Source organism: Mesocricetus auratus, unplaced genomic scaffold, assembly GCF_017639785.1.
Source record: "Mesocricetus auratus isolate SY011 unplaced genomic scaffold, BCM_Maur_2.0 Super-Scaffold_100055, whole genome shotgun sequence".
In the NCBI taxonomy this organism is placed as follows: Eukaryota; Metazoa; Chordata; class Mammalia; order Rodentia; family Cricetidae; genus Mesocricetus; species Mesocricetus auratus.
Window position 1 is genome coordinate 1,147,501 of NW_024429232.1, and position 525,000 is coordinate 1,672,500.

General features: G+C 46.0%; 6 protein-coding genes, 1 long non-coding RNA gene and 1 pseudogene across 39 annotated transcripts in view; 4 read left to right on the forward strand and 4 right to left on the reverse strand.

Annotated features, from left to right (window-relative positions):
- The window catches only part of Trappc9 (trafficking protein particle complex subunit 9), a 456,271-nt gene extending 330,462 nt beyond the window's left edge, over window positions 1-125,809 (reverse strand). Inside the window, exons 1-16 of one of the 8 annotated variants that reach the window (XM_040736321.1) lie at window positions 124,839-125,803; window positions 116,688-117,284; window positions 114,542-114,562; window positions 110,419-110,564; window positions 108,899-109,027; window positions 102,350-102,376; window positions 93,249-93,370; window positions 87,761-87,886; window positions 77,597-77,813; window positions 66,972-67,115; window positions 34,704-34,830; window positions 24,328-24,473; window positions 20,289-20,374; window positions 17,841-17,967; window positions 14,099-14,231; window positions 9,288-9,451 (exon numbers count right to left, since the gene is read on the reverse strand). In XM_040736321.1, coding sequence (XP_040592255.1) covers window positions 9,288-9,451; window positions 14,099-14,231; window positions 17,841-17,967; window positions 20,289-20,374; window positions 24,328-24,473; window positions 34,704-34,830; window positions 66,972-67,115; window positions 77,597-77,813; window positions 87,761-87,886; window positions 93,249-93,370; window positions 102,350-102,376; window positions 108,899-109,027; window positions 110,419-110,564; window positions 114,542-114,562; window positions 116,688-117,284; window positions 124,839-124,846 — 2,320 coding nt within the window. In that variant the 5' untranslated portion in view covers window positions 124,847-125,803. Of the gene's footprint in view, window positions 1-9,287; window positions 9,452-14,098; window positions 14,232-17,840; window positions 17,968-20,288; window positions 20,375-24,327; window positions 24,474-34,703; window positions 34,831-66,971; window positions 67,116-77,596; window positions 77,814-87,760; window positions 87,887-93,248; window positions 93,371-102,349; window positions 102,377-108,898; window positions 109,028-110,418; window positions 110,565-114,541; window positions 114,563-116,687; window positions 117,285-119,828; window positions 120,025-124,838 lie in introns of those variants that run through there. The other 7 variants (XM_040736315.1, XM_040736318.1, XM_040736317.1 and 4 more) reach the window with 7 other exon arrangements.
- Window positions 125,810-146,648: 20,839 nt separating this feature from the next.
- On the forward strand, window positions 146,649-150,118 carry Chrac1 (chromatin accessibility complex subunit 1). The gene is made up of 3 exons (XM_005085445.3): window positions 146,649-146,838; window positions 148,548-148,674; window positions 149,225-150,118. Exons 1-3 carry the CDS (start codon window positions 146,692-146,694, stop codon window positions 149,341-149,343), a joined length of 393 nt encoding a protein of 130 aa, XP_005085502.1. The 5' UTR covers window positions 146,649-146,691; the 3' UTR covers window positions 149,344-150,118.
- Window positions 150,119-157,993: 7,875 nt separating this feature from the next.
- Window positions 157,994-234,284, reverse strand: Ago2 (argonaute RISC catalytic component 2). The gene is made up of 19 exons (XM_040736366.1): window positions 234,159-234,284; window positions 199,592-199,787; window positions 191,200-191,320; window positions 186,679-186,860; window positions 184,534-184,670; window positions 182,891-183,025; window positions 182,331-182,418; window positions 180,517-180,664; window positions 178,910-179,029; window positions 178,640-178,762; window positions 175,234-175,367; window positions 173,813-173,997; window positions 172,472-172,631; window positions 169,697-169,787; window positions 167,085-167,279; window positions 165,378-165,512; window positions 163,222-163,323; window positions 161,799-161,998; window positions 157,994-161,597 (listed from the first exon to the last, which is right to left on the reverse strand). The coding sequence occupies exons 1-19, from the start codon at window positions 234,178-234,180 to the stop codon at window positions 161,489-161,491; spliced, it is 2,583 nt and encodes an 860-aa protein (XP_040592300.1). The 5' UTR covers window positions 234,181-234,284; the 3' UTR covers window positions 157,994-161,488.
- Window positions 234,285-248,897: 14,613 nt separating this feature from the next.
- Window positions 248,898-434,143, reverse strand: Ptk2 (protein tyrosine kinase 2). Of its 24 annotated transcripts, XM_040736374.1 has the most exons (38): window positions 434,019-434,033; window positions 432,655-432,730; window positions 404,643-404,740; window positions 394,735-395,043; window positions 378,467-378,693; window positions 370,845-371,011; window positions 364,602-364,689; window positions 360,435-360,514; window positions 360,164-360,226; window positions 352,633-352,687; window positions 342,477-342,617; window positions 341,881-341,958; window positions 336,121-336,228; window positions 334,396-334,513; window positions 332,860-332,890; window positions 330,168-330,220; window positions 321,543-321,626; window positions 320,456-320,473; window positions 315,550-315,606; window positions 314,274-314,294; window positions 312,981-313,078; window positions 307,897-307,981; window positions 304,871-304,971; window positions 302,961-303,076; window positions 301,350-301,450; window positions 299,248-299,337; window positions 295,604-295,808; window positions 282,366-282,477; window positions 276,428-276,514; window positions 273,639-273,776; window positions 272,965-273,096; window positions 266,023-266,085; window positions 262,970-263,009; window positions 262,580-262,686; window positions 258,701-258,709; window positions 257,307-257,462; window positions 253,367-253,447; window positions 248,898-250,103 (listed from the first exon to the last, which is right to left on the reverse strand). In XM_040736374.1, the coding sequence occupies exons 4-38, from the start codon at window positions 394,832-394,834 to the stop codon at window positions 249,891-249,893; spliced, it is 3,423 nt and encodes a 1,140-aa protein (XP_040592308.1). In that variant the 5' UTR covers window positions 394,835-395,043; window positions 404,643-404,740; window positions 432,655-432,730; window positions 434,019-434,033; the 3' UTR covers window positions 248,898-249,890. The 24 variants fall into 24 exon arrangements, with proteins under 24 accessions (XP_040592308.1, XP_040592309.1, XP_040592314.1 ...); XM_040736375.1 differs by lacking the exon at window positions 432,655-432,730 and having other exon boundaries at window positions 434,019-434,035; XM_040736380.1 differs by lacking the exon at window positions 266,023-266,085 and having other exon boundaries at window positions 434,019-434,034.
- LOC121136247 (protein FAM32A-like) lies at window positions 297,339-297,830 on the forward strand. The gene has a single exon (XM_040736401.1). The coding sequence runs from the start codon at window positions 297,356-297,358 to the stop codon at window positions 297,689-297,691; it is 336 nt and encodes a 111-aa protein (XP_040592335.1). The 5' UTR covers window positions 297,339-297,355; the 3' UTR covers window positions 297,692-297,830.
- Window positions 386,122-386,266, forward strand: LOC121136278 (annotated as a pseudogene).
- A 69,791-nt stretch (window positions 434,144-503,934) lies between the features above and the next one.
- Window positions 503,935-505,294, reverse strand: LOC121136266. Its single transcript, XR_005873419.1, has 3 exons — window positions 505,125-505,294; window positions 504,525-504,676; window positions 503,935-504,296 (listed from the first exon to the last, which is right to left on the reverse strand). It is a non-coding gene; the product is annotated as an uncharacterized LOC121136266 (long non-coding RNA).
- Window positions 505,295-515,935: 10,641 nt separating this feature from the next.
- Window positions 515,936-525,000, forward strand: part of Dennd3 (DENN domain containing 3) — a 51,593-nt gene continuing 42,528 nt past the window's right edge. The window contains exon 1 of one of the 3 annotated variants that reach the window (XM_040736290.1): window positions 515,936-516,215. In XM_040736290.1, the coding sequence (XP_040592224.1) occupies window positions 516,114-516,215 (102 nt within the window). In that variant the 5' untranslated portion in view covers window positions 515,936-516,113. The remainder of the gene's footprint in view (window positions 516,216-525,000) is intronic. The other 2 variants (XR_005873371.1, XM_040736289.1) reach the window with 2 other exon arrangements.

The following is a 525,000-nucleotide window of genomic DNA, read 5'->3' on the forward strand; positions in this document are numbered from 1 at the left end:
TGTACACTGTGCCAGGGATGAAGGCCAGAGCTGGGGATCACAGAAGGTGTCAGGGGTCAGCAAGGTTCTAGGCACATGGGTACATGTGCACAGATGGGGTGCACAGACAGGAGGCGGTCTAGGCACATGGGTACATGTGCACAGATGGGGTGCACAGACAGGAGGCGGTCTAGGCACATGGGTACATGTGCACAGATGGGGTGCACAGACAGGAGGCGGTCTAGGCACATGGGTACATGTGCACAGATGGGGTGCACAGACAGGAGGCGGTCTAGGCACATGGGTACATGTGCACAGATGGGGTGCACAGACAGGAGGCGGTCTAGGCACATGGGTACATGTGCACAGATGGGGTGCACAGACAGGAGGCGGTCTGGATCAGACTCACATGTGGCTCCCACTGCCCAGCATCAGCCACGATGGGGAAATGCTGCTAGGTGCAGGCTTGTGGAGCAGTGGGGTAAAAAGAGGGAGAGAAACCTCTAGGAACTCTAGGTCTAGGAACCTAGTGAAGGAACCAGGAGAGGAAGAGTACAATCCTCTATGCCTCTGTCCTGCCCTCTGCTTCAGGGGCATTCTGTCCCTGCTCACAGACTAGTCTGCTGCCACACTCAGAGACCCTTGTGATCCTGACTGCTGTCATCCTGCTCCTTAAAGCACAATGTCTGAAATACAGTGGGCACCAGAAAAAAAGCTGTTTGTAAGAAATGAAAAAGGACAGGTCTGGCAAGCCACAGATGAATTCCACCAAACAACAAAACAAAAAAATCCCCCTAGCATTTGGGGATCTGAGAACAGGAGGAGTGCCTCAAGATCAAGGCTAGCCTGGCCTACATTGTGAATTCCAGGCCAGCCTGGGTTACAGAATAAGACGAAAGAAAGAAAGGAGGGAGGGAGGCAGGCAGGCAGGCAGATGTAAAATTAAAAAGAATAAATAATATAAATAATAAATAAAAGGAGGAAGGTATTGGAATATAGGCAGGGTGAGAATACTTGCCTAGCATACACCCAAGTCCTTGGTTCAACACCTACCTAGCACCAAAAAAAAAAAAAAAAAAAAAAAAGACAGTAAAGAGAGAAATGAGAAAGAGAAATGAACAGAGATAGACGTAGCTCAGAGACAGAATGCATGCTGAGCACAGTCAAGGCACAGAGTTTGATCCTTAGCACTATAAAACAACAACAACCAAACTCTGGGCTAAGAAGCTGAGTCAGGGCACACAATCACAGTGATGGCAAGGAAGGTGATGCTTCAGGAGACAACTGTCAAGAGGTAAGGATGGCAACGGCAGCCTGTGGGAAACACCTGATAGTGCCCAGCTGTGCAGTCAGGGCTGTGCCTAGTGCCTCCTGTGTATCACCACAAGCACAAGGGTGGCACAGAACCATCTCAGACATGAGCAAAGACCAGCACCAAAGCAAGGAACCTGGTTCCAGTGAGCCAGCGCCAAAATGGCAAGGGCACTTGGCCAGCAGGCTGTAATGCTGCTGGCTCACACGAAGCCACAGGAGCCTGCTGTCACCAACACATCTACCTGCAAGAAGCAGACACTCGGGGTCCCCCTTCTCACTTCCCATGACATTCTGCTCTCTGACGACAGAGGGCAGAAACCAGGCTTCTACAAGATTGGTTTTTAAAACCTCACCCTGCAAGGCCATAATGTTAAAAGAATAATTACACAAAAATAGCATAGCAACTCAGAAACAGGCTGGGTCCGAAAGACAGGAAATCAGCAGGGTGAGGGATGTCTGTGTGGACAGAACTCGGAGGGTGGGGGCTGCTTGCTCGGCTCGCTGGCAGAGGAGCGGCATCTGCTCTGTCTCTCTAGTTGCCACTGCTACTGTTTCAAGGCTCCATGGACGTTATACACCTAGAAGTTTTAAATTTCAAAATTCTAGAAATTTATTTTCTTTCTAAGGGTAAGGAAAAAGAGCTCAAGCCAGAAAACCTGAACAGATACCTGTCTTCTTCAGGTGCGGCACACACACACCCTGGCTTATTTGAAGTCAGCTTGATATGCCTTTTGCTAAGGTTAGTAGGCCTGGCAGCCTAGGGATGCAGAACTATCCACTGACTTCATGCCCCCTAAGCCAGCAAGGCAGTGGTCACTGCTTGCCTGAGAGGTGCCAGGCAAGGCTCTGGCTACTCCTGAGACATGGGCATCTTCCTTGGAGGCATGAGGAAGGGGAGCACCCAGAGGCGAATACTAAGCCACCTTGCAGAATATGGGTCAAGCAGTCCATCAGCAGTGACTAGGAGCAACAACGCAGGGAAACAGGCAGTGTAACAGGCTGGACTGTCACCCACATGCTCCAACAGGGTCACACGGGAAACTGCAAAGTCACCAACCACCCATGCCCCACACAACTAAAGGCCAATAACCAAGATTCTTGAAAAGTCCCACGTGCAGCCCAGTCCTTCCGTCAGAAAGGTGCCTGAGTGCACTGCTGACTGGTGTATCAAGAACTGAGGTTTAAAAGGTGACATATTCAAATAATGGGCAAATCCAGGTATAGAGAACAGCTGATTTCCTTCTGGTGCCAAATAATGAGAGTATTTCTCAGACACAGCTAAAAGGTAATTCCACGTGAAAAGAAGGCTCTGTGACTCCAGCACCACAGAAGCCGATCTCAAGCTCTAGATCGGGCCTTGATTTCTGTGCTTATCTCTTCCCTCAGCTACCTACTGCAGAGTGGAACGAATCCAATGGGGTAGTCTGTATAAGAATAACACAAGACGTAAATCAGTAAGGCAGCCTGTGCCCCTTGCTGCAATGTCTGAAACGATGGTCACTACCCAGTGCTAGGGCTTCATTTAGCACCAATGAAGCTGCTGATTTTGCACTGAGAATGGAATGGACAGCACTAGAAATAAACCTCCCCCCTCTGAGAAGCTTCTAATGGCAGGAACACTATACTGCACATGTGAGAAAAGCAAGGGACACAAGCATCTCACCCACCAAAGCCCCAACACAGGGGAGGCCTCACTCTCTGCTAAAACTCTGAGCTTTCTGCATGAATACATATGTGAAGTCGTGGGCATGACAGAAGTGGCAGGTGTGATTTCTGTATTTTGAAAAAGCAATTTGTTGTACATAATTTCTTTTGTGATGGGCAATTTCTAAATTCATGTAGGTTGGTGTTTTTACACTTGTAAAATAAATACCCTCAGTGTTCAGCTGGAGGGCACGACAGAACAGTCAGAGTGATTGATGGCAGCATGGAAGGAACTGTCCAGTTCCGTCTGCCTTTCCTGGAAGTGCCATCAGTGCCTTTAGTTATAGTTATGGTGTTAGCACTGATGACAAACCAGAATCAACACATCTGAGCTTCAAAAACTTGGAAAGAGTAAAATTAAGTACAAGCACATTTGGCTTAAATATAAACTTCTTTTGACCATATAAAATATTATTTACAGGAAACTGGGCTGCCTTCATAACTGTGATTAATAGCATCAGATGTAATACCAGAAGATGGTAAGTGGGTAATACTCTCTCTGACAAGATATTTCTCAAAACCCATACATTAAATTTCATTAATGTTAAAAGTATTTGCAGAATCAGTCTATTGGGTTTAAATTCTGACCAATTGAGATTCTAGGTGATAAACACGACTATCCCTGAATTTAAACTAAATTCTGTCTTTTGTCTATCTTAATAACTATTTCTGAATTATAAAAATATGTTGCTTGACACAATGACATACACTAACTAAAAGTTTAACCTTTGCATCATAAGGTAAATACATTAAAATAATGTTGTGTATTAACAGGCATTTTCACATCTTTGAATTGGTTGGTTTGTTAAAGCAACTACATGGGAACTAAAAATTGACCTCTACTTTTAAATAACTTGTTATAAAACTTGGCAATAAAAAAAAACACTGATGCTGTTTTTAAAATATTAAATCCAAAAAAAATATTAAATCCAAAGAGCAAAGAAACTGCACTACAGAGATGGCTTTATGGGTAAAATACTTGTCACAAAGCATGTGGGCCTGAGTTCAAATCTCCAGACCCCACGTGAGGCTGGCACAGTAGCAAGTGGGTATATAATCCTGGTGCTGCTGTGGAGAATGGAGAGGCAGACACAGGAGATCCACGGAAGCTCACAGGCCAGCGAACACAGCACACACAAGAGCAAGCAGCCTAAGAGGAGCTGTCTCAAGCAAGGTGGGAGGTAAGAACCAACCCTGGAGGTTAGCCTCTGGCCTGCACACCTGCGCCCGCGTGAACATGCATCCATACACAGGTACGCAATAAGCACACACAAAGACAGAGGACAGGAGCTGGGCACAGGCTCAGTGGTTAAGAGTACTTGATGCTCCTGCAAAGGACTGGAGTTTGATTCCCAGCATCCACATCAGCTTGCTTACACCTGCCTATAACTCCAGCTCCAGGGAATCCCATGCCCCCTTCTGGCCTCCGAAGGCACCAGAACAACACACACAGCCATCTGCACACTTGCAGGTGTACACACACACACACACACACACACACACATATCTTAAAATGAAGAGAGAAAAAGGACAGCTAAGGGGCATGTGGATGTATTTACGTGCTGTGTGTTCACACTTGTTTTGTTCTGTGATGCTGCAGGTCAAACTCTTGGAGCCACAAGCCTGTCTACACTGTATTTGTAGCTCATATACTATGAGTTTACTTACAACATCTGTGGGGAAATGAATGCATTTTTTTCCTGGTTTAGCCTTCATTGCACTGAGCTCTGTGGTGCTTTAAGCAAAGGCAGTAGTTGACACCTTTCACAACATAGAGATTCTGTGACAAGAGAGTCAGGATCAGAAGGGTACACCCCAAGGCAAGATAACTACTGTCTTCAAACAGGGCAGGTATGATACATCTGTATGGCAGGAACCCTGAGCGAGAACCCCCAATCCATCAAAGCCAGTCTAGGCCCACGGAGGGTCTAGAGAAGCAAAAGGCCCTTTTCAAGGGCTTGTGATGGGCACCTCACAGGTCAGGAGAGCCCAGGGTACAGAAAGACAGTGCATAAAGGCCAATGACTGAAGGCAACGGGTTCACCTAGGAGAAAGGGGACGCAGACAAGGGTGGTGGGTGCAAAGGGGCCCTGGCTGCCTTCTGGGCATTAGGGAAAGACAAGACAAGGCCTGCAAGTACCAGAGCTTCAGGTCCAAAGACAAGGGTATGCCTTCTGGACTTAGAGCACAGAGTGCACGTGCGGTAACGCTCCCTTGAGCCTGCCTCTCCAGGACTTCAGGGTCCTGCCAGCAAGCCTCACAGTCCACAAGACAGGACAAGCCACCCCACATGCTTACACTCATTGTCACCACACCTTAGCTCTTCTGTACTGAAGCTGCTAAAAGCCCAATCCGCCACCTTTCCCTGGAGGCCTCTGTGGTGGCTATGACCATGAGAAGTGCCAGTCACCTGCTACTGAGAGCCTAGGGAGCACAAATGGCCATTGCTGCTCCTTAGGTAGAAAACAAAGACAACTTAGGACAAGGAAAATAGTATGGGGACCCAGAGAAGGCACTAAGGAAGCAGGATGCAGTGAGCCTCCCTTAAAGACAACGCATGCGCAGAAAAAGAGGCTTCTCAGTGCTCAGCACAAGAGCCGTGCTCCCAGCTGAGGCCAGGCCCTCATCTCCTCACTGCAGGTGGGTCATTTGTGGACACTAACAGCTCTTCTCCATGGCAGAAGATAAGCCGCAGGGATTATTCCCTCTGTATATTTTGAAAGCAGATGGCCTGTTTTCGCTAATCCAATTCTACATGTAAATGTACCGCTGCTTGGGACAATAATAAAAAAATGAATGATGACTTTAATCTTTCAGTTGCAACTGTGTTGCTTCAGAAACGGTTACATGATGCCTGGCATTACACGTCTACGTGTCTTTCTCCCTTGTGATAAGGAGCAGAGCTGGCAGAGCTGAGAACAGGGCCTTGAAAAGTACCCACATATATATGGAATCCTAAAGTAAAACCCACTATATTCTGGCTTTAAAAATTAAGTCAGTTGCTGGAGAGTTGGCACAGAAGCTAAGAATACTGGCTGCTCTTGCAGAGGACCTAGGTTCAATTTCTAGCACTCACACATATGCTCACAAGCATCTGTGACTCCAGTTCCAGGAGATAAAACATACTCTTCTGGACTCCATGGGTACCAGGAAACACATAACACATAGATATTCATTCAAGGAAAGCACTCGTACACACAAAATAAAAATTAAAAATCTTTAAAACTAAAAAGAATTTGGATCTTGCTTCTCATCTTCACTCCCCCTGAATCTGTGGCCTTGGAAAGGTCCTCTGTTGCTTTCAGAGCCCCTGCCTATAAATTGTAAGCAGTGAGATTCCCTGCTTGGGACACAGGAGAACAGATTAGGTATGTGCAAAGCATGATGAGTAACCCAATGGGAAAGCATGGTTGCCTCTGAGAAGGGGTCGCTGGGAAGGAACCTTAGGGAGCTTCTCGAGCACGGACGGAGCACAGATGGAGCTCTAGTACCCATGAGTGACATTCAGAAAGTGAACACGCCACATACGCACAGCTAGCAAAAGAAACTGAACTTGCATTGATGAGATGTGTTCCAAAGCACTAGGAGGTAAAACAGACAGACTGCTGTCTGCAATCCTGAACAGCATTAGACAGACAGAATGCAGAAGGAAGAGACACGGAAGGAAGCAACAGGAGAAGTGCAAACTGTGGAGTACAGGTACCTGGGACGCAGGGACCAGCTACGAAATCCTTCGCTTCTTCCACACTTTTGAGTGGAGAAGGAGGGATGTCTGCCAGAGCACCTGTCCAGAAGAATAACAGGACACACAGTCCAAGGAACCATGTGAAGTATGGGGCTTCACAGTGACCCCACACTTCCTGTGTTCTCTCAGTAGGCAAATAAGGTACTGTTACAACCCTTTATTTAAATATGAACATCGAAATCCACTGCAGCCCTTCAGTGCTGCACACCGACTATGTGCCCAGTTGGAGACACAGAGTCAGTGGAGGGTACTCACAGACAACAGGGGAATACCCAACACCTCGATATTAGGAAGCTTTTCAGAGGAGTGCTGATTGGGTTAGAACCCAAAAGTGGACTGACTGAGCAGAGGAGGTAGAGGGGGAGTAGAGAGGACAGCAGGCTGAGTCTAGGATGGAAAACGATGGATCTAATAGTTTCAAGGGTGGAGTGTAATACCCATGGACAGGGAACTATAGGTTTGGTAATAGGGCTGTTTGTTGGGTTTTTGTTGTTGTTGTTGTTTTGTAGTTTTAATTGATTTTTGAGGCAGGGCCTTACTATTTAGCTCTGGCTGTCTTGGAACTCACTATGTAGACCAGACTGGTCTCAAACTCACAGAGATCCACCTGCCTCTGCCTCCCAAGTGCTAGGATTAAAGGCGTGCACTACCATGCCCGGCCTGGAATTTTGTTCTTGATGACAGCCAACATATTTTTCTAAGGGAGAGACACACAAGGGCTGTGCTTCAGAAAGAACACAGGATCAGAACAACAGTCACATGATTATCACTTGGATTTATTTTAGGAAAGGAAAAAAATATTTTCTACTTCCTAAATTAGGAAGGCAAGGTAGGTTACAGGAAATATGAAAAAAATTTAACCATAGTAGACCCTATTCCTAAGGGCATCACATACCTGGGTCATAGAACAAATCTAGTTGGTACTGACCTGGAAGCTTCAACCCTGCTTGCTAGTTTTCATACTGGATATTGTACACATTATCAGAGGAGAAAAGTGATCACCAATCTCACCTAGCTACAAACCTTCAAAGCTACAACAACATGGGCCTAGTAAGACACAGTCATTGGTGCAACAGTGGCATAAATGTCATGGGAGCAACCAAACACTTTATGATTGGATTGAAGACCCACTAACCAATACCTTAGCATCACTGTCAGGGCCAAGAACCTGTGGTTAGACTGGGTATAGGTCTTACGGGAGATCCTAAGACTATTAATCTGCTAAATGGACATAGTATTAAAATGACTCCTAATGACTTATTATTACACTTAGAAATTAATGCATTTCTCAGCCGTCAACAGAGAAGCTGTTTCTTATATCAGATGGTGATTAACAGAGACCCAGGGTGCATAGAATAAGAGATTTCAAAGTACTAAGCCCTTAACAGGACATCTATCTCATACCCTCTTCTCCAAAAGCTCAGAGACCATCAAGGAAGAGAATGTAGATAGATTCTAAGAACCAGGTGTGGCAGATGGCTACAAGAAAACTGTTTTCTGGACACAGCAGGGTAGCAGCACTTACGAATCTGCAATGATTATGACAGTATGCACAAGACCCTTGAAATGTAAAGCCAAACAAAATCCCAGCATGGAGAGGGGAGGTAGACATGAAGCCCCACCCCTAGCTAGGGAGCTATTGAAAACTGATAGCTGCTGGAAGAAGGGAACCCATTTCTTTAAGAATATGTGTTGCTCTTTGTAGGCTGACCATGCTATCGTCACACATCCAAGAGTATATATCAGCATAGATTGGACTTAATGAATTTTTTATCAAAAAGACAAATCTGATGGATATTAAGGTGGGGGTGAATCTAGGAAGAGTTGGGATGAATATAATAGAAATGCATTGTCGCGTCAGCCGTGCAGCCTGTGTCCGAGAACGTGCGGAGGGTGTCGGGGATTGACAACACAGAGACTCGTTCAACGATGTAAAGAAAACTTTAAGCAGGCCCCAAAAAGGTTCAAGAAAACTTCCTAAGAAAGGCTCCCTCCAGAGAAGCTTCTGCTCTCTCCTCTACCCTGGCTGGTTCTGCTCTGACACCAAAAACTGATCTGGGCGTGTCAGAAGAGGCGGTTGGACAAGGTCGAGGTCAGAGCAGTTTCCGTGGGCAGGCCTTTTCCAGGAACTTATTGCCCCAGGCATTGTATTGTTTTTAGTAAACATGTTTTTAGTAAACATTGTCTTACAGCTGCCTACTCCCAGGCCGAAGGGGAAGTGGGTCTCTGCTCAAGGTCTGGTGTCCCCACAATGCATTGCACAAAACAAGAGTTAATAAAAATGCTAATTTTTAAAGTTTTGTCACCTAGACTACAGTTTTCTGCCATTCATCCAACGCTAACAAATTCCTTCAAGTATCAGCCGAAACCTACAACCAGCTTACTTAAATCCCAAGCATCAGATGAAGAACCTGGCGCTAAGGGACACTGAAGAGAGCAGCACTCGACTTCCTGGTGACTCAGTCGTACTTTGGGTAGCCCAGCATTAGCTCTCTACAACATGTTGTCTGCTACTGAGCACACAGATGGTCCCCATGCCACCTACCCTTGGTGGTGAGGAGCTTGGAGGTGACTTCCAGCTGTTCTAGAGGCTCTAGTCCAATGTTCTCCAAGGTGATAACCAGCTGCTGAGCTTCTCCATTGTAAAGCTGGACAGACACGTTGGTTGATATTTCGTCACCGGAAGAGGGCTGCAATGAATGTGCAGACCTAAAATCACAGAAATGATAGGGAGAAAAATAAGGAAGAAAGAAGAGAAAACACTGGCCACATGTAGAGACCACTGGCAGAGGAACACACTTGAGAAGAGAACAGACACCCTGGCTGTGCACAAAGGGTTTGGTACTCAATTGTCACAAACGCACACAACCACTGTTAGAGCATGATGGAAGCAGCTGGGAATGAGGGTCCAGGCTCCAGGTAGTCTAACCCTGCCTCTGCTCTGAACTCACATGGGACAAGGCCACCACCAAGGGCATCTTTTACTACTTACCCCTCCACACGATGGAGAGCATGCAGGAACACTCAACAACTATGAGTGAATTCCATGACTCAGCCCTCTCCTACATTTATAACATGTTATAGTCAAGCCCCACTTGAATAACCATTTTTCAATGCAGTAAATTACCTCCGAAAAGTTAACATGTACACATTTTTTAAAAGTAAACATTTAGTTTGAGTCATTGCCATGGAACTCTCTCCCCCAGCTCCTCTTCTGCCCTGTGCTCCGAGCTCCCTATGAGCAGGCTGCCCAGGTCTCCCCCTAGGATCTCAGATACAACAGAGAGTACTATGGGCTTTATTGAAGCACTTCACAGATGCAATCTCAGGAAGCTATTATAAAATTCGAGAAAACTGAGGTTGCTCTTGAGATGGCTGGAGGGACACCCAGAGTATCAAGTCCTTCCCTCCCTGTGCGACGGCAAAAGTGAGCTTTGAAATGGTCAAACTTGTGGGCAGGTGACACAGGGCCTTTCCCCCAGCAGGCTCATCCTCCCTGGTAACAACCCTTTGATTGGTTTCTGTAGGGGAGATCTAAAGAACCCTGATGTACCCACGACCATTTGGGGCGTGGCCAGAGGGACGTGGGAAAGGTGAGAAAGAAAGTAAAAGCTCTCTCTTGGATCCTGGCCGAGGCTGGGAGACCACAGAGTGCTGACCCGACTTCTAAAGTGATTGCTCTCCCTAAATAAATATTTTAGACCCTCCCCTTCCAGTATTCTTTGCGTGGATCAGTTCCATCTACAGGTTCCCCTAGGACCCCTCATCCTTCTCTTAGACTGGACACTAAGGGCCTCCAAAGTGGGGCAGGTACCTGTCCACTTTCCCACTTCTCTCTGTGGCTATAAAGTGGTCAGGGGACAAGATGAAGCCCGTGTCACTCCTAAGCCAGTTCCCTCCAGGTTCCTAGGAACCACTAAGAATAGCGGGGACTAAGGCAAGGCCTTTGAGCTGCCAGCTGAAAGCACCCACAGGGAAAAGGACAGAACCTTGTGGAAGCTGCACGTGCTCAGCTGAGGTAAGGAGTTCATTCTAGGCAGCCACCAAATCAAAACGATCTGCCTGCCCCTCTGAATCAAGCGTAACTAACTACAGACTATCGTCATCTGCTTTTTAACCTATGATCAGTTTACAAAACTTGCAGACTTAAGCCACCTCCACTGAGACCTCATTTTAAACATCTCCATCTTCCTCTTAGTGTAATCCTTAAGACCAAACTCTATGTCCATCCCTGTTGCCACTGGCAGCTTCTCTCCACAGGCCTGTGTGTTTCTTCCAAATAGTCCATAGAGGAGCACTACTATAACTATGGCTTCTCTCCCTCAGCATGGTGTTTCTGGGGTCCATCTATGGCAAAGCAGGATCAGGAGCTGACTCATTTTTACTGCTGTGCTCCAGGGTCCAAGTGTACCTTTCTTTTGTTCTTTCATCGGCTGATGGACACATCAGTCCTTGCCACTACGAAACTATCAGGTATAAGTTTGGCAGCAGTGTATAGTCTCTCTCATCTTGGGTAGATATCTAAGAGAGGACTAGCTCAGTCATTAAACAGATGTTTGATCTTTTAAAAGGCTGCCCAACTATCCTCCCAATGGCACACTACTTTACATCCAACCAGCAGTGCATGAGGCTCCAGCTCCTGCAATCTCTTACCAGCCTGGCCATTACCTGTCTTCCAATCACAGCCACCACAGGGCGTGTGAGCTGCCACCTCAGGTGGGGGTGGGGTAGCCCCAAAGAGACTAACGGGCCCGAGTACCCTCCCAGGTTGCTTCTTTGTGTCTTTTGTGATGAGAGAATTATTCAGATCACTGGCCAATTTTTAATTGGGTGTTTGTCTCCTTCACACTGAGTCTTTAAAGTTCTTTATATGGGTACAGCTCTAGCACACATGTGCTGGGCAAAGACTTCCTTCCAACCCTTGAGTGGTCTTTTAATTTACCTACTGGCATCTTTGGAAGAACAACAGTCTTTTCACTGTGATAAGGTCCCAGTTATCAAGGCTTTATCTTACTGATCCTAACCCAAGAGCAAGAGGCTGTCTTCTAAAGGTGTGGGACTCCCAGCTGTCCCTTTCGAGTCAGCTCTCTCTTTTAGGTCCCCTGCGCACACACCCTCTCCTCCATCTCCACTCCCTCCGCAGCCTGCTGCTCACCTGCCCCTTGGCCCACACCTGCTGCTCACCTGCCCCTTGCCATCTTGTAGCTTCAGATGGTCGACTGGAAGGCTGCCTGTCATTCTCTCCTATTTGACACGCACAGGGCCAGGACAGACACATCCACTGTCATAGCCTTGCCACGCGGAACACGGCTTCACAAGGGTTACCGCGCACCTTCTACACTCTGGCCAGAGCTTCAGAAGAGAGCTTTAATCAGTACTAGAACTCCTGTCAAGAACTTCAATCAAGCATCTCTGCCAAACAGAGACTGTCTGATCTACTTAAGATTTTGTTACACTAACATTTTTCTTCTCACAGGTCCCCATGAGGTTGTCATCATCCCATCTCAGCAGGAAGTAGTTTTGAGAATTCCACACCCCCTCTCCCTACTATTGATATTGTAGGATAGTTTACACCTGTTAGTGTTAGTTTTCAGTTATTTTAGAGTTGGGATTGGAAGGAGGTGTTCAGACTTGGGTATTTCTTTCAGATAAGCTTAGGTTTAGATGAGACAGACATTTGAGACATTTTGTTCATTGACACAAGTTAGTTTTGTCTTAAGTTTAAATATCTTTTTTTAGACTAAAAGGGGAATTGTAGGAGGAGACGTAGGACTCCGCCATTAGCCATGCCTAGGTAGGGCAGTTCACTGCGCTGCTATCCACACCCACTTTGGGGCGTAGCTAGAGGCGTGTATGGAGGTTCTTATAAAAGACTTTACAAGCAGAGCCGCCCTCTCTCTTTTCAGCTTCTGGTTCAGTGGCAAAAGCTACTTGACTCATCTGGGTTGCCCGTTTTCTCTTGTAAGTAATTTCTACAATAAACAGTTACCTATACCCTCAACAAGTGTGCCATTTATCGTTACAGCAACTGGATATTCACCACTATGTAGAGTGTGGCCTTCCCTGCCATCCACCTGGGCCCTGCCACAGTTGCAGTTCCCAAATAACACACAGGATGCTATATTAATTATGAAGCTGTTGGCCGCTTGCTTGTTTCTTACTGGCTAGCTCTGACTTAAGTATTTAACCCATAATTGTTAATCTAAGTATTTCTCTTATCAGAGAAAAGGGTCTGGACCTCTTACTCCTCTGGTAGGCTACATTTGTCTTCCCTATGCCTCTCTTTCCCAGAATCCTCATCAACTCCTAATCCTACCTATCTTGCTTCCCTATTGGCCAACAGTGCTTTATTCAAACCAATCAGATACATTTTTACAGAATAACATCTCCAAACACCACTATTTACAGGGGCCAACAGATGGCTGTATGATTCTGAGGTATCTGAGGTGTGCATTTTTAAATAACATTTTTTTTTGAGCCTATGCTCTGGCCCAGCCCAGTAAGTGTCACTCCCACCCTCATCAAAGAAGCTTCCTCTGCAGCAGATGGGATCATTGCAGAAAGCCGCAGTTGGTCAAAGTGCAGAGAGCACTGACCCCCTCAATATATCTACAACACAACCCTATACCAAGGGCTCAAGAAGTAACTTCTTTTTATGCTTTCCCTCCAATGTAAAAAACAAAAAAAAAACAAAAAACAAAAACAAAAAAAACAGCTTTTCTTCTTTTTTTTTTTTTCAGAAAACCATTTTTTAACAATCATAAGAATCCCCTCCCCAACCATTGTGGGAGAGGGTTTGCAGGTAGATGGAGACCAGAGGTCAACATCAGATACCTTCCTCTACCTCAGTAAACCTTATTGGCTTGTTTTTGTCTGCTTTTGCTCTTTAAATACAGGGCTCTTGGTGAATGTGGAGCTTGCCATTTCAGCTAGGCTGATTAGTCAGTGAACACCCAGGATCCTATCTCTGTCTGGCCCTGGTGTTACAGGTATGTGCCACCAGGCCTGGCTTTACAATGGTGCTGGGGATGGGATCCCTCATACATGTACAGCAAGCATTTTTACCTACATCAAGCATTTTAACCACTGAGCCTTCTCCCTAGGCCCCAGGAGTTTTTCTTAAACAGCCATAAAACCTTAAGTGTTTTTTGAGATTCTGATTCTAACACTGATTGTGCCTTAGCAATGACGGGAAGGGGCTCAACTGCACCCCTGCATATTTGCAGGGACCACAGTAATAACTCTTTGGTCCCTTAAGGTTCTTCTGCCGTGTTTTCTGCCTTATCCAAATTAGATGAGCCCCAACCCTTTATGCTACTCCCCCAGTGACAAACCCCTGCACCCTCAGGCCCCCACCTGGGAAGCGCTGTGCTGATCTGCAGCCTTGGCAAGGCAGGGATGACTTCCACAGTTGAGCCACTGGTTTTCACTCCTGGGAGGTTGTCGAGCAGGCAGTCACTGAAGACCCCAAAGACTGTGGTGTGGTAACCTGCAACACAGGCAGCGAGTTCACACCTCCTGGCAAGGCTTGGCAATGTATAAGAACATCACAGAAGCCACAAAGAGAGTGCCAACCTCCCCTCATCACCCATGATCTCCATACCAGGCCCTATTCCCCAAAGACCCTGGCTGTTCTTGGACATAATGAAGCTGACAACATCGTCTGTGCCCTGTTTCCCACAGTGGGCCAGGTCCTTGAGAGAGCCCTCCCCATGCACTCCCAACCTTACAAGTCAGCAATCAGCCCAGCTCTTGGCTAACAGACCTTTCAGATTTAGCATCTCTCACCTGATAATGACAGCCAACCTTCCTTTCCAAGGCATGATGTGACTTAACGAGCATTTGAAAAATACTTTAGAACCCTCTGTTGAGAGATGAAGGTCTAAAAGCCAACTGTTGTCATTACAGCTGCTTCACGATGTGGCAGCTCAACCATGTTTGGACAAGGACCACAATTTAAGATCAGGACAGGGCCCGTGCAAAGGGAAAAGGCTTGTGAGCTAGATAAGCACTTGAAATTGTTTAAGCAAAGCTTTAAAATAGCCTTCGAAATTTCAAAAGATGATTGTGTAAATAGTATTTGCTGTGTGACAAATATAAGCAATGTCCAGCAGCTGGATTGGCAACTTTTCTGTATTATGTTGCAGTGGGATGATGAAGCTATTCCATAAGGAGGAGTTATTCTCCTTCCACAACAGCAGCACTCACTCTGTGGCTCCAGCAGTTCTAGGCATCTCTTTCCAGACACTGTAGCCATGCCCATTCCCTGGCCCAGCCACACCCCTCAATACAGCAACCACACATATACCCTACTGCAGCAGCCCCCAAACACCACACACACACACACACACACACACACACACACACACACACACACGCGCGCACACACACGCACGCACACACACACACACTCACACACCACACACACGCACACACACGCACACACACACACACACGCACGCACACACACGCACGCACGCACGCAACAGCCACCCCTCCTTCCCACCATGAGCTTCTCAAAGTCTTCTTTCTATGGTGTATATCTTCTTCCTAGGAGTCCCCTCTGACACTATAATACCTGCAGGCCCTCCTCTGTGTAAAACCTGATGTGATTCCATGAAGCCCTCCTTACTTCATAATTCTTAGTTACAATCAGTTTCCTTTGCCTAAGACATAGCCAGTGCTTAAAACCATGGCCACATAAACTCTCACCCGGTAACCATGTTTAGTGCAGGTCAGGATGATAGAGGCTAACCCGGGCAGCTAAGGCTCACCAAAAGTAAATGCTGATGCCATGGAAAACTGAGGTCTGCTGCCAGGCTCTCACGCTCGCTGAGACATACTAGCTCCTGTCTTGTCCCTGGACTAGCCATTCATACCTGACTTCCCATCATGGCCACAGCTCAGCCTGTGTCCTTCCTACCTGGACTCTGGGGACAAACATTAGGTCTTTGAAGCCCTAGCTCATAACCTGTGGTCTGGTGGCTCTGAAGCCTGTCTGACCAGCCTCCTCTCTGTACAAACACAGCGGCTCCCCTAAAACTCCAGGAGACAATGGATTGGAGGATGTTTCTCAAGCCCCCATGATGCCCATCTCCTTCCAGCCCCATCACCACCTACCCTCACCCTGACTATCTCCCTCTGACCACTCCCCAGAAATGCCAGGCCTCAAACAGACCACCTTGGAGAAGCTCTGCCTGGAGTCTCTGCCTATACATTGGTTCTGTTCTGCTTCAAAACTCAGGGTCACTTGCCAGGGCAGTCTCTGATGCTCACCTCCCTGCTGGATCCCAGCTTCCCCTAGTTCTCACATGTGCATCTCCACCCATCCATCTTAGCACTGGCTGAGATACATCTAACTCTCCAGCAGGCAACACCTTTTCCAGGCAACACATACGTGCTGATGCTGTTGAGCTATGGTCAAGACTGCCAAGGCTAAGAAAGAAGCCACCCCTGGTGCCATAGAAAATAAGGTATACAGAGTTTCGTGGGAGCATCATGGGGACACTGTGAGGGACCAAATCAGAATGGCAGGGTAAGGAAGAATAGTAAGGTTCAGGTGGCAGGTATGCTGTGAGTGCCATCAGGAACCTTGTGATATTCAAGTGAAACCTCCCAAGGAGGGGAGGACAAGGATACAGGTTGGGGTGGTCCAGGGCTCAGGAATGTGCCTTGAGACAAGACAGGACAAAGGCTAAGGCTTTTGAAACTGATGGGACCTGATAAGGGCTTTGGTATAGAAGGTAGGCCCATCAAGTAGTTTGGAAGACAGAGAATACCAGCCCCCATGATCTGTGATAAACCCTGTGAGACCATCATGATATGACGGACAGAAAGCAGCCATGCAGGTGACAGGAAGTAGCATCTCATACAATATTAACAGTGAGGTCCGGGAGCTGCTCAGGGCAAACGGTCCACAAAGGCATGCCATTGAGATGGGAGCCACTAGGAGAAAGGCCACTTTAGAGAGGAGAGGTGGGTTCCTGGGGCAATAATGTGTATATGAAGAGCCCATGGGATGTCTGAGGAGATGGCAAGCAAGGGGTGCTGTCCCTAAGGGAGAGCATAAGCACACATGGCAGGACTGAAGGCAGGAAAACGTCCCCAGCTTGGTGTGGGCTAAGAAGCAAGAAGAGGAAAGGGAAGGTGAAGAGCCCAGGAAAAGGGCTTGGCAAGTAAAGCTGCTTGCCGTGCACACCTGATGGTCTGAGTGCGACACAGAACACACATAAAGGAATCAGGAGAGAAGCAGGGCATACATGCCACCCCATACACATGTACACATCATACAAACACACAGAGCACACATAAAGGAATCAGGAGAGAAGCAGGGCATACACGCCACCCCATACACATGTACACATCATGCAAACACACAGAGCACACATAAAGGAATCAGGAGGAAAGCAGGGCACACACGCCACCCCATACGCATGTACACATCATGCAAACACACATAATATTTTTAAAAGAAACTAAGAAGAAAGGAGAACCAGGGACAAGGAGGGAGCAGGGGACGAGAGCAAGATAATGGAGGAAGGAGCAAAGGGACTGAGAGGCCCTGAGGGAAGGGCATCAGGAATACACCCTGTAGAAACCAAGACACCAAACAAGACCAAAGAGGAGGCGCCGTATCAAGGCTGACCTCTGTTAACGAAATCCATGAGAAAGAGACTAAATGACAGGCCCAGCTTCCAGCAGAGCAGCATTGCCCCTGACCCTGGTGACAGGGGTTTCAGTTAAGTGTCAAGAGCTGGGTGGAGAACAGAAGTCATCGAGAAACCACTGCTGAGATGGAGGTGGAGTGCGCGCATGGGCGTACAATGCTCTGAAAGGGCCCAGCAATGCTGGAGGGGGTGTGGCGACACCGAGAGAGAGGCTGAGTGCCTGCTGTCCCGGGAGAATGGCATGAAGAAGAAAAGCGAGAGGGACGCCAGAGAAGCCAAGGCACAGGAGCTACCCAGCCCCGGCACACCACATATCAAAACCAATTTGGGTTCTTTTTCATCGTGTCACTTGGGGGAAAAAAAACTGTCATTAGCTGGTTAGGATCACAGGTCAGACGACCAGCCCCAGGGGCAGTGACACAGAAACTTACCATTCACAGTGATCATCCCTGTAGTCTGTGGGACCCCCACCAGTGTCACTGGGTACAAACCGGATTCTGCAGGAAGGGAAAGTGCTGCCGGAAGAGACTCAAACTCCACTCCACTGGTGAGGAGGCCCTGCAGGAAGTGAAGGAACACTGAGGAGGCCCAGCTCAGACCCACGCTGCTTCCCAGTGAGCTCTCTGACATTCACCACAGGAGCTTTTCAACACTCACAGAAAACTTCAAGGGAGACTGGTAAGAGCTGGACACCAAGAGTAGGGTGGCCAGCAAAAACTCCAGCTGGGATTAAGCTCTGTGTATTATCGCAAGACTCCTTGTTTTGCCATTTTGCAAATGAGAATGTAGACCCAAAGAAAAATAAAGGGTTTTCCAAGCACAAAAGAAAAACATACAGCATGAAGTTATTTCTCTCTAGGGTGTCTATGAATTCTTTGTTCACCTCGGTGTAGAGCAAGCACTAAGCTTACTAGGGAACTACACAAATCCCCAGCCTCAAGAAACCGCTCTCTGACAGGCTGTAGAACACAGACATCAGTTCTCAGGAGTCTGTGCAACATGGACATCTACCCACAAAAGCAAAGGCATGGTCACTGTCACCCCTTGGAATGCATGCTGAACCCTGAATGAGCAAGATCAGCAAAGGGGCAAAGGCTGAAAAGCATAGGCATCATGATCTAAGGAAAAAAAACACACAAAAAGGGAAAAAACTAGAAAAGTAAAAGGAGAAATGCCATTAACAAAGGTCACAAACATCTTGGAGTAAATTCACCACACACACGTGCAAGACATCATGGCAGCTACAGGACACAACCAGAACAAAGAGGACCTCAACAAGGAAGAATTCCAAGATTGTCCCAAATGGGATGGTTTTCCACAGTGCAGTGGTCAAAACAGTAGGAACTTATCTTGGATACATTTTCCATGAGTGAGCCCATTGTTCACGGTGGAGGAAGAATGACAATATCAGAAAGAGAAAGGCAGAGAGGGCCCCTAGAGGATGTACACACTCGTGTTCCCTCTGCCAGTCCTGTCTCTGTAGGCAAAGGCACTCTGGGAGCAGGGGCACTCATGTGTGCTGGTGCGGACAGATGGCGTGGACAGGAGTGGAAGAGGAAAAGCCAGTTATATGGCTGTTGCCCCTAAGCAACATTGGCATTTACCTCTGTCTAAGCCAACTAAAGCCAAATGGCAGTTGCTAACACAGCTTCAGGGTACATGGTGGATATATGAGAGCTTATGCCTAAAATGTTTCATGGTTAAGTTTTTAAGCTTCTGACCACATGTTGTGGACTATCTCCAAATGGTGCTGTATAGTTTATTATCATGTTTTAGCCTTCCAATTTTTTTATAATGAGCACATATTATTATTAAACCAGATAAAAATGAAAGCTGCTTTTAAAGATATGTTTTTTAAATGAGCTGGGCATGATACATATGTCTTTGATGCCAACACTCAGGAGGTAGAGGCAGGTGGAGCACTGTGAGTTCAAGGCCAGCCTGTTACACAGTGAGACTTTGTTTCAAAAACCAAAAGAGAAAAAAAAAAGATGTATGGAGCAGCAGCAGCACCAGCCCTCTGACGCTAGCAACAGATTCTCAAGGAGGACAGGGCAGCTGGCTCAGCAGTTACCAAGCAAGAAAGAGGACCAGAGTCCGGATCCCCAGAGCCCACACGGGCATGAAGACTAACCTTTAATTGAGTTTCCGAAGGAGCAAAAGGGATCCTGGAGCAAGCTGGCTAGTGAAACTAGCCACACTGGCAAGCTCTGGGTTTGTCTGGGAGATCCTGCCTCAAAAAATTAAGGTGGAAGAACAGGCGGGGAATATTCCCAACATCAACCTAGGGCCTCCACACGCACGTGCACACATGTGCACACATGCCTGTACACACACATACCCAAAACACGCTGATAGGCAGGTACACACAAAACATACAAGGGGGAAAGACCTCAAGGAATGAATCCATGGAAGGGTGTGCACAGGGGCCTTGCTTGGGTCCCACATGAAGAGGCTACATAAATCCCTTCCCCAGACAATGTGGGTGAGCTGTTCTGAGGGGCATGACTACAGAGTGAGTGACGCCTTCCACAGGGCTCCAAAACAGAACAGCAGCGTCATGGCCATGCAGTGTAAACCCTGTTTTCTTACTTAAACCATGGCCTGTACCAATCCTTGGGCCCTGACCCCCAGATGACTATTTCACATTTATGTTCAATTAAGATCAGTGTGCACATAAATTGAAGGCTGGCTTGTAGATTCTCACACTACTGGGTGCCAAGTCAAGATACAGAAATGATGAAGTGTGGCCTCCCCACACAGGAAGCTCACAGACCTTAGCTAAACGCGTGTAAAATCTGGTTGTATACATCCAACATTAAGCAAAAAGGTGTTTTCAATGACAATAGGTTTTAGGTCAAATGACTGGTGGCACATACCATGTTTTCTACACGGAGCTCAAACGGCATCGGGTTGTACACCATCAGCTGAACTTCACACACATCTCCTTGAACCCACTGGAAATCTAAAACACAGACACAGAAGATCTCCAGGGTGAGTTTTGGTACCACTGTTATTCTCAGTTTGTTCCTCTGTCACAAAACTGCCCCTAATGGTCTCTGAATGGCTACCACTGAGACGCCTTCTCTTACGTGACCCAGAACAACCCTGAGTCCATTTCTAAAGTTTCCACCCCACAGATGACACAACTGGAGCAGAGGGTGGCACTATTAGTACCTGAGGGCCACATGGAAGGAAGTAAGAGCTGCGGGGCCAGGCTACAGCCACAGCCAAGATAGCCCCTGATGGCACTGGCTTATCCGGGTCATTACTTTGTCCCTGGGACAGCTGCTGACATCAGCACAAGGCCTCACAAGGTCATGAAGTCCTATTGCAAATGACATGGGAACCCAGCAAGGTGTGATGGTTCTCATCCAAAACGCCAGCCCTCATCAGCCCCCAAAGGTGATGAAGCAGGAGCATCAAGACTGAAGCCACAGTGGAAGTCAGAAGACCCCGTCTCCAAACAAAGACACCAGGAGACTGAGCCCTAGCAAGCCCAGCCCAGCAGTGGGTCGTACCGCTTCCTCACTGGCTCTTCCAGCAGGATAGCCTGCACTTTGTGGCCATCGTTTGGAGCACTGGTAAGGTTTTTTGCTTTTTTTTCCCCCTAAAGAACTGGTTAGGAAAAGTGTTACCCCATTGTTTAGATAAAAATGTCAGAGGGGAGTTAAGGAAGCTGGGGTGGATTTCTCTTCTGTGGGGTAGGAATGCCAGGTCAGATGAAAATGTGGGATAAATAAGAATCTGGTGACAGCTACAGAGCTTAAGCAAACACGGTGACACCCAGCAAGGGCACGGCACTGCTGGCAGTCCAGGTTGTTCATCCTAGAAGCCAGCCCTGCTTCAGTTGTAAGAAGTTGCTGAAGCTTCTTTATGAAAACAGTCTGTGTTTGCAGAAGAGATCGAGGCAAACAGTGCCTAGCCAGAAGGCTTGTCCAAACCACATACAGCCCAACCCAACAGCACAAGCTTACTTAAAATATTATGGAATTAGCTTTTTGGTGCTTTGCTTTGTTTTGAGTGGGGAACTCAACTGGAGGTCTCTCAGATGTGAACTTTGTAGATGACAACGTCATATTCCAGTGTGAGGACACAGATAGCCTGCCCAACTCCAGCAGCTTGCACGGCTGCAGGGTGGGGAGACCATGGTGCCAGCTTCCCTGCTTGCGGGCACGGGGGAGTTAACCCTTCTCCATGAACGCCAGGGAGGCGCTCTGACAAAGAAGCCTCATTCCAGCTCCAAATGTAGATTTGGGGATGGGTAAATGAAATTTATTTTCTTTTTTTTTTCCTTTTTTTTTTTTTTTTTGGTTTTGGTTTTTCGAGACAGGGTTTCTCTGTAGGTTTTGGAAGCTGTCCTAGAACTCTCTATGAAGACCAGGCTGGCCTCCAACTCATAGAGGTCCACCCACCTCTGCCTCCATGCACCACCACTGCCCGGCTATCTAAGGTCTTTCTGGAACTACCTTGATTAGTGAGTCCCTGCTGGAGGTCTGAAGACCATGTGTCTTTGACTTAAATTTCAAATGTTTCTAACTGAATCTCCAAGCCTAAGAGGAAAGTTACTATAGCATCAAGAGTGTGGTACTAGAAACGCCCTTGTGGTTGGAGGGAGGGACCCTGAGAACACTGCCTCATTCTTGCCATCCTTTGTGTCTGTGGGTCACTGTGCTGCTTCTTGAGCTCTGCTCTTTGCATGGAAACCACAGTCCAGGTATCAAGTTGGAGCATGTCGGGATCAAGAGTCTCCTAGGTTTTTTGTTTGTTTTGAGACAGGGTCTTGTTTTTAAGCAGTCTGGATGCATGGGGCGATAGAAAAGTCAATGAGCAGAAGGACCCCATCCTCCATCTCCAATAAGATGAAGGGAGGCACTCCCATCAGAGGTTCTGCCAGGGCCCCACACAATGCAAAGGAACAACTGTCTTTCTCTCCTCCTGCCCATAATGTATGCCAAGTGGGAAATACAGTCTGCCTTTCCTTGTCGTTGTCCAGTGCACTGATCATACACTTGTCTCATAGCCACAGGCTCTTCAGAACAGAGGGACGGGGCAAAGAGCCTACATCTGGGGCTGACATTTCTTTTCTGATATGGGATGTCCTTTGGTATGCTATGAATATGTGTTGTTTTCATTGGTTGCTGAATAAAGCTGCTTTGGCCTATATCAGGGCAGAACATAGCTAGGAAAGAAGTCCAAACAGAGTTACAGAGAGAAAGATGGTGGAGTCAGGGAGAAGCCATGCAGCCCCCGAAGGATTAAGATGTCACAACATCACCAGTAAGTCATGGCCACATGGTAATACATTAGTAAAAATGGGTTAACTTAATCTGAGAGCTAGTCAGTAATATGCCTGAGCTATTGGTCAAACAATTATAATTAATTGCAATTAACTATAATTAATTATAATATTGAGCCTCTGTTTATTCAGGAGCTGGCAGGTGAAAGAGAAATCTCCTAAAACTTGCTCTATAAACCAGGCTGGCCTTGAACTCAGAGATCCACTTGCCTCTGTCTCCTGAGTGCTGGGACTGAAGGTGTGGGCCACCATGCCTGGCCAGAGGCTAACTTTCAAAACCAAGACCAAGTTGGAATTTCAAAGACTCAAATGCAAATTCTCAAGCATTCGCCAGCACTCAGTATCAGCTGCCTTCTCGCCAGACATTAGTCCGTATCTCTTGCTTTACTTCCTTCTTAATTGCTCTCACTCTGTCTTTGAGACAAGCTCTCATACAGCCCAAGACGTCCTCAAACTCACTATGTAGCCAAGGATGGCTTCAAATTCGGATCCTCCTGTGTCCTCCTCCTAAGAGCTGGGGTCACCAATGTCCATGACAATACCTGGCACATTCATTGCTGGGGACCCAACCCAGGCTTTTATAGTTCTCCCTCCTCTCTCATTTTCACAAGGAACAGTTTTATAACATGCAGAGCCAAACCAGGGCAGGCCACCCTGCTCTCTCAAAGCAAAGCCACTGTATGCCTGCCTAGGTTTCCCCAAAGCCCAAGGGCTTAGTGAGTAATACCAGGGGCAGCTGTAAACAGCTCCATAACATCAAAGAACTTACTTGTATCTTACCCTAATCTTCACATCCCATGTGTTTGTGCTCTACCTGCACGAAATGGATAGGAAAATGTGTCTGGGGTAAAGACCTAGTGTATGTAGTCTTAAATAGACAGCCCTCAACTTATATCCCAGTAAACCTACTGGTAGTTGAAAATATAGTAAATCAAAAAGCACGTAAGTAGCCAGGAATGCTGAGGCATGCCTGTAACACTGGTACTTCAAAGGCTGAAGCAGGGAGATTTGGAGTCCAAAGCCAACCTAGGCTACATAGTGAGCTTGAGGTAAGTCCAGGCTACATGGTGAGACACTAACTCAAGAAAACATAAATGCATGTTACATGCTCTGCCCATCAAATATCACAGCCTTACCTAGCCTCGCTATGGAGTTCATGATGGATACTACCTATGCTTAAGCAAACCCATCCAACACAAAGCCTCTTGTAAAACGAAGTGTTTAATGTACTAATATTGTAATCATTTAGACATGGAATGAGTTCAACATGGAGTGAGGTTCAACTTTAGTCACCATTGGGATGACTACAACCTTTGGAGGAAGAGCCTTTGTAAGAAGTGACAAGGACCAGTGTGCAGTAAGAGGGATGGTAACCAGTAGATACACACACATGCTCCCTATCTCTGCCATATGATAGCCCAGGTCTTTATGGCTTCTTTACCATCCATGAATCATCTTTCATGAAATAAGTTTCTAAAAAATCAGATCAATGAGCAACTGACAGTCTAAGGCAACACATGAGATGAATTCCCAGGAGTGTGTGTCCACAAACACAAGCATATGCACACAGAGAACTGACCAGAAACCCAGTCCTCCTGAGGACACTGACAGTGGCCTACCTATTTTCTTGTTGCGTTCCTCTCCACGGCTGTGCGCAATGATTGGCGAATAGATGAAGGGGCTCTTGGCGGACATGGTCTGCCCCAGCAAGCTTTTCACCTTCTGTGGCCGGAGGCTGGTGGGGAGACTCAGCAGCTTCACGCACCTATCATTGCAAACAGAGTGCAGGCACTTGCCATTAGGACACTCACGCCAGACCACAATGAAAAGTGTTGGCCTGTTGCTGCCCTGTGTTGTGGAGGTCCTGCAGCTTTGGGTCTGTGGGTCAGGCCCTTCACATACTCCAGCAAATCACAGATGAGGTGGATACTGGGGCAGGCCAAGTCATAGTCTTGGCTCTGGGCCTGGGCACCAGCCAGTTCTCCCAAGCACGCCAGTGACTCTCTGCAATGAAAGTTGAATGTAAAGATACATGGACAAAAGGGTTACTGCACGACTCACTGTGTCACACCGCAGCATCCATGATGAGAGTTTTCCTTTTCCCCTTTCTTCTCTTAAATTTTATTTTATTTGGGGGAAGGGGTGCAGGGGCAGAGAGCAGATTCAAGGGGATGGGGAAATGAATGGGATAAAGATAATAAAAGATGTAAAAGACACATAGAATAAATTTTAAAAATTTTTAAAAAAATAAAGATGAAGGGAAGAGCCCCACTCCACAGGACCAGGCAGCAGAATAAACATGCCCACCCAGCAGGCCAGGAAGGCCAGGTCCCTCCCCCAGGCCGGGAAGCAGTACAGCTTTCTCCAACACAAAGGTTCTGGTAGTGATATATTATTTATGACTTATTAGAGCTTGACTGGGGATTCAGAAAAGCAAAGTCAGCCTCCAGCTATAGAGATCAGGCAGTGGTGGTACACACCTTCAATCCTAGCACTCAGGATTAAGAGAGAGTTGGATCTCTGTGAGTCCAAGGTCACCCAGATCTACACAAGATGAATCAATCTAAAAAAGAATTATAGCTCACACCTTTAATTCCAGCACTAGAGGGATATAAAAGATAGGATCAAATATTCAGTAGAGGCATTTGTTCTCCAGCCACACTGAAGACAGAGGTACTCAGTCTCCAGCCATGCTGAAGAGAGGTTACAGTCTGAGGCTTTGGTGAAAGCTCCTGGGGACAGGATCAGCCCATTCAGCCTGAGGCAGATGTAAAGAAGCTAGTGGCCAGCTGCTTTGCTTTTCTGATATTCAGTTTGAAGTTTGAACTCCAGTATGAGTCACTGGGTCATTTTTTTATCGAGTTACAGGTTTCTTCTACAAAATGAAGAGCCTGTCAGCCTTGCCTGTGGGGCTGAGGTGAGGATGGAGCTCCAGGTTCCTGCTCAGGGCCCACTGTTCTGCTCCCTGCTGTCTCTTCCCATCATGTCTGCCCACAGTAAGGAGAAGCCAGAGCCTATCCACAGGGTCAGAAGACGACATGGCGGAGGTGCACACACGATGCTCACGGTCAAAGGCAGTAAAGACAACTTTAGAGGCACCAAAGAGATGCAATGTTGCATTAAGGAAAGAAAATTCAGTGGTCCCCTTAGATTAATTTGACTAAGAATGAGTACAAGTTTTAATTTTCCACTTTTCCCCATGTTCTTGTCATCTGTAGTCTGTCCGGTGTGTGAGTTGATCAGCCCTATTGCCTGCATCCCTAACAAAGCTCTTTGCTCCGAATTTATTGGACAACATAGGAGGTGTCACATGGGGAAAGAATGAGGGAATACTTTGCAGAAATAGTCAGCAGAGTTTTGTAAAAAAGAAAGAAAGAAAGAAAGAAAGAAAGAAAGAAAGAAAGAAAGAAAGAAAGAAAGAAAGAAAGAAATGATTGGCACCAACTGACTCCAGTCACACAGAGCACTGCAAACAGGCTATGGAGTTAAATCCATGTAGCTTTCAATATGCATGGCAGATACTTGTTGAACAAGGTTGTTATTAACCTGTTGTCTGTTTTCAACAGATGAACACCACAACATACACATACAGTGCTTTGAGTCAGGAGCATGGAACATAGCTCAAGATTAGAGTTGTGCATTCGCTTGTGTTGTAAAGTTTGGCTACATAGAAAATCCAAAGCAAGTAGTGTTGGTTATTACACTGTTCTCTTAAAGGTGGGTTAAACAACCAAGCTACACAGCAGTGCAGCGGTCTTAAGTGACCTCAAGGAATATCATTAACTCAGCTGTGAAGTCAAGCAAAAGCTCCAGTCTCTTTGAAAGAGGTATTTTCATAAAAATGTACTACCTATCATGCTCAAGGTCATCCAAGTCAAGTACAGATGGGTACCTGCTGGAAGCTGAGTACACGCAGTGTGTGCTGCTGCTCCTTGCACCAACTCAGACACCTCAAAAGCACCTTCACGCCAGTGCTACTATTATCTCCCCACTATCGACCAGGAACGGACAAAAGAGAGACCAAGTGTAGCCCACAGTCCCATTAATGGGAAGTGACGGTGGCAGAAACACCAGCTCTAAACCGTAGCACTGTGAGTCCTCTGGGACCAGACTGGCCTGATGGCTAAGATCAGGAAGAGAAGGTCACACATGTAGCACCACTCAAGGGTGAGAAGAAGACACATAGCCCTGTGTGGAAGCAGGGCTTCTGGTACCCAACATGGCAGTCCTGCAAAGCCAGATGATCATGGTGCCTAGGACACCACCTACTCACACCAGGCTGAGTACATGGGGCACACCATGCTGTATGCAGTAAGACATTGTAAGGTCTCAGGCACAACCCAACCCACACTGAATAGTAAGAGCTACCACACAGAGCTGATCTCACTCAGAAGGGACGGACTCCTAGACCAGTGGTTCTCAACCTTCCTAATGCTGTGACTCTTTAATACAGTTCCTCTTGTTGTGGTGACCCCCAGCCATAAAAATATTTCATTGAACTTCATAACTGTAATTTTGCCTCCACAATGAATAATAATGTAAATATCTGATTTGCAGGAGGTATGATATTCAGCCTCCAAGGGCATCACGACCCACAGGTTGAGAACCACTGTCCTAGAGGAATCCAGCCCACCCTATGACAAGAGCCCCTACAGTACTTAGCACCCAGGCCCTGACAGGGTTCAGGTCACATGCAGGGGATACATCCACCACCCACAACAACCCATGTGTTGGCAGTATTAGAAAATGAGGCTAATTCTCTCGATTCCTTCTCTGAACGAACTCCTCCATCACACTGTCAATCTAGGACCAGAATGGCCTCACAGTTGTGTTTTGGTTCGAGCTGTGAGCTGGCTGAGTTCCAAAGCCTTGTCCAGCACTTGATCCTGTCACTCCCAGTAAATGCAGTAAATACTCTCCCAAAAGCTGAACTTCACACTCAGTGTCCAAAGCTTTTGAAGCTGAGCACTGTGGTGACCAGCCATTTCTGACTGCAGGAACCCGTTCTTCACATGCTCCCCCACCACCACCACAAGGACCCTGCCTGAGGCTAGTGCCCTCTCAGCCCGAGATTCACCCTGAAGTTGACAGAAAGACTCTCATTACCTACCATTGGGACAACACACGCTGATGGCTTCACTCAGCTTTAGCTTATAAAGTCAGCAAAGGAGAGCTACTCCGCTAATACATGTCACTAGAAGTATGTTTCCTCTGGTCCCCAGTTTTCCCAGGGAGGGATGCCCCTTGGAAGACAGACCCAACCTGACCCCGTCCTCCTGCACCACCCACCAGGGAGGGGGGAGTTGAGAACAGAAGCCTGTATACACTTCTTGATCTAGCTCCCAGGGTGGTCTGCATGCTACAGACCTAGGCCCTCCTGTGAAAGAGGCTTGCAGCTAGGAACAGCTCACACAGCTGCCTCACCTGAGACATGCCTGCCACAGTTTTTTATTTGCCTGATACAAGCCAAGCGTTCTGAACGCAGGTGGAAAGAAGGGAGTGGCCCACAGATCTCTTGCAGGGCATTGTGGGACTGCTTGAGGTAACGTGTTGGCACTTGTTATGGCACCTGGTACACACAGTAGGTCAGCAAAACCTTTTATCCTTCCCCCATCTAAAGATACTATTTATTTGCCAACAGATAATGGCTAACTGATACAAAATGGCAATGCCGGACAGCAGTGGGAGACCTTGTTTCAAGGCTGGCATTAACACACTGTTGGATGCTGAACTGGGCAGACTGGCCAAGCCTGTGTACCTGAGGGTAGGGCAACTCGGGGCTCTCAGAATAAGGAACACTTTCTGTGTCATGCCACAGCCTTACTGGAAATAGGGTGTAGATGAGAATTCTGAGAAACCCTCCATTCAAAGAGACAAATGGCTGGTTTATAGCATAAGTCCAAGAATTCTGAGGACACGGACAGCAAGAAAAATGACCTCTAACTCATTACAGTGTGTACTCATGACTCAACATTTTTCCATCAAATGTCATTTTATAAATGTGTCCCCTAGAAAAAGCATCCTTCCAGGCACCTGACTTGAAGCCCTATTCAGCCTGAATCTCTGCTGAACAAAGGACATTGGATTTGGCAGACGAAGCTGCTGTGACTAAAGAGAATCTGAGGGACCAAGGGTCCAGGATGGGGTTGCCTCAGTATATTCCGTTTGGGCATAACATTTCGGAATCCTGAGTCTTCCTGGCGTCCTGTGGCTAGCAGGGATCAAGTTGGACCACAGTGGAATGCTAACGAGGGCAGCGTTTGCAAAAAAGCTGCTTGAGAAAGATGACATGGGAACTCATGGAGTCCTTCTTCCCTTGTCTTCTCATTCTCCTCCCTGTGTCAGGGGAAAACATAGGTCAGCTATCACAGAGCTTCTGGCCCATGCTCCAGTTCAGAGCTCAAGCTCAACATTCCCAAGTCACTCTTTTGGGAGGGCAGGTCTCTGTCAGTGTAGACCTGCCTCTATCAGCTAATTCAGGAAGATACCTGTCATTGGATGACAGCTAACTATAAACAGTTCTGAACACAACACCAAACTTATCTCAAATAATCTACAACATGCTAGGCAGTATGAGCCTAAAATTCTTGCACTGGCAAGTGGAGACAGGAGGACCAGGAGATCAACTCATCTTAGTCCTGCAGAGTTCTGCAGGAATGCTTGGGTCCTTAGTGGCTACCCTCTGCTGCAGCCAAAGGCACTGAAGCACTGACATCATTCCAAGATGACATCATTCCTGACCATCAATGAACCCCATAAGTGGCCAGGGCCCTGCTCATCTTGACCACTGGGTACACATGTGGGCAAGTGAATTCTGAATCACACGGAAACAAGGATGTGTTTGGCTTTGTCAACCTGCATCATAATGACTTGAAGCCACATTGGGGTATGCCTATCGCATGCCTCCAGGTGGGCAACTCCTCTTTCTGTGAGTTGCTAAAATGGTTTTATCATCAAGAGCCAAGAAGGCACTCAATGGGAAAAGGCATGTACCATCTATTCTAAAAACAAGAAATCATAGTTTTGAGGCATCTCCAACAAAATTACCTTGTATCTAACAATTCCATACAGAACCTCTAAAATCTGAATCACTGGTATGGGCTGATTTTTTTATTCTTTTTTTATAAATTTTTATTTAAATTAAAAACAATTTTATTTTACATACCAATCCTAGCTCCCTTTCCCTCCCATGTCCCCTACCAACCCCCTGTCTACTCCCCAGGTAGGGTAAGGCCTCCCACAGAGGATCATCAAAGTCTGTCAAATCTAGGCTGAGTATCCCTCCATAGGGAATGGACTCCAAAAGTCCATCTGTTTACTAGGGATAAATTCTGGTTCCACTGCCAGAGGCCCCATAGACTGCCCAGGGCCCCCAAGACAACTACATTCAGTGGGCCTGGTTCAATCCTATGCTGGTTCCCAACTGTCAGACCGGAATCTGTGAGTTCTTGATTGTTCAGGTCAGCTGTTTCTGTGGGCTTCCCCAGCATGATCTTGACCCCTTTGTTCATCAACCCTCCCTCTCTACAACTGGATTCCAAGAGTTCAGCTCAGTGCTCAGTTGTGGATCTCTGCTTCTGATTCCATCAGCTACTGGGTAAAGGCTCATGTTTGTCTTTCTGAATCTGGGTTACCTCACTCAGAATGGTTTCTTCTAGTTCCATCCATTTGCCTGCAAATTTCAAGATTACATAGTTTTTTCTGCTGAGTAGTACTCCATTGTGTAAATGTACCACATTTTCTTTATCCATTCTTCAGTTGAGGGGCATCTAAGTTGCTTCCAGGTTCTGACTATTACAAATGGATCTAAGACCTCAACATAAATCCAGCCACACTGAACCTCTTGGAAGAGAAAATGGGAAGTACCCTTCAATGAACCGCTTCCTGAACATAATACCAGAAACACAGACACTAAGATTGACAACTAATAAATGGGACCTCCTGAAACTGAGAAGCCTCTGTAAGGCAAAGGACACAGTCAACAAGACAAAACAGCAGCCCACAGAATGGGAAAAGATCTTTACAAACCCCACATCCAGAAGGCTGATTTCTAAAATATACAAAGAACTCAAGAAACTAGTCACCAAAACACCAAATAATCTAATTAAAAAGTTGGGTACAGAACTAAATAGAGAATTCTCAATAGAGGAATCTAACATGGTTGATATGCACTTAAGAAATTGTTCAACATCCGTAGGCATCAGGGAAATGCAAATCAAAACAATACCATCTTCCATCTGTCAGAATGGGTAAAATCAAAAACACCAGTTTATGTTAGAGAGGATTTGGAGAAAGGGGAACACTCCTCCATTGCTGGTGGGAGTACAAACTTGTAGAGCCATTTTGGAAATAAATCAGTGTGGCAGTTTCTTAGGAAAATAGAAATCAGTCTACTTCAGGATCCAGCAATTCCGCTCTTAGGCATATACCCAAAGGGTGCGCATTCATACCACAAGGATGTCCATTCCACTATGTTCATAGAAGCATTACTTCTAATATCCAGAACCTGGAAGCATGGGCTGATTTTAAACAACGTATCGTGCAGCACAGCAGGGAGCTTCAGTCGTCCGTGTTCACACCTCCAAGCCTGTCCCCATCTCCAGGGGTCATTTCCACTACTTCCGAAGTCTGCCTTGGACGTGCAGGTTACTATGGGTGGATAGAAACATCCAAAGGCCCATGTGCTAAAGTTGCGACTCTGCAGAGAGGCTGTGGGCTCAGAAAGGCCGCTGCCTCATTGGTGTGTTAACCCACTGATGGGTTCACAGTGCCTACTGGGAGCTGGGACCGGCGTGAAGGACACAGTCACTGGCAATGTGTCCTTCAAGTGTGTATGTTGTCCCAAGACATCCCAAACCTCACCCCCACCCTCTCCACCCCCTACCCCCGCCCCACCACCTCTCTCGGCTTCCCAGCTGCCAGGGGGGTAAGCAGCTCTCTTCCCTATGCTCCTCCACAGTGATGCACTACTTAACCACAGGCCCAGAAACAACAGAGCCAGGCAGAGCCAAGGGAACTTAAACTGATACCCAAAACAATGAAGCAAAATAAACCTTTCCTACTTAAAATGCTTTGTCTCTGGCACTTGGTCACGCTGGCAAACAGCGGACCAGTAGTATATGCTCCAGTAGTCCTCAGCCCATTTCTATGGAAACATGTTGGCCCAGTGCATAGCTTTTGTTTGTCATCAAGTGGAGACGGAGAGCTCAGAAGAGACTACAACCCCACCTACAAGGTCTGTCCATGACTCTACAGAGATTTGCTGGGGAAAAAAAAGAATCTTGATGAAGGTTTGTCCAGACCAGGTTGGCCAGTGAGCATGTCTGTGGAGGACTGTCAGGACTTCCCTGAATGGTTTAAGAGCTGAGCACTGGGACACCCAGGTGCAGCTCCAGGAGTCCAGTATATTCTATTATATATGGCTTTCTAAATTTAAAAATGACCCAAGTCACAATGCAGATACAGAAGGATTAAGAAAGGCTTTTCTAGCCAGGCTGTGGTGGCATGAGGGAGGCAGAGGCAGGCAGATCTCTGAGTTTTAGGCTAGCCTGGTCTACAAAGTGAGTTCCAGGACTGCCAGGGTTGTTACACAGAGAAACCCTTGAGAAAAAAGAAAGGAAGGAAGGAAAGAAGGAAGGAAGGAAGGAAGGTTTTCTAACCTTTAGGTTTGAAACCTTAATCATGCCCTTAATTCCAAGTCTAATATATTCCACTTTAAATCTTACTCATAGAAAAGACCAGGAGAATAACCTCAGAGAAGCCAGAACCCTCTTCCAGAAACAGATGGAAGCAGATGCAGAAATCCACAACTAACCATTGGGCTGAGCTCCTGGAGTCCAATCGAAGTGAGGGAGGAGCAAAAATATGAACAAAGGAGTCAAGACCATGATGGGGAAACCCACAGAATCAGTTGACCCAATCTAGAGAGAGGTCACTGACTCAGGTCTGACAAATGGGGAACCTGAATAAGACCAGAACTAGACTCCCTTAGTATAGGTGACAATGGTGCAGCTGGGACAATATATGAGGTCACTGGCAGTGGGTCCAAGATCTAACGTACAAACTGACTTAGGGGCGACCATTCTATATGGAGAGACACCTTGCCCAGCCTAGACACAGGGGTGTGGGGGTGGGGAGGTGCTTTGGTCCTCCCTCAACTAGATGATGGGATAGACTTAGTAGACTTTCTAGGGGAGACCTTACCCTCTCCATGGAGCAGATGGGGGAGCAGAGGGAGTGGGAGGGAAGGAGGAAGGGGGAACTGGGAATGGAATGTAAAAAATAAATGAATAAAAAAAGAAAAGCTCAGGAGAGACCCGTTCTTTCCAGCTCCTGTCAAGGATGAAAAACAACACACCCCTGCCCCAGGCCTACAGATGAGATGCTCCTAGCAGAGACATAGCCCCATTAGGGCGTGGGAATTTGGACTAAGGAAGCCCCAGAGTCCTTTCACTGTCTTCTGCTAGGAATGGGGCTAAGTAGAAGAGTAATTCTCTACATTATGTATAAAGTTCTGAATTTGACCCCCAACATTACAGAAAAGGAAGTTAACAGTTTTTTGGGGGGGTGGGTTGTTGTTATTTTGCTTTGTTTTGTTTTGGGGTTTTTTAACACAGTGTTTCTCTGTGTAGACCTTACTGTCCTAAAACGTACTATGTAGACCAGGCTGGCCTCAAACTCAGGGATCCACCTGTCTCTGCCTCCCGAGTGCTGGAATTAAAGATGTGCACCACCATGTCTTGCTAGAAAGTTAACTTGTAATCCTACCACTTGGGAGGTACAGGCAAAATAATAGAGAATTCAATGTCATCCTTGCCTATATAGCATGTTTGGGGCCAGCCTGGGGTACATGAGACCCTGTCTCCAATTTAAAAGAAGAAAACTAAAGGAAAGGGAGAGGGAGAAAGGAGGGAGGGAGGAAGGAGGGAGGGAGGGGAAAGGAGGGGAAAGAAATGGAGAAGGGTGGACTGAGACATGGCTTGCCAGGGCTTCTGTGTCTAGCCAGCCTTCCTGTGACACCCAGCGCTGCACCCGTAATTCCATCTGGCAGCTAAAACGGCCTCCGAGAGGAGAGCAGAAAAGCAACGTGTCTGAAGAACAGCCCCACATGCTCTTCACTCAAGTCTCAATCAGTAACAGGCAGCTGACCCCAGAGAGGGGTGGGTGATACTACCCCAGAACACTGTAGGGCTGTGAGGGGAGCCCAGGCCCCTCCACAGCAAGGCTCAGGGATGCAAGTGCCAAGAGATGAAACGTGTGCCCAAGACACCAGTGGGGGACCCTAGCACTACACACCTCTGCTCCACAGAAAAATGCCACATTGTAACTGCTTCCTTTCAGCCCTCAAACAAATCGTTCTGAGATTCACAAGTTCCTCCAAAGCCCACAGCACCTGCTTCATGCTGGTACTGCAGCGCATGGCCTGGATATCCCCAAGCAGGGAGGGGCACTGACTGCAGCCACAAGGGAGGGAGGGAGGGAGGGAGGGAGGGAGGGAGGGAGGGAGGGAGGGAGGGAGGGAGGGAGGGAGGGAGGGAGGGAGGGAGGGAGGGAGGGGAGAAACCATCTCAGTTCCCAAATAGCCAGCAGCAGACCCAGGAGAGGGAGTCAGCCCACACTGACCAGGTCTAGTTGCTTTCCATCCTGTAAAGAAATCAACCTGTCCGCAGCTCTCTTACATAATAGGCATGGACCACAGCAGCTGCAGGACAATACCACTCTCAGTTCTGGAAGCTACTGTCACTTCTGAGAGCTAAGGTCAAGCCTAAGTAGGTCGGTCAAGAGTCATGAAAATGGGGGTGGGTGGGGTAGGGATTGGGAGGGATATGGGGAGAAATGGAGATGGAAATGGGGAGGAGATAGATGTTTTCATATTTCACTGCATGCATGTATGGGATTCTCAAAAACAAAGGATGACATTTTTTAAATGAAGTCATGAGCCAGAGGGCCAGCAACAGAAGCAGAACATCATCCCACACCCTTCCTACTGCCTCACCTGACAATGGGAAGCTTGGTAAAGGGTACAGGAGGCAGCGTGAGGCCATCTGGAAGGGTAATGGGCTCCATTGTCCCGGGACACTTGGCTGTATAGTTCTCCAGGCTTTGAGTCACATCTTTCTTTTCTGAGGAGAAAACAAAACAGAATGTGGGTTCAATGGACAAAGTAGAAGTGAACAACTTTTTTTTTTCGGTTTGATCCGGAACAATCCAGGCCAGTCCGCAAGGAAGGCTTCCATCAGACATAAAAGGAACAGTGACAGTGACAGCGCCATTCCATGAGACACACCAGCAGCTGCCATCCTGGAGGCCCTGTGGATATGGAAGGAGCTGAGCTATGGTCCTCTAGGATGTGACCAGCACCAGGGAAAAACAACCTGACCAACAGCCATAGAGCCAACAGGCAGGGCCAAAGCTCTTTGCCTTTTTGAACACTATTTCTCAGCTGTTACTAAGTAATGAGCACCACTTAGGGACCAGTCCCTACAGAGCCTGCACAGCAGGGTGTCCGTTTGACAGACATGGGAGCAAACAGCCACAAAGTCTCTGAAGCTACTAGTGAATTTTACAAGGTAAACCTGTTTGCTGCAACCACTGCTACACACGCACGCACACACACAGGCACACGCCACACATCTCATGTTTGGATTTTAGCCACGAAAGGCTCCCCAACAGCACAGATGGCTCCTTCCCAACACTACACATGAAAAAGTCTGGTGAGAGGAGGAAGCAGCTTGCCACAGGCCCTGCCTTTGACCCTACACCATGGGGTCCTCACTACAGTGTTTTAAAGGCTTAAGAGAAGGGGGGAGGCAGGGGATAAGGGAGCTCACGCCTTCTAGAGAAAGTTTCTCCTATTAAAAACACCAGAGACAGTCAGTCAGAAGGGATGCCCAATAAGAATGGGTTCAAGTCAAGAACCCATCCTTCCCCAGGCACTGTTCACCTCTGCCAGGAAGCATGCCTCCTACAGAGTCTAGCTGCCCTAAAGTAAAAGCAGTGACTCCTTTTTAACAAAGTATGCAAACTCCCTGAGGACAGGGTGACAGCCTGCAGACACTGGCACTGGGCACACCTTCAGCATCACTGTCCTGTAGCTGCACTTGGAGAAACACAAAAGGACAGGCAGAAATTGTGCCATCAAGCTAGGGACCATGAGTCCTAAAAGTCCAGGCCTGGACTGGACTTCCCTGTTAGAACCCCAGCCAGATGTTCTTGTGGGAAGCAGACATGACAAGGATAACTTTTTAATTTTCCCCCAAGTGACAAAGTCTCTAGGACTAGAGAGATGGCGAGGTGTTTTAGAGCACTGGCTGATCTTCCAGCATCCAGGGCAGGTGGCTCACAACCACCTGTAACTCCAGCCCCAGAGGATCCAACGCCCTCTTCTGGACTCCACTGACACCCATATACACGTGGCGCGCACACAGAGTCAGGAATAGAAATAAGCTTTAAAAAGTAAAAAGTCCCTTAAAATATCAAATAACCTACAACTTACAGTCTTCCAAAGGGCTCAAGGACACCAAGTAGATCACCTCATTTGCCCCGAGTTGGGAACAAAGCCCGGCTTAGGAACTCAGTACCAGCCAGCTCTGTGCCACTCTGGGCAGATGCTACTCGGGTGGAGAAGGGACAGTCTCCCTTTGATGCCCAACATGTCCCAGCACACGACAGCACAAATGCCCTTTGCTGGTGATCCAGGGTGTGTCACTCACTGAACCTTTCCATCAGAGTTCCTGCTGTTTGCTTCAGATCAGCATTTTCCTGGGGCGGGGGCTTCCTATGGGGGACCCCAATATCCACGGGTGCCCCTGGCTACAGCCTAGCACAGCTACCATTCGAGGACTGGTGGCGTCCTGTCACATATACTTCCCTTTTAGACACTGCTATGGAGTGTCTCCCAGAACACATGTGTGGGAAACCATATGAAAAACAACCATGTCAGAAATTGGAGCCTTTAAGGAAGTATAAGGTCTTGAGGACCTGGGGAAGGGAGATAGCCTTCTCAAGTCCCAAAAGGGAACTAACAGGTGAGGCCTGACCATAGGTACCCTATGAGGCTACAACATGGAGAGGAGAGCTCAAAACGCTAGTGTCTCCTGGCATCTGCCACGTGAGCCAAGCTTCAGGAAATCATGATAAATCCTAACTCACAGCCCATAATGAGGAGTGGGAGCTCATAATGCCTTAATTTATCTTACTCAAAAAAATCAATATATCTCATCTTGTTTTGATCAGGAGTTTCAACAATGATGCCACTCAAATGAGGAGCACCTAATGCCCTTGAGAGCTATTTCTCCACGCCAGAAATTAAAGAATTCATACAAACAAAAGAACATTTTTAATGAAAACTAGCTGTTACATAATTGTAAATTTATAACATTCCTTATAAAAGGAGAAAATGTAATCACCAGACTCTTGATGGTAAACAGTTCTTGGGCCATAGGGCATTGCCACAGTCGATGCTGGCATGAAGACCAGTGCATCATGGTTTCACAGCTAATTCTTGTTCTTTCTAAGTAATACCCTGAAACAGTTGTGTCTGCATTAAGTCAGCTAAGGAATCCAAGCAACTAGAAAAAGAAAGACATACATCTGTTCCCCAAGTCTAAGGGGGAAACAAGCCTAGGGAAAAAGAAACAGTATCAATGTGGCCGACACAGCCTGAATCCCACATCTGAGTCACAGGAACATAGCTTGTGCTTCAACACGGTGATACGGTAAGGGTAGAGAGAAGAGTGAACCTGACTGCGTTGCCAATGGGCCTCCAGCTGGCACAGTACCACAGCAAACAACATGATGCCTCTTAAAGAAACCATAGTCACATCCACATGGCATCCTTACCTGTGCAGACAACCTTCAGGGATAAAATCAATACCTCTCCAGGACACCCACCCCTTGTTCACAATGCTTAGGATATACAAACAACTTACAGATAAAGACATAGAGAATGAGTTACATGTAAAAAGCACACTGAGGAGGGATTGGGAAGGTGCCACAAGGGCCAGAATTTAGACTCCTAGCATCCATGTAAGGTGGTTCACACCACCTGTAATTCCAAGTCCAGAGAATCCAATGCCCTCTTCTGACTTGTACACAGGTACTATACACCTATGACATACACTTTTACAGATGCACACATAAATAAAAATAAAATCTTTAAAAAAAAAAACAGAATGAGTACACCTGTAACTCTGGTACTCAGGAGACGGTGATGGGAGGGTTTCTCTGTATTGTTTTAGAGGCTGGAACCCGCTCTGTAGACCAGGCTGGCCTGGAACTCACAGAGATCCGCCTGCCTCTGCCTCCCAAGTGCTGGGATTAAAGGCATGCGCCACTGACACACAGCAACATCCTTTTGTTAAAATATTGAAAACCAATAAGAACATAAAAGGGGTTGATGAAGCTGCAAACCTACTGTGCAAATTGATATCTATAGACCACTAGAGCCATCGCTGGAGAATCCAGATGCTTCTCAGCACTTTGGGGAAATTTACTGAGATACACCATACATACTGCAATAAACAAGTCTCAGCAAATTTTAAAGGACTGAAATCATATAGAGTTCTGTAATGTGTTGTTTTCCCCACCTGCCGCCTGGGCCCTGCCGAGCTGTCTGAAGCCCCAAATAACATGCAGGACACTACATTAATTACAAAGCTGTTGGCCGTTTGCTATTGTTTCTCATTGGCTAGCTCTGACTTAATTATTGACCCATAATCACCAATATATATTTTTATAAGGTCTTATCTTTCCAAGAATACAGACTTGTGTCCCCTCTTACCGGGAATCACATGGCTACTGCTCCCTCACTACATTTCCCAGAATCCTCCTAGACTCCTAGTCCTACCTGTCTTGCTTCCCTATTGGCCAACAGTGCTTTATCGACATATACACAGGACTTCCCCATCAGACTACATTCTCTAACAATAACAATATTAAAATAGGAATCCATAACATCAGAGTTTAAAGTCCCTAAGTGTCCAAAGTTAAGTAGATTTCCTGTGCACACCCAGAAGACAAATGACCATTCTAGAATGTACTCACATATACACAAGACACACATATGCTCATGGGCATTCAAACACACTCACAAGACACACACCCATAGACACATACACAGACAAGAAACGTACAAGGCACACACGTGACATACACACTCCCATGGGCACATACATAAACATCTACATCCATAAGACACATCCACCTCCAGATGAAACAAGGGACAGTCTTAAAATCCTCTTAACTGAATATAAATAGAAACACACTGCGGTGGTTTTAATGAGAATGCTCATTTAATGAGTAGGCTCATATACTTGAATACTTGATCCCCAATTACTGGGACTGTTTAGGAAGGATTAGGAAGTGTGTCTGTCTTAGAGTAGGTGTGCCCTTATTAGAAGAGGTATATTGCTGGGGATGAGTTTTCAGGCTTCAAAGTCCATGCCCAGGTGCATCTCTCTCTCTCTCTCTCTCTCTCTCTCTCTCTCTCTCTCTCTCTCTCTCTCTCTCTCTCTCTCTCTCTCTGTCTCTCTGTCTCTGTCTCTGTCTCTCTCTCTCTCTGTCTCTCTGCCTGCTGCCTTTGGGTCTCCAGCACTATGAATGTCTGCTTCCCACCATCCCACCTTGATAATCATGAACTAACCCTCTAAAACTGTAAACTAGCCACCAAAAAATGCCTTAGCCATGGTGACTCTCCCCAGCAATAGAACAGTGACCTAGACACACAACATGTCAAAATCAAGATGCCCAAAAGTGTCTTAGAGGGACTAGCATAACCAAAATACATATTGGAGAAAGACAGCACCTTCAACAAATGGTGTTGGAAAACTGGATATCTATGTGAGCAATAATGAAACTTGGTCCTTCTCTCTCCCCTTGCATAGAAATCAATTCCAAATATATCAAAGATCTCAATGTTCTATTAGAGTGCATGGGGAGTACACTTCAGCATACATGCTCAGATAAGGGTTTTCTGAATCGATTTCTAGTTGCACAGAAAACAGGACCAACAATCCTCAAGTGGGACTCATGAAATTAAAAGGCTGCTGCAAAGGAAACTCCATCAACTCAAGAGGCAGCCTGGAAAATGGGGAAAGTTTTGCCAGCTGTACACCAGCAGAGGATTAGTGCCTAGAATACACAGGGAACTAAAAGATAAACATGAAAACAAACCACCCAATTAAACAGTGGGCTGTGGAACTGGACAGACAGCCCTCAGAAACACCTACAAATATCTTTAAAGTATTCACCATCCTTAGCCATCAGGAAAGTGCAAATTAAAACTACTTTGAGATTTTATCTGAGCACAATCAGAGCAGCTAGGATTAAGAAAACAAAAGACAACAAATGCTGGTGAGGATGCAGGGAACAAGGGACCCAGGTGCATGCGGTGCTGATGGAAGCACCAAAAATGGTGCAGTTGCCATGGAAACAGGTGGGGCAGTTCCTCAAAAGAAAGTAGAAATCTCTAAGATGGATGCTTTCCCCAAGAGAAAAAATAACAAGGTGCAGAACATTCATCTCTGTAAATGATATTTGTGGAATAAAATATGAGATTGTGCCAGCCAAAAAAGAAAAAAGTAGAACTCAATCCAGCACACACAGTAGCTATTACACAATGGAATCTCATACACTTACAAAAAATGAAACTGTGAAACCTGCAAGAGGGTGGGTGGGACTGGGAGACAGTATAGTGAGCAAGGTAACCCAGGTCCAGACAAGCTAAGCTCATGGTTCTCACTCACATGTAACTCTTAGCATTAAACCCGCAGAAGCCAGGAAACTGGAAAATAGTTACTGGTGGAGAGGGGGAAGGGCAGACCTTTCTGGAGTGGTACATTCGAAGATGATTTGAAGGGAAAGGGGGACAATGAGGAGAGAAGTTTAAGTAGAGAGGCATGGGAAAGCAGGACAAATGAGGGAGTGGGATAGAGATAACTAACACTTGGGAAGCTTAACATGTACTATTTAAAAGTTTCATAAGTAGACAGACAGACAGATAGATGTTGTAAACAGTTTGACTAGACTCTACATAGAGGAACATGCTCCTTCCAAAACACATAGTTTGCCAAACAAAAGGCCAGTGCCAGATACGGGAGTCACTTCTCCTCAAATTATTGATCAGAGGTGTCCCAAAAGCCTCCAAAATCATAAAAACTATTACTATTGTTCTTGGTTACCCACTAGAATTTGATATTAAGACCTGACTGCTGAAGACACCACACACTCTGGTCACAGGACATGAAGAAATTAAGTTTATACTGACCATGAAATGTCCTTCCTGCTGGCTAGGTTTAAAGAACCAGACAGTGCTATTTACACTGCTGGGCAGCAGAGTCATCAATAGTCTTCCCCACTATGAACCTGTGAGCTAAACAATGACCCAGTGCCAAGACAGTCCCATGGGTGCAATAGTAGCAAGAATGCTACGGGGTAACCTGACAGTTTCTGATTAAATGCCAGCTCCACAGGAGGAAACATGTCTGGTACAGGAAATCTAGCCAGGAACCCATAACTGGAGAGTTCACAGGCCCCAGTGTTAATCTACTATTATTCTGCTGAGTGAACATGATATCAAAATGTCTTCTAAATCTGTATCTCTATACCACAAAGATTAATACAGAACTCAGTCCTTGTCTTAGTCACCATTTTATTGCTGTGAAAAGGCACCATGATCAAGGCAACTCTTATGAAAAGGAGTACTAATTGGAAACCTGCTAACAGTTTCAGAGGTTAGTCTACTATCATCATGACAGGAAACATGGCAGCTGAGAGCTACACCCTGATACGGAGGCAGAGAGACACTAGGTCTGAATGGACTTTTAAAACCTCAAAGCCCACCACCAATGGCACACTTCCTCCAACAATGTTACACCTACTCCAACAAGGCCATACCTCCTAATCCTTCTAATTCTTCTCAAATAGTGCTACTCTCTGATGAGTAAGCATTCAAGTATATGAGCCTCTGGAGGCCAATCTTACTCAAACCACAGTGTCCTCACTGGAGAAGTTTCTATATACAGTGGATAGTTAACGCAGAAACTCACAACTGGTCAAAGAAAAGCAAGAGTCAGTTGAGTGCTCAGCCACAAATGGGATATCTATGTCCTACCCACACACACCAAGGCTTAAGGGTCATCACAGAAGGGAGGCAGGAAGAGTAAGCGTCCGAGGTCAGGGAGGACCAGCGTAATGCAGTGGCTTATGGACATGACAGGCTCACATCACTCAGGAACTCACTGCAGCTATGTATGCTTAGACAATTTCAAGTCAGTCATTTTCTGTCATGGAGCAAGGAAGGCCTGAGGAGCTATTGTCACTGATGGCTTCAGGGGAAGAGACAGTCAGTTTTCTTTAAGGGTTTGGCCCTTGGTAGGTAGAACACATTCCCAGTGGGTGGTCCCACAACCAGGAACATATGGGCAGCCATACTGGACTTAATGGACGATTAAAAAGCAAAAAGGACAGGGAGTTAGGGGTTTGGGGAGGTGTAGTGGATTTGGGAGGAATTAGGGAGTGGAGAGGAATAGGTGAATATAATCAAAATACAGTATAAATTCTTAAGGAATTCAACTATTTTATAATGATTCTTAGAAAAAAAAGAGTCCAAAGTTAATTATTTAACTATACCCTGTAAAATCCAGGAAATAAATAAAATTATACTCAAACTAAGTATAGAGAGAATAATCAATGAAGTGGACAATAAGGAAATCAACATCAAAGTCAGTTTCTGTGCCAGTGAGATGCTTGCCACCAACCATGATGACCTAGGCTAAAACCCTGGAGAAAACTGGTTCCACAAAGTTGCCTCTGGCCCCTACATATATTCCCTGGCATGAAGGCATGTGCATAAGTGCACTCAACTAACGAATTGATTAACTAATCTAAAAAAGCTGATTTGTAAAATTATTAATAAACTTTTAGGAGAGAAACTCAAATCAGCTCCCTAAATATAAGAGACAGGGACACACACACGGGACACACACACACACGGACACACGGGCACACGGACACACACAGTCTCAATATGTAGTCCAGTTTGTCCCTAAATTCACAATCCTCCTGCCTCAGCCTCTAAGGAAGTGTACCACCCTGACTTAAACAACCTACAAGGCAAGATAAACGGATTCGCCTTTGCTTCCTTCTGCAGTTGGATAGGCCACCTTTAAAGAAGGAAAAAAGTCAGTCGTCATCATGACAAAGATTAATAATACAACAGCCAGAAAGGCTCCTAGGCCTGTCAAGAAAACAAGTCTCTTCCTAACAGAACACTGATGAGATCAGATAAACGTGCCTGAAGCCACGTGAACCACCTCCCATGGACATTTCTCTACATCTGTTCTTCACTTATCTACATGGCGATAGGCTGGAGTCCCCGATAAGCAATCATTTAAGCTACCAAGAGATTCAATATTCCTCTATGTTCCTTTCAAGTATACAAACACATTCTACCAAAGCAAAAGGCAATTATGTTAAGTTATCAGCTTATTACATAATTATCCATTTAAACTGCTACCTAGGAAAACTTTTAAGCTCTCCAGAGGTTTTAATATAGCACTAGAAAGGAGAAAACACCCAACAAAGACTCAGTAAATAACCAGAATCTGCAAATCTGCCATAAAGTACTAGTCAGATTAAACCACAGTACAGACAGACAGTGATGGTGCAGGTCTTTAATCCCAGCACTTGGGAGGCAGAGGCAGGAGGATCTATATGAGTTCAAAGCCAAACTAGTCTACAATCCAGTTCCAGGACAGACTCCAAAGCTGCACAAAGAAACACTGTCTCAAAAAAAAGAAAGAAAGAAAGGAAGGAAGGAAGGAAGGAAGGAAGGAAGGAAGGAAGGAAGGAAGGAAGGAAGGAAGGAAAAGAAATACACCATGGTACCCTAACAAAATATAAATTTACTCAACCATGTACAGCCACAATTATTAAAGGTTTTTAATAAAACAGAAAATGTCTATTGTATTATGTTTAAATTAGGTGTGGTAGTTTGAGTGCCCCTCGCTTGTGTATTTGAACACTTGTTGGGGAAGTTGTGGAAATTCTAGGACATGGAGTTTCACAGGAAGAAGTAGAGTTCAGAGCCTTGCCCACTCCATTTCCTGTTTCCTGTGTGTAGTTGAGATGTGATCTCTCAGCTTCCAGCTCCTGTCACCATGCCAGGCACTGTACTGAACACTTACACATCACTACCTCCTCCAGCTGTCTCTGGAACTTTGCCAAAAGTAAAGTTCACTGTGTCTCTTGGAGCAATGCTAAGGAAAGCCAGGGCTATTCCTGGTTCATGGAGGAAGAAAGACAAGTGTGAACAGATCCCCGCTCCACCTGCCTTCCACCCCCAGAACCCCTTGTTTCTAACATGTGTAGCTCTCTCCCTTCCTTCTGACTACTCCACACGTGGTTCAACACTCGCTTAACTGAGCACTGTCCCAGGAAGATTCTACTTTCCATACTCAATGGGCACTCAGGCTCTGCAGGAACAGCACACCGTCCTGCCCCGTCTGTCTCGTTACATGTCTGATGGGGTCTCACTTAATACAGTTAAGACACGATTTGAGGAAAGGCAATGCTAAATTACTATAAGTGTCAGCCACTTTATGGATAAAAATGCTGGCAAATGAGGTAAGATGAAAGGTAAACGTGGCCCCTGTCCCCAGGAATCCCCTACCCTAGTGAGGAAATCAGATGGGATGTAGAAAAATTATGAGAACTAACAAAAAACAAGAAGGTGGACAGGAAGACACTATTGACTTCTGCCTAACAGGGGAGGCAGGACAAGGACAAGGCCTGAGCCCACTAAGAGAAGCAGTGTGCAAACCTCACGAAAAGCTTTGAGAATGAATGACTGCCTGGGATACACACTGTGCCCAAGGGATGGCTGGGAGCATAATAAATTCAGCTAAAATGATGGTCTGACTGAATCATGAACGTCTTTGAGATGGCAGTCAACGGGTGAGGGTTTGTTGCTGCATCCTGTAGCTGCCTGCTCTGCTCACGCACCAAGGGGATGGCTCCAGCTTCCCTGTAAACATTGACTAGAAGGAGCAGATCCAGAAGACAGAAACCTGATGTTGAGAAACCACTGCACTGATTCGAGTAGCATAGCTGAATGGCTGATGCTGGGCTATGGCTACAAAGCAGGGAAGAGGCATTCCAGAGACAGGAACTGAAACATCAGGACAGCCATAACAAGCCAACAGGAGAATGACAAGATGATTCCAAGAAGTTTAAGCTTCCAAGTACAAGAACAAAAATGATGACACCCTTGAGGCAAACCAGAAATACAGGGAGAAAAGGTAAGACTCTGAGAGACAGACAGCCTTCGGCTAGAAGCTGACACTCAGAGGTCACAAACCAACATCTCACTTCAAAAAAACAGAAAGCAAAGTATATTTTGAGCAGACCAAGAGCTCCACTCTAAAATCCCAACCATAAATCTTCAAAGATGTTTTTAATTTATGCTTCCATTGACCTTTTCTATAATTACCGTTTTTAATAAGCTTTTTTCCCCATAACAAATCATTGTCTTTGGCACATAACTAATTTTGCGATGTTTCTTGAATCAAAACTTCTCTTGTAGCTGTTCTTTCCCAAGGTGACACAGGTGAACTAAAAATGAGAGCCCTGATTCACACTCTGGAAGGCACTAGGCATTTGAAGACCTTTTTGATTTTAAGACAAGGAGTCCACAAGCTGCAACACATTGTCCAGCAGACACCTCTCAACAGTCAAAGCTACCTGGCCTCCAACTGCACCACTCGGCTCTGCTGAAGCTCAGCAGAGAGTGGAGGAGGAACTGGGACCTCTAGAGACACTAAAGTCACCAAGAAGCCGGGAAAAGTCCCACTCATCAAGAGCAAGGCCCTATCACAGCATAAGCTGTGGTCAGGCCACAACTCATCTGCTGGTGAATGGCAAACTTTTAATGCATTTTCTTTGGGCTGCATGGCATAAGCTGGCAGTGAAATGAAGCAGTAGTTGAGTAAATTAAATCTGACATTTTCCATCTCACCCAATTCTTGTATTTCAAAGCAACCACTGCTGCATCTGAGTTGACAGATAATCTCTTTACAGGGACACAATGACACAAGCTTTAGTGGGTTCGGCTCTGTCATTAGCTGGCAATGAGACCCCACATTCACTGAGTGGAGCTGGTCTGCTTGAGACAATGTAGGCAACACAGAATGGTACTGGAACCCATACTCTGTACAGCACAATGGTCAAACTATAATCCCAGATCCTCTAGGCCCTACCCAAGAGATTTAGGGTATGTCAGCTGATCACTCTCTGCCTAAACTTCCCCATGTAAAAGAGGCCTCTCAGTAGCTGCTGAACTCAACTGTGAGGGCTGAGGTGGCCTGTGAGCATGACAGTGCACACAGAGCCCAGCACATTGAGTGTGAGCGCTCAACAACTACCATCACAGGCACTCTCCAGACACTGAACCCTGGCGAGGCCAAGGTGGGTCACCCTCTCTCTGCTACATTTGAGGAGAGACAGAGGGGGCTATCATAGAAATTAACATGTGACAGGGCCATTACACACAAACAGGGTACACAGGGCAGGTGCACCTAGCAGCAGAAGACAGCTCTTGACCTGAGAAGCAGACAGGCAGACAGGGAAAGCATGGTGTGGGGCCTACGCTCTTACATGCCTCTCCACATCGGTGCACACATGCTGGCCACAGACACAGGCATGGAGTTCACAAATCCACCTACTGGGCTACTGGGAGGCAGGGCAGGGCAGGGCTGAACATTTGGGTGCACGACGAGTGCCCATCTGATGTGGGAGGTCCTTCTGTATGCTGTGAATATGTGTTGCTTTTATTGGCTAATAAATAAAGCTGTTTCAGCCAAAGAACAGGAAGAATTTAGCTAGGCAGGAAATCTGAACAAAGGGACAGAGAAAAGGAAGACAGAGTCAAGGAGACACCATGTAGCTGCTGGGGAAGCAACTTACAAGGGCATCAGTGATAAGCTACAAGCAGGTGGAAATACACAAATTAATAGAAATAGGTTAACATTTTAAGAGAGAGCTAGCCGGTAAGAAGCCTAAGCCATTGGCCAAACAATTATAAATATATGTTAAGTCTCTGAGTGGTTATCTTATAAGTGGCTGTGGGGACCCAGTGGGCAGAGAAAAACTGGTCGGAGTAGGACTGGCAGGATGGAGAAAATGCTCCATATACACCCAACCTTGGCGGTACTCATGCTGAGCTTCGTCAACAGAAAGCATAGCTTCAGAACAGAGGAAGACGGTTAACCTTGAAACCTGGAGCACAGAGCAAGGCACCACCACTCAAATCACTAGTGACCTCTGAGGTGGCAAAGCTGGTCTCTGCTGCCACCTCAGATGTCCACCCTGCTCCTAGGATCACCTGCAACCTTACAGCTTCCAGAAGGTCAGTGCCCCGGATGCATGTGCTGTCTCTACTCTGGCCTGTGGTGGCAGTGTGATGAGACCAAGGGTGACAAGATCACAACTGCACTGTTGTCAACTCTTCACAGAGTTGGTCCTTGTTGCCAATTTTCAGAATCACAACACCAAGTGAAAAGCCCTACACCTCATGATTTCAGTTTGGACTTACTCATCAGAAGCTTCACTTTCCTCGCCCTGTTCTGATACAGAGCCCACATTTGAGCACTTACACCACACTTCGCAGGAGATAGCACTGAGCTAAACGCTTTGAGAAAGTCAGTTGGAGGTCTAGGGAGATGGTGCAGTTGGTAAAGTGTTTGTCATGAAAGCTTAAGGACAGGGCCCAGTCTTCAGCATCCACAGAGAAGGCGGTGACTGCTGTGTGCACTTGTCATCCCAGTGCTGGGGAGACGGAGACAAGCAGATCCCCGAGGATCCCTGACAAGTAAATCAAGACTAAGTGGTGGGATTGGAGAGATAGCTCAGTGGTTAAGGACAAGTTCTGCTCCTCAAGAGGACCTGAATTTCACTCACAACACCCACATCAGATAGCTCACAGCACTGGAACTCCAGCTCCAGAGGATCCAAATGCGTCTCTGGCCTCTGCTGGCACAGCCCTTGCATATATACACATACCCACACAGAGACAAAAATAAATATAATTAGAAATAAAATGAATCTTTTTATTCACAGAGAATGGTTTCTCTGTGTCTTGGCTGTCCTGGAACTCACTCTGTAGACCAGACTGGCCTCAAACTCATTGAGATCCACCTGCCTCTGCCTCCCGAGTACTGGGATCAAGAGTATGCACCATCACCAACTGGTAAAATAAATCTTCTTTTTTAAAAGACATCTGGCAATCCCTGAGGTACCCATTAAAGACTCTGTCTCAAAAATCAAGGTGGATAGTTCCTGAGCAATGACACCCAAGATTTACCTCAGACTTCCACAAGCATACATGAGTTGGGACATGTGCACATGAATACACATACGCACACACTAAAAAAGAAAAGGAAAATCAGTCCACGAAAGATTTAAAGATGAGAGTCAGGAGAGCTAAAAATAAAGGCTCCCCATCTGTTCCCACCTGTGAAAATCACACACAGACACCAGCTCGTGGTCACACCCTTGGCTGATGACACCCTTGGCAGGTGACACCGTTGGCTGGGTGGGTTTTTGAACTGGAGAACCATGTGCCACTGTGGGGACGACTGTCTGCGGTGAAGTGTGTGGCTGCGGTGTTTTCAAAGGGCTGGCTGTAGCTGTCTGCATTGCTGCTCATAGTCCTCCAGTGACCCTGAGACTGACTCTGAAATTCTACAGTAGAGCAGAGAGATGCAACAGGCAGAGGAGCCAGGGAAAAGTCGCCTGCCAACTGTGAAGCCCACAGCCCACACGTTCTCCCATGGAAACTGAGTTTCCCTGACTGTCTATGTTAGGTTTCTATTGCTGTGATAAAAGACCATGGCCAAAAGTAATTGGGAGAGGAAAGGGTTTATTTTACCTTACGGCCATCAAGAGCTCAAGGAAGAACCTGGGGGCGGGAACTAGCGCAGAGACTGTGGAGAGCTCCATTTACTGACTTCCCCACAGAGTTGCTCAGTCTGCTTCCACCTGTCCAGGGCTGGCACTGCCCACAGTGGGTTGGACCTTCCCACAGCAATCGTTCATCAAGATGATGCCCCTCAGAACTGTCTACAGACCAATCTGATGGAGGCATTCTCTCAACTAAGGTTCCTTCTTCCCAGGTGACTCCAGCTGTGTCAATTGGGGGGTGGAGCTCACTAACCAGGACACTGTCCCTCTCTACATACTCAACATCTGCTCCTAGGTCACTCAATGACCCCATGAGCAATGTGGACAGCCATCAAAACAGGGACCTAGATTCTGCCATCTGTATTTATTGTCATATTCTCCTGGAGGTCAGAAACAGATCTGAATCAACAGTGCCCTGCTCCTGTTGTCCCTTTGTTCAAGGCTCAGGACAGACCTGTGTACACACTCTCTCTAGCCCTCACAGATGGAAAAACGACAGATAGGTATTAAACCTCACATTCTGATGAGGAAACAGACCCAGAGATTCAGCTGATTCAACTAGATGAGCCTCACTGAGTGGTCTGGGGATTCCAGCCATCCAGAGTTCACAAAGAGTTCAGACATAAAGAATCATTACTGATAGGCAATGAGGCAATTCCCGCTACTGCTTATATTTCCCTTTCTGTAACTACTGGATAGGATAACTCTCTGACAGAAAGGGAAAAGCCTACAAGGATGTCCTGGGCCAGAAGAGGCCAGGGCCCTGACTGCACGATGGGAAGCCTGGAGACAAACACAGAAGCTAAAGATAGAACGCAGCTGCTCCAGCTTGTGCAGCCTGAGAATGCTCCAAGACACGTAGCACCTGAATATAATTTCTGCAGCTACAGGAAATCCTAGACCTCAACTTCCTGTTAGTTTGAGCAGGAGAACGCCTTACACTAGGTCTATGCCACGGGGAACTTGGGATGCCAGAGTACAATGCCAGAGTGCCCTTGGGGCGGTTTGCCGTGTTCTACACCTAGAACTGAAGAGCTCAAGGGCATGAACTCAGGGGACCGCAGCGCAGACAGTGAACCAGTATATAGAATCATGGGGCTGTGCTACATGCTGCCAAACACATACCTTGGCAGCCCCCGTACCCCACAGAGACCCGCCTGTTCTAGAAGCCACTCTAGAATACTCTATTTTGCTTCTTGATAAATTATTATTATTCTCCATCACTGGTAAATCCACTAAAACATTTCAGATTTTTTCTTCACCTCATTATGTTGCACTAAGAATATACTTTATTAGAAAGTAACTATTATGTTGTACTACATGGCCTTTATCTCTTCAACAGAGAAATGACAGGAAGTTTGCCCCCCCCCCTTTCTTGGAGGGTTTTGTTCAGTCCCTTCTGCCGTTTCTGAACAAACAAAGAGGAGCATATCAATTACAATGGAAACAAATTACAGCCCTTGACTTAAGAGCTGCCACCAGGATTCTTTACAACTGAGTGATTCACATGCAGATCTTCCTTTCTCCCCTACCCAGGTGAAAACCCAAACATAGCTAGCTGAAACTTTCGAAGAATCCAAATACACTGTGCATGGGGGAAATGCAAAGGCGAGGACCACGTGCTAGAAAAAAGAAACCCTGCCATTCCCCTTTAAAGCCCTGCCTTTTGTTTTGTTCATGCTGCAGATTACCAGGTGATGTTAAGGGCAAACACTCACGTGGGAAGTCAGACCAGAGCAAAGCAGGCAGCTCCCATTCACACCCTGATGGTGGGCTTCTTGACGCCACCAGCAAGAGGCCTACAGTTACTCTGGTCACATTATTCTACCCCAAACTCAGATACCAACATGACATAAAAACAATACATTCCTGTTTCAACACTACAGAATTCTAAAAAATCAAAATACCCAGAATCAAAAGAGATGACTAGAAAAGGACACATCCACAAAGCCACCCTGAGTCCAGGCACATAGAAGTGGAAGACAGAGGTGTTTCTGGGTCTGGTTCATCCACACTTGGTGGTCAGCATGTAGCCACACAGTCCGAGGTGTCCAGACTCTGACAGATGACAGCTAAAGTTCAAGGCATCAGTAACTGCAGGGCTGCATGGCCACCACCTCTTCAATAAAAACCTGACTAAGTGTGTGTGTGTCACTTAACACAGCTCCTCATACAGAGCTTACAAAACACGAGCAACCTCTCAGTGCGTCATACATCAAGACTTCAACTGTCTTGCCCCACAGAGGAGTGAGGGGGGGACATGGAAGAATACAGACTTTCTCCATATGTGACCAGAGCAACAGTGGTGACTACAGACATTTTATATCCTAAACAGTGACTGAGGTGGAAGGACGGGGCTGGCTTTCAGAAATAGGAAAGACTCAAACAAGGCCTTGGTTGGAATAGTCCCTCCAGCACCTTCTGCTCCCCAAAGCTCACTCCTGAGGCTGCAGTACACACCTCTAATGCTGCCTGCTTCTCCGAAGTCTTAGCCTGGGCACATCGACTCCACAGGACCAGAGCAAAAGCCCCAGTGTCAGAGGATATCAGACAATCTTCCTTAAAAGGTAAGTACTGTCCCTCAAAACTCTCTCTTGAACAAAATAACAAAAGCAGGCTGGGGAGGGAGGGAAACTGAGAGTGGCCTGGCTTCCCAGAGATACACAGAGGAGAAGGGAAGGTCCAGATGTGGCCGCCCTCATCTTCATCCTCAAACACACCCCACTAGGCTCTGAACATGGGGTCCACATGTGAAGCCCCATGCCCAGTGTCCCGGTCTGAGGAACTGGTACCTGTGTAGATGAAGAGGTCCTGATCACGGGGACCCTAGTGAGAATGCTGGCCCCCTCTGTCATTCTGCAACCCCAAGGGAAGGTAGGAAAAGCTCAAAGGGTCACTCCATAGGGCAATGCTGTAGATGAGGAAAACCTTTCCTTACCCAAGAGGTTCAGACCTGTGTCCCAGCACTCAGACCTGTGTTCCAGCACTCAGACCTGTGTCCCCGCACTCAGACCTGTGTCCCCGCACTCAGACCTGTGTCCCAGCACTCAGACCTGTGTCCCAGCACTCAGACCTGTGTCCCAGCACTCAGACCTGTGTCCCAGCACTCAGACCTGTGTCCCAGCACTCAGACCTGTGTCCCAGCACTCAGACCTGTGTCCCAGCACTCAGACCTGTGTCCCCGCACTCAGACCTGTGTCCCAGCACTCAGACCTGTGTCCCAGCACTCAGACCTGTGTCCCAGCACTCAGACCTGTGTCCCCGCACTCAGACCTGTGTCCCCGCACTCAGACCTGTGTCCCCGCACTCAGACCTGTGTCCCCGCACTCAGACCTGTGTCCCAGCACTCAGACCTGTGTCCCAGCACTCAGACCTGTGTCCCAGCACTCAGACCTGTGTCCCAGCACTCAGACCTGTGTCCCAGCACTCAGACCTGTGTCCCCGCACTCAGACCTGTGTCCCAGCACTCAGACCTGTGTTCCAGCACTCAGACCTGTGTCCCAGCACTCAGACCTGTGTCCCAGCACTCTGACCTGTGTCCCAGCACTCAGACCTGTGTCCCAGCACTCAGACCTGTGTCCCAGCACTCTGACCTGTGTCCCCGCACTCAGACCTGTGTTCCAGCACTCAGACCTGTGTCCCAGCACTCAGACCTGTGTCCCAGCACTCAGACCTGTGTCCCAGCACTCAGACCTGTGTCCCAGCACTCAGACCTGTGTCCCAGCACTCAGACCTGTGTCCCAGCACTCAGACCTGTGTCCCAGCACTCAGACCTGTGTCCCAGCACTCAGACCTGTGTCCCAGCACTCAGACCTGTGTCCCAGCACTCAGACCTGTGTCCCAGCACTCTGACCTGTGTCCCCGCACTCAGACCTGTGTCCCAGCACTCAGACCTGTGTCCCAGCACTCTGACCTGTGTCCCAGCACTCAGACCTGTGTCCCAGCACTCAGACTTGCCATCCCTGACCAACTCGACTCCTGTAATTTACCAAGAAATATTTGTGGCACTGGCCATCAAGGATATGTCTATTCTTCCCATCTACCTTTCTAGAAGAAAAAGAAGGATATTCTTAGAAAGAAAGGTGACAGGGAGGGCACAGTGCCCAATACCAGACATGCACTAGAGCACCAGTGCCAGCCAGTGCAGGGCCAGGTCTGCCACTCCCACACAGGGAGGAAGGAAGAAGCATTTGGCTCAGCCAGCAAACAAAAACATGGCCCGGGGTAAGTCAAGAGCAGTAAGCTCCATACTATGTTAACTCACATATGTGCATTGGAAGCCTGACTCCCATGCTAATGTTAATTCCTGTGTATGGACTATAAACTAATCCCCTTCCAGGAAAATCATCTCTCAGGGCTCCAGTAATAGTCTTAAACTTAAGTCACGCTAAAGACTTAACATCCTAACATGGTCAGCTCAGATTTTCATGAAACTTCAGCTTTAGGCTAGAACACAAGAAACTCTCAGGAGATAGCCTAACCCTTCTAAGCTCTTCAGAGATGTCCAGGTCTACTGTGTCCAGACAGATGATGCACAGGTCCCTACTACACAGGAGTTTTTCTTACTTAAGCACATGTACTAGGTTAGAGCTGAGGGCTGGCTCTGTCCTGGAGAATTGGCAGCCCACACCTCACCAGGCAGGACACTGTTCTCCAACCAAACCCATCAAAGTTTCAAAGAACCAAATGATGTCTTAAAGGGGCTCACAGGAAGGACATTAAACTATAAACACAACAACAACAACAAAACAACAACCTTAGAACAACCAAGAACATACAAATTAAGCAGTAAGGCACTCGGTGCATAATGGATTAGAGTGCGGCGGCCAGAATGGAATCAGAACTATTCTATCAGAAGCTGGTTTGGCAACACACCTACACAGCAGACAAATGTTCAGAACCGGTGACCTAATAAGCTCTCAGGGGATAAGCCCTCCTCCTGCTACAAAGCCCAAGACAGAAATACGTCCACCATGGTGTTATCTACAACAGCAAAACAAGATCCCTACTCTTCACACACACACACACACACACAAAACAAAAGTACGGGGATGGGGAGGTGGCTCGGCAAAGTGTGCATCCTACAAGCATGATTCTGGACACAGACGAAACTCTGACATGGTGGTATGTGTGCATCTGCAATCCCAGCACTGGGCCAGCCTGCCTGACATAACCGGACAGCCCCAATCCCAGCAAGAGACCCTGTCTCAAAAAAACAAGACTATTTATTGACCTTTTCCCCAGCACCCTGTAAAGCATCTTCTAGCACTGCATTTAAATAGTTCATATACATGTATTAAAAGAGCCTTCAATAACAGGACCTACTACTAAATAGCTGGGTACTCATCTGCAAACGTGACACCCTTTTTAGAGAGTCACATGAGGAATAAGTACAGCAAATGCAGGCAGGTTTATTAACGGGACAAGAGAAAGGAGGGGAGGATGAGAGAAGAGGACTGCTGAGCAGGACTCTCCACATGGTCACTCTGAGACTTCTTTGGCTCCTGGAAGAAAGAAGTTAAACCAGACGCTAGTAAACATACCCCCACACCCAGGCACAGGACACGAGTGACAGCAATCAGTGTGTGTGTGTGTGTGTGTGTGTGTGTGTGTGTGTGTGTGTGTATGTATATATATGTGTGTGTGTGTATGTATGTATATATGTGTGTGCGTGTAGGTGTGTGTATATATGTGTATGTATGTATGTGTACTATGTGTGTGTAGTGCGTGTGTGTGTATACATGTAGAGCAGTTCCTGTCGAGTACAGACACAGCTGTGAGGTCATCAGTCCTGTCTGTGTTCTGTGTTGTCTTGTAATGCAGAGACAAAGCCCCTGTCTCAGGAGAGGAGAAGGTCAAGCTCATCATCGTGACGTAGATGAGTGGAGAGATCAGTCCACTTAACGGTCCCTTGTCCAAGCTCAGACAACTGACAAGCACTCAATGCTTCCAACATCCTGTATGAAGCACAGGGCACCTGCAGAGGATGACAAGGTTTCTGCCCTTGAGAAACACAACATCCAACAAACAGCCCAGAGCAGAGCTGCTTCTGACAAAGGGGCGCGGGTGGCAAACACTCAACAGAACGACACCTGTTGCCATGCTTGAAGAAGAAAGCAAAAGCAGGGACCCCATCTATCTGACACTTATGAAGACCCTTGGGGAAAGACGAGGCATGGGCAAGTCCTGAAGTACAGAGGAGGAGCCTGATCTGCTGTGAAAGGAAGTTATATACTGCCAAGGAGAACAGCTTAAGACCCAGCAAGAGGCAAATGAAGGGTTAGCTATTCAAGGGGAGGAAGTCACATGACCACCACCTAGGGGCACATGACTATGCAAGAACAGGGTCTTGACCACGGCTGAGGGTAGGAGCAGCACCTCAGATTCTAGCCTTGGGGCAGTCCTATCTCTTTAGAGTTGTTGGGTCCAGGGTTTGCTCTCAAGTCCCAGAGAGTTGGGGGTGGTCAGTGGCAGCCCAGGAGCAGGAGAGGGAAAAAAAAAAAAAAACACAGAGCCAGGAAGAGACCCATGCTGTGCCATCCCACTTAGAAGCTTGGGACATTCTGGGATCTGTCGCTCAATGTCACAAAAGCTTCTGGCAGTGAGCTACTCACTGGGCAGCTTCCAGGGTGCCTGAGCACTGACAGCTTCAAGAGATGAAGACAAATGCAACTGAGACTCAACACCAAGTCAATGGAGAAGGCACGTGCTAACCGGCTCCCTACTGTCTGAGGACCCTACTGCAACAAGTCACTTGGTCACCAGAAGTCTAAACAGAAAACTGTATCAATCCACCCTGAGAGAAATGCAGAGCCATCATGAGTGGGAGGACTTCCAAAACACTAAGAGCAAAGGGCTAAGTGGACTGGAAAGAGAAGCGTATCTAACAGACAATGTGGACATCTCCATGGATGAACAAGCTGCAGGGCTTTGAAGGCAGTTTAGAGATTTCCTGGGAACCCTTGGGCCTCTCTGGCCAGGAAGCAGGCAGCCTAACTGGAGAGCTTTACCTCTGCCTCCTCTTCCCCAAATTCAACCCCCATCTCATCCCCAGCTCTGCAGCAGGAGTCTGCTGCAGACTCCCCTCCTCTGGGACCCCTTTGCCAGCAGATCTTCCCCAACCTTCCTCCTGTTACCCCAGGCCCCAGCTCCAGCAAGCATTCCCTGAGAACCCACAAGCCAAGCCAGCAAGAGAAGCAAGCAGGTCAGCAAAGCAGGTAGGCTGGCTGGCTTTACATCTTTACTCTCTTCATGTCCTCCACATCCAATCCACAGGCTGTCTGGAGCAAACGACCTGCTGCAGCCTCTCTTCACCCCACCCTATTCCCAGGGGACAAAGCAGACCCTGGTGAATGACTGCTTCCTCCCTCCTGTGGACAACCCCTCCACCCAGTCCCTCTTCCTATCCCATCCCCATTCCTAAGAGTCAGCTTCCAGTACACAAGACACATTTTCCTGGGAACCTCCACTGGCCACATCTTTCTCTGAAGAATTTCCTACCAGGCAACACACAGCCACCATTCTCCTAAACAAGAGAGAGCAACAGAAACCAAAGAACAAAACATCCATGCAACAACGGCAAGGCCAGAGAAGAACAGCTAGAATTACAATCTTCCCAGTGCCCGATGCTGAGACAACAGCATAAAATGTAATCAGCAATAGCCAGGACAGTATGTCTCCACAAAAGCCCAGAAAACCTGAATATTGTGACATAGCTAAAGCAAACAACAGACCTTAAGATAGCCTTTATGAATATGATAGAGGGACTTAAAGCTAGCGGGCCTTAAAGAGGCAATGAAACAAAAACGGTAAAATAAAATGAATAAAATAGGTCAAGACCTAAAAGTGGAAATGGAATAAATAACAAATTAAAATTTAAAAAAAGGAGAGAAATCTGAAAAAGAAAAATTTAGGAACTTCAACAGAAACCTCAGAGGCAAATCTGACCAACAGAATACAAGAAATGGAAGATAGAATCTCAGACACTGAAGACACAACAGAAGAAATGGATATCCCTGTCAAAGAAAATGTTAAATAAAAAAAAAATCCTGACATAAAACATCAAGGAAATCTGGGACACTATGAAAAGACCGAATCTAAGAATAATAGAAATAAAGAAAGGATAAGAAACCCAGGTCAAAGACACAGAAAAATCATAAAAGAAAATTTCCTAAAGAAAGACATGCTTATTAAGGTACAAGAAATATACAGAACACCAAATAGACTGGACAGGAAAAGAAAGTCCCCTCAGCACATAATAATCAAAACACTAAAGTCCAGAACAAGAAAGGATATTAAAAACTACAAAGGAAAAAGACCAGACAGACTATTAGAAATTACACCTGACTTCTCAATGGAGACTCTAAAAGCCACAAGGGCCTGAAAGGCTGTCCTATAGACTCCAGGAGACCAGAGATGCCAACCTAGACCGCTATACCCATCCAAGCTTTTAATCATAATATATGGAGAAAATATGACATTCTATGATAAAACCAAATGTAAGCAATATCTGTCAACAAATCTAGGCCTACAAAAGGTACCTGAAGGAAAATTTCAACCTAAAGAGATTAACCACACCAAAGAAAACACAAGAAATAATTAATCCCAAACCAGCAAACCAAATGACGGAAAATACACACACACACACACACACACAACACAACACACACACACAATCACTACCATTACCACTACCACAACAAAATAACAGGAATCAACAAACACTATTCATTGATCTCTCTCAACATTAATAATCTTAATTCCCTGATAAAAAGACACAAACTAACCAAATGGACAGGAATACAGGATCTATCCTTCTGTGGTATTTAAGAAACATACCTTAACATCAAGAATAGACATCACCCACAAGGTAAAAGGATGGAAAAGATATTCCAAGCAAATAGACTGTCATAGTTAGGGTTTTATTGCTATCAATAGACACCATGACTACAACTCTTATAAAGGAAAACATTTCATTGGGGATGCCAGACAATTCAGAGCTTTAATCCATTACTATCATGGCAGGAAGCAGAGTGGCACATAGCAGACTTGGTGCTAGAGAGATAGCTGAGAGTTCTACAACCAAACTCGAAGGCAGCAGGAAGAGACAGTGACACTAGGCCTGGCTTGTGCTTGTGAAACTTCAAAGCCCATCCCCAGTGACATACTTTTTCCACAAGGCCACACCTCCTCCAACAAGGCCACACCTCTTAATATTGACACTCCCTATGGGCCTATGAGGGCCATTTCCATTAGAAACACCACATAGTCCTATAAGCCAGGCGGTGGTGGCACACGCCTTTAATCCCAGCACTTGGGAGGCAGAGGCAGGCGGATCTCTGTGAGTTCGAGGCCGGGCTGGACCGACAGCCTCCAAAACAATACAGAGAAACCCTGTCTCATAAAAACCAAAAAAAAAAGAAAAGAAAAGAAAAGAAAGAAACACCACATAGTCCTAAGAAGCAAGCTGGTGTAGCCATGGACTTCAAACCAAAACTAATCAGAAGGGATAGGAAAGTCACACCCTGATTGTGGGTGACTTCAGTACCCCCACTCCTGCCAGTAAACAGGTCATCAAGGCAAAAGCTAAACAAAGAAGTGCTGTAGCTAACCGATGTTATAAACCAAATAGACCAAACACATTTTCAGAACATTCCACACAAACATCATGGAACTGTCTCTAAAACTGACCACAAATGCAGATACAACAGATGCGGGAAAACTGAAGACACCCTCATCCTGTCTGACCACTATAATGAAAGGTGGAAAATACAAACAACAGAAAACATACAAACTCACGGAAACTGAACAACTCAATACTGAATGGAAAATGGGTCAGGATAAAAATTAAGAAGTAAAATTAAGCCAGCAGTGGTGGTGTACACCTTTAATCCCAACACTTGGGAGGCAGAGGCAGGTGAACCTCTGTGAGTTCAAGGCCAGCCTGGTCTACAGAAGAGTCAGTTCTAGGACAGCCAAGGCTACACAGAGAAACCCTGCCCCAAACCCCCCCCAAAAAAGGAAAATTAAAGGCTTTGTAGAATTGAGTGAAAAATGAAAATACAACATACCCAAACTTATAGGACACAGTGAAGGCAGTTCACAGAGGCAAGGTCATAGCACTAAGTGACCACATAAAAAATACTGGAGAGATCTCATACTAGTAACTTAACAGCATACCTAAAAGATCTAGAACAAAAAGAAGAAATCACACCTAAAAGGACTAGACAGCAGGAAATAATAAAACTCAGGGCTGAAATCAATAAAATAGAAAAAAATTTAAAAAGAATCAATGAAACAAAGAGTTGGTTCTTTGAGAAAAATCATTAAGATTGACAAACCTTTATCCACATTAACTAAAAGTCAGGGGAGAAATATCCAAATTAACAAAACTAAAGAAAGGACAACTATAACAACAGATACCAAGGAAATTCAGAGAATCATAAGGACATACTAAAAACCTGTACTCCTCCAAACTGGAAAATCTAAAAGAAATGGATACTTTTCTTGATACACATGACTTACCAAAGTTAAATCAAGGTCAAATAAGATTTTAAGCAGAACTATTACCCTTAGTTGAAATAGAAGCACTCATTAAACCTCCCCCACCCAAAAAAAAAGGACTACATGGCTTTAGCAAAGAATTCTACAAGACTTTCTGCTGGGCGATGGTGGTGCATGCCTTTAATCCCAGCACTCAGGAGTCAGCAGTAGGTGGATCTCTATGAGTTCAAGGCCAGCCTGGTCTACAGAGTCAGTTCCAAGACAGCCAAGGCTACACAGAGAAACCTATCTCCAAAAACCAAAAGAAGAGAAAGAGGAGGAAGAGGAGAAGGAGGAGAAGGAGGAGGAGGAGGAGGAGGAGGAGGAGGAGGAGGAGGAGGAGGAGGAGGAGGAGGAGAAGGAAGAGGAGGAGAATTCCATAAAACTTTCAAGGAAGACCTAATGTCAATATTCCTCAAATTATTCAACAAATTTGTTTTATGAGGTCACAGCCTGATATCCAAACCAAATAAAGACCCAATAAAGAAAGATAATTAGCCGGGTGTTGGTAGTACACGCCTTTAATCCCAGCACTCGGGAGGCAGAGGCAGGCGGATCTCTGTGAGTTTGAGACCAGCAGGTTCCAGGACAGGCTCCAAAACAACACAGAGAAACCCTGTCTCGAAAAACCAAAAAGAAAGAAAGAAAGAAAGAAAGAAAGAAAGAAAGAAAGAAAGAAAGAAAGAAAGAAAGATAATTATAGACCAATTTCCCTCATGAACATAGATTCAAAAAATACTCAATAAAAATCAGATCTAAGAACACATCATAAAGATAATCCACCATGATCAAGTAGCTTCATCCCAGAGATGCAGGGATTATTTAACATATTTAAGTAGATAAATGTAATCTACCATATAAACAAACTGAAAGACAAAAACCACAAGATCATCTCATTAGATAGAGAAAAGGCCTTTGACAAAACCCAATAACCCTTCATGATAAAAGTCCTGGAAAGATTAGGGATACAAGGGACATAACATAATAAAGAAAGTTTATAGTATGCCCATAGCCAACATCAACTTAAATGGAAAGAAAACCAAAGCAATTCCACTAAAATCAGGAATAAGACAAGGCTGTCCACTCTCTTCATACCTATTCAATATAGTATTTGAAATCTTAGCTAGAGCAATAAGACAACTCAAGAAGACCAAGAGTACACAAATTGGAAAGGAAGAAGTCAAAGTGTCTTCATTTGCAGATGATATGATAGTATACTTAAGTGACCTAAAAATCCCACCAGGGAACTCATACAGCTGGGAAACACCTTGAGAAAGGTAGCTGGATAGAAAATTAACTCATGAAACATCAGTAGCCTTCCTGTACACAAATGACAAACAGACTGAGAAAGAAATCAGGGAAACAACACCTTTCACAATAGCCTCAAATAATATAAAATATTTTGGGCTAACTCTATCCAAACAAGTGAAAGACTTATATAATAAAAAAAATTTAACATACTGAAGAAAGAAATTTAAGAAGATGAAAAGATCTACCATGGTCATGGATTGATAAGATTAACATAGTAAAAATGGTCATCCTACCAAAAGCAATCTACAGATTCAATCCAATCCCCATCAAAATTCCAACACAATTCTACACAGATCTTGAAGGAACAATTTTCAACTTCATATGGAAACCAAAAGAAAAAAGAAAAAATTCCAAGATAGCTACAAACAATTCTGAATAATAAACAACTGCTGGAGGTACCACCATCCCTGATTCCAAGTTATACTACAGAGCTAGAGTAATTAAAACAAACCCCATGGTACTGGCACAAAAACAGACATGTCAACCAACAGAACTGAACTGAAGACCAAGACATAAATCCACACACTTATGCACACCTGATTTTTGATAAAGCGGCCAGAAACACACATTGAAAAAAAAGACAGCATGTTCAACAAATGGTGCTCGTCAAACTGGAAGACCGCATGGAGAAGAATCCACATAGATCCATACTTACCACCCTGCATAAGATGCAACTCCAAAAGGATCAAAGACCTCAACATAAAGCTAGATACACTGAACCTGACAGACAAGACAGCAGAGAATAGCTTCAAATTCACTGGCATAGGAAAAAAGCTTTTCTGAACAGAACACCATTAGCACAAGCACTTGGATCAGCAGTAAGTGGCACCTCGTGAAACTGAAAAGCTTCTATATGGCAAAGGACACCTAGGAAGATATTTTTACCGACTACACATTCAATAAAGGGCTAACATCCAAAATATATAAAGAACTCAAAAAACTAGATACTAAGAAAACAAATACCCAATTAAAAAATGGGGTACAGATCTAAACAGAGAAATCTCAAAAGTGGAAATGCAAATAGCTGAACAACACAAAGAAATCTTCAAAGAAATGCAAATCATAACTATTTGGAGATTTCATCTTATGCCCATTAGAATGGTTGAGATTGACAAGACAAGTGGCAGATCACACTGGCAAGGATGTGGAGTAAGGGGAACTCTCGTTCACTGCTGGTGGAAGTGCAAACTTGTACAGCCACTATGGCAGTAAATGTGGAGGTTCCTCAGGAAGCTGGGAACTGACCCATCTATACTACTCTTGGGCACACACCCACAGGACTCTTCCTCCTAGCATAGAGTCACTTGCTCAACTGTGCCCATTGCTGCTCTATTCATAACAGCCAGAAATTGGAAGCTGAGATGTCCCTCAACAGAAGAATAGATAGAGAAAATGTGGTACATTTACACAATGGAATTTAAATAAACATTTAAAAATGACATTATGAAATTTCCTGGTAAGTGAATAGAACTAGAAAAAATGATTCTGAGTGTGGTATCCCAGACCCAGAAAGACAACTATAGTATGTGTCCACTTATATGTAGATACTAGCTGTTAAGTCAATGATAACCAAGCTATAATCCATAGAACCCTAGAGGTTAGGTATAGGTATAGATAGATCTGATTAGGAAAGGGAAATAGAAGCCGGGCGTTGGTGGCGCACGCCTTTAATCCCAGCACTCGGGAGGCAGAGGCAGGCAGATTTCTATAAGTTCGAGACCAGCCTGGACTACCAAGCGAGTTCCAGGACAGCCTCCAAAGCCACAGAGAAACCCTGTCTCGAAAAAACAAAAAAAAAAAACAAAAAAACAAAAAAAAAAAGGAAAGGGAAATAGAACATATAGTTATAGATAGATAGGGCAGACTGAAATGGGAGCATCAAGTGGGAATGGGAAAGGGAGAACGGGATGAGGGAGGGAATATAGGAAGAGACAACTAAAATTAAGGGCCATTTGAAGGGTAGTATGGAAAACAATACAGTAAAAGTTTCTTAAATTATATACATATATGAAGGTGATCTAAATGAAATTGCCAAATAAAAGGATAGACAGAGTCCCAACTGACCATCTCTTATCACCAAATGAAGCTACCAATTAAATGGAACTGGGTTACATTTAATTGAGTGGTTGGCCAAAGGGGTTCCACAAGAATCCCTAAACAACCCAGGCTGTTGCCAAGATTATAGGTTGTTCTCCACAAACTGACAACAAGGCTCCATTGCTGAAGACAACATCTAGACAACTCATTGAATATGAAGAATTCAAGCTGATGCCTACAGAGAGCCTTCAACCCTACATTCTACCATCTTTGGTAGAATGAATTATAAGCACCAGCTCAGCTACAAACCCTTTCATCTACAATAGTATTCTGTTTGCAAGAAATGCTAGTGCGATAGTGGCACAAGGCCTGTGGGAATGGGAGCAACCAACCAATATCTGATTTGACTTAAGGCCCACTCCACAAAATGGAGCCCATACCAATACTGCTTGGGTAACCAAGAACCTGTGATTAAATAGCCCAGAGACCGAGGGTAAAACTAAACAGTTCTGTTCTAAAAAGAAAAAAAAGTAGCAATAAAATGACTCCTGATGACCTTCTGCTGTTCTCATAGATCAGTGCCTTACTCAGTCATCATCAGAGAAGACTCCTCCTGCAGCAGATGGGAACACACACAGAGACCCACAGCCAGACATCATGTAGTGAGTGAGAAGCCTTGGAATACTCAGGCCTGAACAGGATTGTCTCCAACAAATACCTCCCCCTCAGGGTTCAGGGAACCCTGGAGAAGAGGAGACAGAAAGAGTGTAAGATCCAGAGGGACTGGAGGGCACTAAGAAAACAATGTCCCCTGAATAAACATGGAAAGGCTCATAAGAACTCACAGAGACTGAGGCAGCATTCACACGGGTCTGCACCAGATGGTGTCCTAGAGCTCAGAGGAGAAGTGGACAGATGCCCTCATCCCTAACCCAGAAGCCATCTCCAATTGATGACTACTTACAAATAAAAACTTAGTTTCCTCTAAGATTGTCTCACTTGGGAAACTACGAGTAAGGGTAGGCTGCACACCCAGCAGTAGATAGCCAACAGAAAACTAACTCAATGGCATTTCTGAGGGTCCTTTCTCATAATGTTGTGTCAGGGATTTGCCTTTTTTTTTAAATCTTATTACTTTCTTTATTTTCTTTATATTTTTCCTTCTCCCTTTTTACTCCACAGGTCCTTTGCATATACATTATGGCTTCCAGTTTAATGTTTTTATGGGATTCTTCAGTGTGCCAACAAGTGGGTCTCTGTTTCTTGTATCTTCTCTTGGGTTCTTTTCCTTCCGTTTGTTTCTTTTGTCCTATTCTGATATGTTCCATTTTTGTTTGTTTTGTCTTACTGTATTTTATTTTATTGCACCTTATTTTATGTTGTTATTATTCCTTAGAAGCCTGTTTGTTTTCTACCAAAAGACAGAAAGGAGGTGGGTCTGAATGGAGAGGAGGTGGGAAAGGGAGAGGGAGACGAAACTGTCAGGAATATAGTATGTAAGGAAAAAACACGTATTTCCAATAGAAGGAAGGGAGAAGTGGTTTAGAAGCTAGTTTTGTTGGTGGGGAGAATGGCCTTGGGCTCTAGGAAGAAAGTTCAATCCTGTCAAAGTGAGTTGAAGGAACCAGGTATGGTGGTGCACACCTGCTGTGGGATCCCTATACTGTGTAAACATATGTCACTGTGACTGGCTTAATAAACAAGCTGACCAACCAATAGCTGAACAGGGTACAGTCAGACAGGAAATCCAAACTAAGAATGATAGGATGAGGAATGGCAGAGTCTGGAGTCGCCAGCCAGATACAAAGGAAGCAGAAGACAAAGGTACCATGTTAATAAAGGTACCACATGTGGCAGAGTGTAAATAAGGAATATGGGATAACTTAAAATGTAAGAGCTAGTTGGTAATAAGCCTGAGCTATTGGCCAAGCATTTACAATTAACATAGGCTCAGAGTGGTTATTTGAGACCAGGCAGTCAGGATAGTAAACTTCTGCTTACACACATTTTTAATCCCAGCACTCAGGAGGCAGAGGCAAACAGATCTTTGAGTTCGAGATCAGCCTGGACTACAGATAGAGTTCCAGGGCAGCCAGGACTACCCAGAAAAAACCTGACCCTAAAACAAAATAAACAAGTAAATAGTTGAAAGACACAGCCTGACTAAAGGGAAGGGTACATCACAGGGTCTATCCAGGACAAAAGAATTATCTTTGCCCTGCAAGCCCGGACTTAGCAAATTTCTGAAGCTCCAAGGCCATTCATATGAAAAGGGTGTGGCTGAAACTCAGGAAAATCACACACACACACACAATGCAGGGAACCTCCTTCCTTTAGAGCATAGGTAAGCACCAAGGTCTGCTCTTTGCCCTAGGGGCACCCATCCCTAGGCCCTGAGGGTACCATCCCTGAGCCCTGAGCCCTGAGGGTACCCATCCCTGAGCCCTAAGGGTGCCCATCCCTAGGCCCTGGGGGTACCCATCCCTGAGCCCTGAGGGTACCCATCATCAAGCCCTGAAGGTACCTATCACTGAATGTTTCAAGCTGCCTCCACTCTCCATGCTTTATGGGACTCAATGCACTTAGACTTCACTGTAGCCCTTGGGGAAGGACAGCCTGTGCTACCCTGGACCAGAAGAGTTGGCTTCACTTCTAGGAAACAGGACAGTCAGAAGAGCGGGGAGGGGGCAGGCACTGCACAGTGAAAGAGCAAAGCTCAGCCGACACTGAGACGGGCAGATGAGCCGTCTAAGACCTGCAATAGCGATAACGGCTGCGTAGATGTGAGGGGTGAACGTGAAGAGTGATGTGCAGCCCAGCCCAGCTGCCAGGGTAGAACACAACACCTCCCATGTGAGGACACTGCTGTCTCTGCGCAGACCTTGGCTGGGCAGAATTGCCTTATGCTGCTTCCCCTTCCTGTAGGCAGCAGGCATCCCGCGTGGATGTGGAGGCGTGAAGACCGAGTCCCTCATCATACCCCCTGATGGGCCACCCAGGGACAGACCCCCAAGCCACCAGTGAGAGCTGTATCCCCACAGGCGACCTGCACCCATTACTGTCCGGGAGGAACGAGAGAGGCACAGCCTGAGCAGACCCGCGGGCCATCCCAGCCTGAGCAGACCCGCGGGCCATCCCAGCCTGAGCGCTCATGTATGGCAGTCTCTGCGGGGTTGCACAAAGTCCACACTTCTGCCATCTTGCTACTTTGTCCTCTCTTTGTGTTTGCTGATGACTTGAGTCCTTTAATGAACTCCCTGAACACAAAACCCACAACAGAGACACCTTTCTGCACACCAACCCCAAAGCAGGGTCACTATCCTGCGTACCAGCCCCACAGCAGGGGACATCTTCCCAAAACCCCAGCTGGGCCCCAGGCCAACAGGGGCTGAGGATATATATGGAAAGGGGAAGCCACCAAGCCCCTCTCCTGACACCCTGACTCTCTGAGGTCTAGGGAACACCACAGTGAGCTACCTCACAAGCTGAAAAATGAACATACTTAGGCTGAAATATCCAAGTAACGACTGAACTCCAGAAATGAGGCAACACCCAGTAACAGTGACAAGAGATACTTGGGGAGAAAGCTTGACAAAGACAACTTGGGAAGGGAGGTGGGTGCTATGGCCCCCAGAACAGCATGAAAACCTCACCTGTGGTTCTGGAAGCCAGGAAGAAGGTCCCTAGGAGGCAGAAGTGACCTGAAGGTCACAAGAGGGCTATCAATCCCTACTTGTTCCATTTCCGTCCAGATGCCAATTACAGGGCTAGTCAAGCCGTGAAAATCCACAGTTGGGATCTAAGGATGTGCATAGCTCCCCACACAAACACCACGTGTTGGCACTCACATTTTATTTTACCCAATGTCCCCCAAGGACAAGGAGCCTACTGTACTTTGAATACAAAACATACCTATAGGCACTAAGTTGGGAGGTTGTAAAACCTTTGGAAGTTGGGAATCACTGGAGGAGTGGGCCTTGGGATACATAGCCTGACTCTACTTCCTGTCCTGTCTGCCCCGTGTGGAGGTGAGGCATGACAGCTACACTGCCACCCCATAGTCCCCACCACCGTTCCTCTCTCTTCCCAGCTATGATGGGCTGTATCCACTCATACCGTGAGCCACCCCCACCCCTGCCTTAAGTTGTTTCAGGTCAGGCATTTGGCCCCGAGACAAGGAAAGGAACAAACACAACACCTGGGCTGGAGGCTACGAAGGGGAGGACCTGCTGAACAGAGGGTAAAGAGGACACAGAAAACCAAAAGGAGGGATATGGGTAAGCAAGAGGGAAGACGGGAAGGATGGCTGTGGGTAGAAACGGGAATCCCGCAGCAGTAAGGAGCTGGAAATGAAGAGCAGCCACAACCCAACCCACACCCAAGGATCCCTGGAAAGAAAAGATACAAATTCACTCACCCTGATCAGACAGGAAGTCCAGCATGGTCTGCAAAAGGAAGGACAGGTGCCGCACAGACAGAGCGGGGTTTCCCATCCTGCGGGAGGCATAGACCAGCTCGTGCAGCAGACGCATTTGAACGGCAGCCCAGCCTCGGTGTGTGCCTGTGGTAAAAGTCACAAGGTAGGTACTCAAGATCATGTGTGAAATGTGGCAGCTCACCAACAACAACCTCAATGATCAAGCTCAAACAATCAAAACCATCGCCATCACCACCACCACTACCTCTACCCTCCCCAAACTCTACCACCACCACCCTTCCATCCATCGCCACCCTTCCACCCACCATTCTCTCCATGCCAAGGTATGATGTCACCAGACCCTTCCTGCCACCGAATCCTCCAGAGGGACCTGGAGGCAGAACAAAGCATCCAGCATCATCGGCCACCATTCCTGTCTCGCCCCTCCACCCTACGGTAGAAAGGAGAAGGAGGGACCCCACCTATACCCACTGGAAGAAGAGATGACAAGACAACAGTATAAGAATGCATCCAACAACAGAAAGACCACCAGAGTCTAGGGATTCGATACCAGCAAGACCTGAACATCCCAATGCAGAAGAAACAGAAGAGAATGACCTTAAAAGCAACTTCATGAAAATGATAGAGGTCCTCAAAAAGGATATGAGAAAATTCCTTAAAGAAATGGAAGAAAAAAAACCAAAAAATGCAAGAAGTCTTCTCTGTTTTTTAATGGTCCTTTTTTCTACTTCTGTAAAGAATGCTACTGGAATTTTGATGGAATCCGCACTGAATCTCTAGAGACTTCAATGTATAGGCTGCATTTGCCCTCTATATCCCAATGTGATCTCAGCACCTAAAAGAAGATCAGGCACTCTGCGCCTTAATAACTGCCATCAACCAGACTGGTGAGTCCCTGCTGAACCAAGACTCAGTTCCTAAAAACCCACATAGGGGGCTCAGGCTCAGACAAAAGTGATGCTCACTGGAAACCTCCAACAGCTCACCACGGTTGCAGTGAGCACACAATTACTGAGAACCTAATGCACAAACACATGAGAGAGCTAAGGGGACAGAGTGCCGTCCCTTACAGGGTACACATTCTGTAAGGATAAGCCTGTAGCAGGTACAGTGGATGGGGAGCGAGTGTGCCACAAGAGCTGGGGCAGGTAGGGGAGGAAGTGGCACAGGAAACAACAGTCCTACTTGTCACAAAGATGCAAGCAGCCCATTTAAAGTGCTTTAGCCACTTATCCTAGCTTCTCAATAAATGCTAGCTGATAAATGCTAATATTATGACTCAATGAATATAATGTGTTTAACACACAGCATCAGCCTCTGACACTGTGGGGGTGATTAATGATCCAGCCTGCTCCATTATTGCATTGAGAACAAACCCTTGATATTCCAGATCTCTACTGCTGTGGTTATACGGCAAAATTACCTACTTATATGTCAACCCCCACTCCCACTCTGGCATCATGAGTCCCTGCACATGAAGACTGTCTGGGGCTTATTAGAATACCCCAGAACAGAGGCCTCTGTATAATCAAACACCCAGTCAATGTCAACTGAAAAGTGGAACAAGAAAGGCATTCCTCTGTCTACTACCTAGAGAGCGTGGACCACTGCCTCACGCATCCTAACCTCAGCCACTTTGCCTAAGATGGTCCATGCAGCACATGCCCTGCTGACCTCATCTCCCACAACCCTGCCCTGCACAGCCAGCCACTCCTCTTCTGTGTGTGCTCAGCAGCAGATACCATCTTCAGCTGATAACATGCACAGTAGGGCCCACGTAAGCTCATGATTCTGTTTCCTCCATCGATTCCTCGTTGCCTTGGCAGCAGCAATGTGCTTTATTCGTCCAAGGATCCTTAACGCCTGGCAGGAGGCCTGGTGCATAGTGGGTACTTAACTAGCATGTGGGTCAAGATGAGAGCCCGATGCCAGAAAACCCCCCTCCTGTTTAGATGTGCATACTCAAGTACGTGAGGATGAAATAGCATGGCTCCAGGGGTTTGCTGGGTGGAAGGTTCACTTTGGCTGTTTTCTCTAGCTCTTGGGTCTTTAGGGTACTTCATAATAACATATCAATTGAAAACCTGGAAGCCAACCTAACACTAACACAAACACCTCCACGGTATCTCCCAGGATGTAACGTGTCTTCCAGAAACTTCCTGGGATATACACTGGTGACATTGTGCATCAATAAAAAGCAGCAAATGAGACGCATCCTTGACGTGTTTCGGCCTGGTGAAAACCAGGTCCAGGACCACACACTGGAACAGAGGAGAATTCTAGGAGGATTAAGAGTCCACATCATGACAAAGATGATTGGAGCTTGCGTGATTTGCAGATTAGCATTTCCATGCTACCAGGACCTGACGACATCCTGGTTGCTACGGAAAAAAAAGTCCAAGTCATGACTAAGCTAGCCACACCTTCAAAAGGCCCCAACTCTCCTCAGTACTGCCACACCAAGAGCTTTTTCTCATGCAGGAAATCAGTGACCGTCACTTGGTTATTTTTCCAAATGGGTAATGGTCCAGTTACTACCATGAGTGGATGTGAATGAGACCCAGAACAAAGTCCCACCCGCGTTCATGGCGTCTCCTCTGTGGGTCAGAGTCCTCCCAGAAAACACTTAAGCTTTTGTAGAGGTAGATTTGCAGCATTTGACTCCTGACAAAACTCTGTGATCTTGTCACCGAGGTTCAACAATTCAGGCTTTAACAGCTGTCATTCAGCAAATCGTTTCTCGTCTCTTTCAAAAAAGTTCCTCAGCAATATCTAATCCCTCATTCAGCAAAAGGCTGAGCAAAATGCAAAACCGAGAAATCTTCTCACACAACAGCACAAATAAGATTAAGATGAAGATGTGGTCCTGTAAGCCAGCAGACACACAGAGCACATGAGCTGGGTCCTAACTCAAACCCCTGCAGCCAGCTGGCAAACAAAAGCTCGCCTCACAAACAAGACCCAAGACATTTCCGGACCTAGAGACCCAAGAGCCTAGCTTTTGTTCACAAGCACGGGGTTTTGGTAGATTTCCATCTAATTCTCTGAGAAATGTTTGAAGTGGAGGAGGAGCTTAAAGTGGTTTTTATTGTCTAGAAATGCAGCCGGCTGACATTTGCCATTTTAATTCTATTGGGCCTCACTTCTTTCATGAAATAACGACAAATGTCCCCTCCCAAAACAAAACTCCAAGTAAAAAGGACAGAACCACTTGGACTTTTCAAAAGAAACATGCTCCGCTCTTAAGACTTGCAAGCGAAGAGCAAGGAACAAATTCAATGACTGGCGACAGGCACTGTGATCCCGTGGGGTGGGATCCAGTCCTTCACCACAGGTGTTCACATGGACACCTCCAATGGTGCAAAGGGACAGCACTGTGGGTCTGCCAGGAAGCTAGGGAGGCAGTGTCGGGTCATCTGCCCACAAGAAGTACCAGACGAGGAACAGCGGGCCGGCATTCGGAGAGCAGAGGAGCAAAGGGATTCCATCTCCAAGGATGCTACCTTGCAGTCTCAGAAGAAACAGCATGCCGCTAGGTGCTGGCGGTGACTGGGAAGCCCGGCAGATGAGGGGAAGAGCTGTGCATCCGTGGGAGGAGAACTTCAGCCTGTTCTCAGACATGCCATGCCCAAAAAGGCAAATTCAAGGCCACTCTTAAGGGTGGCTCTGCATAAAGCCTGGTGCTTTTGGCCTGAAGCCAGCCTAGGGTAAAGTTCAAAGGCACCGAGGAAGTAACAGGAAAGCCCCTCAGTCTCACCAGCGTCCCCTGACAGCACATCAAATGAAGGCCCCACTCACAGGGTACCTCTCAGCATCTTAAAATCACCTTCCCACCTCTCTAAATGATTGCTGTTCCAAAAACTCTCTCTCCCTCTGTCCAGGTTCTATTCTTAGCCCATCAAATCCCTCCAGAATACAGCAAAATCAGCTTGGACACTCTGCTCCCCTTTCCCGAACTGGAGGACCTTTCATTTTCTCTCGTGCCAGCAACTCTAAGCTTTTGACTGTCCAGATGCCTCAGCTCTCAACTCCAATCAACACCATCAAGCCCTCAGGATGGTCACACCAGCAGCAGACTTCTGCTCCGAGGGATGTTGGCCTCAAAGGCTCTCATATTCAGTCCATCTTTTTTTTTCTTCTTCTTCTTCTTTTTTTTTTCAAGGCAGGGTTTCTCTGTGTAACAGCTCTGGCTGTCCTGGAACTCTCATTGTAGACCAGACTGGCCTTGAACTCACAGAGATCCACCTGCTTCTGCCTCCTAAGTGCTGGGATATAAGGCATGCGCCACCAATGACCAACTTAGTCCCCTTCATGCCATCCTCTGGAAACATCAGAAAGCCCTCTGATGGCATGCTGAGCACTGTCCTCAGCACCCTACAAGATTCAGACACACAGACCTGGGGCAGCATGGCCAACGTCACACATCAGTCATGTTATCCTGGCTTATATCTTTCATACATCCCATGGCACTCAGTCTCTCTCATTGAGCTGCCAGAAACAAGTTAGTCGTGTGAAAGTGTTACCAAGAGGTCACGGGCCGCCTTGACGTGGGTCGGACAGGTGCTGTGGGCATGTGCACACACAGGCATGAGGCCCAGCAAGGCCCTGAAGTGAGCACAAGCCAGGCAGTCACAGCCCAGAATCCTGCAAAGACCATCACTCTACGTGGCAGCTGTTCATCATACCACAGAAAGAACGGGAACTAGCACTCTAAAATGAACAGCCACTTTCGTGAATGACTACTTTTCTGTAATATCCCAAAAGGGAAATTTTTTAATAAATAAAAATACCCCTGACTGTAATCCTTACTATAAAGCTACAGTAATCAAGGCAATGTGGTTTTGGCAAATGGACAAACAAAATAATTTATAGAGGAGAAAAGAGGATGCAGAAATATGTCCACGAAAATACAGTCATCCACAGCTCTGACAAAGGAATGCAGTGACCCAGCAGTGCAAAGACAGATCTTCCAGAAGACCAGCAGGACACAGGATGGCCACCAATCAGGCATTAAACCAAGATGCTAACTGTGGACTTCACAAACAATACACCAAAATGGACTTCCAATAAAACAAAAACCTCTCTTGAAGGTTCTACCTGTTTATGGAACTTCTTTGGTTTCTATGAAATGTTCTCCAAATTGATAAATGAAACGTGTGGGTAGTATTTGGTATAGCAATAGATTTTTAGATACAGCTCCAAAGTCACCACCCATGAGAAAAGAGCTGATGAGGTAGATGCCATTGTAATTGAAAACTGCTGTTTTGCAGATAAGCTGCCAAGAGAATGAGAAAACAAATGCATGCTGGGAGAAAATATTTGTCAAAGATATTGCTAAAGAACTGTCATGCATATTATAGAAGCAGAGAACAAAGAACCTGGTTTCCAAATGGAACCACCAGAGATGACATTCAGACAACAGCCAAGCATAACAAATGCTTCAGGACGCTCACTAGATAGCTGTAGACTAAAACAAGATCCTACCACACACCCTAGTCCAGAACACTGACAGTACCAAATGCTAGCCAGGACACACAGCAGTGGTAATTGTCACCCACTATCTTTGGGAGTGAAAAATAAGGCAGTCACTTGGGAAGACAGTTTGGCAGTCACTTACAAAACCGCACACACTTTTGGCATATGACATAGCCTCTGTGCCTCTGAGCATTGGCCTCTCAGAGGAGCTGAAACACTGCATTCACACAAAACCTGAATTCATGTGGATGTTCATGGCTGCTTTATTCATGAGAGTCAACCTCATAAACAACCAGGGTTTGTGAGGTGAGTGTACACATGCCTGATCCCATTCTAGCAAAAAGTGTGGAGATTATAAAAGGACGTTTGGCCACAGGGGCCTGAGGTGAACAGTGTACAGAGGATCTTTAAGAGGATGCAACTACTTTGTGTGACTTTGTGATGGTGAATCCAGTCATCACACATTGGTCAAAGCCCCAAGAATGTCCAGCATCAAGAGTGAGCCCTGATGGCAACTGTGGACTTCAAGTAAGGCTATACTATATTGGTTCACTGGCTATACAGCAGTTGTCCCCCTGGTGGGGAATGCTGGCTGGTAGGGAAGGCCACGCCTCTGTGGAGAAAGGGGACCCAGAATTCTGCTGTGTATGACCAGTTTTTCTATGGATCTGACACTTATTTTAAAACAATTTTTTTATGATTTGCTTTTTTTTGTATGTGTTCGCCTGCACGTATTGTGCCTCACACCCACAGGGGCTAGAGGCAGGGGTGGGACCCCTTGGAACTGTGGCTGCAGATGTCTGTGAACCACCACACAGGAGTTAAAAAACAAACCCAGGCCTTCTGCAAGAGCACCAAATGCTTTTAACTACTGAGAAATCTCACCAGCCCATTACTTTTTAATAAAACAAAATCATATAGAATAAAGTGAATTGATACAAAGAAAATAATAAAAGTCTTATGTAATCTATATTTTTTAAGAAGGGAAAGAAGATCATACAGAATAAAGCAAATTGATACAAAGAAAATAATAAAAGTCTTATGTAATCTATATTTTTTTAAGAAGGGAAAGAAGATCATACAGAATAAAGTGAATTGATACCAAGAAAATAATAAAAGTCTTATGTAATCTATATTCTTTTAAGAAGGGAAAGAAGAAGAGTCATTGGGACAGCTCAGCAGGTGAGGAAATCTGCTGCCAAACCTGATGACCTAAGCTTGGTCCCTAAACCAACAGAGTGGAAGGAGAGAACTGACTCCTACAAGGCATCTCTGACCTCCACATGCAAGTTGTGACATGCAACTCACACATGTGTACATCCAGGCAGGCACACACACACACACACACACACACACACACACAACTAAATACATAATCATAATTTAATTAAGAAGCCCTTTTAGAGATAATACTAGTGAAGGAGACATAAAAATAACCCATCTGTCCACTGCCAAACTGCATACTAAACATGGCAGAGGACACTATGCAGCAAGAGCCACTCCAGGCTACACTGGTGTCACCACACAGCAACTAGCTGTACCTTTGCAAAAGCTGGAGGTCAACCTGGAAAGAGAACTAGAGAGCTCAGGCTGGTATTGGGGGCATGCCAAGGCTGGTCAGACACCATTCCAGTCTGTCTCATTCCTGCTATAGGAGAAGCAAGCCAGGGAATGCCAGAGTGTATACAAGATGCCATTTATTGCACAGGCTTTGTTCCCTACAAAGAGGCCAGGAATTTGCTAATGGCTGTCCTAGGCACTGGGTCCTAGAATCTGGGTGCTCCATACATACATACATACCCATGAGAACACAAGAGCCATGCTCCCTGGAAAATCATGCCATCCCTTTACTGCTTCACCCAGTTACAGACTGGTTCTCAGGTAAGCCTCTTAAAAACATACCAGGCACAAGGACCAAGACCAGGCTCATTTAGATTCTAAATTCCTCATCCCACTCATTCTGACCCTGGCTCACAAAAGTCCTACATCATCGCCCCTTCTCTTCCTTCTCTTTCCACTTTCCTTGACTGAGCTCTGCCCTGACCCAGGCCAAGCTGGTACCTAAGACTCCTCCTTTCTTTCTCCACAACCATCAGGACGCCTGCAGGATCAACACAAAGTAGGGCTTCCCCATCTACTAGACAGATGAGAGCCGACTTCTCAGAGTTACAGGGACTCTCAAACACTCCTGCCCAAGTCCCTCGCACCCAGAGTCCCCTCCCGCCACTGATGTATTGTCCTTGCTGCTAGAACAAGGGAGGGAAGCCCCTAGAATGGCAGGTACCATCTTGTGAGTGCTGGAGAGCTGGACTGGAGTGGAGGAGGGCAGCGGAGGGCAGCTGGGGATGAGTGTGCAGAGCCCATGTGGCCTGCAACCGTCACCTCATTTGGAGGTTTTGAGTACCTCGTGTCCCCAGGTTCCATGTAGGATTCTGCCAAGAAAGTGCTGCATTGTCTCAGCAGTACTCTGAGAGCTAAGGGGGAGCCTGAGGTGACAGCTGCAGCAGAATTGTCTGAATGGAGACAGCCCGAGAAGCCTCCAGAGGGCCACAGAGACCAGAACAGCTTCTAGGGGAGCAGCCCAGGAGGCTCCTGTGTCAGAGAGACAGAGACCAGCTCCCATACCCAGCGTCAGTCACGTCAGTCTGCACCCCCACACCCACGCCCACTAAGAAATGCCAGTCACACAACAGGCGCTCAACAAATCCTGACTTCCACCCCATCTCTTGAGGGGATAAAATGACAGAACAGAAAAACTATATAGATCACACAATTAATGAGGTCTGGAAAAACATGGCTGAGGGAATCCAGATGCAACTGAGGGCTGACAGGAGCTGTGAGCACCCATGTGCCCATCCCAACTCACAGTAAAGTGGCCACTGCAGAGCCGTCATGGGCTCTGCATACTCACCCTGCCCTCTGGCACCCTCCTCACTCCAGTACGTGAAGAGAGTGGCTACCATTCCAGAGGCATCCTCTGTTCTAGTAGCAAGGGTCATATCATCTCTGCAGAGTCTCAGACCTTCTGGAAAGGGTCCCAAATCCTCCTCTTGACCCTTGCACACGATCCTAACAGCTCAACAGGCAAAGCATTTGCCTCCAAACCTGGAGACCTGAGGTCCATCTCTGAAGCCCATGTGGCAGGACAGAAATAACTCCTACATTTTGCCCTGCACACTATAGTGCTCACACACACAAATAAATTAGCTTAAAATATATTTTTAAAATCAAGGGCAAAATCTACTTCAAAGTGGCGCCACACAGCAATGTGTGATGTCACATGCCTATACTCCTACCAACTGGGAACCCACAGCAGGAGGATTGAGAGTTCCAGGCCACCCTGGGATAGTAAGTTCAAGGCCAGCCTGAGTTACATAGACAAATGTCAAGGTCCATATTCAATTTTTTTTAAATAACCCCCAGCATGGGTGCAGGATGGAGGAGACCTGGCTAGCAAGGTCACAAGCTCTTCTTTGAATCTAACATAAAAGACAAAAAGAGCAGGTCACGTGAATGGAAAACTGCCCAGCAGACCCCTGCCAGCCCATCTCGCCCTTGTGGATCCAGGGAGGCAAGATATTGTCTGCTCTGAAGACAAAATTCCAGGGTTGCAGGGGCTGGGAGTTGGGGAACACCTCCCTCCATAAGCCTGTTGTATACCTGTGCACAGGTCCCATCCGATTACTAAGTGACCCCTCACCGGAATCAGTCTCTCCTCAGCAGCCATGGCCCCAACCTCCTTCCCTGTCTTCACCAATCTGAAGAGACCCCTAAACACTGGGCCCCAACCTCTGTCTTCATCCAATCCAGTAACTCTGTTTACCCCCTAGGTACCACCTTCTAGCCTCAGCAATGAAGACATCTTGACACCACCTTGAAGGACTCACTGGGACAATGATGGATGGGACCACATCAGAACCTGCACTGTGATGACGCAGCAGACCTCTTGTCCCAGTTCCTCTTCTATTTAGACCTAAAGATCATTGCAGATAACCAGAAAGCAGCCCCCAAGCTGCTACTTTCCCTAAGGTGGCCTCAACGAATAAAACTCTTATCTGTGCTCGCCTCAAAGACACGAGGGGCTGACCTTCTCAAAATGATTAGCTCTCGATGTGTCATCTGCCTGGGACTATGGACAAGTGCAGGAAGTGCCGAGTCTGGCCTGTCCACCATCGATCTACTCTTCTTGTGGGGAGAGGGAGGCTCAGACAGGGACTGTATGATTTGTGTTCCCATGAGACCTTACTCTGTAGAACAAAAAGGCCTCAAATTTATGCCCATCCTTCTGCCTTGGCCCCCCGAGTCCCAGGATTTCAAGGTTAGAACACTATACCTGCCCCTACCATCTACACTTGCCCATGAAGTCCTATTGATCTGCACATGACCTCTGCCACTTCAACACCACTCCAGACAACAGAGACCACAGCCCACAAGGCCTTGAAGACTTACCACCCTGCCCTTCACAGAACAGAGGGCCTTATCTCTAAGCCACTCCCTTCTAAAGACCCTGGCCTGCTGGGGAAGGGCTGGTACCAAAGAGTCTAGGGAGAGAGACATCTGAACACTTCATCTGTGGATGGAGAAGAGAATGATTAGGGAATGAGAGTGGGAGCACTGGGGATCTAACTGCACCCTAGCAGAAGGACAAGTCAGTTCTCTCCTACTGAGAGCTACACCGCCACTAGCTCTGGGTCTATAGTTATTACACTTATAGCTATGCTTTAGCATGTATTACTGTTACAGAATCAGAACCTACCACAAATGCATAGCTGTGTGTATACACAAACTTCCAAGTTTATTTACTCCAAAAAGGTACACTGACTTTTGCTAACCTAACAAAATTTCATAAGGTAAGTAAGAACATTAGGACTTAAAGCTTTGTGTTGGTGACAGACCATGATGGTGGCCTCTAGGGCAATTTCTGACCTCCACTAACCAAGATCCAAAAACAAGGCCACAAGGTAGGCTCCAGGACTTCCTGTCATGGCACCACTGTTATGAGTGGCTGTACCGGGAAGGGTTTGGTCACCACAGGTGCCCACTACAGTAAATAACACTCAGCAGATGCCCAAATGCACAAGGTGAATGAAAATAAAGCCATTTCCACCCCAGGCCCAGGTCATCGGTACCTTTGTTGAAGTCCTTGGGGTCTAGCGACAGACTGTAACCGGGCAATGTCTCCAGAAGGAGCTTGTAACAGGCTCTCCAGCCAGGTTCTGAGATGCTGGGGGCAACGCATTGCATGGCAGCCACGCGCTTGAAGAATGCTGACTTGCGGTGGAAGCCGATCAATTCGTAGAGCTCAGAGAGGATGCTGTAGCGCTGTATTTTCTCTTCTTCAGAAAGCTGAAGCATAGAGAGAAAGTGAGACACATGATGCAACTGTAACCTCTTTCCATAAAGGAACAGAGCCTGGCCACTGTGAATAGCCTGAGGCTCTGAAGGACGCTATGAACACCCAAGACCTTTCATGAGCCATGGCTCCCAGCACACCCAGCCTTTTGCTAAGAAGGCCCAGATTCTCCGGCATAAGGGGGTTGTCACACAACGCATGAGACACCCTTCATAAAAAGGAACAAGAGTCCATCATGACAAGACAAATGGGGAAGAGACTTTGCTCAGATTCTCAGAATATCATGAGGAACCACGTGACCGGAAGACAGTAATAACACCATCTAACCCAGACTTGAGGCTACTGGCCAAGGGACAAAATAAGTACTGAGTGTGTGGTGAATACTTCAGACAAGGGTCCACAATTGCTGGGTGATGCAGAGGCTCTGAGACACAGGGCTCTCCAGCTACACACACACACACACACACACACACACACACACACACACCTATGCGCATGTGTCCTAAGTCCCTCTCACCATCTCCTTGATGCTATCCTGACATGTTCTCATGCATAGCCCCTAGCCCCTCAGGGGCTTCAATCCTCTCTCCTGCACCATTCACACTGGGCCCCTCCCCCTGACTGGGGGCAGACAGACTCTTGCAGAGCGGCAGCATCAGCTTGCGCTCACAGGAATGACACAAGGACCACACTGTGTCATGTGTGATCACAGATGCTTGATGTCATGGATGCTTGTGGGTTTTGCCATTCTGCTGGTGTTGCTTTGCATTCCCAGATAAGCAGGCCTTTAAATTAGATCATTCATCTTACTATGGAGCTGGGCTCGCTCTTCATAGTTTCCACACCTAAGTCTTTGGTCATACATGCTTGCTGAATATTTTCTCCCAGTCTGCCACCAATTTTCTTTCCTAAGAGGATCTTCTGATAAGCAGAGAGAGGCATGTCATATGGCAAAGCTCACACTATCAATTCCTCCTCTCTTGGTTAGCAATCCCTGTGTCCTCTGTCTAAGAAACCCCTGACTCTTCTAGAAGTGTTTTGATCAGGTCTATAATACATGAACTCTAAACCTGCAGGGGACACAGCCTTGCTTCAGGACTCTAATGTGCCCCTATCAGCCATGGCAGGGGACAAGGAGAGAGGCAAACGTGTTGACTGCCTCTGTCATATACTGATGGACCCTTAGACTTTCACCTGGACATCCTGCATGCTAAACATGACAACAGATGCTGATGATGGCGGCCTAATCTAGGACCCTCTCCGCAGGTAACAGCAGAGGATCAAACCCTTGACCCCTGCCCTCCATGATTCCCATGGTGGGAATCCCACTTCTATTGCAGACAGAAGGATGTAAAAGTCCAGTAGTCTGGCCTCTCACTCTTCATACCATATGAATGTAACATGACAGCAAATGATAAGCACTCCCCATAGATGAGACTGAAATTACTTCAGACCCTAGGAAAACTCCCCTGTGGAGAAAGCCAGGACACAACCGTTTTCCAGTGCTATGTTGACAATGACTGGGATGCTTCGGTTAATGCCAGCCCTAGAAGCCTGGGGACAAAGCCATGTTAAGCTAATGTGGGCAGCCCAAGGGTCTGGGGGAGTGCAAATGGTCCCAGGCAAAATCTTGAGATGCAATCAAGTCCCCACCCATTTCTGACCCCTGGCTCTTGTAGGGGATATTAATCAGCAGATATTTGTTCTAATTTTTCAGCAGGCTGCATAGTCATGACCTCTTGAGTCCAGGGCCTAGATGTTTATGCAAATTTCCAGCAGAAGCATCTCAAAGACACTCAAGATAAAGAAGCCTTAGTCATAAGATGGGTCATTTTGGTATCAACTCACCACTCCACTTCCAACCAGAAAACAGGCTGAGTCCACTTTGTTCTAACAGTAAAAGGAGCAGAATTCTACCATTAGAACATTGTGGCAGGGCAGGGCAGAGAGCAGCTCAGTGAGCTTAGCAGGGCTGAGCCATATCCATTGAGTCACCAGCTCTGCCACTTTGCCTTGTCCTCTGAAAAAGGGAAGACAGTCTAATGTTTTAGTGGCCAGAAAAACTAAATGAAATTATGTGGACATTTAGGACAATGGGGAACATAACCGTCAACAGAGACATCTACAGGATCTCTAAAAGGGTTAGCTTAGAAAATAAAAGTTTACATTTTTATACTTCAAAAAAAAAAAGCTAAGACCAATCACTCTTCAAATACTGCCTGTTTTACAAAAAATTCCTTACTAACCTTTATGAACTTTGTGTTTTAAGTTATAGCTCCAAATAGAACAGACCCCTGAAGGGACACAGAAACTTAAGAAAGTGGTTAATTCAGAAAATGGAAAGGCAATCTATTGTCTACCATAATGACACTGGAAATTCCTAGAACACCTCATCTAATTAAGAAAATGAAATAAAACAGGAAGTGACCAAAGCAAAATACAAATGAGTTAAACAAAACCAACAAATAAAAATAAAAACCGAAATTTCAGTGCTAAGTCATGGAGGCGGAGGGGGGGTTTACAAATACCAAATGTTTCTGTAGTCTGGGAAGACAGCTCAGCAGCTCATGGGTGATGATGCTCTTGCCACAGTGCTGGGAGGGGAGAGGGGAGGGAAGAGGGGAGGGAAAGGTGGAGATGGAAGGGAGAGGCAGGAAATCAAGAAGGATGGAAAGGAGAAGAAAAAGAACAGGGAGGATTTACTGGCTCTTTATTACAGACACTCTGTGTTCACGGAGTGAAAGGCAATATTGTTTGATTGATTTTTGGTGGGGAGGCTGGGCAGGTTAAGACAAGGTCTTCCTACATAGCCTAGGCTAGTCTGGAACTCACTATGTAGCTAGATTGGTCCTGAACTCTGCCCTCCTCCCCACAGCCTGCAGAGTGTTGTGGTAACAGGCACATACTTCTATGATGGTTAAGATGGCTAAACTCCCCCAAACTTATCTACAGAGTCAATGAAATCTACATGCAAATCCCTCTGGCTTCTTTGGAAAAAAAAAAAAAACAGGCTGATCCTAAATTTCATATGGAAATTCAGGAGACCCAGAATAGCAAGAAAAATCTTGAAAAAGAACAAGGTTAAAAAAGATATACTTCTGCCAGGTGTTGGTGGCACATGCCTTTAATCCCAGCACTTGGGAGGCAGAGGCAGGTGGATCTCTGTGAGTTGGAGGCCAGCCTGGTCTACAGAGCGAGTTCCAGGACAGCCTCCAAAGCTACAGAGAAATCCTGTCTCAGAAAAAAAAAAAAAAAAAAAGATATACTTCCAACATTAAAGTTTACCATAAAAAGTCAAGCATGTAAAAGTGGCAAAGGATTTTGCAGTCTGGGTGGTATGGCCTGTGCCTGTGTGCATGAGACTCTGAGTTCAAGTGCTGACTCCAAAGATTGATAAAAACTGGAAAGCACTGTAACAGCCATGTGTGAATGACCAGTAAGCACAGGAAAAAATGCTCAACAACACGGGGCATGAAGGAAATGCAGATCCAAACCAGAGCAACATCACTTGCCTCCCACTTCAGGAGCTGCACCCGGAAGATGCTCTGGATGGGAGGACACAGAGCAGGTGGGAAGAAGGGAGTCTTCGGACCCTGCTGACAGCAACTATGTCAGTCTACTGGTCCCTCGGAAGGCTACAGAATGTATGTCCAAGAGGAGTGAAAACATTTCACAAAACCCATATATGAGTGTTCACAACAGCCAGCAGACTGTTGGGAAGTCCCTGCTGTTTACCAGGGCATGGGAGCTGGACCTGCAGACAGAGTGGCCAGTACCTGGCCACAGAAAGGAACCAAGTTCTGACTTCCGCTATGATGGGGACAAGCTTACAAACGTGTCAGGCAAGCATGTTGGACAGAGGAAGATAGGCTCCATGCTCTGGGTGGTGGGCAGCCAAGCATTGGCTGTACTTCTCTAGAAATCTTCCAGGGGCCTTGAAGCACTCCCAAATAAAAACCAGGTCTGCTGCACATAACAAATAGGAAATAATAAAACAATCCCTAATAGGAGGGGTTTGAAGTGTTAAATGCAGAAAGGACACCAATGGTCTCCACTGTCATTGCTCAGAGTGATGCCAATGCCCCCAGAGAGCAGCAGGACGAAGCATGTGTCAGAGATTAGTGGATGTCTGGTCTGACAAGCACTGTGCCTGCACAGTGATGAGAGAGATAAATAAGGCCCAGCCTTCTCCAGAGTCTGTGTGTTACCAACTGTGTCCTGAGAACACAGCTCTAACACTCAGCTTTAACCTCCTCAGGTAAGGACCCTGGACCTCTGCAGAGCCGTGTGTGTCTGCCTGCGGCACCCCCGCTTAGCCATTTCTTTACATTCTGCCTTGTGCTGAAGAAGAATCTAAAATCAATTTTTAAAACACATACATAATTTATTAAGCGCAGTAACAACAAAAAGATAAAAACCAAGGTGAAGAGAAAAATGAGATTTAGGTAAAATGCAACGAGGGAAAGGTTGACCAGAAACGAGGCCACACACTATACCATGGGTCTAACCATTGAAGGTATCTGTGCGCTCAGCACGAAGGTTCCTAACTACTAAAACAGAGGGGGAAATCAAGGTTCCTCAAACCTGTGAAAACACACTGGCTTGCACGTCCCCTCTCATCCCTGTGTTAAAAACCACAGCCCCCATGGGGCACAGAGGTCTCTGGCTTTCCTCTGACACTGGTCAGTTCCTTCCTATTCTGCTCATAGTGGGGATCTGAAACTGAACCTGTCTGAGGGTCGAGCAGGCCTTGCCACCAAGGCTTCCTGGCCTCTCACTCTGGAGAGACTGACTGCTCTGACTGTCCCCACAGACAGCCACTCTCCTGCCAGAGTCTCGTTAAAGCAGAAACTTCTCGGTTCTCACTCTCCCTTTCCTTCTCCAATAAGGAATCTAAAGGCTTTGCTCCCCATTCAACAGTTTCCTTGTAAGAGCCACGAGTACCCCGCAGGATGCCACTGGACTACCGGCTGACTCGGCTGGCCAGTGCTGACCTGTCTCAGCATTACCGCAGTCCCAATCTTACACTTCCCACTTCCGCATTCAACAGCCTGCCCCACTCTCCTGCCCATCCGACTGAGCTCAGACAGACAGAAGTACCAGGGTTGCAGTCACTCCTGGACCTACCAGGCTCTTGCAGGGTTTCCTTAGCAACAGCTTCATTAAGGAAACCCATCAAAAAAGAAATGCAAAGAGGCTGTTCTTACATCCGAACAGAGGCCCCTGCATAAAATCAGAATGGCTTTGAAAAGAAAATTAACCGGTTGCAAGTCTCCTCAAAAAGTCTCACAAACCAAACTGTTCCTAAAGGGAACACAATCTTTCCAGACCTTTACGATGTAAAGAGGTTAAGGACCTGTGCCTCTGTGTGGCCTGCCAGGGAAGAGTCCAGTTTTCCAAACACTTCTTTACTAGAACTTTCTCTTCTAGCCACCTACTGGTTGAAAACAAAATGTAGTCATTTCCTTGTGTTGTTGGGGGAGAGGGGGAGCCACAGGGTTGCCTTAAAGAATCACAGAGAGGGGAATTTAAATAACAATGGGAGACTTTGTGAGAAGAGACTGGGTCCCACCTTCAGATTCCCCATCTTTAAAACTGGCTGCCAGTGAGCAGCCAGGCAGCTGTCCAGACACTGCGGGTGCCCGCACAAGCCCTGCAAGCCAGCTGCCCCTAGGAACAGACAGCGCCTCCCTTGAGTCTCCCTTCTGTCATCTTTTTCTACAGTGCTTATGTCCCTGGGATGAACGCATCTGGTGCAGCCCCCTAGAAGGCATCAGTGGGAGCGTGTTCTTTTTTCTATAGAGCTGACTCAATTGGGAATTATTTGCTCCGGGTTTACTGTTTAGTAGCCGGTTCCCCTTCCACTCAGCTCAGCCATGGTGGAGCTGTTTGCTGCTCACTGAAGTGCTCGCGCGCGCGCATGCTGCGCAGCGCACACACACACACACACACAGCCTAGCCGGGCTCCTGCCCATCCCAGTGGGAAGCAGGGGAGGGGAGGGGAGGGGAAGAAAGGGACGGGGAAGGAGGCTTGAACACATCTCTGCCAAAGACCCCTCACCTCTAAGCCACTGTCTTACTGGGTGCCTGTGACACTGTCCCTTTTTCCTAAGTGCCCCTCTGAGGATATGGATGGCTACATTTAGATCATAGAATCTTAAAAGGAGTCTGAGAATGGCTGCCAGTGAGGAGCAGACTCCTAGCCATTCGGGTGTGCCCAGTATGTGGTCCTGTAGCATCTGCAACTTACAAGGAGTGGGGGCCACAGGAAACACACTGACAGGGCTCAGGACTCCTCTAGTCACACAGGGAGGAAACTGACTGAAGTCCCATCTGTTCTCATCTGAGCCTTGTCATTTGCCTGTAAAGCCTTCATGGCCAGTACACAGATTTTTGCTATTTGCTGTCATCTGGGAGTGCCAGATAATTACCACAAGCCAACACAGGCAGGTCACCCTGTGCTTGCACACGGAGGAGGGTCTGTTCTGTAGAGACCCTTCCCAGCACAGCTGAAGCCCCATGTACTATTCACCCGTTCTGATGTCCGTGCGGGAATTTTTAAAGACAGAAGGAACTTGTGCTAATCACATCTCCATTCTTTCCAAAATGTCCACATTTGACCAAGCCATTCATTCCTGTTGGTTCCACAATGGAGCCCACTTAACCAAGAACCAAAAGCCTGTTCTACTTCAGAAGACCTACCAGCCCTCTTTTTACTGTGATTATAAACCCCACCAGAACTCATTATTTTGCTGCTCTACTGGCAGACAAACATCAGGATGAGTCAATGACAGCCTTCCTCTCAAGGCAGACTAAGAAAGGCCAGCAACTGCTCTGTGCTGCAGGGCCACATTTGCCACGGAGCACTGCTGCCCTCTGGTGTTTGCCTGAGGCCATGCACTACAACAGCAGAGCTAGTCCAAATTAACGCCCACACAAAACCAGTAAAATATTTTATTTTGTAAAATATGTGTCTGCATGCCCAACCGTGAAAACAGTTTTGCAGTATGCCCAAGCCCTCTGCCTTTAATGTATAAAGGTGCCTTCAGTAACAGCAGAGGCAAAGCTGAGCTGAGCTGAACTGATTGGAAGCCACCCAATCCTCCAGAACCAGCTGAGCCTAACAAGCTCCATACCCAGGCCTTCCAGGACTGCTTGGAGCCTCTACTGTGTCTGAAAGCTGTCTCCTGAGGCCCCTAAGCATGGTGACAGCAGAAGTAGCCTGCTGCAAGCCTGTGGAGGGACACAGGGCCATCCACAAGGCTCCTTCCTCACACACCTGATGAGACCCAGCACTCTTTGAAGCACGGTTTACATCAGTGCCCCGCCCTCTTTCCCTTGAAGCACCCGTGCCCTGTGTCTTACCCTCGTGTCCTTTGGCAAACTTCCACCAGCCTGACCCCTGCGGACCCTCTGCGCTCCAGGCCAGCATGGCTCTTGCATCCCACCTGCTCTTTGGCCACCCGGGGGTCTCTTTCCCTCAGCTCAGGTATTGGTGGGACTTAACTGTCCTTTTTCTCAGTCAATGTACATTCACTAAGCTTGTGTTTGCCTAGCCTAGGTCATTCTGCCCTCCAGTCCTCTACAAGAACTGTAGCCTCGGCACCCCTGAAAAACACAGCCTAGAAGGCAAGTGACATGGTTCAGCAGGTGAAGGTGATGTCACTAAGCCTGACAACTGAAGTCAGGGGCCCATGTGGGGGAAGGAGAGAACAGACTCTCCAAGTTGTGCTCTGATCACACCCATGCTATGGTATGGTGCCCACATGCATGCACAGACACATACAAGTAAAATCAATATAATTACAACACACACACACACACACATTCACAGGGCTTGACCCAGTGTTGAACTCTGAGTAGAACCAAGTCAAATGGTAAATGTCAGCTGACTGGAGACTGACATATTGTCTTGGGCCATTTCCCAGGTAACTGAAGTTTCTACATCAAAGTACCAAATTTTTGCCTCTCCTGTCTCCTGATTGCTAGCAACCAATAAGGAACTGAAGCCGGGGCCTCTTCTAGCCTTCCTTGAGGACACTGGGTGCAGAGCTGGCTCTGGGGCTCCCTCACTGGGAGGCCATGGGTACTCCTCCTCCTACATGAAATGGCATGAAATGCTGGAGCAATTCGTCTTACCCAGTGTTTCTCTCTCCCTCTGTGGCTGAGCTGACTACTGGCACTTCACATACAACTGAGGCAGCCCCATAGACCAGCCTAAGGGGCAGCACAGGGCTCTGCAGCAAGTAAGACTCAGGGAGGTCAAGAGTCCCAGGCAGCTGTCAGCCGTCTGATGTGGGTGCTGGGGACAGAACTCAGGTCTCCACAAGAGCAGTGTGTGCTCTTAGCCAAGCCATAACTACAGTCTCGGGTTAATCTATTCAGTTATTGTTCCTTAAAAAAAAAAAAAAAAAGAATCCCTGGGCTCAGTGGTTAAGAGCACAGACTACTCTTCCACACGGACCCAGGTTCAATTCCCAGCACCCGCAGGGCAGCTCCCAACTGTAACTCTAGTTACAGGGGATCCAACAACCTCAGACAGACAGACATGTAAACAAAACACCGGTGTCTTACCCTTATTTATTAAAAATAAATAAATCATTTTTTTAAAAAAGAATACCTGTTGTGAAGATGACAGCCATCAGCGTATTAAACACAAGTGATGGGACAGACTCTGGTTGTCTCCATGCTCTCTGCACGTTTGGGTGGGGTTATTCTGAAGTTCCTCCTGCCCTCAGCCTTGCCCACCCACAGGCCCACACCGCCCTCGCTCTTATCAAGGCCAACAGTGTGGCTCTCATCTGCCCACCAGATAGGTGCAGTCTGCCTTTCGCTTCTCAGAGCCCAGCTGGCTGGGGCTCAGTGGCCAGCACTCTCCCTGGTCTCATCCTCCTCAGACACCAGGCTTCTCTGTTTCAGCCTTTCTGTCTCCCCAAAACAGCCCAGACTCACAGACACCTCACCCTGCACCCTCCACCACCTAGATCTTGCCCTATTGTGCTCCTAAAGCAGACCCCAAAGTCTGTACCCCCCTGTTGAGACTTGGCCTCGCTTGCCACTCCCCCACCCCCACCCCATCCTAGCAGCTGCTCCCTCTGCTCCCTCATGGCTTCTGTGAAAGTCAGACTCCTGGCAATCTCCTATTCTGCCACCTTCAGGGGTCACCTCCAATGTCCCAATTCCCACTACATTAAGCCAGGTCCTTTGGTCACCTGCTCCCCTTATGAATGTGTGTCACTACCTGCCTTCCTTATGAGTCTGCCTCTCGGTGAGGTGGGGTGGCTGCGTCTCTCTAGGTCTACTTTAACAGGGTGCCTACTCAGCCAGGGTTCTTGGCCCACTGCTGCCTGCTGGAGCCCTGGCTCCCTAGGCTTTCCTACAGATCAGCTCCACCTGGCTACACACAGCTAAAGCCTCCCAGCCTCTAGGCTGGGGAGCAGTGTTGTCAATCCACCACTAAATGTTTTCATGACTATCTTATTAAATACCTTTCCAAGGGCTGTGGCTGCAGCTCCATGGAAGAGGGGGAGCCTGGCACACAGGAGACACTGGGTTCAATCCTCAGTGCTCTTCAGGCTCAGATTTAACCAACACTTGTGAGGTACCTGGGGGGCAGGGGGGGGACAGGAGCTGAACAGGCCTCACGTTTTATAAACCAAACAGCCCAGCATTACCAATGGCAAGCATTTTAAAAATGACAAAGGCAAAAGTCGAGAAGCATGTTGAGGTTGCAAAGATGGCAGGAGCCAACACCATTATTACAAGTAAAAATTGGGAGAAGGTGGTGAATTCTGAATTTTGAAAATATAATATCCAAAAACAAAGATGATGGGCACACAAATGAGCACATACTTTGGCTGGATCGTGAGTGGCGCATTTCAGGAGCCCTGAATCGCTGGCCCCGGGATCACTGGCCAGGGATGAACAGGCACAGGCTCACCTGCCGGAGATTGATGTACACAGCATTCTGCAGAAACTCCGAAGCTTCCATGCCACGCTTCTGAATAGCCAGGACACGCACGGCCTTGACACACGCTTCCAGCTCAATCACCCCGGCATTCTTATACTGGGGGTATAAAGTAAACACGTCAATCAGCAAAAAGCAAGGATGTTCCCAGCACTAGGAAGCTGCCACTGAGACTCCAGGTGCCCCCAGCAGCACTCCCCATGCGCAAAGACCCAGTAGCCTCTGGGAAAAGCGATTTCTGAGTCTGTCTTAATGCATACAAGTTAGAATAAACCTATGACCATCCAAGTGTGTTGCACTGATTAAAATCATACAACCACAATGCTCGCTATGTTAAAGGCTTCCATTTGGGAGCAGAGGGGCGGGCAGGCTGAGGTCCCCTCAACACCAGAAGTGATTAGCATTTAGAGGAGTTTGGGTTTGGGGATTTGGATTTTGGGTTAGGGATGCTCAGCCCATATAATGGATGGATGCTTTGCCATTTTTATTAAATGTTCTCACACCTGCAGCTTCAATGCAGCTATTGGGAATGTGTTGCCTTTTGCAGGAGACATCTGGGCTATGTTCAGTGCTGCTATCTTGTCTCAAAGCCACCTGACCCACACCTCAGACAATGGAACAGAACGGGTTCTGTGGGGCTCATCTGAACCACTGCTACTTGTAGAAATGGTTTTCAATCTGTGGGTCACAACGCCTCCAAGAATCACATATCAGACATCCTGCGTATCAGGTATTTTTACATTATGATTTATAACAGTAGCAGAATGGCAGTCATGAAGTAGCAATGAAAATAATTTTATGGTTGGTGGGGTCACCAAAAGATGAGGAACTGTATTAAAGGGTCACAGCATTAGGAAGGTTGAGAACCACTGACCTAAAGTGGCATGTTGCTCCCTCAGGACAGAGAAAGGATTCAGAACCATGGACAGGTCCCAAGCACCTTCCCACTCCATGTACAGTGGACTTGGCAGCAAACCATACAGTGTTCATGTCCAGGAGCATCTTAGAACTTATTCTCAAGCTACAGGCATAAGCAAAACAGATCTGGGATGCATGCGTGTGCACAGAGGACATGAGTGATGACAGACACGCACCAGTGGCTGCCTGAACACAAGGAGCACAGCTCTCTGCTCTACCAGACCACTGTCCTACTGTCTGTGCACACTGGCGATGGCCAAGTCACATGCATGTGACACTGACAAGGACAGGTGATGTGAGCCTATTTTCTTGTGCCTAAAGAAAGATGTAAGGGAAGGCTGGAGAGATGACTCAGAGGTTAAGAGCTCTGGCTGCTCTTCCAGAGGTCCTGAGTTCAATTCCCAACAACCACATGGTGACTCACAACCATCTGTAATGAGATCTGGTGCCCTCTTCTGACCTGCAGGCCAAACACTGTATACATAAAAAAATAAATCTTTAAAAAAGAGAAGACACCAAAAATTAGTAAGAAAAACAAAAGAAAAAGACAAAGAAAGAGAGGGGGAGGAAGGAAGGAAGGAAGGAAGGAAGGAAGGAAGGAAGGAAGGAAGGAAGGAAGGAAAGAAGGAAGGAAGGAAGGAAGGAAGGAAGGAAGGAAGGAGGGAAGGAAGGAAGGAGGGAAGGAAGGAAGGAAGGAAGGAAGGAAGGAAGGAGGGAAGGAAGGAAGGAAGGAAGGAGGGAGGGAAGGAAGGAAGGAGGAAAGGAAGGAAGGAGGGAAGGAAGGAAGGAAGGAAGGAGGGAGGGAAGGAAGGAAGGAGGAAAGGAAGGAAGGAAGGAGGGAAGGAAGGAAGGAAGGAGGAAAGGAAGGAAGGAAGGAGGGAAGGAAGGAAGGAAGGAGGGAGGGAAGGAAGGAGGAAAGGAAGGAAGGAAGGAGGGAAGGAAGGAAGGAAGGAGGAAAGGAAGGAAGGAAGGAGGGAAGGAGGGAGGAAAGGAAGGAGGGAGGGAAGGAAGGAAGGAGGGAGGGAAGGAAGGGAGGAAGGAAGGAAGGAGGGAGGGAAAGAAGGAAGGAGGGAAGGAAGGAAGGGAGGAAGGAGGAAAGGAAGGAAGGAAGGAGGGAAGGAAGGAAGGAGGGAGGGAAGGAAGGAAGGAAGGAAGGAAGGAAGGAAAGAAGGAAGGAAGGAAGGAAAAGGAGAGATGTAAGGCTGCAGACTGCCTGAGGTTCCCACCAAGTCTCAGTAGCGAGTCTGCGTCTCCAGCGCACCTCTCCTAATGCAACAGACACCCTAAGGCACTGCTCAGGACTCGAGGGAAAGGCGCCAGTTACAGAGCAGACCAGCCCTGGGTGAGGCCTCTTGATGAGTACTGAATGAAACCCAAGCACTGGACCAACCCTAATTAATCGAGGGTCTGGGTAGCATGGGAAAGGCGCAGGTGAGAGATGAAAAGAAACCGGGCTCAGGGAAACACAGAAATGAAAACGTGACTCAAGAAAAGCAAGACATGAACTTCCCTTCTGTCTGCATTACATACATATGAGGAGCAGGCTTGCCCAGATGCCATGTAGAATACTGAACCTAGGAAGAGGAGGCAATAACCAATGTTCATTGAGCAGTACTAATGAGCCTGCCACTATGCTGGCCATTTCTATATGTAAAAATCATTGACCCTGATTAAGCATTCTATGCATCTGAGGCTGTAGACCTGCACAGTCTCTTCTGTTAGAGACAGCAGAGGGGAGCTCTGTCTGCATCCTATTGTCTGGCTGCTGTCTACTCTGCACAGTGGGGACAGGGCCATTCTGGGAACAGAAACACCTGATCCCTCTGCTGGGCCAGGCAGATCAGTCTTCCCCAGAGGTGAAATTCTAATGTTCACTAATACGGTACACTAGGTGGCCACTGAGGCTCCGGCCTGGCTGGTGAGGTACCATCCACCTGAAGCCACAAGTTTGGCCCACAATGGCAAGAGGATAGGTCTCAAGTGTGTACAGTTGGAAGCCTATATCTCCAGGCCTACTCCCCTTCCTATAGCTACATAACAATTCATTCTGGTGTTCTTCTTGAAGGCTATTTTTCTAAACTAGACACGAAAGGGCTCTGAAAAGGGGGCTTAATTTGATTATTTTAAATGGCCAGCTTGAAAATGAACATTAAAAAGTCAATCTGGGGCCAGCAAAATGGCTCCACAAGTGAAAACCCTTGTCACAAAGACTGACAACCTGAGCTCCTGAGTTCAGTTCCTGGGACTGGCAGTACGGAAGGGGAAAATCAGCACCACAAGTGTACTCCAGCCTCTAGATATGTGCACACACAAGCACTAAATAAACAAGTGTAATTTTTTAAAAGAGAAAACTATGTTTCTTTTGCTTGCTTTGTTGAGACAGGGTTTCTCTGTATAGCCTTGGCTGTCCTGGAACTCCCTCTGTAGACCCAGGCTGGCCTCAAACTCACGAAGATCTGACTGCCTTTGCCTCCAGACATGTGCCAGCGATGCCTGGTTTAGCAAACTACATGTCTATCTAACACCTTAAACAGATGGAATGGCAAGAGATTCCAATTGTAAAATAAGCAAAGAGACACACAATAGTTCAGAACACAAAGAAACATCCAAACTTGTATTCTATACAGAAAAAACTCAAACACTATACAGAGGGGCCAGAGGCATTCTGGCCCCTCCTGCAGAGGCTACAGCACCATGAGGAGGAGGAAGTTCTTCCCAGAATAAGCAGCTGACTATATACCCCGCCAAACACCAACTTGATGTCACATCAGATAATGTATTTTAGAGTTGCTTGAGAATAATAACCCCAGCATCCCAACCAGAAAGAAAATTTCACAAGGCAGGCTGGGGAGGGCTCAGTGCAGGCTGGAGGCGAATCACAGTGATACCAAGACAGTGGGTGTCAACTAGCAGCCACCATGACCAGTTCTCTCAGAACAACTGTCTATGACAATTCCATCACATCTCACAAGGCCTCACCTTGGGATTCCCTGGTCCAAGGTGAGAGGGCATCTGCCATCCACAAGTCACTGCCAGTTGAATATGGCAGGTATGGCTTGAAACATACCAAACAAATGCATCTCCCATAGGCAAAAAAGTCAAGAGAGACGGATGGCAGTCAGCAGCCTTGAGAGGAGGGTGGGAAAGGACTGTTGTCTGTTCTCTTCTGTACAGCTTCAGCTTTCTTTTTCAAGTTTTGCTAACAATATGAGCATTTTCAAAAAATGACAGGATTGGAGCCGGACAGGGTGGCACAGAGTAGGGGCAGGAGGAGCTCTGTGAGTTCAAGGCCAGTATGTTCTATACAGTGAGTCCCAGGACAGCCAGAGCTACACAGAGAAACACTGTCTCAAAAAAAATGAATAATAATAATAGGGTTGGACTAGAGCTCAGTGTTAGGTGAAGGGTCTGGGATCAATCCCTAGCACCTCAAAATAAGTAAATAAATAAGCCAAAAAGCAGGCTGCAGGTATTCAAAGTCTTGGCATGGGAGGGGTCAGAGCACAGAGAGCAGGCACCGCGGCGGAGGAGCAGGAAGCTCACCTCAACGGCAAGTCTGCGTGCCGCTTTATGAAATGATCACGTACACTGTGTGCTGCCGACTTTTATGTCAGCTTGACACAAGACAGAGTCATCTGAGAAAACTCCTCCATCAGATTGGGCTGCAAGGGGCTGGGGACTTAGCTCAATGGCAGAAGGCTTGCCTAGCAAGCACAAGGCCCTCGGCTCCAGAGGAGAAAAGATCGGGCTGCAGCGAGCACATAGCATGTTGTCTTAATTTGTGATTGATGGGGAAGGCCCCGCCCACCGTGGGTGGTGTCATCTCTGGGCTGGAAGCCCTGGGTTCTATAAGAAAACAGACCACACAAGCCATGTGGAGCAAGTCAGTTAGCAGCTCCCTCCATGGCCTCTGCATCAGCTCCTGCCTCCAGGTTCCTGCCCTGCCTGAGTTCCTTTCCTGACTTCCTTCAGAGATATGGACATGTAGACAAAATAAACGCTTTTCTCCTCAAGTTGTTTTTAGTCTTGGTGGGTCATCACAACAGTAACCCTAACTAGGACACATTGATTTTCAGAAGTCGAGAGAGCTGATGTAGTATTATCAGTAATGATTATCCCTGAATGGGCTATGGCAACCTCTTTCCAAACTTATATTAACTATATACTGCTTATAATCAGAAAAAAATAAACATTTCAGGCATATAGCAGAATGCACTAGAGAATAACACAGTATTTACAAAAGCAAGTAAGAGAAACAGGTTGGTGAGACAGCTCAGAGGATAAGGCACTTGTGTGACGCCTGATAATCTGAGTTTCATCACCAAGACCCAGAGGGTGGAGGGAAAGAACCATCCCTCTGTGCCATTCTCTGACATCCTCATGTGCGTCATGGCACACACACATGAATAACACCAACAAAACTGACGCATAATCTACATTGGATGTTTTTTTAAAGATACTGCAACATGACCTGATGTCAACAGGGAACATTCTGGCTGGAAAGACACAATGATACAAACACTATACAAAGCCATCAAGTCACCTTGCTGTAATAGGAAATGGCCTCTTTGTATTTGTCGATTATGTCCTCAGGGCTGAGGCAGTTCTTGGCACGTCCAATCTCAGCACTGGTGTCTGGATTTATGCCATTGGTGGTGAGAGCGCCTGCAGACGGAGAAAGAGAAAACAGTCTTTGCATCTTTCTTCTTATTCCCTCATTTCTTTAAGGAGGTGTGTGTGGGAGGTTAGCCCTAAGTGAGTGCCACTGAAGTCTGAACCGCGTTCCGTCTTCACATTATCCTCGGGCTGTAGCAGTCTCAACTCAACAGCATTGTATGCATGTTAGCTAACTCCGATGAGCTATCCTCTCTGTGAAGATTCTCCATTAAAGAACATGAAATGCTTCACATAAAAGTAGCATATGGACAATGGCCCAGGGACCGCACTGAGGCCTCAAAGGAGAGAAAATGTAGGAACCACTTCCTGAGCTGTACAGCAGCCAAGAAAATTACTTAAAAGTGCTAGTCACCTCCCACGGCAGCCGCTTTCTATTTCTGACCAACCCTTGCCACCAAACTCACACAGGGAAAGCTCTGTGGAGAACTTCCATCTTCAGAACAGAAGAAACTACAGAGATAACTCCAACTGGGAGAAAAGATGTAACTCTCTTTGATGTCAGAGAACACTCAAAAACTACCTGATTTAAACCTTGGTGACTGAGCCTCTCCTAAGTCACATGTTTATCTTATAGACAAGGGCATCTCCCAAAATCCCACTGCCCCTACTTTCAGCTCAGGGCCCAGTGTTTCTAAATGCAGAGGGCTAGGATGCACTTTGCATACAGCCACAGGCACCACAAAAGTGGATGCAGTACTCAGGTTCTCTCACCCAGGGCCAGTGTTCTCAATGGCTTGCTATCACTCTCTAATTCTGTAAAGAGCCTCGAGTATTTTTTTTGGAACAAGACAGAAGAATAAGAAGGAGCATCTTGAGTAAAACAGGGAGAAGAAGGAGCATCTTGAGTAAAACAGGGAGAAGAAGGAGCATCTTGAGTAAAACAGGGAGAAGAAGGAGCATCTTGAGTAAAACAGGGAGAAGAAGGAGCATCTTGAGTAAAACAGGGAGAAGGAGCATCTGGAGTAAAACAGGGAGAAGGAGCGTCTGGAGTAAAACGAGGAGAAGGAGCGTCTTGAGTAAAGTCCTCTTGTAATAAATAAAGAGAGAGGGTGCTTTAGGAGAACCATGAGGAGGTGGGGGGAAGAAAGGACCTCAAATCTGTCCTCTGAAAGAGCTCCATTCAAATCCATAAGGCCAGAGTCACAAGACTTGGGCACTCACAGGCCAGGCGTCCCTTAGAGCAGAGTTCAAGAACACAACCATCTTATCTGGGGTGGCACACTTGCTGTCGAGCCAGAGGAAGCCAGCACCTGCACCACTGCACCACTGTACCACTGCACCACCTGCGCCACCTGCGCCATCTGCACCATCTATGCCATCTGCACCACTGCACCGCTGCACCACCTGCACCATCTGCGCTACCTGCGCCATCTGCACCATCTGCGCCATCTGTACCACTGCACCATCTGCGCCACCTGCGCCACCTGCGTCACCTGCGCCACCTGCTCCATCCGCACCATCCGCGCCATCTGCACCACCTGCGCCACTGCACCATCTGCGCCACCTGCGCCACCTGCGCCACCTGTGCCATCTGTACCACTGCACCAACTGCGCCATCTGAGCCATCTGCGCCATCTGTGCCATCTGCACCATCTGCGCCATCTGCACCATCTGCGCCACTGCTCCATCCGCACCATCTGCACCATCTGCGCCATCTGCACCATCTGCGCCACTGCTCCATCCGCACCATCCGCACCATCTGCGCCATCTGCACCATCTGCGTCACTGCTCCATCCGCACCATCCGCACCATCCGCGCCATCTGCGCCATCTGCGCCATCTGCGCCATCTGCGCCATCTGCGCCACATGCTCTCCCTTGTAACCATAGCAGCTGTAGGAGAGGAGCACTGAGCTGGGTGCTCCCGCAGGTAGGGCAGGACCTGGAGGAGCCAGGGCTCCCCCAGTTCTCAAGATAATGGAGCCACTGACTCTGGCTGTGCCTGGGGCCTGGCACTGACCACAGTGCTCTGTCTTCAGCTCTATGTCTCTATCATTTTTGTGTCACAGGTCCTGTGCAAATTAGTATTTAATACATGACCAGGAGTCCTGAAGTGTCTTATTGGCACTAACAAATTATCATCCAATTCCTGAGTTTTGTTCTCCTGGAATAAAAAGGCTTGGGGGAAGGGGGGGAAAGGTTTTCCTTGTTCACACAGTGCCACAACTCCTCTCTAGCCTTTGTAAGGAAGGAAGACATGAGTGGCCCTGTTCCCTGAGTAGATGGCTTCATTTAGTACAAAGCTGGAGGGTACATCTCATATGAAGCAACCAAAAACTGTATCATCTATAAGGAACCAGAGCCTAGCTCTGCAAAGAGTCTTCTTAGTGGTCCAAGCTGATTTCATTTCACTTGATAAATGAATAACAAACTAAAAGTACTCACACATAGCAGACCTGATCTTTCCTGTCATTTATTGTTTTGACAGCCCACACCGAAAATGACTGTAAGCCAGTGAGACCCAGGCCTCAGGACCCAAACCTCTAACTGACAGGCAGGAACCCAGGCTGCAGGAAAAGCACAGTGTGTGAGAGATGGCATGTGACAAAGACTCTCGGGTGTCATCCAGGCAGCACTTGAATTATTCACAAGATGGCCAGGAGTCCCTACTTCAAAAGATTGCATGCAAGGCCCAATCCTGGAAACTCAGACAGATCCATCCATGTAGAAAGAAGAGAATAAATTAGAGACAAACAAAGCAACCCAGAGAGCAATCACACATTAGCACGGTCAAGTACCACAGCCACATGTGACAGGAGACCAGGTGGCCATGCCCTAAAGTCACACACAAAGCCAAGTCTACTACCAAGGTGTGGCTGGCCCTCCTGGAGACTCATAGGAAACTGGGGCACCCACAGCCTGGACCCTGAAGTGCAGAGTTGGTGGCACACAGGTAAGATACACGGAGCAGACAAATGTCACAGCAATGTGCTGTGGCGGCCTTGACACTGGATGGTGGCCGGTCTGCAGCTCACTCCTTCAGAGCTGAGCACACTAAGGTGCGGATGGGAAGACTTCTACACCTTAAGATGTTATACAGTGAAAGGTTAAGAGCAGTACAATTGTGAGGCTGGTGAGATGGTTCCCGCCGTAATGGTGCCAGCTACTGAAACTGAGAACCGCAGTTTGATTTCCCAAGACCCGCGTGGTAGAAAGAGAAAACTGACTCCCACCGACTGACCTCCACAAGCATTTTGGGGCTGCTGTGTACCCACACACATATACCGAATAATAAATAAATATAATTGTTTGAATTTGGGTTTTAAAGATGGACACATGCTTATAATTCCTGGACACAGCCTGGAGCAGGAAATCAAGAGTTCAAAACCAGCCTAGACTATAGAGGAAGTTCAAACCCAAGCCAGGCTGTAAGGCCCTGTCTCTTAAAAAAAAATAGATGATAGATAGATAGATAGATAGATAGATAGATAGATAGATAGATAGATAGAGTTAATGCTTTTATATACTACTGAAATAAATCTGTTTTGAATAGACTTTGTCCATAATTTGATGAGTTTACCAGAGTGTGTGTGTGTGTGTGTGTGTGTGTGTGTGTGTGTACACAATTGGGAATGGGAATGAGCTGAAATGGAGAAGAGAGACAGATCAGCAGCGATGAGCAAAGTGAGTGCCCCCCACTGCTGCCCCAGGGACGGTGAAGACAGAAGTCTCTGGCTTTGCTGACATCAGCCCATATTAGAGACGAAGGCTAGCATGAGGGCATGCTTTTTCCACCTCAGGAAATAAACACCGGAAAGAGCCCTGGAGACCTATCATCAAAAGAATTAAGAGTAAGTTGGCCAGGACAGAAATACCGAAAGGGTTACGGTTTTTAAGTAAGCTGAAAGATGACAAAACGCAGACTACAGAAGTCTCACTAAAGAAACAAATGGGAATGGGCCCTTCTACAATAGAAGGAACTGCAGGGTTAGGGTAGAACACAGCTTCCCCTCAGGCACATGGAAAAGTTCCCAAATGCCGGGCCACAAGAGGGTCTCAACACATGCAAATGAACTTAAAATGCAAGTAAGACTTCCTACTACTACAGCAGGAAATGTGGGAAATTCATAAATAAATGGAAATTAAACACACCCAGATATATGTTAGAAAGGGAAATCAGAAAATACTTCCGGTCAAATGAAAATAAAAAATGCAGTATGCCGAAGATGAGATGCCACAACCAAGCTCAGGTAGAGGATTCTAGGACTAACTACCTCCACATGGACATGATTTTGACAAGTCATGTTTTAAAGTATACACATAACCCCTGAAATAATTATGAAGAGGTAAATAAATGCTTAGTAAAAAAAAAAACTTACTAAGCATGCTGCTGAGCTCTCATAAACTGCAAAAAGAAGGCATATGCACATCACACTCCATGGGAAGTTTAACATACTAACCAAAGCTTTGGGAAGGCTCTAATTCAGTAACAAAGAAACAAAGGGAGACTACATTTGACAGCCAACCCCACCAATAGTATAGAGAGGAAAGGCCTAGAAATCCCCACGCTGCCACTAGTTGAGCAGGACAACATTGAACCTTTTCTTCAGAGACTGAAGTTCCACACATAAGCCAGGATAAACTTGGTCAAACTGTACTAGCCCCAGTGATGCCTTTAAAAAGAATTCTAAAGGTAAGCTACTTGAAAACCTACAAAATACCCAGACAAACAGGCAGAAAGAAATACACAAACACATGTGTGGCACATAGTTGGGGTGGCTCTCCAACTATGGTCCCACAAACATGCAAACACCTGTGTTTGTTTACTATAGAGTGCAACATACTTTAACCCAGAAAGAATATGTTGGCCAGGGGGTGGTGGTGCACACCTTTAATCCCAGCACTCGGGAGGCAGAGGCAGGTGGATCTCTGTGAATTCGAGGCCAGCCTGGTCTACAGAGTGAGTTCCAGGATAGACTCTAAAGCTACAGAGAAACCCTGTCTCAAAAAAATAAAAAATACAAAAAGAAAAGAAATAAAAAACAATATTTTAATTGAGTCAAGAAATCAAGAGGCCTCTTCTCCTGTTCAATCCAGCTAAAGAATCTTCTCTGACATACGCACAAAAGATGCTTCACAAACCAGTAAAAAGCCTCAGTGTGGAGGAGCCTCTGCCATCCTCCAAGCAGATGTCAGCAGATCACAACAGACAGCCCTGTCAAGGCTGTAGTGAGACCCCGCCTTCAGAACACCTTGTTCTCACTCCGCTGCTCCAGGACAAGACAGCACTGTGCCAATCCAGGGTTTCTCTAGCCATGTCTGACAGACGACTTGTACCGAGAGCATGGAAAGAACTGTGGCAACTCAATACTTAACAGACAGATGGCAGCAGCCCTTCCGCAGAGCAAATACACCAGGGATGAGTGCACTTTGAAAAGGTACTCATTAACCATAAGAGAAACAGCAGTGCGATGAGGGGCCACTGCATACCCACCAGGAGTCAGAAAGGTGGCACGTGCCGTGGCAGACACAGAAGACAAGCTCACGTGCATGGCTGCTGGGACTGAAGAAGTGTCTGTACACATAAGAGAATTTAAACAAGGTACACACAAAAATTCCCACAATGCTCACAGCAGCACTGTTCCTAGGAGCCAAAGAGTAGCTTCATGCAAGGGCGGTTGAGCTGACAGACTAGAGGAACAAAATGTGGCTTGTTGACAGGCCAGGGTAGCTGCTGAAGTGACACGAAGTCCTGAGCTACAAGGATGGACCTTGAAAAAACTTAAAGAAGCCAGTTCCAAAGAACCGAAGTGTATGAAATGCAGCATGGACCCCGTAGGCCAGCCTGGGTTGGGAAAGTAAGCGACTGCAGGAGAGGCTGGGGACAGAAGGAAGCTAAGACACAGAGGGTGTGGAGCTTATTGTGAGGGAGATGAAGATCCTACAATAGCCTGCTGCGCTTGGTTGTAGACTCATTTCGAAGCTATTTTTAAAAATGAAACAGCACTCTCAACTGAGTGCAAATTGCTAGTTTTTGTCACTGGAAGAAGACACTAACCTTGGCCCTAAGGTGGGAAAAGCAGGAGAGCCAGATGAAATTAGCCAAAAGACTTTGGCTTGAAGGAGGTACTTGTTGGATGAGCAAGAAAGGAGTTTGAGAAAGGAATTGTAGCGCAAGAGCCCAGAAGTCTGTCTGCCGCACGTGACCGAGGGGGCCTCTATTCTTAGTTAGCAGTGAAGCACCCACAGCCAAAGGAAGCACACAGGGTGCCTCCCTAGCTTCCTCTGGGGGAGTCCAAAACCACTTCCCATGGGCAGTCAAACGTACGTGCAAGTGGAGGACTTTCTGGTGGCTCCGTCAGAGAGGCTTTTCTGTGTGGCTAGACAATGGTGTCACCTCTGAGAAGGTCTCAGAGGCACTGGTAATAACTGTTTTGTTATATATAATTTTAAAGTTAAAACCTTCCTTTTTATTTAGACAGAAAAGAGGACATGATGGGGGATGTCCTTCTGCATATATGTTTCTCTTATTGGTTGATGAATAAAACAATGATTGGCCAGTAGCCAGGCAGGCAGTATAGGTAGGGCTACCACATGAGAATTCTTGAGAGGGGAGATGGAGAGACACCATGTAGCGAACAGGAAGATACGGAAAGATAGGATGCACCTGGCGTTCTCTGGTAAGATAAGGCCATGTAGAAATACACAGATTAAAAGTCATGGGTTAGCCGGGCGTTGGTGGCGCACGCCCTTAATCCCAGCACTCGGGAGGCAGAGGCAGGCGGATCTCTGTGAGTTCGAGACCAGCCTGGACTACCAAGTGAGTTCCAGGACAGCCTCCAAAGCCACAGAGAAACCCTGTCTCGAAAAACCAAAAAAAAAAAAAAAAAAAAAAAAAAAAAGTCATGGGTTAATAATTAAGAGAGAGAGCTAGCCAGTAAGAAGTCTGAGTCATGGGCCAAATGGTTTATAATCAATATAAGTGTCTATGTGGGACCAGGTGGGACAGAAACTCCATCTACACCCCCATCCTACCCTATGAACTGCCAGGGTCTGAACTGCACAAGAGGGACAAGTAAAACATGGCCAGGCTATGTCTGGTCTAACAGCTCCTACCAGAGACCTGAAGGTACAAGCTGTAGGGTGGGGTCTGGTGAGGTAAGGGCTGGGTGTAGGAAGAGCCTCAGTTCCCTCCTGACTATCTTATCTGGCAGTTGCATCATCTGTTGGTGGCTTTCCCAACCATTGGCTCTGACACGGCCCTGAAGGAAATGTGAAGAGTCGGTGCAGCGCGGCACACACCGTTAATCTCAGCACTGGGCAGGCAGATCTCTGTGAGTTCCAGGACAGCCTGGTCTACAGAGTGAGTGGTTCCAAAGCCACACAGAGAAACCTGGTCTCAGAAAAGAAAAGAAAAGAAAAGAAAAGAAAAGAAAAGAAAAGAAAAGAAAAGAAAAGAAAAGAAAAGAAAAGAAATTGAAATGTAAAGGGTCACTTGCGCTCATCCCCACAGCCATATTCCAGCCTGCATCTGCTCCAAGCTCTGCAAACTCAGCTGCAGAAGCTATTCCTAACATTTCCACACACTCTTCCCTACCTCAACCAAAGGTTGACTTTCAGAAGTCATTTTAATATGTCCCCATCAGCTTCTCCCACAAGTATGACTGGTACAATGAATTCAGTACTTCATCTCATCTTGGATCAACAATATCAAAGCATTCAAAATTAATTTCACTGCTTGTTTGTTTTGCTTCAGTTGCATGCATGTATGGGTGTGTGCATGCAGATGCCAGCAGAGCCAGAAGAGGGTTCCCGACTCCCCAAGCTGGATTACAGGCATTTGTGAGCCATGCATGCAACATGGGTCCTGGGAACCAAACTCAGGCCCTCCGCAAGAGCAGGAAGCATTCTCATCCACTGAGCCAGCTCTCAGTCCCCAGGACTTTTGTTTGTTTGCTTGTTTGTTTTTGAGAGATGTATTTTTGTCTTTGAGACGAGTTGTTGATACACAGTTGAAGCTGGCTCCTGCCTCAGCCCCTGAGTGCTGATGAAATCACAGGTGTATAGCACCATGCCTGGCTTGTCGGCCTAACAAGCACACAAAGTCACTGGTTCCTGGCACAGGAAGCCTTCCCCTTGTGTTCATTTTTCATTAGAAAACAAACAAAAAGCTGGGTCCTCTACACTCCCCACAAAGAACACTGAGAAACATGGCCAGCAGTGTAGAGCAGGCCTTGAATCAGACAGTACAAGTAGGCAGACATGAGGTGACTTCCAATCTAGACACCCATGAGATGAAAGCAGCCGGCTTGGTTTGTGTTCTTCGAAGGAAGGTGTCTGCTACTGCACTAGTTCCTACTTGGCCATTGTTTCTAATTAAGCCAAAAATAATTGAACTCATCACAAAATACTTAAGCACTGTAACAAAATAAGTTTCTGCTGGATTAATTACAGAAACTAAGGAGAGAAAGACCCAACAGTATAAAAAAGAAAAAAAATGCAAGATTTCTTAAGAACACATATACATCCAGGCTTGATGGCTCACATGTTAGGAGGCTGAAGCAGGAGGATTGCCACTAATTCAAGGCCAGCCTGGGATACATAGCAAGATCTGTTTGCTACCACTAACAACAATAATAATAGTCTATGAGAAAAGTAATAGGAAATTCAAATCACTGTGGAAAGGAGCATAGGTCACAGACTCAGAGCAGGGTCATTATTGCCATGAAGGGATTCAAGCAACAGCACAAGCATGCTCAGGGCACTCAAGGCACAGCTCCAATCATCCACGTCACCATGCTAGGGGGAGATTGCTTCTCTTCACCAAACACATGAAGCAGTGGGGTGCCCATCAAACAAGGACCAAACAACAATCAGGTTTGTCACAGTTCTGATTTAAAGTTACTTAAATCAGAATGTTCCAAAGATCACAATCCAGAAACCAAACCCATTCATTCACAACACCATGAAACAAGCACTTTAAAGAAAATAATAACAACCAAAAGAAACTAAGCACAGAGATCATGTACCTGGGTCAATGAGAACTTCTTGCGCCCCTGGAAGAAAGAACAGATTACGGTCTTTTATTTGGAAAACAAAGTCACTTTTAAAGACAACGAGTAGAACACATTTGATAGTTTGCATATACCCTGAGAAGAAGCCTGAGACGCTTGCAACTGCCTTAACAGCAGCTGTGAGCAACAGCATGGCAGGCTTCCATGGGGAAAACAGAGTCTGTTAATCATGACTTCAACAAACAGGAAAGAGCCCCTTACCTCTCCCCTTCCTGCTCTCCAAACTCAGGCTCATCACTCTTCCCAAATGAGTTTCAGAAACCCTCATTTCACCAATAAATCAATAACAAAAGGATTTTTTTCCCAAATATATATGAGCACTACAGACTGAGGAATCAAAGGTTTCAAAGGAAGTGTGATAATGTAATACTCCTCCCCAGATCATTCTGTCAATTAGCCCCTCTCTCTCTCTCTCTCTCCCTCTCTCTCTCTCTCTCTCTCTCTCTCTCTCTCTCTCTCTCTCTCTCTCTCTCTCACACACACACACACACACACACACACACAGAGAGGAAAAATGAATTATGAATTACAGGACACTTGTCAAAGCTAAGGATTTGTGATGTTTAGAGATAGTTTATACTGAAATTGTAGCTCAGTTGGTAGAATGTTTTCTTAGTATGTATTTAGTATGCACAAAGCCCTGAGTTCAATCCCCAGCACCACATGAATTGGGCACAGTGGTACACACCAGTAATTCCAGTGCTTGGAAGAGGAGATCATGGAGGTCAAGGTCATCCTTGGCCACAGAGTAAGTGTAAGGCCAGGATGAGTTACATGTGACCCTATCTCAAAGAAGCTGGTGGAGGCTGGAAAGATGGCTCAGCAATTAAGAGTGTTGCTCTTGCAGAGGACCCAGATTCAGGTCTAGGCACTCACACTATGCAGCTGCCTGTAACTCCAGCTCTAGGGGATCCAACGCCCTCTTCTGGCCTCTGTGAGCACTTTCACACACATGCTACACACACACACACCATGCACATGCCATAAACACATACACATACACATACACACACACACACACAGAAATAATTGTTATTTTTAAAGGATGAAGAGGAGGAAAGGGAGGAGGAGAAACTTTGCAGTAAGCTTACACATGAAGCAGTTAGCTCCACTATTCTCAAGAGACTGGGAAAGCCTTCCTCATCTGCTAAACTATCTTGTTGTCAGTGAGGCCCAAGCAGCATTCCACATGAGCTTGGCCCAAGACTCACACTCATCATTAGCTGTTGTCATTTGTAAACCATTTAATAAGATTCAAAAAGGTAGATCCCAACGGCCTGTGTTCTTACAAAACAGCTCATCTGTTCAACTGTCTGTGTAACGAACAAACTCTGTGATTATGGTGGCAGTTGCCAGCTATGCTATATAATATAGCAGGTATGCGCACGCACGCACACATGGAGACCACAGGTCAACCCTGTATGCCATGCCTCTGAAGAAATCACCAAATTTTGTGTTATTTTCTTTTTGGAGACAGGGTCTGTTAATTGCCTAGGGCATGCCAATTAGGCTAGGCAGACCCAAGAATTCACCTGTCTCTGCTTCCCCAGACTGAGAATCCAATACACCACCATACCCAGTTCTTTTCACATTGGTTCTAGAGGTAGAAGTCAGGTCCTCAGCTGGGTGGTGGTGGCACAGGCCTTTAATCCCAGCACTCAGGAAGCAGAGGCAAGCGGATCACTGAGTTTGAGGTCAGCCTGGCCTACAGAGTCCCAAGACATCCAGGGCTACACAGAGAAACCGTGTCTCAAAAAACAAAAAACAACAACAAAAAGATCAGGTCCTCATGCTTGAGTGGCAAGCACTTTGGTAACCAAGTTACCTCTACAGTCCCTTGTTTGCATTTAATTTTTTTATTTCTCAGTAATGTTGTAGGAAGGATGTGTGCATACATACTATATATGCACACGTACACGTTGTGTACAGCAGGGATGCTAAACCAGAAGACTCTGGAGCTCCAGGCCCGCCTGACCTACACAATGAGACTCTGTCTCAAAAGACATAAACGAAAACAGGAAGTGATCCTGTAGCTTTAGGTCAGAGAGCACTGTGTCTTCATTGTCACTAACCTTGCTGCCGCCCATCCTCCTGGACACTTACTCTGTGTGTGTGTGTGTGTGTGTGTGTGTGTGTGTGCTGAGGCCAGCTTTCATGTGGGCGGGAAAGTACTCTACCACTGAGTTAGATCCCCAACCCCTTTCTAAAATGCAGAACTGGAATTTGTTAGGTTTTTGTTTGTTTGAGACAGGGTCTCTATGTAGCCCTGGTTGGCCTGGAATTTGCTCTATAGATCAGTCTGACCTAACTCACAGAAATCCACCTGCCTCTGCCTCCCAAACGCTAGCATTAAGTACAAGGGTTAAGAGAAAGAGAGACACTCAGGAAGAAGGTAAGGCACCCTGAGAGCACAGCTGTGGAACCCTTAAACAAGAGCCATCTCCGACTTTTTAATTTTATTTTTGAGACCAGGCAGGCCTTGAAGTTTAAACTTAACCATCCTCCTGCCTCAGCCTTCCCACTAAGATTACAACCCTGTGCACCAGGCCCTGGCTCCTCTACTTCTTTACTGGTCTTTTCTCATAACACTATTTCTTCCTACTCTAATTCTATAGAAATTGCCAAAGATAAAATTACAGTCCCAGTATCCAGCGTGCCCATAACCTCAGTAATGGTGGGAGGAGTGGAGCAGAATCAGGTTCAAGGCTGGGGTAGGCTACACGACAAGACTCTCAACCCTCTTCCCAATGTGGCCATACGGAATAAATCTCCTTTTTCTGCTTCCCACTTTTTTGTTTTTAGATTTATGTATTTATTACATATACAGTGTTCTGCCTATACGCCAGGAGAGGGCATCAGACTGAATTGTAGATGGTTGTGAGCCACCATGTGGTTGCTGGGAATTGAACTCAGAACCCCTGGAAGAGCAGTCAGAGCTCTCAACCTCTGAGCCATCTCTCCAGCCCCTCTGCTTCCCACTTTTAATTGGCTTATTGAGAATGGTGACCAGACCTGACGAGAGACACAGGGTAAGACCTACAAGTTCAATACACACATAATGCATATAGCTGAGCATAGTACCTCTACGCAACCAACTCAGCTGAACCAGAAGCCAAGACTTCTCCTGACCCTCAGGGTGCCCACTAATAAGCACAGGGGTAGAGAGGGAATCTTAGGCCTGGCTGGAAGCCTTCCTCTTCTCATCTGCAAGGTGCTGCAGAGCAGTGACATCGAGCTAACCGAATACTCGAGGGAAAGTCTGGCTTCACTGCTGCTCTGACAGCATACCTGAAACCTTCACACGCAGCTGACGAGACAAAAAGCATGGAACCAGAAGGCTTTTTCCAAATACATACTGAGGACTAGTCTGAAGCATCAAATGAAGAAACCACATTCAATGCATCTGGTTTAGGTCCTCTTGTACAAGTGGAAAAAATAAAGACTAATAATAAAAAGCAGCAAGAATAATAAACAAAGTTAAGTACAGCAGCAACACCTATGGAACATCCTGCAAGAATCCTCCCAGGGTCTGCACAATGATCCAGAGCTCATGGACCCCGTTCAGCTAGCACAGGCAATGGTCGGCTTCAGAGCTGTTCAGTCACCAAATTAAAACGTGGGACAGCCAGATGTCAGCAAAAGAGACAGGCTCCCAGATGACAGTATAACAGGATCTGGGAGCCATCTGGTAGGGAAGCTGAGAGGCAGGGATCTGGTCCTTCAAGCAGTCAGCTGCAAAACTTTCTCCCAGCCTTTGCATTTTTCCCAAAAGTAACTGAGGGGTCTGGAGAAACAGTAATGATCTGGTCAAGAGGTTAAGAGCTGGTGCTGCTCTTACAGAGGACTAAAGTTCAATTCCCAGCACCCGCATCTGGTTCCTTACAACCATAACCGTAAGGGGTTCAATGCTCTCTTCAAACCTCCAGATATATCCTCAAACATGTGCAAGGATACATACATACTCACAAATAAATATTTTTTTAACAAAGCAGCCATCTCCCATAAGTTGCTTTTGTCAGAGTCGAAAAGAAAGTAAGAGAGCTTGTCTCTGCCACCCAGTGCTGGGTTTCTCATGTTTGAAAGGCGCATGTTCTTACCCACTAAACCATCTCCCAGTCCCTCTGAGAGAGAGAGAGAGAGAGACAGAGACAGAGACAGAGAGAGAGACAGAGACAGAGACAGAGACAGAGAGACAGAGACAGAGACAGAGAGGGAGAGACAGAGACAGAGACAGAGAGACAGAGACAGAGGGAGAGAGACAGAGACAGAGAGAGAGAGGGAGAGAGACAGAGACAGAGACGAGACAGAGAGACAGAGACAGAGAGAGAGAAAGCGTGTGTGTGTGTGCGCGTGTGTGCATGCGTGCTTCTGTGGTGGTGGTGGTGGTGGTGGTGGTCTGAGGACATCTTGTGAAAGTCAGTTCTTTGCTTCTACCTCGTGAGTTGCATGGGTTAAACTCAGGTCTTCAGGCTCAGGGGCAAGTGCCATTACCCGCTGAGCCATACCCCCAGCCTTTCAATATCTTTGGAAACAAGATCTTTCTCTATAGCCCAGGTTGGCCTGCAACTCAAGACATGGTTCAAGCAGGCCTTGGACTCATGGTGATCCTCCTGTTTCAGGTCTTGAAATTACACAACTTGGTCCCAGTCACATGAAACAAACAGGCGTTTAGGTTTCTTCTCTTCTGTGGCTGGACTCACAAGATATAAGAGAGGACGCTAAATGCTCAGCTTGTCTGCAGTAAATGTTCACCTCTCTGCAGTAAGACAGACTGCCACTACATGCCAGATTGTCTGGAGCTCAGAATCTGAAATAAGATGGCACATCTGTCCCCAGACCCAGCCTGTTGATGTGCTGAATGCCAGCACCTCCCTCTGCTGCGGCCAGTCTCTGACCTCCTGGTCTTCCAGCTGTCACCAGAGTGTTTTAAGGCATAGGCTGTCTTCAACAGTGAAAACTTCCAACATTTTCATACAAAGTGAAGCTAAATAAAGGCACTTCACCTGAGACACGGACAGTTCTTCAGTTGGTTGAGCTTCTTCTGCCCGTACCCAGCAAAGGAGCAAATGAAGTGTCACCCTAGAAGCGCCCAGTCTCTGCCATCACGTCAGGGAGCAGTCGGCACACTGAAAACCTTAAAAAGGCTCTAGAGACCAGAGGCCAAGCACCTAGAAGCTGAGTAAGAGTGAAACTCCAAAGGCTGTGGTGGCACAGCAGGGCCTGCAGGTACACTCAGCACAGCACACGGTGCAGCATCTGTGGGAGTCAGCATGGCCTCTCTGACGACGGAGGTGCCACAAGGGGCCTCTGGTAGGCAAGCATAAAGGGACCTCAAGAACCATGTGCCTTCATGTACTATGACCCCCTTCTAGCATGTTAATTATTGGAGGCCGAAGTTTCCTGAGGGAGCCAAGCCTCTGTGTGAGATTCTACAGGCTGACTGAGCGACTACTCCCGTGGCTACAGGGTTTGATTGTGACAGACCAAGAGCCAAACTTATCCTGGATTGTCGTTAGCACCTTGCCCACATCTGGGACAACAATCTTGTGACCATCAGGTTCAAACCCAGGTGACACATTAACTTGGTAGATCCCTCCTACCTTCCACTCCCCAAAGGCTATGAATGTCATCAGACATTCCCACAGCAGACATGTCCCTGCTTTGCTGTAGCTCATCCGACTGATGTCCTTATCAGTGTACTTGGTGAGTGTACCTGTCTGTGACATGTCCCTGCTTTGCTGTAGCTCATCCGACTGATGCCCTTATCAGTGTACTTGGTGAGTGTACCTGTCTGTGACTGTCTTTGGTTCTGTCACTCTAAAGTCCATATAACCACATACATGGTGGAAAATGTCCCTCTGGACAAGCTGAGTCTATGTTCCTGGACAATAATCATTTACATTTGGTTCAGAATAAACTGCCTCCTTCCCTTTTGAGTGAGAGCTGTGTTTTGCAATGGCACTGCTTTGCCCCCCTTTAGGAGAAAATATGGCTTACTCTTTGTGAAGGTTTCCTAAGAATGTCACAGATCACCTTTGGCTTTGGCCTTGAGGTAGGGCATTCTTCATCTGCTGCACTGTGACCAGTAATACACTAAGGGTCAAAAGTTCATCTGTGGGTCTCCTCATCCAGGGAAGTCTTCCACTCTTTGCTGGAGCCAAATATGAGTAAGCCAAGCTTAACTCACAAGGAAAATTTCAATGAAACCAGAAATAGCCCTGGCCCCTGCATTAGCAGTCAGAACTGACTCCAGGGATCAGTGTTACCCAGTACACAGGTACCCGAGTTCATTCTGCCCAGGAAGTTCAGCAAGAGTTTCTGACTCAGCAATCAGTATAGGTGAGCTCTCCCTGTACCAGTAAGACTGATGAGCCAGGAAACACATCTCTGAGACTTCAGCACGCACAGAGTCCTCCAACATAGAAGCATTCCTCACACAGCAGCGCACGCTACTCCCCGGGCCCCCCAGAAGCTGCAGTGGGTACAGGCTGCAGAGAGGCTCACCTGGCCGGTGCCTGTTGGCTGCTTCTGAGGGAAGTGAGCTGCCTTGGAGCCTCCGAGCCCCAGACTTGCCACCAGTTCCTCCAGGATAGTGGGAAATGACAGAAGCGGAGCACAGCCCTTCCAGGGCAGCTGGGTGACAAAGAGAAGCAAAAGATGATTAGCAGAGTCGCCCTACAGGGGATAAGATCGACTTAAACAGTCATTCTTATTTGAACATGCCAGTTTACCAAAAACAAAGTTTACAGTTAGAGACCATTGGCTGGGCGTGGTGGTACATGCCTTTGTCTCAGCACTTGGGAGGCCGAGGAGGCGGGGGGGTCTCTGTGAGTTCAAAACTGGCCCAGTCTACATAATGAGTTACAGGCCAGAGAGAGCCTGTCTCAGAGAAAAGGGGGGGATCACTAGTTCTGCAGCACACAGAGATGTGCCACCTGTCTCTTGCAGGCCATGTCCAGGAGGGAAACACAAGAGGCTAGCAGGCTCAGGGTGTGACTGATGGCCTATGTACCCAGGAAAACTTTATTTTCTCATTTATTCATAGGACCTTCATTTTCAGGGTTCTTTTTGTTTGGTTGGTTACATTTAATTTATTTAATGGGGTGTGAGTGAGGGCTGTGTTTGGCCAAGTCATAGGACAACTTAGGAGGGTTAGGTCTCCCCTTCCAATATGTAGGTGCAGGGGATTGAACTTGGGCCATCAGGCTTGGCAGCAGGCCCCTTTACCCACTGAGGCAGCTCATTAGTCCTCAGGGACCAGCAGTTTTACACAGGCCACAGAGCTGCAGAGCAGGAAGTATGCTGGCTTGGAGACTTTCAACAGTAGGGTGGGGGTGTGCACAGTAGTGACAGTGTGCTTAGCTAGTGAGTACACGGCCCTATGGAGGGAGGGAGGGAGGGAGGGAGGGAGGGAGGGAGGGAGGGAGGGAGGGAGGGAGGGAGGGAGGGAAGGGAAGGAAGGAATTTAAAAGTAATACCTCCAAGGTAAGGCCAAAATCCCTTCGCCCATATCTATACCATTTAGGACAGCAGCAGACCAATATCCCCTGATTTTTCAAGACAGGGTTTCTCTGTTTTCTTGGATGTCCTCGAACTCACTCTGTAGACCAAGCTGGCCTCGATCTCACAGAGATCCACCTGCTTCTGCATCCAGAGTGCTGGGATCAAAGGCGTGTGCCACCACCACCACCACCCAGCAACCAATCTCCTTCTCAAGGTATTCCTGTACACTTGCTGCACACCCAGGTCTCTCACGGTGGCGCTACATCTTCAGAATCACTACTGTGAGCTGGGAGAATGGAACTGGAGTGAAGAGGTAGGGGCGTTGGCAACCAAAACAGAGGCCAACAACACAGGCTGAAGACTTAGAGGGTACAGGCGAGCAGCAGGTAAGTGAGGGGAGCGACCTCACAGAGCAGTCATCAGGCACTGCCTGCCACACCCCGCCTCTACCTTTCCGTTTCCTCATATCAAATACCAGGGGACACATCCACCCGTGAACGCATCTGGTCAGACTGTCTTACCCCCTAGCCACAGGAAGTCATTCACTGAGCGCAGGAGCTCCACGGACATGTGGTAGTGTACCAGGGCATCCTGCAGCATCCCAGCCTGGAGGCACAAGTCTCCCACGTGCTTCCGCATGCGTCCCTGGCACCGCTTCTTGTAATGTCTGAAAGACAGAATTCAAGGGAAATGCCTTGTTACTGCCACCCCTTCCCCGCCTCGGCCCAGCACCGGCATGAGCATGATGCAAGTTTCTACCACTGACAAGTGCTGAGAGGGTGGTGTTAGGCTCTAAGGTTGGAAGCCAGCAGCATTGCCAGTCACGTGAGCTGCAGGGGTCCTGGTCTCAAAGCTGTGCTTCCGCATGGTTTTTAAAAGTAGTCTGAAGCAAGACTGCTACCTACTCAGACACTGCTACAGTCGGAGCCTTCCTCCCAGATAGCTCCAATTTCAACATTATCACAGAGATCATGGAGCAGATGTCTCAGGTTTTAAGTAAATCAGTGATCCCTTCTACTCCCCCTCCCTCCCCCCACCCCGCCTTTAACTTCAGACCTAGGATTATTCCATAAAAAGAGATGGGGCATATCATCAGCCAGCTATCCGACTTTAGCAAACAGGACCCCTTCATACTCTCAGGGCAAGCTTGAGTAGACACTTAGTTGGGGCTCTTTAAACGTCAGCAAGGCTGTGCTGTAGAACGATGCCCTCAGAAAACACTGCTAACCCTTGGAATATTAAATATGTGATTCTTTTAAAAAGCAAACTGCAGCTGGCTTAAGTGGAAGCAATTCTTCTCAAGACTGAGCCACTACAGGAGTGGGGAAGGTCCTGACTAAATCAAAGGAACTGGCAGATCCCCACAGGAAGTAAAGCCTGTCCAGCCCAACTCTACCAGTCTGCCCTGGCTATCCAGCTACTCTGGGATTTAGCTTCTCTGCACCCAACACTATCAGAAGACACGCATGTGCAGAGATGTAGAGGGGACACATCAGCTTTTCCTACCTAACTCCCTGGCCACAGGGCTACACCAGGGTAGCCCTGCTAACAAGAAACACTATATTAGGCTGTTCTTCCATCCCCAGGAGACACAGCCACAGCCACAGACCCAAGGTCTCCAGAAGAGTCTTCCTGGCCTTCCCACAAGGGGCTACCACTCCCCACATACCTTACCAAAGCATAACCTTGTATGTCACTTTCCTGCTTCAGTTTCCTTCCTGATGATCCCCAGCACAGATCCAGAGAGAGGAGAGTTCACCACCAGCTGCTCTAAGCCCTCATGCCTGGCCTGCCAGCATCCTACCATTCCGGACAGGGCAAGGGCAGCTGAGAACGGTCAGCCCAGAACACTGCTACAAGCCTAGCCTCACCACCTAACGGGGGGGTGTCACTCTGAGGGCTGGAGTCCGCACAGCACTTGCTATTTTTCCAAACAATCTGCATTCAGTTCCCAACATCCACAGAGTGGCACACGACTCTCTAACTCCACTGACAGGGACCCAGCACCCCTTCTCCCTCCACGGGCCCTGCACACACATGGTGGGCAGACATACCCACAGGCAGAAAACTCACAGAATAAAAATAAACAAATCTTTAATCACTCTGTGAGGCTCGGGCTGTAATTTAGTGGCAGAGCACACGTTTAGCATAGTATACAGGGGAAGCCCGAGGGTCCATCCCTGGTACCACACAGAAAGGAAAGTGTAAAAGGATCGTATTTGACTGTACACGCCCTTGCCAAAGTGACTGTCTCTCTGGGGTAAATCTTTTTGGGGCCACCCAACCATCAAGGGATTCTGAGCTTGTGACAGAGCTTGAGCACTTAGGTGAGGAGACTTTCTTTTTTTTTAAGGCTCCAAAACTGGCGAGTTTTAGGTCCTAGCATCACAGAGCAGACTCAGAAAAGAGAAGGTCTGACCGTCCTGAGCCTTGACACATCACCAATTAAACTCTCTGAGAATGCTGCAAAACCCTGATGACCCCACCTCAGATGCTGTTGGTGACGTGAGGTACACAGGTTCGGTGGCGAGCTGTTGGTCGAAAGCTGGCTGGGCTGGCTTGGCCACCCTTCCTCCTCCTCCCCAGAGAGCACTGAGCCTGTGCATCCCAAGATAACACAGTAGCTCACACTTAGAAGCAAAGTCACTAGCTACTATGGTCACAGGAGGTTTGTCTCTTTGAGTCTATTATGAGGACAAACAGATTCCATGATTAGTCAAGAACCTTTCTCCCACTTTCCTATTACCTCTCTCCTTACCTACCCAACCTTCCATTCGAGTTCAAAGAACGGATAGGACATTAGCTGGAAAGCCCATCCTGCCCCTGAACGGCAGCTCCATCCTGCAATCACTACCAGAGCCCAAGTTAATCCGATCTGGCCACAGCAGGGTTTTCACAATCTGGATGGACAGCCCTCTGTATATGCAACACCTTCAGGGCACGTGTCAGCTACCCCAAGAGTCCATACTACTCCTCACACTCCACTACTTGGTCCCTCCCCATTCCCAACTTCCAAAGGGCTCCCCAGATCAGCTCGTCTATTTCTAAGATTCTAGACACAGACCCAATGCCAACACATCCCACCTCCTCTAACTCCAAATTCAACCCTAGCTGTTCGGAGCACCTCTTGACAGCCTATGCCTACCCGCCGCCCCCCTCTAGCAGCTGACTACCCAGATGATCCAGGCAGAACCACAAATATATTTGACCTTCCCTTTGTCCCTGAAGTGTGCCCTGGTACATTCCCCAGGACCTGGCCTGACAGACATCTAGTGCCCAGAGCTGTGTGTTGCACTACCTCTAGGGGGTCCTCACTGTTAGTTTCTCCTGCAAGGGGCACTAGGAGGGTCCTTGTCCCCCACACAGGGCACAGATTCATTGTTCCCCATGGTCTTATGGGCTTTGTGACAAGTCTGCCAGCGTGAGCAGGGGAGAAGAGGAAAGCCCAGGGCAAGCTCCTGTCACATGGATGAATGCAGGACCTCCTGAGTGACAGAAAAGCCCTGCACATAGTAGGACTCCTGCTTTTTTCCCTGTAGCATAGCTCCAACTCCATGTACTAGTGACAATAATGTCCTTTTGGCCCCAACCCTAAATGGGAAGGAATCTCTCAGCAAGTCCAGTCTTTCTCCATGGAGACAAAGTAAATGAAAACTCTAAGTGTTTGCATCTGGCCGGAGCAGAAAGTGGAGGCTCAGAGGCAGTGTGTGGAGGCAGCTGGATGCAGAACGAGACCATTTCCCTCCAGGGAGGTGAAGGGGGGGGGGGGGGGGGGAACATGACACTCAGTCAGCCAAAGATCAACTTGCAAGGCTGACTTCAGAAGCTGAGGGGTCTAAATCTATGACACAGAAGAGTGGCATGCCATCAGCCTCCCCTGCCTATATCAGGGAGGAAAGCCTGGCTGGGAGAGCCTGGGCGGAGCTCTACAGGTAGAAAAGGAATAGCAGTCAGTAACACAGGTCCTCGCATGCTTGAGACTCAATGGACTAGCTATTTTGAAGGTCATGGCTTCCTGGTCTTAGAAAGGTCACCCTTAAGCCCTCTGAAAGAGAGAGACTGCTGTCCACTTAGAGTGGCCTCTACCCTTTCTGGGGAGAAGATGCTCACAAAAAAGGAATAGGGAATGGGCCCCTCAGGGAAAAGCAGCAGAGAAGATGGGCATCCCCCACAGCTCTGCTCCCCACATGTCTTACCTGCACATGTCTTACCACAACCACCATGCACATCCCACAGCCGCAGGCAGCCACCCACCGCATGCCTCCCTTGCTTCCAAGCCTGGGGTCAAGCAGGGCTGCACTCTTGGTATCCCAGGTTAAAAATATCCCCATGAAAACCTCTGCAGCCGCCCGAATGAACTGGCATCTCACATCCTCAAAACGAAAAGGAGTTAGTAAAGGCTTATTTGTCACCAAATACTAAAGACCTCAAAGGTCCCCAGAGCTAGTATTTTGACAAACATCAAACATCAATGGGTTAGGTGCTAAGGAAGCTAAAATCTAAAAGAAGGAAATGAGCAATTAAAGGACTGCTCAGAACACACAGGGATCTAGGCAGCAGTGTTGGTTTTTTGAAGCAATGGCGGCAATGGGAACAGCACATGGGGAAACTAGCCACTTTCACAGTGGTGTGTTCACAGCCTACCTTTTCAGACCCAACAACACACTCACAGGGCGGTATGATAGAAAAGAAAGAAAGAAAAGAAAGAGGGACAAGCAAAATTAGAAACATACAGGAACAAAAATAACAACTTTGAGAGTTACACCCTACATGTACAAGACCCGTGATGGCTCTGATGAGTGGGGCCTGTGCGAGTATAGACTCACAGCCATGCACACCCAGGGCTTGTTCCGCGAGTACAATCAACACATTGCTATTGGACCAGACCAAAGCTGGATGTGCGTCCAGACATTTCCCCTCACGCTACGAGATACTGTGTCACTTCACCTTGGACATGTGTTCATGCTACCAGGAGGAGCAGTCTGGTAGTGAGGCTCTGTCCTGCCTCCTGATCGTCTCAGAAAGCAGAGACTATGGAGTTAGGATAAAACAAGCTGAACCGGCAAAGCTGTGGTTTCCCCCAGCACCATTACCTCCCTCAAGTTCAAAGCAGAGGCTTTCAAGTGGGTTTAGCTGGGACATCAGTTCCAACTAAGGAACTTTCTAACCCTTCCTCCCAGGAAGCCAGGCCATGAAATTACAGGCCCGCTGCAAAGGTGGAGAATGGGCCTAAGACACACCAAAAGTTTCAATTCAGGTGAGACATGAAGATTCTACCCAGACCTTGCCAAAGAGCGCAGACCGTGTGACGGGGCCGCTCTTTGCTTCCAACCCCCTAGCTTCTGCTCTATTCTGAGGACCAAGCAGAAGATTGCTCTGTGACTCTAGATAGATAATTCCAGAAGCATACTACTTGGCCTCACCCATTCTGCAGCAGGCACATTATGCCATTTGAGCCTCACTGGGAATCACGATCTGAATTCCAGATGATGAAGCAGGACAGACTCAATTCTTTGGGCTCCTGCCTGAGGCCATCAAGCCTTTGAGTGACACAGCTACCTTGAACCCTCCCTATCAAAAGGGAGCCCCTCTTGGCAAGGGCTTCTGCCTAAACTTGTGTCTCACCTCTTCTGCCAGCAGCCACAGTGGCGAGATTGTGGCATGGGTGGTGGGCTAAGGGCGTGACAAATGGCCTGAAGTGTCAGGGTATAATTGTGATCCAAGGAAAGTGCAGGGGACAGGGCTAGGGACAAAGCCCACAGGTTGTCCTGTTCCTTTTTGAAATGCAGAGCATGTAGACATGTCAACGTATACAGATGGCTCTCCAGGGGCGCCTGGGTGGTGTTTCTGACCTCCTGCAGCTCTAGGGTAAGGGAATGACCTGGTACCTGTAGAGTGCCTAGCCTGGGAGTCAGAGACCTAGACTGCATTCCCTACAGAATCTCATCTGTGCTCTAGGGCAGCATGGACAGATGAGCATCAGCCATAGAGGCTAGTTCAAGTGTCTAGTTGCCACATAGTTTGTGTTTTCTTTTCTTTTCTTTTTTCTTTTTTTCTTTTTTTGAGACAGGGCTTCTCTGTGTAGCCCTGGCTGTCCTGGATCTCATTCTGTAAATGAGCTGGCCTCAAATTCAGAGGTCTGCCTGCCCCAGCCACCTGAGGGCTGGGGTTATAGGTGTGACCCACCATAACCAGTTAAAAAGTAAAAACGGGGTATGGAGGTGGCTGGTTGGTAGTGTGCTTCTTTGGCACACAGGGAACCCTGGATCTGAGTTCCAACACAGCATTAAAACAGGTGGGATATGGTGGTCTCACCTCTAATGCTACCAGCACCTGGACGGGGAAGGCAGGAGTTCAAGGTCACTGTCAGCCACATAAGAGTCTGAGACCAACCTGGGTTATGTGAGATCCTATCTCAAAAATAAGGGTTGAAATAAATGTTAGTTTCACTTTTAACCTAACATATATCAATGCAAAAAATATTCACGATCCATTGTACATTCTTTTTTCAGTATGTGCTATATTTTACACACAGCTCATCCCAGCTCACTATAGCCTGTTTCCTGGTGCTCAGAAGCCACAGGCAGTGATGACTGCAGGCGTCTCACCAGAGGACTCGTGACACCCAGGAGTGCATGTGCTGACCCCTAAGAGGCTCCTCTTGTTTAGTGGCCAATAGGCCACATCTCAGCGGTCCTTGCTGCGGCACTCTCTTGCATCACTTTTGCCTCCTACGTGAGGAGGCACCAAGCTCTGGGCTTCTAGGTCAACCATCCCTACATTAACTTACCTACTATCCGTGTCCAGTCCCACGAAATCCTTCTTCTCAAAAGGGACACAGAGAAGGGGGATCTTGTCCCCGGACTTGTCAGTAGCTCTGTCCAGGCGCTTGGACTCCAGAACAATGAAAAGGGACTCGATGAAGTCTTCGATGCGCTTCTCCACCGAATCGCAGTCATCGTAGTTGGGATAAAAGGCCACATCGGGGCGCGGCTGCTCGGTCACATCACCCTGGAGCCCGAACACAAAGAGGCGGGAGTCGTAGAGCGTGGAGCCGTAGATCTCCTTCTGCACGTGGAACTTCTCGAAGGTCTGTGGCCAGTCCTTGGCCGAGAAGCAGTCAGTGATGGTGATGAGGCCCACCACCTTGCGGTGCGTCTGGAAGTCCCCCCATTCGTTGTTCTCAGGAGGGTAGTGGTGTCGGTAGCGGATGAAGAGCGCGCGCTGAGAGTCGCGCACACTAAGCTGATTCACGGAGCAGATCCGCTTGTAGATTCTGAAGAAGTTCTCCTCGGAGACGATGCCCACAGCCTGTACGACCACCAGCAGAGTCTGGTGGTCCTCCGCACACTGCATGTAGTCGGGGACGCTCATCCTGAGGGCCTGTCTAAAGGGAAAAGAGGTTCTGACAGGCGGCTCTGCTATGAAGAGCTCACACCGACCCCATTAGCAGTGGCAGGGGGAAGACTTCGGTGACACACACCAGGTCTACTCCCATTAAGCCTCGGGGACAACCCTGGCTACCGCTCTGAGAGGCCACAAGTGATTTACACAGTACCCCCACAAGGCTACTTGTCTCTTCCGTGAGAAGCAGAAGTTGAAACTAACCATGGACCAAATACTTAAGTATTAGTGAACTTTTCCTGACAACCAGATTTGAAGAAATAAGAATCTCTTCATGGACAAGAGTATCACTATCCTGTCAGACCCCTCAGTTTAATAGGTAAACTCAGCACACTTCTGGTTAGAATTCCAACCTGGTTTCTGACAGTGAGACAAGCTAATTTGTGAGCAAGGGTAGCTAAGATTCCTGATACGCCACCACAGAGGGCAATGTATCCCTCAGGAAAGCAAGACCATGTAGAACTGCTCTTGAGGTCTCTGTACAGAGTGACAAAAGTGATCCACACGCAAGAGGCCAGAGTCAGATCATGAGTTCCTGGTCAGCCTGAACCACACAATCATATCTTATCACTTAAAAAAAAGATGCTTTTAATCCCAGTCACTTAGGAGGCAGAGGCAAGCAGATCTCTGTACATTTGAAGCCAGTCTGGTCTACAGAGTGAGTTCCGGGAAAGCCAGAGGGGCTAGAGAGCACTGGCTGCTCTTCCAGAGGTCCTGAGTTCAATTCCCAGCAACCACATGGTGACTCACAACCATCTGTAATATGATCTGGTGCCCTCTTCTGGCCTGCAGGCAATGCAGGCAGAACACTGTACATAATAAATTATAAATAAATAAAAATATAAAATGTGCCTTTTTAAACTTACAAGTCTGAAAGCATTCAGAATATCCATTGTTGAACACTGTCACCACCATCTATTTCCAGAACCTACTAACAACTAACTCTCCCTACCCCCTCTTTCTCTCTACACACACACACACACACACACACACACACACACACACACACACACACACACGAACCTGGAAAGCAGTAGGCTGAAAGAAGCCAGACAAAGCTGGACAGTGGATGATTCCACTAACATGAAATGCCCAGAACCTGCAAATCCATAAAAAAGGGAAGCACATCTATGGCTGCTAGGATTTCCAAGGGTTAGGGATGAAGGGTGACTCTCTAAAAGGTATGGGTTTTCTTTCCCAGTAATAACAAAGTGTTCTGGAATGGTGATAGTCACACAACTGTGAAAATACTGGAAACCCCTGGAGTGCATGTGAAGCGAGGAACCCCATAACCTTGCACATGTTAGGAAAGCTCTCTCCCCACGAGCACTTACCCTCTCCCCTCTTTTTATCTAAGTTTTATCTAAGTTTCACTAAGTTGCCCAAGCTAGTCTTGAACTGGCAATCCCCTGCCCCAGTGCTAGGCAGTTACAGGCAAACACCACTATACCGGCCTGTTTCCCATTTTTTTTTTTAATTTAAGATTAAGTTTCTTAGCCGGGTGGTGGGGCACATGCCTTTAATACCAGCACTTGGGAGGCAGAGGCAGACGGATCTCTGTGAGTTCGAGGCCAACCTGATCTACAGAGCGAGTTCCAGGACAGCCTCCAAAAAACAATACAAAGAAACCTTGTCTTGAAAACCCCCCCAAAAAAAGTTTCTTGACAATATCTCCTCCCCTCCCCCATTAGTCTACCATCTAAAAATTTTTAAAAAGAAAACCAAACCTCATCAGGAAACATTCTGGAAAATCCTAGGTTTCCAACATCATGCACCTGGTGCTACTGTTCAGTAATAACAGACAAGGCAGATGAGGAAGCAGCTGTAACTCTGCAAAGTCACTGTTTTAAAGGGGGTGTGTCGGCCACATACTTTTCCTTGAATTCAACAGAGCCCGATTTCAGCTCCGTTAAAGGCCACACTCATCTGATACAACACCAGAAAGCTCTGCTTAACAATGTAACAGGGAAGAGAGGTTACAACAGAAAGCCATGATCAAAGGCCCAGTGCGGTGTAACACTTTCTCCGCCCAAGCTGTCACTGGAGGCAAACTGGAGTTTTACAGAGCCAAGATTTCATTCCAGGGAAACTGCCCAGCCGGGCTGGACTGGAGACACTGCGCTGCTAGACTGGGTCGCTGGGGATGGAGCACCCGGTTCCAGGTGCAGCATTGTGGGCGAGGGGCGTGGCGCACCGTGCAGCCCAAGCCAGGCTCCAGCACGGAAAAGAGGAGGGACTGAGAGTCAGAGACTGCCAGGCCTGCCGAGAGCTGCAGGTGCAGACCATCCGGGACAGGTGGATGCAGATCCTACAGGTGCGCACCCCGCACCGCAGGTGCAAGCAGGACAGGGTAGCAGCCTGTCCCCTCAGGGGACCTGGGCAGACTCGGGGACCTGGACAAGCAGAGGACCCGGCAAACAGGGGACATGAGCAGACACGGAGACTCGAGCAGGTGCAAACAGGGCTAATCACCCAGCCAGTCCCTCCGGCCCCGAACCCCAACGCGGGGCCCCAGCCGGGCACTTACTCAGCGTGGCGGTCCCTACCAGGAGCCGAGGCCTGGAGGGCGGCGGGACCGAGCAGCCAGGAACCACCAGCCCAGCCGGCGCAGCTCCTGCGCGTGCGCAAGGCGTACTCGGGCCTAAGATCTGCCCCGGGTTTTCCCAGAGACCTGGAGCCTGCGAAGGAGGCTGGGAGGAGGGAGGAGGGAGAGGAGGGAGAGGAAGGAAGAGCAGAGGGTGGGACTGGAAGAAAAGGAAGGACGTGGATGATCGGGAAGGGAGCAGGAAGGGAATGGAGATGGGAGGAGCCAGAGGAGGAGCGTAGGGCAGGAAACCTAAGGGAGGTGCCTATGGTGGGAACGGCCAGTCTTCCATTCCGGGCTGGATTTGCCCTTCCCTGGTGGTGGCACCCAGGGGAGACCCCAGTATCACCCTGGCCACTCCTCGCTAAGCCAGACTATATGGCCCTCAAGCGACTTGGCGTTCCAACCACGACCCTCAAGCCCCCTCACCCCCTTACAGGTTGGGAAAGATGGTATGTGTAATATAAGAATGCCTAGGGGAAGCCGGGCATTGGTGGTGCACGCCTTTAATCCTAGCACTCGGGAGGCAGAGGCAGGCGGATCTCTGTGAGTTCGAGACCAGCCTGGACTACCAAGCGAGTTCCAGGACAGCCTCCAAAGCCACAGATAAACCCTGTCTCGAAAAACCAAAAAAAAAAAAAAAAAAAAAAAAAAAAAAGCCTAGGGGACGCCTTCTCTGAAGAATGAGGTCAAGCTTAAGCCTGAATCAGACTAGCTACCTTTGCAGTCAAACCAGGATCCTGACATGGGCCCCAGCACAAAATCCATCCCCTAAAGGTTCCTGAGCCCCTTGGAGGCCAGTCTGCCAAGAAGCTGGGTAGTTCCTGAAGGCTGTAAGACCCCGTGTGTTTATAAAAAGGAGAGAATGTATGGAGTATTCGGTTTGAAGCTTCTCTACCTTACACAGGCATTTCTTTTCATTTAAAAAGTGCAATTAAAAATAGTAATGGGGAACCAGAGTGAACCACTCAGCAAGTACAAGAGAAAAGTCATCTGAGGCAAACTAGCTTTAAACTAGCAAGCATTTATTTGTTCTGCTATGTATCCGTGCTGTTTTATAACTTGCTTGTTTATAATTCACCTTTTTAATAATATTCTCATCTTTATCCTTGTCGAAGCCAGTGAGTTTGTGTTTGTGTTCAGGTTTTTGTGTGTGTGAGAGAGAAGAGGGAGGTCTGTGTGCCGGGAGCCAGGCTCATGTTTATTTAGCACTGATGCATCACAGATCATCACAATAGAGCTATGCTGCACATTGGGGTACAGAAAAGATGCACCATTTGGCTAGGAACATGTAAGTGGCTGGTGCTATTTAAGGGTTTCAATCCAGGACACGTCCAACTCTTTCATAGTTCTTTTCTGTTCTAATTCTCTATAAATAGATAACATACACACATTGGGAAGCAAGATAGGAAGCTGGCAATAGGAAATGTTGCTTTTTTATGCATCACTCTCCTGTTTATAATGTACCCACTGTATTCTTTCACTGCCCTGGCACCTGTGTGGGAGGGGAACACCTTACCAAACAGAAGAGGGATAGGACAGTAAATAGGAATAAGCTTGGCATAGTAAAAGCTTGCCACATCCTCAGGCCACCAAGCTAGGGTGTCCAGGACAGGCCCAAAGCTGTCTTTCACTGTCTCTAACACATTGTTTACTATCTGTAACATTTCCCCCAGCATCTCCTCTGAAGGGTGGGAATTCAAAGATATACAAAGACTGCCTGTAGGACATTTGTAGACAGCTAAGGTTAGTAAAAATAAAATAATCAGTTCTATGAGGAACAAATGCTCTTGCCCAAACCCAAGCTGGATTTGGAGACACAGTGTGCGGCGAAAACCACACTTTGCTCATGGTCTTACAACCCCTAGTAAGCAGACATACACAGATTAGTTACCAAAAACAATTTTCCCATCACACATCCCTCGTCCAGATCCTCACTGACCAAGAACTCTGGGGTGTATAGTCTTAACCAGATGTTGTCTAGGTTTGGCTTTGTTTTTGTCTTAAAGACAGAATCTCACTATGTAGCCTTGGCAATCCTGGAGTTTGCTATGGAGCCCAACTGCCCTGGAACTCACCTCTGCCTCCACAGTGCTAAGATTAAAGGTGTGAGACGCCCCACCTGTTCCTCATTACTTTCTTAGGTATCCTTCCTTCTCTTCCTCTTTATGTCCATGTCTCACAACAAAGACTTTCTTAGTGGCTTTTCCCACCCCAGCACCAGTTACTCAGGGACCCTCCAGAGGCATGGACTTAATCCCCTACACAAGCTGCCTGTGATTTTCCCACCCTGAGTCAAACCTCTGGTTTGGGAGGAGTGGCAGCACCCTGACTGTCCCAACAAGCAGGCACCAGCTGCCTATCTGTCATGAAGTGTTAGCCTCCCAAAGGCACTTTTTACCTCGAACGTGGACCATCCTATTTTATTTACAGCACTTTCACCCTCATATTCACACCAGGTCCCAAGAGAGTGCTTAGTAGAGGTGGAGGCTTTGGTGGCACCTACTTCTTTTAACCGAGGCTTCTGTAACATATGATGGTAGGCTGGGTGACTTAAACAGGGGTACTTACTGGTCAGTCCTGGAGGCTAGAAGTATGAGGGTAGGATACCAGCAAAGCCATATTGTCATGAAGCCCTTGCCATGTGCCGTGACTATGAAGATTGTCCACCTTTGTCACATGTAGAGTTTACATGGCAATTTGATGGCATTGTTTAAGAAAGATTGGGTTTTAATTCGGCATAAAATATTGGGTATAATATGCAAAAATAAGATAGGACTTATTACTAGGCTCTGCAAAGACCAATCGTCATCAATTTTTACTGTGTTTTATGAAGAAACAGTGTGTGCAGCTATTTACTCCAGGAAAAGACTGTGAAATTTTATTACACTTTTGTAAGTAATATTAAATTCTTTGTCCACACTAATACTGTACATAAGAAAAAAGAAATGTGTTGATGTTTAATCCTTATGATGAGGTACTGAGGGTGTGGAAACATCATCTGGCCTTGGTGACTAGAGGTGGATAATTAGGAGACGATTAGGATTAAGGTCCTGGGCATGATTAAGATTAAATACTGGTCACTTTGTAAGAAAATGGGTAAAACACAGGCAGATACAGAAACAAGCACACTCCTTGTCTGGTGTGGGGCTCTGTGCGGCATGGGACACTGGCAGCAATGCCATTCCCGGATGGGGCCACTGGACCTTGTGTCCCACAGTACAAAGGACAAATAAGCATCCGTCCTTCACAGTTTACCAGTGCTTGGGTGCTATTCCAGGACAGCAGCTAATGCACCAATAGGACCCTCTCTGGGTTCCAGACTGCTAATTTCTTGTGTCTTCATAGTGCATGGATTCAGCTAGCCCTCTGTCCTCTTTGAAGGACACTGATCATACTAAGGTCAGAGCCCTTCTGACTTCATCAACTTCCCTAAGACCAGATCTCCTAAACCATCACATAGGAATTAATCTCAACATAGAAATTTGGGAAGAACTTATTCAGGCCATAACAAGTTTGACTAGGAGATTCTTCAGTAACCTGAGTACATACATCAGTGGAGCAATCGTAGACCTTGTCTAGGGAGGAGACAAGTGTGCCAAAGAAAGAAGGAAAGAAACAAGAAAAGAGCAGCCAGGTGGCTTAGCTTGGAAAGACACTTGCCACTGAGACTAGTGACCCAAGTTCCATCTCCAGAACTCACAGAAGGGAAACACTGACTCCCAGAAGCTTTCCTCTGATCCCCAAACCTGCTGAGAGGCATAAGTGTCCCCACTCTCAAACACCTTACCCACACGATGATGATGATGATGATGATGATAAAACTGGCAAAAAAGAAAAAAACGAGAAAATTGTCTAGTAAAAAGAGATAGAATATGCCAGGTGGTGGTGGTGGCGTCAACTTTAATCCCGGCACTTGGGAGGGAAAAGCAGCTAGATCTCTGAGTTTGAGGCCAGCCTGGTCTATAGAGTGAGTTACAGGACACTCAGGGCTACACAGAGAAACCCTGTCTCAAAAAAAAAAAAAAGAAGGAAGGAAGGAATAATAAAAAGGAAAAAGAAAGAGGGAGGGAGAGAAAATCTGCTTCTCTGAAATACTCAGTCATAGAACCTCAAAGAATAGGACCAAACAGGATTGGTAGGATTGACAATTACCATAGTCATAATTAAAACTGTAGTGCAGATTGGAGCCCCTAGCCATCACTCTTTAAATATATGCCTTCAATGTCACCATCTATTAAGTGGAATGATTGCTCCAAAGGACTGTTATCAGGATTAAACAAAATAAAATGTAAAAAATCAATTGGACACAAAGTAAGGCAAAATCAGTAATAAGGTGTTGATACGTCTTTTTTTGCCTGGGATAATCTCATATTGTCCTAGCTAAAAGTATTCTGGTCGGTGACAGGACCACCTCATGCTGCATAAACACTGTCAGATCTAGGGGCTTCTATTTCCCACGTGAACACAAAGCCATCTCGAATCTGGGCTTTCTTGTTCACAGGCCAAGGCGTGGGGAATCTATTTAACTGCCTTATTCAGCATCACCAAGAAGCCCCTAGATTAGACCTTCAGAACTCATCCCTCAAAACACTGTAATTATGGGACTGGAGTGATGGCTTAGTCAACAAGTGCTTGTGTCCCAAGCATGAGGAACTGAGTTTGGCTCTAGCACCCACATCAAAAAATAGGTGTGGTGGAGTGTGTCTGTAATCCCCAGCACTAGGGAGGCAGACACAGAGGGATCCCTGGGATTTTTGAGCCAACTAGCCTCACCAGAACTCCAGGTTTACTGAGAGATCTGAAAAACTGACATGGAGAGAGACTGAGGAAGCCACACAAGGCTGACCTCTGACCTCCACACAAACAAGCACACACAAAAGCACACACACACATATACACTATAGACACAAATAACACAGTGGTGGTGGCTACTGTTTCTGGAGCTCCTACCTTATCATTTGCAATGAATGGGCTTCTCGTAAGTGTCTCGTATAAGCTCACTTTGTTCCTGCAAAGCAGGTCATCCCAGTTAAAAGGGCAGCCATACTCCTTGTGACAGTTCTTTGGTATGGAGTCACTGAAAAATAAAATACATATATTAGACAATGTAAACCACGCTGTTGATTTATTGTCGGTATGTTGGGTGGAGAGGACCCAGAATTTGGGGGTTTGATATCCTAACTCCTCCTTTAGAATTATTCAGACTCCAGTATAGACAGCAACTCTCCCCTTAAAGTCAACACTTAGGGTTAAGAGCAAATACTCTTCAAGCAGAGGACCAGAGTTCCAAGCCCAACAACTGTCTGTAACCACAGCTGTAGAGGATCTGCCCCTCTGACTTGTGGCACCTGCACTCAGTGTGCCCACACCGGTACACTTAGTAAAGTCAACAACTAGAAAGGAAGACTTTGAGGCAGCTCTCGTGTAGCCCAGGTTGACTTTGAAACTTGCAACGTAACCTTGATCTTCTGAGTCTTTTGCCTTCACCCCCACAGCTCAGGATTATAGGGATGTGGGGGTTGAGCCCAAGACTACATGCATGCTAAGAGAGCAGTGTGCCAAACAGCCTGGAATTTAACCCCAAGGTTAGATGATTCAGGCTCATCTCAAGCCTCGCAGGGCCTCTGTGAGACAGCTCTGCTGTCCAGGTGGATGGAAAGTGAAGGAAAAAGGCTCAGGGGTAAATAAGCAGCAGGCCAGGGTGCCACTCAGGTTTTGAGGTGTACAACGGCTGAGTTCGGAGGTGGAGCCACACGAGAGAGGCTGTGTCCCCCTTTTGCAAAACGCTATCAAAGTGAGAGGGCAACACCGAAGTGTCAACCAAACCGTGGGCTTCTGGGGAACAGGGTCGAAATTGTAAAGCCTGGTGTCCCTCAATCCATTGAGTGAGTGAGTGAGTGAGTGAGTGAGTGAGTGAGTGAGTGAGTGAGTGAGTGAGTGAGTGAGTGAGTGAGTGAGTGAGTGAGTGAGTGAGTGAGTGAGTGAGTGAGTGAGTGAATGAATGAATGAACCAAGAAGTCCCTACGCCAGCACCAATCGGCCAATCAACGCCTTTGCCAGCGGCCCCGCCCCCAAGGCCACACCTCCCGCGCGCTGTCAGAGTTCCCTCCGGATGCTCGCAAACTCCGGAGTAGTGGATTCTAGGCCCCTTAAGAGACTGCGCATGCTCCGCGGCGCCCCGGGGGCAGATTTGAAAGCGATTGGCCGGGAGAAGCCAAGCTCCGCCCGACCCCGCCCACCCCAGCTCAGGTCCTATCCACGGCCGAAGGCTCGCCTTTCCCAGCACCGCCCCGCCGCACGCCGCGCAAGGCGGAACCAATCGTCAACCAGGTAGAAAAAAAAAGAGGGAGGTGAACAGGAAGTGACGCGCAGCAGCAGCGGAAGGCGGGCGGGCGGCGCTTGTTGCCCTGGGAACTGAGCTCTCGACCTGCGTCAATCGTGCATCATAGGTAGGTCGGCCTCGTACCGTTTACGCATGCGCGGTCGTTGATGCGAGCGCGGGAAGAACCCTAATGTAGGCCAAAAAATGGGTTCAGAGTCGAGTGTGAAAGTGGTCTGGGTCGGGCGAAAGGACATGGTGCCCGACCTGGACCAGCCCAGCGACCCAGGAGTTGGCGTGGGTGTGCGAGATTTCAAACTGAAATATATATATACACGTATATGTATTTTTTTCCTTTTGAGACAGGAGCCCGTGAAACCCAGGTTGGCTTTGAACTACATAAGTCGCAGAAGGTGGCCTTGAACTCCTGATCCTGTAGTCTCTACCTTCCTCGTGCTGCCATTCGTGTACCACCACACCCGGCTTATAATATGCTGAGGGTCAAACCCAGAGCCTCTGGAGCCTCTCTCGGCCAAGCCCTCCGCCAACAGGGCTAGTAGAGTCAGCCCTCCCCTTGTTTTCATTCCAGCCGTGCTGGAACACTGGATTCAGGGTAACTTGAATGAATTCATATTCACTCCTGTTTGGATCAGAATAAACTATCTTCTTAGGTTTTTTTTTCAAAATCATCCCCTGATTGGATGTTAGTAAGGCCATTTAAATAGAACAGTTCCTCGTTCTCAAAGAGATTATTAATACATGTGGGAAATGGTTTGGAAACAGTATGTGCTTTCCAGCTGTAAATGTAAAATTGACATGAGTTGTCAACGAAACTCGCAGCTTTATGCAGATTCATCAAAATTTTTCCTTTTGCCCAATTTATCGTTGTCTTGGTGTAGCTATCATGTAGAAGCAACACATTTTGCATTAATAAGGAATAGCGTTTTCACACACAAGAACTTGTTAAAATTTGTTAGTTAACCTAAGTATTATATTTGCGCTTAAGTGCTCAACCAATGCACAGTGCCCCCTTATAGAACAAGAAATACGGTTCAGAAGTTTGTGATTCAATTTTAGAAAATGGAATTTTACCCTTAAGAGAGAAGTATAGAAAATAATTAGAAAATAAAAAAATCCTACCAAGAATTAATCGGAGAACCTGCGATTCCACATATGACCACCAGATGTCAGAAGGTGCCAGCAGCCATGCTAGGAAAACAAGACATCTGGGTTGAATTAGGATCTAATTGCCTCAAATTGTCTCTGAAACCCAGGGTTTTGTCAGTTTGTCAGGGATCCTGGGTCAGGGAGTCCTAGGCAAATCCTGAGTAGACAAGCAGAGGAAGACCTCATAAGAGAGATTTAAATGAATTGGCAGTGGTTTAATTCTTGTACAGTAATTTAAGAACTCAAATGATGCTGGGCACAGTGGTTCAAGCTTTAATCCCAGAACTATGGAGGCAGAGGCATGCAGATCTCTGTGAGTTCCAGGCCAACCTGGACTACATAGAGAGTCCCTTATGGCAAAAAGAAATATAATTCGAGTTATTAAGTGCCCTGCTTTTTATTACATTGTATATCAAATGTCACATAATTGGAAACATACATTGTATATATGTGATGCTGTTGCCTTAGAATGTTGGCCTTATACTCTGTACCTTAACTACTACAGCATTAAATAAAAATTATTTTTAAAATGTATTTATTTGTTCACATGTATATGTGAGTGCTTCTGTGCTGTCTTTAACCCCAGCACTTAGGAAGAAGACACAGGCAGATCTTTGTGAGTCTGAGCACAGTTGGGGCTACATGGAGAAGCCCTGACTCAGAAAAACAGGCAGGGGCAACTCGTGGTAGAGCATACTGTAACCCCAACTTTCAGGACTGCAAGTCCAAAGCCAGCTTGGGGTGCATAGCCACACAGCAAGACCCTGTCTCAAAGAGAAATGGGTGTGGGGGAGGGAGATGGTTCTGTGGTTAAAGTGCTAGGGAGTTAAGATCCTGAGAAGCCATGTGAAATGCTGGGTGGGCATGGTGGCCAGCCTGTAATCCCTGTCTCAGAAGGGAAAAACAAGGGGCTCATGATGAAGCCGGCTGGCAAGACTGGCTGTGTTGTTGATCTGGGTTGTGGGTTGAATGAGGGCCCTGCCTCAATGAGAATCAAGGAAGACCTCCAACATCAGCCTCAGGTCTCTGCGTGCACATGTACAAATGTGCAACTCACATGCACCCACCCACATGCAAAGCCACACATGCATGCCACAAGAGAGACATGACAAGAAAAAGGAGACAAGATATCCAGAGACTGAGAGATGCTTCAGTTGATTAAGTCTTTGCCCCACCTGAGGACTTAAGTCCTCGGACTCAGTGTGCATTGAGGAGGTGGGGAGGAAGCAGAGATGGAAGGATCCCGAGTCTGGCTGGTCAGCTAGTTTACCCGGATCAGTGAACTCCCAGTCTCAAAACTAAGCTGAAGATCAATTGAGGAAAGCACTGCATATCAGCTCCTGGCCTACACAAACACACACACATACACCTATCTGACAGGACATGTCACACTCACATGCACACAAACATACAGATGTGTCTAATAAATGCATTTGTAAAATTCTTCCATCAGCAAGATGGCTTGGCAGGTAAAGGAGTTCATGGCCCTGGGCTAGAATTCAAGCCCCAGGACCCATATGGTAAGAGGGAACTGACTCCCACAAGTTGTTCTCTGACCTCCATATGTGCACCCCTACACTTATGCACATATAAACAAAATGTATGGAAAACAAGTTTAATAATTCTGGGATCTGAGACTAGACAGTCACCCAGAGTTCTTCTGTAACGCTGGGGCATCCATCTTCAGACCAAGGGTGTCTGGCAGACTTCTCAGGAAAGCAGGAAATTTGAAACTGTCCTGAATGTATTAGCAGCTTGCCAGTCATTGTTCTCTGTGTCCTGCAGAATGTCTAGCAGACTCTTCCATGAAGCACGAACCCTGAAGGACTGTCCCATCTTGTTTTGGCAAATTCAGCAGTCACTTGCCTGTGGGTCCTATATGTCTAGTTTATACAGCACACAGTCAAACAGTTCAGGCAAGAGCAGTTTCTTGCCCAAATGGCTAATCTTGCCATGTCAAAGGCAAACTCCATAAGGAGTTTCTTTGATGCCAGTCTTCCTCTCTGATGTAATTGGTTTGCCAGGAGCAGTTGTGTCTCACTGTCATGAAAACCCTAATAAACCATTTTAAATGCCATATTCTGCAGGTCTTTGAAAGGTTTTAAGAATATCTATTTGAAATGTATTTCTGTATATCTAGAAAATCTAACATAAGTTTTGAGTGTTATAGGTGACTACAATCTGTATTTAATTATATGTTACATTTTAAAAGAGCTATATAAACGCAATACTTAAACATGAGGAGAAATATACCAATAACAAATTGACTTTAAATTTGTATCAATAAATCAAAATCCACACCAATACAAAGTATTCATTTCTATATTATATTCCCCTTTTATACTTTAGAAGGAGATTGACTGTTTGGAGGTACTGTCGATACCACAGGGATCCCGAGAAAACCCAGAAACCTGACCAAATCCTACAGCTACATCATCTCAGCTGTTTTGGATGTTGGATCACCTGGGCCACTGCTTCAGGGGGTCTTGCTTGATCAAACCATACTAGTCTGGAAGGAATCCACAGCTTTTCATTTTCTGTGGAAACAAAAACAAAATCTCTTTTCCAAAGTAACATGTCCTTGGATTTAAATTTAGGATTCAAGGCATTTTCGAAATATATAAATTGGATTAATCCAGCAGGATTTATAATCAAATGTCTTTTAACAGCTATTGCTCCTTCCTCAGCAACCAAACAATTCAAAGACAACACAATAGCATACAGTTTCCAAACTCTCTGTGTACTTTCCATCTTACATGGCCTTTTTATTATTCTATTTCCTTGTGATCTTTTTCTGATCACAAGTCTTTTATCTGCTAAACAGCAAAGTTAAAATTAAAGCGGCAGCTAGCCCCATTCTATTCCTTGGCTTTTGAAGAGCCTAGCTTCTTTAGTAGCTTCATGCTTATTGCCACAACTCCATGGATTTTCTAGGTTCATGCTACCACGAAGAAGCATGTTGCTGGCTGCTCATAAACACCACTTAATTGTTTGGTATCGAAGCCTCTTAAAAGAGTCCTGTACTTTTTGTCATTAGTTCTGAGTCAGGAAGCCTCTTTTAAAGGAGCTGAGAGCCTCTGATTGTCTCTAGCAAACAGAGACCACCCAAGAAAATGCTGCTCCCAAGAAGCTATGCTTGACTTTGTTCTTTTATTTTAAGATCCCTTTTTAAGCCTTTGTCAGGCTTTACATGGAAATTCTTGCCCCAAGTTGGTGGCGCCATTTGTAGATGGAAGTTTCTGTCCTGCCTGGTCCCACAGTCACTTAGCCCCAAATAAACACACAGAGCCTTATATGAATTTATAAACTGTTGGTCAATGGCTGGGGCTTCTTATCAGCTAGCTCTGTCTTAATTATTAACCCATTTCTATTAATCTATGTATTGCCACAAGGCTGTGCCTTACCCATAATCTTGCATGTTACTCCTTTGACAGCATGACATCTCTTCACTGCCTCCCTCTGTCTTCCTCTCCCCAGCCTTTTCCTCATCTGGTAGCCCTACCTAGAGGACAAACAGTGTTTTATTCATCAACCAATATGAGACACATATATACAGAAGGGCGTGCCCCATCACTCAGGCTTAGTGCCAAACACTATTACCTGCTAAACCATCTTGCAGACTCATGATGGTTAATTTTGATTGCCAACTTGATTGGTTGTTAGAAGTTAGGGAAGCTCATGTCTGAGTGTGCATGCTATCATGGTTTCCAGAGACTAGAGCTTTCCTGACCCATGGTTTAATCCACTGGTGAACTGAAAATATGAATGGACTGTTAGGAGGTGGTGCAATCATGGAGGATAGGGGAAGATGGGCTTCAGAACATGCTTTTGAAGGGTGTAACTGGGTCCTGAGCCCTTCCTGTTACCAGTCTCTGTTTCCTGGCTACTAGACAGTGAAAAACTCAACTCTACCATATGTTCTAGGGCCATGATAGTCTGCTCCATCATAGTGATGGAGCAAGCCAAAAAGGGACCAAACCCAGAAATGTGAACCAAAATAAATCCTTCTCTTTCAAACAGTTCCAGGTGTTTGTCACAGAGAAAAAAGGTCTTGGCAGACACATACACACATGAAATTGTCCAACAACAAAAGACAGATAGTTCCACTGAAAACAAGACAAGGACCAAGATGGACACAGGCAAGGAGGGTAATGATAGGGCGGTTCACCACGCTGTTAGCCACACCCACTTTGGGCGTGACTAGAGATGCATACAGATGGGATAATGAAAGGGCGGTGAACTATACCACTAGCCAGGCCCACTTTTGGGTGTGGCTAGAGGTGGCAGAGGTTTTTATAAAAGATTGTGCGGGCAGAGCCGCCCTCTCTCTTTTCTGCTTCTGGTTTGGTGGCAAAAGCTACTTGACTCATCTGGGTTGCCCGTTTTCTCTTGTAAGTAATTTCTACAATAAACCTATACCCTCAACAAGTGTGCTGTTTATCGTTTCAGCAACAGAGGCGGGCTTTGAGGTCTCATATATGCTCAAGTCACACGCAGTGTTTCAAACTGCTTCCTGTTGCCTGCAAGTCAAAATGTAGGAATCTCATCTCTGTCTCCAGCACCATGTCTGCCTGCACACCACCATGATGATAATGGACCAAACCTCTGAAACTATAAGCCAGCCCCAATTAAATGTCTTCTTTTATAAGACTTGTCATAGTTGTGGTGTCTCTTCACAGCAATAGAAACCCTAACTAAGATACTTGCCTACAAGCAAGGAGCATGGATGATGTAGGAACGGAATGAAAACCCAAAAGAAGAAGAAGTACCAATGGGACAGGGGAGACACTCAGTGGGCAGAGCGCCTGCCATGCAAGCTTGAAGAACTAAGTTTGATCCCCAGCACCCATAAAGACCAATTGTAACAGTGCACACCTGTGATCCTAGCACTGGTGAGGCAGCCTGGGCCACTCAGTAAGATCCAAGTTCATTAAAAGAGCCAGTCCCAAGACTAAAGTAGAGAGTAACAGAAGGACACCTGATGTCAGCCTGTGGTCAACATAGCACAGACATGTACATATACCACAATCATACACCACACACACAAAAGGAAAAGGAAAAGAAAAAAAACTGTGAATCTAACTCCCAGCTGTGCCTGATCCCCACCAGAGACCCCAGAGTCGCTGGAGCAGACGGTATATCTGAAACATGTGGTCCACACAGTCTTTGCCAAAAGCACGAAACTCTCACTATCCAGAGGAGACACAGACACCAGAGACAGTCACCCAGCACTTAATTATACAAGTATGTGAAGAGCATCTCACTTTTTTAAAAGGGTTTCTCAGTGTAGCTCTGGCTGTCCCGGAGTTCACTCTGTAGACTAAGCTAGCTTTGAACTCAGAGATCTGATCGACCTGCCCCTGCCAGAGCTATACAGAGAAACACTGTTTCAAAGCAAACAACAACAAAAAGAAACAAAAGCAACTTGGAGAGAAATGGGTTCACTACACTTTCATCCCCACATCATAGTTTATCATTGAAAAAAGCCAGGAAAGGAACGAAAGGCAGAAACCTGGAGTTAGGAACCCAAACAGAAGCCATGGAGGAGTGCTGCTTACTGACCTGCTCTTCACAGCTTGCTCAACCTAGTTCCATATATTTTTGGTTGTGAGCCTCACCTTTAACAGCCGAGCCATCTCTCCGGCCCTCAATCGATTTTTGTATAGTATCCAGGACCACCAGCCTTAAGGTGACACTGCCCAAAGTGAGCTGGGCCCTCTCACATGTATCATCAATCAAAGTGTACCACAGGCTTGCCCACAGGCCAGTCTGGTGGGGCATCTTCTCAGCTGAGGTCCTCTCTTCCCAAGTGCCTGGCTTCTAGCCTTTCTACAACAAAGCTTGTAGGTGGACTTTTCTGCAATGCCAGCCAGTTCCAAATAACCATACAGAGACTTTGTGTTAATTAGGAATGGTCGGCCAGTAGTTTAGGCTCCAGTCAGCAATTACAACTTAACACATTTCTGTTCATCTAAGTGCTGTCCTGAGGCTTGTTTACCTCATGTGTGTTCTTCCAATCCTGATCACTCTGTATCTCATTCATCTCTTCAGACCCTGGTCTTCTCCCCAGCATTCTCTCTGCCCCCAAACTCATGCCTAGCCACCCAACAATCAGCTTTATATTAGCAATGAGAGCAACGCATCTTCACAGTGTACAGATAATTCCACAGTATCTCCCCCTTTTTGTCTAAATAAAAAGGAAGGTTTTAACTTTAACATAGGAAAATTATATACAATAAAACAGTTATCAAGTAAGAATTACAGTTACAGTATCCAGTCTATTTATATGTGGCAAAATTAGACACAATAGTCTATTATTTATTTTATCTGTGAGTTTTTTAAGATTCATTTGTTTATTATATATGCAGTGTTGCCTGAATGTATGCCTGCAGGACAGAAGAGAGCATCAAATATCATTATAGATGGTTGTGAGCCACCATATGGTTGCTGGGAATTGAACTCAGGACCTTTGGAAGAGCAGCCAGTGCTCTTAACCACTGAGCCATCTCTCCAGGCCCGAGTCTAAAGTTTTATACCTAATTTACTTTTATCATAACTACAGAAAACTTCAAGCCTAATTATTTAGTCTTTTTTTGTTGGTTTTTCAAGACAGGGTTTCTCTGTGACTTTGGAGGCTGTCCTGGAACTAGCTCTTGTAGACCAGGCTGGCCTCGAACTCACAGAGATCCGCCTGCCTCTGCCTCTGGGATTAAAGGCGTGCGCCACCAATGCCCGGCTCCTAATTATTTAGTCTTTAACTCCCTCAAAGACCTCAGAAGGCTATAATGTTACCTAACAACAGAGACATCTGGCTCTTTGGACAGTCACCTAAAGTTCCTCTAGAACATTGGGACATCCAGTTTTGGCCTACAGGCCTAGTATATCACACAGTCATTTTTTGAGAATCAGGGAATTTTGAAGGATGTGCTACCTTGTATGGCAAAGTTTGGCGATCACATCTTCATTTGCTCAGTTTGGACAGCATCCTGTCAGCAGCTGAGGCAAGGACAGTTTCTGTGCCCAATTGGCAGGCATTTGCCATAAAGACAGCAAACTCCATAAGGATGTTCTGCATTGCCCACCATCTTCTTTGAAGTAAATTGGTATTGCCAAGAGCAGATGTGTCTTGAAGTCAAGAAAAACCTTATGTTATTAAAACATTTTAAATGCCATATTCTATAAGGGGTTGAAGTATTTGAAAACCATATATATGTATGAATCTGTTTACCTTGAAAGCATACCTAATATGAATAGAAACTTGATTATTATAGGTGACTACTAACCTGTATTTTTTAATTATACATTGCATATTAATGAGTTTCATAAGCACAATAGCCCAAACAAGAGTAAAGACATATATACAGTATAACAAAATTAACTTTAAAAAAGTATCAATAAATCGAAATCCAGGGGGGCATGGGAGGATGGCAGGAAGAGGGAACTGGGATTGATATGTAAAATGAGATTTTTTCTAATTTAAATAAAAAGTTATAAAAAACAAAACAAAACAAGACGGGCATTGGTGGCACACGCCTTTAATCCCAGCACTTGGGAGGCAGAGGTAGGCGGATCTCTGTGAGTTTGAAGCCAGTCTGGTCTACAGAGTGAGATCCAGGACAGCTTCCAAAGCAATACAGAGAATCTCTGTCTTGAAAAACAAACAAAAATATCCATACAAGTGTAAAACATTTTGAGAATTGTGGGTTGTTTTTTGAACTAAAGTAGATCCAATAATTTTTTCTTTTACTTCATCTTTTTTTATATCATATCTCCCTTTTTTCCTTTAGAAAGAGATCTTTGAATTTAACTCTTTTGTTTAATTTTTTTACTATGACCAATAACAACTTGTAAACAACCCCCCTAAACATTGACAAACATCCCATAATCCATCGAAAAACCAAAACCCACCCACACACCATCTCTCAAGAATGTGGGTATCATTCTCTAGGCAACTCCCTGTTGTCTGGGACACTGATATCTTTGAGGGAAGCTTAAGAAAATCAGGATAATTGGTAAATCTTGACTGGAGTGGCATATGAGGCTGGACCATCTCAGCCAGCAGCCTTGGATCTGTTTTGAATACAGAATTTTGAGGAGGCTGTAACAGAGGCATTCTGAGAGGCTGGATCACCTGGGCCATCTATTTTCTTTGGTGTCTGGTCCCCTTGCTCTGAAAATACATAAAATTTTAAAGGTGACATACATATTTGTATTAATACAAGTATAGACTGTGCATTGTACATAGGCTAGCCAAAGATGATTTTTTTGTTGTTTTATGTTTGAGCAGGTAAAATATGTTACATGCTTTGTAGTTTTTCTAGGTTTATGTCTTTATGTCTGTAGCCGGGATTTTCAGGAGGTCTTCCCTGACCAAACCTGATCCATACCAACCTGGAATGAATCCAGAACTTCTCATTTCCTGTGGAAATAAAAGCATGGCCTCTTGCCTAAAGTAACACATTTCCTGACTTCCATTTTGAAGTCAAGACATTTTAAAAAATATATACGTTGGTTTAACCCAGCAGTTTCCATTATTCAATGTGTCTTAGCAGCTGTTGTTTCTTCATCAGAAATCAAAAAACACAAAGACAAAATAATAAACAGGATCCAGATTCATGTATTTTCAGTCTTTGTGTGGCTTTTTTCTTTCATATTATTTTATTCTTTCTTTAAAGACTTTATTTTTTTGTTTTTTAAAGATTTTATTTATTATGTATACACCACTTCATGTATGCCTGCAGGCCAGAAGAGGCCACCAGATCTCATTACAGATGGTTGTGAGCCACCATGTGGTTGCTGGGAATTGAACTCAGGACCTCTAGAAGAGCATCCAGTGCTCTTAACCTCTGAGCCATCTCTCCAGCCCGACTTTATTATTTTTTAATTTTTTTTTCTTTCGAGACAGAGTTTCTCTGTATTGTTTTGGAGGCTGTCAGTCCAGCCTGGCCTCGAACTCACAGAGATCCGCCTGCCTCTGCCTCCCGAGTGCTGGGATTAAAGGCATGCGCCACCACCGCCCATCTTTTTTAGCTATTTTTATGACTGTCTATACCATTTCTCTTTTCTCTCCCAAGACAGTGTACATTTTTAAACACACTGTAACCTGTCTAGAGTTTTTTTTTCATCTATATCTGTCTTCACTGCACATCTGTAATCTTTTCTGTCTGCATGAGCAAAAAAAACTTAAGCCACCATCCAGCTTAGTTCATGGTGTGCTAGCAGAGCTCACACTGGTGTTGATTGTGCTGGCAGCTCAAGCCCTCAGACAACAGCTGGGAGACTCATCTCTGTACCATGGCTGACATGAGAGACATGGGACCAGGAAGCCACATTTGGCTCCATTTTTGTGTATTCAGAAACTTTTAAAAAATTTTTCAGGTACGTGGATGAATATACCAGACGTCTGGGTGCCATATGTAGGTAGACTTTTCTGTCCCTAATAATCACACAGAGACTTCTTGTTAATTGTGAATGCTGGAGCTGATAGCTTAGGCTTGCCTTCTGCCAGTTCTTACAACTTAAATGAACCATTTCTATTAATCCATGTGCTTCCCCAGGCTGGTTTAACTCACGTACGTACTTCAGATCACATTCTGTGTCTCATGGCATCTCCTCAGACTCTGCCCTTAACCCCAGTATTCTCTGTCTAGCTATTAACCAGTCATCCTTTTATTAGCAATGAGAACAGCACAACTTCGCAGTGTACAGAAGAGTTACAGCAGAAGCTAGGGCCTGGGATTAAAAGGCTTCTGTAATTTTGCCCTCTGGATCTTTATTTCCCAGCTTCCAGGACTTCACTTTCTGGAGTCAGTAACTGTTACTCTGACAGCTACAACAACCAAAAGCAGTTTAGAGAAGGAAAGGGTTTATTTCAGTTTATTCAATTTATGTTTTTTGTTTTGTTTTGTTTTGTTTTTTTCGTGACAGAGTTTCTCTGTGGCTTTGGAGGCTGTCCTGGCACTCGCTCTGTAGACCAGGCTGGCCTCGAACTCACAGAGATCCGCCTGCCTCTGCCTCCCGAGTGCTGGGATTAAAGGCGTGCGCCACCAACGCCCGGCCATGGTTTTTTTTTGTTTGTTTGTTTGTTTTTCTTTTTTTTTTTTTTTTTGGTTTTTCGAGACAGGGTTTCTCTGTGGCTTTGGAGGCTGTCCTGGAACTAGCTCTTGTAGACCAGGCTGGCCTCGAACTCACAGAGATCCGCCTGCCTCTGCCTCCCATTTTTTTTTTGTTTGTTTGTTTGTTTTTCAAGACAGGGTTTCTCTGTATTGTTTTTGGAGCCTGTCCTGGAACTCTCTCTCTGTAGACCAGGCTGGCCTTGAACTCACAGAGATCCATCTGCTTCTGCCTCCCAAGTGCTGGGATTAAAGGCATGCGCCACCACTGCCTGGCTCAGTTTATGGTTTCAATCCATCCTTGAGAGATGTATGGGCAGGAGCTCAAACAGGAACTTGAAGCAGAAACCATGGAGGAACTCTGCTGTTTGTGGGATCCTGGCTTGGCTATCTTTCTTTTTTTTTTTAAACACATCCTGTCTTTTTTTTTTAAGATTTATTTATTTATCACATATACAGTGTTCTGCCTACATGCCAGAAGAGGGCACCAGATTGAATTGTAAGATGGTTATGAGCCACCATGTGGTTGCTGGGAATTGAACTCAGGACCTCTGGAAGAGCAGTCAAGGTGCTCTAAACCTCTGAGCCATCTCTCCAGCCCCTTGGCTAACTTTCTTATGTGATCCACAACCATCTGCCCAGGAAAAGATACTTTCCACAGTGGGCAGGGCCCTTCTACATCATGTATCAAGTAATCCCACCGGCATGGCCACAGCCAGACTGTCTTGGAGATTCCTCCATTGAAATTCTCTTCTCTGCTGACACTAGGCTATGGTGAGCTGACAGTTCAAGATAAGGAGGGAGTAACTATGAATACAGCTTATGCTCAATCAGGCATCAGGCAAGTGGTCTGCAGCCCCTCCAACCTGGAGACCACCAACAAGAAGACACCATGTGACTATTAGAGAAACTGGCTTCTGGCATGCCCCCATCTGGCAGCTTGAAGTCTCTCCAGTGTGCTCAGACACCAGGTATGGTGGTTTGAATAGGTGTGGCCCCCACAGACTGATGTGTTTGAATGCTAGCTCTATAGGGAGTGGCACTATTAGCAGGTGTGTCACTATGGGGTTAGGCTTTGAAGTATTTTTTAAAAATATTTTATTTATTTATTGTGCATACAGCCTTCTGCTTGCAGGCCAGCAGAGGGCACCAGATTTCATTCAAGGTGGTTGTGAGCCACCATGTGGTTGCTGGGAATTGAACTCAGGACCACCTCTGGAAGAACAGTTAGTGCTCTTAACCGCTGAGCCATCTCTCCAGCCCCTTGAAGTCTTATATACTCAAGCTATGCTCAGTGTGGCACACATCTCTCTTCTGCTGCCTTCGGGACCCAGACGTAGAACTCTCAGCTCCTTCTCAAGCACCATGTCTGCCTGCATGCTACATGCTTCTTGACATGATAGTGGACTGACCCTCTGACACTGTAAGCCAGCTCCAATGAAATGTTTTCCTTTATAAGAGTTGCCATGATCATGGTGTCTCTTCACAGCAATAGAAACTAAGACAGAAGTTGGTACCAGGGACAGACCTGACCATGCTTTTGTTTGAGAGAATGTGGACTTTGGAAATTTGGATTAGGAAGGCAGTGGGATGCTGTAAGCAAAGATTAATGGGTCATTTTAGCAGGAGCATGGGAGACAGTGGTGCTGAGGGTGATTTGAACTGTGAGGGCCTGGCTCCAGTGATTTCAGGGGAAAGGAATTTTAGTATGTTGCCTAGAGATATTTTGTTTTGTTTTGTTTTTCGAGACAGGGTTTCTCTGTATTGTTTTGGAGGCTGTCCTGGAACTTACTCTGTAGACCAGACCGGCCTCAAACTCACAGAGATCTGCCTGCTTCTGCCTCCCGAGTGCTGGGATTAAAGGCGTGTACCACCAATGCCCGGCTTAGAGATAATTCTTATGATAGTTTGGTGAAAAAAAATGTGGCTGCTTATTTTCCCTTGTCCAAAGAGTCTTCCTGAGCTATTAGCATTCACTCTTATGAAGAGCTATAATGAAAAGTAGCATGTTGAAAAAGCAAAAAATACAAAATGTACAGATTGAGGAGAAAAGGGTTACCAGGAAGTGGAGCTAAATTCTATGTTCAATAATCAGATAAACAGATTAAAGAAAAGCTGGATGTTAAATGGAATAAAGGGAGTGTTGACCTTAGATGAAGACCCCACCCAGTTAAACTCCCAACACGTGAAAAGAAATTAAAGAACAGCTTAGGTTCATGCATGCGGGTGCATGCCTTTAATCCCAACACTCAGAAGGCAGTCTCTGAGTCTGAGGCCAGCCTGGTCTAAAGAGCAAGTTCCAGGACAGACAAGCATAGGCTGAAAGGGGTAAACTACACTCAAAGGCTTCACTTCTAGTAATTTAGAAATGAAGGGACCAGACCCTCACTCAGCTCCTGCTTTAGCAGCCATGACAGGCTACAGAAAAGACACGTAGGCCTCTGACACAAGGAAATTCCAGATCCTCTGGCCTCTCAGAGCCTAGGGCCAAAACTGAACACAAAGATATTCCAGACCTCCTCACCCCAGCCTCCTAGATACTTGGTTTCTGGGAACTGTTTGGCCACAAAAGAAACTCCAGGGGAGACCAAAACCTCCCTTGTAGTCTCCAGGATACAGTTCTGAAAACTATTAGTATCTATGAACAAAAAGTCACCTGCAAGTAACAAGACAATGCCATAGAAACCACAGAATGTTCCCTCTCAGCACTGACCAATGAAAATAATAGGTACACAGGTATTTCATGCCAAAATATGACTTTGAGAAATGCTCCTTGGTGGAGCACGCCCTTAATCCCAGCACTAGGGAGGCAGAGGCAGGCAGATCTCTGTGAGTTCGAGACCAGCCTGGACTACCAAGTGAGTTCCAGGACAGCCTCCAAAGCCACAGAGAAACCCTGTCTTGAAAAACAAAAACAAAAACCAAAAAAAAAAAAAAAGAGAGAGAAATGCTTCTAATTGTTCCCAAATGTCAACCAATCAGAAACCAACCCTTACCTACTGATGTAATGCTGTAACTTTTGTCTTGAAAACCTAGCAGTAGACTGTGACATCTAGCCAGACGGGGTTCCTTTCATGGGTGGATGAGCAATTAAAACCTTGCTTTTGCAGTTCAGTGGGTCTGTCTTCCTGGTGGTCTCTGGGGACTTTGTGACTTGGGCACAACAGGGAAGTAAAGGAAACCATGGAAAACAGAAAGCTGGTGAAGATGTAGTTGAACAAGGGGGCCACGTTTCACCCCTAGCAAGAAGCAAAACACTGCAGCTTTAGCCACATGGTTCTTGCTTTAGAGTCATGGGTACAAGAACGTGGTTATGAAATCTCCCTCTGTAACTGAGGAAGGCCACTGAAGCCAGGTTTGTGGCAGGGGTGTTCCTGCATGGAGGCCCAGAGAGGCCACTGTGTGAAGCTGTGAAGGTGATGCCTGCATTGCCTTGGAGATCCCAAGATGTTAGAACCTGCCAAGGAGAGCTGCTAACAGGGAGTGGAACCAGCATTCAACAAAGATGAAGGGAGTTGTAGTTCTGAAGAGTACCTCAACATCAGATGTGGAGATGCAGAGTTTGGAATTTGCCAAGGTGGGTTTTCATCTTGCTTTGGTCCAACATTTCCTTACTACACTCCCTTTTCTGAATTTTGAAACAGTAATATATATCCTATGCCACTATATGTTGGAAATATGTGATCTGCTTTTTATTTTGATTTTACAAGGGATTACAGTTAAGAGATTACATGAGTCTCAGAAGAGATTTTGAACTTTGGACTTTTTTTTTTGGTTTTTCAAGACAGGGTTTCTCTGTATTGTTTTGGAGCCTGTCCTGGAGCTCGCTCTGTAGACTGGGCTGGCCTCGAGCTCACAGAGATCCACCTGCCTCTGCCTCCCGAGTGCTGGGATTAAAGGCGTGCGCCACCACCACCTGGCTTGAATTTTGGATTTTTAAACATGGTTGAGACTGTTATAAACTTTGGGGACTTTGGAAATTGGAATAAATGCATATTGCATTATGTTATGACTACAAGGCCTTGGAGGCCAGGGAGGGAATGTGGTGGTTTGAATAGGTATGTCTTCCATAGCCCCACATGTTTGAATGCTTGACCCATACAAGTGGCACTATTAGGAGGCATGGCCTTGTAGGAGGAAGTGTCTCACTATGGGGCGGGTCTTGAGGTCTTACATGCTCAAGCTAGGCCTAGTGTGACTCAGTCTTTTCCTGTTGCTGTGGATCAAGATGTAGAACTCTCAGCTCCTTCTCCAGCACCAGTCTGCCTGCATGATCCCATGCTTCCCACCATGATGACAATGGACTAAACCTCTGAAACTGTAAGCCAGCCCCAATGAAATGTTTTTCTTTTATAAGAATTTCCATGGTTACTGTGTCTCTTTACAGCAATAGAAACCCTCACTAAGACAGCAGGCTGTCCCGTAAGCCTTGTGGCCACCATTCCTACTGTAATAGTCACTGTGGTCATCTTGCCTTCAGCAGAATTCCATCTGATGACTGGAGATAATTTAGGACCTCCTTTGCTGGGGCATGGTTGCCAATGCATTGGTTCAGAAAACTAGGCTCAAGATCCACCCATCTTGGTTGTGTGCAAAGCCACAATAAGCACAGTCAAGTCTCCATAAATGTTTATTTAGGAGTGCATTTTGCCATTTTGCTTTGGTTTTTGTTTTGGTTTTTTGAGACAGGGTTTTCTGTGTAGCCTTGACTATCCTAGAACTTGCTCTGTAGATCAGGCTGGCCTTGAACTCACAGAGATCCATCTGCTTCTGCCTCCTGAGTGCTAGGATTATAGGTGTATACCACCACTGCCCGACTAGTAGTGCGCCCTTAAGTGTGCTCAGTTGTAACTCGAAGTCAAGATTATTTTAAAGGTGCATTAGCACAGGAATCTGCCCCTGCAGGTACCTGCCTTGCCTAGTCACTAATACACACATTTCACAGAAACTGACTGCCAGAGGCACTTCTGCTGAGGTGAGAGTGCTTCAGAGGCATTGGAAATTAGTGGACACACACTTCTTGGGAGTTGAGAAGACTGAGCTTTCACTGGGCTCTCTACAGTACAGGGACATACCTGTGATAGCCAATACTTCAATTTGACACAATCTAGAGCCACCTAGATGGTTTATTCTAGTAATGTGTCTGTGAGGGGCTACCTTGATTGGGTTAATCAGGGAGGACTCACGCTAACCTGCTAGACTTATTAAAAAGGGGAATGCTGCTGAGCAGTGGTGGCACACAACTTTACTCCCAGCACTTGGGAGGAAGAGGTGGATCTCTCACCCAGCCCCCTGCTTTAGCAGCCATGATAGGCTGCAGAAAAGACCCAGCAACATGTAGGCCTCTGACTCAGTACATGTTGCTAAGTTTCCAGCCTTCTGACCTTGCCAGACCTCCTGCCTCCATGTGGCAAGGAACCAATCAGAAGCCAGCTGACCGGCTCTGGATGTGCTTTACAGTAAAAGTGGCACAACAGTGATGTGAAGAGCATAGCAATCTCCCTGGGAGGGACTATGGGCTATAACAACCAGTTGACCAATCAACACGGGACAGGTCACCCAAGCCTGGAAGTACACCAATCTGTTGCATACCCCTTGCTGTCTCCAGTAAATTTTCTGCCTCTCGACCCCTTTGGTTCCTCCTCAAGCCTGTTGGACAGACGAGGGAACCTAGTTAAGACAATTAACTCATTAAATAATAAAAGACTCTTTGCCCTTGCATCAGAAGAGGTCTCTTGATGATTTGGGGTTTCAAAATTGGGCACAAAAGGAGAAAGCCTTCTGAGCGCCAGCACTCATCTGTTTGCTGAGGGCTGACATAATGTGACCAGCTACTTGATGCTCTCCCAGTGCTGTGGTTCACTTTATGCCAGACAGACTATACCCTGGAACTGAGTCAACATAAAGCCTTCCTTCCCTAAGTTGATCAGGTCTGTCATAGCAATAACATAAGCAATGAAGACACAGTCTTCCTGCTGTCTTGGGCTGCAGCTCACCTTTCTCTCAAGTGGTTGGCATTTGCTCTCTTCCAACTGTCTCCTTTGCTCCTTTCCCCACTTCCCACATGGCTGTCAAGTCTACACATGACCCAATCTCCACCCCTCCTCTTTGAGAATTCTTTGAGAATTCTTGTTTCTCTTGGCTCTAGACATCTTCCTCATCTCATCTCCTCCCATCTTGTTTCCAAACATTCTCAAAGCAAGCTACACAAAAATAACCAGCTATACTGGGCGGTGGCACCCGCCTTAAATCCCAGCATTTGGAAGACAGAGATAGGTGGGTATCTGTGGGTTCAAGGCCAGCCCTGATCTACTGAGCAAATTCCAGTACAGCCTCCAAAGCTACAGAGAAACCCTGTCTTGAAAAACAAACAAACAAAAAACAAAAACAGCACCAAGAACCCTTCAAGGACCAATCTGATAGCATCTCTTGGGTTTCCTGCTGAGCTGCTTCTTGTTTGGCCATATCCTAGTGTTTGCAGAGCACTTAGATTCTTGTCCTGTTAAATAATTAAAAGGCGGGGGAGGGGGGACAGGAGGACAGGAGGAAGAGAGAACTGTGATTGGTATGTAAAATAAGATGGTTTTTAACTTAAATAAAAAATATTATAGAAAAGAATTGCCAGTTGGTGGTGGCACACCCCTTTAATGCTTTAATGCCAGCACTTGGGAGGCAGAGGCAGGTGGATCTCTGTGAGTTCAAGGCCAGCCTGGTCTACAAAGTGAGTTCTAGTACAGGCTCAAAAGCTACTGAAAAACCCTGTCTCAAAAAACCAAACCAACCAAAGCAACAAAAGGAATCAAAAGGTGCTGGGTGGTGGTGTCGTACGCCTTTAATCCCAGCCCTTGGGAGCAGAAGCAGACAGATCTCTGAGTTTGAGGCCAGCCTGGTTTACCAGGAGAATTCCAGGACATTCAAACCTGTTAAAGAACCTGTCTCAACAAACAAACCCAAAAAGAAAGAAAAGACTCACACAGATTGTAAATAGCAGGGAAACTTTATTCAAAGCAAAACAATACAGATTAGGAATGTACAGTCAAAAGAACAGTGGTTCACATGACTACAGGTTATTGCTCTAGTTTCTGAGGTCGAAAGGAAGGAAGAGGAGTTAGTTACTAAGAAGTGTAGTTTGGGTGGTGACTATTTTGACAGATTATATTACAACCTCTTTTCTATTGTACATGTCCCCATAATGTGTGGGTTAACCCCCTGAACCGCCCCCCCCCCCCCAGACAGGGTTTCTCTGTGTAGCTTTGGAGCCTGTTCTGGCACTTGTTCTATAGATCAGGCCTGCCTCTGCCTTCTGAGTGCTGGGATTAAATGTGTGTGCCCCAACGCCCGGCTATAATGTGTGGTTTTAACTATAAGCACACCCTACAATTATACATAGGCATAACATGGTAAATGGGGTTTTCCTAAAAGTTCACTTAAGGACAGTTTGCCCTATTATGCATGTACTCCAAAATAGTTCACACTGGCCTCCTGCCTCTCTTTTCTGAGTAGCATGATGGGGGGTTGTAATTTAAGAAAAGCAGTGCAAGAGAGAATGACACCATGCTACAGGAACAGAGTTGTTTGTTTTTTTAGGGAAAGGTATCATAAAAAGGGGTGAGGGGTGGGGGGAGACTGGCCTCTAGGGGCAGAAGAGAGAGAAGAGGGGAAGAGGGGAGGGGAGGGAAAAAGGAGAGGAAGGCACAGAGGGAGTGGGAGGAGAAGGGGGGACAGACAGGTGAGAGCAAGAGACAGAGAAGGATGGGAGGTGGGCAGGGCCTTTTTAAAAGGGAACATAGTGAATATGCACAGGTGGTGTCTTAGTGGCTGCAGCTAAGGGTGCATCCTGTCAGAGACCCAAGGACAGGCCAGTACAGTCGTCTGAGTACTAACAAGGGGTGGTGTGTGTTGTGCCCAAGTTGCAAAGTCCCCAGAGACCACCAGGAGAACTGCAAAAGCAAGGTTTTAATTGTTCATTCACACATGACAGAGACGTGTGAAGTTCCCAGTCTACTGCTAGGTTTTCAGGACAAAAGTTACAGCATTACATCAGTAGGTAAGGGTTGGTTTCTGATTGGTTGACATTTGGGAACAATTAGGAGCATTTCTCAAAGTCATATATTGACCTGAAATACCTGTGTACCAATTATTCTCATTGGTCAGTGCTGAGAGGGAACATTCTGTAGTTTCTATGGCATTGTCTTGTTACTTACAGGTGACTTTTTGTTCATAGATACTAATAGTTTTCAGAACTGTATCCTGGAGACTACAGGGGAGGTTTTGGTCTCCCCTGGAGTTTCTTTTGTGAACAAACAGTTCCCAGAAACCAAGTATCTAGGAGGCTGGGGCAGGGGAGAGGGGTTCTGGAGTTTCTTTGTGTTCAGTTTTGGCCCTAGGCTCTGAGAGGCCAGAGGATCTGGAGTTTCCTTGTGTCAGAGGCCTACGTGTCTTTTCTGTAGCCTGTCATGGCTGCTAAAGCAGGGGCTGAGTTAGAGTCTGGTCCCTTCATTTCTAAATTATTGGAACTGAAGTCTTTTGAGTTTAGTTTACCCCTTTCAGTGTGGTAAGTGTCCTAGGCTATTATTATTATTATTCATTGTTTGGAGTGTGTGCACAGCTAAAGCCAAGTGGCATCCCAGGTTCCTAAAGTATTCCTCATGCTTGCATATTTCACTCGGGTGAGAGAGCACATAACAGGTAGACAATACTCATCCAGGCTCAGCCTTCTTGTTATTATCTTTTTGTTTTTTTGAGACAGGGTTTCTCTGTGGCTTTGGAGCCTGTCCCAGAACAGTTTATCAGGCTGGCCTCGAACTCACAGAGATCCGCCTGCCTCTACCTCCCGAGTGTTGGGATTAAAGGCGTGCACCTTGGACCCTTGCTAATCCTCCTGGCTTTTGAGGTGGGATTGCAGGAGGCTCGAGGACCGTGCCACCCACCTCGTCCTCAGAGCAGGGGCAGAGGCCGCCCGGGCCACATCGTTGCGTCCTTCTCCGCCCGAGTGCGGCACGTGCTTGCTGGTCACCCCTAGCACGAGGCGTCACCACGCCTTTCCCTTTCTTCAGCTCCTGGGACGCGCTCCTTCCGGGCGCCGGCGTCTCCGCGGGGACCTTCCTGGGTGCCATCACCCACGCTTTCGGGCCGCCGCGCGACACTCACGGCGTCTGCGCAGGCGCGAGCGCGCGGGGCATCACGGGCCGCCGGGACACGGAAGATGGCGGATGCGGCCGTGGGGAAGGACAAGTGCGGGGAACAGCGGCTCGTGTCGCTGCCCCTGTCCCGCATCCGAGTCATCATGAAGAGCTCTCCTGAGGTGTCCAGCATCAACCAGGAGGCGCTGGTGCTCACGGCCAAGGCCACGGTGAGCGGCCGGCGGGGTGAGGGCGGGCGGGTGCGGGCACTAACCGCCCCCCCGGGCTCCGCACACGCCCAGCCTGTCTGCTGCCCTGCGCCTGCGCGCGCCGCACCCCTCCCCCACCCCGCGGTCTCAGCCCCGCCCACCGCGGCGCTCCTCCTTCGGCTGCTTCCGCTCTGCGTGCGCACTCCGCTCCCAGCGTTCCTTGCGCCCTGCCTGCCGGCCGCGTCATTCCCGCCGTCCCTGCTGTGCGCGTGGTCCTCAGGGTCTGTCGCTGAGTGATTGGGGCGGGGGTGCGGGGGGGGGGGGCGGTTCTCGAAGGTTCCAGGGTATCTCCAGCCTTCGGGCCTCCACAGATAGCCAGTTGGTCACAAGTTAGATTCCGGGGACAAGTTTATAAGCACACAGCCCCCTCCCAACAGCACACAGCACTCTGTGACTTTTACTGCGTTCTGTATTTGAGACGGTCTCAGTATGTTTCCCTATGCTGGCACTCTGTAGAGCGGCGTCACCTCAAACTCAAACTCAGCCTCCCGAGTGCCGTTCCTGGTTTGAGGTTTGGTTTCGATAGAGGTAGTCCGGGAACCTTCCTGTTAGGAGAGGGGGCCTTGGAAAGTGCCTCTGCGATTGTTTGCAGCTTCTACTTGGACTTCAATGCTTAGTACTTCTACAGTGTATTGTGGACGGGGGCCAAGGGAGGTGCCTTTGCAACAGAGCCAACATTAAGTAGAGTCTGACAAAATACAGTAGTGTCCTGCTCATTTTTGATAGTGGTATACTATTTATGAGCAATCAGCACACATTCCTATTTCTAAATCAAATCAAGATCATGGGGAAATATTTGTTTCTGTGTAGTCCTGGGACTCAAGGTTTCTGTTCAGATTCATTCTAGCATTAAGGATCTAAGAACTATGCACACACATTACTTACTAGCTGAACCAATACTGGACCTTGGGAAAGGCTCAATTTACCATATTTCTGAGCCCTCCGATCTTGCCAGTCCCACCCCACCCCTACCCCCAGAAGTTACATTGACAAAGTGAGATTTCACTTTTCAGCTTGAGGTTGTTGGTATTTACTGTAGTTCTGTAGTTATGAGTGAACAACCTTGGACAAGGGATTCATGTAGACTGAAAATGTCTTTCAGAGATACAGACACATGGCAGCTCACATCTGTAATCCAGGCACTTGGGAGACTGAGGCAGGAGCATCTCCAAGAATTCAAGGCTAGCCTGGATTATTGACTGATACCCTGCCTCAGTAAACTGTAAGATAGAGTTCTTGACAGGCCAGATAGAAGTTTTGAATGGTCTTTTGCTCCATTTACTGTAAAGGCTGGTGACACCCTACCTACCCCATCATTGTTCCAGAGAGCAGCTTGTGTAGCTCAGACTTGCCACAGCCACCTCTTGCTTCCCCCGTAGAGTGCTGGTATGGTAAGTGTGCAGCACAGCACTTCCTGAAAACAGCCATTATAATCACTTGTAAATATTTTCCATGTTACTCACCTAAGCCCAGCTAGAAGATGCCTGCTGCCTCCTGCTCTACACAGGCATGTTTCTTTCCTGACCTCGTGTTTTTTCCTCATATAAAATGATTTCTTATAATTTGAGGAACCAAGATAATCAGAAGTATTAATGGAATTTTAAGCTTATAAAGTCTGTGATAAGTTCTCCAACCTGACCTTTCCTTTGCTTTTTTTATTGTTGGTTTAGGAACTCTTTGTTCGGTATCTAGCCACCTGTTCCTACAGACACGGCAGTGGCACAGCCAAGAAAGCCCTGACATATAGTGACTTAGCCAGCGCTGCAGAGGACTCAGAAACCCTTCAGTTTCTCGCAGGTACTTAAAACAAAAAACTTGTAGTGAGCTCTTTGTTCCTTTATTGTTCTGCTTGATGCCTCACTTTCCCCTGCCCTGGCCCAGGGAAGTGTTCTAGCTGTGTCTGTTTGAGGCTGTGAAGAACTGCAGAAATTGACAATATACACCAGATGCTTGGCTGGCTAGCAGACCACTCAGAGATGTATACTTGTCCTGTTCCCCTGCACCCCACCCGCCTGTGTGCTGCCATCACAGACTAGGATTCTCTCTGCCTACTGTGCCTGACACATCTGGTGCATATAGCCGTGGGTCAGGCCCTGGCTAGAAAGAGCTTCAGTCTAGCCCAAGGAGGGGGTTGGGCAGCCCAGCCTTCCTCAGCTAGCTTGGGACAGGGTTCACAAAATCAGGTCAGAGAAACTTGTTTACTGGCTGTGGAATAGCAACAGGTTTGTAAGTGTGCACCAGGAAGTGTGTACTCTTCATCCGTAAGTGTACACAGATTTCATGTCTTTTAAAACTTGTATTGTTGTATTCATAAACAATTATTGACATAAATTTCCTGTTTTTAAAGATATATTACCAAAGAAGATTTTAGCTAGTAAGTACCTGAAAATGCTCAAAGAGAAGAGGGAGCAAGAAGAGGAAGAGGATGACGATGGTGAAAGTGACATTGGTGAAGTCCTGGCTTAAGCCAGCAAGGCGTGATCTCAGCCTGGTGAGCAGGGATAGACTCAGCTGGGCAGTGACGCAGGCACTGCAGTGCTGTAGTGTCACATCTCAGCCTTGCGGCCTGCGGCCTTCCCTCTTGCAGTGGAAAAGACTGGAGCAGCCTCCCACACAGACCCGCAGCTGTCTCCCGTCCTACCAGGGGAGCCCTGGGCAGATGGCACTCACTGTTGTGACTCTGGGCACAGTAGCACAAACCGCTGAGCTTCATGTTGAAGTTGCAGATGACCTGGAAAACTCCATGTCAGCTGTCTAGTCACAGGGACATCCCTTTTCACAAATGGCTATATGTGTAGCTCATGTACATTGTGCTACCTTTGAATTTTTTGTATTTTTTAAATGGACTTTGCATTTTTACTGTACAGAAAATTTGCTTTTCATTTTCCATTAAAGGTTTGTATTTTACAGTAATATGCTTTATTGAAGTGGTTTTAGGATCTTTGCTTTTTCTAACATTTTACTGATAATCTTGTGAAATGTCAGAGTTAGCATTTCTGGCTAGAGATGTGAGCCAGACAGAATGCTTGCTTAGCAGGCACCAAAACAAACAGCAGCAACGTGTAAGAAGCTGTCCTAGTCTAAGACGAGTGAGCCCCAGCTCATCATCCACGTACAGTAGAAGAAGCAATCTTCTGTGTAAATGTTTAAGCAAGCTGGACACTGGAGACAGTACTCATTTTTCTGTTGTCATTTATATCCAGTAAAACCATCCTGTGCTTTATAAAGTTTGACAAAAACAGTTTTGTCTGATGTCTCTTGCTGAATGTAGCGAAGGCTGGGCTGGTACTTGTAATCCTGCCTCAGCCTCCCAAAGAGCAGGGATTATAAGGCATACCAGCTCTGCTCACTATCAACACAAACGACACAACATTCCCATGCCATCCGTGTCCCCTACAAGCCAGTGACCACTCTTTTCTTCCTCATCCCTCTTCAGGGTCTCACTATGTAGCACTAGCTGGCTTAGAACTCTTTTGTGTAGGCCAGCTCAGCTGGCCCTACATTCAGAGGTCTCCCCACCTGCCTGTGTGCTGCCATCACAGACTAGGATTCTCTCTGCCTACTGTGCCTGACACATCTGTCTTTAAAAGTGATTTCCAATAAGCCACTTTTTGGTGTACATGCAATCATATGACCAATATTAAAAACAGTTCTGGTACTCCCTGAAAAATCTCTTGCAAGTGTCTCCATCCTCATGTTACCATGGCAACCACTGAGCTGCCCACTGTACCAGTTGAAAAAAAAAAAAAAAGACTGGATGAACAAAACAGGATTGGGAGTCATTCCCCTGTTGCTGCTGTGGTCACAGGTATGACAGAACTTGCTCTGCCGTAGCAAACATTCAATTCATTCTGGGCACTTCCAGTTGCCTGAGCTTCCTCAGACACCCCCAACCCCCACCCATTTTCCCAGTGCTACCTGCACTTTCCCATACACACACAGGTCAGATGAGGCTGGATAGGCCTCCAGGGACTTGAGAGCACCACCATGTTTACCACTCTCAGCAGCAGAGCTAACCAAGGGAAGAGAATGAGGACTCCACTCCCGCGTCTGGAGCTCAGGGTCTTACTCACGATGGGCTCAACTGAATGGCTCTGCTGGTTCTCTCTGTACTGCTGGTGTGGGGACCGCAGCTCTCACACCACACGGTTCTGGCTGTGGTGCTCTACACCAGGTCCTTGGGTGGTGTGGAGCTCTGCAGAACAAGACCCAGACCCATTTGGGAAGGTAAACCAGGGACGCTGACTCAGCCAGTGTGTTTGACAGTGCTTTCAAGGGAGACAATAACTAGACCCCTTTGGAATAGGCAGCTGTAAATATGAGGAACTTTATTTATTTTTGCTGACATACTATGCGGCAAAACAAAATTGACACCATACAAAATAACTTTATAAAATATCATTCACATCATATTTTATCAGATTTACAGCATTCTGTGCATGTTAGGGGCTACATAAGGAGGTGAAAAAAAAACACTATACCAAACTTTTAGTATTAGTTTATACACACAGTAAGAACAACATAAGTAGCTGTTAGGTTTCCCATGAATTTATTGCAAAAATAGTGCAAACTATTTAACCTAGTAAGCTGTGAAAACAAACTTAAAAGGACCCAGCTAAGCTTAAACACGACAAGAGATGCGCGGTGTCTCAGCATTCAGCTCTCCTTATCAGCTGTCTTGTCCATGCAGACCACCTTAGGTGAGTGCTGAGAAGACACAAGGCTGCCGCTCCAAGGCCAGGCTCCCAGTGGCCGTTCGCTGGCAGTGCCTTTAGGGTCATGCTACTGACTCAACGACACCATGAGGTCTGTGTGTAAAAGTTAAGATTCCACAACTTTGACTGAAGGAACCCACCCTTGGGTAATGTGGTGAAGGAGATGGAAGCAGCATGAAGGATGTGAGGGACACGGCCGCTGAGCAGTGTAGTACCCTTTCCTCAGGCGTGCTTGGGGAAACACTCCTCAAGTACCACATACTGCAGGGAGCACGAAGAAGGATACTAACTTTTTAAGATTTCCTTTCAACAGACTATTGGGGTCCAAAAAGCATAATATCTGAACAAAATTAAAATACAATGCTACGTAGAAAAGCTAAAACAAAACAAAACACAACCCCCCACCCCAAACCCAAATCAACAAACCAAAATGCAGCACACGCAGGTCTTTGACTTGAGGTACCTATGTAAATTTCATCACCTGCCCAAAGTACTCATTAGATTAAAATAAAATGCTTCCGGCAAGCCAATTGTAGGGCATTGATTAGAGAGAAAGTGCAACAGCTCTGAGCTTCATATCTATATGCAGCATACTAAAGGGGGATTACTCTATAAAATATAGCTTAAGTATCAACCTGATGATGGAGGCTTAAAAACAAAACAAAACCCACACACGTCTAACTAGAATCACCTCTCTTTTTCTTGTTTTCCTTTTTTGAGATCCTGCAAAGGGTAGGGGTGGGGGCAGAGAAAAAGTGGGGAGTGTCTCCCAAATCATTTTTAGGAGTCTTGCCAAGTACAGTTGGTTCTCTTCTAAAACCCAGAGATCTCTTTAAAAGAGTAAGACTATACATATACTCTACAGGGAAGATGCCTATCTTTTATTTTTTATGGGTATAAAATCAAATTCATAAGACTCCAAAATACTGTTACCTCCAAAGAATTGTTAAAAAAGATTGCCATAGTAGGAAATGTCTAGAATTATAAACTGTCAAATATAAAATGTGGAAAGTCATCAATCTCTGATCTTATTTTCTTACCCATCAAAATGTGTTCCTGATTTCAGAAACCATGGGCTGCTCTAGACCGCACATCTTCCCCACCTCCAGCCTGGCCCCCAGACAGCCGTGAGCGTGCCCCTCCTCTACCCATGCAAACCAGGAGATGGAATCCACAACAGTCCATTTGCTGTTCATGTCAGAGGAAAAGGGAAATGAACAGCGAACAATGCAGAGAGAGTTCTTGGGGTTATTTTTTTGGGTGGAGGTGCCCCTTCAATGGCATAGAAATGAAATGATAGCTATGCACACATGCATAGACAAGCTGGGGTATGTTATGTGTAAAATTTGCTCTTGGACACATTTCCCCCTCCTTTTCCCAAGAGGGCAGGCTGGATCCCAACAACGATAGCAGTCGAATGGGCTACATGCATGGTCAGTCAGGCTCCCCACTTGCGGAGAAAATGGCTACTCTGAATTTAAAAAATGCATTAGGGGTAACATAAAAGGCACAAAATAAATAAAAAATATCATTAAATAAACGGAAATGATGATTTCAAGTTTCATGTGGAGTTAGTTACATCCCACTGTTTGGTTACTTTTTCCAATTTAATTTGACAGACTTAGTAAATAGCACCCAACTATTTAACTGAGGTAGATCCACATTGTAAAGAAAGCTGGGTCCCCTCTATCTTATCTCAAGATTGAAGATGCTTTTACAGAAACAAAATTCTGTTGTAATCTATGCAGAAGCAATGACAGGTGGTAGGTAGTACCTGCAGAGAGCTTAACCTATGAGCAGGTTAATCATGTTCCCAGCAGCCAAGGCTCATCAGACTGGAGGAGAGAAATCAGATGACTGAAGATGACCCTGCAAAGGTCTTGAACAGACTGCCACAGAAATGCACATGATCAGCTTTCATCAAGCTACGCCGGGAAGCACAAATGAGGGGAGAAGTGTAACCCTGGCAACAGCCTCTTTAACTCCAGAGGGGACACATGCTGTATTAGGACTGCGTATCTTGATCTGGATAGTGGAAACTCACTCTGCCTACTTTATTTTTTATGTTTATTTTTTGCATACTCTGAAATACACAAATTCATTATCTGATTAAGGCTTAATTTAAAGTGTTATCACTACTGGTATCATGCAAGGGCATCCTCATGGTCCACAGACTGGTTTCATACCGAAGACAATGACATGAAGCCTCAGAATTGGGTTTAGCAGGTAATTTTATAATTAATTATACAATCCATGTAGCAAATGAAAAAGTATACAGAGGGGACAAGGGTTATAAATAATAGTTTACACAGGAACTGTCAATTTACAAACAGCACTGCGTGGTTTCTAAACCGCAAGCACAAGACGTCACACAGATCACTGCACAGGTACAAACGTGTCCATGACATACAGAGTACCACCCGAAACAGGCCCTTTAGCCAGCCACTCCACTTCTCAAAAAGTAGCCAACACTAAATGGATGTAATGCATTTTGATTCAAAATGTCTTCTACATATGCCTGAGTGTGTGTGTGTGTGGCGGGGGGATTAAGACTCGGTGAGGAGCCACTGGGGAACTCCTGAATTCATTTTTGGTTCTTTTCCAATTATTTTATAAAAGATAAAGCAAAACCAGAAAAACTGATAAAACCAAGGGTTAAAACTTCTCAATACACACTAGGCAGGTAATCTGAAGTGTATGGGAGGTCTGGGTTCAGGGCTACATTCTCTTCCTGTATTTATAAGGCAGTAGCCACTTCATTGACAGAAACTTAGAATTATTCTCTTATAACTTTTTGTTGTTGTTGTTGTTGTTGTTAAATAAACTCATTGAAATTGAGTCCTGAAATTGAAATTTCAGTCCTGTGTTTGAAAAGGATTTCAGTGTGGCTGTTAAAAGTTATAAATTCATGTTTTATAACTGTATACTTCTGATTACCTGCCTAATATGTACTGAAGAGTTTCTATCAATTTTTCAAGTTCTTTTATTTTTATGAAATAATTGAAAAAGAACCAAAAATGAATTCAGAAGTTCCCCAGTGCCTCTTCACCCAGTCCTAATTCCCCCCACACTCAAGCGTATTTAGAAGACATTCTGAACATGACTCTGAATCCCTCTACACCTAGTTGCGCTACAACAGACAATCTTGATGAGGGTCGGAGAACACAAGACCAGCAGCCTCTGCCAGTCAACACCTAAGCAATGGCCTTGCATCTGTCTCCCAGCAGAGGTGAGCTGGGTGAGCCTGCATGTCTGGGGTGGGACTGACTGAGGGTGCCTTTGTGGCTGTAAAGTGGCGTCACAGTTTGCAAGAAGGAGCCAAGTGCTGACGAACTTCCCAGGTAGGAAAGACAGTCCCAGCCTGACTCTGAAAGGGCACCAAGGTACAGACTTTAAAAGTGCAAGGGCCTGCCCTGTCCCAACCTTGAGTGTCCAATACAACTTGTAGACTTCACAAGAACTTCTGTCCCCACATGTATATGGCTCTCTGCTGATGGCTGGTGTCGGCGTTCATGTGACCTCTGATGTTAAGGAGGTTGCCCCCACACCTACTTCCTGGTGACACCCTCAGAGAGGAAGGTATTGTCTGGTGCCTTAGCTTTTTAAATGAACTCAAATAAAGGCAGCTCTAAACAAAACAGGAGTTCCTTCAGCCATTCAGGCCCCAGGAATGGAGGAACTAGAACCACCAGGACAAAGAAGGCTTAACATAGCCAGTGTTCTCATGGCAACCAGTTAAATAAAAAAAGTGTTAGCTAAAGACTGCAGTGGCCGGCCAGGGCTTTGGGTTGTTTGGTGTCCCTCACAAGGGTCATGAGAGGGAAGGCTGGTCCTGTGCTGGTGCCCATATGCCTGTGCCTCCCTGCATTCTCACCAAAACCTCAGCCAAGTCAGAGGACCCAAATAACCTGGGGTGCCACAAATACACACACTCCATGCCTCTGCTTCTCCACACAGAAATATGTGAGGACTTCTAAGGGCAGTGCGCTGTCCAGGCCAAAAGTATGCAAGGTGACACACACCGTCTACAATGCATTAGAACTAGACGGGGAGGAGCATACAGAGATAACATTTGACAGAGCTGTCCTGCACCCTTCTACACTCAGGCACTGAAAAACTGTCCTCAAGGTTTCCTAAGCCAACCAGTGGAGGAGTCTGGGAGCTTGCGCTGACTTTGCAAAATTAGCCCAAGGAAGTTTTAAGAAGAGGAGGCCAAGGGGATGCAGGCAGAGCCATGATGCAAGAGGATGACAGCAAAGTGGACAGCCACAGGAGAGCTGGCTAGAGGTGTGGGTCCCCACGACAAACCTGGAGTCAGACCTGCGCTGCCAACACCAGTGGGGACCTGTACTTCCAAAGAGAGGGCCCAGGGGGAGCACAGCCTCAGTCCTTCACTGACACACAGGGTCAAGTCCAAGGCTAGCCACGCCTGCACTATCTGAATCCTCGCAACTGCTGTAAATACATTATTTGCACGAGAGTCAGAGATGGAGCACCTTTATGAGTTTATAGTGTACAAAAAGGAGGACAGAGCAGGAAGCCACTTTCAACCCATTTGTAAGCAAGCAGGGGAGAGGATGCCTTCTTACACTCAATAGGAAAGCAAACCAGGCAGGGGCAGGGCTGTCTCCAGGCTGAGCCACATGTGGCCCTGCAAAGTTGCTCCCACCAGCCTGGAGGATGCGTGTTTCCCACGCAGAGAAGCCCTTCTGCCAGCCTCTCGGGGCTAGAATCTGGTAGCTGGGCAGTACTGAGGAGTCCCTGGTCAGAGACAGCAGAGGGGCTGCCCCAGATCACAGTATGGCACACGCATTTTCAAGCCAGAACTGAACAGAGGAGTTCACAACTCAGTTTATTCAGGCGATATTTTGGCTATATTCAGTGTGGATATCGAGGCTTCAGAGCAAACACAAACCAATGAGAAGTCAGAGGTAGCTTTTATGCATCTGTCTGAAAGGTTTTTAGAAACCACCTTCTGTAGTGATTTGGCTAAGCCGATACATTCAACTTGAGAGACAATAAAAATGGCAGAACAAATCCAAAGACACAAAGTGAAGGCTCTGTAATGGCACTGACCACACACACACACACACACACACACACACACACACACACACACACACACACACACACACACACACACGGCGGTTTGAGTGTAAAAGCTCCTTTAGTTTCAGACACTGGGTACCCTGACCACAGACAGTTCGTGTGGGGCTGAATAGAGCATGGACTTTGCCCCTGCCACCCATGGATGTACCATAAACGACAGTGTGACACAGTAGTGACCTCACAGCTTTAAGTTCAGGACTGGCTAAAGAAATGCAGCGATGGCCTGGTAATACTAGCTGGGCCATTCAGATGCTGTCCAAGCTGACAAAGGCCACATGGAACTAGAATGACATACTTCTGGGGACCTGGCCGATCACAAGAAAACTAAACAGACCAAAAGTACCACAAAGACTCCTAACTAATACGTTTACATTCAAGCCTTCTCTTCAGGTCTTAAAGAGCATGCTGTTTAGAGGTGGAAAACTTTTTGTTGGAAAGCCAGACGAGGCCAGTCCACAATGCTCGAGAGAGCAGAGTCCAGTCCGCACACTCTAGCATATAATACTGAAATGTGTTGGGATCGTAGAAGCAAGGCAATGTCCCAGATCCACATCACTCCTGCCACTGCGAGTCTGTTTACAATCACTTCAATTGAGTACAGCAGATTCATTGCTGGATGTGATAAAGAAAACTGTCACAAGATCAGTGCAATTTACAGGATCAGCACGCCTGCCACAGGATGCCCATGACAGAGCTACACGTGTACTGTCTATGGTGAGCCAGCCAGCACGGTTACTTTGGGGAAGGGTTTAAAACATAAACAAAATGTTTGCATTTGCAAATGAGGCATATGAACACCAAGGGAGTGTAACATCTACTCAGGGCACATTCCTTTTTTCATAGGTATGAAAAATGAGTTAGGGGGAGGTCACAGAAAGGTTGCTTATGGCATATCTGGGGCCACTGGGATTGTCCACTGCCTGTGTAGCAAAATGCCCATGAAAAATCCTTGTAACAATCCAAGAGGTCAGGGCCATGCTGAGGGCTCTGAAGGCTCGTTCCTGTGACCAGCCAGCGCTACCACCACAGGGACTACCAAGAGAGGCCACCTAGCCTCTAAGGACTCTTAGACACTCAGGGGTCCCAGCTGTCAGCTGCATGACTCCAGGCTGATCTACCTTTAACACATTGTATCAAATATAGAATTTGATTGAAAAACTGCTTGTAAAAATAAAATTCAAATCACCCTGCAGATCAATGCAAAAGCATACCACACCGATGCATCTATAAGAAAAACAATTCATCCAGAAAAACTACATCTGTGGCTTCCAAAAATAAAGCATCCACAAGCCTGAAGGTAAACACTGGGTCATTTATAAAAGTTGGGGAAAATAATCTCTACCATATCCATCAGGTACCACATGCATTGGGATAGCCAATTTAACTTAATCAAATTAGAGCAGGAGAGAAAAAAATAAATAGCAACATTTGCATTTAAAAACAATAAAATAATATACAACAACAACAACAAAAACCCTGCCCAACCCCATTGCAGGGGCTATCTTTCTATCAGCGCTCAGTAACAGGTAAACATCAGGGAGCTAGCGGCCTCCCCACTGGCAGTGCCTGTGGCCTGGAGGCCAGCAAGCAGGTGGGTGTGAGGAGTGAGAAGAGGCCAAATCTGGAGAAGGCAGAGAGGACCAAGCAGTATCAAGCGTGCATGTGAGGACTTCCCCAGACAGCCCCTTTCTAGAAGTACAGGTGTGCTCAGCTTAGGGTTGATGGGACTAGGCCAATCTGGGCTTGCAACACAGTGACTGGATGGAGTTTTGCTAGCAGTACTAAGGGTTCATCTACAGACTGGGGCCTCAAGGCCTCCCTAGAGCTTTGAATTGCTTCTTCCGCACAGGGAGAGGCTTTTACATGGTGTACACAGTGGTAAGGAGATAGAAATCATGACTGGTTTTTGAAAAGTGTGTATCTTACAACATACTAGAAAGAGTCCCAGCATGGAAGTCTGATTGGGTAGCCTCTCTTAAAGAGACAGGCACATCCTAGTTTCCCTTCCAAATGGATACATAATCACATTCAGTTTGCTTAAAGCAAGGCACACCTTACTTAACAGTGGGGCTGGGAACACAGCTAGCAAGTGGGCAGTCCTCAACCTTAGCCAGGTAATCCCTCAGGAGATACTCCAGGGCCAGTTGTTGCTGCAGGTGTAGACGGAGGGCTGGCTCCCAGAACTCTGAGGTCTCACACTGTCTCAGAACCTATGCTAATAATAAGGGGAGGGGAGAAGTTGGGGGGAAACAATTATTTACCTGAGAAATTGGAACTCCAGCCATTTATAAACTGCCATTGGCTGTGTGGACAATATGCATCTGAATTCAATCAGGGACATTTGGTCTGGGGACAATTTTCATACTCAAAGTGTCACAAGCATGGGCCACAGCTAAAGTCCTTTAGCCCATCAAAAAGAAAAGTTATCCTTCAAGATGACTAAAACAAAACAAACAAAACTCCCTGCTCAGATTATCTTAGATAATCTGACAGGGCTCCTTCCTGCTCCCTTGGTGACATGGGGACTGCTTCAGAAAGCCTCCAGAGCCATGGGGGTGGGGATGGAGGTGGGGATGGGGGTGGCCTAAAACACAAATGCCCAGCTGGCTGCAAGTGCCAGATCCAAGAGGCTGGCAGCGGCCTGAGAATCTATATTCCAACACACTCACTTGCATGCCTGAGATCCCACGGCAAGGGGCTCAAGACAGACCTTTGAGACACATGGTTTCAAGAATGGCTAAAAGCAATCTAGTTTCAGATTCTAAAGGTTTACCAGTTGAACAAGTTCTTCAGGCTGACCATGCTTGGTGAGCTAAGTGTTTTTATATCCTTTTGGAAACAGTTTGAGAAAGTGCCACTTGCCAATGGGATAGCAGAACACCCCAGTGCTTCTTAGACTAGAGGTTTGTCACTTTACAAGATTTTTAAAGACACAGCGAGAAGAGACTAATGTCATTAGTAAGACACCCACATGCACACACAGATACACAGCCTGCTGAGGGTGTGACGTCCAGGTCACTGCGTCTGCCCCTCCCACCCAGCACGTGGGTGATGGGGCAGGGGTGGCATTGTGTCCTCTAGCATGAGGTGCCAGCCACAGTGGGGGACAGGGGTGGGCACCCTCCCTCCACCGCAAGGTGAGAGGTAAATGACGCAGAACTGGGGGTAGGGCCCATCAGCAGGGGCAGAGAAAACCCACGGAGCACAAAGCAGCACAGAAGCGGGGTGCGTCCCCTCCAGGGACTGTGGTGGGACGGGACGCGGGCCTGATTCTCACTCAGCTTCAGTACAAGCCAGAAAGTCCCACTGGACACAGACACACTGGAGTGGCTGCTGCCACCTATAGAGCCTCTCGTAGTGTCCCTCTCAGGTCAGTGGTCTCTAGGCTGGCAAAGCTGGGTTCGGGCCCAGAAGCAAACACCACCCAGAGTCGTCTGTGCCTTCTCCGCTGGCCTTGCACACCACCAGCTCCTCGGGGACGCCCCGCTCCTACCTTTCAGTCCTGTGCCAGCAGAGCCACCACGCAGGTCTCTCTCCGTTTCAGTGCATAGATCCTATGAAGCCCACCTTCCAAAACTGCACACCGAGAGAGGTGCACTCTTACACGAGAGTTTGCTCCCCGGCAATGGAAGAATAAGTAAGTTCCATTTGTGCTTCATTGGCTGAGTGACACACATGGATGAGGCAGGGAGGACGGCAAATTACTGGCAAGCACACTGTCCTTCCCAGAGGTACAGGCTACACAGTCCACATGGGGGGGGGGGGGGGGAGATACGGTGCGTTGCTGTCATGTGAAGCCAGCCGCATATTCCTCTACTTAAACACTAAAAGCCACAAGAGGTGGCCTGTCTCCAGGCTCCAAACAGCTCCTGATATGTGAAACAGATCACAAGGAGCACCCCATAGTCAACAAAGGAAAACAGCATCTACCTACCACATTAATACTGCAAACCAGATATATATATTCTTCTCTTACATTAAAGACATAACAGTGAAAAAGGATTGTACTGTATTATCACCACAGACCCGTATTCTTTAGAAACTTTGGAAAATAAATGTCACAGTCCTACAGGACAAATCTTATGATTAGACTGTCAGTATATTGTCTTTTTTTTCTCTTTTAAATAAATTTTTATCAAAATGGCACTTATCTGCCAATCTCTCGGACCTGTCACTGCTGTAAACACACGTGACCATCCTCTCTGCTGCCACTACGCCTTCATTCGGCCTCGAGGGCAGGCAGTGGCAGGCGAGAGACACCATGGATACCTAGCAGCCATCTGCCCTGGGGTGCAGAGCACGTGGCATCCCTTAGAACTGAACATTAGTGACAACTTCTTAGGGTCAGGCTTTAAAACCCCAGTGGTGATGGTGCCTTCACAGCTAGTTTGAGCCCATCGATTTCATTGAGAATCAGGTGTTAAAAACGAGTAAATCGAATGACCAAATAAATTAAAAATGTTTTAAAGCCCTGAGAGTTCACAGACTTGCTTTAGGACATTTTGTTGTTGTTTTGTTTTAGGAAACATGGGACTCTTTCAGTGAGCAGCTTATAGGTTTTGGCAAACCACGATTCCTACAATGGGGTCTCATACAGGCCTGCAGCTCAAAATCCAAGTTTGAAATCTGGGACGGAAGGCATTCTGGAAAATGGAGGATCAAATAAAACCAAAGATGTCTCATGTTCGATGCTGGCTGTCACGGAAGGGCTGGGCATCTGTTGGTCTGAGTGTAGCTGGTCTCGTGTGAATCCAACTTGATACACAATCGCTAAACACTACAACATGTCAAGCAAAGTACATGGTGCGCAGTGTGTCCTGGTGGACCTGGACCGCTTTGGCCAGCGCTTGGTGATCTCGCCCATTGCTCTGCCCAGAGGTATGGCTTCCTTCAGCGCTGCAGAGGAAGAGAAAGAGTGCAGCCTTTACTGAACACCAACCCAGGAACAGGAACCAGACACACGTATGGAAAGCAGCACGCTATGGTCACACCATTGACAAGTGGCCAAGGAGATGGCTATTTTCTTCCATGGAAAGCCTTCATCACCGCCTACAAGAAAGCAGCTTGTCTCAACCCCATTTCAGGTGTGATACTCACCTGTCATGCTCTTTATCCACCAGATGGTACCTGGCACGGAAGGCCACCAGGTGAGCATAGTAGGCTGGCGCCGGTATGGACACAGAGCGCGTGCAGCGCACATAGGTGTGACACAGCTGGTAGGTCAGAATCTGCAGCTCGTCAGAAGAGAAGCGATTGTCATCCCAAAGCACGTGGTAGTGAGAAGGACGGCTCGTCCCCTGAAAGAGGTCAGAGGGCCAGAAAGAATAACTACAAGACCTTTACCAACAACAATTATTATCCCTGTTCAAACAGGCATGCTCACACACGCCTCTGGGCCCAGCTCCTGGGAGGCTGGGGAAGGAGGACTCAAATTTGAGGCCATCCTTGGTAAAACAGAAGCACCCTTGTCTTCAACCATTAGACCCATCTATTTTAAAAAGCCCTATATGTATAAAACAGATTATACATTTGTTTATTTACATTACAGGAAAATCACAGCTAAGACATCCCTCTCTTCCTCTCTCCTTCCAACCAGGTCTTGCAGCATTATTCTAGGCTGACCTGCAACCTCCTCCTGCCTCAGCCTCTCAGGTTTGCCTGGCATTACAGGTAAACATCACTATGCCCATCTCATAGAGTACTATTAAATATGGCCATGACTCAAGACAGCAGCAGAGAAGACTTTCAATGTTTCTAAAACTGAGACCCGATGGAAGTCTGAGGTCACTGATGGGGTAGGGTGCTCCACCATCATAGCTGCACACCTGTGCGTGCTAAGATATCACACTGTACCTGACCCCACATCCCATAACTGTGCATCTGATGCAGCAAGAAAAGATAACATTCAGAAGGGGCTGAGTGAAAGACAATGCCTCAGGATACATTAGGTATTCTACAATGTTTTATTTATTATAACAAGAAAAAAATCTCCCATCAAAGGTACATATTAATATTAACATCTAAAAAATAGGAATTGGAATATTTGACGGTGCTTTTCCCTCCAAAGTCTTCTGCAAGGAAGAGTGGCGGCTCCTCCCTGCCTACCGGCTACTAGCCAGCCTTCAAAGCCCTGACTCTAGCATCAGGAAGATGGCAGAATGCTGTCTGCCAAAACAGCCACAGAGCATTCCAGGACTCTCCTGTCTGGCATTTATTGGTAGCCAGTATGCAGCTGAGCATGAGCCCCTCCAGGCCCCAACCACAGTGGCTTCCTGTAGTCTTAACTTCTAGCTCACTAACTGCCAAACAGCATACTCTGCACTTGTTGGTGCTGACCATTGCTGTTCCTTCTGCCTTGGTCTCACTATACCCCACTGGTCCCTTCCTTCTTCTTCTCTCCCAGTGTCTGACCCAGGAACAGTTTTCCGGTACCAAGGCAAGAAGAACCCACCTCTCCTGGCCACAGCATGACCTCACAACATCACAAACACCCCAGACTGTCAAACAGAGCCTCCCTTACCTGGATGCCAGCATGACTGCACAGGTAGAAGTCAAACTCAGTTGGATGAGTGATTTTCGTGTCTACGGTTGTACCTGCTGGAATGTTCCCACTCTTCCCAACCTGCAGTAACAGAGAGTTCATCAGCTGTGGCAGGGTGGGTAGACGGAACTTAAATTGGGCTGGGGTTATTGGTCACACTGCATCCAGACACTACCTTCAATCTGTTTTATGAAGGATCTGAACTGAATAGGTTCCAATAAAATTATGTGGCTAAGAATGAAGCCAACTCCTGATGTCCCCATCCCCACCTCCCAAGCGCTGGAATTGCATTGTGTACCATGTAACCAGCTTAAAACATTTCAATTATACAAACGAAACACAGAGACCCCCTGCTGGCTGTGGTGGTTACTTTGTACCTTTCTTGCTAGCACAATCAATAATGCCATAAAATTCCTCTGCTGTCTATCTATAGATGGGGTATCATGTTGGAGCTCAGGCTGGACTAGAACTCACTGAATATTGCAGACTGGACTCAACTCATGGCAGTGCTCCTACTTCGGTCTCCTGACCTGGGATGACAACAACTCCAGGTTGGGGAGTGGATATGCAGGGCTGGCTTTGAGTCTCTGTTCTGGACCTCAGTCACGTGCCCACGTCTGTCCACACTTAGTACCCGCCCCCACTTTCTTAAAGTGAACAAGCCTTTCTTGCTGTTTTTGGTTTTTTTGGTTTGGTTTTTCGAGACAGGGTTTCTCTGTATTGTTTTGGAGGCTGTCCTGGAACTCGCTCTGAAGACGAGGCTGGCCTCGAACTCAGAGATCCGCCTGCCTCTGCCTCCCGAGTGCTGGGATTAAAGGTGTGCACCACCAACACCCAGCTCTTTCATGCTGTTTTTAAAATCTGTTTGCTATTACTCCTTTACTGTTCTCAGCCACATTTTGAAGGTCTGTGTAGGAACCTTCCTTATAAAATTTTCAGGGCCTGAAGGCTTCTGGCATGGGTGACGTTTAAAAAAGAATTTTGGGGTTTAGCTCCTGAGGTGATTTTGTGAATACATATAACCCCATAAGCATCTGTGACACATTACAAAATTCACTGGCTAAGTGTCACTATCTGTAGGAGTTGACATGGCCAATCTCCTCTGCTCCCCTGGAGGAAGCAGATTTACATCCCATCCTCACAACTTTCTTATTGCCCATTCTGGGGAGGGAAGCTGCCTGGAAGTCCTAAAACCTCTGTCAAGAGAGACACCAGCAACAGGATCCACAACTTCGCCACGTCTCATTTTATAATAAATGCACGCTGGTCTCCAAGCTGAGCTGATGGGATTGGAAACCACTTGGTGTTGTTCAGCTATGAGTGCTCTAGTTTCTGTTTGTTCTATCTCTGGTGCATGAGCTTCGGCAGCACAGAGACAGTGTCCAGCAGTCTTAAACACAGTCTGCACAGAGATCAAAACACAGGGTCTCTACAAGATCAAGGTTTGGAAACCACCCGGGCCTTCCTTGTCCTCCCATGTGAATCTGCCACCTGCTGCTCTGCTCGCCACCCCCATTCCCTGCTTGTACTCATTCTTGCCTGGTTCAGGTTCTGTGACACTAGACTTGTCACAGAACCTTCAAGTTTTGTAAGCTTTTGTTGGGTTATTTTTTCTGTCACTTTTAGGACATCGCACTGGGGACACTGGAGACCACTACAGTATTTTACTGGTAGGTGGTTCCTTTCATTGTGCCAATGGTATAGCTCAGTTTCCCCACAACATTTGTAAACAAACACTGGGCCACCCGAGGCCATGGGGCAAAGCTGAACTGCAATGACCATCACGCAACAGTGTGCTCTTATAGGTAACCTGTTTCCCAGGCAGCTGCGGGCCTCATAGTACATTAGAAGCACAGAAAACACTTTTCTGTGTCTTGAGAGACGGCTTAGCCAGCGCAGTGCTTGCCGTGCAAGCACAGGGACCTGGGTTGAATCACTAGAACTGCCATGAGTTCTGACAGGCTGTTTTTGAAATACCGCTAGATCATTTATCAGATAAAATGATATTTCATGCCTGGATCTTCCTAACCAAAGCCAGGGTGGGTCTCGCTAGACAGCTGAGCCTGGGTCCTCGTTAAGTCCTGTCTCTGAGAACAGTCTCCGGAGATTGTGGCAGCCACAGAGCTGGGACTTACCCGCTCATTCTTGTCTGTGCAGAAGAGGCGTGTATGGTGGCGCTTCTGCACCACGATGAATGTAATCCCTGGCTGATAGTCCTTTTCCAGCTTGATACAGGCCTCTCGGATGGCCAGCAGCTCATGATGGAGGACCTGCAGGGTAGGGGCAGGCATCAGGGGCCTTACTCGGCAGGCAGCTTAGCCAGCACTGGCCAGGTGTACCACTCTGCCTTCTGCTAGCCTTCCTAGTTTCACTCTGTTGCTGTATACTTCCAAACTACAGCCCATCACTGAGAGAAGTAAGGGCAGGAACCCACAGAAAACACAGAACAACATGACTTGCTGGCTAACTTGCTTTCTCTCATTTTTGTTTATTCTGATTAGCCTATAACTCACTACCTAGATATGGATGGCCTTGAACTCACAGAGACCTACCTCCACTGCCTCCTCGATGCTGGGATTAAAAGCATGTAGCACTCTACTCAGTTTAGCTGGTTTTCTCATATAGCCCAGACCCTCTTGGCTGGGGATGGTGCTGCCCACAGTAGACTGTGCCCCCCTATATCAAGCAGCAATAGGAAAATGTCCCACAGATATGCTGCTGACAGACCAAGTTAATTGAGACAACCTCTTAACTGAGGTTCTCCTGTCCCAGACAACTCTACATAGATTTGATGGTAAAAATTAGGGCCAAACTTTTATCTACATAGAGACTGAGGGCCTCCAGGTTTTTTCCTTTTATGTTTTTGGTTTTTCGAAACAGGGTTTCTCTGTGTAGCTTTGTAGGCCAGGCCATCTCAGATTTAACAGCCTCAATCAAACACTGTTTACAATGTTTCAAAAGTATGTCCAGAATTCCAGCAAACAATTCAGTTGTGGGGATTCTGGGATTCTCTGAGCTGAGAAGGGCAGGTCCAACCTCTCTACCAGGAAGGAGTGCATGCAAAGACTGGGAGCAGGGAAGGTTCTAATTAGGGGCAGCAGGGCTCTGGGGCACGGGAATACATTGTGGAAGCTGTCACCAAGGTTCCTGCAGAACACAGCTCTAGAGGTTTGGGTAGGAAGGGCAGAGGCAGACAGGGGCCATGAGTATCTGTTCTGAAAATGAAAAGCTGCGGCTTGTACCCCGGACAGGAAAGCAAAGGCACATGTCCTCTGTGGTACACCATTAGCCATGGTTGAAGCAAGCAGATTCTCAAGCACTTCAGAACTTAAGAAATGCCAGGGTAGACACCAACGCTCCCCAAGTACGGGGCCATCCTCCGCACCAAGTCCCAAGAAGGCATCTGCTGGGACTGGGGCAGGTGGAAAAAGAACTAGGCATGGCCAGCAGGGGGACCCAGGGCAGCAGCTCCGTGAGTTCCAGGTCATAGTGGGCTCATTCTGCTACTGAAGCTTGGCTGGAGTATCTGCAGATCCCCTCTCCTCCCTGCCTTGGGCTCTTATGAGGCCAATAGCTTTCCATACCCATTGTATTGGTACCTGAACACTATCCTCAAAGAGCCCAAGCTGTCATTGGACCCTAAAAACAATTCTCCTATTCCGTGGCCTGGCTCCACCCTTGCCGAGGTCTCCATTGCCCGAGCCTATTTGCACAACTCCACTCCTGCCTTCCCCCACCGTGGGCCCCAAAATCTCATATGGCACAGCCCACCCCATAATCTGCCTTCCACACTGTGACCAGTCCATCAACAAAGGCCAAGAAGACAGTTTGGTGGAGCGCACCTGCTGGAACTGGCCCTCAGAGACGCCGTCTCTGTAGAAGATGATGCGGGTGGGCTTGAAGCGTGTTGATTTGTAGAACTGAATGAGCAGCTCCCGCACCATGGCAGCCAGGTCCTGGATGATCTCCTGTCGGTGCTGCTGTACACGCACAGTAGCACAGTAGCGGTTGGGGTGTGCGTCCATGCTGCCCACAACCTATGAGACACACAGTAAGCAGATGACAAGGGTTTCAGGAGTCCCTCTTCTAGGGTCCTGCTGGACAGCCTATGAAGAAACATCTCCCCACAATGTCCCTCACAGCAGAGAAAGTCACACTAAGTACCTTCTAAAGGTGGGACACTTGCCCCAAAACACACAAGAAAAGGAAAAACTAGGGGCCGGAGAGATGGCTCAGAGGTCAAGAACACTGACTGCTCTTCCAGGGGTCCTGAGTTCAATGCCCAGAAGCCACATGACAGCTCACAACCATCTACAATTCAATCTGGTGACCTCCTCCAGCATGTAGGCAGAACACTGTATATGTAATAAATAAATCTTTAAAAAAAAATGAAAAGGCAAAACTAAACTGGCTGGGCGGTGGGTGGTGTCGCACACCTTTAATCCCAGCACTCAGGAGGCAGAGGCTGGTGAATCTCTGTGAGTTCCAGGCCAGTCTGGTCCATAGAGTGAGTTGCAGGACAGCCAGAGCTGTTAGCCAAGGCTGTTATACAAGAAACTGGGGATGCCTCTAGTGTTTCAAGAGCAACCACCTCTTCAAAAAGCCATATGTACACTGAAGACTTAGTGTCTCAGATTTTGGTTCCTAGGAAGCTCACAGCCTCTTGAAGCAAGCTATTCATGAGGGTCATCTGAAGGAGCAAACCAGACAGCCAGAGTGCAAACCACAATGCTCCAGGTTTCTAAGATAAGGGATCAAGGGTAACTGACTAGCTACAGCTAGGGCCTGCCCATTGCCCAGCTAGGGAAGCACTTATTTATACTTTGAAATCACCAAGGGAAGGGCTGGTCCTGTGTCCCTGGAAAGCAGGTGACCTGCTACTCCTCTGAGAAGTTTTACAGAGCAACATCCCTAGAACTCCTTGCTCTAGACCCTGCTTGGGGTTACAGTTTTTCTCACAGACCCAGAAATATTTCAAGTTGGTATAGATAGAAAGAAATCAACCTGAGTGGAAACCTGTTCCTACTGATTGAGAACTGCGGGCACTGGGGATAAATAAACATAGAGGTTTCTACCCCTGAGAGTTTCATAAAGCCTGGCTCTGGGACCTGATCTTGTCAAACACCCTCCCCACTCTTACCCCCTTCCCCGCCCCTGCCCCAAACACCTCTGAAATCTACTTAAGCCCTAGCAGACGGGCGAACCTGGGAGGGGTTTTCCTGACTGCATCATCAAAGGGGGGAAGACCCACCCCAAATTGGAGTCACACCTCTTAGTGGCAGCCTTTTGCTTTGTCTGCTTGCCCATCCTGTTTGTCCATCCTGTTCTGCAGGCAGATGCCAAGTTAGACCAAAAACCAGCAACTGGGACTGAACTGATTGTTTTCAGTCTTCCATTGTAAGACTACATCCTTAAGCAGGTCCAATAAATCTGTGTCTGTACGTGTGTGTACATGCGCTCCAGACTAACACACTGGTCTAAGCCTCCAAAACCTACAGACAGGACCTGTGCACAACAACCCAGGAAACAACAAAAGCAAATGGGGACCAGGTAGAGCCCAATGTGGCAAAAGACCTGGGATATTGGCCCTAGACACCACTTGCGATCTAAGCCTGAGAATCGTGCAGGGCACACATGACGTAAATGGGGGTTCCTTTCAGTCTGGGAGTTGGAATGGGGTCCTGACTATAGGGCCCCCATACGCTATCCTTTAAGACAGATTAAACAATGATGTTAAGTCTGTTTAGCACCTGCTGTATGCCAGGCACTGAGCAAGAACACACTTCCTTTTACAATCTCAAGGCCGACAGCAGCATAGGTGAAAAGCCCAGAAAGATTAAGCTTAATTGCAGCAGAGAAACAACTCAGCTGGTGTATGTCTTGTAAGTGCTGGGGCCCACTCTAATGGAGGTTGCTACACACAGGCCTTTCGGTCCCATTCCACAGCAGCTGAGAGCTTCTGCGGACTGAAGACGGAGAAACTGATGTACAAGAAGGCACTTGTGGGTAAAGGACTCATGCTTCAGACAAACGACCAAAAGAGCTGCAGCTTCCAGATCTCAGCCACCCTGGCCTCACTGGCTAGAGCGACAGTGAGAGGGTCACTCTGCACTCCAAAGGGCCAGACTTCACCACCAGGCATGGGGCTGGACAGGACACGGCACAGCAGTCTTCTGAGAGCAGGGGGAGTGGTTGCTACCTTGTTGGATGGGGAAGCCCATCTAATGTGCCACAGGCAGCAGGGTAGATGGCAGCCCACACACCCCTGTGATATCCTCAGGGGATGTCACCCTTTTGCCGTTAGATCATGATCTGACCAACCAATCGGGTGAAGTAAGCTCCATGTCATTCTCTTCGCCACACCATTGCAAACAGACCACTGACACTTGAGGGCCAAGGGAGCCCCAATTAGCAAGGCACCAGAAGAGAGCAGGAAGAAAGTGTGGACACTTACAGCAGCAATAGAAGGCTTCTTCCCATCCCCAGCTGGTGGGTGGGTGACATCAGCTCCCAGGAAGATGACAGGCTGCTGGAACACTGGAGGCCTATAAGAAAGTGGGTGTTGGAGGTCCAGGCTTGGGACAATGCATGGATGTCTGACAGCATAAGTTATGCTTGTTCTTCTCTGGGAGGCAATCCTAACCCTGATATGGACATTTTCCAAGAGATCTTCCTGCTCCTACCCCAGTGCCTAGCCGGACGACAGGCACGAACCACCGAACCCAAATATACTGTGCCGGAGCCTGAACCCAGAGAGACATCCCCAGCAGCCCGACAGAGTTCTTACCCTTAAACACATACAGAAAGCCTACTGGGTCAAACCACAAGTTCAGGGTGCACTTCAGAAAGACCTGAGCAGGCAGCCTTCTACATCCACAGGGTACTCCAGGATCTCACCTGCCTATGGCTCACTCTCTCGGGGTTGTCAGAGCATAGAAGGAGTTTAAGGAGCATCCTGGACCGCCAACCACAGCATGCACTCCCAATTCCCAACTCCAAGCATCATCTTTCAGGGCCACCAATTCTGGGTGAGGTCTCCAGATTGGATGTTCACTACCTGAGCCAGTGGTATATATTGCAAAGGTAGGGGAGACAGAGACAACAGCAGCCCTCCATGCACCACCCAGAGGACTATTAGTGTTAGTATTCAGGCCTGCTCTAGCCTGCCCTTGGGGGTCTGACAGGATGCACTCTCAGCTGCAGCCACTAAGAGAACCTCCTGTGCATATTCACTATGTTCCCCTTTAAAAGGGCCACACCCACCTCTCATTCCACCCCCAATCTTCCACTACTCTCGTCCCCAGGGACTGGTCTTTGTCCCCTTTCCTGCCCCTTCTCTCTCCTCTTCCAATAAATCTCCTTTGTGAGTCCTGTTGTATGGTGTGACTTCTCTTGGAGGCTTTTTTTTTGAAAATGACAACACCAGACTTGTCCTGCCTCCTGTATTGTAGGGGCCTGGCTTGCCATATGGTGTCACTAGGAGCAGCTCCTACCTTCATTTCCATTATGACTGCTCTTCTAACAAGAACACAGAGGCCAGGGGCATATACCTACACCCACTATCTGCTACCAACAACCTTGTGGCTGCTATTTATAGCAGGAGAGGGTATTTATCATGGACATCAGAAAGGGGTTCAGCCATCCTGTCTGCCTTCCTTCAATTTTCCTTTTTCCCCATTGTTTTGAGACATAGTGTCATATCTCCCATACTGGCCTTGGACTTCTGCCTCTCAAATTCTGGGATCATTAGAGTACACCTCCACATGTGGTTTCTGCTGTTCTTATCACAAGTCAGACCTCACACATCCCCTTAGGGCCACAGAGACTGGACTCTTCTAAAGGTGGCCTGAGACTATTACACAGACCTGCAAGACAAACTGACATCTGTTAGCATGGAAAGGTGAGGTGTCCAGAAGAACATCACTGTCCCTAAGTGTGTGCAGACTGACTCTTCCAGACAGTACTTTCTGTGGAAGACCCTAGATCATGAGCAGCTATGACACCAGATGAGCACATCTCTACCTGAGGTGCTGTCACATCTGCTTAAAGAATCGGCCACTCAGAGGGGAGTGTGTCTATTGCACGGTCATCTCCCAATCAGTCAGACTCAGCCAAGCAAAAGCACACCTGCCCTTGGCTTCCTCTCATCTTTCATCTGTAAGCCAACAAAGCTTCCCATGAGCCCAGCCTGCTGCTGCCTTGCAGGCTCCTCCTAACTCAACTCCATGCTGTCATGGCAACAAGATTACTCTTTCAAGGTCTCCAGTGACTCCCACATCACTGGGTCCAATGATCAAACCACCAGTGTGGCTCTCTGGCATTTTGTGAGGCAAAACACACTTTCCTTGAGTGGCATGACTCGGCTGCCCTCCCTCTTTCTGTCTATTACCAGTATACCTGAGCTACACCCTGGGCTCAGGGCTCAGATCTTTTTGCCATTCAGTCAAGGGTGCTCATCTAGCCTTAGGGTTTTAACACCAGAAGACTCCTGGGCTCTGACAATGAGCCTCCTCCTATCTCCCCTTCAGTCTCTTCAATCTAGTCCACCCGTCTCTATCTCCAAAACAACCTGGGCGCTTCATCCTGCCTGTCTCCCACAAAAGGCCTCCCGAGTCCATGCCACACGGAAGTCAGTTCTCCAGAACACAGGCTTGTCTATCGTTCCTGTGTCTATCATTACTGTGGTCGGTCTCTTCTTTTGCCTCCACCACAGGCCCACAGTTCAAGGAAGGGCAAACATTAACTTTGTCCTTGTCCTCTAGCCCCTCGGGAGGCCCACAAGGAAGACACAGCTCTACATCCCCAGACCTTAGCCCTATGGGGCATAAGACCCACCAACATTGGCTCCTACATGGTGCTTTCAGTTCAGAGTGCTCTGATCCCAGCAGTAAGCTACCAGGGGAAAAGTGGGAAATACTGGCGTCTACACTGCAGGAATGCTCTAGGACCCAGCTGACAAGTATGGAAGCCCATTTCATAGCCATTCCAAATGAACCCATCTTGACCTCACTCACACTCTTTAGTGGAGCTTGCTGGCCCCAGTATAGGAAGCAGGGGCCACAGAAGCCCCACACTAATCTTCAACTATTAGGAAACCCAGCCACAGCACTCACCCACTCCAGGGGCCCTTGGTTCTGAGGGGCCTGGGACTCATCCCACATGAACTATGGACACCTCTCAGCCCATTGCCCAAACCAGCTGGTGTATGTGCAGGGTGTGGCCACCTCACCTGCCCTGTGGCAGCAGGATGTTGTTGACGCCTCCCAGTTTGACATTGATTTTCAAGCAGAGGTTGGACAGGGTCTGTGGCGTGGTCCTCTGCACATTCTTCATCTGCACGCACTGTGTGGCCATTCCCAGCACTGTGTCTCCCACGCGCTTGACTTCGGCTGTGGAGCAGAGGTGTGCATGTCACGGCTCCCAGCAAGAAACAGCTGTCTTCTGCCCCACATGGACTGCACCGGGACAGTGTTGAGCCATGGCAGCTGCACCAGGCACCTGTACTCAGTCTCCGGAAGATGCTGGCAGATGGAGGGCAGAGCTCCTGGCTGAATCCTGCTTTAGCACTGCCAGAGACCTGCGCCTGCCCCATCGCAGAGGCACATTTCACACCACCCATTTGTGAACCAGGGCCCAGGGTGGGGTGAGCAGAGGCCAGCTATAACTGAAGCTCCATCATTCCTCAACGGGAACAACACCTCATGTTAAGCAAATGCCTGGGTTGCTAAAAATAAAAGCACCGGCCTCCTCAAAACCTTTGGCAAACACAGGACCAACATCAAAGAGCTGTGGGAATTCATACTCCCCATCACCAGATTCCTTCCTGAAGCAGCTGGTCACTGCTCCTCAGGCTGCTCTAGAAACCAGGACTCCAGGGGCAATGCTCATCACATACAAACACTACTGCATCCAGAAAGCCTTCTTTAACTGAGAGGGAGAAGCATGGCCTTCGCTAGTCTGTAATCTGCCTGTGGCTAGACAGACTGGATCTCTACTGCTAACAACATCAAGAAGCCACAGTTGCTTTTCTTGTCTCCTGCACTACCAGACATCTGTGGGGGCAATTGCTCTCACCTTGCAGATCTCTCCATACACCCTCCCTAGGCCTCCTGAAGCGAAGACTGTACCTGATTCATTCCCTTTCCTCTGCACCGAGGAAGGAGCAACTACCCTCTGACATAAAGAAGCCCACCCTTGTCTGGGGCGGTAGCAGGGGGCATACATGCTGACTGAATCCCAGGAAATCAAGAGTCAGTGGGGCTTTCTCAGGGAACAATGGAATATTAGGGGACTCTCTTACACCTGCCAACACTTGTGACACAGCATAAACACAAAACCAAGCCTAAAGATACCTTAAAGTTGCAAGATTCCTGGGACAGTGACCTCATGAAAGACAGTAAGGACAGCTCAAAACATTGACTAGAACAACCAGACTTCCATCTCCCTCTCAGGTGCAGGACTGGGCCAGAAAAACCACTCAGTCCAGTCAACACGAAGGGGAACACAACAGGCAACTCACACCCACTGAACTCTCTCAACTCCCTAAAGCCTGCAGACAGCTGACACCTACCATACACAGGAGTTTTGCCAGGCAGGATGACAACCACCAGCTGCAGGCCAGCATATGTGTTCTTCAGATGCCGGAACATGGGCTCCACACTGTCTGCCCCCTGCGCATATTTACAGAAGCAGGGCTGACCCTGGATAGGCATCCCGGCGTCTCTTGAGATCTTTCTCAGTTGCTCTGTGAAGGACCTGAAGAAAAAGGCAACCTTGCTGAGATGTATAGCGGATGGTAAGGAACCCATACAACCAGGGGTTCTAAATAAGGTTTACAAAGTTAAAGAAAAAAATGTAAAAAAGCCTGTTGCTGGTCACTGTAGGCCCACACCTTTAATCCCAGCACTTGGGAACCAGAGTGGTGGCGCACACCTATAAACCCAGGAGTCAAGAGAAAGGCAGATGGATCTCTGAGTTCAAGACCACCCTGGGCTACACAAGATTGAATCAGTCTAAAAGAGTTAGAGCTCACACCTTTAATCCCAGCACTAGAGAGATATAAAAGACAGAAGCAGGGTCTTCAGTGGTCAGTCTCATTAATCACTAGCCACACTGAGGAGAGGACAGCAGTCCGAGTGAATCTGAGGAGCAGTCTGAGTCGCCCCTTTGGTCTGAGCTGAGGTAGAAGTAAGAGCTAGTGGCTGGCTGCTTCAGCTTAAAGCTTGAACCCCAACATCAGTCTCTGGGTCTTTTATTTATCATGCTATAAAAAAGGTGCTCCGTGAAAATCTGACAACCTGAATTAGATTCCTGGACCTACAGAGTGGGAAGAGAACCAACTTTCTCAACTTATCCTCTGACATCCACATGCGTGCCGCACAAACAAATAAATGTAACCAAAAGTTTTAGCCAAGCATGGTGGTGTGCGCCTTTAATCCCAGCCTTCGGGAGGCAGAGGCAGGGGGATGTCTGTGAGCTCAAGGCCAGCCTGGGTTTATATAACGAGTTCTAGGACAGTTACATAGAGACACTGGAGTGGTGGTGTTGAAATCTCAGAGTGAAGTGTCCACTTCTACTTCCATGGTGACTAATGTCTTTTGAGATTAAGTCAAGTGTTACCCAGACTGGCATCAAACTGTGGGATGAAGAAAATTTTGCCCCTAAGCCACCTGGGGCTGGTTTTTTTACTCTGGTTTTCTTTTTTCTTTTTATTGTTGTTGTTGTTTGTTTTCTGTACTGAAGACTGAGCCCAGCCAGATCCCTGTGTGTGGTCAAATGATCTGCGACTGAACTGGTAATGCCTGCACTTGATGCTATTTTAACCTCACTGCTCAGGTGCTCTGGACTCTTCTCATCTCCTGTCCTGGGAGTCAACCTGGGCAAGTGTTCTTTGTTAGAGAAAGGCTGCCAACCGCCGACATCAGAAGCCCACGAGCCATTTAACCGACAGAAACAAGAGCAGCGCACGGAGGTCTCTCTCGGCAGGCTTACTTCAGGTGAACTTCTGTGCACTGGCGCTGGGGAGCAAAGCAGGCAATGGCCCACACCTTGATCTCGATGCCCGTGTGGAACTGCTTGTTTCTCATGTCCCACACACCTTGCACAGGGGTAGCGATCGCTTTGTTCTGCAAATACAAAGTGGTTTGGGGTGAGGAAACAAATACTAACACTCTTGCTGCTGGTCCAACTGACCAAAACAAGGATTCCTAATGCCTAGACCACGACTGGCGTGTTGCCTCCTCCTCTCTAGAATCCCCTAACTAGCACTGTAAGCAGCCCCCACACTTGTACAGCATGATGGGTTCTGGATGGAGGGTGGAAAGCTAGATGTGTAATGATTTTGTTATGGAATTTCTGTCATCGGTCGCTAGCCAATAAAGAGCAGCGCTTTGGTCCAAGAGGTGGAGTTTTTATTGGGAAAGGACTTGACCGAATGAAAAGGCGAGGGGGGATAGATGTGTGGGGCCTCTTGCTATCCCTGAGCATGGCACATGCGCTGAGCCAGCCCCACCGCCATCCGTGTTCCCCACGCTCGCCCTGGTTATTTCCGTGTGTGCGTGCCTGGTGGCCCCAGTGGTCTAGGCACTTATAGCTTTTTGCACACAGGCACTGGGACAAGTTCTTGTCCTGGAGCAACATCCAATATACTCCCCTCCCCCCAGTATGGCTTCTGCTGGGCTCATACGCTAGGGCAGAATCTGGTCCCCCCTTTTGAGCCTTAGTGCCCCACGTCCTCCACTATATCTAAAGATCTCCAGTCCTCCAAGCATCGGCTCCACCTGCTGGTCAAAGGGAGGATAGACATAATAGGTTAAAAAGCTAGATTATTAAATCTACTTTCTAACTAAAAAGGCAACTATTAGTTTTAAATAATTTACATTGGTAAGGATTCTTGTGTATTGATATGAATTTAAGGCTACTTTTGTTATGCTGTATAGATGTTTCTACTTCTGTTTAAGATATTTTTGTATACTGAAACACATTTAAAGGGTTTTTTATTGTATATACAACTTTGAGGCTATTGTCCTTAAACTGCATATCTGTTTCCATTTTGCTTAAGGTATTACCTATACAGCTTGTACCTATACAACTTGTTTATTTTTGCAATGGAAGTTTTAGTTCTTAAAAGCTATATAGGATAATAAAAGAGATGCAGGTTAATATGTACCCATAATTATCAAACTTACTCATATTGGTTAGGTTTTCCAGGCATACAGAGATATGTTTCAAATAGATAGGTAATCTTCAAATGCTTAAAAACATACAGAATATGGCATTTCAAACGTTTTAATAACTTAGACGTTTCTTGACATGAGACATGTCTGCTTCTGGCAATACCAATCTACTTCGAGAGGCCATGTTAGGCACTGAAGACACTCCATATGGAGTTTGCTTTCTTTCTGGTACACACCAACCTTTAGGACAAGAAACTGCCCTTGTCTCGACTGCTAGCAGTACACTGTGGGGACTGGACAAGCAGGACCCAAAGAAAGGCGACTGCCAAACTTTGCCAAGACAGGCTATGACAGTCCTTCAAATCTTCCTGCTTCTGAAAAAGGTCTGTCAGATATTCTAGGTCTGTAGGACAAAGTTGGATGCCTCAACATTGCAGAGGAAACTTCGGTGACCATCCAGGCAGCCACCTGTTTCTGCCATTTCTCATTTTTTAGAAGTCACTTGCTTGTACTTCCTATTTACTCTGGTAATATTTTCCTCCTCAGGTCTTTGATAGGGTTGAAAACTAGACAGTTAGTGACAGTTCTCCCAAATCTTGGCTAAATACTTACTTATTAGGTACAAAACTTTGGACTCTTCAGGAGAGGACAGCTATTGGAGTAACGGCTATAATTTTGTCAATTCCTTATAGACTGGACATTTAGAATGTATTTCTTACTTAATAATTGTTCTTGGATGTGATTTCATTTTTGTTAGGGTTATTATCTTTCCTTTCTATCCGGACAACACTTGATAATAATTCTTTTTTTTTTTTGGTTTTTCAAGACAGGGTTTCTCTATGTAGCTTTGGAGGCTGTCCTGGAACTCTCTCTGTAGACCATGCTGGCCTTGAGCTCACAGAGATCCACCTGCCTCTGCCTCCTGAGTGTTGGGATTAAAGGCATGCACCGCCAACACCTGTTGGTAATAATTCTTATTGTATATAGTTTATTATGTTAGGGGTAGAGCCTTTCCTTCTTCATTAGACATAAAGGGGGAAGGAAATGTTACAGAATCTCTGTCACCAGTCTGCTAGCCAATAAAGAGCAGTGTTTTGGTCCAAGGGGAGGTGTTTTCCCTGGGATGGCGTGATCAGGTGAAAAGGTAGGGAAGAGAGGCCCTTTTGACAGGAATGAGCAGAGCATTCAGTGGCTGTGGCTCAGTTCTGATTCCCATTTGTCTTGTGATATTTGTACACAGATTTTCTTTACTAGTGAATGGTAAAGTAACCCATTGAACCTCCCTTTTCAAAAATGGCTGGCTGGACAGAAGATGAACTAGTAGGTGGATGGGAATGAAAAGTCAAATGGATGGTTAGAAGGAAGGAATGACTAAGTGAGTAGAGCTTGATAAATGGATGAGACTAGGTAGAGTCAGATGAATAGATGGTCAGATGAAAAGATGGGCGTGAGTAGAGTCAAACACCATCTCAAACTCTAAGCCAGGTGGTGGCGGCACACACCTTTAATTCTAGCACTTGGGAGGCAGAGGCAAGTTCCAGATCAGCCTGGACTATAGAGTGAATTCCAGGACAGCTAGGTCTGTTACACGGAGAAAATCTGTCTCATAAAACCAAACTGAAACAAAAAACTAAACCAAAACAAAAAAACTCTTTAAAGAAGGAAGCGAAGTTTTGATGAGGTAAGACAGACTTTTAGAAACACTAAATGCAATTGTGTAAACTTTTAAAAGAGTGTAGAAGATAAGAGTATTTGTTACCATGGCAGCCATCTGCAGTACCCAGTGTTTACCCCACAGGTAAGGGTGGCTACAACCACAAAACATACATGGCTATCCTTCCTGCACCCACCCACACACCCACACACACCCACCCACACACACACCCACACACACACACCCACACACACGCACACACGCACCCACACACACGCACACACCCACACACACCCACACACGCGCACACACACACCCACACACACGCACACACACGTACACACACACCCACACACACCCACGCACACCCACGCACACACACACCCACACACCCACACACCCACACACCCACACACGTACACACCCACACACCCACACCCACACACCCACGCACACACACCCACACACACCCACACCCACACACACCCACGTACACACCCACACACCCACACCCACACACACCCACACACACCCACACACACACACACACACCACCCTCTGTACCTACCCTGCCCCCGTAGAGGATGGAGGGCGGCTGCAGAACACGCCCTGTCACATCCGTCATCTCATCTTTGACCATGATTCCAAATTCACGGACATACGGGTCTGTATTGAAACTTGCACTTCGCATCTTGAGGAAGGAAAAAGAGGAAGAGGAGTCAGTGGAGGCCTCTCTGCTCCTTCCAAGGACCCTCTCTGCTCAAAGCATAGGGATGTGTTGATGGGTATCCTTGCCAAAGTGTCCCAGCCGGAAGGAACCAGAAAACCTAGTGCTCACCAATTTGCTGATCTCCTCTTGCCGATCGGGTGCCGACCTGGCAGTTGCTCTGATCATGGTTGAGGTCTGATTGTCTGTTAATTTTTTTATACATCTCTGTCCAGCCACTATGTTACAGACCTACAAAGAAGACGCACATATGTCAACACAGGTGTGGTGTGGTAGGGAGAGAATTTCAGAGGCTCAGTGTACAAGCCAAAGCCCTAGCCAGTGGTGGGGCTGCTCCATAGCCTACCACTCACAACAGAACTTGTGGGTAAGTCTGGCCTGACAGATCCGTGTCCTTCAGCTTTGGTGGCACTACTAGGAACGGGGAGAGGGGACAGTAGTGGCAGTCTAGAGTCCTGGATTTGAACTGGGCATAGAGTGGCTCACATCTGTTGTTTGTGCTGGCTAATATTACATCAATTTGACACAAGCTAGAGTCACCTGATGAACTGCTTCCTTAAGATGGGGTTGTAACCTCTACCCACCCCACACCCAGAAAATAAGTCTAAACAGGAAACCATCAAAGAGAACTCTTAAGAATCATGACAAGGATGCTGAAACATAGCTCCCCACTATTGAGGGCTTCTGGCGGGGTGCAGGTGGGGAAAGACATGTTTTCTTTAGTGGCTGGCTCCTGGGAGTTTGACCGTGAGTATATAGGCAACACAAATTGGACTTGTGTTGTTTTGTTCTGGTTTTTCTTTTTAGTGGTAGGGGTAGGGGGCCTCAATGGTGAGAGGCAGATCTTTAAGACTAGGAAGTGAATGTGATTTAGGGAGCATGATAAAAAATTCCCAAATAATAAAAATATTATGAGGGGAAAAAAAGGATTGGGTTGTAGGCAAGCTTGCAAGGTATTTTCTTAATTTGTGATTGATGTGGGAGGGCCTAGCCTATTGGGGCTGATGTTACCCCTGGACTGGTGGTCTTGGGCGCCATAACAAAGCAGTCAGAGCAAGCCATGAGGAGCAAGCCACAGTTAGCTGCACACCTCTATGGCCTCTGTATCAGTTCCTGCGCCTCCAGGCTCCTGCCCAGGTTGAGTCTGCCCAGACTTCCTCAGATGATGAACAGTCATAGGGAAGGGTACAGGAAATAAACCCCTTCCTCCCTAAGGTATTTTTGGTCATGGCGTTTCATAACAGCAACAGAAAGCTCAAGGAAGACACCAATCATTCCCAGGCTCACAAGGCTGAGGCAGGTAGGATCTCTGAGGAGGGGCATAGCCTGACAGACATAGTGAGAGTGTACCTAAGAAAGGGGGTGAGGGGACGGTCGTTGGTGGCGCACACCTTTAATCCCAGCACTCGGGAGGCAGAGGCAGTCGGATCACTGTGAATTCGAGACCAGCCTGGTCTACCGAGCGAGTTCCAGGACAGCCTCCAAAGCCACAGGGAAACTCTGTCTCGAAAAAAAAAAAAAAAAAAAAAAAAAGAAAAGAAAGAAAGGGGGTGAGGAGAGTCCCACCCAGGCTGCTAATCTCATGCCATTTCCAGGGGTGAGCTACACAAAGGAGACAGATCTCCACAATGCCATGAATCGGCTGGGTCCTACAGCACAGTGAGGCCTGGCTGGACTGGGGCTTCTCCTCCCCAGTCAAGCGTGTAGTGCAGACTTGCCTCCAAGGGAAGGTAGGTGTGTTTCTGCTCCTGTCCAACTTGTAAGCACGGCAGGTGGGGATAGCGCAGAACCAGCTTGTGCCTGTCCTTGAAGTACTGGGCCACCGTACACTCCACCGTCTGCCCACTCTCCTGCTGCAGCGGGAACCTGCAGAAAGAGGTGACTCAGGCAAGAACCTCCCAGGTTCCTCGGACACTGGAACTCCAACACACCTTTCCAGGACCAAGCATCTCCACGACTATTCTAGAGCCCCTCAATTCTCAGGCTGCCCATGCCTGTTGGGAAACAGCAACTACCTACATATCTAAGAAACACACAAGGCACAGTTTCTATGAAACAATTCAGGAAGATGAGTCCAGAAAAGTCTATTTCCCAGCAGACCCCAGTGACTCTAAGTAACTCCTAGACATTAAAGATCCCAGTGCCAGAAGAAACTGAAACCTTCCAGGTAAGAGCATGAGGAGATTACCAAGACACATTAATAGGGGAGGTGAGCTATGTGCCACACACAGGCGGATGACAGCTCCCAGGTGGGACAGGCCATGTGTCTCACCACTCCTGAACTGACTCTTCTGTCAAGAAGCCAGGTAATCTGTCACCTCTTGTCTAAGGGCAGGTGACAGGACACAGATCTAGTCCATCAGACCTTGCTGCCGCATGAGGACTAGGTATCTTGGTACCCTAGCAACAGTCTGTTTTCTGTGAATGAACCAGTCAATTGTATGCTTACCACTAGGCAAATAACAGCATGATTGGACCTAGTTAAGAGATACTTGTTAGCCCTTGCAACTGCCTCAGCCAGCAGGCCGAGCCAGCACAGGCGTCCTCGCTCCACCCAGACTCAAGGTCACATCCTCAACTCAACTCCCCTGAGCACATGGGATTTCTATGTTGGAAATCATGTTTGTTTTTTAAAAGACTTATTTTATGTATATGTCTGTACACCAGAAGAGGGTATGGGGTCCCATGGGACCACGGTTAAAGATGGCTGTGAACTGCCATGTAGTGGTAGGATTTAAACCCAGGACCTCTGGAAGAACAGCCAGTATACTTAACCACTGATCCCCGTAAATTATTTTGGTGGCACATGCCTTAAATCCCAGCATGCAGTAAGCAAAGTCATCTTTGTGAGTAGTTTCAGGCCAGCCTGGTCTACCTATTGAATCCCTGTCTTAAAACAAAACAGGGTTGGAGAGACGGCTCATAGAAGAGCACGGGCTGCTCTTGCAGAGGACCCAGGTTTGGTTCCCAGCACCCACACAGTGGCTCACAACCACCTGTAACTCTTGTTCCAGGGATCTGATGCCTCTTTCTGGTCTCCATGGGGACCAGGTATACATACGGTAAACAGACATACATGCAGGGAAAACAATCCTACAATAAAGATGCAAATTTAAAAGCAAAAACAAAAAAATTCCAACTTTTTCTATTTTAAATTCTGTGTGTGTGTGTGTGTGTGTGTGTGTGTGTGTGTTGTGCACACACACGCGTGGATATAGGTACCAGGGCAGTCAGTACATAAGAGGGCACTGCAGCTGGAGGTACAGGTGGTTGTGAGCTGCCCAACATGGGTGCTAGGAACCAAACTTGGGACCTGGAAGGGCAATATACACTCTTAACTGTGGAGTCATTTATCCAGCACCTAGGGTTCACTTTGTAGAATGGAAAGTGAATGAGTCACAAAGGTAGCTACTAGATTTTAGGAGCACAAACAAATCCTTGCAGGACAGTCCCATGACTTCCAGTGACTGGGAACCTGAGTGACAGGATCAGCCTGAGCTGGGAAAGAGGGATGACTCTTCAGCTGCCTTACGTTTGGTGACTGGCAGGCCGACGGGTCACATTGCAGACACGGTACTTCCTCTTCATCTGACCACAGTGCGTTATCTCTACCTTTAGACCTGGTGATAGACAGCAGGCGTCAGTCACTCTTGCCATGCACCTACCGCCCAAACCCCAGTGTGGAATCAGTTTCCAAACATGGCAGCTCTGACCACATTTGAAGCCATGGGCTTCCAGAGCCGAGAAGTAGGAAATGCGGGCTTATCCTCAGGATGCCATGGCTGCATCCACCTTGTCCTGAGAGGCCTTCCGCCAGCACAGCTCAGCAGTCAGACTTAGGTGATCCTAGCCCTGAGTCTTGCGGCTCGGATAGGGCGGGCATGCCAGCTGCTTCCACCCATGCAGCTGTGCTCGCCAGCGCCATGGGCCCCTCCACGCGAGTCCCAGCTGTGTCAGTCAGTGTGCCTTACAGATCACGCTTTCCCCAGCCCCCACCTCCCTTGTCTCACCGGAACAAGAACCCGTCCATGAGGGAAGGGACCTCAGAGGGGCCTTCACCCCCTAGTCTTGCTGCTGTGGGTGATTCTTTACCTTTAATTTCTTTGGTAAACTTTACCCTTTGGGAGTCTGTCAGAGGTTTTTGTTGTTCTTCAATACTTTTAAAATCCAAAACTTCACAAACGAACTCGATCACCGGCTGTGCCTTGTAAAATGCTGTTGCTGATACTGTGTGCAGGAAAAACAAGAGACAGACAAGACCATCTAGAGTAATCCATGTGACTAGTAGCAGGCAGCTCAGGAGGCCTGGCCTCAGTTTCTCCTCTATGCTCCCCACCTCTGTAATGAGAAAACCAATGTCCACTATGCCCAGAGATCCACACTGACCAAGGACAGTCCATGCTTTTCTCTAGCCATAGGCAATGCTAAGGGATTGGCTGAGTCTGAAGAAGTTACTCAAAGAGCTACTGTGGTCTTGAACAAGTCTATCCTGACAGAACAGCCAGGACCTTGGAACCTGTAGGCTTTTCTGGCCACCTACTTCTTCTTCTTCTTCTTCTTCTTTTTTTTTTTTGGTTTTACGAGACAGGGTTTCTCTGTATTGCTTTGGAGGCTGTCAGTCCAGCCTGGCCTCGAACTCACAGAGATCTGTCTGCCTCTGCCTCCCAAGTGCTGGGATTAAAGGTGTGCGCCACCACCGCCCGGCTCTGGCCACCTACTTCTGCGAGAGGCATTTCTGAGGTTTTCCATTCATGCAATTTCTTTTGCAATCAGTGTGAGCCTGAGCAAGGTATGACCTGGGGCCTTCCTGGAGCTGCTGCCAAAACTTATCTTCTATGTGAGAGGAGACATCAATCCTTCTGATTGGTCTCTGGCAGAGGGAAGTGCACGAAATATGACACGTGAGTTTCTTGAAGCAGGGAGGAACAGAATGGGAGCTACAGTGTACTCCCATCACTGAGAGCTAACTGGATGGCGGGGCTCTGAACCAACCAATACAGTGATGGGAGTCAGAGTTGAATGGCATTTCTGGGAGGCTGAAAAGCTCATTTGGAGGTCTCCTGACTGGAGAAGTAGACGGCTGTGGGTGTACCTTCAGGGAAACTCTCACCCCTGGCCTGTTTCCATCCGCCTCCTTCCCAGGCACCATGAGATGAGCAGCTATGCTGCATCACAGCCTCTCTGCAATGGTGCTCAGCTTCAGAGTGACAGCATCAGATTATTGTGGACTGAGTCCTCTGAAACCCTCAGTCAATCTTTCCCACTTTAAATGGTTTCTTCTAGGTACTTGTCAAAGCTGGAGGATCAACAGATAATGGCCATCCATCCACTGGCACCTAATGGTGTCCTTCTCTTGGTGTAAACAACAACTTGAGTGATCAGGAAACATGGAGAGAAAGTGAAGGGTGTGGCCCCAACCCTAATACCTGTGGTGTTCAAGCAGTGCAAAGGGCCTGCCTGGCAGAGGCAGCCCCCCAGGCTGCTTCAAGGGCCCCTGGGAATGGAATACTCCAAAGGCTCCGATATCCAAACACAAAGCCCCTCAGATATCAAAGACATGGTTGGCACAGGCTGGGAACACTCCACATCTCCAGGCTTCACCAACGGCTAGAGACGGCTAAGAGAATCCTTCCTGAGGTCCGGCCTCCTCTGAATGCTTTCAAATCTCCTTCTTAAGCAATGGAGGCTGCACGGGCCCCATTCACGCTGCAGTGAAGCCCTTTGGCTTTTCTTACCATCAATATTCAGCATCATCTTCCAAAGAGAAGGTCGGACGGACTGATGGAAGCCAAACCATACTTCTCTGCCCCCACCCAGGGGGTTGGAGCAGCCTTCAGACGCAGTGAAGAAGGAGCGGCCCACAGGGGTGTACCTGCCAGGGAGACAAGCCCCTCCTAGTCAGACAGTCAGTCAGGAAGGGCCAGGCTGACTCCACGCCTCTCCTCCTGTCATCCCAGCAGACACACCAACATTCAGAGACCATTCTAGGTTGTCTCCTGTAAAGTCATGCTCAATCTATGGAGTTGTAGTCTGCATCCAGACAGTGTAAGCAGTAGCTGATGGAGGTGTGAGGGGACCTCTCAAGGCTCAGTGTCAGTGTGAGACAAGATCCGCTGGGGTTCTAGCTCAGCCTCACTGTTCCACACTTCAAAGGTACCTTCCTTATGACTCTCTCAAAAGGACAAGAGTTAATCCGGGAACAGGCTCTGCCTACATCTGTGGCTTAACCCATGCAGAATGCAGGCTCTAGCTAGTGCTTCCCTTCCCTTCCCCTCCTCTCCCCTCCATTTTCATCTTACACTAGACATAGCTGGGCAGACCCTTTCAAGTTTTCCTAGTCCAGGGCTGTGCTATGGAGGCAGGAGCAGCTGGAGCAGGCCAGCTCTAAGTAGCCAAACTGCCACTTCTGTGTGCCTGAGAACCACCATGTAGCTGCCTAAGCGGACACCTGGTCCCTGTTCATTGTAGTTCAGGCACCAGAGGCAGGAAAGAGTCTGTGGACAGCTCACTGCTTCCGGAGCCTGCTCAGTAGTGTAAAGATCCACAAGGCCTGCATGTCAGTTCTGGACACAGACCCGAGCTAGAGCCCACCTGACTGCTGTGGGCACGCTTCAGTGCATCATCTACAGACTACAGGGCACGTGAGATAGTGCCAGCATTCAGGACGCCAAAGGAAGACACGGTGTTGGGCTGTGGTAGAGCTAGTGCTGTTCATTAACGAAATTATGGAGCGTGTCCCTCTCCCATCTCATTTTCTGCCCATGCTTGTTAATCCTGTTGTGTTATGACAGCCTCCTGACTGTAAAAAATCAGTGTAAACAATCCAACGGAATTCAAGAAAGGAGTCATAGGAATTCTTGCTGCTCAATTAAAAGTATAGACAATGTGGCCGGTGAGATGGCTCAGAGAGTAAGATTGATGACCTGAGTTCCATCCTCAGGACCCACATGGTGAAAACAGGAAACTGATTCCTGTCCTCTGACCCTCCCACACATGTGCACACACACACACACACACACACACACACACACACACACACACACTGGTGGCATGCACACACACACACGCACACACACACACACACACACACACACACACACACACACACACACACACACACACACACAATAAAATGAATACTAGTTTGTTTTTAAGCCACCACTCCAGGCTATTTCTGTGCTGACCTGCCTCCTTCCCTCAAGAATTCTTAGCAGTGACAGGCAGGCCAGGGCCCTGTCCAGAGTGACAGCTGGCCCTGGGATGTAGTCTCCTCTATGTGTAGATAGGAAGCCAAGGGAACACCCAGTTTTCTCCAGAGCACACAGGGTCAGCCCCGGGCCTGACCACTGAGCTTTCTTTCTGCTGCTTACTTCTGACCTCCCACTCCATTTCCACCATTCCTAGGGTTCCACCGTGTGCCTTGGGTGAGAACCAAGTTTGGATGTGGCTTCCTGGCCTTGGTCCCATATGTTCTGTCTGGCAAATGGGAAAATGATGAGCCACAGCAATGACTCCCACGCCCTGCTAGGTGTGGCAAAGATCGATCCTCTAATGAAGCAGGGCGATACTCTGGTGCTGCTCACTGTCATAAAAGTCACAGAAGTTTCCCAAGGATGGTGTTCAACGAAGCACGAGGTGGGTTTCCACTGTGGCATTCAAGTGCTGCTCTTGACCCTGCATGGCTGTGGGAACTCAAAGCCAGGAGTCGAACCTGCCACGAGCCTGATACCACCCTCTCCCATCTTGGACTGTTTGCTCCAGAGATCGAATGCATGGCCATCACCACCAGATCCTCCTCCTCCCTCCCTTGCTCAAGATCTCAATCTTTCTGAGAACACTCAGCTGGTGACCCTTTCTCCCCACCCACGTGATGCCCTCACCTCATGGATGGCAAGTGCCTCATGACAACGTCCAGGGCCTGGATCGTCTCAAAGGGGACGCTGGGCAGCCTCCCCGAAAGTGCATCGTGTAAGGCCTGCAAGCTCACGCATGACACCCACTTGATGGACACCTTGAAGATGCGATCTTTGCCTTCTCCTGGCAGCGTGACCTCCAGTTCCACCTGAGAACCAAAGCACAAAGGTCATCCTCCCAAAAGCACAGGAAATTAAATTCTCACCCTTGTTCTGTGTAGGGTGTGCATGCGTGAAGGAAGTGAGAGGCCTACACTAGGTGTCTTCCTCAGCTGCTCCCCATTTTATGTCTTCAATCTTTCTGTAAACCTGGGACTTGGAGAGCTAGGCAGTGAGCCCTGGGGGTCTGCCAGGCCTGTCCCCTGCACCTGGTGCTGAGGACAGAACTCAGGTCCCACTGCTTACCAACTGACCCACTTCCCCAGCCTCAACTGTATTTACTTTTAGCAAATGTGCAATCATGCAGCTATGTGACCAGTGGTTAGCATACTGGACAGTGATCAAAATGCGTGCAGGTCAATACTCAGCACATGAACTCTCAGGACTCCCCCAACATGCCCACTTTTCTCCTGTAACAGTGCCCACTCTTGGATCATGTATGGCCCACATGACTCTGGCCCACAAACCACTGGCTTTGTTATCTGTTGACATGTCCGTGTTCTTGGAATGCCTTACTCTTTAGTACCCAACACTTCCAGCAAGAAGACTGGTTCACCTCATCTCATATGCATCACCAGACAGTGAGATGGCAAACAGCCCAAGGCCTCGGGGCCAGCAAAGAGCAGGGAAGGGACTGGCTGTGGGCTGGCCTACTGCCACTACTCACTGGGAGACACAACCCAGATGTGTGTCCAGAACCCAAGAACGGCTGCTGCATCACAGGGTAGCAACCTAGGTAGGGAAGACAGTGAGTCAGCTACAACTCAAACTCTGAAGACACTGATACTGAGCTATGCAGCACTTGTTTGGACGTTCATGCAAGAAGCAATCAAATTGAGATAAAAATAAGTGCATTTTGGCACAGCACACTACTAAGAAACAAAGGAGGAGAAAACTGCACCCTGACACAAAGAAACAGTGTTTGGGGAGGTTGTGGACACACAGAAGCAGCTGTGTCTTCAAGGCTTCCCTGTCCTCAGCTGCAGGGCCACCTACCCTCATCCCCATAGATGGAGTGACAGCACCAGCAGTTGTCTGGTGTCATAACCACTGTGCTAGCCAGGCTAGAGGGACAGCTGCAGGGCTTGGTGCCATGCATCCTTTCCTGATAGGGACGTGCAGGGCATATCCTATTTCAGCCCAGGGAGCTGCGGTCTAAAGGTTCTCTGGGAAAAGCCTGTGCTGGAGAGGTGGGGTTTTATTTGTTTGGTTGGTTTTGATCAACTTGACACAACTAGAATCACCTGGGAATAATGAACAATTGAGGAATTGCCTTTATCAGATTGGCCTGTGAGCATTTTCTTAATTAATGACAGATGTAGAAGGGCCCAGCCCACTTTGAGTGGAGTTGCCCCTGGGCATGTAACCCGGGTTGTATTAAAAAAAAATATCAAGCTGAGCAAGCCAGTGATTCACGTCCTTTCATGGCATCTGCTTCCAAGCTCCTGCCTTGGCTTCTCTCAATAATGTTTGACCTTGAAGTTAAATAAACCCACCTCACCCCCTAAGTTGCTTTTGTTTTTAATCCCAGCAAAGAAATTGAAGAAGAATAGAAACTGGGTGTCAGGCTGGGCAGTGGTGGTGCATGCCTTTAATCCCAGCACTTGCTAGGAGTTTGAGGCCAGCTAGGTCTACAGAGCAAGTTCCAGGACAACCAGGGCTACACAGTGAAACCCTGTCTCAAAAAAAGAAATTAGTATCAGAAGTGGGGTATTGCTGTGATAAACGTGGCCATGTTGTTCTTGTTGGAAGCATTTGGAGCTTGGTTGGAAATGCTCAGAGCCTAATTAATGAGCTGCTGTTGCGGGAGCTTGGAAGAATGTTGCAGACAAGGGAAGACTGGCTTGTGAAGTTTCGGGGGAAACCTTTTGTGCTTTATTGAAACAATTGGTGCTGGTTAGCTGGAGCCAAAGAATCAGCTGTGATTAGTAAGGAGACTTTCTTGGTTAATGACTGATATTGGAGTGCTCAGCGCACTGTGACCTGTACCACAATTAAGCAGTGTCTTGGGTTGGATAAGAAAGTCAGTTGAGCAAGACATGGAGAGCGAGCGGCTAAGCCTGGTTTTCCGTGACCTCTGTCCCTGCTTTGCATTCCTCTCTGCCTTTCCTGGTGATAGATTACGATCAGGACATGTGAGCCAAGTAAACCCTTTCCCCTCCAAATTTTGTTGGTCACGGTGTTTATCAACAACAGAAAGCAGACTAGAACAGTGTTCCTCCAAACACCTGTACCAAAACCAGTTTTCCTGGTGCATGTGAAGTGTTATGGGGACTCAGAAGCACCCTGGCAGACACAAGGGTGGATGTATGTAGGCTTATCTGAGTTCTTTGCAACATGACCCTAGTGCAAAAACACCACAGGGTTTCCTGGGGATGTCTCCTGTGCCTCCCCTCCACAGCACCTCCTGGCTACAAGTCATCTTCAAGTCAGCTTAGCAGCCACAGGCTCCCATCCATGAGCTGGATTTCAGCTGTAACTTCCATCTAGGAAGGGAACCCTCAACTCTGGCCCAGGAGGCAGCAGCTCAGAACCTATAAACCTGTAGGCAGCTGACAAAAGAAAGCATTGGCTCAACACAGAGCCAAGGTAAAAAAAGACTGAGAACTTCAGGCCCAAATTTAGAGCAACTGGTATGTAATAGTTCTGTCCCATCTCAAAGTCAGGCCATGGACTTGGTGACATGAGCAGTCTCAGCCCTAAGGAGTTGCTCTCTTCCCACATGGGCTGGCAGTGAGGTGAACACCAATGGAGAAATGAGGAGAGGACCACTCACTGGGCAGGTGATGTGACAGGGACGCTGGCATGTACCCACACCAGGTACAGCCCCATTGAGCCACTAGGAGGATGCTAAGCTAATGAACTCGAGGAGAGTCCTTTCTTACTATAGATAGCAAAAAAAAAAAAAAAAAAAAAACCAAACTGAAGACAAAACTTTGCTGGTAGGAAAAGGAAACTAGTTTTCACTGGCTCAGACAGAAGGGAAACCCCGGTGCTAGCTGGAAGGTTCCCAAACTCTCTGGGGCTCCAGATGCTCTAGGCGCAGGCTAGTGCACACAGGCAATAACGCACCACTACCCCTGCCTGGTGTCCATACGTCTTGGGCTGGCGCTCCTCGAACCTTGCTACTTGCACTACACTGTGGGAACAGAGAAGCACACAGTACCCCTAGGCCCGTGATGAAAGCCTGCCCTCCATCTGAGACCCGAGATGTACCACACACAGGAGAAGTGGGCCTGCCTATCCCAGCTACTCTGATGTGCTTGGCAAGGGGAAGAGGCTTGTGTCACATCCCATTGCTAAGAAAGGTGTGTCCACATCTGTTTTCACCCTGTGACTATATGTCTGCATCTGAGCAGCAGAGACACCCCATCCCTCCTTCAGGAGGGCTCTCCTCATGCTCCTCCTAGTGTCTAATTATACATTTGTACCAACAAAACTGTGAATAAACTCCTTATGCCTTTCTTTCTTATAGAGCTTTAAACAAAAACAAATGTGCAAATTAAACACAAAACCTTAAGATCAATAAATCTTCAATTCACAGTCTGTTAATTTGCCAGGGAGAACTTGCTTGGCTCATTCACACCCAGTCCTGGGATTCCCTCCAACGCGGAACCCTACGCCCATCATCCTACCCTGGAGTGGCAGCGACAACCCACGTGTCACTGGCGACTGGGAAAAGTGAGATCAGAACATGACACACAGAGCGGTGTAGTCTCTGGCCCTCTCCCTGCCCTAACATAGTACGTTCCTGTCAGTATGGTGACATGGAGCAGAGCCACCAGGTATTGAGACCGCCTGGCCCATTGGGGATACAGACAGGCACAGAAGAGCCAAGAAACTTGGTCACTTAGCAACACAATATTTTCAAGTCTGCAGAAAATGTCAGTTCCTTCATTGTCAGATGTGTCAAAGTCTGGGTAGAAACTTTGTTACTTTTAAAATAAAACCAAAACAAAGATAAAACCAATAAGAGAAGGTATTTCTATGGCCACCTCACCAGCTTGACTCCGCCCACTCCTCCCCTTCCTCATTGCAGAGGAAGCTTCTGCAGCATACCAGCTTTATTATGTGGACAGCAACACACGCATGCCAAGGGGGGGCTGTGTCTGGTGGTCTGTGGGTTGCACTTGGGAGTGTGTTTGCACTTAAACAGCCTCACGGCAAAACCTCAGCACACACCACATACCTCATGACGAAGCCCCCACCCAGCATCTGCCCTTGCCTCCCAGATGGAGTGATTTTATACATCAGAGAAACAAGCAGCCTTGGAACACGTGTGAGTCTCACAGCCCTGGTTGCACTGGGCCCCAGCCCTCCGAGCCTCACCTTGTCCCTGCCGATTGGAAGGGGCATGGCAGTGTACAAGTTCTTCCTTCCATCAAACACTGGCTTCCGGTCCCCGAAGATCTGGGTCTTGAAGTGCTGAACCATGTGCTCCACTATTTCCCTGAGACAGAGAATTCAGTAAAAGGTCAATAAGTTCAGGATGTGGCATGGGGACTGGCATCTGCTGATACAAACTAGCTTTGAAGTCACTTTAGGAGGCTGGGGTTTCTGCCTGTCGAGTGGCTTTCCATCCTGAGAAGTAAGGGTGAGGGGTTGGGAGGAGAAATCAGTCAAGAGCCTGAAGTGGGCTTATCTCATTTTTCTGGCCACACAAATGTGACATAATGTCCTAATGAGTTCCACAGGACAGAGGGTGAAGGTTACTGTAACCTCAGAGTGCCAGGTGCACCAAAGGGTAGCCACTGGGATTTTTATCCCAAAGTTGTAGACTAGACACCCATACCTCTTGTGAGGCTGAGTCTCCCATAGTCCATAGACCACATTTTCTGGCAAACAACAGTGCAGCTGTTGCAGCTGTCACCGGCATTGAGTACAAACCCCTCACTCAGCCTTCCCCAAGTCAAGCAGAGTAGCTGCAGAGACATCTAGGAGGAAACCCTGCATGGAACAGCAGGCACACACTAGGTTACTGACACCTGTGCACCCTGTCCAAGAGTAGCCCACACGCTAAACACAAAGCTAACAGCAGCAAGTCACCTGGCCTTATCCTTGCTGATGGGGAACAACTCACTCCATCTCAAGAACCTACAGGCCACACTGCCACTGATGTTTATAAAGGAACAAAGAGGGACAGAGCCACAGAGAGCAAGGGGCCTCTCACTCCTGCATCCCAGGAACTGTGTGTAGTAACCATGCTGGCTGTTAACTTTTGCTACACTTCTGGAAGTTTCTTTACAAAAAAAAAATGAATCCTTGAGTTAATTTCTAATTATGCAGGTTTTATGTTACTGCATCCTCATTGTGCTACACAGCTAAAGGGTCAGCTCAGACTGCTGCCCTGCCCAGCCTTCCCACAAGTGTATGAACAATCCAAGCTTTTACACAAACACAGACCCATTAACATTTTAAAAATTGTCTTTGCATTTTTATCTTTTAAAAAAAAAAGATTTTTGCTTTATTTTTAATTACATGCATTGTGTGGGTGTGCTCATGCAGGTGCAGAGCCATGGAAGCCAGGAGTCACCGGAGCTGGGGCTGGGGCTACAGGTGGTCGTTGTCACTTGTTTTGAGAGCTGGGAAATGCACTAACCCTCCCGCCACAGCCTCCCATGTTCACTGTGTTTTAACATGCAGCTCTCTGGGGCCTGGTGTTGTCCTACTATGTGCCTTAAGAAATATGTTCTTGTTACTATGTACAATGAAAGCACACCACCTATAAATGTAGATATCAACAAGCCATAACAGCGGGTGAGCCACTGATCACACACTCCCCGCTGTCTCTTAAGGTTGGCACTCTCTATCCCTTTGAGATAATCCCTTAAAACTGCAACTAGGCCAGGGGGCATGTAATATTTTTACTTTAATATATGTAACATATTATATGCAATATAATGTACACATATATAAGTTGGCTGCCTTCTAAACCCTCTGAAGTAGTCTATATCACAGGAGAGGCTTAAGTCATGGCCAGGAAGGAGGAAAGAGACATGGATGAGCTTGGGTACACTTCCCCTGCAGTAACTATATTTTGGACTAGTCTAGCCTTCTTCTCAAGCAACATGGGGCCTAGTTATTCCCTGAGAGCTGGCTGTATAGGGCACTTACTAGAGGCAGCACTGAGCTTGAGGGAGGGGCATACGGCCCTGCTGGAGAGTGAGGCACACAGGACACACCACGGTGTCACAGCACTAACAGTGACACAACTTGAGCCATCACAGAGCCTCAAGGTTGGACCCATCTTGGCTTTCACATAGATTGCTGTGCATGGAACAATGGGCAGGGGATGGGAGCAGGGGCAGGGTGGGGACAACATGAAATCTGTCCCCAGCACCCAGCTGCCTTCTCCACGAGGGATAGAAGTGGCATCCTAGGGGACACAGTAACACCACCGAAAGCACAAAATACTGGATGCTTCACGAGGGGAGATCCCACAATTGGGCACAATACTATTCCAACATTACACCACTTTGACCATCATAATCGTGAGACTGGACCCATTTAAGGCACACCACAATTAACAGTAAAATAAAGAACATTAAAGGTTTGAATGTTTAACCAGCCAGAAGCTCTCACAATAATTTGCAAGCCCTGGCCTTAGTCTGTAGTTCCCAGCCCCCTCAGTTGCTGAGCAACTGAGCTGACGCAGTTGCTAACCATGGCAACCTCAGCTTCTTACACACATGATGGTGACAGATCACATGACTACTGCCAGCCACGTGCCCGTTCCTGCATGCTATGGATAGCATGGCAAGAGCCTTACAGGAGCCACAGAGCCCAGACAACAAGAGTGCCTTTTCCCACCGGCCATTCTAGTCTGGGGGTGTCCTCGACAGCACTGAGACCCATAAGTTTGTGTCACAAGAAGCTAGCAAGCAGACCGACACACCCACTTATCAATCTTCAGTGAGACAAAATAAAAGAGCCGGGAAGGCCCTCAGCATTGACGGCTGCTCAGCGCCACAGGTCCATGGCTTTTGTGCAGAAACACACGTGTTACTGCACATTAATAGGATATTCTAGGCACACTGTTCAGCAGGTGGGATGACAAACTAAGACAATCACTCTCCCCCAGCAACTGTTACAGGAGAATGTGCACCAGCGAAGGGTTAACTCGGATTACAGCTCTCCCATGAAGCACTTGGCTTTGGACTTAGCCTCTTGCCTTAAAATGTGTGCAGAAAACAGGAGGCAGCTACTTGGGGATTAAGGTGATGAGGGATGGGAAGGGGCTAAGGCAGGCTTCTCATACATTTGGGCATCCTGGCCCTGGAGCAGTTTCCAAACCACAGCCCAGGAGATCAGTAGAATCCAGAGCTGCAGAGGTGGAGATTTCTGGGCCAGAAAAGATGGCAACAGGATTGATTCCCTCAGCACACTGTACAGCATCCCATAAATGGACCAAAATGACAACATGGGCATGTAAGTCAGCAACAAAGATGACATACAACATAAGGGAGACCCTGTGCTGTGACAACATCTCAAGGAAAGGAAGGCAACAATGAGCGAGCGAGCTCAAGAGACTGTCCACAAGCACAGATGCAACTTCACCGATGGTTACAACAGACCAAAAGTAACCCTCAAGGGGCCAGGAAGACGGCCATCAGTGAAGTGCTTGCCACAACATGAGGAGCTTATCTTCAATCACCATGCTGGAGAAGCAAAGACAGGTAGGTGCATTCTGGAAGCTCACAGGCCACCCAGCCCAGTCTAATCTGCAAGCTTCAGGGCCAAGTGACAGATCCTGACTCTGAAACAAGGCAACACATGAAGAATGACACACAAGGTGGACCTCTGGGTATGCATGCTTTCGCGCTCGCGCGCACACACATTCACACAACACACATGCACACACAAGAAAAATTACCCCAATTGAAAAACATGACGTTGCTGGGTATTGGTGGCGCATGCCTTTAATCTCAGCACTTGGGAGGCAGAGGCAGGTGGATCTCTGTGAGTTCGAGGCCAGCCTGGTCTATAGAGCGAGTTCCAGGACAGCCTCCAAAGCTACACAGAGAAACCCTGTCTGGGGGGAGGACAACACATGACATAGCATATGTAGAACAGCAATTCTAAAGAGGAGGAAGGAGAAAGAGGCTTTGAGAAACCAAGGCCAGTATTGTCCCACAAAAGGCCAAGATTCAAGTCCAAGGAATATGAATTCCAAGAAAATTAAACATGGGCACACTGTAGTCATAAAAAAGCAATACAAAAAATAAGAAAAGGGACTGGGCGTTGGTGGCGCACGCCTTTAATCCCAGCACTCAGGAGGCAGAGGCAGGCGGATCTCTGTGGGTTCCTGGTCAACAGAGCAGGGTGGGGGTGACCTTTTGCTCTGCTGCACTCCCCATGCTAAGATTACAAGTGTCAGCCACCATGTCCAGTGTAAGTCACTTTATAAGTGAGAATTATCAGATATAAAGGGAGACATCTCCTAATTATGAATAGTCAGCTTGTGGTATGCTGGCACACACACCTTTAATCCCAGCACTCAGTCATGGGCAGGTGGATCTCTGCAAGTTCCAAGCCAGTCTGATCTATACAGAGAGCTTCAGGCCAGTTAAAGGCTACATAGTAAAATTTTGTCTCAAAAAACAAACAAACAAAAACCCAGGGAAAAGTTTCAGTGGGTGAAGACGCTTACTGCCCATCTGACAACCTGCGTTCTATTCCTGGGTCCCACATAGTGAAGGACAGACCCAACTTCCAAAAGTTGTGTGTGTGTATGTGTGTGTGTGTGCATGCAGAAACAATTACTAAATGTAATTTTTAAAAATTTAAAAACTAAAAGGTACAACAATTATGGACAGAACCTTCTATTAACAGGGCTTCAGGATACATGAAGCACAAGCAGAAAATACCACTGGGAGAGAAGTAAGTCCACATCATATTTGTGTGAGAAAAATTAAAGACTTAAAGGATTGAACAAAATTGATCAACCACCCCCATCTAAGACCAGAGCACACCTGCCCCCACCATGGTGAATGTTTCTCAAGATAGACAGTGGCTGGGCTGCATCTTTGATCCCAGCTCTCTTCTAGCTAAATGAAAATCACAAGTGAGACCGAATCAGAGGGAACGCTCTGCTCTGCACAAAGAAACTGTAGAAGAAACTCTGGCCTGTGAGTAGACTGAGCAAGGGAAAGAAGGGAGAACAGAAAAACCGAGGGGGCGGGGTTAACAAAGCAAAAACGTTTGTTCTGGGCCAAGAACTGAAGTAACCACAACTCCTAAGCAAACATAGCAATTTAAAACATTCAGGCGGAAAGGGGTCTATAGGGCCCAGAGACACTAAAGAACACATGGAAAATGACCTGGTGGGGCACACCTTTGGTCCCAGCACTTGAGAGGCAGAGACGAGTTTCAGACTAGACACACACACACACACACACACACACCCCTCACCACATTATGAACAACTAACTCTCTGCTGGGAAATTCAGTAACTTTGATGACATGTGTAGACTCCTTGAAAACATGCAGAAATGAAACAGAAAAAAGATACTACCTTGATATGAGAGAAAAAATTAAGATGTATCAAACATTTCCTATAAACACAGTTTCTAGCCCAAACTAGCCCATTTCAATGACAAATCCAGAAGGCATTTAGTGGTAGAATTACACAAATCTTATACTTTTTTCTTCCAATCCGTATGTGTATGAGGTCATGTGTGGAGGTCAGAGGGCACCTTTCACTTCTCCTGTCTCCTCCCATCTCACCACAGGAGATTGCAGCCACACACTACCCTGTCCACCTGCATGTGGGCTCTGGGAATTCAAACTCAAGTCCTTCCGCTTGCTCAACAAGGGTTTTAGTTACCCATCCAGCCCCCCAGCCCTTTGCTCTTACACTATACAAAGAAGGAAGATTTTGCAACTTTTTATATTATATGTTACAGTCCTAACATAGAAATAGAACAAAAGAAGACAATTACAGACTGCACCCCACAGAAACAAATTCAAACCAGTCTTATATAGAGAGAATACATCATGATTCTCAGAGATGCATGGCTCATTTTTTAGAAAGCATAGCTCAAGTTAGTATGAAAAAATGACAAGATATTGACCAACAACCAACTCAGTAGTGACAGAATCCAGCTGACTGTTGGAGCCTGTCTCAGAGGATAAGGACAGCATTCTCTGTGATAATCCATATCTACCATCACGTCCTGAAGATGAAGAGCTGACTGCTTCCCAGTTAAAAACAGCAACAGGACAGGCTGGCCTCTGCAATGCCCACGCCCAATACCCAGCTGGCTTTCCTCCACACTGCACCAAGGAAAGAAATAAGATGTATTGGGAAGAAAGAAGCCAAACCATCCTTATTAAAAAACCATGTTAAAGCTGGAACTACAGAGATAGCTCAGCCAGTGGGAAAGAGCCCTAGCTGGTCTTGCAGAGGACCAGGATTGGTTCCCAGCACCCACATGATGACTGCCAAATACCCATTACTCAAAGGATCTTATTCCCTCTGGTCTTCATGCATACCTCATGCACATGGTACACAGAGAATACACATAGCAGACATGCGAATACATGTGTACACATAGGCAGACACTCGAATACATAAAAACTGTAGTGTGAACTAACATTTACATTCACATAAGATTCACCCATAAAAGTGTATAATTCAATGATTTAGTGAGTTGGAATTTTGACACCCAGTTTAAGTTTGATGCATGCCCATGGCTCCCAAATAAGCCTCTGTACTCCTTGGCTGTCACTCATCTGTACCTGAAAATGACATTTTAAGATGCTAGTTACAAAAGCAAAGAATATAACAATTTAGATTCAAAATAATTATAATTTAAAATTTCCAAGGGCTTTCTGGTAAAAAGCAATTGGCTCTTTTTTTCCCTGCTTACTATTCTCTTGGGTTTTTGTTTGTTGTTTGAAGCAAAGAGCTAAATTTGGAAAAACAAACTTGGAGAAGTCAGCAGTGTGAGATTTCAGCCCACAGTTAAAGCTGAGCACCCACCTAGCATGTACACCACACACAAGACAAGGCGAGGAATTACTGGCCTAAAGAGAGAACAAAGCAGATACAGAAACAGCCCATGCACGGCTGACTGACCTCCCTTCCAAAGGCGCCGTGATAAACAGAGAGAGCAGAAAAAAAAGACCCTTCAGTACCTCCCCTCATGCTACACACAGAGACCATTTCAGGGTGCAGCACAGACCTGAACTCAAAAGGCCAAGCTCTAATTCTCCCAGGTCTGCTGACAGAGGACACTTGTCATTGCTGAAAGTTTATAAACTGACCTTCAATAAAACTCATTAAAAGGTACTTTTTTTTTTTTTTTTTTTTTTTTGGTTTTACGAGACAGGGTTTCTCTGTTTTGGAGGCTGTCGGTCCAACCTGGCCTCAAACTCACAGAGATCCTCCTGCCTCTGCCTCCCGAGTGCTGGGATTAAAGGCGTGCGCCACCAACGCCCGGCTAAAAGGTACTATTTTAAAAAAACAAAACATGGGCTGGGAGGTGGGGCGCACACCTTTAGTCCCAGCACTCGGGAGGCAGAGGCAGAGGCAGGCAGATGAGTGTGAGGCCAGCCTGGTCTACAGAGTGAGTTCCAGGACAAGCTCCAAAGCTGTAGAGAAATTCTGTCTCAAAAACAAAACAACAACAAAATAAATAAATAGTTTAAAAAAAAACAACAAAATGCTAATATGAAATCAGATTCCAGACTGGAGGAGAATTTTCCCAATGGAGACACCTAAATCATGCAGAAGGTGTCGGGACTCTTCATAAGGAAAGGGGAAGACACTCATCAACTATCAGGAGATGAGGATGAAGGCCACAGAAGAGGAGCGGAAATGTCTCCAGTGCTGACAGGGTGTAGATAAACCAGCCCACTCTTCTAGACTCGCTGATGGAAAGAGAATTGAACCTGCCTGAGACAAGCCTGGCAAACACGCAGGTAGTGAGTGAAACCCACTCCTCACCCTGGAAAGGAAAGCCCATATCCATTCAAAACAGGAAGACAGGAAAAAAGAGGGTCTTCTTTCATGGGAGCTTCATTCCTAACAGCTTAAGCCACCCCGGCGTTAACAAGAAGATGAAGGGATCAATTATCAATACTCAATCCAGGCCACACAAGCATGAGGACTACAGTTCAGATCACTAGAGTTCATGCAAATGCCAGCCAGTCATGGCAGCCACTGGGGAAGAAAGGGCAGTTCCAAAGAAAGCTGGACTAGTGGTAACAGAGAGCTCTGGATGTGAATGACAGACAGACCTTACTTCCATGAATAAGATGGAGTGTGATCCAGGGAGCTGCTCACCATCAACCTCCACACACACACATGGACATTTACCTTCCCTCACAGATGCAGACACACAATTCAATGCTAAAAATCACTACTATAGCAAACAGAACAACACAGATGAATCTCAAAAAGACAATGCTGGAGCACAGAAGCGGGGCCCAATGTGAGACACCTTGTTGCACGGCTTCTGTGGGCAGGAAATAATATAAGCTGAGAAAATTGCAACTATGTGGCTTCAGGGCAGACTAACTAACTGGAAGAAGCGATGGATCAACACCTGTTCAAACTCCTGGAGCAGGGCTTTTACAGTGTGGGGATGTCCCCGTACTCAGATTACATCTCAAAGCCAAAACCATTTAAAAGTACATCACAGCAGTTTCATGGTAGAGAGTCAGAAGACTGACAAGCATCTGTGAGTCAATTAGGTACACAGATGGGCGGGAATACCTGTTCACTCTCCTTGGGCATTTCTCTGGTTTGATGTCCAGTTCATAGTGATAGATGTCAATTTTGGGGATGTCCATTTCAAAGAAATTGGCCTGTAGTTTGATTGTTCTCCCGGAGGTGCCGAAGTCCGGCCGAGGTGGAGGCTTGAAGCCATATCCTGGGATAGGTGATGTTGACGGAGCAGGAGACGCAAGAACTAGAGGAGAGTGGAGAGACATCAGAGGTCAGAGGTCAGGAATGGCCAACTCTGACTTATCATCAGAATCTGGTGCCCAACCCAACCTCCCCACACCTTTGGACCTGAGCCCCACACCTCTCCGGGTATCCCACCTTGTTTCCCCACTCACCACAGAGGCCCCCACCTACCAGGGGCAGGGGACACAATGGTGGGTCTGCCGCTGGCAGCTTGCTCATCAGTGACTGTGCCAAACCCTTCCCCACCAATATCTTCTCCATGTTCTCCCAGATCACTAAGACGGCTTTTCTCCGCTGGAGACTTCCATCTCTCATCAAGGCTCAAAGAGAGTCCTCACTGTGGCCACAGCTAGACTCTCTTCTTCAAACTCCCATTCCATCAGTGTGGCTGAGACCTAGCCCTCCCAGGAGGCTACGCGGTACACCTTACTTCTCCTGCTTCTTCCCAGTGGGCCACTGCCTTCTGTGTTCCCCAGTTGGGGATGCCATCTAACCATGCACAGCCCCAGCACAGGAGTTTTGGGTAGGCTTGGGGTGGAATATTCCTTAGACACCTGGCCTTGAGTGTCATGTCATACAGCCCTTACTCTCAAATCAAGCCCTCTGTGGCTCTCCAGTATCTAGTCCATGTGCCCAGGTGCATGGCAGTGCCCAAGAACTCAAGTCGTTTCTAACCACTGCCCCACCCACCCACTTCAGCAGCCATCACCTAGGATGACTGTACCCCACTGTCTCTCCCCCAACTCCATTTCCCTTTATTCCTACCCAGAGTTAGTCTGTTTGTTATGCTGTGCTGCCATCCCAGGGTTGAGATGGTGCAACAGAAACCAAGACACACCTGATGGACTCTCTGCTACTGCCCAAGGAAGCCGGGGCTCACACAAGTACAGGAAGACTCTCAGTGTGTAGAGTTCCTGTCCCCAGAGATCACACATATGCCCCGCCCAGCATTCACAGCACCTGTGACATTTTCTGACTTCCACAAGTACACACGGCTCTCTCTGACCCTGGAAACTATAGCTTAAGAACCTCAGCCTGGCAGTGGACCAAGCCATATTTCCCAAAGTAGTGGTTTTGTTTGTTTGTTTTTTCCTTTTATGTACATTGGTGCTTTGTCTGCATGTATGTGTGGGAGTGTTAGAACTGGGGTTACAGGCAGTAAGTTGTGAGCTGCCATGTGGGTGCTAGGAACTCAACTCTGATCCTTTGGAAGAGCAGCCAGTTCTCTTAACTACTGAGCCATCTCTCCAGCCCCCAGAGATAGTGTTTTAACACTAACCCAAACAACAACTGAAGCCGTTGCTGGAGTGACTGACCCCTTGGGCTAGCTATTGGCCAATGGTGTGCAGTGGGAGGTGGGCTGGGAACAGAGGTGTGCTGTGGTGACCAAAGTCATCCCAATCCTTGAGTTCCCCTGTGCTGCCTATGGGGAACTGGAGCAATGGAGCAGAATCAATTGCTAGTAGGGAAAGTAAGACCCACCAGACAAGGCTTATCTGTGACACAAGTCAGACTTGTCAAGGCAAAAGTGTCCCCTCTGCTATTCAAACCATTTCTTTATGCTCTGCTTTGGATTTTGGAGACAGGTAGTCCTGTCTGGCCTGGATAGAACAGGCTGGCCAGCCTCCAGCTTACAGCTATTCTCCTATCTCTGTCTCTGGAGTACATAAACCAGTTGCAGGCATGTACTGTAGCACAGGTAACTACTTTGGATGTAGTCGTGGGAAAGTGTCATACCAACTCCAACTTCAGGAAAGGACAAATCACAAATTTAGGAAGATTACAATTCATGTGTGCACACGCGTGCACTGCTGAGCTTAGCTGTGCTGTCTGGAAGCAGTCAGATCTGTCCTCCACATTCCACAGCTTTGAAAACAGGCACCCCTCCACCAGCCCCCTCTTATAGCCCTGATATGTTGGGGGCAGGCCAGGGTATAAGAAAAACTGCTCTCAAGCAGCATTTGGCCTTTTCTGGATGAGTGGTACCCAGCAGGAGGAAGTCAGTTAGCTTTCATTAGCTCAGCAGGACATGGCCATCCTTCCCTCCACAGATCTTGACCAGGACACACAATATCCAGGATCTCAACAAACCTGTTCCTTCCCTTCAGGTCAAAGGAAGACTAAGAAACAAAAACAAAAACAAAAACCAGTCAACAGATGTGTGGTCCCTGCTTTCTGGTAGTCCTGACTGGTCCAAGCTCAGACACACACATTACAAGGGAGCCAATAGCCACACCCAGCCAACAGGTTGGGCAGACCCCAGCTTACAAAGGCACCCTGGGGAACAAAGAGCCCAGGGTCCTCCCTCCTGTCTTGGCCTAAGTGCTCATTTACAGAGGCCCACTTCTCAGTTCACCCGAAAGCCCTCCTCTTTGTACCAGCCAGAGAGCTAAGGAGCACCACCAACCTTAATAAAGGAATGGGAAATATAAAATGTGATTTCACAAGATACTTTTCCCATCACTTCTAAAAAGAATGAAAATGTAGCTACTTCCTAGGAAAGGCATGTAGAATATAAAAATCTCATTTGGATCATACAAGTTCTCTGGCCTAGACATCTTCTCAAGTGCCAAGATCCCTCTTCTGAGACTCTAGTTCTGGGAGGCACCAGAGGCCTATTTTTATCACTTCTGGGGAGTCCCAAGTACACACTGCCAAACAAGCAGGATGGTTGGACCTGAAGCTTTGGAGAAGCTGGATCTGCAGGAACAGAACTCCATGAGAAAGGAGCAGAGCCCCAAACAGCTCAACTTGTGTGGTGCAGGCTCTGAGTCTGACAGGTAATGTGCTGAGTGAGAGAGGCAGAAGAAGGCACCCCATACACCCTCACACTCCTCCAGTCTGACGCTGAGGACACTGAGGTAAGTGAGGGAAAGCACTAAAGACTCCCTTGCTGTGCTCTCCATCCCCCAAGCACCTGGGGCCCTCCTCCCCCAAACCCAGGCAACACACACACACACACACACACACACACACACACACACACACACACACACACACACACACAGGCAATCTTTCTCCTAGGCTTGTCCTAAATGTGTTTCTAGTTCTGTCTTCTCAGGAAATGCTTGGTACCAGGGAGGCCCCAGGGAGGAACAGTGTCACCTTTCAGCATGGCGGTGTTATACCCTTAAAAGTTAGATACTGCTTACTGGAGCGGGTTCCCTGGCAGGGAGACTCCCAGGGACAGACAGCACAGGCACCCGTGTTTGCTGACTCGCTGATCACTTAGCACGTTTGTTTTAGAGCTCCATTTTTAGAGCCACATCACAAACAGCAAAAGGGAAACAGAGAGTGAGTAATCGACTTCCTGTATGAGCAGCCGGGTCCAGAAGACCAAGAGATTTGGTGTTTGTGACAGATGCCAAAAGAGGCGCCTGTGAGCAAGCCTGCCGCAGTACAGGATGGCCTCAGAAGTCCTGGGAGAATCAGGGAGCCTGCGCTAGCATGGGCTTTATGCAGGAAGGCAGACACATGGGGACTCCTGTCCCCAAGCCTACCCTCCCCCCACCTTCCAGCAGCACCCCTGGACATGGGTATGCACGTTCCCCTCTAAGGGACAGTGCTACTACACTCTGGGGCTGATTGCACTCAGCTCAAGCACAAACTCCAACCCCAGATAGGGGTTAGGGAATACTATATATGTCACAGCTGGGTCCTGGAAGCAACCTAAAGGACACCTACATGAGGTTTGGAATGCCCTGGGTCCCCAGCAAAGCCTGTCCCAAGTCATCAGGGCTAGAAGGCCCTCAGCCTCCCTTTATGACTGACTGACAAAAGCTGAGCAGATGGTTCAAGGAGAGAATCCAGGGAAGGAGGGCCACTCCACATTTCCAGGGCTGTGTGTGGCAGCAGCAGGATGGGCCTACTTTTTCCTTAGGTGTTCTCAGGCACCTAAGGAAGGGTCCTAAAGAATCCTGTGGCTTGGTCCTGACAGCCCACGTTACCATCACACTGCCCATCCCTTGTAGTGGGAAGGGGCAGGGTGTGTGTGATGGTGGTGGAGCGGGGGGGGGGTGAGTTGGAACATCGCTTACAACCCAGACCAGTACTGTTTAGTCAACAATTCTGGGAGAACTTGCTTCTGGGGGGTGTGGGGCAGCCCTGGGTGGAATACCCAGCCCACTCCTTCCAGGGCAATCAGGAAGTGAGTGAGAGACAAATTGTCCTACCCAAGGAGCCTGCTGCAGGCCACAAACTACTGCCAAGGAAGGTCATGGTGCCTTCTGGGAAAACCTAGGCTCCCTTTCCATAGAGGACCCAGGGACAGGAGAACTTGCCACCCTGCACACCGCTCCTCACCTGGCCTGGCCCTCTGCACAGGAATTTTCTTAGCCAACAGCACGTGTGGGGACTAAGTGAAGGGGCCTAGTTAGTTCAGTTTCTCTTCAACATTGATAATAAAAAGTTACAGAAGAAAAGAGCCAATGAACACGCAGAGAATAGCACCACACAAGACAGTCCCTGCAAGAGCCTTCTAGGTGTGCATGTACCAGCTAGGCCTACTGGCTTTTCCACACCCTTTCTTCATTTAACATTACACTAGGCCCACAGCCCAGTCTCCAAAGAGCTACCTCAGTGCTTTGCAAGCTGCCTCTGGACTACCCAGAGACTGGGACAGCCTACCCGAGACAACGTGCCTTCATCTCCATCCTGGGACAGACTCAGACACCCAGCAGGGCTTCACAGCCCCCTCCCTCAGAGCTGGCCTTCCAGACACACGTGTCCTTCTCTCCAGGCTGTAGCATCTAGCCTATGGCTTCCTAGTTCCATGAGTTCATCTGTGGCCCTGGCACCTCACAGCTTATAAGACCACTGTAGGCCATTCCAGGATGAATGACACTTCCTGGCACCCAGTGTGTACATGGACACAAGGACCCGACAGGAGCCAGGGGTTATGTGCACTCTGTGGGTCCTCCCTCAGCCCACCCTCACCCGGAACATCTTTCTTTTTTTCCTTTTCTTCTTCTTTTTTGTTTGTTTTGCTTTTTATTTTTCAAGACAGGGTTTCTCTGTGTAGCCCTGGCTGTCCTAGAACTCATTCTGTAGACCAAGCTGGCCTTGAACTCAAGAGATCCTCCTTTCTCTACCTCCCAAGTGCTGGCCCAAGTCATCTTAGGAAAGCTTAGCCCTGTCTGTCCAGCTGCCCTTCCAAGCTCTGCAGCGCGCTTCCCACTGCCTGAGGGACTTTGCACTCACATGTGATAAATAGGTCCTTATTTTGTATCCCACATAAGATCTGACATTCAATGGCTTTTATTTTAGTATGACTAATTTGATCTATCAACCTATATATTTTGTTTCATCTATGAAAACCATTATTCTAGAAAAAATTCCCACACAAGCGTCACCGGGATGACAAGGGAACTCGTGACCTGAACTCGTGAGAACCAGCCTCCCTGGGGGCCAGTCGGGCCTCATCTCTGAAGGCAGAAGCTTGTGCAGGCTCCTGACAACATCAAACCTGCCCTCAGATTGGCTATGGGGGATGGACAGGACAAGTGTTCCTCTCTGGGGCCATTCAGGAACCGTGGCACCTGCCCTCCCGAAGCAGGAATGGCTGGGAGGTCAGGCCAGCACCCTGCAGACATAGTAGGGGCTCTGCTGTCTCCATGGCTACAACAATGTGCGTCAGTTCACCATTTACCACTGCCATGGCAACCAGCCTCTCCTGCGTCTGCTCATCAAGCAGGCTGCTGGCATGGGCGGGATCAAGTTTAACTCAGGAGGCTGGTGCCCTGACAGCTGCACCTCCACAATGCGTCCTAGTATGTCCACCCAGGGCCAGCATGTAGCCCTGGGCCTGCCTCTAGGCATTCCAGAGCAGAAGGATTACAAAATGCTCCCACATACAAGTGCTAGGGGTCCACGTAGAAGCCACTCTGGGAAATGTGCAAGCCAATGGGTGTGACTGTCCAGAGATTTTCCATAGAATTAACCAAAAGAATTGGGGTGTACACTCAAAATCCCAACATGCGGGAGACTTAGGTAGGAGGATCATGAGTTAAGAGGCCAGCCTGTGCTACACAGGAAGACACTGTCTCAAAAATCAATAGAAAATTAACTAAGAAAACAAACAGACAAAACAAAAAACAACCAACTGTTCAGGGGCTGATGGCTCAGAGGTGAAGAGCATGACCTGATCTTGGTCTTCCAGAACCCAGGTTCAAGTCCCAACACCCACATGGGGTAGCTCACAACCACCTGTAGTTCCAATTCCAGGGCATCTGATGCTCTCTTCTGGCCTCCAGGGTTACCTGTACTCACATGGCATACATACACAGGTATGAATAAAAATAAACCTTTCAACAAACACCCAACCTGTGCAGTTACCCAGAAGACAACTCCTATAATCCCAGCCCCGCATGATCAGGCTTTCCTTAGGGTTCTACTGTGTGACAAGCACACATCTCAATGCCACTGTAACCCTGCACTAGCTAAAGACCACGTCCTTGACCACAGGTGTCATGTGACAAATCACAGAACATGGAGAGGAAGTCACCTTGGAAACCATGAGGAGAATCCCCCGCCCCTTGCCTGCGCAGCCTGCTGAATCACCAGCCAGGCTCTTTTCTGTGTCCACAGAGCATAAGGGCTACCACACTGGGTCTGAAGGGCTCAGTGGGAGTGGGAGAAAAGGGACAACAGAGGGACTGTAACCAGCCTTCCCAGAAGGGCGGTGACTGGCTGCTTCCTGTCACCACCCACCTGTCGAAAGCACTGAAGTCCTGACATCTAAATATGAGTTATATGACCTTTACACAGAACAAAGGTTGCATGCTTTCACTCCTGGGTGACTTAAATGCGCCTTACGAAGGGAAGTGGCGGTGGGGGGGGGGGGATGCCAGCAAAGCACCTTCCATAAGAGCATAGGGACCTGAGCTCAGAGCCCCAGCATCCACTGGAAAAGCAATGTATTTGGAGGGCCAAGAGAGGAGGATTCCTGGGGCTGTTTGTTCTGCCAGGCTAGCCAACTGGTAAGCCCCATGTCCAGAGAGGGACACCATCCTAAAAATATATATGACAGAGAGCAATTGAGGGAGATACCTGATGTCAACCACTAGCCTCAACATGTATACCGACAGAGAGACGCACGCACACACAGACCTGCACTAAGAAAGCAGCTGCATGATGCCACCTGTGCCACAGCAAGCTTTCTAGGTTAAGAGTAAGTCTGCCTCGGCCAGGAGGTGGTGGAGCACACCTTTAATCACAGCACTCAGGAGGCAGAGGCAGGTGGATCTCTGTGAGTTTGAGGCCAGCCTGGTCTACAGTGAGTTCTAGGACAGCCACAAAACACAGAGAAACCCTGTCTTGAAAAACAACAAAACAAAACAAAAAAAAGTCTGCCTCAAACAAATACAAAAGAGGAAAAACAAAAGGCCTGGTTCTGAGGACAAGCAAACTCCAGGATGAATTTCATTTCAGGGCTACAGCAAAGCCCAGAACTCTCCCACCAGGGTACAGGGTAGTCGCTGGCATTTTTGGAAGGAGTTGGTAACATTTCAAGCCCTGCCGCTTGAGTGATGAGGTAACTTCAGAGTTCTTTCCAAGGCTTCAAAGCAAGTATGATTGAAGACACACATATCTCACCTTCTTTCTAGAACTCTGTGCTTGTGCTGAATACTGGCCAGAAATTATGAAGGAAAAGAATGTGACAAAAATAGCCAGGGAATCCAAGTTCCTATGCCACACCCATGCCCTGTCAGACGTGGACACCAACCAGTGCCTCTCTGTCTCCCAGTCAGTTCTGCAGAGGAAACATCTCCAAATGCTTCAGGGTTGGGTGATTTGTCAGGTTTCTTGGCTACAGGATTGCTGTCCAGGCCCAAACTGAGCACCACAGGCTCCAGAACAAGGTGGGTCATGAGAGACCGCAGGCTCACAGACTGACAGAAGGTACTATCAGACCGGTGCTTTCAGGAGACTAGGATGCATGTTTGACAATCCTACTATCATATCATGCCGGTGAGCCACAAGCCACCCACAGTGACAGAGCTGCATTAAATACAGTCACAGTCTTTCTAGACAACAAATGGAATGGCATCAGGGCCATCTGCTCCATGGCTGGAGAGGGAACACAACTACTGTGCACTGTCAGCAAAACCACTACAAAACCACTGTCAAGCAAGACCCCAGTCGTCACTAACCACCTGTAAACAAAAAACCCAACCCAAACCCAGCCTGAGCTTCAGGAGTAGTTTTCAACATAGGAACACTCTTGCTCACGTCTGCCTCGCATCTGGCTCAAGAGGCATGGCCAAGTACAGCTTGGCTGGGAACTATGCCTGTGGTAAGAAACCTCCCACCCCAGTTCTGACTCCCACAGCTTGGCAAACTCTACTGGAAGCTGAGCAAATGTGCAAGGCTACAAGGCAGGTACAACCTAACCAGAGTAGGAAGGGAAGAGGCCTCTGCACTTCCGGGTCCTGGCTCCCAGACTTAGCAAACACTGCTGCAATGTGGATGAGAAGGGGGTACACAGGACTCTAGAGCACAGAGAGTGGCCACCCCAGCATTGCTGGCTGTGACAGTGCTAACCCCAGCTTGAGCACGGGAAGTGAGCACTGACCAATGCAGTAGGAATTAGGTTACTGGTGTGCCTTCATCTCCTGAGTTGTCTGTGGCCACTATAGAATGTAAATATCTCAGAGTACACAAGACTTGGAGACACACTACAAGGAATGCTGGCCATCAGCTAATGTCCCCATCAATCTCTTATTCCCATCGCCAGGTCCTTCAGTGAGGTCCTTTCTCCTGGGTAGTGGGGACAGAGGATATCCCTCTGCCACAAGAAGAAAGGAAGTATTGGGCTGGTCTCTGGAGACTCTCTTCTCTGAAAGCGGCATGGTACCAGGAAATCAAAAGACCCCTGGGAATCTCCCACTGTCATCGTAATAGGTAGTTTGGATGAAACAGGAAGTGAGGCCCTGGAGGGCAAAAGCAAAAGGGAGTAGACACTCCAGGAGTGTGACGGTGCTGCCTGAGGAGGAAGGGCTCCCTGGGCGGCCCCAGAGAGGGCATACTACAATCGTGTGTGGCCCTTTTGGTTTAATGAGTAATCTGCTAAAAATATTTTGACCTTATTTCAGCAAGTGATTATAATGCATTGAGCAGCTTAGGGTTAGCTGTGACAGTAACACTCTATACATATGTAGGCCCAACTGCCCACTTTCATCTCAAACTGAAACAGCTTGTTGACAATGAGGTTTTTAATGTTTTGGGGTTTTGTTTGTTTTGTTTTGTTTTTTGTGGTTCAATATAAAATTCCAACCATGACACTCTTTGAGAAACAACCCACGAACCTATCTCAAAAAGCTCTTTTGTCCAGTAAATTCTGAGGTTTTCCTCACAAGTTAAAGGCACACACCCCCTCAGGCCCAGCATCTTCCCCCTGCAACATTCACACAACTGTTCTAGAAAGCTGGCTATGGAACCTGCACCCCAGGCTTTCCAGCTGCTAAAAGGGCCCCACACCGAGCCTTGACACAGCTCAGCAAGCTGAGCACAGCCCCTCACTCTGGCTTTCCTCAGTCTCTTGGAGCTAACCTCACCACGCTGGTCCTGGGAGCCTCTTGCTGGAGTATAAAACAGATAAGAGCTATCTCTGTACCATCGTGGTCTGGCTGAAGCGCTGGTAAATGAATGATATCAATGACCATACCAGTAAAATCACTTTACAGAATCAAAATGCAATGCTGCCTGTCTTTAGGGGAAACCCCAAGCCCCCTTGAGGGACAGTTAATTCACTCGGTCAGCATCTTCTCCAGCAAGAGACACCAGACACCTGTCACCAGGCTCAAGGTGTCAGTGTGTCTACACCAACTTCCAAATTTATCTATCACACCTATTCAGGCCTAATGGCATGGGGGGAGGGGCCAGGACACTGCCCAGGTGGCAGATCCACTCCTGTAGCAGACCACAGACCAAGAAGCCTACTGCCCAATTTCCTGAGCATCAGCTGTGTCCAGTATGAGCCACCTCCTCAGGAGAACCCAGTGGCACCTTCAGAATCTAAGAAAGAGTCCTTTTTCCTCCCAAAGCGTACAGCTGACTAAGAGATAACTCCTTTTGTCTCCATCTGTGTCCAACAACAGGGAAAGCAAGCTTACTGCTTTCAACTCCTCCAGCTACGGATGCATCTGAGATGCTAAGACTATATTCCAATTTACTCCCTCTCTCTGCACCCCCCCCAGGGCGAATGTGCACATGGACACCCCTTCCTTCCAATTCTAAGCTCCAGTCACTTAAAAAGTCAAGCGGCTTCTACCATGCCAGGCGCCACACATCCAGCAATATCAACTCACTGGCAGACAGGAAGGACTCCTATTTTGTAGACGGGGAGCTGAGGTGTCATGACACTAGCTAACAGTGACACTAGGATGCCAGCACACACCTTGTCTACCTTTGCGCCACCCTTCAGAGCAAGCAGGTGTGTTTGGGAGAACATGATGGAAAGAGCTATGTAAGGATGTGTCTTCAGCAAGTCACCCAGGTAGCCTTGAAAACAAACACAGGACAGCTGCAGGGACTAGAGCCTTCAGTTCCAGGAACGCAGCATCCTCCATGCTCCCAGAAATCCATCCTTACAAAGAGACAGGCAAAATGCAGTGTGCAAACTCCTCTAGGTGGAGCCCATGCTGATCAGCAGAACTCAGCGAGGCTAAAGCAGCTCTTCAGTTCAGAAAGAACAGGATGTGGGACCCACTGAGTACTGAGGCAGGGAGACAGACGTACCTACTTCCATGATCATAAAACAAACCCACCCTTTAGACAAAGAACAATGGGCAATTTGAGGGATAGCCAGCTTCTCCCTGAGGTTAGCACCCTTATTGGTTGCCCGATCCAGAGTGATCAGCCTTAAAACCAGATACACACCACCAAACAGGCTCAGAAGCTAGTGCTGATATATATTTGTGCACCCACACTCTCACACATACACACTCATGCATCTATATAACAAAACAATAAAAGAGGCCAATCAACTTGAGGGGAACATGGGAGGGATTCCAGGGGAGTAGCTCAAGGGGACTGGAGAAAGGAGAGTGAGGGGAGGGAGCGACATCATTCTGTTTCAATTAAGAACATTTAAAGTAAATAAAAATCCCAAATGGGTCTCAAAACTATAACCTGGTAATATTTTAAAAGATAAAACAGCATGGGTAAGACAGATAAATATGGCCACTTCCGGGAGCACTGGGCACTGTGACCCTCTGCACACCCCACGGAGGCTCCAGAGAACAGACCTGTGGGCAATACCTGTGCAGAGAAGGCTCCTCGTCCTTGGCAGCTGACACAAAAATGCTAACATGAGAGCCGCAGCTACAGAAAGGGAGCATAACCCAGGTACGGGGTGCATTCAAGCCTCAGCCTCTGGAGAGTAGAGGCAGCAAGGGCGAAGTCACCCTTGGCTACCCAGTAAAACTTGTTCTCGACAGACCCACCATGAGGAAGACAACAAAAACAAAACAGAAAATTCCCAAAGGCAAACATGAGCAGATCCAGGATTAACAATTCATGGCTCCAAAAATTGGACAGTCAAAGCTACTGGGAGCAGCCACTGCTCCCTTCACAAACCTAGAAATGTGCCCAACTTGAGGTCCATGGTGGGTCCACACCAACTAGCACATGGGAAGACTCCACGAAGACTTCCCATCCCCACAGAGCTCATTTGCCCAGGAGAAACCACTGCAATTTGACACCTCCCATCATCATCCTCCAGAAGGTCTGCCCAGCACTGCTCAGGCTCAGGAATGAGTCCAGAGGGCAACAGCAGGGAGCTCGTGCTGTCAGAGCCCTGCTGTCAACTCTCACCTGTTAAGAGGGCACTAACTATCCTATCGACTTCTGTGCCCTATCTGCATACATGCCAGCATCAATAACAACCAATAAGGTGTCAGTTCCTCAGGGCCAGGCCTGGATGCCACTGTTCTAATTCCTTTTCTGGAACAACACGATGTGGCTAGGTAGGCCTCTGTCACTGCTAACTCCCCAGCCTTAGTTGAGGGGGACAACTGGGACCTCAAGCGTGAATCTCTAACAGGCCACAAATAGTCATCCCTCAGATCTGGTAACGGGAATTTGCTTAAGCCTAGGTTTGGGTTATCCTTACAGTCTATGAGACCAGATGCAGTTTAAGAGAAAAGAATCAGGAAGAAAAAGCAAAGGTGGCCCCTCCCCCACACCCACCCCTTGGCCCCCTGCCTGTCTTGGAAAGAGTGGTGTATTTTCCATGGAGGCAGCAGAACCTATGAACATCTTCTACTAACCTACTAAACACAGATCCCTTCTCAAGCCAAGGTATCAATCACCTGCCACCCAGGAGAACTGGCAAATGGCTCTTCTGTTGGGGACCTCTGGGCAGAGAGCAGTGCCAGCCAGTGCCAGACTGCAGAGCTCACTCTGACCTCCTCAGAGCTCATCACTCCACATGCTCTAACACAGCAGAAGGGTGAGGTGGGACGGTGGAACCTGGCAGCAGGGAGGGGGCACAGGACCCCTAAGCCACTGACAGTAACACCTGCAAACCCACCTCACTGACAGTAACACCTGCAAACCCACCTCACTGACAGGAGGTAGGAGAGAGAAGCCCAGGTCCCTCTCAACAGCACACAAACAAGTTCCCTGCAAGTGAACAAGACGAGCTCACAAGAAACACAGACCAGCAGCTAGAAACCAAGCAGGGTCACTAGCTACCCAAGGGGAAGGGCGCTTGCCCTAGAGGCATAATATTGTCCAAGAGCAAGTAGAAGAGAAGGCTCCGCCTCTGGTTACACATACAGGGGCTGGAGAGATGGCTCAGAGGTTAAGAGCACTGGCTGCTCTGCCTGAGTTCAGTTCCCAGCAACCTCATGGTGGCTCACAACCATCTGTAATGAGATCTGGTGCTTGCTTCTAGGCTGTAGGCATGCAGGACACTGTATACATAATAAATTCATAATAAACCTTGAAAAACAATAAAGAGCTGGGTGGTGGTGTTACATGCCTTTAATCCCAGCACTCTAGGGAGCAGGCAGGCGTCTGTGAGTTCAATGTCAGGCCTGGTCTACTGAGTGAGTTCCAGGACAGCCCCAGGGCTATTACACAGAGACCCTATCTTGAAGAAAATGAATGAATAAGTTTCAGATGTTTCAGTCCAACAGCAGGTCAGCCACCAGGATGTCATCTCACCTTTCAACCATCTGTCCATACCTCCCTGTCTCCTAATCCACTCTTGCTCTCTCAACCCCTGACACAAAGAGTTGCTCTTGTAGTGCAGCTCTTCATTCACAGTATAGCCCCTACCCTTTTACAACACAGCCAGGACCCACTGCCTGCGCTGCCTGCACTGCCTACACTGTCTACACTGTCTACACTGTCTACACTGCCTGCGCTGCCTGCACTGTCTACGCTGCCTGCACTGCCTACGCTGCCTGCACTGCCTACGCTGCCTGCACTGCCTGCACTGTCTGTACTGCCTGCACTGCCTGTACTGCCTACACTGCCTACACTGTCTGTACTGCCTGCACTGCCTACGCTGCCTGTGCTGCTTGCACTGCCTACACTGCCTGTGCTGCCTACACTGCCTATGCTGCCTGCACTGCCTACGCTGCCTACGCTGCCTACACTGCCTACGCTACCTGCGCTGCCTACGCTGCCTACACTGCCTGCGCTGCCTGCACTGCCTACGCTGCCTACGCTGCCTACGCTGCCTACGCTGCCTATGCTGTCTGCGCTGCCTACGCTGCCTGCACTGCCTGCACTGCCTACACTGCCTGCACTGGCAGCATTTGTCCCCTTCAGCTTCTTCTCCTGCCTCCATTCTCATAGCCCAGAATCTGCAGGGCTGTGTCCCACCAGGCAGCTCTGCACCAATATACTTGAGACATTCTCTGACCACATGGCTTCCCACACTTCTCATGTTTCCCATACTCTGACTGCTCTGGGCCCATGTCCCTCAAATTGCTCAGTAAACTATTCTGCGCTCCCTCTGTGATGCCCAGCCAAAGCCTGAGTGGCATCACACTCACTGGCTAGCTCCAAGTCCCACCACCACCCCTCCAAAAAAACAAGTCTCATGATGACTCTGAATCTGTGTCACTGAGTTACCAAAATCCCATGATGAATGCCCCCACCCACCATGTGCCTGTCATAAGCCCATGACTCGGTCAAAACGTGGGCATCATCACTGGCTCTTCCATTTTGCCGCCCACACTTTACCAAAGTGAGGCCAGAATGTGTTGGATGTATTCAAGTCCCTCTTAGTGGATGGGGACAAGGTGGGCAGAAGGCCAGCCATGGAGAGCCACAGGAGGGACACACACAAGCCCCTCCCGCTCCAGGCTGAAGGGACTGCAGTTGAATTTGTGGCAGCTGCAAGAGCAGAGTACCCAGCTCTCACCTTTAGTGCAGAAGTCAGTCCAAGGCTGAAGGATATAGCTTGGCCAGGAGAGTGTGTTTACCTAACATGCACAAGGTCTAAGCCCCAGCACTGAAAGAAAACTGAGTGAGATTCCAAAGTGTGGGCTAGCACAGCCATCCATCCCAGCTGGGTCTGCACCCGCCTCGACCTGTGCAACCCTCTTACATACTGGCACTAACGGACACAGGAGAAGCCTTGCTTAGAGGGAAATTGAGACTAAAACTGCATAGAGAATGTGCTTGACGCCTCTGCTCCTGCTTGTGACAAGGGGCTTCTGTCACACACCAGAGCCCCAAGCAGGACCATCCAGAAGCCTGTGAGCTAGGCTGGCTGCCACTGTGCACAGAAGAATGCCCCTCGGTGAAAACCCTTTCAGGCCCAGTGTCTTGTCTCAGGAGCTCCTTCAACCACAAAAACTTCTCACATTTGTCTTGAATTGTAACAAACAGAAAGGCCACCTTCCCACTCAGAAGGTGGGGCACACCCAGATAGTAAGACACAAATTCATGATATTCCTTCCAGACAACACCCAGAATGTTCTTCCTACCAAAATTAAGTAAGAAATAAAAATTGAAAATCCTATACCACACCAGCCTCAGCTTTGTCCTGAGTGAAACATCCCTCACAGGGACCCCACCAGCACCTGTAGCTCCATGGTCGCCACAGAACCAAACTTCATCTTAATTTCCCAGCTCAGACCCAATATAGCTGCCAAAGGGGCTTCTTAAAAGAAAATTTAACAAGCGACAGGAACCATAAAATGTCCCCAATTTGTCCCATCAGCTATTTGAAGTGTCACTTCTAAACACTGGCATCCCATAGAGGGGAAATGTTTTCCCTAGTCAGAATAATTAATTAGGGAGTAAATTGTTGAAACCAAGCAGATACAATCCACAGGACTGTTTGACTCCTTCAATCGATTCCTTCCTGGGGATAGACAGGGTTGCAATTTAAAATAAATTAAAACTATTCCCCCATTCTTCAAAATACTGACGAACAGCAATCCTAGATGCAGGTGTCTTCTTCCTTCCACAGGGGCTGCGCGGGAGCAGGGCACCACCCGCCCCAGTAAGGATTTTTCCAACAGGCTCCAGCAGAGACAAGCCTTCAAAAAAATTATTTTCATACATGCATACTGTATTTATCATTTCTACCCCCACCCTTTCCCCACTTCTGTATCCCAACCCCTAAAAACTATGTCACCTTTCACACACACCCTGCTGAGTCCATTTAGCGGCGTTTGTACATGCAGGTGTTGAGAGCCACTTTGACAGCCTGGGCTTGGGTCCTATGGGGGGACTGAAGGCAGTCATGAGTTGCCTGGAGTTCTTCATCTCGTGGCGGGCCTTCTGCGAGCTCTCCATCCACGCGACAGTTTCTATCTGCTAGTAGCAGTCTGTGAAGTGGCAGGAGACTAACGGTGCTCGGGTGGCTGTATGTGCATAAGGTAGAGCCCCAAAGTCACCAAGGTGCCACCGCTACAAGCCACCTCTCAAGAGCCTGGTGTCTTACAGAGTGGCTCAGGGCAGCCTCTCTTCCCTCCTATTATAGAAATTTACTACGGGAACCACTGCAAAGTATGCAATATGTGGCTAATACATTTGGAATACTGCTGCCCATCATTAATCTCCTTAATCCTGGACACTTTCATCACCCCAAAAGACACCATGGACCGACTGCATTCCTTCCTACCCCCATCGCTCTACATTACTCACACGGTTCCTCCTGCCCTGGCCACTTTCAGTAAGGGGAATCACATAGGGATGCCATTTCCAACCTGGCATCTTCATTCTGCACTTGAGGCACACCCATGGTGCGCCTATGTTGGACATCAAACTTAGGAGACATTACACCTGGACTAAGCTCTTCAAGGTGAATGAGCTAATGACAAGGGCTGTCATCCTACATCCCTCAGGGGTTTGTGAAAGAAAGCACTTGGCTGCTTCAGGCCACTGTCCTAGGACCCCATCTTCAAAGAGGGTGAGCAATGGCTCCACGGTTGGGGCTAAGCCACCCAGGCAGAGAGAGGACTGAAGTGGCCTGCTCACTTGGCCGGCCACTGCCCAGATGCCTGAGTAGTGCAGGCATAGTAGGGAATGTGGCCTTTCGCCATGGCCAAGGTACACTGGGAAAATGGCACAGTCTTAGGCAATGTGGTGCCTGTGTGGGCCAGCTCTCTCCCAGCTGCACGGTATCTCTAAGAATCTGAAATCAGTGGTTGAAGAGATCACTAGCAGTAAGAGCACTTGCTGCTTTTCCAGGGTACCTGAGCCAGGTCCCCAGCACCTGTGTTAGATGGTTCACACCTGCCTGTAGCTCCAGATTTAGGGGATCATATGCCGTCTCCTGACCACCATGGGGGGTTACGCACGCGCACTTTTTAAAGGGTCTTTATAAAAAAAAAAGACTTAAATTATGTTGGCAAAGAGGCAGGCGGATCTCTGTGAGTTTGAGGCCAGGCTAGACCAACCACCTCCAAAACAATGCAGAGAAACCCTGTCTCGTAAAACCAAAAAAAAAAAAAAAAAAGTTGGCAAGATGCCTAGGAACAACACTGGTGGGGTTTAGATGGCTGATTGTGTGTACAAACACTGACTTACACAAGCTGAGTAAAAGGACACTCAAGCATGTGGGACACCAGTTCCCAGTGTGTAGTTGCTGACCTGCTGCAGGTCACGGCACTGTAGTTCCACTTTCAGAAAGATTCTGCCCCTCGGCGCACACAACCATGTGACACGGGGAACCACCTCAACCACCACAGGAATCCCCAACCGTTTTCTGATTGGATCAGAGGCCCACTCTATGAGATGGAGCCGACACATGGCACTATTTATTATAAAGGGGCCAAGAACCTGCTTAGACAGGAGGCTGAGGTGCTCAGTCCTAAACCAGACATTCATGCCATCCTCCTCCCGATCAAGGAAACAGACACAACAGGACGAATGTGCACTCAGACCCACAGCCACTGTGAAGGGTGCACGGGAACCGCACACTCTCCTGCCAGACAGAATCCCAGCATGGAGGGGATGAGCCTTAAGTCCCACAGGTCATTGAGTACTGGCATCTGGTGGAGCTGAGAGGGGAAGGCAGGCTTCTTTAATGGTGCACCCCTTGATAGGCTGAACACTCTCCATGCAGCTAGGCAACCCATGGCCTTGATGAAGACAAAACAAAAAAACAAAACAACCCAAGCTAGATGGGAAGGAAGGGGAGGATGCAGGGCCTGGTAAAGGAGGGATCTAGGTGTGGGGTGGGATATGCTCAAAATGCACCATATGAGACTCTCAAAGGATAAAAATATTGAAGAAAAAACAATGTTCTGCTCCAAGCAGCAAAGGCATTCACTTGTCTGCATTCGTTGAGAAGATGTACAATATGTGGGTCCCCAAGTGACAGCTGCCCTGATCCCAGCAAAGCACCACAGCCCTTTTCTGTAGGAAACAGAGCCCACCCAGCCGAGGACCCACTGGCATTTGATTGCTGCTCATTATGTGCTGCAATTATTGACGTTCCTGCCACAGCCTCCCACATCACAGAGGCCCTGCTTACACACTCATCTCCCCTTCTTCTTCCCTCAATTTTTAAAAGAGATTTAGTTTTAGTCAGGCACTGTTTGCTCCCACCTTTAATTCCAGCACAAGGTGTGTGTGGGGGGGGAGGCAGATTCTGTGAGTTTGAGGCCAACTTGGTCTACAGATTGAGTTCCAGGACAGCCAGAGCTGTTACAAAGAGAAAACCTGTCTCAACAAAACAATGATTCATTTTTACTCTCATCTATGTGTATATGTCTTTGAGTCTGTCCCTCGTGGGGAAGGCCACAAGAGGCTGTTGACCCCCTGCAGTTACCCCTTTGATAGTGCAGAGCACAGCTCCATCCTAGGAGTAGGCTCTGATCTAGGCAGAAGTGACTGGTGAGTCCCATAACACTGTGCCACTGTTGCAACAGTGGGTGTCTGCTAGGTTGGAGCAGGGTTCACAGCGTTTTCTTTAAAATGGGTCAAATGGCTGGCCACTTCAGAGATACGGGCAAGCATGAAATCCAAGTTTAACACAAAAATTATAATGGAAACTTGAAAATCAGGATGTTTCCATTTGCACCATGAGCTCCAAGCTTTCAAAACCCAGGCTCCAGTGACAGCAGTGACAGTCATAAATAGGGTATTTAGATCTCATGGAATCAAATTTGTCAATGTTGGGAAAGTCTAGAACTCGGGAAGCTATGTTCCAAATGGCTGATTAAAAAGACTTACAAAAACCACACTTGGCTACACGGCTCTGAAGACCTACAACTGTACATGCTTTCCCATCTACACTGTAGCCGACTTAAGAAAAACCTTTGTGGAGCTGGAGAGATAGATGGCTTGTCAGTAAAGAGTGCTTGCATCTCTTGCAGAGGACCCGAGTTCAGTTCCCAGCACCCATATCTGGAGGCTCGCAGCTGTAACTCCAACTGTAATTCCAGCTCCAGGGGATTGCCAGGCTTTTCCGCCTTCCCACACATGGCACAAAGAAGGATACACACAAATGAGAAAAATAAATCTTGAGAGAGAGAGAGAGAGAGAGAGAGAGAGAGAGAGAGAGAGAGAGAGAGAGAGAGAGAGAGAGAGAGAGAGAGAGAGAGAGGAGAGGAAGCAGAACCTCTCAGCACTGGGGAGGCTGAGGCACAGACACCAACAGTTCAAGCGCATATTCAGACTCATCTCAAACACACACAGGCCTAATGAGCACTATGGTGCACGCCTATAATTCCTGTACTGGGGAGGTGGAGTTCAAGGCCAGCCTCTAATCCTGCCTCAAAAAGACACCCACACACCCAAGGTGGAAACTGCTAAAGATTGAGTATCCCCACCCAGCTGGTTTGATGAACTCAAGCACGTGTGCAAATGTGCACACTAAGAGCTGAGGACAGGGGCGGGGCAAGACACAAAAAGCTAAGCTTGAGCTCCCTTACGCCACGCCACGGCTGGGAGGAGTGTTTCTGACTTCCAAACGTCTGTGGCCATCTATGTAAGGAGCCGTTTTGAGGATGGGACCAAGTCTGCAGCCCACATTTCACTCAGTTCTCTTGCTCAGATGACTCTTGCCTGTGCCCTATCACAAGGTCACGTGTGCAGTGCTCTCCCCTGGCATCTGAGGTCTGCAGGTTCTGTCTCTGCATCAACAATAGATGGTCAGCAGTCTGCAAAGGCCACACGTCGGGGTGAGATAGGCTGCTTCCTTCTTTCCATGTGTCCCGAGAATGAATGCCAACCACAGTCCTCACTAGAGCCAGACCTTACAAGAGGTCCCAGCCCCCAACAACTGCCTTCCACAATGATCGGTGCTTATATTAGTACACATTTGACAATGTACTAGTATATCCTTTTCCCATGGTTTTTGAGACAGGATTTCACTATGACTTCAAACTTGAGATCTCAAGATCTTCAGGCCTCGGTCTCCCAAGCGCTGAGATCATGGACACGTGTTTCTACACCCAGTGTGAGATGTTGGGGACCAGAGCCAGGCTTCAAGCTAGGCACTGAGTTGCCCACAAGCACTGAATGGCATGCTGCCCCCAGAAGAAAAGGTATCTGGAAGCCTCAGGAACAGAGTAGAAAGCCCTGTGCTCCACCTGAGCCACCGTCTGAATGTCACCATGTGAACAGAAATTGTCACCCCACTTTTCCTCAAAGCACCAAGGCTCCAGGCTGAGTGTGGTGATGAATACCTTAGGAGAGGCAGAGGCGGGAGGTTTCGAGTTGGAGGCCAGCCAGGGAGACATGATGAGACCTCATCTCAAAACCCCACAACCAACCAGGAAGAGCCCCCATAGCCCTACCTCAGGTGTGTCTGAGGAAGGAAGGTAACAGCAGCAACAACTCTGAGGTAGGGGAAACAGACACCCACCCCACGGAGGCCAGGCCTAGCCAGTGGGTACAAGCTTGTCTCCTGTCCCGAGAACCAGGTCCAGATGACTCAAAGAAAAACCCACTACCCAGTGTGTGTGGCACAAAGTGACTGGTAAATGTGCCAGGGCCCCTGGGGGAGCCACCACCTGTCACTGAAGGTCATCAGTGTCAGCGGTTCCCACAGCCCCAGGGGCTTTCAGTCACTTGCTCTCCTCAGACCGAGTCAGTCATCTTCTGTGGAAGCCAAACCAGGATTGGGGCAGGGAGTTTGGCCCAGTTGGCATCTGTGCCAGCTCTGGATTTTCAGAACCCCAAATCTTTGGGCCCAGGCACATATCGTGCCCTTGGTTTTCGAAGTTTGGCAAATTGCTGTGTCCTCCACAGTTATCTGGTTATTTCAGTTTAAACAGCTATTTATTGAGTGTTTAGCTCAAGAGACAGTAAACATTGTTCACTTCAAAATACAGAAAATTGCACCAGGGAAAGTAGCTGAACAAACAGGGGTGCCTCTGCCGTCAGATGGGCAAACAGCACTCCCCACCTGGCAGCCAGGCTTGGGGGTTAAAGGACAGGTTTATCACTGACCTCACCAGGCTCGGGCCCTGCAAAGTAGAGCGGGGAAACTGAGAGCTGCAGCTCACAGCTCACGCCAAGGTTATACACATTGTTTTCCTGCTTGAGGGGGGGTTAGTTTAATTTTATAAAACAAAACAAAAAAGGCTGGGTGCAAAGCTCAGCAGTAGAGCACTCGCCCTGCTTATGCGAGACTAGACCTGGGTCCTAACACAGAAACAAAATCCTGGGGGGGATGTTGGCACCATCCGACTCTAGCTCTGTGGAGCCCCAAGGCCAGAAACACAACAGGACTAGATGCAAATGACCCAATGGGCCACCAACTTACCATCTAAAGGGTACAAGTCAGAAATGGTCCAAAGTGGTGGTGCACGCCTTTAATCCCAGCACTCGGGAGGCAGAGGCAGGCGGATCTCTGTAGTTCGAGACCAGCCTGGACTACCAAGGGAGTTCCAGGAAGCCTCCAAAGCCACAGAGAAACCCTGTCTCGAAAAAAAAAAAAAGACAAGCCGGGCGTTGGTGGCGCACACCTTTAATCCCAGCACTCGGGAGGCAGAGGCAGGTGGATCTCTGAGTTTGAGGCCAGCCTGGTCTACAGAGCGAGTTCCAGGACAGCCTCTAAAACAATACAGAGAAACCCTGTCTCGAAAAAACCAAAAAAAAAAAAAAAAAAAAAAGAAAGAAAGAAAGAAATGGTCCAAAGTGAGCCACAGGGGCCCCCCCAAACAAACCAGTAGACACATGCTTCAAGCATGACTCCTGGCCCAATCCCATGAGCCCGCTCCTCTGACAGGAAGGCAGGAAACTGACTGCACACCAATGGCTTTCACCTTTCACAAGAGAACGTGCCAGTGAGTTTGGCAGCAGCAGGAGTGACTGTGGCAACAAACTCAAGTCAGCATTTAGAATTCAAATAGTGCCTGGCGCTGGTGGCACAGGCCTTTAATCCCAGCACTCGGGAGGCAGAGGTAGGCAGATCTCTGTGAGTTCAAGCCCAGCCTGGTCTACAGAGTGAGTTCTGGTCTACAGAGTGAGTTCCAGGACAGCCTCCAAAACAATACAGAGAAACCCTGTCTGGAAAAAACAAAACAACAACAACAACAACAAAAAAAAAAGAATTCAAAATAGCAACCTTAAAAAAAAAAATAATCAAAGTGCATGGTGGCATCTGGGAGGCAGATCTCTGTGAGTTCCAGGTCAGTCTGATCTACATAGTAAGTTCCAGGACAGCCAGACTACACAGTAAGATTGTTTCAAAATAAATAAGTAGGGCTGGAGAGATGGCTCAGAGGTTAAGAGCACTGGCTGCTCTTCCAGAGGACTGGAGTTCAATTCCCAGCAACCACATGGTGGCTCCCAACCATCTACAGTTCAGTCTGGTGCCCTCTTCTTACATGTAGGCAGAACACTGTATATGTAAAAATAAAACTTAAAAAAAATAAGTAAACCAAAAAATTCACTTGCACCGGGCAGTGGTGGCGCATGCCTTTAATCCCAGCACTCGGAAGGCAGAGGCAGTGAATCTCTGCGAGTTCAAAACCAGCCTGGTCTACAGAGTGAGTTCCAGAAGGCTCCAAAGCTAGAGAAACCCTGTCTCAAAAACAAACAAACAAACAAACAACAACAAACCCGTTTGCTCTTTAATAGTGACCCCAGAGGCCTCAGCCTAGTTCCCAATATGTGTCCAGTGCTGTGGGCCCTGACCCAGGTTAATACATGAGTACTCTCCCTTGCAGGAGGCCTCGGTTTTTAAACTAGGTTGACCCTTCCTGTACGTCTATCTCGAGTGCTCTCCACACAGCTAAGAGAAAGCATGTCTTCTGAGTGCCCCACCTCTGTCCTAGACCTGGATTGAATTAGAGTTCACTATGCTGTCTCTTCTGTGGCTTTATTTAGAAAACAACTCTGACAATGTCTGACCAAATGCCTACAAACTCACGCAGGAGAACAAAAGATGTCTGCTCCCATTTAAAAAGGAGGGTTAGGAAGACTTGGACACCTGCAATTTTGAGGCTTTTCAGGGCTTGAAGGAAAATGCTGACAGTGCCCTGCCACACAGGAGCTCAGCAGGTTCTCTTGGGAGGTCAAGATAGGGCCTCAGAGTCATCTTTACATCCAATGCCCCACAGCCCAGTCAGCCATTACCTCACCAGCACCCAGACCACACTAGCACTCAGGGGAACCATGAGACCCCTTCCCACTCTAAACTCCAAATCACAATTAAGAAACTGCACACCTTCACACAGGACCCTGCCAAGTCATTTACACTTGCTCCATACAGCAGTATGACCACTGGGACACTCACTAACCATGACCCATGATCAACACAATGTTTAGAACAGTCGGTCCATGACTCCATTTGACAACTACGTACTAAACACCGCAAACAAAGCACAATGCCCTGTGCCAGTTATTCTGATGCCAGAAGTGACTTCGTGTGAGTGCACACAACTCCTTATAGTAACAGTAACAGCACCACTACTCCCACTTACAGACAAGGAAGAAACCCAGAGGGCTGAGCACTGGGCACAACAGGGAGCCTTGGACATCACCATTTTCCCATACTACCCACTCAAGTGTGAGACAGCATCTCCCTTACCTTATCGTGAATGCATCCCACCTAGAAGGTGCAGATGTATCCTATCATGAATGTTGGTGTCTAAGTGCCCTGAGTTTTCAGGGAGCAGTCTGTCTGTTGTTCCCTCCACGCATACAGACCCAAGTCACTGATGTTCTTCCTTCAGTAGTAACTGCGCTGGATGCCAGGGCGGCGTCAGTGAGTCACCCTCCGGGCAGGCCTTACAGCATCACTATTGGTATGCAAAAAAGGGGTGATCCCAAGACAGGGGCAGAGCACAGCAGGGGCACTGGAGGGTGCTGACTGCACACAGGACACCATGACACTTCTGCAGCTCCCGAGGACCCTCCAGCGCTCCTCCCCTGCCATGCTGTACTCCTAGCTTACTTTATCTCCCAGGCTCTCTGAAATGGTGACACACACCCCTTTGTTGGGGAAGTCTTATGTTAATAAAGCACTGTCTGGCCAATAGGAATCTAGATGGGTGGGACTAGGAGACCAGGAGGACTCTGGGAAGGAGAAACATAAGAGAGTTCAAGATGTAACCGCCATGGGGTAGGAAACCCGGAACTATTCTCTGGTAAGAGAAATACTTAGATTAATAATTATGGGGTAATTACTTAAGTCAGAGCTAGCCAGTAAGAAACAAGCAAGGCCAACAGCTTCATAATTAATACAGCGTCTTGTGTGTTTATTTGGGGACTACAATGTGACAGAGCCCAGGCGGCTGGCGGGGGATAAACCAAAGCGGCTAGCAAAGGAAAAGCTTCTCTTAACACCCCTTGATCCTGAAGAGTAGAAAAACAAAACACTGAAGGCAATGTGCTTGTGGTGGCAGTACACGCTCAGGAAACCAAGCACCACCTCTTGAGACAATGCCGCTGGCTTGCAGGCCTCCTCAATGCCACAGAGACCAGAGGAGCACATGCCACGCTGTGCAGTGACACGTGGCATGCGGCCATCCCTAGCTACTGTCGCCAAGTTGCCAACACAGCTCAGGCACAAACTTGGTGGCAACTGATACTCTGAGGACAACACCAAGGTGGACAGCCCAAGTCAGGGCTCTCAGCCTCCCACTGTTCAGATTTCAACCAGTAGCCATGTCCTTCTCCAACTACAGACTATTTACCTGCCAGCCTTTACGCGATGGGAGACACGCAAGACAGCAGGGGCTACGGCACAGGCCAGCGACAGCTGAGAAGAGAGAACAGAAGAGGTACCAAGGATGGTCCAGGTAACAAGCCATGAACCACGAGAGCATCTAGGACTGTGCGTGCCAGCCCTGATGGGACAGACAGAGATGAAAGACTAAGCCATCAAGTGCACTGTAGGGCAGACTGAGAAAGAGGTGTCAAAGGACACACTTGTTCACAAGAGTTTGTGTGCACGCAACTTAACCACGTGGGCTGGGTAATGAGAGCCAGGCACTTCACCTGCTGACTAGCTGCCACAGAGCATGGGGGAGGCTGGAGGAGATCTCAAACTCCTGGCTTCTATCACTAATACAGGAGGATGAGTGAGGGTGATAGTATCAATACAGTGTTTGCTGGCTATGTCCACCAAGGGACACCACAGTGAGCACCCCAGCACCCTGCTTACGGCTTCTAACCTCATTCCACTTAAGAAAGCTGACAATAACAGGCAAGGTCACAAGAATCAAGACAGAGGGGACCACCACAGCCCCACAGCAGGGGAGCATGCTGCAAAGGTACAGAAAACAAGAGTCACAGACAGCAGAGTGGGGGAAGTGGGGTGAAAGGTCAGAAGACCACACACCCATGGACTGTGTGGTTTCTGTAACTGGTTCCATCATTGGTCCTGTGTGGGGCACAACACAGGTGCTGACAGATGATTCAACTCCTCTTCTGGAAGGTTGCAGTCATTTCAGAGAGGATGAGGGTTATGAATTAAGCACGGGTTTCTACCCCCAGCAGAGAAAGGGAAGAACAGGAGATGCTGGTTATGCAGGGTGGGGACAGGAGAGGCTGGTTCATCCCTGAAGCAGGACATCAGGCATGGACAGGCTTTGGATTTTTCTCATCTACTTTTCTATATATTAGAATTACTTCCCATAGCCAGGCGTTGGTGGTGCACGCCTTTAATCCCAGCACTCGGGAGGCAGAGGCAGGCAGATCTCTGTAAGTTCGAGACCAGCCTGGACTACCAAGGGAGTTCCAGGACAGCCTCCAAAGCCACAGAGAAACCCTGTCTCGGGGAAAAAAAAAAAAGAATTACTTCCCATAACTAAAAGCCCTTACCACTTTTTTCCAAGTTTACAAACAAGGTAACCAGTCTCTGGACACACAGCAGCCTCCCAGCCCTGCTGCAACCACACACACACACACACACACACACACACACACACGCACGCACGCACGCACGCACGCACGCACGCACGCACGCACGCACTCACACACACACAGACATACAGACACACGCACTGCCCTGGCTCCTCATCCTTCTGGTTCAAAGCAACATTTGCTCTGCTCAGCCTCTCTCTGGTTCTCAGTCCCCTCCTCAGCTATAAAACTGTACCTGGTTTCCTACTTATTTTACCCACTCTGTGAGGGTTACTTGTGGTCTTCCAGGCCTGTGGGAGTGAACCTTGCTTCCCATTTGTGCCCCTGGCTTTAAGCTGGCAGGGCAGGAGCCAAGCTTGTCGTCACTGACCGTGTCAGCAGCACAGGGCTGGCAGCCAATACTCAGACCCCAGGGCTGGTCAGGATCCTGGACTCCTTCCGTGTCTAGGCTGCAAACTCTGCAATGTGTTCCAATGAGATAAGTGGACCTAAGTTCTCTTAGGTACAACTGCATGCAGACTTCACATTTTCCCATCAGTCTGATGGCTAATAAATTATGACAGAAAGGTATTACCAAAGAACTTCACTATCTAACTCTGGCCTGGTGGTTTCGGTAATCATGAGGCTCAGAAGGAGGGGTCTTTGCTACATATGTAGTTTAAGAACATCTTCAGACAAGATCCTGTCTCAACTCCCTCCACTTAAAAGCAATGAAAACACTTTCTAAAACTCTGAAACGCCAGAGTCTGCCGAGGTGCACAGTGCCACCTCTGCATGGTGACAGTGGGAACATAGGCAGTGCAGAAACCAGGTCCTCAGAAACTTAGTTCTCCAGTAAATCAATTCCCACACATGACAGTGATGGAAACACAATGAACACACAAAATCCTAGACACAAATATTCAGAGGAGCACGTTACCCACAGCTGCAAGGAAGGACCCCGAGAGACAATGGATAAGTGATGATATATCCGAAAGATAGAGCATTGTGTGGTAAAAACAAAGGAAATGGAAGCTGGCGGTGGTGGCGCACGCCTGTAATCCCAGCTCTCAGGAGGCAGAGGCAGATGGATCTCTGTGAGTTTGAGGTCAGCCTGGTCTACAGAGTAAGTTCTACATAGAGAAATACTGCCTGGAAAATATCCAAAAGAACAAAAATCTTCTTGAGGACAGACTGCTAAGCAAAATGCCCAAACACAGAAGGTTGTGCGTTGCACGATTCTATTCATAGGAAACATCCCAAATATGCAATTCAATAGCATATCTATATCTATCCATCGGTCATTGGCTTCCGAGTCTGGTGAGCAGGGATGAGGCTAGAACTAGGTATTGGCAATGATGCTGTGACCTCACTGAACTGGAGATGTTATGGGTAAATGTGTGTGGACTAGAGGAAGTGTCAAGTGTCTTCTGTCATCTTACTCCTCTAGGGCAGTGCTCTCCCTCTCCCTCCCCCTGAACCTGTTTTTTCCAGCCAGTCTGGAAGCAAGCAAGTGCCCTTCACTGTCCTGCCTCCATCCCTCTCTGTTGTGCAAGGATCCAAACCTCTCTGTTCCCACCTGTACAGCAAGTGCTCCTAACAACTAAGCCATTTCGCCAGCTCTTTAATTATTTTAAGATTTATGTTATTTTTAATTACGTGTGTGTGCATGAGTGTAAGTGCCTGTAGATGCAGACAACCAGATCTGCAGACAGAGATGGATGCAGGCAGTGTGGATGCTGGGAGCAAACTCAGGCTCTCTCCACGGGCAATCTGTGCTCTTAACCAGAGACTTTTCTCCAGCCCCTTAAACGGTTAAATTTATGCCGTGTAAACTTGGCTATTTTTTTTTTAAGGCTGACATTTTGAAAGAACTTCCCTGCTCTGAAACGCCAATCATTTTTCTTCTCCCTTCTGTTGACAAAGACCCACTTGGACTAAATAATGAGAACAATACATACTTCAGAGTGCTGCTGGATCAGGCTGTGGGTGGAGGCCAGGAAGGAATCGCCAGTGGGAGCCCCAGGTGCCATCATTCCAGAGGCCAGGGCTGGAGTGGCAGGAAATGACGAGCCACCTGGGGCCGCATCTAAGGTTTGTTCATAGGAGGGATGACTTGGCAAGATTCTTAACACTTGCCATTCTGCAAGATGAACTTGAACATGCTTCAATAAAAATATCCAGAAATAAAACAAAACCCACATTTCAAACGAGCATCCCAGGGAGTGACACTCAGTGAGCTTAGGAGGCTGTGCCTTGCCCCCCAGGGGCCAGCATCACCACTCCACCCTCCCTGTGGCCTGTGGCAGGTGATGATAAAGTGGCCTGGCACTCTCTTGAGAAGCCAGGCCCACGGCTCAGTCCCCTGTGAGCACTGAGGCAACTCCTTGCCACCCGAGGCAACCAGGATCCTCTACGGAGGGTGATCCAACAGAATGAAACTCAAATCCCTCCAGAGGCCAACCTGGTCCTGCTCTTGTCTTGGCTTGATACCAAGCACACACATGTAACAGCACCACACACACGCCTCACAGAAGCCTGTCTAGCTGATCCCAAGCCTTGTGGTATCAGGTGCTTCAAAACGCAGGGCACAGTTGCCATGGCATTTCAGGAACTCCTTAATAGTCCCTTTACCCAGACTCAAGGGTGGAGCAGACAAGCCACGGTTGTAGGCTGTCCTAGATTACACCTGTAAGCTTTTTCAGAAACGGGGCAAGTAAGCAGACAGATGAGAAGCAGTAACCCCAACTGGAAGGCTTTGGGAAGTCCTCTGGTGCTGTGCATTTCCTAGACTGTGTTGATCAGAGACAGTTCTCTCGGGCCCATCCAAGCCAGGTTTCTGACCTAGCCCCACCCCTGACAACTGGGAATGGCCCAGGACTGTTTTCTGCCTTCCCAAAGGCCCTACTGGCAGCATCTGGGAGTCCCACGCCCCTCGGAACAGCAATTACCTGTGGCATCTCCTAGGTCTCCTGGGTACAAGTGGGGAAAGGCCTCCAGGTAATCTGGCTCTCCTTCAGGCCCATCCAAGTCAGGGCTAGAGGGCAGACTGAGCGCCAGCTATGGGATCCCAGATTGCTCGGGGCCAGAGCCTTACCTACTTCTCCTGGCTTTCCCACGCCCACCTCTAGCACTCACCCCAGCTTCAAATTGCTCCCTCCAGCACCCCAAACCTAACAGCCCTAAAACTCAGTGACATCTGGCCTTTCTTCCTGCCATGGCTATGAAATGATTTATTCAATGTTTCATAACAGTGGTTGTCAGGATGAAGGTACAGCCAAACCCAATGCCTGTCCAGCCAGACCATTCACACCCAAACTTCATGAAGTACGCAGATCAGTCTCCCCTAGAGACACTGAGGCACTGCCTCAACTCCATTCACTCCTATAGTGGTTTGAATGAAAAATGTCCCGAGTTTTGGGCATTTGAACAGTTGATCCCTAGTTGGTTTGATCCTTAGTTGGCTTGGGAGGTGTGGCCTTGGAGGAAGTACATCACAAGAGGCAGACTTTGAAGGCTCTGACATTTCCATTTTGCTGTACTTCATGCAAACATCTAAAAAGAATGTGAGCTCTCAGCTTCCTGCTGCTGCCAAGCCTCCTTGCCATGATGGACTCTGACCCCCCCTGGAACCATCAGTGCCAAATAAACTTCCTTCCATCATGGTGCTTTCTCACAACAAAAGAGAAATACCTAATACAACACACAAAGCATCACTACCTTCTTCCCCTAGGTAGAGGAGGCTGGGAGAGCTGACAGGGTGGTTCCCAAATAGCCCTGGGCCCAGCTCCGGCCCAAACACACACATGAAGAAGATGTTTTTCCAGAATGCACTTGCCCGCCTGGTACCACAAGATTTGGAAGCAGTTCCTGCCCAGACCTCTTCCTCCTTAACCCTCTCTGTCTTCCCACAGGTGTTGGCCTGGTCATTATCTCCAATGCCCCAAATCCTCTCTTTAAACCACTGGTGCCATCCAGCCACCTAATCCCTAAGTCAGCTCCTCACTTCCTTGCTGCCCTGTCCTCATGCTCTCCAGTGAACTATTCAAGATGCTTCCAAGGACTCAGCTTCAAGTGAGCTCCCTGGGAGTTAGGAGGAGTAGGGACAAGGAACCAATAGCACCTGTGCAGACATACTGTAAACCTGGAAGGTGGACACTTAATGCTCTTTGCATCTCCATAGGATTCCACTTGGTTCCTGACTGGAACACACATCTGTGTTGGCAATATGGACCAGAGCCCACCACTTGTAAAGCATGTAGGCAGCCGTGAAAGCCAAGCCTACCTCTGCAGGCTCATCTTGAATCTGGCTCTACGGGGCCCTGTCTGGCTACCCTGGGTAAACCATCATCCTACCAGCATGTTCTCAAGATGACTGGGGACACATACACACAGTTCCCCTTCAGCCTGTGCCACATGGGCGGGGGAAAAAAAGAATCCAAGTCACAAGGTCCAGAGGGTGTGAGCAACTTAGGAAATATCTTACATGCTCCAGACAGGGAAACTGAGACCCACACAGATGTCAAACTCCCCACACATCCCTAGGAGGACAGGACTGAAATGGATGACCATGTTCTCCGTCCACTGCCCCTGCTGACACTAAGGGAAGCCCAAGAATAGAGTTCCCGATGCTGGTCCAGTGTCCAAGAGCCGGAGGCACTGTGTTCTTGGCAGACAGCGGAGGGCCTGGCTGCCTCTCACACACCCACCGGGTGGGCCGCCTGCTTGGGGCTGCAGCAGCACACATTGGTGCAGTGCCTCAGGGGCACCACACGTGTACCTGCAGGCATCACCAGGACCCCAGATGCACTGGGTGTGCAGCAAGTGTACACACTCAGCCCTGCTCCTGAGCCCCAGGTCTGACTCGGGCCTGGCCCACCAGGTCTGCCGCTGTCCAAACACCCCACTTGACTGGAGAAAGCTCCCAGGTTAGATGATGAACCCCGCACAGCCCTAGTGAAAAGTTGATAGAAAGGCACAGGTGTTTGGTCTGGAAGAGGGAAAAAGGGAAAACCGGTACACATAAGGACTTCGGGTTCTTCAGCTCTAGAGGTGAAAGTGGGAAATTAGTTGTAGCTTGATACCATCTCACCACAAGAGCTTCACTTTATTCAACCAGTCAGAGTGAAGAGAATGGTACCCGCACCAGGCTGGGCCGGGCCAGTGCAGCCTCACTGCCCACGAGACAGTGATGCTGGTGTTGTGAAGCTGCAGGGTGCACAGGATGGCTCGAGCAGATAACGGGAGGGATACAGATCATGATTCCTCACCCCCACCTGAGCCCAAAACTGGGGAGGGAATCCCACCTTGGGGTAGGCTCTGCAATAGGAGCTACACAAAGGCCATCCTGATTTTCTAATGAGTTGAATCACCTGAAAGAGGGCCACGGAGAGACAGGCCCTTGCTGTAACTATGAATGTTATACTCAAAGTAGTGACTTGTGTAAAAACACCATGTTTCAAAAACAAGATACAACCAAGAAAGATTTAGATGACAGAACCCAAATTTACATGTTCTTCCATAACTCCATATTCTAATGTCAATTGTAGGGTCTGGAGAGATGGTTCAGTAGTTAAGAGCACTTGCTGCTCTTGCGGGACCCAAGTTCAGTTGCCACCGTCCACAGTCACAAATATCTGTGACTCCAGTTGCCTGATGCCATCTTCTGGCCTCTGGGGCCACCAGGCATGCATGTGGTATACATACATGCATGTCGGTAAACACTAATACATATAAATAAGAACAAAATTTAAAAAAGCAAGCCAAGTGTAATCATTGTCTCTGAAGTCAGGAGACTTGGTAACGCCTAGTATAACTATAGCACCGGGTTGTGTTCATATATACCTGCACCAGTTCTTCATGCTGGCATAAACCTGTAACCCCATGACTCTGGGAGCACAGGCAGGAGGATGAGTTTGAGACCAGCAGGGGCTATTCAGCCCACCCTGTCTCTGAAAGAGAAGGGGGGAAATCCCTGTACTCTGTGTCACAAGCACGTCAGGGTGAACTGACAGGGCTGGAGTCTGCTTTAGGATGTTAGCGGGGAAGAAGGCGGCTGGTAAACCGCGCCCAAACTGACAGCTGCAGTAGCAGCAGCAGGAGGAATCCACAGGCACAAACCAAACCTTTGGACACCCTGCTTTCAGGTTGCAACATTACTTCACAGTAGAAACTTTTTAAAAATCCTGTTACATTTACTACAATAACAATTCATAAAGTTAAAAAAAGAAACATTTTTATCATACTGGCAGCCCAGTCTCTTGAACTGTGAAGAATAAACCTAACGGTGTTGACAAAAGAAACTCAGTTACAAAATGTTGCTTCTTACCAACATGTAAGTCAAAGCTTTCACAAGTACCCATTATTTAAATTACTGCACACGCTGGGGGGCGGGGTTCCCACAAATGCTCATCAGCCACCGCACTGCGTGCTTCCCAGCTGCTGGCAGCACCTTCCCTGGGGCACAGAGCCCACCAAGCTGCAGTGGTGCCCTCACACAACTGGGAGTTGGGAAGAATCCGGGGAGCAGGGCCACAGTGGACGCAACTCCACACCCAGTTTTCACTGTCACAGAGGTTACTTTGTAGCAAATCCTCCTGGGCAATAAAAGAAAGAGGGAGCTCAGCCAGACAGCTTAAAACCCTTAGGTGGGAGACCCCACCTACAACCCACTTTGATAGGAAGTTTCGTGTTGGGTAGAGAATTTACATACCCTAAACCACTAACCCTTCAGGAAGGGGAAAAAAAATCTATCAAGTTCCAAACCTTGCCCCCCCCACCCAGGCAGCTACTGTCACACGTGTAACAGTTTGTAAAAGGCGGATAAAAACCCATTGTGAATTCTATTTTTAAAGTTAATTTACTAAGTATTTACTTCCCATGAAGCTGGGGAGCTGCAAAGCTCTTTGTAACATTTCTAGAATTCAGATACAATGGCCTTCCATCCTCCGAAATTTGGAAATATTGTTGCGTCTCACTGAAGAAATTGTATGGGGGGCCTTTTAAGAAAAATTAAAAGCCGTGGTGTGTACAATAAAATGAAGCTGCACTCGGGCCTTGCGATTACAGCACACTGGCCCACCTGGATCTTGGGTTCCTTCCCAGTCTGCCATTAGCCAAGAATTATCCTACAGGCATCTCTTTTCTCGCCCAAGGTTTTCTGGTTAGAGGGGACTGTCTCTCCCTCAGGCCACAACGCAGAGGCCCACGCAGCAGCAGCCATCTTCAAAGCTGCCAGTGACCAAAACGAACCGGTTGATCCAGAGAGCTACCGCATTCTTTTCTAAAAGGCAACCTCCCCTTGCAGAACACACAGTAGGTTCTCATTTCCACCCTATCTGGGAATCCACTGGTCTAATCCACACCAAACAGGTAGTTCCAACGGTGGGTCAAGGTCAAAGATACTGGGAGCCACTTCCCTAGCAATGTTCAAACAGGTTGCCCTAATGCCTGCTGGCTCCTGAATGTTACGGGGCTCTTAACGTCTCTGAGCTCCTACTGCCTGTCTTCAGAATGAAGACCCACTGTGACAGGCCGAGAGGAGAAACATGCAAAACAGAGGAAAGCCTGGTCTCGTTCCTAAGGAAGTCACTAGAAACTGACACTCTGAGAAAATGGTGCAGCCTCGGAATTAAGGTTTTCTGGGTTCCTCCACAGCGCTGAGCTGGAGGATTCCCACACTCGGGCAGGAGGCTGCCCGGCCACTGCCAAGACGGCCTCCAGACCCCAACAACTGCCCCGGGACCCGGTCACCTTCCAGACGCCAAGGTGAACCGGGTCCACAAATTGCTGGAAGCCCTATGTAACGCCTTTTAGAAGTTGGTCAGTGGGCATTCGAGGAGCCAGCGCTATGACATCCGCAGAGGAGGCGCAGCGGGCTCCAGGCAGGTACCGCTGGGGACCCGGGAAGACCTGGGAGGCTTCCAGAGCCCGCAGCGGGGAAGTCTGGGGAGGCCCCGAGGCGAGCCGCTAGGTCAGGTGGGCAGCAGGGAGGGCCCGCGGGCGCCAAGCACGGCCTGGCGGACAAAGGGGGGCAGGCTGAGCCCGAGCAGGCGGCGGGGCGGCCGGGAAAGGGAGCCACGTGCCTGGCGGGAGAGGGCGAAGGATCCCTCCAACACCTAACTGTTTCCTCGGCCCCGCGAGTAAAACCGCCCTCCGCTCTGCTCCGCGGGCAGGGTGGGGAACGCGTTTGTGTTTTTAAGTTTTCTGGAACTTTTCCAGGGACATGGGCACGCCGGCGGGAAGGAGTGCCACGGCGGCCGCCCGCTCCGGGGGAATCCGCCGAGAGATTAGCGCTTGAATGGGGCGGGCGGCTGCCGGGCGGGGAGCTGCGCCCGAGCGGCCGATTGCGGTCCCGGGGCCCCGGGGTTCGGCTCCCGACCCGTCCGGCTCCCCGCCCAGGGCCCCCGCTGCCGTGCGCTCGGGGCCGGCGGGAGGAGCGCGGCGGGAGGACGGAGACCCGCCGCAGGCCGGGCCTGGGCCCCCCACACGCGTCCCGGCCGCGCCGCTCGGGCGCCCTGGGCCTCCCCGCCCCGAGGCCCTGTCCGGCCGCCCCGAGGCCACGCCGCGGCCCCACAGGCCCCGGCCGGCGCCCCCACCCGCCCCCCGCCAACCGCCGCGGCGCGAGCGCCGGGCCCCCGCCGCGCGGACTCACCGGGGCCGGCTCCCGAGTACATGGTGGCGCCGCCGAGGGCCGCGGCCGAGGGCCGGCCGCGCGCTCCACGGGCCCCGACGCCGCGAGCAGCCGCCGGCCGCTCGATCCGCCCCGGCGCGGTCGCCTCGCAGAACAGGTTTACCCGACGCGGCCGGGGCGGCGGGCGGAGGCGGCGGGAGCGGAGGGGGAGGGGAGCGGGAGGAGGGAGGGGAGGAGGAGGGGCGAGAGGGACGACGAGGGAGGGGACGGCGGGGAGGAGGGAGGGGGCGGGAGGAGGGAGGGGACTGCGGGGGGAGGGGGAGGGGGGAGAAGGTGGCGGGGAGGGAGGGCGGGGGCAGGGGAGGAGGCCGGAGGAGGCGCGCGCACCCGGGGCAGCTGGATGGGGGGCGGCGGCGGCCTCCCGCGTGGACGCCCGGAGTGCGGGACCCCGGAGGCGACCCCGGGGCACGCGGCCCGGACCCGTCCTGCGGCCCAGCGCGGCCAGCCCAGCACCGCGACCCGGGTCGGGGTCCTCCCGCGCCGAGCCGCACAGCCGGGGCGGCGTCCTGCCGAGCCCCCGCCCCTGCACCTCGGCCTGCCTGGCTCTTTAAGTTATTAACGACGCGGCGACGGGAAGCGGGCTCCCCACCCAGAGCTTGAACTTGGACGCGGCCAGGCCGGTGCGCGTGACCACACCGCCACCTCCCGGCGCGCCTCGACAACCCAGATCATCCTAGTACAGCACCGAAGAGGCACAGCAAGTTCGACATTAATGCTATCAGCTGTCAGGGAGTAGATCTAGTCCTGTGGCCCCCAATCCAGGGGTCAGAGCCCAAGAGTTTTGCTTCGAGGCCTCCCGGACCAGGATGCTCCTTATAAGCACAGGTCTTTTCTCCACTTGTTGCTTGCACGTGCTCCTGGTCCTGTCCAACTGTCTCTAGAGCCTTCTCTAGGGGGAGGAGCAGTAGTCAGCTCATGCTCGCTTGCAGTGTCTGAGGGCCCAGACCAAGAACAAACAGAGTCCTAGTGCAGGGACCCCAGCATCGTAGTAGGTTCCTTGTCCTGTGCAGTGCTCAAAGGCATAGGAGCAAGAAAAGCAGCTCTCTTTCCAATACACATCGAGAGGAGGAGGAGGAAACTAGGAGGTACTGCAGGGCTGCCACGCCAGCCAGCTACTCAGAAGGCAGAGGGGGAGGGGGGAGCGAGCTTAAATCAGCCTAGGATACATAAAAGAAAGACATGGTTCCAGGACAGCCTCCAAAGCTACGCAGAGAAGCCCTGTCTCGAAAAAACAAAACACACAAACACACACACACACACCCGCGTGCGCGCAGGGAGACAGACAGAGAGGGAGGGAGGGAGGGAGGGAGGGAGGGAGGGAGGGAGGGAGGGAGGGAGGGAGGGAGAGAGAATGAAAAGGGTCTCCCTCCAAGTGATTGATGCAAACGGGTAATCATAATACCTGGCCCGGGAGCCACCACTGCTTTGGAGATGGAGACAGGATTTTGTGAATTCAGGAGAGATTTGTTGCTCTCCTGCCTGAGCAACACAGTGAGAACTGATGGGGGGTGGGGTGGGGCCTGGTTAGAAGGGCTCTGGGGTCTCAAGCTCAGCAGTGGAGCACTAAATGCCTACTCAAAACCTTGTGTTCCCTCCAAGCACTGTCCCCCAAAGTCATGGAATGTTTGAGGGGCATGCAGTAACTCAATTGATAGTGTTTGCCAAGAAACCTGGTTGGCACACGCCTTTAATCCCAGTACTGGAGGCAGAGGCTGGTGTATCTCTGAGTTCGAGGCCAGCCTGGTCTACAGAGCGAACCTTGTTTGTGAGCACCAGGAAGTCTGGGTAGCACTGGGCATTGCTGTGCATCACAGGGAAGATGGACACCATGAGCACTCCCTCCAAAGTGCAGTGAGAAATAGAGCCCCTGTGTCTGTGGCTGGGATCCCGTCAATGCGGCTAAGTGCAGCAGGATGACTGTCCCTTGACCAGCCTGACTTCATTTGTAAGAGTTCCTAAGCATCCAGGTATGCCTCCGGGAAGCTGAGGCAATATAGGAGGCCCGGTCTCTAAGGAATAGGAGGGAGGAGGGATTGGTCTCAAACGAATAAAAGTAAAGTAGCCCAGAGAGATGCCTTTGTAAGTAGTCACTATCCTAAGAACAGCAAGACAGTAGTAGCAAGCAGGGCTGGTGTGGAGCAGGGTGTACCTGTGGTTCCAGCAGGCCCTTGCAGCAATCAAGTTTCACTGAGGCCCATAGCTCCGCCTTGACTGCACTAAGCTAGGGCCTGGAGGAAAAGCTTCAGGCTCTGCAGTAGGATGGAGGCAGGGAAACTTTGTTTCTAGGCAGGATAATCTCAGGAATGCTCAATTGTGTCTCTGCTGAGATTCAACACTGCTCTCTGCTGGTGGAAGCATGCTATTGCTTCCTGTCTCTCACCTTCCACTGCCTAGTGCCTGGGTTAGTCCAGAGCTCACATCCAGCCACCCTGCACTAGGGTGCAGAGTGCCCTTTTTCAGGGTTTGGCCACCCTGTCCTTTGCTGTTGCACCATGCAAAGAGCTGCAGACCCATAGCCCAAGCCAAGGCTACCATCTCTCCCTCTGACATTTTTACCCCTAAGTCACCTCTCCTCCAGCCACCAGCAAAGCTGGGAATGCCCTTCCCTACCTCCACACAGCTGCCTTTCTGGCCTGCAAGCTAGGACTCAGTCTACAATGGCATCATCTCCACTCATGCCTAGAACTTTCTCAAGTTCCCAGTCTGGCCTGTCTTGCCTTCTGTCCCTGCGTGCCCCCAGCATGAAATTCCCACTCCCGTGTTGGGACTCCTGATGCTACTGCAGCTGTAGGCGCGGGCACAGGTTGAGACAGTGAAGCAGGCCAGTACACAGCTAAGCACACTGTGCACTCCCAGTTTTGATCATATACCCCCAGGAAAGAGAGAAGAGAGCCTGAAAAATTGCACAAAACAGGCTCCAAAGTCGTAGGGTCTGCCAGATTCAACCTTAGGGGCTCTTAGTTACTTCAAGGTGGTATGGTGATGCATATCTGTAATTCTAGCACTGAGACTGGGAGGGGGTGGGAGAGGCTGCCAGATAGACTATCTCAAAAACAGCTAGGTGTGGTGACTCGTGCCTTTAATCCCATCACTTGGAAGCCAGAGAGAGGTGAAGATATATAGATATAGATAGATAGATATAGATATGTGTGTGTGTGTGTGAGGACAGCCTGGTCTACATAGTGAGTTCAAAGCCGGTCAGAACTACATAGTGAGACATTGTTTTAAAATATGTATTATATTTTAATAGAGAGAGAACCCAGAGTATCAAGGTCACAGAGTGGAGGATGTTTATAGTGTATTATACAGATGTGACACTCAACAAAATAGCCTTTGTATGTATATGATGTACATATCTCCAGAGAATACATCTAGGATACATGAGGGTATAAAAAAGGATATGAAAGTAACAACAGGAATATTGGCAGCAGACTTGAGAAACTTCAGAGAAGAAGTTTCAGGGCGGATAGCACTGGGTTCACAGGTAGGCACAAGGAGGCACTACTACAGACCCACCGGTCCTGAAACAGGGAGAGGAAGTGGCTTGGGATCCACCAGAGCTTGAGCACCTTCTCCTTCACCCCCACCCCCATTCATCATCCTGTCACTGTTTAACCTAGGTCACTTCCTGTTTGTCCCCTCCTCCTGAGACTCCTCCTGAGATTACCTCCAGACAGAGCCAAAGGTTAGTTTAACGTGCAAGGGAGACCTTGGTGGATTCCAAGACAGCCAAGGGTGCAGACAGAGCTTAGTAGGAAGTTTTGTTAGGAAGGGGAAAGGGGAGAAGGGAGGGAAAAGGTAAAGAGACACAGAGACAGAGAGAGGACAAAAAAGAAGAGGAAGACAGGAAAAGACGTGACCGCCCCAGCCCAAGAGAAGGAAAGAGAGCCTAAATGGGCAGGGTCTTTCTTTTAAAGGGTCCTTTACCCCTGTGTGCACACAACAAGCCATGGAACCAGGGTGCTGCCTGAGTGTGTTCTGCCCGGTGACAGGGGCAGGCCAGCATAATGCCTGAGTTCCTACACCAACCCCTCCTCCTATCAAGGCTCCACATTTCCCAAAGGCATTTGACTGTGTCGCTCTGTGACTTGCTGCTGTTGGGTAAGATAGACTCTGGTATAGCTACCTGCCACACACTTCAGCTGTGGGTTGGGCCTTCCTGCCCTAGCACTGACAGAACTTCCGGCATCTGAGGGATAGCTAACCAACCTTAAATTCCAAAATCTTGGCTTCTACTTAGCAGGACTAACACCAATAGTCATTACCCTATCAGAACCAGTTTATCACAGAGAGGCACTAATGGGGACAGAAAGGGTCATAGCATCTGTGTGAGGCGTGGGCCCTGTGCTAATTATCAGGGTGACAGTATGTAAGACCCCCCCATGCCACTGTGAGCTCTAATCCTGCATGTTTTGTGTACCTGAGGGATGGGAACACTGTTGGGGATGGGGATGTAAAAGAGGCTGGTGGGGGGCTGGAGAGATGGCTCCATAGCAGTGGCTGCTCTTCCAGAGGACCTGGCTCAATTCCCAGCACCCACATGAAGCTCATACTTGTCTGTAACTCCAGTTCCAGAGGATCCAGACATGCAGGCAAAACACCGATGCCCATAAAATAAATCTTTAAAAAAGCAAAACAGACCAGTGGTGACATTCCTGCTCAGGGACCAGAAATATAAGTAGACAATCTGTTTCTTTTTTGTTGTTGTTGTTGTTGCTGTTTTGTTTTTTGGGACAGGGTTTCACTGTGTAGCTTTGGAGCCTGTCCTGGCACTAGCTCTGTAGAACAGACTGGCTTTGAATTCAGAGATCCGCCTGCCTCTGCGTCTCAGCAAGTAGACACATTAGAAATGTTCCATTTCTAATCCCTGTGCTTTCTACCCTGTGGATTACTGGGGCAAGTGACAACTCAGACCTCTTGACTGTGTGCCTTCCAACTTGCACTCAAGTCCTCACCCAAGGGGGTGATTAGAGGTAGTGAGGGGGAGCCTTCCTTAAGGGTGTCAGTGCCCTTATAAGAGAGGGCCACATGTACACACCTGCAGTCCTGGTACCTGTGGGGGGCTGAAGGGGGGACTCAAGCAGTCTGGACTACATAGATCCCATGTAGAGGCCCAAGACTGCTTGCTGCCTTGACTCTGACCACAAGAGGACACAGTGGTAAGATGCTGCCTGTGACCATGAAAGAGTTGTCAGTGAATACTAGGGTCCTTTCCTTTGCTTTTGTTTTTGTTTTTTGTTTTTTGAGGCAGGGTCTGCTGTAGCCCAGTTTGGCCTCAAATTCACCAGAATAAATTCACCAAAAAATAAAGCACTGAACTCCAAATAAATGGCCTTGAACTTCGGATCATCTCGCCTCTACGTTCATGACACCTGGCTGTTTCCTTTCTCTTCCTTGCTTACTATTTTCCTTCCTCCATCCCGTCCTCCCTCCTCTCTGCCTGTCTATAGTGCCTCCGCCTGAGTAGGTGGGTCTATAAACACGTGTCACCATGGCCAGTGGCTTCAATTGCTGTTTTTTTAAGCCATGGTCTACAGCATTCGATCACCGTAGTCAACAGGGACTGCAACAGTTTAGTGGGCTGTGATGGTGAGAAGGTGAGGGCTGCAGGTGAGGTGTGCCGCCATGGGTAGAGGTGAGGGCTGCAGGTGAGGTGTGTCGCCGAAACCTTGCTTAGCCCCTCACGAACCAGGCTTGATAACCCATTGTTGAAATCTGAGCACTGAGGTGGACTGGGAGTTCAGAGTCTTCAACTATATGGTAAGTTTGATGCCAGCCTGGGATATGAGACCCCATTTCAAAATAAGTTGACATGTGGAGAGATGGCTCAGTCATTAAGAGTGAGCCTCTTAAGAGGTCCGAGTTCAGTTACCAGAAGGCCTGCCAGGCAGCTCAGAGCTCAGCTCTAGGGGTGCAATGCCACCTTGTGACTGCCCAGGTTTTTACCTCATGTAGCCACAAAGACACAGACTCATAACTAAGAATAGAATAAACTTTAAATCAAATACAACTTAAAAAGAAAGATGAGGGGGGCTGGAGAGATGGCTCAGAGGTTAAGAGCACTGGCTGCTCTTCCAGAGGTCCTGAGTTCAATTCCCAGCAACCACATGGTGGCTCACAGCCATCTGTAATGAGATCTGGTGCCCTCTTCTGGCCTGCAGGCATGCATGACAGAATACTGTATACATAATAAATAAATCTTAAAAAGAAAGAGAGAGAGAAAGATGAGAAGAGCCTTGCTCTGTTTCCTGACAAGCAAACTGGATAGCCCGTGACAGAACCACCTCATGGCATGTGAGCTTACTATGTCACAATTAACAAAAAACTGGGATCTAGCAGTTCAGTCACCTACTCCAGGCACTCATCAAGACTCCTCAGCCTACAGATGGGCAACTGAGACAGAGGGACAACACAGCCGGCTCTGAACGCTGCTGCCTGCCCTGAGGGGCTCGGTGGGACAGTCCTCCCAAGAGACCTGTGACTGGTCTCTGGGCTCTTCCTGAATCCAGGTCTGAAAATTTGGTTCATTCATAAACGGCTAAATATTAAATCAACACCTAAAGTATTACATTGGTTTCAATCCTTACAAAAAGATAACTCTGGCATTTGTAAATATTGACGCTTAAAACTGTCTTATCACAGGCAGATGAGATGCAGACAGACCGGGAGTTCGTTTCCTGTTACTCACCCTCCTTGATGTGGAGACATTCAGTGAGCAGAGCTTCAGCCCTGGGAGCTCCAACACCCATCTTATCTCCTCAGGGAATTCATTTATCTGAAGGTCAAGTGTCCAAGGGGCACATTCAGCACTCAGAGGCAGAGACAGGAGGATCTCTGCAAGTTACAAGTCAGCCAAACTACCGAGTCAATTCTTTTTTGTTTGTTTGTTTGTTTTTCAAGACAGGGTTTCTCTGTGTAGCTTTGGAGCTCTCCTGGAACTCACTCTTGTAGCCCAGGCTGGTCTCAAACTTACAGAGATCCGCCTGCCTCTGCCTCCCGAGTGCTGGGACCAGGTGTGCACCACCACCACCTGGCATGTCTTATTCTTCTCTGAGCTTTCTTCTAATGCCTACAATCCTAGTACTTGGGAGGTAGAGGCAGGAGAATGGCCACAAGTTCAGGCCAGTCAAGATTTCATTTCACAGCCTTTAAATTAAAGTTTCAAATGACTGCCATCTGAAATGAATGCTGAGCCAGCCTAAGGGCACTGGCGTGATCATACATGTTGAGATGGTGGCCTAGGTCAGAGCAGCAGCTCCTGTACTCCGTAGCCTCTGAAGGGCCGTGTCCCTGGGTGTGAGTCTGAGGCCACTGGCTCTTCAGAGCCGTAGAGACAGACTCTGTCCTCGAAGGTACTGCATTGTCCTCTGTGACAGGCCTTGCTAGCACCCTGAAGCCTACAAGCGATGGCCCCCTGCTTGTGAGGAACTGAGACCCCTGGGACCTTCGGTGAAGTGTTCTGTGAACGTCGGAATCTATTCAGGTGTTGGCTTCATCTGAGGCAGGAGTCATGTCTTCCCTAGGTGCCTCTGCTGCTCTTGGCTGTCCTTGGCTGCTTGTGGAGGACTCCCATCATGCTGCTGGTTTTAAATAACCGACTGCCAGAGACACGGTGACCTGGGAGCCCTGGCTCTCGTGCCCCACAGCACAGCAGATGGAGAGACACTCACATGCAGCCATTCACCTCATCTTAGTACAAAGCCAACATCTGTATGTTGCCATAGGAACAGATGTTCACTAGGCAACTGGCAATCAACCCCCAGGCACAAAAATGCTGATGAGACGCCTCCACAAGGGCAGGCCTTGGAAACTCTTGGGTGACATCAATCATCCAGGAGGGCTGGGTGGGGCCATGTTGGTGTTTACACTGTACTCTATAGTCACCAAAGTCCAAGAAAGGAGATGGGGACAAGTAGCCCCCAAAGTCAGTGACCCTGGATAGGCTCTGGGGAATAACTACGTGGGATGGCTATGAGCTGAGGTGAGGAAGCACCAGGCGAGTGCACACAGGACGGATGCCACAGGCACAGCCTACAGGAGTACAGCGTCAGCAGCCAGGGAGGTACACGCCTGTGGTCCCAGCACTTGGGAAACTGAAGCAGGCTACATAGCGAGTACCAGGAATTCCGGGATACATAGCCAGACTTGTCTCAGAAAAAGAAACGTGGCCAGGCAGTGGTGATGCACACCTTTAATCCTAGCATTCAGGAGGCAGAGGCGGGCAGATCTCTGTGAGTTCAAGGCAAGCCTGGGCTACAGAGGTAGCTCCAGAATAGCCAGGGATACACAAAAATCCTGTCTCAAAAGGCCCACCCCCCCCAAAAAAATACTTCAAACTCAGCTGGGCCCTGAGTGGTAAGACCCTGACTGTAAAAAAAACAAAGCAAGCCCAAGGACTTTGTGATTCAGGGCATCTACAGAGCACAGCATGGTGGCCAGTGTAGTCCTGTGTAAATGCCCCACACTGACTACTCTTAGGTGAGCCCTGGAAAAGAATACAAAATGTGTCACTTGAGAGACAGAGATAATAATAAAGCAAGTCACTATTGTTTAATGGTATTCACTTGAGGTGGCACATGCATTTGATTCCAGAACTGCTGAGGCAGGCAGATCTGAGTTCTAGGTCAGTCTGGTCTATACATCAAGTTCTAGACCAGCTAGGGTGACATGGAGATCCTTTGTCAAAATGCCATTCTACATGATAGAACTGATATGTCCTGAACACACATAAAAGGATTAGGGGGGTAGTTCAGCAGTAGAATGTTTCCCTATTACAACTAAGACCCTGGTTTCCACCTTCACACAAGATCAAACCAAACAAAAACCATGCCTAGTATAGCGGCGCATACCAGAGACAGGGAGGCACACACTCTTAATCCTAGCTCGTAGGAGGCAGTGGCTGAGAGTCTGAGATCTGGGCCAGTCTGATCTACATAGTGAGACACTGCCTCCAAAGAGGGTGGGGAACTGGAAAACAGCTCAGTGGTTAGGAGCACCTGACCACTAGAGGACCCAGCACCTAGAGAGTGGCTCACAACCATCTGTAACTCCAGTTGTAGGGGATGCAATTCCTTTTCTTACCTTCACGGGAGCCAGGCATACATGTACACATTGCATACATGCAGACAACATTCATGCACATAAAATAGAATCACGTGTAAAACAGAATCAATACAAACTAAGACTTCATCATAGCCTTACCCTGAAAGCTGGGACATGAACAGATAAGATGGTTCAACGGGTGAGGGCATGGTTCATGACCTGAGTTCCCTTCCCAGAAGAAAAAAAATGATGCCATGAAATTGTCCTCTGACCCCACGTCATGGATACATACTTACCTACTCAAAACTTTTTAAAATTTTTATTTATTTATTTGGTTTTTTGACAGGGTTTCTCTGTAGCTTTGGAGGCTGTCCTGGAACTCACTTTGTAGACCAGGCTGGTCTCAGAGATCCACCTGCCTCTGCCTCCTAAGTGCTGGGATTTAAGGTGAGCTCCACCACTGCCCAGCTCAATTTTTTTTAAAGATTTAAAAACATCTCAAAAAAGACACAAGAAGTTCACATGCTTTATTTTTAAAATGTATGTTAAAACTGGGTGCATGTCTTAGATCCCAGCACTTGAGAGGCAAAGGAGGCAGATTTCTGAGTTTGAGGCCAGCTTGCTCTACAAAATGAGTTCCAGCACAGCCAGCCAGGACTGTAGCACAGAGAAACTCTGTCTCAAACAAACAAACAACAAATGTATTTTAAAGATGCCTGTTCTCTTCCAGCTGAGTATGATAAAACCCCGAGTGTAAATGTACATTTTTCCCCCCATTCTTCTGTTGAAGGATATCTGGGTTGTTTCCCACTCCTGGCTATTACAAATAGAGCAGGAAATGAACATGGATGAGCAAGTGACCCTGTGGTAGGAGGTATATGCCCAAGAGCGGTACAGCTGAATCTAAAGCTAGATCAATTCCCTTCTTCTGAGGAACCCACCACACTGATTTCCAAAGCGGTTGTACAAGTTTGCACTCCCACCAGCAATGGATAAGTTCCCAGCATGAGACGTCACTTGTTTGTTTATTTTGGTTTTTTGAGACAGTTTCTCTGTATAGCCAAGCTGTACCCCACATCCTTGCTAGCTTGAGCTGTCACTTGTTTTGTTTTTCAAGACAGGATTTCTCTGTGTAGCCCAGGCTGTCTTGGAACCCACTCTGCAAACAGGGTGACCTGTAACTCAGATATCCACCTAGTGTCTTTGGTACAGGCAGGTACTCTGCATGCTACCAAAGGAGACTTAAAGACCAACCCAGCCACAAACCCTTTCATCAACAATAGTGTCCTGCCTGCAGGACATTAGGGCAATGGTGGCACAAAGCTTCTGGGAGCAACCAACCAATATCCGATTTGACTTACGGTCTATTCTATAAGACAGAGCCCATACCCAACAGTGCTTGGTGACCAAGACCCTGTGGCTAGTAATGACATTCTCCTCTACTCAGACACCAGCGCTTTCCTTGCTCAGCCATCATTAGAGAAGAGAGTGTGGACGGGACAAACACAAAGACCAACAGACAGACAGACATGGAGAGTGAGATACTCTGGAACACTCCGCTCTAAATGGGATGTTTCTATCAAATCTGTCCCCTCAGGGCTCAGGGAACACCATGAAGAGGAGGAGAAGTATAAGAGCCAGAGAGGATGGATGACAGGAAGGAAACAAGGCCCTACTGACACGAACAGAGCTTGTATGAACTCAGGAGACCGAGGCTGCTAGCACAGGGCCTCTGTGTGTATTGTCTGTCTTCCAGATGAACATCCCCGGTTCCTGAGTGTGTGAACCAGCGCCTCTGATTCTTGTGCCTTCTCTTGGACTTCTTTCGTTCTGTTTGTCTTGTACAAATCAGATGTGATGGTCTTTATCTTATACTTTGAACTCAAGTCCAGGGTAGTGGCTCATACCTGTAAGATTCACCACTTGGGAAGCTAAAGTAGGAGCACACTATTATAAGTACAAAAGCTTGTCTCAAAAAAAAAAAAAAAAAGCCAAGAAGGAAAACCCCTCATTGCATAGGACCCCAATGAAACGAGCCAGCAAACAACCAACCACAGCCACCATTCAGGAAGGCAGTGAAGACCACAGGCTGGGAGGAAGTAAGGAAACAAACGCCTCACCAAAGACTAGCACACTGATGCTGACACCCAGCACCCCTTCTCCTTGGTGCTAGGGAATTGAACCTGGGGTTTCATACAGGCTAGACAGTGCTTTACCGCAGGGTTACATCCTCATCTCAGTCCTGAATGCCTGAAACCCTAACACTCAGGTGGTAGAGACAGGAAGATCAGATCAAGGTCACTATATAGGCTTGGGTATGTAATGAGTTTGAGGCCAGCATTGACTACATGAAACTCATTTCCTACTTGTCCCCTTCCCTACCAAAAATAAATACAACCCACCTAGAAACGGTAAAATAGAGCTAGGCATGGTAGCACATGCGTGTAACCCTAGGGTTTGGGAAGTTGAGACAGAAGAGTTGTTGTATGCTTGAGACCAGCTAGTTCAGTTTTAATTGACTCACCTGTGGTGACATCTGAGTCATGGAGTATTACCACAAGGAGGAATGATTTCTGGTACACAGCGTATAGGCATTCAAAACTATTATTTTGAGGGAAAGAAGCCAGAAATTGAGGAGTGTAGGAGGGGCCCAGGAGCAATACACTAAGTGTTGTGGGACATTCCTTTACCCTGTGTGAAGATGTGTCCCTGTGAATAGCTTTGTAAAGAGCTGAAAGACCATCAACAAGGCAGGAAGAGGTTAGGACCAGGTGAGACTTCAGAAGGAGAGGTAAAGGCATGAGTCACAGGGCAATACATAGATGAACAGAAATGGCCTAACTTCTAAGAGCTAGTGCGACAATCCTAAGCTCTAGGCTGAACTTTCTAGTCTCCCTGTCATTTTTTATGAGCTGATGAACCACAGAATAATAAGGCTACAAAGTGTCCAGTCAGAATGGGTCCACCGAGGTGCAGAGGGAATCCCTAGGGCCTGTCTTACTCTCTTCCCTCTCACACTGGTACTAACTGGGCAGACCCACTTGAAATGACATTCTTGCAAACATCATCCTCGGGGGCTCTTTGTGTAGTCTAGGGGACTCTGAAACTTGGGATCTCCCCACTCAGTCTCCTTGACAGCCGAGCTTTGCATGTGCTACCACACACGGCTTCTTAGAAGCCTGCAGTCATCAGAGTTACACCTCAGGCATTGGAAAGGACACCCAGAATGGTGCCTACATCATGGTGGTACAGGGGCACAGATCTATCAGGTTCCTCTATGTAATCTGTTGTGAAGACCAGGGCACTCCTTTGTAAAGGCTTCAGTGAGCACTGCATTTACAGGACTTTTTTTGTTTTGTTTTGTTTTTTTGTTTTTATGAGACAGGGTTTCTCTGTATTGTTTTGGAGGCTGTTGGTCCAGCCCAGCCTCCAACTCACAGAGATCCACCTGCCTCTGCCTCCCAAGTGCTGGGATTAAAAGCGTGCGCCACCACCGCCCAGCTTACAGGACTTTTATATTTACTTCTTAGTTTAAGCAGTATGAATTGGAAAGCTCCAAAGTCACCAACGTGAGGCTGCGAAGACTCCATCTCTTCTGACGAGGCCACTAGGCATATGGCTTGCCTCCATAGGTAGTTATCTGATAGGCAGGCAGCGCCAAGTGTCAGATGAATTCTTTGAGTGTCTAAACTTGACCTCCTGATCCTGCTCAGACCCCAGAGCCATTTAATGAGGGCTGTGAGTGGCTTCCACATGGCACTTCAGGTCCATGCTCCACACAATGCAGCAGCACCCGCCTCTACCTGTTTTCATAGCCAAAGATGTCTTTATCTTCAGGGTACAAGGTGTGAGACTCACCTGTGAGTGCCTTGGAGGAAAACCAAGGCAGACATTAGAAATCAGTCCGAGGCAAAGGTGCCGAGCGTAGTGAGCCCTCTCCCCGCTTCAAGTCAACTCTGTCTCCCGGCACATCTGGCAGAATCTGGAGACTTGATGGTCATGGCAGATAGGGCTGGCCTTTGATGGGTGAGGGACAGACACCCTCTTTTATACATGCTATGCAAACACTCCCATGGAGCCACATCCCTAGCTCACAATTGCTCTTAAAGATGAGGAAGGGACTCTGGATAAGTCACAGCTCCAGGTTGATAATCCTTGATCTTTTTTTCCCGATGATCTAAATGTCACATGTCCAAAGGAGGAGGAGGCTGAGAGATGGTTGAGCAGCTAAGAGCACTGACTGCTCTTGCAGTTTAATTTCCAGCTGCCACATGGCCACTCACACCTGTCTATAACTCCAAGATCTGTCACTCTCTCTCTCTCTCTCTCTCTCTCTCTCTCTCTCTCTCTCTCTCTCTCTCTCTCTCTCTCTCTCACACACACACACACACGCAGGGAAACACCAATGCAAATAGAAATGATGATGATAAAAACAATAAAGGTAGAGTTTGTTCTTGAGGGGTACATGTCTCCATACTCCGCAGGGTGTCACCAGTTTTCTCCCAGAGTCCTGTTGTTTATTCTAGCTTTGTGGCTCTATTAGGGTGACCCACATACAGACAGCCTCCTAGAGACTGAATGGACTACCACATACTGAAGATATCCAAAGGGAAGTCTTCCTTAAATTCATGGCCTTTTCCCCTGTGTTCCTTAATATATAATACAACCTGCTCCTTCTGAGACAGGGTTTCTCTGTGGCTTTGGAGGCTGTCCTGGAAGTAACTCTTGTAGACCAGGTTGGTCTTGAACTCACAGAGATCTGCTTGCCTCTGCCTCCTGAGTGCAGGGACTAAAGGTGTGCGCCACCACCGCCAGCCTGCTTGTTCTTTAAGTTACCATTTGGTGTTAGATAGCTAATTAATGTACTTCCCCGGGGAAGACTTTCTCTTGCTCTCAGCTCCCCCCCCCTTTTTTTTTTGGGTGTTTTCATGACAGGGTTTCCCTATAGTTTTGGAGGCTGTCCTAGAACTCAACTGGTAGATCTGCCTGCCTCTGCCTCCTGAGTGCTGGGACTGAAGGAACGCGCCACAATGCCCAACTGCTCTCAGCATTTCTTAGTTGCCTGTACTCTCTCTCTCTCTCTCTCTCTCTCTCTCTCTCTCTCTCTCTCTCTCTCTCTCTCTCTCTCTCTCTCTCTCTGTCTCTCTCTCTCTCTGTCTCTCTCTCACACACACACACACAAATAATAAAACATCATATATGTTCTAAAACGAAAACCAACCCGGGCACAGTGGTGTGCACCTTTAATCCCAGCACTCGGAGGCAGAGACAGGTGGATCTCTGTGAGCTCAAAGCCAGTCTAGTCTACACAGTGAATCCCAGGACAATCAGAGTTACCTAATGAGACTCTGTTTCAGAAAAAAAACAACAACAACAACCTCCACCCCCCCCAAAATAAACACATCAAAACCAAGCAAACAGAAAACTAACCCCATTTAAAAAAAATCAAAACAAACAAAACCACCTAAGTCCCTGACAGAATGGAATGGCAGGTTAGGCTCATCTATTGTCTATGGTGGAGTTCTCCACTTTTGTACAAGAAAAAGGAAGAGATTAGCAGTGTAGAAAAGTTCCTGTAAGTGACAGTTTCTTACAGCTCCCCTGAACAATTTAAATGAAGACTGCCCCCCTTAAAAAAAAGGCGACAGCAACACAAACTTGACTGGCGCCACCTTTTTAATAGGTCAGAGTAACTGTACAATTCATTATATTCTTCCTGAGAATAATTTATATCCCTCAACAAACTAAAGGGAAGGTATGCTTTCAACATCATCTAACAGACGCATGGTGTGGCGACAACTGGACATCTAAAGAGAACCACATCCCTGTGTGTCCTGTGGGTCCTCCCTTGGAAGACAGACGCAATGAACATCAGTTAGCTCTAGTGGCTGTAAGAGTCAACATGGCTTTAATTCTTATAAATTATATAAAAATGGAGAACAGGGATGGTTCCGGAACTTCTTGATGCAGCTGGGAGTGCTCTGGTACAAAGCATTTCTGCTCCCAAGAAAAATTACATTGCTACAAAAAACTGGCACAGAATTCTGGTGAGGAAAGATAAGAGTTTTTGTCAGTTCTACAGAGAGTTTACAACTCAATGCTTCAGTATCCACTGCAAAGAAAAAGGTGGACACAGGGAGGGCGGAAGCTTTTTTCTGAAAACTCTCAGTCTTCAAAATACAGTTTTTATGCACTTTCTCTGCAAGCGAGATTAGCATATTGTAAGCCAGCCTGAACAGGAACTCTGGCAGGAGGATGGCCAACCTCGGGTTCTTGGGGAACCCTCCCTCTTCAGACATTCCTCTTCCACCTCGAAGCCACGATCAGTAGGAATTACCACTTCTAAGAGCACACATCCCAATTCCAACACCAAGTGTATTTTAAAAGCTTCTTAATGTACAATCTTCATTTCAGAAAAATGCCACATTTTGGATCCAGATGTTTCTGAACATTATTTAGAAAAATAACAAAATCAAAACCACACATTAGTGGTTAAACTTATACAAGAGAGACTTTCAGCTAGCTGTCATTCAGTTGGAGTTGTGAGTACAGGCGTCCGAGGAGGACATGGTATTGTTACTTCCTCGCTGCTGGTGGAATGCTAGAAAAGATCTCCCAAAGAGCAGAAAGCCGTGTTCAATGGCCAGTGGCTCAATGTGGCCGTGTCTGCCCTAGCATCTTCAGTCTTGCCTGATCAATGACATCAAGGAGATTCTTGGCGTCCACAGCCAGGGCATGAGCAGCTGTCAGCATCTGCTTCTTGTACTCCTGCTGCAGACTGGTCATGACGTACTGCTGAGCCAGCTTCATCTTGCTGATGAGCTCACCCAAGTCAGAGTTCAGAAGCTTCTGCGCCATCTCGATCTGGGAAGACAAGAGAGGGTCAGGAGTACAGCTTCCAGGCATCTGTCCTGAGTCTGTCTTTGGGCCTCCAAGACAAAATAAAACTTTATTTCCCTTGAATAACTTTCCTTTCCTTTGAAGCAACAGGCAGGAGTATCTCTGTGAGTTCCAGGCCAGCTTGGTCTATATAGCAAATTCCAGGCCTGTCAGGGTACACAGTGAAGGGAAAAAAAGAAGTTAAGATTTCAACAGGGTGTGAAATATGTCTACTTTGGAATTTCAGTGACTGTGGTGTGGCCTCATGTGCCTGTGTGACTTCAAATATGAACTAGCCGCCTTTCCATTTTCTGCCCTCATACCACATGACTGTACTCTGAGCTTGCTGTCTGAACTCTAACTTCAGTGTGTGGTAGACCCTGCTTCATTTTAGTCACAGAATCTGACAGAAGTTGAGATGCTCTAGTCCAAACTAGCACACTCTAATACAAACACCTTAATATCAAGTGACGATGAGGGCCACACAGGGTAAGGATCAAGGCCATGTTTTCTTACGATGCTGTCTCTTTCCAGGTATTTTCCTGGTTTTCTTTTTCTTTTTCTTTCTTTCTTTCTTTTTTTTTTGTTTTTGTTTTACGAGACAGGGTTTCTCTGTATTATTTTGGAGGTTGTCGGTCCAGCCCGGCCTCGAACTCACAGAGATCCGCCTGCCTCTGCCTCCCGAGTGTTGGGATTAAAGGGTCTTCGGCAAGAGTGTCAATTGCTCTAAACCACAGAACTGTCTTTCCAGGCTTTCCATATCTTGTCCTAGCAGTCTAACTATAGGCTTCCTATACCTACTGCTTCCTATTGCCAGAGTCAGGGGACGTCTGAACCCACACTCTGTTGGGCTAGGCTGGGCTGTGGAGCACGTGCTGCCCTGCAGGGCTCATAAGGCTTTGCTAATTGTTTGAGACAGGGCCTCTTTATGTCATCCTAGCTGTCCTGGAATTGGATATGAAGTCTGGCTAGCCTCAAGCTCACAGATTCACCTGTAAAGGTATGCACCACCACACCCAGTCTTCCTGCTTATTTAACGAATGGTAACTAGAACTGAGACACCTGCTCTTTTGACCATCACAGGGTAACGACCACTTTGGGCTGTGGATAAAGGAGGGAATTAGACCTGGTAGGAGAGGCTGGCAAGGAGATCCTGAAACTCAATGGATAAAGACCACAATACGCAGCACACAGAGAGCTAGTCCTCTGCCTCAGAAAGACCTTACAGAGAACAGCTGGATTTGGACTAGACTGCATAAGTAGACAGGTTTCAACTACAAGGACTATGCCAAGGTGACCTTTACTGGGACAGCGCTGTGAGAATGACATGACCTAGAGTTGACACATGTGTGCTAAGCAACACACAACCAAATGGAGGGTTGCCTACTCCACCCTCTTCATTGGGCTCTGAGTGGTTTCCTATGACAAGATGGGGCATGGAGGATGGATGCCACTGCTTGGGGAAGGAAAGGGGGAAGAGCATAGAATCCTTTAGCCTGGGTTACTAAAAAATGCTAATGTCAGCTGGGTACAGTAGTGCACATCTGTAACCCTGGGGAGGATGGGGAGGAGGGTTTCAAGTTCAAGTTCCAACACAACTTAGACCATACATAGTGAGGATCTGACGCAAACAGCTCTCCTATGCTAATGAGATTATGGATGTAGCTTCTGACATTCCTAGGAGATAGTCTCAACAGCAAATTCCTTGTTCTCTGGCTCTTAGTGCTGCCTATACAGGAGCTGAACAAGGATAACACAAATAGATGTGCTAATGTGGATGGGTGAGAGCCCATGAGGCCTCATCCCTACATGAGTAACTACAGGCAACTAAGGAATGCTGAGAGCGGGACAGTCTTCCCCAGAAAAGGACAGACCCCGTGGCTACTCAGTACCAGCTGGTCAGCCTTGAACACATACATGCAAGTAGACTGAACAGGTTACATTTAGGTATTTAGACGGATGGACGGACACACACACACACACACACACACACACACACACACACACACACAGAGAGTTCACCAACAACAAAGAAAAAATGACACGAAAAAAGTTTTCCAAACTCCAAAATTTGATGCCACACAAGAGAAAGAGAAAGCAGCAAACATCTTCCAAATGAGCAGAAGTCAAGTAGAGATGGGTAGACAGGACCATTCAAAACACACAACCCGCCGGGCGTTGGTGGGTATGCAGTAGGCCATCCCTAGCATCAGGAAAGAGCCACAGGTGTTTATGGTTAAGTGTGCTCAAGCAAGTGGACGGCCCGAGAGAGAATGCAAGCTTTTGTAAGTCTGAAAACCGTTTCAAAGTGAAGAGCAAGGAGATGGATGGAGACAAGGGTTAGCAATTAACAGCACTAAGGGCTCTTCCAGAGTCCCAGGGGCACTCACATGGTAGCTCACAGCCATCCCTAACTTCTGGGAGATCTATCACTCTCTTCTGGCCTCCAAGGGGACTGCCCACAAGCAGAAAAACATCATACAACATAAAATCTTTTTTTTTTAGTTAAAGAAAAATGAAAAACCCAACCAAACAAAAACTCCAGGCAGGATAGGCTGAAGGACAGTTCATGGTATCCTAGAAAAGAGGAAAGGGAAGAGCCAGGTGGTGGTGGTACATGCCTTTACTCCTAGCACTTGGGAGGCAGAGGCAGCCTGTTCTATAGAGTGAATTCCAGGATAACCAGGGCAACATGGTGAAACTCTGTTTTGAAAAACCAAAACGGGGAGAAAAAGAAAGAAAGAGGAAAGGGACCAGTGGAGGAGGGTTGTGACACTTTTCATTTAGAAGTCATACAAACGAGACAAAACTACTGCATGGCAGCCAAGGATGGGCCTGGTGGCAGTTACTTGTCATCTAGCACTCTGGCCCCTGGAGCAGGAAAGATGTCTCAGTGTGTACCCATCCTGGACTACATGTGACTGTTGTAGGGAACCGTGTCTGGGTGAGTTTGAGGTCCTTAAAGCAACTGGAGACACACATTAAGAGAACCTTCGTAACTCTTGCACAGGGAATACCTACACCATATCCAGGGCGTGTTTTGTCTGAAGACTTGCTCTCTTTCTTTCCTTCCAGACTATCATCTGATGTCCCTTCATGCCATACTGCCATTCTACAGTACAGACACAATGGAGCCTGGTGCTCACAGGTTGAAATCTCTGAAACTTAAGTCGTTTATCTTGGGCACTTTGCTGACTAAGCCAGCATTGCAACTGTCTAGCACAACTCCACCCACCATTGTGGCCTACCTCTCGATGTGTGCTGGCTGGGAGGGCTGGAATGGTCTCATCCACAGTGGCTAGTAAGGTCCGTAGGGCCAGGCCAACTTCCTAAGACAAGAACGGAATAAGGATTAGGACACATGAAGATGTCAGGACAACACTGCTATTTTCTCTGGGGCATGTACATTGCTGTTTTCCTTTCTGACAGTTATAAGGAAAATTTTATTTTAGACAGGGTATCACACTGTAGCCAACACTGGCCTAAACTCTCTGTAATTTTCTTCCTTCAGCCTCTCAAATACTGAGCCACCACACACAGGTCATCATATATAAGGAACACATAAGTCTGTGTCTGCTTTGACTATCATTGGCTCTCATGTCCAGGACAGATAATTACATTGAAGCTCCCACAGATGCTGTGGAATATTATCTTAAGGTGTGTTACATTTGTTTATGTTGTGGAACATTTGTTTTAATGATGTAAAGTTGTATTGCATTCTTTTTATGCTGCATTTATTTAACTCTGTGAAGCTGTGGTTCTTTGCCTGTCTAAAACACCTGATGATCTAATAAAGAGCTGAATGGTCAATATTGAGGCAGGATAAGGATGGGCAGGGCTGGCAGGTAGAATAAATAGGAAAGAGCAACTCAAAGCAAGGGGAGGAGGTGTGTGTGTGTGTGGGGGGCGGTGGCCACCCAGCCAGCCACAGAGTAAGAGTGAAAGTAAGATTACAGAAGGAAGGAGGGAGGGAGAGGAAGTGGAGAGTGGGAAAAGACCTGAAGATCTAGTATGTCCCAACAAACAATGAGCCAGGCACGATGGCTCACACTTACACTCCCATAAGGCCAGCACTTGGGAGGGTAATAAGAATCCATGAAGTTCACGCCCAACCAGAATGGGTTATATAGTGAAACACTATCAAGAACCCAGTCTCTTGCCTCTTGCTCTGGAGTGCTAGGATAGCAGATGCATGACGCCATGCTGTTTATAGGGCACTAGGGATGGAACCAATATCTTTGTGCATGCTAGGCCAAGTACCAGAGCTACATTTCCAGCCTTTTGCGTGTGTGTGTGTGTGGGGGGGCTGGGTGGTGACGGACGGACAGACAGAGAGTTTTCTCTGTGTAGCCCCGGCTATCTTGAAACTCACTCTGCAGACCAGGTTGGCCTCAAACTCAGAGATCTGCCCCTCTCTGCTTCCCAAGTGATGGGATTTAAAGCATGTGCCACTACTGCCTGGCCAAAGCCCTTTTCTTTATAGGAGGAAGGGTCTCACTATGTAGCCCAGGCTATTCTGCTACTTCAGTCTTCAGAGCTGAGATTATGGGTGAGTCACAGTACCAATGTAAGATCAAAAATTTATACCGAGTCTCTAGCATTGATATTCTTTTTGCAAACAACTTTTGTTTTATGCATATGTATCTGTGTGTGTCATCTGAACATATTGCCGTGTGTGCATGTGTGTGCGTGTGTGTGTGTGTGTGCGCGCGCGCGGTGTGCCTGTGCCTGCCTATGTAGGTCAAAAGAGGGCATTGGATACCCTGGAGCCAGAGTTACAGGTGGTTGTGATGGGTCACGTGGGTGATGGGAACTGAGCTTGGATCTTCTGCTAAAGCAACAGTGCTATTTTATTTTTTAGTGTGTATGTTTTGCCTGTGTACCATGTGAATGGCTAAGCCAGAAGATGGCAAAAAGGGGCATTGGATCTCCTGAAGCTGGCCTCAAACTCGCAGAGACCAACCTGTCTCTGCCTCCCATGTGCTGGGACTAAACGTGTGCGCCACAGCCTGGCTTACTGTCACTCTTATGAGGGCCAAATACACAGGGACTAAAACATCAAATTATAAATATGAATACAACAAAAATTAGCCAACAAAGTGAGAAATGGCATTTATGCTTGGACCAGAAGACAAAAGGGCAAGTTTCTGCTGGCTATCTTAGTCTGAGGCCTGACCTGCTGACATTAGAGACGCTCTAAGAAGTTACTAAACAGGCCGAGCATGGTGGCGCACGCCTTTAATTCCAGCACTCGGGAGGCAGAGGCAGGTGGATCTCTGTGAGTGTGAGACCAGCCTGGTCTATAAGAGCTAGTTCCAGTACAGACTCCAAAGCAATACAGAGAAACCCTGTCTCAAAAAAAAAAAAACAAACCAAACAGAAGTTACTATACAGTTTTGTCCTGCCAGGGATCTTATGGGCACACACTAAGAGACAGCAGTGCCACTACACAAGAAGCACCCGTCACTGAAGCACACACAGTGCCAAGGGCATCTGTACCCTACTGAGGGATGAAAGGTGTATCCCACCACTGCCCTGTTTGAAACATACTTGAATATATGTATTAAGCTTTTTTAAAATTTTATTTTATAGGTGATCTTACTGCATATTTGTCTGTGTACCACATCTACAGTGCCCTTGGAGGTCAGAAGAGGGTATTGAACCCCTCGAATTGAGTTACACATGGTTGTGACCCACCATTTGGGTGCTATGAATTGGACCTGGGCCCTGTAAAAGAGCACCCAGTGCTCTGAACTGCTGAGCCACATACATAGTGCTTTACTTCTCAAGCTTGGCTGCAAGTTCACATAAGAACTCTGGCCAGGCCTTTTAAGGGAGCACAGTGTATTAAGTGCAGTGTATCTCTTTATCAGCTTTGCCTCCACCTAGAACTGAGATTGTGTTCAATCCCACAGCTCCCCCCAAAACAACAAAAAAGCCCAACCATTGTGTGTGCATCTGTATGAATGCATGTATGTACGCATACACATTCAAGGCACAGGCAAAAAGTGAGCTTTCTCTAAATAAATTTATCTAAATAACCAAAAAGCACATGGAAAGATGTTCGTTTGCTTTTGTTGTGCAAATTAAAACCACAGTGGGACAGGACCTCATAAAGTAGGATAACCAAGTCAACAACATCAATCAAACCACGTAACACAGAAATGGCACCCTGGAGCACTACAGCAGGAAAGTAAAATGGTACAATTGCTGTGGGAAGGCTGGCTCAGGTAGTAAAGTGCTTGCCTTGAAAGCATCCCATCTCCAACATCAAGCTTAACTAAAGCTGTGCTTGTAATGAGTGCTGGGAACACAGAGGAAAGGTCTCACTGGACAGCTAGCCTGGTCTGTTCTGTGAACTTCAGGCCCATGATGGATGGCTTCTGAGGAGTAACACCTGACAAATACATACTTTCTCCTTTCCTGGTTCCAGTATCACTGTACACCACCTGGGAAATTATTACTGTCCTACTCACCTTTGTTTCCTTTTTCCCCCTCTCACAACAGGGTTTTTCTGTGTAGTTCTGTTGTCCTGGAAAGGTGTCGGCCACCATGCCTGTCTTCCTTATTTTTTTTTTTTTTTTTTTTGAGAAGAGGCTTTACATTGCCTGGTCTAGAATTCCTCAGCCTTTTGACTAGATGGGACCACTCAGGACAGGCTTATTATTATTATTATTATTTTTACTCACATAGGAGCAGAGCTAATAGATTGGGTAGTAAGTACTTGATTTACAAGTAAAAGGACTTGAATTTAATCCCAGGACATACTAAAAACAAGGTGGAGGCACCTGAACATGACAGCTGAAGATGTCCCCTGGCTTTCATGCACCAGCACATAAAGCACTTGAGCGTCCCTTCCCACTTCTGCCTCTCCCTCAGCAGGAAGTCTGAACTGAAGCACTGCCAACACTGCTTCCTTCAGCTGTATACTTAACAGTAACTTTTCATAACATTCCACACAACCTATGTTCTTCAGATTTTTTTGTCCACTCCACTAAATTTAAAAGCATCAGTAATCAGATGATTCTACCAACTCAGGGGGTATTCCCTGCCAAGTATTTGCTAACAGGAGCAGTGAGAGCTACAATTTTTAAGGATGTTTCTCAGTGACACCAGCACCATCTAGTGGTCCTTTACACCCAAAGCATCAGCTCTGGCTTCCCTGGGAAAGGAGTGACTGCATTTTACCTTCACCATAGGGACATACTCTTCCGGAGGAGCTGGCTGGATTTTGCTGGACATCTCGATGACAGCTTTCACTAGGCCCGTCACGTTCTCATACACCTTGTCATTGGACCGGTCCAGGTTGGCAGTGGGAGGGGGGCTGATTTCCTGGGGCTGAAGCTGATAACACAGAAGCTGGTCATTTCCTGCTCCCCAGAAGATAGTGAGGTATCACCACAATTAAGTTAGAGGGTCTTTAAAAGAGATCAAAGCAGATGCAGAAGGTAATGAATTTTCTTGTTTGTTCAGGACATAGTTCAGTCTGATGACAGTAAAGCAAGTCATCCAAGGGACAACACACAAGGCAGTTATGTCCTCCAACTTTGAGCTCAGTTAAAGGAAATGAGATGGAATCACATACACTAAAGTCTCCAGATTCAAAGTGGCAATTAAGTACCGCAGACTCCCAACCAAGTATTTCACAAGGGAAACGACCCACATAATTTTTTTTAAAGATTTATTTATTATGTATATAGTGTCTGTCTGCATGTATCCCTGCAGGTCAGAAGAGGGCACCAGATCTTATTACAGATGGCTGTGAGCTATCATATGGTAGCCGGGAATTGAACTCGGGACCTCTGGAAGAGCAGTTAGTTTTCTTAACCACTAAACCATCCCTCTAGTCCAACCCACAGAATTTATAACCAAGGAGTTACTGGTTATACATCAGTATATACATCACTAAATGTTCAAACACTTAGCACCAACACTGGCTTGGCTTTAAGTTCTACTCATCTTTGCTGCCTTTACAGACTAACAAAGTACTCTTTTCATGTGACAAATGAGGACTCACATTCATTTGCTTTAGGCAAACACCAGCTGCTTACATAAAGCTACTCATATTCAAGTAGCAGAGAAGGGACTCCCTGCCAGTCCTATGCTGATTGTTGGGTAAACTAAGGACAGCAGGACTCAACTCCTCGAGTAGTAACAAGGATAAGCATATTAAACCATAGGTTGTAAACATGACACAGGACCTGGGCACAGAGATGCCACAGATATTACCTATGATAGCCTACGGGCTGAGGGCAAAATGACATGGGGCCCATAGGAAAGGCTGAATAGTGCTTCAAAATTTTAGAAAGACTAAATTGTATAACATCTATCCAATTATGGGTCTGCTAGGACCTTGGCAAGGCACATTGGAGCAGACAGTTACATCTGAGTTCACTGCAAAGCTGGTCATGTACCAGTCTCCGAAAAATATGAAAGCTCTTTTTAGCATCTGCCTGTCATGAGAGGTGACAAATCAAATGTGCCCTCCCACAGGGACATCCACATGCCTGTCCAGAGTCACATGCAGAAAGTTAGGTTGTGATAAAGCGATCCAGACAGACACACAGATATGATGTGCTTACCCTCCACGGCTATTGTCGAACAGAAGGTGAGGAAAAGTTAAAGGAATTTATCAGAGAAAGGGAAAAAAGAAAAACAATATTAATAAGGCAGCAGAAAACTCCCACATAACATATGAGCAGAACCCCTGGGTACTAGCTACAAGCCTGAAGGCTACTCTCTGCTCACTGGCTGTCAGAAGTGCCTGTGCCTGCCCTCAGCTCTTTGCATAGCACAGTACTAGAGCGCTGCCATGCAACACTCATTCCCACGAGATAAATGACCAGCATGCAAAAGCCTGTGAGTGGCAATGGGTAGCCGTGCAAGAGTCTAGAAAGCAAGCTCTTTGTGAGCAAGGAGAAAGGCATGTGTAATCAGTGGTCTACCGTCTGACTTACAGGAGACTGGGGAGAAACCATCCCATCCTCAGTCACTGCACATGATCTCTCAGCCTTCAAGTCCTTCATGTTTAATATAGACTTAAAGGTAGGGGCTGTATCTATTTCAGAAGCTTATCTTTAACTCTTTACCACACATTTGTTTTTGTAGTTATGTTTTGTGTGTATGAGTTTTAAAATCTTTTAAAGGCAGTATTTCATTATGTAGCCTAGGCTAGTCTCAAATTCTCAATCCACTTGCCTCCGTATATCAAAATGCTTGGATTATTGGTGTAAATCAGGCTGGCATTTTTGTTCTGTAAACTGGTGGCTTTGATGTTTTGCCTCCTCAATTCAATCCCTAGCTATCTTACTGTGAACAGACTGGCATGGGAAATGCAACAGCCTGCCACCTATGGGCTGGTCTAAAAGTCACCATCTCACCATAAGCCTCACAGAGACTTCAGTTCAGAGGTGTAAACACCCAGAGGTTTCCTGGGCACTGAGGATCACAGTGTAGTTAGTTATCTGACTCTCTATGCTAGCACAGGAAGGTGCATGGGTTTCCTGGAGGGTACCTAAAGACTATTACTATTAAGATTTAAAATGACTGTTAAGTCCCAGCAGGCCAATGGGAACTTAGTTTAAGGTGCTTAAAGTTTCTTCTCCTGAATGACACCCTTTGTGTCATAGGAAAGCACTGCCATCATGTCTCTAGAACCCTTCATAGTAGGAGACCAGAAGTCATAGCTTGGCTGGAGAAACATCTGTTACAGATTTTTATTGTCCAGGTGTTTTTGTTTTTGTTTTTTTGTGGGGATGTCTTTTGAAACAGCGTTTCTGTGTAACAGTCCTAGGTGTCCTGGAACTCACTGTGTAGACTAGGCTGACCTCACAGGTTTGCCTGACTCTGGAGCGCTGGGACTAAAGATGTGAGCCACCATTACCCAGCCATACAGAGTTTTGCTAACTTGGAAACTCCTGGGTTGACAGAAAAACAAAACAAAACAAAACACAACACCACTACCACCCATTAGAGATAGTCAATTCCTACTCTGCTTAAAATCCAGAGAAAGAAAAAATAGGACATGTGAGCTTAGTGGTGAATTGACTGCCTAGCATGAGTACTAGGAAACAACAGAACTACAAAAAGAAAGCCCTACAAAGAAAACTGGAGACTATTTTTGGCTAAATGTTATTTGTGTGAATTATTTGAGTTATAAGTAGCTGAAGGCAAACTTTTTCTTATCAAACTATTGCTTAAAAACAATAAAAAAGCTCAATATTGTTCCTTTAGGATGGGTTTAACTACCTGTACTTAGCAAATAATGAAAAAAGATCTTCATCTAAACGAAGTGAGTCCATTTCTTCCTTTTCCCCCCCCCCTTTTGAGACAAGGTTTCTCTGTGTAGTCTTGGCTGTCCTGGAACTCACTTTGTAGACCAGGGTGGCCTTGAACTCAAGGATTCACCTGCCTCTGCCTCCCAATGCTGGGATTAAAGATATGTGCCACCACTGCCTGGCAAAGTAAGTCTATTTCTATCACAAGGTTTCTCCGTACACAACACCCTACATTAAGGGCATTATTAGATATACTTCATCATGATATTACTCTCATCATGAACTATAGAATAAGATAAAGACCAGCTATTCATTATACAAGACAGTTCAAAGATCTGCTCTAGTCTGCTGTTGAAAATGCAAACAGTTCATTGCTCTAACTTCTCCTTTCTCATTTAGATTTAAAGACACACTATTGGGAAGATTTGTGCATTTGCCTATTTCTTCTTCAAGAAGATTCAGTATTGCTGATAGCTGCTGAGAAGTTGCCTGGTTTCATGGAGCTGACAACAGCTAGCAGGTGTTCTAGGACTGATTCCCTTAGCAGGGGTACCCTAGTCCAACAGTGTTTACTCAATATAACTGCATGAGTATGCTAATCTATATCACAGTAAATACATGGGAATGGACATGGCAATGGTGTCCTCAGAGCCACAGACCAACCTGGCCTGAGCATGGTGAAGATGTGTCCTCTTGACTCTCACTCTGAGACGACATCACATCACTCTGGTCACTATCACTGTGCAGTCCATGGTTCAGTGGCATGGTGGTCCAATCATTGGCTCTGAGTGACCTTGAATAAACTGTTTCACTTCTGAGAACCATGGCTATCTAGTATGAAAATGTGACACTACCAACCCCGTGAGACTGATGGCAAGGATCAAACAATAGCAAAGTGTCGTTGCAGCCAGTGGCACTAAACACTCACTTTTCATAGCCCAGGCTGACTTTGAATACAACCTTCTTGATTTGTTTCCCGAGTGCTGGGATCACAGGAACATGCCACCACCTGAATGACGGATCATTTTGTATGTCTGCATGACTTCGTGCACATGCATGGAGGCCAGAGGTCAACCTCAGCTATTGCTCCTCAGTTGATACTCATCTGTTTTCATTTTTACTATTTTGAGGCAGGTCTCATTTTATAGCGCTGGTTGTCCTGGAACTCACTTTGTACCTTAGTAGATTTGCTGCCTCTAAATCTAGAGTACTAGAATAAAGGCTTGCAACATCATGCCCATCTATCTTGTTTTTATTTTTTTCAGACAGTGTCTCTTATTGGGACCTGAGGTTCACTGATTGTGCTAGGGTAGATGGCCAGTGAGACCTAAATGTCTGTCTCCGTTCCCCAGTACTAAGATTTTGAGCATATGCAGCATGCCTAATATGATTAGGTGGCAAGTACCTCACCAACTAACCCATTCCTCAGTACCTCATTAAAAAAGCAAGCATGCAAACAAACAAACATGAAACCCAAAACAAAAACCTAAACCACTAAGGAACAAATCCCACCCCTATTTTAGAGCTATTAAAATGCAAAACAATGTGTATCAGACTGACACAGGGAGAGGGAGTGTGTCACGAAGTGGGAAATGAAGAGGTTCTCCCTGAAGTGCTGGACTAGAAGACAGGGGTGAAGGTTGCAGGGTGGGCACTTCCTTCCTGTCCTCAGAGGACAAAGGGAACCAGAAGAGCCAGACAGTGATGTTTGTGACACGACTCTAGAAAGGGAGACTAAGGAGTCCCTCCAAGAGTAAGCTTGCAAGTGTGCCTGAGTCAAACGCTGCCCTTGGTTTGAGAAAGGCTGTAGCAGTCCTTTTATAAGCACAGAAATGGAAAATAGCTTTCCACAAAGCTGTTTTTATAATTACAACAGTGAGCACCCACTTATCCCGGGCATCCTGGCTTCATGTTTAAAACAAGGATATCTGTCTCATTTGCTCCCATCTGGGAGGGGATGCTGGTATAAAGTCCTTTGAGTCTAGCATGCTTAGAGAACAACAGCAAAGAGTTCAGTTAATACTTTTCTGAAGCTTCAGAGGTTCAGAACAAGGGATGCTAAATCCTGAGTATTCTTACGGTCTCCTTGTCAACATCTCTGACCACTACAGCATGTCATATGCTGAGGACTCAGTGACCCCACCAACCTGGAACAGACTATGCTGCAAAAGCTTAGATGCCCACCTTGACACCCTCATTGTAGCTGTCTGCAGGGTTGCTGATGGTTGCCAGGTTGCTTAGGTGACCAGGTGCTCCAGGGCGGGGTGGTTTCTTTGGTGGAGCTGCAGGGTCTGGGAAAGCAAAAGGGTTATCATTACACATTATTGAGCAGACTTCCAAGTACCCCAACCTCATTACTACTAGCACTGCTACAGGAGGCTCATGTTCTAAGAGGGGTCTCTGATGATTTATGTCAGCATGTCCAGCTTCCCAGGACTCTAGGTGCAGACCTAATGTGGTGATTACTACACTGGGTGCGGAGGAAGACTGTGAGCATTACAGAACATTCCACTTAAATCCCACTCCTGCCAAACCACATGTACTTTCTCACACACTATGTGTTTCTTCACCTACCTGTTTTCCCCACAGGCTGATAGATGTGCTGATTTCCAGTCTGTAGAGAAGAAAAGTTTGGTCAGTGTATTGCTATGTGCCAGATGTAACAGCCCACTTCTTTTTCCCTGTTCTTCTTCACCTTGAACTCTCTGTTGGAGTCTCAAGATACCTGACACATTTGGGATACTCTCAGATTGAGCACAGTGGTCTCAAGTTTTCATTGTTCATCAATAAAGTTCTAAAATTCCAGGCCTTCCTTGTGTGTGTTCATCTTGCTGGATGCTTAGGATTTCCACTTCTCTGTCTGATCACTCAGATTTCAGTAAGTATATAGTCAGAACAATTATAGTAGGAGAAGACCTGGTTGTAATAGTTGTTATATGTCCCAGAGGTACCCAGTGTCACTGACTCTAAGACACTGTGCTGCCAGGACCCAGTGTTATCTACACCATTGCACAGGCCTTGTCAGGAAACCCAATTCTCAGACAGTCCTGAATCTTTTTATTCACTGATGGATAAAAGGACAGTTCTACCTATGACAAGTCTTTCTCCAGCTGTACCGTCTAACTGTATAAACGTATACTTCTATCTGATGATGGCAGGATCTTTCTATGTAGTCTAGGCTGGTTTTAAACTTGACCCTCCTGTCTCTACCTTCCAAGACCTGGGATAACAGGTAAATGTTACCACATCTAACTTCTGAAACCACACCTGGATTAATGCCTGCTAGGATGTGTGAGTGTCTGGGTTGAATGCCCACCACTGGAGAACAGCAAAACTATACCGAAGTCTGACTAAATGTGATGAGGCTCTTATTAGGTTATATACACACACACACACATATACACCCACACATACATATATACATACATGCATACTGCTTTATTTTCAACTAGAATAAGCACTTCTTTAAAATATCAGAGTCATAGAGAAGCACACACAATTAAAACTATTTCATGGCTAGGAATGCAGCTCAGTTGGTTGCCTACATCCTCAGTACCATATCAATCATGGTCACACAAGCCTATAATCCTAGCATTTGGCAGGTGGATGAACAGGATCAGAAATTTAAGGTCATCCTTGGTTATACAGCAAGTCTGAGGCAAATGCAGGATAGCCTAGAGACACACCCTCTCAAAAAAAAAAAAAGATGAAGATGAAACACAAGACCATTCCTACCCAATACTGGGGATGGTCAAGCCTTGTTGAAGAAGTACATCATGTGTTGCAGTGTGGGACACCTGGTAGAGGGAACAGGGGCTGTCTCTGACTGCTGCCTACTCTGGGTTGCCTCAGCCAGCCTTAATAGGAGAGGAGGTGCCCAGTCTCACTGCAACTTGGTATGTCATGGCCGGCTGATATACATGGGAGGCCTGCATTGTTTTGAAGGGAAGGGAGATTGAGTGGATGGGGTTGGGGTGGGCAGAGGGACTGGGAGGAGAGGAGAGAGGGAAACTGATTGAGCTGGGGAAATTAATTAGTTAATTAATAAAGAGTGTCACTGGAAACAGGCTTTGAGAATTTGCAGACACCACCCCATTTCTAACTTGCTTTCTCTGCTTGACGCTTGCTGTCTCAGCTGCCTGCTGCTATACTGACCTTACCATATGGACTCTAACCCTCTGAAACCATAAGCCCCAAACAAACCTTTTCTTTATAAATTGTCTTGTCATGGCATTTTATCACAACAAAAAAGTAGGGATGGTTTTTAAGATAGATTCTACTATGTTGCCTAGTCAGGGCAGATAATTCTAAGCTTAATTGATCCTCCTGCTCAGCATCATTTTTTAAAGATTTTTAAATTTTAAAGTGTATGTGTGTCAGTGTATACACACATGTGTGACAAGTACCTGAAGATTCCAAAAGAGATCCGCTGGAACTGGAGTGACAGGCATATGTGAGATGCCTGACATGATGCTGGGATTTAAACTTGAGTCCTCACAACAGAACAGCAAACACTTAACCACTGAGCCATCTCTCCAGCCCTCTCCCTCAGCATCTTAAGATTTCAGGACTACAGGCATGTGTCACCACACATGGAGAAACCCTCTTGTTTTTAGTGGTTCTGGGGAAGAGATGTAGGATACCTCCTGCATTAAACGGGCAAATGTATCACTAAACTGGGTCCCAGACACCCCCTCAACGCAGAGGGTATGAAGAACTATCTTTCTTTTTCCCTCCCTCCCTCCCTGGTTTTTTTGAGACAGGGTTTCTCTGTGTATCCTTGGCTGTCCTAGAACTCGCTCTGTAGACTAGGCTGACTTTGAACTCACAAAGATTCCCCTGCCTCTGTCTCTTGAGTGCTGGGATTAAAAGAATGTGCCACATCATCTAATGAAGAATGATTTTTCTAACCATTAGACTTTGCATAGTGCTTTTAATGTCATCCACTTACTGAATGTTAGGGAAGTTACTGAGTCCCTGCTCTGCTCCTGGCATTGCTGTGGGTACAAAACAGATTCTTGCCTTATGTGGCTGAAGCAAAGTGAAAAGAGACAGTGGGCACACGGAGCACGCTGTGAATTCTGAGCTAAGCCCTGAGGTGAGGTCATGCAACATTTTGGAAGCAGCAAGTGCCAGGGGAACATCCAGGTGTCCTGTCTGAGAGGAGCCACAAAAATAAGGTCAATGTGGACAAACATTTCACAACCGTGTTTGTGGGTTGTAATGTACTCACTAACCCAGCAGTAAAATCCACAGTCTGAAAGCCCCTGGGTTGGGAGTTCAAAGAAGCTAGACGGGTCTGTACTCATGAGTGCTATGGGATCATCTAACAAGGTACACGTATATGGAACAGAACTGGTAGGCAGTTGTATGGATTCTGTGTGTGGCTGTTACTCTAGTCCTTACAGTACACAGAGCTCAGCTTACTGCTACAAGTCTGCAGTAGTAATAGGGCCGTAATCAAAGAACCTGGCACATAGCATGTTTTGACAGTCTTAAGATAGCATTCACATGACTTACACAAGGGTCATTCTATCCCTTTATTATGAATTTCAATATGCCTGGATGCCTTACAATAAATATAATGTATAAGGCTCCAGCAGAGCAGAGTACAGGTAGGTGCTTACCGGACCCTGAAAACTCCCATCCTCCCTGTCGATGCTGCCTCGAGAGAGCCTCACGTCAGGTTTCTAGAGATGAAAACAAAGGCCAAGATAATTCATTAGGTATGTGTATGTTATTGTCAGATATTGGACTTAAGTTTATCATTTTACCCAACTCTCAAAGACTGTAACCTCAACTCAACGCCAGTATCAGCTTCCAGTTAGACTTCTTGACTCTACCCAGAACCATCTCTAGGAGAAACAAGGTGTCACTGTGCTGTTTGTGTTACCATGAGGTAACTATTTCTTGGATCTTTGACCATAAGGGTACAATTGTTGTTGGGAATGTAACTAAGGTCCTTGAACACGAGTTCTACCAGTGAGTTTATGTTTAGCTCATAGTGTACCTTGAATGATTAATATCTTCCTTAAATATTAAATATCTTTCATTATGCATTTAGTGTGTATTTAACATGTGTATATGCACATACCATGGTACATGAGTAGAGGTCAGAGGACACCCTGAGGGAGCTGATTCTCTCCTTCAACCATGTGGGTCTCAGGGATAAATTCAGGTTTTCAGGCTTGGTGACAAGTGCTTTTATCTGCTGAGCCATGTGTATGTCCCTTCTTTTTAATTTTTGGGATAAGGTCACACGCCTGGTCAGAACTGCCTTATGATGACTAGGGTGGGGATCTGCTTTAAGTTTGGGGTCTCACACTATTTTCGCTTGCTGCTTCCACCCGAGACACAGCAACCAATGGGCCAGCACCTGACGCCACACTTGTGTTGCTAGAAAATGCCTAAGGCTTTCAACACAGAGGTCTTTTTCCCAGGAATCCTGGGGGGGGGCGCAATGGCTGTCAGAGCAGGCTGTTCTCTGGCAGGCAGCTCTTTGTTACCATGCCCTAGCTCCCTCTTTTTTTTTTCCCATCAGGACTGACTGGGCCCACTGTGTGAGAGGAACACAGAATAGGCTTCATGTAGACAGGACTTCCATATTTTAAACCTTACAAAAGTCCTTTTTTAGTACTGTGCACAGTAATAAGAAGCCAAGTCACTATTTTAAGCAGTGCTCAGAAGGAAAACAAGGTTTCTCATCAGACTGTAGCTCTGCCCTGGCTGCCAGCATTCTGGCAAAGGAGTCTGTTAGCAAGAGCTTTACAGCAGTGACTCACATGCACAGGCCATCTAAGAAAGGTCACAATCTTGAGCTGGGGATAGGAGAAGAGGTACAATTAAATGAGAGCTATCAAGAGGGCATGTGACCTCAGGAAGGAGACTATGATCTGAGGTGAGACCGTTGACACACCCAAACACTTGGTAAACGACTCAGTGGATGACAGTAGCAGTCAACAGCAATAACCTCAAAACCTAAGTCTTCCAAACAATAGTTATTGTCATCCAGTGGAAAAAAAGTTTGGAGACAGAATAATGGACAGAACCAGTCAACTTTCAAGTAACAGAGTCTATCTGCTCACCATGGGGAGTGCAACCCATATTGCTGCCCACTTCACCACAGGGGGCACGGTGGATGCCTTCTGAAACTTCCACAGCCAGTTATGTTTTTAGGTTGCCAGAGTTTACATGGCAGTCTGGGTCAGCGAGGTATTTCAAGAGGTGAAAGTGCTTGCTCTGACTAACCTGAACCTGAGCTTGGTCCTTGTATTCCACAGTGAAAGCAAGAACCAACTTCTCAAAGTACATAGCATGCAGGAACATGCCCACATTCACAGGCACACACAGGCACACACATGCACACAGGACAACATTTAAAGAAATAAGGAAGTTTGGCTTGCATATTTTATTTCTTTAGAAACACCATTTTTTAAAATTAATTGAGTACTGATCTATAATGGTCTACACACTTGATAAGACTCCCATTTCCTGCAGACACAGCACACTCTAAGAGAAACATAGTCTATTTAGACTGCTGAAGTCTTGAGGAGTCACCAGAGGGCAGCTCTTGTAGTATCTTTTAAAGTGGCTGCAAACTCTTACTCGTGCCTCTCTATGTTCAGGGTTTGGACACAGGTACAATGTGCTCCAAGAAGGTGCACGGCTCTGTGGTGCATGAGTCCACTGCAGACGAAGGCAGGTGTGTGGGGGGGTGCCCTCTGCAGACAGGCTCTGTCCTCTCCTACTATCTATCACCACACTGAACCCCCATTCCATTCAGATGTGCTTCTGCTCTCAGTGGCAGCCCTCCAGAGTGACCTGTGCCCAGACACGGGGAGGGGAGGAACAATCAGATGCACAAGTACAAGAGAAGGCAGGAGGGCAAGTACTCTTACCGATTCCAGTGCCTGCATCTTCTATACCTAGCCCAGGGTGATGAGTGGTGATGGGAGGGACACCGACTACTCCCAGGAGCCCTTAGTTTAGCAGTGAAAATACGTAGCAAGAGTGACAGCATTTCAGAGAACATTTAATTGCAATTTAGATGGGTCAGTAAAGCTTGTCACTCATCTAACAGCTTCTTTCCACCACCCACTTGGAACTCAAGAGGGAAGCCCTTGCCTGCCCCTCCCTGTACCCTGTATGCTCTGTCCTTCCTCCTTCAAGGGATCTACATAGAAACGGATGTAACTGCAGCCTGCATTTTGAAGACTGCAAGGTAACAGGAGACACTTGATTTTTATTTTTTTAAATATACCAGATTAGGATAAGACAGTGTCCATTCTGTGTTCCACCCTGCAAGTTTACCATGGGACCCTGCATCTGTTCCCTCTCTAGGGTGGAAAGGCACTCCTCTCCAGATTCTTTTCAAAGCACTTAACTCTCTGCTTCTCTATCTACTGCAAATAGGCACTGCAGCTGTCTTACTGTTGTGCACAAAGCTGCTCACCAGCAGCACTTGCTGAGAGACTGGATGGGCCTGTGAGGCACCTGATAGGGTTTAGGGAAGGTGTGAGGGTGGCAAAACTGAACACTAAGAGGAACTGGGGACAGTGATATGGGAGAAGGTGAAGAAGGGACAACACTTAGCTTTTTAGCGTAAGTGTGTAAGGGAAATGATATGAATGAAAACCAAAGAGAAAGCTAACAGGGTTAGTTTGGGATCGGGTGACTTTAATGATAAAACAGTCAGGAGGAGGGGGAAAAGGCGGAAAGTGATTGCTATAAAAATACCCCTGCCAGGATATAATCACTCGATAGATGAGCATCAACCAAAGCTCTGAATGAACGAGCACAAAGCCCAGGTCAGCAGCTGTAAGCATGTAGGCATTTTTCTGCAGAGGGGAGCCAAGGCCATGAGACACTTCCATTGGACTTGGAAGGCCTGTCTATAGCTTCTTCTTAAGATGAGCAGAACATTTAATACACAGTCATGCTTCATGGAAAACAGACATTTTTAAATGAAAGCAGACAAAGAAGACAAGGCACAAGCAGACAATTCTTCAGGAGAAAAACAAATACTCTAACAAGAACTTAAAATGCAGAAAGAAAAGAAAACTCAAGGAGGTTTGACACTAGGTCCCGCACTATAGCCCTGGTTGACCAGGAGCTCACAGCAACACTGCCTCAGCTGAGTACTAGGATGACAGATGTGTGACTTTTTTTTCTTCCCTATACTGAGGGCAGAACCCCAACATCTGATACATACTAGTCAAGCATACTGCCATTGAAATAAATCCCCAACCTAATTTTTAAAAAAATGGAAAAAGTAACTCAGTCATGCATCTAGAAAATCTAAGTGGACAGGTCAAAGAAAGCATTCACAAGGTGACCGTTAGACAGAGAGCAAGTTGGATATGCTGGCTGAGGCGTGTGATCTCACTTACTCTGAGGTTGGAAGGTTGCAGTCTTAGGACCCTCTAATCTACACAATGAGTAAATTGAAGGCTATCTTGGACAATTTAGTGACTCCCTGTAACAGCAGCAGCACCAGCAGCAAAAGTCCTTACAACAGAGTGCATAACACAGGAATGCACAGCTGGGCAGCTCAGTGTCAAGGAGCTGAGACAGGTGAGGCTCTTCAGACACACCACACTTTATTCAGGCAGCAAAGGCAGGTGCTTCCTCAGGGATCACAGGGATTTCACACAGGATGAATTAGAATTGGATTGTGAAGATACTCCAGCAGGCCTTGCGTTGCGCATGGAGGCAGACTCATCAAGGTAGACATTATAGTCGGGGGAGGCCACTCAGCTCTGTAGATGAGCTCTGCACACACAATGGAGCTACTCAAAAGCTGGAGACACCTGGGACAGAGCAGTTAGGCCTTCGCCAGAACTCACCATGTGCTTCAAAACAAGAGGCACAGTGCATGCACACAACCTCAAAGAAAAACAAGTCTTAGAATACAGGCACCCTCAGCCTTCTGAGGAGAATTCCTTAACTCCCTCAAGAGATCAGCTCAGGTCACATCTGGCTACGCCAGTCCCATGACCTTACGTCATTACCCACGCCCTTCCCACTGCCTGGAATGTATTTCCTCTGCCTGTTTGCTCTGCAAATTCCAGTTTTTCTTTTAAGCCTTAGCTCACACATCATCTGGACTGTGCTGTCTCCCCAGCATCACAGGAAGCACGGGGCTCCTTTTTTCTTTTGACCTCTGCTGGCGGAAAAATCTGGTGACAGCATTCCACAGCAAACCTCTGCTTAGTGGTGCCACACACACCACATATGCCACATACGCCACATACACCACACACACCACATACACCACACCTATACTGAAACTTATCAGCAAATTCAAATAATTTCATTTTTTAAAATACAGCAAATGCTGTGTGTGTGTGTGTGTGTGTGAGACATAGGCCACGGAACAACAGGTGCCATCTTAGACTCATTCCCAAATTGACTACCCAGATTAGGAGAATTAAGCCACAGTCACTATTATTATTTTTATTTTGTAGCATGACTTAAAATCTAGATCTGCCTTAACTAATTGAAGACTCTGAAAATATAGGATACTCATTTTCTCCAGAGGGATATAAAGTGTAGACCCATGTGATGAGGGACGTGACAGCTCAGCATGGTAACCCAGCCCCAGAGAAGAATAGTCAGCCATGCTGGAGGGCCACTCTGCACGGTACACGGGTTCCCAGCGCTGACACACCACCGTTCTACATCTGCACAAGTTCATTCACTCTGCCTCACTTCCAAAATCTAAACTTGCATTTGGTAGTTTAAAGGTATCTGATTTGTAGTAAAACCTGACCAAATGGAAATAAATTATCTCTATTTCTCCGTAATGTATTTGTTATTTGTGAAGAAATGCTAATGGCTAACTCTGTGATTTTAATAGAGAATTAGAATAATAACTTCTGTCATACTTTAGCTTTCAAGGTGGTTGGAAAAAAAACAACAGCAAATTCTGAGGCACACATGGCCTCCGAGGAGTTGAACAAAAGATTAAGAACATGTCCTAATTGTACAGGGTGGCTGTGAAAACTAAATTATCTTATACAGGAACATTATATCAAAAAACACCACATGAATACAAGCAACACTGCTATTCATTACTGTCCCTATTACTCATTGTTAACTTTCATAAGAGAATGTGTTCGGAGACGATACACTGTCCTGAAGGGGCAGACAGCTGAAATGTGAAGTGTGTGCTACATCTAAGGTTGGGATAGAAATAAGACTGTAAAAGCTCTCATTGTTTTAACTTTAAACAGAGCAGTCTTTGCATTCAAGCTGGTGGAGCGTGCTTTAACCTGTGTAGATCAGTGTGAGAACAATTAGCTAGCATGCATGAGGCTCTGGATTCAATTGTTGTTATGAGTACAGACACAACCCTCTCAAAAAAGAAAGCTATATGTACAACAAATAAAGTTAGGTGGTGCCTTAGGTTTCTACTGCTGTGATAAACACCATGACCAAAAGCAACTCGGGGAAAGTATTTCTTTCTTTTTTTTTTTTTTTTTTTTTTTTGGTTTTTCGAGACAGGGTTTCTCTGTAGCTTTGGAGGCTGTCCTGGAACTCTCTCTGTAGACCAGGCTGGCCTCGAACTCACAGAGATCTGCCTGCCTCTGCCTCCCGAGTGCTGGGATTAAAGGCGTGCGCCACCAACGCCCGGCACGGGGAAAGTATTTCATCTTACAACTCTCAGGTCAGACTCCACCTGGAGGTAGGAACTGAGGCAGAGGCCATGGAAGAGTGCTACTTGTTCTCTACAGACTACTCAGCCTGTTTCTTACAACATCCAAGATTACCTGCTTAAGGACGGCACTGTTCCAGTGTGCTGGGCCTATACACATCAATCATTATTAAGAAAATGCACTAGAGTTGTCTACAGACAAACTTTATGGAGGAATTTCTCAACTGAGAGTCCCTCTTTCCAAATAACACTAGCCTGTGCCAAGGTGACAAAAAATATCTAATCAATGCAGGTGACATTGGTGAATCATGACTCAACCAAAGCATGAGGAACTAGGTTTGGATTCCCCAGGTAAAACTACTAAGAAAGACTTTGTGGAAACAGCAAGAACCCTAGTTCTTTCTGGCCACATTTCCCCCCCCAGGACTGGAGAGGAGGATGAACTAGTCTCACAGGCCCCAGTGTTGTGGCAAGGACACAGCAGTCTAGAAGGATCAGAGCTCTGTGTCCCGAAGGGACTTCTGAATGAGGCAGTCATGTCAGCAAGAGCTGCCTGAAAGACTGTTCTCATCAAGGTCCAGACACACTGCAGGAGGCAGGGGGAAGGCAGGACTTGCAATCTGCAGGGTTGAGATGCAAAGTTCTGTCTTTACACCATCACTGAAGTCTTTTCTGTATAAACAACGTGGTAATGAAAAAAACAAAACAAAAACCCCAGAGAAATCTCTGAGCCATAATACACTACAAAATTTTGGAAATGGGATTCCTAAAGTATCATCAAAAATAACAAACAGCCCATGATGGCAAGAGTTTGGGACCAGATGTAAGGTAAGCCTTTAGCTTTAGAAATGGAGTTCTGCAGTTGCTTATGAGGTAGACCTGGATGGGGCTGAGTGCTCTGCAGTGTGGTTACCAGAAATCGCTCTTCCTTCTCCAGCCAGCGCTGGTCCTCTTCCATTTCCTGCTGCTGTCGGATTAGCCGCTCTTCCATCAGATGAGGGGGAAGCACCTGTCCCATTCCTCGAAGGTCCAAAGCTGCTGAGTCCTGGAAAGCACATTGTTGACAGAACATTCAGTTTCTTGACTCCATTCTTATATTCCTACTTTGTGCTGCTGTGGGTCTTTCAAAACTGATAAGCCAAAGAAAATTGGTCTCTCAAACTCTAGCTATCTCTCTGAAGGCCAAGACTCACTGTGTCTAATATTCATGTATATGGGTTACTTCTAAGAAATGCACAAAAGACTGACTGCATCAGAGACATAAGACTAGAAGACTGAGCAGATGAGGCATCTTTTTTTTTTTTTAAAGATTTACTCATTTTATGTAGACTGGTGTTTTGCCTGCATGTATGTGTATGTGAAGGTGTCAGGTCCTCTAGAACTGGAGTTATAGAAGATTAGGAGCTGCCACGTGGATGCTGGGAATTGAACCTGGGTCTTGGTATGGACTGCTATAACTGGCTAAATGGGTTATGTAGATTTTAGAATTAAATAATCACAATCAAGCAATTTCAGATTTACAAATAACAGGAGACTTAAACAACACTATGTCCAATGACTGGCCATAGCCAAGAACACCCCGTTTACCTCCACACCAGGCTGCCACACAGACATCTCCTGGGGTCTATGATTCCACAACTCTGTCTGGTCCAGAAGAGATGCCTGACCTGGGTAAATGCTGCCTGCCATGGATGGGATTCCATGAGAACCTGGGTAGCCAGAGACCTGTGAGTATTTCAGGAGGCAGGGTTAGCTTCTGACAAAACAGAGATTCTGCTAGATCCAAAACCAGTTTTTTCAAGAACACACACAGTTTGCTTTTTTCTGGGGGGAGGGGTCGAGACAGGGTTTCTCTGTGTAGCCTTGGCTGTCCTGAAACTTACCTGCTGGGCATCGTGGGAAATACATGTTACTCTAGCTAAGACTTTGAGACCAGCCTGGGCTTCACAGTGAGGGCCTGTCTCAAAAAACAAACAAACAAATAAACAAACACAACCCAGCCCAAGAGTAGAGTTGGATATGGTGGCATGGGGCCTATAAAATGTTGGCACTTATAAGCCAGAGGCAGGAGATCACAGATTTGGGGCCAGCTTTATCTACATGATGAGTCCGAGGCTAGCTTACAGTCACATATTGAGATCCTGTCCCAAAATTCCAAGCATGGCAGGTGTAGTGATGCACACTTTTGATCTCAGCACTTGAGAGGAAGAGGCAGCTATATCTCTAGAAATGTACATTATGAGTTCCAGGCCACCTCAACACTCCCTTCCCCCTCCATTCAAAAATCACTCCCAAACAAGAATAAAAACCACAAAAAAATTCCTAAATTTTTTTCTCTAGTGAACAAGAAGCTAATGGCAGTGGGAGAGGCCATGTCTTTTATTTCAGAGTGATGACTATAGCAGAGAGAGAACATTCAGAGGTACATGGCGGCAAAACCCAGGCAGAAGGAAAACATAAGGTCTCCTGAAATGGCTTCTCTTCAACTGAGAAGCGGCAGCAGACTCAGAATGCAATCATATGGCCAGAGTGGACAATTACTTGATGAACTGAGATAGATGCACAGTGAAATTCACACTCCCAAACATCAGCACGTCCTTCAGCAAAGGCTTGTCCATATTTGGTCTCTGGGCAGTGGCAAATGCTCAAACTCCCCAGGGATAGTATCTAATTAATAAAAAAATCCTATTGCATGCAAGTGTTATGACACTGTTTTGTATATATATATATTTATATGTATATATGTGCCTGCTTGTCTGTGTGTAGGTGCTAGAGGTGTGGGGGGGGTTAGAGTCTCTGAAAGTACACTTGCCAGCAGTTGTGAGTACCCGATGTGGGTGCTGGGAACCAAATCTGGGCCCTCTGCAAGAGCAGTGCTTTTTTAACTGCTGAGTCATCTCTCCAGCACCTACACCACTCTTTCTCCCTCCCCCCTCTCTCTAAAAAGTGCTACAACATTAACAGAATTTCCAGAATTTTTTCCAATAGAAGTTTTCTAAATAGCCCTCTGGGGCTTTCAAAGTAGTGGGATCAGACACTCACAAACATATCCTCAAGTCTATCCAGTTTGCTGCATGCCGTCAAGAACACGCAGAACTGACAGTTATCCCAAAAAGCATGTGCTGCTGCCATCTCTCCCCAGGGTCAGGTAGGTAGGCCTGGCTCTTCTCCAGGGTGACTGTATTACATGCAGGCACTAGGGTCTCTTATCAGTAAGAAGTGAGTACGCCTTCTGCCTATCCACACCCCGCTACCCACTGCTCTGATCCTTGTCCTGGTCAGAGATTCAGTTGTTTTGCTGAGCTGAAACACACCCCACTATGCATCCTCCCAGGAGGAGTGGGAGACTTCCTTTTCATGTTCTAAAGTGCCAGATAGCAGGTAAATAAACTCAGGAACCTATTCTCCTTGTTCCAGAGGGTGGCTGTCATGAAGCAGTGACTCCCAGAACACAGGCTTGACCCATCATCCCTAAACTGGTTCCTAGTGATGGGAATCTACATGAGAAATCAGTGTGTAAGGGAGTGGTGTGCTGTACACAGGACCTGAACTTTACCCAGTACCCATAGATTTATAGCCTTTTGCTTCCTAGTAAGAAGCATGCCTATCTTCTTCCCTAGAATCCTAGTTACCAGCTAAGCATTTTTTGTTTATGTTGGCCCAAGGGTCCTTTATGTAAATCTGCTCTCAGTAACCCTCGGAATGTCCTCAGTAAACCTAGTCAGAGACAAAAAACTGGATCTTCAACGACACATTCCACTGCATTTACATCAGATTCCACAAAAGGCAAAGCACACCTACCTCTGCTAGCCAGGTGACAGACATCAGAAGGGTGGTGACCTCTAGGGTTAGGTTGATTGGCTAGGAAGTGCAGTCTTCTGCCCTTTTAAGATGCCTTCTCAGGAATGGGCCGAGGTATGTGTATAGACACTGTGGTGTTGGGATTCATTGGAAATAGGGCCTATCCAGGGTTTGCAGTTCAGTGTTAGTGAATGTCTTTCCCTTGACTAACTACTCTGGTCCTGGATGGCTGCTCCAAATGCAGCCCTCCTCCACACATTCTTATGCAGGTCATCATCCTCTTCTGCCTGCACAGACTTACAGTGCTTTCTATTTATTTTTGTCTTCTGGAAAAACTACACTTCAGTATTAGCTCTGCCTTGTCCCTTAGAGGCAGGTGGGAGAGAATGAAGATATGACTAATGAATAATTCTAGGCCTGTGGGAGGTTGGAAGGGCATGAAAATCAAGGCAAAGACCAAGGCGATTAGTTTCTTAGTAGACAAACCAGAGAACAGAAATGAATTCAAGCTTCTTCCTACCACACAAGTGCCGACGAGCCAAGTAACATGTAGGATATTGTGACAACTCATATACCTGGTAGTGATTGGTTTGGACCATGTGCTGTGGGCTGGGGTAAAATCCTTCACTGGATCTTGGGCTAGGATAACCAGGTCTGCTGGGCTGTGAACAAATCAACAGAGCATCGTAACAATGAGTCCTCTGATTTTGAAAAACCAATGTCTCACAGTAAAGATATTGCTAATACAACTTAGTTGAAAAGAACAATTAGGAGGCCAAGACGCTTCAGCAAGGGAAAAATCTTCAACAAATGACCCTTCCCGATAACTTACCTGACAGCTAACTCAAAATGATTCACAGCCTAAATCTAAGAGGTCAAACTGTGACAGCATTAGAAGGGAACTGGAATAAATTTTTTCAATCACCTGATGGAGAATGGGAGGGGCAACGGTGTCTTAGCTATGACACCAAAAACTCAATGGATAAAAGGGAAATTGAATTATGAAATTTACATCATCAAAGTGAAAAAGGAGAAAGACCAAGCTGAAGAGTAAGAGTACTCAGCACAACAGCTCCCACAGTACTAAAATAACATGTCATCGGTCAAGAAGGGGACAAAGCTAGCAACATAGAACAGACCCAAAGAGAATAGACTACCCACCAAAAGATGCCTAGCAATTCCAAACCACAATGAGTGACTGTATTATGACCTCCAGGATAGTACTAAAGAAGACATAATAAAAGCAAGGCTAGCAGTGGAGGAACCAGGGTAATATACTGGGTTGGGATATGCTAGGCTGATCCCCAAGAAAATGAAACACAGAATTACCATAATGTCATCAAAACCAGCAAAAAAAATGAGGATTTAAGACCACACAACAACACACAAGTTCTTAAGAACACTGCTCATAACAGCCAGAAAGGGGAAACAATATTTGCCAACTGATGAGTGGATAAACAAAATCAAACAGCCCAGGAAGGCGGTAATTAAAAGAATGATGCAGTGTGTGGGATAGGCTCCTGAAGCCAAGCTGTGGCAACAGCCGTATGATAGTACCCACTTAAATGAAGAAAGTGGCATGGAAAACACATGGAAAAACTTGTGGCTCATGTAGTGTATACTGTACACACTGAATGGATCATTCTGCAAACAATGCTGTAAAACTGTATCACCATCCTTACTCTCTATTTTAAATAGGTTCAGAATAGTCATAAACTGCAAAAAGGTTCACAAAGTTTGCAATAGTGGAAACCCCAAATCTTCCATATGTCACTATTTTACTCTGTTAACAAATACACTTATACCTTACCAAATAAAAAATAACAGTTAAGAAATCAACCTGAACAAGGCAAAACTTCTTCTAAACATCACACACTGAGTCACATTCTTTTAAATTATTTTTGATTTATTTTATGTATATGAATGTTTTGCCTGCATATATGCATATGTACCATGTGCATGTCTGGTGTCCTTGTGGGTAAGAAGGGGGCTGGAATTATTGACGGATGTGAGCAGCCAACTGGGTGCTGAGAACCAAACCCAGGTCCTTTACAAAAGCAGTAAGTGCTTTTGACTCCTGAGTCACCTCTCCAGTATAAGTCACATCCTGCATGGACCAATTCCCTTTTTATGCCTAGTGCTCCTGACAGCTGGGTGACAGAGTCACTTTCTCAAGCTGTGTCACCAACTATGCACTGTGATCAACAGCGTCTCCTTATTACCTCATTCAAAGCAAACTTCGGTCACCAATATCAAAACACAGAAGTTAGGGGATTTTGATGAAGTGTGAAGATAAAGGACACAAGGTGATGTTCAAAGCTGGAGGCGTGGAAGGGGCTGGTATCTTCCCGCAAGGGTATGTAGGACCCTGTGAAGAAGCCTGCGGGGTGATTCTAGGCAGTGAGGCAACATCAACTCAACATTAACACTGTTATAAAGAAAACCAAATCTTACACAGTGACAAGAAATGGAAGACTGGTTCTTTGTGTGCTAGAGATGGAACCTAGGCCACACATGTCAGGCACGTGTTCTACTACTGAGCAATACATCCCCGGGGTGAAAAACCTCCCTCCCCAAGTTTTTCAGCACAATTGTCAATATTGTTTCCTCACACACCTCACACCACTAAATGAATCTTTCTTCCTTTCTTTTTCGTTTTTGAAAGACCTATTTATTTATTATGTACACAGTGTTTTGACTGCATGTCTGCCTGCACACCAGAAGAGAGCACCAGATCTCATTACAGATGGCTGTGAGCCACCATGTGGTTGCTGGGAATTGAACTCAGGACCTCTGAAAGAGCAGCCAGCGCTCTGAACTGCTGAGTCACCTCTCTAACCCAAATGAATGCTTCTTAAAGCCAGGGGTTAGTGTAGAATCTCAACCTTATCATTAATATGCTTTATTAAAACCCATGACTCTGGCCGGGCGTTGGTGGCGCACGCCTTTAATCCCAGCACTCGGGAGGCAGAGGCAGGCGGATCTCTGTGAGTTCGAGACCAGCCTGGACTACCAAGCGAGTTCCAGGACAGCCTCCAAAGCCACAGAGAAACCCTGTCTCAAAAAACAAAAAAACAAACAAACAAAAAAAACAAAAACCACGACTCTGGATTTTGGGGGACAGGGTCTTGATATATAATTATTTTCTACATTAGCCCTGGGATGTGGGATGGTAGGCATGAGCCACCACACCTTGCTTCTGTTTTCTATCTTAGATGGATTATTTACCCATGTGTGATTCGGTCACATCCCCAAGCCATCTAGAAAGCACTGGTTCACTAACTTATGTAGACCATCAATGTGATACATTATAGAAGGTAGGGCATAATTCAACTGTGAAACACTGTCCTCTAAGCAAACAGTCACCCTCATCAGGGCCACTGCGACTACTTGCAAGAGCTCTTTAAGGTCCTATTTGTTGATATACCCTCATACAATGGGTTGAGGAGAGTCATAGACTCTTACCTGAGATACCAGTCACTCCCTCTGCATCTTCCTGCCAGGTATATATAATTTAGCTCCAGCTGCACATGGCCTTAGAGAATATAGTGTGGAAGGTTAACTGAAGTTAGGGGAGCTCCAAGCTGAAGCTTCCATGATGGTGTGGGACTTGGCACACAGCTGTCTCAGGGTCACCCATGTTCCTGTAAGCAGCCTCTCCCCATGCTCTGTAAGATCAATACATCACCTGGTCTAGCAAGCTGTACTTGACCATTGAAGCCCTCTCTGGAGTGAACAGATGTCTGTCTGCATCTCCCAGGAAGTTAACACAACAACTTCTAACAATCATATGTTAATGTTGCTGTGATATCTCTAACACAGTCTATCAATCTGGAAATTATCATGGTCAAGTTGCTGTTACTCAAAATTAGAATTTTTGCTTGAAAATTCATGTTTTAGTTATGGTTTTCACTGAAGCGAGGGTTTTGTTCCCTTTACTTTTTGAGAAAATGTCCATCAAATCCACCAATCTGAATAGCATGTTCCTCTTGTGCATGCTAGATAGGCTTCCACTCAACACTGCACCACTCAATCAGGGCCGTTCTGCCATAGCTGGGAGTTTTTCTTAGTGTGTGAGTACAGTGGTGGGGCGGATATGGTGTTCACTGATGAAACATGGTGATGCTTACTGATAGTCCCACTCGTGCCACTGTCAAAGCAGTGCAACAGGAAATACTTCTTGGTGTGACTAGGAGCCCAGCTTTGGCCTCAAAGGTCTATGCAAATGGTCACAAGAGTGTGTGAAGCTGTGTTCTGCTGATCAGGCAGCATTCACTGATCTCTGCTTTAAACAAAGAATGGGGGGAGGGGGTTCCTGAAGAACGCCTCTGAATGTGATTTTGGAAACACCACCAGTGGGAGAACAGCATACACACAGGAAGGATATTTAAAATTTTATGAGGTAGTTTTTTTTTTTTACTTGAGATCCAAAAGAAGCCAAACCACATGAGCCTAATTTAAAGTAAATCTGTCAAAATGAAATTATTAAAGCCCAACACAGCCGGGCAGTGGTGGCACACACCTTTAATCACAGCAATGGGGGCGCAGAGGCAGGCGTACCTCTGTCAGCCTGGTCTATAGAGAGAGTTCCAGGACAGCCAAGGCTGTGACAGCCAGTGCTGTTACACAGAGAAACTGTCTTGAAGGAAAACAAAGAAAAAACAATCAACTAACCAACTAGCGGGGGGGGAACCAAACTCCAACAGAGATTAGGAAAAGTTAAAGATTAAAGATACCTAGGCACAGCCGGGCGGTGGTGGCCCACGCCTTTAATCCCAGCACTTGGGAGGCAGAGGCAGGTGGATCTCTGTGAGTTCGAGGCCAGGCTGGACCGACAGCCTCCAAAACAATACAGAGAAACCCTGTCTCGTAAAAAAACAAAACAAACAAAAAAAAGATACCTAGGCACTGGCAGTCTGGACTCTGTGGCAAGGTTACTCTTAGCTTAGAGAAGTGCCACCTTGTGTATTTATAATACTGTCTCCAAGAGGCAGGAGTACTAACACCTCCATCCGATAAACTAAGAGAGTGAGGCTTAGAATAATGCACCCTGTCATTGTCTCTTTCCAGCCAAGCCTCAGATGAAGAGACTTGCTTGACTGAGAACTAAGTGATGAGCTTTCTCCCGCTTCCCGATATGGGACTACTTTGCAGGTGTCACAGGACAGGATTAAAGCAGGAAACCAGGAGGCTGAGGTAGGAGGCAAAAGACAAAATCCACCAAATCAAATACACAAAAAAGAAAACAAAAAACAGCTAAATGGTAAACAGTCCAGGAAGGATCATAAATTCTGGGATGAAGTGTTGGTGTCTTTTCTGTAGGTAAGGAAATACTTTTGTTGTTCTTGTTAAATTGGGAACATCACTTCTTCAGGTGGTGGGTATTGCCCTCTGGGAAGAGCTGGGTTGATGAGGCTCCTTATAGACTAAGCTGAGCTCATCACCTACGCTCACTTCCAGAGAGCACCAGCTTCACTGCTGCACAGCTCAGCGTGGGCTACCATAGGTGTCAGACATTGCGATAGAACATTGGCACAGTACTCACAGTTCCTGTGTCACAAGACTCCTACTTTTCAAAAGAAAATAAAATGGGGACAAACCATTCTTTTTCAGGGTTTCTCTGTGTAGCCTTGGCTGTCCTGGAACTCACTCTGTAGACCAGGCTGGTCTCGAACTACCTGCCTCTGCCTCCTGAGTGCAGAGATTAAAGACATGCGCCACCACACCCGTCGTGTCAAACCATTTTTAGCTAACCAAATATATAATTTGTCAGGGAACAACTTAAAAAAAAAGCCTGTTGCTTTTTTACTTTTCAGAAAAAGATCTGAATTGGATTATTTGTTCAAATTGGTGCAAGAAGAGCCTACCCCATCCAAAATCAAAGGGAAGAGAAGACATTTTACTATGTGCAAAGCGACAAAGTCCATCTGGGTCCCAAATACTCAACTACTGTCCAGTTATTGTAGAAAGGCGGAGGCTTTCCTTCCCAGGTTATAGGAGAGAGAAAACCCAGAGATGATAGCAAGAAGTGCAGGTGCCCTGTCATGCCAAGCATGATAAAGGCTTGAGAGCAAACGCAGTGCCCCCTCCAACACCTAGCCAGCAGCCACAACCCAGAAGCACTACATAAAGCTCCTGCAAAACCAAAGCAAAAGGGATGCGGGTGGGTAGAAATGTGCTTATTTGAAAATAAAGCAAACCCTCAGTGCTCATGGCCTAGTCTGGTGTTTTAGCCCTCCCTGACTGGGAGATCTCTAATTCTCTTGCCAACAAGAGAAAGTAGGTACCACCTAAACCCCTGGGAGCACCACAAGGAGGAAAGGGTAATTTCATATCAAGTCTCTCATAGCCATTGGCTTCCCCAGTTGAATAATTCTACTAGAGAGGGGGGTGAATATATTACAGTGTTTACTCCTCCAATGACTTAGGGGCTTGTCATGCAGACACAGTATATACACTCCACAGAGTGCAGTTCAAGAGGACTCTCAAAGCTGCGGCAGAGGTGTCAGCTACCTTGGGTGGTGCTTCATCAGACCCTCCAGAGTCCCAGGACACGGTCGCCTGTCTTCTGGACTCCATCCTCATCCGTTCTTCTTGCTGCACCTTTTCTTCCTCCAGGATTGTGCTGGAGAAACAATACACTATGTTAGGGGAGCTGATAGCCAATCACCCTCCCCACTCATCTATGGGATACCAGTTATTCCCAGTAGAAGCCAGTCACAGAGAAAGGAGCCTATACACACAAGAGTATTGGGTTTCCAGCCCTACACAGGAGTCTAGAGCAGCCATGGTATCAACTGGCAAGTGCACTTAAATAACAGCACAGGTAAGAAAGACCGCTACTAAGAAAAGACCCTGGTGAAACAAAGGCCAAGCAATATGAACTGTATGCACACTGAAGTTTCCTCTGTGCAGAACACAAGGATCAGAGAGATCCCAAGCACCTCTGTATCAAGCATCTACACGTCTCTGGCAGACTGCTTGAAAGCAGACTCCCACATAGCTCCAACTCACCAGCACATGGTGATCAACTCCCAAGGGGCCAAGATCTCCCCACTACCTCAGTACAATAGTACACTAGTTTTTACATCAAGAAAACAAGGAAAACTGCAACAGTACTTACAGGTGCTTCTAAACCACTGCCTGCTCTAAGCTGGAAATGCCCCACTTACCACCACCAGGCTGCACAGTGGCCTGGCCTCCGTGGCAACGCGGGCGGCGTCTCAGTCCTGGCTGTGTGCCATCCTATAAATGCCTCAGAATGCAGCTCAGGGAGCGTGCTGAGCCCCCCATACTCCCCACTGCCTCCTTGGGGCTTGGTAGGCAGCAGGTATTTGAAATCTTCGCTTTAACTCTGGCAACAAGCGGTTCTTCCCTCCATGCCTGCAACCTGGAGTCCTAATAATGAGGCTCATTCACAGATTCTGGCCTTGGCAGCCAGATACAGTAAATAACCACCCAGAATTACTCAGGAAATAGTGACATCAGCTGCACAGACTCCTTCTAATCTGGGAATCTGCCTGACTGTTTAAAAAGACATTCCTGCCGGCTAGAGGCTGGAGCCTGCTCCTCTCAGTCACCTCCTGAATCAGGAACAGACAGACAAAATTCATTCCATGGCTGGCCTGGAGTCAGCAGGCCATCATTGCATGTTAAGGAAGGTTTTTGCCTCTAAGAAAAAGGGCTGTTCTCAAAGACCCACTGCCTCTTTAAAGAAGTTTCAGACACCAGACCTATCCTTCATCCAAGAAGAGTCTGGTTTCCTTTTGCACCAATTAGAAGGAACAGTGGAACACACACACACACCCAAGCTACCTTAAAATTTTGTTGTTTGTTTTGTTTTTTTTGAGACAGGGTTTCTCTGTGGCTTTGGAGGCTGTCCTGGAAGTAGCTCTTGTAGACCAGGCTGGTCTTGAACTCACAGAGATCCACCTGCCTCTGCCTCCCAAGGGCTGGGATTAAAGGCGTGTGCCACCATCACCTGGCTACCTTAAAATTACACATTTCTCAGCAGCACAGGATGCAGCTGAGTGGAAGATCATCTGCCTACACATGTACAAGGCCCTGGGTTCAATCTTAAGCACCCCTTCTCCTTACAGGCTGGCTATTCATAACTCTGAAACCTGAGAAACTTTTTAAACTTTTTAACTTTTTAAAGTGTATAAAACTATGACAACTTCTCATCAAGTAATGTCCACAGCAGTCAAAATACAATTCAAATATGAAGTATAAAAGGGCAACCATATCTTGGCAAATTCACCCAAACTCCTATCTCTAAGTTGGCAGTCAACTTTAACAGGCCTGCTACACAGCTATTAACATGCACCTTTGAATGCACTGCCACACTCAGAATGCATGACCTCAGCAAAAGCTAGTAGGGCTTCACTGAGCTATATGAGTTCCCCAGTGGGAACATGGGCAATTCAACTTAGGTTTCCAGATCAGAGCCTCCCCAAGGCTAAGGGAGGGCATGTGTTGAGGCCAAGTGGAGACCTGTGTAGATAGAGCAGGTCATTGTATGGGAAAGGGGGCACTGACCTGGACTCACAGCTGATTAGACACTACTTTCTTAGAGGTGGCCAATGTGATGGGGGTCCAGTTTGAAACCAGAGAGGAACACATTCTGGTAAGATCTCCAGAACCCTGCTCTCTTTCACCAACAACAGATAACAGATCTGACACTTTACAGCTTAAAAAAACCAAAAAGCCCAACAAAATCAAGGTAAAAAATTTAACAACAACAAATTTAACAACAGCAACAACAACAGTAAAAAAAATTAAAGTCCTTTCTTCTACATCTTGAACCAAACTAAAATATAGGCAGGCAGCAAGAAGGCTAAGTGAGACCTTTCTTTCAAGCAATGGAAAGTTCCCATGGCTTTCGAGGCTACATGCTTTATGAAATAGGTTACCCGATGTACTGTCAACCCATCTGCTGAGACCTCACACAGATAGGTACTGTGAGGTGCTTTGCTATAAGGATACTATCAGGCTCTATCTTCTGCCTACAGTAATTACCCCTTTCTCTGATCACCTTGAAAGTACTACCAGAATCTTCCTTTCAGTGCTTAACCATGCAGTGTGAGTTTTCTATGTTGTCTAGCATGGGTTAAGCCCTCCTGGGCAACTAAAGAGCATCTGCACACTAGTGAGGCTCCAATGTGTGAGCAAGCACACCAGACTTCTGTCTCAAAGAGTGCAAAGATCATTGAGAAGCTCTTCCATCTTAACATTCGCTCATACCAGAAATAGCATGTCAAATGCTCCTGAGAATCAATCCAGGAATATAAATAAGCCCTAAAGATCTGTTTGACATTGGGTGGCTAGTCCACAGATGGGGCCCCTACAGAGTCACTCTCTGCAGCTGCTAAGAGTCAAGGCAGCAAAGGAGGATGTGTAGGGTCATGGAGGTCAAACTGCAGCATATTTTCCCAAACTCACAATATTCCACTGGAAAGCTTTTAGCTGCCTAATGTACACGGGCAATGAGCCCATGGTTTTTCCTGGATGGAGGTTTATGAGTTGTTAATTTGCAAATGGATGGAACAAGAAAAGCTGAGTCTGGTCACTTATAAAACTTAATGATAATGCCTGTTAATTTGTGGACCACAAGAATCCTGAAAAGGGAAAGGAGAATTTTATTTAATATTAAATTTATTTCTTGTTTTTCTCACTTGAGAAGAAAAGTCACCAAAGCAGTCAACTCACTGTCAAGGCCACAGAGATTATAAGAACTGTTCTGACTTTCTTCTTTGGCCCTCCCAACTCCAATGACAGGCAAAGGAATCTTCTAACTTCACTTTCTGGAGCAATCAAATGGATGCAGAATGATGAAGTGGTCTGCTAGGTCCTTGTTTCCAGGACAAGTCACTCTATAGTTAAGGATGTTTCATAAATGTTGAAGGCCTCCCAGTGTTGGTGGCAGGGGTTCGAATTTCTTGACTTCCCCAAAGGAAAAGACAACAGTGGGGAGCTAGTCTCTCTACAAGCCATTTCATTATTCACTATTAAGAAGAGCACCATGATGAAGAAACACAGGAGTGAAAGATGAACACACAAATCCAAATTGGTTCCAGCTCCTCCTGCCTCAAAGCCTTTAGAAAAGAAGGAACTTTTACACTTCCATTTCACCCTTCTGTGGTGCTGGGGATGGAACCCAAGGCCTCACTGTGCCATCTCTGGCCCCATTTCATCTCTGTAGTAACTATCTGATGGGTTGCCATGGGTTACTGTGGTACAAGCTCTTCCTTTGTCAATTAATTATAAAACATATATTTTTAAAGATAAGAAACACTTTGTTTTATTAATATGGGGAAAGATTTTTTTAAAAAAGAATTGAACTCTAATTACCAAAACAAAGAGTTGGGATCACACCATTTGCTTTGGATACAAACTCAGTCTGAGTCTGTAATTTAAGTGGATCTGGAAAATACCCAGGGAAAGAGAAGCAGTAAATCCAAGGGGAAGATTTAGAGGGAAGGGCTTGCTCTGGCACGTTCACGGGAACAACAGTTCTGAAACATGATCTCTTATAGTTACTAACCATTGCCTCACCACAAAGGAATGGATTTGACCTTTCCACAAACCGGGGGTGTCCTTGCAGGAAACAAGTCTGTAGCTTGAGCTGGGCTTGTGAGAGCTGAAAGACTGCTCCAGCAGTGCTGGCCCCTGGTAACCATCTTTTCTCTGATGCCATAACTTAAACTATGGGAAACAGGCTCTGCTGTTCGCTTGTTGTATTAACCACCTCAAGACTGATTTTTCTAATTAAAATTCTTTTATTATTTTATGTGTATGGGCATTTTGTCTGCATGCATGTCGGTTTTACTATGGGTGTACCTGTGGAGACTAAAAGAGGATGTCAGATGTATTGGAATTGGGGTTATACAGTGATGTGGGTGCTGAGAACTGAACTTGGGTCTTCTGAAAGAGGAGACAGGGCTTCTTAGCTGCTGAACCACCACTCTAGCCCCTATCATTGTTATTACTATCATCATCATTATTAACTATTTTAAAGAAAACCACTCCTATTAATATCTTATTTGGCACAGTGTCCTCCTGGTTTCAGGTGCATCTGAAAGCTTTTCAAGGACCCAGATGATTGCACTGGAGCTCTGGATGGGAGAAACAACCATGTGGTGGCCCAGAACAGCCAGCAGTGCAAGAGGCTGACACAAGCAGCTGAGCAGACCCTGGTTTTCATGTTAGACAGATATAGACGCTGGATCTGTATCCTCCCGGCTTGAAGAACAAGAGAGCTGAATTGGGAACAAACAGCTGATTGAAAATGCAGGGGGAATCTCAGAAAGGAAAAAGGTGGAAAATCATGGTCAGTTTCTGAGTAGAAACTCTGCTAACATCTCTGACAGACCCTAGAACTATCTATGTACACAGGAACTCCAAGCAGTCCTGTAGGGGCTGAAAGAGCAAGAGACCTGACCTGTGAAGTTCTCACTCACGGGGAAAGGTGGTAATGTGAAATCAGCCAAGGTAATGCGTTCTAGTACAATCTAAGCATCCATAAGAGGAATGTAACTGAATCTACAATTTCCACAGCCTGTTAGTCATATGTCCAGAATGTAATTAATCTAGAGTAAACATGAAAATAAAACGCACACACCTACATCTTTTTGGCATATATGTGTATATGTAGTGTACGTGTATACTTGAATGCATGCAGAGGCCAGAGATTGATAGTATCTTTCTCAATGGCTCCTTACCTAGTGCAGCAGGGTGTCTTGAACTGAGAGCTTGCTGGTTCAAATAGTCAGCTTGCTTGTTCTGGGGATCTTGTCTCCCTCTTGTATATTGGTTACTGAAGTGACCAATACTTACTTGGGTCTGGAGTTCCAAATCCTTGTCCTCACATTCATACAAGCACCTTACTATCTCTCCAGCACTATGACCCATTTTAAGGAAAACAAAACAAAACAAAAACCTTCAAGAAATTGAAGGAAATTGACTCTAAAGAGAACTCAAATGTTCTAATTAGTAGATAATGATTCCAAAGAAGCTCAAGGATATAAGAGAAAAAGTGTTACAATTTTAAAAATGAAATAATAGGAAATGTGAGAAGAGTCAAGTAGTAATTCCGCAAGTGCAAGACACATGAAACATATGTGAAGGTCAGGTCAATTCTGTGGAGCTGGTCTACTCCTTCTACCTCTACATGGACTCCAGGACTGAATTCAGGTCTCTAGGCTTGCATGGCAAGTTCCATGGAAAGTTCCCACACTGGCTGAGGTACTCTGCCTGACCTAGAAAAAATGTATTTAGAAAACAACAGTGGGGTGGGAAGAGATGGCTCAGTGGATAAAGAACTCATCATAAAGTATGGGGCTAGTGACACATCTCACGCACACACATAGATGAAGAACAGAGCATACTGGATTAAGGTGCTGGTAAACCAGCCACTGCATTTTCTTTTTTCTTTTTCAAGACAGGGTCTCTCTGTATAGCCCTGGCTGGTCTGGAATTCATGGAGATCTGCTTGCCTCTGCCTCCCGAGTGCTGGGATTAAAGGTGTGCGCCACTGCTGCCTGGCTCAGCCTCTGCATTTTCATGAAGTCTAACTATTAACTTCACATAGACAGTGAGATGTTAAAGATGTATGTTACAATTCCCAGAGGGAACACTAGAAGTTCACACAAGTTTGAGAGATGTTGACTTTAGAGGGCCATATCTACTCTGGCCACAGAGAATTTCTCTTTTCTGGTCAGGGCTCAGGACTCCCCTTCTTCCACACCCACTTATACTAGACCGGGCAAGCCTCAAACCTGCAACCTCCACTCCAATGTGCTAGAATTACATGTTTGATTTTTCCTTTCTTTTCTTTTCTTTTTTTTTTTTTTTTGAGGCAGGGTTTCTCTGTGGCTTTTTAGAAACTAGCTATTGTAGACCAGGCTGGTCTCAAACTCACAGAGATCCGCCTGCCTCTGCCTTCCAAGTGCTTGACTTTTCCTTTCACATTCCTACATTCCTGTACTTGTCCACCTCTCCATCTAATTTAATTTCTCTGCCCTGTTGGCAAGCTTAATATAGGGGAAATCACCTAGAAAAGACCCCAGTACTTCACTTTCCAGAGAGGAAGAGAAGTTAGTATCTAGAAACATTAACTCTCAAGACAAAGTTCAGTACTTGGTATCAAGACAAACTAAAGAATGTGAGGAGAAAGAAACTTGTGAAAGAACTATGGAAGCCACAGGAGATCAGTCTGATGACTTTACTGGGGTTCAAGTGGTAGATATCAAAAAAGCAAGTCACAGCTGAGATACCACTCAGGCTAGAGGTCTCCTGCTGCAAACTGGATGAGCGTGAGTAGTGGTCAAATAGAGAAGAAATGAGGAAACTTGAGGATGGGTGCACTGTGAACGAGGCAAGAAAACAGGGTTTTTGGAGGGTGAAGCAGGGTGAACCTTGATTCTACCCTTTGGGAGCTGTGTAGTCTAAGACAAGTCACATGACTTCTAAGCCTCAGGCTTTTCAATGAGGGGTGAGAGTGTCTATCCTTTAGATGAACTGTGCAATCCAAGACAGCAGTACCTGTGACATGGTCTGGAGTAACGGTTCTCAACTTGTGGGTCATGAACACTCTGGGGGTAGCACATCAGATAATCTTGCACAGCATTCACATTACGATTCATAACAGCAGCAAAATTAGTTATTACGTATCAATAAAATAATTTTATGGTGTGGAGAGGTCCTCACAACATGAGGAACTTTATTAAAGCGTCACAGCCTTATGAAGGTGAGAAGCTGTGGCCTGGAGCTATGGAAGTACTCAGAAGTAGAGCTTATGAAATTCAAGCCTCAGTGTCCTCAGACTACACATAAAGCCACACTAAGGGCAAATAACCAGGAAAAGAAACATTGTGACTATTAAGGTGTAGCAGATCCAATGGAGGGAAAGAAGGAGTTAGGTAAGATACATAATTTTTAGAGGAAACAATTTAAACTTTGCATGAAATTCCTCATAACTCTGGATGGACTTTTTACATTTTATTTCTGGGGAGGCTGAAGATGCTGCAGACAACTGGGGAGATAATAATAAGGGCTCAATGGGAAACAGACAACAGATCAAGGAAGAACCTATAGGCATAAAGGCTAAAGAAATGTTAAGGAGACACTGTCTTTGAAAACAGGAATAACTTTAAAACTGCATAGCACCTTCTACCATTAAGTCAACAAAAGCACGAAATTCAAAGCTTGCCAAGAGGGACAAGTGGAGAACCATAAAGGGCTAGAACACTACTTTATGACATTGTGTAGCTGTTGTGCCAGTAGCAAGAAAGGCTTGCCTTAAAATTAAATTCCAGCATACTATCCAAAGAGCACAGGGCCTTTCCACTTTGGATCTGAAAACACTTTGCTGTTACTACTGCCTATCAGGCGCACAGCATGTGCCTCCACCTGCATATACATATATATATATATGTATATGTATATATATATGTATGGTTTTGATACACTGTCTCATTTCATCGTAAATAAACAACAACAACAACAGAACAGTATGGGGCAGTATCTGTGATCCTGCTTCTAGAGGAAAACTAAGTGATTTGTCACAGCTTAAGTATTTATTGAAAATTTGCAACCTCACCCCTCTACAGTTACAACTCCCCACCCCAATTAACTAGTTAGCACAGCAGTCTCACAGTGAATTCCTGAGGTGTCTTGTGGATATGACACCAAGACACAATATGGAAAAACTTAAGAACTTTTTGTCTACAGCCACCAGGCTAAGTTGTAGTCTACAGCAAAAAGATTCTTCGAAAGGCCAGAGCCGATAAAGCTGAGGACAGAGCTTCACAACATAAAACTACATGTCATAATCACAACCCAAATCCCCAGTAGCCTCAAGCTGGAACCAAGCATTCCTTTAGAGTAGGCTCCCAGCCTGCATGAAGTTACTTCTGTAGACTCCACTTTGTTGTCAACAATCACATCTGTGCCCCACTGCCTGAGATTACTGGGGCTGCAGAAAGAAAATACAGTACATTTAAGACTGCCAAGAAAACAGCCCACAGCAAATACCCTGAAAGTGGGCAATAATGCCATGCCTTATTTTTTCCTCCTCAGCCAGAGTTTCCCTGTAGCTTTGGTCCTTGTCCTGGTAACTCACAGAGATCCTCCTGCCTCTGCCTCTTGAGTCCTAGGATTAAAGGTGTGCACAACCAGCACCAGGCTCAGCTGCCACGCCTTCTAATACTCACAGTGCTAGAGAGCGGGAGCTCTGCTACATCTGCCTTCCTTTAACCTCAACATCAACTGAGTGCTCTCTGGTCCAAAAAGACAGTACCTTAGTGCCTGCTTGCCATGTGGTATCAAGGTAGTAGGACAGTTTACACAAATACCTCAATGGCCTCCTAGTACAACTGACTGACTATAGTTTTGTTTTGATTTTGGTTTTTCTTTTTTTTGGGGGGTGAGAGCTTGAGACAGGGTTTTTCTGTATAGTTCTGGCTGTCCTTGAACTCAAAAGATCCACCTGCTTCTGCCTCCTGAGTGCTGGGATTAAAGACATGAGCCACCACTGTCCAGCCTAATTACAGTTTTAATCTTTTAGTTTTTAAACCATTTGGGACTGCAGTGGCATCTTGTTTCGCCAGTACACTTGCAGTGGTGGCTGCACCCTAGGGGTGTGGCTTCAGGTGTACAGACGTGACCCCTTATAAGGAAGAGGAAGGGTTGGCTCACTCTCTTGGGCAGTAGTCGGACCGGAAGGGCAGAGACTGCATCTTCTGGAGCAGGAAGACCTTGGTGATTATTTACTCTTATTTGTGTAAGTGCTTCCCTAATCAATACCTAATTATCATTTATCTTGGGTCTGGTGGACTCATTTAAACTCCGCCTTCATGGGACAGTGCTGACTCCCTAAGGAAGGGCAGCAACACGTTTCTGACACACTATTAAGGTAACACAAAGTGCTCAACAACTGTCACTTTTTGATGTTGTGACTAATAAGGTCACTATAGGGGCCAGAACCTTGATATCAACACATATGCTTCTTTTGAAGAGCTCAGTAACAGACAGCAGCTCAAAACACGAGCCCCCTTACTCAGTGAGTACCTGCTCTTTACTATATACAAGTCCTGGTAAATTGCTTTACACACCACTTACTTCTTCTTTGTGTGAACACGGATTACTCAGAAACAGGTGACATTTTCCAAAGGTTAAAAAACAGAACAAAACCTGAAGAACAACGACTGTCAACTCAAGTTCTGCTTACTGCTGGGAGCAGAGCAGTTCACTCTCAAAACCATAGATGTCAATCTGTAGGGAGCAGATGTACAGCCCCAAGCTTGCATGCATATACAACTGACAGCATAGCCTCCTGTTCAAACACTGCTGTGTGTGAGTTTAGTCTCGCAGTCCCAAACTGAAAAGTACCCTAACTTCAACCATCAACAAGATAGGCAAATTAACAACTGTGCATTCATCATTCAAAAACATGGGTGACAATGGCATGGGGGAGGAGTCAGTACTACTGGAATACCACAGATGAACACATGACTAACCTTTAAGCAAAAGAAGTCCTCTATAAACCTTATACAGCAACTGATACCCTGAACATGTAAAGCAAACAGAAGCAGGCACTGCTAGCACAGTAGCAGGGAAGGGTTGCTCTGGACTGCAAATCTTTGGACACTAGTTCCCAGTCATGTTCAATTTGTGACAATGCACTGAACTGATCACTGGGCAGCTATGGTACAAAGCTAGACTGGTAGTTTTGCTTGTCTACTGCTCTCATTATCTACAAAGAGCTCAGGGAACTGGTTATGAGCCAAGCACACTCACAGATGCTCTTTATTATGTGGCACAGACACTATTCCATGATGTCACTGCTAGGAAATGCTCATTTTGAGCGAAGCTCCAAAAGCACAAGAAGGATTTTCTAATAAAATGTTTAATGCGTATTATATCTTCGAGTCACAAAACAACAAAATACTGGGGGCATAAGAGAAAATTTACTGACTATATTAAAATACTGCCATTGAGGAACTGTTCATACCTTACAGAAATGCCAACAGCTCATCTCATTCTGCATCTGCATGGGTTTGCCCCATGAGCATGGAAAAGGACACAAAGAGGATAGCTTCCTTGGATCTCAGGGACCCACTCCACAAAGTCTGGCCAAGAAACCTTGCTAAGCCTTGGGCTTAGCTCTCAGTCATAGTGAGTGCACAGGTTAGTTATAGGCGACGCAGTTATGAATCTGCTCAAAGGGTTGCTTGAAAGTAGTCAAGGGGCTAGATTTGGGAAACATGTTTGATTTCTTGGTGTGACAAAGGGCTATCTGCTTCTTAGTAAAGCTTCCGATGTAATAAAAGTGATTTTTTAAAATAATAGAACTCATTTAATTATTGTGGCACACTGCTCATGGAAAACCCAAGCAATAAACTGTATAATGAAGGTGAAGAGCAACTCCACTGCAGATGTGCTCACTGTGTACAAGACAGCCACTGCTACAGCAGAAGCAGGTGTGCACTGTGGTCCTGGGGGAGGTGAGTATGACGATCCCTGTCCTCAAGGAGCCTCAGTCTAGTAGGAAGGAGACATACTAGACTGTGAGCTCCTCGAGGGCAGGAAAGCGCTCCATCATCTGTGCCCCGTGCCCAGAATCTGAGCGGTGCAGGTGCAGCTGGCTGGAGCATGGCTAACCCAAGAAAGCAATGAGGACTTGAAGAACAGTCTGTGAAGTCACAGAAGGCCAGGGCCAGAAGCCAAGACAAAAAAAGAGAGAGTTCTGCAGGTAGGGGAGACGTTTCATGTGTATGGGGAATGTGGCCTTGGTGTGAGGAAGGGGGTCAAGATATTCTCAGGTCCTAAATGCCTGGACACAAAGGGTCACAAGCAGTGGAAGGTGCTTCAGCAGCAGCATTGCTTTCCTAGAAAGTCCCACTAAACCAGATAGATGAAAAGAAGCCGAGGGCATGGGAGAAGCCAGCTTAGAGGAGGCAAGACTCTTCTTGGACAGTATGATGTCCTGTAGACAACTTACAGTGGAAATCTGAGACTTGTGAGCAGCAGGGCAAGCAAAAGCTAAAGATGGAAGGGGAGGCAGTTGCCCATGAGCAGGCCAGACAGCACAGGGGAGGTGACAGGGGACTGGGCCGTGCAAGCCTATGAGGAAAGGAGATAGTGGGAGGCAGGAGGCAAGAACATCGGGCTGGGAAAGACAGCGAAGAAGGCCAGGGTCTGTCACGGTCAAAGAGGAGCTGAACAAAAAACAAGCCAGACAAACGCAACTGCTGAGCAGAGCAGTGACAACACAGACAACAAAAGTCCCTCAGGGTTTAGGTGGGACAAAACTCAGAAAGGCGGTACAGAGCTGTCGCAGGGTGGGAACCATATCCAGGGCTGTGAGTTGAGGGGACTGAAACAGTAGGTGGTCTTGTGAAAGGAAACTCACTGCATTAAATGAACAGAGCTGCCACTATCTCTTCAGTGGGACTACTGAGCTTTCCAGCTGGTGGACACAAATGTACTTACAAACACTGCTCACTGTATAAACTGCCTACTTCTCCAGGGCCTGACCTCCTTCACACACTCCCTCAAGAAGCCTTCCTCTAAGACTGAACTGGAGGCCTACAGCAGTGGCAGAGAGGGAAGTTAGATGAACATTATGGCCTGTGACAGCTGGAGATGTTTTTTGAAAAAATACAGCAATTGAACAAACAAACAAACAAAAAATCCAAACTCAGGGAAGTCCCCTAAACATGAGAGGTGAGAAAATATACAGAGCCAAAGTGCCATCTGTGTGGTCAAGCTGCACATGGCTGCAAATTATGTTAAACCACAGTCTTATCAAAGTGCTAGCTCCATCCCAAGTTTTTTTTTTTATTACTTGGTGCTCAGTCCTAACCCCAGCACCAAGCTATAGAAGTGAGTAGGACAACTATCAGGTGAGTCATGCTAGGGACACAGACAAGCTATCAGGTAGTCTGCAGATGCTTCTTTGAGGTAATAGCACAAATGTGGTTTCTGTGTGAGCTTTCAGGGGACTGGTAGCTTATAGAGACCTGGTGTCTACTAGCACCTGGCACAAAATTCTTGAACAAACAACAGACATTTTAAATACACATCAGAAGTTCTCCAAGGTACCAAAGGAGGGGCTCTCCCATTGGGAGATGGGTTGGGTGATGAAGGAAGAGGGAGCATTTCTGCTAGATTCTGAAGACTGAACAGGAAGGAGCTCATCCAATAGCAAAGGGAGACCAGGAACACAGCATGCGCACAGATCATAAGCCCAGCAGGGGAATTCTAAAACAGTCAGCTGTGACTGTGCACAGAGCACCAGGTAGGGGAATTCTAAAACAGTCAGCTGTGACTGTGCACAGAGCACCAGGCAGGGGAAATCTAAAACAGTCAGCTGTGACTGTGCACAGAGCACCAGGTAGGGGAAATCTAAAACGGTCAGCTGTGACTGTGCACAGAGCACCAGGTAGGGATTGTGTGAATGAAATTCGAGATGCAAGCTGGGTCAAAATAAAGACAGGCCTGATAAAGCCCTGCTAAGTCAGAAGCTAGGGAAAGAACTGAATCACAACCAGAGCTTCAGGAAGAATTGTTGATCTAATTCACTAACAGCTCTAGTGAAGTAACAAGACATACAAATCAAATTCCAAACTATGTGTCCAGAAGAACCAGTTCCACCTTAGATATGCTGACAACATCTCAGAGCTATGACTGCAGTGGAGGAGAAGAAACAGACCTGCCCCCACCCCAGGCCCTCACCACCCCACTCCTACCTGAGCTGAGCTTTAAGTTCAGTAAACCTGGGCCGCCTGCTGGGGTCATAGGCCCAGCATTTCGTCATAAGGCTGTAGAGGGTGGGAGGACAATTTGGAGGCATTGGTAATCTTTCCCCATTTTCAATTCGACCGATCACATCATTGTTCTTCACTCCTTGAAAAGGCTTCACGCCATGCATCAGTATCTCCCACATACACACACCTGTGGAGTGGGAACGAAAACAGTGCAGTGAGCTCAGCACCCAAAGAGAAAGGCCCAGGCTATGGGGACTAGATAGGCAGCTGGCAGATCTGGGCAACTCGCCTAAAAGATTGTGGCATTCAGTCAGCACCCAAACACAGGAGGACAGCAACAGCTAGTTCATATGGCATGAAGAACAGAAGAGTCAGAACTATTTCAGTGGCTTATTTCTGAAAATTCTGTATTAGCAAGTAGTCCACCAGCTACTGTAATATGTTCCTGGTTTAACCAGTGCAAAAATACCCCCAAACAAATCAAAACAAACAAACGAACAAAAACCCCACAGAAAACAAAAACCACATCCTCAGTGGATTTTAAGCCCACCCCACCCCACCACCAACTTAGTACCATGCTGATTTGAACTAGTCACTAAGGCTTAACAAAGAAATACTATCGTTTAAGTCTTTAGCTCAAGAAAGCTTGGATTCCTCACCAAGGAGTATATGGGCATTATCATCTTGTTTACACAACATCATCTCATCTAAAGGCCATGGCTAGACCTTAGAAAGTATACCCACTTTCTAACACTGGGAATCAAGGATCTGTCCATTATCATCTTATTCACCAAAGAGTTTATCTCCCGAACAAATGTACAAACCTAACAGCACCGACACTAACAATGGTGGCATGAGATAGAGAAATGACACAGGGGATGGGGTGCAGGTCGTTTCTTAGCATCTCACCAATGCCACTCAGTATTCTAGCCCTCCTGGCTTTTTGTACCTTCTGGATAGTCCAGTTCTAAGGAGCTTTTCCTGTGTCTCACCCAGAGGAGGGTACAGACTGGGCAGAGTGAAGTTGACCTCTAAGGAGGCAAGTAACACTATGTGTTCACTGGAATCAGATTCTAAAATTGACCATAAATTTAGATCACAGAATCAAAGTTCTAAAGAGTCCCTGACAAAAATAACAGGCTGCTACTGGGCTATCCTCACTGGGAGCCAGGACAGTATTGTTAGCAAGTTCTAGGACAGCCAATGCTACATAGTTGAAAAAACAAACCAAACAAACAAACAAAAAAAAACCACAAAACAAACCAAACAAAAAATCCCCAAACAAAACCAAAACAATAACAACAAAAAAATCCAATCTATTTTATATAACAAAATGGGAAAACACACCAGTGTAGCTATGCAATAATCTTTTCTTACTATTTAGATTTTATTCTTACCAAAAGAACTCTTTTTAAGAAAATTATATGTTGAAAGTAACAATACAACTCAAACTAACAAAGTTCACATGAGACAGAAAGTACAGCTGCATCATAAAATGTTCTGATGAATAGCAACTCTAAAATCTTAACATATTTCAAAAATGCTAAAATGTACAGAAATGGGCATTTAAATTATGAAGCACAGGATTCCCTGAGAAGACGAGCATCTAGCCTTGTGGTTTGTATAGCCAAGTTCAACTTGCACCTGCACTGGACCCAGAGCCTTGATAACCCTACCAAAGAACGAAATGGATTAAAACCAACAGCATTCAAGAAGCGCTCGGTGGGCAGAGCTATGGAGGCGTACGAACAGGTACAGAAGGGCCCCCTGAAGCTGAAAGGCGTCGCGGAGCTCGGCGTGACGAAGCGGAAGAAGAAGAAGGACAAAGACAAGGCCAAGCTGCTGGAGGCCATGGGGACGAGTAAGAAGAGCGAGGAGGAGAAGAGGCGCTGCCTGGACAAGCGCACACTGGCGCAGGCGGCCTTCGAGAAGATGCAGGAGAAGCGGCAAATGGAAAGAATCCTGAAGAAGGCATCCAAAACCCATAAGCAGAGAGTGGAGGACTTCAACCGACACCTGGACACACTCACCGAGCACTATGACATTCCTAAAGTCAGCTGGACCAAGTAACCTTCCCCTGGTGCAAAAGACAGCCAGGTTGGCTGTATTGCTCCCTCAGTGTTTTCGAGAAAGTTCTACACCTGCCTGAGGCTTCTGCTGAGTCCAGACTGTCTGAAAATTGATTAAAGTCAGGCTGTTCTTTCACTGAGTTTTCGTTTCTGGGTAATATCCTTTCCTATTTGGACTGTTATGTTGTGAGCTGACAGGCTGGGACCATTTCTGGGTGAGGGCCATGGAAGGAGGGTACCCTTCCCAGCCTCTGCCCTCATCTGTACCACAATGCCAGGACAGGAAGCTCCGGCCTGTGGACCACCACAGGACTTCCACAGTACTGCTCCGTTTGGGCCAACTGGACCTCAGACCACACAGCAGTTCCGGAAGCAAGGATGGAACACAGGCCCCGGCATATAGCCAGTTCCTCAGGCCACCCAGTGGCTGCCATTGCAGACGTTTCTAATCAGCCCAGCTCTCGGTGATGGCACCTGGCACTCTAAGCACATGGCGTGTGTCATGAGCCTGCGAGGCATTCCTGGCTTAAGGACCCCAAGTGCCAGACAGTGCCAGGGCAAAGCATCTGAGAGTCTAGGTGGACCACTTGGAGAACCTGTGCACGCACACTATTGAGAGAAGCAGCTTCTGTTGCCATGGATACTGAAAGAATGGCAGGGATCACTGGAGCTGACGTGTAGAATAAAGAAGTGCCAATCATGAAAAAAAAAAAAAAAACCAACAGCATTCAGACAGAATAAAAAGAGCGCTTATTTGCTATCTGTGAAGTTAATTTTACTTACAGCAGTTAAATAAACTTAATTGTATTTCTCCTCCAGAGCAGTTTCAAACTTACAGAGATAATTTCACTCAAGACTACCCACAAGAGCCACAGGTGAGTATCAGTGACAAAAGGAAAAGCAGAGTACAAAGAGACACCTGCTGTGTGAAGCTTCCTGAAAGGGGGACAGTTTAAGTTAGATAGGGTCCAGTTGGAGAAGAGGGTGTAAGAATCAGGCATTCCAGGCAGAAAGAACATCAGGGGGCCATAAGAAGAGAGTCAGTCACTTTGTGATCATAGAAAGCTTGCAAGCAGACCACAGAGCAAGGGGAAGGAGTGTGTTTAAAGGCCAAGTCACAGGAGATGAAGGGCCAGTGCCCAAGCCTGGAGACAGGAGGCTTCAGGGCAAAAGACTTGATTGAGTACAGATGCTCTGGGCCAGCAGTGCCTCACAGAGTCAGAAGAACCTACATGTTGGGAGCAGTAGGAGAGCATGAGGGAGAACAGGAAGAGGGAAATAAGCAGCTGTTCCCCCTGGGAAAGGCAGAGAAGAGCTGGGGCAGTAACACAGACCACACTGATCACAGAGGACACCGGCAGCAGCATCTGACAGAAGGGATGCTCATTCTGAAGAGATGATTCTAGCTTTATTTTGCATAATACAGCAAAGTTAATTTAAAAAAATACTTGGGGGGGGGGCAGAGGAGGAAGGGAAGGAGAGGGAACTGGGATTGATATGTAAAACAAGCTTGTTTCTAACTTAAAGAAAAAAAAGGAAAGAAAAAAAAATACTCACCAAACATCCACACATCACTAGCTGAGGTAAAACGTCGAAAATTGATTGACTCTGGAGCCATCCATTTAATAGGCAATTTTCCTTTGGAAGCTAGAAGATTAATTTGAGAAAATGAATTTTCTTGTTAGCTGCTTGATTACCTAATAGAGCTAGCCAAGATTTTCAGCATCAAAATAAAAAAGCATCAGATGACCCATAAGCATCCATTTCTTTGGGAGACTGACTCATTTACTTGGTGCTTTGACAGTTCATAAGTGGCTAGCTTGGGGTAGAGACAGAACACTTGGATGTTGTTTCCCTCTTCATCTGAGGAAGAATCTGTGAATGGTGGTGACAACACAGCCCATGACATGAAGTTTCACAGTGTACTGCAGCACATTCACCTGCAGTTGGGGTCCTTGCTCAGCAAATGCCCCATGTAAAGAATACACATTCCACTCTTGCTGGACAAATCACGCTCTTCCAAGCTGGCCCAGATACAGAACCTCTGCTCCCAGAAAATATATATAAACACATCCTGCAGAGATTAAACATTAAATCCTAAAATGAATTGTGTACGGGGGGTTCTATTCTTTATAAACAAGGCTCACACCCACTGCATAGGGTTACTCTACTAATAAAAGCCAGAGCTATGCTCTGCATCCTGACCAAGTCCTCTGGCTCAGAAAGACCTCAGAAGGAAATGTATAGCCTGGGAAAGCTCAAAGGTTTTACCACTCTGTGCATGTCCCGACTGACTACAAAATCATCTCAAGGACTGACGTGGAATTACAGACATTAGCAAAGAGGAGAATGAACAAAGCTGAGTCAATGGAGGATCAGGGCTGATGACGCCACCATGTGCAGAGCAGGAAGAAGCGATGTCATGAAAACAATGCATCAGAGCACCCTGAGCACTTCTCTGCCTATAGAACTGAGCACAACTCACTAATTCTCTGCTTGCTGAGATGAATACAAGGGTTCCTGTCCTCAAGGGACTATCATTCTTGAAGGCAGGCAAAGAAGCATAGTCAGAAGTGGCCCCAGGAATGATAAATGAAGACCAGGCTAACTGTCTCATAAACAGAGGAGAAACATGGTGCCGAGGGAGGGAGGGAGGATGTGTGTGTTGGCACAGAGCAGTGTGGGTGGGGGGGTGGGGGACACAGAGCAGGCAGGAACCACTATAAGCTCTACAGAGCTGTAAGCAGCAAGCCTCTCTGTAGACCTTCAACTCTCAGAAAGGGAGCATTTCAAAACATCCCAAACCTAAGAAACTTATATGGATTTGTGAGCTGATTATCTTGAATGTTCAAATGATGTAAAATCTTGGTCATCATACAAAGAACCTTGGAATTTAGTTTTATAGTGAAACTTTAGGGCTCAGACCAGTTAAGATTTGAATTAGACATGAAATATATTTCAGAATAGTGAAAAACATAGTTTAAAATCATCGAATTATTTTCTTATGTTATAGGATCACTGTGAAAATAGGAATATTCCAGAAGTGACAGGTCTACATAGCAGAGAACTCTAATCTGAAGAGAGGTGCGGGTAGTGAGAGCTGGGAACCATGAACAATTTTGTGTACTCACCTACCACCCAGCTAGTCTCCCCAGTCTATGTGTACTCAGATTTTTGCTCAGGTTTTAAATGCTTTGTTTACAATTAGCATTCTTCCTAAATGCTGGAGACTAGTATTTGTCACACACATGTGTAGCAAATATTTTCTCTTGCTCTGCACCTTGTCCTTTGTCCTTTGCAGAGCAAACACGGAAATTTCAATGTGGTTGTTCTACCAGCTTTATCTTTTAATACACTTTGCTGGCATGTGTACAGGCCTCTGCTTAACTCTAGATCTCAAAAAAGGGTTACTATGTGGTTTCTTCTAAATTTTGTAGTTGTATGCCTTATAACTAAGTCTTGGCTGTTTTGAGTTATTTTGAAGTGAAGTCTGGGTTGAGACTGTCTAAAAGATCCACTGGCTGAAAAGCCAATCCTTCCTCTATTAAACTGGCCTTGGACTTTAGCAAAACACATTATGACAAACCAACTCACCCCTAAACAAACCCAAATATCAATGATTCATAGCCTATTTCCCAGTTATTACCCTGGTTTCTCACCTTTATAGTAAGTACTGTCTTCCATATATCGGGATAATCCAAAGTCTCCCAATTTTACACAATCATTTGAGGACACAAGAACATTCCGAGCAGCAATGTCCCTGATGAAGAAAAATTGGGGACAGTAAGCACAACAACAAATCCCATCAACTCATGATTAGTATATACAGGTGCACAGATAGGTATTATATACAGATGCACAGGTGGGTATTTTGAAGGACAGCTTATACACAACAATTCATAAATTGTTTCACTTCATATGTATTCCTTCTAGAGGATATTTACAAGAATGAGCTGATGATCCTTATGAATAATGGCCAAGTATTTTCTCAAACTCACATAGTGATGGCATGGTGGCATTATATATTGACAAGCAGTGAATATATAATCAGCATAACTGGAGATCGCCATAAACAGAATTCCCTGCAAGGACTTGTTCTGAATAATTTCTATGATGCAGTCTGCTGTGAATACTGGACATCAAAACAGTAACTCTGCTGTGATCCTTAGAAAACACATTATAGGGAGCTTCCCTTGTGCTCCAACCCAGAGCTGCAAATTCCAAGTAACAAATGTCACTCACAACATTTAGACATTCTGCAAGCCTCAGGTCTGCTTTGAGGCCACTTCTATACATTTATTGTTCTGCAAGTAAAGGCTCTGGATTATGTTTGGGGAAGGAACATATGTCTTAAAAGCATCATACAGAGGGACAGACAGAGTGCTTGAAGGGAGCAGGCTGAGACAGTGTCATTGCAGTCTGGGCTGGCCTAGAATCCATGGAACTCCTCTAGCATCAATCTCTCAAGTGCTGGGAATAACGATGTAAGCCACTATGCTTCGCCTATGAAAATCTTTTGTCTGCTAACAAGTCATGGCCCTTCTCTCTGAAAGGACATAATACACCTTGAGTCCCCCTCTAACCACCTCCCTCAATACAGTTTCACTCTGTAGACCAGGCTGGCCTTGAATTCACAGAGATCTGCCTGTCTCTGCCTCCTGATTGCTGGGAGTAAAGGCCTACGCCACCATGGCTAGCTCAACATCATGACTTTTTCATTTGGGGGAGGGGGGGTTTGAGACAGGGTTTCTCTGGGTAGCCTTGGCTGACCTAGAACTCACTCTATAGACCAGGCTGGCCTCAAATTCATAGAGATTTGCCTGCTTCTGCCTCCCAAGTGTTGGGATTAAAGATGTGTGGCACCAGCCAGCAGCACCATGACATTTTAATGACTGAACAGTCGGCTCAAATGATATACAAACATCTTGTATGGGGTGCAGAAAGTAACTTCCTACTTTGTTTCTCCCAGTTAACCATTCAGTGCTGAAATGGAACCACTGACAGATGTGTCTGACTGAACACCTGGTTCCTAGCTGATGGTGGCACTATTTTGGGAATTTGTGGAAATTTTTGGAGATAGGACCTAACTGGCAGAAGATCACTAAGGCAGGCCTTCTTGGTTTCAGGCTAATTTCTGACAGTACTACTTCTACTGCCATTCCTTTCCCACAACAATGGTCAGAACATTTGAAACCTCCTCAAATTGTTTCTGTCAAGGATAAGAAAAGTTACTGCACTCTACACTGCTCACCCCTATCAGAATGCCTTACCTGTGAACAAATCTTTTGCTTTCCAGATACGCGAGTGCTGTGCTAAGCTGATAGGCATATAGGATCAAAGATGCCAGATCCAAGCTGTATTTCCTTACTTGCAAAAATGACCTCAGCTTTTGAAATAATGGCCAAGACAAAAGAACAGTAATTAGAGACAAAGTATAGATATTAAAAGCACAAAAAATATACTCAGCAACAATGTGAAGGTTCCCAAATGTCCTTTTATTTTATTTTTTAATGAGATAAGGATTTATTTTGTAACCATGGTTGGCTGGAATTAGATGTGTAGACCTGGCAGTCCTTCAACTTACAGAGATCCTCCTGCCTCTACCTCTTGAGTAGGATTAAAGATATGTACCAACATGCTCAGCTCTCTAAATGGATTTTAAATTATATTATACTTTAGCTGTTCTTTGATAAATAATAAAATGATTATTATTCATTAAAACCCCCATTAAAACGTCGAATCTTTATGAATACAGACAAATTTCTAGCACATGTAAAAGACGGGCCTGGGGAAAAGGAAAAAGTATGTTGTAAAGCACTGCTAAACAGTGATACCCGAGAATGAAAGAGCAGTCACTACTGCAAGCACACAGCACACTCACTTCCCCCAATGCACGCTTTTCCTCTCCCATGGTTTTTGATACACACTGGGTGTTTCTCCCACTGGGTTTACCAGTCCTTATCACTGACACCATTCATTCAGCTACATACTAATACAGGGCTTCATCAACACCCACACCATTTCTAAAAGTCAGTAAATAAAAGGGAAGCATTTAGCAAACTCCTCAAAAGCAAAAGCATGAAATAAAACCTGTAAAACCAAAACCTTACATCACCCTTCACTTGATTTGACACTAAGGACACAGAGAAGGGAAGTGATTATGTAAAAATGAATGCTGGTTATCTCCCTGCCCAGTTAAGAGTTTGACTCAGGGGCTAGAGGTTAAGAGCACTGGCTGCTCTTCCAGAGGACCCAGGTTCAATTCCCAGCAACCACATGGCAGCTCACAACCACCTATAATGAGATCTGGTGCCCTCTTCTGGCCTACAGGTATACATGCAGGCAGAACACTGAGAGAGGGAACAGACAGACATAGACACACACACTCAGACACACAGACACAGACACAGACACACACGGCCAGGTGGTAGTGGCACATGCCTTTAATCCCAGCACTTGGGAAACAGATCTCTGTAAGTTTGAAGTCAGCCTGATCTAAAAAATGAGTTCTAGGACAGCCAGGGCTCCACAAAGAAACACTGTCTAGAAAAGTCTGACTCAGCAGCCAGGGAGGGGCTCAGGATCTACTTCTCTAGCAAGCTTCCATCCCACATGTTTTGAAGAATGCCAAACAGGGCCAATGATACTGTTACTCATAGTTTTCAAAGAAACTGAGTAATAGGTTAGTCTGAAAGACAACAAGTGAATTCTCAAAAGGATTAAGTAGCTGTTTAGATTTGGTACTGTTTCTTTCATCCTCAAGCCCCTGAGCTAATTCTTCAGGCAAAGCCACAAGAGGGAAACTGCCTGGTTATCTGTTGCTACCTGTTCCGATAACACACCTAGATGGGAAAGAAACTGCTGAAGGGAACCATCTGGGAATGTAATGATGAAGATTTTATTTCATTTTATGCTGAAGATGAGGGTCTCACACTATATTGTTCAAATTGACCTCAAATGTCTGGGGTCAAGTGATCAACCCTCTTCAAACTCACAAGATGGGGGAGTAGGATTAAGATGAGTTCCACCAGGCCCAGTTCAATGAAGAAGACATTTATAACATAGCTTCTGGATGAAAAGCATACATAACCCTCAACAATGTAACTTGTGTATTTGTGTTATGCAAGTGAAGGATATCACTCAACAGGGACAAAGCTGTTGCCACCCATGGCCTTGGTACCTCTCCAAGCGTGCACAACTCCATGATTATCCAGACGGGGTTCTCTGTAATGACTCCAATCAGCTTCACGATGTGAGGATGGTCAAACTGACGCATTGTTACTGGGGGGAAAGTGGTCTCCAGTTAATCTCCTGAAGCCCTTTCAGTTTCTTTAGTCTAGCTCACTTCACACATAAGACTAAATCCATAAAGACTTTGCCAGAGGTCAATCCTGGTTGCATATGAGTGAAAGTTGGCACAAAAAAAAAGGCACTTGGCACTATCAGGGCATAAGATAAAACCCATTCTGGGGAGAAAATAAGGTAAGGGGGGGGGGGGAGATCCTAGAGCTATACCCAACAGGCAACTACGGGGACTTGTACTTGAAGATAAATAGCTGTGGTATTGTTTGTCAGAGTGTAAATGATGGCAGCTCTCAAGGCCCCAAGAAGACCAGTTCCCACAGAGCAGTGAGGAATTGTGAAAGAGAAACACCAGATGCTGTCTGGCTGCTGTGTTCTACTGTGGCCCAGCATGTTTTTCAGGAGGGACCCATGTCAAGTGATGCTCACAGAAGTCACAAGGCTTAACCACCCACTGAGTCCAAGAGGACCCAGAATGTATTGCACACACATGTATACCTAAGTGTAGCACTCACCATTCAAGATTTCTACAACTCTCTAGTACCATAACAAAAGCTTTTGAGGTTATAGAACCTTAAAAAGAATCTCCAAGCATAACCAGTTAAAGGCAACTAGTTCAGTGACCATAGAAACATAGGACTTCAGACTGCTAAAATGGAAAACAACAAAATCAAAAGGCTGTCAAGCAAGGAGCTACTGTAACAGCAAAAGTATCTGTCTATGAGTGAACATGCACATGTGAGTGCAGTTGCCCAGAAAGGCCACAAGAGGAAGTCAGATTCTCTGGAGCTGGACTCACAAATGGCTGTGAAACACCTGATGTGGGTGGTGGGAACTGAACCCAAGTTCTCTAAATAGTAGTACACGTGCTTAACTGCTGAGCCATCTCTCTAGCCCCTGCTTGTCTTTAACATGGAAGATAAAAACCCAAAGTACACCTTTAAATTCTGTATTCTTAAATTCACGGCATGCTTAATCACTCTGTTATCTTGTGATAAATCTCCAAGTGCCATGTTATCTGCTGTCACCTCCGGTTTTACATGATCATCACACCGTTATTATGGCTTTATTTCCTTTGGAAGAGTTAGTGCAGATAATACAGAGCACAGAATGAGGAGCCAATGAGGGTCTTGCAGTTACAGGGAAACTATCATACTGCACTAGAAATCCTAGGTTAAGTTTAGCCTGTCATTTACTGATTGGGCAGTAGATAAAGGACCAAGGACTGCCACCTGTTTGTAAAGCAAACTCACTGCAACCTTGCCTGCATGTGCATTCCTTTTATGTATCTGTGCTTTCTGTAGCACAGTGATGGAGCTAAAGAGTTGGGATGGAAATCTTTACTATCTGGCTCACAACTGAAGTTTAACTATTCCTGGCTTAGGCCATCTTGCCCATCTTACTTGTAGCCTGTAATAGCCTGGGAGAGTCAGCAATACTGCATTTGTCACATTCCCTGAAGATGCAGTAAGCAACTCTCTCAAAAAAAGAAACAGTGGGTTTTTTTTGTTTTTTTTAAAGATTTATTTACTTATATGTACACAATGTTCTGCCTGCATGTATGCCTGCAAGCCTGAAGAGGACAACAAATCTTATTATAGATGGTTGTGAGCCATCATGTGGGTGCTGGGAATTGAACTCAGGACCTCTGCAAGAACAGCCAGCGCTATTAACATCTGAGCCGCCTTTCCAGCCAGAAAAAGTCTTACTCTAACCTGGCTATTTCTTCAAATAAACAAGTTATATCCTACAGAATCACACCACAGCACATGCTTAAGACACATGCACCCGTGAAAAAGAAAATGCACAAACCTTCTCTAAGTAAGGCAGGCAGGTAGACTGCAGTCTGAAGACTGGCTGGTCTTTCGTTCATTGGCTTAGGTACTTAAGATAAAAGTCCTGGCCAGGTCTCTTTTTATTCTCACATCAGGGACTAAAGAATATGACTAAAGATCTAGTTAACAGATGATATTACAGTATAAATTGCTTTGTGGTATTGTCTAGAGGGCTGGTGGCATGAAATGTAAAGTGGAAGAGATCCACCCAATGTCTGTGCACCGACCATCACTGGAGTTCTGTCCTATACTGACAGCCTTCCCCCGGCCACGCTCTGCAATGGTCCCAGTGCAGAGTGATGAGTATATGGCCCTTGCCCCCATAAAGCTTAGAATCTACAGGGAGATACATATAACAAGCACACATCATAGTTGTACGAGTTTAATCATAAACTCTGAAGAGGAACAGAATGTGGCCTTGTGTGATGACATAGTGGGCAGGAGGCAGGGACTTGAAGGATGAAGAAACCCTATGAGAGGAGAATGAACACCAACGGGCTTGACATGTACAAATTAGACACTCTACCACTATCCTTTCAGGAGAGAAGGCCCACAACGCACAGCTCATCTGAGCCGGCCTCACAACCAGGACATACACACCCAGGCCGGAGGGCTGGAGGTAACGGGGAAGAACCACTACTAGATAAAATCACCTAGGACGCAGTCACAGGAAGCCTCTCCTGGAGTTTCTGTCTGACTCTGTAGGGCAGGAAGCTAGTCATGATCCTGACTCATCTGTAGCTTATGGGCTTTGTCAGGACACAACTGTGTTGTCTTGGTTACCTCTGTACTCATGGGTGTGGCAGGATCTGGGTTAGAGCCACTTATGCACAAGCACCAACTCCAGCTCAAAGATGCTGAATTAGTTCTATAGGGACCAAATAGTAAAGAGAAGGCACCATCTTCCTCTACATGCAAACATGTCTGCCTATGGAAACCTGTCAAATGTAGACATTAATTTGCAAGGTGAGTAATAATGTCTTACAAAGTGAAAGCATCTTTCTTGCAAAGACAGCTGGATTCAGGTAAAAAGTCAAAAGGAGATCCACAAAAGTTTCAATGAACTTACAGGCTTCTTGAAGGAACTTCTCTCTCACGCTGTCCGAAGTACAGTTTTTACATGTTTTGATTGCAACAGCCAAAGCTGGATTCTCCTGTGTCAGGGAAATTACAGAATCACACATACATTCTCTGCAAAAGGTTCTCTGCATTAGTCAACACAAGCGCACACGAGCACACATACACACACACACACACACACCCTACCTACCTGTTTGTTTTGTAACTGTGTATTTGTGATCAGAAAGAACTAGAACTATAAAATCAGAGTTAAAAATGAAATTGCAGAGCAAAATGGACATGCATGTGAAATGCTACAGGCAAGTCATTTATGCATGTACCAGAAGCTATTAAACAGGTCATCTTCTAGGTTCCTGCTTTGGGTCAGTGAGAAACATCAATGATAAAGTCAGTTATGTCGCGTTGTGGTAGAACAGAATTTAAAAGACAAGAATAGACCAGGCAGGACACGGGGGACAAAGTAGTGGCAGCTGTATGAGGAACACTTCACTGAACAGATGACAAAGATCCCTAGAAAAGGGAGCCAGTCATAGTGAAGTGGAGAAGGTGCATGTTATTGAAGAACGGTGAACATTCAGCTCAAAGGTATTGTGCGTGGGAGTGGTGGACCAAGACAACCTCAGTAGAGTGTGTAAGAGTAGAAACACTGAGACAGGGGACCCTAGGATGGGGGTGGGGCGGCTGGGGAGCGTAGTCTCAAATTAGTAGCACTCCTGCAGCAACCTTTCCATGAGATCAAAAGCATGAGTAACAATGCCTAACTGAACCTGTGGATCTGACCCTTTGGGTTTGGAAGGGGCACTCTGGCTCCATCTGCTGCTGAGAGATGATATAAAAGGTGAGGTCAGGCATGGAGAGTGGTATAGGTGGCTATTGGTGGAACCTGGGTGAAAAGCTACAGCAGCCTGGGCAGTGGGCAGCAAAGGAGGTGGGAGGAGGACTGGGCATCTCAAATTTTCTCTCAAGGTTGGGTAAAAGTGGCCCTTGGTGTGCTAAGAGAGAGTAAACTCATGTTCTGACTAGAGAGACGAATAATGTGAAAGGAGAAACAGGAAGTTGACAGTCTCTAACAGTGATAAGCTAGGATGTTGCTGAGACAGCTGGAGCACCAGAGGCTTTAGGACAGTCTAATCCTTAGGACTATGCATCACTAGAAGAGACCACAGGTCAGGACCATGCTTTGTACCCCCACAGCAATGGGAAAGCCAAAGAAAGAAGAGAAAACAGCAAAGGAGACTAGGAAGGCATGATCCACAGAACAGGGAAAAAAAAAAAAACCCAAGGAAATGTTCTAAAAGTCAAAGTTTTTCTTCAACAACCTGAAAGAAAAGAGCTTAAGAGATAAAAGGAACACAAGGGAAGAAATGGTTTGTGGCTTTGAGTGAATCAAGGCACAGTATGGATGAGCATAGACAGACACTATATTTGTCACAACCATTTATTTACCTTACTGTAATATGCCTCACCTTCTGTCACTAAACAAAGCAGAAAAGAGAGGATGAAAGGAAAGTGGAGCCAGCAGGGCTTTACAGAGGCAAGTCACCTCCCATTGTCTCTACTAACTCCTGCCATCACCCTAGGAATCGTGGGTTAATAATCCAGGCAGAGGCACCCATCATGACAAAGACCACAGCATAATGATGCTGTGAATCCGTCTTTGAATTCTTATACAACCCCTTGCTTTTCAAGAACAGCTAGGTGTGACAAGAACTGTGCTGTCTGGTCTCCTCTAGGGTTGTGAGGTCTGTATCTGGTTTCCCCAGCCAGTTCTGAGCATGTCTCTGATCTCTGGAGGTTTCCCATTGGGCTATGCTATTTTCTTCTTGAGAATGACTGGTGAGACCCCCATCCAGCATGTTGAACATGAGTCAATAGTTGTTGAAAGAAATAGCAAGTGCCAAGCCATGCTGGTAGAACGGCAGCTTCTTAAAAAGTCAATCAGTCACCAAAGCATCAGTCACAAGCAGCAAGGACTAGACTCAGCCAAAGAAAACAGATGGCTTCATGCTTTTCAGTGTTGGGACACCAGGATTCAGCCTTCAGGTCGCTATTCCCAAGCACTTAGCTAATTTACCTTGTGCCTTATGACTTTATGACAGTGACATGCAGACATGCTGACCATCAACTGGCACCTTTTGGCCTTATTTTCTCTGTGAGCCTAGACTGACAGAGTAAAGCCACTCACTTTCTGAGTCCACTAAAAGGTACAAAGTTATCTTTAAGGTGGCATGATCTAAACAGAACTTTAGACAGCACACAATGAGGGTGAATTTTATGTGCCCCTTTTAATAGATCATGAGTCAATATTTTTCTGGATGTTTTTGTGGGGTTAATTTTTTGGGGGTTGGAGAGAGAGGGGAAGGAGGGAGGGAAGGAGGGAGGGAGGGAAGGAGGGAGGGAAAGAGGGAGGGAAAGAGGGAGGGAGGGAGGGAGGGAGGGAGGGAGGGAGGGAGGGAGGGAGGGAGGGAAGGATTGCTAAGATGGCAAGTGTGTGTCTCCACACCTGGGGCACCAATGAGTTAACACTGAGATTGTGGGCTGCCCTTTCCAATGTGTGGGTCTCATTCTGATCGCTCCCAAAAGAAGTGGTAAGTGAGATATTTACTTTTGCTATCTTCTTCTGGTCACTTTTGGACTTTGAACCACACCATCAGTTCTTCTAAGTTTGCTAACCTTAGGCTTGGGACTTGCCAGCTTCTATCATTACAGAAACTAATTCCTTAACTTGTATCTCTCTGCACAGACTCTATGTAGTGTCAAAGCTGTGCATTCCATTGCCTTCTCCATCTCTTAGATGAAAATCTAGTCATAGCTGTTTAAGGTCAGCATTTTGATGAAGCCTTTGAACTTAAAAAAAAAGATGTACTTATTTATTTATTTATTTATTTATTTATTTATTTAGTGTATGCGATGTTCTGTCTGCATGTATGCCTGCACACTAGAAGAGGGCACCAGATCTCATCATAAACAGTTGTGAGCCACCATGTGGGTGCTGGGAAATGAACTAGACTGAGGACATAGGATTGTCACACTTAAGATAGATTCATTTTTAAAAAGAAAATGATGGCTGGGGATGTAGCTCCAGAGTATAGCATTTTCCTAACATGCACAAGTTAGTAGATCCAAACTCTGATAACAGAAATGGAAAAAAAAAAAAAAAGGTGGTGTGAGAGATGACAGGAGGGAGTTCACCAACTCTGTGGTGTGAGCTAGGTGAGTAACAAGTCTGGAAATTTACTTATCAGGAGCTATAAAAGGGAAGGCAACCCATCTGATTTAGTAACAGAAATTCATGAGCCTCATTTTACCCTCAAAAGGCAGAGTTAAGAAAATGAAAATATAGATATAGTTTTTTTGAAACTGAAAACAGTAAGTTGGAAAAATGTATAATATAGTGTTGGAACATAGTCTAAGAATAGAGCTTTGTGAAAATTCTGAGTGCTTGTGAGAAAACTCCAAGAAAATAAGACAAGTCTTATGACTTCTGTTTCTTCAAATCACAGAATTGTTCTTGGAATGTGTTTCCGTGCTCCTCCCAGGTGTAGTAGACAAAGTTTACTTCAGCTATTGTTATTCATGTGCCTCTATGGGAAAACATGCTTTTGCCATGTGTGGCTTATCTTTGTGATTGAATACCTTACTCGTGTGATTCTTAACCCTCAGGGTAGAAAATTGTCTGATGCTCTGAATAAAGTTGGCTATTACATGAAAATTTAGTCAACCTAATTTTTAGGCCCAGCTCTCTCAGGCTCATACTGCCTATTAGAGCAGCAAACAATATATCATGTAATGCAGTTTAAGAACAGGGGAAAGGCATCAGAAGCAGAGCCTCCAACTACATGACAGGATGGACAAGGAGCATTCCCTTATGTCTGGGTAAGGGTACTTAAAAGGCAGCTATGGAGGCCCTATGGAAAAGCATCTCTCAAGTGACTATACCAAGGATGTTACAATAGCCAATTTCCTGTGCCGTCATGCTATTATCACAAGCAGCTCTGTACATCCATCAACATCCATTTTTAAAAAGTTTTTTCTTGCTCGGCGGTGGTGGCGCACGCCTTTAATCCCAGCATTTGGGAGGCAGAGGCAGGAGAACCTCTGTGAGTTCGAGACCCACCTGGTCTATGAGAGCTCGTTCCAAGACAGGCTCCAAAGCTACACAGGGGAACCCTGTCTCGAAAAACCAAACAAAACAACAAGCAAACAAACAACAACAAAAAAAACCCAAACCAAAACCCCAACCATCCAAACAAAAAAAAAAGTTTCCTCAGTAAGTATAGACTGTAATTCTAAACCATAATTTAAAAAATCATCATCTAAAAGGAAAAACCCATGAGGTACACTAGTGAAGACTGGGAGAGACTGGCTAGGAGCTGTGTGAGATAAAGAGTGCCTTGAAAAGCTGGTGGCTCAACAGCTGCTACATGAGGAAGCTCCACACACCAGTGCTCACAGCAGCACTCAATAACCAAACAGGAGAAACAACCTGTATGTTCAATAAGCAGGAATAGATAAATGGGGCTCACTGTTAATAGCACTTGCTGCTTTTCCAGGGGATCCAGCTTCAATTCCCAGCTCCCACATGGAAGCTTACAACCATCTGTAACTCTAGTTCCAGGGGATTTAACAACCTCTTTTGACCTCCTTAGGTACCAGTAAAGTACATAGTGTACATATTTACAGGCAGGCAAAACACTCATACACAAAAAAGAAATTATTTTTAAAAAGGATAAGTAAAAGGTCGTAAGAACATCTATATAAAGGAATATTATAAGGCAATGAAGAAGAGAAGACGGCATACTGTATAATTGCATTTATATGAAATATCCTCAACAGGGAAACTGAAAGGCAATCGAGAGGAAGAAAGGAGACAAGTGGCTGCCAGACAGGTGCCAGAGGCTAGAGAGGGATGTGTAGCATGAATTATATCTGCTGATAGGTTTCATGCGTTGGAGGTGAATAAAGAGTTCTAAAACTGACTGTGGTAAACTGCTGTACAATTATGTAAATACTAGTTTTATACACTTAAACAGTCAAAATCAGTCTTGATTTCTGATAGTCATAAGGACTTACTGGGCTCAGGTACACGCCTTGATGTACGTCTCCAAACTGACCTTCTCCAATGCAGCGTCCAAGTTCTATTCTTTCTCTCTGAATCTCATAATCCCTGGCTGCAAAACATGGCCCACACATAGATAAACTAGCACAGAGCTCCAGGTGTGGGCACAACAAATATATACATTCATCTAATTATCATTCATGAATACATTTTCATTTGCAGCATATCAACATAAAAATGTTTGAAAGAGTGGAACTCTCTTAAACATTGTCTTAAAGACTATCAGCAATCAGTTATGGTATTAGGGGAACTACCGAGCAATGAGTTTGACTGAAGGTAGATTTTTTTTTAGCCCATAATGTGCCTAGGAATCTCTTATTTATTTTGGTATCATATAATTTTCCAAATAATTGCTCTAAATATTGCATTATATGCTTAATTAATAATCGCTATTGGTAGGCCGGGTGGTAGCGGCACACACCTTTAATTCCAGCACTTGGGATGCAGAGACAGGCGGATCTTTGTGAGTTCGAGACCAGCCTGGTCTACAAGAGCTAGTTCCAGGACAGCCTCCAAAGCCCACAGAGAAACCCTGTCTTGAAAAACAAAACAAAACAAACAAACAAACAAAAATAGCTATTGGTTTAGGTATTAATATATGAAGGCTATAAAATTATTTACAGCAATTATTTTTTAAATAACTGAAATTTGTTAAGTATGGAAGCAACATTAAACTGTTATGAGTAAACTACATTTTAAAAGTTTAAGAGTTTTCCAATTCACTATATTCCTATCTCTAGATTATTTATAAAGCTAAAAGAGTTTAAAGAGGCAGTTTCTAGAAACTAATTTCAAAATTAGTTAACTCTTCTGAATTGAATATACCAGCACAAACAATTTGAGAGTATGTGTTCCAAAATCATGAGTTACAACAAATTCTTTAAGTAGGCTGCCGACGTACATGGAAATAAAGTATCTGCTAGGAACACAGAAAAACCAAACTCAGTTGGATTAGCTATTCCATCTTGGACTACTTCGTGCATGAGGACCCCATTCTGCATGTGTCCCAATTGCCAAAGGTTAACAGACTCCTAGGTCAGACAACTACATCTGACAGATCATTTAAGTTTTAGATAGCTTAGCTTTTCCTTCCTCTTTAAAATCGATTTAGCCAATAATTCCACAGATTTAACAGTATGAGTAAACCAATGACAAGTCTGAAAACATATTAACTGAAACTGAAACACCCGTATCACTCCATGGTGGCAATTGCAAGCAAATGCAGTTATGTCAAAGGATCCTGTTACCTTCATCTATTCCATAGCTTTCTGTATTGCAATTAAGAGAGAAAAAAAAAGTGGAAGACCTTGCTTAGAAATTGCTAGTAGCAATTAGGTTAACAACAACAAACTTGGAGAGTACATTCAATAGTGTTTACTTAACTATTTTAAGCACAGATAAATAAAAACAGAAACGAAACACACACAACAACCAAACATCTTTGGAAATTCTGGATAAGAAACATTTGTATTTCCTAGTCTATTATACAAAAACACAAATGTGGATTGTCTGAAGAAATGACTAGAGGCTAGTCAAAAGGCAAACACAAGTTGAACTGATTTTCCAAGTTGCTATTGGCAACCCAAACGTAAGTACCACATCTCAGCTCCTGCCCAGGCGTTGAAGGGACTCTTGAAAGGCAGGTGGACATGTGCAGGGAAATACAAGCTTCAGAGGCCTGCCTGTTTTCTCTTGGTTTTGGTAATGTCTCCCTAATGTATAGAAAATGCAAGGAGAACACTTTAAAAATATTCCACAAGAGTACAGAACCTACTTCTTTTGAAATACATGAAAACAGGTCATTTGAACTTCAATTAATTTTTTTTTCTAATTTTCTGAGACAGGGTTTCTCTGCCTGGTTGTCCTGGTCAAGTTAATTTTTAAGGCCTAGATGTGGAGTTCAATTACTTAATACTGACTGAATTGTACACCAGAGTGAAAATTCAAGGATTTATCCAATTTAATATATGGGGACAATATACTCCCAGGCAGGGTCTGGGGAATGCAGACTTTCCTCCACCAATAAGGTGCATAGTCACTGGGAAAAGAGTATGTTGACATTTCCAAACTGGAATAGGCCATCAAGGGGTCTGCGCTGTGCTGTCCTGCTCCCTGTAAGCTCCTCCCAGTGTGCTGCTTAGAGGGAGGGCTAGCCTCTACTGGTGAATGTCGATGAGGATAATTCAAGGAGAAAAGCAAGCCACTCGATGTGTGCGAATACACTTTTGAACTTAAAGGAATATACCACTCAATGTGACCATATGTACATTTGAACTCGAAATTATACTCATTTTCTATAAAGGCAAAATAATCAACGAGGGCTACATTATCAGAGAACCAGAAAATGAGATCACAAAAATTCCACAATTAATTGAATGAAATTATTTCTTGTATCTGCACTTCAGGCTCTGACCTTAAGCTAGGCACATAGACTTCTATCTAAAAGGTGAAAGACCGTTCTGTTAGGTGCTCAGATGACAGACGTGCTCTACAGCTTCTCATTGTGAGAAGCAGCCTACTCACTTGAGGGCATGGTGTATGTGTCTTCCTCATCAATGATCTCAGCGTAGTCATCTGTCTCTGGAAAAAAAAAAACAGACAGGTTGGGTGTACTCAAGTGCTTAGCCACTTGGCCTTTAACATAATCTCAAACAGCAGGGTTCTGTGCCCCAATCCCACATTGTACCAAAGTTCTCCACAGAACACTAGGAATCTGATTTGCTCATATGTAATTATGGAAAGAAAAGGGTCATTGTGGACCAATATATACACTTGTTTATCAGAAGGCAAACAGGCTAAAGGTCCTTGTGAAAATGAGCACTAAAACAAGCTATTTAAAATTAAAATAAAAAAGAAAAGAAAAAAAAAGAATTCAAAGGAAAGATCTGTTTAGCCTCGAGCTCTCCCTCAACACTACCAAATGCACATCTGAACACACTGGCCTGATGGGAGTTCATAAATGAGGTAAGCATCTTCAAAGTCTGGTTTGCTTCATTTATCCTGCAAGGCCAACTGTGAGCTTCTCCCCAGAGAATAGTGACCCAATTTCTGAGGAGACCACCCTGGGCTGATTTATGTCTGTCTGTCTCTCTCTTTCTCTCTCTCTCTCAATTTATCTTTTAGTGCCCTTTTACCCAGGCAAAAGATCTGATAAAAAGAGTAAGAACAAACAAACAGCATATTAAACAATTCTTTTTGAGATATGGTGGGTAAGTTCATGTTTTCACTAACTCCTTTTTGTAACAGGAGCAACTTAACCCACCATGATAATACCGGGAAAGAACACTTATGTGGAGAAAACTGTCACTGCTGAGCAATACCAGTTCTGTGAAGGCAGCTAAGTGGATTTGTCAAGCTCTCAGAGAGCTGAACGTGACACCCACACTACTGAACCCCAAGGGCTACAAAGCGCACCACTTTCACGCACTGCTGAGATCAAGAGCATACAAGTGAAAGGAGCTCCAGGAAGCACTCTTCCCAGTGGTGAGGACACTAGCCACTGCATGCACTACAACAGGGCAATCACTGCCACCAAACCTCTGAAGCTGTGGTTCTCAGCCTGTGATCATCACCCCACAGGGTCACACATCAAACTTTTATATTACAATCATAACTAGAGTAAAATTAGTTATGAATGGCTGGGGCTCACCACAACATGAAGGACTGTATTAAAGGGTTGAAGCATTAAGAAGGTTGAGAACCACTGCTCTAAAGGAAAGAATGTAGTTCTGAGTATATATGAATGTACAGTCAGCACTAAAAGAGCTTAAAAGTTAAAAAACAAACAAACAAACAAAAAACTCTGGCTGGGTTTTTCCCCATCAACAAATCAAATCTCCTAAGTCCTTGAGATGGGTAAGTATACTGTTTCCATATATTTATAAGCATTGTATATACAGAATTAAAAGCAAAATTTTGCTTTGTTTTTCTAAGACAGGGTTTCTCTGTGTACTACCATGGCTGTCCTGGAACTCACTTTGTAAACCAGGCTGGCTTCAAACTCATGTAAATCCACCTGCCTCTGCTGGGATTAAAGGCATGCACCACCACACCCAGCCTTTTAAAAACCTTTATTTATTTATTTTTTTCAAGACAAGGTTTCTCTATGTAGCCTTGGCTGTCCCGGAACTCTCTCTCTGTAGACAAGGCTGGCCTTAAACTCAGAAATCTGCCTGCCTCTACCTCTGCCTCCCGAGTGCCAGGATTAAAGGCTTGCACCACCACTGCCCAGCTTAATTTAATTTTTAAAATGTTATGTGTATGGATGTTTTGCCTGCATGTATGTCTGTGTATCATATACATGTCTGGCACTCATAGAGGCTAGAAAAGGGCATCACATCCTGGAATTGTAGTTACAAATGGTTGTGAGCCAATATTTAAGTGCTGGAAATCGAAGCTATCCTCTGGAAGAGTAGCCAGTATTAATTTCTGAGCCATATCTACAGACCCTAAAACAAAGTTATAATGAACCTGAAATGTCACCTTCTCCTCTTGCCCCCCTTCCTGGGTTCTCAGAGATCTGGCACCTTGAAGGACTGCTACTCTTTGCACTTATGTAAAACAGCCTAGATAAGAAACACAAACGAGAGGGTGGAGTAACCATGACCAAGTGGAGGAGTCTACTCCAACAGCTGAGACTATAGAAGCAACTCAGAGTGGTCTCTGCCAATTGCTTTCTTTATTCTCAAAATGTAGTAGACTTTATCACCACACCACCTATAAAATGAATGCACCAAGGCCACTGCAGCACAACATCCCGAAGAGCTGAAGATCACAGCAAGCTCATTCCAAAGCCAATCCTCTCAGGTAACTACAGTCTATGGTCTGAATGAAGGATGTGAAACAGAAGATGATTCTAATGTCCGTGACCTCAACTGAGTCTTATTATGTCCTAAAGCTCTCATGGGATCAGATTACAGTTAGTTTTGGCTTCTGCTACCATGCCTTGCTTCAAAATTTTCCTCAAATTATCCCTATTCCTTGTTCTTAGTTCCCTAATGTCATCCTTTAAGTACTGCATTAGTTTGCCCCCTATCAGAACAGGGCCTACTGGAGCAGTATCCCCATGTGTCCGCTTCTCCTCAGTATGTTCAGCACCTAGCACAGTGCCTAGCACAAGGAGCTATACGCAAGCAATGAGGATGGATAGATGGCGGCAACACACAGTGAGGACAGCGACACCGGGACTAAGGAACTGGTTAAGGGGAGGGCAGACAACACGCAGCAGAGCACTCTACACCATCAGTTTACCTGATTATGTATGCCACAGCCACACCTTCTGTGTACAAGAGAGTAGCGTGCACAAATGGGGTTACGAGGACAGCAGGCGACGGTAACAGGCACTGAGAAATGGCAGGCACTCCTGATGCTGCTGTTTATGAGAGCTATCTAAGGACCTGAAGGTAAGGAGTTCTTGTCTCCAGACCCTTTCAGTCAGTCTTCACTCAACTCAAGCCCCTCCAAGACAAGCTTATAAAATCCCCAGGAGATACCAAACTTGAAACAATTCAGAAGGCAAGAAATGGAAATGGCTTATCTATAGCAGACTAACATCAATATGAATTTTGGAAAATAATATTGCCTATCTTTCAGTTAGTCCCAAAATCACAAGAGCCTGTATATGCCAGGTATAGTGGCTCACTCCTGAAATCTCAGCAATTAGCAAGTTAAGGCAGTAGGGTCATTTAAGAATTTGAGTGTCGGGGGCTGGAGAGATGGCTCAGAGGTTAAGAGCACTGACTGCTCTTCCAGAGGTCTTGAGTTCAATTCCCAGCAACCACATGGTGGCTGACAACCATCTACAATTCAATCTGGTGTATATGTAATAAATAAATAAATCTTAAAAAAAAAAGAATTTGAGTGTCACACCTCTTCTCAAAAACCCCAAAACAGAAAAGATTTTGTTTATTTCCTAAAAAGTTATTGAGTTATATGCAAAATCTATGGAAACCTATGAGAGCTGCATGGTACTTTATGGATTGGTTTACACAGAGCATACTGCAAGAGCATAAACCAGGCAAAGTCTGTATCTTTAGTGATTGTGGAACAGTGTGATACTGGTTACACATGGTCAAGATCCCTAGGCAGCTGTGGAGGGAGAGCTGGACCCACATTTCCACTGAGATGACTGAGACAAGGTGCCTGATCTGACAGATGCTGGACAGTACTGTGAGTAGTCGCACTATCAACCTTCAGCAGAATCTTGTTCTCACACACAGACTGAGGAGGAGGGTGGGCCTCAACATGGCCCTGTGTCACAAAGCCTTGGCTCTAAGATGTCATATTATCAGCTTTTATTCTCTTTCAAAGTGTTTGGAGCCAGATGTGGTACCTCTAATTCCAGCATTTGGGAAGAAGAGGCAAGGGGATTCTCTGTGAATTCTAGGCCAGTTTGGTCTACGAAGTAGGTTCCAGGACAGCCAGGGCTACATAAAGCAGAGACCTTGTTTCAAAAAAAACAAAATAAAAACAACAAAAAGTATTTGGAACTATCCTTGTGAGATCAGGCAACCCTCTGCTTTAAGGCTATTAAAATACATGTTTGGGGACACTCAAGTTCAGAACTGTGACCTGGCAGACAATTTTGGGATTACCTGCCAAGACCACAACTCTGGCTAACTCAGTACCAGGAAACGTAAGTGTGAGGAAAGTAAACATAAATGCTTGCAATCACCCATCTGTGGTAACCACTGCTTGTCTATAGGTATCTGCATCTGTGCCTGGCAGTAATCCCCACAATGACCACTGGAGCTTTTTCTCCTGGGGAGGCAGGGTAAGCAAGCTTGTAACAGGATGAGAAAGTGAAGAAGGCCAACCCTGGAGCCCAAGGCCTACCCTTGGTCTCTGTCTGCTGGTTAATGTCTCTATCTGTGAATTGTGGGGACTGATGAGGCGCAGGAGGGCTGGCAGATAATCTAGAATCCCGGGAAACACTAAACGGAGCAGGTGCTGATACCTGACATCACAGAGCACCCCAGAAGTAAAGCTCCACAATGGCTTCAAACACCACCAGGAACATACCCTTTTCTGGAGTTAGTTACAAGCTCTCTGCAGGCTTACATCTCCATCTCAGACACATAGGAGTAACAATCTCCACTGAAGGTATTTTGTCACTCAACCATAAGGAAAAGTACAAATTTCCCTCTACTTAAACTTGTAAAACTTAATCTTCTGGAATAAATATACATTTTGTGCAGGAACAACACAAAGCAGACGAGAACCCTGACACTAAACGTAATTTAAAAATATTGTCATACATGGATAAAACAGTCATCATTCCTATTGTTAGTACTTCCCTAATTATCTCTGTTGAATGATTGTTAAAGATCACAGTCTTTCCTTTAAAATACCTCACTTATAAATTAAGTTATTGTACATGCACCACAGGATAATCTCACAGCAGTAACACAAATGTGAAAATAAATATTACCGTCCCCACTAATTTCATCTGCAGATCCAGGTGGCATGCAAAGAAAGGAGAAGTAGAAAACAGAGGGTAGGAGAGACAGGAAGGAAGGAGAGAAGAGAAGGAAACACACTATTAAAATGACAAGCAAATCAAAGCTTAAGAAAATAACAAAATCACCCCAAGGTTCATTCACAAGATAACAAAAATTGTACTAGCATGTTTACTGGAGTTGAAGCCCATTAAGCCAAATTTTAAGCTGCCAACAGATTGTATACAGTTACACAGAAGAACAGCAGAGCTTAATTACTTTCTACCACACTAGACCAAAGTAACTTGATTGCCTTTCATTGTTAAATGTTAAACAGGCTTCTACTTTCCTTAAAGACCATTTGTATCTTTTAGAAACAAGTGATAAGAATCTCATCATTACCATGTAAGTAAAAGGGTCACCAGGAGATATACCTGTGACTCCTATCTCAATGAGGTAGTAGATCTAAGTGTCATGATAGATGCAGGCCATGCCCACACCACCATGATGAAGGGCAAGTGTAGTTCTCAAGGCTCTGATGACAATTCAGCCTCCCATTTGAATAAATACAAAACTACTAATTTTCAGACATTTTTGAAAAAGTATTGTTTTAGTAATTACAACAAGATCACTGCTTCTGCAAATGGCACAGCTGCCTCATCTATGCTGCATTCCTGAGCATCTGCCTCCTACAACTCAGAATGCAGATACCCAGGAATCATATGGATCATGTCCCACACGCTACATTAGCAAATTCCTAAAGCCAGAAACAGGAAGACAGCCCTGCAGGAAAACAAGACAACAGAAATGTCACCAGGAAGTCACTTCTTGCCTTGTCATGCATTTAAAAGCCAGCAAATGGGCAACAGATCATCTAGTTAAGACAGTGGCCCAAACTGTGTCAATTATGAGACACAAAATCTGTCCCCCAAGTTATCACTTCTGGACAGTGAACAGCACACTGATATTCAGCATGGCTATAAAATGCTTGTGACAATCTAGAAGCATCTAGCTAAAGTTAGCTTTGTGAGGTGCCTTGGCTGATAGGAAAGCCTGTGCGAGTGCAGTGCAGTGCAGTACCGGTTGGAGAAGGTTCAAGGGAACAGAAGACCAAAGGGAGAAAGCGCCTAGCTTTCTTAACTTTATGTTGGCAGTGATTGACTCCTTTACAAAGAGGCAAGAAAAGAAAGAGAAAAACAGAAGTAAATTATTTCAATACAAAAAAAAAAAAAAAACCCCAACCAGCTAATTTTAAAGCTACACGTATAAAAACAAAGACAAAATTGAAATTAGACCACTGGCAAACCTTATTTCTTACTAGTATTGATTTGTAGTTAAAAAAGAATTATTTGTTTTTACTAAAGATTAACACTAAATACAAAAATAACAAATGATAAACAGCTAGGAACTTTTCCAGGTCAGTCAAGTAACAAATAACACAACTACAACAAAATTAAAAGAAAAAAACCCAACAATAACAAAAAACAAAGACTAATAGCTTAAGGATCAAAGACAATCTGTGTTTGTTTTGTGAACATTTAACATCTGTCCATAAAAATCTTAGAAAACTGTAAGAGCTTTATGAGCAATTATAGTACTCATGATCTGGAGTGTCTTAACATAAACTGGTGAGGGGGACAACCAATTACAGAAGGTGCAAACTGCCACCTTATATCCATTTGTTTGCCCATCCAAGTGCTTAAAACTTATTCGAGGGACTCCCCCTCTCTGTAAAACAGTGATGACACAGAGAAGCTACAGTATAGCAGTAGCACATATCAGAATCAAACCTTTAAGATCTATCAGACAGTGTGTGACAGTAGACAGATGCACAGGGTGCCATCAGTAATGGCAACTTGATGTGCCTGCCCATGGAGAATGAAGGTTGAGATAGTGTGGTCGTCAAGAAAACAATGAACACAGTTGTGCCCACACATAAAGAAGAGAAATGAGCTATCTCACTTCATAGGCTTCCTGGGAGCAGCCAAACATCAACAACAATGGAGAATGAGGAAGTAAACAGGGGAAGTACAGGAGGTGGGAACACAAACAGGGTCTGCAATGCACAGAACTGAAATGAGAGGCAGAGGACCAACAGAGAGAGGGAAACCACTTAGGGAATTGTGGAGGCTCAGGCACAGCTCTGCTCAGGCTTGTTGACTTCTAAGAGGAGGAGGAGCCAGGCAAGCGACATACTAAATTTGGGCTTAAGAGAACAAGAGAGGAGGTGGTGGTGGTGATGCACACCTTTAATGCCAGCATCTGGGAGGCAGAGGTTGGAGGATTTTTGTGAGTTCAAGGTCAACCTGGTCTACAAAGTGAGTTCCAGGACAGCCAAAGCTGTCACAGAGAAACCCTGTCTCAAAAAACAAAAAAACCAGCAAACACAACAAACCCCCTCCCAAAAAAATGGAGAAAGGGAGGGAAAGGGAAAGGAATACAGAAAGAACAATCGAGAGGCACAAGCTTAATTAAGCCATAAAAGGACACAGATCCCACAAGAATGGTACAAAGACTGAGGGCAAGGAGCTCAAAGACTCAGCACTGGGTCCTTGGAATAAAGAGTGGCCAGCGAGTGAGGCATCTAGCAGCCAAGAGGCACTGAGCTCTCAAGAGGATCCTGCTGGGGTTGGAGAAAGGAGGAGCCTGGGTGGGATGTCAGACTGTCCTAGTTTCATTTCTGTTATTGTGATAAAATATCCCTATGAAAGGCAATTTAGAGTAAAAGGTTTATTTTATCTCACAATTCCAGGTTACAGTCCATCACTGGAGGAAGTCAAGGCAGGAACCACTTGGGTAATACTCATATCCAGAGTCAAGAGCAAACACACAATGAACTTATGCATGCTCATACTCATTTCTGTCCAATTCAAGACAAATCTAGAAAATGCTGCTGCCACAATGGGCTTGTCTTCTCACTCCAATGAACATAATTCATACAGTTTTCCACAGAATGCCACAGGCCAACTTGATATAGATAATCTTTCTTTAAGACTTGCTTTCTAGGTGATTTCACATTGTATCAGGTGGACAAATCAAATTAACCATCACAGTCAGGGTGTGGTGATGCATTCCGGAGACAGAGTCAGGAGGGTAGCTGTGAGCTCCAGGCCAGCCAGAGTTACATAGTGAAACCCTGTCTCTAAAAGCAAACAACAAATCAAACTGGCACATGTATTAAAGCTGTTTTCCCATATCTCAAGTAGGTAAACTCTGAGTTTGTAATGTAAATTATTCCAACCAAATAAAGGAAGTATTGGCAAAAAAATTTACACACTGCCCCTTTGTGGCCAAGGCATGCATGCCAACAGCTTCCAACACTAGGTGAGCCATTCAGAGGACAGCATTACAGAGGACATATTTGAACTGTCTAGGGCTCCAACCCACTGGCCAATTTCCATTCATTCATTCATTCACTCATTCGTTCGTTCATTTGTTTGTTTATTTATCTATTTTTGGTGACAGGGTCTCATATGTGACACTGATGGCCTCTAACTTGCTATGTAGTAAGATGACCATGTGCATAAGCACACCAGTAAACAGCATCAAACATGGTTTCTGCTTGAGCTACTGCTCTAACATCCCCTGGTGATGGACTGCAACGAGTAAGCATAAGCCAAATAAACCCTTTCTTACCCTAAACTGCTTGTATTCAGGGTTTTATTATAGTAATAGAATTAAAACTAGAGCATTACAAACAAACAACAGGAGGGCCTGGCTGACAGACAGAAGAGGCAGGGAAGAAACTGAACAAGGATGTCCTGTTTCACTCTTGTCTGAAGAAAACCAACAGGTGACATGGTTTACACATTTGCTTTGGAATAATAACAGGGCTTCAGGCATGCATAAGAGCTGGAGGCAAAAGTGAAATGAAGATGGATATAAACTTCTGGCTGCTGAATCTGGGTGATGAGTTATGTGGAAAATGTTTCAAACTCTGTCCTCTCTCTTTTGTAGACACTTGACACATACCATAATAAAATACTTAAAGACATTCCTTAAATCAAAACACACCATGGAATTTGATACTATCTATCTACCGCTATGGCTTATCTTGAATCACAACGTCTGAATGTAACCTATAACGGTATTATCAACTGAGAAGCTCTCAGGTGGGATTCCTTTCAGGGTTGTCCTGTTCTTCCATGGTAGCAGTATTTGTTTGATAGTGAGATGATGCTTAGGCATCTTGCAATCTATACTGAAGTTTATTAATTACTGTTTTCATCAGTTTAGTCAGGAGGTTAAGGTTTGTTGAGTCAAGAATACTTAAATTGTACTGCCTACTCTAAAATACACACTTTTTACTTTTTTATAGAGACAAAAATGCATTTTTGTTTAAAATCCTCTGGTATACTGATTCATTTTTCTCTTGGTATGAAGGTTGTTGGGGAAGACAAGAAACAAACCCCACAAGGCTGAAGAGGCAGCCCACAAGGACTACTTATCTAAAAAAGGTCCTCACTGTCTAGCCTTTTGAAAGGGAAAGTGACTCAGGTCATCCAATGCTCGGCCTGCCTATCAGTCCTTCTGTACCACCTCCCACCTAGGAAAGCACGAGCTCAATGCCAGGGGAAGGAGGAGTCCTCATCTCTGCCCTCACACAGAACACTATTTCCCAACCTACTATGTTGATTTCTTTGCTTCTGACCTTTGAGTGCCTGAGACCCTTCAGGAACCACAGAGGAAAGCAATGTGATTAAGCACCACCTCAGATGTCACTAGGGCTGAATTCTAACAAGATGGGGGAATGAACAAGAAGCAACGTGGGTAGGCTGTTCTCATAACTCCTGCCCTTACCTGTGCACACTATCACCAGCCAGAGTGGCTCTAGATGCCAGAGACATAGAAGCTTGTTTATAGTTCCTCCTAAATTAGCCTGCCAGGTCAGAACATTTTTATTGTGACCACTGTGGCTAGAATAATTCCTATTTTTTCGGGTTCTCACAAGAGCTTGGATGGGATAACAGCTAATGCCTATCACTCTGCACGAATCACCAGTAATACATCATAAAGCACATAATCAAAAGCTTCATGATGAACTTTTCCCAAACAATACAAGGGACTGAACATAAGGGCTTGCACATGCCAGGTAAGCGTTCTATTACTAAATTACACACCCAGCTTAAACAGACAAACAAACAGGCTCACTTAGGCTTCTTGTAGAGGCTGGCCTCAAACTTGTAATCCTTCTGCCTCAACAACCCCCACATATAAAAAAATGGGATTATAGATGTGTGCCACCACATCTGGCTCCCAAATAAACTTCTTTTGTACTTTTGCTTGTTTCAATTTCTTCGAGATAAGAGTTTCTCTGAGTGGCCCTAGCTGTCCTGAAACTCACTCTGTTGACCAGGCTGGCCTTAAAGTCAGAGATCCACCTGCCTTTGCTTCCCAAGTACTGGCATTAAAGGTGTGTGCCACCAGGCCTGACTCAAATGAAATTATGTACTAATTAGCAATATTCTAAAGTTAGGGAAAGGCCCCCATACCCTATACCTTTAAATTATGAATAGTGTTTAAATCAAGCATTCAAAGCCATGTGATGCATGCCTGCAATTCCAACACTTGGGAGGTTCAAGAAGAAGGATCACAGTGAGTTCCAAGCCAGGCTGGGCTATATAGTAAAATCAATCAAGCCTAGGATTTAGAATAAGACCCCATCTCAAGGTGCTGGGGGAGGAGGGGTTGGCACCAGAAGAGGTAACTTTGGAAAGCTTGGCACTGTCACAATGGAAACTAGATGGTAAAATTAGGCACAAGTAGCTCTTTCAACCTGAAAAAAGGGCAGACTTTTTAATTCGAATAGAAAAGTCAGTACTTTATTATTACTGCTAAACGGGGAAATTTTCTACAGTGTAGTCACATGCTAAAATATTACTCCCCTGCACACATCAAGATTTTGCAATGATCAATGTTTCTAATTAAAAGAGAATGAGTTCTTAGAATTCAGGGTCTGGGCTTCCAGCAGACTCTCTATTACTCACTGCTACATGAACCTGACCAAGCCACTTAAATTCCTTAAGCATGTATATAAGTACTAGTATTTGCTGAGTAGCAGCAGAGCAATCAATGAACAATAGACCCAGTATGCAAGAGTGGACAGGGAGAGAGATGCGGGGATGATTACAGACTCCCAGTCTGGAACTTCTCAGACCTGTACAGATCACAACCACTCAAGCATGTTTGAGATGTTCTAGGATTTGAAATGAAGCAGGCTGATACAAACATTTATTTTGCTAAATGTTTTCTTGGTAGTTAGAATAAGTTTCAGTCACCAACTCAATATACCTAGTATCCTATATAAATAGAATTATGCTTTATGAAATATAATCTGTTTTAAAATTTTTACATATACAATAGCACTTTTTAAAAGTCTTCTCAAAGTAGTACAGAAGGCTAAACAGAAAGAAATAAAAAAATACTTCTTCCAGATAAAAAGGACCACTGCAGTACTTTCTATAGATATATAAAAGAGAAAAATTGTAATCTATAGTCTGATTTTGCATGGCCCAAATCCTACAAAAGGGCCACAGAGTAAAACAATGGCAACCATAATGGACTTCTATTTACATTTGGGCTCAATCAAGGGCCTAATTATTCTTAGAAAATTTAAAAAACAAAACAACAAAACCCATCAAACACAGTTACGTCTTGAAAACACTTGAAATCAGCTTTACTCTATGATCTGAAAAATGTCCTCACACCAACACTGTTCCCACAGCAACCCGAGCCCAAGGGCCACATTCACTCAAGTCAGGGCCCATTCATAGATCCCTGTGAGTAGCCTGGGAAACTGGTCTTATAGACAGGGCCGATGGGCTACCTAAGCTCACAAGAGGCATAAAAACCAATGGTTAGTCTTTTTAAAAAAAATCTGCTCAACTTTAAGAATAATATGTCTAGGGAAAAATATTAGTCCAGTAAGTATCTTTGTGAAACTCTGCCAATCTAATTTTTAAAGAGAAATAGTTGAAATTTCAAAGGAAAATCTGCCAAAAAGATGCTAGAGAGTATCCAACCTAGGACACCCCAAGCATTTGCATTCAGTGCACCTGGTAAGGCATGTCTCAGGCAAAGGAGACAGGGTGTAGCAGGAAAGTAGATATACAGACCACAACACACTCCACTGGTCTGCACAAATCAGGGTCACTATGGCAGAAGATACAGAAGGTCACAGGCCACGCAAAGTGCAGAGTTAGCAGCTCACTCCACATGGAAAACAAGCAGTAAAGTCAAGAAATCATCTTGGGATCTGGTTATAGCACAGCACTGTCAGCTAGGTATCACATTAACAAAAACATTCCCAGAGAGTCTGTGTACAGGCTCCAGGGTAGGTGGGTACTGGTCTGTGAAGACAGGATTTACAAATCTGAATTTGCCTGGAAGCAAGCACTAGATGATGTGATCAACAGGGCTAAGAACACCAGCTCGAGGGATGGTCAAGAACCAAAGTGCTGCCTATCAGCTTTCAGGGATGGAAAGATGGCTGTGTGAGGAAGGACAGAACAAGATAATGGAACACCTCCAGCAGAGCTACACAGGAGAGAGTGACCACAGTCCCTAGGGTAGTGTGCACGAGAAGCAACATAGCTGAGGGAAAAGTGGGGAGAGGAAAGGCAGGCTGAGGTCAGGAATGGCATGGACAGCCGAGCTAGACAGTTTGACAGAATCTGAGTACCATCTGGTAGGCACAAAACTTTTATTGGTAATTTTCTTTTGAAAGAAGTAACTTAGAGAAGAGAACACAATTCTTTCTGAGACACCCGAGGAGAATAAAACAAAGGCAGAACCCTAAGAAATTAAAATGGAGTTTGAAATAAAACTCAAATTTGCATAGTGACTCTATTTTTGCTCATTGTATAACTTCAGCACATTGTGTATCCTCTTGGACTTTAGTTTCCTCATCTGTATACTGAGAAAGGATCTCAGCAGTCTGTTAGGAGGATTTCATGAGTTAATTCATAGAAAAGAACATAGATCATAAAGCAAAGTAGAACACAATAGTGCTCATTAAAATCTAGCCACTCAGGCATGGCAACACATACCAATAATCCTAGCATTTAGGGGGCTCAGTAGAACATCAAGAACTTTAGTATAGCCTGGGCTACAAAGTAAGATTTGGTTTCAAAACAAACAAAAGGCCAACTTTTTCTTTCTTGGAGGGGTGTTAAAGGGGAGGGCGGCTGGCTAGAAGTAAAATGTAGAGCTTTGACACTGACAAAGTTGAAGGAAAGTGAGGCTCTACCCTGAAGAATGAGATATAAGGGCCTAGGACCCCCAAAGGTAAACAGCAGAGGAAGTCTGAGCTCACTCTTGTGTCTGGGCAACTATGGGGATTGTGGCAAACAGTCACCAGTACCTAAGCTTCACCTGCAGCTGCCTTTCCACAGGGCATACACATTTCAGTACCTGAATGATTAGGTAGCACTCAAACCTCATCCATCTATCCTATCCTATCCTACAGACCACACTGAGGCCGAGGGGCTGCTTCTTTCCTCTAGACTCCTGCTAAGGCCTGTGAGCCTTTCCCCTTTCACCACATTAAAAACTGTGAGGGCCTATGAGTCCACAGAATCAATGCTATACCTACCACAAGCTGAGTAAGAACTGCATAAAGAGCTGAGGACACCCAGTAACCCTTCTAGAAGTCTGGGTTTCTTCCTAAGTCATGGCTTAGGCTCTCAAATGACTGACATGTCCTGGAGAACATGTAGTAGCCCTGACACTGTCCAGTGAGACCAAATCCAGAAACAAGAGCTTCTTTGCACTATGCCAGGAAGTAGCTGTTGGCTCTAGGCCATCAGAGCACAACAGTGTTGTGCACTAACAGAGTGACTTTGCATGGACTGTATCACAAATGCAAACACCTGCGGAGTAAAGGATTGTGGGATGTTTGTGAACAAGGAAGAGAACAAACAGATACATTATTAGTATGTTGTACACCAAAAGAAGATCCAGAAACAACTGGAAAAAAATATAAAACTAAACTTCAAGAAAAACTGACTCCAAACAAACAGACAGGAATTGAGTCTCATCTGTCACATATTGAATATACCAGAAAGTATGATTTTAGAACTTTGTGTTCACAGGCATAGCTGAGAACAGATGGTATGTGGTAATGTACACATTATGTACATGTAAGACAGTAGGGTATATGTATGTTAAGGTAAACAGTTGAGGCCCTTGGAAGGTGCCTTTTTCTGCCAATCCTTAAAACTGTCCTATCCTCCACATTTTTAGATAAGGAAAAAAGGGCATATATACTTTGAAAATATAACAAAAAAGACACCACACCAACAAATAGTTAAGATAATGCTTATGCAGTACTCTGTATCAAATAACCATTATGTTAACTGTGAAAGACAAAACCATTTTAAAAAAATCACAAATTTTGAACTTCAAACACACAATACAAAGTATATTTTATTAAATCCTGCTGAACTAATTATAAAGATTAATTATAAAAACAAATTTAAAAGTTAAGGTTTTCACTCTAAACACAACATGACATCAAAAAATCTGAAGCCCTACGTATCCTGGTCACATGCATCATCTGCAATAAAGTATATATGGATAGCTACTTCAGGGTAGTAAAACCACACAGATGCTGTATGTTCTAAGCAGATGAACTGGACACAGACTGTCATCTGAAACATCCTCCCTGCAGTTTTCCCTTCGAGGTCTCTGACTGAAGATCCTTACCTGACACAGAGACCGCATGTGTCCGCATGCCTTGTTTTTCACTGTTGGCCAACCTGCAACAGAGCAGACCAAGGGTAAATGCTGTCCTTTCCAGGGCAAAAACACCTGTCCCTGTCAAACAGGCAACTGCATCTACCTCAGTTTACAAGGCCAGCATCGTTCCTGAGAGATTAAGTTCTAGAAGGTTTTTTTTTTTTTTTATTGTATTCTACTTTTTAAGATACTGAGTATGGACAGGCTGAGTCAATACTTTTAAGAGCAGAAATTAAAACAGACGACTGGGGTAAGGACTTGTTTGACCCATTTGAGGCTCTGGGATTCATCCCAGCATCACAAAAAAGTAAATTAATTAATTAATCAATCTTTTAAAGAGAGAGAGAGAGAAAAAGGCCACAGAAGTACCTAGAGAAAGCTGTTCACAAAGGTGGCGTAAAGCTATATAATTCTATGTAATATGTAATATAAAAGCTATGTAAGTTTTCTGCTTAAATGCTAGACTGTAAAAAACTGCTCAAACGTTACAAAGAACCACCATGCAACTAGAACTGAATTTTGCTCTTTAAAACCTAATGACAGAGAAACCCTGTCTAGAGAAAACTAAACAAACAAACAATAACAACAACAACAACAACAAAAAAAACTAAACTGAGGGTCAGGAAGATAGTTTAGCAGGTAAAGGCTTTTGTCACCAAGCCTGATGATCTGAGTTTCTCCCGGGGACTCACAAGGTGGGAGGACAGAATGGATTCTTACAATTTGTCTTCTGATTGATACAGGTGCACCAGGGCATGTGTATGCTCAGATGTATGCATGTAAGTATATATGTGTGTATGTACATACATACATATGTACATGCACACATACTAATGAATGTAAAAAATAAAAATTTAAGACAGTAGCATTTTAACCTTTTAAAATTTATAGCATATAAAAATTAAAACATACATGTATATATTGCTATTATTAACACATTTAAATAAAATTTTTAAAATAATTTATTTAATTTTATGTGTATTGGTGCTTTGCCTGAGAGTATCAGATCCTGGAGTTATAGACAGTTACTGTGAGCTGCCATGTGGGTGCTAGGAATTGAACCCATGTCCTCTGGAAGAGCAGCCTGTGCTCTTAACCAGAGTCATCTCTCCAGCCCTGAAATAAAAAAATTTAATGACATTTAAAACAATACAAACATAGTCTAAAATATTTGGAAGCACCAAACAACAACAAAGGACTCCCACACACAGGGGGTGGCTCAGCAGGCGAAGACGCTGGCACTGCAAGTCTGGCAGCCGCCTTTGGTCCCTGAAACCTCCGTAAAGTGAAAGGAGAGAGAACTGACGTCACAAAGTTCTCCTCTGATCTCCACGCTGGTGCTGTGTGACATATGTCCAGACACACACATCATGTGGGCACGTGTACTCACATACAAATAATAATACATATTTTAAAACTAGGAGTTCTACCTTTGTCAGCTGTTTTCTTGCTTTTGATTCATAAGGAAAACCTCTTCCTACTCTATAAGCATTAACTACATTTAAGTACCAAATGGAAAATTTCCCCAGAATACATGATTTATACCAGAAAAATATCAGAACTTAACATAGCATCTCCTTTTTGCAACCACAAATATGAAACTGTATAACTTCCACAAAAGTCACATAATTTATTGTCTTTTACTAAATTCTGCAAATACTGAAGCTACTATGTACCAGATCAGAGGTTTCTCTTGTACTGCATCTACAGGCTACACTGTACGTCAACTCCAATCACTAGCCCCTTTCGTACTCCACAGTCAGAACAGCAGCTCTCTCACCTGCCTGCCTCCTGTCACTACTGTGGTGAGTACCATGTAATAATCTGGCTACTGTGAAGTCTGTAGAAACCCTATCCTCTTAATGTCTGATGAATTGATTCGGTTTTGTGTGGTGTGTGCTAATGACTTTTAACCCATGCCTCCTCTGCTCACATTTATACTCCTGTTTATAATTCTTAAATGGCCAGATACAGCACTTACTGGGTAGGCTTGATAGGCAGTGCAAATTGTGAGGAACAGGGGAGGAACGCCAGGAGGAAGGTAAAGCACACTATCAGATGCATTTAGCAAAGAGAGGTGGAGAATGTGGCTACAAAGAGGACACAAGACAGAACAAAGACAAGCCCTCCTTGTCCTAGGCTTTCACATCTCCATTGCTTAAGTATCTGAGAATTAGCAGCTTCTACCTAGCAGTAGCCTGTTTGTCTAAATGGTGAGAGTTTTTTACCTTCATACCTTGGACCCAGTTCCTAGCATGCTAAGAATTCAAAAGTAACAATGTACTTTTTTTGCATTGATATTTGATTTGTTTTAATTAAAGATCAACATATGTCTTATGACATTTGTAATGAATAGCAAACCACCAATTACTTTTTCTAAAAATGTGATGACACCATGAAGTGAATGTCTAAGCCTAATTATTATAACCATCTTTAGATCCCTTATTAAACTTAAAATAAGGGAAAAACTAATTTTGAGACTTTCTGATTAAACATACATTCCATATATAACTTACAACTTACTTGATTCATATTTGGAAATATGTTTTCTAGGCCTGTGCATATATATAGAAAATTAATTTTTCAGGAAAACATAATAAAGCCTTTCTTCAAAGTTTCTAAGAAAACCAAGTAAGGAAATGAACAAATGAGCACTTACTTTGGTATTGATGGCAATGCCCGTTCACCTTCTGGGAAGAAAAAGGAAAAAGACATGAGTGGCATCTTGGAATCTTTTAGAAGACAGTATGCAGGTAAGTCCAGGAAGGAGAGGCCTTATTTTGGCGTTTGCTGACAGTCCTTTACAGCCAAGCCAATACATTGATTCCATTTTAGGTTTTAATGGGTTTCCATCCAAAACTCATAACAAACTGTTTAAAGATATGCCAAGTCCTAATGAAGAGATATGACAAGCTGATAAAACACAGTCTTCCCAAATGACTAAGGGATTAGGGAACTCTTAAAATCAAAGTCTAGGTGCCTTGCCAAAAGCCCAAACATTCTGCTTTGATAAAATGATTTACTAGAAACACTTGGAATCTACATGGGAAGTACAATGTGTATAGCTATAGAGGAATTCAGAGATGAGAAGGGAAGGCTCCACACTAGTGGAAAACACACATTTCCAATGGTCTTAGGAACCCACAACCATAAATTTATTTTTGTTGCTACTTCATAAGTATAATTTTGCTACTGAGCAGTGTCTTGGTTCCTAAGACCATTAGAAATGTGTTTTCTGATGGTCAGGACCCACAGGTTGAGAGTTACTGTCCTACAGGACACAGGAAGCATCATGTCCACATGGCCAGTTGAGACCCTCCCATCTATTCCTACTGAATAACTAGCTCCCATGAGTGTCACATTCCTCTTAAACGATGGTCTGCCTTCAGTGGAAACTTTTTTTCCCTTATAATTCAGTTTCATCCTCATTCCGTACAGGAACCTTGCACTTTGCTTGGCCCTCTTAGGTTTCTGAGCCCCACAGAGCACACTGTCAGACTGTTTATTCTTCCCTGATCACCTCCAGGGTACCTGGCCCTGAGGTAGCACTCACAGTACTATATGGTAACTAGCCTGAGGTCTACAGAGTAAACTTAGTCCATAGCAGGCCACACAGTATACTGGAGGAGCTATCATGCCTCCAAAGTCCAGGATCTCCCTGCATTGCACTGATCCACTTGGATCATTTTCAAAGACTGCTTCAGAAACTCACATCCTCAGGACACTGTCATCCTTTGCAACTGTACTTACTTTAAAGCTCTCCTTCATTCTGAGGTGACAGAGCCTCATTTCTAGGACATTTTTATTCAATCAAACCTTTGATTTCACATCTTGACATAAAATTTATTTTCTTTTTCACCTACTCTAAGCTTTTCAAATGTACAAGAAAACAAACAAATCCAAGATAGAAACTTCAACACGAATTATAAGGGACACTTGAAAAAGAACTGGGAAGACAATCTCCAGACCTGAAAGAACCAAGGACAACTCAGGAGCTACTCTTAAGGGTTACTCAAAGCCCTATACTGTAACAGTGCACTCCAGCTCAGCTTCAAGTCTGTGGGCTATGACTTGCTTCTAGAAAAACAAGCATCTGGGTCACAACAACTCATCTGGCTTTCACGTTTGCAGTGAGAACCTGGCTGCTGGAGTGAGTGTGTCTACCAGTGCAGCAGGAGTGAAAACAGAACCTCACCTTTCTGTGGTCTGATGATGAAGGATTGTGTGGCTCCATTTACCAGCCGGCAGTATCCGTCGATCAGATCAGCCATGTTCTCTGCAATGGTTAGGGATGGTGCCGTCACTGTCAGAGGCTAACGGGAAAGAACAAGAAAGAGACATTATTGTTCTTCCCAGTAATCAAAGGAACAGCTGCACTATGACAGCACAACTCTGCACACACTTGAATACAGAGGAGTAGGAATGAAACATTTGCCAAATCTAAGTAAAAAGAGGAAATTTGGTGTTTAAGGACATCATTCCTGGAATTTGTGACAGAAGACACACTCAGAGCATAAGATAAAATGCACTGAAACCGAGGCTCACTTTTACAAGAGGAAGCAAGAAAAAACATTTTTCTTCAGAACGGCTGGCCCCTTGGGCATTCTCTAAGAATTCAGGTTAACAAGCTGAAGCACAACTTATTACAGAGACTACTATATAATAAACCTTTATCAACCATATCTTCATTTTCTGTCAGAAGAAATTGGTGACATTTCATTCTTTCAACATTCACAGCATGTTTGCCCAGAAGCTTAAAAACCATTTTCACACAAGGCAGGCTGTATTAGATAAGCTACCTAAAGACCTATTTCTAAGTGTTATCTGAAGACAACAAAAGCTGTATCTTATTTTCACATCCAAGTGTGTCCTGGTTCACATGGCTGAGCTGATCTGCGGCCAGAAGCAGATGCTGGGGCCGGTGGTGCTGACCAGGGCCCAAAAATGGGCGCTGGGGCTGGCAAGGCTGTCTTAAGCATAGAAGTGATTCATGGGGCCAAGCATGCTGACCCCAGGGGTGGCTGCTATGGCTGGCAGGGCTGCCCCCGGGCTGGGAAGGGCATTTGCACTCAATTCAAATGAATGCCTTGTTGGGAGAGCAGCCTGGGATCTCTGCAGGAAACTGATTTGCAACAAGTTTTCTATACTCCATGCTCGGGCTTGCTAATCTGATAAACAAGGTCTAGATGTCAACATTAATGACTTGGGATAACACAGTAGGACACTGCTGAAATAGCCACGTGAGGAGAGTTGAGAGACAAAGTTGAGAACACAATAGTTCCAGCTGCTTCTCAATACGCTCTGTCTGGAGCCCAGAGGCTTGTGTTAACTGGACAGTTCTTTCTTACACCACTTAGTACTTAGTTTCTCTTTCTTCTTTACTGATGTTTTAAGATGGGATCTTGTTATGTGGTTCATGCTGGGAGCTGTCCTGGGATTCTAGCAATGAGTCAGTAGTAGGCCCTGCCTGCCTATCTTTTAATCACACAGCTGCAGGTGCTATTACCATAATGACTGCCCTGAGAATCTTCCCACACTGTCCAGGAACAGCAACACACTCAATGTAGCACACAATTCTAACTGATTTCCTTGTCCCTTCATAGTGGTCTCTGATTATAGTCATAGCAATATTCCTGAATTTTAAAATCTACTCCTCTCCTATCTTGGAGATATTTAACCACTTACTAAGTAAGTCTGATTACTCATGAACACTTCATCTTTACTCCCGAGAAGTCATTTCTACACTTCTCCATGGATGAGTTGTTTTTGTTTTTTTAATTAAAAAAAAGTTTTTTCAGACAATATATTTTGATCATAATTTTCCTCCTCCTTCAAGCCCTCCCAGATCCTCTCCACCTCTCTATACATCCAACTTCTCTGCTGGGTCAGGGTCAGAGTTTTAAGAGCATGAATCCCTTACCTCAGGGGCACCAGCAATTTTGAGTTGTAGCATTCCTTTCCTGTCTTTGTCTTCACTATTTGAATACTGAATGGTCTGTACTTGGTTGAAGTCTGCTAGGTGTGTAGGCTTTGGGAAGAAAAAGTAAAACTCTTAGGTCATAGAAGAAACCTCAAAGCTTGAGGTCTGCTAGCTATTATGTGATCCCCTGCCCCCAACCCAACACCAGCCTCTTCTCAAGACAGTCTTCCCAAGCCAGGGACACTTTCCTCTGGTGAACAATCATGCAGTGGTCCTATGGGCTTCCTTCCAGGTTTAGTCATGCCTGACTGTGGTAACATCTTAAGGAGACCCAAACAAATGAGGGGGTAAGAGAAAACTCAGCTTCCACAGAAAGAAATGAGGAAAGCTGAATGAACCATGGAATTCTCAATGGCAGCAGATATTTAAATAGTTGAAAAAATTAATACAAGTTAAAACTATAGTAAGCATTTACAAAACAATGCAGTACTTTTATGGAGTTGGTAGTTTGTTAGCAAAACATGCATTCACATAATCTACAACAGGAGCTATGAGCAGAGGATGAACAGGATACAAGATCCTTAACATGATAATAGGAGCTACTCACAATGAAATCTAATTAAAGAACTAAAGGCTTTTTTATTTGTTGGTTGGTTTGTTTGTCGACAAGGTATCATCATGTAGCCCAGATTGGCCTAGAACTAGCTCCCTGTAAGAGCCCAACCTGTCCTACAACTAACAGTCTTTATACCTGCCTTCATTTTCCAAGTGTTAGTATTATAGAAATAATATTTCTTCCCAGTAAGAATTCACTCCACATACTCAGGAATAATAAGGAAAGGTTCATTAGTAATAATACACATCTGGCTCTGGCTAATGCCCAAAGGGAAAGTGGCCTCAAGCAGAAAAATTTACCAACTTATACATGCCTTAGGCTTATGCATTGCACATGTGCTGTCATCCTTAAATGTTTTTCAGTCATGGCACCAAGTCACACTTTGAGCAGTTTAAAGAGACAGGAGAGTGTGAGTGCAGAACTAGCCCTGCTCCTTGCTATCTGCTACGCTGGATGAGCTAGCTCGGGCAATGCTAGAGAGCTTGCCTGGGGTGACGTAGAGGGGACAGCTGGCAAGCTGACCAACCCAGCTACTACCCAGGCCCAAAAGCAGGACTTTGAGGTAGCCCACCCCAACACTCACCTATGAAATGCTAGAGCATGCTAAGGTGCCATACCCGCAGATCCAAAACTACAGGATCTCAATGGCACGAGGCAACAATAGGATATCCAAGAAGTGTCCCAGTGAGAGCCAAGTATCAAGGGTATAGCAGAAGCCAGAAACTTCAAACCAGACCAATGACTCATTGCAAGGAATACTTACAAGTAAAGATGTAGGAACTAAATGGTATTCTGTGCGACTCACTGGACCACACAACAACTTCCACGCTGAGATTTTTAAATTTGTTTGTTTTGGTTTTTGGCTTTACTTTTAGATTTTGTTTTGGAGGAAGAATGTAAGGGCAGGGGGCGGGAGTGAGGGAATGTGAAGAAGAGTGGAATGCATGATGTGAAGTCCACAAAGAACCAGTAAGAATGGACGGACGGACAGGAGACTGTAAGACTGGCCACTTAGGCAGACGGGTGTTTACACAGCAAAGATATTCTTAAGTACAATGGTATTGTCTTTTTCAAATAGGTGGTACCCAGGGTCGTTTTACCCACCTGGCAGAATTACGCTTTTCCTGGTAAGACACAGGGGACCTGATGGCAAACCAGGTCTTAATGGTGGCAGATTATTTGATATGTAGATGAGCATAATGATTAGCTATAAATCAGGGTTGTATCTTTTGTTTTTAAAATTGAGCCTAACCAGAGGGTCAATCTCTTGATGACTGAATAAAGTGAACAAACATTAGCAAGCACTTTTTCAGCACGCCTAAACTTCAATAATGGCACAAATTTTCTTTCTTACAGTTGCTAACAAATCTGGTAAGTGTACTACTTATCTTTCAGTTCATTTGGAGGCAGCCCTCCTTTAGCTAAACTCTACGTTTGTAACTTAGTATTTCCTAAGCAAGTTTCTTAGTAAATCTTTTATACCATCAATTTTACTGTTCTTTTTATCACTGAGATTACAAACATGTACCATCACAACTGGTTTAGAGGGTATAATTTTAAAATTTTAAAGGCATGTTTATTATAACTTAACAGGGACTGCCCTACATAAAGTCACACTGTGTGTGTATAGTGCTGGAGTTGCAATGTTAGGTAAAGCACTGAACCACAAGCAGAGTTCTAATGACATACTTTCCAGTGGTGAATCAAGATTTGGTTCTAAAACTAAATGACTACGAACATCCAAGTAAAAGGACCTACAGAGAATGCCACAAAAAATAAAAAAAACTATCAAAAGAGAATTTACTGAGCCAAACATAAAACCACAGTAATCAGTCTTCAGACAGTGTGTTATCAGTAGAAAGAACAGGAGACTAAGAAGCTGATGACAAAAGGAATAGCCCATTCAGGTGTAAACAGGTTTGATCCTTATAAATATCTGTTCCACACTGCAATATGTACAACAATGGGTGAGTCCTGTCAACAAAGACGACCATTTTCTATTGGCTTATACTGTACAAGGACAGGCGATAAGCACCTCAGTTTCTTGGTGCCATTACTTCTCCCCATAATGTAATCACCATCATTACACCAAGAAGGAGACGCAGACACAGATATGAAAGAATGACTCCCAAAAGCATAAAGCTATTGTTAAGATGGCGGTAGCCTTGCAATGCACTACAATGCCTTGCTTTTTTCATCGTCGCCTCCTGACAAGATGGAAGGGGGGCTCTCCATCTTGCACTATATATGACACTGGAGATAGACAAGAAGACACAAATGTAAAATGATAAAATATCTTGCAAGAAAAATGACTACAAACTGAATCTAAGGGCTATGACTCAAAATCATTAAGTCACAGAAGACTGGACATGGTGAGGCTTTCTGAAGAGCCAGGCATTTACACGCATGCCAGTGGACTGCGTGCTCCTGCTTCTGTAATCAGTGCCACTGCTGCTCCTGAATCTGTCCTGAGCATCTGTCCTGGGCATCTGTCCTGCCCTCAGTTTCACGCACCCATCCAATAGCTGAAAAGTACAGTATGCTACTGCAGCTGGTAGTGGCAGTAGTACACTGTACTTTTCATCTATTCACTGACCATTTGGGAATCTCTTAGGTTGGCTGTGTTTTTCCTAATTTTAATTATTTTTTAGTCTTAAAGTAAGGGGCTTTTATCAAATAGATTCATAACAAATAGCTGACTTCTATCCCAATTTTTCATGAAAAATTCTTAATCTCTCTCTCTCTCTCTCCTCTCCTCCCTCTCTCTCTCTCCCCCTTCCCCCTTCAATGGTCTTTCAAGACAGGGTTTCTTTGTGTAGCCCTGGCTATCCTGAAACTTGCTCTGTAGACCAGGCTGTCCTCGAACTCAGAAAACAGTCTGCTACTGCCTCCTGAGTGCTGGGATTAAAGGAATGCACCACAATCACCTGTCTCAGGGAAAGGGAAAGGGGACAGGGTGGGGTGGGAATGAGGAATGTCCTCACCACAGTCATGAGATAACTCTTTTGTTTTCTTCTAAACTATCATTTTTATTTTTCATGTGTGGATCTATTTGGGTTCACGTTCTGTCACAGTGAGTCTCAGGGACAGATACCATTCTGTTTTGTTCTGTGATGCAGCATTGATTGAAAAGTCAACCAAAGATTGCAAGTCAAGACAATGGAGAGGTAAGCGGAGTGGGGTGGGAGTTTAGACACTGGTGTGTTTAAATGAGAAAAACAATCAACAAAGAAAAACATTTCAGATTCCTAGATCTGTGAGGAGACAAATCACAAAGAAAAAAAGTACCTACACTGGTAACCCAGGCACAGTCCAAACAGTGAACCCAAAGGACCAGCTTCCATTCCCGGGATATTTGCTTTACATCAGACTCACTGAAGAAAAGGAAGAACTCAAATGTAAAAATTAAGCCATACTTGTGACTTCAGCACGTGGGTGGTCAGAGGTAGAAGATTTCCATTGAATGTAAGGATGGCCTAAGCCACACAGAGTCAAAGCCAGTCTGGGAGACAAAATAAGACCCTATCTCAAAACAGCAATAACAACATCAAAACAAATGAAATGGGCAAAATGACAAGAACTATAAAAATGGTAGAATACAGATGTGGGAAAACTACGTCCCCACATTGCCAATGACAGAAGTTTCCCAGCCTTTCTTAGAAGCAACCTGGCAAGTTCTTTTCAAGTTAAAAAAGATTTAATTGGAATCTCTTCCAGCAAAGAGAAATCAGCAGTTTTTTAACATACATGCAAAAGAACATTTCTTCTGGGCTCTGAGGAGATGGTGCAGTGGCTAAGACTGCTTGCCGTGTTTAGATGAACTCCTGACCTCAAAGCCCCAACATCCATGGAAAAAGGCCAGGCAAGGCCTTGCAGCCTATAACCTCAAAAATTGTAGAGGAGGAGGGGTATACAAGGCAGGGAGTGCATAGGCCAGTCAGCATAGTCAATGAGCTTCAGATTCAGCAAGAGACCATGGTCTAGAGGGATTAAGGAGCAAAGTGATAGAGGAAGATGGCTTTCTCTGGCCTCTGCATGTAAACACATAAGCACACGTACCTACCTACTGATATGTAAAAATGAATAAATGAACAAATAAAGTATACTTATTTCAACATAGTCTTCGGGCAGAAATCTGAAAGTTCAGTGACTGAGACACTCCCAGGTGGCCATCATTGCCAGGCAGACTGGAAGGCAGGCTCACAGGCAAGATGCAGAAGAGGCAAGATGTGTGCTTGGTGAGACCCACTTCCATCCAATAGACAAGAGTAAGGAGAAAAGCAGAGAGCACTGTTATCACTTCTATGTGGGTACAGTGGGGGAGGGGACTGCTAAAGAGACAGGGCAGAAGCACAGCAGAGTGGACATGGACAGCAAGGAGTACATGTGCGAAGTCATACCACACACAGATACAAACTTGTTGTGAGCAGAAACCCATACCAGTGAAAAGGCACACCTGCCAGTGTGAGCCCACAAGAAGACCTCAGAACCAGACTGCCTGCCCGTCTGTCCACATGGGTTCACAGACATCCTCAATACCACAACTCTGCAGGCCTTGCAGCTTGTAGTCACCATCACATGACCCAGACTCCAGACACACTTTCCATGCACACCCGACTACAAACTCCATCAGAGGGCTGCAGTCTGTTTGACAAGCAGGTGCTCAGCAGCATTTACTGAAGTACAAAATAGGAGCACACAAGAGTGAGACAAACTGAGGATTTCTCTCTTCAGTATTTTTTCTCAATGAGGTAGTAAGGGCAACAAGGAATTCAGAATTTAAAATTAAGATGTTTTTCTGGAATTAACTCATAAAGCTTATTTAAAGAGTAGGATGTCAGTACAAATACACTAAAATCACATCCAGATGTTAGTTATAAGGCCTTACAAGGTAAGCTACAACAGTTCCATCAGTTTTCACTCACCACCTAATCTGTCTTATTCATTTCCCTTCCAGGCTAAAGAATTCCAAAGGCAATAGATGTAAGTTTGTCTCTCACACCCCACCTGAGCAAGAAGACTACGAAATGAACGAATAAGTTTCTGTGCAGAATAGAGTCTTTCATGGGAGTGCCTTGTCCAGTCCTGAACTTTAATCCTGTGCCCACAACCAATTTCATGAGTCCTCCCAGAAGCAGACTTACATTGCAGCCCTTGTCTGTCAGGTAGCTGATCCCTTCTTCTGGGCCGATTGCCAGTTCTACGGAAATAATCCAACTTGACTTTGGAAGATCAAACAGGTGAGAACAGGGGTGCCAGAAGGAAAAAAAATATTTTAGACCTGGAGTCATGAATATATTAGATTGGAAGAGGACTTGGTTTACTGTTAATCTATCTAACCAAATAAGATAAAATATTTATAACTTCATTGACATAAGATCTACTGAGTCTGGACAAGACTAATTGTGGTCACTCTTAAATCTGGGAAGTCATTGTTTTCTCTAGGAAGATTATCTCAACAGGCAAACTAGCCCTTGGAGAACAGCTAATCAAACTGCAGGCCAAAATAAAAACACCTTCTTATGAATACAGGCATACTATTTAAAAGATGATGTTATCTAATTAATATATTTTCTTACCACTTTTCCCCTTTGACTTATTATCAAAACAGTATTTTTGTTTGTTAAGAACTATGACAAATTCGTTTTCCTTCAATTAGAAACACAGATGCACATGGATAAGAAAAAGCAGAAAAAAAAAATCAAACTAGTCCCCATCTTCCAAGGTCCCACACACTTACCCCAAGGGCACACTTGAAGCATTCTTTGTCAAATCTGTACACCGGAGAGAGAATCTCAAAGAATTTCAGGATGCTTTCTTCTCTATTAAGGTTGGCAAACTGCCTAAATGTTTGCTGGATCAGTTTTCTTAGTGTTTTGGCCTGAATGATGAAGTTACAGGAACATATTTTTCAATTCAACCAAGAGCAAAAACTGCAATCATACTCATATCATTTACATTACTACAAAAAGTCACTTGCCAAATAACTAGTGAGCATTATCAGCTGTAACACCCACATTAATAAACTTTGTCCTGTGACCAGTTTGATAGGTATAGTTGAGCAACACAGAACTTCATTCCTTCAACAGAAGCTTAAAGCAACAGCATGCATATTAAAAACGAAGCACAGAGCTGTTAACCCATTCACCACAGGGGCACATGGCCTACAAGTAGAAAGGATAAATGTACATATAGGCATTCACAAATAATTAACTTTCAAAGGCTCTTGTTCTTAGATCTAAGAAGTGAAATTTCAGGACACTATTTTTTTGTAAAGATTCAGCAATAAAGAGGATCTTCAAAACCATTCACTCAACATATGGAATAATTATACAAACTGTGGTGTATACTCATCAACCAATAAATACTCTAAGCTGCCTATAAACCATGTTATGGAACCAGTTGAGGGAAGTTGAAATCCTACCTTATTGTTATACAACAAAGAAAACAATCAATCCGTATGTACACAACAGACATTTTTAGAAAAGAGCTCATTTTTAAGCTTCAAATGCTTGTGTGTTAAGGGAGAGAAATCACTGCCTACAGTGCTTTACTTAGCATGGACAACCATTAGCTTCTGCTTCTTTTACTCATTTGAGTTTGGTCCTCACACATGGATACCTGGGAATGGAACAAGGGCTTCCCAGGGAGCAAGCTCCTGATCTTCAGTGTATGAGACAGCAGGGAGGCAAGAAAACAGTAACCCCACATTGAGATCTGAGGAGAGAAGACCAATGCAGGCATGAACTTAGTTTCTACGCTGCTAACACTGATTCTACTTCCTTGGATAACCTTGAGTGAAGAAGTGAAGAAGGTTTTTTGGCAGGAATGTCAACAGCAGGGAGAAAGAAAAAAAAAAAAAACCTAAGTATGGGGCTTTCCACTAGCTCAGGCAGGAAGCAACAATTTATGCATGTAGAGGTGCAGAAAAGGAGTCAGAGGTGGTCTGACTCTGATTTTATCTTGGAAATGTAAGATGCTACAGGCAGGAACCAGTATTGAACTGGCAAGGCCAAAAAATTAATTAAAAAAGGGGGGGGGAGGAACAATCTTCAGGCAAAGGTTGGAAGGACATCTGGGGCTATCAGGAACTCAGTTGAACACATCACACAACCTGCTGAAGCTGGAAGAACATCTGGGGCTATCAGGAACCCAGTTGAACCCATCACACAACCTGCTGAAGCTGGAAGAACATCTGGGGCTATCAGGAACCCAGTTGAACCCATCACACAACCTGCTGAAGCTGGAAGCAGGCGTGGGCAGTGGCTGGCACAGCCCACAGGAAATGAACGCCAGGACTCTGGTGGACCGAGATCAGGGAGATGCGCTAAGTGATCTGCTGAATCCTGACGGTAAGGAGGAGGCAGAAGAGTTGAGCTGCTAAGGTGAGAACAAGGAAACTAGGAGGGCCGGCCTGCACTAATGGGGTAATACAGGTGAGGCCTGCTGAAGTAACTGGGAAGACTCTGGAGTCAAAGGAGATACTGAAGACAATGAGCAAGGCAACCAGAAATGTAGTTACATGATAAAGGGTGCAGTTACTGAAATGAAAACCAGTTTGGAAGACTGAGAAGGGCAAGGAGCAAGATACTAGGAAGACAACTGACATGAGCTGAGAGGACATGTGCTTTCACATATAAGGGGTGGCGAGTGAGAAGACAAGAAGCAGAAAAACTACATCTGGTCACACTACAGCATGCCAAGCAGGCAATCAAAGGAATGGTTTAAAAGAGAGGCTTACAATGACTTGGTGCATGGACAGAACAAACTCAGGTAGTTACAGACACAGCATCTGCCAATCCAGTAGACAAAAAGGAAAGAGGAGACAGCTAGGAATAGACAGCTAGCTAGTTTAACAACACTGGAGTTCTGATGGAAGTGAAGCAGTAGGGGAACAAGAAAATCCCAGCTCATCCAAGCAGAACTAGTTCTGGTTCTGGATCAGGCTTTAACTAAAGAGAATTAAACATGTGCAGTGTCAGTAGGGCCTAACTATAAAATACACTGCACAGATAATGGTCTCTGAACCTAGGATGCTTTTAAGAGAAAAGTCGTTCTGGGAATAACCACCAAATACTGGCCTTGACTAAGATACTGACAAAGGCCACTTCCTCATGAAACCAGTTCACATGGAGAGTACAAATGACTAAGAATATGCAAGAGTATCATTAAAATACACCACCAAGAACTGTTGTTTCTCAGTCATATTAATCTAACAAGTCATTTCTCATTAGTCTGCCTAATGATTATCAGATGCTACTAGCCTCAAGGATGACTAGTTTCTCATGTGTATGTCAGGCAAAAGCAAAATTGCTAGAAAACACTAAAAAAGCTGAAGACATATTAAAGAATCACACACTACTGCCCAGGCACATCAGTAGTGTACCCAGTGCCCCTTCCATCTATCGGGACTGGACTCAAGGGCAAGTGCCTCAAGCACAGGTCCGTTTTCACTTATTGCATATTGTTTGCAATAGTTTTGTGAGTCTTAATATGTGCTTGGGTTGGCTTTGACCTTGAGATCCTCCTACCTCAGCCTCCCAAGTACCCAGGTCATTGGTGTAAGGCACTATGCTGATGTTAACTCAAGTCTCCTAATGGTGTTCTAGGAAGCCATCTTACTGTATTACTTGGGAACTGACTAGCTCCTTAAAACCTCTCAACATTTGTAGTTTTAAAACTGGATTTCTGTCATAATACAGAAATACATTAATGTTTGACAGTTTTGACTGGCTATCTAGGTTTAGGTCTACCGTACAGCTGTTAAGATGGTAGGCAAAATTTCCTCAGTTCTGCCCCTTATACAGTCAAGAAATAAACATCACTATGACACAATTCACTGAACCTGACTTGACATAGAACTCACCAGTATCCATTACCTGTCCAACTCCTATACAGACCGCATACACATTCATTTTGCTAGTTTTCTCAACTGAGAGCCTGCAGGCCTATTCATCCCTCATGACCTTGATACCTTTGAGGAGGAAGGGTGAGAATTGCAGAGTGCCCCTCACCTTTATTAGTGTTACTGGAGGAGTAATTTTAATCAAGCATTTGAAATACAAGGCACCTTGCCTATTATTCTCAGCACTCAAGGCATGTGTAGTCATTGAAAGGTTATAGGATTGAGCAATGTACTGAAGCTCCTTTATGAAAGTGGTGGAGTTAGCAGTAGAGGAACCCAGTTATCTGAGAAAGGGACGTGTACCTTGGCCAAGGCATCCACCCCGGCCACTTCTTTCAAGGGGAGGGCTGTGGCTGGGTTGGCTTTGGCAGGTCGAGGGCCTTTTTCCTTCTGTGGCTTCCAATAAAACTCTACACGGGACCATTGAGTCACGGTTTGTGTCTCGTTACTGGGTAAACCTAGACATTTTAACAACATTGGTTCCCTGATCCGGACAGGCTCTCCCTACAATTTCTCACTGCCTGCTGGCAAGGCAGGTAAGCACACCGATAACCTGTAACTTCAGACCAACGGCCCACTTTGCTTCAACCGGAACTCTGGATTTTCCATCCAACAGCTGGAGTGTCTGGCACCCTTACTGTGTTCTTGGAAAGGGGGGAGGGACCGCGGGACGCATGCTACACCCAACCACGATTGGTAAATTTTTTTGGCTCCTTTCTGAGCCTTTGGCGGCTTTTCACTGTCTTCAGACTCTGGGTCCTTTTTCGGGTAGTTTTTTCTGTCCTGGCTAGATTCTCGGGGACAAGTTCTGAAGAGTTGATCTTGCCATTTTCTTTTCCTTTAGACCTTGCTCATGAGTAACAAACTGACAAAGGAAATTGACCCATCCTCTCCTCTGGGATGCCTCTGAATGCCTTAAGTCATCCAGACTCACTTATCTTGGTATATTTTTACAGGACCTCTCTAGTCACTGCCAGCCATCTGGTCAATGGAAGCAGTTACCGTATGTTCAAGCTTTTTTCTACCTCTCTGCTAAACATTCTCTTCAGCATTCTTTCTTCCTTCCTCTAAATCTCATTCTTCTAGCTTTAAAAGCTAAACATAAAAAAACTCCCGCCAGTCAGAGGCTTCCTGCCACTTCCCGTCGTGACTAAACCTGTCTCAGGGCGGGGACCGCCTTCCACCCGGGAGTGTCCTATTTTGTCTCTCCTGCTCATTCAGCTTGAAATAACAAATTCCTCTTTTCTATTCAGCTTTGCTTCTACTGTATTTCTTCTCCATACAGATGCCAGCAGCTTACAATGGCCTGGCTCTGGTTAGTATCTGCTCTCGGAACACTAAGGAATGTGCCTATGGAAGCTGCCATCTTTGACCATGCGGCCTAACCTGGGAGACGCCATCTTGGCACGTGACCTAGCTGTAGGCACACCCACTTAGTCTAGCCAGCTTCTGCCAGCAAAGCATGCTGACAGATACAATTCATTTACTTTTTGTCTCTTTTATTTTGATCTCTAATTTCATCTTTCACTGGTCCTGTTGCGCATGGATTGTTTATGGAATTCTGTGCCTTTTCAGGGTCCCTGTTCTATCTGCAACAAATCTTCCTTCTCGTCCATGACTGTCTCTTTAAATCTGTTTGTTACAAGTGTGAATCAAACACTTTTCCCAAATCCTGTTTAATGTATCTATATGTATGTGTAAAAAATATAAGGTAACTTTATATGTAATTTAAATTCAACTATACTAAATATCAAATATTTCTGAATTGTTACATCTTTAAGTAATGGTAAACATTTAAAGGTATAAGGGTCTATTTCAAATTAACAAAATATAATACCCAGTCCTTCCTGTAAGCTGTTTGCAAAGGTAAAGCTTCTATTACTTCTATTCTCTAGCCATCTATGTGCTTAAGGCAAGTCAGTAAAGATAAATTTTGTCTACTGAGATATGCTAAACAGACAGACAGCCCTCAAATGCTCAGAGATCTAGAAAACATGGCATTTAAATGTTTTATTTAAAAGCTTTTTATAACAGAGAGACAGGCCAGCTGCTGGCACCACCCCATTTCCTCCAAGAAGACTGTGGATACTGAAGAAACTCTGCCCACAAACGTGGCAACGCTGGCCACTAAGCAACCCTGCCCTTCACCTCAACTGCTTCACAGGACTTTTCAGGCAGTGAACAAGAGGACACTGTAAACTACTTTCTCCATGTTGCTCATGTTGACGGTAGGAAAGCCGTCCTAAAAAGTTCCCAATCCTCAGATCTCACTATCAGCAAAAGGCAGGTGTCCTTGGAGCCTCTGACTTCAACAACTGTGGAGGACCTTGGGGGTGGTTGTCCATGCAGTCAGCTACTAAGTCTCTCATTCTCCAATCTCAGGTAAAATCTTATCCTTCTCAAGAACTCTGATGCTTTTGACAGCTGGTAGCTTTGCCAGCTTAAAGTAACAGACAAGGCAAAGCTCTATCATAAAACAGATTTCAAGAACAGGTATTCTAAGGTATATCTAAAGTAAGTTGAGACATTTTTAAAAAAAGTATGTTCCAGGTTTCTCTTTCATTATACTACTTTTCAGTCTTAACATTAATCAATAAAGTTTTGATAAGCTACTAATCTAACTCAAACGATCGTAACTAAAATATCTGTCAGTTTTAAAAATGTTAATGCTTTCAGCCAAGTCGTTTCTAACACAAATATGCTGCTGATATGTCTAATACTTATGTTTTCACAAACTCAAAGGATTCCTATAAGTTCTAGGAAGCCAAGTTGGACCCATCCAAACAGGCCAGATATTGTTCAACCTCTCCCTGGTCCTGGGACTCCCTTCCCTCACCTTGGGACCCATTGGGAACCCCTCCCTCATCTTACAATCTTCTGTAAAAATACCAGGACCTAAGAAAAAAACATTTTAACCTAGCTTTGTCCTCTACTCTGCTAACATCTTGCCAGATCTACAGACGTGCCGGAGAGTTCCACACAGCCAGGACTGCAATGGAAAAAACAGCTACTCCGAACATGGCAACACCCCAACTTTCTCAAGTTCCCCCAAAGATAGTCGACAACCCCAGGTCAGCAGAAAGCAGTCCTAAGAACTCAACGTCCTTATTCCCTAACCTGCCATGTCTAACATTCCCCACCTCTTTTTAATCATAAATAAAGGTGGGAATGAAAGGTTCAGGCATTACACTGGCCTGCCCTGTTACCTTGCAGGATGCACTCAGACAGCACTCTGGCCAGCCCAGAGTTCCGTGAGAACCACGCAGGTGCAAAGGACCCCTTTAAAGGACTGACCCCTGCCTGCTTTCCTTCCTCCCTCCCTCCCATTCTCTCACTCTCTCTCCCCCTCCCTTCCTCCCCCCCCTCTCTCAGCTCTGCACTGGTTGGTTATCTCTCACCCCCCTTTCCTGCTACCAATAAAACGCCATGTGGGACCATTGAGTCACGGTTTGTATCTCGTTACTGGGTAAACCCAGACATTTTAACAACAACCATAGCTAAGTCAAATGCTACCAGGATATGATAATCTCTCAACCATGTAACTACAAACAATCTTCTAGAAATTTAAATCTAAGACATGTAAAACAAAATGATTTTGAGAAAAAAAATACAGAAATAGCTTGTTTATGGAAAAACTAACATTAATAAATCTAGCCATCCAATATAGCTAACTTCAGAATAAACAGAGGCTCAGGTGTGTATTTCTTTTTGGGGGTGTTTCTGAAGGTGTGTAATAGGGCTTTACAGCAGCACCATAATCTAGAGAAGTCTGTTGTAGCTGTCAAGGGAATTTATGTAGCATGGGGAGAGAGCTTGGTCTAAGGCAATAATCTCTTCTGATTAAGTTAATTTAGAAATCAAACAATATTTAAATTTAAAAATTAAATAAGTTTCAGTATAGTCACCCCCAAGTTGAAATCTCTTTTCAATAAAAGATATACATGAGATGTTTCAGTTAGTACAGGTACATACTGTGTTAACTAGTTTTATGTACAATTGACACAAGCTAAGTCATCTGAGAGGAGGAAATCTCAACTGAAAAACACACTTAAAATTGATCAGGCTCTGGGCAAGCCTGTAAAGCATGATCTTAATCAATGACTGATGTGGCAAACCCAGACCATTTGGGTATTACCACCCTGGACTGGATTCTATGAGAGAGTAGGCTGAGAAAGCAATGAGGAACAAGCAAGTAAGCAGCATCCTCCATGGCCTCTGCATCAGATCCTGTTTCCAGGTTCCTGCCCAGTTTGAGTTGGTGCGTTGGCTCCCCTCAGTGAACTGCATCAGAATCTATAAGCCAAGTAAACCTTCTCCTTCCCAAGTTGCTTTTTGGTCATGGTGCTTCATCACAACAACTCTAAGACATCAACAAGCCTGACAGCAACTTGAATTTGATGCCCAGGTCTCATATGGTAAAAGGAGACAGCCAATCCCACAAGTTGTATTGTGATTTCCATGTGTATTCACCACACTGCCAGATGCAGTTCAAGATCCCAGAGAAAAGCATGCTGATAGATGAGGCCTTTCAAGGAAGGTGGAGCTGGGAAAGGCCTGCAGAGTGTGGCAGCCGAGAGCAGGTATTCCTGGGATGGCATGCAATCCCATTATCTTCTCAAAGTCATTCTTAACCCTATGTTCATGCCCTTATCCTCCCTCCCTCCCTCCCACCCTCCGTCACTCCCTCCCTCCCTTTCTCCCTCTTTCTCTCTCTGGATTCTCCAGGGGTTTTTTTGGGGGGGGAGCTTGTTTTTCAAATTTCTGTTCATTTTTCATTCTTTCATTTAAAAAAGAGCTATCAAATTAGCTATATATCTGGTGCTAGCCAAACTCATTGTATGAAAATATAGTATATGAAGAAAAATAACAAACACGTCAGTAACTGCAAAACAACAAGTTCATAAAAACAAACAAGCCCCTTAGAATAGGGTCTCAGATAGATCTTTTCCATCCCTGCAAAAAATATAGAAGCAGGTCAGAGCTAGAGAACCCAGACACTGACAGGATCTACTGAGCCTAGCATCCACCTAGCAGAGGTACTCATCCATGGCATGTACTCAAGTCCCTGTTTTGAGTGTATGATTGTTTGTAAACCTAAAAGTGTCTTAGACTCCTAAAGACAGCAGTGACACGTAAAAATCTGAAAAGACAGCAGCTTTCAGAGGCCACCAAAGGCCTCATCATTTGAGAATCACTGATACATGAAACACAGCTTAAGTGAATGCTGGCTAGAACATCTTCCAATCGATAGCCATGTCAAGTGTAAGCTATGGCTTTCCCTGTTTCAGTGTCCTAACACAGTCCTCCTATTCCTGGCTGTTTCCAGCTGGGATAGGGGGACCTCTGCCCCATGCCTTTGTGGTCTTCACACTTAACAATCCAGATAAACTGAGGCTCTTCCTAATCTAGGAGACGACCAACACTCCCAAGGAACACAACGGCCATTTTCCACCTCCCTTACATAAAGTTGCCAATCTTGATTTAAAGTTCTGTCCTCTATCTGCACTGAACACATTCAGGGAACAGAGTCCAGTTCTCCTGGCAAACAGCTTGTGCCAGTGAGTTCAGTTATACACCAAGAGATGCAGCCCTAGGTCTCTCATCAGGCTTGGTAGCAGGGTGCTATCACTCCGTGCATGCCAGACACACAACACAGCTCATCTCAGAATGCACACGTTGACTAACTTACTCTTCACATAGACATTACGTGTAAGAAGCTGTTTTTTTTTGTTACACATTTTAAAACTGAGAAATATTCAGTCATTTATCCAAAGTCATGGGTGATCTACACTGAAGCCAGGGCTTTTAGGTGGCAGTTTAGCTGTGGGGCCAATTTTCTGAATCATAATATGACAGTATTTCATATGCATGTCTTTGCCTGTGTGGGCCTCAGGTAAGAGAATGTAAAAAAAAACTTTTTTATTAATAAAAAAATAACAGCAATAATACTATTTATGAATTGCTACCTGACAGGTATTGTGTTGATATATACATACATACATACATACATATATATATATGTATATGTATGTATTAATGTGTTACACACTAATGTCACCCCTACATAATGCTGTTCCCTGTGGAAATAAGAGGTCATGACCCACACTGTAAGGCTGGCAAATTTCTGGAACCCTTCTTGGACCAAAATCTGTTCTCCTACTATAACTGGATGTTTGGAGGTAGGCTCTGGATTAGATGAGAAACAGAACTCAGAGCTCCTCTCTCTGTCTCCAAAAATAGTCCTGCTGGAGTAGGACTACATGGAAGCTACTTCCAAAGTTATCAAGAAAATCACATGGCAGAAACAGAGATTGACCATTAGAATGTGCACATGTAGAGTGCAATGATGTAAATTGTGCATACAGAAGACAGTGACACAGACAATGTAGCAGCAGTATACACAAACACCAGATCAAATGACACATACACACACAAAACCCAACGCGTGCCCACTCATATCCCATAGAAATCAGTGATGTATGCACCCCCCCAGGACTCAGTGATATGTGTGCAAGCATGCGTGCACGCACACACACATGCACGCTCTCACGGAGGACCCAGTGATGTGGCATGCACACACAGACACAGGATGCAGTGATACACAGGGGAAAACAATGTAAAGGCATGCATATACAGTATTCATGATTCATCACGATCCTTTAAGACTATTCCTTTTCTTCCATGTATCAAAACATTCCAGACTTTAAGAACCTTGGCTGCAGGGCTGCAGCACAAACTATTTCCAGTTTTGCACTTAGGTGGTTATTACTGACAATCATCAAGTAAAGCCATGGTTCTATGCAGAAAGGCTGAACCTGTGAAAATTTACTTGCCTAAAGTTAACATGACTCATACAATCAGCTTTTGCCATTGCAGTTCTACTACGTAAGGGGTAAATGCACCATTACTCTTTTACAAAGGCAAGTTTTTAGGAGGAAAGGGATACAGACAGAACTTCATATCCGATTGTGATAAAGGAGACTAAATTTACCTTGACAGAATCCAGTAAACTCTTAGGGAAAAATCGCTTTAAACCAACATCTTTTCTGAAATATAAAAAGAACCATATTAACAAATAATACCATTAGACAATAATAACATACTTGAAAGAACACAAAAGTAGTTTATTCTTCTATTTGTTTAGAAAAGAACCAACTATAATCAAGCTCCAACTGACCTGCACATTCATAGATGAGGATAAACTATTTGTAGCTATGCACAAAAAACATGATTATAATCTATTTCAATGGAAATCTTTGTTACTCCTTTATTGTTGAAAAACTGCCATTTTGCAAATGGCAGCATGTAATAAAACTGCCCTTTTTGGGTGCTGGACAGAAGTTATCCTTAGACACATTAGTTCCTCCTGTATAACTATATTTTAGAGAAAGCAACTGGCCTAATTAAGACAGAAACTGTCAGAACACAGTTCAAGAATGGAGTTGGCCAGGCATTGGTGGTGCACGCCTTTAATCCCAACTCTCAGGAGGCAGAGACAGGCGAATCTCTGTGAGTACAAGACCAGCCTGAGAAACCTTGTCTCAAAAAAACAAAAACAAAACAATAAAAACAGAATGGAGTTGTACAAGAGGAATTCTGAGTGTTTGTGAGAAAACTCCAAGCAAATAAGATGAGTCTTGTGACCTTAGTTTCTTCAAAAATAGGCAATTGTTCTTGGAAAGTGCTTTTGTGCCCTTCCCAAGTGTAGCAGATAAGACAGGAGTTAGTTTACTTTAGAATACTCATGACAAGTAGCTAATTTTATGTGTTCATATGTCTTTATGGAAAACGTGTTTTGCCCTCTGCACCCTGTCCACCCTGTGTACTGCTTGCCACACATAGCTTATCCTTGTGATTGAACATTTCACTCACGAGACTCTTAAGCCTCAGGGTCTGAATCATCTGATGCTCTAAATAAAGTTGGCTATTGCATGAGACTTTAGTCTGGCTCGTTTTAGACTCCATGTTCATACCTCATCTACAGCAGTAAAAGCAGACGCCTCAAATTTACCCAAAATGATGACTGCTTCTTCTCCTTGACTTTATTAAATTTAGGAAGCCATTCCCTAATCATATTTCATCTTCTCTATTTCACAAAATGGGAGGAAAGGGGGGGAGGGGGAAATCAAGTGATTTGTCTTGGTTCAAAAGCTAAGTGTATAGAAATGTCATAAATTCCAGCGATTTGCTAAGTTGGGCTATAAACTCAGGCCATCATTATTAAAAACCTAAGAACACTTGACCAAGAACAGACTGGAAGGAACAGTTGGGACTTGCTTTTAAAATTTACCACCCGCTCCGGTACTGAACTACCCGTTTGTCCACTAGATGGCACTGTGTTCCAGGAAGATGAAATGTACTTTTGAAGACAAGGGGTCAGGAGAGCATAGAAAAACAGAAAGAAATAAATCAAGAGAAAAATGCAGATCAGGTAATGTGCAGGTTCCTTTTTCAGAGTCACAAGAGGGGGGATGACTAGCTGAATATGAAGTATAAATAAAAAGGAGTTGTTTCACAATCACTTCATAATCAAACCCCCAACAATCATGCCAGTTTGTATTGTTGACCCTCTATCCAATTACATTCATTAACCTGTACCATGAACAGGCAGCACCTAAATCAATGGACTCCTTGCTAAACCATTTACTACATCCAAAAGTCACTTTCTCAGCTCTGGTGTGCTGTCTTCTGGTTTTACCGACAAATGAACGACTTTAACCCCTGATGTGCTGCTTCTCTCTAGCCACGTGTCTTCTTTCCTCTTTCAGAACTGCTGTGTCTAATACGACTAGTGGCAATGAAAGGAAAAATGTCTACCAAAGTCTCCCCTTTTCTTGTTTGCTCCTTAAAAAGCATAGGGTCTTCTCATATGAAGAATAATGACACTAAAATTCAATAGGAAGCCAGCTCTCTCTGAGCTGTGTTTGGCCCTGTTCTGCATCAGCCTCACTTCATGTTTTGTGACCAAACCCTATATAACTAACTGTCCCATATGTAAAAAAACATACACAACATAAACAGAATCACTGGCTTTTATTATAATTCAACTGTCTTAGTAACTACTAAAAAGTATATCCTGAAGGCATTTAAACCCACCAGATTGAAAAACAAAACCACAGTAACAAAAGAAAAAACCTAATTCAAGGGACAATTTGAAGACACTTGCTGAACTCTAATTCCCTAGGCCAAGCACTAGGTAGGCTATTAGGCTTCTTCTTTACTTCAATGTAACTATGGAAGACAGGGCACACACAGATGATAGGCCAATAATATCAGGTTAGATGCAAATGGTTACATGTAAATTAGCTAAACCAAAAGATCTGTTCCTGGTTTTAGCAGCTTCATTTCCAGAGCTCAAGAGTCCCACATATGAATAATGCCTATTGACTGGAAAGGGTAGCGCAGACCCAGAATGCTTCCACCACTGTCAGCAAAGAGTGCCAAGGCACATGGCTGTGTCAAAGTGGTGACCGCAAAATCTTCAGCACCTTCCTATCCTGTGCACCTGAAGGTTCCTCAGAAAGGGCAGAGATGAGTAAGAACAATACAGTTACCATGGGGACAACCACCTAACTGCCAGAGTTCCTCCAATAGGGGAACAGGCATAGAGGGGGTATGGAGAGCTGAAACAGCATCAAGACAGAGCCCACAGAAGGAGGAGGAGGCAGGGGAGGGGGAAAGGAGGAGGAGGAGGAGGAGGAAGGCTGAACAGAAAATAAACATCCACATATATGTGTGTGCATGCAGTAAGTACTATGCATGGAACACAGCCTTGGAGAGTGTTGGGGTCTCAGCTAGATCCCCAATCAAAAATGCACTTTTTAAGCCAGGCTAAAAAGCGTATACAAGTCGATAACATGAAGCAAATAGAACATCATGCCAAGTGGAGATTGTGTGGAGACACATGAGCAATCACTGCATAATTCTCTCCACTCTGTCATGTATTTCATGCATTTAGATAACACAATATGCTGGTGGAAGTGGTCTTAACGCATCCAGTAAGACACATTCACCATATCAAGGGCACTTCTCAGACCATGCTCTGACCAAATATCACTGGGGTAACAGGAAACCTAAAATATAAAATAAAATCAGCCAGGCCTGGTACATATACATGTAACCTGTAACTCAGGAGAGAATGAGGCCTTTTTCCAAAAAAACTAAACATAAATACAAAGTAAGTAAGCTAACACACACATTGGAAAGATAACAGAAATAACTGTGAACTACTGCGTGGGTGCTAGGAATCAAACCAGGGCCCTATGAAGAGCAGCAAGTGTTCGTAACCACCAAGCCATCTCTTCAGTCCCAATTTACAAAGGTTTTAAAATAAATATTTAACAATCTTTTTTGTTTTGTTTTTATAACTTATTTATTTATTGTGTATACAGTCTTCTGCCTGCATGCCAGCAGAGGGCACCGGATTTCATTCAAGGTGGTTGTGAGCCACCATGTGGTTGCCGGGAATTGAACTCAGGACCTCCGGAAGAACAGTCGGTGCTCTTAATCTCTGAGCCATCTCTCAGCCTTTGTTTTTGTTTTTTTAAGACAGGGTTTCTCTGTGGCTTTGGAGGCTGTCCTGGAACTGGCTCTGTAGGCCAGGCTGGTCTGGAACTCGGAGAGCCGTCTGCCTCTGCCTCCCAAGTGTTGGGATTAAAGGCATTTGACACTACCGCCTGGCGTATTTAACAATCTAACAATCTTTAAAGATTTATTTTTTATTTATGTATATATCTGTGTGAGTATATGCCACATGTACGTCTGTCCTCATGGAAGCCAGAAGAGGGTGCAGATGCACTAGAACCAGAGTTACAAGCAGCAGGGAGGCGCTCCACCATATGGGTACTAGGAACTGAATTTGGGTCCTCTAGAAGAGCAGAAGTACCTGTAACAGCTGAGCTGTCTTTCTAGGCTTCACATATAACCATCTTAAGTCATTAAACATCTTGAAAAACGAACACGCAAGCAAGCTCACCTCGTTTCCGTACCTTGCCATAAAAAGCACAATAGGAGACAGGTCCCAAGGTAGATTAAAAAAAAAAAACAAACCCACTAGATTAAGAAATACAAGCATAACAATTGAGGCATGGGCAGGCAAGATCAGCCTGGTCTAGTAAGATTCAGGACAGTCAAAGATACAAAGAGATCCTGTCTCAAAAAACTATTAAAAACAAACAACAACAACAATAACAAAAAAAAAAAAGGCAGATAAGCATCTGTGAGTGTCACATATACAAGGGGTCAGGGGACATGCATGCATAATTGACACCACAGATATGGAGCTAAATTGGCAAAGACTTCAGTATTAATAAAGAAAAAGATAGGTTTATTAGAAATACCAGCAAAACATGGGAGCACACACCTGTACTCCCAGAACTTGAGAGGCTAGGCAAAAGGACAGAGTGCTGAAGCAGCCTAGGCTACAAACAAGACCCAGCTCACCCAAAAAGAAAGCGAAAGGCATAGTCACTATGCAAGAGGAATATAAAATGGGTACAACTGAGAGGTATTTAACTTTATCAGTAATAAAAAGGAACTATATAAAACAAGCTAATCTGAAGATGGTTGCTATCCCATAGAAAATAATGAACGGCTAAATACCTTGTCAGGCATTACACATTACTGATTAGAACTAGTGTGAGATCAGACGGAAAACAACATACCAGTAGCCTGATGAGTCCTGCACTAACACATTTCTACTTGGCAACATGGAAAGGCTGGTCTCTTATTTTTTTTTTGAGCAAAACTGGAGTTTATTAAGTTCTTAATGTTTATACATATTAGTACAGGTTAGTCAGGAAGAAAGGGAAGGGGGAGGAAAGGGATAAAACAAGGAGGAAGAGATGGATAAGCTTAAGAAAAGGACAGGTGTATATACTCAAGGGTGGGCCTCTTCAAAGAGAAAGACATCTTCAACCAACAAAAGGCTGGATGAACTGGCAAGGTCCACATCTAACCTCATCTTATTTGCATTAGAAACAAGGCATGCAACACCCAGTTTCAAAGAATTGTGCTCTTTATTAAGACTGACAAGGTGGCCGGGCAGTGGTGGCGCACGCCTTTAATCCCAGCAGAGGCAGGTGGATCTCTGTGAGTTCGAGGCCGGGCTGGACCAACAACCTCCAAAACAATACAGAGAAACCCTGTCTCGTAAAAAAAAAAAAAAAAAAAAAAAAAAAAGACTGAGGAGGTGTTATGCATAAGTCCTGGGATAAGAAGGACTGGCTTTTTCCCACCATTTGACAATGTAATTTAAATTTTCTCTAATTAGAGAACATTCTGTTACCTTTGTAAACCATCTAAACTCCTTTCAAATGTGCTCCAAATTAATGCAACTGCTGAGTCCCATACTCTGTTACTCATTTTTGCCAGTATTCTTCGGAAGAGTTCTACACAGTTTGGTTTTATGCTGGCTGATCATCTCTCCTCCACACAGAGGGTTACCGTCAACTCACACTCAGTGCTGGGATCACGACATCCAACATTCCCTCCTGAAACCCACAGGCAGGCAGCAGCATGACCACCACTGTATATCACAAAGGGTTAAGGAAGAGCTAGGCCTGGAGCCAAGCACTCTGCACATGCAACCACCACTCAGCCACCACGAATCCTTTCATACAAATGAAATAACTGGAGAGTCACTCTGGTAGGAGTGCAAAAGCTCAGGTATTTAGAGGTTGAAGCACATCTAAAAGAGCAAAGCAAACCTACAGTCACAGGATGTGAGATCCCTTTTTTGCAATACCCACATTTACTTGTGTGATCAACACACATATATACAAATTGACCACCTCAAACCATGTCATTCATCCATGTCTTCTATGAAGGATCTGATTCACACACTTGCTCTGCCTCTTTCTCCTGTGTTCAAGTAGTAATAACCACAAGTCCTGACCTTTGTAAAGGTCATCTCCACAGTCCATTTTTCTGATTTCTCACAAAAACACCACACCACAATTTTGAAAGTGCCAGGTAAGACCTCTTTTGTTACTTTATTCTCCTGTTACCTTTCTGTAATTTCTAGAAGCCAATTTTACATCAACTGTAGTACAAACTTTAATTCATTCCTAACTGAGGAACTTGAACATGAAACTTTCTCCAAACACTTCCTCCAGATGGACACCTGTAATCCTAGTACTTGGGAGTGAAGGCAGGAGGATCAGAAGTTCAAGGCAAGCAGGCAAAATGAAGCCCTATCTTATAAGAACATGGCTGCAAAACAAACAAACAAACAAACAAAAACCTACTAATGGCAAGCAACCCTTAATGATTTCTCTTAATTCTGGCAATATGCATTTCAAGCACTAAGGAGTTTTTAAGGCTGAAGAACGTAGTTACTTTAAACAAAAATCATAAACTACAATGAATATTAGACATAACCTATCCAATAAAGGGCAGTAAAAATTCTACTGAAAATGACTTCATTTGTAGTGGACACAAAGCATGTGACATGCCTTCATAAACATACGTATTGTCTGCTATGTATACACTGTCATGAACCTAATGAAACATGATGGACAGCTTGGACCCTAGGAGACTTACCAATAGCCAAATCACCCTGTTCTACTTCCAACAGCAACTGTACTGCTAAACACTTCTACTTTTCTTTTTCTGTAGCCATATATGTCTTGCAAGCTCCTATTTTCAAGATGGGGGAATGTTAAACTCTTACACTATAAAAGTAATGTTCTCACCTAGAAAATCTAAAATTAGTATAGTCTTCATTACAACAGAAGAGTTCTAGATGACCTTTGCTAATATTTTAGTAGTACATCACTCTAAATACCACAAAAACAGATGGAAACAATAGTGGTATATGACAGTAAAACATAGCTTCACTCAGCTACAATAAATATCAACTGCCTTGCTGAATTAATTATTTCTATCAAGGTTCAGTTTCCCTTACACATATTTAAAACAGCCAAATACAATAGACTAATATAAAAATATCATCACCAGAAATTTTTTTATATTTTACAGTCTTTGATATATGAATAACGAATAATTCTCATTTCTCCATTTATTAAAAAAGAATCCTTAGGTGATCTGCAGAGATGACCAATTTATAGGCAATTCATTTTTTGGGTGGGGAGGTTTGAAACACAGTTTCTCTGTGTAACAGTTCTAGCTGTCCTGGAACTTGACCAGGCTAGCCTCAAACTCAGAGATCCACCTGCCTCTGCCTCACAAGTGCTGGGACTAAAAGCGTGCACCACCACTGCCAGGCTTTATGGGCAATTCTTAATTTTGATGTAAAATAGAGCAAAGTATCATCTTAGTGAAATTGTATATCTTTAAAAAAATCAATTACATTTGTGCATATGTATGTATGTATGTATGTATGTTTGTATGTATGTACATTGCTCAGGCATAAAATTAAAGTCATCAGGATTTTTTATTGAAAGCCTTTTCTCCTCCAAATAAAGACTGAGAAGTCCATCATTTCAGGCAATTTCTAAATAGAGATGAACTAGGAGAGGGTGTGCAGAGTCTGAATGGACGCTCAAGCGTGCAGTACTTACTCTAACACTTCATAGTTGGACTTCTTCTCTAGGGCGTTGCCCCTCATCTCCCAGTAGGATCGCCTGAAATCAGGGAACATATAAATATATATATACATATGGAATGTTTAAGCTGTTGAATAATAAACAACTATGCAAGACAGATCCAAATAATAGTAAGTAATGTGGAATCCTCTCTCAATTTAATCACGATTTTACTGGTAACTTTCTAAAGAGGAAAGTACCTAGAAAACAAAACAATACATGGAATCAGTGTAGTATTATCACCTACCTAATTTCCAGACAACCCAACTTCAAAGCTATTTCTTGATCTACTTGATCAGCTATCTCCAGCATGTAGTCACTCTTCACCTGAAATAAAGGAATGGGAAACACGAATGTTTGCAATATGATCAATCCCTAAATATTTGCTGAATGCTTTTTTACATATTTGTTTGCACTGTCAATAATATGCTGAAAAATAAGTAACACCCAAAATAACTACAGACCTAAGTATTGTATGTGCATGCACAATCTATGGTACAAGTATGCAGGTCAGAGGAGAGTTCCATGGAGCTGGTTGTCTCCTTCCACCTTTACATGGGTTCCAGGAACTCAGGTTGCCAGCCCACTGAGCCTTTTCCCAAGGCAGAGTTGTGCAGGTTAGGACTGCATCTGTGTGTGTGGCCTTGAACAACTGACACACTACACCACAGCAATGTTCTGCTGCTTCCTAGTCTCCCTACTCAGCCCAAAGCAGACACAAGCATCAAGAGCTACATTTCTATTAAACTATTTCTCTGAGCAATAAGCCCAGTTCTTAAAACATTTGGGGGCCTCAGAGCAAGGGCCACAAAAATTCATGTACTTCAAAATCCAACATGTAACCTCAAAGTCCCCAAACTGTCCACTCTGTGTTACTAATTTGCAAAGCAACACACCTGAAGTCTAACATAAAGGAACACTGGTGACAACTCAATTAAACACAGATAGAACCAGATGTAATGATAAAATGTTGTCATCCCACAGTGAGTCTTTGTGTCAAAACACTAAAAAGCAGACCAGCAAGATGGCTAAGCCCATAAAAGACCTGCTGCAAGGCCGGATTACCTGATTTTGATCCCAAGAACCCACAGTAGAGAGAGAAAAGGGACTTCTGAAACTTGTCCTCTGACCTCCACAAACACATGGTATGTGATGCCCACATTCATACATATAAACTACATACATGCAAATAATAAATTTAAAGTTGAACACACACAAGGTACTCATGACTGACCCAGTCTGTCTGAATACCTGTCAGCATGAAGACATTTGCAAAGCTGAAATGCATACAATCTCCTCACAGATTTGCATTAAGAGACCAAAATCTGCCGTTGATTTTGAAGACAAGGGTCATGTACTCTGAACCTAGAGTGGAACACTGTCTGTCCTCCCTCATAACACATCTATATTCTCAAAATCCATAATTAATTACATTTTGAGTAATGCCAACACAAATACTTGCCAAAACTGGTTTCTTCTCTTGCTATACACCCACTTTCTTATGGTCTTCAATTTTGTATCTTGGTTCTCACAGCCTAAATTATTTACTCTATGGCTCTTTGCAGAAAAAGTACATTGACTACTGTCCAAGAAAAACTTTCAAATATTTTCAACTATTATCTCCTAGTCTATTAGCTTCTAATTCAACGATTTTGATCCCATTCAGCACACAGTCATCGCTGCAATCTTTCCTTCCACAACCTCCAAGTCCCCATGTCTACCACTGCTTATCTACTGTAATTGCTTGGGGAAACAAACCAACCTGTATTGAGGCCCAATGCCCTTTCTCTAAGCTTACTGCTGAGCAGTTGCAATAATGCAGTATAAGTGTCACTTAAATTTACAATTCCTATAGAGACTTCCTACTTTTGCAGAGGGACAAAAGCCAAAAGATGATTCAAGTGGTTTTCAGTCACTTGGGACAGTTTCAGAGGTACTACTGCAGACTTTCAATGCCATAAGGATGATAAACGAAATGTCCAGAGGATCAATTACTGCAATTTCTAGGGACTGTTCAAAGGTAGGTAAATCAAGTGTCCTAAGTCACTCATTAAAGCCAAATGTATACTGAGTTGAGGGGAGAGGAGTGATAATAATCCTCAGGGGAAATGCCTTCACATATGAGTTTTACTCCAAAATTCAGAGCAGTTAGTTCACAGCCTGAAACTATTTGTGGTCTAAAAACACTCATGTATTCTGCTCCAGTGTTCTCTGCAGCCACAGAGCACAGTCAATCCTGAGGTTGTGCTGTAAGACTCAGGGTCCTCACCTTAACTGTTCATTTCCCAAGCTGCAACTTTTATTAATCCTATCAGAATTAACTGCTTTTATTTTGAAAAAAAAAAAAACAGATTGATCAAGCACTTCAGTATATATATGCATATAGAGTCATATATCACACAATGACATCCCATTCAATAAAATGACCACAAAAACAATGCTTGTTCCTTGAGACCTGCAAGGTGATATACCCTTCTTCGTTTGTGCAAGTATTCTGTAATGTTTGCACAATGACAAAACTGTCCAAGGATGGATTTCCTAGAATATATGCCCATTGTTAAACGATGTAGACTGTACCATACAGTACATACACACACAACTGTTCCCCTCACATTGAGTTAATTTATGACAGTGTTCATTCAGTCTAGAAACCAGCATCTCACAATCCCATCTTATAGCCTCAGAGAGCCTGAAAGGTTACAGACAATCACAGCAGACTCACTTCTTAAAGAACATCTACGAGCAGTCAGGCCCTGGGATTAGTACTTTATATAAATCACTTCTGATCCGTGTAATTACTCAGGGCCGGCTTTATTAATCCTACTTTATGTACAAAGCTCACAAGACAATTTATAAAGGGTCTCAAAAAGAAATTTTAAAGAGATAGAGCTTAAAATCTAGATTTATCAATCCCCAAACTCAGACTTTGAACACACTTTCATTTTCTTGTGCACTTGGTACAATGCACCTGAGACTCTGGATGACCACTGACACTAGCAAACCACTGCAACAATATTTGTCACCTTTATTTCTTTTAAAGTGTTATGTACTTGATGCACTATCATAAAAGCAGACAAACACAACAAGGTAATTTCCTGGACTTTCTAAATGTATGCCAATGATTTAACAATTTTTAAAAAATAAAAGAGGGGTTAAATAAGAGAATTGCAGATAAATGTTGACAACAGACTGGAATGGTCTTAGAAGCACAGAGATTGGTATGTCATCTCAGAGCATGAGCTCACACCTGCTGTGTGGTTAGCAAATGGTCTTCGGTGGCCTGGCACTATCTCCAGTCACAAGTATTCGTAATGAACAGAAGGTACCTGGCAAAGCCATCTAACCCTCCAGACACCAGACATGACATTACAGGCTTTGGAGTTTGCTCTGCAGAATTTCCATCTTGCTTTGGTCCAGTATTTCACCTCTATATCCCCTTTCCTTCCTTTTGGAATTCTAATATATATTCTGTGTCATTGTTATATTGGAAATATATAATTTGCTTTATGAGTTCACAGGGGTTACAATTAAGAGCCTGCCCTGAATCTCAGAAGAGACTTTGAGCTTTTAAACTGTGTTGACACTGAAAGACTATGGAGACCTTTTAAGTTAGACTAACTGCATTTTTGCATTATGATATAGCTATAAGCCTATAGGGGCCAGGGAGTGGAATGCAGTAGTATGAATGCGAATGGGCTCAAAAGACTTCATTATGTTTGAATTCTTGGCCCCCAGCTTGTAGAATTACTTGGGGAGGATTAGGAAGTCTGGCTTTGTTAGAGGAGGTGTGTCACTGGGGTAGGCTCTGAGGTTTCAGAAGCCCACACTATTCCCAGTTTGCTCTCTGCCTTACACTTGTGGATCAAAATATAATCTGCAGAGTCATGCATACCTGTTTGCTGACATGCTCCCCACCATGATGGCCACTGAGTTACCCCCTGAAACTGTGAGCCCCAAATAAACTCTTCTATACATTGTCTTGGTCACAGTGTCTTATTACAGCCAAAGGAAAGTAACTAAGACATGCCACAAGTAACTGCCTTTGACTTTTTTTAAAGAGAAGTCTCATTTTGCTTTATTATGAAACTTGGCATCAAAAATTATCCAAATTCACTGACAGAAATTTTTATACGACAAACTGACTGATGTTCAAGCATGATCCCTGAACAATAGCCTTGGACCTATTGTACACATAAAGAACAAGCATCTTTCACGATGTGCCCAAGCATACAAAAATTCAAGTATAAAAAAGTAAGTTTTCATGAGCTAACACTTTTAACCCAGGACTTCTCTATATTTAGTCTCTCAAATATAAGGTTTTATATTACTCTAAAATGAACACACAAAATAAAGATGATTTAAAGAAGCAAAGCAGCATAAGAAAGTGGTTTTTATTTTTGTTTTTTTTTAATACCTGTTGATAGAAGAAATTCAACGTTGGCTTATCTTCAGTAAACTGGTTTAGAAATCCTTTTGGCAAGTAACGAATTCTCAATTCATATCTGAAAGACAATTCACAAAATACAATGATTAGAAGTAAATCATTTTCTGAATTTACATTCTACAACCACATTATTATTTTGAGTAACTCATTGCCAATTAACTCCTAAATACAATTTTGAAAGTAAGACCACATCAGTATTTAAATGGACAAACCTTGTGTGCCTATGCAGCAGGTGCTACAATATCGTCACTTTGTGATGAGGCAGAGCATGAGGACAACAAAGGCCTGCAGCCCACTCAGGTGCCCTCACTTTGCCCCATCCTCAAGCACCCCCCACAGCCAATTTACACACTGTGTAGTGTCTGGTGTGTTTCATTCAGCAACATGCAAATGAGAGTATATGCAGCTAATAGCAGCAGCTCCATCCTCTTCAGAGGGCACTGCATCAGAAGGTTATTATTTATCCTTAAAATTAACTGTGGCCAAGGGAACGGTTTCAGCTTTTTGACTGCTGGAACAATGCTTCTATGAAAACTCATTTTTATTTTGTTTTGAGATGTGACTGGAGCTCACTATATAGACCAGGTTTAAACTCACAAAAGATCCATACCTCCCTCTGGGAAGTAGTGGGATTAAAGGTGTGTGCCACCATAGCCAGCTGATTTCTAAAAAAATTTTAATGATACTTTCCTTTTTTGGAGGCAAAGTTTCTCTAACAGCTGTGGATGTCCTGGAACTCACTTTATAGACCAGGATAGTCTTGAACTCACAGAGATCTACCTGCCCTGGCTCCTGAGTGCTGGGATTAAGTGTGTGCTACCGCCACTGGCTAACGGTATCTTTTGAGGAGTTCACTATTTATACACCAGGCCTCTCTTAATATAAAACACTGTACACTGTGTGGTGGGGGCAAACCTGTAATCCTGGTACAGGAGAGCTGTGAGATAAAAGGAGGGAAGCTGGGCTTAACAGTAAGTGCCTGGCCGGGCGTTGGTGGCGCACGCCTTTAATCCCAGCACTCGGGAGGCAGAGGCAGGCGGATCTCTGTGAGTTCGAGGCCAGCCTGGTCTACAAAGTGAGTTACAGGACAGCCTCCAAAGCCACAGAGAAACCCTGTCTCGAAAAACCAAAAAAAAAAAAAAAAAAAACCAGTGAGTGCCTGAATACTAACAGTGAGACCCTCTTAAAACAGAACAATTAGCAAACAATCAGGTTCTATGGCATCCAGTAAGTAACTCAAGCCAGATGCACTGCACTGGGCAGGTGTCTACAAGAGGACTTACTGGGAACTACCTACTTATGTGCATTGTTTCTCATCAGTAATAGGGAGAGTGCAAAGGTTCCGTGCTTGGCTTTCTGTGTCTAGGAAAGCATTTGCTCAGGATTCTCCACCGTGAGTGTTTTGCCAGCAGTAGTTAAGGAAACAGGCCCCCAATCAAAAACTGCCTAGTCCGGATCTACATATAGCATTCTGATGCTGACTCTGGGTATCAGCTACAGCCAACAACTAGGAACTTAGAAATTTGCCAGCATTTTACACAGGTGCTGTGTTTTTATAAGAACAGGGGCTTCTGATCAAGAAAACTGTCTACAATGGACCTGTGCCATGTAACTAAACTCACTGTCAGCCATCATGTCAATGAGACTCAATTCCCTCACCAGGATGCTGGAGAAATAAATGAACATGTAAACACAACCGTGAAACTCTTTGCTCAAGGTGCTCTAATTTAATTCCAGTCTTATTTAATTCCAATCCTAAATCCTTAGCCTGTGACACTTGATACCCACATCATTTTTCCCCACACCTCATCTTCACAAAGTTCAGGACTTTCTCTACACTTCTGTTACCATGATGCTAAGAGATAGTATGTTGCTTCTCCATGGATTTCCAAAGACCAGTTAAATATAACATGCCCCAAATAAAGTTACCCTTTGATACTGCTCCAAAGCAATCTGTTCTCAGTAGTGCCAAGGGTATCTTGCTTCCTGAGCTCACACCAACTGTAAGCATAAGTTAAACAACTACTGAGAACAGAAGGCTGTTTCAGAAAAAGCTAAAATGGACTAAAAAGATCTATTAGGCTGGGCAGTGGTGGCGCATGCCTTTCGTCTCAGCATTTGGGAGGCAGAGGCAGGTAGATCTCTGTAAGTTTGAGGCCAGCCTGGTCTACATAGCAAGTTCCAGGACTGCTAAAGTTGTTACACAGAGAAATCCTGTCTTGAAAAACAAAAAACAAAAACAAAAACAAAAACAAAAAAAAAAAGAAAGAAAGAAAAGAAAAAGAGAGAGGGAAGGAAGGAAGGAAGGAAGGAAGATCTAGTAGACCTGATACTAAGTTTAGCAAAAAGTACAGCTTCATTAAACACAGATAACCCTTCACAAGCAACATGGAATGAAAAAACTCATTCTCACATGTCCAATTAACAAAATAGAGACGAATAGAAACGCAAATACCCATCTAGTAAAAATTAATGTACCAATTACTACAAGGCAGAATTACTAAAAGATGATATGACTGATGGATGATAGTGCAATGAAAAAACCAAACTCTCTGCATAGTCTCAAGTGTCTCATTATAAAGGGGAAACAGTGACAGGAAACACCTGAGTATCTTCACTGCAGCCTAATGATCCCAACGGAGCTCCCAGGTAAATTTAGTTTGTCACAACAGGCTTCCTAGTATCATGCAATAAAAACATCTTAATGGGCCAGCAGTGATAGCACACACCTTGAATCCCAGCACTCAAGAGCCTGAGGCAAGTCAGTCTCTGTGAGTTCCAGGCCAGCCTGTTTGACATAGCAAGCTCCATGTCAGCCAGGGCTACATAGAAAGACCCTGTCTCAAAAAATCAAAACAAACTAAACAAAAAGAACACCTTGAATGTCTATGTTTTAAAAAACAAATAACCTTAATATAACCATGACAAAACAGCAGAGAAACCCAAATCAAGAGCAGTATAAACCTAGACAGTATTCTTCCAAAGTGTCAAAGTCGGTTGGGGCACAGGCAGACTTAGTGCCCTGAACTGGCACCATGGTACTCCTCCCTCTGGATCTGACATGTTACTGACAAGAGGAATGTAAGAAAAAAAATGAGGCACATGTTACAATGTGAAGTATGAATGAAGACACTACTGTTGTAAATACAGAAGCAGAGGCAGAATGTTTTAAAAAACAAAACTAGTTGAATACATTAACATGTCATTTTCAAGCAGACAAATATAAACAATATAATGTTGGAACAGCATAAAAAGAAGCTTGTATAGGAACCTACAACACATTCACTCCCCATTTCCTTTTCTTGATTGTTTGTTCAGATATAGATAGGGTCTTGCTACGAAATCCTGGTTAGCCAGAAATTCATTACATGGCCCAGGCTGGCCTGAAACTCAGGGCAATCCTCCTGCCTTAGCCTTAAGTACTGGGATTAAAGGCATGTACCTTCATGTCGGTCACACAACTATATACATTCATTTCAAAAAGGATGAAGAAACCAACCAATTAATCTCTGAAGAACAAAAACTCATCTGAACAGAATAAAAAAATGAGTCAAAGAGCATCATAAAAATATTTACTCTTCTCATCGGGTATGGTGCTACATGGCTTTAATCCCAACTCCTGGGAGGTATAAATGGGAGAATCTGTAAATTCTAGGCTCGTCTGGTGTGCATTGTGAGTTCCATCCAGGAGAACCAGGACTACACACTGAGAACCTGTCTATAAATGAATGAGTGAGTGAGTGAGTAAATGAATGAATGAATGTTGCTCTTCTCCTGATGCATGATAACAAGTCAACAGCCAATATGGAAGAAACACTTACATAAAAGCCTGGTTGATGGGGAAAAATTCAAGCAAAATCCACCCTATTAATTGATAATACAAACACTATCAAAATTATGAAACAGAACCAAACAAAACTTGATGGCGACAATACATTGTTTATTATTATTATATTATCATTACTATAATAAACACTTTTTGGATGTATTTGAATACTATCATTATTTTCCTTCTTGCTTATTTTACAATGACACTAGCAATATATTACCTTAGACCTTTTTTCATTAAAATATATTTTACTCTAAACCAATGTTTAGAAACAGAGTGATGAATATGAAAGTTCCTGAGAGAGAAAGGTAAGCAAACACAGACTCTAGGCACTCAGAAATCAAAGCAATCCACCCACTGGTTCCGGGCAGAAGAGTGTATTCCACAGTCACACCCTTCAGTAATACACTTGATGTGTTACGAAAGCCATTAAAAAAGCTGGGGCAAGTGAAAAAATTTAAAGGGTAAAAGCAAAAGAGGACAGGACCAAGGAAGTCAGAAAGAGATGGAGGGCTAGCTTCATCAACAACTACCAAAGACAGCACAAGAAGAAGAGACTCCGATCCCATGAAAACACTTGCAAGCTATACGCAAGAGTAGAAGATGAAATCTGAGAGGGACCAATGTCAGCAGATCAGGAGGATGAGATGAGCAGCAGCAGGAGCCAGACTACAAAGAAGCCAAAACCTCTGGGCTGGCCCTGCATGTAGAGAAGCTACACAAGGCATTTCTGAGCAAAAGTGACTCAAACATTGAAACTGGACACTCAAGGATCTTTCTAAGCTTCGAAAACTATAGAACTCACCTGACAATTCCTCCTCTTCCCTGCCCACCGTTAGGCTTTTTACACAGATGACTGCGGCAACCTGCTTACTGGTTTCTGTGTGTCCCATTCAAGGACATGTGAAGACTGAATAGAGAGCATAGGCACAAGGCCAAGCATGTACACATGCACATCATGAATATACATCACATGGGAGGGAGGTAAGGAGGGGCTGTGACATCTTTACATTCACATGCATACGAGCCTGCTTCCTGGTCATCTCTACAATGTTTTCAGCAATATTCAACCCAACATTTATGGGTTACTAATTTTTCAACCATTAAACCCTGTTTTAGCAATAGTAATCCCTACTATATTTTACCTGATTGAAGGTAAACCAAATTGGCTTAGAAGAACAACAACAGAAAAGCTGGTGATCAAATCCTAAAATTCTCTGAGCATAAACAAAGAGAATGAAGTTTCCCCTACAGTGTCTGTGAAAAAGAAGAACGTCATATAATTGGAACAAGTGAAAACCTGCAGTTATTTTCATTTGACATTTGGATATTTAATTTTTGGTTTTGTTTGTTTGTTTTTTCCAGACAGGGTTTCTCTGTGTAACTTTGTAGATCAGGCTGGCCTCAACCTCACAGAGATATGCCTGCCTGTCTCTGCCTCCCAGGTGCTGGGAGTAAAGGTATGCACCACCACCGCCTGGCTAGATATTTAATTTCTAAACATTTAATTGATTGTTTAGAAGTCAAATCTTCCTTTCCTATCAGTTTATATAAACCAACCTAATTATGCTCTCCAGGAATAGCTTGTTTACCCCAGTTATCTGACAGATTTAAAAATACAACTGTATTCTCTGATGAACTTTACACAACTGACACAAAACTGATGAATTTGTATTTTATCTAAATAAGCTGGTTTTCCTGTTGATCCAGGCCCTTGTTTAAGCTACTGACCCTCTTCAGTGCATGCCTGAGGGCACGACATGGAAGAAGACTATTTTTTAAAGATATACTTCTCTCAAAACTATTTTAGATTCAAGATTTTTCAACTAAAAAAATTCACTTACTCATAAAAATTAATGTGTTAAGCAGGAAAAGGATAAGTGACTAGGAATTCTTTTAAATCATCTTAAAATAACTTCAGCTTCATTCATCACTAAGAGCCACTCCCACTATCATCCTATACGTGAACAAGTATGCACCATTCTTTTCAGGTGAGTGCAGATTACTGGACATAAGTATGCTATTAGCCCACTGATAAGACCATCAGCTGTGACCTCCTCCTGGACAAGTCAAACCCTGCTATATGAGAGGTTAACACTGGATCACAAGGCAGTAATACCACTCACAGCAGAAGTGCAAGCCAACGAATAGAGAACAACTATGCTCATCAAAGACCATGGTGATAGAAGACAAGGAATGGAAAGAGAGACATGTTTAACTACATGTTCTAAAGAAATCACTGGTTAGTAATTACTAGGCTATCTCCTTTACACAGGAATAGTGATTACAAGCAGCATAAAAGCTGACACATTCATCCTCTTGTGCATATTTTTAACACACAAAGTAATCCAGCATGGTCACACCCCAGTGCATTAGAATCTTACTTCCACTCCTCTGGTGGGTGGGCGAGTTCATATTTCTCCCTCACACTGGAGACTCCCATATCCACATGCAGCCAGTGAACTTCCTCTGATCGCAGGTGGCTGAGACGAAATCCATAGCAGGCCACGTGCTTTACTTTGTGACTGTCCACTATCTTCTGAATGATGCCCTGGAAAACACCCCCAGAGAAATGATGATTACAGACCAAAGAGTCTAATACAATCCTTACCCACAAAAGGTCTGAGTTTGGCAAGAGAAAGGCATAAGAACACAGGCAAACAAGCACCAACTGTTTGCAGGTCTCTAGGTTCTTTACTAGGGTAACTACCAAAAGGCCCTGTTAACACTCCTTTCCTTCCTTCCCTTCCCTATACCACTTACCCTGCTAGTTATCCCACAATAAGGATGCAGAGCTTCAGATTCTTCAAAACCTAGCCCAGGAGTCCATCTAAAAGTTCCTCTAAATCAAAGGATGTGCTTTATCTTTGGATGGTCACCAAACACAGCATTAGCTTCCCACCGGTGCTCTAATAAATCTCCACAAACTTAAAAAAAGACGAAAATGACACATGTGCACTGTTTTGGGTCTTGGAGAAACCAAGTCTTCAAGAGGTCTTTGCATTAAGTCCACAACTCACTACCTGGAGGAGCATATGTGTGAGTTCTGGGGCTTAGGATGAAGATCATCTTTAGAGAGTAACCTTCTGTCTGCCAGAATCTCCCTGTCCAAGATCACAGCGAGAGAAAACTTCCCGGCTTCATACTCTGCCACCTCGCCTTCCCCTTAGTACGGTTTTTCCTCTATGTCACTTTCTTTTTTATTATTCTTTGTCTTTTTTTTTTTTAATTAGAAACAACCTTGTTTTACATGTCAATCCCAGTTCCCTCTCCCTCTCCTCCTCCCCTGCCCCCAACCCCATCCCCTTCCTGCTCCCCAGGGAGGGTGAGACCTTCTATGGGGAATCTTCAAAGTCTGTCACATCATTTGGAGCAGAGCCTAGGCCCTCCCCCATGTGTCTAGGCTGAGAGAGTATCCCTCTATGGGGAATGGGCCCCCAAAGTCCATTCATACACTAGGGATAAATAGTGATCCACTACCAGAGGCCCCATTGATTGCCCAGACATTCAGGGGGGTCTGGATCAGTCCTATGCTGGTTTCCCAGCCATCAGTCTAGGATCCATGAACTCCCCCTTGTTCAGGTTAGCTGTTTCTGTGGGTTTCTCCAGCCTGGTCTTGACCCCTTTGCTCATCACTCCTCCCTCTCTGAAACTCTCTACTGTTCTTAACACTTTCTTTCTCACTTCTCTAGAAGAAAAGTCTAAGACATGTGGAATCTTCTCAAGTTTAACTCACAGCAGTTGGCATTTAAAAAAACATACCTCGAACACACCCCCCTTATGCTCTTCTGTCAGAGAAAAATTATGGAGAGATGACACTAGACAAACACTGCAAAGCTTTAACTTCCAGGCCTGTGGTCAAGCTCAGAGAATCTGATCCAAAGAACCTTTTCCTTTGGTTCCACCATTTTATACACAGCACAACTCTGCTCATAGAAACAACCCCCTGCCCCCCCCCCCCCCCGCTGCCGCCACTGCCACATGAGGGCATGCGCACACATACACACACATTCTAGTGGTGTGCTTCCCATACTAATCAGAATGCTAATTTTAAAGCAGTCTCCAAATGCTATGATCTAACACTATCCTTTCCACCAAACAGCAGACAATATTAAATAATTAGTGTTCATCTAACTGTAAACACCATTTGGTGAACTACACAAATTTACTTATAATTACAGGTTCAAAAAATACCAGTCATTCCCAAGTGGCTTGTGTAGCATGCTAAATCCCAAGTGTGATCTATGGCTCTACAAAAGCTCCACACACCCCTTATAAGTTTAATGTGGTTTGAATTTGGCAGGAGCAATACTCAATAGCTAAATGGTGTCTTCTCATCAGGCTTCATTTTGGAATCAAAACAAGGCAAAGATCTGTTATACTTCAACCTACCCACCCACAACAGCAGGAGGCTGTATGTCAACATAACTACTAATTTTCTTTTCAAACATAAGCTAGAAGGGAAGGAAGCCTCTGTCAGGGAGGCTCAGCATAGACATAAACTGGCCAACGTCATCTTGAGGACATAGAAAAAAAGCTCCAAAAGTGATGCTTCCTTGGCCTTGCAAAGTTCTCTAGAGAAGTCCAGGTGCCTGCAGAAGCCAGGAGAGGGAGTTGAGCCAATAGTTAGAATTACACTCTTAATCTCTAGGCCATGTGTTTAGCCCTATGTTCTCTGAGTTTACTTTACTTTTATGTATACTGTGTGAGTTTGTGGGTTTGTAATGTGCAGGTATGTGTAATTGCCCATGGAGGCCAGAAGAGGGCATTGGAATCTCAGAAGCTGATTCTTCTCAAGAATAGCTCGCTCTTTATAGTGAAACATCTCTATAGCCCTGTTCTTTGAATTTTAAAGCCAAACTGGTTCTTCCTACCTATAAAAGTCCTAGATGGCATTGGCTACCAGAAAAGTTTCGTTTATATTAAAAGGTCTTCTTTAGCCTAGCAAGCTGGCTAGGTGTTCTGGATATTGTACTACAGCTTCTAGGTCAGCATATGCTACTTCACAAACTTCACATGAACAGAGATTCTGCTTTCCTTAAACTTCATGAACCAGTCTCTGATGCTCAAAAATACTCTAAAGTGGTTTCTTCTCTTCTCTCAACCTTCAAAGACTCTGGACCAGGATATGTCTTGAGGGAATATTATGGTTGGTCTGAGCTTCTATCCAGGGCACTATAAATTTCTACTTATTAGCAATTAGCTGTATCACTGTCTGATCACTCTTGTGTTAACTGGAAAAAATTGTCTCCTAGAATTTTTCTTTGTATTTATAACATAGCACTGTCTGGTCAAGAGGTTTAGCTTTCTTTCCATGCACCTTCCTCAAGAAGTTTAAGTATGTCTAACTTTGAATTATAAATGAGAAATCCAAGTCTTCATTTCACTTGTACCCTGGAGACCACTGACAGATGACTAAACTGGCATAATTTCAATAATATTACATCTCAGGGAACTGGGAGGCCAGAAGAGAGGTAGCATGTGAAGGTACTAAGGTGAAAGACTCAGTACATACACAAACTTACAAGTCAATCCCAGCTCCCTCTCCCTCCTTTCCTCCCCCAACCCCACAGGCCCTCCAGCCCCTCCCCACCCAATCCCCACTCCATTCCCCAGGGAGGGTGATGCCCTCCATGGGGGATCTCCAGAGCCTGTCATTTTGTTCTGGGCAGGGCGTAGGCCCTTCCCCAAGAGTCCAGGTTGAGAGAGTATCCCTCATTGTGAGATGGACACCCAAAGTCCATTTGTGTGCCAGGGATAAATACCGATCTACTACCCAAAGCCCCATAGATTTACGTTTTCCTTCTTAAACAAACATCTGTTGGTGTTCTGTTTTATAAGAGTCCAAGGGAGAACTTCAGGCTTTAGCTAAAGCAGAAGAGTGCATCAGCTTCTGGTGAATTAACTGTCCTTTGCTTCGCAAAAGCCTAAAATTCATCCTAGAGTAACCCTAATTCATCCACCAAGGGTGCCAAATATCATTGGTTTTGAGTGGGTCTGTGGAAGAAAAAGGGTCACTTTAGGATGAATTTATGTTTAGCAAAAATAGTAGGGAAATCCAGCCTCTGGTGAACTGACTGCCTGTGGCTTTGCAAAAGGCCTTTTTATTGTTACCCAATTTACACCTGTAGCAAGCAATTTCCACATACGAAAACCTCTAATCTAGAGTTGTTTGAAGGACCCATTTGCCTAAGCAATTTTCAGCCATGAGACCTCCTAGTTTTCCAGGTTCTCCCATAACTAAGTTATTTGAATTGTTTAGGGATTAGGGTCCTTCAAGAAGGACTCAGATAAGAATAAAACATTTCAAACAAAAGGCAGTTCAAAGCCAAGGTGCTAACACTCCGGAATTCAAGCCAGATGCAATGTCTCCATGGGATCTTTTGCTACACATCACAAATCAATAGAATTCATCACAACAGATAAAATAGCCACAAAAAAGTCTGAAATATTGTGAGAATTATTGAAATGTGACACAAAACAATAATGAACAGCACACTCGCTACTGGGGAAAATAGTTCCAAAAAGTACTCCATCCAGGGCTGACATGAGCTTTTTTATCTGCTTTGTAGCTTATTTGTTTGTGGACAGCATGACTACATGAAAAGCACAATAAATCAAAGTATTATGAGAGGAGGCACAATCAGCAGAACTATGGATGGAAATTTAGACTAAGAGCTCATACAGGACAGAGTAGGTAGAGAGCAGAGCAAGATCATGACTAAACCCTTAGGAGAATATGAAGACTTGGGGCTGGAGAGGTGGCTTAACAGTTCAGAACACTAGCTGCTCTTCCAAAGGACCCAGGTTCAATTCCCAGCACTCACATGGTAGTTCACAATGGTCTGTAACCACAGTTCCAGGAGATGACACCCTACACAGATATGAACATAGACAAAATACCAATGCACGTAAAATAAAATTAAAAGATTGTGAAGACTTTCAACAGATACAAAAGAGACTACATGGGCCATGGAGTAACACGGCCCTGCCATAGTATTTTCTGGGCTCTTTGTTCATGCTCATTATACCACATAAAAGTTCTTCCAAGGACACCTGCTCTGCTAACTTTTCACATCACTGTTCCTCTGTAGGCACCTGTGTGTCAGAATCCTGACTGGACAGTTCATCTGCTATCAGTTTCTGAAAGACGAGTGACTTCCTTCAGCACTCTAAAGATGCTTGTGTCAATCTCCATCTGGTGTTACACAGGAAAACTGGGTAAATGGTGTTCTTTCCTCTAGATAACAATTCTTTCTTGAGTTTGAAGAACTTGAGGTTTTCTTTGTCACTATTCTAAAGCATCACTACATATTCCTGGGTTACCAATTCTATACTGCACAGCTTTGACGGAACATTTATCTGTAGATAGTATACCAATATCTGCTTGAAGTTCTGAACAAAGTATATGCTATCTGCCACTAGGGGCTTTCTGAGGTGTTTATGGTTTGATACCTAGCTTGCACCTAACCTTGGTTAGCATTTGGGTACTCACACATACAGCAAATACCCATGTGCCCATCTCACAGATCATACCACAGGAGACAAGAGGCTTTCTCTCTCTCTTTTTTCAAAATTAATTAATTTGTTTATTATTGTGTATAGGGTGTTCTACCTGCATGTATCCCTGTACGCCAGAAGAGTGTACCAGATCTTATTATGAAAGACCCCTACCCAGGACCCCCTAGGAAAAGAAAAGCAAGGCCAGGCCGTTGCCTAATGAAAGAAACCCAGACCAGGTGCCTCGCCCAGCTGGCAGGATATCAAACAGGATCTGTGGTCACCAGAGCAGTCATGGGACCCGGATAATAATTGCTGAAGCGTGCCAGGGTCTTTTATGTGGTAATACCAGGACACCTAGTCCTTGGCAACTACCCTTGCCCCCAGTTGTGTCTATGATCACCATAGTAGTCATGGGACCAGGATAATAATTGCTGAAGTATGCCTGGGTCTTTCATAAAGTAATACCAGGAAACTTAGTCCGTGGGAACTACCCCTGCCCCCAAGATGAGCCAATGAAATGCCTGTTACTTATGTAACCATTAAAACTCTATAAATATTGTGCTCGCTGCAAGCCTGGTATGCTCTGCACCCGAGTTGCAGTAGCATCCGCAGGCGCCTGTGTACTCAATAAATCACCTCTTGCATTTGCAGCCAGTGGTCTGGTCCCGGTTCTTGGGCAGAGGGTTCGGTTCAGTGCCCGGCGCTTTGATGCCGAGGTCTTTCAATTATAGATGGTTGTGAGCCACTATATGTAGCTGCTAGGAATTGAACTCAGGACCTCTGAAGAGCAGCCAGTGCTCTTAGCCACTGAGCCATCTCTCCAGCCCCGACAAGAGGCTTTCTCATACTGAGGTACTACAAATAAAACTGGAGATACCCAGGCGTCGGTGGTACACGCCTTTAATCCCAGCACCCGGGAGGCAGAAGCAGGAGGATCTCTGTGAGTTCGAGGCCAGTCTGGTCTACACAGTGAGTTCCAGGAAAGCCTCCAAAACGATACAGATAAACCCTGTCTCGGAAAAAAAAAACAAAAACAAAAACTGGAGATAGTCTTCAAGATAGGTAAGACTATCCCAACATCTCCATATCCCTGAAATGAGCATCTCCCATCCCACATCATGTTCCTTTTAATAACTGGTCCATCTACATAGTCCATCAATGAAGTGATTGTACAGAGGTAACAGAAAAGTATATATAACTCACAAAAGAATTTAGCTTTATATCAAATCTATTGATCTACTTGAATAAAATAGTAAAGAAATCTAAATTAACTGGTTAAATTATGGTTACAAAGAAAAAAGGAGGAAAAGACTTATCGAAGCTAATCTTTATCAATACAAAGGTCTGTTCTCTAAGACTGACATAGATAAAAGGAGAATTGTGAAGACGAATGCGTCAACACCTCACCACAGCAAATGCCTCCTGGAAATCCACACTGACTGCTTTTTCTCAAATCCTTAGGATACCCTAACTTTCAGAAACACTCTCCCATTTGCTTTGCCTATCTCGTTCCTAAGTCTCTCACTAGCTTCGCTTACAAACCCAAGAACCTTTGCAGCGCTAATTCTTCCACTTGGGTGCTGGGCCTACCTTTAAGCTTCCCAGCACCCAGCCAGCCTGCAGAGGAGTATCCTATACTATGCCCCATCTCTGCCCTTAACAGATTCCATGCTGTAAAAGCAAATCTTCTAAAGGGGTCTTGCTATGGTTAATGCCTTCTTGTATAGTTAAGGATACTTCTAGGAAGTAAGGCTAATGGGAGATCTCTAGGTAGCTAGAGTATCCCTGAGAGGGGCTAAATGATCCCAGCAGTCTCTTCTCTTTCTCTGCTTCCTGGCTCAGGGATGGAATGGTTTGCACCATGTACCCCTTCTATGTTATGTGGCCTGGACAGAAGGCTCCAAGCAAAGGATCACTTTCATTACTAGAATCTCAAAACTAGGAGCCAAAATCAACCTTACCTGATTCAGAAATTACATTACAGTGAAATTGCAACATAACACAATATTTAAAAACATCATATATTTAATAGTTTTAAGGAAGTTATTTTATTTGGAGATATGGGATCATTCCTAAAATTACAACTCCTAGAAAAATCATTTTATTTTACTAGATCAGAAGTTATTTTAATTACAATGGTTCTCTGTACCTTTGCAAGGGTTAAAATAATTAGGTGGAAATATAAATAAACTGCAGTACATGATTAAAATGTGACTTAGATAAGAAAATAATAGTCACATAATAGCAAATATATTAGCCAAGCACCTGCCAAGTGCTGGGGGAAGCAAATCCAAGAACCCATGCTATTAGGCAAATGCTCTAGACTGAGCACCTCTATCCCTAGCCCTTTGGATGTATACCAGAAAGAAAAGGTTAATGTCTCTGCAACAAGGAAGAGCACCAAGATGTCAATTAAAACTATCTCATCTTCTTTTGCAGGGAAGGGGGTTATATGCCATTGTACAATAACTACTTAAAGATGTCATGAAAAAGACATACTTACCCTGACATCAGTAGCATCTCCATGCCTGATAATACTGGCCCAGGTGGTTGGCTCACTACTGCTTTCAAAATAATGAAAGACCTTTAATACTCGCTCCATTGTACCAGGGGACCGTTCCATGCCAGTACCCAGGTGGCTCTTAGTACTTGAACTTGGTGTATGATTCAAGTTTGGGTCAAGATAAGCAGCTGCCATTCTTTTGCTAGATGCTAGGTATCTGTCATATTCTGTTGAGGGGGGGAAATGAAAAACAGATTTTTCAGTGTACAGTGAGTAACAATTACAATGTGACAATCATGCTATGAACACTTTCTTCTAGTCTCCATTCTGCATCCTATGCACAGAGCATAGGAACTTAGCACCCACACAATCGCTGTCCTCTCTACACCCAGGGCTTGAGGCAAGAGCACCTTAAATGCATGCTTAAAAGAAAAGGGTTCCTAACTTTATTGCCTTACTTAAAAATAATGTAATGTTGACGCCCCTCCCTCCCTCCCTTCCTTTTTTTAACCTATTCTCCATTTTTAGGGCCACATCACTGCGAAAGCAAACATACCAGTTTGCTGCATACTTGTCAGGAACTTATTCCAAAGTTCTTTTTCTTCTTCAAATAAAACTCTAGACTTTATACACACTCAATATGGGCAACTAAAAACAGTGAAAAATAGTAGGGCTAAAGAGATGGCTCAGTAGGAAAGAGCAACTTCTCTGAAGTCATTAGTACCCAAGTTCAAATACCCAGCACTCAAGTAACAAGCTGGACACAGCTACACATGCCTGCAAGCCTGAATTGGAAAACAGACACATACAGATGCCTAGTGTTCATTGACTGGCCAAAAGGTCAGGTTCTGACTCAGTAAAATAATCTTTCTCAAGACAATAAGGTATAAAACGATGAGACAAAGGCACCTGATTCCCACGTAAACAAACAACTGCAGCCATGTTGTTCAGATATGCTGTAGCTCCTGTATCACTTCTAACTGAAAATGGACTTCCTGTTCCTCTGGTTCTTACAATCTATCTTTCTGGCCCTCTTCACATGTCCCCTGGGTCTTAGTTGTAGAAATTGTGTTGTAGATGTATCTATTGTTGGGGGTCCCATCCAAAAACAAAAGAACTACAGGCAATTAGTGACTGTTGAGCAAGGGAAATTTGGCCTCTTCCAGAGTTAAGGCCCCAGCCCCTAACTGGTTATCTAATACAAAGCAGTTGGCTCCAAAATGAAATATATACAGGCCACACTAAACAAACTCAGCAAATTGTATTTATATATTTATGCATGTATGTGCGCGTGTGTGCGTGCGTGCGTGTGTGTGTGTGTGTGTGTGTGTGTGTGTGTGTGTGTGTGTGTGTGTGTAAATAAAAAAGAGGCCAGTTGAGTGGGTGGGGGTAGAATAGGGGGAAGAGGGAATCATAGGTTAGAAGACAGATCAGGCACCAGAGTGACCTCGAGTGATCTAAAGGGATAACACCAATTGGCAAGCTAAGCAATAGTGGAGAGACCCCTCGAATGCCCATTCCTGATAATGAACTTGATGTCTATAACCATCCGGGAGCCTTCATCCAGTGATTAATGGAAGCAGAGGCAAACACACAATTAATCACTGAACTGAACCCAAGGAACCCAGTGACAGAGAGAGGAGTGATGAGCAAATTGGCAAAGAATGGGCTGGCAAAACCAGCAGAGACCGATGATTTGAACAAGGGAGAGCTCTTGGACCCCAGACCGACAGCGGGGAGGCCAGCATGGGACTGATCTGGACCCCCCAAATGTGAGTGTCAGCGAGAAGGCCTGGGCAACCTATGGGGCCCTGAGCTGTGGATCAGTGTCTATCCCTGGAATACAAACAGTCATCGTGTGCCCATAGCACAAAGAGGGATGTTCTCTCAGCCTGGACTCTTAGGGGAGTGCCTGGACCCTACCCAGAGTGAAATGACAGACTCTAGATATCCCCTATGTGGAAGGAACTGGCAATAGGGTGGGAGGCTGGGGGGGAAGGGGAGTGCGGGAGGAGGGGAGGGGAGGGAACTGGGATTGACATGTAAAACAAGCTATTTAAAATTAAAATAATAAATGATAAAAGAAAAAAAGAGGCCATCAATCTGAGATGGGCAAGGATAAGAATGAGGACAGGAAAGGGGAAAAGTGATAATTATATTTTAATTTAAAAGTTTCAATTAAAAAAGTAGACAACACAAACAGAAAAAGTATATATGCAATATACATCATAGAAAATAGAAACAACAAACACCATTAATATTGTAAGAAATTCACTTTTTAGAAAAGATACTACTAGTGCTAGCAAGGATATAAAAACAGGAACTCGTGTGCACTGCGGGTTGCAGGAGTGTGAAAGACAGCTCAACCAACATGAAAGCAGTTTAGCAGGTCCTCAAATGGCTAAACAGAACCACTAACAACCCCAAATTCCACCACCCAGTGTACTTTCAAGAAACTGAAAACATACATCAAAAAAGTTGGCCATGAATGTTTAAGATAACATTGTCCATAACAGCCACAGAGTTCAAGTGATCCAAACCTCAAAACTCTCCCCAGTGACACATTTCCTCCAACAGGACCATATCTCCTAATCCTTCTCAAGTAGTGTCACTCCCACGTTTATCAAGCATTCAAATATATGAGTCTACGGGTCATTATTATTCAAATAACCACAATCCCTGGACTAATAACTTCCAGGACATATTGTTAAGTTCAAAATCAAAATACAAATGATGGCTGGGGGATACTCTGTATAGAAGAAAAAGGAAACATCAAAGTATTTGCTCAGACATACAAAAACAAAAACAACACAAGTTGAAACTAGAGACTAATAAGACCGGACGTGTGAACCAGGCAGAGTGAAGAAGGAAAGGTTAGGAACAGGCAAAGGGCAAGTGTGGCACTTCTATGTACAACTGGGCATAGTAATTGCAAGCAGCACAGAAAACAGCAAACTTGGCAAGAGTCAACAAATACCTGAGAACTACTGCTATTAAAATGAAACTTAGTCTTCCATTGTTTGGATATCAACCAACGTATTTCAAATAACTCACTTGTCAAAAGGAAGCACCAAATGTTTTGAATTCAAAGATAGAGTGAAATATTGTTTCTGAAGTTGAAAACAGGACTATATTTAGGATAAAGTCTACACACTTAAATATTTGTATTAGAAAAGGCTGAAAATCAGTCATCTAAGTCTATATGTCTACCACAATTTAAAGGCTGGGGGGGGGTAAGTAATTTCTTTTATAAGAATAAATAGTAAAATTTGCATACCTCCGAGGAAGGAAATCAAAAGAAAACGAGGCAAGAGAAACTAGGAGTATCAAGACTGAAGAGAGAAATAAGACACCCGGGATGAATACAGACCATTAGAAAAGACATGCAACTATAAATACATTGAAAGCCTGGTTTATACCAATGAAGTTGAAATTTTAGATAGAATATAAAATTCTTGGCAAAGCAGTACTTAAGGGAATTAAGAAAACAAATATAAAACTGAAGCTATATATAACAATTAAGAGCCTGTAATTTCAAAATTTGGTGTCTGGGACATGAAAATTGTCTTGATCTTTGAATTATTCCTTGACAAAACAGAGAATTCCTGGCTAGTCTGTGTAACAGTGTGAGATTCTGTTTTAAATCAAAACCAGTCAAGTGTAGAGAATAAGCAATTGCAGAGTGTTCAGCCTTACACTGGCCATCTTATCATACCCTTTCTTCCAAGGCTCCAAGGTTATCAAGGAAGAGGAACAGAACAATTCTAAGAGCCAAAGGCTGTGAATAACTACAAGGAAACAGTGTTTATAGGAAAGACATTTCCTTTTGGCATAAGAACTCACAGAGACTATGAAAGCATGAAAAAAAACCTACACAAGTTGAAGCCAGATCAAAATTCCATCACAAATGGAGCATAAGTTCCATCCCTAGCTGGGGAGGCATTAGCATGTGATAGTTGCTCCAAGGAGAGTCCATGTTCTTTTAGGTGTGACCCCTGGTAAGTCGACCACTTTCCAAGGAAAGCCTCACACCCAAGAATGTTTATTTGGTCAACATAAACTGGACTCACTGTGTTGTGGGGAGGGAAGAGAAAGACAATGAAGCACCAACTGGATGATTAGAAGGTGGGGGATCTAGGAAGAGTTAGGAAAGGGGGTAATTATGATTAAAATATATTGTATAAAATTCTCCAAGGATTAATAAAAATATTAATTTAAAAGAAAACAAGCAGGAGCGGAGAGATTGCTCAGTGGTTAAGAACACTGACTGTTCTTCCAGAAGACTTGGGTTTAATTCCTAGCATCTACATGAGAGTTCACAACTACATAACTCCTCTTCCAGGGGATCTGACACCCCCATGAAGACATACAAAACACCAATGCTCCATCATTTTTAAAAAGCCCTAAGTGAACAAATAACTTGAATGAATAAATTCTATGAAAATTATAAATTTACAATGAAAATTCTTCCCACAAAGGGATATCTGAATTCTTCCAGTAAGTACAAAAAAAATAATCTTACAAATATATAATGAAGACAGAACACTTGAAATATTTCTGAGATTCAAAAAACAAAGATATCACAGGGCATGGTGGTACAGATTTTTAATCCTGGCAGAGACAGGCAGATATATCTGTGAGTTTGAGGCTAGCCATCTACACAGAGAGTTCCAGGACAGTCAGGACTACATAGAGAGACCCTACATCAAAAATAAACAAACAAACAAGCAAATATCAAGCAAATAAAAACATACCAAAAACTGACAAAGAATACAAGCCAATCTTTCCTGAAATAAGAATTATAATGAGTTATTGGGAAATTATTATGTTTGCAGTGTTTTGGCCTGCATGTATGTCTACACACCAGAAGAGGACACCGGATTCCATTGCACATGGTTGTGAGCTACCATGTGGTTGCTGGGGTTTGAACTCAGGACCTCAGGAAGAGCAGACAGTGCTCTTAACTGCTGAGCCATCTCTCCAGCCCATCTAACAATATTTTAAAAGGGATATTTTAAACAATATTTTAAAATATTTTAGCAATATTTTGAAGGGATGCATCATGGTCAAAGACAACAAGGGTATCATGAATTCAATGCAAACCAGCATGTTTAGTAAAATATCTGCCACTCAAACTAAGAACCTGAGTTTGATCCCTAGTTCCTACATAAAAAGCCAGGGGTGGAGTGGAAATGGGGGACAGCTAGACAGCCTAGATGACTCAGTGAGCTCTGGGTTCAATGATGTGAGACAGTTCTTTTCTATTAAAGGGAGCTAGCACAGCAAAGGCTAATATTCTGTAAATCTAACCCATCACCTTGTGAAACTAGGTTGTTGCTCAAGCCCTGGAATTCCTAAAACTTGACTCTCAATCACACCTTTCCCCTTTGCACTGATTACGAGCTATCCAAGAGCATCAAATTATGAGGTCAAGCTTCCGGCAATATGGTGAGATACAGTAAATAAAAACTAAGTGAACTTTGTGCTCTGGTGTGTGCTTGCTAGCCTTGTTTGAGTCATAGCTCACCCTTTTTCAAAAAGCAACTGCTTTGCCAGCTCTTCCTTTTTCAACAGATGATATTCTTTTTAACACTATGGGACCTAGTCTGAGAAAGTAAGGTAGAAAGAGACTGAGGAAGAAAACCGACATTGACCTCTGACCTCCACACACGGAGAAACTCAAAGTTACTAGAATTTGATAAATGAGTTTAGCAAGGCTCCTGTATTCCTAAGTGCATTTCTGATCACTCCAGCTTTCTCTTTCCTCCCTACTTTAGATCACCAAGGATTTCTAAGTAAGGCTTAGTATCACTTACTTCTTGACAGCAGGAAAATAAAACAAAATTATATCCCAAAATGGTTAAAGAAGCCAAGTGGTGGTAGTGGTGCACACATATAGTCCCAACTGCTTAGGGTAATGAGAATCATTTGAGCCCAGGAGTTTAAGGTCAGCCAGAATAATACAACAGATTCCATTTTCGAGAAAATGAAATGGGTTGAGAGAAATCATTAGTAATAGAAAGGTACCATGGGAAATATCACCCAAGCCAAAGAAAAGCAAGGCCAAAAGAATGACATTCCAAATATATACCTCTGTACCACAAACCCTATGGCCAAGCCCAGCACTGACTTTAAAAATAATAGCAACAATAATAATAACAATAACAATAATAGTAATGTGCTCTATTCCAGCATTAACAGGAGAAGCGGTTTTCAATGACACAATGTGGCTCTATCTTGGGGTAACACTTGACATAATTGTATTTGTGCTATAAGCTGCCAAAGAGGCACTTCTACCATCAGTCCTTCCAGGCAGCCTCGTGGTGGCATTCCAAATTTATCTGTAGGTTTGTCTTTCTGATAGAGTACAGGGTTCTCAGATCCTGACCTCTTGGACACTTTCATGGATAGCTCCAGGGGAGGTGTCAGTTACAGGAGTTCCAAGGGGCCTTCTGCTACACTGTCCATATCTACCAACAGACAGACCCCTCTGCCTTATATGTGTGGTTCTGCATTTGCTTCTGGTCCTCTGCTAAAACTAAAGTGGGGATAACAACTCTCTGAATGTCTCTCATGAAAAAGACCTCTATTTCCTCCTCCACAGAACTATGGTCTTTCACAGAGTCTATTCCTACCACTATCCTCCTAAAAATGCTGGCAAGTCTCCCCTTTATGTACTTCTCTATATCAACCAGTCACAGGAATCAATTACTTTTATACGCTGCAAAAATTCCTTCTTCAAAAAGCTTTCTCTGGGTGGAGACGTGACTCAGCAGTTAAGAGAACTCGCTCTTACAAGACCCAGGTTCCCAGCACCCACATTGTGGCTCACAACCATCTATAACTCCAATTCCAGGGGGTCCAACACCCTCTTTGACCTCTGCTGGTACCAGACATGCACCTGATACACAGACACACATGGAAGTAAAACACTCATACACATAAAATAAATGAATTTAAAAAGAAAAAGAAATCTTAAAACGTTCTCAAAGAAGAAATCAAAGATTGAAATTAGGTTTACACTAGTACTCTCAAATTATTTATGGTAAAGGATCACACTGTTTTAATTTTAAACCTGTCACAAATTTTGGGGTGGGGGGGTAGTGCTGCTGCTGCTAAGAACTGAACTTATGGCCTTACACTGACTAGTAGTACGCTATGCAAACACAATACTCTCCGCCCCAGAACAATGCTTTTATAAAATACAGTGAAGAATAATTTCTAGAAAAATGAACCTAAAAAGAAAAATATCAAACTGATAATTAGGTTTCCATCATTAAATAAACAGAAAATGGCTGTAAGGTTGTTATAAAGGTTTCCAAATGCTTACAGAAAGTCACTGACCCTATCCAGTCTGGACTGGGCACAGTTCCAGTGCCAACAGTAGTCTGTAGGTCATTCTTAATAGCACACTGGCTGAGCACCAGGGGCTCTAAATCCTCAACTAGACTGTGAAACTGAAGTTCAGGCTTAGCCAAGAAGTCAACTGCTTCCCGGATGGGACTACTGGACTGTCTGCTTTGGGTTTCCCTTGAATCAACAGGAAACACCTCAGGGTCTTACTGGTGTCTTGCTGCTTATGCAGCCTGAAGTCAAAACGGAAAGAAGATTTGAGACTCAAACAACAATTGGATATGAATGCAACAGAAGAGTACTTGCAGCCAATTAAGCCAACCAAGTTCTTTTCCTCATGGGGCCTGATGTGATGTGCAAGGCAAGGGATGCAAACAGTGGCCTCTGCAGTAGTGTTTGCAGCCTACTGCTTGTATGAGATTGATATTCCCATCTCTGATCTCCTGCTGTCCCCAGTCTAGACTCCAGTGGAATTGTGTGGTGTTTTGGGAAGCCCAAGGATACAATGGCCAAGTTATCATGCCCACCCACACTAAACTGCAGAATATGAAACATGTGATTGAGCTGCCATGTGAAGGCAAGTACAAGTTCCCTGGCTGCCAGAAGATCCACATCTCAAAGAAGTAGAGTTTCAAGTTTCATGTGGATGAATTTGAAGACGTGGTAGATAAGAAGCAGCTAGTCCCTGATTGGCTGTGGAATTAAATATATATCCCTAATCATAGGTCCCTGGGCAAGTGGAAATCCCTGAACACTTGAGAGCTCTTAGTGCACTGAACTCCTTCCCCCCACATTATCAATCATATTTACAACAAATACATCTTTAATTTAATAGAGGAGGCACCAGAAATACAAGGACAGACTTCCCTCCTTTCCAATTACTGCAGATCACACACAGGCAACAAGTGACTGTGGCCTCAGAAGCAAAGGAGTAGACCAAACAAAACTAATCTATATCTGTGCTTTGGAGCAGGTGGAAATTCTGAACTATGGGCAAGGAGGAAGCTGAACAAGGTCCAGTAACCTAGGAGTACCTGCCTGTAGGACCATATAGAAGGAGGCTCCATAATGGTCCATATACTCACCTAAGATATAAGAGTTTGAATCCATTTGCTTCTTAGTTTTGTCTAGTGGTTCATAAAGGGGAATAATGAGTGGTTTCACTAGGAGCCTTTGATCACTATCCTACCTTTTCAGTATCTTAAAACTAACTTATAGCACTTCGCTTTTTAAAATTTCTGCTAAGAATAATAATGGTGCTGCTGCAACACTGAAGAGCTGAGTCAAGAAAGCTAAACACAAACTGCCAAGTTCTCACTGATCATACTTTCAGCAAGCCATCTACCTCACTCTGCATGAAGATACCTTGATGCCACAGGACTCTGGCAAGGACTAGTAGTTTAGCTATAGTGTCTATAACATGCTCTGCAAAATCAGCACTGTGTGCAATGAATACCCTGTTAATTCATTTTCTTCAAGAGACCTACATACCAACATCATGTACTAGGTTACAATTAACAATACAACACCATTACAAGTACAGACATTGAGGCACTCTGAAGTTACAGAGCTTAAGAAACCTAATAGTATTGTTTCAAAATCTGTTTTCATCCCCTACCTAAATACCTCTTCCTCCAAGTATGGTCCAAACCACAGCACATAAACTATAAGGGAGCTTGTAAGAAGGAACAACATACGTTGACATGATCTCAGAGTGGTCCATGTGAAATTTCAAGTTTGTGGGCTATAATCCTGACTTTGATGCTGCTAGGCTATATCACAACTTCCTCAATGCATTTATTATTTTTCCATCTGAAAGAGATTGGAGAGAACACTAACAGCTGGAAGATGCTTTTTAGCCATTAGGACTCACCTAACACTGTACACCTAGAGTACAGATTGGCTTCACTTCAGGCAGCCGTACTCTTCCTTTGCTGACCACACCACACATCAAGGGCTACCATTCCCTACAGCACAGGCCTAGCTGCAATGTACTACAGCGTGGTCAGCAACCTCACTGATTCATTTACCTTGTCTCTTACCGGCAAAAAGATGGGCCACTCCTTCCAACAGACTAATCCTAACAATATTTACTCAGTCACTATCACACTGATGTGGGCATGCATACACAGAAGGTAAGTGAACATCATTTGTGCATGTGGTACTATGGAATATAACCAGGGCCTTGCATATCAAGAGATCTACTCCTAATCCAAATAATCTATTAAAAGCAAAATGAGGCAAAGCCAGATACACCCTAGAGGAGTTTTCAGTCTAGTTGGAAGAAAAAATGCAAAAGCTTCCTGAGTGCTATAAAAACAACTATAATTATAATTAAGAAGAAGTCAAATTCCATGAGGAAAGTCAGAGAGGTAGGTGCTGGGGATCCAGTACTTAGGAAACTGATTCAATCCTTTGATAACATGAAAGCATAGTCTTAACTGTAACTCTCTGTAAAAATCAAAATAAAAAGCAGATTACATACTTCCCATATACAATGAGACAGAATAAATTACATTCTAAAAGGGAGGAAGCACAGTTAGGAAATACTGGACCAAAACAAGACCAAACCCCAGCAGGACAAACTCCAAACTCTGCATCTTCATGTCTAATATCAAAGCACTCTTCAGATCTATATTCTCTTCCTTTCAACTTTCTTTACCTTGACACTAAAGCCAAAACCATAGGGCCAAAGCTGTCAAGTCCTTCTGCCTGCTGGGGCTGAAACCTGGGCGAGCTACAATGACATCTGCACCAGCTTCCTGTTGTTGACTGTTTTCTTGCCTGTTTAAGCTTTCCTTTAATTCCTTTACACAAGGTGGGAGCTTAGCTGGGTCTTGCTCTAAGGCCGCCACTCCCTTTATTCCATTTAGCATTAGAGTCTTCTTTAACGTTTTATGTCCTTGAACACAGGAATTTGTCTTCAACATTATATTTTCTGGTGTTCCTTCCCCCCCCCCCCCCTCAAATTGTACACTTTGCCTTTTTTCCTGCTTGGTTTTTTTTTTTCATTATAGATCTGCATAAGAATGATTACTAATAACAAAGTGGCATAGTCAGTGCTAAGCTGTCTTGACATCTCTATTAATAAAATTAAATCCAAAATTCTTCAAGTTAGCCTCTGGCAATTTTTTTTAACAAAGCCAGAAAGCATTCACATTCTTTACCAAAATATTACAAGAATGGCCTTGTGAATTCTTTTCCCTCTGAAACTTCCTGATCTAGGCCCCTATAGGTCAGCCACATCACTGTCTTCCATGCTCCTACTAGGACGGCCCAGTAAGTATTGCTTAGTTCAACCACTTTTCTAGTCTACCCAATATCTTTTCTAGTCCAAATCTTTCTTTCATATTCATATGATCAGGACTGTCACAGCAATACCCCACTTCTAATACCAACTTCATCCTTAGTTACTGTTCTATTGCTGTGAAGAGACACCGTGACCAAGGCAACTTTTAAAAGAGAAAGTACTTTATGAGAGGCTTGCTGCAGTTTCAGAGTCAGTCTGTTATTACAGTGAGAAGCACGGTAGCAGGCATAATGCTGGAGAAGTAGCTGAGAGCATTGCATCTTATTCCACAGGCAGCAGGCAGAGAAAAGCACTAGGCCTGGCATGTGCTACTGAAACTTCAAAGCCTACTCCTCTAACAATGGGACACATACTCCAAGTCCACATTTCCTAATCCTTCTCAACAGTCCACCAACTTGGAACTAAGCACTCAAATATATGAGCCTATTGGGGGGGGACTCAACCACCACAGTTGGCTTAACCCCCAAAACTATATCTATCTATATACATGTATCTATACACACACACACACACACACACACACACACACACACACACACACACCCCTTCTCACTGCTTCAGCATTAGCCTAGCACTTGCATGACATGGGTTCAATCTTCAACACCATCAAAAACATATTTCTTCAAACACCATAATAGATCATTGTTCTTTTAAAAATTCATGTAATCAAAAAATTCATGTAATCAATAGAGGCAGAAAATGTTTGACAAAATTTAACATCTTTCTCATTATGAACAAAAAAGCCTTATGAAACAAGGAACTAAAAGGAAACTTCCATTAATAATAGTGATTTAGAATACAGACAAAACTAGAGTTAAGACATTTAACACTGAGCACTTTTTTCCTGAAATCACAACAAAGAAACTTCCTTCCACCAGTCCCCCACAGTGAAAACACACACTGACAATAAGCCAAGGGAAAGAATGGGATGAAGTCATGCTAATGCCCACTACGAGGGCTGCCATGTTCACAACAGAGAAGAGGAGGGAGGGCACGATACGGTCTTGCTGTTAAGACATCAAAGGCAATGTCTGTCTACTTACGCCATCAGAGAGGACAGAGCCATGCTTCCTAGAAGACTGTTCTTCTCATTCAGCTACTTTTAAGGAAAATTTTATTAAAATTGATCTGTAACTTAGATTATTTCATCTCATGCCAGACAAGTGAGGAAGTCAAGAAAAAGTCAGAGTCCTGATACTCTCTTCCAGGCACGGTGCCATGCCATCAAGACTCTGTCATGCAATCTGTTGGGAGTTTCTTTCTCCACCTTCTACAATGATCCTCTTAGGTGGGCCTACCTGACATGCTACTTGACACTGCCACAAACCACAACCCGGATGTAACATTTCATACCTTCTATCAATTCAAAGAGTAGAAATCTATGCCTTTACTCCTTAGCATTAGCTAAGTACTGACAAGCACATTCAGCAAATGCTGAATGTTCACTATATACTTGTAAAATGAATTAATGAACTCAAGAAAAAGTACTTGAGAGTAGAAACCATGATTCTTAAGATGCAAACATTAGAGAAGGCAAATAATCCATTATGATCTTATCATCTTTCCATTTAGGCATACATAGCATGGTGATTAAAAACAGCCACACTTGAGTCAGATCCCCACTGTTAAGAACCTGGCTCTGCTTTCTGTGACCTAAGCAACCACTGCCAAGTTTTTTAGCCTTAGTGCTTCAACATCTCATCCACAAAAACTGGGATACTGATGAACTCTTATCTCAGAGACCTTTATGAGAAATGAATGGGGACATAAACATGTGCTCGTGTGCACATGCAAGCTCGACACACACATGACATTTAGAATCTGAGGAATCAATTTTAACTAACCTTTGGGCTTCCGAGATGGATTGCTTAGTGCTTAAGAGAACTGCCTACTCTTGAACTTCCTGTTTATCCAGAGGACAACGGTTCAATTCCCAGTACCCACATGGACCCTCACAACTGTCTGTAACTAGTTCCAGGAAATCTAAGACATTCCTCCTGGCTTCCTTGGGTATCAGGCACACATGTGCTGCAGAACAGATATACGTATAGACAGACAAAACATTGACAGACATAAAACAAGGTGGTGGTGGCACATGCCTTTAATCTCACCACTTGGGAGACACAGACCTGTGAGTTCAAGGCCACCTTGGTCTACAAAGTGAATTCCAGGACAGCTTGGGCTGTTACACAAAGAAACCCTGTCTTGAAAAACAAAAACAAAAAAACTAACCAACTAAAGTAAAGCAGATAAGAATGATAAGAAATACTTAGTCAAATATTCAAATAAGTATGAAAGAATTGACAGTATCTGAAGACCAAAGCCATGCCACATACATACATACATACATGCATGCATACATACATACATACATACATACATACATACATACATACATACATCAGCTACCAACTCTACAGGCTGACTGCTAAGCTAAATTCTACACATATATCTTTATTCAGAAGAAAATCATACACAAATACAGTAAAAGTAGAATGGTCAATTCAATGAGTATTAAAACTAGGTTTATCAAAATACAACATAAACACAAGAATGTTATCTCTAAAAGAGTTTTTAAAATAAAATTTATCCTACACAGAATACATCAACAAATATTAAAGTAACATCCATTTTTGCCAAGTATTTATCAGGCAGAAAAAAATCTGACATTATCCCAGAGGATAGTAAGTTTAGTAAGGAAGACGGAAATCAGACAAGTTAACTGTAAAACAATATACATACTGTGTCAGAGCAGCAGTGCAGGTTCTGGTGGGCATATTCAGAACCCCATCTCCCAATATACAAAACCAAAGTGACTACACTGCTGATAAGAAAGACAGCTCGAAGATGGAGAATACAAGAGAAACAAGATAAAGTGAGGCCTGTGTGGCACAGTAAGAATGTAGATTTTATCCAAATCTAATAAGCCACTGAAAAATATGAGGAAAATATCAGATTTCTGTTTTCACTAAATTACTTCAACAGGTATATGAAGAATAACCAACATGTATGGACACAGTGAGACCAGACATAGCAGAGAGATGAACTGATTAACTCAAGATACACACTGAATACAGAATAATCAGAATAAAATCATAATTCGCTGTGCAAGGAAAGGAAAGTCAAAGAAGCATCCTGGATCTGTAGCATGAATAAGTGCAATGTATACTAAGCCCAATGTATACTAAGACAGGAAAGATTTGAGACAGCTAAGAGTTCTATCTATGATTTCTATGAAGAGTAAGTATGACTTCAACTGCAAAAGTCAGAAGTACATAAAATCTCTATTACTGAAAAAAAAAATTAAAGAAACCAGAAAACATACTTTTTCCTAACAACCAAACTTCTAATGTCACTATGGTAATTGCCAGCCTTTTTTTCAAAATGGTGAACAATGTACAACTGATAATTAGAAAACCCCACAAGTAGGGAGGGTTTCCCCACCTAACACTTTGAAACCTAATATTCTAAGAACATTTACACTTATTATTCTTAATTCACACTTATTACTAGGAAATCACAATGTAGGTACATATCTTTCTTAAATATTTTTAAATTTAATCTTCTTGGGTGGTTCGTCACACCAAATGCAACAATGCACTAAACTATTAAAAACAGGCCCATGAGTATTAATGGTACCTTGAAGATCCACTTCAAAGTATACAAATATAGGTCTGTTCTACTATTTTTAGCCTGTCCTGTTAAGAATCTTACGTCTTTTTAAAACTGGGACACTGCTATCTGTTTTGAGGTTAATGTGACTAGTTGAATTAAATGTGTGGTTTAGAATATCCATTTGCAGGCCAAGACTTACATATTCTTTGTATTTGAGCTTTTATCTTTATCTACATACTATAATGGTTATACCTGAAATAACCTATACACTAGCATCTTTGTTCTTATCATTGAACAGTATTTACAAGCATGGGGACAGGTCCCCCGCCTTCCTGTCATAACGCAAGAAAGGAAAACAAGAAATGAGAGGAAATTTAAAGACAGCTATACTGGGCAATCACTGCAAAAGCATTACACTCAGCTAGAGCTCCTCCACTTGAACCACCAAAGCAAAACTATCTGAGAAGGAAAAGCAGCTGGTTCTGTAAGTAGAGATGGAGCCCACTATGTTACCTGGTGTGTCCCATTTCCCATTCTCTGCCTTAAAAGCTCTACTCCTTTCACCCGGTCTGTCATCTACGAAAAGGCACATTTTCATTAAAAATCAGCTATTAGTATTTTCTCTAATAGTATGCAAACACTGAAAAACAAGTTGCTTTGATCAATTTCTTTGTGTTGAACCAAAACACTATCTCTTTTCTACCAAAAGTTCTCATTTCTAAGGCCAATTTAAGTAGGAAATCCAGTTGCTAACTATTCAACACCCTGTTGGTCTAGGTCTGTCAGATATCTGGAGAACTTTTACTACTGATGCTTAGCAGCATTATATTATGGAGGTGGCATTCTGTACCCAACCTACAAGTACATCAGGAAGACTGAACTCTGCCTCAATTATATTCATTTACATTATAACGCCACAAACTACAATAGTAAGAATTCAATGTCCTTTAAAATTTTAGAGTGTCAATTTAACTGGACAAAATCTTTATTCTGAGTACCTATGTAATAAAAGTGACAGGTACTTTATTTAGATACTATCATACTAAAACAGCTCAAATATTGCAAGCTTTGTTGCAAACCCCTAAAATAGGGGAATGAGTAAGGTAATAAATAATCTTGAAAACAGTAAGTATGATGCTAACACATCCTAGTCTAGAGTATTAATATCTTTAGCCTAAAAACTACACTGAATAAGCCTATAGTTCATTCATCAAAGTGCAGTTCTTGCCCAATTACAGGTTCCTAAGTAGATTAGCATAGTACCTAAATACATTTCACATAGTGACAATATTTTTAAGTCCTTCATTAACTATGGTAATAGCTTACATAATCACCACTATGCTAAGCAAAACAACTTCTAGTTGACTTTGTCTGTCTTGAGCTACACACTAACTTTACAGCTTCTTTACCTTAACTATACCTTCTAAATGCCGCCTTGAATGCTAGAATGAAAATGTCCTACTTCATGTTTATATTTCAACATGAATACAAATTCTCACACTAAAGTAGAAAAATTCTTCACTCGGTATTTTTGACCTGTGTTAATAATCTCAAAATAACAGAGCTTCAAATTAAATACACAATGCATATAGACAATAAAGGAAACCCATTCTAAAACAACTAAGCCCACATTACTCTTTTCTCCTCTGGTTCTACAGTCAATACTAATCATTTTGCTCTTTAAAAGCCTCTATGGCACAGGATATGATGAGTAAAATGAAAAGGCAAAAACATATGACTTATACACAGGACAAGGACAGAAAAATGATTTAGACTGTTTAAGAGCATTTCCACACAAATGTCTCATTTTCTACTTGCAAAGCCACTTAACTGGTTTTATGCACCAGCTGTAAACCTATACCACATCTTTTTTTTTCTCAAATGTAGTTGTAACTCTTAAGTTCTGAAAGCACTATTATCTAGCTTTTTTAGCACAAAAGCATGAACTGACATAAGCACACACACTAAACAGATCTTTAAGTTGTTATACCTTTAGCCCAACACACTGGAAATGGACTACAGCCGCTTTTCTCCATACAGTTGGCACCTGTAGGTCTCAGGGCCTCTTGGCCTGCCCGATCCAACAACATATACCCAATCCTATCAAGATCAAGCCAGTAGTCCGCACACAAAGTCCCAGTTCATCGCTCCGACAGCATTTGCTTGGATCCAAAGCAAGACTAAGCTTCCCCTGTGCTCCTTTTCAGAGCCTGAAGCACAGTTTGAGAGGTGCTTCTTCTGTGAGTTTCCAGCAGCTCCACGGTGACCTCTTAGTTACTGAATCTTCTGCTTCCGCAATCTGAAACACAGACCGTCCTAGCCAGATTAAGGCACTGAACAGAAGAAAACCAGCTAGTCATTCGACCCTATGGGTCTGTGTTTCTAGATTCATTCAGGGAAAGGGAGAGGGGGGAGGAGAAAAGAAATCCAGGAGCCGGCACCTTATGAATATGCTAATCCCGCCCTTCTGTTCACTTCATCTGGCAGACTTCTGTTTACAAAATGACAGTCGATTCTAAAACTGAGTAAGCTGAAAATCCAGTCTTACCCAGATCAACTGTCCAGAGATGGTTCCTCAACAATTCCTGTCTTTAGAATGATGCCTTTGGCACTTTACCAGCCAAATTTTGGTCTTAGACTAAAAATAATCAACTTGAAATAAATTTTGAAAAAATATCATGTCCAAAGTTAAAATCAAATGTAGGGATAACCCATATTAGACCAAATACCTCAGAAGTAAAATATTTACCTTTGTTGATACTCTCCCAATACACCTATAAACACACACACACTATCTTTAAAAAAATTAAACCAGAATTTAAGGTAGTCAATTCATTTTAAAATATGCTTAAATAATAAGAGATACAAGGTTTCTTTTTCTAGCTCCAAGTATGATTTTTCTAACCTCAAAAGATGAATACTATCTCATACTCAAGTGGGACAGAAATTACTTTTACAATCTGCACCAGCAAACTTTTTTTTAATGCAAAACTATTTACTTTTTCCATTCAGATTGAGAGTGTCAAGGTCATGACAAAAAAAAAATCAAGCTATCTGAACACATTCCATGCAAGCATCAGGACAGCAGCAGGTAAGGAGTTCCTGGTACCTCACCCTTGGAGCACGTAGTACACAGTTCTAGCTTGCCTGGTATGTGGATAAGCCTTCAGTCACACAATCCCACAAACTAAGTCTCATTCAAGCAATTCTCTCAGGTGTAAATGGCCGAAGTTTTTCTATTGATTCATTAACTTCTGAAAACAGGAACTGAACAAATACTTAGAACAATAAGTATGTTTGTATCCAGCAATGTCCCGGACAGTTTTCCTGTACATGTGATAGATGCTCTTGACTGCAGGCTCCACTCAGACTTTTAACAACTGCCAGAGCTCCAATGGCCATTCCTGCGCCCCCCTGAAAACACATTACTTATTCCCAGGCATGAACTATGACTCTAGGCAATACTAACAAGTAACAACTACAGAAAAACATTGCAAGCAGGCTGAACAAACAGAAGAAGCTAGCAAACAGAGACACCAGACAAAAAAGGATAACAGGACCACTATAGAGGAGACAGTCATGGAGGACTATCGACATTCTGGAAAAGCAAGCATGCCAAGCACATAAGCATGGCTTGGAGTTTAACCTGAGTCATCACCAAAAGTTGCATAAGTCATCCAAGCCAAGGTTGAGTATACTGCAAAGTCATGACTTTCAGAAACTACCACCACCACAAGTTACTCCTACTGTCAGACTACACACTGCCCCCCTGCACCTAACTGTTCAAGACACCTACTGATCTAGAGCAGAGCTACTACATAGCCTCCACCATGAGGACACAGACACCAGAAGTAAGACCCTGCCAGGGCCGGGTGGCGGTGGTGCATGCCTTTAATCCCAGCACTCGGGAGGCAGAGGCAGGCGGATCTCTGTGAGTTCAAGGCCAGGCTGGACCGACAGCCCCCAAAACAATACAGAGAAACCCTGTCTTGTAAAACCAAAAAAAAAAAAAAAAAAAGACCCTGCCAAGAAGGAGGGCCCTAATGTTTATCTGTGATCCAGGGTCTCTGAGCTACGCGCCCAGGAACCATTTTATTAACCCAACGAGGGGGCTGGAGCTAAGGCACTGGTGGGGACAGTGGAAGAAACAAGTACAACCCTGAGAAAAGGGAATAGGAAGGTTTTAATCCATGGATGGGGCTATCTCTGGACCCTCCCACTAACTTTATATATTCATTGTCCAAATACCACCTCTTAATGTATAAGTTTTTAAGGGGTGGAAAAGTTGGATATAAAAGATGATTAATTTCTACTTTCAGCAGAAAGCAGGTGACTAAAGGTATGCCTAGTACTCATGGGGGGGGGTCAAGCACACAATACCACCAATGATCAAAGACTGACTCAACCCTAAAAACGGTAGTTATAGGCAGGCATAGTTCTGCAAACCTTTAATTCTCAGGAGGTAGAGAGAGAAGGATCTGAATTTGAGGCTAGCCTGTTCTACATAGAGATCCTGTCTCAACAAACAAAAACTTAGAGATCAAAATAGTCTTAACCTATGAGATAATCCCAAAGAGATAACTATCTCCTCGTTTTGAGGATTCAGAAGGGTCAAAGCAGCTTGCCTGAGGGGAGGGGAGTGGGATAAAACTACTTTTGTATGGTATATGTTAAATATTAAAAACAAAATTATGCTTTAAATTCTTAACTCACTATGGCAGTGGTGACACACCTTTTAATCCCAGCACTTGGGAGCCAGAGGTAGTCAAATCTGTGAACTCAAGAACAGTGGTCTGTAGTCATATTACGTTTTCAAGGTCACACAGAGATCTATTTCAGATAAGCCATGTTCAAGCACTTCAGAAATCTACAAAATATGGTATTTAAGATGTTTTAATAACATAGGTTCTTTTTTATTACAATGAGACATTTCCGCTCCTGGCATCACTAATCTACTTCAGAGGAGATGATGGGCATTGAAGAAACTCCACATGGAGTTTACTTTCTTTGTGGCAAAGGAAAGTCACTGGGCAAGAAAGTACCCTTGCTTTGACTGCTGACAGTATGCTGTCCAAAAAGGACAACCAAGACACATAAGAAAGGACTGCCAAACTTTACCAAGGCAAGTTAGGAAAATCCTTCAGAATATCCTGCTTCACAGAAAAATCTGTCAGATGTGCTATGTCTGTCCCAATGGATGTCCCAGTGTTGCAGAGGAACCTTGGGTGACTGTCCAGGCAGCCAGCTGTCTCTGTCATTTCTCACATTTTTTGGAAGTTGCTTACTTGCATCTCCTGCTTGTTCAGATAATATATTTCCTTCTCTGATGGACTTTATAGTTATAGTTTTCCTTGTTACCAGATTCAGAAAAGAAATTCACTAAAGAAAAGTGTGTAAGACTGAGAGACATAAAAAGGTAGTTTTTGGTAATGCAAGTTAGAATAGAAAGTGACTTAGGTACAACTTTTTGGACTCAGCAAGATATGACAGGGAATGCTGCACTTACCACTTTCCTTCAGAACACAGCCAAGGCCTATGCACTTCCCACTGCCCACTGCCCACATTCTGGCCCAGGCTCCTGAAGAACTATATAGCTATAACCTCCAACCTGCTTCCTTGGATTATACCCTAAACCCAGCAGCTGCTGATGCTCTTAAAAAGCATGTCATTCACTCCTCTGTTTGAATCTCATCATAATTCCCCAATTTTCCCAAGATAGGCACCAACATACTTAGCAGAGTCTGCAAAGTCCTATGTGTAACACAGCTCCCCTGTCTATACTCTCATCTCACACTTATCTATCTGTTGGTCTCTTTAGCAGTTTCCACTGCACTGACCTTCCTGCTGTTCTCTAGTCTGTACCGTCTGCTCCTCCATGTGGAATGACCTCGCCTCAGTTACTACATTCAATTAAAAAAAAAATGGGATACAGATCTAAAAAGAGAACAATCAACAGAGTAATCTCAAAAGGCCAAAAGACACTTAAGGAAATGTTCAACATCCTTAATCATTAGAGAAATGCATATCAAAACAACTTTGAGATACCATCTTACACTTGTGAGAATGGTCAAGATCAAAAACTCTGATGACAGCTTATGCTGGAGAGGATGTGGAGTAAGGGGAACACTCCTCCATTGCTGATGGAAGCTGGTGGGAGTACAAACTTGTACAGCAGCTTTGGAAATCAGTATGGTGGTTTCTCAGAAAATTGGCAATCAACTTACCTCAAGGCTCAGCAATACCACTTTTGGGCATATGCACACAAAAAAAGATACACATATACCACATGGACATTTGCTCAACTATGTTCGTAGCAGCATTATGCATAATAGCCAGAACCTGGAATTAACTTAGATGCCCCTCAACTACAGAATGAATAAGGAAAATGTAGTATATTTTGTAGTGGGAATTTGTTTCTGCCAACAGTTTCAGGGTCTTAGTCTTGGCTTTAGTGGGCAGATGTGATCCCTTATAAGGAAGAAGAGGGTCACTTTCACTCTCTCTTGGGTGATGGTGCATCCTGCATCACAGCATCACTTACAGAAAACAATGTAAAACAACGACGACACCTTGAAATTTGCTGGGAAATGGATGGAACTAAAAAACAGCCATCCTATGTGAGGTAACCCAGACCCAGAAAGACAACTATAATATGTACTCACTCATAAGTGGACATTAGACATAAAGCAAAGGACAATCAGCCTACAGGTTACAACCCCAAAGAACCTAGGTAACAAAGAAGACATACATGGATCCACCTAGGAAGGGGGAAAAGACAGGGCAGGGTGGGAGGGTAGAGGGGAGGTGGGGAGTGGGCAAAAATGTATCAATTTAAAAAATAAATAAGGCATTGGTTATCATGGGCTGGAGAGATGGCTCACCAGTTAAGACCACTGGCTGCTCTTCCAAAGGACCTAAGTTCAATTCCCAGCAACCAGCATTGACTGTATGCCAGCCAGTAACACAATACTAATCTGAGTACCAAGTTACCACCTACTTTGTGCTAGACCTTGCTCAGAGCACTTTTAAAACGTCTGTTCACTTGGTTTTCACCAACAATCCATGGAGACAGATACTATCACCCCATTACCACCACACCAATATCTAGTCAATGTATACCCACACGCAGGCACCACAGCCCCAGTGTGTGTTCTTCCATAGCTGGCAGCAAAGCTTATGGCAGTTTTCTCAATTAATATTTCCAGCTACACAGATGCTATTACAAGCCCTGTAGCACACTAACAGCTAAAGAGAGAAACTGGGCAACTTACCTATTACTGAAGTAATAGTCAGCAGTCTAATAGGGATACTCAAAGGCACCAAGCTCTCAGAAAGCAGGCAGAATTCAAGCCTGCCCCCAGAAACTACAAGTACTGCAGAGAAGAAGCAGGAAATAGACCCTGTTCCCAGGCTCCATTTCGCCTACAGAGGACCAGTGAATAATAATGAAGACCAAAGGGATAAGAAGGAAGAGAACAGACACAGGCTGCTTCTACACTTTCAAGAAGTTCATGCTCCAAACTCAATATCAGAACCCCTCCCCCACAGCACAAGCTAGCCAGGCAGCTAGGATTCACCAGAACCACCAGAAAATAAATTATAACTGTTAAATTAAGCAAGATTTAAATATAAAATAAACATGAAAATGCAACTCTCACCAAAAATACTTTTTTAATGTTTCTATTCATTAGGCCAGTAATTATCTCTAAAATGCATAATCTCAACATTTACAAAAATGAATGCTACAATACCTAATTCCTTTCATTATCTAAAAAGGCAGAAAGAACTCTGATCTTCCTACCTCAAGGGTACTGGAGCATTTCCAGACTCTATTTAATAAATAGTTTTTGTTCCTGCTTTAAGAAGAAAAAAACATACTATAGATGTAAAGTCCTGAGCAAATGATTGAAAATTACTCACACACAGTAATCCCAACAAGTTTTTTCAAATCTGGTGAAATTCATGCTTCAGGAGTTGTTAGTTCTGAGACAGCATGTCACTTACATTGGGCATGCTGGACTGGAATTGAAAGTCCTGCAGCATCAGACTCCCTTGTACTGAGATAACAGGCATAAGTCACTGTGCTTTTTTTTCAATTTCCATAATAATTTTGACTTTGTTTTTATTGTTTGCATGAGGCAGGACCTCAGGTAACTCAGGCTAGTCTTGAGCTCACCAAGTAGCTGAAGATGTCCTTGAACTTCTGGCCTCCTGTTTCTATATCCCATGCCTTAGGATTAGAGTGTGCATGCAACACACCTGTTTTATGCAGCTGGGATCCAGCCTGGGGCTTTGTGTATGGTAGGCAAATAAGCACTCTACCAACTAGGTTACACCCCCAGCACCAACCATTTTAAAACACTATAAAATGTTAAATAAAACATTTTATAAGAGTAATTTTTGCTTGTATTTTATACCAAGCCTACAAATAACATTTACTTTGAGAGATAAGGAGAAAGTTCTGATAGACAGAATCAATACTGAGAGCATGAAGCAGAAAAAGAAACCATGACCAGAAAATTAATATTGCAAAAACTGTTATATTACCAAGAGGAATCTACAGAGTCCAAGAAACCCTTCAAAATTCTAGTGATACTGTCACAGAAAATAGGCAAGAGGGTTGGGAGATGGCTCAGGGAGTAATGTGGTGGCCCATGTCATCTGCAATCCCCAGAAGGATGGGAGGCAGGAACAGGAAGATATAGGGATGGCTGTGGCCAGTCTAGTCTGGAGTAGGTTAGAAACAGCAGCAGAAACGGGAACCCTTATCTCAACAAGGTAGATGAGAACCCTCTGTCAAAACTGTCCTCTGATCTCCACATGTTTGTCTCTGTCTCTCTATGTCCGTCTTTTTCTCTCTCCCTCCCTCCCTCCCTACCGCCCCCCCCTGCCTCTCTCACATATCCATTTTAAAAAAAATCCAAATAGCCAAAGCAATTCTGAGCAAAACGAGCAATGCTGATGGTATTACAATAATTGATTTCAAATAATATTACAGAGTCATAATAACAAAAACAGCACAGTACAGCACAAAAACCAGCAAGGATATTATGGATAAATATCAAACCTAGAAATTAATCCATGCAAATCATCTGATTTTGGCAAACAAACCAAAAATAAAAGTTGGAGAAAATATAGCTTCTTCAGCAATGGCACTAGGAAAACTATATAACCACATATGTAAGACTGAAATTAGATTCATACTTCACCCCATAGGGGAAAACAAATCAATTCAAACAAACCTTAATATAAGTCTTAAAATGACTAGGGGAAAACACCTACAGACCGTCTAGGGAAGTGCTTTCTGAAAAGCACTCCAGTAGCCCAGGAAATCACAAGAGCTGACAAACTGCATCAAACTAAAAGGCTTCTGCATAGTAAAGGAACAGCCAGTTATAAAGATGGTTACATCCAGGAAGACTCTGGGAAGGAGAAACACAGAGAGTCGAGATGTAACGCCATGGGGTAGGAAACCCGGAACTATTCTCCGGTAAGAGAAATACTTAGATTAACAATTATGGGGTAATTACTTAAGTCAGAGCTAGCCAGTAAGAAACAAGCAAGGCCAACAGCTTCATAATTAATATAGCCTCCTATGTGTTTATTTGGGACTGATGCGGCTCTAGAACCAGGCTGGTGGGAAGGCTTCTCTCAAGGAAAAAGCTTCCCTTTACATTCTCAAAAAAAAAAAAAAAAAGGTTTTCAAAATAAAAACTTCCAGAGTCAGGCATAATGGCATATGCCTATAATACTGGGGCTTGGGAGACAGAGACCAGAGGATCACTGTCAGTTTGGTCTACCTAGGGAGTTCTGGGCCAGCCAGGGCTACATAGAAAGGCACTGTCTTAAACTGAAAAATAAATTAAATGAAACTGAAAGGGTGGCTATTAAGGGTATTTTTAGGCCTTGGAAGGGAGTCTTCAGAGAGGGCCCTGAAGGCAGGAGAGCCACAAGTGAGGCTGTCAATCCCTGGGTTTCGCCCATGTTAGGCAAGCATTGTATTAGAGCATGTTTTAATACATTTTATTTAAGGTCTTTAAAATTCTTTTCTAATATAAACACTTTTTACATTTATATTCCACCTCTCTTCTCTTCTCTAGTGTGTTGGGGCACTGAGACAGGGTCTCATGTAGCCCCATCTCTCACTATTGGAATCACAGGAGTGAGTATACCACCACATCCCTCCAAGCCCTGTCTCTATTTTAGTACTACTCTGCATTTGTAATAACCTTTCAATGAAAGTAAGTCATACTGCAACATTCTAGAACCAAGTTTAAATGGTGACTAACTCCCTGTGCAGTACAACAGTAACACACTGAATCCAACTGGAATCAATGTAGCATGTGTGGTTATCCTACACTGGAACTGTAGGCAATGACAACTGCAGTGTGACTGCCACCTGGCTGAAGCAACCGTCAGTAGCTTCAGACACACAACATGCTTTAAGCCTTCCAAAACTAAAATAAATACAGCAGCAATCTCCAGGGGGGAAAATACCTTGATATAATGAGACAATGAACCATGTAAAGAAGGATCAAATTGTCATCACCAACTGTCAGAAAGGCTATCAGCCAGTGCCTACTATATATCATACCACACTATGGCGGCATCAGCACACACTCAGCAGAGATATAAAGCAGGCTGCACACACAGAAGCAAGTGCACCGTGGAGGTAGAGCCACTTCAGTGTGCCCCATTGTTTCGATGATTCTCCTCACCACACACATTACAGTGCTGCCACAGACCAGGAGAGGCAGGAGGATCTATGTGAGTCCAAGGCCAACCTGTTCTACAAAGCTACACAGGGAAACCCTGTCTCAAAAAAAAAAAAAAAGAAAAGAAAAGAAAGCAGGCTGGGGCTGGATAGATGGCTCAAAGGTTAAGAGCACTAGCTGCTCTTCCAGAGGTCCAGAGTTCAGTTTGAACAAGCCACAAGAGCAAGCAAGTAAGCAGTACCTTCTGGTCTCTGGTCAGCTCCTGCCTCCAAAGGTCCTGCCCAATTGAGACCCTGCCTTGGCTTCCCTCAGTGATGAACTGTGTTAAGGAAGAGTTAAGTGAAATAACCCTTTCCTCCCCAAGTTGCTTTTGGTGTTCCATCACAGCAACAGTAATCCTAACTAACATAGCTGCTATTGGTACTGAGTACTGAACATATATTACAGGTATCTCACAGTGTCTCTGTAACAATCTCCTAAAAGAAAATATTCTGTAATAATCCCTTTTTTCTGATGAGAAACTAGGTTTAGATAGAAAAAAATAACTTACAAGTGGGGGCTGGAGCAATGGCTTATTAAGTAGGTAAAGATCGCTTGCTAAGAACCTGAGTTTGGATCCCAGCACCCATGTTAAAAAAGATAGTCATGACCACAGGAGCCTGTATGTATAGGAAAACCATATAACACATGTGGTCTGGTCCTATCTCAAATTTCAGTCACCCACTTGGGGTTTAGGACCTACTCCCCAAATAAGTAAGGAACTGTTAAAAATAATGTAGGACAAAATCTGAAGCCAGCACTCGTGAAAGAACATTCTTCTAAAGCCACAGTCACCAGTACCAACACTTGTAACTTGGAAACTGTTGACTTCTCTGAGTTTATGTAAATGTGAAACAGAGAACAAACAGATCTTGCTCCTAAGGTGATTGTAAGAATTCAGCAACAATAATTCAGAGTGTTTACAATGTCCAGAGTGATTTCCAAGCACTGTTCTATGAACAGCCAATATTGTCATGCTAATATTAGGTACATAAAAAAAGAATCAACACACAACTATGGGTCTTCCCTGACCCTACTAATCAGTTGTGTTTAGTATGCTGCTGTATGTCAGAGACTCTGGACAGGGAAAGAAAAACCAAAAAGAAGAACCAAGGCGCAAATACAGTCAGAGAAATGTACTCACAGCTCAGATGGCAGCAGTGACTTTGAGAAGAAATCAAATAGCTGTCTTAAAAAAATATTCCTAGTATCTGTTTTCTCTTTTCATTGTAGTACAGAGACCTGGAAGAGAAAGGATGCACGCATATATAAACATCTCTATCTCATTACTATTTACTTATTTATGTAACAGCTAGGAATGCTGGGTGAGTGCTCAAATACTAAGCTTAACCATGCACCCATTTCCCTCCTCTTATCAAGTCCCACCATGCTCACCCTCTTATAGTTCTCTTCATGTCTACCATGTAAACTGCTAGACAGTGAATGAATCTGAAGACAAACCTGAACCCAGTAGAGAGGATACACATGAGTAACTTAAAACAATCAGGCAATCAAAAAGCATAATCTGCTTAAGAAAATGGCAAGTTCAAGATAAGCAACAACACACAAACCTTCTGCTTGTTCCCACTAAAACTAGGCTAGAGAGATAAAACGAAGTTTAAAAATCAAATACAGGTCAAAGAGAACTTAAAGGAGCAGAAATTTTGATAAACTATAAAAGCTTCAAGACAGGCACCAAAACTAATAGGAAAACTGGGGGGCAGACAATACAGTGGGGAAAAAAGATAGACCATTTGAGCCGGGCAGTGGTGGCACACGCCTTTAATCCCAGCACTCGGGAGGCAGAGGCAGGTGGATCTCTATGAGTTCGAGGCCGGGCTGGACCGACAGCCTCCAAAACAATACAGAGAAACCCTGTCTCGTAAAAAAAAAAAAAAAAAGATAGACCATTTGAAAATGGGAAGCACAGTCAATGACTTAGCAGACCGCATGCCAGTAACTGAAAAACAAGGCACCAATTCCATTTCCACAGCAGGGTGAACGAGGGTCTAAAGCAACAACACTGAGTGCAGTGACCTTGGGGGGGAGGACTGTCCATGCTGCCACATGGCCCCTAACAGATAGACCAAGAGCCACTCTCTGGAAAAAGACAGAGCACCTTCCCCACAGATGCTGACTGACTGAGTCACTGACTCCAGCTTCCCAACATAACACACTCAACTCCCAGAATCTGGCATCCACATCTTTATCCTGTAGGAAAGAAACCATTAGACAAATAGGAAAGACTAGACAACAACACCAGATTCCCCGACAGAAGGCCTGTACAGAATTGTCCTGATGCAAAACCTCAAAGGCCCACACACTCGCTTAAAGCTTCCAAAGAAGTTCTGAATTCATCACAAGGAACTAAAGACATGAGAGAAAGGCCTCTAATCAGAAGACAGAGACAAACACAAGGAAGGGATACCAGACAGAGAGAAGGCAACTTGGAAGAAACAGAAAAGACACAAACTGACTCTGCCATTATGAAACAAAGACTTAGGATGCTTTTTGCATGAGCCTCTCCACCATGCATACTAGGTTTCTAGTTTGCATGATCTTGTACATGCAGATGGGATCACTGAGTTCATGTGTGCAACAGTACAGTTATGTGCAGCAAATGCTGCTTTGTTGCAGCTGTTCACTGCCTCTGGCCTGCCCTTAAAGGCTATCTGAGCCAGTAGACAGTCCTACACCCATACACATACAGGCAGCATTAAATGGATTAATCAGGTTTTTGTTTGTCTTTTTAAAAAGAAAGCACACAATGCCCAGGCAGTGGTCACACACACCTTTAATTCCAAAACTGGGGGGCAGAGGCAGGAGGATCTCTGTGAGTTGGAGGCCAGCCTGGTCTACACAATGAATTCCAGGACAGAAAAACAAACAAAAATGCACACAATAAGGAAAATTTGGAGGAGAGGGAGAGGGGATGGAATGGAGAATAGATTTGATCAAAACACATTTCATTAACTGCTCAGATGGGGGCTAGCTAGCCAGGGCCCAAGGCCCCAAGCCCCAACCATTGGGAAAATAGCCAGTCAGGGTCCTCCGGGCCCAGGCTGGCAGGCAAATGTCACCGGGCACATAGGCCTTATTTCAATAAGGAAATATGTGGTGGGGAATGGAAGAGATAGAGAAACAGAATGGTCCATGTGCTATGAATATGAAGGAAGAAATGAATATGGTGAAGAGTGGGCAGACACTGGAGGTCTGCTTGTCGCCTGGATCCATGGTGGCTGGTGACGAGTGCAGAGGGGCAGGTCTGCTTGCCACCTGAGTCCATGATGATGACGATATCTGGGCTGGGCTGCTGCCAAGGGCCATAACAGGGTCCCTGGTGCTACAGCAGCCAGGGTAGAGCTGTGTTAATGTCCATGGTTCCTTTTGCCATCGAGTGCTATGCTGATTCCAGTGGTCTGGGCTGCCTCCTCAGTCAGTGTTTGGGTCCATGATGCATACTGCTGCTAGGGCCATACTGATCAGATAGGCCTTTGCTGCCTGCCACCTGGGAATAAGACGACAACTAGGCCTAGGCCGCTGCGAAGGACCATGTCTAGGGATCTGGGCCAGAGTCTGCAACTTGGTTGGAATTTGAGGGCCATACCACAGAACGGGCCATAAAGATACGGGTAGTCTGTGCTAAGACCAGGGGTCAGGGTGTCAGTCAGAGCCAGGCTGCTGCCCAGGACCATGTCTATGGCCTGTATGACCTAAGGAGGCCCTAGGAACCATGTGAGATGAAATCAAGTGGGCCATGCTGAGCTGGTCACGCCCTTTGCTGGCCCTGGGAAAGCTGACCTTGCCTCTCACTGGACACGACAGCAAGAGAGCTGGCCTCTGCACACTAGAGAGGTAGCCCCTACCCCTCACCACAAGCCAGGACAAACTGACTTTGAAGGCATGCATGTAGGGAAGCTGACTCCACCCCTTCATCCAAAGTGGGTGGCCCTAGGGGACCAGACTGACCAGCTTAGCTACTATTCAGGCCCACAGCCAGAACTTGGGCTGACACATTCTAGCATCTACCCTATCTAGGACCTGCTGGAGCTGATGAAGGGACTGGTCCTGAGGAACCCTCAAAATCTCCAAGACTTGTGGCAGCCACGGGATATACCAGAGGAGTTCCAGTAAGGATCCAGTGGTGATAGTGTACCAAAAAACCAGAGGTCTTGAACTGGACCAGCGACTCATTGCAATAAACATGTGTCAGTAAAACTGATGGGACAAAGAGTTATTCTATATAGCACACTGAAGACTTCATTATTACCAGGACGAATAAAAAGGAATTAGAGAAGCAACAAAGGAGAAGCAAAAAAAGATTTTTTTCTGTTGTTGTGGTTTTTGTTTTGGTTCAGTTTATATTTTTTGTTTGGTTTGGGCTTTGCTTTCTGCTTTTGTTCACTTGCTTGCTTACTCTGATTTGGATATGGGAGGACCAGGAGGTGAACAGAAATAGGGTGCATAATATGAAATTTCCAAAGAGTCAATAAAGGTTAAAAAAAAACCACACATTACACGCAAGCATGAAATTCTCAAAAAAAATTAAAAAGGACCACTCGACATAAAAAAAAAAAAGATAGAGGAGGTTGAAAAGATTCCTTAGCAGTTAAGAGCACTGGATGCTCTTCCAGAGGTCCTGAGTTCAATTCCCAGCAATCACATGGTAGCTCATAACATAACCATTTGGTTTTTTGGTTTTGTTTTTTGTTTTTGTTTTTGTTTTTTGTTTTTTTTTTGTTTTTGTTTTTTTTTTTTTTTTTTTTTTTTTGGTTTTTCGAGACAGGGTTTCTCTGTGGCTTTGGAGGCTGTCCTGGAACTCACTTGGTAGTCCAGGCTGGTCTCGAACTTACAGAGATCTGCCTGCCTCTGCCTCCCGAGTGCTGGGATTAAAGGCATGCGCCACCAACGCCCGGCTATGATATCTGGTGCCCTCCTCTGGCCTGCAGGCATACATGCAGGCAGAATACTGTATACATAATAAATAAATAAATCTTAAAAAAAAAAAAAAAGACACAGAGTTTCTGTGTAGTCCTGGCTGTCCTGGAACTCACTCTGTAGACCAGGCTGGCATCAAACTCAGAGATCCGCCTGCCTCTGCCTCCTTAGTGCTGGGATCAAAGTCGTGCGCCACCGCTGCCAACACTCCTTAAATTTTTTTTTAAAAGATCTAATAATCAGGGGGCTGAAGAGATGGCTCAGCAATTCCATTCCTAATAGTGGCATGTAAGCCAACAGCTACCTGTAGTTACAGTTCTGGGGGTCACATGCCCTCTTCTGGTTACCACAGACACTGCACACAAGTGGTACAGATATACATGCAAGCAAAATATGCATACACACAAAATATAAATAGTCTTAAAAACTAGTAACAAAACACAATCTTTCCCAATCTCATTGTTAAAGATATAGTTCAAGCAACATTGTATACACTACAAACTATTATCCTTTACTGCTACTATGCCTTTTTCAACTAAACTTCTACCCCAGAGTAATAAGTAAACGATACGCTGGCTTTGTATCTTGAATTTTTACATCTATTTTCTTCTTTTTTAAAGATTTATTTGTTTTATATGTAGGAATGTTTTGGGTGAATGCATGTGTGTGTGCCATGTGCCTGCCTGGTGCCTAAAAAGGCCAGAAGAGGGCGTCAGAGCTCTTGAAACTGGAGTTAGAGACAGTTGTCAGGCTGCATATGGGAATGCTGGAAATCAAATCCAGGTTCTCTGGGAGAGCAGCCTGTGTTCGTAACCACTGAGCACTCTCTCCAGCCCCATACCTATTTACTTTATTTTGTACTATAAGTAGACATTAAACACTGAGCCCACTGAATGATTACCATATTAGTCAGGGGTAACTTCAGACATGTTATGCTCTAATTGTTCCTTAATCCAATCTTATTTAAGAATATAAAATGCCAGCATGAACTAGGTCAAACAGGGCCTAAAGAAGATAGCCTATAAAATGCATAATTAAAATGCTTACATTCTTTTGCTCCACAAATTATTACACAATTAAATACATTTTCAACTCTCCAAAGCTATCTATGAGATCCCCTATCCTTTTTGTTAAATGAATAAGTATATTTTAAGATCAATACAAGCAGATAGCTGGGGTCCTATAAACTTTTGTCTCTCATACACACTTTTTTGTATTACCACCAAGCTTTGCAAGCTTCTCATTCTAATGAGTGACCCACTTCAGACAACGTTCCTACCTTCCATCACTCACTAATCCAGTAACCAAACTAACATCAACCATGTTCAAGTAATTGGCATGTTCAGCTCACTAACACTACTTCCATTTAACATGGAAGAAACTAAATCTTAACAAGATTAGCAAATTATTCAAGGTTACATGATAAACAAGGAAGAAATTAGAGATACAAGCACTGATTTCTTAGTACTATTTTGAGTTCCTATATAAGCCACATAAACATTTCTGTTAAAAAACAAATATGAGATGGAGAGGTGGCTGAGCACTGGCTGCTCTTCCTGAGGATCCAAGTTCAATACCCATTACCCACACGGCAGCTCACTCCAACGAGGGGATCTAACATCCTCTTCTGGCCTCCTTGGGCACCATGCACATGCAAGCAGGAAAAAAACTCATGTGCTTTTTTCTTTTTTTGGTTTTCCAAGACAGGGTTTCTCTGAGTATCCCTGGCTGTCCTCAAACTCAGAGATCCACCTGCCTCTGCCTCCCAAGTGCTATGACTGAAGGTGTGGACCACCACCATCTGGTTTTTTTAACACGCCCACCCCATGCATTTTTTTAAAGTATAATCTGAGCATTACAAAGAATCCATGACAGAAGAGCTCTTAATAGAGGTTGTTTTAATTTTAAAAAGCTGCTCGAGAAAGATGCCATGCAACAGAGTTCAAGTGGCGTGTTTTTGTTTGTTTGTTTGGTTGGTTGGTTGGTTGGTTTTGTTAATTAAGGGAAAAGGATCAAGGATAGTTAAAAAAAAAAAAGGGGGGGAAGATGAGGGGAGACCTGCCTCCAGGACAGGAACAGGGAAGGGGGGCAGAGGGGCCCACGGGGTATGGGGAGGGATAGACAGGAGGTGGCAGGGCTCTTTTAAAGGGGAACATATTGAATGTGCACAGGTGATGGCAGGAGCTGAGGGTATGTATATCTTATCAGAACCCCAAAAGCAGGATAGTACAAATGCCTGAATACTAACAGAGGTGGGCAACATTGGTATGGTATGGTAAGTTATGAGCTATTTGTCTGGGACTGAGCAAGTAGGATTAGCCCTTAGAAAAGCATTTGGTGCTAACTGCTAAAGAAGAGCTATTTCTTAACCAGCAACATCCTAACAATCTAAGTCATTTTGCTGGTGGCAGAAGACACAAATCAATGCTGTCTGCTGCATAACTGAAGGGTTCCTTCAACAGACTTCCACTCTGGTAACTGAAATCCTGAAAATAATTTCAGAACCAGTCACTGTGAAGTTAATCCCAGCACTTGGGAGGCAGAGGCAGGTGGATCTCTGTGAGTTCGAGGCCAGCCTGGTCTACAAGAGCTAGTTCCAGGACAGCCTCCAAAGCCACAGAGAAACTCTGTCTCAAAAAACCAAAAAAAAAAAAAAAAAAAGGAAGTACACACACAGTAGGTAGGCGAAGGCTGGGAGAAAAGGGAGCAGGGGAGAGGTGCTTAAATATCTCAAATGAAGGCCTTTTTGAAATTACATTGTCTAAAGGATTTAATTCACAACCAAGTCCAAGATTAAGTAGTCTCTAAAGAAAACTGATGTATTTATCTTAGAAGTGAAATAAACTCTACTTCCTCCTACTTGCCTTTTTGTGGTAATACAGTATTACGAAACTATCTCATATTCTAAGAGCCTGAACTTTTGCTGGACCTCACAGCCCAGCTAATAATATACTTAATACTTAAAAGACTGCTACTCTACTGTATACTCAGCCTGTTTGCTTAAGCCGCCTTTAAGAGAACAGTGTATCATCCAGAATTACTTGCCCTGATTTCCCATGTAATCAATTTTTACAATATAAGCTAATATAACATAGATTTAACTTTAAGTCATATACTGTTCCTTGTCCCTGACCCACCGTGACACATGTGCACATATGTGTGTGTTACAGTAATAATTTGCTAAAAACAGAAAATGAGTTCAAAGTAACCTTGTACAATATCTACAATTAATGTTGAAAGCAGCATGGATAGTCTGTTTGCAGTGATGGAATCAGTAAAGTCTCAGTCCTGTAAAACTCAGTTAAGTATTTCTGTAAAGAACCCCTCATTCTTTACCCATGTGATGTTTTCTGTGCTGTTCAATAAAAGAGATAGCAAAGTCCTTTATTAGGGACAGTTTCACAAGACAGCATTCGGGAAGGCACAGATTCAAACTAATACAACAGAGTACAAACAGGCCAGAAACCATATACAGGGAAAGAAGTGGAGAATTCAAATTTGTTCACCCTTGGTCAAACTATCTTAATATGACACTAACAAATTTTGGTAGTTCTGAGGCTATCTTTAACACATTTAACAGACTCATTTTTCTCATGGTATTTAATCACAGCAACAAAATGAAATACAGGTAATCTTGATATCAGTTTTGGTTTTGCCAGTTGTATAAAATTCTTGACATTTAGCCACCAAGAACTATAAACTAGATTCCAGAAGATACAGGAACTCCTCTTTTTTCATGTTCTCATTATTTTTTCTTCCTATTCTGCCTCAATCTGTGATACTCTCCACTGTCCAAAACAAACTACCACTTCATATGGACGTCCCATCTAGGCTTAATCTACCAACTTCTGTACTTAAACACAAGCTATTCTGCAAGAAGACAGGTCAGAGGTTTTATTCCTTTTTTAAAAAAAAAAGGCAACAGATCAAGAATTTGGTATAGCCAGGTGGTAGTGGCTCACATTTTTACTTACACACTCAGGAGGTAGAGGAGGATGAGACTCTGAGTTTAAGGCTAGCCTGATCTAAAAAGGGGGTTCCAGGTCAGTCAGAACCACACTGTGAAACCCTATCTGAACCTATACCCACACTCAAAATCAATGGCTGGTATGATTATGAAAATCACCTGGGCAAACCGAAAGTTCTTTATGCTTCAAAGTTAGTTTCTAGCCAAAAATATCATAGTACAGACTGTGGAACTTTGCCATGTAAGAATACTGTATGTCACTCATCACATGCTAGGGTCAGTACAGGGAATGCCATGCAACTGGTACTGAGCCACTAACCAAACAAATACACTATCCCAAAAAAGAGGCTATGAACTTAACTGAATTCTGAAAAATGAGTATTAATCAGATGTCACTCACTCTGTATGCAGAACAAGTGACACAGAAACAGCTTTCTAGTATTTGAGCAATGAGAGTCCAGAAGCAACTAAGATTAGGAGCTGTGCTCAATACCAGAAACATTCTGCTCTAAAAGTAAGTTTTTAATTATTTGTGACTATCCACAAACTAAGAACTAAATCTATTAATTTATAAACATTATGAAAATGTCTACCTAACAGATGAGGAAGAAAATCACTTTAAAGGAGGTTCAAATCTGGGAGCATCACCAAGGACCCAACTGTTTGGCCTGATTCCTTTTTGTCTTTTTTGAGAGTCTATCTTTACAGCACAAACTGGCTTTAAACTCATGGTGTAGACCACGACAGCCTTGAATTAGCAATCCTGCCTCAGACAGCTAAGTGTTACACCACATCTGGCTTTCTGATCTGAATTTCAAAGCAAAATTTCAAAGTCAGCACTCTCCACCACAGTTCCACTCTGCACTTCAGATAAAGCCCCACCCACAAGACTCTACTGTGTTAAAGCCTGAAAGTGATAAACATTCTTATGATCTGGCAGTAGTGGCGCATGCCTTTAATCCCAGCACTTGGGAAGCAGAGGCAGGCGGATCTCTGGAGTTTGAGACCAGCCTGGTCTACAAGAGATAGTTCCAGGACAGCCTCCAAAGTCACAGAGAAACCCTGGAGAGGGAGGGAGGGAGGGAGGGAGGGAGGGAGGGAGGGAGGGAGGGAGGGAGGGAGGGAGGAGGAGGGGGAGAGGGAGGGGGAGAGGGAGGGGAGAGGGAGGGGGAGAGGGAGGGAAAGATGGGGAGAGGGAGAGAGGGAGAGAGGGAGAGAGGGAGAGGGAGAGAGAGAGAGATTGATTCTTAGGCAGGGCTGGTGGACACGCCAATAACTAGTTACTTGGGAGGCTGGGGCAAAAGTATTAATTACAAGCTCAAAGTGTGGTGGCAAATGACTGATCCCAGCGCTTCAGAGGTGAAGTCAGGAGAATCAGGAGTTCCTGACCAGCTTTGGCTATAGTGAGTTTATGGTCCACATAAGACCCTGTCTCAACAACAACAAAAAAAAAAGCAAAATTCAAGGCATTTCTGGGCTACACAGTAAGTTCAAGACCAGTCTGAACAACTCAGTGAAACCTTATCTCAAAATAAAAAGTAAAAGGAGTGCTGAGGTATATAACAAGTATCCATGAAGCCCTAGGTTTGCTCCCCAGTAACTTAAAGGAAGAAAAGAAACATCTTACTGAAGCAATAAATGGGCACAGTGTGTTTCAAGACAAGGCATAATCAGAAGAACTAATTGTTATCACAGTATATGACAAGGATGATGCCACCTATATCAGAAAGACACCAAATAAAGCCCTATGAAAAGACATCAAAAGAAAGATCCACTTAAAGATCAAATTTAACACGTAACCCAGAGGACCTCCTGTATCAACTGGGGAGGTAACTCATCAAGGGACACACATCATTTGGGTATCAAGGTCCAACAACTGACACTGGCAGGAGATGGGCACCCAGGCAGTGGCCCAGCCTACAAAGTGAAGGGCTCCAAGTCACAGTAAAGAGGTCAGCATGCTGCCCTGGAAAGGAAGGACAGAGGACTAAAAAGACTGTTTTCGTTTATGGAACAGTGAACAGCGGCAGTGAATAAGGGAAGACTGGAAGTGAAACTACCACCAGATCAGCAGATTCAAACAAAACTCAGGACCTGGGAGACACAAACCAATTGTTCTCTGCCTAAGAAGAAACAGAAAAACTCAATTCCCTTGGCAAAGGAAGATCCAGACAAGTCAATCCTATGATACTGCAAATGTGAGAATTGAGAATTATCCCACAAAGACATTACAGCAGTTGTTGACACAAATGATCCTATAAATCAGCACATACACAATATACTCAACATCACAAACTTTCTTCCATGTGTTGCTCCAGCTCAACCACAAGAACTCCCACTCAAGACTACCAATGACCTCAACATAGCTAAGCCCAATGCACACTACTCAATCTGTCAGCAGACATATCATCTTCTCATCTTCTCTGGGCTTCTTTGCATCCCTCAAGCAGTCCCTCTTCCCAAAATTAGTTCTAGAGTTTCCCCTACCTCCATCCCTACCTCTGTTTGCCTTGTAGGCATTACCACTTGACATGCTATCTGCATGCTCACACCATCTCAGACTTTTCTTCTGAACCTTACCTGTAAACTCTACATTCATACTCCACCATTTGCAGCACAGAGATGTGGGAGCCACATCCCAGAATCTCCCACTTTCTACAAATCAGTCAGAGCTAACAGAGAAAGAAACTCTTGAACGACTGGTAAGATGAAAGAAAACACTTGTTCTTAAGTTAGTCAGTGTGTAGAAAAGAAATTAACAAAGAACCAAGACCTTAGGTAGCCTCTGCTAACAATTCCCAGCACCAGGCCCAGGCAATGGTGGCACACACCTTAAATCCCAGCACTCAGGAGGCAGAGGCAGGTGGATCTCTGTGAGTTTGAGACCAGCCTGGACAGCCTCGAATGCCATAGAGAAACCCTGCCTCGAAAAACCCAAAAAAAATAAATAAATAAAAAATAATTCCCAGCACCCTCTGAGAGCTATCCAAGGAACCATGCAACCAGTAACTGCTGAAACTGCCCAGCACAACTAACATCACAGATACTCCTGGAAAGTGCTAATTCCCCAGCCCTATCACCTCTACAAGGGAGGCCTAATTCCATGTATTTAAAATGAGTCAAGAAAAAAAATATAAAACGAGTCTACAGTAGTTTCTGTTTTCCTGACTAAACCTGAAGAACTCTGTATTTATAAAGACCATCTTTAAATTTAGACCCCTTAAAGAAGTGCAGCACCGTGGACAGAATGTCCAACAAGATCTTGCCTTCCAAATTTTGACAATTCACACCAAAGCCACATAGTGAGATCCTGTCTCAAACAAACAAATAAATAATGAACCTCTACAGTTCACTATCTCAGTTTACAATGTCTGATCCCCATGAAGATACTCAGGCCAACCCTGACTCATCTCTTCCTCCCACATTCCCTATCCAACCTTGTCAGCAAGTAACATTCTTCCTGCTGAACTGCCCAGCAACTGTTCTTTGCAATGCAAGAACATACCCCTTCTGTAATGAGCCTCTACCTCGGTTCACTGAAATGAATTCAACTGCACCTACTACAGGTGGAGCTGATGTGCCACTGGCCCCCATCCCAGTTTCCATTTTACACTTATGCTAGATAACTTTTACCTCTTGAATTGTCTATCACATTACAGTCTGCCAAAATGTTTTATAATCCCCCAAAATGAGCCATTTCCCAGCATGATGTCTGCTCTTTATTCAAATCCCTAAAAGATATGTCAAATATGACAGACAAACTTAGAGATTCATGCTCACTTGCATAAAAAAATTTGTAATTGTTTTCATTTTGGGAGGTTTTATTTTAGTATTTGTTTTTTTGTTTGTGTTTGCTTGTTTTGAGGTGGAGCATCATTCTGTTGCCTGGTCTGGTTCCAAGCAACCCTACTGCCTCAACCTCCTAAGTATATGGGACTACAGATATGCACCACTATACATAACAGCTTCACTTTTTATTTTCACAGTAAATGACACTACACATAGCTATGGCATAGTCTCTACCAAAAGGAAAATGATTTCTTGAACTCTTTAATGACAAAAATAATTTGCTTTTCTAGGTCTCATGCATTAAAGGATTGTCTCTCTCTGTCTCTCCCTTCCTCCCCCCCCCTGAGAGAGGGGGGGACTGTGTGTGTGTGTGTGTGTGTGTGTGTGTGTGTGTGTGTGTGTGTGTGTGTGTGTGTGTTTGCCTACATGTTTGTCTGTGCACCACTTGTATCCCTGGTGCCTGCAGAAACCAAAAAAGAGCCTCAGATCCCCCAGAACTGAAGTAACAGTTATAAGCTACCATGTGAGTGCTGGGAATTGAACCTGAGTCCTCAGAATAATAGTCAGTGCTCTTAACCCCTGAGCCATCTTTCCTGACCATAAAAGATTACTTTGTCCAAATAAAGGTTGGAGCCTTTGCCTAACTACTAGCAGGGAACATTAAGAGACAGAGGCAGGCAGATCTTCTGATCTCTGAGTTCTAAGTCACTGAGGGCTAAAAATGGAAAAGGTTGCATGGAGAAGCCTCAAATGCATATTGATAAGTAAAGAAACCAGTTTGCAAAAGCTATAGATAGTGTTTCCAATTCCACTGCATTGTGGAAAAGACAAGATCAGGGAGATAGTGGCCAGGCCTGATAGGGGGAGGATGAATGGGCAGACCGCAAATAATTCTGTAAAGCCATGGCATGATGTTGTAAGACTCAACAACATGGGTATATGACACTATGCATTTGTCAAAACCCACAAAACTTAAATTAAAAAAATAAATAAATAAAAGTTGTATCTGGTTGGGTGGTGGTGGCACATGCCTTTAATCCCAACACTCGGGAGGCAGAGGCAGGCGGATCTCTGTGAGTTTGAGACCAGACTGGTCTACAAGAACTAGGTCCAGGACAGCCTCCAAAGCCACAAAGAAATCCTGTCCAAAAAACCAAAAAAGGGCTGGAGAGATGGCTCAGAGGTTAAGAGCACCGATTGCTCTTCCAGGGGTCCTGAGTTCAATTCCCAGCAACCACATGGTGGCTCACAACCATCTACAATTCAATCTGGGGCCCTCTCCTGGCATGTAGGCAGAACACTGTATGTGTAATAAATAAATCTTTAAAAAAAAAAAGTTGTATCTGTTTGCCTGAGGACCTTTAAAGACAGGATTCCAGGCCTGTTCTCTGAAATGGTAAGCCATGCTAGTGCCAGACTTGCTTTTATGACTCCCTCTCCCCTAACAGGAACCCTGGCCACCATATCTCAGGTGAGCGTCTAAGATAGGCAAGTCGAAGTGTACTGCCACATACTGATGTGAGTGAACAGTTGATGCCCACATAACCCATTAAGAGGGCAGGAGCTCACACAGGTCTCTCCTGGACTCTCCCTGCATACATTCCACTCCTGATTTCAGGACTGTACCCTTTTACTATAATAAATGGCACAATAAACAGTAACCCTGGTGCCTTCTAAGCACAGTACACAGCCAGTCGAGTCTCATGTTTTGAAACTCTAAGGACAAGAGCTTTTTTTTTTAAGCTTTGTGAATAGTTCTTGCAAGTAAGTGAATATGTGGTGGTTTGAGGGACCTCCAAATTTTACAATGCATACATTAGAGCAGTATTTCTCGAACTGCAGAGATGATTATTTAAAATCATACACTAGGAAGAGTGGTGCCCCAGCACTCAGGAAGCTCAGACAGATTACATGAGTTGGAAGACAGCGTTGCTACAGATTGACAGAACTGTTCTCAAAAACAAAACAAAACAAACAAACAGCTAGGCATTGTGATGCATGCCTTTAGTTCAGCACTCAGAAGTCAGGTGGATCTCTATGTGTTCCAGGTTAGTCACACAGTGAGACCCTGTCTCAAGCAACAACAAAGTCAAAACAATTAAAAATAAAATGCAATACAGAGGATTTGATACTATAGCAGGAATGAAATGTGGCATTCTCAGGCTGGCTGTAGAGTATACACTGCTGTTGTTCATTTTCCCAACAGTGAGTATCAAGTACACTACCACTCTCTGAAACACTCATAGGCCTGAGAAGGCAAGAAGCTGCTCTTACTCAATATCTGACAGCTTCTAGCACTAGAGATCTTTATGAAAATCCTTTAAGCCTGATAGGTAAGTGGATCAGAACTAGCAGTATTTTAGTTATTTTTAAAAAAGGAATTGGGATCAGAAAAATGGGGAATTGAGGTCAGAAAGATGGATCAAGCAAGTAAAGGCACAAGCCTGGTGACCTGAGTTCAATTCTTGAAATTCACATAAAGGTGGAAAGAATTAGCTCCATAAACTTGTCCTTTGAAAGCCACATGCATGTCATAGCACATGCCCACAAACACGCACAAACAAAGACAGAACAATAGGGAAAGCATGGATGTCTTTTCAATCCTCATGTCTTCAAGATAATGTAGAAATCAGTACAAGGAACCAAAGCTAAGAGTTCAGCAACAGACTCATTATGCCTCCTGGCTATTGCCAACAGTAGCAATGGCTCCAATCTACTCTGTGCCTTTTACAGGAAAGCATGTTTCACAAACTGTGTCATACCCATCCCAACACTAACAGGCTCTGGCTAAGCTGTGAATCAACAATCAAGATTCTTTTGAGTGATTTCCCCCTAATTCACATTGCCCTCTCTGGTTACCACCTGAAGTAACAAGAAAGAGTTCTGGGTCCTAATTTTAAATCTATCATCACAATTCTAGATATTGAGGGACAAAATAAAACCGGAAAAGTTTGAATGTTTTCCTATAAGATGGCAAAAGTAAAGTTCTAGGACAGATAGAATTAAAGAAACCAACTCTTTGCCAATCACAAAATCAATCATGAACCGTCAAAAAAACAATTTCCACATACACAATACCAACTTAAACTACGTCATTTCTGTCGCCTAGATCGAGTGTATTCATTCCTATACAACTAATGCTACTTCCAAATAGAAAGCAAAATGCAAATTAATTTTCCGTCAGATTAAGCAAAGTGGATTGTCAATTTTTTGCTGACATTATGTCACAACTATGCCTAGGCTTGAAATCTAAGAATGGCATCTGAAACCACAGAGGTCTACTGTGACTTCTATATCATTACAACATTCAATCATTTATTTCTTCTATCTTTGCCACCCATGACTCGTCCCAAATAGAAGACAGTCTGCGATAGCCCATCTCCAATCTCTCCTCACTAAATTCTACCCCAGGTAGGACTGGTATATCTCACATCTCTGCAGGAATGGCTATGATTTGTGTTCCAATCCACTGACTGAAACAGCTTGTAACAATCAGTCCCCAAAGCCCTACTGCCCTGTTCTCTAACCTTGGGGCTCACCAAGACATCACAAATGTGCTGTTTTACATCTCACTGGTATACACATCTAACCTAATCCAAGAACCCAACACAGCACTCCAAAAGAGACACTATCTCACAGCCATGTAAAATTTTAGACCAGTCTTAACATTATATAACCTTTAGCTTTGTCAAATGTTCAACAACATGCTAAAGACACCTCAGTCCAATCAAAGTCCCAAACAGCTGGTTGGCCTATGAGACACCCAAGTTGTGTCCTTTTACCTTTAAGGGTAGGTGTCCAAGGGGAATTGAAAAGAATTTTGTTTTAATTGCTGATTGATACATTCAATTTAAGACACAGTTGATGTGTTATGAGTATACCTGACAGCTTGGACTGCTATTTTAAAGGTAACTTACTAGTCTTTCCTCAAGGACATCATTCTGTTTGTCAGGTAAGTACAGCCTAACACCCAGGAAATTCCTATCTTTCTCTGGCCTCCCAACTAATGAATCTTGAGGTATAGGAACCCATTCATTCATATACAATCGTGCTTACAGTTTCAGGGGTGTGTGGTGCTGGGATAGAGTATGCCTGCCTCAAAGTAACAGTTGACAGTTTCACTCCAGAGGGGAAAGAAAGGAGCCAGAGAACTTCATGAGCTAATTATCAAAGAGGGGACAAGGGAGCTGCCCTGCTCTCCCCTGGATCCTTGGAACCTTGACTTTCTTTTCATGGTCAGAGCTTACACAGACAGGATTCAAAAATCAATCTTCCACTGTCTCCCTAATTAAGGCCTTTTTCCATACAACATAATTACAAGGTTACAAGAACATATCAGAGCTCTGAACTTTGCCCCCTTTGCCTTGCTAGCTAAGCCACAGCAAAGTAGCTATTTACTCTATGAAGATGAAGATAAAGTATGGGTCCTTGCCCCTTCTCAGGTAAGTGTGACACCTTCCTTATGAGCCCTATGGTTCCAGTGGGACCCTGCTCCTGTCACCCTGGAACCCAAAGTTTATTTCAGAACCAAGTACAAACTGCTCTAATACTGTCTGATAGAAGCTTCTCAATGTAACCCAACTGTAGTACTCCAGACATGACCAAAATTTCCAGTCCACCAACACCCAGCTGCTCACACCCCCATGCCTTTGTATGGGAGCAGAATTTCCTTTCCCAACTTCCCTTTCCAGGGGACTAATTTCCCTATTTGGCCTGCTTATTCCTGGGCTAAGCATTTTTCACATTTAAAAGGTTTTTTGTTTCTTTTTTTTTTTTAAGAAATAAGGGCAAATGATGGCAAAAAGAAAAAAAGAATGTGTGATTGGCCATATGCTGCCAACAAAGACTGAGTATCTGCCAAGCCTTGAGGTCAGGCACCACCTATAGGTTCTCTGAGCATGCTGCTGGGACAAGGCCACTGCACATGTCACACAGCAAAGCATGGCACACTGGTCACTAAGCTGTCTGTGCCAGTCTCACTCCTCACAAATATACCTTCAGGATGTCTCCTGTTCCAGGCACAAAACCACCTTTAACAGTCAGAAAATGAATTAACTAATGAACCACCTCAAGAACAAGCTAGTAAAGTCCACAGGAGAAAAGAAAATACAGAATGTAGGAAAGACACTAACTTCATATAGTAACTACCCAATAACTTCAAAAGCTGGCATCATGAATATTGTACAGAAAAGGTCATCCTGAGATGAAGAGAAACCAAAGTTACCAAAAGTGAGGATCCAGGGCAATAGTGTTTATAAAAAAAACAAAACAAAAAAAACTAATGCTTCAGTCACCGAGTTGATGATACCAAGAACAACAGTAGTATAAGCATTTAATTCAGCTGAACGGTAGTGATGCACACCTTTAATCCCAGCACTTGGGAGGCAGAGGCAGGCAGATCTTAAATTCTCGGCCAGCCTGGTCTACTGGTGAGTTCCAGGACAGTCAGGGAAAAGAAAGTGCTTAAATGTAATACTTAAACTCAGGTCTACAGTTCTCAGAAACACTTTTTCTGGCCAGGAGTGATGCCTAGCATGTGTGACCTATGTACTTTGTAGATAGAAGCAGTAGGATCAGGAATCAGGACAGACCTCAGCTATGTAATTTGAGGACAGCTTAAGTTACAGAATGAGATCTTGTCTCAAGAGAGTGAGAAATCCTTCTCCTGGCTATTCAGTTTATAATTCCAGGTGACAATCCCTACAGAATTCAGGAAGTCAAAGCAGGAACTGAAGTAGCTAGTCACACCCAAAACAAGAAAGAACAAGAGAGAATGCATGCATGCATGCTCAGTGCTCAGCTTACTTCTCCACTCTTAATCCAGACCAGGATTCAGCCCAGGAATGGTGCCACTCACAGTTGGATGAGTCTTGCCCTATCAGTCCAACCAAGACAATCCCCTACAGACATTTCCACAAGCCAACCAGATCTAGGACACCCCTTGCTGAGACTTTGACTATGTATAGATCTTCCTCTCTCTACAAACTGCAATACCATGATGTCATCAATTACTACTGTCTGACATAGGAGTGGGGAGGAATTTAATTTCTAACATTACTTAACTGAATTTTTTTAAGTTAATGTTATTTGTTTTTTGGGGCTGGGGGATGGACATCCAAAACATAAGTAGGCTATAGCTCTAGAATAACTACAAACTAAATATTTTATTTCTTTTCTTTTTTTGTTAAGTGGCAGTCCTAGAGAAATCAACAAAGATTAAACAGCTTAATTAACAAATGCCACTGAAAGGCAGGCAGCTGCAGCCGCAGCATGACCCTCACATGCCAGCTAAGCTGACATAATGCCAGCTAAGGGAATCAACTTTCAAGCTTCAGTGCAGGTAGACTAGAGTCCAAAAGCCAACAGTGCACATTAACACCTCAGCTTCAGCCAGGAAAAACCACACATTTTCAGGGGCAGATAAAAAAAATGTAAGAAAAAGTCTATTAACATAAAACTAACAAGCAGATTTGCATTTGGGTTGCTGTCCATTCCAGGGCATTAAACCACCACCTGCAGGCCAACCTGGCCTCACCTGACTCTGTACAAGCCATAGTTATTACATTTTTAGAAGGCTACAGAATGCTAACAGTGCGTTATTCATGTGAGAATTACATGAAATTTACATCTCAGAGTCCAGGAATAAAGTCTGGATGTTCACAATCAGCTCATTCCTTTACTAGCACCCTTCTGCACTATAAGAGCCAGGTAATGGTGCTGCAGGTGGTCTATGCTCTGTAAAGCCTGAAATACTAATTGTGTGGCCTTCATGCAGGCAGTCTTAACCTACAACATAAGTGTGGACTTAAGCGGAGACATCCTCCTTCCTCTGGGCTCTCAAAGCTTTTTATCTTTAAAAAGATTTGGATTTTTTTTTAGAGCCAGGTGTAGAGGCAAAAGCCTTTATTCCTAGCACTCAAAATGCAGAGGCAAGAGGGGCCCGATGTGCTCAAGGCCAGCCTGATTACACAGTGAGGCCCTGTCTCAAAAAAGGAAAAATGACAAGATTTACTTTATTTATGTACAGAAGTGTTTAGCCTGCATATATGCATGTGTAGCATGTAAGTGCCAGCTGCCTGAGAAAGACAGAAGAGGGCATCAGATCCCTTGAAACTGAAGTTTTTGACCATTTTAAGGGTCTGGCTATATAGCCCTGACTGTCCTGGAAATATATCACACACACACACACACACACACACACACACACACACACACACACACACACACAAATAAAAATCAGGCAAGCTTTGAATGCACAGAGATCCACCTGCCTTTGCCTTCCAAGTACTAGGATTAATGGTCTTTACCAGCACCACACTCGGCCAAGCTGGTTTAGCTTTAATCAAATATGAAGGGGTGAAGATAGAAAGACAGGGGAAATAGCCAAGGAAAGGAGTCCCTGTCGTTGTTTGCTGCAGCTCCAGGCTATGAAACACAACCACAAAACTCAACAAAACCCATGTGGAGTTTAATGGGAATGGGAGCAAAGAGAAGGGTTAGTGCTGACTGACTGGAAGTGGAAATGAAGAGAACAAGCGGGAGGCGCCTGCTTAAAGGGGAAAAAACTTGCACATGCATACAGAGCCCCATGTAATGCAGGGCACAGCTAGTTGTCAGGGGGCAGGGTCAGCATAAAGCCAGGCTATCAACAGCCCTACCCTCAGCGAGTGCTGAAGTGAGTCAAGTGCTCCAACACAATTTGACATACAGATTGCTCACATAAAGCCCACTATGGCAGCACATGCTTGCCATCCCAACCCTTGGGAAGTAGAAACATGGCCATCAGTTCTAGGTCAACCTGAGCTACACAATGCCTTATCCAAAAAGAGAGAGAGAGAGAGATCAAAAACCTCCTTACACAGAGATAACACTCATTTTATACAGAGATATTTCAAGGAAGAATGTTAAAATGGCATTGAACCATGCTTACAACCTGAGCATATGAGACCTTATTGCTTTCCCAACTGTAGTCTTAAAATTAGTTATCTGAGAATCTGACCAAGACTATAAATGTCACCTAGATTGGAAGCATTCTGACTCCTTCTTGACCCAAGGTTGACCTTCGCATCATATTCCCACCCACTGCACCTTAAACAGCTCTACGACTTCACAAAAAAAAGGGGCATTTTAGAAATTCTTTAAACAATGTAACTTCAAATGTCACTAAAAATCACAGTATGGCTATTACAACAGTAGGGGCAGCTCTCTTAAGAATCGCACACTCGCCGGGCGTTGGTGGCGCACGCCTTTAATCCCAGCACTCGGGAGGCAGAGGCAGGCGGATCTCTGTGAGTTCGAGACCAGCCTGGACTACCAAGTGAGTTCCAGGACAGCCTCCAAAGCCACAGGGAAACCCTGTCTCGAAAAACCAAAAAAAAAGAATCGCACACTCACACTTGGGTCTATCCACCTCCATGTATGTGAAGACTATTTCTTAATAAACTCCAACTCTACCTGGAACTGACTCATCCTGAAATTCTCTGCCTGTGCACAGTCAAAAGAGCAGTTTCACCTGAATGCAGATCCCAGAAAGAACTACTAGTCCACTAAGGAGTCAGCATGGAGCTAGGTAGGTCTCTGGACACTCCTGCAACTGACAGCAGGGAAGAGATGGGCACCCAACAACGCCCTAGCTGAAGCTCCAAGTCTGTTTAGAGACCCATCACCTTGATTAGAGTACTGCATCATTAAGACCCTCTCCTTTCTAAAGAAAGGTGCCATGAATTGTAACTCATTTGGACAGGAGCACCAATGTCACAGCATATATGCTCCCAAAGCAAGTTCCTCTGCTATAGCTAAGTATAAACCAGAATTAACAAAGAGTCAGCAATATTCAACAGTAAATAGGGATGACTAGTTGAAGGTGATGAAACTAGAGAAAGTATGTTAGGATATTCTGGGCTCTTTGTGGAGTACGGGGAGGTGGTGTTGGGTTTTTTTTTTTTTTTTTTTTGGGTTTTTTTCGAGACAGGGTTTCTCTGTGGCTTTGGAGGCTATCCTGGAACTCGCTTGGTAGTCCTGGCTGGTCTCGAACTCACAGAGATCCGCCTGCCTCTGCCTCCCGAGTGCTGGGATTAAAGGCGTGCGCCACCAACGCCCAGCGAGGTGTTGGTTTTAAGACCAGGTCTCATGTATCCCAGGCTAGCCTGGAAGAATGCAAATATCCCACTCCCTTTGGGCTGCAATTTAACAAACTGAGCAAAGATGCACATATTGATTGAGCACTTTGAAAACTGACAAACTTTTAATACAAACATTTACTTTTAATAACTGCTATCTTTTGAAAAACATTTAATTAGGCTAAGCAGTACACTATCCTGGAGTATGAGACAGACTGTATCATTTAATTCTCTCAACAAATAGCCTAGGGCTCTATTATTTGGTCTATTTAACTAACAAGGAAATGCAAATGAGAAAAACAAACAACTGAGTGCAAGATCAAAGGCCCTAAGACAGCCTCCTTTACCACAGCTTCCTCAATGGTTATTCCACTTCCAAACAGATTACCCTCACCACCCTTACTTTCAAGGACAACCTTGTTATTCATAAGATGGGCCCACAAGCCAATAGCTCTGGCATCTCCTAGCTATGTTTGTTTCTACAGTTCCAATAAAGATCATGGAGAATCTGCTATAGAAACAAAAGTCAGCTGGGTGGTGGCAGCAGCAGGCACATGCCTGTAATCCCGGAACTCAGGAGGCAGAGGCTAGTGGATCTCTTCGAGTTTGAGGCCAGCCTGGTCTACAAAGTGAGTTCCAGAGCCAACAGCCATTCTCTGAGCTGCCTGGGAAGCAGCCCAGCTTTTCTTCTGTCCTTCACCTTTACCTCTTCTCCCATATAGAACCTAAAACACAGCCCAGCTTTCTGAACCCTCCTTCAGAGGAAAGGACTAATAGGTATCCTAAAGTTCCTTGAAATGAGAAATTGCAGAAGGGATAGTGGGGAGTGCCTCAGGTATGTTCTCAAGTCTTAACTGGAGGATAGTCCCAAAACTGAAGCTACATAGGTTACAAATGGTAACCAACACATTCCTAACACTTCTGACCTAGCTACTGGAGATACCAAGCAAGTCATCAGAGGTCCTTAGTTTTCCTATCAAAATAAAATCTATGCTTCTGCTGCCTCTGCCAATCTGTACACAGCCACAAACACCTAGGCCTGCCCTTGCTCTCTCCTACCCCTCCATTCTTCCTCTATCAGGCTATTCTCCCATAGCCCCTCAAAGTGGGTGGCATGGGCTTCCTACCAGCCAAAGCACTGCATAGCTCTGCTTGGCAGCACCCAAAGGCAGGGACACTAAGGAGAAATAAGTCTGGAACACAGAGTTCTCACCGCATCTTTCACATCACACACCCCCTTACAAGCACAGCAATCCACAAAGAGGCAGTCAGATCTCTGTGTGAGTTCCAGGCCTGCCAGGGGCTACCTAGTAAAACCCTGTCTAAAAACAAAACACTGACACTGGTTTGCTACTAGGCATACTTCTGGGTCTCAAAAGAGTGCCCTGGAAACCATTTAGATCTATAGCTTAACTTTTATTCTAAGAAAAAAATTAACTCGAAATGGCACTGGCAAGATGGCTAAAGCACCAGACTTAGATCTATGCTCTGATCTCCACATGCACACCATAGCACATTCGTTCTCACACACAATGTTTTTAATTAACTCAAAATGAATCAGACCTAAATGTAAAACCAAAATTCTTATGGAGATGAGAGAAACTTTGCAAACCAGAACTGGGCAATTCCTTACTATTTACAAAACAAAAAAGAAAATGCCAGGCATGGAAGCACATACCTGCTGTAATCCCAGCACTCAGAGGGCAGAGGCAGGAGGCTAAAAGCGGCCTATGTAATGAGTTATAAGCTAGCCAGGGCTAATTATCTAGATTGTGTTGCATTGGGGGAAGGGGAGTTGTCCACCACTCACATTTAGAAAGAAGAAATCAGAGTTGGAGACTAATCTGCAAAATAAGTAAGAAGGGCTAGGAATACAGCTTATTGGAAGAAGGAAGAAAGGGAAGAAGTAAGGAGAGGGGAAGGCATGTCATATCCCACCCACTGTTTAAACTTGGATTGCATGACAATTTCCTGTTTCTCTGTTTCTCTTTGCTCCTATTCACCTATGCAACCACCTTGATATTCTCAAAAGTCCCTTAGAACAAAGCCTTGCAAAGTCCTCTAGTCTTTCTGATCAGACTCCCTCATGACAAATGATCTTTTAGAAACTTTCTAGAGCTCTATTATCTTCATTCCCCAAGTACCAGCACACTGACAAAGACCCTGGTCACACATCCCGACCACCACCACAGCAGCATGAGGAAGCTCTGGAGGACTAAAGAACACTAAAGATAACAAGACTCTGCCACTAAGCTTGTAACAATCCCTTCCATGGATGTACTTAACACTATATAGGGCATACAGATAAAGGAAAACCATTTGTTGTCATCTTTGCAGATCTTTTAAACTTTTATTTAGCCTTTCATCTAAACAAAAAGAAAAAAGGTGGGGTGGGGGTCAAAAATACACTCATCAAAGTGTAGCTGCAATGTCAGCACAGAGAATTCGGAAGTCAGACAACAGAGAGGAAGACAGGAAGAAAATGGGATTGAGGGAGGAAAGGGAGGAAGGACAGTGGAAAGAGGGGAGAAGAGGAGGAAAGATGAGGAATAGATGGATTAATTAAGCTTACATATGAATTCAGTGCTAGGCCTAAAATCAAACAATACTGCTTCATTAGTCACCCAAAGACTTGGCAAACACTCTAACACTAGTAAATGCCATCCAACTTTTCAAACCAAAACAAAAGCATCAAGGAACTTAACGTTGCCTGAAGTACCAACATGTACACTCTCCTATTTGCCAAAAGCCACACACACCCAGGAGTCACACAAACTTCTCTTTCAATGCAAATTGTTCATTAAAATTCCAAATCAAGGCTCAAAAGACGATAGTCTAAGCCTTAAACATGAAAAATAAAAAATGGTTGAGAGGTGTTTTCAAGATTCTGAAAAAAAGTAAAAATAGCCACAAATCCCAAAACAAGGAGAGCAAGCTCATCAGCATACACGTATCTCAAATCACAACCTGTATTTCAAACTGCTCTAAAGCAGAGAGTCACAACCTTAGTGTTCAGGGTTCCCAGACAGCAAGCTTAAGCTTCAAGGCTACTTCACAGTCATATAAGGCTATAGGTCACTGTTCTCAATCTTCCTAATGCTGTGACCCTTTAATACAAGTTCCTCATTTTGTGGTGACCCCCCCAACTATAAAGCTATTTTCATTGCTACCTCATAACTAATTTTGCTATTATGAATCATAATGTAAATATCTGATATGCAGGATATCTATCTGATATTCGATTCCTTTGAAAGGGTTGTCCAACCCCCAAAGGGGTTTGAGACCTACAGGTTGAGAAACACTGTTCTAGATGAAGGTAATGTTTCTATGATGTCACCACTTGAAAATAGTAAAAGACCTAGCAGGGGCTGGAGTGTTCACCTGTGAGTTTCCTCTGCATGATACAACAATGCTGAGGGAAGCATTCGCTGAGAAAGACCAAACAACAACCTCTAGATCAGATTCTGTACCCAAATACCCTTACCTGTGAGGGCACTGTCACCTGCCATCAAAACATTACACCTGGGTAGCATCCATGTTGTGAAAGACTATGAGCAACGTCACAGACACACTTGTACAGAATATAACTTCCACATTCCTTTACACAGCTGTAGGATATGTCAAGCCCTTGAAAAAGTATACAATGAAACCAGCTGATTAGCACAGACTATCCCAGAGAATCACATGTTCTTTTATTTTTTTTTCATGTTATTTTCTGAAGTGCTAGGGATTGAACCTAGGGCCTTGCACACACTAGGCAAGTGCTTTATCACTAACCAATACTCTCGGCATGGATCCTTTCTAAAACCCAGTCATTCTGCATCATTTTGAACAACTGCTCCCATCAAACCTGAGTTAATCCTAATGTATAAGACTAATTCCTATAAAACCAATTTCTATAAAGAAAGAAACTTTCAAAACTGTCAAATGACAGACAGAGCAGCATTTTTCCTGATTCCAGTAGATCTGAGTGACCCAATTCTACAATAAGTAAGACACCTGGGTTCTTCCAGTCACTCAACAAGACTATGTGATAGACACTGGGGTGCGATGGGAAATAAAAGGGAACCTCTGTCTTCCTAGAGGACGAATCCTCTAAAAGAACAGAGCATGCAAAAATCACTCACAAAAATGATCACATGGCACTTTGGTCAAGTAAAAGTAGAAACTGCAAATGCCTACAGTCCAAGTCACAATATGACAGGAATTTTAACAGAACTGTGGCAGAAAGGAGACCCCAGACACAGACAACCCACAAGCAGAACTTCTGAAGTCCTTTCGAGGCTTGGTTTTGGTTCAGTGGTACCCCAAAATGAAGAGAACATGTCTTAGAAGCAGGATGGAAACTCCAAACTGGGGTGAGTATATTCACTTCAGAAAACTTTACAGCAGTGGTTCCAATCTATAGGTTGAGCCCCCTTAGGGACCTGCAGATCAGATTCATAACAAAATTACAGTTATGAAGTAGTAATGAAACAGTTTTATGGTTGGGGGTCACCACAACATGAGGAACAGTATTAAAGGATCACAGCATTAGGAAGATTGAGAACCACTGCTTTACAGGGACAGTGTGTTAAAAATTGCAATTTCTAGCTGGGCGTTGGTGGCACACGCCTTTAATCCCAGCACTTGGGCGGCAAAGGCAGGCGGATCTCTGTGAGTTTGAGGCCATCCTGGTCTACAAAGCGAGTTCCAGGAGAACCTCCAAAACAATACAGAGAAACCCTGTCTCGAAAAAAAAAATTGCCATTTCTTGGGGTTCTACAGAGGGCTCATGCCTCTGAGAGAAACACAGGGTTTCCTTGCTTTCCATAAACTGTTCCCCTCGGACACAATAACCCAAGAAAAATTACCCACAAAAAGCCTTGATACTGTGTCACTCACTAAAGCAAATAAGAAGCATCAACCACTAACCCACTCTTATGTATCTGTATTTAACTAATTCTTAACTGACTCCAAATAACCGAAGTTTTGATACAGTCAATGGTTAACCTATTACACAGTGTAGGTCAGAAGCTCAAGTCCTGAAAAGTGTCAATAGAAAACCTAGTTATCTAAACTATCCAGGCACCATCACTCACATTCTGAAGACTACTTAAGCTGTATCCAGACCCAAAGGTCCTGAGTGACTTTAGCTCACTTCCTGAGTCCTACCCATATGGGTCAAGTAACTTTCTAGTAAGTTACTCTAACTTCAACCTCCAGGTCTTCTGTGTACACTGAAGATGGTATAGCACCTGAAACCCAATGGCTCTCATAGATACAGAAAATTGAAGCAGAACCCCGACTCAGGACTGGGAAGGAAGAGCATCAAATCTAATTGAGAGTACTGATCCTCTCTGATATTTCAAAAGAAAGCAGTGACACACATGCGGGCCCAGTGACAAAATCACTCCCCTATTATAAGATCACATTCCAAGTACTATTCCAGCCATTTTTCAGCAATGGGACTATACACATCAGTGAGGTCTGCACAGAACTACTTTAATTAATGTTAAGGCTGGTAAGGAAACATCTTCATGACCATAAACTGTGCAACAACACTAGTGATGCTCCCCCAGGCTTCCAGGGCCATCAGTATACTCATGCAAGCTCTATTTCCCACTTCCAAGAGTGTGCTGGCAAATTAGACACAACAACAGCAGTTAAATTCCACTCAAACTGAAAGCTGAACCACAGATTTCTCCACATTGTAATCCCATACTAGAACCCAGTACAAATGAAATTTTTAAATATTACAGATTATAGGCTTTATAATCACAACGACTTTAAGGAGTTCTGAATACAATCTGCCACAATTCCTAGAAATTAGTACCAGAAACTGGGATATATAAATTTAATTTCTTCTGCACAAGGCTGTCTTGCTTTTCACAGTCACAATATAAAATAAACTTCTGCCAAAATGATGTAAAGAAACAAAGTCAAAAAAGATCAAATATCCACTATTAGTGCAGTTCAGAGACAGTGGTCAAACACATCTTCTCAACGTAGTCTAGTGAGACACTTCAGTGCGCCTCAGAACCAGAGGAGCCTGCAGGCACGGGGCTTAGTGCCTGACAAGTAGCTACACTCTTAAGCAGCCTAGAGTGTATCACCACAGTCACTTAATTTGCCCACCTTTTAAATTTCTTGCATCTTAGGTAAATTCTAAAGGAATCAGTAAAAGTCCTCAAAGATCCCAACAGCAATTTATTGCTGATAATCTTAGTGGGGAAATGGTAATGAAAATATGTACTCAGAAATTGTAGAAGCCAAGTTTTACAGCAAAGTTCACAGAAATCAAAATTGTCTGGTTATTTTGATCATTTACAGTGCTGGAGACCAAACCCAGGGCTTCATGAATGCTCTCTACCACTGGGCCACATTCCCTATCTGCTTCTCCAATTGTGATGACTACCAACAACAAAAATCACTTCAAATACTAATACAGCAAAACTTTACCCGTAGGCTGTGAGACGGCACCACAGGAAATAGCATCTGCCTGTATTTAAGCCTGGCAATCTGAGGTCAGTCTCCGGGACCCACAGAAAAGTGGAAGGCAAGTGAGTACACACAGTTCCCTCACCTCCACACCGGCACACACCAACCTGCACACACATCACACACAACTGATTTTAAACTTTTTGACTTTCAATGTGTCTGAAGTTTAAAACAAGAAATGAACTAGGTGAAAATTCACCTAAACTGAAAATGTCTAATCCAAACTAAAAAGATGTACACACTATACTAACATGTTGAGTCATATCTTTTGTAACTCAATTTTAATTATTCTCTCAAAATTAAGACACCATAAGGGAGAAGGGTTCACTTCAAAATTTCTATGAACAAATATCCTACTTCTCTTACACAAATTTACATCCCAAGAGTGTTTTCAGAATTAGTTTTACTGTATTATACAATGTAATATAAAATCCTTTCTTCCACAGGCTCAATAATCTTTAAAGCAACTAGCTTTAACACAACTGTCTTTTGGAGGGGACCTTAATGCCACCGATCATTTAGCACACAACTAATGAACTAACTCCCCAGCCCACAATTGTCTTTTGGATATTTCTCCAACTTCCTAGTGAGAAGAGTTATCTAACCAGCTCCAGAACAGGGTTTTGAGGACTGACGATTATGTAATTCCCAACAACAGGCTTAGAGCTCCAAACTACTTCATATACCGAGTGTCCTCGCTACAGCCTCCTCCCACTCTTCACCACTACAGCTGGGACTCCACCCCCAACACTTCCTCGTTTAGTGGGCTGCCAGCCTCAAAAACAGGAGGTCGCATCCACTCTAGGGGGTTTGCCCCAGCGCTTTCTGAACCACACCATGGATTCTGAGCCAAAAGGGCTTACCTGTCCGGGCATCCTCTTTGGATGATTCACAATGTACTGACAGCTGTGGCCCCTCCCAGACACAAGCCACCTTTTCCTGTAGATCATGAATAAATTGGATTAAATGACGATGTCCCAATAAAATTCTTTCCAGGAAAAATGTACTATTGCAGCCTTTTAATAAGTTCAAGTGTTCAGAGAAGGCCAGGGATTGGCCCACCTACAATAGCTACAAACATAAGACAACTGCACTCATAATGATAACTGGGATTCCTCGTCCTTGTCCTTAAAGTTTCCTGTTTGGACTGTTTAGGCTGGGGAAGTGGCTTAGTAGCCCAGCACTAGCCACACGAGAAGAAGCCCTGGATTCCAACCCCAGTAAAAATTCATGTTTAAATACCACATGGATGGAAATATTATCTATAGTGTACCTCCACAAAAAGTATGTAGCATGCTAATGTCACATGATTTCTTTTCACGTCTGCATCCACATACTTCCGTCCCAGGTCACTGCTCATTGACGTGTCTTTCAAGAGACATTTCATTCCTCACTTTATACACAGGCAAACAAGACAGACAGACAGACAGACAGACAGACACACACACACACACACACACACACACACACGATACACTGGTATTTCACTTCAAGTGGCAATAGCCTATTATCACAACTATGGTAAAGTTCCATTCTAATAGAAATGCCAGCGCTGGTCGAGATTTAAAACTCTTGCAGCGCCTTCAGCTCCAACCTACTTCAACCAGTCCCCATAACCACTACAGTATTGCTATTATCTTAGTCGCAATGCCAAACACCCAGCTGCAGTCTAACTATGCAAGAATGAGACACTGTTGAAACGGCTTTCAAAAAAAGCAACTTTCTCCTCAGTGCGATTCTCTACAAAAAAAACCCTACAATTAAACGGCACAAGCGCGCGCGCACTGACACCCTCGCTCCTCAGAGCGGGGCCACAAAAGCAGCCGGCGAGGACCGGCGGGGACAGGCAGCGCGCCGCGGAGGGGCTGGGTGGGGGCGGAGGGAACTTGGGCAGCACAATGACTCCGGGGTTCGTACGGTCGCCGGGAAGCCACGCGCCGGCTGCCCCGCACTCCGCCTGCCACCCCCCCTTTGTTTTTCGGCTTTCGGGCCTCCCGGGTCCCCGCCGCGCCCGCCCCCGCCGTACCGGACCCCGCGGCCTCCTCCCCCCTCCGCCCCCGGCCCCCGGCCCGCGGCCTCCTTAGCCCTCAGGGCCCGGCCACTCTGACGAGGAGCGAGGCCAGGGCGCGGCGGGGGCCGTGTCCGCCGAAGCCAGCACAGCGGCCCGCGCCGCCCTGAGCCCGCGCCTCCGCCACCGCGACCCCGTGGCCCCGCGACCCGCACTCACCGGCCGCCGCGGAGCGCGCGAGGCTGAGGCGAACAGGCGGCGGCGGGGCGGCGCCGGCACAGGCAGCCGCGCTCTCTCCCACGCGCACGCCCGGCGCACGGCGGTCCGGCCGGCGGCGGTAGCGGTGGCGGCGGGCTCGCGCCCTCAGGCCGTGCTGAGTCGGCGCGGACCCGCGCGTGCGCCGTGGCTAGGAGCGCGCGCCCACACCTCGCCGCGCGCGCGGCGCCTCGCCCTCAGCACGGAGCTCTGCGCAGGCGCGGCCCGCACTGCCGCGCCTGCGCAAAGGGAGGGCCGGCGCGCCCGGCTCCTGGGGAAGCGTAGAGTCTAGCTGTGCGGGCGTGGCGACGTCCGCGAGAAGAGCCGTTCCGGGATGACGCGGGGGGCCGGAGTGGCCCTAGCTGGGTCTGCGGGCTAACCCTGGGTCCCACATAGTCCCTCGGAGCTCTTCGGCCGCCCACACGCCCGCGCTGACCTTCTCCAGCCTTCACCGCTCCTAGAGAGGCTCATGATCCTACTGCGGAGGGGAAAACTGGGGTGGGGGGCATTTGCTCGATCTCGTTAGGAAGGCGATCGGAAGGACTGTTGAGAGCGCCTGGGGCCACACACGCTGCAGCTCCCTTCCCCTATCCCCTGTAGGTCGTAAGACCGGGAAAGCCTGCCTGGGACACTATGTGGACAAGAGGGCGCAAATTAGAGAGCCACTGTGCTGGCCAGTCTGCTGGGATGAGATCCTGCCCCGACGCGAGAGCCTGAATCAAGCAGGTGACGCTGGCCTTGTGAACTGCGCCTGGTTGCCTTGAGTTTTGTTTTCATGCGCAGGGACACTATGGAGAGCCTTAAGCAGGAAGTGGTGACTGATTTGTATTCTCAAGAAAAAAAAAAATCACTGGTAACCTTGCGGTATGGAATGAAACCAGAAGCGGGGAACTTTCCTTTTTAATGGTGTCGTTTTGATCTTCACCACAAGCCAATGAGCAAGCGAGACAGGCAGTGAAAGGTGAACAGGGAACCACCAACCATTACATTCCTGGTAGCTGTAATTTACTCGTAACAATCAGGTATAATAAAACTCTTTTGGTTGTCGAGATTTTGCCTCATTTTAGTGCTTTTTTATTGTTTGTGTGTTTGTTTTTGATGAAGTGCATTAAGCTTGGATTTGGGCTGGTAGTGTGGTTATGTTTGGGTTTTTGTTTTTCCAGGCTTATTTATATTATTGTGTGTGTGAGAGTGTTTTGCCTGAATGTACATAAGTGTATCACACGCTTGCTGGTGCACACAGAGGTCAGAAGAAGGTATTGTCACTCTTCTAAAGTTAAGGATAGTTATGTGCCAGGTCCTCTGCAAAAGCAATGAATATTCTTTAACCACTGAGCTATCTCTCTAGCTCCAATGTTTGAGAATGGCCTTGAACACCAAATCTTTTTACTTGCATCTCCCTGGTGCTGGGATTACAGGTTGTGTCACTATACCAAGCCTATGGTATTTATCTGGTGTTTAAAATTATAAGGGATGTGTCTCTGCATCAACTCAGGGTCCTTGTACTTCTTGTTCACCCTGTCTTAGTTGTCCCTCATGTCAGCTGACCACTTTGTCCTAGGAGCCACCCATTGCCCTGCCACCCTCCCATCCACGTTTCCCTACCGCTGACTCTGTTGTCTCCAAAGCTCCTACTGTTCACACCAGCTAACACTGCTCCTGTCTGTTTCTTGATTGGCTCTACTCTGAACTACTAGATTCATGGAGCATGGACTTTGTTTTGTTCACGCAGCCGTCCCTGGCACATAATAAATGTGTTGAGTGAGTGAATGAAGCTTTGCATGATGTAAAATGAGAGACTATTATCAGAAGAGTAGAGGAGACTGGAAGAAAGTGATGACACAGAAGAGTAAGCATCAAAAGTGTCTGTGAGGGCTGGGCATTGGTGGCGCACGCCTTTAATCCCAGCACTCAGGAGGCAGAGGCAGAGGCAGGCGGATCTCTGTGAGTTTGAGACCAGCCTGGTCTACAGAGTGAGTTCCAGGACAGCCTCCAAAACAATACAGAGAAACCCTGTCTCGAAAAACCAAAAAAAAAAAAAAAAAAAAAGTGTCCCTGAGGACAGATAGCACTCTGCGATAGACTAAAAGGGACCACCAAGTCTTTGACAGGCCTCCCAGGCAGAATCCAGTTTTCATGCCTTGAATCTGAACAGATCTCACCATTTGCTTTGACCAATAAGATGCATCATGGGTGATATAGTACAGATCACAGGCCATGCAACCTTCTTAACCCTGCCAAAGGGGCCACAGCTAGCCTCCTGACAACAAGCTGCTAGCCGCCAGGCTTGTGAGTGAGGCTGTGCGGAGTAACCAACCCCAGCCATTTGGTTAGCCAATATCCATCATGTGGGGTCTTCAGAGACCAGTGAAGTAATGTCCAGCTGAATCCAGTCCAAACCTCCAAATTGTGTCTTAGTTGCTTTGTGAAAACACCATGAGCAGGGCAACTTATAAAGGGTGGCAATGGGGCCTCCAGTTCCAGAGGGTTAGAGTCCGTGACCATCATGCCAAGGAACATGATGATAGAGCATTAGCTGAGAGCTTACCTCTTGATCCACGTGCAGAAGGGAGAGAGAGAGCTAACAGAGTGATGCTGTCCCCAATGACACAGTTCTAACAAGGCCACACCTCCTAATCCTTCCCAAACAATTCAACCAACTAATGACTAAGCATTCAACTATATGAGCCTTTGGAGGCCATTTTCATCTACAGCACAACAGTGAGCAAATAAGATATAAATTATTTTAAGCCCCCAGACTCTGAGGTAGTTCATTGCACAGCAATAGCTTGCTGAAGCAGTCCTCTTCATAGACTTACGATGACATCTAAAATTCATGTGCTTGAAGGCAGCTTTGATTATTCTTTTTAACAAATGAAACAGGGAAACGTGGGTGATGCAGATGAGACAGGAAAACACTCAAATGAAAAACCCCAGCCAAGGCAACCATAGGTTGTATGCCCTTATCTTCTTGACATACTTTGGACACCGAAGAGCCCAGGTGGAAGAATCAAGTGACTATGAGTTTTGACCCAAGTTCAGCTGCTCACATGGGCCCTGGGCATGTGACAGAATATCTGTATCTTTGAAATGGAACTTATACCTGCAGGGGACCACCTATTATCAGCACCATTCCACAGGTGTGAAAAGTGTATCTCAGGATAAAAATAGTGAGTCATGTAGCAAGCCTGCTTCCTTCCAGCTGCCTGCTTCCCTCTGCCTGGATAGTCAGCTTTGCTCAACCCACCCCCACTCTCACCCCTAGAGCTGTCTGCTGCATTCAGACCCCTTGCAAGAAAACCAAACAGCACAGCTTGGCTTCTCTCTTCCTGCATTGCGCCGGATGGGCCAACAGTGCCCTGGCGTAGGAAGCGCTCAGGAAGGGCTTCCTGTATTCTGACAGAGCAGCTGCACGGGCCCCCAAGCAGTTCCTCTTGAAAGGCCCACCACCCCCCACTCTCTCACAGCAGGGAAGCAGAAACAGACATTTAAAACTAGATGTGCACTGAGGAGGGCTGGGAGCTGACATGAAGGAGGGCACTGAGCCCATCACAGCACTGAACAGCCTGCAGATTTGCCCAAAGAAGCTGGAATAAGAGAAAATGAAACTAGGAACAGGTACAGGATCACAGTTTGGTCTAGTAATGGCCTGACGCAGGGGAGGCTGGCCCTTAATGTTGACAAACTAGGGAAAGGAGAGCAAGAAGCAGGGAGAGTGTGACCCAGCAGGACCTGGATTCCAGACCTACCTTCCTCACATGACCACCCAATGGACAGGCTGGTCACCTGTCCTGCTCCTCCTCTGTCTGTTGAAGGAGGAGAGTAGAAGTCTGCAAGCCCAGGGACTGGAGCTGGAAACTGTGAAGTTGCTGCAGCAGTTTGTAAGGAGCTTCTCTGTGGACTGACACCACACTCAGGCCCCGCAATGCTCCATGTATCTCGCCATAAGCGGCACCATGTTCCAAAGATTAGAAAACAAGAGGTAGGATTGGGAGGACCGCTCAGTCCGTAAAGTATCTGTCGTACCAGCAGGATGACCTGTGTTTAGCCCCTGTTATCCGAGTAAAAGCTGGGCGAGGTGGCTCCTCCTTTTAATTGCAGCACTGAGGAAGAAGACACGGGGGCATTCCCGGGGTGGGCTGGCCGGCCAGTCTAAGCTTACTTAAGATCCAGGACATGAGACAGCCTGTTTCAAAACACTAGGTGTCAATGCTTCGTGAATGACACCAGAGGTTGACCTCTGGCCTCCAGATGTATTTGCATGTACATGAACACACACAAAAACAAAATTAAAACTTGAGGTGAGTCTGTTCAGTATGTACACATCAGAACGGGGTTCCACCAAAGAAGGGTACACTAAGGGCAACGTGAGTAAGGACATGTTCTGGCCACGTGTGGTGACACACACCTTCAATCTCAGCACTCAGAAGACAGAGGAAGTAGATGCTTGTGATTCCAAGGCTAGCCTCGTCTACACAATGAGACCCTGTCTCAAAAAGAGAAAATACATTTTCCTCTGTTTATAAAATAAGAACCTACATCTTTTACAAACTTCTATTTAACAAAAGCTAAGTTAAACTATAATGTATGAGTAGCAAAATCGTATATTAAATATAGACAAGAATGGAGTTTTCTTTGAGACAGGGTCTTGAACTTGACAATCATCCTGCCTCACCCACCCAAGTGCTGATGTTACAGCTCTAAGCAGTTCCTGTGGCTCCTTCCTACATAGCTGATGCTTGCAGACAAGTGTCTGGACCTCACAGACAAGAAGCAGAAGGGCTGAGGTGTCTCCAAGAACATCACCCAGCTTGGCAAGTGCCCATCAATAGTCCCTCCAGAGCCCACCTGGTGGCATCTTTGGCCTGGTTTGGGTTTTTTTGTTGTTGTTGGTTTTTTGTTTTTTTTTTTTGAGACAGGGTTTGTCTATGTAACAGAATCCTGTCTACCCTGTAATTCACCTGTAGACCAGGCCGGCTTTGAACTCACAAAGATCCATCTGCCTCTGCCTCCTGAGTGCTGGGATTAAAGATGAGGCTACATCTTTTTAAAAGAACAGGCCCAGTATGTCTTGCTTTTTTGTGAAGTGTTGAAGGGTCCTGTTGGGCATTTTCTATGGCAGCTCACTAATAGCATTTGTCTGAGGTTCTGCCTATGAAAAGACAGGTGTCATAGGCCTTTGGGAAGAAAACCCTAAAGAAACTACCATTGTCACAGCATACTAAAGACACGCTGTTAACGTGGCATGTGCCTGTTGTTACCAACTGGGGTTGCCTGGAGGTCAGTTGTGTCTGTCATTCTCCCTGATGTCCAAACCTTGTGCTTTGAGAACAAGTCACTGGTGTGGCCACACCTAAACTTGGAGCAGGCACAGTGATGGAAATGCACCTCACATGGCCAACTTCATGCTTCTCCCCAGTGTGTAGCTTATTCAGCCCTGGATCTGTATAGACTTGTAGGGAGGGGTTTCTTGCTTGGGGAACAATCAGTTACTATCTTACTTGGTTTTTTGAGGTAATCATGTTAACATCCTGAACACCTTCAAGTCTGACACCATCCATTCAAAATCAGGCCTGTGCTGGCATGTATAAGGGATGGCACTGTCTTGTGGCAGGAAGTTGCTCTGGTAACAGCACAAGGTCCTCTCCCCTGCGTGTGAGCAAAGCCGGGTGGGCAGCAGGCAGTGGGAAGGAACTGATGGATCTGGTGTGAAGAGTGTGAAGCCACTCCCACCGCCTAAGTCTGCAGCATCCACTCTGCTTCCTCATTCACACCCCACGCACTCAGCCCCGAGCATACACCTGAGCAGATGCTAAGGATCAGGCTGCACCTGTCTGGTGGAGAACAGACAAATAAACGGGTAATTATGACATGGAGCACCCAACCAGACAAGATTGGGAAGAGCATCCCTGGCCGAGGGAGTGGCAGAGACAGAGGCATGGGATGACATGCAGACTTGACAGGATCGTGAAAAAAGCGGACAAAACATTTGTCCCTATATGTGTGGCATAGGACTGGTGCGAGAGGAGGAGAAGGGGAGACAGCGAGACCTGACAACAGAAGCCAACCTGCAGGTATTGAGTCAGAAGAGCTTTACTGCAGAGTGGGTTTTTTTTTAATAGTATTTATTTATTACAAGAGGGCAAACACACAGGGCTCTGTTCTGTCCTGTAAGCAAAGTCCAAACTAGAAAGAAGAGAACAGAGCTCCAAATGCTCCTCTTGTAACTTCTGTGCTGTACATGGCCTCCATTCTCAAGATCAGCTCATGGTGATAAAGTTCTGGCTGTTACTCCCACATTTAACAGCGAGGAAGGGAGGAGAGGGGACTAAGTGGTACAATCTCTCGAAAGCCTCACCTGATTCTTCTGTATGCATCCCTTTGTCAGGAACTTAATCACCAGGCCCTCAAAGCTTCAAGGTAGGCTTGAAAATGATTCTTGAGCCAGCAAAAAAAAAAGTCTGAAGACAAGATCACAGACATCCCCCTGCCCCTGCACCCCACAGGAATTTGCCACAGAAACATAGAACAGTTTGGTGAGTCTAAAGGAAGCTAGGGAAATAGGGCGGGAGAATAGGAACTTTCAGGGAGCAAGGAAAACAATGTTAGGAAAAGGCCCAGCCATCATACCAGAAGTGTACTCTGGCAGCAGTCTTAAGTGCATCCAATTGGCAGGTTATGGTCGCATAATGATGGCTTGGGGAGACTTGGGAGACTTTACAGTGTAGTGGAAGGAGTTCTGTAGCCTCTGCATGGGGTAAGTCAGAGGGCAGTCACAGAGACTGTTGTATCAGCTCCCTTTCTGTTGCTGTGAGAAACAACATGACCAACAACAGGAAACACCATGACCAATAAACAGAAGACGGTTTATTTTGGGCTTATGGTTCCAGAGGGATAAGAGTCCATGATGGTAGGGAAGCATGGGAGCAAGTGGCAGGCTTGACAACAGGAAGGAGAGAGAGAGAGAGAGAGAGAGAGAGAGAGAGGGAGAGAGACAGCAGGAAGTGGGGTGACAGTATAAACACTCAAAGCCCACTCCAGTGACTACACCCTCCAATGAGGCTTCACCTCCCAAAGATTCCACAACCTTCCCAAACAGCCACCAACTGGGGACCGAGCGTTCAGACATCTGAGCCTGCGGGGGACATTTCTCATTCAAACCACAGCACATCTATAGATTCACCCTCAGACTCCTCTTCTGGACTATCCACAGTTAGCGGGATCCTGAGCTTTTCAGGTTCAGCTTCTGCTGCAGCTTGCCCTGGTCCTCTCCAATTCTCTGGTCCTACCACCTGTCCCCATTCTCCTGTCCTACCATCTATCACCCTTCTCTCGCTCCTTCTTACCTTCCCAGACCTTTCTGCAGTTTTCCCTATACATTTAATGAAATAAAAATTAAAAACAAATTAATCAAAACCTGTCTCTGGACTGGAATACGGTTCAGTGGTAGACCTAGCATGTGTGAGGCCCTTTTTTTTCTTAAGAAAAAATATTTAAGACAGGCAGTGGTGGCACATGCCTTTGATCCCAGTACTCCAGAGGCAGGAGGAGGAGGATCTCTGTGAGTTCGAGGCCAGCTTGATTTACAGAGTGAGATCCAGGACAGCCAGGACTACACAAAGAAACCCTGTCTTGAAAAACCAAACAAACAAACAGATGCTTAAACTCATCACTCCCCATTCATCTGCTCTTCAGTGCACTCTATCGCGTCGACTGCACTGCATGGCAGAAATGCAGCCACAGTGGGTGAGCAACTCTGCCTTCCACGCTCTGCACTCGAGACCATCACCCCGGCGCCAGAGGTGAGCCAGAAACACAGCGGGGAAACCAGCACACACTGCCAGTTCACGAGAGCCGGTCACAGTCCCCATTTATCAGCTGGAGCTACAGTCATCTCTGGGAAGCAAACAAGACGAGCATTTAAATCAAAATCCGTTTAGGCAGGCCTGGTGGTGCAGGCCTATAAACTCATCCACTTGGAGGTTGACGCAGGAGGATGCCAAGTTTGAGGGCTCCCCAGGCTACATAGCAAGTTCCAATTTTCGTAATTTATCAAAACCTGTCTCTGGGCTAGAATATAGTTCAGTGGGAGACCAAGCATGTGTCAGGCTCTAAGTTCAATTCCCAGTGCACACCATTGTCACTCACTGAGTACTTGTAATCCCAGCCCTTGAAAGCCTGAAAGGCCGAGGCAGGAGGATTGCTATGAGTCTGAAGTTAACCTGTGTTACAGAGTGAGTTCCAGGCAATTCTCAGCTACACGTGATGGCCTGTCTCAGAAAGTAAATAAATAAATTTAAGGGGTGCCGGGAGGTGGCGGCGCACGCCTTTAATCCCTGCACTCGGGAGGCAGAGGCAGGCTGATCTCTGTGAGTTCGAGGCTGGGCTGGACCGATAGCCTCCAAAACAATACAGAGAAAACCTGTCTCGTAAAAACCAAAATAATAATAATAATAAATAAATAAATAAAAATAAATTTAAGGAGTGGGAACTGGAGACAAAACTCTAATAAAGTGCTTGCCCAGCACATGTAAAGGTCCTGGCTTCAAAACTACAAGAAAAAGTCCACTCTAGTCCTACAAAATGAGCTTCATTCTGTGTGCCTCCTGTGCCTGGGGTCTTGGTCATTGTGGCTATAATGTCTGTCTGTCAGACAGCTGGCCCGTTAGTCCATATTTTCTCGCTGTTACTTTCCAGTTAGAAGGCATTAATATCAAATTTTACAGATGAGAAAAAAATATCAAAGCACAGAGAGGGTAAGAGACTACCAAGGGTCAACTCTAACGCCCTCTGCCACAGGGCCTCTCCTGGGGCATGGCATGTGCCTGCTGTGTCCTGACCTGAAAGCCCCCCAGAAGCCGGCAGTTAGGCATCTGGCATTCAGTCACTTCGTATTACAATCAGTCTGCATGTCTGCATCTGCTCCCCCTTCTCCAAATGTCATCTGTTCTTTTGTGTTCACAAAGCTTTTCAACGTCTCTAGTTCTGCTGTCTCTAATTTTGGTAGTGATGAAGCCCTTTCCTGAGACTTTATCTGGACAAGGCCAGTGGTGCTTTGTGACTCTGCCAGGTCATTAATGCGAAGGCCACCCACAGCAGGCCACACGCCTCTACAGCAACTGTGGGGGTGCTCTCAGGCTGTGAGCTCTGAGGAGCTTACAGAGGTGAGGTCTGCTCCACCCTGGGACACAGCACCGCAGATGGCAGCTCCAGAGCTCCTGATATCCTTGCCAACGGTGTTGGCAACCGGAGAGGGACACTGAGGCTAAGCAAGGACCTCCCTTGAGTCAGCCAGCTAACCCAACAGCAAAGGCACCTGTTACAGAAGACCCAGGAAGGATCCACGAGGAAACAGGCAGCTGAATGCCGCATCCGTGCAGCTCTCTTGGCTGGACCTGGAGTAACAAGGAACTGTGCTTGGCTTGGGTCCCACTGGCCTGGACCTGTGCTTGGGTGACTGGACAGGAGCCAGTGTGACTGCCAACGCCCACTCACCTGTATTCAAGCCTCTTGGAAATCCAGGCCAATCGCTATCATGGCATTGCCCTGTTCCAGCCATCTGGCTTCTCTCCTCTGCCGCAGCTCATTCCCATGGCAAACCTGCGACTTTGAAGGCCACAAAACAGTTCTTACAGCATCTATGTCCACATTGGTAGCCAGTGTGAGCACCCTGCGTTGGAAACTGAGGCAGAGCATGCAAAATGATTCAATTGTGGGTTCAGCAAATTAACACAATGACAGGTATAGGTCAGGGCACTCCGGGCAGAACCTGGTGAAGAATGGAGGCTATCTCCTGCTAAACCCAGTGTTCACTGGATGACTAAAGGTTTCTCATTTCATCATAGTTATGTGTACAATGTTAACTTTGACCTTGACTCCATTCTGCATTTCCTCATTTATCTAAACTATAAACTCTTTATCATAAGAATCAAGCTGGCCAGTGTGGCACACACCTTTAGTTCCAGCACTTGGAAGGCAGAGGAAGGCAGATCTCTGTGAGTTTCAAGGCCAGCCTAGACTACAAAGCAAGTTCTAGGACACGCTCCAAAGCTACACAGAGAAACCTTGTCTCAAAACACCCCCCCTCCCACAAAAAAGAATCAAAGACCACGGGTTCCCTAAAATTGGGTTCACCAACAGAAATCATTTCAAGGTTTCAAATGAGATAATAAATAATGTGTATGGGAGCTGACTATGTTAGACCAGGCTGGCCCCAAACTCACAGATTTTCGCCTGCCTCTCTCTGCGTGCTGGGTGTAAAGGTGTGCACCACCACCACCACCACCACCCTGAACAAGTAAGCTTTTTAAAATAAACAGCAGGTGTGGCTCCTGCCTGTACTCCCAGCACTTGACAGGCTAAGGCAGGAAGATCATTGCAAATTCCAGGCCGGCCTAGCCTACAGAGCAAAACAACGTGTGTGTGTGTGTGTGTGTGTGTGTGTGTGTGTGTGTGTGTGTGTGTGTGTGTCTTCACAGGAACACTGTCTGGCAGGAAGCACTTGAAATGTTTGCTGGCTGGGGGAAAGAGTGCATAGATGTTAATTATTCCAACAAAAATACCTGGCCGTGGTGTGTAACCCACCAACTGTGCCCAACAGAATGGTCAGCCCTCTTTGAACATTCTATAAATGGTCTCTGTGGACTCATTCACACAGGTTTATTTCTAAATTGGCTGCCCAGAGCCGCCTCCACCAGAGACGAACTCTGGACTCACCATGCTATTGTAATTGGCACCTCCACTTGGAGAAAACCCAAGTGACTCAGAGGTGGAAATGCCACCTATGCCCTAGGGACAGGAAAAATGCTGGACCATGGCCAGCACCCACAAGGCGTGGCTCCCTGGCTCCCTGGCTCCCTGTGCAAGACTCAGCTGCGCTCTCTGCACCTGGCGTCCCTCTCTGCTCCCGTCAGTCTCCCGTGCTGATCTATCAGTGACAAACCTGAAAGGGGTAGGCAGCATTTAGTCTGTGACAGTCATTCGGTAGCCCCCTCTGGTAGCTCTCTGGGGACAAGGACAAAGCCTTGGTTTCACACAAACGGCAAAGCCAGCAGCAGATGATCAGTAACAAGTCACTTTGCCTGCACAGGAAAAGTCCCAGCCTCCAGCAAGAGGACTGACAGCAGGGTGGGCTATGAGGATAAGCAAAGTCCCAGCCAGTGTTGCAAACTAGCTGGGGTTTTATGGCGGTGAGTCGAGACCCTCGGGTCAGTCTTGAAAAGCAGGCCAGGGAAGGCACTTGTGAGAAGGATGAGATGAAGGAGCTCAGTCCCATGACAGACACCAGGCAATGGAGAAGGACGTGACATAATTATTTCTCCAACTCCCATTTTGCAGACAAGGACATTGAGGCCAGAGCCCAACTCCTCACTACGGTTGCCGTATCCCTAGCTTCTGCCTGTGCACACGGCTAGGACTTCAGTCCAAGGGAGCAGTCTGTAAAGCATATCGGTCTCAGATTCCTATTTTAAGACTAGGCGATGGCTGAAAGGAAGCAGATAAGCAGGCTGTGCTTTCAGAGTTCAGGTTCAGCCAACCCTCCCGTAGGGTAGATCGGGGTGGTAGGGAGATGGAAGCATCCTGAGAGAGGCCTTCAGGAGGGTGGGGTCGGTTCTGCTCTGCTCTGCTCTGCTCTACACACTGGAGGCGGGAATTACTAACTAGACGTGAAAATGCACAGGTCGTTGCAGACAAATTTAATCAACACGAGGAAACAGACTGTCAGTGCGCATGCGCATGCCCATGAGTTCGGTATTCCAAACAAGCTCATTCTTCTCTGCAATAATGAAAAGTTCATTTAGTGAGTGGGTATGTACAGCAAAGGAAAGAATAGCAGGAGAGCCCAGGCAGGAAGGAAGCTGGGCTGTGGCCTTGGGGGCGGGGGGGGAGGAACGGACCGTGGAGATCAGCCAGCACAGCTTTGCAGGGCCACGGCTCTGGGGTGTGGTCCAGCTTTTGGACCTGAGCCTTAAACCTAAGTCTCAGTCTGGGTAGAGGATCAGTCGGCTGGGTCAGCAGCTCTCAGGGGAGGCAGGCCACAGTTACTACTCTTAAGTGTGAAGGGTGCCACTGAGAAATGGGAACAGCAGAGTATTTCTACGGGAGACCTAGGCTTCCTGGTTATCCTCCTGGGGCCAGAATGTCCAAGGAAGGGCCAGCCAGTGGAATGTGCAGACTGAAGCCGTAGCTGAGCCTGGCTACAACTGCCACCCTGCGGGACAGGCAGGGCAGAGCTTCAGGAAGTGGACAGTAGTAGCTGGTCGGTCTGCATCCGAGAAAGGTACTGGGTTTGGCTTCTGAGGCATGTGACCTGAGCATCCATAGACGACCTTGGGTTTAGAAGTAGAGTTGGGAACCACGACAGTGAGTGAAAGTTCAGCAGGCCCTATCTTGAAATTCTTCATGCTGTTAACTTCCAGTCTGTGGGACTGCACATTCTAGAACTTCAGCTCTACATGCCTCCTTGACCAGCACCTCCCACCTCCCCCTACCCCCAGTCTCCTGCCTCCAGAGACCTGGGGCTGTAGCTACTGGTTCTTACTCTCACCTGTCCTGGGTTTGACAGAGAATGGACCTCATACCTCATAGTGTTTGGGATGCACAGCAGTGACTCTCTGCAGCTGTACCTTGCATCATTGATACCCCCACTCTGATCTAGGTCCCAACAGTGTCTGGATGCATCCCTGATGAGCCAATGGGTTTATTGAGCTTACTTACAGGCACACATTCAACTCACGAACAGCTGCATCGTTGACATATCTCACCCTAGCATATGACAACTTCCCCATAGTTACACAGATGGAGTCCCTCCTTCAGCAACTTTCATCTCTTGAGGGCACAGTGTGTCTGGAGCGGGATTGTGTAGAGCTGGGAAGGGGCCGGGGAGGTAGAGAATGGCTAGACTTTCAGGCGAGGGTCTAAGGACCCTGCGACTCCCTTCCTGTCAATAGACTTCAACTTGTTTAAAGTAGCCACAGCGTTTCTAAGCTGGTAATGACCGCTGTGCCCAAAGGCAGTATTGTACAGAAAATCACCTCAGTGATATCCCTTTAGCTACAAGAGTCATGTAAAGGGTCCATGGGCTACAGACCAGTACTCTGTCTTACACAAAGGTCTGAAGGCAAAATGTCATCAGAAGCTTTCAGGCAAAGAAGACAAAGAGTGTTAGCACCTCTAAAAATGGAGATGAGGCCACCTCTAAGAATGGAGATGAGGCCCGGTGGTGGTGGCAAAAGCCCTCAGGAGGCAGAGGCAGGCGGATCTCTGTGAGTTGGAGAGCAGCCTGGTCTACAAGAGCTTGTTCCAGGACAGCCTCCAAAGCCACAGAGAAACCCTGTCTTGAAAAACCAAAAAAAAAAAAAAAAAAAAAGGAGATATGGCATTTGTGGATCTGGGAAGGTGACACCTGAGTGGAGATGGCAGAGTACACCAGGGACACAGGCAGGCCAGGGTACCACCTGTAGCACTGGGCAGATGGAGGGCATTGCCAGACATTCCCATCATGTTGCCTGCATGCTCCTTCCTTCTGAGGTGCCCTGACTGAGGTGGTCTTCCCAAATGACGGCCTTGATGTCCCCCGAAGCCCCAGCTGATAAGAGTCAGGCAGGGAGGCAGCTCACACTGGAACACGAGCCTATGTGTTAGCAGTAGTCAAAGGCCTGACTCTTCTGAGAAGCTATCTGTGCGGCTGGTCAGCAGCCTGTCTGACCCAGGGAATTTGCACTGGGAGACAGTGAGAGAGTCGGGGGGTTGGGGGGATGGTAGAATAGGCTGGTGCTGAAATACAAGATTACAAGAAAATCCAGTCCCAAGAAGGGAGATAAGAAGTCAGCTGGAAGAAGCCATGAGTCAGCAGGAGGGGTGGGGAGCTCAGTTGTGAGTCAGCTATAGCCCCAAGCCTGCTGATGGCAGGAACTGGAGCAGAGAGGGAGAGAAGCAGGAAGGAGTCACAACTGACTCACCATCAGTTCTATTGCCCATGGGGGTTAGAAGCCCTGGATGAGCAGGCCCTGAGGCTCTGTCCTGTAACATTCCTGGCTGTGTGTACTATGCCCTGGTTCAGGGAACCGGTAAATGCAGCGTTCTAAAGGGAGATGAGGCCCGGAGCTAGGGCAGAGAGTAGACATGGGAGGTCCAGCCCCAACTCATCTCCTGGCTTCTTTCTCTCAGACGTGTCCCTTGCCAGTTCCATCCCATGACTTCACCAGCCTCTCTGTGCCTCTCTCTGTAAATTGTGAGTTCCGTGACACTGCCATGGCACCACCAAGGCTGAACAGTTCAGTGGCTCCGACAACTCAGCTTTCCCCACACAAGCTGAAGATGGGCAGGCGGGACTCGCTGGATGCAGCACAGCTGCTTCCAAGATCACCGTCTCTGTGCCTTCTAGAAAGTCAAGCTGGATCTCTCCAACTGACCTTCTGCGAATCACCGCCACAACTCAGAGTTACCCAGGTCGCTAATCCATGCATTCAATATTCTTGGTGGCAACATGGAGCAGGAGCACAGCTTGCTGCAGATGTGTGTATCACTTACATAGAACTGCAGATTGCGTAGGGTCAGTTCAGGCACTGGAAAGCAATACAGGGAAGCAAAAAACAGGGTCTAGAAATACAACTCAGTGATGGAGCATTTGTTGGGCATGTGCAAGTCCTCAGGTTCGATCCCCAGTATTCACAAATCAAAAAAATATATCAACAGAAGGTAAAAATACAGCCTTGTAATAAATAGCGAGGGCCTGAACAAAACCAGAACACTGTGAAGGAGCCAGCCATGCAGACTAGATAGTCAGTTCATAGTCATGCATTTCTCAGTGACGAATTAGAAGCATCTCATTCTTGGACAGCATCTACAGTGACTTCAAGACAGCAATGGAAACTTCCCAGAAAGTTTTCACAGTGAATTACACTATAACACTCAGATACAAAGAAAATATGTTCAATTAAAAAACCAAAATTATTGACACTCACAGGATCCCAGCTGACCCCGCCCCTTGGCAACACAAACAATTCTAAATCGATGCCTTGTTCTCTCTTTGTCATTCTTCGAGGTAGACTCTATGCCCAGGTGGATTCTTATATTTTTGGTTGTGAGCCTAGCCTTTAACGGCTGAGCCATCTCTCCAGCCCCCAGGTGGATTCTTTAAGGTCTCATAGCTGGTGAAAGGGAAAAGGGAAAAGAGAAAAGAAGTACGGATGCTTAGAGGGGAGTCATGCAAGAGCCATCAAGGATGCAGGTCTGTGAGAGATTGGGAAAAACAGGGACTTTCACCAACCTGCTATGAACTCAGTGTCATGTTTGTGTTGAGTGACGGATACTGGGGAGGGGTTGAAAGGACTGGAAATTGCCAGCAGGTGCTGGACTGCTCTCTGGGTCTGCACCCTGTGAATGACAGACAGGTTTGTGAGCCTGTGCCTCTGCTTTGGTCAGGTTGTTCATCACTGCGGTAAACTACCTGGGAAGATCGGCATCAAGGAAAGAGGTACCTTTTGGCTCATGGTTTTGGAAGTTTCTGATCAATGTCACACAGTCACTCAGGTCAATCAGTCCTGCCACTCAGGGTTTAGATGAAGCAAAAGCATCATGGTGAAGAAGAAAGATGCTCACCGCATGGCAGTCAGGGAGGAGGGAAAGAGAGAGACATTGAGAGACAGGGAGAGACACAGAGAGCCAGGCAATGGTGGCGCACGCCTTTAATCCCAGTACTCGGGAGGCAGAGGCAGGCGGATCTCTGTGAGTCTGAGACCAACCTGGTCTACAGAGCAAGTTCCAGGACAGACTCCAAAGGAGGAAGATGAAGAGGAAGAACAAAACGAAGCTGCCATCACCACTTCCAAAGACAAGATACGCCTTTTGCATTGGTTACTTTTCTATTACTGTGATAAAAACACCTGGATCAAGACAACTTACAGAACAGCGTTTATCTGAGCTTATGGTTCCAGAGAGTTGAAATTCATGGTGGCAGAGCCAATGCATGGCTGCAGGAAGCTGAGGTCTCTCATCCTGAACTACAACCCACCAGTGAGGTCAGAGACCCATGATCTAAAAACACTTTTCCACCAGCAACCAGGCCTTAACACACAAACCTGCAAGAGCATTTCAACTCCAAGCCACGGCACGCATGTAGCCTCACGTGTGTTCATATGTGTGTGGTTCATGGTTTTGTTGTTCAAATTCAAAGTGCACAAAGTATAAGGGCTCTGGAATCACTCAAATTCCTTTCCCAATTTTGATTCATGCCTTTGTTGGTCGTGTGACCTGGGCAAGTGGCTTTATGTCACTGAGCTTCATAGGTAAAAGGACAATGACTTTAAAGCATAGGTTAGCTGAAACTAGAGGATCCCCCCCCCCAAGTTTGTCCTCTTGTTTTGTGCAGGACAGCAATGAGCCCAGGTAGACGTACTTGCTTCTCCAAAGTCTCTTTGCTGCTGGTAGCTGTATGCCTTGCTGTTTTGTCTAGGGTGGACATAAGCTTAGAGATAAAGCTGTCATCTTTGTTTGTATGTACCTGGGTGTATCCGAGTGTACATGTGTGTAGGAGCCAGAGGTCAACCTTGGATGCTGTTTCTCAAGATAACCTTCCACCTTATTTATTTTATTTTATTTTATTTTTTGAGACAGGGTTTCTCTATGTAGCTATGGCTGACCTGGAACTCACTCTGTAGAGCAGGCTGGCCTTGAACTCAGAGATCTGCCTGCCTCTGCCTCTCCCCGCCCCCAGAATGCTGGGATTAGAGATGTGTGCCCCCTATGCCAGGATTCTTGTTTCATTTTATTTTATTTTTTTATTTTAGACAGAGTGTCAAACTAAGGCCCAGGATTTGCAAATTAGGATGGGCTGGCTGGCCAGCAAGTCCCAGGGAACCTTTTGTCCCTCCCTTACAGCACCAGGATCTGGCTATAAGTGTATACATACATGTCTTCTGTGTATGCCATGTGTGTTTGCACATGCGGATACATAGGTGATGTTAGGTGCCTTCCTCATTCTCAGTTCTGCTCCATCTTATTTTTTGAGACCGGGTCTCTCAGTGGACCTGGAGTCCAGGGATTCAGAGAGACAGGCTGGCCAGTGAGCTCCAGCATCTTCCCGGCTTCACCCCTGAAGTGCACACACTGCTGCACCTGGCTTTTCATGTGGGTGCTGGGAATCAAACTCAGGTCCTCCTGCTTGCACAGCAAGCACTTTAACAACTGAACCGTCTCCCCAGCCCCCCAGTGACACAATCGTGCCTCAAGGGGCGGCAGTGATGAAATCTTCCAAACATTGGCACTTCCCCATCACTTAAACTCCTCCCAGCATTTGACATAAAGCCTGTATGTGGTAAGACTTTCACTGTGACCTGAGAGAATCACAGGTGATGAACTACAAGATAAGGAAGAGACTGACACTCTCGTGCTGAGTCAAGGCTATGAGTACTTGTCTTTCATTGCGTGAAGTTGATGCTTTTCCTACCGATCCAACAGCCACGCCGACAAGCCTTCAAGTCATCAGCACTGAGTGGGGGGTGACAATCAGAGGTTTATAGAGAGACCACACTCTCTTTTTCCCATCAGGTGTCATAGTTAGACTCTCACTGAGGTCTTATTGGATTTAATTTGCAGACAGATGATGGCACAAGAGTAGCAAGAGGGGCAGCCAAGACCTCTGCTTGTATCTAAGGAGAAAACTCCAGGGTTGGGCTCCTCTGCTGCTCCCAAAGCTAGGGCAAGGCTGTCCGCTGCCAGGTCACGTCCTGCTACTGGGCGGTGTGCTTTGGGTGGGGGCAAAAAGGGAACCACCAATGTGTTGTTTTTCCAAATGGTGCCTTTTGCTGCCATGCAAGTTGTCAAGACGAGAAAAGCTTAGAGGATATAACAACATTGTGAGATTGGTGAGATGGGCAGATGACCACACAAGGAGGCTCTCCCAAGAGGTCGCCCGTACGTAGTTTATTGTCCCCACCACGCACCAAGGCACAGGCTGCTCCCAGCTCTGCCTGCAGAGTCTGCCCAGCCAGGACATATCACAAGACACAACCTTCTTCCCCATCATCCATCCCTTTTCTCTCAGTTTCCCACTCAGCACCCACCCCACCTTTACCTGGGATGGTTTGAACTTACTGTTTTCTTTGGTCAGTTTCTGGGAAGTTGTAATGGTTAACCATGATGGTCATCTTGGTAGGGTTGAGACACTGAGGCACACTTTCAGGTGTGTCCATGAGAGTAGTCCTACATCACGGGGGCACTGATGTACTCTGCTGATGATTTCAAACTTGTGAAAAAGAAGTGTGGCCGGCCATTGGTGGCGCACGCCTTTAATCCCAGCACTTGGGAGGCAGAGGCAGGCAGACCAGCCTGGTCTACAAGAGATAGTTCCAGAACAGCCTCCAAAGCCACAGAGAAACCATGTCTGGAATCACACACACACACAAAACAAGTGTGTGTGTATGTGTGTGTGTGTGTGTGTGTGTTTATAAGAGACAGACTGAGAGAGAGAGAGAGAGAGAGAGAGAGAGAGAGAGGGAGAGGGAGGGAGAGAGAGAGAGAGAGGGAGAGAGAGAGGGAGAGGGAGAGGGAGAGAGGTGATATATACTATGTATGCATGGGAAAATAACTGGTGGGTGTTGCAAACATAGAGCCCCAGACTTCTGTCTCACAGGCCTATGCTGCTGAGGCCCCACCATGCCTTGCAACCGCCCTTTCCCAAATTTGCACTGCACCTCTAGCCATATTGCTTCTGGTTTGGATGTGGCCTAGACATTTTTCATTCTTCCCCAGCCTCTTACATAAAAGATATGGGAGCCCAGAAGGGCCCTCTCCCACACCCTGCAGCCTGCTCTATTGTATCTGCAGACAATCTCCCCATTACCCTACTCTGATGCTCTCTGGATGAGTGTCCCAGAATCTGACAAGATGCATGGTTTTCCCTCTTGCACACAGAAATACCATGGCAACAGAAACTCCGTGACAACAGCAAAGGAAGCCAGACTGTAAGTTGCCAGTCCAGAGTGTCAGACCATCTGGGAGGCCACTCCTCCAAATGTTGCCTGTTCTAAGTGCTCATCTCAGCCGGGCATTCATACATAGCAGGGGTGACATTTAAGTGCCAAGAGAATAAACATGAATAAACAATGGTGAACATGAATTCCCTCCCCACTGTACATTTTTCTACCCTGATATAATGGAGACAACGAGTAAGGGAAACCAAGCAGGGCCTAGGTTGGAGTGAGTGATCACACTAACAGGGGACTTAGATCTGTGTGAGGAAGGGGCCCTTCGTACAACCAGTGGTCTGATCTGTGTAGCCATAATCCAGTTCTAAGGTCATCTTAGAAATCTATTTTCAACATAGGCCAAAAAATGTGTATGTACATATATTAGTAAACACCTCCATAACCTGAACCCCCCAGTGCATAGGCTCCCAGGAGCTTGCCTTTCCTTCCAAGGACAGTAGTTTCCCTAGACACATGTAATATCTGCTAGGAACTATGTTAGGTGTACTCACATGTATTATCTCAGTCTTTGCAAGAAAACTAACAGATACAATCAAGACACATGAAGAGATGCAAAGTGTTGCTGGAGTAGGTGTGAACTCTTGTCAAAGTCATTCTTGGTACTGTCCCTGGTACTCCTAAATTGTCCTGCCATGGGTAGGGCCCAGCCCATAACAGCAGTTGGAGCAAGGCTATTTGGAGTAGAGTCAGCCAGGATATGCAGACAGCAGCTGTAGTTTTCCTCCAATAGTGCCAACAGCTCCCTGTCCCCACCTCTCACATCCCATAGAACTGTCTTACAGCCCTTAGCCTGGACATAGGTGCAGGGTTTATTCAGGGCATCTTCTAAGATGCAGGATGCTGGGACTCTGTTTGGCTCCTGTACAGAATGAATGAGAACACAGCCAAGCCAACCACTTGGGAGTCAGCCAAGGCACAAAACAAGCAGGGTCTTAAGATGTAGGGAGCTTCAAAAGAGTCGAGTGGGAGCCACCTAAGGGTCCCAAAAGCAGGTGGGGTGGGTTTCCGGAACTGCAAAGTCAGTGCTTTGGTCAAGGGTAGACAGCGGGGACCTCTTAGAGAGACTGAGTAGGATTGATTGCTGGGGAGGACCGTTTGCTTTTACCTGCTGTCTAAAGCCATCGACACTGGGATTTAGGGGACACTGGGAATGAGGGCAGGTGCGGAGTGCAGTGGGTCTCACAAGTAGCAGATTTAAAAGTGTGTGGATAGAAGAGGCTGTGGGCCGGATAGAAGGAGTCACGTGGAGACTGGAGCTGTGTGTAAGGTTAGGTAGCACTGGAGGAGTGGTCTGAATGATGGGCACCCACGGGCCATGAGCTCAGGAAAGGTCAGGCTGGCCAGGCTGGGGGCTGTCAGTCTTCAGACTGCCCTGAACATTCTTTTTCCTTCTTTCTTACCATTGTACTATATTTTAAAGTTGCTGCTGTTGCCATTTTGTAGTACCAGGTATTGGACCTAAGGTCTTACAGATGCTCATCTACATTTGGAATCCACTTTTATTTTTAGGTACTAATAAGCTTCCCAGATTCGTCTCAAACTTGCCATCCTTCTTCCTCAGCCCGCTGGGTAGTTAAGATTACAGGCCTGCTATACCAGGCCATAGTGGGCATTCTTAGTTCTGCTGACACCTCCCTGGGGTCTGCCCTGCCTGCCTAGAAGGTCTCAGCTATTCCTGCTTCATGTCCCCAGAGCCTGTGTGGTGCTGCACCGGGCTGGCCTAAGCTTTCTCCTTCCTCACCAGGAGCTCTGGGAAGACTTGCTGCTGGCTAGGAGCCTCAGGGCCTGCATGCATGTTTCAGAAGCCTTGGAACTGAAGATTCCTCTGCTTTCCCACCCTCCAGGCAGCAGCAGATCCCATCTGTTCTTCCCCTGCTTGAGGGAAATCATGCCCTTCAAAAGAAGCCCTCACTGCAGAGACTGCCAGTCTGTGCTTGGAAATAGGGCCTCAGTTACACTAGCGTCTCCCAGCCTCACAAGATTAGTGTTTCACAAGAAGAGAAGCCACATGGATACCATGTGACGGAGGAGACAGAGATGCAGACATTGGAGGGAGCAGCTGCGAGAAGCCCCTGGGACAGAGGCTCCTGCTGTGGCACCTCTGACAGTGCTGACTTCTGGCTTCCAACACTGTAGGTAGTAAATGTCTGCCCAGTAAGCCACCCAGTCTCATGCTTTGCTGGAGATGGACTGCCTCCCCAGAGGCCCTCAAGACTGTTTCGTCTCCCTGCCCATCTCACATCTATCTAGTGCAGGCTAGTCCCTTTCTCTTTCCTTTTCATCTCCTGCAGCCCAGAAAGTCAAGTAAGTCACTTGGAGTGCCCAAAGGGCCTACTGTGTCCTGACCTTTGCCCAATACTGTTTCTGAGTTCGGAGGGTGAACCACCTGTGGCCACAAAAAGGCCCAGGCCAAAGCTTGTTGGGGCAGAGACTTCTATTGGGAGATGCCATCCGCTCTGCAGTTCCTCCCTGTCCATCTGCTGTGGCCAGCCCAATGTACCTAAACCAATTTAACTGCTTCTGGTCTTTCTGTGCCCCCAGTTTCTTTCCTGGTCCCTAAGGCTAAGTGACTTGATAGCAGGAATGTGGTGCTTTCAATCGGTTTGGTACACAGATGACTTCAAGAACTGACTCGGGTGGTCAGATGATAAGAAGCCCAACGAAGCTACAATGCCCCTTGCTCAGCAGGGACAGAGGACCCTGAAGACCTGGGGTCAGCAAGGAAAGGCCCTGATATTGTGGGACCAATGCTTATACCACTAGGTGACTGATGACCTTTAAGGAAAGCTACAAACCCCGGTGCAGGCCTTCAGGAGGGCTCTGTGTATGTGTGTGGATGGCAGTAGGGTGTGGGCTACTGAGGCTTCAGCTGTAGTGGATTCACTCTTGTGAGAAGCGGAGGAAGAGACAGCCCACGGCTGGGCAGCTACCACTTCCTCCTTGCCTGCAGACCGCTGACCACAGGCGGCACTTTCTCTGAGATTACTTCCCCTGAGGTCTGCAGGTCTGCATGCAGCTTCCTCTGGAACTGCCCTGCTCCTGTCCCTGCTCTGCCTTCTGCCCTGCAAGTTCCTTGTGACCTCTCCACAGTCCTGCAGAGGAAGCAGAAACATCCAGGAGATCTGTTTCTGCTCGCAGAAGATGACCCTGGAATGGAGCCCTGGTGTATTCATTTCCAGAGAAATTCACCACAAAGTGGGTTGGTTGGCTTAAGCCATCCCAGAACCAGGTTTGAGACCAAGGTGTCCCGGGAGCCCCTCTGAAGGTGCTAGGATGGGGGTGGGGAGGCGGGGGTCCTTCCTTGTTCTAGTTTCACTCGGTTATGCCCTACCTCTTCTCTCTTTGTAAAAGGACACTCACCACTGGGTTTCGGGGAGATGTCATTGTGAGATCTACCTGTCTCAGGGCCCATTTACCAGGAGCCATTGCCAGACACATCTTTTGGTGATATGCCATCCAGCCCACTCCCACAGGGACAATGATCTGGCCCTGACTAGTGGGAGAGAGCGGAGAGAAGCTAGACAGAAGCAAGTGGCTGCTGGCTGATCCAGATATGGGGGGGGGGGGGCGGGGTGCCTGCTTCCAAAGCTGAGCAGCTTCTCCAGCAAGAGCTTGGCCAGGTCTTTCTTCCTCTTCTTTTCACATGGTGACCCTGCAAGCTCCTGGGTTACTCTAGATCACTTTTACAGCTGAGTAGTGACGCCACAGGCTTCCTGCCCCTCCCCCAAGCCATCTGCCTCCTTTATAATCCCAGGCCCCACTCCCGGTTTCTAGTCTCTGTCTCTCTCTCTGTCTCTGTCTCTGTCTCTCTCTGTCTCTGTCTCTCTCTCTGTCTCTGTCTCTCTCTCTCTCTCTCTCTCTCTCTCTCTCTCACACACACACACACACACACACACACACACACACACATCCTCTCCAGCTTCCTGGCCCTGCAGGCAGAGGAAATTACAGAGAAAGATGGTAAGAAGGCCCTTTTCTGAACTCTGCAGTCTCCTGGCTCCCTGTGGGGTCCCTGCATGTTCCCCCAGCCATTCTCCCCAGAGGAATGTATTGAACTAAGATAAGGACACTTGGAGTCCTTGGTGAGAACAATGTGAGGACCCTTGGTCATCCTTGCCACCACTGCCAGCCCCGGAGGTCACTGCTACCTTGAGCTCATGGATCCTTCTCCCTGGGCACACATGTGTTGGCCCTTCTCGGTGGGAAAGTTCCTCCTTACTGAGGACCGCCCAATGCTGTTCTTTTGTTTAAATTTCAAGGCTAGATGGAACCCGAACCAAGAGATTCATTAACCACAGGAGAGCAGATAAGGGGTAGGGAGGGGAGGGGCAGGAGAGGGGAGAGAGAGAAGGGAGAGAGAGAGAGACAGAGACAGAGAGACAGAGAGAGCTCACATGGAGGTGCTCGCTTAAAAGGTGAATCTTGCACATGCGTACCGAGTCCTTACGCAGCCCGGTAATGCCTGCTGTAGCCCTGATGTGGCCACACAACACAGGGCCCTTTGAGCTGCCCAAGTGTCTGCCTGAATGCCCATATGCACGTCCCACCCATTGTCAGGGGGTGGGGTCAGCCTAATGCTGGGTTCCAACACCCAATGCCCCTCATATTCCAGCAACACCGGTTACCCCATGTCCTAGGCCCCGTTCCAAATCTCAGCACCCCAATTTGATTCCTTTCTAACATGTTCCGCCATGAACAGACTCTCACCCCTCATCAGGTTCCACGGAGGCAGGCTGACTCTGTTTTTGGCTCTTGGATTTTCAACTGTTCCTACCCTTTCCTTCCTCCCTGGGTAAAAGCACTCAAGGGTTTCCTTAGTGGCACCCTTGCCTGTGGCCCATAAGGTGCCTCCCTGAGGTTACTTCACATTATACAAAACACTTGGTATCAGGCTGCCCCCTGCCCTGAGGGAGTCCATTATATAAAACAACACTTCTCTCCATTTTGAGTAGAACTTCCAGGGTTTTTTTGTTTGTTTGTTCATTTGTTTTGTTTTTTTTGAAACAGGGTTTCTCTGTGTAGCCCTGACAGACTGGCCCCCAAACTCAGAGATCCTCCTGCGTCAGCCTCCCTGGTGCTGGGATAAAAGGCGTATGCCACCACTGCCTGGCAGGACTCTGCATCTTAAACAACCACCAACTGTCCAGTATGATCCATCTGGCACAAACAAATAAACGTATTTACCCTGAGCTAGGGATAAAGGTCAGTCGGCAGAGTGCCTGCCTGGCACGCTAGAAACTCCAGTTCCCATTCCCCGAAGAGCATGAGCAGGGTGTGGTAATATACATCTGCAGTCCCAGCACTTGGGAGGTAGAGGTGGGAGGATCAGGAGTTCAAGGTCATCCTTGGTTACACAGTGAGTTGGAAACTGTCTTAAAAAGAAAGTATTACCACCTATGGATTTATCAAATGAGCACACAGGAACACCAAACCATGTCAGAGGGTCTGAAGAGCTGGCTCAGCAATTAAGAGCACTGGCTGCTCTTCCAGAGGACCTGGGTTTGATTCCTAGCACCCACATGGCAGCTAACAACCCCTGTAACTTCAGGTCCAGGAGATCCGACCCTCTCTTCCAAGCCTCCACAGGCACTGTATACAAGTGGTGTACACATATATATGCAAGTAAAACAGCCATACACTTACAAATGAATGAATGGATTAATAAAATAAATAAATAAAGCATACCAGAAAACCCAGGTCCATAAGCTTATCACATACTCCAGCCCAACAAATGGTGCAGCCACCCTTAGCTGGGACGATGAGGGAGGGGCACCGTAAGACTGAGTGTGGCAGACGCTGATCTCTCACCCGTCACTCATCTTGAGCCTTGGCTAGGAAAATTGTCATAGCAAATAACCTCCTTGTCTGTTCCTTGCTCCAGCACAAATGTAGTTTCTCCTGCCTGTGACACACAGTCCACTTCAAAGTGACACAAAGAACTGCCTGCCCCCAGGACCTGCCTTTGACAGTTTCCAGCCCGGACAGCTCTGTGCCTACAGACAGTAAAACTTCTTATCCAGCCTCCCACAGGGCTACAGAGATGTAGCCTTGTCTGCTTGGTTCTCTACTTCTACCTTTGGTGCAGACATGAAACCCCTTTGACCGTGTGTGTGTGTGTGTGTGTGTGTGTGTGTGTGTGTGTGTGTGTGTGTGTGTGCGCGTGTGTAGTGTAATGCTTGATATGAGAGTTATTAGAAATTAAGGTTGGAGCTGGGTGATAGTGTCACATGCCTTTAATCCCAGCACTGGGGAAGCAGAGACAGGAAAATCTCTGAGTTCAAGGACAGCCTGGTCTACAGAGTGAGTTCCAGGACAGCCAGGGATACACAGTGAAACTGTCTCAAAAAAAAAAAAAAAAAAAAAAAAGGAAGGAAGGAAGAAAGAAAAAAAGAGATAAAGGAAGGAAGGAATTAGGTTGTGATAAAAGAACCTGTGAAGGAGTCTGGGGCTATATAGCTCAGTTGGTAGAGTGCTTCCCCAGCACACGCAAGGGCCCCTAGGTTCGATCCCCAGGTGAGGTGGCACTGTAACCCTAGCACTTTGGAGGTAGATGAGGGGGATCAGAAACTCTAGGTTGTCCTTAGCGACACAGGGAGTTTCAGGCCAGCCTAGGCTATGTGACACTGTCTCAAAAAGACCCTGTGATGGCCAGTGGTCACAGATACCAAGTAAAACCATAAGTGCTTGAAGTAAAGCTGATGAAACTGTAGAAACACCTAAATATGCCTGTATATTGGCCAGCTCCCAGGGCGGGCTCTTCTCCAGTGGGCATGAGTCTTTGCCTGCCCTGCCCCTTCCTGGAGTAGTTCTGGTTTGTTCAGAAGGAAGGAACGAGAACCCAGGCATCTCCTCTGCAAGGGCTTCTCGTCTCATTCCCCAGCAGCGCAGCCTGGTGACTGTTGTAGGGACCCTGAGTGCAGTGGCAGAGTGAGACAGTACCCTCACTATGTCACGCTCGGTACTCAAACTCAAGGAGTTGGCTATTTACCCCCAGGAGACTATGGAGGGACCTGAGGTCATTCCTGAGCCTCAGTTGTTTGTGTAAAGGTGGTACCCAGAGGCGCAGGAGACAGTAGATTCCAACCATGCCCCCCCCCTTTTAGAAGGGGAAGTGAAGGCACCGGGGTGCAAGCTTGAATAGCCACGGATAGAGAACAAGCCAACATGGCTTCTGACCACCAGGCTCAAAACTCACGGTCTCTTACAGAGGACACCAAGACCAGCATTCTCCATGACCACAGTGCCCAGAAATAAGAGGATGGTGGGGATCCAGAACTCCACTCCTCAGCCCCATCTTCCTTAGATCCTCTCAGCCTGCTCCCACAGGAAGCCCTCCCGGCAGATCATGTCCTACAGAGGAAATCGCCTTTGTCCTGGAAGCGCAAACTGGCTCCAAGAGGCCAAGTCTCTTGAGGGCTATTGTTCAGTGCTTCCTTCTTGGCAGCTGGCCTTGGATTCCAGGGCCCCTCATTGCCTCATGTCCAGTCCTGGATATCCTAGTGGCTGGTAGCCTAAGAGCACAGTCAAAGAAGCTATTTACACAACTGGGACTTAGTTCCTACCCTCTGAGATAGGGTCTCACTACATAGGCCAGACTGGTCAAAATCATGCAATCCTCTTGCCTCAGTCTCCACAGTGATGGGAATACAGGTGTGTGTCACCATGCCCAATGAAACAACAATCATACTGCCTTTGGAACAAGTGTGGGTAGGTGTGATGGTTAACCTTCAATGTCGCTCCATCAGATACAGAATTACCTACAAGACACACCACTGGGTGTATCTCTGATGTTTTCCAGAGAGGCTTAACTGAAATGGAGAGACTCGCCACAGATGTGGGTGGCAGCACCCATGGCCTCAGGTCCCAGGCTGGAAAAAAAAAGGAAGGAATTGAACACAACATTCATGACTCTGCTTCCTGACTCAGGACCTAGTGTGACCAGCTGCCTCATACTCCTGCTACCATGTCTTCCGCACCGACTCAGTTAGGGCTTTATTGCTCTGAAGAGACACCATGACCACAGAAACTTGTGTAAAGGAACACATTCCATTGGGGCTGGCTTACAGGTTCAGAGGTTTAGTCCATTGTCATCATGACAGGAAGCATGGCATCATACAGGCAGACAGGTGCTGGAGAGGGAGCTGAGAGTTCTACATCTGGGTTGGCAGGCATCAGGAAGAGAGTGTGACACTGGGCCTGGCTTGAGTTTTCAAAACCTCAAAGCCCACCCCCAATGACACACTGCCTCCAGCAAGCCCACACCTCCTAATAGTGGCACTCCATGCTGGCCTGTGGGGGCCATTTTCATTCACACCACCACACTTACCAAGGTGGACAAATATTCCAAGCATAAAAGAGTATAACACATCTCTAACTGGCATTCTACAGCAATACCACACATGGGGGTTGGGGTGGAACCTATTTGTGCCACCTTGTGATGCTGTTGGGTGGAAGCAACAGGAGGGAAACTCGGGGCCACAAAGGCTGCTTCGTGAGCAGAGAGTAAAGCAACAAGTTCAAGGCCAGCCTGAGCAGCTTAGTCAGACCCTATCTCAAAAATTAAAAAATGAGGGCAGGTTCAGTGGTTAAGAGCATTTGTTGCTCTTTCAGAGGACCTGAGTTTGGTTCCCAGCACTCACAACTACCTTTAACTCCAGTTCCAAGGGATCCAACACCCTCTTCTGAGCTCTACAGGCACCTACACATGTGACAAACACACATACATAGAAATAAAGTACAATGTTGTTTAACTATGTAAAGATGTGTAGCATCTGTTTAATTATGTAAAAATGTACTGTTATTTTACCTGGCCTGCCTAAGCACCTGATTGGTCTAATCCAAAACTGAATGGCCAATAGTGAGGGAGATATAGGCAGGACTTCCAGGCAGGGAGGAGGAATTTAGGCTTGGAGAAGAAGAAAGAAAAAGAAATGTCAGGGAGATACCAGGGGCCAGACAGACAGACAGACACAGAGGAAGCAGGAAAGTAGGACACACAGAATGAAAGAAGCACCAAAGGTCCCAAGGCAAAATGTAGATGAATAGAAACAGGTTAGACTAAGAGTTAGTGGGACAAGTCTAAGCTAAGTTCAAGCATTCATGATTAGTTCATCTCTGAGTCTCTATTTGGGAGCTGGTTAGTGGCCCAAGGAAAATTGCATCTACAATGCATTTGGGGGGCTAGAGAGGTGGCTCAGTGGTTAAGAGCATAGGCTGCTCTTCCAGAGGACCCACGTTCAATTCCCATCACCCACTCACAACTATCTCTAACTCCAGTTCTAGGGGATCTGACTCTCTCTCCTAGACCCTGAGGGCACTAGGCATATAGGTAGTGCACAGACAATACGTGCAGGCAAAATACATATAAATCAATTTTTTAAAAAAAGAAAAATAAAAAGACATGGTCTTCGGATCTAACACAGTGTCTAGAGCACTTGCCTAGCCTGCAGAAGTCGCAAACAAAAAGTGGAGGGAGGGATTTTTATTAATACCTTCCAAACGTAGCACAGGTCAAGCCCATTTAAGCAGGTGTGTGGCTGAAATCGAACTCAGTGCGGGGCAGGAGAAGGGTGCCCGACAGCAGTGTCTTCTTCATCCCTTCCTGGAGTGCTCACCATTCTGGAGCTCACCAACACAGGCTCCAGGCTGTGTCCCTGGGGTGAGCCCAAAGGCTGGCGCAGTCCAAGCTCAAGCAACGGCTGGTGAGTGAGCAGAGGACCTGACTGGACAAGGCTACTTTCCAGATCACAATGGAAAGAAGGCCAGGGACATTTGGCTCTGGCCTGGCCTTTTGGCCCCACGATTCCAAGCCTCATAAACAATATGACAACACAGTGTTTCCCTCACCTCCCCCCCAAAAAAATCCCAATATACAGAAGCCCAACTAGCTCTCTAACCAGCACCATGCCACCCAGAGGAAACTCTCTTGGGGTTAAGGTTGGTTTGGGTGCCTCCCTGGGGAAGTTCAAGTTGTTATGGCTTCAAAGATGTATCTATGCCTTCTGTGTAGTTGTGTGTACAGGTGCGTATGTGCATACATGCTCATGAGTTTCATGTGTCTACATGTGTGCATGCACTTGTGTGGTGTGGATATAGGTACATGTGTTGGGTATACACATGTGTGTACATGCATGCACATGCCCTGTGTACCTTTTACATGTATGTGTACATGTGTGCATGCGGTCTATGGTCCTGAATGAAGAAGACTCTGATTTATCCCTTCCCAGACACTGATGTTGCAACTGAATGGTAGTGCTTTCTGGTCTTTGGGTCTTTTTCCTATGAACTCTTTTGAACACTATAACACCCAGGTGACCAGAGGTACTATAGTTGGTTTTTTGTTTGGTTTGGTTTTTGTTTTTTGAGACAGGGTTTCTCTGTGTAACTGCTCTGGCTGTCCCAGAGCTCACTTTGTACACCAGGCTGGCCTGGAACTCACAGAAATGCATCTGCCTCTGCCTCCCAAGTGCTGGGATTAAAGGTGTGCATCACCATGCCTGGCTAGAGCTACTGTAGTTTTAACATCTTAGAGAATTAATTTGTTGTCACAAAGCTAGGCTGTGGGAGCCAGGACTTGAGCCCACACACCTCAATCCTTGGTACTCTCCTGATGTCACTTGGAAATATTTGCTAGTCACTGAGGTCCCCAGGAACTCCTGGGAAGATGGGACGGGCCCTGCCCATGAAGCTTCCATTGTATTACAGATGTTTTACAGTTTACCAAAAGATCTGGGGATACAGCCTATGACCTGTGATGCTGGAAGAATCAAGGCCAAATCCAGAGAAGATCACCAGATGAGCCCCATGATCTGACCATTGTGCATAACAAGCAGATATAGTAGTTTAACCATTGAGAACCTTTGTTTTGGTTGGGGTTTTTGTGTTTTTAGTTTAGTTTAGCTTTGTTTTGTTTTGTTTTGTTTTGTTTTGTTTTGAGACAGGGTTTCTCTGTATAATAGCTCTGGCTGTCCTGGAACTTACCCAGTAGATCAGACTGGCCTCTAACTCAGAGATCCACCTTGCCTCTTGGATTAAAGGTGTGTGCCACCACTGCCCTGCAATCATTGGGAACTTATTTCTGGAACCAAACAAGAAAGCTGAAGGAGGCCCAGGGCTGGGGTAGCTGCACAAAAAGGCCAACCAAGAGGAGGCCTCCTTCAGCTCCTGGTTCATCCGTCTTTAGAGAGTGATGCCCTCCTCACGCTGCAGGTTCCAAACTCTCCAAACTGAGCCACATCTCTAGCCCTGCTCCCTCCCTGCCTGGGATCTGCCTGCCTCTGCTTCCTGCTTGCTGGGAGAAAAGGCATGTGCTACCTTGCCCAGCTCCCTTGTTTTGTTTTTTACATATTAGTTCAGGCTGGCCAGGAACTCAGTATGTAGTCTAGGCTAGCCTATATTCATACATTCCTGCTTCAGTTTCTTGAGTACTGGGATTACAGATGTGCACTACCATGCCTGGCAAAAGACACACATCTGTCAAATCAGGTGAAATCTACAGGACCTGGGGGATAACAGTAGTGGATATGAGCTGATTCCACATCAATTGCCCCCAGACCAAACAGGACTGAGTGAGTGACTTGGATAGGACAGTGGAGATGGGAGAGGAGGGAGGGAGCAGTGTAGCAGGAGACTTGGACCATGAGGAGAGGCATCCCAGAGCCACAAGGCTGATGTGTAGCGTGACCCAGGGTGGGTCCTGAAGGTGAGCTGGCAGAAGCTATACCTGATGGCCACATGCCAGGTGTGGGATCAGACCCCTGCCTTGTCACTTCATACCTGACCACTCATTAAGCTCTCTGCTCAGCTTCCTTTGTGAGGATTCATCCAGAAATGGTCTCAGTGCCTGGCAGATGGTGTTAAAGCTTGAACAGAAGAATTGCATGGTAGGGCCACCGAGGGCCAGTTCCCACCATGATTCGGAGGCAGAAGGCCCAATTTCTCAGGGATTTATCCTGTTTTCTGTATTGGTGCTCCCCCCTCTGTTCAGGTCCAGGTGGCACAGAGGCACAGACACCAGCTTGCACAGAGACCAGAGGACCCATCAGGCCTGGCATCTCTCAACAGCTGCTCTGAGGCTGAGTAGCCAGCTGGCACTTGGCCAGAATGCCCTGAGACATTGCTTTCACAAGTCATTCATAAAATATCCAAAAGGCTGGCACAGTTCCCTCTGCTACCCACTGTTACCACAGTGTCTGCTCTGCCCTGATGGATGACTTATTCCCAGGAGCTATAGCTGTGGGGTGTCAGTGAGGAGTGGACAGCACAATCTGTGCTATATCGTTCTAGATCCGAGACAGAACCCAGGGACGGCCTGCTGCGGGCACACCTGCTAACAGTTGCCTGTCCTCACTCAAGTCGGAGGAGGGGCTGACACTTAAAAGAGCAATGGCTGCTAGCAGGGTTCATATTAAAGCAAAGGCTGTTGCAAAGAGGTTTCAGGAATGCAGGATGCCACCAAATCCAGCCAGAGCTCAGAGAAGACTCCTGGGAGATGGCCAGGCTTACACTGAAGAATAAGATATAGAAATGTTGGAATAGTGGCCAGGCACTTCCAAATTAACAAGACAAGAAGCCACAGACACAAGAACTCCAATCCAGGTGGAAAGTGGATTGCAGCCAGCTACATGATCGCCTAAGTAGTGGGGGAGGTCAAAGTGAACATCTTTAAACCAGGAAGTAGAGGAGCAGGAAGCTGCAGAGCTGGCTCCATGGTTGAGAGCACTTTCTGTTCTTGCAGAGGACCAGGGTTGATCTCCAGCACACACATGGTAGCTCGAAACCATCTGTAACTTTGTTCCAGGGGACCTGACACGACCCTCCTGTGGCTTCCATGGGCATAAGGCATTTGTGTGGTATACATAAATACACGCAGGCACTCACACATAGACGTTTTAAAAATTTGGTGCGGGGGAGACGGAGATTTCAAGACATGGTTTCTCTGTGTAATAGCCCTGGTTGTCCTGGAGCTCACTCCGTAGACCAGGCTGGCCTCGAACTCACAGAGTTCTACCTGCCTGTGTCTCCTGAGTGACTGTATGACACCACTGCCCGGTAGTTAGACTTCCCTTTGGGCCACCAGCTCCCAAATAATGACATGGGGACTTCTTATAAATTATGAAAGCTCAGCCTATAGCTTAGGCTTATTCCTAACTAGCTCATATAACTTATATTAACCCATTTATATTAATCTACATCCTATAACATGGTGTTACCTCTCTTCCATCTTGCACCCTCTGTTTCCTCCCCATGTCTCCTGCACCCCTAGATTCCCCTCTTCTTCCTTTCTCTCCCCAGAAATCCGACCTATACTTCCTGCTTAGCTACTGACTGTTCGGTTCTTTACGAAAACAATCAGAAGGTGCCTTGGCAAAGACACAGTGCATGAACATTCTGCAACACCACCCCTTTAAAAAATCTTTAAATAAGCTGGGAGGTGGTGGTGCACATCTTTAATCTCAGCACTTGGTAAGCAGAGGCAGGCAGATCTCTGAATTCAAGGCCAGCCTGGTCTATGGCGTGAACTGCAGGATAGCCAGGACTACACAGAGAAAACCTGTCTTGAAAAACAATACCACACACACAAATACATAAACACAAACACATACATGCACAAACATCATTAAGAGCTTACAAATTTGCAATGGGTGGCTTGACTATGTTTTAATGAAACAAAATTTGCATGCTCACGACATGGGTATACCTACTGCCACCTAGTAACAAGACCTAACAATTGCAGGGGAAGTGCAGAGAAAAAGTTTTCTGGAGTAGTGAGTAAAACCCTAAGTTAAAAAATGACAGTAACCATTGGAACCTGTCATCAAACTGTTCAGGAAATATTAGTTGAGTGAATAAGTAATTTCCAAGCTGTCCTGTCAACTGTTTTTGTCTCACAATCTCCATGATTCACTTTTCCCTTTCTTAGAACAGTAAAATAGTTTTCCTCTTTAAAATTAAAGCCAAGATGAATTACATGTAATTGTGTTTTGAGACAGGGCCTCAGGTAACCCAGGCTGGCTTTAACTTACTATGTAGCCAAGGACAATCTTGAACTTCTACTCTTCTGCGTCTACCTCAGGAGATGACTTTCAGGCATGTGCCAACTGAGACTCTCCTGCCTCCAACACCTCTCAAGTGCTGAGGTTATAGCTGTGCCACTACTAAGCGCAGCTATTTTGATTCTTGAGAGACAGGAATCTTACTGTCTAGCCCAGGCTGGCCTCAACCTGTACTGCCTCCCAGTGCTCAGATTACAGGTGTGCTCCACCACACCCAGCTCAAAACCACTTTTTTTGAAGTCAAAGTGACTGCTAGATGCTTCCACATGTGATATCTCCAGGGTCCTGATGCAGCAAGGAGGTCTCCATAGATGCCAGAAACATGATTTTGGGATGTTAGCCCTCAAAACTACGAATGAAACGAATCTCTATTCAAAGATCCAGGGCTAGTGAGATGGCTCAGTGGGTGAAGGTGATCTTAGAGCCAAAACTGACGATATGAGTTTGAAACTCAGGACCAACACAGTAGAACGGAAACCGATTCCTCCAAATTGCCCTCCAACCTCCATATATGTGCTGAGGGATGTGACCCCCCCCACAAAGTAAATGTAATAATTTAAAAATGTAAATGACAGCCGGGCGTTGGTGGCGCACGCCTTTCATCCCAGCACTAGGGAAGCAGAGGCAGGCGGATCTCTGTGAGTTCGAGGCCAGGCTGGACCGACAGCCTCCAAAACAATACAGAGAAACCCTGTCTCGTAAAACCAAAAAAAAAAAAAAATGTAAATGACATTTGTTTGTGCTAGTTGTCAGGACCCATGAAAAGGAGTCAATTCCAACTTGCCTCAAGTTCAGAGATCTCAAATCTGTCTTATTATGTATAAGACATTAGTTTAATGGCTATAAGATTTTTTGGCCTTGGCAGTGGATGGCTCATATCTAAATAGCAATAGGCTTGGGCTCAGGTGTGTCTTGATCCAGAAGGCCAGGTGGCAGGTGTGGCTACCAAATGCCTGGAGGATTAAGGGAAGTAAGTCTCTTTGCCCCTTGTACAAGATACTAGAAGTCTTCTGCCATTATCCCCACCGTTGGTTGAATACCTAAGATCATGAAAGAATAAACTAAGGGCACATTCAGTGTGGATTGAATGGCCCTCCCACAGCTCTCCTGTGTCTTTGTCTTGGATTCTTAGTCCCTTGAGCTAGCCTTTCTCTCATCCTCACTCTCTCTCAGGCACTAACCTCGGCTGGCGGCTTGGGTGGCCCTGCAAAGACAGCTTCCGGCAGCTAATGGATTCAAACTTGATGGAAACCCTAAAGGAAGTAAAATCCCACCAGTTAGATAACCAGTAAGCTGGGCATGGAGGTGCAGGCTTCTGAGCACAGCACTGAGGAGGCAGAGGCAGGAGGATCGCCGTAAGTCTGGGTTCTAGGCCAGCCAGAATTACATAGTGAGATCCTGGAGAGAGAGAGGGGGGGAGAGAGAGAGAGAGAGAGAGAGAGAGAGAGAGAGAGAGAGAGAGAGAGAGAGAGAGAGAGAGAGAGAGAGAGAAGAAGGAAGGAAGGAAGGCGTTGAGGGAGATTTTCTCTGTCTATCTTGGTCCCACTGGATGTGTTTTTCTCTGCCCACTGAGTCCCATGGCCCTTAATGAACTAACCACTCTGAGACTTATTATCAGTTACAATTATTTAGCCAATGACTTAGGCTTCTTACTGGCTACTGCTCTCTCTTAATTATTAACCTATTTCTATTTATCTGTGTATCTCCACATAGTCTTGGCTTTACTGGGGCGATTCCTGGGTCCCTTGACTCCCTGGCAGCTACCTGGCATCTGTCCTTTCTCTTCCTTTCCTTGCCTATTTGTTCAGAATTCCTACCTAGCTAAATTCTCCCTGTCCATTGGCCAAGACAGCTTTATTCATCAAGCAATAAGAGAAACATATATTCACAGCATACAGAAGGACATTTCCACCATCAGGGAGGAAGACAGGATGGGAAATAAAGAGGGAATGAAGGAAGGAAGAGAAGAAGGAAGGAAGGGAAATGAAGGAAGGAAGAAGGAAGGAAAGAAGGGAGGGGGGAAGAAGGAATGAAGGGAGAGGGAGAGGAGTAGGGGAGAGAGGAAGGAAGGAAGAAAAGGAAAGAAGGAAACCGCACCATTAGGCAAATAGGCATTTGGAAAACATGTTCTGCAAACACACAGAGAAACAGGCAATAAAAATAATTTCACAAAACCAGAGTCATGAAGTTGGGAAAGATGCAGGGAGAAGCAGAGAAGGGGATAGGGAGTGGGTATGAACATGAAGATGAAAGGCTTATGTCCCGCCTGGTCCCAAATAAATACATAGATGCTATATTAATTATAAAGTTGTTGGCTGATGGGTAGGGCTTCTTACTTGCTAGCTCTCTCTTAATTATTAACCCATAACTACTGATCTTTGTATTTCTACATGGCCTTACCTTACCAGAGAAAGCTGGCACGTCCTATCTTCCCGGTCTCTACATGGCACCTCCCCCCAGCCTCTCTCTCCTCTCTCCCCAGCATTCTCCTAATCCTGCCTCTCTTCCGGCCTCTACTGGCCAGTCAGTGTTTTATTCATCATCAAATAAGATAAACATATATACAGAAGGGTATTCCCCTATCATTCATATACATACATACATATATATATATATATATATACACACATACACTTTCTCAGGAATAAAAAATACAACCCACAGAAGAGTGGGATAGTGGGTGCTAATTTAAATTTAATTTTATCTAAATTTAACAAGGGAGAAAGAAGGGCACATTAATGGGAATACTGTATTGACATAAAATATCTTGTGTTGGGAGCAATCATTATTTAGAACCTCTTGTAAATATTGCCAGCCTTTTTTAAGAATAGTCCATCCCCTCCCCCAGCTTCCTAATGACTAGAACTTGGGCTCACAGGAAATAGCTGATGGCAAAAAGGAAACACTCCCCAATTAGATCACTTAACCCCTCCCTCTGCGACCCTTTAACCTTGCCACCACCTGTTACCTGCTCACCTTCAGTGGCCTGGTTCCTAGGCAACGGCCCCACCCTCACTGTCCTGCCTTCCTCCGCCCCATCCCCCTACCTCATTTCCCCTATTTAAGCCTGTACAGAATTCTCATTATATGCAGCTTGATCAGCCATGTTGTCCTGCTGTCAGCTTCTCTTGTCCCGTCATTCCGTCATTCCAGGTTCCTGTGGGCTCGACCGACCCCCGCTGTGCCCTGCAGGCCAGGGCAATCATGTTCTAAAGGATTTGTTTATTTATTTTTAGCTGATGTGTGTGTAGGTTTATGTGCACGTACAGTTGTGAGCTGCGTGTTGGTGCTGGGAACAGGACCCAGATTCTTTGCAAGAACAGCCATTTGCCCTTAACTACTGAGCCATTTCCCCAGCCTCTTAATAGCTCCACTGTATGAAAGTTCCCCCAAATACCCATTTACATTCAAGAAAGCCCGAGGCATGTCCAGGATGAAGTCATGATGGGTTTCCTAAAGGAGGTGTCCCTGCTGTTTGTACAGACTGACATCTTGCTGTGAGAGATGGGTCAACCGGCTTTGCTGGCCAGCACTGCCCTGAGGGCCTGCCCTTACACAGTCCCTTCAGAAACCCTGCTAGCTGCCCCAAGCCCTCTCTGTTACTCACACCACCATCAGTCCCACCCCACCCCAAAGGGGGTTCTGATCCTATTCCCAGGCCCCTTCAACTCCTTCAATCAAAGCAGCTCAGCCCTTGCCTGCTTTACACATTGGGTGCTCACATAAGGCAGGGACTCAGCAAGGGAGCAGTTTTTGGCACCTACTACTCCAGGCTAGCCCCCAGGCCCTTCACCTTGAAAACTCACTGTTTCAGGCTAGTCCTCAAGCCATTGAAAACTACTACTCCAGGCTAGCCCTTAGGCCCTTCATTCTGTTTGAGAACTTAGATTCCTTTTCTGCCTAAGCAGGTTTAGGTCATTAGCAGTTGGCAGGGTTCTGGAATTGTAGGCTAATTATCTGTCCCCTAATTGGCAGCAGATGCAGGCCTTTGGGCATGGAAAGTCCCCATTGAGTGGCTGCAGGCAGGGTAAGGCAGAAAGTGCCAGATGAGCACATGCTCGGGACTGGAGAGGATGAGCCGCTCTCAGGTTCTACCTGTAGCCTAACTGGAGCCCACATCCTCCATCCCACGAAGGGTGTGGACCTCTTTTCAGAGGAGGAAAATGGGGAGCCATAGGTGCTTCTCATGGTGAAGCAGTTGCCTAGCATGCCCACGGCCTGGGCCCCAGTCCCCAGCACTGCCAGGAAAGTGGTAATAAAAGGAATCTAGGAGTAGGGAGTGTGCTTCCCAGGCCATGGCCACAGCATGGCCCGCAGAACAGGCTGGGCATGCCTTGGTGCTCTGTCGCAGGCTTCTGAAGGCTTCCCCACCAGGAGAGACAATAGCCACATTGGAGCTGGAAGGTACAGTCCCAGCTGCCTGTGGAGACACTCCCCAAGCACCCAGCATCCCCAGTGCCTATGTCCCCAAAGGCAGGGTCCAGGACTAGAAGTCTTGTTGAGTGTGGAAGAGGCTTTAGAAAGAATTCCCCGGGTTGGTGTGGATGTGGATTGGGGGGATGGGAGTCGAGGGAGGGTTTGGAGTCAGAATGACAGGTTCAAGTCCCAGTTCTGACCCTTATTTTGGAGGCCTCAGGCAGATCATTGCTTCTCAGAACTGCAGTCTTTTCCTCTGGAAATATGTTAGTATAGTACTTCAGGTGGACTGATCGACAGATCAACAAGGATCCCAGCAGTTACTCAACCACTGGGAGAGAAGGAACAGAACAAACTGGTGTTAATCCCACAGATGGAGAATAAGAACACTGCCACAGTTTAAAAGTCAAACTTGAAGCAAGCTCTAATTAAATACTGGCCAGGTGGACGAGCTCTGGCCAGGTCCATACCCAGGTTCCTGGGAAATGGCCCCAAATCACAGTTTGCAGCAGTTTAAGAAGGAAAACCCATAATTCATTGCATTTCCCACCAGGTCCAATCAGGGGCAAGCATGTACCTCCAGCCTGTGAACCTCCTGCCCACATGCGATCAAGCACATCCGGTGCAGATGCTCAAACAAACCTGTTTAGGACTGAAAAGTATGTGGCTGTCATCTCCGGTTAACAACAGCCTCCAGCATTTCAGGAACTATCTGTCCCTTGGGCAAGGAGCTTGCAGATCAGAGGCGTCACAGATCTTGCATTGCAAGCTACAATTTCTCATGGAGGTACAGCTTGATTTCTAATTGGTCTTAATAATAAAAACCCTGAGCCAGATGTAGTTGTAAAAGCAGAACAGCCAGCCAGCCACTAGTTCTACCTCTACCCAATCCTCAGACTGATGGGTGATTCTATCTCTAGGAATCTTCAGACTGAATGCAAAGAGCTCCTGTCTCCTCCCGCCTTATATTCCTCTCTCCACCCAGCCATATCAGTCCTGTCTCCACCTCCCTAGTGCTGGGATTAAAGGCCCGTGATCCCAAACACTGGGATTAAAGGTGTGAGCCACCACCTGCTGTCTCTGTTTCTCTTTTAGACTGAATCAATGTAGTGTAGCCCAGGATAGCCTTTAACTCACAGAGATCCACCTGCCTCTGCCTCCCAAGTGGCTGGGATTAAAGGTATGTGCCACCACTGCCTGGCGTCTATGGTTAACAAGTGGCTAGCTCAGCACTCTGATCTTCAGTCAAGCTTTACTTGTTAAAGCACAAACAAAATATCGCCACCCGAGGGGAAGCTGTAACAGCCTGAGCTGAAAGTGCCTAGCCACACCACAGCCAAGAGCAGGAAGAAATAACCCTTTATTTCCTTTACTCTCCTAACTTTGTCTATTCCTGTACAGTGCAGAGCCATAGAGCAGGGAATGTGCTGGGGCTTCCTTCGTCAGCTGAGGAGATCAAGACAATGCATCACAGACGTGCCCACTTGCCAACCTGGTCTTCACAGCTGCTCATAGAGACTCTCTTACAGGTGAGTCTAGGCTGCACCAAGCTGACTCTTAAAACTAGCAATGGGCTGGAGAGATGGTTTAGCAGTTATGAGTGCTTACTGCTCTGTCAAGGGTTAGGGTCCAGATCCCAGCACCCACAACAGGCAGCTCACAAACATCTGAAACTGTTGTGGGATATTTAATCACACTGTGTGAAGATGTGTCTCTGTTTTACCTCATTTGCCTAAGGCGCCTTCTGATTGGTTTATTAAAGAGCTGAATGGTCAATAGCTAGACAGAAGAGGATAGGCAGGGCTTCCTTTTTTCTTAATATTTGTTTATTTATATGTATACAGTGTTCTGTCTGCCTGTATCCCTGCAAGCCAGAAGAAGGCACCAGATCTTATTATAGATCGTTGGGAGCCATCAAGGGCTTGCTGGGAATTGAACTCAGGACGTCTGGAAGACCAGCTAGTGTTCTTAGCCACTGACCCATCTCTCCAGCCCCTATGCAGGACTTCTGGGGAGAGAGAGCAACTTGGGTGAATAATCTGAGAGGCAGGGATTCACCAGCCAGACTAGAAGGAAGCAGGGTGTGTGGTACTGAGGAGTCACGTGGCAGAATGTACATTAATATAAACCAGTAAGTTGACATTTTAAGAGTTAGTCGGGAGCCAGGCGTTGGTGGCGCAAGCCTTTAATCTCAGCACTCAGGAGGCAGAGGCAGGCGGATCTCAGTGAGTTCGAGACCAGCCTGGTCTACAAGAGCTAGTTCCAGGACAGTCTCCAAAGCCACAGAGAAACCCTGTCTCGAAAAACAAAACAAAACAAAACAACAACAACAACAAAAAGAGTTAGTTGGGAACAAGCCTGAGGTAAGGCCAAGCTTTCACACTTAATAAGAAGTCTCCATGTCATTATTCGGGAGCTGGTGGTCCAAAGGAAGTCCAACTGTATATGACTCCAGTTCCAAGGTATTTAATGCCCCTCTGTCATCAGTTGGCATCCGTGCACATGCGATGCAATATTGCATGTATTGTCGTGGGGCATTCAGCACAGAAGACTGCTCAGACTTGGATTTAAGCCAATAGCTAGATCTGGAGGTTCATCCTTAAGTAGTCACCGCAGCTCTGAAAATGGTGGCCTTTGTGCCCGAAGGACAAAGGCTCCAAAGAGTCTGGTTTGGGGCGGGTGCCCTGGAGGTAGCTGAGGGCATTGGAAGACTTGTGCAACAGCCTCTCTGGAGGGACAGAAGGTGCCCAGGGCTTGTTCATTCACTTTTAAACTATAAATGGAGTCTGCTCTCTTGAGTAAAGCATCACCCTGTGGGGTGATCCTCCCACACTCAGCCCTGCTCTGTTTCAGAGCCGAAGTCTTTCAGGATTCGCCATCCCCATGCAGAGCTCGGGGAAGTTTTGGCAGCTTTCTCTTCCCACTTGGGCTGTGGCCCTGCATGGTCATGGGAGGGCCTGTGGGCAACACACACTCAGTGACTGTGGCCCTGGTCTCACACGTCTCCAGTCACTAGGCCCTCTCAGCACTATCTGTGCCTCTGTCCTTGAATGCCCAGGTGATTAGCATCTGTCAGGTGAACTGCAAGTCAGCAGAGCCTGCCTGTGGCCCGGGACTGCGCCTATCTGATCTCCCGCCAGGTGGATGGAACTGGCACAGACACCCAGCTTTGGACCTTGGTGACTATCTGTCCTCATTCCTAGTGCATCAGGCTGTACCCTGGGTTACCTGGGCTCCTGGTCCCCTGAAGATTTAGACAAGCAGGTGCCTCTGGATAGGCTTTCCACACCCAAGATGAACCTGGCTGGCATTCATTCAGCCCCACTTGCTTCCTGGGTACATGCTGGACCCTTGGAGTTTGTTGTAGGCCAAGGAGCTTGCCAGGTCACAAAGGGGAGCCTGGGACAGCAGAGGGTCCCTGATCTGGGTTGGTAAAGGTGGAAAAGGACTGGGGTGTATGGGGAGGGGCTACATCTCATCAGCCCCTCCTCTCCTTCCTTGTACAGTGTCAGGCCTGCTAACCACCCAAAGCACCTCAGGGGCTACAGATGGGCTCCAAGTGTAGCAACAGCTCTACAAGCAAGCCTCAGGAAGGCTGGAGGACAAAGAGGGACCCAGGAAATCAAGCCCCCCAGCAGGAATGAGGTCACCTGACTCACATCCTTCTGCTTCCTGACTTCCTTGGTTAGGGAGGAAGTGGCCTTGAGCTGAGGGGTGTGTATAAAAGGGTACGTTGACATTCTCTCAGGGAAGGGTGTGAGGAAGGAGGGTGGCTGTGTATTTTTGGATGCGGCTTAGGAATCTATCCCTCCTCCCCCAGCACTATGGCAACCAGCAGAGCCTCCAGCTGCCTGCTGGGGTGGGGCAGAAGCTCAGACTACATACTCCCTGTCTTCTCAGCCTGGGGAAGTACAAAACTGCTGCCTTGGGCACCTCACTGCCCCTCTCTGGGCATCTGTAATAGGGAAACAATATGGGCAGGTGGCTTTGGTGACACATGAGGCCAGCCTGCCCTTGGCAGGACTTTCTGGTTCTCACAGGAGGCAGGTGCTCAAAGTGATTAAGGGACTGCTGGAGTGAGGGAGGGGGCTGTGGGAGCCCCTGGTTGGCCCTGAGTCTGGAAGTCTCTCCAAAGCCAAGGTGGCCTGTCAGAGTGAGCTGCGCATCTTAGTAACAAGCCTGCCTCGATGTCCCTACCATGCTCAGTTCCGGCTAATAGTGTGACCAGGATTTTAAGTTCAAAGCTCTACTCTGCCAGTTCCAATAGGTTAGGCTTGGCCACTATTCCAAAGACCAATTAAAGAGATGGTGCCAAAGACAGAGGGAAGTCATTTGACTGATGTAGCCATGTTGGGAGGGACAGACAAAAGGGTCCAGTGACCCCAGCATCGATCTTTGGGGTTGCTGATATAAGCTTTGGTTTTAAATGGAGGATCCAGAGAGGACAGAAGGTGTGTGTCGATGAGGTCCTGTCCACCACTGTCTCAGCTCAGGCCCTGCAGAGAAATCCTTATTGCTTCAGAGACAAGCTGGCTCACAGGAGGTGATCACTCCTGCTCCAGAGTGAAACCTTGCCCTCTCTGTTGGCTGCCCTCAGCTGAAGGTGGGCTATCCTGTGAGGCTCTGTGGGTCCTAGAATCCAAGGTGACTACAAGCTCAGGACCCCCATTGGAGGCTTTTAGGCACTTATAAGGGATTCTAGGTCAGCTGGCCGAGAGCAATCGAGCAGGGGAACATGTGTATTCTCTCTGCTCTTGACTGCAGATATGGTGCTCTAAGTTCCTGTCTTGACTTCCTCACAGTAAGAGGTAGTAACCTAGAATTGTAAGTCAAATAAACCCTCTCTCCCATGAGTTGCTTTAGGATACTTTATTAATGCAAGAGAAATGAAACCAGGCCTAGCTGGGGCCCAGGAACCAGCTGTGGTGGTTTGAGTGGGTATGGTTCCCATAGACTCTTTTGAATGCTTGACCCATAGGGAGTGGTATTATTAGAAGGTGTGGCCTTGTTGGAGTGGGCGTGGCCTTATGGGGAAAGTGTGTCCTCATGGAGATGGGCTTTGAGGTCTCATACGCTCAAGCTCTGCTGCCTCTGGATCAAGACATAGAACTCAGCTCCTTCTCCAGCACCATGTCTGCCTGTACACTGCCATGATGATAATAGTCTGAACCTCTGACACTGTAAGCCAGCTCCAACCAAATGTTTTCCTTTATAAGAGCTGCCACGGCCATGGTGTCTCTTCACAGCCATAGGAACCTTAACCAAGACAGCAGCGTTTGTGCAGCTGTTGTCACCGTGACTGTCCTTTCTTCTCCTGAACTGGCCCCAGCTGCCACAACTTGGGCTGCATGGCTTAAATGATGAGCATCTATTCTTCACAATTCTGGGAGCTGTAAGCTGGAGGCCAAAGTCATACTTGTAGGGAAAAGGGGCCCAGCCAAAGAAACACACTTTGGCCCTGCAACCAGAACCAAAGAAATGCACCCTGACCCTGAAACCAGTGCCAAAGAAACACACTTTGTCACTAGAATCAGAGCCAGTGAAAGAAATACACTCTGACCCTAAAACTAGAACCAAAAGGTTAAAAAGGACCAGTGAAAGAAGCAGATATTGTCCCTGAAATCAGAGTCAAATCTGACCCTAAACCTGAGCAGAAAATTAACCAATCCCTGAGCAGGAGCTCTAGCCAATCTGAACTCGGGGATTGAAATATGACCAATCCCCACCCTGGAAGTCTCTCTGGAAAACCTCCACCCCTAAGAAGCCCTATATAAACCCTGTGTCTGTTCAGCTTGTGGCTGTCTAGCTGTCCAGCTGCTTCCTTCCACGCTGGCAGAGGCAGCCACTCTCCTGGATTCTTCCCTCCCAATAAATCTCTTGAATGAGGTTTGTGTGAGACCTTCCTTCACTGGAATGGAGAGGAGAGAAGCAACTGAAGCAGGGCTGTGACACATTTGCAGGGGAAACCTTCCCCTACTTGTACACTCCGGGGGGCCTGAGCTGAACTGTAGCAACTTCACTGGGAAGTCCTCCCCTGTCGAAGCAGAACTAATACATGGGGGAGGCCTTTCCCTGGAGCAGGGCTGTAAGCTGCTACGCTTACTGTGACCTATGGTGTTCCTTGGCTCCCAATTGCCAGAATACTTTTCCATCTGAGCTGTAACACTCAGTACTCTTTGGCTCCCGAGTGCCAGAATCCCTGTCCATCAGATCTGTCAAAATGCTTGCAGTTCTGGCTTGGCTTCTGGTAACCTGCTTCCTAGCTCATGGATGGTGACTTGGTCACTGTATCCTCACGCGGTGGAGAGGCTGAACTGTTGACCATCTCTTCTCCTAAAGATATTCATCCTTTGGGATCAGGGCCCCACCCTTAGGACTTCATCTGACCTAGTCACTTTCTCCTGGCTGGTACTAAGGCTGTAGTATCAACATGGCAAGTTTTGGGGGTGCACAGTGAACCTCAAAGAGCTATTTTCCACCTCTCACTTTTCCTTCATTGAGGAACCTGCCCATGCATTCTATCTGCACCATTAAGCATCTATTGCATGCAAGTGCTGACTGGGTTGCCTCCACTGATCCACAACAGCCTTTTAACCCCAGGTTAGGGGCCGCACACACACCTGGCCTTCTTTCTCCCCTAAGGCCGGGACTTAGTTCTCCAAGGTCCCAACTTCAGGAGAGCTGCTGGGCACGTGTTGAAGCAGCAATCCTTTAAAAGAAAAACAGCCGCTAGGTGAAACACCAGAGATGATGGCTTCCTGGAACTGCCCCTGTCGACTGACCCTGGGTGGCCTTTCTACGTGGGGTGTTGCCTCCTTTGCTGGCTCGCAGACCTGCCAATAGTCCCTTGGCCAAAGTCCTCCCATGCCATCTGTTTTCCGCGGTGACAATGACAGACACAATTTGGGAAGCGGCCGGGGAGAGCCACCCAGCTGTCCCTTCCAGTGAGCAGATAGAATGCTAAAGAGGTAGACTTGTGGTCAAGGACCAGAAAGATCTGCGATGTGTGGGACCAGACCCTCACTCCACACCCTGCGTCCCTGACCTCTTCACAAATGACTCAGGCTGTCAGGGTCAGCTCAGCATCCCTGGTCCCGGCAAGAGAATATTACCTTGTTTTCACATCTGGGCATCCACTCTGTCCCTCCTCACTTTCCTGGTCTGTGACCTTGGTGAGGGTCTTACTGGATAGAGGTGGAGCCTGCTCTGGGGATGGCGGCTTCTCTTGCTGGTTGCTTGTGGCTTGATTACAAAGTAGCTTCTGCATCCTTTGTCTGGCTTCTTCCTGCCCGCCCTTCCCAGCACATTTTTTTTTTCCTACCTTGAAAAGAAAATTGATTCAAGCCTTCCAACTGGCTTCCTGCAGTTACTCCCAGAAGCTAACCCACCCCAGCTGTGACTTCATCTGTGCCCCAGCTGCTCGGCCCAGTACCAGCAGCCTCCCCTGGAGCCTGCTGAACACCCCATACCACCCCTCAACTGACTGCAGCCCTGTGCGCTTATGCCAGCCTGGGAGAACAGGGCAAGACCACACAGGGTGGGCTGACAGTGGGTGCATGGTGCATGGTGCGTGGATGACAACTCCCTTTCCATCCAGCCTCTGTGTGCTCCTGCAGCCACACGGCTCATTTTGGAAAGATCATGGGTGGGACAAAGCAGGCAGGATGTGCCTGACATGTCGGGGACAGGTTAGAGGTTCTTAATGTTCCCTTGTAAGGTTCCGTTCAGGCCCTAGCCCTGGACTCTAGAGCCTTACACTGTCCCTGCAGATGAGGAAGATGCTGACCGTCTAGCTCAGGCTGAGACAGAGTGGAGGCCCAGGTCAGCAGGCTGTAGGACTGGCAGAGAAGTCCTCCACTCCGTGCAGCCGACTTGGGGGTCAGAGAGCAGCCTGAGGCTCTGCACAACTGGAGCTGTCGCCTTGCCCTTCAGTGCGGGACATCCTCGGGGAAGTGGGACTTCCTGAAAAGCAGGCTCTGGAAAGGAAACACGTTCAGGGGCAGCACATCCCTTAGGGGACAAGAGCAGAAGGGCACCCTGAGTGGGAAGCACTGCCTGTGTGTGACCCTGGGAGGTGGCTCTTGGAAGGTGACTCAAAGCCACAGCTTTTCTCATTTTATACTGTCCCTGGGGACTGTCTGCCCAACCCTTCCCTGCCACTTCCTGGGGGCTCTGTGGGGATGGACTCGGTCCTAGTTCTCCCAGGCAGTCATATGGTGCCCCCTGCTGCCCAGTGCTGTCACTGCTAGGGAGAAAGTGGAAGGCTGGAGGCCAGGGCACAAGGGGGCTTGTTGTGAAACTGTGCCACTGGCATGAGAAGGAGCAGAGACAGCTGCAACTCCCCAGCAGTGTGCTTTGCAGCACAGCTGGCTGGACCCATTGCCGCTAACTCAGGGGTCCCTCTGCTCTCCTCTTCCACACGGAAACCTTCCTCCAAAGACACCAACACTTAGAAAGACCTAAGTCTACTGAGGCTGAGACTGAGCCACCGCCACCAGGAAGTAGAAGCGGGATAGAGATAAACCAGGTAATACCACCCACAGGGGTCACATTCAGGTGACCAAGTAAGTGTAAAAGTTGTTTAGCACACATGTGACAATTGAGTATATGGTTAAAGTAATGACCTCAGACTTGGTGTCCATGAAACCCTTAGCCATCTGGCAAACTCTTACTCGTCCTTCAAAGCCCATCCTTTTCAAACCAGAATGGTAGTGAATGCCTTAGTGGGGCCAGAATAAAAAGCCAGAAAAATAAATAGATAGATAAATAAATAAACAAATAAATTGGGTGGTGGTGGTGTGCACCTTTAATCCCAGTACTCAAGAGGCAGAGGCAGATGGATCTCTGTGAGTTTGACGCCAGCCTGGTCTACAGAGTGAGTGCCAGGACAGCCTCCAAAGCTCAGAGAAACTCTCTCTAAATAAATAAATAAATAAATAAATAAATAAATAAAGACTCCCAGTCTATCATGCACAAGGCCCCGGGTTTAATCCCCCAAATCACAAACTAACCAACCGACATGTTAGGTTAAACAAAAAGGCTCATCTACCTGTCAGCTATCTATCATCTGTCATCTGTCTTCTAATATCTATCTATCTATCATCTATTTATTGTATGTGTATGTGTGTGCATGTGTGTGTGCATGTGTGTGTATGTGTGTGTCCCCTTTGCCCTCCCTTGCTCCACCTCTGCTCATTTATGTTTCTTTTCTCTCCCTAAACAGTGCTTCCTACTCCCATGCTGTTGTTTTATTTTCCATCTAGACTCCATTGTGAGGAGATATTCAGTGCTTGTCTTCTGTGTCTGGGTTATTCTGGTTGACAATCGTCTCTAGTTCCATCCCCTCCCCTCTCTCCCTCTCTTCCCTTCTCCTTCCTTCCCTTTCCCCTTTCCTCTCCCTCCCTCCCTCCCTCCCTCCCTCCCTCCCTCCCTCCCTCCCTCCCTCTCTCTCTCTCTCTCTCTCTCGCCCTCTCCCTCTCTCCTTCCCTCCTTTCCCTTCTCTCCCTTCCTTTTTTCCAGATAGGGAGACAGGGTCTCATTTTGCATTTCTGGTCCAGAACTTGCTGTGTAGACCAGGCTGGCCTTAAACTCACAGAGATCTGCCTGCCTCTGCCTCCCAGGTGCTGGGATTGAAGATTTGTGCCATCACACCTGGTTTTCTGTTTTGTTTTGTTTTTGAGGCTGGATCCTCACGAGAACCTGGCCTTGCTAATCAGGGCAGACCGGGTGGTCAGCGAGCTCCAGACATCTGCTTGTCTCTGCCTCCCAGGCACTGGGATTACAAGTGCACACCTTTCCCTCCACCCTTGGCTTTTTCCTCCAGTGCTGGGGATGGAACTCAGGTCCTCATGCTTGAGTAGCTATTACTGTACCAACTGAACTGTCTCCCCAACCCCACAAATACTTTTTCTGTTAAGACCTTGTCCACAGCACCTGTGGCTATATGACTTGGGCACATGCTTGGTGGGGGAGCAATATAAGCTGCATCAGTAAACAGGTACAGGTTGTGACAACCTGTGTACATTGGGAGAGACAGTGGTTTCATTTCAGGGTTCCTGGGGGAGAGAGGTATGAGTGGAGATGCTGGGCTGTAAGTGGGTGATGTCCATGGAGGAAGGGTCAGCGGGGTGGCTGCAGCTATCTTAGGGTAGTGCTCTAGGTGAGGACAAGTTCTCTATTATAGCTCTCTTCCCTGGTGTCATTTGGCCCTCCCGACAGCCTCCAAGGCAGTGGCTTGAGTACCTACAGGTCACAGATGAGGACACTGGGGTCTCAAAGGAGCTGAGACTTGAGCCAGGCTGGCCACTTTCCCTGCCTGCTACAGGACGTGGGAGGTGGCCTGGAGAAGCTCGGGGACCTGTCCTTTCACATCCTTAGCTTACTTGTGTTTGCACGCCTGTAGGTGGTGCTGGGAACTGTCTGTCTTAGGACTCAGGACGTGACTCCGTGACAGAGGATGGCCTTTGTCTTGCTGACTGCATTTTTCAGTGCACTCCAGTTAAGGTATGTCATTACGGAGACGTCCCCCGACAAGACGGCAATGGCAAGGGTCAGTAAAGGGCGTAGAGATAAACCACTCTGGAGATGGTTTTAGGGAGCTGTGTTTGATTTACTGTGTGTAAAGAATCTCTTGCATATTGGAAGCCTACAGACATGATTGGTTGGCACATTACTGTAGTTGGATTTTTCTCTGGGCTGCCTGCTCACAAAAAAAAACGACAGAGACTTATCACTAATTATTAGAGCTGGGCCTCTAGCTTAGGCTTGTCTCACTGGCTCCTGTAACTCACATTAACACATTTGTGTTCATCTGTGCTTTGCCTGGTGGCCTTTACCTCTCTTCCATCTGACACCTCCTGTTCCTGCTCCATGTCCTCTGCACCTCTCGGGTCTAGATTCATCGCCTTTTCCTCCCTCTCTGCCTGCAAGTCCTGCCTAACTTCTTCAGCTCTTTATCAAACCAATCAGAAGATGCCTTGGCAAAAATCTTCACAGTGTACAAAAAGATTATTCCCCCCAGAGAAGCTAGAACCCTCTTCTAGAAACAGATGGAAGCAGATGCAGAAATCCACAAATAACCATTGAGTCGAGCTCCTGGAGTCCAATCGAAGTGAGGGAGGAGTAAAAATATGAACAAAGGAGTCAAGACCATGATGGGGAAACCCATGGAATCAGCTGACCCGAGCTAGAGAGAGGTCACTGACTCCAGTCTGACAAATGGGGAACTAGCATAAGACCTTAGTATAGGTGACAATGGTGCGGCTGGGACAATATATGAGGCCACTGGCAGTGGTGCATGCCTTTAATCCCAGCCCTTGGGAAGCAGAGGCAGGTGTATCTCTTCGAGTTTGAGGCCTGCTTGGCTCACAGAGAGTTCCAGAACAGCCTCCAAAGCTACACAGTGAAACCCTGTCTCCAAAATCAAAACAAAACACCAAACAACAAAAAAGATTATCCCACCACACATTTCCTCAGAGTGGACAGTGAGCACTCAGACCACCAGGGTCCCTGTGTAAAAGGAGCACTTTACAGGACACATGGACAGTGCAGACTTGTCTGCTACCAGATAGCCACCAGCTACTCACGCTACCTCAGAATTCTGTGCTCTGAGTTTAGGAGCATGGTGTGCCATGCTTCTTTGTTTTTTTCTTTTCTTTTGTTGTTGTTGTTGTTGGGGTTTTTTGGGGGGGTTATTTTCTTTTTTTTTTCTTTGAGACAGGATTAAAGGCATGCACCACCACCACCCAGCTTTTTTTGTTTTTTCAAGACAGTGTTTCTCTGTATAGCCTTAGAGCCTGTCCTGGAACTCTCTCTGTAAAACTCTCTCTGTGGTTTTGAATGCACAGAGATCTGCTTGTTTCTGCCACCGAGGGCTGGGATTCAAGGCATGTGCCACCACCACCTGGCTGTGCCATGCCTATTTAGAAGTGTAGCATGCCAGGCAGACTGGCCCCCAGGTCATGCCTGCATTTTCTCCTACAATGGTATGTGACAGGGGACCAAGCAGCTAGTTCCCAGAGCTCTGGAGGTCAGAGACCCAGCCAGACAGCTCCTGTTGTAAGGGTCAGCACAAGATTGGCATCAGGTTCTGCTGAATGCTAAGGTTACCTGCCTGTGAGCAGATGAGGCTAGCCTAGCCCAGCCTTGACCTTCTTGGGCCGTGTGCATATCTAGGCTGAACTGCTCTGCCTGTGAACGTCACAAGACCTTTGATTTCTCTAAGGGGAAACAAAACATTAAGTGTGCAGTTACCCTTCTGTTTGTTTTGAGATCGTCTGGCCTGAAACTTGCTATCTAGCCCAAGCTGACCTCAAACTCAGCAATACTCCTGCCTCACATCCTGAGTGCTGGGAGCACAGGGGCACAACATTGTACTAAATGTACACGTGCAACATGACTGACGAGCATCTCACTTCCAGGTTTGCACTCCTCCGAAGGCAGGGACTTTGCACACCTACTTTTTTGTCTCATTTTGCTTGGGAAGGGGGGTTGAGACAAGGTCTTACTAGGTAGCCCAGGCTGGCCTAGAATTTGCCGTTTTCCTGTTCCAGCCTCCCAAGTACTGCAATCACCGCACTGCCATCCCTGTGTGGTCCAGGAGATCAAACCAAGGGCTATGTGTGTACAGGGCACCGCACTACCAGCCGAGTTAAATCCCCAGCACGCGTTTTCTACTTCTGGTGAGATCCAGCTTTCCTAGTCTGTTCCCTTTATGCTGCCTGAGTGTTTGGTATCATCCCTAAGAAGCCAATGCCAAAGCCTAGGGTCACAGAGATTCACCTCTGTTTTCCTCTTTGAATACCTTGGTTTTGGCTTTTGTGTTAGTCTTAGATCTGCTTTGAGATTTTGTTGGTGCGTACTCAGCTTTGGTCATTTGCAGATCCAGCTGTCTCTACCACTCATTGAAAAGACCATTCGCCCCTGTTGGTAGCTTAGTCAAAGATCAATTGACTCACTGACCACCTTAGCAATTTAACTCTGAGCTGGTGGTGGTGGGGGGGTGGCCTTTAGTCCCCGTACTTGGGAGGCAGAGGCAGGTGGATCTCTGTGAGTTTGAGGACAGTCTGGTCTACAAGAGTGAGTTCTAGGACAGCCAGGGCTGTTACATAGAGAAATCCTGTCTTAAAAAACAAAAACAAAACAAAAAACCCAAAAACAAAAGGAAACCAAAACTTTGATTCTGACTTGACCTAAAATTCTTTTGTTGTTGTTTCTGTGACAAGGCCTTGACTGGCCTGGAATTCCATATGTAAACTAGATTGGCCTTAAAAATCAGAGACCCACCTGTCTCTGCCTCCCGCGTGTTGGGATTAAAGGCGCGTGCTACGCCCAGTTTAGAATTCTATTCCACCAATCTATTTCTTTACCGCTCAGCCCAATGCTCTAGCTTTGTACTCGCTGCCTCTTTGTATCTTGGCCTCTCCCTGTGATGTGTGTGGAGGCTGGAGGGGACGTCGGATGTCTTTCCGTGTCACACGCCCCTTTGCTCTTCAGGTGGAATCTCTCACTGAGCCTGGGACTCACTGACTTGTCTAGATTGGCTGGCTGGTGAACTCTGGGGTTTGCCTGTGTCCTTCCCAGCGATGACCTTACAGTTCTGTCTCACCACACTGCAGTTTTTCACACGGGTGCTGGGGAACTGAACATGTGTCCTTGTGCTGATTCAGCCGGTGTTTTTATGATTGAGCCATCTTCCCACCTCTGCAGTTGGTTTACAAATAAGGAAGTGTGAAATCTGCAATTTTTAACGTTTTTCAAAAAAAAACTTTCTTATTATTTTATGGATACTATTATGTGACTATTATGTTGGGTGCTGGGAATAGAACCCATGTCCGCTGCAAGAGCAGTCAGTGCTCTTAACCATTGAGTTGTCTCTCCAGCCCTGAATTCCCCAATTGCTTCTTTTTTTTCTTCTCCAGGGGTTTTCCTTATGAACATCAGTCTCTTGTCAATGTCTTTAAAGAAGTTACCAGAATTGGAATGGGAGCTTCACTGTATCCACAGAGCAATCAAACTACACAGCCGAGCTCTCTGCTCCACCCTTGCCATTACCAGTTAACGATGGTAGTGCAGCCCAGAACAGCCTGGTGCTTGTGGGGTAGCACACACTGTGAGTGTGTGTGTGTGTGTGTGTCAGCATGGGGGGATGTCACCTGTGCTGTGCCGTTACCGTCCAGGGCTGGAGCTCTTACTTGGAGAACCACTCAGGACTCCTGGGCTGTTCTGAAATGCTGGGAACAGCTCACTCTTTTCTGGCAGCTCTGAGCTGAGGCCTGCACAACAGAGGGGGGTGGCAGCTCTCCTTCCAGCTGGAACTCACCTTATGGTCAGGCTTGTGTTCCCCGTGCAACTTCACCTAAGGGTCCTTTCCATCCTACATGCACGCACGCACACACACACACACACACACACTCATGCACATGCACATACGCACACCTCCCCCAGCCTACACAGGAGTGCTCCTCTCTGTAGACTGCTGGCCCCTGCCTAACACAGCTACTCACCATGGTGTGCTTCAGCTCAGAAAGAAATTGTTCCCAAGCCAGGCCAGGCACTGTGGCACAAACCTGTGGCTTCAGCTACCCTGGGGGCTAAGAGGAAGGACTGATGGTGACCCAGGTTTAAAGGCAACAAGACACAAAACAACAGTGAGCCCTTGCTCACGTTTTGTGACTGCCAGTGTTCACTGCCTACATTGTCGTCTTTGTTTTCCTCTTGAGGAAAAGTCTTGTGTAGCCCAGGCTGCTGCTTCCAACTTGCTAGGTAACTAAGTTTAACCTTGAATTTCGGATCCTTCTCTCCCATCTCTCGAGTGCTGAGATCCAGTGCATCCATCACCACACCCGGCTTGAAAGTTATCATTTTGTTGCTGTTTAATTTTCTTGTTTTGTTTTTTCAAGACAGGGTTTCTCTGTGAAACAGCCATGGCTGTCCTGCAACTCACTTTGAAGAGCAGGCTGGAACTCACTTTGTAGACCTCAAGCTCACGAAGATCCACCTGCCTCTGTCTTCTGAGTGTTGGGATTAAAGGTGTGCACCACCACTGCCCAGAGTTGTTTAATTTTTAATTAAAAGCTTTAATGTAGTTAATTAATTAACTTTTTAAAATGGGGTCTCACTACGGAGCTCTGGCTGACTTGTCACTCACTATCTAGACCAGGCTAGCCTCCAGCTGTCAGGGGTCCACCTGCCTCTGCCTCCTGATCAGATTTTTAAAATCGCATTTATTTATTTGTTTGTTTGGTGGGGGGAGGGACCCATGCCACTGTGTTTGTGTGGAGGAGTCGGTGCTTATTTCCCACCATGTGAGTCCTGGGGACTGAAGTCGGATTTTTACCTTTGGCCATAAGGGCTGTTAGTCCCCGGAGCCGTTTCTCTGGAGCCTGAGGTTTTGAGAAAGGGACCTCCCTGCGTAGCTCTGTCCAGCCTGCTACTCGCTATGCAGACACCAGGCCAGCCTGGAACTTTCTTTGGTCCCGCCTCCTTTGCCTCTCCAATTCTGTGGTTTGTTCACTCGGTGGCAGCTTTCTCTGTGTGCCCACCCCGCAGTTTCCTACATGCGTTTGCGTGTCTGTGTGGCGTCCCCCCTGGAGGCAGAGTGCAGTGTCAAGGGGCAGAGTGTCTCCTTCGGAGGGTTCAGCGCGGGAAGCTCCCATCAGCCCCAGGCACAACATAAGGAGAAGTACGGAGGGGCCTAGCCCTGCCGTTTCCCGAAGTCCTCTAGGGGGCAGGATACCATCGCCTAGCCCTGCCATTTCCCGAAGTCCTCTAGGGGGCAGGATACCATCGCCTAAGCCCTGCCGTTTCCCCAAGTCCTCTAGGGGGCATAACAAATCTTCTGGGAAAGGACCAAGAGATGCCCTGGGCAAGGTGAGGGGAGCTTGGAAATTCCAGGCTGCAATTAGTTTCCTCTCGAGGAGACTGAGGCACAAGGAGGGGGAAGGGATTCCTTTTGCTGTCCTTACTAAAGACAGGCAGCGCCTACCAGGCCATTTGGTCCAGGCCTTATCTCTCTTCCTTGCTGTCCTGCTGTTGCCTGCCTGGCAACGTCCTTGGCCTTATTATTGACTTTCCCCAGGGCCTGCTAAAGCTGGGGTGTCTGTGAGTCTAAGTGAGGGGCTGAGTGAACAAGGAATGGCCCAAGACGCCAGCACTGGTCTACTATGTGGGGAAAAGGGCTGATGGTAGCTGGGCAGTGGTGGCGCATGCCTTTAATCCCAGAACTTGGGAGGCAGAGACAGGCAGACCTGAGTTCTAGGCCAACCTGGTCTGCAAAGCAAGTTCCAGGACAGCCAGGGCTACACAGAGAAACTGTGTCTCGAAAACAAACAAAGCAAAAGCAAAAACAAAAACAAAACAAGACAAAACAAAAAAGCCACCACCACCACCAAAAAGGCTGATGGTCAAACAGCAGGAAGACATTCTTGTCATACTGGGGTGCCGAGACAAGGGCCTGCAGGGTCAGACAGGCCTTGTCCAGTACTTTCTTGACCTGTCATAGAGAGATAGAGAGTCTTCTTTGCTTATTTGTGTGTGTTGTTGTATTTTGTCTTATTTTTTTAAGACAGGGTCTCATGTAGCTTGGGCTGGCCTTGAACTAGCTCTTCTCACGCCTTCACAGCTTGAGTTCTGGGATTACAGGTGCATGCCATCATGCTTGACATCATGTTTTTACTCTGTTTTTTAATAATTTATTTTTTATTTTTATATGAATTGGTGTTCTGCCTTCTGTGCCAGGATGTTGGATTCCTTGGAAATGGAGTCACAGACAGTTGGGAGCTGCCACGTGGTTGCTGGGAATTAAACCCAGGTCCTCTGGAAGAGCAGCCAGTGCTCTTAACCTCGGAGTCATCTCTCCAGCCCCGTGCTTTTACTCTTTTTGTTTGTTTGTTTGGTTTTTCAAGACAGGGTTTCTCTGTATTATTTTTGGAGGCTGTCCTGGAACTCACTGGGTAGACCAGCCTGGCCTCGAACTCACAGAGATCTATCTGCCTGCCTCTGCCTCCCGAGTGCTGGGATTAAAGGCGTGTGCCACCAACGCCCGGCCCCGTGCTTTTACTCTTATCCAATGTCTCTGTCTGTCCATCTGCAGTGATGGGTCTTGATTGATTGTCAATTTCACGGGAACAGAATCAACTAAGAAATGTGCCTCTAGCTAGGAGTGGTGGCACATGCCTTTAATCCCAGGGAGGCACTTAGGAGACAGAAGCAGGCAGATCTCTTTGAGTTTGAGGATAGCCTGGTCTACAAAGCAAGTTTTAGGACAGCCAGTGCTGTTACACAGAGAAATCCCATCTCAAAACAAAACAAAACTGTAGGGAGAGACTTAGGCAACTGTGCCGCTGACCACGCCCATTTTGGGTGTGGCTACAGGCGTGTATGGACTTTTGGAATAATGGGCTGTGTAGAGAGGCACTCGGCCTCTTTTCCGGTGTTCCGGTCAGGTCTCGGAAAGCTGCTGAGACTAACCTGGGTTGGCAGTTTCTCTTGTAGGTACCTTCCCACAATAAATAGTCTCCTATACCCTCATCAAGTGTACGATTTGTATTTCCTTGACAGCTGGTGTCAGCTTGTGGGATGAGCATCACAAAAGTTGCCACCTAAGCCCCGAAGTCATCACAACCGCTGCCGTTGTCGCCACCACCTCTGCACTGTCTGTCACCACAAATCAACGCATGCCTCTGCTCCCCATCACGGCAATCTAGTTCTGCCAACAAGCACGCTGCACCCCACTACGCAGCTGACCTACTAGCTGCGACCACCGCTCCAGGAACCCATAAGGTTCCACCGTCTCCACCATCTGGATGCAGCATCCCTAACCCAGATTTCTTGCTCAGCCACGATCCTCAGTGCGCCTTTACTGGTGACCCGCCAAACTCAGCTCCCCTTCCTCCCTGCAGGTCCCCACGATTTCTCAGGGGCTCTTTGCCCTTCCTTTTAACAAAATCCAGCTTGCTAAATTTCTGAAAAAGCTATTCAGAATTTTTCAGATTCCACTTGGAATAGAACGCTCATCCATGACAGAACTGCGTTTGGCGGTACCCTGCGCCACTTACTGGCCAAGCATAGTAACTGCAAGTAAAAATCCACACACTCCAAGACTAGAAAATCGTTGAAGGTAAGCATTGCATTCCTGTGGTTTAAGGCGGTAATAATAAATAAGATTAATTACTCTAATTAATGACGAATAATCTTACAATGCAGAACATTAGGGATCTTTTGCTTCTTATATGGATGACATCCTGGGAGAGGATTGCCTTCATAATCCATATAATATCCTGGAAGAGAGGGTTTGATAATAGAGCAAAGGACAAGGAATTTGTGTAAACTATTGGTAAATTAGAGAGAAAGATTCAGAATATTGAGGACAATGGGGAAATGACCAAGAGACTGGGCGACTTAGAACGTAAAATGGCCAAGTAGAAGACAGGATTTACTGATTTAATGACAAAAATAGGATGAATGCAAGATGACATTATCAGGATAGCAGAAACAACTCATTCCATGTCTGATAACTTGATTAAAACTCTAAGTCTGAGCTGGGCAGTGGTGGTGCATGCCTTTAATCCCAGCACTTGGGAGGCAGAGGCAGGCAGATCTCTGTGAGTTCAAGGCCAGCCTGGTCTACAGAGTGAGTTCCAGGACAGCCTCCAAAGCCACAGAGAAACCCTGTCTTGAAAAACAAAAACAAAACAAAAAAACAAACAAAAAAAACAACCCTCTAAGTCTGGAACCTCAGATTGGAAAACTCAGAAAAAAAGATGTGTTCCATGTCTGAGGATAATGACCAGCTAGTAGATATAACACTGTTTATGGAAGGCAACTTACATGCCATTCAGATAATATCTAAGAATGAGAATATTAGTTATTTGGAATTGTTTATAAATGACGAATCCAAAAAACTGACAGATTCTATGAAGTCCTTAGAAATTTATTTGACCCAAGAGTCCAAGAACTCAGAAAAACAATGGTGAACAGGTTACAGGCCTTAGGAGACCTCCAATCTGATTCATCAGAATCAGAGACACAAACAACAGGTCATGACAGAGGCTTCCCTACACCTCTCAGAAGCTGGGAAGACCTTCCTAAGGTTGTTATGCCCTCTCCTATGGTTATCTATTACTGAAAAACCAGCAACAAAAAAGCACCCAAATGGTTTCATTGCATATCAGTGGGAGCCAATACAGCTAAAGGATTTCAAAAAAAAATCAAGGAAGCTGTTGTTTCTTATGGTATACATTCACCTTATGTGAGAGAACTACTGAACTCATGGGCATGAATAGGGTGACCCCCTCTAAGGATTGGAGCCAGTTAATATCAGTGGTGCTCAAAAATTAGTCTCAAATACAGTTGAGGGCTTTATGCAGGGAAGAAGCAAAAGCCCTCAAACTTCAAGCCTTAAAGAAAGGTTATGAAGCTCCCCAAGATAAGATTCTTGGTGAGGGTCTTTATGCTGACCCATAGGGCTCAGGCTGTGTATGATGAACACATCTTGTCTTTATGCCATACAGCAGACATGAACACTTGGGATAAGGTTCATGAACCAGGAGAGAGAATAGAACCCTGTACCAAAGTGGTACAAGGACCGAGAGAACAATTCACTGAATTCTTACAAAGATTGTCCAGAGCAGTAGAATTACAGGTAACTGATTCAGATTCTAGGGGAATACTCAAAGAATCTCTAGCTTATGAGAATTTGAATCCACAATGCAAACAGGTACTTTGGCTATTAAAGATCAGAACCATTGGAGGAATGGGTTCTGTATACAGCTAATGTTGAGTATAAAGATCAAGATACAGAAGCTTGGGTAGGAGAAGTGATCTCTAAAGGTTTGAAGAGGCACTAAGAAGCCAGATGCCTTAACTGTAGTGATATAGAAGCTTGGGAAGGAGAAGCAGTCTCAAGAGAGTTAAAAAGACATAGAAATACCAGATGTTTTAACTTTGGTAGAATTGGACATCTAAGAAGAAATTGTAGGCAAAGTATTCCTTGAAATAATGCTGCTCCTAGGAATGATTGAAACAGAAGACCTCAGCCTTCTGGATTATGTAGGAGATGTGACAAAGGCCAATACTAGACCAATGAATGTAGATCAATCAGAGACAAAAAAGGAAACCCTTTACAATTGGGAAATTCCTCTTGAAGGGTCAATTGTCAAAAGTGGTTCGGTCATTTCCAGTCACTGTGGAGGATAATCTCTCTCAGGATGATTAGAAGATCCACTGTTGCCGGGCAGTGGTGGCGCATGCCTTTAATCCCAGCACTCGGGAGGCAGAGGCAGGTGGATCTCTGTGAGTTTGAGACCAAGTCTGGTCTACCGAGCGAGTTCCAGGATAGGCTCCAAAACAATACAGAGAAACCCTGTCTCGAAAAACCAAAAAAAAAAAAAAAAAAGAAAGAAAGAAGATCCACTGTCTATTGTAAAGAATAATACCTCTCTGGATGATAGAATAGCTACAGAAGATGAATTAAACGTGACTGGAGGAAACAAAAAAAAACGTATATTTTGGCAAACATCTATACAGGATCAGAGACTTAAGATGAATAACAAGGTGATTGTTGGCCTTTTGGACACTGACGCTGATGTTACCATCATAACTCAAAAGTCTTGGCCTCCAAGATGGCCCCTACAAGAGGTAAACGTTCAGTTCATAGGGATTGGGACCCTATCTCAAATAAAACAAAGAATGAGATGGGTTGAGTGTATAGGGCTGGAAGGACATAGAGGAAGACTGAGGCCATATGTAGCAGATATTGCACTAAATCTCTGGGATGGTGATCTATTGCAACAATGGAATACCCAGAGTAACCCTCCAGTATCAGATATGAATCAGAAACAAGCTCTTGGTGGTAAAAAAATATTGTAAGGCACTACAGAAAACAGATGCCAACCATCCAGGCTGTACAGAAACAGGATGCTAGTGCCAAACCTACAGAGGAACCAAAAGTCCTACCCTTAAAAATGGCTAACAGATGGACCTGTCTGGGTAAGGCAATGGCCTATGACCTCTGAGAAGCTAGAGGCTTTAGAAAAGTTGGTTCAGGAGCAGCTAAATGCTGGATGTATTGAAGAATCTATCAATTCTTTGAATTCTCCTGTATTTGTTATCAAAAAGAAATCTGGGAAATGGAGAATGCTTACAGACTTGAGAGCCATCAATAAAGTAAATCAGCCTATGGGCTCTCTAGAGCCTGAGATGCCATTGCCTTCTCTTATACCTAAATAATGGTCTATTATAGTCATTGATCTAAAAGATTACTTCTTCACTATACCTTTACAAGGAAAATATAGGCAAAAATTTACCTTCACAGGGCCTACCTATAACAATTCTCAGTCAGTTAGGAGATACCAATGGAAGGTTTTGACACAGGGAATGTTAAATAGTCCTATCCTGTGCTAATATTCTGTACAAAAACTTTGGAAACAATTCACAAAAAATTTCCACAATCCATAATTTGCCATATATGAATGATACATCGTTGGCTGATTTGGAGGAAGGAATGTTGGAAAAATGTTTGAGGCAGCAAAGGAAATTTTACCTTATTGGGGATTACAGATTGCCCTTGAAAAATTCAAACAGGATATTCTATCAATTATTTAGGTTATAAAATAGATCTACAAAAAATTAGACCACAAAAAGTACAGATCTGGAGACAGCATTACCAGAATCTCAATGATCTTCAAAAACTACTAGGAGAGATTTCTCCACTACAGACGATTATTGGAGTTGAAGGGCGTGATTTGAAACATCTAAAAATGGCCTTAAAGGGGGACAAGGACTTAAACAGCCCACGAATATTATCAGCTGAGACTGAAGAATAATTAGAATGGGTAGAAAAGAGAATTCTAGAAGCACATGTGGACCACGTGGATCCAAAACTAGACTGCATTCTGGTTATTTCACAATCTAGAGAATACCCTTTGGGGATTTTGATGCAGAGGGAAGACATCATATTAGAATGGATATTTCTGCCACATAAACAGAATAAAAAACTGAAGACATATATAGAAAAGATCTCTGATTTGATTTTAAAAGGCAAATTAAGGCTTCATCAACTAACTGGAAGGGACCCAACAGAAATTATAGTAGCTTTAACTAATGAGAAAAATAACCTCCTTATGGAAGGATAATGAATATTGGCCAAGGGCTTGCAGTAACTTTTTGGGAACGATTAGCAACAATTATCCCAAAACAGAGAGAATCAAATTCATAAAGAAAACAATCTGGATCTTCCATATATTGTAAGAAATACACCAATCTTCTAGAGTCCCTACATTCTACACTGATGCAAACAAGTCAGGAAAACCAGTTTATAAATCAAGAAATATAAGTAATGTAGTTCAAAGCCCTTACAACTCTGTACAAAAGGCAGAGTTGTACACCATTTTCATGGTACAAATGGATTTTACAGAACCCCTCATTATAGTTACTGACTCTCAGTATGCAGACAGGGTCATTTTACACATTGAGACCACTGAATTTATTACTGATGAATTAATTTCATTGTTTATGCAACTACAAGTATTATCAGGAATAGGACTCATTCTATATATATTACACACACATCAGATCTCATGAGGGTCTGCCAGGTCCTCTAGCACAAGGCAATGATGAGTTTGATCGTTTATTATTAGGAAGTGTTCTAGAAGCCTTAGAATTTCATAAAAAAACACTATGTAAATAGCAAAGGCTTAAAAGAGGATTTTTCTATCACTTGACAACAAGCCAAGGGAATAGTAAGAAACTTCCTGACCCAGCCGGGCATTGGTGGTGAACACCTTTAATCCTAGCACTCGGGAGGCAGAGGCAGGCAGATTTCTGTGAGTTCTAGGCCAGACTGGTCTATAGAGCGAGTTCCAGGACAGCCTCCAAAATGATAAAGAGAAACCCTGTCTCAAAAAACCAAAAAAAAAAAAAAAAAAAAAAAAAGAAAGAAAGAAAGAAAGAAAGAAAGAAACTCCGGGACCCCATTACCAGCAGGCAGTAATCCCAAAGGTATACACAGAAATTAAATTTGGCAAATGGATGTGTTTCACTTTCCAGAATTTGGAAACTTAAAATATATGTACCATGCAATAGACACATTTTTAGGGTTTCAATGGGCCACTGCTCTTAGCTCTGAAAAGGCTGATTCTGTCATCACACACCTCTTAGAGGTGATGTCATTATGGGCATACCTGAACAAATAAAAATTGACACTGCTCCAGCATATGTCTCCAACAAATTGGGACAGTTTTTCAAATACTGTAACATAAAGCACAAAACTGGTATACCATAAAATCCCACAGGACAAGCAGTGGTCAAGAGATCTAACCACACCTTAAAAGAAAGACTCCATAAACAGGTAGGGGGAACAAAGACCCCACAAACACAGATTACATAATACTTTATTAACATTAAACTTTCTTAATGCTAAAGAGAAAGGACAGACAGCTGCAGAAAGACACTGGGCTGCAGAAAAAACTTCTGAACTAAATCAGACAGTGTATTTCAAGGATGAAATGACCTCAGTATGGAAACCAGGATATGTGTTACATTGGGGAAGGGGTTTCACCTTTGTTTCTGCAGGTGAAGAAAAGCTTTGGATTCCATCAAAATTAATCAAGATTTGATCCAAACAGGAGAAACCTCAGGAGGAGGAAAGATGGCAGCTCATCTACAAAGTCATATTCTGTGAAGTGCATGGAGACCTCACAAAGGAAAGCGAGGTGTGTTTTTCTTGTCTTAACAGCAAACCCATCCCCAAATAGTGAGAGGACACTGAACGTGTAGATACCTAAAGAAGAGAGGATAGCTGTCAGAAAGAACCATCAAACAAAGAAGAATCTGACATTTGGTACCAATATCTAATTCTCTTAACCTATATCTTTACAATAATCTATTTCTCTTTACTTCCTAATACTCTTTTAGTCCCAATTCGCTTAAACCAATGCTGGCTTTGGAGTTGGATCTGGCTTTTCTCCTCTAAATCCAAGCATGCTGTTAAAATAAAATTCAGAGTTTCTGCATTATATCAAGAAGCCAATTGATGTAAGGCAGAACAAAACAAAATCTAGGGACTGTCATTTGTCTATACTCGGTTCTTTCTCTGAAAGTCTAATTTCCCTCATATTGACTGTCTTCCTTATTGTTGTATTTCCTGGTATGCATACATATAAAAGTTGAAATTTCTTTCTTGACATTAATGTTTAAGTCCTCCACAGAGAACAAAGAATTTCCTAACAGCAATCTTCAAACACTCTGGAAAGAAAATGGGGCTCCACTTCATCAATTCCGCCTGATCGAACTTGATGCATCTGAACTGACGATTACCACCCTGAAACTGGTTTGAGACTACATCGCACTGGACAACTCCAGACTAGCTAACTGATACGGTGCACCTTCTTATTACACTCTGTCCAGAGACTCAGACAAGAACTTCAATCAATATAGGAACTTCAATCAAGCATCTCCCACTAAACAGAGACTGGGTACAAATGTTGTAGCTAGTCCACTTGAGACTTTCACTACACTAACATTTTCTTCCTACAGGATCCCATGAGGTTATTGTCATTCCACTTCAGCAGGAAGTAATTCTGAGAATACTTCACCCCTTTTCCCTACTGTTGACATTACAGGATAATTTATACCTGTTTAAGGGTTAGTTTTCATTGATTAGGGTTGGGATGGAAGGTGTTCAGACTTGGGCACTTTTTCGGGTAAGTTTAGGATTTACATGGGACAGATATGTTTAGGATGGGATATAGGTAGATTATATATCTTTTGGTGATTTATAATTTGTTTATCACAACTCGTCATACTGTGTAAAGTCTTCTTTCTATTTGTGATGTTTGATGCATAAATATCCTTATCTTCTATGTATGTATGCTGTATATATGTTTGAGACGTTTTCTATATTTAGTTTTGTTGTAAGTATAAATCTTTTCTTGAGACTAAAAGGGGAATTGCAGGGAGAGACTTAGGCATCTGTGCTGCTGACCACGCTTATTTTGGGTGTGGCTACAGGTGCATATGACCATGTGGAATAAAGGGCTGTGTAGAGAGGCACTCGGCCTCTTTTTGGGGTTCTGGTCAGGTCTCAGAAAGCTGCTGAGACTAACCTGGGTTGGCAGTTTCTCTTGTAGGTACCTTCCCGCAATAAATAGTCTCCTATACCCTCATCAAATGTACAATTTATATTTCCTTAACACAAAACAAAACAAAAAACTCTAAGAACAGACAAACACGGAAATGGATTAACTGAGAAGGGAAAGCCCTTCCTCAATGTGGGGACCCAGACAGAAAGCATCAAAATAAATGCAGCAGTACTCTCCTGTCTGTCACTCTCAAGCCTGTCACCCTCCTGACTGTCACCCTCCCGCCTGTCACCCTCCTGTCTGTCACCCTCCCGCCTGTCACCCTCCTGCCTGTCCACTCTCCTGACTGTCACCCTCCTGACTGTCACCCTCCCGCCTGTCACCCTCCCACCTGTCACCCTCCTGCCTGTCCACTCTCCTGACTGTCACCCTCCCGCCTGTGACCCTCCCGTCTGTCACCCTCCTGTCTGTCACCCTCCTGACTGTCACCCTCCCGCCTGTCACCCTCCTGACTGTCACCCTCCTGCCTGTCCACTTTCCCACCTGTCACTCTCCTGCCTGTCACCCTCCTGTCTGTCACCCTCCTGCCTGTCCACTCTCCTGACTGTCACCCTCCTGCCTGTCACCCTCCTGTCTGTCACCCTCCCGCCTGTCACCCTCCCGCCTGTCACCCTCCTGACTGTCACCCTCCTGACTGTCACCCTCCTGACTGTCACCCTCCCGCCTGTCAGCCTCCTGCCTGTCCACTCTCCCGCCTGTCACTCTCCTGACTGTCACCCTCTTGCCTGTCACCCTCCTGCCTGTCACCCTCCTGTCTGTCACCCTCCTGACTGTCACCCTCCTGCCTGTCACTCTCCTGCCTGTCACCCTCCCACCTGTCACCCTCCCGCCTGTCACCCTCCTGTCTGTCACCCTCCTGACTGTCACCCTCCTGCCTGTCACCCTCCTGACTGTCACCCTCCTGCCTGTCCACTCTCCCGCCTGTCACCCTCCCGCCTGTCCACTCTCCTGACTGTCACCCTCCTGTCTGTCACCCTCCTGCCTGTCACTCTCCTGACTGTCACTCTCCTGACTGTCACCCTCCTGCCTGTCACCCTCCTGAATGTCACCCTCCTGCCTGTCACCCTCCTGACTGTCACCCTCCTGCCTGTCACCCTCCTGTCTGTCACCCTCCTGCCTGTTCACTCTCCTGACTGTCACCCTCCTGCCTGTCACCCTCCTGTCTGTCACTCTCCTGTCTGTCACCCTCCTGACTGTCACCCTCCTGCCTGTTACCCTCCTGCCTGTCACCCTCCTGTCTGTCACCCTCCTGCCTGCCACCCTCCTGTCTGTCCACCCCTTCCTTCCTGTCCTCTCCTTCTCTGGATGCAGGGTCAGTCTGCTGCTGCCACTGCCATCTCTGCTACCTTCCTCTGCTAATATCAGACTCCTTTCACTTTCCAGCATGAACCGAAGCCCAGCAGCTCTCCAAGACTTGTGTGAGCCTTTGGTGCTAGCCTGGGAGTGCTGAGACAGATGGCTTTGTGCACTGAGTGACTGGTGGTTTCTCATGCTCTCCTGGGTCCCCATCCCCTGTCGGTTCTAGTCCTCTAGGGAACCCTGCCTAAAATATCATCACCACCCAACCTAGTATTTCTTGAGGTTTACCAAGAGTGAGACACTGGTGAGCATCGGTAAGTGTGGCTTTTGTCCTTAGGGTCCTTTCAATGAGACGATGACGTTGTATAAAGATTCTGTAACAAGAACGCAGCTGCTGCAAGGTGCTGGTCCCAGGCAGACACAGGGAGCAGCTCCATGTTGGAATGACACCAATCCTCTTGCTTGGGTATCCTTTTACATCACTGATCCAGCCCCTCTTGTTTGGGATTTATTTACTCCATTTATTTTTAGTATTCTTTTTCCTGAGGTAGGGTTTTTCTGTGAAACAGTCCTGGCTGTCCTGGAGCTCACTCTGTACACCAGGCTGGCCTGGAACTCACAGAGATCCTCCTGCCTCTGCATCCCTAATACTGGGATTAAAGGCGTGCGCCACCACTGCCCAGCTGTTTTTATTATTCCTGAACATTTTTCTTATCTCTCTCCATGTGTGCTGCAGTATTGGGGGTGGGCAGAAGACAACCTGAGGGAGCTGCTTCTCTTGTTCTATCACATAGGTTCAGGAACTTGAGCTCATGTCATCAGGCTTGGTGGTAATTTCTCTTTCCCACCGAGCCGTCACCCAAGCTGTGGTTGGGCTTCAAGCACGAGTTGCAGAGGCATGGCTTTGTTCGGGGCAGCCAGGGCTTGCCAGGAGGGATCAGGAAGAGAGGAGCAGAGGCCAGGGAGGTCATAAGAGGAGGACTCCAGCAGAGGGATGCAAGATGATAAAGCTGTGTGAACGGCAGAGCTGGGAGAGAGACCTCTAGGGACGGTCTCCCACAGGGATTCAGGTCCTCTGAGGAGCCTGGAGGGGCAAGCATTCCCAGGCCATCTCAGAGAGACAAGATGTCTGCTGTTGAGCATAAGGGTTTGGACAGGGCTGGGGTGGAGGGACGAGGCCCAGCGATGGCTGAGGAACCTTGCTTGGTCTCTTCACATTTCCCATGTTGTGCCGTCATCAAGGATGCAGGAGCTTTCTCTCTCGGGTGCCCGTGGTCTTGCAGACAGTGGCAGGCGTACTTACGTCTTACTTCATGCTGTGAGCATAAGGCAGGAAGGGGGGAAGAAAATAAGGCCCCACCAAGCATGGGGGTGCTCAGCCTGTGGCTGGCACAGGCTCCTCTTAGCAGCCAGAGTCTAGATGGGGAAACTGAGGCTGCAGGGAATAGAAGGAATTGTTGGGACCGCCACATAACACACTCCATGACTATCTCTCCTCCATAGGTCCCTGCTCTGTCCTCCTTCCTGAGCCAGGCCTAGGCCACACCCACTCAGTCATATACACTTGGCACACTGGTAACTGTTGCCCCTGCAGGAGGCCCCAGGCTGCTTGGGACCAAAAGCCCCTGCAGGGCCTGGTGGCCACATCGGTTCTGTAGTGATGAGGTTTTGAAATAAATGATTTCCTCATGTAGGAAGTGACATATAAGCATTGCAAAACTTTTTTTCAAAGAAAAAGAAGTCGCGTGTGACTCTGCCATGGCTGTGAACCTAGACAAGCCACCTCCATGTCTGGGTACAGGAACCTGGTCAGAGTGGGCTTGTCCTCTGCCCCAGAGACATGAAGACGTCCAGGACCGGGGTGGGCTGAGCTAACATGCCACGGCTTCAGCACAGTGCTTGTTTCAGAGGGTGTCCCCAAATGTTGTCCTCACCGTGACCGTGCTCCTGCTCCCTCTCATCTCAGAAAAGCCTGAGAGGGACATGATCCAGGAGCTGGGGAAACTAGGGCAGACAGACTGAGGTACGGAGCTGCAACAGCTAGCTGCTTGGCAGCCCAGCCCCAGCCCCAGAAAAGACTTCCTGGGAGCCTCTGCTTCCAGCTGTAGGAGCTACCAAGTTTCCCCAGTACTCACATGCACACCCACACCCAGAGAAGTGCTCACACAGGCACACATATACACACACGCACAGGAACACAGAACAGCGCTTAGCCAAGCACATGGTATGTAGAGACACACATGAATGTACACACACACGTGGGCACTCAGAAAACGCAGACAGACGGGTCCCACACACAGACATATAATGCAGTCTACACATGCGCAAGCACACATGTACAAACACATCCATTCGTGAATGCATGCGTGCAGTTACACACAGAGAGAAACTAGTACAATGTAACACGGATGTGTGTGTGCACACCCCATGCCCCCATAGAAGCACACTCTCCTGTCCTGCTGAGTCCTGCCATTACTCTGTGTGTCCCTTACTATCATCAAGACCCACACTGTATAAGTTGGCTGTGGACCCCAGGTTCAGATCCCTTGGTGTGGCAGCAACAGCACTCTTCTGTGCCTTTGTCTGCTTGTCAGCAAACTGGCACCAACAACGCACCCATGCCATGGGCTTAGACCAAAGTAACTTGTTTTAGCACTTAGCAACTGGCAGCCCGGCTGTTTCTAGTGCTCTGTCTCACCTGGCGTCTGACTCCAGCCGGCACGGCGCTCTTAGCTCCAACTCAGCTGTGCCGCACCGAGGACAGCAGCCAACACACAGCCGTGCTGGAACACGGTTAGCCAGTGGCACTTGGCGGCCTTCTGGGGTTTGAATTTAGAGTGTCCAAAGCAGCAGGGCATACACCCTGGCCAAGCGAGCTGGCCAGTGTCTGTGGAGCTTGTTTAGATGTTTCCCGTTCACGAGGCTTGGGGGGGGGGGGGGGCGGGTAGCGGCAGAGTGGCAGGTGCTGAGGGGGTACCTCTTTACTCTTGATACCCCTGAAAGCAAAACCGCATGGCCCTCACCACAGGGTGATTGTGCCCTGGCTTCTAAGCTGGGCCCATGGTCTAGGTGCCCCCTGGGGATTGTTTTCCTTTGCTTGTTAACCACGTCCAGAGCAGCCAGGAGCCGGGGTGGGACAGCATGGCAGGCGAGGCTCTTGGTTGAGACCCCAGCGTCTTCTGGCTCTAGCTGTTCCCCCCCATGGGAAGCCATCCTGCTCACACTGGCCAAGATTCCAGTCCTGGAGATGTCTTTGTGTATGAGGATGTCAACTAAGAATGACTGGCAGCAAACCATGAGCTGGTAAAATCACACACTTTTAGAGAAAGAAGAGGAAAGAACAAAAGAGAGCATCCTTGAGGGATTAGGGGAAAAGAGATGGAAACTGAAAACAGCTAGAAGATGGAAAATCCCATTAAAAAACACAGGAGAGGCCAGGCGGTGGTGGCACACACCTTTAATCCCACACTCGGGAGGCAGAGGCAGGAAAATCTCTGAGTTTGAGGCCAGTCTAGTCTACAGGGTGAGTTCCAGGACAGCCAGGGCTACACAGAGAAACCCTGTCTTGAAAAACCAAAACCAAACCAATGCAAAACAAAACAAAACAAAACCACCATGAGAAAATGTGGGTTGAAGACATCTGGACATTGATGGTACACAGCATGTCCCAGAGGACATGGGAAATACAGTTCCTGGTCAGAAGGGCCTCCAGGTTCTACCAGAGGAAGATCTTGAGGCACCCAGGAGTCACACAAAACGATGTGAGCCATGGATGGTGCTGAGGCTGTGTGAGACTCAATGCCGCACATCTGACCTATTGGCAGAAGTGGTACAGAAGGAGACAGAGTGGGCTGTCATCAATAGCCATCATTCTGGCACCATGAGAGTGTACCATGGAATAGAGCTCTGAGGACCCGTGGGAGGCTGAAAATCACTATCCCCGATTCCTGAAGACCAGAGCGCTAAGTGTGCAGGATGGGAGATGGTGACTGTAAGAAAGAGAAGCCAGGTCCCCAGCTGTGCAGTTCAGAGGCTCAACTGACAGCTGCATTGACGCCAGATGGCCTCATCAGAGGTGACTTAGAGTTCAAAAGGAGGAGGCCTCCTGTACACTTGCTGTGGGGTTAGACCGGAGCCTGATGGAGGCACTCCGCCAGCTCCCAATTCGCAGGAATGCAAAGGACAGAGACAGAGGAGGCATCAGATCGCAGCTCACTAGAACAGGCCAGTGTGCAAGGCACACCAAGAGACAGAGTGAAAGGCAGGTGTGAGCCAGCATGGGGACACACACCTTTAATCAACCCTATCACTCTGGAGGCAGAGGCACTCAGACCTCTGGGAGTCCAGGACAGCCAGGGGACACAGTGAGACCCTGACTCAAAAATATAAGTAAAATGCAGGGGTGGGAAAAAGTCTTCGGGTGGAGAATGCCTCCCTAGTAAGTCCTAAATGGTTGAAGAGGACACTATTAAGCTATATTGTCTAGGATAGTTGGTGATAGAACTATGAAGGAAAATCCACAGTGAGACAATGTCTGCAAAAGTTAGGGGAATGGTTAGGTTATCTCAGGGTGGGCAGGGGAGCACTGGGAAGTTTCTGCCACAAAAGTCTCATGTTGGTGTGGAACATGGTTAAAGGGTGATTGCTTTATGATAATTTACAAGCCGTGTGTGTGTGTGTGTGTGTGTGTGTGTGTGTGTGTGTGTGTGTGAGAGAGAGAGAGAGAGAGAGAGAGAGAGAGAGAGAGAGAGAGAGATTTACAAGGCTTTGCAATGGTAGTCCTACCTCGTTAGAATGTAGGTTGTCACACTAGCCTTCTGGTGGTCATTGTGCCTCCCTGCCCCTGTAGCTTTGTTTTAGTTTCCAACACAAACATGAACACCTGAGCCATTTGCAAGATGGGTTTCTGTTCCCTTCGTGCCACAAGGTGGTTGTTGTAACTACTACCAAGAGCATCAGAGGACTCCAACAGGGACCAGAGGGGCACTGGGTGGATGGTGACCTTGGTGCTTCCTAGAGCAGTTGGAATTGCAGCAGGCTCTTCAAGAGGCAGGGCCTGATGTGGACCAGGGTTGACAACTGACTTTTAGGACTGAGTCAGTCATTCTCCATCCTGGAGGATGGCCTGTGTGTTGTGGGGTACTCCAGCACCATCTCTGGCCTTGGATGCTAATGTACCACCTGGCAATAATGCAAAAATGGTTCCAGTAGTTGCAAAATGTCCTGGGGACAAACTTCTTTCAACGGGGAACCCCAGGTTCAGAGAAGCACACACAGGTAGGGCAGGAAGAGGCAGCCTCACTCCTGGGGAGGGTCTCTGCTGCTGCAGGTACCCTTCTCCTCTTTAGGTTTTGGGCCCATGAGAAACCAGTGCAGCTGTGCCCTCAAGTTCCCACTAATTCTTTTTTTGGCCCAGTATTTCCCCTGACCCCAGCCTTCCAGTGGGCCTGGCTGCAGTCTGGCTGGGAACCCACCACTGAGAGGCCCCTGCCCCGGGTTTTATCCAGAGTCCAGGCATGGAACACAGACACTCTGGGTCAGAACATGTGAGCTAGCCTCTGCAATGAGGAGGTGCAGACATCAGGAGGGAAATACTCTGCCCACACTTTAGCAATATCACCTGGCCATGAACTATTATGGGGCCTGGCTTGTAGTCATCAGCAGGAGAGTTAGTATGAGCCTACCCAGCAGGGCCTCTCCATGAGTGTGGGGAACCTGCGACCTTAGGGAGAGTACTGGCTGGTGACGGTCAGAGCCTGAACAGCACATCCAGTCAGATGTCTAGGGAGATGGCATTTTGTTCAAAGCGCCATTATTAAGCAAGCATCTACTACATCCTAAAAAAAAAAAACCAAAAACTTTTGTTTTGCTTTCTGAGGATGGCCTTGTGTGTTGTGCCACCATTCCTGGACAGATCTTTCCTTGATGGCTTTTAAGCTCCCACAGACGGGATCCAGGCAGTCATCAGCCTTAAACCAGAGACTAGGCATTAGAGTTTATGTGCTGCTAGACAGCTGGGGACTCTGACGTTGTTACTGGGGCCCTGTTACCAACATCCGTTATTACAGGAGGAAGAAAGAGGATCCCATGTGGTCCAAATTAGGAGAGCTATGCGCTTTGGGGCCTTGTCTTCCTTAGCAGTAGCTGCCACAGCAAGAGAGGGCCAGGGAAAGGCCGGGTTCCCAGTTCCAGTTGGACTTGCTGAGACTTTCCTTTGAGACTGAGGATTCCACCGTTTACTCACAAGTTTTCAAAACCTCTTGGTGGTCCGCAGGGCTCCATGGTCCTTTCTGCCTCATCTGCACCAAGGAAGGGCATGTGTGATCCTAACGCGACGGGAAGCTCCTAGAGGAACAAAGGGGCGTGGACAGTATTGTGGGCTCACTCCTACGTGGTACCCTTCCCGGATGCAGCCAGGCCGCTTCAGAGAGCAGAGAAGCCCTTTAGCAAGGGCTGCTAGGTGCTCGCTCCTCCACCTCCCCCTTGCAGGGCAAGCTGGCCCAAGCCACTCTTGCCAGGGGAGGGGTGGCCTCAGCCTGCAGTTTCTTACAAAGCAAGGAAGTGTGATCTCACCAGAGGTAAACCGAAGGGCACTTCCTCTTTCGCTGCCTGGGCCACCTTCAGAAGGTTCTCAAAGTTGCAGAAACAAAATGTGTCCTGTCCAGCATGGTGGTTCAGATGGGAAGGTGAAAGCAGGAGGATCAGGAGTTCTGGATCGTTCTGGACTATAAAGCAAGTTCAAGGCCAGTCTGGGATTAATGAGGTCCTGTCTCCCAAAACAAAAACACAAAACAAAAAATACCACCCCAACCCCAAACCACAACAAAATCAATCAAGCAAACAAGAAAAGAAAGGTTTATAAATCAGGTGAACCAGGTGATGGATAGTGTTGGAGGCTCAGAAGTGGCTGACACTAGCCCCACCCTACCCCAGCCAGTGCACTGAACTGAGTGACAGAGGGTTTAAATGGCTCCCAAGCCAAAGGCTCATTGATGGCAGTAGACAGCTGTACCCTGCTGAGACATTGAGAATGTCTAGCTAGCAGACTTCCAGAGAGGAGGAGCTTTCACCTGGAGAAGGGAGTTTACATCAAAGAGGGTATTGATGGACACACATCCTGCTCCCTATCCCCTTCCTGGGGCCTCCTCCCTAGAAATCAGAGAGCTTGCTTACAGATTCCTGCTGGGAAACCACTTCCCCATCCTCAGAAAAGTATGAGCCCCCGACTTCTGCCACAGGAGCCCTGAATCCTTTCTTGTCCCTGTAGTGTTGTCTGTCCTTAGACAGACTCTCCTTAGAGCTCCTGCCATGCCATTATCTATCCGGCTGTCTGCCCATGGCATTAACGACGTCTAGTACTCAACTGGACCCACAACACGGGACGTTTCTCTGTGTCTTTTGTCACGTGCTTGGCTGGGAAGGACAACATTCAACAACATCAGGAAGCATCCACCCTGGCCTGGCTATCTATAGCGCCTGATTGTTGCTTCCTTTCTGGTGAAACAGACCATGACACCCACCAATGGGGGTGAGTAAGTACTTCCTGGGCTTGTGTTGAGCACTCAGTGCAGAATACCTCACCTCTGGCACCTACCTGTGCAGACGACCCCCTTCAGACACAGACGGCAGGCTGTCCCTTGTGCTTCTGAATGACTGGTTGGAAATCAGAGTTCCTACACCCTCCTCAATTCTACTAATTTGCTAGTGTAGGTCATGGGGCTCAGGACCCTCTGCTTATCCGTTTCTATTCATGGTGAAAGAGGTCACAGGGTGCAGGTTAATGCAGATAGAAGATGTTCAGGGCAGAGGGCAGAGGGCAGAGCTCCCTCCCAAGCCATGGAAGGCTTCCGAAGGGGAATCTTGGGAAGAGGGTCACCGTGGTCCTGGACAAGACACAGATGAAGCAAGCTGTTACAGAGGCCAGCATGACAAAGGCATGTGGGGAAAAATCTCAGTGGCAGAGCATGGACATGACATTTTGTCACATACCTGGGGGAATGTCTCAGTGAGAGTTTCTATTGCTGCACTGAAACACCATGATCAAAAATCAAGTTGGGGAGGAAAGGCTTACTTGTCTCACACTTCTATATTACTGTTCATCACTGAGGAAGTCTGGACAGGAACAGGGCAGAACCTGGAGTCAGGAGCTGATGCAGAGGCCATAGAGGAGTGCTGCTTACTGATGCTCCCCATGGTTTGCTCAGCCTGCTTTCTTACAGAACCCAGGACCACCAGCCCAGTGATGGCACCGCCCACAACTAGCTGGACCCTCTCCATCAATCACTAATAAAAAAAAATGCCTTACGGGCTCGCCTACAATCCCATGGAGGCATTTTCTCAATTGAGGTCCCCTCCTCGGAGGACTTCAGCTTCTGTCTAGTTGACACAAAACCATGCAATACAGGGTCACTGGGCCGCTGAAGGAAGCAAATGTAGGGGCTGCAGACGCTCTCAGGTCACCTCACACTTGTGCTGCTCTGGGAAAGGCAGCAAGTCCTCTTGTGCGGATTGTCCCTGTGCTTTTCGTGTAGCGGCTCCGACTGAGTGTGTGTCGGGACTCCTGGAGGAGCCGTTCAGAAGCGCCTGAGATGACGCAAGTGGGAGATTCTCTACGGCTGGCGCCCACTCTGCCCTCTTCCGATGACGCAAGTGGGAGATTCTCTACGGCTGGCGCCCACTCTGCCCACCTCCTCCTCCTCCTCCTCGGGTAGAAAGAGTGAGGCTGGCTCTGTGTCCGTGGCTGACCTTTCCTCATGGGGCCCTGGGGGTGGGGCAAGGGACAGGAGAAAGATGGCCAGGAGTCAGAAAGGTTCTCCCAATGTCCTTCAGCCCAGAGTCCCAAGCATGCCCAAATACTGCAGCCTGGGGTGTCGAGTTGTGAACCCCAATAATAGTGACACTACACAGACGGTTCTAAGCTCAGCAGTGGCACACCACGCCAGCATCCCTCCATGTGTGAGGCCCGCAGAAGCACTCTCCGAATCCTGCCGATGCTGAAGAACCCACGGGGTCCAGCGTGGGCCACTTTCTCTTTTTTTCTGGTCAGAGTCGTCAAACGGGACCTCAGTCAGATCTTTCAAGTGCAGCCTAGGCACAAGGTTTCCAGCAGAACGCCGAAGCAGGAAGAGCAGGTGTCTAAATGTGGAAAATCAGATCGAGAAGAAAGTGCCTTAAGGAAATCTAAGGTCAAGCTCTGACGTAAATCGCAGCCAGAGCGGTGAGTGACACAGTCTCTCTCCCCAAGGAGTTTGGGGACCAAAATTCTTGGGAACTCATCAGAGCCTGAGATGATCTTGGTCTATATAAGGATAGATTATCTTACATAAACGAATTATCTTACACAAACAAATTTAGAGAAAGAGTTCACAGCAATGGGAGGGAGAGGACAGACTGACAGTCTGACTCAGCGCTCTGTTCACATTTCTCTTTGTTTTTCTTTTGAGTATGTGTGGGGGTTCAAGACAGGGTTTCTCTGTGTAGCCCTGGCTGTACTAGAACTCACTCTGTAGACCAGGCTGGCCTAGAACTCAGAGATCTTCCTGCCTCTGTCTTCTGAGTGCTGGGATTAAAGGCATGCGCCACTACCACTGGTTCACTCACAATTCTTTAAGAAGGAACCCGTGTGACAGATGGCCTAACCAGTAAACGTGTTTGCCGCCAGACTGACAACCTGAGTGTGCTCCCCAGGACTTACATGGTAGAAGGAGAGAACCAATTCCTGCAAGATGCCCTCTGACCTGCACACTGTGGCATGTATTAGCGCTCGCACGCACGCGTGCTCGCGCGCACACACACACACATATACACACACAATAATAATAATTAAAAAAACTGAACTGGGAGCTAGAGAGATGACTCAGCAGTTAAGAATATTTGCGTCTCTTGCAGAGGACTCAGGTTCTGTTCCCAGCACCCACATATCAACTTCTATCTGTAACTCAAGTTCTAGGAGATCTGAAGCCCTCTTCTGGCTTCTTTTTTTATTTTAATAATTTACTTATTTTTATTTTATGTGCATTGATGTTTTGCCTGCATATATGTCTGTGTGAGGGTGCCAGATCTGCTGGGACTGGAGTTACAGACAGCTTGTGAGCTGCCATGTGGGTGCTGGGAATTGAACCTGGGTCCTCTGGAACATCAGCCAGTGCTCTTAACCACTCAACCATTTCTCCAGCTCCCCTCTTCTGGCTTCTGATGGCACCAGGTACATATGTGTTACACATACATACATTCAGGCAAAACACTCATACATACCAAAGTTTAAAGATCTTTTAAACAAATTAAAAGGAAGGGCCTAACAGTAATAGGCTTAAAATAATTGTAAGGAAAAAGAAAGCCCATAGTAAATACAGAACCACAGGAGCTTTCTTTGTAAATCCTCCCCATCTACGCTTGAGCCAGTGGAATGAGGTGGAGGCCCCTGGGAACGGCACCGTGGAGGTCCTCTCACGAGGCTCGGTGTCCCCAGCCCGCTTAGGGGCATCTTTGACTCGGAGAAGCACAGTGGTCAGAGGTTGCCAGCCAGGGTCCAGCCTGGACCAGGCTCCACTCCAGGTTCTGGGTCCTTGTCACTCATGGCAGATCACTGATCTTCAAGAAAGCAAAGCCAGCACCACACACAGGAAGTTGTCAACACCACCCACAGGAAGCTGTGTCTACAAAGCAAGTTCCAGGACAGCCAGGACTGTCGCACAAAGAAATCCTGTCTCGAGAGAAAAAAAAAAAAAAAAAAAGGAAGGAAGGAAGGAAGGAAGAAAGGAAGAAAAGAAAAGGTCTACATAAGATCTGGCTGTAAAGCATTTTCTTAGTTATTGATGGGGGAGGGCCCAGCCCAATGTGGCCAGTTCCATCCCTGGACTGGCCATGGGAAGAAAACCAGTAAACCACACCATTCCATGATCTCTGCATCAGCTCCTGCCTCTAGAATCCTGCCCTATTTGAGTTCCCGTCTGGCATTCCTTCGATGTGGAAGTGTAAGCCACATAAACCCTTTCTTCCCCAGCTCACTTTTGGCCATAGCATTTTGGTACAGCAATAGACACCCTAAGAGCCCACCTTTTATGCCTCCCTGCCAGGCTTTTCCTGATCATTTGATGGGGCTCATCAAAGGCAGGTGTCACCATACTGACTTGTCCCATTTGGCAGAATGGAGACCTGGCTCCAACCGCTGCTCCTATCTGTGCCTCTTTCCTCTAGCCGGGGAAGAATTCCTAGAAGCATGGGGAAGTGGGTGTGACCCTTCCTTTCCCTTGGCTCTGAGAGCATCTCTCCGTAGCTCGAGCAAGAACTCAGGAGCTTTGAACAGACATCCTAGTGGGTCAGGGATGAGTGTGGAATTGGAACCTATAACCTGGGCATAATCTGGGCTTGGGCACCTATGCAGCCTCCAGGCCACCACTCCTGGGTCCTGGCCTACCTCTGGATGAGAAGTGAAGAGAGGCAGATGGGATGGAGTTGACGCCTGCTCTGACTTCAGGCAGGCTGACCAACTGGGAGGTCAGCCTCAAGCTTGTAGGGACCACACTCTCCTCTGCAGGGTAGTGGTAGGGTCTGGCCTTGGTGATGCTTGAAAATAATATGCCCTGCCCTGCACTGGCCTCCCTGCCCCGGGTATTGGGCTGCAGGAATCCTCAGAGAATAACTTTGCCTTCACCTTCTTCACAGCGGAACTGGGTTGTACTGTTCGAGGCTGGCTCACAGTCCAGCCTCCCAGAAACGCCCTCCGAGTTCACCAGTTCCTTCATCTCTGTTCCTTGTAACCGGGGCATCATTTCCCGAACCTGGTTGAACCCCTGCCCTAAGGCATGGGGAAATAGGGAGGCTCAGGTCACTCTAACTTCAGTCAGCATCCACCTTGCCTGAGGCCAGCTGGAGCTTGCTCACAAAAGGGTTTTACAGCCTGCAGAGACAATGAATCAGAGGAAGCCTTTGAACTTTCACTGAACCGGTTGTTGGGGTTAGAGTTGCCTGAGCTTAGCCAGAAGGTCTTACAATTTCTTTTAACAATAATATTCCACTGAGGGAGAGATTATCACAAGGCAAAATTTCAAAACTGCCTGCATAGGGGCTGATGTGGCTGAGTGACGCGGGCCCATCTGATAATGGGGACTGCAGCAGGCTCTGGCTTTGACAGAGAAGAGATCAGATGTGACCCGGGCTTTCTGGTGTACACATCTCTGCTCCTAGCATATAGCTGTTGCCCTTTGGCTACATAACTGACCTGCCTGAGCCTTGGGAACCCTGTGAAGCAGGGTGTCAGCTTTGGGCAATGGGCAGCCATCCTCACAACTGTCCTCATTGCCATGGTCAAACCTTGCCACAGTGTGTCCTCCCCTGACCTCTCAGGGTATATAGGGGGAGCAACAGTCAGTCGTTCAAGGTGCCTGGGTTCAAGACATACGCCCCCTGCAGCAGTCACTGTCTAGGATGCTCATTGGCCACCAGCCTCTCTTGGTTTGTGTGACCGCCTCCTCGATCTTTCAGCTGGTGAGATGTGTGCATGCTATAGGGGCTGCGCTGAGATCATGGCCTGGGATGGGTCAGTTATTGTAGCACAAGGACATGAGCAACCCACCAGGTGGCCACGGGGCATCAACATTCAGTGAGCACCTTGGGAGGCCATGGGGTACCCCAGCCTGGGTGGAAGAAAAGAAGGTATCAGGTGCAAGAGGCCATCCTTGAGGAGGCTGTGTCTGCTCCTATGAAAGGCTGGTCACGGTGGCATGTGGAGGAGGGACAGCAAGAATACAAAGCGACCTTGTACAGTCTGGCTGGGAGCCAGCAGGGTGGACACTTACATCTTCTTCCCCATTCCCCACCAGCTGTCTGACCATACATAGCACCAGTCAGGGTAGGCTGCGATGGTTCTCACATCTGTCCCCTTCTTCCATAGGCCAGCCAGACCGCAACTTCCTGTCTTTCTCATTCAGAGGATGAGACAGAGTGAGATCACCCAGCTGTGCAGACTCTGCCCGACTTGAAGCATGTGCCAGGACACTGCTGGTCACAGTTGGCTGCGTCTCTTGGCTTTAGGTTTCTCTGAGCGAAAGCTCTGCCTGGGGACAGTGGCTTTCCAAGCAGGACATCTGCTGGAAGGGAGACAACCTTGCATTCAGGGTCCTCCTGAGCCAACGTGCTGTTAGGTCTGACCAAGGAAGGGGTGGCAGCCTTTCCCTTCCCCTCTTGATGGCTATGTTCCATTGGCTAGTTCCTTACTTGGTCCTTTCTCGGGGATCAGGGCGTGGGGCAGCTACTTGGTAGGGAAGCTGCATTGTTTTAAACACAATAGCAATCCAGAAATAGCCCCCAAATCCTGGCTCAGCTTTTTTTCCTGATAAAATATTTCATATTTACAAAAAACATTTCTAGCATGATGCTGTAAACACTGTGCCCCACCCACTGGTGGGATAGAGCACAGAGAGACTTCCTCCACCACACTCCCCAGGGCCCTGACACCCTGAACTTGGTGTGACTCACTGACCCCTTCCTCCTTTCTTACTTTAGCATGCCCTTTCTACTTCTGGATGTGACTAATGGCACCAGAGAGCTTTGTTGTGACTGTTTTTCCCAGGATGAGGTTGCTGAATCCTGCTTTCAGGCACCTGGGGCACAGGTGGGGCACACTCTATGGGCAGCGAATTTCACCTTTATTCTCTTATTTGTACCTGCAATGTTGCACCTGTTCTTGTATGCCATTTGGGGCAGGTGCCACCAGGAGCTGACATCCACAGAGCTCGGGTGTGGATGGGGGGTCTCACGGCCTGTGTGCACAGCACAGTCACATTGGCACGGGTTGTCTGTTTGTTTTGAGACAGGACTGGAACCGCTTGTAGAGCACTAGGGATCAATCCCGAGGCTTCTTGCGTGCTAATAAGCACTCTACCATCCACACTCTCATCCCACATTGGTACAGATAGAGTTCATCCCCTCCCAAGTTCAGGTCCACTACGTGCCTAATCTACATTCACTGCTTAGTTCTCTCTGGCTGGACTGGAACTCACTATGTAGAGCAAGCTAGAACTCACAGCAAACTATCTACCTCTCAAGTACTGGGGTTAAAAGCATGAGCCACCATGCCCAGTCTAAATCATTTTTTTAACATTAAAATCAAACCCTTCTAATCATGGAAGAAACTGTAATGTATTCCTACACGCAGGTTGTGTGTTTCTTACCCAAAAATGCCTTCAGCAGAGTGTGGCTCAATGCCAAACAGCTGGCCTAGCACACACTGAAGCTCTGGGTTCTAGCCCCAGCCCCCTTCCCCAAATAAAGCTAAAAACTTCAACTTTGAGAGGTGTAATTTGTCCCCTGAAGACCAGGAGGGCGGAGCAGACTCCCCACCGGGGTTGATCACTAATGTGTGTGTCTGTTTGGGCCTTGGAATTCTTTATATGTGCTAAACACGTATCCCTTCTCAGATCCAAGTTTAGCAGTGAGGGAGCAAATTGCTGTCCTCAAAGCCTGAGGGGAGCCCTCCCCCCTTAACTTTTGAGTAAGGCCAAATCAGACTTTGTGTACCTGTCAGTTTACGATGAAACAGTAGGATTTTATTTTATTAAATATATTTTATTTTTCCTTCCATGCCCCTTAGTGATATTTTAATATTAGGGTTGGACAGATGGCTCAGTGGTTACAAGCGATGGCTATTCTTGCAGAGAATGCAGGTTTGTTCCCAGCACACACATGCTTTAAAACCACGTGTCACTCCAGCTCCAGGGCATCTGCTGTCCTCTTCTCCACTCTGTGGGCCCTTGCTCCCATGCATATAGCCTACATGCAAGTAAAACACTCATGCACATGACAGGGAAATAAATCTTTTTAAAATTTTAATTTTTATTATTTTTAATTGTGTGTATGTGTCTGTGTGTGGGTTTGTGCACGTGGGTGCAGGTGCCTACAGAAGCCAGAGGAATTGGATTCCCCCTGGAGCAGCAATCATAGGTGCTGGGAGCCATTTGATACAACTAATGGGATTGAACTCCCATCCTCTGGAAGAGCAGGATGTGTTCTTAACTGCTGAGATGTATTGTTAGCCACATCCTTTTTTTTTTTTTTTTTTAGATAAGATCTCACTATGTAGTTCTGACTGTCTTGGAACTCATTATGTAGACCAGTATGGCCCTGAACTCACAGAGATCCCCCTGCATCCTGAGTGCTGGGATTAAAGGCGTGTGCCACCACTGCCCTGCTAGAATAAGTAGATCTTAAACAAGGATATTTTAGCATAGACTTAAGCATGAGGGTTATGAGAGAAGTGCTTGGAAAGAAAAGACATGCCCAAGAGCACTGGGTATGACTTCAAAGAAAGAGGAGGGAAAGTAAAACACATCTAATGTAGATTCAGCTCCTTGAGAGAGAGTTGCCATTACTAGCCTTCACATCGCATGGCCACGTAGACCATGTCAGTGACTCTCAAGTGACGTCTCAAAAGGTTGCTGGGAAATCCCTCTTTCTTCTGTGTCTTCTTCGAATGAGGTAAGTGAGGTGGCTCTGTGGATGCCTGGGATGGAATTAGTCTGATAAAGTGAAACCAGGAACCACTAGGGTTGCACAGTCGCTTGGCAGTGCCTTTCCTGTAAAGTCAGTTTCTGGTGAGATTCCTAGAAAGTTCCAGAGGGGAAGGAGAGAGGCTTGAAGCAGTTAATTGTACTGGGTTCTTGCTTCTCTGCTGGCATGAATTCCAGGGTGAGGGGCCCCTTTCCTTTCTCATGCCAACAGTTTTCCCTGTGTTTCTATCCTGCCTCAGAATGGCTGCAAATCTCTCTTCTCAGTCTAGGTGTGGCTTGGTAGAATCTTTTGACACGTAAAACTTCCTGTTTGGATAACTGGCTAGTTTCTTTCTTCCTTTGGCTGACTTGGAACTCACTACTTAGACCAGGATGGCCTTAGACAGAGATCTGCCTGCCTTTGCCCCCCGGATGCTGGATTAAAGGTGTGCATCAGCATGCCTGACTGTGCTTGGGGGATTCTTAATGCTACTTCTAGGCTATTTTCAGAACTGTGCACATTGTGACACCATAACCTGTGTGTCCTGAAGTGCCTGGGAATGGGAAGGGACTCTTATTTTGTGGTGCTGGTACATGCTAAGCACGGGCTTTACCTTACCACCAGGCCACAACCCTTGCTTTACCACAGAGCTACAGCTATAGTGCAATGGCAGGTTTCTGTGGGTACTTGGAAAGTACCTGCAGCGTGGGCCATGGGGATTTTTATTTATTTTTATCTAGGCAGGATTTTGATATATAGTCTAAGCTGGCCTGAAATTTATTTTGAATCTCTGCCTCACCTCCAGATTGTTGAGATTATAGGAGCAAACCACTGGTCCTTGATTGCCATGGGGATTTAATAAAAAAGCAAGGATCCAGGAGCCCTGGGAGGTTTATGTGGCCTGAGGGAGACCCACAGAAGAGAAACTGTGGAGCCTAGCCCTGGCCTTTCCACCACAGTCGGGTACTCCCCTCCTCAAACCCTTCCACCCCGTGGAGGAAATAGGACAGACATCAGACTCGCTCTTCCCTGAGTCTTACAGAGTCCCTGCCAACTGAACCCTGGTCTCCACCCTGGTCCAGTTTCCACAAACAGGAAGCAGAGGCTCAGGGTCTACCTTGTCACACACACGCAGTTGACACAATAGCAGTGGCCAGCGCCCTGCAAGCAAACTCAAGATTTTGACTACTTCCTGAATGGCCCAGGACCCTAGATGGATCCCTGTGAGGTCTGCCTCTTCAGGGCTTGTGTGCAATGAGGTCATCTGAGACGGGGACCGGGTTCAGAGTCAAATACGTAGGAGTAAAACCTGTTCTTCTGATGTTAATGACATTAACAACTTGTTTAGGTTCCTGGAAAAGGATGAGGGCCGAAGAGGTCAGGCAGCCTATAGGCTGGTTAGACGACTTCTATGTCCTGCTGTGGTCACCAGGTACTGCTCTGCTTGGGACCTAGAATTCTCTGCTCCCAACCCCCATCCTCAGCCAACCTACACTCCAGGCTGTTAACTTCTTCTTCTTCTTCTCCTCCTCCTCCTCCTCCTCCTCCTCCTCCTCCTCCTCCTCCTCCTCCTCCTCCTCCTCCTCCTCCTCCTCCTCCTCCTCCTCCTCCTCCTCCTCCTCCTCCTCCTCCTCCTCCTCCTCCTCCTCCTCCTCCTCCTCCTCCTCCTCCTCTCCCTTGGGTTTAAAGATTGACAGAGCCCATAGGGGAAGGTCAGCTCAGAGGAAGGGTCAGGACCAAAGCCCCCTCCAAAGCCAATGACCAGGTACCAGGCTGCCCAGGCAGGCAGGAAGGCTGCGTTTTTGCTTTGAATCCAGTCTGAAGCTGGAAGAGGCTCAGTGTTAACAGGGGTCAGACTTGGCATAGAGCTGGGGGGAGGCCCAACAGGCCTCTGACCCTGCTCCCTCCAGCAGCGTCCACCTTGCCCCGTTTCCTGCTGAATTTAACCCAAGTTTCCGAGGCGGCCTGCAGTTAACCGTGCAATTATTGACTCTTTACACTCCCTTTCCGACGGTTCTTCCAGCAGTCCACAGGGTCCACTCCGCGTCCTGGCACAGGAGAGCTTCCGGGAGGCGGTGGGAGGTCAGGTCTTTGTCCCTTACTAGTTGCAGGGTAGAACTGTGCCGCGGGAGAAGAGCCTCGGGGGCTGGATGACGTGGCCGGGCACCTGGGGACACCGCCTATTCCTTCTTGTGTTCCGGGGCACAGGAGGAGGGACCGAGCCCACAGAGGGGCTGCGCACGCACCAGACCCGCCAGACTGCGCCAGGAGCTCGGGCGGAGTTGGACCTGCCCCTGAGGAGGCCCCGCCCACTCAGGTCTGGCTAGACACGCCCCCAGCGAAGTTCTGCTCCTGCCAAATCACAGGCAAGGTTCGCTGGTGCTAGCCAGGGCCCCCGCCCCTCTAGGCCCCGCCCACACCAGGCCTTACTGACCACGCCTCCCCTCCCCATCGACCCGCCCAGTTCCCTCTTCGTCCCGCCCCGCTCCGCAGACGCTGCTAGCTGGCAACCAGCCTAAGGGAGGCGCGGAGGCTCGGGCGGGCTCTGGCGCGACCCGACGGCCGAGGCGCTCGGTTGGGGTCTGGGTTGCGGGCGCGGGCCCCAGCAGAGTCGGGGGCGAGGCCGGGCAGCCAAAGGCTCGGAGCGCAGTGCTCCGGGTGGGTGGCGGGGAGGTTATGGCGGAGTCCACGGCGCGACACCTGTCGCTGCCCTCGGGGCTCCTGGAGCTGTGCGCGTTGCTGGGCGCCTCTCAGGACAGCCTCCGCGGCCTGGAGCAGGTAAGGGGCGGGAGGGGAAACTGAGGCGGGGTGCGCGGGCTGGCTTCGGTGTTTGCGTACCCCTGTGGAGTCTCAGGGTAGAGTCCCAACCATAGGGGGTGAGCGCTGGCACAGGCGGGGACGGGGGCGGCTGGCCATCTTTCCCTCTCTTCGCGCCCACCCACCGCTCCGGGCGAGGACCAGCTGGACTTGTACCTAGTGCTTGTGGTGGTGCAGACATGCTTCTTGTGCATTGAAGCGTTGGAGCGTTCCTCCGCCCTCAGGATGCCACCATCTGGGGCGAGGTACTGGCCCAGCGGGGACCCGAGGAGTCCACGGTCAACCAGACAAGATCCTCTCCGAGTAGAGGTTTCAGGTGTTAGAACCAACCACCAACTTTGAATACTCCGCTTTTAGTCGGGCTAGCTGCAGAGCCATTTTCCTCACTTTGCTGTGCGTCCCTCCGTTTGCACCCAGCAGCCAAAAATAGGGTTAGCTCCCTGTCTCAGGAAAGACGGAGCCTTTCGAACACCCCATTCTCCTTACTTTTATGCTGTATTTATTTTCTTAATTCTGAAACTCTGGTTGTTTTCTCCCAATCCATTGGTACCTCTCTTTTTCCTTTGACCCAGCATGATTGTGAACTGTCATTTCTTCCCAGAGATTTCCCCAGCGTTCCCTTAAGTGTCTGGATAAATCCTCTGAGGGTTTACATATGACAGCATGGGAAAAGCATAAAGGCATGCATATTGATAGACGGTGTATCCAGGACAATAAATAGTGGAGGCAAAATGGATGCTACCAAGAAAAGCTAAACGTCAGAAAAAAGTAACCGCATAAGTGCTAAAGCCTAGGTAGCTTCGTCCACAGGCCACGGTGACCAGTGAGTGGCATTTGATCCACACGGAAATGATTTAGTCCCTCCTACCGTTATCTCTTCCCCTGGAACGCCAGTTTGTCCTCTTCATCGTCTTTCTGCCTCTGATTTACCAAACCGAACTGCCTTCTTTTTCTTAGTATCGGAAATGACCTGGTTTCACTTGTGGCTGTCTGAGTATCTGTGTCTTGGCTTCCTGAGTCGAGCAGTGTCCCTCTTGCCTGCTTAGTGGGAGGCATGCATGCCTTTGAGAACTGGCTGAGTCAGTGCAGGTAGTCACAGTGGTACTTTCCTAAATTAGGCAGGTGGTGGCACCCCCAGGTTAAGTGAGGGGAAGTTTCGTTGTAGTTTTCCTCATAGTGTACTGTTGCTTCAGCTACGGATTTCAAACAGAGGAACAAAACAAAACTAGACACAGGCCAGGATTGGGGGGGGGGAGGTAGAGCTGAGAGGTGGACTAAGCTTTGGGGTGATTCGACCACCTTATATCAACATCAGTATTGCAGTTAGCCAGACAGAGTTTATTACTTTAATTTTTGTAGCAATTCTCTTTTGAATGTTTAAGGCTTTAAAATGATTTTAATTTTGCTTTTTAAGATTGTCATTTAATAGTCAGATGGTGGGACACATGCCTTTAATCCCAGCACTCGGGAGGCGGATCTCTGAGTTTGAGGCCAGCTTGGTCTACAGAGTTCCAGGACAGCCAGAACTACACAGAGAAACCCTGTCTCAAAACAAAACAAAAGAAAACAACAAAAACAAAAAAAATTGGCAGTTCACTGGGTGTGGTGGCTTGCCCTTGTAATCCCAGCCCTTGGGAGACTGAGGCAGGAGGATTGCTGTGAGTTCTAGGTAGGCCAGCATAGGCTACCAAGTGAGACCCTGTCTACAAAAACAAAACAAAATCCTTTAGGACCTGGTGGCACAAATCTGTAGTCCTAGTACTTGAAAAGTGGAAGCAGGAAGGAACTCAGGCTTGCGTTGGCTGTGTAGTAGGTTCTGAAGCTAGCCTGGGCTACGAGAGACTTGTCTCAAAGAATGAGTTACCATTTATCTGTGGTCTGGGTATTCCTGTTTGGTGACACATGAAAACAGAAGACAAGAAGTCTGAGAAAGGGGCTGGAGAGATGGCTCAGAGGTTAAGAGCACTGAGGTCCTGAGTTCAATTCCCAGCAACCACATGGTGGCTCACAACCACCCATAATGAAATCTGGTGTCCTTTTCTGGCCTGCAGACAGATGTGGAGGTAGGATGTTGTATTCATAAAAAGTAAATAAATAAATCTTTAAAAAAAGATTTCTGAGAAATATCCAGCTTAAGGTCAAGAGACATAGTGCCTTGTTTATGTTTTAGCGGGTGACCTAACTCTGTTTTACTTCTTAGATGGGGGTGAGGACTAGTCATTTCGTTGGACATCTTGCCAAGTATTTCAGGGTTGAATGTCCCCCTGTGAATCACTGTGGTCAGTTTTGCTTGCCCTACCCCTGGCTGAGGATGGAGGCCTTTATTGGTTGCTGGAATGTGAGAGGATCCACTGTCAGCTCACTCAAGGGTGGGTGATGTGCTCACACTGCCTTCTGCACCATTCCAGAGGAAGGCTTTCTGCTCTGTGGGCAGCAGTACCAACGGAACTTCCTGGATTGTGACAGTGTCCTTCATCTGCACTGTGTAATACTGTAGGCACAAGAGGCCACTCAACCCTGGAAGTATGGCTGAGGCATCGGATTTTACATTTAATTTACTTATTTGAATTAATTTTTTCCTTTATTTTATGTGTATGGGTGTTTTGCTTGTATGTATGTATGTATGTATGTATGTATGTATGTATGTATGTGTGTGTGTGCATCCTGGGTATGTAATGCCTGCAGAGGTCAGAAAGAACATCAGATTTTCTGGAAGTGCAGCTATAGGTGGTTGTGAGTTGCTGTCTGAGTCCTGGGGTTTGAACCTGGGTGCTGGGTCCTCCTGGAAGAGCAGCCAGTACTCTTAACAGCGGAGCCATCTCTCCAGCCCAGTTTTGATTCATTTAGATTGCAGTGGACTCCTGCTGTGACTTTGTTGGATAGCGCAGTTCCAGAACATTAAACACATACGGCGGATTTCTTTTATTTCTCTAGTGATAGCCAATCCTCCAGGGAGAAGCAACACTGCTGTGTAACATGACTTAAAAGTAAACCTATCAGCCGGGCGTGGTGGCGCATGCCTTTAATCCCAGCACTTGGGAGGCAGAGGCAGGAGGATCTCTGTGAGTTCGAGACCAGCCTGGTCTACAGAGTGAGTTCCAGGACAGTCTACAAAACAATACAGAGAAACCCTGTCTCGAAAAACAAAAAACAAAACAAAACAAAACAAAACAAAAAAAAAGTAAACCTATCGCCCTACCAGTAGGGCGGCTCTGGGTTTTGCCTTTTAGTTAGCTTTTTAAAAAATTAACATTAGGTAGAGATTTAATAAACAGCAATGCAGGATATAGCTGTCTGTCTGTCTCAGATTGGGCTGGCATAGTGTGGCACTGTCTTCTTAGCCTCGCAGTGAGAGGAGCTAACGTGTGTCACCAAACAGCCTACATACACTGTACTCTTAATGCACGAGCCTTCTATTTGCAGACATTTATTCTTATTTTTTGTTTGCTTGTTTTTTTTTTTGATACAGAGTTTCCTTCTGCAGAGTTGTCTCCAACTTGCTCTGTAGTCCAGGCTGGCCTCAAGTTCACAGATCAGCCTGCCTCTACCTCGAGTGCTGGGATTAAAGGTGTGGGCCACCACCACCCGGCTATGTAATGTATTCTAACTGAGGAACCAGATGTTGCAGCTGTTTCAATGACTGTTCATTTGCTGTCTTCCCCACTCTCAGTATGATGAGATATTTACAAAGATCCAGATGTCTTCAGAGGGTTTGGATGGATACATTACTGGATACATCACTTGGTTAATAGTATATAACTGTGAAGAGAGCTGACTAGACCCTCTGCGAAGTTAAACACCAAGGCAACAGTGGGAATTATGAAAACATGTCCCAAGCCTATGTACATGTCAAGAATGAAACGAAGTACCCAAGGCTCTGCAGAAAAGCCTGGAGTTACAGAGAAGGCTTTCCTAGTCTAGCCCTTCAAGGTGTTCATTGCTATTTTTTTTTGAATGGTAAAACTGTCTTGTTAATTCAGTCAGAAAGACAAAAGTGTTTTCCATGAATAATGACTGCTGAGACATTAGGAGTTTTAAAAATAACTTATTTATTTTTATTTTATTTACATTGGTATTTTGCCTGCATTGCATATCTGTGTAAGGGAGTCAGTTCTTGGAGTTACAGAAAGTTGTGAGCTGCCATGTAGGTGCTGGGAATTGAACCTGGGTCCCTTGGAAGAGCAGTCAGTGCTCTTAACCCCTGAGCCATCTCCCCAGCCCCTGAGATGGTAGGATTTTTTTGGGGGGGCAGTTGAGACAGGGTTTCTCTGTGGCTTTGGAGGCTGTCCTGGAACTAGCTCTTGTAGCCCATGCTGGTCTGGAACTCACAGAGATCCACCTGCCTCTGCCTCCCGAGTGCTGGGATTAAAGGTGTGCACCACCAGCACCACCACCACCAGCACCACCATGGGGTGAGACAGTAGGATTTAAACACATTCTCTCTCTCTCTCTCTCTCTCTCTCTCTCTCTCTCTCTCTCTCTCTCTCTCTCTCTCTCTCTCTCTCTCTCTCTCTCTCTCTCTTTGTCTTTCTCTCTCTCGTCTCACCATGTAACTCAGGCTGGAACTTGCCTTGTAGACCAGGCTGGCCTTGCCTCTGTCTCTTGGATTAAAGGGGTGGGTCTCTGTGCTGGCTAGTAGTTTAATGCCAACTTGACACAGTCTGGAGTCATTGGAGAGATGGGAACCTCAATTGGAAAATGCCTCCATAAGATCTGAGTGTAGGGCATTTTCTTAGTTGGAGATTGGTGGGGGAGGGCCCAGCCCATCGTGGGTGGTGTCATCCCTAGGATGGTGGTCCTGGGTTCTATAAGAAACTGTGAGAGCAGCAACATCTCTCATGGCCTGTGCATCAGCTCCTGCCTCCAGGCTCCTGCTCTGCTTGATTTCCTGTCTTCCTTTGATGCTGAATATGTGGAAGCATATTCCAAATAAAACCTTCCCTTCCCTTCCCTTGGTCCAGGTGTTTAATCACAGCAATAGGACTCTAACTAGAACACCAACCATGCCTGGCTGAGCACATTATTAATTTTTAGATCGATTTTTAATGTTTATGGGTGTTTTATCTGCATGTGTATCTGTGTACTGGTATGTACAGTGCTCAAGGAGGCCTGAAGAGGGTGTCAGGTCCCCTGGGACTGGAGCTACAGATGGTTGTCAGCTGCCATGTGGGTGCTGGGAATCGAGCATGTGACTTTGGGAACAGCAGCCAGTATGCTTAGCTGCTGAGCCATGTCTCCAGGCCCCTGAGTCCACCATTTTAAGTGAGTAAAGAGGATGATGCAAGGCATTGGCTTTGGTGTGATGATGATCCAGACTGACTGTGGGCTCAGAGTTTGCCAGGTGCCAGAAATGCAAACCCGGGGACAGCATCTGTACCATAGTCTCTGACTTTCCTCCTTCACAACCTGGGTGATGAAGGCGTAGCCCTGGTGGGGCAGAGAAACTCAAAGCACTGGGAAGTAGAGGTCTGCGAGGAGACGCTGTGGGGGGTGGTGACCCTCAGGGAGGTGGTCTGTGAGGAGACCCTGTGGGAGGTGGTGATCCAGAGGGGAGGTCTGTGAGGAGACCCTGTAGGCACTCTGGTGTTACAGCTCTGCAGGAGCCCACCCTCTGGCTCCCGTCTGGTAAGTGAGTGTGAGGGGTGAAGGTCTTTCTGGTGAGGGGGTATAGTAGGCAGGGAGTTGGAGAGTGTCAGGCCATTGAAGAGCAGCAGAGTCAGCTGCAGAGGTGTATGCTTCAAGACCCCCGAGAGGTGAGTTATGCTTGACATTGGGGTACCATGACATTGGGTGCACTTGCTTACGGGTACACAATACTGTGACACATGTGAAATGCACATGGGAAGGGATAATGATGGTGACATTCAGACACTTGAATGTAGTGCACAGTCAGATAGGTGTGTGCAGCGCCGCTGCCTCCCTCCAGGTATTTGGCGTGTTTGTTAGATCTGGTGGCTCCCTTCTGAAGAGTCTGGATGCTGACACTGGTGGCAGCGTTGACCAAGTGGGCAAGGCGTCTTCACTATACCACGAAAGCTTTGTTTTGGGGTCACAAGTGCCCACCCTGAGACACAGGCTGTCTGGTGCTGGTTTGCAGATGTGACACCACAGATGGTAGTGAGCGTTGCTCAGGCCTGTGACAAGGTGGGGCTTGCACATGGTGAGAGGATGATACAGTGTCCACAGGTTGGAGTCCTATGTCCCCAAACCCAGACTCTTTCATCCTCGCTAAAGAAATTAGAGGTGAAGGCCTCATCTTCCCTCATCTCCCTCATCCTCCTTCATCTCCTTCATCTCCCTCATCTCCCTCATCCTCCTCATCTTCCTCATCCTCCCTCATCCTCCTTCATCTCCCTCATCTTCCCTCATCCTCCTCATCCTCCCTCATCTCCCTCATCTCCCTCATCTTCCTCATCCTCCCTCATCCTCCTTCATCTCCCTCATCTTCCCTCATCCTCCTCATCCTCCCTCATCTCCCTCATCCTCCCTCATCTCCCCTCATCCTCCCTCATCTCCCTCATCCTCCTCATCCTCCCTCATCTCCCTCATCCTCCCTCATCTTCCCTCATCTCCCTCATCCCCCCTCATCTTCCTCTTCCTCATCCTCCCTCATCTCCCTCATCCTCCTCATCCTCCCTCATCTCCCTCATCCTCCTCATCCTCCCTCATCTCCTTCATCTCCCTCCATCTTCCTTCCTTCCTTTCGTTTTTTCTTCCTTCATCTTCCCTCTGGTTTTCTCTGTGTGTTATTTCTTCAACCCTAGTAGAAGCCATTCTTTAACAGTTGAGAGAAAAGAAACAAATTATAGGCGAAAGACAGGGATTTTTGGAAACCAGCAGTGTAACTTTTGAGTCTGAAAGTGACCCCTGATCCTCAGTGGGTGCTCAGGGAGGCAGCTAGAGTGTCTGAGCTGGAGCAGGAGCCTGGGGGCTGTCTGCCTTTGCTGCAGATACATCATCTTGTGGAGGGAGATTCAGGAGGGGGAGTGGGCCTAAGGACTCCAATCTGGGAAGAGGGCGCTGCAGTGGGCTAGGCCGGAGCACTGAGCAGAGGACGGCTGGAATCAAGGGAGTCCCAGAACACAGTCTGCCACATTATCGGGGGCAAACTTAGTTGTTCCTGGGACTGTGATTGACAAGGAGATTCTTCTTGGTGTAAGGACACTTCCCTCTGTCCCCGTAGCTCTAAAGGAGGCAGAGGTGGAGGCTTCTGTTTTCAGTTAATGTCAGGCCTGTGTGGTCTGGCAGCAGACTCTGCCTCTGTGACTGGAGACACGGATGTTACTTTTTTTGGTCTTTAATCCCATGGGGTTTGTTTTCACCAACGATGAAGAGATCAGTGACAGCAGTGAGTTCAGTCGACAAAACAAAGGTGTTGCTCATGGAACAACCTTGGGTGGGGAGAGCTTTCGTTCCTTCCTCTGATCCCCCCACTTAAATTTGTGTGTGTGTGTGCATTTTTTTTTTTTTTTTTGGTTTTACGAGACAGGGTTTCTCTGTATTGTTTTAGAGGCTGTCGGTCCAGCCCGGCCTCAAACTCACAGAGATCCGCCTGCCTCTGTCTCCCGAGTGCTGGGATTAAAGGCGTGTGCCACCACCGCCCAGCCGTGTGTGTGCATTTTTAGTACTTTATAATGTGTGGAAGTCTGAAGGCAACTAGTGGGAACTGGTTCTCTCTTCCACCATGTGGGTTCTGGTGGTGGCGGTCTCTCGGTCTCTCCGGTCTCAGGCTTGTTAGCAAATCCCTTTTCCTGCTGAGCCATCTTGCCCGCCCACCCCGCTGTTTATGAGACCTTAGCTCAGCTAACCTAAACTCACTGTGTGACTAACCTTGAACTCTGCTCTTTCTTACGTCGCCTCCCAGGGTTTTGGGGTCACAGATCTGTGCCACCATGCCCAGGTGATCCTCTGGCTTTTACTAAATATTGGCTTGTGGTTGTTCCCTTTCTGCTGGCCATGACCCCATTGCTTTTGGGGACAGTGACCTTCCTAAGACATCAGTGGTTGCCCGTTCCCCACCCATGCCTGGCATCGTATACTTTTACTTTGCATTGCAGGACTGGATGGAACTCAAGGCCTCCTGCGTATTAGGCAACTGGTCTACCACTGAGCTACACCACAGCCTTCCAGCTTGGGCTTAAACGAATTTGGGCTGTATGTTCAGCTTCTACTGGCTCCGGGGAACCGTGTGCCCAGTGGGGAGAGATGTGTCTCTGCTCTCTGCCTGTCCAGGCCTTGCCCACCTCTCTGTTTATCTGCCCAGATTGTCAGGGCCTGGATATAAAGTGAACAATGTCCCAGGGGGCCTGAACAGCGTAACCCTGATGCAGGTGTCTGTGCAGTATGGCAAAGTTGAGAACGTCTCGGTGTCTGCCCTCTCACCACTCTGGGTAGGACACACGTGAGTGCTGGGGGGGCGGGGTTTCCCCCTGACTGATCACTTGACCTATGTGCTTGCCTGAGTGCTGTACTCAGGGAAGGGAATGCAGGTGGAGTGGCTTGCTTCCAGCTCAGGGCGAAGCCGGCATTTGAACTTGTGTCCGTGTATCACAGAACCTGGCTCTGAACTGTGGTTGCCCACCTGCAAAGGGAGTCGTGAAGGCGGGTGGACACAGGCAGCAACTTTTCTTTTTCTGTTTGCATTTAGCTGTGCCGACGTGTGCGCACCATGCACACACTCATGCATGCGGAGGTCACAGGCTGGTGTTGGATATCCTCCTGGATCACTTTTTTCTGCTTTAGTTAC

Excerpts from the sequence above, each read along its gene's own strand:
- Chrac1 (XM_005085445.3), top strand. The coding sequence starts at position 146,692 with ATGGCGGATGCGGCCGTGGGGAAGGACAAGTGCGGGGAACAGCGGCTC. Across the intron at positions 146,839-148,547 it reads TGCTCACGGCCAAGGCCACG|GAACTCTTTGTTCGGTATCT; the intron begins GTGAGCGGCCGG and ends TTGTTGGTTTAG. Across the intron at positions 148,675-149,224 it reads AACCCTTCAGTTTCTCGCAG|ATATATTACCAAAGAAGATT; the intron begins GTACTTAAAACA and ends CTGTTTTTAAAG.
- LOC121136247 (XM_040736401.1), top strand. The coding sequence starts at position 297,356 with ATGGAGGCGTACGAACAGGTACAGAAGGGCCCCCTGAAGCTGAAAGGC.
- Ptk2 (XM_040736375.1), bottom strand. The coding sequence starts at position 394,834 with ATGTTGTTGGATCGGGCAGGCCAAGAGGCCCTGAGACCTACAGGTGCC. Across the intron at positions 332,891-334,395 it reads CATCATCAGACCACAGAAAG|AAGGTGAACGGGCATTGCCA; the intron begins GTGAGGTTCTGT and ends TTTTCTTCCCAG. Across the intron at positions 295,809-299,247 it reads TAGTGATGTGTGGATGTTTG|GTGTGTGTATGTGGGAGATA; the intron begins GTGAGTATTTTT and ends CCCACTCCACAG.
- Ago2 (XM_040736366.1), bottom strand. The coding sequence starts at position 234,180 with ATGTACTCGGGAGCCGGCCCCG. Across the intron at positions 180,665-182,330 it reads CGGCCTGCCAGTCACCAAAC|GTTCCCGCTGCAGCAGGAGA; the intron begins GTAAGGCAGCTG and ends CTCTTTCTGCAG. Across the intron at positions 173,998-175,233 it reads TGCACAGAAGTTCACCTGAA|GTCCTTCACAGAGCAACTGA; the intron begins GTAAGCCTGCCG and ends CTTTTTCTTCAG.